This window comes from Chroicocephalus ridibundus, chromosome 8 (assembly GCF_963924245.1).
Source record: "Chroicocephalus ridibundus chromosome 8, bChrRid1.1, whole genome shotgun sequence".
NCBI lineage: Eukaryota > Metazoa > Chordata > Aves > Charadriiformes > Laridae > Chroicocephalus > Chroicocephalus ridibundus.
This window is the reverse complement of record NC_086291.1, coordinates 53,781,528-54,334,095: the sequence shown is the minus strand read 5'-3', so window position 1 is coordinate 54,334,095 and position 552,568 is coordinate 53,781,528. Positions and strand designations below refer to the sequence as shown.

Below are 552,568 nucleotides of genomic sequence, written 5' to 3'. Positions count from 1 at the left end.
TGACAAGTGCACGGGCGAGGTTCTGTAGTTTCTGACTGGGGGGAAGCCAGGGATACTTTGGACAAAATCTGTGAAATACAGCTCTAAGAATTGTGGCCTACAATTATTCCATCAAAACCAATACGAGTGATTTCTGTGCCCAGCTTTCTACTGCTTTCATAGAGGAAGCTGATTTGTGCATGCAACAGAGGAACCATTTTAAGCACAACCAGAGAAACTGGTTCTCTGCTGGCAGGAGGCTTTGTGGCTTCACTTGGACTTTAAAAACCACAGACTTTCCACACATGGTTCCTAACCTGAAAGGAAAAACACGCTAGAAATTCAAGTCAAAACTCACCAAGTCTCTCTATAGCTTTCTCCTTCGGTCCTTGGTCTCTTCAGCAAATAAGACACCAGACAGTATAGGCTGCAAAACTGCCCTCCAGAGTCAAGCAAGGTGTTAGATATCTTTTGTTCCTGGTTCTGCTTTTGTTTTGCTTAATGTTGCAGATTACAAACAGCTTCCAAAAAGTACAACTGTTCTAAAGAAGATGCCACGTTTCCCTGGGCCTAAAGTGATGCCCTAGAGATGAGGCAATCATCCAGTGGAGCCAGAGCGGCTTTAAGGAATCTATCACTGAACCTAAAATTCTCCTCATCATTAAGACTTTACCAGCAAACTAAGATTAGCCGAGCAGGATCCAGTCATCAATCACAAAGCCATAAGTAACTGCGTATCACCTTTATTTTGTAAGAATTTACAATCTTAATCCCAGTTTTCAGTCTTAAAAAATTCTTTCAAGCTATAAAAATGTTATGGTTGAGGTTACAGTTCCTTGAGGCTGGCAGACTGAAGCGATGCGTTTCACACAATGTAAGTGTAGAAAGTAATTGTGTTCTCTTAGGCAACTAGAAAATTCAAGAAATTCCAGATGCTCCACCTAAAATACAGAAATGTGGCAAAAAAGCTGCAGAATTTGAATCAGGGAGTTTCCTGATCCAAATGTGGGGTCTAGGACCTCGACTGGTTGGGTTACGTATTTTGTGGAGAGAAGCAACAATGGACACTTACGTACAAAGTTGAAAAATAGACATCTAAAATGAGCACTGGGAACATGGCATTGAGAAGAAGTCCAAAAAGAGCTTTCCTAAGCAGTCTGGCTGAAGAAAAGAACACTTGGAAGTTTGATTAAACTTCATTATTTTTGACCCATTCCACTCAGGGAAGGAGGATTTTTTTCTTTTTTTTTTTTTGTTTTTGGTAAGAAACCCAAATTGCCTCAAAGAGATACCTGACTTTGTTATCTATTTCCTTTTTTATAACCAAAAAAATCCACTGTAACTTTCAGTTTAGTTACCTGCCCAGTTAAGGGGTGACAATATTTTTTTGTTTGGTTGGTTTTTTAATGGCTTCTCAGCCTTCTTTCATTAAACCTGGTACAGAAAACGATAAATTACACCTCTGCCTGCAAAGGAACTCCTCTCACATGAAAGCCGCCTGGCAGGACACAGCTGGTGTGTTTGCTGTCTCCCTCTTTCAAAGAGACTTCAGAAAAGGAGAGTATATTTAGTTCCTTCCAATTGCTCTAATCCGGCGTGATCTGAGCCCTCATGGTAAAACCTGAATAACAAGTGCATCTTAAGCTCTTTGATGGGGCTGCACCATCTCTTCCCCAAGGCTTTTACTTTGGGATCCTTGCACGAAAAAGACAGCAAAATTTCAAGGTTATTCTGTTATTCTCTTGGGGTGATCAAACAGTGGAGAAGACTTGGCATCTTAGAAATTCCTCCATATTGTTGCTGGCCTCCCAAGTATTTTGCTCGTAGCGACTTTCTTACCATAACATTGTTATTGGGGTCTACAGGGAAAGCTTCTGGCTGTCCCACAGGAATTATGTAAAATTTGTTTATCCAATGGAAGTTTGTCCTTGTACACCATGACTTCCTACGGAATGCCTTTTTACAGAGTTGACTCATCAGCACTCAGGAGGGCAGGCCATAACTCAGACATGGAGCTGCTAGATAGCTTTAAGTACCTGCAGACTTAAGAGCTGGGGAATAAAAAAAATCAGCATTTGGAAGCAGAGAAACTCTAGACTGTCCAGCTCTTTATCTGCTGTTCCTTTTCTTCTATTCCCTTCTTCTCCCAAGAGAGCCATCCTGGCCCATGAGGAGACCGCCCTTGACTCCTTATCAGTGTAACAGTCCTGAAAATCCCTGGATACCAGAAACGCATTTCACAAACTAGTGATTTGAGAATTAATATATTGCGTTTCTCCTGCATGCCTGAACACAGCAGCACCGTATATATTGTCAACACAAGCCCTCCAACTCTTTAAAGTAAAGAAATAGAAGTATTAAATATTTTCCACGTTTTACATATTTTATGTTATCAGCCTTGCTCAACTATCCTTAGAGACTATCGCTCTTACTTATAGATGCTCACAATTTATCATTTTTCTCTGGAGATCTGACTTCCAGAAGAGAAGTATTTCCCTATTCAATTCACCAGCCTGTGGATAAGCAGCTGTTAGTGTTCATCTGCCTTTTCTAGGCATTAACATCAAAAATGCCCCTTGATCTTAAAAAGCGACACACAGCAGGGTTTCTTTAACACCTTTGGGGGTAATGGTTTAAATCCAGTAGGGAAATGTTCTCATCTATAGGTTTATGATACACATTTAAACAGTGTTTCAATTGCCTGAACTATGAAATAAGATGACAGCCAAACATACATCAGTAGGGAACAGATAGCGTAAAATCCCCTCTTTCATTTGACGGTGTTGGGGCTTACGTATTTTTGCACAAAATGTACAGTCTCTGTTGAGTTCAAAAGTATTACGGGATTTATCTGTCTGTGTGTTAGTATATTCACCTTCTTTTTTAGGAAAAAGTCAGGCTCGAATGCATTCCAGGAGCCGGGTTGACAGCCCACAGCACAGTGGATGGTGCCTGGCCAAAAGACCACCCCTCCACTGAAGCGAAGGACCCAGATCTCTTCTGCCTCTCCTTGGCCCAAAGGGACTCCGTGATGCTCTTTCCAGAAAAGTCAGAGTTAATTTAGCGATTACTCCAACCGCTCTCTTTTCATTATACATATATTATTCATCAAAACTGGGTATGAGCCATAGCTCAGGTCCTTATGCTGTTCCTTATGCTCTTAATTGTATGTCCATAGGGCTTAAAATCCAAGGATCTTTAAACTTTCCAGACAACTGGTTTAGTTTCACAGAGTTAGATATTCATATCCATACCCACACTCAACGGATGATGAGACAAAGTATTGGGGAGATAAGACAGGAATACTTTTTCCCCCTTAAAAGTGATAAAAATACAGTTTTTTTCACATAGTTCAGTTTTAAAAAAAACTCTTATGGACTATTTAAGTAAGACCTGGCAAAAGTTAAAAAATCAAGGCAAACACTTATAAAGCAACATTTTTTGTTAAAATAAAGAGGGACAGGAAGCAATCTAATCACTATTACTGAAAAAGAAAACTTCAGCAGAGTTCAGATCATTGTCACTAGAAAATATACTGAAAAAAATAATTTTAGTTCAATGGCTTTTGTTAAAATAATTCTAAATAAATTAATCAGTCCCATATCTCATCTTTTGCTTAAAACACAAGGTCATCTTTCCCCACTTACGCAATAGCAGCATTGTCAATGTGTATTCTGATTATTAGAGTGCGAAGGATTTAACCTATCTGGAATTTGAAGGATAATCTATCAAACCCAAAATTTAGTAGATGCAGGGAGAGGCGAGTTACTCATTCTTGCTTGTTTGCTTTATATTGGAAGGTTTCTTGTCTTCTTTATAGGTCAACATTTATTCTAATTAAAAATGTATGCATATTTTTAATAGAGACAAATTGAAAACAACTGCAGAGTTTTAATGGCTTGCATTCTTTAACATTTTCTCCCTTTTTACCCTGTACAGCTTCTTTAAAAGGTCAGAAGGAGGAAAACTCGTACTAGGTGCTGTGTTCAGAGAAACAATATACCTCACAGAAAAAATAATATTAGGGTTAATTAATAATATAAATGATGCAATGATGCAATATCTAAAACAAGAGTTACATATTCCATAGTTTGAACACAATCCACGTAGTTTGAATGGTAAGGGAACATTTTCCACAGTTTAAATATCCAGAGAACACAGCACAGACCTGGAAGTTAAGGACTTTGAAACTTCCGTTCCAGGTCTTAGACAGACATCCTCCGATTCACATAATCTAAGAGTGCTTCACTCTCCTCATCTGTAGAGAGAACCACGGCACCTCTGAACCTGAAACTGTTGTATAAATGAGAAGTGTCAAAACCAGAACATGAACCCCTTCACATCAGCATATCATAAGTAAATGTTAGAAAACCAAGAATTACTCAATATATTGAGTCAAACCGTCAAACCAATTCTCTGCCACAGAACAGATACTGCGTCTTCCCAAAGTTGGAAGTCGAACCCATCCTTAAGGAAACACACCTCCTCTCTTGCAAAAAAAGCCCTGCAGGAACATGAGTTGGTTTGTCACCGAGGAGACGTGGATAAGGATGTGAAACAGGCATTTGCCAAAAGCAACTTGGGCTAAGTCAGTAATTTGATGGAAAAGTTATGAGGGACCAGCAGTCAGACTGAGGTGTCGTCGTGCCTTATTTCTCTCTGCTGCTTCTTTTAAATAGAACAAGATTTAGCCGACATCATCTGCACAGGTATTCTGCCACAACAGCAGTGATCACTGCTGAGAGCAGAGGTCTCGGGGGCAGGCCATGAACACGTGATGTGTCCCACGCAAGAGGCAGGAATGTGGGAGCAGTGCCCTGGAAGAGAGGGCAGAAGCAGCAGGTAGTGGAGAATTCTTGAGCGGTTTTTAGCAGCCTGTTAGACTGAACCAGCTGCATGGCTTACAGCACGGCCCTGAGCTTATAAAAGTCTTGATGTTATACTTGATCAGTATGTGTGATTTCTCTATGACTTGTTACTTATAAATTATTTTTTCATCCCGGGATGTATTTGTTCTTCCAGGCTCTCATGTTCATTTTCCGTTTTAACTGTGTAGCTCCCAAGGGAAGGACGCTAAGCATTCTTGTGGAAGAGCTCTTAAAATGCATATAAATAGTGGTCATATATCACTGAAGATTTTACATATGTGAGATTAAACATAGCCATAAAACTATATGACTGCTATTTATTGATCCATAAATGAATACCTGGTTTTGAATTTTTAATACTTCTCTTTGAAACAATGGTATAGATTTCTGAAAGCTATGCTTTCTCACTGCATGACAACTCTGTGTTAGAATATTAAATACTTTTACATCTATATATAGGACTTTCATTTCACTTCATTCCAGTTCTCATATACCCACACACATTACAGGCCATAAACTTTGTAATAAACAGTAATTCACTTGTCATTCGTGGGGTTAGTTCCGATTCAACTGATGTAACAGAATGTAGATTCCACATACCAAAATAAGTAATGGAAACGAAATTAATTTAAGCTTACATAGAGCCGAGTCTAGTTTTTTGTCTGTAGATCTAATTTGCCACAATTGTAATAGTTTCTTAAATTTATTACATTAAGAGCTAATGATCTTTAATAAAACTGAAGTCTGGTTTTACAAGATATTGCACTAATTACCTGGTTCAATGTGTAAATTACCTGATTCTTGTGTAAAACACGCAAGACCACTGCTGAGCTTCCCGACCCCCACTCATTCACAGAAGTATGCCAATGTTAGGTTTTGTATGTAGGAGGGAAAAAACGCAGAGATGGACACAGACCCTTCATCTAAGAGTTTTATCTGAAAAAAACTATTTGTCTAAAATTTACAGCACGGCACAGTGTCCGTGAAGAGGCTTGGGATAAAACAAAGAACCAATATTGTCTATCTCTGAAAAGACAACAAATGATGCATTTACCCTATTTTAGCTCATCAAAATATGAAAAACTGCTTAGAAACTTTTAGGCTTAAACTTCCAGTGAGTAAAAAACGTAAATTTGAAGTAACTCCAGAGACTCCTAAATTGGCATTTTGGTGAGACAAAGAAGCAATAATGTTAAGAGTATTGACAAAAAGAGGGATCTACCATTTTATATTAGGATTTAGGGAATTATACATTCCCCTTGCAACTACTGCATCAAATTGTTATCCTTACATGATGAAACAAACTATATTCTATATTCTACCATGGATCCGTTGAGCTCTTTCTCTACTCCAATATAATTGAGGAATTTAACAGTTAGTCACACTAATCCTGAAGATTTATCTACAATGAAACAGTTCTTTCTCAACCACTATACAGTCTTTTACTAATTACATACCTGTTGTTAGAGAATTGCCTGCCTTTCTCCTGAACAGAAGTCATGCGTGTCTTATACTGCAGGTCGTTGTATTTCTCTGGTCATGAAAAATGAATGTGTGCGTGGGAGTATATTTGCTTTCACTGTATTTAACAGCTCACTAATAGGTGATTCAAGTTTTTTTTAGCATCATCCACTTAACAAACAAGAAGGAAAACTTCCTTCAAGAATGGTCAGTAATCCTTCTCTAGCTGTGCGAGCTTCCCAGGGAAAAAAGCCAAGTGTTCAAACAATACTATGGTTGGGGTCTTGAGAGACTAACGAATTGACGATAGGTTGTCATGAAGGCCAAGAGCTAAAGTACTGGGAAGACTATCGCTCTTACACTGACACATGAGGGAACTGGTTTCCTGGTGAGCGTTCTCTGCAAGCTGTGTCCTATTCTGTTCTTACACAGCCCGACTCTGGTGAGTGCTCCATGTAAGATGCTCATAAAACGTTGGAGGGAGAAGTTGAAACACAGAACCTGATTTTTCACCGGCTTATAGTTTTAGAAATTGTCTTTTTATATAACAATTTATTTCAGTAAGAGTACATTCTTCAATTAAGTACATATTATTTCCAATATGGGAATGAATTCAAAAGTAAGTAAATAAAAAGGAAAAAAAAAAGTGGTTGCCTGAGGCAGTTAAACTGAAGTGTTTCATGCATGTGATCAGGGGTCAGAGTCCAGCAGAGCTTAAGCACCTCAGGGGCCACTTTCAGGAAGCACAATGCTACAGAAAAACATGAAGTCCTCGCCTGGCGCTTACACCATGTGTGGGCAAGAGGAGTGGGAAGGGTAAAACGGGAAGGAAACAAAAAAGCTTGCATTTCTAAACAGGCTGGAAACCTTTACACTGATGCTATCTTTAGTTCCGCCTGCCAGAGAGGCGAGTAAGACAGATGGCAGAACTGCGGCCGGCTTCTGAAACTGAAACAAACCACTGCACAAAGCCTGGACAGGCACCAGGAGATGCCCTCCCGTGAGAGCCTTGAAACAAACTGGGGTCTAGTTTCGGACTCCAGCTTTCTCCAGCAAGGTATTTCTGGTCATCTCTTTGATGCGTGACTGGACTTCTCGAACATTTGCAACTCAGCTAAAATTACTACTCACTGGAGGATCCCTATACACTTGTAAAAGTTGAGTATTTACTTTCTGATGTAGTACAAGCACAATTAACATTGGTCAATAATATCCTACTGTAATAGCGAGCGTATGTAAAATATTCTCTGCATAGAGTTAACCCAACACATGCTTGTAACCAAGAGACAGAGTGCAATTTTCTGGAATCTAATGAAGGATGAGAAAGAGGGTGGGTAATGCTCCGTAGAGGGGTATAATCACATTTAATTTATTTTTTTAATACAGAAGGGCTAGAAAATGTTTCCATTTGGACACAGCCTATGTATGGAAATACAAGCAAAGTAAAGAGGTAATAATGCAGCAAACAGGCAGGATGTGGAGACAAAAGAGGAGTAGTGAGGAGGGGTACATAAGTTGCAGAAAACTTAACTCTTTGCAAAGACAAACGTACAAGCCGTTAGTAGCCATCAGGTGAAGGTCTGGTGGCCAAACACTATAGCTCTCCATAGTTTTGTATAGCCAAGAAAGCAAAAAAAACTACTGGAAAAGGAAGGATAGCCAAGTTGTTTTGTAACTATTTCAAACATACAGAACACTGTCCTGGTCCAAAAACTATTCAGCAGTCAGTGGCCTGAGACCTGTGTGAGAAATACTCTGGTACTTGGTGACTCCATAGAGAAGAACAGAGGTGGCAGCAAGGGAGAAAGCTCTAAATATGGAATCTGCAGGGAGTCAAAAAATCATACAAGAATGTTACACTTGAAAGGATGAAAGTGAAAGGGCAGAACGGAAAACCAAACCTTGGACACAAAGCGTTGGTGGGACGGGCTGCTGAGCAGGTGTAGCAGAACCAGTAATGGTGAGAGCACAAATCTGCAGTCAATGGGGGAGATTTTACGCTGATTTCTTGAAACAGACCAGGAATTAGTTTACATTTCTAAAGATAGTGGTAGTGTTCTGCTTTCAGCAAAAACTCAGAAATAGACATTTGCTATAAATAGTACCGTACACTTCTGTGAGCCCTTCATCTGCGGTTCTCAACAGTTACCATTTTTCCCAAAGAAAGGAGCTCAGTAATATTGACTCACGCATGCAGAAAAAAAACAGGGCTTGAAATTTTACAGAACAGACACAGACATTCTCACTACAGGCAAACCAGAAGTGCCCTTATAAGACATGGCACAATTTGATCCTTATTACATTAAAATCGAGGTCCAACCTTTTTTCCATATGGGATGTGGATGCCTTAGGTATAAGAAACAAAATAAATATGGTAGTAAATAAAGGCCTAGTAAAGATGAATTAACAAGGAAGAAAAAGTGAGGAGAAAGAGTAAGATGATGACATAATGCTTTCAGCAGAAGATTTCACTTTGCTGAGTCTAGTCTAAACTGACAGCCCTAGCTGGAAGCTAAAACTCAAGTGTTCAGAGGAGTGGAGAAGGAGAGCTCACTTTTATTTTTTGCTGAGTTGAAAAGTGTCACTTTTCATTTTGCTTTTATAGTTGCTGGAGACCATTACTGCTCACCCCATATTGGCTTTCCCTGCCCTGGAGAAAGTAAATGACATCTGAGAATGCAGTAACTGTGTGGTTTATCGGCCCATTACATGGTACACCCACAAAACTACTGCAGGCTTATCTGTAACATTTTAGCTTTACGTCAGTTGGATGAATCCGTGTACCAGGGATAGCTACTTTTGTTTATATAAATCTCCACAGTTTTACAATAGGGAAGCAGGAACACAATGTCTGCTACGACAAGCCTAGAGGAAAGCATGGTCATCACAGGAGACCTTGTGGGAACTCGCTGCCCTTGAAGAGAGGAGGGGTGATAGGGAGAAGTATCAGGGTACGCAGTGGAATGAGTACATGGTGTAGACACTGGGCAAATCTTATTTCTGGAATGAGGCATATACATCCTTTGTAGCTGAATTCAGAACGTCTCCATAAGCTGTGAGGGGGTGAAGGTGAAGCAGTAAGGAAGGATTCTTTCTGGCACGACCCTGAAAGCAGAGAAAGGGGCACTACAAAGGCCAACTGCTTCTTTTGGATTACAGAATTTAGATTAACCCACCGTGAGGCTTTCAATGGAGGAGACACCCTTGGGTATGATAGCACCTCTGAGCACTCATGTGGAAGGGAGAAGGAGGAAGAGGAGGCAGCACTCAGCTATGCTGCTGGAACGGTCAGAAGCAAAGTGAAATTAATTCTGTTATGGTGCAAAAGAGAGTAAGAGAAAATGAGAATAAGCATTGCCTGTAGGTTCAGTGACGGGATGATGCCAGCGTTGTAAAGTCAGAGATTGTAGGATCAATGCATAAACACAACCTGCTGCTCTGCAGTTATCTGTAATTAAGGTAGCCAGCAATTGTCCACTAAAATACTGCGCTATTATGACTAAGGAAGAGGACTAAGACAAAGTTAGCATTCTGGATCTCAATTCTGCAAAGTCTCATGTAGGTTCTTACCCTTCCATACTATGAACAGCCCTCTTGCTGTATCAGGGCATAAAATTAAGGCCATTAGTAACCCTCTGCAGGATCAGGATCAAGGATTGTATTTTAAATCCCATGTTAATCCAGGAAGGTGGCTTCATGAGAAAGACGTTAGAACGAAGTAGGCTGCAAAGCATATTCCATAAATTCTATGATCCTAGAACCCACACAAGCTGCACTATTCATTAACATTTCTGGTCTTCCCCAAAGTCATCAGAGATTAACATGATTGCTGCAGCAAAGGGCTGCAAGTACTATTGAGAAGTAAAACGTTCACATATATATAAATCCAGACTAAATTTGATTGCCTTTGTAGAGCATCTCCATATTTATATTGATATATCTGATATCATAAAGTGGTAAAAAGAAGACACGAATTTATCTGGATTATTTCCAGTGTTGAATATATCGACAGCGTAAAACAGCAAGGTAAAAGCAGGAGAGAAAGGAGAAAGAACCTACATCATAAATAGCTGTGAAAATCCAGCGTTTCCTCCAATCCAGGGTAAGATATTAGACACTTTATTATCAATGCATTAACAGACACAGAGAAAAGCAGAGGGTTTGGGGTGGGGCTTTTTTTCCATATGAAAGGTAAAAATAAGAGTCCTTCCTTGGTGTGATCACTGCCTCAGGCAAGTTGTATCAACCCCCTGCCACCAGATATCTCATGTTACTTCCGCGTGGATGCAGAGCAGGTCATCTCATACATTAGCTTTTTATTCAGACAGCTAATGGCTTCAAACATACCATGAGTACTAAAAATAAAACCCAGCAAATTTAAATGGAATGTTTTAGAGTTTACAAACTCATAGGAGCTAGCAGTCAAAATCAAAAGTGAACTTTCAGGCTCTGGATAAAATGAAACGTGGATTAAAATACACTTCTGCTCATTTCTTTGGTATTTACTGTAGATTAAATGATTATATTTGCCTCTTTTTCAGATTTTTCCCCCCCTCCCCAACTGCCCTACTCATTTCCTTGTTCCTGCATGAAAAGAGACAATTCCATTCCTTAGTTTGTGTGCAAAATCATATGAAAGAGATTTGGGGTAATGTAAGGTAACTTTGCCTCCAAAACCAGCTCCCTATTTGTTTCCCAATGCTGACTTAAGAGAGCAGGCAATGATCTGAAAATATGAAACCAGAGAATGTATACACTTCGCAATTTCAAACTTCTTATTCCCGTATATGCCCACTCACTTGCGGTGTTCGCTGTCTCTGTTTAGTCATCCCAAAAACCAGCAGCACAACTGTCTCAGCTGCCTTGGTATTACTTGCTTATTTCTACCACCTGGAGGTGTGACAGGGGTTTGTTCAGCCAGAATGTGCTTCAGAGTTGGGGGTAGGAGGGCCAGCAGCAGCTCTCCTTCCATAAGCAAAACACTTTCCTGATCCCTCAGCTCTTATTTGCACCTGATGTGCCAGTTCTGTCTGCCAGTGGGAATAGAAACAAAGTCTGTGAGTGCAGTTTTTCCATTTATCCATCAATTAAAGCAAACACGACCTCCCTCTCCCTCTGCCCCCCTGCAGTCATCACTCCCCCCTGTACCGAACGGGCGCAACAGCTCTACTGGGGTCTGCTATTTCAAAGACTTCATTACTTTTACAAAATATGTTGCAGCACATTTACCAATGCACTGTGAAGTATTATAAATAATTAAAACTAAACCATTCGTGTCAGAAATAAATGAACAAAGCCCATTTTGCAATGCAGCATCCCTGATTTATATTTATTGCATTCATTTAGAGCATTTGTTAATTCACGAAACCCAGCAGTCCACACAGACTGGGTCTCCAAAACATTAGCGGCTGCTAGTGAGGTTGTGTCTTCTCTTTAGGTTCATAAAGGAATAGATCACTTTGGGTCAATAAAAACCACACAGAATACACAGAATTAACAAGCAACTGCTTCTGGATCTCACATTCGGTGTTTTCCAAGTGTATGCTATTCTGAACGTCTCTTTTTAAGAAGCTTATCTGCATTTTGCATTTGCATAGAGGTACAAGATATGCAGAATCACACTCCAATTAGAAATGATTTTAAATGCAGCTATAGCTAATATCTACACCTTGAGAGACTGACACTATCTTGGCTGCTCCCTGACTTCTAGTGTCCTTGTTTGTAAGCATCATAAATAACACTCCTTCTTTTTAAAGTTTCAGTTTCACGAGGTGAGAATCTCTTTTGGGTCTCTAGGTTATGGTCCTGGCAATCAGACGTTCTTCCCTTAGTGCTGCTGTTGTTGTCCTTCTCTGTATCACCGATATAGTTCATAAGAAAGCTGTGATCGAATACAGGAGAGGATAGATAAGCGTATCGCCTCAGAACTACAGCCAGTAATATACAGCCATACTGTCAAAACCCTTACTCTTTTGCTTCAGCTCATTTTAAAAGATATTCTGGGTAGATGCATATGCAAATGTGTAGCCAAATCCCTGCATTAAATACTGAAACAATTCCTCAAAATTAAAACAATCATAATGAGCTTAAAAATTGCATTTAAAACTATTTTAGAACAAATATACGGGCACCTGTGGCAAAAGAAAATCCTGGGATAACTTTGGACCCCTCCAATTCCGTTCATTTCATCACAAACCCAGGTTTCTCTTTACAGCTCGGTCCCTGGCAGCAATGACTCCTGTAACAGAAGGATATCGTCGGGCTTTCTTTACTGGAAGAATGCCCAAGAAAGTTGGAAAACACAAACTTATGTGACAACCGTGAGAAAGCAGAATGCTCACCTCTCTTAAGTCGCTTTTCTTACAATTCTGCCAAAAAATTTCCGAACTCTATGAATGTACTTTTTATACTATGATTAAATGAATTCATACTATTCCAATATTAATTATCCTACAAAATTTTGCAACTGCTGCAGAGCTATCTTTGGTATAATTTCATAGGTTTATTGATTGTGTGTCAATACTTTAATTGCAAACAGTTTCACAGATGGAATATTTTAAATCTTTCCTAAGGTTTCTACAAGCTTCTCTGGGCTAATTTTTCTTGCCATTTAAAGAGGAAATATATTCTCAGAAGTTAAAATGGGTACGAACTGGTAAGAAAAGAAAGGCTTTGCTTCTATTCTGTTCTATTCTATTCTATACCATTCTACACTGTTCTGTTCCATTCCTATGCTTTTCACAACACGGAAAGTGGAGAGGTTTGTAGACCCACCCACTGCACTTTTCTGGCAGTTTCCCTATCCGTGAGAGTGTAGTATACCCTTGCCTGTATTCCAAGTGCCCCACAGAAATTAGTGCATTTAATCTTGCTACCTTATCACGGCAAAAACACCTATAAAAACGAACAGGATGCAAAGTTAGGTACCATACCCTTTAATTCTGAAAACAACTTGCTATCATGCGTGATCTTTACCAGCACGAATAGCTCCTTGATACCTGGGCAAACTACCAATTACAAGGGCACTGCTCCCCAGAGTGGATATTTGCGCATGTAGCCCTACAATCTGCAAAGTGTGCTCAATCTTGCATAAAAAGGACTTTGAGAAAAAAAATATTCCTTGCTGACACAAGTACAGCGAGCGGGGCTTTTCTGCTCTGCAATGGGGTGCTCTACGCAAGGAGATCTGAAGCAATGACTTAAGATGTAAGGAGACCGGAGGAAGCAGATCATCGCTCTGATTTATAGTGAGAGACAAACTTCTGCAGAGCCTCCGTTGTGAAGGTCTTCATGGAAGAGCAGTTGAGCTCACTTGAATCCTTGGGCAAGAAATGCCTGTGTCCACACCTCCACAGACAGGACTTGATACACCTCGCTCAGACACCAGACATAGATTTCCTTGTGTTCAGCAGGACAGGAGCAGGCATTTACTGAACGTGGAGTCTGGCTTCCCCCAGAAGGTCTGGACTTATGCACATAATTATTATTCTACTCCAATCATCTTTATGCATGAACTGGATTTATTTTCTTTTTCTAAGCTATTATTTAATACAATAGGCAGTGCAGAAACTAAGAAGCTAATACAATCGCTTCTGCTGCGTAGTGCATGTTTATCTGGCTGAAAATGTAAAAATGTCAGAATGCATGAAGTATATCAGAAGTGTCACTAGGCCTGTTTGGTATGCAAAAGAGCACAGGAGAAGTTATTATATTTTTAAAAAGTATTTACTCCAAATTACATTTCTCCTACTATACCTTCAGGACTCAACAGCTAGTTTTTAAAAAATGTTCTGACTGATTTTTAGATACTTATAAGTAATGCAAACCAAATGATTAACAAGACTCAGATTCAGACTGAGATGTAAATATGCACAACAGCTTTAACCTAAGCAAGCCTGTCATACCTGAGTTTTTAAACAAATTTGAACAGTTAAGGTGCCTTCCAGAGGAACTGCTCTGATACCGACTTTGAGTTGACTAATGCTGCAGAGACTGAAATCTTCTCAAAGGACCCACATTTCAACAAATGCTACTCAGTTTTAACCCAAAATGCCCCTTATATTTGGCATTGCTAACTTTCTATTTTATACATAATTTTCATGAGAGGCAAGCAGCTCCAGAAAGATCTACCATGGTCACTGAGTACTGTAAATTTTTTATACGTGTGAACTTTATCAGGAATTGCAGTTCAATTTTGATCCTGGAGATTTATGCTACTGTGACAGTTAAATGATGCAACGACGTTTGAACCAGTAACAAGTCAAACAGAATATGTGACTCTTCGTCTTCAGCGAGAGAATCGGCTCTACCAGCAAACGGGCACTGGGTCAGTCAATGGACATGTGTTATTCCAGGGCTTCCAAGTGCCCTTTAAGCACAGCTGAAAGCCTATGGGCTAATTACGGTCGGGGCTGAAAGGAACAACAGGAACAATTGGGGCTGGAGGACCTGCCGCCTGGCACCAGGCTGGGATGCAGAAGACACCGACTGTTGAGTTACAGCGAGACTTTAGTCTGTTGTATTTATTGAAGAATGCTTCAGCCACTAAAGCAACGGCAGCAGTGTATTAACACAATCACCATAATAATGACGACTCTTCATTATTGAAGAAACACTATTTAAATCACCCCCTTTTGCTATTAAAACATTAACAAAAATCCCCATTAAGTAATCTGCATTTCACAAATGATAGTGACCTAGGTCTTCTGCTGCTACAAGCATAACTCGCTTTAGGGCAATGGGCTCTTAACAACCGTCAGTTTACAGCAAATGAACATTTATCTGATTTTTTATTTTATTGTATTGTATTTCTGTAATGGTGCTTGAAATTAACATTTTTACTCTGTTTTTTTCACTCTTTTTTGATCATTAATGTGGTAAATTATACCAGCAAAATGAGTTCAAGAGTTTCATCTGTGTCCTAAAAACCTATTAACTTTAAGCGTCTGAGTAGAAACTGTGCAGCATGTTGAGGTTGACTGTCTTCTTTCTGAGGTCATACTTGGGCCTATTGACCTCAGCCAAACTGACTCCAACTCAAATATTCACAAGAAGAATCCTATCAAATTAAAAGAATAAAACGTAAGAGGAGAAAAGAGCCTAGACACAGGGTTAGATAATCAAAGCTCAAATAATCTATAACTAGTCAAAGTGTTTCAGTGCCATCCGCAGGACACCTTCCTGTGAGGCCCCTATTGTATTCTTCAGATTTTAAAAAACCTCATAAGTTGAGGTATTCAGCAAGCTGCTGGATATAATTTATCTTGCTTTAATTTATTAGAACGCGTCTCTATATCACCGTTCTTATTTTAACAAAGAGGTTTTTAAACTGGTAAAACTAAATGTATATTTAATTTATTTCACCCAGTAAAGAATCCTTGAAAAAATCAATTTCCATTTACAAAGGCATCCCAGCAGGTTGGAAGTCCCATTACTGCAGCATTGTACCTCTTACATCCAGGTTTATGTGACATATGGTATCATTTCTTCTCCATGATTCTATTACTTTTGGAAAACTACATTAAAACATCATTATAAATGTAACTTAAAACCGACAAAAGCTGTGAAAATCAAAGTTAGTGCTGATCACTGGCAGTTTTGGTTGTACACCTCATGATCAGCACATATATTTTCATATTTCTGCCATCATATGACCAAGCAAACTTCTTCTTATACTTCACCCTCACAACTACTGAGGTATCACTAACATCACTATTTCTAATCTGCTTTTTTTTTTTTTTTACCCTGATTTTCAAAATCTTCACTTTAATACTGTGGTACAGACCACACACAGGTTGGCGGGGCTGGCTGTCATGTACATGGGAAGACTTGCAGAACTCACATTGGGTTCCCCTACTCCTAAGCTATGCAACCACTGAAAGTGTTCCTTGGAACCACGCTTGCCCAGGTCCCAGGACCGATGAACGTCACATTAACACGTTTAGATAGCAGCAGTTATTCTAGTCCACAACTAGAGTAATGAGGACGAGCAGTTCCCCTCCAAGGTGATGTACTCAAAAAGTACAAGGTTCCATCTCATCCTTCCCTACCTAAATTCTCCTTCCCCATGCTTTGTTCAGGGTGTGTGATTTTCTGTTTAGGTTTTTTTCCTTTTAGATTACAAGCGAGGAACCATTACAATCATTCATAGCTGCCATTGTTCTCAAAGCATGTGTTTGAACCTACAGACACCAAACAATTCTATTCTAATAAAGTGTTCTTTGTGTAACCCATTATTTTCACAGGAATTTAATTCAGTTTCAGGTTGGGCCTTAATTTCACTCTTAATTTTATACTAAGTATAAAAAAAAGTGTGTGCCTGTACACTCATATAATGCACGGTGCTGTGAATTACAGGGCTTTAATTCCAGCGGGGTTTCTGATGACACCATAAACTATGGGAGAGGGGATCCAGTGGATCATGTAATCAACAGGACCCAAAGCATAAATTACAGCTCTGTAATTCAGACCTGACCTGCTTTGTATTTCAGACAAAATATTGGTACAATTGCTGTGCAGTTATCAGCATTTCAGTGCTACCGCAGCTGTTCACTCTGCTACCTCAACGACATACCCTAGGCGTACCCAAGTCCATTGACTTTCACTGCTCCTGGCTCCTCTAAGTATTTCTGGAGAGTTCTGATATTCTTGTACACGACATTTTGCAATCAATGAGCACAACTACAGGATGAATGCTGATTTAGGTGTATAACAGCATACGCAGGAATTACGAGGGCTTTTTCTGGAGCTGTAATGTGCACAACATTGCAATGAATAATGCTCCATTCCCCAAGCTAGCATAAGAAAAACAGGGCTGTAAAACTAATCATTTCACAGCCCAAGAATGACACAGCTGAGGTTGCCTTTATATCCTTGATTCATCTGAAGGTGTGTGTTGCCCCTCAGCCACAGGAGCACAGATTTCAAAGGCAACTAAGGGAATCAGATGCTCCGTTGAAAAGTATCACTTACTGTATTTAATTCGACAATCCTTCTGTCTCACTGAAGGATAGATGGTGCTTACTAAAGTCATACCTGAGCAAATGTAATCAAGTTCTTAAATTTGAGTATATCCTTAAATCCCGTTTCCTTTAGTAGGAATGTAATGAATCTCTGATCTGATGAGGTGTGACGTTTACTTTAAAATAATATCTTAAAGCTGAAGAGAAAAACGCCTCATATCGAAGCACTTTCTCTTTCTGATCTGCAAGAGGACTCAGAAGTGAAAAGAGGAGGAAGACAAAAATTTGTGTTCCTTAAGAATGCACATAATGACCAAAAGCAAAAAGAATGAAGATAAGATTTCCAAATGTGGGAGTAAAGTTTTCTCTTAGTTATTCTAAAGAATTAATATGTAGACTACACAATAGAAATTTCTATGTTCAGTATAAACCCTTAATTTTCATGTGCTAAAGCAAAGTGACTGAAATTTGGAAAAGGAAATCACAGGCAAGACAGTGAGAGCAACCATTCCAGCCCATGGATAATAATCTACCCATGAGACAGGAGGCATTCAATTTTTACAACCTGGACCTATGTCAGGTGACTGGGATCAGAAAATAGAGGGCAATTTGCTCCTAACACTCCTTTGTTGCACATTTTTTACAAGGTTTTAACCTCCAGCAACTCTGGGATTTGAAAGGAGGAGGTATCTCCCTTATACTATATCCCTACATCCCACATCAGACTAAGAGTAAATTCCAGCAAGCCATTAACTGTGTGTAAATCAATAAAAAACAAACAAACAAAAATAAATCCCAGAGGCCAAACATATAAGATCAGAATTTCCAAGCACTTCTCTGATTTATGGACTTTCTCTACTAATTCTAAACCCAAGCCTGTTATCAGCCCTCAAGCAGCGCATCAGGAATGCCACACAGCCACTAGTCTTTATCCTTATCTTCATCACCATTTCCCCTCTGCCACTTCAACACAGCACAGAAAAAGCAACAACTATTTACTATTGGATATCACTACAGGCATTTTTGCTCGTTATTTGAATATCATGTACTTGATTGCTGCACACACGTTTCTTGTTACAAATATAGTTGTCTTCTTCGTGTATGAATCTTTAATACACTATTGTTAGTAATGCCCAAAGATGCACAACACGTAGAGCTAAAGGACATAAAATACAAAACATCCAGAAGCGGCAAGGTGCTTGTGTGTTTGTGTGCACGTGTACACACACAAAGAACAAACAGCAAAGAAGGATGCATTTTTATAACTTGTCCTGTTGGAAGACTGACAGTGCTGCAATAGAGGACAAGGCGACGCTGTACCCTGACTACACAGAGCTGCAGAAGGGTTCAGTAATGCAGCAACACGATGGCCAGAAGCAAAAACTCCAGGAGGAACTGTTGCATCAAACTACTACAAGTTGAAATGAACGTGCAGAGGAGGAGTCGCACAACGCTGACTTCTTCCAAATATGGCGTAAGAGTATGGTTTTCCTCTGCAAATCTCTTTGAATAGTTATGAGAGGTTCAGGCTTCTTGTGAGCAGTCATAGAGAGAAAATGAGTATTTTTGTAACATGTTGGTGGTGATAGCATCTGTGGAACAATGCCATGGCATATGCCACAGAAATGTATCACTAAAATAAAGCCTTCTTCTTTCCACACTGAAAATAAAAAAAAAAAAGTGAGACACAAATATTTCATATTTAGAAATGCGTGTGTTCAAAGCAGGCGGTTCTTCACCCGGAGTTGTGTGCAGGCAGCTCCTGCCCTGCCTGCGCTGTTGCAGAGCTGCTGCAGTGCCGGTGCCGCAGTTCAGCCGAGCCCGGAGCCCCAGCACATGCGGCGCGCGCGGAGGGGGTGTCACCTCTCCGAGAGAGCAGGCGAAAGTAATCCCTGCTCTCAGCCCACTGACTGCAGAACACTTACATCAGAAACAGAGTTGGTTCCCTCCATGTAACATCCTTCATCACAATATCCACTAAAATAGCCTTTGGCAGATCTCAAAAAAAAAAAAACAAACCCAAAAAAAAAGGCTGACATTTCTTTTGGCACTTCATAATGCTGGAGAATTTCTCAGGGGGTGATCAAAATAATTAGCACATTATTAAGTACTGAAGCTCATACAGCATAAATCATCTTCACCCTAACATCTGCGTCTCCAGGGTCTTATCTTCTCATAGGAAGAAACCAAATCCAGCGTTCTCAGCCACGCTGTCCCGTGACACACCAGAAGCCAGCACTTTGTGACAATTACTGTTCGCTGGAGTTGCTTTTCTGTGGCTTGAACATTCAGCATGTTTTTAGCACATGGGCTGTTGAGTCCGTATCAAGTTAGGTGTCCTGCTGGCCATAGGCAGGGAGAAGGTTTGCAGGGAAAGTTTCGAGGCGAAGGTGCCGAAGTGTAAAGAGGCTTTTCACTAAAATGCAAGGGGCTGGGGGAGGGCAAGAGCTCAGGACGTGAACTTCCCTCCTGCTGTCATCCCAGGTTGTGTAAATATTAGCTATGTGAACCGGAATAATGGCTCGATTGTCTGAGAGGATGACAAGTGACAGCTAAGAACTGGGTCAGGATCAATCACTATTTGCATACCAATGAGTTTATGTTCTTTCTTTTCTCGTACAAATAGATTGAAAGGTAACATTTCTCACTTTTAGAATAAAAAGCTTCAAATGTCTTTCACACAATGGCATACGTTGTATTTTTAGAAAATTTGTTTAGTCCTCAGGAGCTCTGCTGAAGCTGCTTAATCATGATTTGAAACTCATATAAGTCCCAGCTCCACCAACTCTGCTAATGTATCTTAAGCAGTACCCCTCGCCTTTCCAGTAAACCACTGCGCTTAGCAATGTGTTTCTTTCTGGCTCTGGAGCACTCGCTCCTATTTCAGCCCTAAAGTGCTGCTTCTTAACTCTTATGTTTTTCAATATATTTTGGGACTGGCATTTGTAGCTTGCCTCTCATTCAAGCCATAGGCCCCAAATCCAAACACATGGCACTCCTGCAGGTTCCCTCTTTGGTCATCATTAAAACAGAGCTTGAATTCCACCCTGTTTCTGTGTGGCAGATTTATGACAGAAATTACAAGAATCATTCATCTTTCTCAAGTTTATAGTATACTTCACTGCTGGACCATTACCTCTCCTAGAGAGGCTACTTGCAGTAAGGAAATTGAAGAGAAGCGCAGCTAGATGGAAACTTTTATCATTTGGACACTGTTCTTCTCCTTATTGATCCTTGCCTTAGTTCAGCCTGTGCCCCCTTAGCTACCCTAACACTACTTATTTCTAATGAGGGCAGAAGCATCAGTGAATTATGAATGGTGAATTAGTAAAACTACCACTTTCTATGCTTATTTCTTCAAGTATTTTAATATTTAAAATAATTCCTTCTAAATATTTTAAGAACTTTAAATTAGTAGCTGTAACCTGATCTGAAAGATTAGAAATCTTTCCTCACCAATGAAAAGCAATACCAAGTTATTTGTATATTTATTGTTTGTTTACAGTCCCCAACAAGATATTCCCTGGAAACTGATTCCTATTGCCAAAAGAATTTGAAATCATAATACAACATCCATGCTAAATAAACTTGTATTATACCTTCATCAAGCAACCGCAACACCACTGACTTCTTGTCATGCACAAACATCCACCCAAACCCGTGAAATTTTAAATGTAAATATTCCAGAGTCCATATAAGCAATGCATCTAATTCTCACATCAGAATGCAGATAGGTGAGAATGTGTGCGCAATCATATCCAAAAGGAATTTCAGGTGATGTAGAACCTTAAATGAAGAGCTCTGGCCAAATGCAGGAATCACAGTAACTCAAGCTTCTCTCTCCAGACAAAATGGAAACTCAGAGTCAGAGTCATGCACATATGCTAAGACTGATATCTTTTTTTATTTTATTTTTATTTTTTTAATACAGTAGCACTACAAGTCACATCTGGGTGCAACCCCATTGCTCTAGGTACTGTATGTCCATACATCACAAAATAGCTGCTTAAAACGAAGCCAGAGGAGAGCTAAAGGGATTCTGGCATAAGGGGAAAGGAGAAGAAAAAAAAAAGAAAAAAAAGTGCAGCCACGCTGACTTTCCTCATTATGGATGGCCTCTTCTCCTAGATTTTTAAACAAACTTAAAGCTTTTGGGCTTCTTTCTCCTTCAAATGAAAATGGATGCTCCACTAGACATTCCAGGAACACACACATTCCTTTGATTGCATTGGGAATCATCTCTAGGCCAACAGTCAGCAACACACTGGGTCCTTCAGATGTCACTTCTGCAGCTCATTCTGTTATCAGTGAAAACTGGGAACAAATTCCAACTAGTGCAAAGTATCCATCCAGAGGGACCCGACAACCTCGAGAAGTGGGCCCATGTGAACCTCATGAGCTTCGACAAGACCAAGCACGGGTCCTGCGCCTAGGTCAGGGCCACCCCCAGTATCAGTACAGGCTGGGGGATGAAAGGATGGAGAGGAGCCCTGAGGAGATGGACTTAGGGGTGCTGGTGGATGAAAAGCTGGACATGAGCCGACAATGTTCACCCACAGCCCAGAAAGCCAACCTCATCCTGGGCTGCAGCCCCAGCAGCATGGCCAGCAGGGTGAGGGGGGGGATTCTGGCCCTCTGCTCTGCTCTGGTGAGACCCCACCGGGAGTACTGCATCCAGGTGTGGGGCCCCCAAAATAAGAAGGACATGGACCTGTTGGAGTGGGTCCAGAGGAAGCCCTTTTCTAAACATTTGGAGATCTTCACAAGTATATGTCCATCTAACTCACACTGGTTTCATTGCAACCTGTGCACTTGAGCACCTGAGAATTCAACTAATGCAGAAATGAAATCCATGCAAGTAGTGTAAGGTTCCTGGAGATACCGCTTTGCTAATGCCCTAAAAAGAAAGATGCAGAAAGCTCAGTGGTTTCCAGTTGACAAATATTTACAACGCCTCATGACTAAGTGTCATCTTATTGCATTCTCCCTGCTTCATTCCCTGTGAATTAAAAGATGTGTCATCAATCAGTTGTACTTTGGGTTCCACACACAACTTCATGGCCTGCCCTCCCAAACCCATAGCCCAAGTGTGCCACCTAATGGCCCTGGAGTCAAGAATGCATTTATACTACTAGTTTAGCAAATAGAATCTAAAGAAAGCATAGCTTCATTTGTTGAGGTGGAGTCGGAGTTTTATCGTTGTTTTTCTGAAGGATCTATCCACTAGTAATTCTGAAGCTCCGATGAAATAATTCCTTTAAGGCACTTCAGAATTTTTAGGTAAGCAAGGATTTGAGTTTGAGTATGAGCTTAAGGAATTCTGTGTAGCTTTAATCTCACAGTCAAAACGTCATAGGTTACAAGCTGCCCAAAAACTTTGATATCCTGGTTGCCTCTATTTACTCAAAGTCTCACTGCTAAATGACACCAATTTCAAGTGAAGTTCAGGTGAGTGGCAGCAATAGATCCATCCTGCTAAATGAATGTGTTATTTCTTTTATCTGTTAAAGTACTTACACAGGGCAAGCTCAATTTAGCTGATATCATCTGCTCAACAATGCAGTCCTATAGTCAAGATAGGTGTGTGCCTTAAGAAGCATCCGGAAAAAAAACATGCGCAGAGGAGCTGTGGAATAACATCTGCAATGGTGATACATATGAACTCAAAGAGAATATAATTACGTTATAAAATACATATCACAGTAGCATACACTACTGTGCAGGCTTGGCTTAGTTGTCAAGAAAAGTTCTTAAAAATACTATCCATCTAAAAATACTGTAAAGGAACAAAAAAGAGAAATAATATTGGGAAGCATAGGTACTTTATAGTCATTTACAAAAATAAGCATTGCAAATGTGGTGCAGGGGCTACAGGTTAAGGAAATGAGTTACTTATTTGGTTACGTACTCAGAAACTGAACACTGGGAAGGAGGTTTGGGATTCACATTTACATTTGAATTTGGAATAGCTTACTGTCAATCCCTGTTTTCTACCACTTAGAAAGATACTTACATTTGAAAGGGATTAAGGATTTATTATAAACACAGTATGCCAGCAGTTGAACAAGGGATGGAAAATACTCCTTGACATCCAAATTATTTTCGCATGTACTCAGTGCTTCCTTATCATTATTATTAACTAATAATGTAAAATCTAAATCTAAATCTTGCCAGACACAAAACTGTACAGCAAGACAATGTTTATATTATTTATTTTGAAATAATTTATAGTAATTCCCCTTTTCTTTCCAAACAAGCCTGAATTCTGGGCCTTTCTTTCCAAGATCTATTTTGTCATCCTGTTTACTTTAGGCAGGATGAACCCTATACACCTTTTGATTTTGATACATTCATCCATACCACGAGATTGCTTTCTCTTTATCTAATGTTAACAGTAGTAACAGAACAATTATATCTGGTTTATGGAGCTGTAACATTACAGAATATCTCCATGATACATAACTATGGTGCTTCAGGAGGAACAATTACTGAAGAAGTGTTTGGACTGTATCAGTGACGCAAGTACAGCAATAAGGAGATGCTCGCGCATGCAGCGTGCTCCCAACAGACTACCATGAGCTGAGCCGCAATGGAACTTCATATGTAGTGAAGTACAATGTTAAGTACGAATGTTCAAATCCCATGCGTTCCAATGAATATGTTATACATGCTATGTAAGTCAAGGCGCACACGTTAATTTAAAGTCTAGTGCCACTTTGCATACTTTGGAACTCTTGGTGGGGGGGAATAAGTCACTCTAGATAGAACAACACCCTTCCACCTCTTTTGAAATACCACCGGTGAAAAAGATGCTTGGATTTCTGCTACAATGACCTTGCTCCATTTATTCGTAAGTTCTGGAAAGAGATTACATTATTACAATTTCATAAGAGATTTCGGAAAGCTTGAACATAAAAGAAAAAAAAAGCATCTTATTTACTAGGGTATTTAGAAACCACAATACACAACTAAATTCATGCAATTGTCACCTAATCAGACACTTGTTTACAGCTGCCTCTTCACTTAGCAACTGGTAAACTGTGCCAGCCATGTTGAGATTCCAAAATCCTGTGGAAAGGGCTACTATAGGAACACACATGGGAAACCATCAAACCAGTAATTTTAGGATGCATTTATGTCCTTTAGTCCAGGCATGCTATTCCTAAAGCAACCTCCTACCAAATGCTCAATCAAACATGAAACTCTAACCCTCCCACTGTGAAGGAAGCTGCTCTGGGGATTCCATGGGATTTCATTTCCGTGCCAGAAGCCGCCTGGGAGTTGCCTGTGCTGTACAGAACTGAACTTGGTCATCAAAGCAGAAAGCAGGCATTGTGCAAAGGAGAGATGGTCATACGTGTTGTCTTCCCCTCTAAGCAAAGGGTTGGAGACATTTCTCCATCAAAGTACACTTTTTCAGTTTAACCACACAATCCTCAATTTGCTATCGTGGTAAGAGATGGAAGGATGTGCAATAGAAATATTTCTTTCTCTTTTCCTATAAACTGTTGATTTTTTTGCCATAATGATGAAGCTGGTATAACACTCTGCATGCTGCCAAAGACAGGAGGAGTAGAAGGATGAGGCAAGAATGAGTTGAGTCAGGGCAGATGACAGAACTAAGTAGCTGACACCTGGGGTTTTCCCTCTCTTTTCCTTAATTCTCCATATTCATGCTTGGACAACTCCACGCAGAGCCATATAACCCTGCCTGCCCTGAGCTGCAAGGTTCTTTCCGTTTCAGATCTCATTTCTCCGACAGGCTGGCAAACAGAGAGGATGTTAGCTCACAATTTTTTGTCTCTGGATTGGTAGTAAAACAAGGAAAGGAAAATAAAGATAGAAAATATCCAAGAAGAACTAAGGAAGTCACAGCCAAGGCATTTCTGTAGAAATGAAGTCTAAAAAAGATATGGGTCATGTATAGTTCTTGTCACATCCGAGGCTGTTCCACAATTGGCTACATTAAGACTGGGAATGGCTGCAGCTCATGGAGATATAATAATACTTCCTTTATTGTGAAAAGAAGAACAAGACCATCCCATCCCATCCCATCCCGTCCCGTCCCGTCCCATCCCATCCCATCCCATCCCATCCCATCCCATCCCATCCCATCCCATCCCATCCCATCCTTCATTTGCTGTGTTGTGCAATTTGTATATCTTTTTAACAAACAGAAGATGTGTTTACTCCACCTCATTACAACTGACATTGGCCAAAGGAATTAGTTTTAATGGAAAGTTTTTTCCACTGCAGGTGCCGGTAATTAGCAAAGAAGGAATCTGTGGACGTTTGTAGACACAACCTTTCCCACTCTTTATTTGCAGATAAACTTCCTTAATGTATGGCTCTTATAATGTGTGCATATATCTTAAGACTGCAATTCTGTAGATATGTTTAAATTAAATCAGTGGCAGCTTTCTCTAGTGGCAAAATATAAATGAAACTTGCACAGAAAATAAAAAAAGTGCTTTTACTGAACGCTACTGAAAACTGCATGAGGTTTTTATGGAAATTTTTCACACCACTCCCCCTTTCATTTCCTGTTGTCATATAAATAATTCACCAGCAAAATCCTCATTCTGAACAAGAAATGAAAAAATTAAATAAATGGAAGATCTACAGATATGTATGGGCTCTGCAAAAGTTATAATTTTTTTTTGTTTTGTTAAACTAGGTAGTCACTTGTTAGCAAGACAGCCTGCCACACTGGGATGAGAGGAGGGGATTGCAAAACTTGCAAATAGATAAAACTGCTTGAGAGGCTGGAATTTGATTTCCTTATCAGACTCAGAAAGTTAGCTGATGCAAAGCAGAGCGCAAACACTGAGCGTTCGTATTTTAAGCATGCAGAGAAGAAATAGTAATAGCACAGTGATGGCTCTGAGTTCATGGCAAAATAAGTCACTAAAACAGGTGAATAATTCAAATTTGACATATCTGCCAAGGTAGGGGAATGGGCCAGGTGTCTTCCTGTCAACAGCAAGCAGTTAGTAGATTTTCCTCCATCCCTATCATGCTCCAAAGATCTTGAAGTCAGAGAATCTTGTTATCTGAATAATCCAGTTTTAGCTCAGTGGAACAGAATTTGCAATTATAGAATGTTTCTGTAAACTTTCACATTACTCATGTTAATATTACTCATCCCAACGTGACCTGTAAGCTCAAAAACCATTTCCAAAAGAAGGATCTCGGCACTTCAGAGTGCACTCTGCTTCAACACATGTGCTTGTTGAGCCTGTGGATCCTTCCAAGACTATTCTTCCTATGGGGGGAAGAAAGGGGGAAACCTTCAGCATCTCAGTTTGATAGTGGCATAGTTTCTTCCCCCAAAAAAAGAGAGAAGGAAACCTGCAAAACATTTTTCATTCTCATTCAATGCAGTCATAAAGCTGCCTGGATGCACCTGCCATGGCTGCACCTACACTGCTCTTTCAGTAGCCACTGAGCAAAGAGTAGGTTAAGAATAACAACGAAAGCCCTATTCCCACTGACTTGTAAGAGCATTCTGTCATCAACTCAGGGAAAAGCCTGCTGAGATCTCTGAATAAAATCAAATGTGTACTCATGTTTGAAATGCTCCCAAGAAAGCAACAATTTGCAGCATTAAAAGGTCCTAGTCCTACAGTTAGTTCATCCAGCCCTATACCGCATTCATGGTACAGAGAGAAAAGATCGGTCAGGGGCCTTGGTTGCAGAATGCGAGTGTCTGCTCAGGAAGGGCAGTACCTTGCCCATCGATAGCAGATGGTGCCTGTAGAGCAGGAGAAACACTTGGCAGCGTGTCCTAGGAACAGCCTGGGATCCAGAACGCTCCCAAGACTCAGGAGCTGCAGTGACACTGCAGCCAGCCTGGCCGGCTCTGTTCGAGCTGCTCTACGGGGGGCTGACTTCTTTTGTCTGGGCTAGTACAAATGAAGCACTGAAATCTGGGGATGCCTAGGTGTGGATCCTGAGCAGCAGCTGTGCGTGTTAAGCTGTTAGTGGATGATCAGAAAAGGAAAGAGCCTGGTTCTCAAACAGAGGAGATGTCAGCTGGGCAAGCAGGAAGCTCCTCTTTCAGACATAAAAGCCTGATGCATCCTGAGAGTTTACTCTAGTTAGGGAAAATAAAGGAAAGGGCAACCAGTTCTCTTGCTACTTAGGATGTGATTCCCTCAAAATAAACTACATCGCAAAACAAATAGGAGCATAGTATTTTTATCTGTGTGCCGAAAAAGAACGTATAATAGTGTTTTGTATTGCTGTTTTAATAATGACTACTTCTTCCATGGTATATGTGGGGAAACTGATGTCATCAAAGGATAACTGTCTCAACATTATGAAAGATTTGAGGGGGCACATTCTGTCCTTAGTACTTTCAGACAACCCTATTTAAGTCAATAGCATTGCACAAATGTAACTACGGGTAGAATTTGATCAGCAATTTATAAATGATCATATATACTGCTGGAGTCTGCAGCTGTGTTGTGCTGATATTTAGCTGCTCTATTGTGAGCCTCTGACTCCGATATGAATAAATACAGAATGCACAAGCCAGGTAAATCTCAGGGGGACTGCAAATGGATTTTCTTGTTTGGCTTCCCCCCCACCCCCACCCCCAATCATTCCAATCTTCTTTATTTGCAACAAAGGATTTTTTGGGAGGAGGAATACAGAAGAACCTGATGAAAATAACAGCTAGGTACTTCTGAGTTTCGATTTTCAAGCAGCCTGGTGCAAGGTAATTACACTTACATCACACTAACAAATTCTGTTTGTGCAGAGCAGATGAGAATCAGTTTGTGGCAGAAACAAAATAAGACCATTATAAAGATGATTTTGGGTACTGTGGAGTTTTTATGAAATTTCTGGAGATAGGGTCCCATCTGTCTTCTCCAGGCTGATGGGAACAGAGCACATTGGTGACCTTCTCACTTCGGATCGTTACAGTTCAGTCCCGTACACTGACTGGGATCATTAGCTAATTCTATACATGGAGAGGGAAAATATAGGACATGCCTAACTGGTGAACTGCAGAGGATCCTGTGCTGAGTACCCTTTGTTCTCAAGTCTGCCCGCATAACCAACCAGCTGTGATCCAGAGGCACTGAGACATGCCGGGGGGGCTGTGGGTGCTGGTGTTTCTGCAGTTCCCAGGCCTCCATCTAGCCACCCCTCCCGGGTGACACGAGACAGCGTGGCTGTGCCAGACCACGTCAGAATACACACAGAGCTGAAGCAACAGCTAGCCATGCCTAATGATGTCTGCAGTCTCAGCCTATACTGGGTCAAAGAAGGAAAAGCTGCCTTAAATTTAGCTAAGGTATTTTTCCCGTCACATGAAAAGGTTTTTATAATCCAAGGCAAGTTATCTCAGACTCATACCACTGTATACAGCGTCAGAAAAGAAAGGCTGAGTGAAAGTGGAAATTCAGTATTACCTGGTTTGCATTAGCAAATGTATGATTTATCTTCAGATCAGTGGAAAGAACATGAAGTTTGGTCAGAAATCCCTGACTTTAACAACCAGTATGGAATGAAAAAAGAAAAGGTAGGGGTTTTTTTTTGCTTCAGCCAAGATAGCCTTGCTAGGTCAGAGTTACAGCTTCACTGATGAATCAAGATGCAGAGAATTCAGGACTAAATGCAAATCAAGTTTCATTGAAGGAAAAATATCAGAACTGAGAACTGAAAAGTATAGATCAAATAAAACTAAGTAAGATCCCAGTGAATTCTTCACCAGTGAATTTTAATCTTGGTCCAAGCTGCAGAACTATAATTCTGAGTAGAGAATTTTAAAAATAAAGATGTAGGCAAAATGTGTTTTGCAATTTCCCTTAAATGGATCCAATGATTCTATCTTCCAGGGCAGCATTAAACTCTCATGGTGCTTAACCAAAATCAAGGGATTACTCTCCACTATTATCCTATAACAAACAGAATAGGTTAATAGCTGTCATTGCCATTTCTAAATTGAGTACTGTATCATTATGCATTGTTAGAGCTGACAGGCGCACATCCCTATTACAGCACTTCTATAACCTCACACAATAACAGCGATGATGTTTTGCAAGATGTTTTGATATTTGCAGGCCTTATAAGATTTTAGTAAAGGTGGTGTTTAGGTTAGGTAGGGAAAAGGAGAGTGAAAACAGAAGTGTTTTTCTTCTTCATTCTAATTTAATGTTGTTTCCCGCACAACTCCTGCAACTTTTTTGACATATGAGAAATGCCTGGAGGAGGCCAGTCTGTCAGGAAAACTGCCAGGAAAAAAATTATTTATAGAAAGAACAGAGGTGCAGTTAAAAAAGAAAATAAAAAAATACTCCCCTTTGAGAGGAGATGGAAAAGCAGCTATAGACTACCAGGCCTTTCTTGATCTTTCCTCCTTACTTGAACAAAACCGTCCAAAGAAGTTGAACTCCCAACACCCAGAAGAGAATTGGAAATTGCCATATGGTGTCTCCCAAAGTTTCCTACAATATAATATATGCTTGCTTAGGGACCATTTCCCACCTTTCCCTGTAATATAGTAGTTCCCATATACAACAGACTGGTATTCACTGGAGATCTACGAGACTCAGGTTTGAACTCCACTCCAACTTCATGCACAGACTTTGATTCCTGTGTCAGACGTTACCCCAGAATTACATATCAGTGCCCTTAGTAACGATTATTCTTGTTTGCAATTTCTTGCAAACGTTTTTGAAAGGCTGGAATTCTTCTCTTCTGCCTAATTGTACTGCCAGGCTTTTCCTCCCCTATAAAACAAATACGACATGGATGGCAACATTATTGTATGGGGCATCAAAATGTTATGACCACAATTACAGTTTCTATATTTGGCTAAGGCACTCCTAAAATGAGCCTTGGACAATAAACCCATCCCTCTGCAATCTTATACCACACCATGAAGTTAAAATTTCCTTCTGCATAGTATATGATTTTTGCGTAGCTCCTAGGGCAGTACACAGAAACTGTCCTGACTTTCAGCTCCATTGCACCGTTTGAGTTTATGACAAAGAATATCTTTGCAATACCTGCCTCAGGTGCACAAGTTCCGTGAGGGGCTGTAACTTCTCTCACTGCGCTAATAAAGAAAAACCACGACATATAGCAATGCAAAAGATATTTATAATATATTTGCACTTAAATCTATGGGTTAGCTCTTGGTATTCTCATGTGAGTGCCACTGACTCAATTGGAGCTGCACCTACTGACAACGGTAGAATTTTATCTATAGCCTGTTTGGAAGCACGGGCAGCTTTGTTGCAAGGAAATGCATTCTCATATATTCTTTTTCTCAATCTATCTTTCTGAGTCATTCACACCATATAAATGCTTTTGGTTTCACACGTATCACTTGCAGCATACTAATTAAATGTTTCAAAAGGCTTTATCCATGGTTAAGTGAAGATAAAATTTTAATGATTTAATTAGCAAGCTCCAGGAAAAAAATAATAATTAACAAAGGCAGGCGCTTTTAGTGTCTCTTGCTCTCATGTTACATTCAGACCACAGGAAGATGCAACATTCAGCATCACTTTTTCTAGTATACTTGGCTATGGAGAACGTGGTCCACACCATGCTAGAAGGGAAGTGGGGAACACAACAGTCGAGTGAATTACGCCAGGTCTCAGCTGCATGTCGTCACGGGTGCATCCTCAAAGAAAGGAGGCAGCTTGTGGGGCAGCAGGGGGCAGGGGAGGAATCAGCTAGCATTTGACCCTTAATGCTTGAAAACAACTGGAAAAAACCCAAATGCTATGTTCTGAAGGATGAATGGAAAACTGGTGCGCTTTCAGTATTTCCTCATGACTTTGTGTTCCTCTACCCTCCCAGACCTCTGCATTTAGGGTTTGGTAAAGATAAAATTCTGTTGTTCTGCATTATACATTTGAGAAGAAAAGGCTAATTGTTCTGTGTGAATACCTTCTTATTACGATTTGGAATTTATTCTTCTGCTTTTCTCTCCAGCAAGATTAGCCTATTATGAAAATCACTACCCAGACACTACATATCATTGACACAGCGCACAATATAAAGGCAGTTTGAGCCTGCCTCTGGGATGCAGCCATTCTAATCCCACCACTTGGCTCTCCTCTCCCAAATGTGAAGAAGTTGGTTATAATATTCCATTTCATATGATGCACTATGCTCTAATACACATACTGAATATCAAAAACTAGCACATAAGGAGATGAAAGGGAGCCTGGATTGTTCACTCATTACAAAGCATCATTCATTCAAAGAAGTTAAATGCATCAATAGGCAGCTTTACTCCCTCAGCACAATTCAGAAGGATCAATGGTACATGCTAGCTCCTGCTTTAAGAATTAGAGATGAGGCCAGAGCGGAGGGAGGGCACAGAAAACACGCATTTAGCTGCAATTAGAATTCTAGTCCATTGTAACATAATCATTGTTTTAGTTCACAAAATTTGCAGTTGGCAGCGATCTCACTCTGTCAGCCATCACTGAGTCCGCTCTGGAAAGACCAAGAGCCGTGTTCAGAATCAGCTCTTGGCAAAAGCGGTCGCCATGCAGTCACTCAAAGCAATGTGATATCTATATTCTCATCTCATTATCATTATTCTTCTCAGCCAGGATTCCCCAGTAAGGAGACATAGCTGGCCAAGCTCTATGGAAGGCTGTGTGCACAGGATAATGAAGCTGCGCAAGCTACATGCAAAGGGAGGGCACATAACAAACGTGCCATGCAGAGCGTAAGCAGGCGATAAGGGATGTAGTGAAGAAACTGAGGAACTGATCCCAGGCATGGAAATGCTGCATAGCGTGCAACTCCCTAACACTTTTTGGTAGTATACAGTGCTTATTCTATGTTATGGTTCTTATAAACTCAGAATATGGGCACTGCTCAAGCCTTTAATCTGGAAGTCCCCTGAAGCCAGGATTTACTTTTACATGTGCTAGTCAACCTGTCGTAAATCACTGTGTACAGCTAACATCACTGTACCAATGACTAGCAATAAAAGGGTGATATTACCGGTGGTTGAGGAACCTGGAGAATTAAGTTGCAGGGAGCATCTGTAGAACTGATGTGGATATAAAGAAACACTTGAGGTCAGCTCCACGTCTTCAACTTAAAATTCAGACTTTTGTTTTTCAATGCTCAGTTAAGAAACAAATTATGTGAGCTGTACATATCAAAGTCCCATTTACTGGACATCTTTATGCTGCTCTTTCCTGCACAATACGCTCTTCATACTATTTGACTTCCATCCTGTAAATCTGACGAACCAAAGATGACCTATATTGCAAAATAGTCAAATTTAATTTGGTTACAAAAGCAGGTTTGGAGGACACAAAGAGGAGCAGAGAATCTGAACCATTCACTCATTTAAAAGCATCATGCAGTCACAGCTGGTATTTTACAGCTGATGTATTTTGTTTTGCTTTCTCTGCGTAAAACAAATGAGCAAACAAATCAACAGTTTTGAACTTTGAGCTACACTGAAAGCAGATATGGGGAGTTCAGCCCCTGGTCAAGTTAAAAAAGATCACAAAACCCCACTTAGATCCCTTACAATTAGACTTTAGAGATTTCCAGTACTTAACTGTAGTAATCTGAAAGAATCGCAAAGTATAGCGTACCCAGACCTCAAATGTAAGTACATCAATCTTGTAATGTCCCCACTCTTGCAAACTTCTCCCTGAAAACTAGGGATGGTGAGTCCAAGTGTATGTACTGACATGAGATTTTTCCACACTTCCCATTCCTACAGAAAGCAGTTTCCTGGTGAAACGATGTAGCATTACCTCCCTTCTTTCACCAACACTAACAACACAGGAAAACACGTGCTATAAATACATTATTAACACTTTACTTAAAATTTGATTAGAATTATCGTAGGCTTTTAGTAAGCAAACGTCTTTCCAAAGTCAGCTGTTGTTGCCTGGCTTCTTTGCAAATTTGCCTATGAGGGTCTTCAAAAGTTCTTTCATAAAGATTAATTAAGGAAGAAATAGTCTATGTTTGAAATCTCTCTATTTTCCCTGGAAACGTAAATGTTTGAAAGCACTGTGAGATTAGTTTAAACTCTTTTTCAAATAGAAAACTATTGCTGGTGAGATAAATTGTTTTATAAGGGCACAGCCAAGATACAGAAGCTCCAGCTTAGAATTCCCAGTGTAATTTGTTATCTAGCTGATCACCTAGTAAAAACTAAGCTGGACAGAAGCAAGTCTTCCGAGTTCAGCAATATCTCAACAAAATTTCTACCAGGGATTCTCACACTGGTGTGGCTGTAACAAAAAGTCTATCAGTGTTTAAATTATAAGCCATGCTTAATTTAACTGTAAAAATTTGCTGGAGGCAGAGACTTGTAATATACGTTTTTAGCCTGACAGCAATTTCCAATTTACACATTTTGAAAACAAATGTGGCAATGTTTCAGTTAGTGGAGAACAAATAATGTCTTAGAAGTCTATCTGTTACAGGAGTTGAGAAAAGGCAGATCTGCACATTTTAAAGCTGACAAACTCCCATTGCTATCAATGCTGACATGTGCTTGGTTAATTCATACTTTACCAGAAACTGACATCAAGTCATGAGATGTAGAATGACTACAAATGTTTCATAAGCATTAACAGTGACAAATCATGTTTGATTGCCTTGACTTATTTAACTAGGAAAAATTAGAATATATTACAGAAATCTAGACTTGTCGTTTCTTTCCCTCTTACTTGCTGGACAGCGGTGTTGATCTAAATCATCTCCTTACTCAACAGGATGAGGCACAGAGTCATGGAAGGACAGGTGTATCTGCACCAAAAGGATAGCTTTTCTGTGCAGGAGAAGGGATTGGTTTTTTTTTCCAAGAGTTAAGCTCAGATACCACCACAGGACTGTAGAATCATCATTAACCTTCCTCAATTTCATTCCAAGAGCAAGGTACAAATCTTCTGTTGGCTTTTGCACATAGAAACTCTGCAGAACATCATGTTTGGGTTTTTTGTTTATTTTTTTTTTAAAGAAGAAAAGAATGAACCAAAGTATGACCATTAAAAATAATTTTAGTCCATTACCAATTTTTTAAGATGGGGAGGAAGACAGAATGAATTACTGCTGAAAATTGGAATGACCTACTGGATTTCTAGAACGTGCTTTGTATCGTGATGCAAATCATGATGCAAATGGCACAAGAATTTGAATAAACCAGATTAGAACCAAAACCGTTCCTCCCTCAGTCAGTGAGGAAAGAACGGTCTTAGGTAGGTAGGCTTTCTGTTCTTCTGCCAAGGCAAAGGCAAGAGTGCTGGCATTTTATACAGGAGTCAGGACAAACAACCACTCTCTCCTTTCTAAATTGTCCTGAGTCCAGTCCCACTGACGACAAGCCTCAAAATGTCTCTTTGAATGGAATCATTTTCAGAACAGGATACAGGTTGTAATGCTCAGTGTATTATCTTCAACAAGCCTTATTTGGATTCAGTATCCATGAGTCTGTCCTTAGGAGTCTATGATCATTAATATATTGATCGCACCATACGGGCCTGATAAAGCAAAGTACTGTTCCTTCTTTGCAATAGGATCACTTTATAACACAAGAAATCAAGTATTTACTAGCAAGTTTATCTTCCTTGATCTCACCATTCCGCTGATGTTCCTTTGGGACCTGAGCTTCTTTAGACAACTTTCAACAAAGCCTCTGTGTTAGTCAGCTTATCCTCCTAGAGGGTTTAACAAACTATGTCATGCTTCTTTTAGTGGAATGCATTTAATTGTTCACCATCCGTGGTTCACCATGATTTTACACCACGACAGAGTAAGCCTTAATTTTGTTGAAGGAATAGCAGTAGGACCTTCCCAATAAAGAGCTCAACAATTATAGTTGATGCGATTTTAAGGTGGTATCTTACCCTTAGCAATTTTGCCTGATCTCCCATGTTTTCCCCCAACAACTGTCTCTGACTTAACTCTATATAGTCAAGAAAACTCACCCCAACAACAAACAGTCCTGCATCATGTACACACATACACTAACTGAATCTGATGTGTATGATGTAAACCCCATACCCTTCTTTTTCAAATGGGTTACATCATTTCCTTCAGACCTTGCAAAATTACTTAAGATGAATGAGATATCAAAATTTTTTAAAAGCTGTAAGAAATAGATTAATAGAAAAATTTCTACTTCTGTAAAGGGAAAATTCTCTTTGTACTACAATCTAACTTGTCATGTGCTGAACAGTCACTCATAATAACTGGTAAGTAATTTATTTAGCAAAAGATCAGAACTTGGATACAGGATATCACACTGCATTTCCCTATGATTAACCAACGATACAGTTAAAGAAAAACAAACGACCTTGTTCATAGTCTTTTTCCTGTGGAAATTGTTTTATTGCAGGTTATAGGTTTCATTAGATCACTTTATGAGGAAAAAAAAGAAAGAATTGCAGTAACCACTCCAAGATAAGAAGGTTGGGGTTTGGGGTTTTTTGGGGGGTTTTGTTGATTTGTTTTTTTCCCCCCCATATGAACACACATTTGTTTGGTTACTGTTGCTCTTCTGTTCTATGCGTGTCTTGTAATTTTTGCTGTAAATCTGTCCAATTGCTGGTTTTCAAACTGGAAGTATAATGAGCTATCACAACCCCAGAAGTGACAGTTCTAGATATAAAACATGAGGCCAAAAAGAGCCCAAGGCACCAGAACCTTGGACATATGGCAGAGGTCCACACAGTCCTGGAAGTGCAACTGTGTTTGATGCAAAGCACATATCCGCACGATTCCAGAGATACCATGACCCCGAGAGCACGCCATGTGTACACAGTTCCAGGCACATCGATATTCATTTGTCCACAAAATAGGCTCTAATAAATCCTGATCAGCAGTTGTGCCTGTTCCCTATGTAATTAGCATTTGTGTGCTTTTCACTGCCCAGGACTGTCATCTAGAATCCTATAGATTACTGCTTTCCATTTCCCCTCCAGTATTGTAATTTCTGCCAAACTGCCTGAAAGCCAGAGAACATAGTTGTAGAATGATTAAGAAAAGAAATAAATGAACAAACTCATCACGTCTGATTTTAAGTGCTTTCTATGTTCATTATGTGATACTTGTTTCTCAGGCTTTGTTGAACTGCTTACCTTAGGTATGGCCCTACAATCTCCACTTTGCAATTGAAAGCTTGCTTGCAATTATTTTCATGAAATTAGAAAGAAAGATGGTATGAATTTCCACAACATCTTAATGGATTTCAGTTCTTTATTTGGCAAGCAAACTTTTACTGATTTCTTCATAGGCTTACCAATGAACTTCTTTGTGATCTACAATAATTAGTAAGTACGTATGTTATATACAAATTGAAAACACAACATGTCCAGTCACTCAATATGAAATCCATTGAATCCAACGTGCTGTCTTTTAACCAGCCCCTGGGAAAAAGCAGGGTTTTACTGGATGCTAGGAAACTTAATGCACTTAGGCTCTGATGGACCAAGGAAATAAATTAACTTCTCCTCGGTGGAAAATGCCCTAGCCTCTGATTCCTGATAAATACATTTGTGCGTCTCAGGTTATTTCAAATGAGTAGATATGACTTAAAGAAAGCTGGTCTCTAGGTTATGTTGGATTAACACCACTGCAAACCTTGTATAGATTAAATTGTACCCAGAAACAAACTGGAAGCCAATTAGATCTAATAAGAACAAAGATAATTTGCTCCATGAAGAAGCAAGACAGCAGGATTCCACATCAGCTGAGATTTCACAGTGATCTTTTAGTATTGCTCCAAAACAGAGTACACATCAACAATCGATTCTGGAAATGGCAGAGACATGGATAACTGCAGTGGAGACTGCTATCTTTAAAACTCAGAAAAAAGAAAACAAAGAATGTGATAAAGCAGGACAATATTTCAAATGTTGAATGTTTTAAAATGTTTATTCTGCAAAAGTTTTATTAAAAAAACTTCATAGGAAATTCAGTTTTCCTATGAACAGAACCATTCTGGAGAGTAAATTTGTCCATTAAAGTGCAAGTCCCACTTCCTATAGAAATCTCAATGCAACCTTAATTGTCAATTTACCTTAATTAGTCAATATGTGACTTTATAAAGCATTGTCCAAGATTTTTAAAATTAAGTATTTATACTCCTAAATGACTCTTGCCTGAAAAATACTGGGTGTTCACCAATTTTGAGTCATGTCCTTGCATGTCTAAATATAGAGGTAGGACATTCTTGATCAGTAAAGCATCACAAAATTTTTCTCAGCTGAGAGAGTAAATATTGATACTACTCCAAGTCCAAATTCATCACTCTGCGTAACGCTTTGAGATCTTTGGATGAAAAGCATTACGGATATATTTCCAGGATCTTTTCCAGAACTCTGGGAGTATTTAAAAGCTCTGTAAACTCCTTCCTTCTTTAACAGGACTTATAGCATGTGCTCTCAAAAGAACGTATATGCCATTCACTTTCATATACTGGCAACTGGAATTCTGTCAGCTAGACTTCTTTTGGCTTAACTTTGTCTTTGTTCTATTTTTTGTTTTTTCTGCGTCACACTTCCCTCTTATTGATGGATGCTGTAGCTGTATTAAATGTGTACTTTTAATGAAAATAAGCTCACTTTTAACTTGCTAGCCATATTATCTTGACTTTATTAGTTACTGTACAAAAGCTGTTTCTTATTAATTATATCAAACTTTTTTAAAAGACAGTAAATGCTGAAAAATAAAATATAAGTACATGTATGAGCTTAGAGCCAGAGAAAAAGGGGTGAAATAACAGCTCGGCAACCTTCCAGCAATGTCACAGTAAAAGGTAGGCTCTGGCTTTTGTTGTGTATTTGATCTGTCCAGAGCTTTTTCATTTACCAGAACAGCTGGTTTACAGCTATAGTGCACAATTTTTTGCATAATGGTGCATTCATCTTAACCCTATTAAATAAACAAAACAAAAATGCTCTTGTGACTGCAAAGGATTTAGCTTTTTTTTTTTTTAGAGGCTTTCTGTACATTGAGACTAGCAGGACTGCTTTTTAGTGGAAAAAAAAGCATGTCTGTTTTGAAAGGGTCCAATTAGCAAGTCTCAGGATGCTCAGCTTACAGTGCTGAGTGAAATTGGAGCTGGACTTCTGCAAAAAAACCCTCCAGTACACTGCATACTGGAGAGAAAATGTAGTCAACTGAGAAGCAGGAAATAAGAGGAACAAAAAGAAAAAAAAAGTGGATGATAAAACCCATTCTCTCCACATGTTTTCATTTATAGAGTATCATGAAAACCTACTTAGAGGCTTTTATTTACTCTTAACCCGGACACCGGAGTGTTCCCTCAACATTCAACATTCATAACTAGAAATATTTCTCCTTAATTTTTATGACATTCCAATTTTTTACCTATTGGAAATGATGCACGGGTTGATGAGTACTCTGGGGATCTCAGAACACATAGAATTACTTTGTTTTCAAGCAAAGGAGAGGGAGAGGAGAAAAACATGCAAGACTGGTTAGTATATGAAAACAGTCCAATCGGTGTCAAAGAAGGGAAATGACATCACAATTAAACTCCAGTATTACAAAACAAAGAAAATTCTAGCAAACTCCATAAAGTTATACTAGGTAAATCCAAGCCAAACTCATGCCAAAGTTTTCAGTTGAAGTACAGACACAGATCCTCCCAGGGAGGTGGTGGAGTCACCATCCCTGAATGCGTTTAAGAGTGTTGGGGGATATGGTGTAGGTGAGAACTCTGTAGAGTGGGGCTGATGGTTGGACTCAATGATCCCAAGGGTCTTTTCCAACCTGAATGATTCTATGATCTATGCGATGACCTTTAGAGGTCCCTTCCAACCCAAACTATTCTATTATTCTATTAATCAATATATCTCTTAAACTCCACTTTCATATTAATATTCTTCCTTCTACAAAGGCAAAGTTTATAGCATTTTTTTTTTACCATATCAAACAATGATCTTCAAGGTCCCTTCCAACTCTAACCATTCTATGATTATATGACCAAGGGAAAAAGCAAGCACTGGGGCACAGAAGAGCCTTCCAACATCAAAACCACTCGCAGCTGCACGATGTGGGATGGAAAAAGTACAGACTTCATTCCACTGGAGAGAAGGCCAGACTCCTTACGGGCCAGGTGCTTCCAGTAGCCTCCTACTCCACACTACAGCTGTGTAGCAATAAATCAAAGGCTCATTCATTCCATTCATTGTACTGATCTCTCTACCTAGTGCCAAATTCTCCTCCTTTTCCTGATGAAGGCAGGTGATCATTTAGCAAGAGGTCTCAGACATGCTGTGTTTTGTTCTGCTTTTATCTTTTCTGTCTCATTTTGAGCGGGGCACTGCCTACTGATAGCGGTGTTGGGCAGAGTTGTCCTTTCCCTAATGGAAGGGAAGACAGAGCAGAGGTGTCATCTGATTTCAGATGCATGCATATCTATATAGAGGACAAGTTAAGTGTACAGAGTCATATATACCTAGCTATATCTACAAATATGCACGCATTACATATGCCATATATAGGCTGTCTTTATAGATTAGACATGTATGCATAGACATGTATGTATATCTACAAATACGCATTCATACATGATTTATATAGTAGGGAATGAAAGAGTTCATACAGACTTTTTAAATGGAACTGTTCTCCCATACAACTTTAAAAAACAAAACTTAAAAGGATCTACCAACATGTATTTTCTGTTTTGCAGTAGCAAATCATAAAACAGGCCTACATATTACGGGCAGTACGGTGACACAGTTAAAACACCAATTTCAATTATAAGCCTGTTCACTGTTGTCAACCCCTCTAAGCATTTAAGCAGCATCTAATATATCCTGAGATCTTTAAATAGGGTACGATAAAACACATTGCAGAAAAGCGATCAGAAGATTGTGTATGAACAAAAAGCAGCTAGGCAAGAACAAGCCATAAATACCAAGCAGAGCCGCAGCCGGGGGCTGCCTTGGTGCCTTGGCACAGGGACACAAAATGGAGAAAACCTGTTGGGAGCCTTTGGTAAATTACGTCCCCAAGGGATGTTCCCCAAGACAGCACAAAAGACACAGAGCAACCTATGCACCTTTATGAGACTGTCACATGGAAGGTATTATAAAAGTGAAAAGCAGGATTGTTATTACCACTGGTACTGGCAGCTGTGCAAACATAAGGAACCATCTGCTGTCGTTTTATAAGTGCATGGGTGATCTGGGACAACAATGGGCTAAAAACACAATCTTCCAAAGTGAGTGAAGTTGGCTTAGTTTCTAACATTTCTGTCAACAAATCTGTGGGCTAGGATCATACTCTTGAGACATTCCCAACTTAGTTTCTGCATGTAGGTGTTTTATCAATGGTTTTTATGGCCATGATATTTAAGCCCTCAGGACAATAACTGCAATTCATGGATCTTAGGGGATGATGTGCTCAGACATGACTTTGTGGTAGATGCTGACCACCTCCACAACAACCACTATAAAAAGACAATGCACAGGAAAAAAGAACAAATAGCATATTTTTGCAGCCTAATCCACAGCAGTATCCCATCTAAAATTCATAAACTGTTTTGGGGTTTTTCTGCTTGCATTATATGTCACGGCAACCTATGTTGTACTAAAAGCACACAACGGTCTTACAGCACATAACACAATGTCGCAATTCCTACAACAAATACACAGTTATCTTGACCTGACTATTCACTGCCAACTCACACGTAGGGACTACAGGTTCCCAAGGAAGAAAAGCAGCTCAGCAACATATAGAAAATGGAGGTTGGGGTTCTTTATTACATATAGCAAGAAGCTACTTAAGTACTATTATTTCTTGTCAGTGTTGTTTTCTTGTGGAGGTTACAGCGAACTCTGGCTATTTGTTCTGAAAACAGACTAAAAATTGTGGTACATAATGGAAAATCACATCATACAAATGAAAGACTACTAGAGGCAGGAACTGATTTGTAGATCTCAGAAAACTAAAATTCATGGCTTAATACTGTGACTTGATACTTCCATGAGGCTTCGTATTTCCAAAGAACAGTACAAACATTGCCTAATTGATCCTCATGAATAATTTACTGTTGGAGATGACACTATAACCCTTGCCCTTTCAGTGCATCACCGTATCTTCTGCCTTATTTTTAAACTGTGGATTCTGCAAGGCATCCACGTAAGCATGTTTTAATAATTTCGTAGACTTTCAGTTGTGGAATAGTCCACTACAACTTAGTGGAAGCTGCTTATCACAAAGTACTCGTTGATTCCTCCCCATGATGAAGTGTTCTGCTCACATAAATAAGTCAAATGCTTATCTAGCTACCTTAAATATGCTAGCTTTGCATGTGCACTGTATCCAGATAAGTATGCATATAAAATGCACAAAATCCTTTAATTTTTAAAAAAGCACTTCCCCAATAAAGTGTTGTGAACCTTTCAGTAGTCTCATTAGTGACTTTTCCTGAAAACACATGGAAATCATTGCTACAATTAATCATTTGCTACACAAACTCATTTCTACAAGAAATCAGAGGCAACAATTTAAGTAGAATTCAAATAAAGGATCAGACATTTATAGAGAAACACCCATAATTACATCAGATAGACTAAAACTTAGTATCAGGCATACAAACTCCCATGCTTCAGACCTTAAGCCAACTTTGTGTCTATTAACACAAACACCTTATGTTGGGTGGGTTTTTTTCCTACCCGTCACCAATATGGTTTATACTTGCAAATGTCAGATAGAATAGAGCCTTAAACGAACAGCCACTTTGATCTGTCACGGCAATTCTTAGCTTCTTAAAAACGTAGAAGAGATTTTGCAATATTCACTGTGAAAGCCCAAATCAACTGGAATCAAGTAGTAGCACAGTAATTATTTTCGTTTTAAATGAATGCAAAATAGCATCAATAGTGTTAACAAGTTAATTGAATTTCTAATCCAATTTTTTTATTATTAAACGTGACAATTGTGTGCAACACACTTAATTCACTTTCACTTAATTGGTACCTAAAATGTAATAATCATGTTACCACACAAACCTTTTTATATGACAATCATTAAATGTTCTTTAGCGTACTGTATATTTTTTGAGCTACATGTATATTTTAATAAAGCTGAGTGAAAAATTTATAGGAAGCCTTTTTGCATCTTTTCAAGCATGAAACTGCCTTACTACAGATGAAGGACTACTCTGCAAAAGTGCATAATGCTATGACGGCTCCAGAATTATGCAGAAAACAGTGCACTGTACAAACAGGGAAGAAAAAAAAAAAAAAAGAGGGGCATTCTACCTTATGTTCATATACTTCACAGGTTTTTCCATTAAACTAAAAAAAAGCCTTGATGTCTGTCTTTCTCCCTCCTCCCCTCCTTCATGCACAATAGCACAAACATGATGTGGCACACACAGAGTTTCTCGAAATATAAACTTTTTCCACCTGCAAAGTAAATTATAAATTACAGCCCCTGGAGGCTAACTACTGATATTCCCTTAACGCACAAGGCCAATAACAGTATATAGTTTCATGGCTAAATAGTAAGCCTGTAATTTAATCATAGGGTCCTGCTGCCATTTATAAATTGCTCCAGCTTTTATGATGTCAGCATCGCACCTTCTTTTGAAACGCAGAACAGTATTCAGACATAAAACTTGTATTATTCTAAATGTACAAGGACTGTAAGGCAGTATCCACATAAACATTAACCCAAAGGGAATATATTCTTTCTGGTCCGAGTTGCTGATGCAGTTCACCGGGTTGAGACCTGCTTCCTGAAGGGTGGCAAGGCAGGTAGACTTACCTTATACTTAGAGGCTAAGACCTAACAGAAACCAGACAAAATACATCTTAGATCAAAGGTCACCTTTCTCTTACAGCTCTTGCAAGGTCTTGGGTTTTGTACTGGGAGAAAAGGGTGTCTGAATTCTAGTTAGCCTTGTAGCGTAAGCCAGCACCTTTCCCATGAAGCAGTGTTTTCATGTGACATATTTAATTTTCATATCCGGCATAAAGTTACAGTTGGAAAACCATATGCCCACAAGTTCAAGGAAAGCCTAAAGGAACCCAATGGAAAAGAATTAGGTCAACAAGGAAAAGAAGAAAAGCAGTGAAAAGAGGGGGTAGGAGGGAAGACAAAAAAGAAAATTTATTTCCATTGCTGTGGATTTTTTTTCCATAAGAAGTCCTCAAACAGTCAAAGTTCATCAAGTGCAATGTGCTGTATTATGTGTAAACATCAGCCTCCTTCCAAATACATCATGGTATTGCCAGCTGACACCATAAGACTACTACGGAGGGTGGGGGTTTCAAATTCTTTCAGAAAGAATGTGGTATCTTTATTACAGCTTTATACATTTTGTGCGTTTTTAATAAACATTAGGTTTGCTAGACTACTACCATAATAATAATTTTTCTAATGAGGAACCTCTAGTGAGAGGGTTTATGGGTTCTTGCTACATGAACAACACTACTTAGTCTTTTAACAGTTAGAGGAGACGAAAAAGATGTCATTTGGCACAGTTCGATAGTTCCACTGTTTTCTTTATTTAGGAGTTTGCACTGACATGCTACTGCTCTTCAAGGAATTTTTTTCCAGGTCAATTCCAACATAACACTTCAATAGCAGCAGAATTAGCATTGTCTGTCTCTCACCCTCCTTTCCTCAGTGACCTTGGACGCTGGTGATAGAAGCTGCGAAATCTAAAGAAAGGGGGACTACCCTGAGAACTGTGATGCCCAGAGCTTTAAAGAAAGTTTCCCTGAATATGAACTGATTCTTACTTCAGATTAATAACCAAGGAGAATGTATGATGAATGGATATTATGACTCTTGCAACTGAGAAACTGAAGCATAACTAAAAAAGATAATAAATGAGGTTAACTCCACGTGGCTAGCATTGTGGCAGGAGCAGTGGGAACCACCGCCTCATTCTAGATAAAGTATCTCTGAAGGGAAAAGCATTAGTCAAACTTTACACTCAGCTCCATCCATCTCGGCTGTCTTTGAGGAGGCTGAACATCTGACCCACCATTTGACATACTGAATTGTAATTGGAAATACATATCTCTGCTTAATTTTCTGTGAGGTTATCTATTCAAGAGTCTCATATTAGGTCCTAAATCTGAAGACCGTCAGGATATACATTCTGCATTTAAGTATCCAAGGTATCCCACATAAGTAGAATAAATTTGTACCTAAATTAAGATAAAATCCGATTCTAAATAGCTTAGACCTCACTCTCACTGCCTGCCACATGGGTGCAAAAAGGATTGTAAAATGCTGCTACCGGGATTCCACTGAATCTCTTTCTTTCTGTAGACGTGTTTATTCCACACAGGTGTGAATGACTACAAAACCAAAAGACAACAATTCCAAAGAACTTGTTTAGTTACTATTATCTGCAAATATGTTTCCTGCTGCAATTCTTGTATTCTTCAGAAATTACTCCATTTGTACATATACTCATACATGTATAGCTGATAGAAACATAGGAGAGAAAAGCTTTGTTTATTGAAGTGAATCTCATTTTGAAGCAGAGTCATAAGGCAGCAGTTGTACTTCTAGCATATACCAATGACACAACTTGCCGTATTTCACAGCTTCATCAACATACAGTAAAGGTCTTTCAGCTTTATGTCTAAAGTAACCATAGAATCATAGAATATCTCAAACTGGAAGGGACCCATAAGGATCATCGAGTCTAATTCCCTGCTCCTTGCAGGACTAACTAAAACTAAACCACGTGACTAAGACGGTCGTCCAGATGCTTCTTGAACTCTGACATCACTCCTCCCTTTGCCATATTTTTGGTTTTTGTGTGAACTAATATTTTTATTTTCTTCCAGGCCACTGCAGAAACAAGTCAAACCCCACTGCTTACATTCTAATCTAATGCCAGCTGTTTTCATGTAGACTGGCTGTCAGCCAGCCTCCTGACGGATTCTTCTGTGGTTTATATGAACAGAGGTCACAGACTGAAGTTCTGGGGAACTCAACGTACTTCAATATATGCTTAATAATATAGCTCCAAGATAACTGTGCAAACATTTCTCTTTCCATGTTCCTCCAAGACAATAAAAGGTGAGTTGGCCTCAGTATAAATTCTGAGGTTTTAAATGGAATGGCCTAGGTTTAGGTTTTCCTCAGAATTTCCTCACAATTTCAGAATAGCTCCCTGCGTCTGTTAGTACTAAAATCCTCCGTTACTCACTTTAAGTATATGGAAAAGATCCTTTAAGTCTCTGATGATTACAACACTTTTTAACAATGCTCTTTTTCTTGCTGCTTTTTTTCTGATTTAATCTTTTTGCCCCAAAATGTCTTCCTGAAGGATGCAGAATGAACAATAGAAACATCATTCAATCCAGTTTGCATACAAAGATGATTTGACTTTGTACCACTGACACTTTAACAGGTTGATGTCACTAAAATTAATAAATTCCATCCAACAGTTGGACCCAAGCCACAGAAAAGTGTTATGAAAATGAATGATGTAGCATATGTCATTCATATATCAGGGTAGGAAGAATCATTGTTTTCCACTCTACAGAATGTCCAAGTCTAATCAGATAACATGAGACTTCCTATTCCGGGAAGGACATCAGACTGTCAGGAGATTTTCAGTGCATGAGAAAACTGGACAACGTGGTCAAAACAGACAACTTATGCATGTCTTTACGTTTATAAGAAGTATGTTTGTAAGCATATTCTCTCTCTCCACAAATACTATCAACCTGCTTTTCATAAACCTTAGGAAGCCAAGCATTACCTTAATGATACAAATACAGAATCCACCAGTTTTGTTTCCTTGATTAGCTAAGGTCAGTGGGAACACAAGGATACTAGGTTAAAACTAAGCCTTAAAAATTATGTTAGAATCCATCTTTATGCATAAAAAAAAGCATAAGGAGTAACTCTCTCTTAAAAAATTCTTATAATAACACATGCTTTCAAAAAAATATAACTGAAATGGGCAAGTAAATTATTTTCTATAGCTGGATTTTTTGGACTTTAAATATAAAATCCAAAAAATATAAACCCACTATAATTATAAACCCAGTAAATATTCTCAGGTTTGCTCTACTTTCTGAAGTATGGAGTCATTCCATTCAACCGCATCTGAGCCATTTAAAATATACATACTATATTATTGTGCTGGGCCATTTTTGTGTCAGTAAATTATTTACAAGTAAGACAATTGTAAACACCAAATTATGGCCAGAAGAACAGGTAAGTCAGAGTTGCATACAAACACTACTTTACATACTGAGTTTATGCAACGTGCCTCCTTGTCCCTGTAGTGACACGCCAGAGGGTTAGAGGAAAGATACCTGGTGTTTGCTTACTGTACAAAGAACTCAACAGTATCATATGAAGGAACTGCTTAAGCTTCACTGGTGAAAGAAATGAAATCATTTTACATCAGAACACCAAAACATTCAAGCAGTCAAAATTCTGGGTTTTTTTGTTTGCTTCTGGTTTTTTAAACTGGGAAAAAATGTTCATGCTTGATGATCCTAAATGTCTTCAATCTCTTTGCAATGAAATCACCCAAAGATATAAATAAACTATTCTAAATAAAGTTCAGACTGACTGCAGCATGAGATATGTCTACTAATGTATGTGACTGTCAGCCAAAATAAATTAACCTCCAATAGAAGTCATTTTCATAAAATTAATTATTCCAATGTCAGCTAAAAGAGACAGGTGCACTCTCACTGTTCCTTCACCTAGACTTTTCAATGAACTTCTCAAATAGGCTGCAGTTACAAAACCTTAAGAACAGATCTATATTTGAAGATATTCTTTCATTGCTTTTTTCTGGGCTGTGAGGTTGGTTGCTTGGGGGATTTTTTTTAGTAAACTAAAGGATCTAGAAAGAAAAATAAAAGCTTCCTGAGCAACTTATATGTAGTACAAGTTGCTATAAAAACATAAGAGGAAACTCAATGACGGAATGAACAACATTGAGCCTCATGCACTAGAACATGGAACGGAGATACTGGCAAGCATCACGACTCACCTCAGAGGTTTGGCTCATGCCTCTCTTCTGAAAACTTGCCCAAATTTAGTTACTGGAAATCTTTGAGAAATGAGTTTCTGTATCTCACCAGAGACTTTTATTTTAGCTACCAATGCCTAGATTCAATCCACCTTGAGAATAGGATAATTCAGTTGGAAGGGACCTGCAATGATCATCTAGTCCAACTGATGGATTGCACACACTACAGTCAAACCTAAGTGGACTCCCCAGTGCAGTTGCAACTCCTGGCTGCTATGAACCGTCTGCTTCTAAGTTGAGGCATAAATGCTTATTCAGAGCTTGCATGAGAATTCCTGCGTACCAAGTTACCGTGCTATCCAGACATACACTAAGCAAGTATGACCAATCCTCTGCACTGAATGGAGCATGAAGCCCATGGGGAAAAAAAAAACAAAAACAACAGGCATGTAGCTGAAGTCTGTGTTTTGTGGAGCAAAACATATGGATAACTATTAATTATAGAGAAGCAGATCACAGTTTCATAGTTAAGATGGAGTTGTATTTTGCACTTGTAAAAAGGATTCCAACTGCTTGCTACATCTTAAAAAAGGTGAATTCTAAAATTTGCAAATAGATCTATTTGTTATTTTCTGAGGTAGAACTGATTAAAAACAATTAAAAACTGAGTTCCACATTAAAATGTAATTCAGACTGTACACACCTACTGCTAAATTACAGGTAAAGCTCCAAACTTTTAGAGAGGAATTTCAAATATAATGTCCAGTGTTATAAATCTCAGCATTAATAACAGTACAGAGCAGACCCAAATGAAATACAAACGTGTTAAGAACTGGATATGTATTGTTAAGGCATCAGAACAGTTTCAACTGGGTTGCTGTGGCAGTGACAGAACGCTGCCGGAGACAGCTGAGAAACACACACAAGTACCTGAGCTGGTGCCAATCCAAGCTAAAACAACCGCGTGGAGCAACCATTTCAGGTCCTCAGCTACTTCTGGTTCCAGAGCTTTCATGGCCTTTCCTGCTGTACCGGAGGTCTCTGCTTCTCATTCCATTTCACGGTGTGGCATGCCCTGAAGTAGAAGAAAATATATTCAAAAAAGAAAAAAGAAAAAGAGTATGCTTACAACTCAGGTTTATCTAAAGTAGTGCTACAAACATATTTTCCTTGTAATGATGTACTCAATGCAGAGGTTCTTAACTTCTTTATTTTCTGCTAGAGTGACAATGCTAGGTTTCCTCGCTGCATACCACTCTGAAGTAGGCTGCAAAACTCTAGATACATTTTCCTCTGTTGGCATTCTTAAGTTCCACTGAATGGCATTGCTGACAGGCTGTTCAGTCCTCTAACTCTGCTTCCATGCCTCATAGATCATTTTAAGCCCAAATATACTGATGTAATTTTCTAGGTTTGTAATTCTTGGTTTTGGAATAACTCTTACATTTTTCTGGCATAAATACGTACCCTTGTTTGTGTGTATTTTAAGTATGCGAATATGTATTCTCAAACTTAGTTCCTTCCTGGCTTAGTGTTTTGTATGGGGGAGGTGTGTGTGCAACAAAAATTACTTGATCAACATAATGACAGTTTGCAAGGGATAGCTATAAGCTGGTTGTGGAGGGTTTGGCCTAACAGTAGTTTGTATATAGGAACATACATTAAACATATGGGTAGGGAAAAACTGTAATGCTCTAGGCAAGGCTTTGCTACGGAATAAAGATCCATCTCCTTCTGCACAGAAATACAATAGTTTCCTAACATCACAACATTCCAAGAGAGAATTGAAGCATATAGTATTCAATTTTACAAAACTGTTGAATTGTGCACTTGAGACAGTAAATATGGACAGCACGATAGACAGACTTTTTACTCCAGCAAAACTATTTTGTGTTGATATTCTGTGTCCGTGATGCATCCAAATAGCTGCCCTGGGGCAAGACCCCAGTGTAATCAAGCTGTCAAGTTTAACACAGTTATTCTATGAGAATAACTTAAATAAATTAAAGATCATGGCTACTTGCAAAGTAGGCTATTCACTATTTTACAGGCAGTTCAGGCATTTTTTCTTATCTCTAGAACAGCAGGCTGCCATCATATATTTAGAGGGTTAGTTTCACCACCAGCAGGATAAACAAAACAATGCTCCCCAACCTTTAAATCCCTTTCCTGTCTATGTCTTAACAAATTCAAGGCAGAATGAACTAGTTGTACTGTCAGCATACTAGAGGGGGTATGAATCCTATCAATTTGTTGGACTAAACCACTCTGTTCAGACAGACCTTAGAATACAGCTTCAGGTTTACTTCATGCACCTGCCTGCTTCATTATTTGGAGAATAAAAAAGGCTTTTGGGAAATTAATATCTAACTTAGCAAAGTGTAAGTTGCAGGCCATAGAAATATTATTTCCTTATTTTAAAGCATTTACATGCTCTTAATTCATTTGCATCCCAAAGGTTTAACATTATTAAAGAAACAGTCCCACAACCTCTTAATGTGCTGGATTCTGCTGTTGTTCTGCCTAAGCTGATACAACTTACTTGGAAATAAAATGTTATTTACAAAAGAATATTTTTATTTCTTGGTTGCTATAATTTTGAAGCAACAGATATATAGCTGTATTGTATTTCCCTGAGCACTCAAAGGAGAACAAAGACCTGAACTGTAAATGGTATGTAAGAATTTCCCAACACTAGGTATTTTGGTTGTGTTGTTTTTATAGGTGGGAAAATACAGACAGCAAATAGTAGTAAATTTTGTTTTCTAGAGCAAAATGTGAAGTCAGCTTCCCAAAGCACTTGCCTTTCTCAGAGAAGCAAGGAAATCAGGGTAATAGCCTGCCACGTCCTGTTGGTTCAATGGACAGCAATGGTACAGAGCTTTCAGTCATTTCGATGTTGTTATGGGAACTACAGAATTAGAGATCTGACAATTGCAGGTATCAGTAAAAAAAAAAATGCTGTTTTTCTCCAAATTCATTTTGGTTGGTCACTCTTTTCAACACTCAAAACCAATAGGTACTTGATATAGAAGTCACACCCATTCCTTTCCGTGCGCTGCAAATCATGGCTTATATTTGATCATAAAGACTAATATAAAACCTTATTTCCTCTTCTGTGTGATACTGTCAAAACATTTTAATTCTAGGCTTGAACACAGCTTGCTAAATAATGTACATTTCTTTTTTCTTGTTCTGAGATTAGAATGGTCTATGTCAAAACGACAGTCTATCGATTAAGTCATTACTCAACATCAATGAGATTGCAAGAATCAGATCCCTAGTATGTCTATTTGAGGCATGAATTTGAATGAAGGGGAATAAAAGAAGCAACAGTTCAACAAAACTGCTGAACACATACTTAACTTTAAACTTGTTCTTAATTAATATATGGCACACGGGCCACCAAAAATATAAGCAAGTCCTATTCTGCAGCAATATCCGGTTTACAAGTGAGTGTCCTATATAAATCAAACTACAGTAGGAGGCAGTCATAGTAAAACACAGGCAATATAGAGTTTAATTAAAGCAAGTCTCTAATGATGTCATCAGTAAAGTTTGTGCTTTATAAATAGCAATTTACAGCAATAGCAACCAGGACTGCAGAATTATTAACTTAATCCTATTCATCTGCTCCTCAGTATAAAGCTTTCCTGTTTAAGTTGTGCATTATAGTCCATCATGATTTTAAACAGCATAAACATAACAGGGATAATATACCTGAGTGTCAATACATAACAAGGTTTTAACTGTGATATTTGTATTGAAGGAAGAGTGCACCTGAAGGATATCAAGTTGTTACTTTATGGACAGGCATTACAGGCTTCTGAGTAAACAAGAAATCTAAACTAAAAACTATATTCACAAAACAGTCATAGTTTTGTCATTGCAGTGCTCATCTCAAGTTTTAATTTTCAGAAACCAGTAGAATCCATAACTGCACAGTAGGTGTTTTAACTATTTATACAATGTACAGAAGAAAATCGAGCACCTCAACATAGATTTCTGAATAGCCAACAAGTTGCCAGCCAGTTGAAAATATTAGAGAAAGATGCACGTCTCAAATTTCATTTCTTTCCAGATTTTTGACTTCTGATTGCGGATTCTAGAATATGCTCATCTTGGTTTAGGATTGATAGCCTAGAGTATTTCCCTAGCTTAACTTCTATTCCTTTTAAAAAAAGGGAACAGATGCCCCTGCTTTTCTTAAAGAAGAATGAAGTCTTGTAAAAATTTGTCAGCGCAATGCAACAGGAGTAGATCAACAAAATGAAACAACTGGCACTAAGGACCCAACATCTACACGTGTTTCACAGGGATTTACTTCAGATTGTTTTTGTCTGATCCGATTAGTTGAACACTTGAGCACCTCTTTCTGTTTAGTTTTATCTGAAATAAATCCCCCTCACATGGGCTAAGACTACCCCATAATGCAAGCCAAAACATATTAAATATGGACAGCTGGTAGATTCACTTCAAAAGCCCACTCCTGATTCAAGTGAAAATCCTACTGGACATAGATACCAATGCCACCACAAACTAATGGGTGAAGCATCTACAGAAGAATTAGCCTGAAGGAATCCAAGGCTTTTTAAGGTTCCAAGAGTTTTATGGGCAGCATTCTGCTTTGCTGTTGAAGCTGCACAACTTTATAAGAAGGATCATCTACATCAGAGAGAAAGAGAGGGCAACACGGAGCATGATTCTGCACCCTCGTTACAGAATTTGGCACTGATTTGGAAATGTGAATTCCAACCTCTGCTCCAAGGAATGTTTGTGAATTTCATTCAATGGACATTTAAACATAAGAAGCAGCCTTTGGAAGTCTGAAATTGTCCCTTGTCAGAGATGACAGCAAAAGAAAGATCCTGATCAAGATCAAGCGTGCCTACTTCTGGGCATATGTAAAAGACAACTTTTAAATGCCTTGCAAATCTTACTGCTGAAACCTCATGCGCTTCAAGTGAAACTTTTGAAGAACACACTTCTAAACTGGAGCATCCGAGGTCTGCACAAGTTCCTTTTAGGCATTTCTTCTGGGGACTTGGGACAAAAGCATAGCTATGAAGCATGTAAGCAGGAAAACAAGTTCATGTAGAATTTATTAGCTTGGAAGCCTACAAATATCTGAAGCTACGCTTTTTAGTTACTTCATGTTTGTGCATATTTATATCTCCTCTTTCAGCTCCATGATGTCTTAGAAAGTAACAGAGCAGGAACTGCCTTTTCATGACACCATTTTTACACTGGTGAGACTCCACTGAATTTAGTGAAATTATATTGGTAAATAAAATGGAGAGTAAGGTCCAAAAGGTAAAATCCTAGGCCAGCTGGTTTGAGTGAGTTCTCCAGAACAGTTGAAATCCCTATAAATTGCATGAGAGAACTTAAATTCAATCATACGTTAAAAATAAATAGAGGCCAGTTTACTCTATGTTGGTCACATTGTAAATCTAGAGTAACTGAGTTCACAGGGACTAGTTGTAGAAGGAAGAACTCAAAGCACACAGAATAGCAGAATTCTTATTAATTGCTATTACCCTTAAAACAGCATTGATTCCAAATGTTTAAATACATTGAGACACACCTATGGATGAAAATGCGCTGATGTCCTTTATGTGTGTGAACATGTGTACAAGCTTTGCACTTTGTTAATTTTGTGTCTGATTAATGCAAAACTTGCAAACCCATATTTTGTAATTAAAGTTCTTTGTCATTAGAGGCACACTGCTAAGACACTTCACAAATATGTCCAATTTCATCTGTGAAGAATGACAGACTATAAACAGCACATTAAGCAATTTGAAAATCATTTGGGGAAAAAACTCAAAACTTAATTATGGAGTTCAAATTATTGAAATTGCTCATGCCAGTGTTAAAAAAAAAAAAAAAAAACCACACAAAAAAACCACCACTAAAAACAAAACAAACCCCCCACAAAAATCTTGAAACTCTCCAATAGAAATTATTGACCCATTCTTGCAAAGCTAATCTAAGAAATACAATTTGTCTTGAGGCTTTTCTTAAGAAAGTAATAATTTAAAACTGTGCTGGTCTCCAATAAGTAAGGCTCCAAGACAGTTTTGATCCATTGATGAATTCTTCCTAATATGTTCCCTGAGGAACAGTTTTCCTATATCTATTAGACATTTACAGTCTTTCAGGATGTGCTGCCTGAGATGCTCTATCACACTGTATTAACTTGACAAGGTAATGCGGCGCTATCTTTTATTTTCATAGAAAGAACTGTGTTTGACCTTGGAACTACTAACAACAGTTTATTACCCCTAACCTCACTAGAGGGACATTCTGATATATTACCGCGAGTTAGTACACTAGACATACGATATGCATAAGATGCTTGTAGGAAGTTACAGGGGGGTTATTCAGGACGAGATCCCACATGGAGATTATTGTTTCTACCTAACAATATTGCTAGGTAGAAATATTGTTTCTACCTAATCCCCAGTTCTCCAAAGAAAGGCAAAACAAAACAAAAGCACTCCATAATGATCTAGCCATTTATAACATACAGTTAACAGCAGAAAAAAACAATTCTCATTTGTTGCTTAGTGGCTTCTCCATGCTGTCCCTATCAGCGTGGAATCATGGTACTAACTCCTCTTGCTATCATAAACGATCTTGAACCCTAGATACAATTATTCTTCTTCCAGTATACACACTTACACACTTGTGGTGATAAAACAAACTCCAGGCTCTCCCCCCTTATCCTGCAACAGCCTCTGGAAGGGTACCTGGAGTATTACTGCACTGATTAAAAGATCACAGCTACACTGGGCACAGTTGTAAAGCTTCCTGTGCAACAGATTTTGTGAGTTTATGCATCACAGTAAGCTTCCAGGAATAAGAGTTATTTGTGCATTAATCTTCATCTTAATAACCCCTTTGCTCCAAATAAATTAGCTATACTTAGCCGTGTCATAAGACGATATACTGCAATGTGCTAGAAGGAAAGCTTCCCTTTCATTTTTCTTTTGCAGAATTACTCTCCACCTAAACGTTTATCAGGGAGCCAAGGCAAAGCGTAACTAGTCAGCACAGGAGTACAACTAAAACAAGGGTTCTTTTTTGCCCTTTTGATGTTCTTCTAGGGACATATTTACGCACATTACTTAAAAATATATATTAAAGTAACTAAAAATAGAATAATATAAAATGCTTTGTACTTGAAAAAATTTACATCTGCAATATTTTAAGCAGCAATTTAAGATGTATTGCTCTTTCTTTTTTTCAGAATTTTTGTGATCACCTGTGTCACAGCATATTTTAGGATCCTTTTTAATGAGTTTTTGCTGAAATAATGAACGCTAAGTGACTGTAAGCCCCTGTGACTTGTTAGAGAGATCAAGCAGTAACAGTAAGCAAGGCACAATGTCTCCAACCACGGCACAAAGTTCTGTTCTAGGTGACATTCACTGAAACTCAGGGTGTCTGCTTAAATTAAGTCCTGCAGAGATGTGCATCTGCTGGAAGTTAAGCATGTATATATTACTGCTGTAATACATAGGATTTGTCCCTTGCCTGAAGTTGAGTACGTGTATTAAGTTCTTGCAGTATTAAGGCTTTAGTTTGGATTTATATCATAATGACAAAGGGCAGAATTCTCAATATTCTTTAGAACAGATGTATGTAGTGAAAGTGGAAAGGACACATCTATGAAGGCTTTTCTTGATCTACTGCAACTCCCTGAGACTTCAAACACCCATAGCAGGATTCAGACTCTATCCAGGTATCCAAATGATTAAAGCTACTCATTTTGTAAAAAATTAATTATGATCGAATGAGAGAACTCTCTGAACATATGGTTTTGAGATTTGCCAACATCCAAGGCCAATTTATTTTTTATTAATCTGTGTTTGTAAGATGTCTGAGATATTGTGTAAATCTCCTTTTGAAAGGCTGAAGTCAAGAGTTGAGAAAGAAAATCAAGATGCGGGCATTGTTCAAAGAATGCCACAGAGCAAAGTTTCTCTTGTCAGATAAGAGAAATACGGAGATTCCAAATTACCTTTTTTGAATGCATTTTACAGATTAATTTAAATGGAAATTTGGTTTTTTTAAGATTTAATTGTAAATGTACTTCCTTGCCAGCTTTGCACTTGTCCCCAAAGCAACCATCTTGTTTTTATCTTGACAATTCTCTCAGAATTTTGCATTTTTTAGTGTCTTGTTTTCTTTCTTTGTTGCATATTAGGTGAATTCTTTGGGTGCTACTGTGATCAACAAAGATGGCTGGATTCAGGTGAAACAGAGAACAATCAAGTACTGTGCAATGGCAAGTTCTTTTCCTCTCTTCTCCCTGGAACTAATGGCTGAGCTCCCATTAATAAGGTCAGAATTTTACTCCAGCTGGTGAGGTGACAGTTTCTCTAAGGTTTGATAAAACAATGTTAGTATATATTGCAAACTCTCACTAACTTTTAAAGATAAAAAATGTACACAAACATTTCTTATTATTTTTTTCTTTTTTTTTGAGTTAGAATACTAACACAACTATTATTTTTATTGGGAAACAACACTGAACATCGAGAAATGTCTAATCAGGAATAGCAAAGATTCTACTTACAGATTATTTTCTAAACAAGTAACAATGTCTTCTACAGACGTTGCATTTCTAGGTAAAGTATTCAAACATCAGTTACCAATTGGAATGGTCCAAGTGGATAGATCGGGAAAGCTCATCTGGCGAACACTGACAATAAATTAAACAGGTTAAACTCAATGTAGATTATTTCATTTCAGATGTTAAAATCCCATAAATTCTGAACTCCAGCATATTACAATTCACATTACTCAGGAATGATGGCATCCACAAAGGGGTTTATAATCCTTCAATTTATGTTCTCTAATTTCACAATTTCAGTTGCCTCAGCTGAGCTTTTTCTAAGTGTCACCGTACAAATGCAAATTTACTGTTGACAATCCCTGCTCTTATTTGTAGTCTGAAATAATTTAGCATCATTTTTCAACTGTGGGCTTTATTTTTTACCTTCCCCCCAAAGCATGCTTTTCCTGACAGATTAAAGATCTATCAGAATATCATTCTCCAGGAAGGATCCTGAGTAACATCAGGACAAAAAATACCTCCGACAAAGTTCCCACATACATACACTTCTTCCACACACGTTTCAACCAGATGATGATTTTCTGAAGTTTGTTTCAGTTTATCATTCTAATCTAAAAGGGTGAACATCAGATAACATGCCTTTTTAAAAAAAAAACGTAACCATGCAAGATGTTGTGGCCAAATGACAGTGCTGAAGTCAAAGTACATCAAATCAAACAATGGTAGATTATCTGTCAACCTTGCAATCTCATCGAAAGCACCAGCATGCTGGTTCAATATCTGTTTTCCATAAAAATCATATCAATCAGCACTGATTGTTAATTGTGTTTCTACTGTTTTCATCTTAACCAGCCTTTCAGCGCATGAGAGCTGATCTTCAGTTAATGTCTGGGCATCATGTTTAACCTTAAAATATTTACACAACACTGGGTTTTCTTTCCACTCTTCTGGAACTAAAAATGACAGTTCAAAAATCATTAAAAACAATGCTGCTAGTTCTCAGAACTTCTTAGGCAATTCTTTGAAGAATCCCTCGTATATCCAGGCATTATATTATAGTATCCAAGCATTATAAAATTGAAGGTATTTTGCATTCTTCCTTGTAACTGTTATAAAGTATTAATTTTGACAAACGAAGAAATACATCACTATTTCTTTCCAAACACAGATGAAAAATACACCAGAGTGTCTCCATAAGGGGTAAGGACCTCCTCAAGACCTTCCTTCAATTTGTTTAACACTAGTTATTAATATTTAGGCTTTTATATGTTTTTAAGGTTATAAACTTCCTAATTTAGTTCAGTTCTGAGTAAATGAACCCTAGTTACAACTCAATGTTGAAGTTGTACCCTTATCTGCTTAATTTTTATCCTTGAGAGGAGACTTTAAAAGCTCCTTTATAAGACTGGTATGAATAGCAATGATACACATTCTCAGCAAAACGAAGTAGCCCTTATTCTAATCTTACATAGGGACTGATCTGGAATCCATTATAGTTCTGGGGGAAAAAGTGACATAAATTTCCATGGTTTTTTCACCTTACCAGTATAGACCAGAAGTAACAACACCAAAATCTGTAGAGTTGCATCAGTTCAACTAACATGTTAGATCAGAAGTAAGTTCTATTTCTTTGTAGCAATCCAGACTGGGCTGAGCTTTACTTTATTTCACTGTTAAGGCAACAGGAGCCCTGTCCTGATTACCAAGTGCTTTATATAGCATGTCGTCTTGCCTTGTAGTTTGTACTTACAATTTCCTCTTGTACCTATGAGAGCACTTCCCAAAGGAAGGTCATATTATAGTCATCTTGAAATACTTAAAACCTGATGATGATATGCATACAAAGCCAGGAATGAGATCAGATTTAAATATTAATGTGAAGATTTACAGAGGGGTTTTTACAATATATTCATTAAAAAAGACAAAAAAACTGTAACATTTATTGTACTGCAACCATCGCTTGGTTTAAGTTTCATGAAGTTTTCTGTATCTTGCTAAACTCATTACCAAAAGAAAAATCTCCAATCTTTTGCTGTCCTGAATCCTTGTATTAGTAGAATCATATATATGTATAAACTGACTACAAGAGTTAGATCATATTATAACTCACTAACAGTTATTTTAAAAGTGTATTTACATTCATCCCATATAAGCGTAGCAGGTTTTTTTCCATTACTGTGAATTATTTAGATCAGAAGTGTTGATTCATGAAACCTAGGTTTCATCAAACTTGACCTATGCGAAATGCATGCATCTGATGTAGTTCTCTGAACTATTGATTTTTCTGCATCCATCTGTCTTGCACTCACTCTGTTCTGAGTACTCTCTGAAGAATAATGCTGGCATCTGTTTTAAGTATAAGCATTCCAAATTACTGCATAGATGCGTTACAGAGTAGTTAAGAAAAATCAGTGGTTCCTATGTAAATAACCCCAAAGCTTTGCTACTTTAAGACATAAATTTCTTTTATAAAGATTGTTTTATTTTATTGTACTCCAATATTTCTCCTTTACTTCAGCTACTGCAGTCAAAACTATCATAATATTCTGCTGCTGTTTAAATTTACCACTGGTGTGAATTCCTTTGTTGTGGGTGGTTTTTTCAAGGAATATGCATTTCATATTGTGTTTACTACTGAAAAGTGAGAATTTTAATCAAAATCAAGTAAAAATACCTTAGTACACTTTTAAATACATTTTCACAGCTTTCCTAAAAATGGTGCGAGGGTGTCACCCAAGTGGATAACTTAGAAAATATTTCAGATTAGCCTGTTAAAATAACATTTAATTGCTATGGAAATTAAGATAAAATTTCTGTAATTAGTATGCATTCTTCCCTTCTGAGCACAGAACAGCAATAATAACCTTGAGCTAAAGCTATGAGACTGGTAAAATGTACTGTCCGTGTCCACAGCCTGGATTTCTACAAAATTAATTTCTGTTAGTAGAATCACGATAAGAGACCTGTGGAAAAGAAAGCTCTTCAGTGTTAATCTGGACCCTTGTCCTATCTTGAACAGATTCAAAGATATAATATAATTGCTTTTGATCATCTTCTTAAAAAAAAAAAAAAGCGCTCCTAAGGAAAGGAAGAATTGCAGTGCTGAGAAGAACCAGTCTTGAAAAGCAGTGAAGCACTGATTAGATGCCAGTTGAATTACAGACAGTCAGTCAAGAGAAGGGGAGAGTTGACGTACACAAGGATGCAGCCAAGGAGAACAGTGGTGACAAATAAATTATTTTAGCTGCTAAAGATAAGAACCTGCTGGTGAAGATCCTCTGCACCAAATAACTGGGGAAAAATGTTTTGGGACAGCTTTAATTTTATGCCAAAATAGCAGTACTAGTAAAAACCAGCTGGCATGCTGTCTCACTCACATTAATCCTCTTACTTCATCTCCCTGAACTGACACAGTCTGGTCCATTTTTTATTTTTGCAAAACAGAGTTATGGGATCTGATGTCTCAACTTCAGTCATCAATAAATCTGGAAAATTCTTGGGATTAATAAAGCCAAAATGTCATTAAAAGACAAGCAACCGTCTCATTATGGCAGAAAACTCTCTGACGAGGTCCCCATCGTGGCAGATTCTTTTAGATTTGAATCTTAATTTAAAACACTACTAATCAATAACTTTTCATATCCTATGGAGAAAAAAATAAAAGAATTTTTAACTACAGTGGCCAACGCTGCAATCACTGTAAATACCTTCTCTGTATTCTCTAAAGCTTACTTTCTCATTTCATGACCTGTGTATTTTATATGATGGGCAAACTGTAGACTATGACAGCAGTAATATGGCTGAGATGTTCAGCTATATCTCCTTTAGTAAATATGATTGCTCAAGCCCATGTGGTAATTGTTCTCATCCTCCTTCTTGTTAGTTATCTGTTTATCACATTGCAATAAATGGGATTTTTCTTTTAAGGTTATTCCACTAGAATCATGTTGATCAATTCAGAACAAGGCAGGATTGTAATAATGAACTAATTCATCACATGTATTACTTTGCATTTCTCAAGTAATTACAGTCTCTCAAAAATATGTTATTTTTGGAATATGATCTCCATGTATACATTTAACACTGTTCTTCACAGTAATAATGTAATCCCATCACAAAATGTTCAACAGATGTCTTTGCTTACTTAAGACAAGGTGTTTATACTGCATCTGAAAATAACCCATGCACTTGATAAAAACACAATCTTCTATAACACTGTTCAGGGACTGCAAGAATGTAGTTTAAGTCTTCATAACATTTCTGTGAGTAAGCATACAGGAGACAATAATCAGTTCACTAACCATTGAACTAGCATCCTCTCTGGGCGAAACCACGGTCATATTAGAGTATCTTAGTACAAGAAGATCAGGAAATTAAGAAAACTGTAACCAACAGAAATCACACTGGATCTTGCATGGTATAGAATGACTTCAGTCTTTTGTTTTGGGTTTTTTTAAGTATCAAAGTTACCGCTTTGAAAAATGGAAAACGCCATGAAATCTAATCTCATTTCCACGTGCTTAACATTTTATGTTCTACCTGAAACACGTCCTGCAGAAGCACCACCTTTTAGTGTTGCAGATGGGTTTTAATTCAGTTCTGGAAACAAAAAAAAAGGGGGGGGGGACAGGGGAAGCAGCTAACACCACACTCCCTATAATCTGGTGGTGTTCTCTGACAGTCTTCTACCTAGTGTGATGAAGTCTAAGTTGATGCATTAATGCATTTCAGAAGTGATATTCATTTGCAATTTCATAGATTTCTTTTGTACTTACAGTTTCCGGTTCTGCTTTATTTTTTTTTTTCCTGATTAACTAGAAGGTTGAGAAAGTTACCAAGATGGCACTCATAAGTATAAAGGTTAGGTACAACCGAGTGAGTTAGTCTTTATCCAAAGTCCTCCCTAGTATTTATGGGCAATTTCAGACACTCCTCAAAGTGCTCAGGTCACTTATGCCTGGGGCATCATCTGAATCATGAAAGGGCAATCCCTGCAACCCATGGCTGGATACCCAGACCAGCTGGTGTTTGAAGATACAGACTTCTTAAAATAAGATCTCTCTCTACATTCTAGCCAAACTTGTCTAGAGTAGAATCATTACAGCCCCTGTAGTCTTCCTCTGGGAGGCTCTAAGAATGTTTTCAAACGTTGACATTTCAAAAACGCAGAACCTGTTGTCTTGATCCTTTATGTTACTTCGCTAACTCTCTACTCCATAAAACACAGCAGGGCAACGTGGCTAGGTCATTGTGAATTTCTTCTGATAGCTAAATAGGAAAGGCTGTTGTTACATTGGGATAATACAGAAGATGGGATAATTCAGAAACTACACTAGCCCCTTCTCCTGACTGTACGGACAGCATCCATATCAGCCTAACTGTTTTTGAATATAAACACAGCCGTGCTTCAGCTCTATCAGGATAGCTCTTAGACTCATAAAAGCCATGCACCATACATTTCAATCTATTCACTCTGCCCTCAACTTTTACCACTGTGCCTTAGAAGTGTACCTTGTCTGTTCCCAGACTCCTAAGCACAATCACATTAAGCAGCAAGTGAAGGAATTTAACTCTGAATTTGCTACCATTTCTGAATTTAAAATCAGACCTAAGAGGTATATAAATCTAATTCTAATTTCTTTTATGTAAATTCAAACCACATGGAGAAAACAAAAATCTGTCATTCTGTTTGTTTTGGGGCTTTATAACTGACACCCTATTAAGTTATTTAAGCCCAGTAAAATTTAATGGGAGTTATTCTTGTTCTTGCAACAGTGTTCACTGCAGAAGATAGTTCCAGAAGTGTGGTGAAGTCATTGTTTAATGTCTCCCCTGAGACTTCCAGCTATGTAATATGATATTTTTTTTGCTTCTCTTCCAATGTTTATTATTGATGCAGAAGCATATTTACACCATAAAAGCAAAGCAGCTGGCTAGTGACCCTTGGGAATATACCCTTGTTAAGGAACATTTTAGCCCCCTCTCAATAGTTTACCGCACTCAGGTTGATTTTGTATGCTGAAAAACAATTCCATTTCAATGCAAGCTACCACATACTCATTGTTTTCTAATGCTCTAGCCCTCTTGGGAAAAAAGGAAAGGCAACATAACAATCTTCTGGGACAACCATGTGGTAGTCAAAGCAATCGCTTGCCCTGAGTTTTGCACTTTAAGTTTTTGAGTGAAGGAAAATAGAAGCGTAAGAACAAACCACCAAACAGTGTTTTCAGGGTATCCACGCAATCTTTACCTTCTATAGAAAACTCTTCTACCTATAAATTAAAAACGTTAATTGTTCTATGCTACTTATGATTAACATCTTACCAGAATATTAACTTTTAGGTTACAGGAGTATGTCGTGATTTCCCTATTAAAGTGTTCATCTCTCTCTATTTAATTTTCAAAGATTTTGGTAAGGGTTTTTTCTTTACCAGTTAAATTTTTCAGGTAGAGTAAGTCATCTTCCAAGGAAGTGCACTGGTAGCAAATATCACAGAATACAAAATTAATCGGTGATTTTTTAATTTTTTTTTGGTAGAAGAATCAATGCAAGATAATTACTTGACTTATACAGGACTGAAATAGGTGAGCAAACCACAGCAATTACCTCGGCCTGGTTCAGTGTGGAGGAGAGCCAACTTCCTTTTCAGGGAGAGGCTCTTGCTTATACTTGTGGCTGTGGCAGCCAGGGTCAGCTAACCCAAACTGACCAATCGTGTGTTCCTTCTCAGCTGCCATGCTCAGTATAAAAGCTGAGGGACCAAAGGGTCCACTCTTCTTCAATGGCCCTCTTTCTTCAATGACTGACAGCCAAGGAGGACTCTGTCTGTTATCTGGAATCCAGTTCCCATCCATTGCTGAGTCTAGTCTGGAACTTCCCCAGTGCCTGCTGGTAACATCTTCCTGGGAACTTGATATGGTTTTTTGTATATATTGTATCTATTTCATTATTTCCATTTTATTATTAATATTTCATTAGTTTTGCTTTTTCTAAACTCATAAATCCCTCTAATTCTTTTGTTCCTCTCCTTGGAGTGAGAGGTGGGGGAGAGCATCTGTTGCCTTGTCATTGGCTGGCCCAGCCCAAACCACGGCCTATCTGATTGAAAGAACTTCATGTTTGGTATAATCTACCCCCCAGCTGAGTACTAACCATCGGTGACTACAAGAACCAGAGGCTACATCAAGAGACACACTAGATCAAAACAACCTGCAGTATCTCTCAAAAAATAATATAAAATTACTTGTACATGAGAAAGCTCTCTCTAAAGGAATTTAGCTAAATGCAAAATGCTAGAAATAGTCAATAAGCTATACTCTAGAAGATATAAAGTCTTGTAAAAGGAAACTAAGAATTAAGGTTTTACAACATTGGCAAGATTTTCCTCTGGAAGTAAATCCACTATTCCATTTTCTTGGCTAGAAAGCTATCTTTCACTATATGGCCTGTCTTGAGTAGCAGACTCTACTATTCCTTTCTCTTTTGTCTCACCACTTATGTAAATAAAATGTCCCACCATACTGTACTAATTATACAAAAGTTTGCAGTCTGTAGAATACTTACCACACTTACACCTCACTGCGGAACACAACAGTCATTGGAAAAAACCTCAACCTTGTTTTTTCCACCTTTAAATGAAACTAACTACATTACTGCTTTTCTTTTAAAATTCCTGAAAACTCATCCCCTCCCTTTTTCTGTCTTTATGAGCATCAGATTTGTTGGATTTACTTTTTCAGGTGGGAGAGATGGTCTCCTACTAGTCTTCTTGCTTTGTGTTTAACAGTTTAGTTCCTCACTTTTTGAATGCATGCAGGAGAGTGAAGAAGCAGGTACAGAACAGAGGTAGTAAAATGATGAAATGCTTTTACCAGTCTAGATAACAAGACTTCAGATAATTTTTTTTCTGGTTTGACCACTATTAAGTACAGTTATTACAACCAAGGCAAATCAGGGAAAAAAAACCACCACTACAAATGTTGTCCTCTGGGGCATGTCAAAGGGATATGGTTGTTGTTTAAAAAAAAAAATTAAAACATTTCAGCCAAGATGTGGAGTTGGCAACCATAAAAGATAGTACCATATTTAAATAATTTTTAAAAAGCAAAGCCTGAATGATGAAAACATGTTAGCTTCCTATTCTTATGTTTGCAGGTTGAACGGACTTAAAGTGCTACAAGGAAAAGGTATTAATTCCAAGAGGAAACAAACTTTCACTAAAGTAAAACAAGGTAACAAATATCTGTATTTCTTTTCTGTAGCATCTTGGTTTTAAAACTTAGCAGTTTGATGATGACTCTCTCAGCAGACTTTAGACATTAATAGCATAACCACTGCAAATTGCTTCCCTTAGAACTGATAGGAAGCACTGAGCACTTTCTTAGAGATCAAACTGAATTTGAAATCTTACACTAAAGTTTCCATCAGCAGCCCTATGATCCTTTGTTTACAGTAATTAAAAAAACAAAACCAAACCAACCACCCAACACACAATTAAATACTTTCCATTTCCAGTGAGGCTAAATCAGTCCCACCCAAAATTACTGCTTAAATAAAAAGTTTCTTCATGCTGCAGTAAATTAGCTGCTAGTAATGGCACAATGGGAGTTACAAACAGATTGTTACTTCCTTGAGGTCAGTTCCCAGCACAGCTGAAAACAATCTAGGTTCACTTTGCATTGTTCTCAAAGCGGACATATTAAAGGGAAAATCATAAGCACTGGGTCCTGATATCTGTAGATAATCATTCATGTGGTCTGCACACAAAAAAAGGAAAGTGTGATGTGAGAGATACAACAGAATCGCTATTTACCCTCTGACGACCACAAGGAAGAGAGAGTTGCTGAAGTACAGCTTGTATCTTTGAGTTACCAGGAAAAGGTGACGGAACAGGAGAAGAATTTAAGTTCAGTAATTTCTTGAGCATAGGAACAGCGGGCTTTCACGCACAGGGAAGCAGGAAAGGCAGAAAATGGATGTCATAAACCTTAACCTGTTAGAAAAAGCAGGCACTAGGGTAGGTGAGAATCTGGCAGATGGCATTTACCTGTGAGATGCAAAGTGAGGCTCAAGAGGAAAAAGGGACTGGCAGTTTGTGTGGGTTTGGTGGTTTGGGTTGGAGAAGGTGCGACTCAGGGGCGCGGGGCTGGTAAATGTTGTTCGCCTGGGCTGGGGCGGTGCGGAAACAGTGAAGACACTTTACCTTTTTTATGCTATGAAATAACAGAGGCGTGAGAAAAAGGTGATTTCTTGAATAATATACCTCAGTCAGAAACCCATAATGTCAGCCGTTAATAACATGAAAAAATGACCTTGCGTTTGATGCGATAATTTACTGTGTTTGCCTGCAGGGCTCCATTATAAGAGACAGCTTGTCGAAAAGGAGAGAAAATAAAATAAAAAAAAAAAAAAAGCAGAAGCCGGCTGCCAGCCTTCGACTCAAACATTCGCTCAACTCATCGAACAAAACCACACCGAGCTCAGAAACTTTGCTGTGCTGCCAAACCTGGCGGGGCTGAATCTACCGCAAGGAGCGGGAGGGCGGGTTGAATTCGCACCTCCGGGCCTCGCCGCGTACCTGCCGCCTCCCTCCCTCGCCGGCTGATGGAAAGGGTAGCCGCCGGCAGCGCTTGTGCCGAGGCGGCCGCTCCTGGCCTGCCCCCTGCCCGCCGCCGCCGTCAGCCGCCGTGAGGCGCTTCCCAGGCCTAGGGGGCGCCGCGAGCGCGGGGACGCGGCGGAGCGGGCCGCCGGGCGCGCACGCGCGCGGCCGTTGGCGCGGGCGCGCGGCGGTGCGTGCGCGCACGCGCGCGGCCGTTAGCGCGGGCTCGCGGTCAAAGGCGGGGGGGGGGGGGTGCGGGGGGTGGTTTGAGGACGGGCGCTCCTCCTCCGTCTGCCGGTGGAGAGCCGGTAACGAAACCTGTACTGAACCCCCCGCCCTGCCCGCCCTCTCCTGTCAGTCCCACAGACAAACCCTCCGCCCGGCAGCCCCCTCCTCGGCTCGGCGGAGGGTGTTCCCCCCCTCGGCCCCCCAGACACAGCCCCGCGGAGGTGTAGGTCAGGGGAAGGTGGGGTGAGGCGGGGCGGCGGGGAGTGGGTGTGTGTGAGGGAGAGACGTGGGGGGAGCCGGGCGGCGAGGAGCGCGGCTGCCGGCCGTGAGGGAGGTGAGAGGGACGGCGGACGCGAGGTGGGCGCCCGGGGGGGTGTTAAACCCGCCCTTGTGCTGAAGGAGGCGAGAAAAGTTGAGGCTGGCGTGCGGGGAGCGGAGGGGGGAAACCGACGAGATTTTTATTCGATCAACTTCGCGCGTAGGTGCTTTGTTTTTAACTTGCGTTGATCCTGGGTGCACTTCTTTTATAACTACTCGTATTCTTTCTTTTTAATAAGGAGGGGGGAGGGAATCTCCCACGAAACTTTTCCCTTTACGGAAGGCGGGACTGAAACAATACCCGACGCATTGTTCAAATGTAAAACCTTCACCGCTTGCTTTCTTTTTTTTTTTTTTCCTCCTTTTCTTTTTTTTTCGGTGGGGTTTTATTGCCGCCGCTGCTGCTGTTGTGATAGCTCTTTCCCTCTTGTGTTTACAGCTTCTGTGAGGGAGAGACGCTCAGAGGAAGAACCACGATCCCTGGGCTGCATAAACAAGGAAAGCAGGAGTCCATCCGAGCAAAGCGGGAAGGATTTCACCTTGTTGCTGTTTGTTTCGGGAGATTTTCCCTCCCCCCCGCCCCGGACACTATCCAGCTGAGCGTTTGTTTCCTCGCTGCGTCCGCAGCCGGCCAGAAGAAAAGCGCTTTACATGTTAGAGGTGATTTTTTGTCGTGGTCTCCCTGCGAGAAAGAGATCAGCACCAATCTTCGAGGAGGAGGGAGATACGATCAACTGAGCTTTTCCCTACCTCCGGCTGAACGTGAGAGTTCAAGTGACATCGCCGCTGGCCTGTGGCTGACTGACTGCACAGCAAGCTGGAATCACAGCCAGAGCTGCTCAATTTACCTGCTCGAGGACCCTTCAAACCCTTCTATTGACGGTAGAGATTTGTATCCAAAGGAAAATCGGATTAATATAAACTATGCAGAGCTTTGCGGGGATATCTGGAGACTACCCTGTCTGCATGGCTAATCTTGAAATTGTCTGAAATAAATCCTTAGCGCAAGGAATAGCGAGATACTTTCAATTAGGTTTGTTTTTTTTTTTCCCTGGACGCTTCCCCCTCCCGCCCCCTCCCTCCCACCCCCCCCCCCCCCCCCGAGAATTTAACACTTCCATCGCAAGGTTTTTACAGGAGAATGGGACGCATGCTGGAAAACTCACTACGCTTCATAAAAATCACAGGGGTAACAGTTTCCATCATCGTTGCGGTATGAAAGGTACTCTTTGGATTGTCTGCTGGTGGCTAAGATGGATCAGTCTTTCTCTGTTTCTGTTAGCAATGTGCTGAAGGATCCGGATTTACTGAAATACTGACGCCGATAAACTTACCCCCTCTCTGTTGAAGGCATTGGATGTGACAGTGCAGAGAAACATGTGTTTCACATTTCTGACTGGTTGTTTTGGTGCAATCAATACCTCCACAAGAAACATTGACTTAAGTGGCGATTATCATACCGGGAGGCACACGGAGTGCTCCTTTCGGGTTGCATGCAAAGTGAGCACAAATCAAAGAGTCCGCCGTTTCTGGGAAGTGGGGGCTTCAGGTCCCCCCAAACTCCGGGGCAAAGGCAGCGGGCGATGTTCCCAGCCCACCGAAGAGAGCCCGGCCTCGGGGTGCGGAATGAGCAATGACCAAAGCGCTGTCAGGAGTGGCAGGCAGTCGGATCGGATGGGGATCAGTGAGGCAATAACCGTTGGAAGAAAGGTGGATCGCGAAATTATTGCCCGAAGGAATAGCAGGCGAGGCGGAATGATGATAAAGTTGAACTTCTGTTTCATCTTCTGTCGGGGATGGTGGGCGTTTCTGTTGCTTCAGCTCCACATGTTGCAAGTACTGGCACAAGGTAGGGCTAGAGACATTTTTGTTTATAGAAATGCTGCATCTGCCTTCTAAGAGGAAGGGAATCTCGCTCGGGTGCAGAGAAACCCTTTTACTTTATCCTTATCAGAGGTAAACTGCGGAATTCGCATTGAGCTGATTTCATGTAGGAATGGTCGTTTCTTACACACAATCGTTTCTTTATGGAACAGGGATTTGCAAACTGTACCTACATGTTTTTTTCCCTTTCTCGTCCTATCCTCCCCCTATCCCCACCTCCCACTGGGAATCAAAAACCCTACCGGGACCAAACCTGCTTTTTTATTTACTTAAATACGTCCGTACATTTATGTTCCTTTAGGCAGCGAAAGAGTTAACTGCTGGTTGTGTGTGTGCGCGCTTAAAAACACTGTGCACTGAGATAAGTTATTAGGAGAAGGGGAGTCATAAATCCAGCGACTAGAAGTAAATCAGGCATGTAGGAGGAATTCTTTAAACGTATGAGTACTATTCTATGTGAACCTCGGTTCGAGCATTGTTCGTTTCTTTTGGATTGCCAAGTAACATTTACCAGAGACAAAAACTGCAATTGATTCCTATCTGAGCATTTCCACATCAGAGATCCTTGCAGTCAAATGAGTCACTTGTAAACGAAGGGTCAGAGTCGACCAATAGACTTTAAATATCAAGTGTCAGTCACTTTGCATGTAAATTCCCTTCTCAAAAAATTGCCAAATGTAGTCTAATTCTTAATAATCCTTTGACAGAGTAAACAATAAATGGCAGGCAGAAGCATTACAGTTGGCTGCGCCAAATAACATGCTGAACAAATGCAGCTTTCACTTTTCTTTGCTGGGTTGAGTTTTATTGCTGTGTGCATTGTCTGACTGAAGTGGTATGTGTTGGACAATGCAGAACTGTATCGTGTGGGACGATGAGTTACTTATTAAAAACGGAAGTTAATACTCTATGAAGGGGAATGGTCTTTGTGTTTTAGTTCTTTGTTTTCAAGTATTTCATAAGGAACAACGGTGCATTCAGTTTTAATAACTGGATGGGCTTGTGTGGTGAGGAAGAGGGGTTATAAGCCAAGTCTGCTGTAGTTTGTCTGCTCAGGATTTACTGCTGCATCCTCGGAAAGTTTGGAGCCGCAGGATACAGAAGAGTTTTAATCCAGTGTTTAATAATGGACTCCACCCTCATAAACCTTTTCCAGTGCTTTGTTTATGCTGTCGCTGCTATTCCAAAACTACTTATGCTGAGGCCTGCAAGCCCTAACAGGGTATTGTTATTCTGAAACAAGACATACCTGAAATAATTCTCTCTGCAAATTAAAATTCACATCACTTTTCTCTTTCTTTTGGTAGTTGGTGTTGATAGATTCCAACATGATGCTTCATTTTGGAAGACAAATGCTGATGATTCTTGCTGTTTACATTAAAAATGCAAAAATTTTTCATGTAAGGCAGTTTTAAGTGCCAGTGTTTCAGGAATCAATTTAGATGCCATGTAAAACAGTTTTCTCTGGTTTAATAGTAAACTAGCCATCTTGTTGGATTAAAAAGTGAATTGAAACTTTTATTTAGCACATAGTACAGAAAAAATTCTCCATAGCATGTTTGAGATTACTAAGCGTTCACAGTGGTATCAGTTTTAGTTTATATATTTCTCATGGAGTTATGTGGTGTTTACAAACTCTCCTAATGAAATGTCCTAACACCAAGTTAGTTTTATCCATCGATATTTAAGAGGGGGAGGGGAAGCAAAGAGAATAAGATACGCTGTTTCTGAGAAATATTGGTGCAGATAAAGGTATGGGGTTTAGAAGACATTAAGCAATGAAAGATAAAACAATTATATACAGCGGAAACAAAATACGTTTCTATTTTCCTATAATACAGAAAACACAAACCACAGTTAGTCCTGTAAAAATTCTTTGACACGTAAACCAGCATGGAGGTCTTAATGCAGAATGCTTCTATTAGGTTTTCCCAAAATTTGTATTCATTTAAAACTTACAGTTCTTTTTGCACTTTGAATTCTAATGGATTCTAATACATTAATCATTTTTATGCAAAAATTTACTTTAGAAAGAAATGACAATTTTTATAAAAGTCGTTCATGAAAATGGAAATTCTGCTACAGCCACAGAAAGTTTTTAATAGAATGATGTGGTCGTATGCATGAGAGAATTACATGACTCCAATCTTTTTATGTGATAAAAAAATGAACATTCTAAATATATGGGTCATGGATATTTTGAATGAATCATAATACCTATGCTATAACCGGCTAATGCTTCTATAACAGCTATTTAAGCATTAAAGAAATAAGAATTATTTTGGGCATACTGAAATGCACGCTCTTATTTCATAGGAAACAGATTAGATAAAGTCGTTGAGATTATTTATTTTATGATGTAAGGTGAATGGAAGAAAAGGTTTTCAACGGCAACAGGTTGGTTGAGTATTCTCTAGACTTGAACGATCATCCATGTAAAAGCAGATCTAGAAGCGAACTGTAGATAAAACCACTTGTAAATTCATTTTGTACTTAGCTCTTCAGCTTTTCTGTCTTCTCGTAGTTGTGTTACATAATTAGATATAACGATTTATTTGATTTTTTTTTTCCTTTTCTAAGTGAATTTAATTATTATGAAACATACAGCGGTTTATTGCACTGAATAGTAAAGCGTTCTCTTCAAACCTTAGTCTTGTTAGTGCAGACCTTCTCGTGATGGGAGTGATTTTCTGGGTGGAAGAAACATACAGATGACAGAGGTTGTGGCCTGTCCCATGAACATAGCCTGGAGCGCTACCACCGCTTCTCTCATGACTGCAGATCTGCAGGGACTTGGTTCAGACTATGTTTGTCTCTCACCCGGCTTGCTACATTGGCCCATCTGTGAATGGGAAGCTTGTCAGAAAAATTAACCTGTAAGAGGCTGAAAACTGTTGGACATTTCTGTTTACTCAGTTCTTTATGCCTCTGGCCTCTGCTATGATGCCTCTTTTCATGGCATTTTTGTTAAATTTGAGTATTAGGTGCTAGTTAGCCTCAAGTCATTGTGTGTCTTCAAATAGTGATGAGATGCTAATTGATAATCACTGTAATTATCAAATTAGAATTTGCAAGGTGATGGTAGAAATGAATCATTTCGACACAGTAACTAACTATTGTACTTAGGGGAACATTATCCTGCAGTGACCTCCAGCTCAGTGGTCTAGCATGCCTGGGCATAGTCCTGTTGAAAACAGAGCTCGTTGCAGGATTGGAATTTATTAGTTATGTATGAGATTAACAAACACTGATGCCTACTGAGGTACAAAATGTTTACTAAAATACTAGAATATTTGTATGGAAATAGAAAAATCCTGTTTATTTAAATAGGTTGGAAGTTGCTAGAGGCTACTGTAGGTGCGTCTTAATGGATTTAAGTACCTTCCCAATGTCTGTCTTTTGTTGAAGAGTGAAAGAATACTTAGAAAATATACTTCTTCAGATTGATGGCTGTTGTTCAGAATGATTTTAAAATAGATAAAAGCAGTGCAAAGCTTTAAGCTTCTACAACAGGAGATGGGTATCTTTAAATACTAAGAAAGAGAAGCTTGTCTGATTTTTCTTAGCTTTATATCAATGGAAGTGTAATCTTTTTATGCTACTTGATCAAATCTGTAATTCGGAATTCTACATGTACCGGAATGTGCATTTAAGGTGATATTCATATCTGTTATGCTTTGACAGAAGCCCTGACATGGAAGATAGAAGAAAATATTTCTGGGGCCCAACTTTTTCCATTCAAATATTTGATCTAGTGTAACTTATAAACATGCTAAGTGTAGTAAGTGTTTTCAAGCAATTTTCAAACTGCATTAGATGCAGAGATGATAAGCAACTTGCATAGAGTATTTAGTTGTTGGAAGGACAGAGAGAAGGTTAAATGTGAGGGCAATACTTACTGGAGTGCAAAAAGCATTCTCAATTAAATGTAGAATGATGCATTTCTAATTACAAAAGATTCTGTTACTGTTTATTGGAAACTCATTAATTTGTATTGGATTTACCTCTTGTGTTTTATGTATGTGCTAGTTTTTAAACAGGTGAATTCTTTGTGTATATAATTATAATAATTAAAAAATTATTTGGAGGAGTAGAGACAAGCCTAGTCTGAACAGAAATAGGGTGGAGAGAGTGGGCTTTGTCTGTGGCCATATCACGCGACTTCTAACTCTCTCTACTGTGGTAAATCTGTGTTTGGCTTATATGCTTAGGTTTAGCTGAAAAATGACTTATTCTCAAGACTTCTCAAGGCAAGTTCAAAGAGATATGTATACATGCCCATTAACATTTTAAGTACAGTGTTTCAGATTGTTTCTTGAGAGTGCAGTGTAATAGCACTATTAGAGGTGAAGGAAGACCATATGCAATAGGTGTTTATCAACTTTTGTCTTCATGCATTACCAGAAGATGCTTAGACCAGGAATTACCTAGGTATGGAGAGAAAGGTTGTGGCAGTTCAGGCTCAGAGTTACGCTGTGTGACTTTCACATCACTTAAGAAGAACGGAAGAGAATCTATGTCTGTGGCTTATAATCCTTGAAAGGTTGTTCTGAAAGGTTCTGTCATCTCTGTGCATAGTCATATATTTTGAATGACCAAGACAAATATTGGCTAATATTGTAAAGATTGTCTGACTGATTAAACTAACCATAGAAATTTTAATAAACAACATGAATTATTAGGAGAGTGTTAAGTGAAGGGCTTGGGCTTTTGTATGCCTCAGAGGGTTTTTTTTGTTGTTATTTTATTGTTCTTGCCAGCATATATGTACAAGTCTTGAACACGCTCTTGATTCAAATAAAAGATTTTCATGCATTTAGCAACTCTGTGTACAGCTTTACCTGAACATCCCATTCTGGATGGATTAATTATTTGGTGCACTTGGATATTTTTGCAGTAATGAATCTGTGGGCAATTAGATTCCTCATGGAGCAAAATCTTGTTCATGCTGAGTTCATTGCAGAAATAGACATTTCTTCCTCCTTCTGCATATATACATATATAATATCTATTTAAATAGGTTTTAACAAACAAATTGATGATTTGTTGGTCCTTTCAAAATTGTGTTTTCTTGAAGTTATAACATATGAACTAGAATAACTTTTATAGTATTTGTGCAGAGATTAGAAAATGCCAGAACTAAGGTAGTTTGTGCATCTTTAATCTGAATTCTTTATGCATGTGCATTATGATTAAGTTTAAATGGATACATATTATTTTACTGTTTCCCCTAGTCAGAACCAAGACTGAATACTGCTCACTGAGCAGTTTTTCAGTATTTTGTTTTCTTGTCAGTGCTTGGCTCCATCTTTCATTTACTTCAAATTTTTTAAATTCAGCACAAGAAGACTGTGTGGACTAAAGAAAGAACTGTTAGCAGCTATAGTGGCATTGGATTAAAGTACTTACTTACAGTTATTACAGCTGGAAAGCAGGTGATTGGTGAGACTTGGTTTCTGTTTCTGACTATTGAGTGAGTATTTTCTAATGAATAAAGACTCTTTGCTCCATGTGCCTCAAAGACGACCCTTCACCACCCATATAGCTCATGCAGAACAAAAATATAACTCCATGAAATGTCTGTTTGCAAAGAACTTGGGGTTTCTGGAATTACGTCTGCTTGTGATGTTGTTGGACTTGTTACATACCATTTCAGACAGTTTCATAACTTTCATTCCCTAGGATTCTTCTGATAAGTGGCCTCACATGTAGCCTAGTTAAATTTATTAAATTGGAGATGTGTAGTAGTTGGCATACTTTCTTATGGGAAGTGTATTGTTTTCTCAGTTTATTGGTGCTAAATAGATGCAATGAATTTTTTTTTCCATGTAAGTAAAACTTTCTGATTCCTTTATGGACATCATCTTTGAAACGTCACAGCCCTGGAAACTTCCAGTAGGTTCTATAGGAATTAGTTCATGTAGCACTTGCAGGTCTGAGTTCAAGGGGTTACGTGGCTGAGAAGAACCTTTTATTTTAATGTGCATACTAACTTAATTGCTTTTAAACGTATATGACTGGGTTTGTAAGATTTATTCATTCTACAAATTTGTGGTTTCTAGACATACACAGTATTTGTATACTGTATCTTGAGCATAAGTATTTTTGGTTTACTAAGAGGTTTTTTTTTGTTCTGCCCTTGTCAAGAAAAAGAATAAATATATTGCTAGAATAAATACTAATCATACGTTTTATTTGTGAAATGCCCCGAGGCGTAATACAAATGGCACTCTCACTAATATTAAAAATGTAGATCTAGGCGTTTTAAGGGAAGTGTTTCTAAAGTTAATTTTCAGCTGTTTAGCTCTCTGAACTAGCTCAAAGTGCGGTCACACGAGCATCAGGGACAATGCAAAAGAGGTGACGAGATTGCATGGCTGGGGGACATGACCCTGTCAACCATCACTAAGATCAGGTTAAATTGTTAGGAGAGTTTTCAGGCTCTCTAGGGAATGTACACTGCCTAACTTACAAACATGTAGAGGCCACTGTTCCTGGGTAGAACATAGAAAGGTTAGTGCCTTCAAAGGGGTGGTTTAGAAGACTTAACTTTGGATCTCTTCTCTGAAAGACCCTTTCAGTGAGTTTCTCCCTCCTTTAGATGGAGTCTTCCTAAAGAACGTCTTCCTAACCTAAGCACGTGAAGTAAGTGCTAAAGTTAGGTAAAATGAATATTCCCCTTAATCCTCTTATATCTAAATTCTTGAGACCAATAATGGGAATAATATTTGTTTCCTAAAAAAATAAATTTTGTAACTTAAGTTGAAAATGCCACAGTTATTACTTTTTAACATTTGTATCTAGTATGCAGATTCAGCAGGTAAAAACGGTGGTATGAGTTCCAACAACACTGATAAAAGGAATTCTTTAACACTACTTCATGCAAAATGTGGAAGTGCATTGTACAATCTTATGTCACACCATCCAGATAACTTTTGAAGTGTCATTTTTGATAAACGATAAAGCATTTGCGGTTTTTAAGCAGATAACTTGAATCTTTAATCCTGTTTTTCACATTTCTATGCTCTACTGTGGCAGCCTGAAGAGAAAGTTGATTCTGGTAGATAAATTATTGTCCCTTAGGTCTCTTTAAACCACTTTATGGTCTTTCAAGCCATAAGCCATATATTTTTCTAATAAACTCCTAGGTCTAACAAGTTATCTAAAAAATAATTTGTTGGGTATAGCCCTCTTGGACCAGAAGGTAGAGAATAACGATACATAGCTCCAGTACCTGTTGCCAAAACAGACCCATATTGATTCCAGGCTGAAATTGAAGTTTGTAACTCATTATTACACAAAGAATCAGAAGATCTCGTAGACGCCACTTTTATCCTCAGATTCATATTTGTCTAACTTTGTATATTTATTAGCAGAGAATGTTGTGGCTTTGATGGATGTTTTTGGCATTGAGTTCATAGGAAATCTACTCAGTAGCAATGCCACCTTTTAAAGGAAGACACTAAGAAAATAATGGAACTATAATGCAAATATTTAAATTGTTCAGACATTTAGAAAAAAAATGCATTTTGTTATACTGGTACTGTTTGCTCCCCTAACATTTGTGTTAAATACAGACTCAGTACAACACAGGCATTGCTATCTTCCTTGCACATTGGGGAATGTCACTTGTTTCTTATTTCTTATCTGTCAAGAAGGGCAAAGGACATTCATGACTAAATAATTCTGAAATAACTAAATGGTATGAGGTGATTGGAAAAGAAATGTATGGTGCCATGGAACACATGGCAAGTGGCACACTGCTGTAGTATTGAAGTGGGTCGGAGGAGGTAAGGGGAATTCTGCAGTATTTCTAAATGTGTGTACTGATTAATGAAATTTAAGTCCTCTTGAATCTGTGCATGTAGAGGTACAACTAACTCTTCTTGCAGATTGCTTGGGGCTGTTTTCTTTCCTTTGGTATTAAGAGGTTGAATAAACTCAGATTCTAACCTGTCATGCTAACGTAATGTTTGGAAAATAGCACCCTTCTGATATCTTCCCTGCTGTCCCTGTTGTTCAGGAGAAACTCTTTGTCCATGAACAAATATGTCCTTTAAAGTCTTCATCCACTCTTTTTTTTTTCTTTTTTTTTTTTAATGATGCATAAAAACCTTTTACAGTAGCTCAGCTAATAATGCACTAGAAATACCATTGTCCCATGATGAAGACTGTCCCATTGTTCGCACGTATACCCATCTGTGTGTCTCACTGTTGTCTTCTATTTGCTTTATCTTTTTGTCCCAGATTGATAGAGCTTCTGCCACAATGTGCTTCTGGTCTCCGATTATTGCTCCTACATGCTATTGTAATACAAACAATGCCTACTGCTAGTAAAAGACTGAGGTGATACTTTAAAACCCCTGTTTCTATATGCGAAATGTAGAACTGGTACCTTAGTTATCCTCTAACTGGACAAAGTATAGCTTTTCTAGGACACTGGTGTTATCTGAAGCAGGGCTTTTATTGTGCTGGAAGACCTTGTTCACAACAGATAATCATAAAGATTGTTTAATGGTAGATTATCCCAGGCATTGTGTTTCAAAAATGTTAGATAAGACAAGAGGCAAGAGATCAAGAATAGTAACTCCTGTGTTTTACCTTTTGCTATTTTTATTGCCATGAAGAAGTTAGATTTGTTTTTGAAGAGGGAGTAACTGAAGTTACTTTTAAAATTCCTTTTAATACATGCCCCTTCAAAACGCCAGATTTTAAGGTAAATGCTACCAAGTAATTTTCCATTTCCCTTTATATTTTTTTTTCTTACAAATGTAGCTAGTTACTTCTTTATCACGAGCAACATTGGACATGTCATAAATAGAGAAAAGTATGTGGATTATTGTTAAAATCGTCTCCTGCATTGGCATGTGCAACCATCATTTTAAAAATAATATATTTTAAAAAGAAAATAATATTCTTTCTAGTTATGTTAAACTTTTTTTTTTTTACGTTCTGTGCCATCTTCTTGCTTGGAACTAGCGTGCAAGATTCTTAGCTTTCACGAACTACTGAGAGGTCTGTGGGTTGTTTTTTTTCCTTTTGAAAAGAATACAAATTTTATATAATAACTTACTGAAATTTGTAGACTGAGAGAAGGTGTTTCCTATTCACAGTGCCTAATCATGCTAGTGCTCGTTATCCATATGACAAGGCTAAAATTTCACTTTTAAGCATTTCTGTTAGTGAAAATGGGAGAATAGGTTAATTGATTCTACCTTAATTCAATTAACAAAATAGGCTGGTGATGCTATTGTTTACTGAAGTTATCAGCAGAAAAATTTCAGGTGATTCTGAGGATAAATCTCCCACTTAGCCACAAGTTTGAAGTAGCAAAGAATAACAGCAAGGTTGATTTCATACCTGTGTTGTTTGAAAACTTATCTTGAAGTCATTTATGTAGTACCTAACATCTTCATTTCAAGTTCTTCTATACTAGTGTTGATAGCAGTCTTCCTCAGATTTAATTATTTTAATTATATATGATATATTATTAGCATTTAATGGGTCAAATATTTATGCATATTTTTCTGAATCTTCAGTTGAGAATTCTGAGTTAATGAGAGTCGTGTCAAATTCCAAAGTTTTAAGTGCGGGTAATTCAACATTACATTCACTATGTAAATGTATCATAATTAAAATGATGCCTTGTCAATCCCATTCAGGTTTCTCATGAGTATAATTTTCAGCTTTTGTATACTGGATATAGCTATGTTTTCTGCTATCTAAAACATGAACAGACCTATTTATGGAATGCTGGTGTCAATAAAAATCTGCAATGTTAACTGTTGTGCCTGTTAAAATTGGAAGAGTGCAAATCTTATGAATTCTGTTAGGGAAATCCATGTATGATCTAAAACCTAAATTTTTGACATTTTCAAACTGTTGAGCTCCACTATTAAAATAAAATAATTAATGGAGCCGCCAATGAGAAAATGTAAGATGGCTCTACAGTTGGACCATCCTAATCTCATGGGCAGATGGATACTTTTCATCTCTAACAATGCAGAATGTGAGCTTGATGCCTGCAAAATAGCTTTCACCAACAAATGTGGTATCACTTTCACCTTGACTAAATAGAGAGATAAAACTTTTTTTCAATTTATTTTACACATTTGACATTATGCTGAATACATCTGTTTTAATATTTCCTTTCTATAGGCAATTTCCTCTGTAAGTTGGCAGTCAGTGAAGAGAGACATAAACACCACTAAACCACAGGCAAATGAAACTAAAAACTCATCAGAGCACTAAAAACTGTAGGCAGATAGAGCTTTTAAAATGACCTCAGAAACAGTGGTGGCTTCCCCTAAATGGCCGAGTCCAGAGGAAGGATATTCTTTGGTCTAGGTTCTACTGTCACTAAGTAGGATTGTGTTTTCATTGCCCTTGAAATTGTTAGTTTCATTGTGATGGTTAATAAATCAAGGATTAAATCAAAGATCAGTAAGCAGGAGTTATTTTTCTATACTTAAAAATGACAAAATACAAAAGCTTTCACCCACTGACAAGTATAGTAATAAAGGGAAGTGATTTATCAGTTAGAATTGGTGGCAGGTGAATCAGGAGACAGTGTTTTTAATCTTCTAATTTTAATCTATGGCTCAGTTACATCAGTGCCAGTGTAAACTCTTCAGTTTGGGAAGAACCCCTCTGCTAGAGCGTGTTCTCATCTCAGCTGAAGTTACATCCCCAGAAGTTTTCAGTCATCACGTGCTAGTGCAGCTGGGTAATAACAAAAAGCTTAGCTCCTCTTGATCACTCTGCTGACTTGGCAAACAAAAGAAGAGAGTAACTATCAGTTAGTGCTTGTGCAGTCTGGTCAAAAAGAGTTATTAGTTTAGCAACTGATCAGTGATATTATTTAACATCTGTCCTGATGGTTTAATACGAATGAGGTCAAAGTTTTCATATGGTATATAAAAAAAATAAAGTGCTGAGTATTTTTGGATTTACATGCTTACATGTGGACAAATGTTCTTACACGTAAGAACAATTCTTACAACCATTCTTAGTGTTCCAAGTATCTTTCTATAGAGCTGCTGGACATTTTAAATACTGATGAGCCAGCTTGTGTGCAAATGTTCTCTATAGTGGAGTCAGAGTTAGCTGTCACTTTATTAGAATTAATGGCATAACTACTCATGTTTACTTGAAATTCATTCCAGCATGAAGTTATTAGGCATAGGTGCTGTGGTAAATTATGGCATACTGTATATTTTTTTAATAACCAATTAGTGGGTGTTGGGCACATGCAATGCATCTAGTTGTCACTCACACTTGAGATGAATTTAATTAGCATCCGTATCTGTTTACCAGAAGAGTTCTGTTGGAAATATTAACATCTGACAAAGACAGTGGATATTATCTGACTCAGGAAATAAAATGTTTGCTATTGTTTGTTTTATTACAAGACCAGATATAGTGCTGTTCTGAGGACATGACTGCCTTGACTGAAAGAGCTCCCAAAACCAGTACTAGAGTTGCCAGATATGGGTTTCTCATAATTCAGTCAAATCTTATATTCTGTGCAAAAGGCAAATGTCAATTTCATACATATTTGCAGCTCTCAGTCATTTTTCCAGATATCCAGCAGTCTCAGTTGCCTTGAAATTCTGGAAAAGTGGCCACATGCTGAATAAAGTGTGCGTATGCATCCTTGGTCAGATGCTGCCTTAAGGCAAATAGAACACAAGATGTAACTATTCAGAGATCACGTAGTAAGCTGACAAGTAGAATGTACTGTACATACGAAGAACTGTCCATAGTGATTGATACGTTGGGGATTTTTGAAGGCTTCGGTATCTTCAAGCTCTCTGAAGTCCTGTTACTGTTGCTGGTCAGAAGTTCTTTTCTGATTTTTGTAGACAAAGTATTACATCTGTATAGAAAGAAGTTTTACATTAACATATTATTATTGGGCATATTAGTGCTTTGCATAATTATATTCTCCAAAATTACATTTTAATGCCTCTGCCCTATTTTTAATAATTCTTTTTTAACAGGCTATTTTAACGTATCTGAAAGAATGTTTTGTGTCAGTTGGCATTGAGTTAAATAATTGCACTCTTAGAGTGTTTGGAACTGTGACCCTCAGGGTGCAGTGTAAGAAGGAAAATATTGTTCTAGCAGTAATTTCCACTCTCAGTTCCTTCCACCCTACTCAGTTGCCTTTACCTGCCTCTCTAAATTCTGCTGGCAGAAGCAATGGGGAGATAAAGCAAAGAAAAAAAATGTGGAGCTAAGCTACAGAAATAGTATGGATAGCGCCCAGCCTTAACTAAAGTCATCTAACAACATCTCAGTTCTTAAAATGCTCGTTCTGGAGGCCACCGCCTTCCTTTTGTGAGGTTTATTTGTTCTTATTTCACATACATTTATAATAACGCATTTAAAAATGTTTATGATATTTTAAGTCGAAAGTTTAAACTTTGTACAGTGTTTGAGTTTTAAAAAACTCATTCTGCTATGTGCAGTCAATCCACATTTAATTACATGGACCTTTCAAACTTTTTTCTTCCACAAAATTATCTGGCTATTTGCTCTATATTAGAGAAGAACTGGAATATATTTTAAGAATTTTAGCTTCACATTTAGATCATAGTTGTTGCTGTTATATGCATAATATTCCTTTATAATCTTTTGTAGTTGTCTAAAACTATGTGAAAACAATGATATTGAAGTAATTATCTAAAACGTTGTGACCTTGTGTCTCTTCTTAAGCCAAATACAAAAGGGTGGAATGTTTCTTTTTTGTTTCAGATAGAGACATTAATGTCAGTATCTTGTCTTATGTGTGATGCTGTAATTTACTGGAGGGGGCTATAAAATTAATTAATGTGATTTAAATGCATATATTGCAGAATTTTAGATCTCTAAGCATAATTTCTGTTTATGACTCCATCTAAATGTAGTTTCATTTTGTACCTTGTATATTGACTGAGAGAAACTATGAAATTGCATGATCTTAAATGGAGATCTCAAATCTCATAAACCTGCATTGTGAAATGTAATCATGTTAGAGCCAAAACACTCGTGGTTATTCAATTACTTAGTCGTGCTTTTTCATTTCACTCTGTGTGCAGCAGTTCTGTCAGAAACAAAGAGTTCGGATCTTTCAGACGTACCATCTTTGAAGAAACAGCTAAAGGCAACAGGTTTCAAGCGCTTTGAAACCTTTGCTCTTTGAGTTCTTTGTAAAGTATGGTCTATCATCACTACTGGTTGTTTATTGTGTGCTTTTAAATTTGTGGGGAAAAAAAATAAAGTGCATTATTACATATTCATGTAGCACAAAAAGGTCTCTTTTTTTTCCCCCCCCCCCCCCTTATATAGTACCCTTCTCCTGTATTTTAGAACCTGCAAATGTTATTGGGCTAATTACAATGAATCCTTTTGGTAGGAGGAAACTAGTGGCCGTCTAAACTAATATCGTAAAAAGGAAGGTTAAGATTTGTGTGGCTTGTTGAACATGATAACTAATGTAGTTTTACTAATATAATAACGTGTTGTATAAATGTACGTGATTTTAATTTTAGCCTATATTCAGTAAAGCTTATATGTTAGAAACATTCGCTGATATGGTGATTCTTACTTTAAAATATTTTGAAAGGTTATAAGCTTTCAACATTTGTATTGCTATTATAAAATTATTAATAATTTCTCTTTAGGCATTTAAAAAGCTTCAGTTGTGTTGGGACGGTTTTAAAACTTTTTTGGTAGAGGAATTAATGTGTACAGTAGGATTTACTAATAAGCATTACTGAAGTTATACAGATTAATTCCAATGAAGTTCTTTACTGTCAGTGTGTAGATTGCTCTCCTCTTCTTACTGTCACCCTGATCTAATTTTTTTGTGCATAAGTAAATGTGGGGGATTTTGTGTGTGAAAAAGGATGTGCTTCAGCAGGTTTCAGGAACTGAAAAATTAGGCTACCCACTCACTCAGATTGGCAATGGAAGTAATACATTTTACAGGTAAAAAATTAGTTTAAATGTAGGGATTTTGTGATGCAAATATTTGTCTTTTGGGATACATAGTTTTCATAGCAGTTCATAATAAAGCCAAGGAGTCCCATGTTTTGGTTTTGTGGGTTGGTTTTTTTGTTGTGGGTTTTGGGTTTTTTAATGTTATGTTTTGGCTCTATGTAAGAGGCTTAAGAAAATAAACAGTCAGGTTGTTGAGAAGATCAATACCGTGAAAGGTTTTTAAACCATGAAAGGTTTTTTAAACAGAAATTTGGTTTGAACCCGGAAAAGACAAGACATGAGACTGTATCTTCATGAGTATGCTAAGCAAAAAAAAATTAGTACACTTTGACAAATGTTGCTTAGCAATGTTCACAGAGCAGTTTGATGTCTCACCAAGTTAGTAAAAGACAGCCATAATCTTCAAACTTCCACTTGAGCATGTGTCACCTATTTAATAACATTAGGTATTTTTCCCAAGTCTTAAGTCTTAAATGGAGTTGCTTGTGAAGGTATTTTAGACAGAAACAGCAATACTGAATTGTCAGTTGCATTTTACTGTACTTGGTTATTCCAGCTCTGTAGATCCCCAATCATACGAAGGCAGTATTTATTCTAAACTCTCTCCTTTCCTTTCACCAGATCTAAAGAAAAGATGTGTGTTCTCAGTAACTCAAATATTTAGATTTATCCTGCTTTTAGGTGTTTCACACTGCAAAAAAAAAACATAAGTTAAGCAAAAGGATTTCCTCTAATTGCCATGATTTTAAAAATCACTACTGTAATTCAAGAAACCTTATTTCCTTATGTATCTTTCCCCTTTCTGTAGAAACTCCTTCTTATACAAACCAGCATCCCATATTCCTAGAGCTTTCCCTTACCCTGGCTCCTTTTTTTGCTTTATTTAGTTTTTTGTTGGTTTTTGTTTTGTTTTGTTTTGGGTGTGGTTTTGTTTGTTTGTTTGTGGATTATTTTTTTTTGTAGCTAGTGCAGGGACTTTTGTGAGCAGAAAGGATGTCCTGTGCAGGAGACAACAGAGATACAGCATAAATGGCTTTTTCCACACAGGAAGATGCTGGATCTTTCTTGAGTTCTTATCTATAAATTCCCGATACTGTCCATTGGGGCAGAGAATAGAATACATATCTCAAACTGTGAGTTACAGGGGAAAAATGTTCAATAGGAAAACCAGCTAACAGCTGCTGGCTCTTGCAGAGGGTTTTTCTTAGAGCAACAGTCTCTGGGGACTCCAGAGGGAGAGCGCTCTGCTGCAACCCTTCAAGCCTTTGCAGTTACATCTCTTGCGCCCTTCAGCATCTCAGGTTCCACATAGTCTAACCTGTTTATCAAAACGGACATCGAACCTTTGGGTCTGCATGTAAGCCACAAGTTAGTGTGCATCAAACAAGGATCAGTGTTGTGATGGTTAAGTATGGGACATTCCCTCACTTTTTTGAAAAGGACATGTACTTACCAAATACCGTCTCCTGGATCCCCTCTGACCTGTATTGTTTATAAGACTGGAGATAGGTAGAAGAGTTTTATTTGACTGCTGTGATTAGCATGGCGGAAGAATCCCTCATCATTTGTCGTCTTTAGTGTCTCGATGGCTGTTTGACCATCTTGAATCCTATTTCTCCTCATGCATCATCCACATAATCGTTTATTAAGTTCTGAATAATTAACCTATGCAAACTCTTTCAAGGCAAAATAATCTGAGCAAGTGCTGGTGAAGCACTTGCACAGTATCAATATTGTATTGATATTGCAAATATAATTCATTCATTCACTTTTTGTATCAATTTGACAATATGACATAATTTAAAGGAAGAAAAATAATTTAATTAAGCATATTTCTGTATTAGTGAACAGCTATTTAGGGAAATTAAAGTACTTTCTTAGCTATGAATAGGTCGAAAGAACTGTGGAACAAAAATACTCTTGTAGCTGTACTGCTTGCTTCCTGGAAACTATCCTATTAATTCTATTACAGATTATTAGTAGAGCATCATAAAGTGCGTATGAAGACAAGATTACTCTCAGTCTAAGTGAAGAAAATTGTAAAGGCAGAAGAACCAAGCTTTTGAAGATGGTCTGATCAGAGTTTACTAAAGACTTTATCATATTGACTCGTTCATATGGCAATGTTAATGATATAAAAATCTGCTACTCGCAGCTTTGGATTCTTAAAATGAAGGCCACAGTAATAGGAAAAATCATCCTCATCATCAAAAGGAGGTTTATAACTTTTTTTGGTACTTTTCATTATTAATCTAAAGTTATTTTTAGTCAGTTTTCACATTTTGAAAACTCTGTCAGAGAATTGTAACTATTTGTGAGGATTCTTAAACTATGTTCCTACTAGGCAAAATATATATTTAACTAGCATACAGTTTCCTCTGGCAAGCTATTTTGATATTGATGTTAAATTAGGTTAGCTAAATTATATATTATCACCAAAGGCAATATACCAAAATACATGTGGAATACATTGATGTGTAAGTTAGTCCATCAACTTTGTGAACTGAGTCTCTGGGAGGCAGACAAATATTATTCTGACTTTATTGGTGCTTTGAGAGTTAATGACCCATAATAAAGGTAAGTATAGCTTGCTAATTATCCATTAGTTTTGTTTTTAATAACATTTTAATTTGCATATTGGTCTTCTGCTGAAAACACATGCTTTTAATTGTTCATCTTCAATTAGCATTACTTTTCAGATTTTTAAATAGGTTTTTAAAAAGTGGTTTAAAAAATTTGTCTAAATGAATTGACGGCCCAATCAGAAATGTGCAAAAGTAAGCTCATGTCAAAAAAACTGGGTTTAGCTAGAAACTGAGAGTTATATATTCAGTTCTTGTCCTATGTGCTTTTCAACTTGGAATGTTTTGGTCCATTATGGCCGTGCCCAAATTGACTGACTTTTCCGTCTTATCTTGGACGAAATGGATTATTGTTTAGACCCTAGCATTACAGTTTGAAAGGATAAATTATTGATTGTTGACATTTTGCACAATATCAGATGTTACTCTCTCTAAGATCTTTCCTACAGGATGGAATTTAATTTCTTTGATCTTATAAAAGTAAAGTAGAAAAGCACACTTTAAGTTGATTTGGAAAAAAAAATGCTTTTACAAATAAAATGATTTTTTTCATATTTGCATTCCTTAAAATGCATTTTTTTGTCTTATAAATATGCTAATCTTTTTAAGCTGCTTCTGGTATGACATATGGTATATAATTTTGTTTCAGTTCTTTGACATCAACCTAGTTACTGTTACATAAAAATGTACAATTGGCAGGGAAAATTAGTATGTTCAGTGGCATGATACTTGTAAGACTTTTGAGAAGTATCTGGGGTATTCATCTGTGTTAGAAGTAGACAGCTGCTTGAAGAGGACTTGTAGATTCTGTTAATTATATGTTTGTTCCTTTTCAGATGGCACTTCTTTTGGACCCCTTTGGTCTGATGGAAAAACTGCAGATAAATACTTTGGAATAAAAGAGCAAAGCTCAGTTAAACATATGTTTATTTTTTAAATAGTTTTATATAAAAAAAGGATATTTAACTTAAAAGAAATTAAGATTATTTTCTTAGGGGGATGGAGCAGTGTCAAGAAAGACTTGTTTTGTGGGGTTTTCTTTTTTTCTAAAAGATCAATTGAAAGTGCTCCTTAATCTATCAGTCAAGGCTTAGCCACATGTAAGCACAATGTTGTCTTAGGAAATGAAGCAAAATTAAATTATAAATTCAAATTTTGGAGCTTTTTACTAGTGTAGAGCCAATGAATAAAAAACTTGAACCAAAGGAACAAAAAAACTCCAGGAAAAAGAAGCTGATTTTGCCACCGTGCTGCTGTTTACATGGAAGGAGATTTGTCTTTTTTTTTTTTTTTTTTTTTGAAATTTAGTATATTCTAACTGTCTGTTGATCTACCTCTGTTTTCTATTTTACAGGGCTGTGCAGAGATAACTTATTTCTGAATTGAAAAGCATTTCAGGCATTTATGTATAAGCAAATGATTCAGCATTGTAGACAGGAATCTGAGTCTTGCAGAACTAGGATTTCAAACCTGCCCTTTGTTAACCTTTAGCTCCAGCTAAGCTTACATCTAACACCTTCTACACCTTGTTGATAGTAGCTGCTGTGAATCTCAAGTACCCAGCTCTTCTCAACTAACACTGAATCTGGATTTGTGAATTGAACTGCACAAAGCACATGTGAAACAGTTAGGTATAGCATATATACCCATTTGTTACATCTTGAATGTTAGAATATGTTAAAAATAGTTGCCTCATTGTTAAGTGCTTTCTGTTCAAACTAGAAGCCATTAAGTATTGTTACGTGGATACTTTTGCCTTTTCTTACAAATGTTTTCTCCATCTTAGCAACAAGAGGGATACTTCATAAGCCAGAGAAAGACAACTATAGGTGGTTTGACTTGACCGTTGGTGTTAAAGGGTTCTTTGCTAGAAATGGATACTAAAGAACATTTCCAAGAAGTAATTCATTATTCTTGGTTTTGGAAGGTTGGTTTGATTATGATTTTCATTTAGCTAAATTCCATCGTTGAGCAATGATTCCATACAATTTTATTAAAACTAATGAAATGAATACTCTGTTTATAGGCCAAATTCAGTACAGTACTTCAGCAAAAGCTTAATTTCAACTACATGAGAAGTGATATTATTGATGTCAAGCATGCTTTATCTCACCAAAGTTGCATCATCATTTGTATAAAAAACCCTCCCACTTTTTTGAGTCCTTTCATAATGAAAAGTTTCTGTAAATTATTCTTAGTAAATGGAAAACATCATATTAGTCTTGCTTGGCTTTGTTTGCTCTAGAATTTTGGGGTAGTTGAGTAATTTTGAGTAGTATGTAGAAACTCTTATACTTTTGGGCCATTAGTTTAACGTTAGCTATGCAAAACGTGGCAGAAGCATCACTGAAGTTTTACCTCATGTTTTGGCTCCGTAGTCAGGGAGTCTTTTCTTTTTGTACTAACATCTCTAGTCTTGTTTTATCTTAACACGAAGCGATCTGCACTTAGTAAGATATAAGCCTCAGCTAATCAGAATTTGCAGCTATCTAGAGTAATAGACTGTTAAGCTGTGGCTGTCGTTCACCTGTCAACTTTGGCTCTCTCAGCTTAGGTGAAGATCAAGTGTGCTACCTGTCAGGGCCTTGAGGATATTAGGTCTTAATTTCCCTGACCAGCCTCACCAGTACCTTCCACCCAGACCCTCAGCCCCTGGGCCCAGGAGCTCCATTTCGGCTCAGGGCTGGCTGTTCAGTCCCTGCCTGAGCCCTGTTAAAGGTGTGCCTGCATCCTGCCCTGCCTCTTGGATAGACCTCTGGCCTCTGTGGTAGGTGGCTTGTCTCCTAGGTGGGTTCCTCAGAGGTGCTTTATAACTTGTGTCTAGTGCTACAGACGCTATCTCTGTCCCCATTTTATTTTGCTTCTGGCTGGTCTACCTGGGTATCACTGTCTCATGTCTTGTTGGGGACTGTCAATGGATTATGTGACCAGCACCTCCCTCTGCCTGCTGTGTTCAAGTGTGGTGGGGCTGCACCCTGGGTGGGGAGGGACACCCCTGTGCTGGGGTCACACTTGGCTCCTGGGAACAGCCAGCCCTGGCTGCTGCTTGACACTGCTGCACATTCAGTATCCTGTTCTGGGGTGAACGCTATGGTAAAGAGACTTTCTTAGCACTGGCAGCCAATGTTCTTCTTCTTGTCCTTTTTCCTCAGTGGTAGGAACACCAAACACAGCGCTCTGGCTCGGTTACGGTTCCCTGGCACCAGTTCACCTTTCCATCTCCTCACACCTGCTCTGAGCCCCTGCCCATCAGCCCGTCTCCCTACCTTGCCTTGTTGAAATCATGCTCTTCCAGTCTAACCCTTCCCCACCGTCGCCATAAGGCTATGAGCTTTTTACGATTATCTGCTGCTTCATGACTGAATTAAATATGATTAATTTTGAGTGTGTTTTTAAAAGCTAAATTAACTAAAATACAATGATGCAGATGCTGCAATTCACTGACTCAAAGAGAAGAAAAAAGCAGGAGGGCTGGAAAGGGATTCAAAGGTTCAACAGTATATTCTCCTGGGCTATGGCAGGATCAATCACACCAACACATTCCTGACAGATATTTATTTAATCTGTTTTCCAAGCACTTCAGTAAGGGAGATTCCAGAGATTCCATTGTCAATCTGTTCACTATTTAACTATCCGAGCTGTAAAGACAGAATTTTCTTGAGTTCAGAGTCTAATTGCTTTTGCTGCTACCAGTACTCCAGATTGCTAAAGTAGATGGTATTTCAGACACCTGCTATACGTAATCCTTTTCTGTTTCACGGCTTTGATGAGCCTATGCTTCTTGCATGGAGATTTGAAGAGAACTGAAGTGAGCTCTCTTTTGTTACTGAAGTAAACAAATATCCAAACAGTGTCCTCAGCAGATTACTCTGCCAAGTTTTGGGAGACTGCTTGGCAAGTCATAAGAGTGCTGAGGAAGAGTTAGCAATTAGGACTGTCATTAGAAAAAAAAAAAAGAAAAAAAAAAAACTACTACAAAACCCCAACTTTCTGGAGGCACTTGCACTTTTGCAGCCTTTGGTCAGAGACTGCGGTGATGTTTTATGCTCCTTTCAGACTTGATTCTTTTCAGTCTGTTGTGTTCTCAGTATATCCTCGTCTTTTAGGTCAGATATCATTCTGGGATATCTAACAGGAATCCTTTAGTTCTGAACTCATTTGCTAAGTATCAGGCATGCCCCAGCCCCAGTATACCTCAGGGCTGCTCAGCTGTGGAGGCAGCACCAATAACTTGTTCCTTAAGGTAAAATTAAGATGTAAAATTTCAGCTTTTAGGGCCTGAAATCTAGCTTCATTCTCCTTGCTGTGTGATAGTTGAATTCATAGAATCATAGAATCATAGAATCATAGGGTTGGAAGGGACCTCTGGAGATCATCTAGTCCAACCCCCCTGCCAGAGCAGGGTCACCTAGAGCAGGTTACACAGGAACACGTCCAGGTGGGTTTTGAATGTCTCCAGAGATGGAGACTCCACCACCTCTCTGGGCAGCCTGTTCCAGTGCTCTGCCACCCTCAGGGTAAAGAAGTTCCTCCTCATGTTTAGGTGGAACTTCCTATGTTCCAGTTTGTGCCCATTGCCTCTTGTCCTGTCCCCGGGCACCACTGAAAAGAGCCTCGCCCCATCGTCCTGACACCCACCCTTTAAGTATTTATAAGCGTTGATAAGGTCACCCCTCAGACGTCTTTTTTCCAGAGTTAAGCATAAGTTTCCAGAATTAAGCATTGCCTGAATGCTTCCAGGCCGGCTATAAAGTAAATATATTGAAGTGTAGAGAACGTAGGAGAGTTCAGTGTTTGATGAAATATTATGTGTGTTTCAAGTAAAATTACACTGTTTTGTTCCTTTGGCTTGTAGGTTGGTATTTTTTTTTTTTTGCCAAGGAAATGCTAAAGATATTTAATTTGGAAGATGACTGTTCGGATGTTTTTATCTGCAGGGAGGAGGAGTAATTTGTATTGGAGGAGGAAAAAAGGTATCAGAGTGGGGTTTAAAAAAATGAAATGGAGCGAAAGAGAAGAGCAGAAGTGTAGTCTTTTAGAATGGGATGGGGTTTTGTTTGGTTTTTTTTTGTGAAGTAGAAAGCTATTTGGAGAATAACTGGAGTCCACTTTCAGGAGAAGCCAAAAGGTCTGAGACCCAAGGCAAAGTCTGGGATCCTAAATTCTGGAGAACACTCAAGAGTAGGAGAGTGCAAAGGAACCAACACATGGAAGATAATTGTTTGCTTACATATTCATATCTCATATACTCTTTTCAGAGTGACTTTTTTTTAAACCGTGAGGTTATTTTGTGCTTCAGTTGTCCGCTCTAGAAGAGTTAGTGAGCTGTATATCAGAACAGCTACAGGTTTGGAGCCCTGGAAGAGAACGGTGTTAGTTTCTGCTGCTCACGGGAGGTCTGTGAGGGCTGGGGCTCCGTCAACCACGGCGCTCCGCTGAAAGTGTCGGAAAGTCCTGAAATTGGAAGGAAATGAGCACCCAGCGCTGGAGCCTGACCAGCCGCGGGGGACCCGCGGGGTGCGGAGGTCGGAGGCGGCGGGGCCGGGCCTGCTCGGCGCCCGGAGCCCGCGCCGCCGCTGCCCGCGCCTGGGAGGCGGAGGCGGTGTGGCACCGGCGCCAGCAGAGGGCGCCAGAGCGCAAGGCGGGCGAGGGAGCGGCCGGGGCCGCGCCGTTCGGGTGCCCTTTAAATTGGGCGGTGTCACCCGGGCGCTCGGCGCTGCGGGGGCACTTGGAGGGGTAGGGAGTGGAGGCGGGTTTGGTCCAGCCCAAATGACCACGAGATCCTTTCGTGTACTTGCAGGTGGGCGTTTTGATTAATAACTACACGATTACTTTGAACAGAGCGTATGAGGCTATATATGTTTAAAGTTAGGAAGATGAACGATTTTATGTAGTTGAATGTATGAGTAGGAAGTCAAAATTTGTAAGAGAACCCTTAAGACAATGTTTTAAAATTCTTTGTCCAGTTGTGAACAAGATTTTTCTTCTCCCTTCAATCCAAGAGCAGTATAGACTAATCCAACAAATGCAAGATTATCATAATCCATTTGATTTTTTTGTCATAAAAACACGTTTGGTTTCTGAGAAGAGACGTTTAGCTTGTTGAAGGATTTGATGAGCTAAGAATTATAGACAGCTTTTTGGGATAACCGATAACTTGTTGTCTATCCAGTTATCTCCTTAAGAGAAAATGATCCTTGAAAATGGTCTTTACATTTCAAGGAAGGCAATATTTCATGCAAGATCCTGTACTACATTCAATATACAGCTGAAGTCTCAGTAACTTTAACAGGGTCAGGGTTTTATTGGAACTAGTCTTTCCTATTATCCTTCATAGATCTCTGACTGTCTGGAAGAAGCAATGAAGGATATACAGTGCAGGTTATTTCCCTGCCTCATGGTGTCTAAGTGAGCAAAGCTGCTGTTGTACTTGGCAGTTCAGTTCAATTAGTTTAGAAAAGATTTTGTTATAGATGGACATCAAAGCTGTAATTTTAAGAGAAACAACCACGAGGAACTATGCATTTACCCAAAGTGTATCTGTTTTTCTAAATATCCTGTGTTTCCTAAGTATTCACCATGTATCCGATCTGATTATCTACCTCCTGCCTCGTACTAAAATTTATAATTTTTTTGATGTTAAGTGAGATGCTTGAATAGAAGTTTCAGCCCGCACCCTTTTCTTTCCTCCTATGCCCCTACAAATTATGAGGGTTTTTCCTTTCTGGTAAATAGCATCTGAAGCACTCAACTCTAGGGACTTCTAACAGGTGATAGACCTTAGCATTCCAGCTACTGGAGGATGAAACAATACTTTGTGTGTGGTTGGTTTGGTTTGTTAACAACAGTAATAGATTAGTCACATAGCTTTTGTAGATAAGGCTTGAGTAATTGAGCCTGCTGGCAGGACCTTCCCCTACAAGAAGGCTTGTCCTGTTTTATATATAACAGACAGTTTAGTTTGCCTTTATCTTGGTAGGGGGTATTTTTCTTAAGGTCCTCAGTTTGTATTTTAAGGGATTTTCTCTTTTTATAGTATCCTTCTAATTTTATTAGTATTTAATTAAAATAATGTTTCAGTGTTTAGTAATTCCAGTTCCCTTCTTTTTAACACACAAAGCTTTCACTTTCTTGAATCACTCTTTTACTCTTTTTTTTCATGTATTTCTTGGTATATCTGCCTTTAATCAGCTATTTGAGAACGTACTGCTGTATCTCTTACGACCTTTGAAGGGATGTCGCTTCCTCCCTTTCTGTACAGGAAACTGACATGTTAAGGCCACTCTTCTCATAGCTATATACAAAAATGGTCAAGCGTATTTTCACTGTGTCTGGCATTTAGCGCAACTGAAGTGATTTATTTCTTTTTGGAGTTTGGGCACGTATTTTACATCCAGCTGTAAATGTTATTAAAAGCACCGGTGATGTTAGAGTCGTACCTATGGAGATTTTGCCTCCTTGGTAGACAAATTGCTGCTGCAGTGTGGGTAAGCTGGTTTTGGTCCCTGTTTTGGTTGACAACTCAAAAAATTCTGCTCATAATGTAGAAACCTTTGATAACTATCACACTTTATATGGTTTCTCTTTGGGTCAGATTTTTCAAAGTTTAACTTGACGTTTCAGCAATATCTTGTCTTTCATTGCTGCTTATGAGAATTCCAAAAAGTTATCTTGAGTCTACAGTTTCCCAGACACCATATTCTCATCTTCTGAAGTAGAAAGCGTGAACTGTCTTTCTGGCTGTTTTCAAGAAAGAAATTTATGGCAGCAAGACTTTGATGTTTTTGAAATGTTACTGAATTCTTTCACCTTCCTGAATAAAGAGAGGAGTACTAATAGATATCTGGTATTCATGATGCAAAGATGATTTATGTAAGGTCATTCTGCATTTTTACTTCACAGTCCTGAAACTGGCTGTAACACCTATGGAAGTTCTGGATAAGATTTTTTTTATCTGCCGTGCTTACCCTCTTCTAAATAGCTTGTGTCAGCAGACAATGTTCCATAGAATTCAGCATCTCAGATGCATATCAAGCTCTGCCTTTTTTATCACATCTTCTTTGGGTATTATATTGGTGTGAGACCACTGAATAATTTGTCACAAATCAACACGATATTTTTTTTTTCTTGAAATTTAAGAAAGAGTGCTATACCAATTAAGAGCCTGTAAAATAGTAAGCATTTGAATTTGGAGCTGTGACAGATAGAAAGCATTATTTCATGAAGAATTAAGATTTAGCAATTCAACATCACACGCTTTTTTTTTTTGTCTAAAAAGTGTATATTTCAAATACAATACACTGTTTTCTTTGTTTTGTCATCTAGTGGGGTTTCTTTGTGTTGTGATGGGGTTTGGGAGCTTTCTGTGAGTTTTAAACTCGTAAGCTTCCTCTCTCTTATGTACTGGACATTGAGAGTGGATCTGACAGTATTAATGAAGTGCAAAAGCTAATTTACTATATTTTGTCTGAATTTAGCCTGGTATCCACTCAAGTGAAGAATTAATCTTGGATATATGATGATATATAATAGTCTTGCACTTGGGAGCGGTGCAGTTACATTTCTCTTATTTAATTATCATGTCAACGAGAGGAGAGTTGTCTCCCTCCTCATATGGTGTGGTAAGGTTATATCTTGAATTTTTCATGCATACAAATCTGAGCGTATTACTGCTGTAGGATTGAGAAATCAGAGGACAGAGCACATACAGTGTTGGAGCAGGAAAATTAAATATTTCAGTACTAAAATTTCCACTTGCTGTTTGAAGATGAAGAAAGGCAGATAAAAGTATGTTGCCATAGGATGGATGCAGAGGCCAAGATGAGAAGAAATAGTCTAGAATAGCATAATAGCTTGTAATTACAAGGGGAAGGAAAGATAAGGAAAGAGATTTGGTTTATAATTCTGGGATATTTTTCATACTGCATGTTAGAATTGTGCTAACAGTGCCATCTCAAACTAGGTGGGACAGTATGTTGGGATAAGCACTTGAGAAAACATCCATAGTAGAAAATTATTGACTAAAACCCACTTTTCATACCTAATGGCTGTTTATTTGTCTCCAATTAGTAGTTGCAAGGATGATATTTTTATATGTACAAAGGGTTGCTATTTTTGGAAAAAAAGAATTCAGCAATTTAAGGAATGAGATCAGACTTTCTCCTTAAACTAATGCCTCCCAACACTTTGTTCCAGGGTTCAGATGGAGAATTAGCTAATCTGTATTGAAGCCCTTCAAAAACCAAATAGTGCTATGCAGTCTCTATTTCTTTTATTTATTTGTTTGTTCTGAGGAATCCTGCTTGAAATATCCATTGTTCGTATGGCAAAGAAATAAAATGGAAAAATAGCTTTACTGCTTTTTGCTATGCTCGTCATACTGCTATTCACCCCTGGTCTATAGGCAAACAATTTCAGTGATTTTTTTTGTTGTTGGTGTTGTTGTTAAATTATGATTATCCTTTTAGTTTATTTCAATTTAAGAATTGTCTTGATGAGTGGAAAACTCTTGCACAGCTAAATGATGTGGTGTTTTTCATTCCCATTCAACTAATCACTGAAGAAAGGTGAAGGAGTTTGCAACTTTCAAATTTCAAGACGGTCCTGAAGAAAAATGGGATAACAGTTTAATTGTGTGATTAGGTCACAGAAATAGTTATACATATGTTTATACGATGTTAGTAGTTGTCAACTGTCTCTTGGAGTTAATGGGTATATTGGTGACACAAGGGTTTGACAGTGCTGGAATAGAAGCTGAGCCTTTCCCAGCTGTAAGCGGTCATCTCTTTCTTCAGTCCAGTGGTATAAGGAGGTTAATGTGCATAAAGTATCCAAACTACCTGTATCTGGGAAGATTTCTTTAAATGGTCATCGCAAAAGCTCTTGACTATCTGTGGTTGTGTGTGTAAAAGAAAACAGAAATCCTGGGTACAAGAGGGAAATAGTCGTAGAAGCAATATGGCTGCATCCCTGGCAGGAAGTTGTTTGGGGGAAAAAAACCACACTAATTTCTGTTAGACAGAGACGCTATGTAAGGAAATGGTTGCTTTTGTTTTCTTTCTGTTCTGCCCAAGGGAAAGTTATTTGGTATATATACACCTTTCTTAGAAACATATCTGACTCATCTCAACAGTTACTTCCCCCTATCAGAAACAAACAGGCAGGAGAGTTGCTCAACCATATGGGCAAAGGGGGCACCAATATACTCTCTTTTATTGGAACAAACATCTGCTTCCAAAGAATGTAAACTTGTTGTCATTTAATAAATATCTTAGTTCCCTCTGACTGACACTGTGCATGATGACATAGCTTCTGAACACAGAAATCTAAGAATTTGTAATGTGTCCAATTTAAAAATCCGTAGAAAAAGACATGTCTGGCTCTGTTTCAGTCTATCAAGCAGAAAAGAAAAAAAAACAATAATCTTGCAATAGCCTTTACCAAGATTATCTACAGTTTTCTGAACTGGTATGCAAGCATAATAGCCTATTTATGGAAGTTTTGATTTCTGATACTTAAACAGATTAACTTTAAGTATTATTTCATTCTAAACTTAATTTACCTGAGAATACATGAGATTATCCTAAAGCACTAATATAGAGATTGTTTTAATAAATACAGTTGCAAGCCCTTTTCCTAGTTTCATAACCTTTCCAATCATAAGGTATTATTTGGTCATTCAGGCTAAGTGAGGGAGCCATTAGTACCCTCTTTAATGATAATTGAAACAACAGAAAACACTGCCTGAAGTACAGGCCTATGTGAGGGGTTAGTTTGAGAGCTAAACTGTATGTCTCTGTGGGTTATTTTTTTTTCCTGGAATTTGGAAAACATTGCTTGCTAACGAGTTTGAAAAAGAAAGGCCAAAAAGCAGGCTTAGTTCAGTCTTAAACTTAGTGAAGTGTAAGAGCTGAGAATAGCAAGGCTTCGTACAACTAATGTTTGAGATCTTCAGAAACAAGGGAGTTGATTGGATCCGCCATGTCCAAATATCCTGTGCTACATAAGAAAACAATTTTTCCCATCCCCTCTCTCAAAAAAACCCTAAAATTTAAGCAGAAATATGATCAAAAATATTAAAAATGAAGCCATTTATTTAAAGATATTTAGGAACATCTACATAATTTAGTAGTCTCTACTCTCTCTTGAATTGATCTGAACAATAATTGTAATGTTTGGAGAAAAATAATGACATCAATTGTTTTAAGTTATTTACCCAAGAATAGAGTTTTCTGATAATCACTCTGTAATATGTTATTATTACCACTTTATAAGATTTTTATTGTATTAATTTTTACACACCAAAATTGTTATTAAAATACCATACTTATATCACTCATTCCTTGGGAGCATTCATAGCAGTGCTGGTAGTAATCAAGAAAACTGGAACAACTGCGTTAATGGAGTCTTTTTAATGTAGTTGCTCTATTTCATGAGTCAAATTGCAAAACTTGCAACTCCTAAAAAATAGTATCCAATGGAAAAGTAAAGAAAAACACTGGAGAATCACACCCAAATTAAAGTTTCGGTGTTTTGTATGGCTTCCAAAGGTGTTGCTTGGTAGCCTAGTTGTTAGCTGGAAGAAAAGTAAATCGGTTTTGGTAGTGCATGGGTTTTGCGAAATGTTTATTTTTCAACAGGGGAATTATCAGACAGGGCTGGATTCCAGACAGCTGGGCAGATGGTTCTTTCTTTTCAAATGGGGTTGTGCCGACAAAGAGAGACAGCTATATAAATGTTAACCCCTAAGGGGTAGAGAAAATGCTGTCAATCTTCCCTCTCCAGCCACCCCCCACCCCAACTGTCCATTTGAAAAGAAAAACAAAATAGCGGTTTTGGTATAATACTGAAAAAAATATGTTTTTCAAATGTAAGTTTTCAAACTTTGCCTCTTCAAAAATACCCGTGTTTAGAAATGTAATGCAGTTGATTAGCTGGTGTTTAACACGTGGTTGTGTAGATAATGAAGCATGAAAAAAACAAATCTGCCTCAGGTCAAGTACGTATCAATTGCAGCATCATGAAGATGCAAATATATATTTAAGAGAAGTGGTTAGTAACTTGCTGCAAAAGTGATTTGTGCATGGATTGTAAGTAGATTTATTTTCTGATGTTTGAATTAATTTGTTTCGTACACGTGACCAAGACTGAAAGTTTGAAGTTTGTTGCCTAAATATAACTACTTTTAGGAAATAGACCTAAAAACTCGTGATCTTGGAAGAAGAATTTTAAGAATTGCAGAGGTTACCTCTGAGCGTCAGGATTTAGTTTTCTTTGTAAGGTAGTAATTTAAAAACAAAACTTTAATTCTTTGAAATTCTTTGACCTTTAAAATAAATTTCAGATATTATTCTGTGCCTATTCAAATAATGTTATCATTTTTTCTAGTTTAAAAATAAAGCATTTTTCTTCTTATCTGGATTTTTTGGTGCACTTTTATTTAGATAATAGAGGCTTGACTAACAGGTGTAGAAGAGAAATTTAATTTTTTGTTGAGAAAGAGAAGTTTGAGATACTGCAGACAGAATAAGCAGCTATTGTTTGTCTTTATTTGTGAAATAGAATGAGAGAGGAAAATTATTCAGACAAACGTTAATGCAAAGTTTAGTGGTTCAGAACAGTGTTTTGTATACGGCAGTTGAAAAATAAATAGATAATGCTTGTTCGTGTTTTTTAACATTGCACTCATTTTGATTGGCAATAAGCAAACTGCGGTGCACTCCCAGTGTTCGACTGAGTCTGAGCCCCCCACCTCATGCAAAGAAAAGAAAGGCAGGGTAGGTAGTCTTTAACTCTCCCCACATATGTGTCTACAGTACATATTTATATGGGAAAATGTTAATGAGATCTGTGGACAGGGTAGTAGCAAAAAATTAGAACGATATTGAGAACAGAGCATAACTATCTGGCATATTTCAGAATATTTATTAATCTGCAGTAATAACTCTGAGTTTTATGTGACTGGATCTGTATGTTTTTGAGATCATGGGGTAACTTACTGCATCACAAGACATAACTTCACCTTATACTTGTGGTTTTTCTCTATGTACATGTTAATTTTGTCTCTTTAACCACTCATCTATTAATATGGGTCAATGAGTAACAGCTTGGAAAACACTAGGAATCTGGTTTTTTTCCCCAATGAGACAAAACTTCAGAAGTCAGAATGAAATGTGAGAGTGGTTAGGGTTGGATGGTGTTGCAGTCATGGTTCCTTGGTTTTCATTTCATTTGAGTAGGTATCAGCCTTATTACCAGACAACTTGCATAGTAAGAAGAATTCCATATATTAGCCTATTCAGTTTCCATTCCTTATATGTCTCCTAGAGCGATTGCTTATTAATTCAGATTTTTGAAAGATAGACTTCATGGGATGGATAAGTTATTTTTGTATTCAGGCACTCATGTCATGCCTATTTATTTATTTATTTACCTTTCCAAATGTTTCTAATCTAAACTTAACGCCTGGACTTTTAAAACAAAAAAAAGTATGTTGATGAAGAAGAAAGTTAATGCTTTATTTGGTTTCAATGTTCAATTAATTGAAAGTGGAAATCTTTGATGTGCACTGCTTAAATCAGTTTGGAAAATGTTTTTGAGCCAAATAGCTAAGGAAAACCGTAGCTGTTGTGAAGCTTAAAAAAATAGCTGCAGCTAGCACTTCAAGGTTGTTTCACAGTAAAAAGCTAAATTTGGAATGCTAAAAAAAATTAACATGGTGTGGAAACATCGCAAAATAATCTAACATAAACATTATTTACTGTTAGTATAAGGAGGAGGAGGGTTTATTGTCTAAATAATGATTTGGATGGAAGCTTAAATTACATTATATATGTATGCAATGAAGTTTTCTTGAGGGACAAATTAAAAAAATCTAGTTATTATGGTTTTACTTACAGAAAATATAAACAGTACAGAACATAGAAGGGAATGTTCTAGTTTTAGCATTATGTTTGTGAGTTTAAATGTCATCCTCACTAATACCTAGGTTTAATGTTTCACTTATGTTTTCTGTCATTTCATTGAGCTGTTTTTTTGGTATCTGGATTCTGCTAGCCTCGCGAACAGCATACTATCTAAGAATTAACATTATATGAGTTATAACGTGGTATTAAATGAAGATAGCAAGGGTAGAATGTGAAATCTAGCCAATTACTTAAATATTAAAAACATTCTATATTAAAGTTAAAGTTCTTCTGCAGTGCTTGCTTTACACCTCTTCTTATGCTCTCTTGGCTTTGTAGCAGAGGAGTTCATCTGTAGCCTTTGGGTTGTTCAAATGTCCCTGGTGTGAACTGTAGCCCTCGGATTGTCCAGCCAGCTCTTGGATAATCTGAATTCCTGATTTTTGAAGAAAGTGAATAAGCGCAGACTCCTGAGACTTGGATTCACTTGGAACCTGCCCACATTTCATCTTTGCGTTTACACCCTCCTATAACATTTTACTAATTTATTTTCTTACCAGGGCTTCTCTTACTCTGAGTGGCACCAATCCCCACCAGAACTTTATAACGTTCAGTAAATTCTTTCTAAAATTTCCCTCTGTTGCTAAGCACGAATGGAATGGTGCACCTATGCAGTTCTACCTGCAATGGCTGCATCCTTAACATCCTTTTTGTTATTTCACCTTCATAAATTAGCTTTTTTAATTTATGTCTTTGATTTTTTTTATTATTGTAATTCTTTTTTTTAGTGAGGAGTATTCTGCTCCAAAACAAACTTGAAGGTTTGCTTACATAGCTTCAGAAAGGGTCAAAGTGGGAGAAGTCACGAGCAGCTCAGAGACTATGCAAATGCTCTGTCGTCGGTCCAGTTGTTCCAGTTCTTGCTGCAGTGTCTAATACTCCCATTAGAGTATTAGACACTAAAAAATAGGAGGAGAAAAGGACACCAAGGGAGGGTGAATCACCTTCTCAGGTCCTTTTCTTTAATACAGTAAAAAAATGCCCCAGAAAATATGACACGTATCTTATATTGAGGTAAATATAAGCGATTGTTTTTTTACACTGTTACCACAGCAGTTACTGTACCTCTTTAATTTGCATATTTTTAATTTACTTGAGTAGAATGAATTCTGAGAGTTGCATCAGCTCATTTCCAATTTTATTTGGTTATGTTAGTTATAACTGTGTGCTTATATTTAATGCAAGACACACCATAAATACTAATAGATTTGTTCTGCTAGCAATATTTCAAGTCAAAATGTTTGCATTTTGGATATAATTATATTCTTTTTTGAATATGTAGGAACAACTAAATGAATGAGACTTGTGAGTCCAAATAAAATAGAATTTAATGTAATATCAAACATTATAGAACATCATTCTATTTTCAGATAGCCTTATAGTCTTAAATTACTTCAACAATCAGTGAAGCTTTTCTTATTCTGGACATTGCTGCTTGACTGTTTTTATTATTTAAAAAGCCACCTTGACATTATTTTTGGCCTACCCACTCATTTTTTTTATTGCACAAATTATTTCTGCAAACTGTTTGTCAGCATGTTACGGTAGCATACTCTGAATTTAATTTAACTCATTGTACTAGTAACCAGTAGCCAGCACTCTCTATTCCTCCTTTGTTTTCAATCAGTTTTTCTTCTTATATCCAGTAGACCTCTTGGCTGTGAAAGTGCCTTTTTAAGATCAAATTGTATCAACTCGCTTACACTTGAGCTTTTCTCTGCTGGCCTTGGTCTACAGTAACGTACAAAGTCAGATGGAATGACACCAGGTAGCATTTTTTATATATGTATGTTTTTTCATTTCAGACTTAGACCGTGGTTCTTATGCTTCGATGCTGCAAATATACAGGGATCATTTCATTGCTGTAGGAGTAGAGTTTAGGCCAATTTTCTAGTGAAATAAGTTGGCACAGGGCAGTGTATAGAAATTTGCATTGGCATAGCTTTCTGTACCTGGAAGAATAATTTTGGCACCTTTAGCAATTACTATGTATATTGTATTTGGAAGAAAGAGCAAACATCTTCTTTCTAGGTTATCTTGGTAGGCTCTTTGCTCTCTAGACTTCTACTTGTTTTCAAGTGTTCCCTACTACTTGTAAAGTAAAACATTGTTTTACTTTATTTTGCTGTGTGATTGTTACCAAGAACACCTGTATGTTCTTAAATAGAGAAACTGGAGAATTCATCCTAAGTTTTGTTGTTTGGTTACCTACAAAACTTTGGTTGGAATCAGGAGAGAGGTGTTGGGGTGGGTTTGTTTGTTTTACTTAAGATCAGGAAAAAGGAGATTCGTGTTTTGTCTTCAGTGTTAGTAAAATTGTCCCTTGATTTTGTGAATGCCTGTATCTGGCTTGGTAACTTTTAAGTAAACATCTGTTTCTTAACTTTCTGAGACCCCATTCTCAGGGCTTATCCTTTGCTTTATCCAAAGAAACAGAATGCTCTTCTTGAGTTAACTTTTTTTGTATGCAGTTCCCAATCCAATTAGTGACCAATTAGAAATGAGAACACTCTTTCTTTCAGACTTATAGTTAAAAATAATCGATAGGAGATATGTTAAAATTTCAAATCACATTATTTTGATACATGTGTAGGTCTTCTGTTTTTTATAAAGGTGAAGTATTGTGGCAGCAATTGATGGTTGATTGTATAGAATTTAAATCTATTTTTTTCACATCTGAACACAATATAGAATCACGACTGTTGCTTAGAAAAGCTTTCAGTATATTCTGAATGAGCGAAAATGTAGTTTACTTGATGACTGTACTAGTAAGTCAGTTAGCAGAAAAGCTAAAAAGGCCATACCCTCCAGGAAGAAGGCCTGACCTTCAACCAAACCAGTGTGATGTCTTTCAGCTAACTTGATAACTGGCAATGCACTAATGAAAGATTTCTCCAGTACCTTTATTTTTCTGTAACCAGGTTGTCAAATAGACATTTCTCCTTTATTTGTACAATTTAATATTATTTCTCCCTTTTTTGTGCTGCTTTGTTTAGGGCTCTTGGAGCTTCGAGAGATGATGAACTAACTTCTTTGTTGTAAATAGACCAACTCTTGATAAATGTAGAGGGAGTTCATTTTTTTATTTTATTTTTTTTTATTTTTAAATAAAAAAATGGAACTGAAGAGTAAAAATGCACCACATTCTCACTGTGTACAAATAGCAACCCCTTGGGCAGGGGAAAGGAGAATTCTTGTCCTAGGGTGGTTTTCATTGAATACCTCTGAACATAGGAGTCTTGAAAAATAGTGTCAAGTCAAGAATCAGCTACACTTTAAGAAATGTACTTGTTTTCATTTTATGTTAGCATAAGTTCATGCAAGTTGTAATCTACAATGTGTACATTCAGAATTCTTTGATTTATCAAATTGGCCAACTACGGATTGCTTTCAAAAGGATCCAAAAATTTGAGCATCAGGTATGTTAAACAGCAGATAGGCCAAATTTTTCATCTAAAACCTGTATCTTAAAAAATAAAAATAAAAATTCAAACTTCCAGAGTTTTGTTTCTTGGCAATGTTGACTTTTTCAATTTTGCCATGGGCATGATTTTTCTCTCTCCCCCTCCCCCCCTTTCTTCATTTTCAGTGAGGGATAGGAAAGTATGAAAATCCATAGAGTTTCCTAATTAATGAGCTTTCACTTCAGTGATGGAAAGTGAGGTAAACCTTACTATTGTGTGGAAATGTCATTTTGTGCTAAATTTCTGGAGTTTTGACATTACACAGAGAGAAACGCTTTTGGGGAGAAAATTTTCCTACTTCAGCCTGTCTTTTGAAATGTTAATGGTAGAAGTAAGGCTGTTTCTGAGCAACAGTTGACCTCTTAAAAATACAGCTACTTGGAAAAAAAAATCCAATGAAAACATCTTGTGGAGAAGCTGGGCACATCAGAAAATACCACTGGAGTAAGTGAAAATGTCAGTTCTATTAGTCCTTTGGTTTTACTGGCTCTAGGTCCCTGCGCTTGCTCCTGAAGTTTTATGCTGAATGCTGGAGGCACTGGGTGGGAAGTGAATGTTGCTCTGAGGTGTTCCTTGGATGAACGGCTTGGGGCAGTGTTCTCTGAGGACACAAATTTCTCAATTACCTATGCAACATTCTGATTTGTCCCTAAATAATGAATAGTGCATGTCACCCTTCTTTGGGTGTTTCATCAGACTTCGCTTCAGCTTTAAAAAATGTAAATATTGTTATTAAGTGTGCAAGCAGTCTGGGGAAAAGACAACAAAAGCTGAAATGAGATAAGGCAAATCAGAAGCCTAGGCAAGGTTCAAAATGTGTAATTATAGAGAGTGTCCTCCCTCTTTCTTTGAAAAGCCTTTTATTTGAGTGCAGTATTGCAAAATTTAGGTTTGAGTGAGTAGTTTGTGGCAAAAAGTTGATTTTATTAGTTAGTGTTTAAAATATCACAGGTTTCAAAATGAAAACACTTGTTTTATTCAAGTAACAAAATTAGATGAAACTGCTGCATCTTAGCAAAAGATACAATGATACTTGCAGAAAGATTTCCTCTGAAGAGCACAAATGGACAAGAAAATGAATTCATCCCTGAGAAGGAATCATGAGACTTTGGCAGCAAAGTGTCTTAAAAAAGAGAGATCTTGAAGACACTTCATTTGCAGGCAGTCAATCTGTTCACCTGGGATGAGTGCTTTGTTCTTGCAATCAGAGAGATCCTTAGAAAAAGGAAAGTAGAAGGGAGAAATTCACTGACTGGGAACAATCTTGCTAGGCAAAGTCATTTTCCTTTCTGAAGTGTTTGACTGTACAATCAGGGAAAGAATAGTCCAAGAAATATATTTTTGATCAATAGAAACACAGGAAAGCTGTCTGAAAAGTCTTATACCTGTTTCTCCCACTTTTCATTCCCTTCTATTAGTTCATGAGAAGACAGATACAAATTCTCAATTGCAGAATTTCATTAAACTTGTTTCTGCCAAGTAGAAGCTCAGAACCTCAGTAGAACATGTGAAAATGTCGTTGGTCAGCAAGTTCCAGACGTAATGGAATATCTTGACTTTATAAATTGTGGTATCTCACCTGATTTAGGAGTTGTGATTTTTGCTAGCCTCTAAACATAAAGTAAAATGAATCCGTGTAGCCAAATGGAATAGTGTTATGAAGATGTTTTGGGATTGGCAGGGGCTGTAATACTTGATTGAAGCCCTCTGATCTTCTGTGAATCTGTGATTATTTGAAGGTGGTACCAAATAAATGATAAACATTTTTCTACATTTGAGTAAGTCATTTAGTTTTACGTTGATGTAAATTACATGAAAATATGTCCTGAAGCGGTTTAAAGATGCAAGAAAGGGGACCAATATTTGAGTTTAGTACAATCACAGTAAACAAATTGTTAAAAGTGTTTGTTCTAGAGTGAAGTAGTTAAGGATTCATAGGAGTATGAAGTTGCTGATTACTGCCTGCTGGCATTGTACTTTGTATTCTAAGATAATAATGAAATAGGCTTTCTGCCTTAGCATTCTTTACATTTATGAATATATATAAATGAATAAATTTCATCAACTTCTACAAGGACAGTGAAGGGGCTATGACAGCACTGAGCCAGGAACCTCAGAGGTTTACATAAACATCAGCTGCCAATAAGTGATTAAAAAATGGATCTTAGGGCTAGAGTCGAGGGGGGTGGAGAGAAAAATCATGTTGCAAAGGTATAAGAGCTTACTTTAAGATCTACAGTGAGTGTTTTTTCTGAACGTAGTTACTCGTTTTTCCTCACTCATACTTCTAACTCAATGTTATGAAAAAAATGTGTTAAACATATCATTGAATTATTGTTGCTTATGATATACTAACACTCAAAACACCATCTATCAGTCTTCAAAGGAAGATTCCAGTACTACTTTATAAGAAATTTCTGGTTTATATATTTTATATATGAATATTTTGCATATTTTTAAATAATTTTTTGTTCAATCTTAAGAGATGGAGGATTAAATTCTTTTTGACTCTTGTGCAAAGAGTCATTGCTGCTTAGCAAGTATTTGACCTGATAGTATGCTGAAAACATGAGTAAAAATCATGGGATTGTAGATGTCAATAATACGAATATGCATTTCATCGTGTAAGTGGACCAGGGCAAAGGCCGAAGACATGGGGAGGATCAGATCTGGTTGTATTTGTAGCACAAAGAAAATGGAGGTAATGAGCTGAGCAGATGTAGGCAAACTATAAAAGGTCACAGGATAAACTTAAGTTCAGAATATATTGCCTTTCAGCAAAACATTTCACAGAGTGTTCACTGGAAGAAAATTTCCCTTGTTCAATTTGAAATATAGTAAAGTTATTTGATATTAACTGTATCGTGCTAGTTTGTAACTCCTTACTTGTAAAGTGATTCTGTGGCAGTCCATCAGTTTGCAGCACCTATGTAAGGAATGGTCCCTAGAGGTACATCAGATTACAGTGTGGTTTTAATTACTTAAAAAATTTGGAAGGAGTATGTACTTTTAAGTTTGAAAGAAACCTGATGCCTATATACCTATCATATTTTGATCTTATAATCTTAACCTTTAAATCATCAATATAACCAGTGAAATGTAAGACAACAGTCTTTGACCTTTCCGTATTCTGTTAGTCTTTAGGGCTTAAAAATCAACATACCACAGTATGAAAATTACCTGTATTATATTGGTTTGTCTGAGCAACCAAAAACTGATAGCCAGAAAGCTGTAAGAGCAATTTAGTTCTTTTTAATAATAAAAAAATACTACAAACAACACTTTTATATTACATAGGATAAATTGCTTAGAGTAAATCATTGACCCTTTATTTTCTCAGGTGAATGTTTGTGTATTTGATGCTTGAATTTTAATTATAGTAACACTTAAATATTTTTTTTTTCTTACTGTTATTTTAGTAGTAGCCTAATCTTTTTCTCATTCCTGTAAGGTAAAAAATGCTGTTAGAATCTATAATTTAAATTTCTGCTACATTATAAAAAAAAAAAAAATCATCTTTCTTGAAATACTTTTCTAATGAGGTCTAAGCAACTCTTGTTTGTCTCCCTGGTGAATTTAAGTTTTGTAGAGAATCTTGGAGAATGACACTTTGAATATGGAAAGGCGAGATCTCAATTGGTTTCTTTTCTTATAGGATTTTTTCCAATTTTTATAGTATCAGGTCTTCCCTGTCAAATTTAAAAAAAAAAAAAAAAAAAAAAAAAAACCAAAACCAAACCAGAAAGTCTCCCCAACTCCCCCCGACTTGTGAAAATCTCTTGAGCCTGAAAGATGATGATTTTCGATGAAGTGGTGAGGTGATGTGGCTGCCCTCTTGGTGCCCTTCTGCTGGTTGAAAATATTTACTCATAGTTTGTGTAAAAAATATTTACACATATTTTGTGAAAATATTTACACATATTTTGTGTTGCTGAGCTGGAGGGTGTGAAATGGTCAGTTTTCAACTGTTGGCGGTTAATTCACATTGTATAAATAATTCCTTGTGTTTTGGACAAGTATCTGCATACATCAGTGTGCACTCCTGAAACATTTAGGTCATGTTTTTTGTGCCATTTAACCCTTACTAACAGACAGGGATAACTTTCACCCAGTATTTGCTGTACTGAATAATTCTGGCCTTTTGGGCCCCATGGATGTGTGAAAATAGGTTTTTGCATGTTAAGTATTGACACATTCATCTACTCTGCGATTTTTTTGACTGGGAAATTTTGCTTCCTTTCATATGCAGTTCTTGACAGGACTACCACTCTCCTCTGTTTCGGTATTTGTTTCAGTTCAGTTGCAGAATGTTACAGAAAACATCATAGTTCTTAAAGCTTGGAAAAGTCTTGCCAAAGTTTTGAAACATTTTTCCAAAATTTGCATGTTACATCAGAGATCATTTCAGCCAATGCTTATTCTGTGGAATAAACTTCTAGTTTAATTTTATAATTCTTCCAATAATTTAAATTTCTGTTGTCTCTACCATTTGAAGGAGGTAGATACTACAGCGATGCTAGTGTATAGTAATAGCAGGACATCTTGGGTAATGGTAAGGGAGCAAGAGAAGGGAGACAGTCATCAAGAGAGTTTAATAGAGTCCTTCCCGCTGTTCCTTACCAAAGGAGTTGAGCTGGAAGTCAATGTTGTGGCTTTATTCTCTATTTGTACCGACGAGGCTGGTGCTCGAGTCAGGGAGAGGGAGTGGGCCAGGGTGCAGTGCCCGGACTAATACCTGAGGACGGTCACCCTGAGCTAAACTTCTCTGCATTCATAGTTTCTGCCACACAGCAGTGAGCGTATTGATTTCATATATTATTTTTCAGAATAGGTAACTCTGGTTTTTATTTTCCTGTTTCTAAACTATTTTACTTCTAACACAGAAGCCATTTAATTTTCCAGAGAAAATCTGCGTAGTTCTTGTTATTTTATATTGTCTTCAAGTCATTTAATGGAATCCAAGTAGCCTGTGCCACCATATTGCCACTGATTGTTTTCCTTAGCTAGCTAGACTAAACCTAACGTTGTGTTCTTATGTGCTCCACAGTCATGCTTTATTTTCCTGTGTAGTTATTCCTAATCCTCTTTGGGCCACATTATTTATGAAAAGAAGTAGCTACACCATAATTTAATGTGCTTTAAGACTGGCTTTTGAAAAGTGTGATTTTTAACATTTTTGAGTATTTGTTTGCAGAAGTACCTACAAAAACGTGAGGTGGTCGAGTTTTATCCGAGCTGTCTACCATTGAAGCTACATTTAGTGTGCTGTTTAAACTTTGTGTTTGCCGATCTTTCTAACACTCAGTGCTTCCACCAGGGAGTCCCATTACATCTTTCGGATAATGCTCTTTGTACAATAGCAAACTTTATACTGAAACATAGCCACATTTTTAATAGATCTCAAAGGCAGAATTTAATTATGAAGTTACTATGTGCATCAATAAATGAAAGAAAAATATAAACTTAATAGAAACTAATAGTTAGGAAGGACAGCACAAAACTTAATGGCTACTTTTGTGACTGTTTCCAGTCTTTCCATGTGATCTCATTGATTTCTCTCAAATTAGTATCTCCTGCTATAGAAGCCAGATGTTATCTTCGCGTAATTATGTATGCAGCTTCTAAATTCTTTTTGGAAACCACGCTAACGACAAGATTTAGTTCTTAAGTTTTACTATAAGATGTACTAAATTATATATTCATAGAGATATTAAATTTAGATGAACACTCTCTCTGGGTTCCCTTACCCTTGTTTAGACATACTGACTGCTCTAGGGCCTTGAAGGAACTTAATTCAGCTCTTGAGCAGGTGCTAATTCTCAGAAAACAAATTGGCAAGTAAGCATAAATTTAATTTACTATATTAACTGCAGAGGGTAAAAGTCTTGCTGATGTAAATACAGTGCTATGCACGATCAGGATTCCTTAGCTTGTCTTCCTCTTCCTGGCTTTTTTTTCCCCCCCAGAGAGATATCTATCTATATATATGGAAAAGTGCACACATATTTATGTGTGTCTCTATAAATGTGTGTGTGTCTGTCTCTTGCATTTGCCCAATATTCCTGGACACGGTTACTCCTTGGTAGCCGGAGCTGGACTGCTGCATACTGGACAGGCCCAGGCATGTGAACTGTGCTCATCGGAAAAGTTTACTAAATTTACTTTGGGACACCACTGGACATTTTGTGCAACTTCAGTATTTGCTATGTAGAAAGTCTAATATTTTAGGAAACTATTTTATGCACTCCTGTCTATATTTGAGTCATGCATACTGAGCAAATGCAGAACTTCTGGGAAGCTTTGAAATTATTGCATTTATTTTGTGCAGTGCAGTGGATGCCTGCATCTTTCCATCTGGAAGACTCTGTGGAGCTTAACTGAGCCAGCTGTGCGCCGTAATCTAAGTATATGGCCCACATACTTTACATCTTAAATTGTTAATCGAGGTGAAAGATTATTGAGTCATGGAAGACTTCTGTAGAGATACAATATAATTGTATTAACTTTGAACCAGTACTTCTATAGAAAAGTTGAATCTTGCGCCTTCAACTAGACAGCTCAGTAAGCACGTACGGCATGAACAGTCAAGTCTGGGGAAAGAAACATACTTAAAGAATTTCTGGTTCTGTGGCTTGTTTCTTATATTTCTGCAGTGAACCCTGTTTTATAGCGCTTCTGTGAAGCCCATTTGCGTTAGTATTAACTTTTAATGGTCCTAATCAACCATAATAGAAAACTCTTGTGTGGTACATATTACAGCAGTCTTGGCAACATCATGTTTTCAAAATTCAAAGGGTGAAGCACAGGGTGTTCTGGGTTATTATAACTTTGCCTTTTGTTTTGAATGTTTGTTCACAATTGTTCCATTAAAGGTGTTGTGTTTTTTTTTTTTTTTTTAAAAGGATGGTGTTTGCATTACTGAAATGTAATAACTACAGAAGTCACAATTAGAGCTGCATAAGGTTTTTATAATCAATCCATAGAAATATACAATAAAGCCATGATAAAATATATGAATGCCTTTGTAGAGTCACAGTTTTGTCCTTCTAAATATTAAAATATTAAGTTTCATATTCCTGCTTTCATAGCAAATTCTAATAATATTCTGTAATTATTTTTTATCACTTTAATATTAGCATTTGCTGAAATGTCAATCCTCTCTAGAAAGTAAAGTAGATAAACAGTAGTGTGATAACAGTGATTTTGGTCAAGGACAGGAACTTGGTGAAAGCTTTCCATACATTGTAATCAATTTTATATGGTTTTAATAATTTGGGAGGGGTGAGAAGTGGTCTTAAGCTGTGTATGGCTATGGAAGGAAGTAATGTTAAAAGATGAGATGTCTTTAAGAAATCTTCCCTTCTAGTACCCCTTTGCTGTTCATATGATGCAAACATACGGGTATTTGGTTTGAGAGGATGAGAATGTGGGTTTTTTAGTATAAAGAATAAAGGGCAAAAATATTGTTTTGGTTTTTTTTAAATGATTGATATGGAAAAAAGATAAATACAATTAAAATACTGGAAGTTTGAAAGGTAGAATTTCTGGAATGCTTGTTTTAATGAGTAATTTTACTGTAAGTTGAACTTGGTAACGCTTGCTTAGGATATTACTATCCATTCTGCTTATGCCTGCCGTTACTCATCTTGTTCTTTTAGATGTGTTCCTATAGCTATTTCTGGGAGTACGCTCTGAACTGAATCAGGAAGCTGATTTGATTTAATCATTCCCTCATTTCTCTTTTTTTTTTTTTTTTTCCTCCTTCCCCTTTCCCTACCTGGATTAGTTCCCCAGTCACATTCACAATGCAGCCCTACAAAGAGTTGTGCAGTACAAGTGAAGGGCAGGATGGGGACAAGGATGAGTAGTAGGGTAGGAGGAATGGAAAACCCTTAAGTCAGCATTGCTACTGAGGAAAAGGTATGTGGAACCTTACCCTTATTTTAAATACCACAGGTTCTTTCAGTAATTACCTCTTCTGTAAGCTGATTCACAAGACTGCAGTACATGTAATGTAAAACAGGAATTATCAATGAATAAGATTAACAACAGCTTTTTCACACTGTCATTCTGGTAAAATGTGAAAACCGTAAGCGTAGGGCAGTATTTATCAAAACAGAAAGATATTTTTTTTTTTTATTACAGCAGTGATTAAAAAGCTTACAATAGCTTAAACTAGTTTTTCCTCATGATTTTTATGGAGATTCACAGATTTATTTTTCATTTGAAAAAATGGTTTGAAGGTTATGGAAGCCCTTAGAACTGTCAGTCTCTGATAAGCTAATATACAGAAGAAAAAAATATTTTGTAATAATTAAGTATCAGTTAGCTGTAACTTAAATGAGTAGTGTTTGACATAACACAATGGCCATAATGTTAATGTCTTTAACATGACAGTGTTTTCAGTACCTTACTCTGCCTATGCTTTCTGTACGTTCAACTGCCTAAAAGTCAAATCTAATATTAATTTGAGAGGTGGAATAGCCTAAACTAAACATTTGGTAGAATTGCCATTGTTTATATGAATTTTTGAAGTTTCCTATTTTGGTTTTCCTGAAGTAAGGTTGAATGTTGTGTGGAAAGAAATTACCAGGAAGTTGTTACTGAGCTAAGACAAAGAGGCTGTAAACATCATAAATAAAAATATTATTATATTTCTTCACGTGAAACAAGAATATGCCCTGTTAAGGCAGTTTGAAGTGTATTTTTTAATATGGGGATAGTTCATGATGAAGATTCTGATTGCTAGAAGAATGAAACGGATTGATTTTGTTCTTAAGCCATTTCTTTCCCCTGTCATCTGTTCTTTAATTATAGAAGTTAGAAGGCTCAAAACTTAGCTCTACAACAATCTGTTCAGTGGATTCTGCTGGACGTTCCAAGAAACGTGAAATGAATTTAACCGATACCTTGGAATCCTAATTTTCCCCTTATTATCAGCTGTACTCTTAAGAAAAGTGCACTTTTTTGCCCCACAGAAATGCCCAGAGGAGGCTAAGATTGCACTCTCTGGGAAGCTTTTATTTCAGGAAAACATATTTTGGGTACTAATTATAATCTAGCAGAATTTTGACTTGTAGTATTTGGTTATGTTTGCACAAAGCATAATGTAGACTAGCTTTGTGTTTGTACTCTTAATTTGCTAAATTCTGATGACCCAACTCAAGCGGAGTTATTACAGGTAGTACAGACAGAGAGGGATCAGGATTCTGCAGCTGGAGGTTCCTCCTGTATGTAAATAGTACTCACTGAAGATGCTTTTATAACTAGATAGTCTGTGATTACAGTTTAGGAATGGCAAATTGAATGGTGAAATCCAAAAATGGGACAGAAAAGTGACTGTTCATGGGACATTTGGGGTTTTTTTTATAGACTCAGAAGGACGATTGCCCAGTTCACGTTATTATTTAAATTTGTACTTAAGACCAGCTTTGGAATTACGGTGGAGCTAAAGGCACATAAACCTTCCAAATTAGTCCCTGCTTCCCATTTCCTTGCCCTTCAGCACTGTTCCTACTGTAGCATTGTGGCTGTTTTCCAGCCCTACCTGTTTGAGGGAGCAAACTGCTGTACAAGAGCTTCTGGAGGGGGTCTCGTACCCCAGATTAGAGCCCTGAGCTGAAGGTCTGTTCCTGCCGTGTCACGCATGACACTGTGGGCAAAGCTGAACTGGCATTAGGACTGTGTCTAGTGATGCCTGAGTCCTGGGGAAATCAACTGGACTTTAATGAAAGGCTTTGCTGAACAGACAGACTTAATAATGTATTAAAGTATATGCTTAGAGTGTTACTGAATTTGCATCTTTTAAAATGGCTCTATAAAGAACTCCTTGGAATTTCTTAGCATGCTCTTCACCCACTGTCTTTTGTTGTGATTTTACATAGGGGGGCAAAGTCCCTTGCCTGCGGTGGGGCATTGTATGTGCCATGATAATGTAAGTTACAGAACCAATGAGGAAAATGGATCTCCTCAGGTACAGAAAGCAAGCTCTGTTCATATTTATGTCTTAGTCAGGAATTGAATTTCTTAAATACTTGTTCTCATCTATTTCTTTTGAATCATTAAAACTAATAATTATTTTTACTTAATAAGCTGGTGAACAGTTTTTATAAGTTATGGTAATTTTTATAGAGTATTTGTGTAACTGGTTTTGATCGCTATTTAGTGTAATTCAGAGGTATATATTCAACTATTCTTTGCTTATTTGCCAAAGATGGAGAATTAGTGTCTGATTATGCTTTGCACCTATATGAAATAGGTGAAAAAGAATACTAAATTGAATTGTTGGGTTTTTTAATGATTGAACTTGCATGTACTTCACATAACTGAAAATAGCTACCTAGTATGCAAGTCAGTGGAAAATTCGCTCTGTTATTCCAGTGCAGTTTCAGTGCAAACTTCAGTACATCCCTAATTATGGAGTCACATAATATTTGCCATCAGATCCATTTGTCAACTCCATTTGTGGTTCGAAGTTACAGATGTCAGAAATTTGTACATGTCATCAATTCATTTGTCATAGTTGTTGTATGTTAACATTAAAATCAAGTTAGCTAACGTTGACATCTAAATTGCTATCTTTAGGTTTCAGAGTCAATAACAGATTTCAATTAATTTTGTACTGATCTGAGATGTTGTGTCAGAACGATGCAGATATAAGGAAGTCAACCCTGGTTTATACTTGCTTCACTTGTTGGTTTTCTTCAGAAATAAATCATGATGAAAGTGTAAAACAAAGGTTTCCCAAATGTAATTTTCGTGATCGAAGGTTGATGTTGATGCTGGAAGGCTAAGAAAGAGCTCTTCAAGTTATAGCATGAGGTGGATTCTGACTGGGAAAACAAAAAAGAAAAAAGGGAAAAGTGCGGGGGAAGAAAAGAAACAATTTTACCTATAATGTGTTATTGTAAGCTTACCAAATCGTTACTCTTTTCGTAGTGAGTGTATAGTCATTTAGATTATATAAGCAAGAAAGCTAACAGTTACAATTATATGTTTCTTAATTTTTAAATGTAGATTTAAGATTGTTAGCAGGTTATTACTTGTATTTATGTCTCAGTACAAGATAGTATTTTAATTACACTTTAGGGTATTGCAAAAAAACATTTTGAATCATGATGTTTTGAATGAATGTTATATTGCTCAAACAGAGGACAAGCAAAACAAATTTAGTAACTTGTATCCGTAAGATTCATAATGAGCTTTACTAAAATTTAACACACAATGGAGTTTTATGGTGATGCTTTTCTTTGTTCATTGTAACCAAAGTAACATGTGTGCAACTGGAAGAAAGGTGCTGAAATGGTAAGAGACTGAGAGGTGGGTTTGCAGGCTGAAAAAAAAGCTCATTCTTGTCAGTGTAATTACATGACTGGGATCAATAACTGCAATATCAACAACTGCACACCCGGTAAATGGTCTGAATTTGACCAGTCACACCATGTCTGAGTCCTTTAAGTGTTGAGATAATTATCACTAATTTTTTAAATCAGAGGCAAATGTAAAAGCTGTGCTAGAATTTTGACAGAAGAGGCTTAGCGTGGCTAACCTGCTGATCTCTCTTCCAAGTGTAAAAATGTTGAGCTTTCAGCTTGATTGTTTAAGAATGTACAGACAAATTAATAGATTTATTGTACCGTACCTTTCTCAGGAATAATGAGGTCAGGAGTTTGCAGAACATCATGGTTTCTTTTTTTGTGTTCTGAATATAATTCAACCAAAGTAGTTATTTATGTAAAGCTTTTCAGAATTCCTAAAAAAGTGTGTCTTTGGGAGTGGGGTGGAACAACCAACCAAAAAATCCCCCAGAATGTCTCTGATGTGCAGGGAAACATGATATGTATATGGAAACTTGAAGTTGTTTTAAATATATTAACCTTTATTTACACTTAAAAAATACATATATGCATTTGTGAAGTTACCATAAATTTTCTCTTCTGCTGGAAGCGCAGGTGTTCCTTTCCCTGATCACTGAGCTCTTGGTTGAGTTCATGGAGCACATGTTCATTCTATTACCCAGTGCCAGGCAATTCCTGTAGCAAACAAAAGTGGGCGCCCGTTTTAGGTGTCACCAGTATGGCAGAGAGCCCAGCTCATGAGGGTAGCTGCTAACTAGCTCTGCTCCTTCGCCATCCCGTTATGTTCTGGCTGTTGACGTAGCCATGCTGATTTGGAATGGGGGTGGAATCCTTTTGTGTGTATTCCGACTTGTACCAAAGCTGATCTCATTACTGCTCCTCATTTATATACTACCTGCGTATTAGTTTTTTTTTTCTTTTAGTGGCAAAAAAAACCCCAAACCAAACCACCTAATACTTGATGTGTGGTCTACAAAATATCTGCTAGCACGAGAGGAGAGAAGGTCAGTCATCTCGTTCCAATTCTTTTTTTTCTGCTTCTTAATACATTTACTTTCCTACCACACAAGAGGTTTCTGTTTTTGATCCTGGGATATTGCATAGTCAAAAACTGGATGGGGAATTGTCTGGGAGAGTTGTCAATAAGATGTGGTACTTGTTTTAAAAATAAATAAATAATGTAATGAATGATGTAGTAAGTCTCTTAATTGGGAATTAGAATCTATGTATCTGTCAAGGCCCGTCCCTGCTAGCAGCACAAATGAGTAGAGCAGACAGCTGAGGGAGGAAAAAACAATTTGAAAACTACAGTTACGATAAGTCAACATGCAACTTTGTTAAGCAGAAATTTTGTTGTTAGTTTTAGTCACACATTCCCTCACACATGGCTACGTGCCACTACAACTTCCACAAACAACTGCAAAGAGAGGAAGACAATCCATGGATAATCACAATTTCTGTTTTCAAATGTGTCTTATTGGTATAGAATTCTGCTGAATACGTACAGCCAGTTCCAAGAGAGAGACACTTAACACTCCCTGGGCTCTTGGTGTACCATGGCGGATCAATGTCAATCAGACATGCCTTTTTATGAATTTTTATGAAGCAAGACAGCTTGGTCCTACTGCCACAACGTTGCTCCCACTCTTTTATAGTAAATCTATTGCCCTCTGTGGAAGCAAACTAATTTTTTCACTTCTTTTGTAGTCTGTTTTGCCTCCAGAGTGGGATGTCCCTTCAGGAGAAAAAAAAAAAAATTTAGTTTTTTAGGTTGAATGTTATAGAAAAGTTTACAATAGTTGGTTTAAAAAAACCCAAAAAAGTACACTAGCGCTGTATGTCCAGGAGTTTATGAGGTCGCTTGTGGTTTTTCCAAATTGCAGACTTGAAGAAATATTCTGCTCAGTAACCTGGAAAGAAAAAACATATTTCCGTATGGATAATGAGAGGTATTCCTATGTAAAAAAAAAAAAAAAGTATGTCTTTTACATACTCAGTAGCAACTGAGTAGGGCTTGGGCACTTTTGTGGGGGAAGAAAGGGAAGGAGAACACAGAATTAAGAGGTGCTGGTCAGATAAGATAGCCGAGCCCAATAAATTGAGTGAATTACAAAGAACTCTTAACATTTGAATAGAATTATCAATGGAAGACAGTTACCAGACATTAACTTTTAGCAATTGTCAGCCAGCAGAGGGAATTCACATGAATTCACTGTGATTCAACTTGAAAAAGAAAATTCTGTTAAATACTTGCCCTTCCAGTAGAGTGAAAGAAATGAAATGCAGGACCGTGTGGGCGGGAAGGCAATACTGCTAATACCCATCTGCATTTCAGTTCTCTATTCTGTAAGAACATGAAAATCCTGCATTCCAGACAGATCACGTGTGTTGGTTTGAAAAATGTCCTGAAATGGATAAATTTTTGGTCAGAATTCAGATTCTTTTCTGAATCCGAAGAGCCAGAAAGGAAGCAACTGCTAAAGACAAAAACATTGACTTGTGGAGTCCTGAGTTTTCGTGACAAAAAATCATATGTGGGGATAGATCCCGGGTCTTGTGGTGCACACTCCCTGTTTCTATGGTGTACGCGTTGTGTGAGGCACAGAGCTGACACATCCACCCTTCCACTGTCCTGCAATGAGACAGTGGGAAAAGAGGTGCTGTTCCAGGTACACGTTCTGTTCTCTTGGTTATAGAAGCCTGGAATTCCATCTGTGCACAAGGGGCAAAAGAAATAGAAAAAAAGACTTTTTTTTCTAATTGTTAAGGTACCCAGACATTTTACAATGTTAGGATGCTGATAGCCCATGATATGGAAAAAAAAATGAGATATCCATCAACTGGTGAAGGAAATAAAGGGTGAAAAAAGTAAAAATTGCATTGCATGCCTTAATGTGTCTTCATACTTGTGTTAGAAAAAAGTTAGCTTATATCTAATTAGAAGTTAACATCGCAATAATTTTGTAAGGCAAGCATGTGCACGCAATGAGCTGATGTCGCAGGAAGGAAATGACAAGTGCAGAAGAGCATAAATCAACCTCTAGCTGAGATCTCTTGTTTTTCAACAGTGCGTGAAGGCTCTATAAAAATTTTAACCCTAAAGTAGTTCTTAGTTTTCAGATTTTCCAAGAGGATGTTCGTAGCTTTGGAAGTCATGAATTGGCTCAAAAGTAATTCAAGATCTTTGAATTTGTAAAAGGTAGGACTTGGTGATACTACATGCAGTTGATCTGCTTGAAGCAGAGGATTTGTACTCGACTGAAGTCAAATGAGCAGCAGCTCTGCACTGATTTAGTGAACAAAGGAGACCTTGCGTGTTAGTAGCAGCAAAAAGTATCAGTAATGTAAAAAATATGTATGTCTTCAATAAATGTCAAGTTTTAAATTATACTTTCAGTGAATATTTTAGTATTTGTTTTATCAATTACTTTTGTGCTAAGTCTATAATTTTTGAACTCTGAGGGGTGTACCTTGAATTGACTCTTTGAACTTAACGAATTTTAAACAAACAGAGCTGAAGGGGACTAGCTAGAGTAGTATTTACTTTTCTGTTTGATGAATTGCCAGGACTGGGGTGCTAAAGGGCATCACAAAGCAGGTGGTTTCAATACCTTTGTGTTCTTTCTGTGTTTTTATTTGCAACTCATTAGTTCCTGTTAAAGCAGTAATAATTTTTTGGATGCAGCTGAAGTTCTTGGTTCTTAGTCAACCTCTCCTGTGGTTTTTCTGCCTATTTTAGTGTATTTTAGTTTTATTACAAGTCTTGACAGCCTAGTATTTATCTTGTGTTTGCTTAGGCTTCAAATTCCGTTGAAAATGATAGGTCTATTTGATTTGAGAGTATATCTTACCTTTCACACAACTTACTGTGTGGGATGAGAATGTGGAAGGTTGGAGTACCTTTACAATTCATGTTGCTGCAATATCTTTTCTTCTTCATTTCATATGAAAAAGTTCATGCCATTTGTGTGGCTTAAAAGCAATTGCAATGAAAAAGGTGAGTCTCTGCAAGAGCTTGCCAAGATTCATTTTTCCAAGTACTCTTGTTTTTACTGATATACCATTGTTTTATAATCCTTATTGGAGAGAGCAGACCAAGGCCATATGATATAAGTACTGGCTTTTTTTTGTGCTTTTCCACTGTTTTATATTCACTAACAAACTGTGCTAATATACTGGTAAGATCCTAAAGCCCAGAAATCCTTTTATCCCCTCTTTCCTCTTTCTTTGCATTTTTTTTTTTTTGTTTTTTGACCTATGCTAAATTAGTAAATACATTGCTCTCTGTCATCAGGTAGAATCTGCTTTTTCAAAAATGAGGAAGAACGTTCTGGCTGATTTTTTTTTTTTTTTTTTTTTTTGCAATGCGGCTTCATCACATTTTTACCTGAAACTCGCAGAAGATTCTCCAAGCAAATTGTGTTTGGCACAGATTTAGCATTGTGGCTGCCAAGATTAGTCATGAAGGAGATGGAGCGCTACACTTCTGCCATTATTACACAGTGAACTGTACTTTAATGTTAGTAGCAGTCTACTGCTAATGTTTCTAAGGACATGGGTTGAGTTTCAGACAAAAATGTTGTTATCCTGTTTAAGCAAGCTGAAAAAACAATCTGCCTGTGAAAATACCTTGGGAAAACTCTTCATTTGAGAATCTTGATTGCTGTATGTTATAGCAAAGATTGGTTGGTTGATTTTGATTTTTTTGTTTGTTTTTTGCCTACCATAAACCCTTTAAAGATTTTTTTTCAAAATATTCTTTATTTTTCTTTGAGAGAGAAATAAAACTAGATTGGACCCCAAGGAGTTACACATTACATATAACAAAAAATACTTAATATAAATAGTAAAGCCAGTTTAAACGCTTTCCTCATGGTTACTGGGCCATAAAAAACTATAATCAGAACAAGCATACTGTAAAAGCAGACTCTTGTTCAAAAGAATTCTTTCAGTTCAGAAGGAAGCCATCAGTAATTGTAATACTTAGCAATTATAGGGAAATCCCTTTTTGTTTGAAATGGTTTATAAGCTCGAGCTAATCCTTCAATGGTCTGTGGAAATAAACTGAGGCAAAAAAAAAAAGGTCAATTCAACCAAAACTAGAGATTAACGACAGTCAGAACCAACAATTAACTCAGAATTCTTAGTCTTATGTCTCTGGTAAGACTCAGAATCTCTGGTCTTGTATACCATTCTTCCGTGTTTTTAAAATTAATATTCGGTACACGTTACTAACAGGATTAATAGAGAAAGGTATGAGAACTTGTGATTTTGGTAGACTACCTGCTGGCAAGTCTTGCTCTTAGGCAGGAGGCTATGAACGAACGAGTGTACTTTGTGTTGCACAAGTGTATTTTATTTGAGTTTTTGGTTGAGCGGGAGGTTTGCTTGCCAGACTGGGGAGGCATTGCTAGTGATGATTAAAATGTCATATAATATATTTTATAAGTCACTTCAGAGGGTACCATTATGACTAAGATAAACTAAAAAATAGGGGCGTTTCAGAGAGTTAATGTATAACACTATTGCATTCTCTCAAGTCAGTAGATTCCACACAATATTCTCAAGCATATATATAAATAACTTAGACTTATACTGTATGTCATTGTACTCTGATGTGGGCATCTCACTGCAGTGCTGACCAACCTGGCTTCCCCCAAACTATTAAACTGAAATATTGCTCGGCTGAACATACCTCATTAGAAACAGAAACCACATTATTTAGATAAAAATTTACGACAGGAGATGACTGAATTTACTCTACTACAAAATTGTCAGAAAGTTAATGATAGCTGAGATATCATGAGATAAATTAAGATGATAGTCTATTGAGTACAGATTAACAGGCATACCATATAAATATCTAGAAAATCTGTTTTCTATATAGTTATGAATTAGTCTCAAAAATGCTCCATACACTTCTAGTATTCATTAAGAGAGATCTTAAAATGGTTCTGCCTTGTCATTTTTAGTATTGAGGGGTGTTATAACTTGGTCATGGAAGTTAACCTTGTGTATTTGTTTATCTTTGTATTTACCTTTCCACTGAATTTCATTATGGTTGCATGCTTCTCTTCTTAAAGCATTGAATTAGAGCCTAAATGGGAATAAATAGCAAGAACTTGAAACAGTTCACTTCTCTTTAAAATAAAGGAAGCTTGAAATCATGATGGGAGGCCTCTTATTGGATCCAATATTGTCGGAATGCTCTGGAGCTGTGAAGGGAGAAAAGACTGCCTGAAATTTCAGAATTGGTGTATAAACCTGCCGGTGTAAATACTGCCTACAGCCTGGCAGCTTTCACGCAGGCTGTGTTGGACAGGTGAGATCATGAATACAGTGAAAAATAATGTTTTTGAAGCCTGTTGCACTCCATCTGACAGCCGGCTCAATATTGTTTCTAAAATGCTAAAACTTGTGAGTGAGACTACACAGCGGCCAGAAAACTCTATCTATTTCCCAGGCCAACCTTTCTGGTTGCTGTGCTCCCCTCCGACTGCGGAATCTGACCGGTTATATTTAACATGCTACGACATGAAAAAAAAATAAATTTAAAACCTCATGGTTACAGTTGTCCTTGTGGAAGCAGACTGATGCATTTTTCATAGTTTTTAATAATCTCATGAAAAACTGAAATTACCTCTTAAGCTCTGCGCTGTCATATGGATCAGGTACTCCCCTTTTCCAAGCAAATGAAGCAGGTCTTGGCCTCCTCTGGCAGTTCAGTGCTTGGGTCCTTTAGATCTGCAAAGTACTGAGTAGAAAAACATCATCCCCAGGAAACTGACAGTGCTGATGCATGATCTTTGATCCTTTTTCTCTCTAACCACTACAAGATGTTCTGCTAAAACATATGCTTCTCTTTTTGCAGAGCCAGGTGTTCTGCATTCCATTGCTACTTGATTTTTCTGCTCATCTTCCACAGATAATGCTGCCCACTTCCTAAAATAAAAATAATAAATACTGCAAAACTTTTTGTTGTTGTTTTTGCATTTTCTCTTTCTGTTTCATGGTAAGGGATTGTGGGGTTTTTTGTTGTTTTTTTTTTCTTTTCTTTTTTTTTTCAAAACCTCTTTCGTGTTGTCCTCTTTTCATATCGTCTTCCTTTCTGCAAAACAGGAGACTTCAGGAAATTGGTATTTGAGGAAAAACATGGCAATGGAGAAAAAGCCAGGTAAAAGGAAGTCCTGCACGTGGTCTGGCTGTGCTATAACTCATTGTCACTTCATTTTCATGAAGAATGCTTGTTTGAATCTTTATTCTTAAAAGAATAAAAATAAAATAAAAAATGTGGACTTGTGTGCAGTATCTGCCTGCCTTCTGGGCAGCGCGCAATGTCCATTTCTGCTCTGATGGAGTTTTGTTTTCTTTTGTAGAAAGAAACTCCCATCTCGGGTCTTGGTTTGTTTCTGCCGCAAATGCTGCTGGCAGTTTACAGTCTGTGGCTCTTTACTAATTCCAGGCGATGTCCTTTAACACTTCAAATCGAAAGGATGGAGATATCTGACCTATAACTTCTTTTTCCATTTTAGTTTGGTTTATGTGATGCTTCTAATTTCCCTCTTGTTTATGAAAATTGGTTTTGCAACTGGCTGCTTGTAAGTAGCAATGGATTCTGGAGTATAAGGTGACAGAGGGAGGTAATAAGGCTAATTTACTCGTTTGTAATGTTTTTTTCTTCTTCTTGAAAGAATGTTCTCTTACTAGTACTTTAAGAGATGTCATACTGACATCTAGCATTTTAGATTTCCAGTAGGACAAGAAATATCTGGATAGATGAAAAGAATGGATGGAAAAGATGGAAAGATGGAAAAGAAAAGATGGAAAAGATGGCTTCCCCCCTCTCCCTCCCCAAGGAGAGGAAAACTCCAATGACACCAAGAGATTACATATATAATACTAATAATGCAAACCCCTGTTTCTTTGTGGGTTTTTTTGTCAGTTTAAATTATATTTATCGTATTTCTGTGCATTCTCAGCACAGACCACAACATGTGGAAAAAAAAAAAAGGTGGTTCAACTGGCAAGAGATTTCAGCTCCTGTTTTGCAAGTAAATGAAGGGGAAGTTCAATTGAAAACCTTCCATTTATTAAGTCAGGAATGTGGTATTAGTTTTTTCATTTGTATTAGGTTTAGATGAGAGAAATTATTATTATTGGCAAAATTTTTTTTATCCTTTGTAGAATTTGCATTTATTAGAAAAAGCCACAACCACAATGTTTTTTAATGTTAATACAGAAAGAAAGGCAGTTGTAAGTAGAGAGGTGGGCTTCCTCAATTTTATTTAGTAATCTTGTTACAGTTAATGGAACTACTTTTATTTTACATCAACTACTTGTGTTTCGAGGTTGTTCCATTTGTTATTGGTCAGACCAGATAGTCTACTTTTATGTTTGAAGTAGTAATTACATTTTTGTGCCTCAAGGCTGTGGAAGGATTTTGGCATCACTGAACCTGAGATGGTTTATATCTGTGTACTTTGACTTTCATGTTAAGAAATTAATCAAGTATTTTTGGATTTGTTTTTAAGATAAAATTTCTCACTTATTTAGTGAAAACACTAGTGGAAGTATGCTATGTATACTGTACAAGTTTTACATCTTGTTTTATGGAGCAGTGTGATTTCATTTAGAAATGAATTTGTTTTACTTTGTGTTTGTGCAGGATTAGCTATATTGTGTTCTCTTGTCCTTTCACAGTTACTTTCATAGAAGGTCTAAAAGATAAATCTTGTCACAGATATTTGTGTGTATGATTATTGTGATTACTCCTTTGAAATGTGGTGATCCAAAAAAAAAAAAGTATTCTTTGCAAGTGCTTTGGAGCGTGTGAAATTAGTAGGAACTCTTAGTCAAATTGATCATAGAATAACTTTAATTTATAGAATAAGGCACTGACTGTGACATCTAAGCTATAACGGAATTACGGTGATCACTCAGACAGAGAATGTGTAGTACTGGTTAATGTCAGCTATAGTGCACTTCGTATTCAGTTTGGTGTCATAACGTTCTTAAAATGTCGCAGTACCAGTGCTGTATCATGTCCCTTCTTACCCAAACAGAGTATTTTAGAATTTTGTTTAAGACCACGGCTTACCAGCAAGTTTGTATTATTTGGTGACTTTTTAATGTGGACAAACGAATATGATAAGTCGTCTTCTTTCTGTTGTGGCTGAGGATTGCATATGGTTCCAGCTTTTCAGTGCATGTTCACATACTAGCTTTTCATTTTTATCTTTGAATTTTTGAGTCCTATTTATGACACTGATATTCAAAGAGTGTCTTGATGTTTGAAGATGTGACTTCTATATATAATCAAATAAAAATTGGCTTCCAAAATTTCTATCAGTGAAGAAGCAGAGTAGAAATGACTTATTTATATTTAATCATAATAATCTAAAAGATAACCTGAATAATATTGCTTTAAACTACTGTAGTGATATGTGTTGAGTGTGCTGAATACAAAGAGGGATATGAGGGGCATTCAGAATATAAGATACTTTTAAGCAAGACTTTTTGAATGTAGAGCGTACTGATCTGGAATGGGTGGGTTTCACTTCTCAATGACATCTGTGGGCAGCATCATTGTTAATTACTAAGTACTTAATGGAGTCCTTTGGTCATCTCTTTTGTAAGGCCCTCAAATCACGTCTTTCTTGCCATAGAAGTATTCTGTGCAATCAGCTCCTTAGGGGAAAAAAAATGTCCCTGCAGAAAACAATAAAAAGTAAATATACTGGTACTGCCATTAGTTCTGTTCTTTGGGCTTGGATACAGAAATAGATCTCCGTGTGCTAAAGGAAACTTTTTAGCATATTAATAAGCTTATGTTGCTTGTTCTCAAAACATAAGGCCTCTCATTTTGAACACATTGAGTTATTTACAATGGTCACCACATCTAATCCCTCTCTGTCACTTTGTAGAAGTTTCTGAATGTGTACCATGTATTCTATGACTCCACTGGAAATGTGTGCAAGTGGTGAAAAAAATAGTGTTTTCTAATGAAGAAAGTTATCTCCTGCTGAGTAACAGGGGCAAAGTTGAAAATTTTGAAATCAAATAGTATTTATTGCTATTAGTGTACTTAATCCCTCAATAAATTCCACATATTAAAAGAAAAAAATCTCTCTAAGGGATCACTGTGTTTCTGTTTAAGGTGCAGTTACATCTGTTTAAGATGAAAGTCACAGAGGTTTGTTGTTTCTGAAATATGCTTACAAATAACTGACCCATAAATTACCGTAATCAATACAAAATTTCTTGGAATGCTGTTCAGAGAACATTATGTATGTAATCATGACAGTCAAGACTTATCCAGTTGTTCTGCAGAGCAATATTATTAAAGCAGAAGGTGTAGGAAGTTAGGGCATATTTCAATCTGCTCCCCCCGTGTGAAGCTGCCTGCAGATTATTATCTTTTTTTTCCTGTCACAGAATCCTTTGTGGTTTTCAACCTAGAGCCAGGAATGCCATGGTAAATAAGAATTCGTTAGCCTTCGCACAGGTTATGGCATAATATAAGTTGATAGCAATAGCCCCAAATTCAATTCAAATATATAATTTCATAAACGAAAATAATAGGCTGCATATTGCTCAGTTTATTATTAATAGCATTCTACTTTTTCAACAACAGCAGCCTTAATCTAATAATAATACATAGCAATCTAATATATAACAATCTAATATTAATAATAAAATCTTACAGAATTGAAGTGTTCAAAAATATATATTCAGATACTGTAACCATGCCTGTGTGGGCAGTTCATTATGTCTATAACAAGTTCAGGAATTTAGATATGATTTCTTTTGATCTTTAGTATCCCACTTTGGATGGAGAAACTCCACAGTAATCAGCTAGGTAGAAAAACAGAGGAGAGTGCAGAGCTATACGCTTTTGAAACAGATTGATTGTGAAGCAGCGCAACTTTTGAATCCTGTTTTAGGATTAATTGAAAAAGCAGTAGAGTTGTATGGGAGTGTAGAAGTCAAAATCGACCTAATAATTCTCAATGCAGCAATAAAAACAAACACAGGTAAGTAGATGAGAACAAGAGCAGTTCCTGAGATTGGTTGACTTGTGTTGCACATTATTATGGTAGAAGAGAATGGAAATAGGAAAGGCAAAGACAAATGTACATTTTTTACTCTTGCTAATATAGCGAAACAGCTTCAACCTAGTTTTTGGAGAGTATTTTTGCGGTTATAAGGTTAGAAAGATTTATTTTGAACTGAAAGCTTTAGAATCTGTAGAAAATACTTCATCTTTCAAAGTACAATTTTGGGGTCATGTCATGCATTTGGAGTGTGAAAATTCTTGCTAGCAGGTGTAATTCTTACACAAGTAGCCCCACTTTAATTCTGCTTTGGCTTTATCGCTGCCATTCATATTTGGAATTGATGTACATTTCTGCCATGTCAAAAATAGATGAGAATAGTTTTGCAGTTTTTCTGGGAATAGCTGATCTGTGTTTCTGAAAATAATGCTGATTGTTGTTAATCAACTTGTCAGAACTGAATAGTTTTCTTCTTTATCAAACTGAAGAAAATTGGGACACTAAATAACAGTCTGTGCAGAACTAGGACACTCTGTTTGGAGACACAGCTCCAGACACTGTAGAGGATTTTTTTGACAGATAAGCTGTGTGCTTAAAGAGATAAATGTTAATCTAATACATTGGAAAACAGGCAGATTACAGTGTACTGCGATGCATTCAAATAACAAGACTAAGTTCTATGCACCCGCTAAGTCTGTTTCATAAAACTCCGCAAACTTACTGTGAAGACCACTGCAGCAGCTGGTAAACTGTATCTCATAGACTCTTGATATGGGATCCAAACATCAGTAGAATAAGCAACAGCTTGACTAGCATTTTTACTACAGAAAACTAAATTATTTTTTGTATTGATTGTAGGGCATTCAAAGATGATCAACATAGTGCTTTTGTTATCTGTCTTCTCAGTCAGGCTTCTCTGTCACTTTGTTTTTCCAGTTTCCAGAATATATATTGTCTATCCCTACTATGTCCAGAATACTGATGCTTGATATAGTTGTATAAGCTGATCATTTGTATCCTGTACAGCATGTGATTTCTTCAGTAAAAGGTTCACATTAGCACAGACGCTGAGTACAATACCCATAGCAAACTCAAACTTGTAAAATGGTAGTTTAATACTGTATTGCCTCAGGCGTATATGATAGGACATGTTAAAGAATGATGGCGATTCAAAAAAGAATTATAGAAGCTTCAAGGTGCAAGAGCTGTTCTTGTCAGAATAAGACATGTTCTTTTACGGTTAAAGCCAAGGTAAGGAACAGTGAAAATGAACTCACTCAATCAAGTTATCTGGTTCTCTGGAATTATTCTTAAATGTTATTAACTGAATATAGGTTTGGAGATGACTTTTCTTTAAGAGTTTTGTGGTTTCTTATACATAATAAAATGTGTTTTAACTTCTATATATATATACACCCCTGACTACAAAAGAAGATTTCATGTGGAACTAGCTGGTGGAGGGGAAAAAAAAGTGGCAATCTCCAAAAGCAAGGATACACCATGCTAAAATAATTACTATCATTTAAACTGTGGAAGCAAACCCAGCTATTTTTTTTGTTCACTATTAGCTGTGTGACAACTGATACGTGAAGAGAACACGTGCAGGTTCTCGTGCAGTCATTTGTCCTTATGTTCTGGCTCCAGAATTTGTGTGGAATGTGTTAATATAATATGCAAGTACCGAGTTAGTGTACCACTGTACCTGAGCTAACAAGGCTGCTGAGTCTGCATTGCCTTTGTCTGCCTGTGGAGTTCCCAACTGGAACTGGTTTCTGTTTGGCTCAGAACACTGGTGGAATACCCGTACATACCGAGGTAGCCTCTGTAGTCATTTTAACATTCCATCTTGTTTACCAGACAAGAGGCAAAATAAAGATCCATGGTAAAATCCACTGTCTATTAGAATACTAGGTGTATCTCAGCAAGACCGGTCCCACCTGTAAGAATAACAAGATAAACAAAAATAATTGATAAGGTAACTAGTTCTGTCCTGTTCTAAACTGGATCTATTGATCTGGAAAAAATAGAAGTCTGCTGGAAGTAATAACCGCTGAACTTTGATCTGGATGTTTTAGTTTAATACAAGAACATACCACGATCTTGTGAAGATTCCTGCTATAACTGCATGAGAACCAATTAGAGAAGAGTCATTCGAGCCCCCAAAAGCATTATCAATCCAGGCAGGAGTTTTTAGGCTTTTCCAAAGACTGTTGGACAAAAAGAAGCTGTGGAAGCAGTTGTCTGCTTGCGTTCCTCACAAAGAATTTTCTGTTTTTTGTTTGAACGCACTTACGCCTTTATGGCTTGACACAAGCATTAGCAGGGGAGCAGCCAGGTTGTAAATGCTCTTTCAGAGCTGCACAGCTTTTGCGAAGGTGATACCAAACTGCTACAGGGAGAGTAGAAAGATTGCTTGGTATGTTTGGCTGTTAGATTGAAAGGGTGATTTCAGATGCTAATGGTGTCTTTTTATATCTCTTGGCCCAGCACCAGAAAGGGTGTGGTGAAACTGCTCGGTAGGTGCTGAACCTTTCTTTACCATGTGCTGCTGTCATAGCTGGAACCTCCTGTATAAACCAGCTGAGAAGAGGCGCCTTACCTGTGCCGCTGTTGCAGCAGCAGGGGCACTGGGAGCCTGGGCGCTTCTCCCCATAAACCGGTGCCTTCACAGGTTTTGTCATCCCAGGGTACCTGGCACTGAACTTGCAGTAACTTCGCATCGAGTGAGCCTGCTTCCGTGTCTACCTTATAAGACAAACCTAGCAGCTTTCCCGTGAATATTATTAAATGGTAAAAAACCCTCCATTGAAAACTGAAAAGAAAGATAGAGATGTTCTGCCTTTTGGTTTCTGCGTGAAGGTGTGGTAAGAGTCTGTATGTCTTTTGGTTTCCAACAGAGTATTCTACAGCGCTGGCTCTCTCTTTTATCTTATTTATTTATCTATTTTTATTTTTTGTAAAGAGTAGTCGTTTTAAGGAATGGGAACTTGGTTGCTCTAGCATCGTAGAGGGGTACTGTCTCTCATCTTTTCTGGGATGATTTATGAACACGTGGAAACACAAAATACGGCAGATCTTTTTTGTATAAAATACAGGTCTGTTGTGACATATAAAAGGAGCAGCACTTCTTAAATTTTGACTGTGCAGCATCTTAGAAGCAAACATTGCGGAGATAAATTATAATGTTCATATAAGTATATACCTGTCTAAATTTAACACTGAAATAAAGATACAGTTGCCTGAGTAAGTGACTGGATTTTAAAGATGCTGCACACTGAGAATTCACCTTGACTGAAGTGCTGAACTGAAATCACAGCCATCACCACTTTTGCATTTCCTCATCTTATGTACATACTTCACTTCAAGATGATCACTCTCAGATAATCAAAATACTTACAGAAGTATTTGGAGGAGTCGAGGTATATTTCTTGAGCTTGGGCACAAGTGTTTGAAAATCCTGGCTGGGTTCGTGTCAGCAGTGAAATAACCAAAGTACAGGTTACAAATTCGAGTTGGTTTCTAATTCTAAAATTTCTAATTTTAATTAATTTAATGAATACCACTACAACACTGAAGTACTACTGTTCTGTAGTTTCTTCTTAACTGTGCTATGTGATTTTTACCAGTACTAATTTAATTTCAAAAGTTTTGTTACATGCAAGATTCTTGGTAATTTTAAAAGTAATGTAATATATTAGAATTTACAAAGACTTTGGAAAGTTAAGTGCTTCTCCAAGTAGCTTGTGATTCTGTTGGTAGCGTAAAAATGATGTTCAGATCTCCTCTTGAAGGTTTCTCATTAGCATTTATGAAATAAACCAGAGGTAAACATTATTGTGTCACTTTTCTACAAAATATTTGGTGAGCATTTCTAATTTGTAGATTCATAGTTTCCCATTTCTACCTGTAAATGCTTAGTTGCAGAGAATATTGAATAGAACCTTTACAGCTGAGAGATTTTCTCGTATCACAGATAAAGATCTCTACATAGCCAGCACCAGCATTTCATCTTAGTACATAAATCAGGGAAACAGTCAATATACTGAATAAATTTAAAAGATGTGAGAAACTTCATATGCCATTCCAATTTGATCTTTACCGGATGATGTATATTATAAAATAAAACATACGGATATTACTTCATGCAACTACCTTGGAAAAATGGTTTTGACTTACAAATATTAGTTTCTGTCACAAATTATATTTATTTTTCCTGCAGGTAGAACTCAGGGTGCCAGGAATGTTCTGGTAAAAGTTAAAATTACTCCTATGATGACAGCAAGTGACAGACTTCATAATATTGCCTTTTTTAAAGATTTGAAGTTTCAATTTTAACAATGCCTAGAATAGGCTTTTGAGGAGTGACAAAGCTCCAGTCCTTTGCTTGATGTAATTTTCAGGAGAACGTTTGACTCCAACGTGTGGTTTCAAAGATGCAGCTAGGTTTTTCTCTAGTGTAGTGGAAGAGCCCAGCATGGTACAAATGCTGCCGTGGCTACCTTTGCTTTATTTCTGCAGCATTACACTTCCCTGTGAGAGGAGTAAAGTGATTTAAGGAGGAGGGAAAAAAAAAAGTTTTAGCTTCTTAAGACAATGTATATATTTTTGGAGCAAATATGTCAGCGTTTTATGTTTTCACAAGGCATTGTACATTAATTATATTGTATAAAGAACAGAAATATTTAATATAGACATTTATTCTTGAGTGAAAATACTTGTTATACTTTATTGCCAAAAAGATTCATGGTAACTGACCTTGTCTGAATGCTGACAAATAATATCTAAGAAATGATTATTTGGACCTGTGCATCCATCCTAGACTGGAAAAGCTTATCTTAGAATACATTATTTTAAACTTATTTTCAATTTTGAATGAGAATTAATATACTGAGTATATTTTCATTTCATTGTCAGCATGCTAGATAAAAATAAAATATTACTTGTTAGCCTGAATACTGTCATATAGCCGTTGAGATTTAGTATTCTAATGGCTGCTGACCCTCCTTGATGAGAAACGGAGACTGAGAAATGTTCTCAGACTATTTTTCAGTAAGTGGCTGCAGATTTATTTAAATTGTTTGAAAGTCATCTCTAATTACAGGTAATCATAAAGCAAATGATGATAAGAAAAAGGTAGTGTTTGGTTGAATTATCAATCATTCTTTTCTAGTGCATTCTAATTAGATTACCAACTGTTCTTTCAGAAGAAGTACTTTCTAATAGGAATAAATATCTATAAAATTACACGCTTGTTTACCTGTGTTTGTATCTTTACTTCTCTTGTTTTTATATACTTAAACCACTGCATTATTATTTAAAGGCAATGTAACGTAGGCTACTGGAAAATTAAAAAATATGTGATATGTTAATTGTACCTTTTCATGTCAAAAGAATTTGGAAGTCTCTCTCACATTTTGTGGCTGGTTCTTTACCCAAAGTAGGCAGGAAGCTTGGAATAGGTAACTGTGCTCTGCCACGATGAGGAAAATGACTAGTATTTTGGTAGTTTCGACATTTTTTGAAGCGTTCACTCTTTCAGTTATTAAAGCAAATAAAAAGTGTTCTCCCCAAAGAATTAACACTTCCTCTTGCCAAAAAAGCCAAACAACCAAACCCAAACCAAAAAAGCCCAAACGAACAAAAAAGAGCCACCAAACTTGTTCAAATGTCTGCGCTGGTGTTTTGCTGCTATAAGAGACCATGGGTGGTGATTGATTGTACTGTATGGCCCACAGAACTTCATGGTAAATATTTTATTGAATAAAGCTTTGTATTACAAAGGTTCTATTCTGGTTGCAATTATCAAGCTGAAATCAATATCACTTTCCCAGACTGGAGCCTTATATGTAAGGGTATTCTTAAATACAATAGCATAATCAATAAACAACCGGACATTTTCTATTTTCAGTAATTAACTCTGTTATTTTTTCAAGGGACCTTCTGCTTTCTATGCTATTAATAAGTGTTCTACTTCTTCCCATCGTACTTACTAAATGGAGCCAAAAAGCCTGGACAAAATTACGTTCTGGTTTTGAATACATTTAGTCATCCAGTCTTCCTCTTTTATTTCCTTCGGTGGCAAATAAATCTATCAATGCTGAAATGAAAGTATTAGTTTTTCTTTTAAAAAAGATAAATATCAAATGAATTTTTGGACAGGAACTGGAGAACCTCCTCTTCCACTTTGAGAGAAAGCCCTGTTTATTAATGATCCCACTGAAGATCAAGTTTATTAACCTTTGTGGCTGCTGAAAGCACACACAAAATGTTTGCGTTTGCGTTTCACACATATTAGGTAATATACACTCCGAAGCATTAATTTAGCTGCTGTTCTGGGAGTGACTGTTCAAAAGGTTAAGGCATAGCTGCTTTATGATATTGAAGTCAACACTATATACTCTTTAATTTCACTGCGTCAGCAGATCTGACTTTTTCAGGAATTTTGCAAGTGTTGCAGCTGGTGCTTCTAGCACAGTCTGAAGCCTTTTTCAAGGTAGTTGCTGTTGGGTAGTTGAGGAAAGCAATCACATACCGTCTGAACCTTCTCTTCAGGTGGTACAACAAATCCAGTTTCCTCAGCCTCTTCCCGCACAGTGTTTTCTCTGATTTCCCACTGTCCTGGTGGTCCCTCTATTGGACTTGTGCAACTTGGTCCATGACTTTTGTGTATGAGGGAATGAGAAGGTGGATATGGTGCTCCAGATGTGGCTCCCAAGTGCTGACTAGAGAGCAATGACCATGTCCCTTGGCCTTCTGGCCAAGCTCTAACCAGTAGTCTTCATTTGCACTTGGTACTTCTCCAGTAAAGGGCTCCAGCTGTATGGAAGGATGAGACATTTCTCACTTTCCACTAGCATAACCAAGACTAAACAGGTTTAAACTGTCTATGTCGTAATAGCCTCATATTCTTGATGAATAGGCTCAGCAGGATGTCTTCTCTGCCTTGATAAAGGGTGCATCTGTTATCATTCTTGCTGTGATTGTTTAAGAACAAAATTAAAAACTTGACTTCGTTTTAGCTTCTAAGAAAAGGATGCACCAATGACGGAGATATTATTTTGTTTTTGTTTAAAAACTATATTTTTAAATATTTTGATATAAGACAACCAAAAGTAATTTCTTACTTTGACCTTTATATCAGTAAATGTTGCCATTGCTCTGATTATTTTGTTTTAATCAAGATTTATTTTAAAGTGAACAAATGTGAAATTATTGTTTTGAAAAATGGAAAATATCTATGGTAAACTTATATTCACCAAAAATAATATTTCTTCTATAATAAATTACAGATAATCCATACATTGTCTTTGAACCTGGAAGAAAATTGTTAGTTCTGAGAATAAACTCCCTTTACTTTCCAGGAATGACAAAATAAATAGCAAAACCAGAAAATAAAATTTCTTTAGAAAGTAGTGCCTCAACAACTTTTAAAGACAAAACCAAACTCTCGGGTTTTTTGATCAGTTAGTGAAACTAATTGAATGAAAACTCAGATTAAGCATATATGCCCACAAGTGCTCGTGTGATTTGTAATAACCTACAGGAAAAATGTGAATTTCAGCAATTGCAATAACTGTCTTTGTGACAAAACCCCATCCTTTATGTAAAGACCAAGCCACCAGCCTGGCAGAACTTTCCTGGCGGATACAGCCGCCCGTGCAGTTTCTGTAATCAACGCCTTACACGGGGTAACAATCATTTTACAGATTCTGTGTAAGGAAATGATGCTGCTCTGCTGAGTATGTTAAGTAGCAGTGCTTTTCTCTTCCAAATGCACTTCTCTAATTTGAAAAGGATGTTCTGTTACTTGGCAGGGTGGTTGAAATTATACAGTTCATAAAGAAAAGATATATTTTGAGACATTGTGAATGTTGCTACCGAAATTGTTCCTCAGATCTGAACTCAGAATATGAAAAGTAACTATAGTACTTCATAAAGAATATATTTTTTTGGTCTGATTGACTGCTAACTTGATTTAGTAAAATGTTTTAGTATGTTTTGTTACTAATATATATATTTTTCTGACAGTAAAAATGGTTACAAATTTACCTTAATCATTTACTTAATTTTCTCATTGGTCTTTTCTAGTATATTTGTTCAGTTCCATTTAACCACAAACCAAATATATGGTACTTTTGAGAGCTGGTAAAAAGAATTATTGATGCATTGTATACCGATAAAAGATATTCTTCCATAATGAGTGGACAGAGGAAAAGAAAGAAATCGTATTACCCAAACAGTACTCCCAATTTAAGATCTCTGATGCAATTTCTTTTAAAATGGTCAAGTATCCTACACTGGATGCCAGTGAAGTGTATTAACAAATGTTTTAACACATACCAGTCACCATGCTTAAAGTACTCAAGTACTTAATTATAAACCTCAACAGTATTGTCAAACTAGCCAGACTTTGATAAAATAGCGTTCTGTAAATGATTGGCTTTATGGATTAAGGTAGTTTGGTTGATGGCTTCTACATACACGTTAAAGTGAATTTTTGCTTATAATTGTGGAAATAAGTTAAATATAACTATTCTCAAAGTCTTTCCAAAACCACTGTCTATATGAAATTATTTAAATCATATTGTTCAATAATATGTAATTATGGCTTTTTTTAAATGGGCAGAGCAGAATCAAGAGCATGATTTTCAGTATTAGTGGAAATCACCAGTTGTGTTTTGAAGGAACTTTTGTACCACCCTTTACTTGAAAGGATCATGTTGTAAAACGTGCTTTTCTCAGAGCTAAGAGGGTGGTTTTCTTGTTGGTTTTCTTTGGTTGTTTTTTGGTTTACGTGCTTGACTTTGACAGTAGACATGTGGGGTGTAGTTAAGTGACCTAAGCACTTCTGTCATCATTTCTGGGATTTCTGTAGGTAATGGTGATCTACTCCCGTTTTATTTTCATTCACATAATAATACATCCCTAAATTCAGTTTAGTAACCTCATCTCTCTCACTTCTTGTGTGTGTGTGTAATCTCACTAAAATTATTCATATTTTATCCCGATTTGGGGATCCTGCTGTCTATATCTGACTGCCAGTCCCTCAAATCCCTGGTAACATTCTCTGCCTGTGCTGATTGTTCCCATCTGTGGTGTGGCACTAGACTTTTATACCTTGGATAAAGCATTGTCCCTCAGTCTTCATGGAAACCGGGTGACGCATCTATTCAGGAACCTGCTTAAGTTTTATCGTGGCCTTTGCAAAAACATGTTTTTCGTATTCCTGTTCATATGGAGAACCATATGAACATATCCTGGCTCCAAGGTATTCAAGCTACTTCCCAAGAGCTAGGTTCTCAACTGCTAGCCCACCTGGCATATGAAATTATAAATAAAAGTGCTGTGGATGTTTTTTTGGAAGAACTGTCTATGCCTATTAATAACACTGAGGCACTGGGTGTGTGAGGCCACGAGGGTGTGAAAGTCCAGGTGATGTGCTGTGGGTCTGTGTCCGTGTGACACCTGTTTGATGGTGGCCTCTGTGTTGTCATGGGGAGATGGCTCCAGAGTAAGGCCATTCAGACTGTGGGCAATGAAATCCGAAAGGAATTGTAAAAACTGGGAGCTTCCAACGTTTCCTTTGCTTTTCAGAAAACGCTGATATAGTCAGCGAATATGCTTCCTCTTCAGGACTGTACTTGAATTGTTTTAATGCTGAGTTAGTTGAATAAATCTTAATACAATGTACCTGTATCCCTTAATGAAGTTTTAAACATCCTTATGAGTCGTTCCGTTACTTGTACAACCGTTTTCTAAGGATGTGCTTAACTGAATTTATGTCAGATGGGATTTAAAACTTTCATAATATATGCAGAATAAGTGTAATAGGTTTTGCTTTGGAATATGATAACCAAGGGACATTTTAATTCCTCAAGATAATCCAGCGTATATAATATTTCTGTCTCAAACTGGTGATAGAATCTTCAGTTCCTCTCTCTTCCACCAACCAAGAAAAAGATGAGAAGTGCAGAAAATGAGTATTTTACAGTGGATACTCCATTTACATATATTTCCTGCATATAGGAGCATAAAGTTTTGAAATGTGTAGGCAGGTAGGACACTTGCAGAAATAAATACTGTAAATGCTTTTTAACGGCTTAACATAAATATGATGTACCTGACTTAATACTGTAGTGTCCACATTTCTTTTGCATGAATGTTAAATTTGTGGGTACCCTGGAGACGAGACAGAATTTTATTGGTGTTTTTTGGGATACAGAAATAAATTAATATTTGTAATCTACATTGCTAGGAAGAGGGATAACAGAAAGAATTCCTGAGGTTTTTAAAGCATTTTTAGCCTTGAAGGTTGTTATTAAAATCAGAGATTTTACTTAAAACTAAGAATTTTTCTTTTCAGACTTAAGAAATTCTTATAGGATTTGGCTATGACAAGTGGAGTTCACAGCAAATACTGACATTTTTATAGAGAAGGCAGATGGAAAGAGGATTTTAAACAGATCTATTCTTATCTTTGGTATTATATATTAATAACTTCTGCCCCATCCTTTTGGGTAGTGGGATGGAGTTAACTTTCTTCAGAGTAGCCCATATGGTGCCGTGTTCTGAATTTGTGACTAAAGCGGTGTTGAGAACCCACCAATGTTTTGGCTGTTGCCGCGTGGTGCTTGCCCAGTGTCAAGCCTTTCTCTTACTCTGCAGACTGGGGATGCAGCTGGGACACCTGGCCCAAAGTGGCCAAAGGGACACTCCATCCCATAAATCGTCATGCTCAGCAACGAGAAAACCAACCCCAAACCTAAAAAAAGCCAATGTTGGGGGGTTCAGCCTTCCAAGGTAATTGTTGCTTAGAGACTGGGGGGCATCAGTCTGCTTGTGGGAGGTGGTGAGTGGTTGTCTTTGCATCACTTGTTTATTCCCCTTCCCCATTTCCCTCACTTATTAAACTGTCTTTATCCTCACCTATGAGTTTTCTCACTTTTGCTTAATTCTCTCCCTCATCCTGTTGTGGGGGGAGTGAGCAAGTGGCTGTGTGGGTGCTTAGCTGCTGGCTGGGGTCATCCCACCACAGCGACTCACTCCATAACCTACAGAGAGAACAGAAAAATAAACCAGTACTCTTTGATTTTTATAAACAGAATAAGCAAGCATCAGAGAGATCACATGTGATATATTTAGTCCACTATCTAGTTCGCTGGAGTTGCCCCAGTGGAGAAGCTCAGGTCTTGCAGCTGGCAGGATCTGGTTTTGTTTGAAACAGAAATGTGTGCCTTAGTGTGTTTTTTATCGGTTATGAGATCTTGCTCTTTCCCTAGGAAGTGGGATGTAAATATCATAAATCCAGTTTACAAGGAGAGTGAAAAATCTGACCCTAGATGTGATGGACACTAGACATTATTGGCTTTAATGGTATTGAAATAAATTGTGCGTAAGGCGTTTTTTCTGACAAAACCTTTGCGTTAAAGAAACTTGCATTATTTCTGTGATAAATAAACTGGCTTTCTCTATTTTGTATTCTACTGTTGATCAGTGCTTTGTATTGTTTCCCTTTTGTTAATAAGTAGGTAAACATCTCCAAATCAAAAGCTTGGTGCTGAGTTCATTGATCTTTGGGAAGCCTTTGATTCCTGACAAAGGAATCTTTCTAGCTACAAGATGTTTGGAGCAAAAATTCAAGTGAATTTGAAGTGTGTGTGCCTCATCATGCAGCTCAGACAAGGCAGTATACTGTTAAGAATTAAATTTAATTTTTTAACCAAAATGGTTGTTGAAGAAATAAGAATGTCTTTTCTTTCCATTTCTAACCAATTAGAAAAAACACAATTAATACACAATATTGAAAGTATGAGAAATTCTGGGTCTAAGTATTTTGCGCACTAAGGTGCATTCGGGTTACTTGCTGTTTCTTGTTCTGTCTCACTGACATTCAGACTATTGGCCTTGCATGCCGAATTAATTAGGCTGTACATAAGAATGCATAGTTAAACTCAAGTGGCTCCCACTTCTTTTGATCATAACTTAATGTAAAATAGGAATATAAGTGTGGTTATGCCTGTATTTTATACATTGGTATAAGGCTATTTTTACTACAATTGGTCTTGTGTAAGGTTTAGCAGTGATTTATGAGAATATTTGTTATGATATTAAAAAGAATAAAAAACATCCTCACCTTTTATGAATGTGCATGCATTATAGAAATGTACAATTTATCTATCAGACTCGGGGCATTATTTAGTATGAATTATAAGGAAGAAATGTGGTGACATTGGAGGCAGTTGTGGCTTGCAGAGCTCTGGGCTGTAGTGACAATGAAGTGAAAAAGGAATTGCTTCATCCTTTAGTCCTACTGTTATTCATCTTGCACATGTAGCAGTGGTTGGTATAAAGAGGGAATAAGCCGTTCCAAATAAAATAATAGTGCTGGTAATGGCAGCCAGGAGAGCAGGCGTTTATGGGACCTGTGAGCTGTAGTCCCTGCTCACAAAAAGTGTCACAGGCAGCCTTGGTCTGAGAGCAGCCTGACCTTTGGTCTAAACTGCTATGGCAGTGGTGTGTTCTCCGCAGGTTTTGCTTTTTATAGGTTTTAAAGTTCAGAAATGTTAAGTTTAAATGAGCCAGAGGGATCCAAGTTGGTGCAAATGAATGATTTGACAATTTCATGGGGCTGTTATGACTCCTCAGACTTATGGCCTGCCATTAGAAACTCATCAAAATGTATTTATGAATCTTAATTTCATTGAACTGTCTTGTGTTGTTTTTCTGCTTTTTTCCTCTGAGAAATATTAAGCCTTGATAGTTTCTTTTGTATTAGTAAAATGGCATATATTAATGTTTGAGCAAACTCATTGACACATACACAATGACAGATTAAAATGTGCAATTGAAATTCTAGTTTTTAAACTTGCTATTTTCCTGAAATAAATATCTGACATGTTTACTAGACCAGTGGTTCTTAGCTGTTCTTGTTCCTTTCAGAAATGACACATGAGTTGCTGCTTAGTATGTGCTTTTCTTTTGCCTTTTTCTGGACCCCATGAAGTATTCGCTACACAAAGACTGAAAACAGCTCCATACTCTTTGGGGTTTCAGGAGCTGAGTGATACTTTAAGAATGTTGAGGGGTAAGGGTTTGCAGTTGCTTGTGGATTTGGGTTTTTGTCTTTTTTCCTGTACTATTTCAGTATTTTGTCTGTTGGGGTTTTCTTTTGTTTTGTCTTGTTTTCCCTAGACTCCCCAATGGCTTGCTGTGTCCTCGCACCCAGCAGACTAGAGGAATGCTCGCTAGAGATTGAGCAGAAGATGGATAAGTTTCGAAAAGAGGTTTAGTCGAGCCAGCTGAGATCTGTATGATCTGAGAGCTGAATAACTTATATCCAGTTTGAAATGCACGTTGTTGTGACAAGATGACATTACAGTTGAACTCTTAAAATATTAAGATCGTTTGTTAAAACATAAAAGGAAGTACCTGCAAATTCAAACTACTGTAAAAATATTTACAGTGTTTACAAACAAACTTACCAATGTTGCTTTGACTTTTCAAAAACTCAGTTCATCATACTTTATGTTGTTGGAGCAATTTTAAAATAGAACATCATGGAAAAACTCCCGAGTTCCTTTATTTTGTAGCCTGCCTAAAAACATGGCAGAGAATTCTCCTAGGAACAGTAAATTCCACTCTCATGCTATATTATGCTTCCTTTCTTTGATTTACTTTATGTATTCCGGATTTATTTATTTGTGCTTATCTAAAAAGGACTGTGAGCTGACAACTGACTCAGCAGTAATGGGACAGCAATAATCAGAGTAATTTAGTAAAATACATTTTTTGTTTTTCAATGTAAACAAAACAAGGTAATCTAAGGGGAAAAATGTGAGTCATCAACGTGAAGTTCATTCGCTAGCAACCTGTCATCCCACTTTCTCAAGAATATTTGTCTGTGCTTCTTCAAAGGATTTTTTAGATCTTTTCCTTTCTCTGCTGTACTGGAGGTCAGGGCAACAGCTAATTTTCATTCAGCTGACAGCGGCCCTAGCACCTGCCGCAGGTATGGAGTACTAGAAGCTAAATCAAGCTCAGTTCCCTGGGAGACAGTAATTCAAGTCCTTGTATTATGCTAAGGAGGATGAGTGATGGGATACATTATCAGAAGGAGATTATGAATTTGTATGTTGAAATAAGTTATTGAAAGCTCCTGGTGTCTCCTCCCCGTTCCCCCAGCCCGGGGAGGATGGTGTCCCAGCTGAAGGCTGTGCCATCCTTTCCCTCAAGACTTAGTCCAGTATTTGAATGCAGAGGAACAGACCAAGCTTGGAAGGACAAGGAACCTCTCTCCTATGCGTTTCCTTGCTGTCTTGATTGTCGTTCGCTTGTTTTGGGAATTCTGTAAGTGAGCTGTTGCTGATTTTTTTTTTCTTCTCTTTTTTGGTTTTTCTGTACTCATTTGATCCTGGTAAAGATGGTCTGAAACCCCTAAAAGATCAGCTGTCCTGTATTGGTTATTTAATGAGATAATTTTTGCATCCAGTTGTTTCCTAATCTAGCTACAAAGTGTCTTTTTTTCCCCCTGCAATTTCTCTATGCTGTCATTTGCTCTTGCTCTTTCATGCTCATTCTCTGATGTGCTTTTGTTCTCTTACACTTGCTGTCTGCCTCTTGCAAGTTGAGTTCTCGGTTGAGATGTGATGTAGTGGGGTAAGTGCCATCGATTTTGGGGGAGAAGGAGCTGTGTGACTGTGACTGGTTCATACTGGGCTATGAAAAAGTTGTGTGGATTAATGACTGGATTGGGGAGCAGAGAAGGGGGGCAGATGACACAGGGCTTGAAGCATGCATTTCGTAGAAAGCACTGTGACTTGGAAGGGGGATGGCCTGCAGTGAACTCACAATGAGAAGCCAGCAGCTGGAGAAAGCAGAGGCGCACACCTACATGTATATATTTTGCTATTTTAAACTACCAGTCTCCAGAACCAGAGAAAAGGTAGAATCGCAAGGATTCTACTGGGTGCCATGTTAGTTTCCTCAAGCTTCAGGATAGTCCAAGATGACTTTCTTGCCTGTCGCAAGCTCCAGCTTGCTCTGAAGCTCACAGCATCCCCGCTGTGAAAGACCAAGTGCTCCACACCCTGAGGCAGCTACAGCTAGGGAACAGTATTTGGAAGGTAAAATAAATATCAGTGGTGTCCTTGCTGAACTTGAGAACACTCATTAAGCATCTGCTTTAATTTCTCTTTTCCCTTGCTGGCATACAAACAAGGATGCAAACTGTCTTGGAGAGCTGGTGTTAATGTACAACATTAAAAAATGAACAACAAAGTCAACCCTGCATATGGTACAGGTTCTTTTTGCTCAAAATGTTGGTTAGTCTTGATAAGAACCTTTCAAATGGGGACACCCCACTGGTTTCCCAGTGCTGTAATGCATAGCCAGTGAAAATTCTGTGAAGTACCACTGAAGACAATGAATATTATCTTGTTTTTTCATCTTGGATATAAGGAATATTTTAGAAGAGAAGTACTGAATGCTGGATACATGAAGAAATTTCCTTTCAAAGCTGACTGAACAGTTAGGAGTTACAGAGTTTGTGCTTTGTGGATCATGCTTGAGATTGAGTGCTATTCCAGTAACGAGGTTAATCTTGCCATTAAAATTAACTGTGAAGCGTGATATTTACTTTGGGTCTATTCTGAAATGTAGGAGTGCATCTATGATGAAAGTGATGTGTTATAAATAGTAGTTCTTACAATTAATTCTGAATCATGATACACTTTTTTTTTATTTCCCCAGTAATACTTACAAGCAGGGTTTTTGTTTAGATCTTTTCTTGCTTCTGTCCTCCCCACATTGTGCCAGGCTTGGTTTGTCCTGAATCACTAACACAACAGAACAAAACGCAAAACAACAGTCAAAAACCCCTCACATCATGTCTTTATTTCAAACTTCAAGCAAGCAAAAATGACTTGTGTTCCAGGTCCTAAAAGCAATACTCTGAAATGGTTTCACACACTTTGACCAGCAAAAATACACAGAAAATTATATTTTAAAGCATTTACAGTAAACCCATGGAGATTCAGAGCCCAGCAGTATGGTACATAACCCTTCTGCTCTTGAAATATGTTGTGATATGAGCCAGGCTGTGTCACCTTCCTTCAGGGCTGTGGTCCCCGGACCATTCGTACTTCATAGTATAGCCAGAAAGTAGTCCTGGCCCTCTGGTTAAGCTCCCAGACATAAGTCTGGCTGGATTCTACTGTTACAGTCAAGTCTTCTGTTTTTTCTGAAGACTAGAGTTTACAGAAGCTGTGTAAGCTGTTTACATGGTTGAGATTCATCAAGAATGTTATATTAATGCTCTGTTCATCTCTAAAGCTTGTATGGGCAGTGGAATGAAGGGAGGAACCGCTGTTTTAAAGCTCTTGAGGTAAGCTTAGCAAGTTTCATGTGAACCTATTGTAACGGAGTATTTTTTACAATTTAGTATTAATGTAAAGAACTGCGACCTCATCAAGTACATTTTGGCCTACATACAAAATAGTTGAAAACGCCCAGGTATTCTTAGTAAGCACTTTGCTTTGTCTTCCTTTGAAACCCGTAGTACAGAGTCAGGGATCCCGTAGAGCTCTCTCCTCCCATTTATCAGTTTCAGTGGTGCTATAATAAGTACTCTGCTCATAATTCAGGTACTACTTCAGCGTTCAACAAGTAATTTAGGTGTTTCAATGAAAAACGTGCTGCAGGACCCTTCCCAATACATCCGAACAGGAAAAGGGCGGCGGGGGGAGGAAGCTGGAAGTGCTCGTATGACTGGTGCTAATATGACTGTGGTGCTTGCTGCGCTGATCCTGAAGGTGTAAGGTCACCTTTCATCATGACAGAGCTTTAGAGTAAATCATAGGCATGGATGTTGTGTGAACTCACTTTGGGGAAAAGAATTATGTAAAAACAATGAAAACTTGCAAATGGTTTCAGTTAAGGAATAAACATACAATAAAACATGCAATGCAGGGAAAGCTATTAAGCTTCTTAAGCGTAATCTCAATGTCATTTGTTTGTTGGCCGCGTACGAAGGGCAAGGACTCATTCTAGTGTTCTGCATGCTTGGTTGTGCTGCACTGGTTCTCTTCTTCCATTTGGAAAGGATGGGTTTGGTAGAAAAAGATTTTGGCAGGTGTCCATACTCAGTTCGACTTCATGGCACATGCAGATCTGATTCAGAACTGCTGTGTGTGACCAGGCCATTAACGCAGTTCAATTGCCGTTGGCTTTTTAAGTTTTAAAAGTTTGAGATACAGAGAAAATCATGACAAAAGTGTTACATAAATGCTCACGCAGAAATCCTGCCTGGAAATGTAGGTAAACAACACACGTGAGCCTCCAAAGGATAAATGGTAGTGCAATATCTATGAGATAGGGAAGAATAAGATCAGCTCAGATTCTAATAGTGAATATGCGATTAGAATTAGTTTGTTAGATTACCATTATACTACAAAAAGGCAATTTTAATTGATTATTATGTAGCACTGTATATTTTTTTGGTAATTGTTTATATTAAATGCATAGTGAGGTTAATCATCTGCTCAGTTGATTTCTTAATATCCTGAGGGATTTTTGCTGTTGTTCTTTAAATATTTGCTTAAGCAGTAGTGCTAGAAATAAGAAACAAAAAGCATTTTATCTTGAACAGAAACGGTGCAGTGATTTGAATTTTTTATGTTTCTTGTCCTTTCTCAGCAGTTGTTACTTACGTTAGCACATTTCTTTATTTTAGGGAAATTACTGACAAATATGGCTAAATTCCACAATTAGCAGTTAACTCCAGGGTAGTGGAGTTAAACAAAAAAAAAACCAACCCAACCCCCCTAAAAGTTAATAGTCAAGATTTTTTTTTTCCAAATCCATTGACCTTTTTGAAGGTTTTTATACTCTGTTCTGCTGCCTGATTACTTAGGGATTCACTGAGCAGTTTCCTTGAAGGCTATTCTTTCTGCTAGCCATTGGCATGAAAATGCATCTGTCTGAGCAAGACCTCTTTGATCTTCAGAGAGCTTTGTAAAGATAGATTAAAAAGAAAGCTATCAGGCATTTTTTCCCAATGAAAATACTGCCTATGATTCCAAGTCAGATAGTGTTTTGGGGGGTTATGTTTGTTTGTTTTTAGGGAATTGAGATTTGCAGCTGTGATCGTAGCTTTTTTTTTAAAAAAAAAAAACCAAACCAAACAACACAAACCTGAAAATACAGAAATGTGTATGGTGCCCTTTGGAAAGAAAACAGAAAAAAACAAACCAGCCCTCTATGGAACATTTTATGTTAGTTAAAATCCAGAGGGATGATGAATCTAGTACCCTCTGGGCAAAATTATGTTTAAAAAGACTTACAAGGGACTTGATTCCAATAAACTAATTAAAACAGAATATGTCTCTAAGTAATCTGAGTTTAACTTTATATCGAGGTGCTGATGTTCGTATAAATCAAAATTTGCTCTTGGAAGTTAAAAACAGAGTCTGCTATGCTTACAGACTGTATTATAATCCCAAAAAATTAAATGACACAGTAATTTGCAGCTGTGTAGCTCCAGCGCCTTTAATTTGAAAATGTGCGTTTACATTTTTGATTCCCTTGAGACTACATATTTGTATTGAAATTTGAAATAACCCGTGTTCCTGTTTTACACCCCTGAAATCAGTCACTCCTACTCAGTAGCTGTGAATATCTGCTTGAGGGGCGGGAGGGGAAGGATTTTTAAGGTAACCTAACCATTTGTGTGGTGTTCGGCAGGGGTAGGCAGCAGAAATGCATCGTGAATGATTGACGGAATAGTTATAATTTTCAAATAGGTATTTTTCTTGCAAAAAATCTTGACATTTTATTGCAGCCTGTGTACTTCGGACATGTTTACCTATTGTTGCAATGTAGCCACTACCAGTCAGATACCAGTCATGAATTTCATTTGAGTGTTGGTACCTTCAGTTGTGCTGTTCTGAGACACTTGGTCTGTGGAACCTAGAGTGTCTTTTTTTTTTTCGTTTTTCAGATTCTGTAGATGCCTTTTTTCATCACACTTTCTTCGTTATTGCTTTTTACTTTAATTACCGATGAGATCACTATATCTGTTGCCGCTTTGGCTCGGAAACATAAATGAATCCAACTTCTTGAGTGTAAAGACAGGCACAAGAACTGTGTTTAAGGTTTACCAAAAGGGACAGGTTAAGACAGGATACAAAATCCGTGTGGGTGCTTATAGACCATACCATTTCATCCAGTTCTTTTCTGAGTGCTAATAAATCAATTCAGTTTCCTCATCTTCCAACAGAACGCCTTAGGCAACTAGCTATAGGCTGGTTTGGTTGGTCTCATATTCCAAAGGTTATTTTTGGGTCGCTTTCCTGGAACGTGTGTGCCATATAGCAGGAACGGTCTCAGCAGAGCTACACAAGGAGATAAATATTACTCAAAGATATTAGGTTTTGTCTTCCTGCTATGGAGTTTAAAAATATTCTCCATTTGTTTTTCTGACAAAACCAATGTAATTTAATCAGTGAAATTCATCAACTCACTAATCACTCCCTCTAAGTCATTAATTACTCAAACAAAACACTGGTTTCGGAACTAACTTCAGGGTTACTAACTGTTACTAACATTTTCCATTTTGAGGAACAGCTCCTGAGATTTTGAAAAAGAAATAATTTTTTATAAACTATAGCTGTATTTTGCTTTCATTTCTCTGATTTTGTTATAATGCAATTGCAAGTTAGGGAAATCTGCAGATTATTACTCACTAAAAGGAGTTTTTATTACTTCTGATGTATTACAGATTTTATTGTCATTAGTATTACTAATTAGTTAACACAACTATTTTGATTTTTGTGTATAAGTGCTTATTAATTATTTTATCATGAGAAAAATGAGTGGGGTCCAAGTGCCCTATTAATTCATTTCAGCCTGAAAAATTTTCTTATAATTAGTTTGGCAAGAGGAATGAGTGAAATTAGCTACTAATGAGAAGGTAAGTATAGTAATCTTTTCATGATATAAAACCGTGATTGTCAGTGGGTAGTAATAGGAAACGAGAGAATATTTCATGGGACCTAACTTCATTGTGTGAAATCATTAACATCATCTGATATCGTAAATTGGGTTATTTCACACCTGTATTTCTATCAATGACTGCTAACCCTCCAGCCACAGATACTGATAAGTTTTTGCTAATTAGAGAGTCATTAATGAAGTAAAGAATATGAGCAATCAATTATGGCTTGTTTTGGTAATCCAAACAAAAACTTAATTGCATAAATTTGTCTTGTACTTTCAAGTTTTGACAGTATATTTGTGAAACATGGCAAGAATGTCAACACTTTGTGAGTAGCAGGTGTGACCTATACAAGTTTTTCTCATGTTCAGTTGCAAATTGCTCGACTTGGGATATGCAATGATAGATTAATGGCTTGTTAAAATCCACTTCTTTATGTAAACAACAGCTTCACATTTTCTGATCTAGTTTGTTCTATTTGCATCATTTATATGGTTTTTGTGAGAGATAACTTGCTTATGATGATGATTTACAAGTTAAAACAATAGTATTTAAACAAAGTTAAGCATTTCCTCACAGACACCCCCTCCCCCAAATTCAAAAGTATTGTTCTTATACGTAAGAACTGCACATCTTGTGTTTTCTTGCTCCTTTTCTGTCTAGGTCTCTATGGTAAAATAAGGTTTCATGCAGATTGCCTTTTATTTGCATTTCTTTAAATTTCCTCATGTTAAAAAATAATAATAATAATAAAAGTTACCATTCCAAGAAATGGAACTGTGATCAATTCTTTTTAGCTCTATTAGCTGTGCAGTGGTAACTCAGCTGAAATGTACCTTTCTGTACAAATAAAGCTCCATTATTTCTCCTAGGTAGTGCTGAGGTGACGTTTCTTCATGGTGTACTTCACTCCCACTAAAGTCTCTGTTGACTAGTGAAGTGTACAACTGCTAATAGGTAATGCAAAGTAGGAGAAAGATTGTCTTTGGGTAGGGCCACGTTCAGAACACAGTGGAGCTTTTTGTGTGTAGGAGCAGCTCTGAAGTAGCTTTGAAGATGCTGCTCGTTGTAGGGTGCTGGCAAGGCAGCTTATGGTATCAGCCGCAGGAGCTGGTTGAAGGAAGAAGTCGAATAGGGATTTGTAGCTTGAATAGGGTGCTCCGTTCAGTATTTCTCTCCATGTACGATTTGTGTGCTGTCTAGAAATCGGCTTCAGCCCACTGTATGCCAAGATAATAATGCCAGCCTCCTCAAATGAAAATAGCCTTTCTGATGAATAAACATGACGTGAGAGAAGGTTGCTGTAAATATATTGCTTGATATTAAGTTGGTTGAATTTGTAATTGTACTTTTTCAATTTATCTTGGAGATAAAAATGAATAACTTTTGTATCACATTACCAAGTGTGACTGTGATGTGAGTATATTCGGGAATGGTGAGAATAATTGCAACTTTTTCCCATACTCAGAAATTTGTGGATATTTAGGTATATAGTCTCAAATGCATCTTAATAATTTTCTAATAAGTTCTTTCTCCCCTAATTTGGGTGCTTGAAAGGCTTGCAGTAAGGGTGTGTGTAGGTAGGTAGATAGATAGATAGATATAGAGATAGACAGACAGACAGATAGATAGATAGATATTTTGAGGTCATGATACACTGGTATTACTACTACCATCTGGAAGATATTTATACAGCTGACAACACTCTATTGTAGTGGAATTTTTAACCTTACTTTTGTTATTAACCGATTAAGACTCAAGGGAGGAAGATGTTCTTGTCATTGCACAGTCTTTTTTCAGAGCAGGATTTCATACTAAATAGCTCAGGTAAGAGCTTGTTCTGAGGTGAATGCCCAGAGCTGTCATAGGATGCTGGTAGTGTCCTTGAGAACGTGTCTTAGGCATCAGTCCCTCACTTCAGAAGATCTCTTTCCAAATAGTACTGTACATATTGTGTCTGGTAGGCATCACCACTGGAGCCCCTGACAAGGAGTTGGTTGATTTGAGGGTTATTTTGGTCAAAGAACTAGTAAATCTGCTTTCTGTTCAAAAAATTGTTGCACCTTTACATTGTTCGGAGTTTGAAAAAATGGATTCTGAAAATTAATGTCTAAATATCTAATAGTTTTTCACTAAGCATTTCATAGTTTGAGGATTTTGATTGTTAAACAACAACTTTTTGTTGAAATAAAAGGTAGGGACAATTCTAGAAAAGCAACTTCTTTTTTAATGAAGCCATATCAGTTATTTACCTGCTAAGTGTAAACTGATGAAGAGTTGAGGGGTATTAAGCCCCTTAATATTAGACACTGAACTATGTCTTAGCCAGAGATGCACAAGAGAAGATTTTGCAAAAGTAAAAAGTCACAGAAAATGTTTTGTTACATGAATATGCTTAGCAGGAAGCTTGAAAAACATTCTTCCATTAAAGCCAATTATAACCATTGGGTATGAAACAACAAAAAAGGTTAATATACTTGAAAACCCAATTGCTAGATGGTTTTCTGTAAATGCTGTTATTTTTTAATTTGTATTGAAGGAAGAATGCCGTATTAACGATATATATTTCCTTCTTGTTTGTATTCTTTCTTCTAATATTTGGGTTTAGGCTCCAATTAGCTGTGAAATCTGCCTTCAGTGAAATTACCACCAGCATAGCGTGGGCTCCTCAGTAGCTGCTTCATTCTGTTGCCACTGGGCTGCCTTAGCTGGGCTTAGTAACTGAGATACTGAATGTCTCTTAAAGGGACTAGGATAATTTAGGTTAATATTCCTCATCATCAAATGTCAATTAGAGGAAAGAGTAATGATTCTGTTTACTTCCCCCATTCCTCCTTATCTTTTAGAGGACAGCTGTCTCTCCTGCTGAGGTGTTTGTAGGTGTTCGCTACTGTCTTGTGTTATTACATCCCAATGTGAAAATAAGCGTTGTATTACTGTTTTTATAGTCTGATTGCCTGCTTAATTGGGTCTAAAGAAATAGTTCTAGGTTGTCCTGTTTTCTTTGCCATCTGGGAAGGACCTCTTGTAGATCCTGTTTTTAAGTCCTAATTCGTTTGCTCCTAAACACCAACAAAGTTCACGAGCACTTATCCCTACAGAAAATAAATGTTTCTGTGCCATTAAGGGTCCCGATTGTATTTATCAAGCTTCGTATCTCAATTACAGTCTGACATCCCTTTCTCCCGCAAAGTAAAATACTCAGAAGAGCTGCTGCTTTTAAAAACCTAGCCTAGAAAAACCCATAGGGATGGGAAGGTCTCCAGAAGCAGCTAGAGCCAAACTTTTGTCTGCCAGCCATTCAAGAAATATCATGCTGTTGTCCTCTGCAGATTGAGCCAAAAGAAACCCTGTTCAAAGCAAGGCAGTGCAGTATATCTTCCAATAATCCCCTCTGGAAGCTACAGAGCCGATTGATGAATAAATACCACAAGGTGAATATCAAAGACGTCCTTTATGTTCAGTTTACCAGACACAAATGGAAGGTAAGATAAGGATATGCCTATGCTACAAATAGGATCTGACCAGCATCACAGCCTGTGAAGGCTTTTTGGGTCCAGTTTTAAAGTAGCTAACTTAAACCAGCACTAGATTAGCCATCAATGGCTATAGCAGCCCAATATTCTGCATAAGATAGCCACCAGAGTATTTCATCAAGTTCTTCCACAGATTTTCCAAATCCCAGCCACTTTGTGCTCCTGTGGGTTTGCTGTTGTTGGTACCCGGGCTTGCAGGTTAAAAGGTGTGCGAATATACCCTGTATTGCCAACGTCCTTTGGCATTTCAATCACAGCTTGTAAATCACCTCTTACATTCCAAAACTGAGAGACGGAGCATGGAGAAGCCCCTTCAGTGCTGCTGGAAGCCCAGTCTCCTGCCCAGCCGTGTGCTGCTTCGGCACTGAGAGCTGTGCTGTGCCATGCCCACGCTCAGGCCGCCGGCCTGAGACCATGCTCCTTGCTTTGTCCCATAACCTTTCTCAAATTTCAACATCCCATCAGTCTTTCAATATGATTAAGTTGCTGATTTACCAAGCAGTGTTTCAGGATTATACCTGCTGAGTGTAAGGGAATAAAGTTATTGACTCTAGAAAATACTCTTTTCTTTTTCATTTCTGTCTCCCCTGAATACCTTACGTATCTCCAACCTCTCCATTTATTAAAAGTTAAACTATCTTTTGTGTATGAACCTCATCTCTCCACCTGTGAATGAGTACTAAAGCATTTTTCTTTGTTCTTGTATCACAGAAAATATTTTTTTTTCTTAAATTCCTGCTTCGCTTCTCAATCCTGTGGAGAGAACTATATTAGGAAAGCAACTCTGAAAAGAATAGCAGTTGCCCTCTGAAAAGCTTTTTTGTGGTTAATACCTACGGAGGAGATGAAATACTTCTAAGATTTTTTTTTTCCAAGTATAAACTGGCGTAAAAGTAAAACATATTTCTACCTTTTAGTTAGGTGCTATATCTTAATACTGACAATTTGTCTAGTACTTAATATCCTCTGACCGTTATGTACCTTAGGCTGTTATTTAGAACTCTTTCTTCCGGGGAAAAAAATTTAACACTGTATTATATTATTATTCCTTTTCTTTTTTTAACAAGCTAAAATGGGAGAAAAATGGTGGTAACTATATAGAAGTAGAAAAATTTTGTTTTATCCCTGATTTATATTGCATTTGATGATTAACGGAAATAAGAAGTGGAATAATAACTTTATATGTAAGATTGCCAAATTATGAAGTAGCTATTTTATGTTTTTTTCCAAAATAATAGGAGAGAAGGTTAAATTGAAACTTTATCAAGATCAACTAAAATCAGTGGCCATAATTATATGGACCAGAAGTTTCATTTTGTAATATAAATCAGCATGAAAACTGTTTTTCATGTTTTCGGATCTTAAGCAACACTTAACGCACGTAAGTGGCAAGCACGTCTCTCGTGCTTGCTGCAGGAGACTGCCCTGTCTGCAGCCCTGAGCGCATTATCCACTTTGTTTAGACTTGAAGTTTACATTCCAAAGCTATGAAATCGAAGGAAAACCTTTCCACTGAATTTAGCAACCGGGTTGTATATTCTGCTATATTTTTCATAAATGCCTCTGAGTGACTTTTTTGCTCTACGTACTTGCAGTGCTTTCCTAGGATGCCTGCCTTTGCTTAAGGGAGAGGTTAGTGAGGCATCCTCTGTTCCGTATCCTCAGTACTTCGTTTGTTAATCTTCTCTCCCTCTACCCTGCTCCCATGAAGACATAGAATAAGATTTAAACAATAATTTAGTCTTTGAGATTACAACATACAATGAATACCTGTTCCTAGCTCACGTTTCCTCTAATAGTGTTTATTATGAATCTAATAAACTTGCAGTATCTGAAAAATCTGCAAAATTTTGTATTGCAAACACATTCGGTATTGAAGGTGCCTACTTTGCTATTAAAACCATATCATTCAATAAATATATGGCAATAGGTAACACAGATAAAACATTCTCTATTAGCTAAGCAGAGATAGACTTCTGTGGTTTTTAAACAGTAATATTACACCCATAGACTTATGAAGTGTAGCTCTAATTTTCTTCACATGTGGTGAGAACATTTATTAATATCAAAGGATGTATAGTTCTAATTTTTTGTTTTCATTGTTTCTTTTGTTCTTTGAAATAATGAAAAAAAGGACATGAATGGAAAAACATTTTATTGAGTTATTTACGGTATGTAAGTTATGGACTAAGTGTCCCATTCAAACAATCTTTTAATATTATAAAGTGTTTCTGTAGTCAATTATTTAGTAATACTCAGGCCATTAAACAATACAGAGCTACTTATTCTAAACCATATCTTAGGGAAAATTCCCAAATACATCAGTTTCTTTCAGTTGAGTCACATCAGTTACGCTATTTTTCATTATCGTATTAGGGAAGCAAAGCAAGACTCTAAGTGAGGCCATTAGGAATTAAAAAAAAAAAAAAAAGCAGCAGATTTTACTTTGCTGCAATTTGGTATATATAACCAAAACTGACGTTTAAACACCAAAGAAAACATCCGAGTATTTTCAAACCTTACTTGAAGAGAGTTTGTTTTAGTACTTGTTTTTAGAAGTGTTTAACTTTCTCTTAATTTCTTTCCTCCTAGTGAAACAGTGAGTGTATTACCATCTCTACAGTAGCAGTAATGATAAAAGTAATGTAGCTTGGTAATCATTGCTATTCTAGAGTTTCTGGAGCAGCAGGAGAGATTATTTTACAAGTGGCTGTACAATGCCAGTTATGATATAGCAGGAACTTGCAATTTCTGTCCCCTTCAAAGAGATGACATTTAATTATGGTAATAACTTTACTGATAGCTGATACACAGTATGGTGTGCATTAAAATTATACCGCCTGTGAGAAATTACATCAAAATGTTGTTTGAAAACACAAGGAAAGAAAATACCTCCCCACGGGAGAAAATTGTTAGAAATTTCTTTTGACTAAAGGGGTAATATGGCAGTTTTATTTCTTGTATCTTTTCGCAAAGGTGGCAAAAGATAATTTGACAAACGCTGTCACATGTGGTAACCTCATCTAATTCCTTCACTGCGCATCTTAATCCCTGGTGCTCTCTCCTGGGAGGGACGGGCTGGGAGCGCGGGGAGGTTCCCGTGTGCCGCCTCTGCGGCAGTTTCCCGCTGACAGATGCAGTGACCTTCTCAGCCAGACAGCCCCATCCGGCGTGACAGGCCAGCCAGCTGCCTTCCATCGATCAGCATTGATTTAAAGAAAGTGATCCTCCAAAGCTTGGTGCTGCTAAACCCCCTCGGCTAAACAGGCATTTCATTTGGACACTCGAACCTTTAGGGTGTTTTTTCTCTCATTTCAATCTGATTTGTAAAACATAATCTGAAAATGTGTCTTCTGGTGGTAAAACGCTATTGTCTTTCCAAAAGATAGCCTTAAATATCTGAGGCAACTCAAATTCCAGAAAGGTAAGAACAGAACTGGAGTTCACTGCGGTTGAGATAGCAAACAACTGGTCACTGGTCCTGAAGAGCGACAGGATCTTTTCAACAATTTTCCAAATAAAAAATAAATATTTTACCCAGTTCTCCAACGGGCACTATTTTCATGTAAATATCGAGCAACCTGGCGTAGTGGGAGGTGTCCCTGCCCGTGGCAGGGGGGTGGAACTGGATGAGCTTTAAGGTCCCTTCCAATCCAAACCATTCTATGATTCTATATTTGTAGATACTTCTGTCTACGATATAAAAATATCTTGTGATATTACAATAGCTGTAACTAATAGGCACAAATTGGCTGTATATTCCTGTGTATTTTTCTTATTTATTTTTCAAACAAGAAGTAAATAAATGGGTTTTTAGTTGTAATGTTCTTTACGTTTACAATGTATTTGACATTAAAACTTGATAATTTATTTCACCTTTTACATTTGTAATTTAAATATGTTACTTAACATTTCATTAAAAAGGTATTGCTTTTAATAAAGTATAAATCCTACACTAGAAATTCTGCAGCCTATATAGTACAGAGACAGTCATGGAGAAACCTTGTAATGCTGAATATATAAATTCTCTCTGGTCTGAAATATGCCTAAGCGATAAATAAGAATCGCTTCAATGAGAACTAAAAATCTGCCATCTCCAGGGGCTGCTGCTCCTGTAGGGTGATGCTGTACCAGAGAATTTGCCACAGACTCTGGTACCTGGCTGAAGCAGCCGAGCAGCCAGCGCAGGTCAGGAACTGAACGGGCAGGGGCTGAACTGGGTTTTCGTTCCCAAGGATCATTTCCTCAAGTTCACCAGGCGGGCAGTCCGAAGGAAGACGGCATTTTTTGCTCTTTGTACCTCTTTTGAGGATGAAGCGGTTTAACATCCAGGGGTGTCAATCCAGCACTTTGCAGGAATTCTAGAGGGAAGATTTTCAGAATCGCACAGGGAAGACCCAACTCTCCTTCCTATCTTTTGAAAATCTGTGAGAACTGGGGAGGGATTTGAGGTATGTGACACTGTTGGGAGTGTGATAGAACTGTCGAAAGGGAGGATGTTTGTCTCAAACAATTTAAAGCAGAATAACTTAATACTATGTGTCATTTGTCTTAATAGTGTTTTATGTGTGGTCTCAATGGAAAGAAGGCAGCACATAAAATATTACATGAGTAAGTATTTATGTGATGAATTATATATTTTAAAGGAGCCATTAGTCAACTATGTAGAGGGAACAGTTCAGGTTGGATGAGGAATGAGTGGCTCCAGGATGAATTCAAATAGAAATGAGATAAGCATTGGTGGCCCCGTAGGTTCAAGAAGAATCTAGAGTCGTAGCGTCCACTGATAAACCTTCCAGTTGGTACGGTCCTGTGCAGATCAAGCCTGACTTGGAAGGGAGGGAGTTTGGCGGTATCACTGTTGAGTATCCCGGATGCCTGGCTTCAGGCAAATCCATCGCGGAGTTATGCTGAGCACTTGACTACCCGGGTTGAATGACTGGAGCACATGTTGAGAATTTTAAATGAAAGTAATTAAGCAAGCATTAATTTTACATTATTAGGCTGTGGATGAATCGGGATGAAGGTGACAATTACAAAGCACCCTCTAATCTGAAGGTGATGAGTCTGAGTATAGCAGTTCTTGCAGACAACCCTGAGAGAGTTGTGTCCTGAGCCTCAGATAAACCCTGAAGTGTGAGACACACCAAATATTAATTCACTAGGATACCACCCTCTTCCAAAGACCTCCCCACCCCATGTGTTACTTTATGGGTATCAATTTCTAGGGTTTAATTTTTCAGTCTCATCCAAAAAGTGACAACACAGTCCTTTTATTGTTACTTCGTGTGTTCCTTGGGGAAAAGCGTTATCTGGGAGATCTCTGGAAACACTGTTTATCCTAACCAATATGAAAACAGAGTGGATAGTCCTAAAGGACAACATTTTGAGAGCTGTCTCAAGGCTTCTCAGAAGCTTAGGCAAAATATGCGTGTGCAGAAAGAAAAGTTCTTTGCAAGAGTAAGGTGGGTAATAGGAGGTAGGTGATCTCCGTGGAGTTTTAGAGTGGGTGTGAGGAGTCAGGTGGGATATTAAGATGCTCTCGAAAGAAGAAACATGGGAAATGAAGAGTCAGGTTATGGAAACAGTGTGAACAGAATATTGTGCCGCATTTATTAGTGTTCAGGAAAGTACATACCTCTACTGCTGCCTCTTGCACAGGCAAGTGGTCAGGGTATCACATACTGAAAATATTGTACTTTTCCCCGAGCACTCATTTGCTAGATGTCAGTTACCTATTTTGCCTAGACCGAAAGTCCTCTCTAATCATAATCTGTTGTACTATATTATAGTTTTGCCCCTTGCCCCCCCCAAAAGATGCAAAAGTCTTGGTGCTATAAATGTATTTTCACAAGAAAATGTGTAGACATCTGAAACTTTTAAAAGGAGATAACTGAAATCTGCAAACTGTCTTTTCAATAGGGATGATATCAAATAGAATGGTGTTAGAACAACTGCAGAGTAGAACTTGCAAGTAAAATACAAAAAACCCTGCAGAACAATGAGCTAGTATTAGTTTTGGAGATGGCATGGATGGCTAGACAAAAAGCATTTATGTAACTACAGTGAGAAAGGTTTTAAGAAGAAAGGAGATTACATAAAGCATGAAAGGCACAGAATCAATGATGATACAAAAGTAGACCAGACACCAGACTCCTCTGAAAGTCTGTTAATTGTTTAGAATTTTTTTCCTTTTTTTTTCCCCTTTTTTTTTTGGGAGGGGGGAGGCAGGGAGTGTCCGGCGGGGAATGAAGAAGCAAGACCTGAGGAAAATGTAGCTCTGGGTAAGGAGAAAAGAGAGCAAGTTAAGGTGTCCACTTTCTGAAGAAGGTTATATATGCCTCCTTGTGGAAATTACTGACACTACTCATTTGTCTAAATAGAGTTAATGAGCATGTAGGAAGGCATTCTTATTGTCCTCAGTGGCTGATAATTGCCTGTACTCAAGGTTCTCTGGTTCTGTAAAGCTTGGAACTAATACCCCCATGCTGTGACACTTTGTTTTCATTGTGCTGTATCATCAGATTAACCATTAATTTGACTGTTGAAAAAAGAGTAGAAAAATGCAGAAGAGCATTCTTAGTCACAGTGATTGGATAATTTAAACTAATATGAAATTCACGTAGGTTATGCAATGGTAGTCTTAAGTTAAATAATCAAAGTATTCCAATTTGCCTGAGAGGAAGAGGGTATAGATTTCCCCAGACTGGTTTACGATGTTTGTGTTATGAAGTTTTTTGCGTACAGATGATATAGAATGGGAAGTTCAGGGAAGGATGCATCTCTCCCTGAAATAGGCCCTACAGTCACCAAACGTGAAGGTAAGAGTTTTAATCTTCTCTGAAGTGAGACGCTTACTTGTAATGTGCAAGGATAAAGCCATCAAAGTATCTTGAAGATCTTACAGAATCAAAGTTCGGAAACCATAGCTCTGGGAAGATGGTATTTTTCAATTACTGTTGAGTCAACTAACATTTGCCATGAAAATCAAATGTTTTCATACTGATTAGAATTACTTCCTGGAGAAGTTTGTATTAGGTATTAAAAGTATCATCAAATTTTGATCAATATAATAATATTGATCACAACAAGCTTTGCTTGTTTGAAAATTAATATTGCAGTTTGCTCTTACTTTTGCTGAAATCTGCAATGACCTCAAAGAAACTACAGTAATTTGTATCACTGGATCACGCGATTCTAAGCGATAACCTGAAATCCCACAACAGTTTGTGGGATTCTCCAAACTAGTGTGATCCCAGACAGTTCAAGAGCAATTCTATTTAATCGCCCGACTCTGGCTGAATTTCAAAGAGAAATTCACTCTGTGTGTGTGTTGCTTGATGTAACAGGTGGGTCTTGTCATCCTGCTGATCTGATTATTTGTGGAAAGCTACTGCATAATTGTTTGAAGTAGAAAATTAACAGTTACGAGAGCCCGTTCCTGTCAGCCTTCCCACTCTTCAATTTTAGTTCCCAGGATTTTCAATTTTCTACCCCACTTTTTCTGCCAGATACAATATTGCTACATATCTTAAAAATTAGTGGCTTTTACTTCTCAGACTGAACGCACTGTGAAGTACTTTAAAACTAGTAAGAGTGAAAATTATTAGCTAAAAGCTGATGCTTCTTGAGATCTCATCCTTTTAAAACGGCTTTTAGTAAATTCAAATGTGTACTATTCAAAATGCAGTGCATTTTGGTTTTGAAAAGGCACTTACTGGGGTTTACGGTTTATTTTTAGAGATAAATAAGTATTGATAATGTTTAATGACGATTACGCTGACTCACTAAATGTGCCTTCACTTTGATAATGGGTGGTAGGTATTTTTGGAAACCTGGGGCACGTCTGACTTTCTTCAAAAACACTGAGAGCAGCATGTATTGCGATCCCTGTTTTGGGATCCCTAACTCACCCTGGTTTAAAACACATTCTTTGTCTGCACAAGAAAAGGTCTCATCACAGGTGGTTTTTTGGGTTTTTTTAGTCTTATTATTCTTCAGTTGCTGATTATCTGGTCCAGCTGAGTTTTATGAAATTTTTGAGTAATGAGTAGTATGAAGTCTCCTAAAAACTAATAAGTTCTTGACAGTGTGTTGTATTTAAGACTCTCAGGTTTGTTATAGAATATATACTGACTAGAAATTTAAAGTTTGAGGCATGGATATTTTTTGTTTTCTTTTGTTTGTTCTTTTTAATGTAAACTTTTATGTATGAAATACAGAGTGCGTGAAGACATATTGTTTAAAAACCCCCACATATAGCCTGTACTATATTTTCCCGTAATTCCAATGTTGCTGGCCGTGTTGAATGCTTTGTTTTAGGTATTGATGACATTGTTTAACCTACCGTGTTGGATTTCTGGTAATTAAAATTACATAGCATTGTTGGGAAGCTTATTGCAATCATGTCCTCACTTGCAAATGATGAATGCATATAAACTAAAAATATTTAAATGATACGTAATTGCTAGGTTCTTGACTCAACAATTTAGTTAGCTCTAGGGAGAGGGAATGAAAAAGGAAAAATGTTCATTAGGGCTTAGGGATTCAGCCTGCTGTATTAGAAGGAATTGGATTATTCGGTTTACAGTGTTCTTAACAGATTCAATTTCAACCAGAGATAATTGAAGTGTCGTCAAAGCTGTGTGCATCACTAAAACATACAGAAAGACATACTCCCATGGGTTCAGTAAAACAATATAGAACAATGTGGAGTAGCTTTTCAGAGATTTAACTGCCATTACGTTGAGCCTGCTTTTAAAGTATATTACAGCAAACTTAGATGAATGCCTTCCTGTGTAGTTTGCAGAGAATGAATATGTTTAGGTTGTTTTCTTTCATTGTTGAAGGAATCTGTTTAACAAATTATTGAATCTAATGCCAAAACTTGTGACTTTGTAGTAAAATTCAGTCCATGTTTCTGATCATTATATTTCTAAAATTATTCTAATTTCTTTCTTAATATTCCCTATAAAGGCAGCTTTGTATTTTAAAACTATATTTTAACACGATGAATGATGCCATATATAAAATGTAGTTTAGTTACCGTTTATTGCTAGATCAAAATACATGATTATTGAAAAAGATGTGTTACCGAACCCTCCAGTCCACCACCTTCGCACAGGGGATTGCCTCTGATTTCAACCAGCTCCCTGCCCCAGTCTCTGCTGTGAATACACCACTGCCCTGGCTTGTGCGCTCTGCGGGTTGTTCTTGTCAGCTGGCCAGATTGTAATGCGGCGTCATGACCCATAAACTCCTTTCATGCTGTAGTTCAAAACAGACTTAATCATATTTACTCTTGTTTGTACGCTGGAGGAGGTCTGAAGAGGACTATGTAGGCTAACGTGTAGCAAAAAAACAGGAAAGGAAATTCCATGAGGTCAAGGTGGAATTAGGGTACAACAAAAAGTTGGCATTTCATGACCATTTGTAAGGGTCTTACTGATGCCAAGGTACTGACGACCAAGGCCTAGATGATGTGAGCACAGAAAAACTCGCCTGTTCATGCAGGAATCACAAGAATTCTGGGAGAGATGCAGGCAGAATAAGGTGTGATAGAAGTGAAAGAGAAGTACTAAAATGTTTAAATAAGCTTTGGAAAAGTCATCTACTCATTTGGGTGCTTGCTTAGCCCATGAAGTTTCTTTCTAGCTGGTTGACTGTATGTATTGCAAATGTTGGGGTTAATTGTGGATTCTTCCCCCGTATTTTATTGGGTTTTATTGGATTTCACATTCTATTGGGTTTGTTTAAAACAAATGTAATACAAGTAGTTCTTGTGAAAGTAACTTCAGGTTTTTCTAGTCTTTTGACCTCACGCCAGAACATAATACTTCTTGTGAATTCTAAGCTTTTTTTTTTAAACGTTTTTTTAAATCTAACAGATTCCCACTGTATTTATTTATAATGGACATCAACAGCATTTTAGTAAAACATTGATTTTTTTTTTATTCTTTAGCTCTGAGCGTGAAGTCATTAATTTTTATAGAAACTTGTAAAATATTTTACATTTTGTAGTGATGCCTAAGTTTATTAACAAAACGTTTTATCTTCCATAGAATTGAAGTACTTAATGTGTTTTTTGCCTAAAAGATGTAAGGAAAAGCTTTTCTGATATCGACAGAGAAAATCATCCACTAAGGCCACTTATTAACAAAACCAGATTATTTTCATAACGAAACAGATTATTGCTTTTAGAAGGCTCCTTAAACACCGTTCATCTCCATGGAGAAGGCCAGGGAGGAGACGCCGTTGGAAGTGTTGAACACAACACTGGCACAAGAGAAATGCAGGGTGTAATATCGCAGTACATATTACATCTGTAAGGAGAGAAGTCATAAGTGTTGGTTTATTTTGGTTTTTTTAATTATTGAGGTAGGCAAGGTTATTATTGCAGAAGCTATGCTAATTTAAATGATCATAGTTAATATGGTATGAGCCTGACAAGGTAAAGGCAATAAGAAATGGATTCACAAGATAAAACTTGGGGCTTTCTGCTGTTTTCAATTCAGTGATTTCAAAGCACTTTACCAGGATTAATATTCTAAGCCTCCACACAATTCCCGGGAGGAAGTTAAGCATTATTCACGTTTTAGAGATGGGTAAATGAAATCCAGAGAGGTTATAACCCGTACAAAGTCACACAGAGGCACTGGGCCTCTGGAGAACGCGGGAACAGACACAGAAATTTTTGCATCTTGTTACCTGCTGTTACCGTGTGAGTAAAAGATCACCTGGCAGATACAAAAGCACCTCTGAGACTCAATAGTTTAAGTCACTTTTAACCCATGTAATGGATTTGTAAGTAAGAAGCAGCAGTTATTTCATGCAGGTCTTTAATTCCTAGTGAGTTATGTCATGTCTGACCTTCAGTAAAGTTGTTTTCTGTGTGGCAGCGTGCTCACATTATTGAATCATATCTACAAAGATAAAACTGCAAATACTGGAGTATCCTGGTTCATTGGCGCTCAGGTGAAATGTCATTTCTTCTGGCGCTTTGCTCTGTAAGGAGCAGCAAGCTAGGAGATCAAAAAGCCTCTTTCGAACTCGTCCTATTACACTTGGTATGTCTCAAAATTTTGCTTCACTATGGGGACAAAAAGACTAAAACAATGAAGAAACTGGGACAATTTCTGTCTCTTTATTGTAAGATGCAAAATAAATAAGATCGTCGGTACCCCCATCTGCTAATTAGTGAGGCTGGAGTAATCAAACTGCAGACTTTGGCAAGAGGGGTTTGCGTGGCTGTTGTTGTTTGTATGCTTGACAGAAATTACCTATTTTCCTGAACGCGCTGGTTTGCTGTGTGCTGACTGTGTAGTTTTCTGGCTGTAATGCAACAAATCTATTTGTTTATATATGCCTTTCCCAAACACAGGCACTTTGAGATTATGCATTGATATCATACTCTGGTATTCATATAGGTGCACTGTAATTATATTCTTTCAGGTACGTGTTTGAAAAATTAAAATTCAGTTATGCATGAAAATGTGCAATATTATTAATGAATACGCTTTTGTTATAATTAGTGATGCTCTTCAGACATATTGATTCATCTGCTGGGGAGATCAAATTGCATAGCATTATAGTTTTTCCTAGTCTGTAGGAAAATCAAATAAATGGGATAGAAGCCTGAGGTATTTTGGACAAGGTAGGATCGTGCTTAGAGAAATGAAAAAACAGAGATGACCTTTGAAAGTACTCATACGGAGGAATTAATGCTTTCTTAATATCTCCTCATTTGTGTTCTGGTTACAGGCTCGTTATTCATCAGAAATGTTTTGATGCTGTGTGGTATTGCTTTCAAAGCTGAAATATACAGAAGTAGCTGAAATTAAATAATAATAATAATAATAACCACCCACTTTGCTCTGGCAAAGTGAACCTTTTACAAATGACATAATGCTTCCTTGGTTACCTTTGTGTTTCAGGATGTATAGTATGTTATTTTTGTAGCTGGAAAGAATAAATATACCTGCATTAGAAAGCTTTCCTTGAATCTCCGTAAGGATTCTTTTTGTACAATATCTTTTTATTGATAATTCTGTCGTTAGTTACAATGAAGTGATCACTGGAGGTTCAGCTTAGCAAAGTACATATGAGTTGGCCAACTGATTTAAAGAATTATTTATTGTGCTTTTCAAACTATTGCATAATTGGCTAAAAAAGAGAAGGTATGATATTGAAATCAGCTCTTACAGAGGGGCAAGGAGTGCAGCTGATGCTTATGGAACGAGGGGGCCACCTTGAAGAGCAGCACCTTGAAGATAGGGGTCTCGCTAATGTGCCTGAGCGTGGTGTCAGGCAGAGGTAGGAAGGTGGTGGCTGCCCTGGGGAGATGATGATCTGATTTCAGTGGACAAAATTACAAATTTTTCAGATGGCAGAACATTCTCTTGCTCAATGTCATTCACATAAAAGGCATTCTAATGAGAAGAAAAACATGTTAAGTGAAGTATGCAAAGTCTTGAGCCGTGATTACTGACTCTTGCAGTTTTCTGGCTGATGATATCCAGGTTTACAAACCCGTGTATGTGATCAATAGCCACGGCCAGCCATTGAACTCCAATGTGTCAGAAGCAGCAAGTAACATCAGAGGGTACAGTAACAGTGGATCGTAGCCATTTCTTGCTTTTGGGGATCGCCGTTTCTGAACTGACATTGAGACATGATGCCCGAGCTCTGGTGCTATGTCCGAGTTCAGCTGGAGCTTCTCACAAGTGCTTTTCCGGGGAGGAATCAGGGCTTCCAGCTCACACTCGGCTGCTGCGTGTGACCATGTGCCTGTTCCTTTTGTGTACAAACTGGTGCAATCACATACCCTGCAGGTGGTAGCACTACTGCGTTAAGCACCCCAATTAAGGAACTAAGGGGACAAAAGGTGAAATTTTCAGCTGTCATCTAAAAATTTGTTGTGACTGGTTCTTGTGTTTGTCTTGAGCCAGTATTTTATTGAGTGCTTACATTCATTGTGAGTATAGCTTTATACATATATTTTATTGCATACTTTCATAATGACACATAGGTCTGTTCATCTAATTCTTGCTTTTCGATTAGTGATTATTGCTAAGTTTTGAGAGGTAGGATTAAAAAATATTTGCCTTCATTTACAAGGTCAGTGATTCGTGTTTAAAGCTGGCTCTTACACTAGTGCTTCAGCCGTACTTTTTCTGGTACTAACTTATGGCTAGTCACTACTGACTTGGGTATTGCAATCAGCCTGATTTTTAGGTTGTCTGAATCGGAAGATAAACATTGTATGTCACAAAATATGAAGTTTTTTCAATGAGCTGACCCATCCAGCGGCGGGGGCAGGGGGCGAGTGATCTCCACGCGTTATAACTGAGCAGCAGTATTGCTTCAGCAGCCTTGCTTCAGAACTTGTAATACCCTTTTTAAAATATGGGCTCTGATAGAATAGGATTTGTTTCAGTCATGATGTGGTAAATTTATCCTTGGGGATATCAGGCAGGAGGAGTTCCGTCAACAAGTGTCTGCCTTTCTGTCAAGATCTGATTAGTTGTGAAATTACAAGTAGCATTTTAGACATGGTTACAGTAAAGGTTACAGGCACACGTTGGATCTGAAATTTCGTTTTAGAGCAAAAGGTCCCCAAGGGCTGGTTTAATTTATTTAATTACATTGTACAAGACTTGGGTAATAGTTTTAGATCAAAGTATAAAAAACCAACTTCCAGGCGAATTTGTAATATAATTCGAAGTGGGTAAATTGCTAAACACTCCGACAGTTTTGCTTCATAGGACAGAATGATACAAGGATATGGATTGCGATGATATAGTACAAGTGCAAGCCTTATATTAAAATCATAAATAATAAACTAGGAAAAGTAACTTGCTTAATTATAATGGCAGCAAATCTTCCTTGAAAAGATTGTGCTACAAAACTGAATTAAATTGGCCTAGGAAGCCCCCAGGCCTTTTTAAGCATTTCTTACCCGCCTCGGTAGCTTGAACGGGGAAGATGGGCTTTAGGTCTAGTATTTTCATAAAATAATTTTATTTCAAAGGGTTCTCTATCTGTAGCACAGAAGGAATTATTTCATCAGTTCTAGGTCTTTCCATATGAGGTGTGTCATGGTGATGGGTGAAACTTTCTTAGACTTCCATATTTCCCTCGTTGCATACCTTGAGTGATACTTCTTTTCAGTGTTCCCGCTTTCAGCTGAAAGTTCTGTATCCATTTTCCCAGACATGATGTTTTGGACGTTTTTTCTAGCTATTTTGCAACCACATGCCCAGTTGTACTGGGCATCTACAAGCTGTTCGCTTTTAGCTCTGTGGTTAGCAACATGATGAAAATGACTCAAAACCAGCATCACCAAAGCAATGCATTAATTACTCATTTTTCTAAAGGTACAAAGTGCATACGCTAAGAACCAGAAAGCATAGAAAAATTTACAGGTCCAGATCTTTCTTACACCATAATCTTTCTTTGCCAGTTCTTCTGATTTACCCTTAAGCAAACTATTTTCAACTCTCTTGCTAGAAGCAGTAAACCGCTTGGTTGGGGCATGCCGTTCTCTGCATGTTTCCTTTCTAATCAGTCAACATTGAGTGTCACGCACAGCGTCATGTCTGATTACTAATACGGTTTCAAGGCCAAGGCTTCACTAATGGTTGTCATTTCTAAAACTTGACAAAGGAGATGGATTATGCGGGTGGAGGCTGGCGATAAATCTCAACTGTTGTATCTGGTGTTTGCGAGTCTGACTGTTAACTGAGTTACTGTTTTACAGTTCTTACATTAAATCTTGTGATCCACAAGTGTATGCTACATCCATCAGAAGTTTTTCCAATTCATCATGCATGGTCTTACAGCTTCTTTTTATAATTTTTAAAAAATAGACCAGCAATTTCATTGAAGCCTTGCTTTAAATAAAAGCACTATACACTTTGCCGTCAGTGTTCCTAAGATCAATATCCCTCTGAAATATAGTGCATTTTCCTCTGTTTCATATTTAAAGGACAGTTCTGTTTGTTTCTGTATTGATGTGCTACTTTTTCATGGATTTCCATCCTGCTTTTTTAATCTACTTGGCAATACAGCAGTGTTAGTTTTTGCTCAGCTGAGGTAAAAGTTATGACTCATCTAAGAGCTGTCTTCCTAATGATATCTCCCACTTCAAATTATTCCACCTCAATAAACTATAAGTACATTGGATTTTAATATTGAGATTTTGTTCTTGGAACAAAAAGAAGCAGCATACACAAAAATTACATCAGCTACTGATAGCTTTTTCTAAAATAAACTTTATGACCGGTTTCATGAAAAAGGTTAAAAATGAAAGAAAGTAGTTGCAAATTGAGGAATATTGCCAAACTTGGTTTTCTCCATGGTAACTCTCAATGCAATACTAAAATTTTTCATATGGATATATTAATTTTACAGCAGAAATAATAGTAACTATAGAGCTACAGTAGAACTTCTTTATGCTAAAACAGACATGGCTTTTCTCTTGGAGGACAGAGTGAAAAACTGAAGTGGTGCCATCTGCTCCCTGGCTTCTGAGCTTGTCAGACAGTCTTTGAATTATCTTTTCGTTCCTGTGGCCATTTAACACTAAAACCATTCCCGATTAACACAAAAAGTTGTTTTGTTGATTCTCTGTGTTCACTGGATCAAATAGTATTCACTAAGCTTCTTGCACAAGCCAAACAGCCGCCTTTTGTTTAAATTTTGCGATATCATGGCAGATGATAAAATCTACTACAATTTCCAGATTTATAAAACTCTGGAAACATCACACTAAGCCTAGAACAGGAGAGTCTTTTTGTTGTTCACAGGCACAAGAGTTTGAATCTGCAGATGGCTCACCAATTTTCAGATTTCTTTATTTAAATAACTCTCTTAAAATATTTGCTTAGTCTTGCAATATGCTGTGTAACATCAACGATTTAGTCAATGGTCATGATTATCATTTGTGCTAAAGTCCCTTTTCATTATAAAAGAAGCATTAACTGGTGGTTAAATGGTCTGTTCTGTAATATATATATGCCATTTCCAAATGGATGTGAAAAACTACATGTGGTTTTTTGCTAGTTTATTTTTGTTTTGTCCTTATGAAGTTTTTCCTGAAACTTTTTTTTTTTTAAGGTGGTGGGTGGGGTGGGATCCCCTCACTGTGTTTTTTTTACATTTACCACACAAGGCTTTATGTTCTTTTTTTCTTTCTGTCATTTGAAATTCAATGTTTTGAAGGACCTTTTCTTACTACTCTTCTCTATCCTGCTGCTTAATCTTTCTGTCCCTTTTAATAAGCTGCTTTATTCTAGGCAGTTCCCCCTCTGAAGCTAAATAATACCATATTAGATTTTCTCATTATTTTGATAATAGTTAAACTTCTGAAATCTTGGGTTAAAGTAGATGATTTTATAGAAGCAACAATATCCAAATTGTGAAAAGAATTCCATGCTGCTATATTAAACTGTTAAATCGTCAATATCACTTGTGAAGTATTACAGACTATGTTTAAATGTTACTAGCAGAAAGCTGATTATTTTAAGGATAAAAGTTTTCATAGTAGCTAGTTTGAAAGAGATGTTGAAGTGGATGGTCCAGTTAATAAAATTTAGTTAAATAATTGGATTTGTTTAAGAATAACCTAGAGACAGGAAAATAATTTGATTCTCATTTGTTTGAGGTAGAGGCTTCAATTTTAATTTTCCTTAAGTTCCTGAAAATCGGTAGCCGGACCCAAATTACTGCTTCCATTAAATATAATCTCAGCAATTATCTTTTGTGGTTGACGCAGTGGCTCACCAGACAGTTGGCCCAAGAGCAAGTAGGAACCTCCTGCTGCATCTCGTGATTTCTGTGGGCTGCCAAAGTGTCAAGGGGAGGGACTGAGGGTTGAGACAGGGCAAACTGTGGGTTCGATGAAGAAGGAAGGCAGAGGGATGTGGAGGGGACCTGGTGCTGTGTGCAGGACTGGACTAATGGTACTGAGGGAGTCAAGAATGACGGGGAAGACTTCGGGGTTATTGGTATTTGAAAATGGGGGGATTTTGTAGACACAATCATGTCCATAGATAGTTGGATTTTATTAATTCCCTGACTGACAGAACAATGTGCTTGCTTTGCAATACTTTTCGGTGTCGTACTTGAGATACTGGAGGATGTGTTTGGCGCTGTGTTGTTGTGCTCTTTTTAATTTATATCAGGATTTTTTGCTTGCTCTAATGAACGAACTCCAGCTGTTGGATTCCATATGGGAACTGAAGCCAGCATAGCTCTTCCTGACAACTCGTGCCTGTGCTGTGGAAGCTGAGAATGAATCAGCATGAGAGATCTGGGAATGACAGTCTAACATAAACCAGATGACTGTCATCCATTATTTGGGTGGCAAGGAGAGATAAGAGGGAGGAAAGTTTGCTTTTCGAGCGGGGTTAAAGAAATGAACTTTTTATATCAGTGCAGTTTGTGGTTCTAATTTGGAAACAATTTACAGTCACTTGGGAAATTCTGTCTTCAAGGGTGGATTTGAAGGTGTGTACTAGGGGAAAGGAACGGTCATAGTAGCTTCCAGTGGCTATGGTAGCTGCAGGAGAAGGGGAAAATAAATTTAAAAAGGGGTGAAGAAACCAAACAAAAAACCCCCACCAGCCTGCACTTAGTTATCACCGTAATTAAAGTAGTTACTAATGGATGTCTGTACATATCATCTGACAGTCTGTAAAGTTTGAAGAAATAAGTAGCAAATAAAAAAATAACTTAGTTTTGTAAATACATATTTTCTATTTCATGCGTGCTTATTTTTCTCGATTTTAAAGACCTGCCAGTTTTCACCATGTTTAAAACCAGAGACACCATGAAGAATGTAGTTGAACCAGTGACTCTATTTGGATTTAGGAATTTCCATGCAAAGTTCTGGGTCTCAGGTTAAAGCAAAGAGAAATTGTCTCATATATTTTGTATTGTAGAATCATAGAATTGCCCAGGTTAAAGGGACCTTTCAGATCATCTAGTCCGACCATCAACCTAAGTTTGACAAAAACTGTAGGAGAATTAAAGACTGTACATATCACAATCAAAATTCTTGTGAAAATTTACCATGAGACTCCTCGCTATTTTGGAGTATTTTCAGTATTCAAGCCAATGTTCCTTTAAGAATTCAAGTTTGATTTCTTGATCTTTTTTCATCTCAGAGATGAGTGACTCCTCTGGGACACGGTCTGCTTCTGATCCTTCTCGTTCTGTTTTCCATCTCTCCACTGATTTTGAGCTAACCTGATTTCACCCAGCGTATTTCCCAGTCACCCCCTTTCCATGCCTTTCTTGTGTTAAATGTACGCGGTGCCTCTGCTGATCTTCTCTTTCTTTGCGGTTTAAATTGACGGAGCTGGTTTCCCTGCAGCTTCCCCACCTCTTCTCCAAAGCATGGGGATCTTTTGAAGCATCTTTTGTTCTAGTACTGATTTCTTTCAGGCAGTGGCAGTACTACATGCTGTGGACCCTGTTGATCCATGCTGATATATTTCTTTACGAATTCATGTGTAATTTCAACCCTTGATAGTAAATGGGTTCATAATGTTTCCATGGAGATATATGTATAGGTATACATGTATGTAACTTCTAATCATTGTATCAGTGAGAGAAGGATGAACTGATACACTGTTATTACATTTTCCCTTAAATAGCCTGTTTAGACCAACAAAGGTTCCCAAGAAAGAAATCATTAATTTTAATGACATTTATAATTTAGTAACTGGAATGTCTAATTTTCCGAGAGGAAAAAAAAGTCTATTTTCAGTGTTGGGTAATGAATAGAGAGCAAGTGTTAAGAAGAATGAAAGCATTAAATGTGTATCTTGTTACATAAACCTATATCATTATCATGGTCTAGCTACTGCAATTCATTTTGCCTACGTATGTTTACTTTTTATAGGGCATATTTCACTGTGGAAAACTTTTTCTTAATTGCTGGAGTTTTGAGCTGAAATATTTTATGCTGATCAGTGCTTGAGGGTAAATTTTTTTTGAAAGCTTGAACAAGAATTAATAGTTCAAGTCTTTTTGCATGGAGACATATATAGCAAACCCATTATTGCCATTAAAAATGAAAAACTGCATCTATTTAGATGAATTATGACAGTTTAAAATAATGTGTATACAAAGATTTATTTTGAACTCATGAAGTTTATTTTCATTAATGATCCAACACTGTTTATTAGAACTGTGCAATATAAATACTTTATAATTCTTATCCCTGATGACACCTTCAGAATAAAAGAGGTCTTTTTATTCGCATAGTTGCTATGGGTATTTTTATTTAGGCCTGTGAGATGTCTGGTACCTTCCGCGTCTCTTAGTTCGCTTTCAGAAGTGTTCAGTAAGCAGTGAAATGCAAAGTGGACATCTGTTCTCAGGTGGTTGATGCTCAGTAGATGAAGCAGGCGCAGTTATTTGATACATCCTGTAGCTATACTGATGGTCGTTGGTGTCTGAAGGCACAGTCGGATTACAAAAAGCATATTTGAGTTAAATAGATCCAAACGAAAATGCGGAATCACTGATGCAGTATTTTTTCCCTGAACAATGAGGAGAAAATGTAGATTTGAACGGTTTCTTAATTTAGATTTTCAAATTCTACCAATGTGGGGACTTTAGCAACAACATTCACAGTCAGGCCACCCTGAAATGAGTTGTGTTCCCCTGAGGGAGGAAGGGGAGGAGAAAGGTGATCCATTGAGGTTTGTTTCCTACGGGATACAGATGCAGATGTAACCATAACTGGTCATATTTCCAAAAATTTTTTGTCAATAGATGAATACCACAAATGGAGTCCTCCAAGTGGGTTTTGTAAAGGAAGGAGCTAGTCTGTGGCCTTCTGCAATGGCTACCAGGAAAACAATTGATCTAGAATCTACTCATGGGAAATGTAATCATAAATTAAAAGAAATTGCTAAGTGTGCCTCTCTTAGTTTAGATTTAAAGATCAGTTGTGCCAATATCTTGACCCACTGAGAATGAGAAACACGCCATATTTCAAAGCTGTTGCTCTTCTCTCTCTTTCTGCTTACTGGGTATATTTTATATTTGTTTACTGTAAGAGGATGGGGAACATATGGTTTTCAGTTTTCAGCAGAGTTTATAATTCCAAAGAATACACAAACAGCTCAACTTCCGTGACTTCCAGAATTTTGGGGTTTTGTGCTTCAGTAGCATTTTATTGTTTCACTTCTCTTTACAAAAAAGTATTTCTCTTATAAATGTGTTTGATAATATCAAAAGGTGAGTTTCAGTTTTAAATCTCTTAGGAGAATTTAGAGCTCTCAAATTCTCTTATACAATTTAAAATAAATTTTTACCCTAGAAGTCCACGGATTCCATCCATTTTGGCTTCCAAATAGTATATAGCTGCCAGAATTGAATTAATTAATATTTCCTTTGAACCTTGGTGTGCACTAGAAACACTCATTAGAAGTAAAAGGCTGGAAGTTGTGCGGTAGCTGCCATGAATTTTGTAGTTTCTTTATCTAGTATATTGATACCCAATTTTAAGGCTCAAAAACCCCTCTGTTACTGATGCGGATATTCTTGTGACATGTGAACAGCTGTCATCAGACAACGATTTGCAGTAAACTGTTGTAGTAAACCAAGGAATTCACCAAGATTTTTAAAAAGTCCGTATGGAGACTGGCTTTCCAAAAGGAAACCCCAGGTCAGAGTTGCACAGGACTTTCTGAGTTTTGTGAACTTGATACAAACCCATTTTCACTCAATAGTGTTTATTGCAACTTGCTAAGGTTATGTCAACACAGAAAACAGAATCCTTCACTATTATGCCCTGCTTTAAAGAAAACCAGCATTTTTCCCAGCAATGACTCTTTCAAGACTTTCAACTTGCAATGAAAAATAGGATTAATTACCTTGGAACAAAGACATGTACCATTAGTCATGCAATGTGTGCCATTCTGCTTTTTACTGGTTGCTTCTGACTTTGACTCAGATTCTTTTCCTCTGTTTAATTTGTATTTGTTTGTTTTTTCCATTTTTTAAATACTAGACATTCTGACGGGAATTCAGGAAAGCTGAATTTTCTTATTTTTTCAGAAGAATTCCAGGGTGCTCAGTGGAAACCACACGCTGCTAAAATCAAATAAACATTGTGTTTTGTACATTTAAGAAATACTGTGTGCACAATATAAACAGGACATTTATTATAATCTATCTTTGCTATTTTTTCTCCGCCAACTATGCAAGCAAAGCAACAAGGTAAAGGTCCCTCATCCATAGATTTAATCTTTCTTCAGTTCAAAGCTTTGTAAGTAAAAGCAACCATCTGTACAGGACAGCTGTTGAAATCCCTCTCTTACAAGCATTGTATTGGTGCCAAAGTGGAGCTTCTTGCCCTAATATCATTGCGCCCTCATTAAAAATAAGCAGCCCAAACCCCTTCTGTGTTATCTTGGAAATCCATTAAATGATACGGTAATTCCTGTTACAACAATAGTCTTCTGCAGCGGTTCTTTATGTCGGGCCTCAGTGCATAGGGTTCATTGCATTTGCAGCCAGTGTATGTTTAATAGGGATTTGAGTGGGTTTTTTTGATGTTTAAATAATTTTGTGAATATTGTTTTTATCAGGTCAACTAACCATGCATTCATTCATTCTATGGGCAAATCGTAGAACTATACAATTCAAGCAATTGTTTTTTAATCTCTGTAATACATTTATTTGTTCTCTCTATATAAATTTCAGTCAGGAAAAGAAAGAATTAAAATAGAAAAAAAATACACATGTAAGAGCATGTATTTTCATGAAAGAATAGGCTTTCACTAAGTATGCGAAAAAACCTTATTCAGGTATTATCAAAGAGAACAAAAATAGAACATGAACAATATGTAACAGCAAAGAATTGTTTTTAATATATTTGGCTGGTATTCATTTCAAAGGTGTAAGAATAAGGTTCAGATATATTTAAGAATCTTTAATGGAATTTTCTTTCAGTTACTTAATAATGCAGAGTATTTTTAAGTACCTGGGGCAGGGGAGAAGCTAGGACTATACATTTGATTTTCTCTTTTACAGTGCTTTTCTTATGTCCTTTTCTGTAGTATTCTTACCTTCTCCAGTATCTGTCTTTGAAATCAATTTTGGATGTCAGGAAAAAAGTTAAAGATGTTGGCATAGTTGTCACAGATCAGACTAGGATGTCTCATTAAACTGAGCAAAGAGAGAGTGCGAATCACCTTTAATTTTCAGATTGGTTGGTCTTTAATGTTAAACTGAATGTGATTGATGCCTTGCAGAGTAACATGTGAAAATATTTACTGAAACTTCTCCTAAGTATTTGAAGGTAAATTTCTGGGTCTTATTGGTATGAATGATTTTGGTTTCTTGTGTTCTCCTTTCTTGGCTGATGGCCTCTAAAAGTGAACTTTTAGAACAAATGTAGAACAAGTCAGGCATGCCCCCGTTGTGTTGATAATATCAACTTGACAAATGTATTCTGAATTTTGCCTCCAGCCATTAAAATGGAAAGCGAAGTCAGAAGTGTTTTATGGGAGTTTTTTTTTATTGCTTGTACCAGCAAGTATTGTACTGATTTTGTCAAAGGAAAACGTAATTTTTATAAAGCACTTGCCCTATTGACTCCCAACTAGAACAATATATTTTAATCTATCATCATGCTATTTTTACTGCTTCATTGTTTTATTTACCATAATTGTACTTTTTTGGTTTACTTCTAAGCTGATATAAACTAAAGGCTGAAAGTCTGAACTAAATAAATATTATGTTAATGCTAATTTTGGCTGACTGTTTATTAATAGGACTTGTTTTCTATTCATAGTGAAGAGAAACAACAGAGGTTATTGTTGAACTAACTTTGTATACACAATTTTCATTATTTGGTTGCGTAGACAGAGGAGCAGGTCAGCTCTGGTCATGCTTTTTGTCATGTATACCATTTTTATTAATTTTATTTACTTATTTTAATAATAAATTGTTTTTGAGATACATTGTAATACGAAGAAGAATGATAGACATCATCAGCTTTTGTCATATAGAATGGGTTTGCAAGAAGCACGTGTAGAGAAATCTCTCACGTAATTTAATGTATGTTACTTTCATTTAGAAATCATCATTTTTGTTGTGAGGCTGCTGGATTGGCCTTTGTCCAATAAATGTTTCCTGTAGCCATGGAACATGTCGATTTAATATGTTTTCACATTAAAACGGTGTCGAAATAAGTACCTGTTGAGTATTGCTAAACAAAGAGAAAAACAACTAATTTGCTTCTTAATGAGCCAGTAATAATGTGCCAGCATTTCAGTCTATTTACTTTTAAGAGTTTCTGGAGCATGTATTCCAGAAGATCTACTCTGTAAACAAGCCTTTTAAAATCTATGCTAGGAAAAGACATTTTCATAAACTACATCAATGAAAGCTCTGATTGTGAAAAATGTATGAATAGGAGTTATTTGATAACCCCTTAAAATAACAACTGTGGGGAATTTGCAATATATCACAGAAAGTTACGTGACATTTGGCCAAACTGTTCTCTTATTTTTTGCCATTTAGATGCTAATTCCTTTTAGAATAAGAACAGGTACGTTACAGGCATTTTTTCCTTCTTTTTCTCTTGGTCACACCCTGAGGGACGTGCCCAGGAGGCTGCCCGCTAACTTTGCTGGCTGGGATCACTTTAATTTCTGCCCTGCAGAGTGTGTGTGTCCTGCCTTGCAATTAGAACTTGCAAACGGAGCTTTGTTTGCAACGTGTATCAGACTGTCACTAAAGGATTACAACTCTGTTCTGGTTCGGTGACCTCCTCCAGAATAGCTAATCTATAAAAATCTGCGTTTTGTGTGTTAAGCAAATAGCTACAGGCTTTCCTTTCTCTTGTAAATCCCCTTTTGATATTTAGGAAACCATTTTCCAGGTATTTCTAGAGGACTCTATTTCTGTAATTTGCTTGTACATTTTTTTTCTGTTAGAATTGGAACGTTTTCGTATGCGCTTCAGATAAATGATTTTATTGTAAAGTTTTAGGTTGGAAAAAACAGGAAGTATACATAGATATTTTTTAGTCATGTATCTAACTATGAGAGGAATTGTAGAGTCAGAAGAGGGAGAGCCATAAGTATTATTTGTGAATCTTGAACCTCAAATAGCCCAGGCTCTTTTCCAGCTGGGTCGGCATTACGTGTCTGGTGAAAGGTGAAGCTGACTTTGTTGATCTGGTCTCACCCATTGCTTTCCTAAAACAAGTTAGCGCTGGTGTTAGACAAAGAGCTGCTCTTTGTTTAAAAATAACTTGAAGTTGCCAGTCCTTTCAGAGAATGTAATTATTTCCTCTGGGGAAAAAAGAATAACATGCCTTATCTACTCAAGGAAAGCATTTAGGATGCCCTTTCCTGCTTTCTTTGTCCTGCAATAATTTGCTTTTTATAGGAAGAACATTTCTGCTATCAACATTTTTCTCTGGTGGAGCCTGGTGAAAATAACCTCAGTCTGTATTGTCCTGTCGTGCTCGTCTGCTAAATACGTGTAATATGTCAACTATATTTGTCCCTTTCTCCCACGGAGTTTAATAAAGGAAATTATTTTGATTATTAGCTTTTAGATTTAACAAACAATGCTGGTTTGGGTTATACATCCATCTGGTCTGGTTTCTAAATTGTCAGCTTGATGATGTATGTGAATGTATACAGCAGAAACAGATGACTGGAGGGACTTGTGAAATCCTGCAGAGAATTAAGTCGGCAGATTGTTTCCCTCAGTGAGCAATTTTATACCACTTGTAAACCTGCCCAGGGCTTCCCTCTTACAGGATACAGGAATTGTTGTGGATCGAGGTTCAGGCTTGTTCCATATTCCTTTTGAATACACATCTTCAGTACTGCCAGGTCGTCAAGGTCCAAAAAAGAGTAGAGGTTTGCTCTTCATTTCTCCAATGCTGCTACGCAGGATTTAGCAAGACTGTGTATTTCTTTGATTAGGCTCCATCAGAAAAGATTGGGTGCTTCTGAGTTGGATTACATGAGAGTAGGCTTATGATGTAGTATTATAAGCATAACATGGAGGAGTGAGGTGGTTGTTTTCTTCTTTGACAGCTTGCATAGTATTGACCAGCGAGATGGGCCTAAGCCTTGTGTTGTGTTTCTGGTGGTAAGTGGGGCGTGTTAGAGCTCTTGCCCAGTCACTCACGGGCTCTTCCTGTCCTCTGGCTCGTGGCTTCAACTTGGACACAAAGGTTACATGTGCAGAAATCTCACATTTCACTTGGATAATATTTTCTCATCTCTTTTAGGTGATTGAGGCCTTGCACAAAACTCCACCAAACTTACAAACCCAAACTTCACCTAAAGCAGTGGGTCACTTTCTTTTTTATACCCATACTCCTTTTAACAATTTAGGAAAATGATTTTTGTGAAGGGAAGTCTTTTGTCTGATCGTATGAGACAAAATACTCAAACTCTGAAGGCAATCTCCTGACTTTTCTTGCATTAATTGGCAGTCTCATTAAAAGTATTACACTGTCCTCCAAGACATGCCTTTGCTAGTAAACTAAGTGGTTTAAGTTTTATTGCTTTAAAAATTTTGTTTAAATAGAATTTCATCTTTTTCCAACCAGCTTTGAGGGAAAGTTTATTATTGATACTTTTCCTTTGACTTAGACTCAGCAGTTTTTTTCAGCCGTTCCGTTTTGTTAATTATTTCATAAACTTGCTAATGTGACTAGTAGATGGTAGTCATTACTTGGTGCTCCTCATGAGTATTGTCCAAAGTACTAGAGCTAATGAAGTAGCGCCTACTTGTGCTAAATTTAACGTTGTGGTGATACAACACAGAGTTGTCTTTTTATTTTCTAGTCGGATAAATTGCACTAAAATATAATGGTTACATTAATTACTTCCAACGGGTAACACTTCTTCAAGTTTACATTTCTTAACCTTTTGTAATTTTAAAAAGCTCCTCCTGATGACAATTTTTTTTTATGTAAAAGGACTTTATTGTCTGTTCTGGGATTTGGACATAATATATTGGGTAATTATTACTTCTGTCCTGAGAAACCTATCCATACCAGAAGGAAAACAATTTTCCTTCTATTTCAGTACATAATTATACATTCTGTACATATACACACTTCTGATAATGGGTTTTAACCAATATTTTATTGATTTGCTGTTGTTACATACAGAGTAATAGTTTTCAGTTCTTTGGAATTTCCTAATTTTAACGTACTTAATGTCTTCTTTTACAAATGGCACAAATAAATAATGAATATTAATAACACTGTGAGCTGTATATCCCTTCAAGATGTTCAGGTGCATTAGTGTGAACTCTTAGAATGATTTTTAACTGAGTGGTTTCTGTTATTACAGTTCATAGTGCAGTGAATGCAATCTTCGAAGTTGATTTACAATCACAATTTTACTTGTACATCTTTTAAAATATTAAGCACGTTAACCGTAGCATATTTGCAAATAGTGATTATCAACTGTGCTTTATTTATATTTGATCACCTAGTAGCATGTTTAGATAGAGTTACTATGCGCCAAACACAGGAATATGGTACTTCAGTAAAAATATACTTAAAGTCTGGGAGGTGCTCCTACATCCTATAGGATACACGGAGTTATTATAATAGTTCTGTACGCAGAGCAATCTGCTTATGATAGCTTCAGGCCTTGGTGTTATAAGTGAAAAAAAAAACCCATCAAACTGCAAAAAACCCCAAAGAAGAAACCCAACCCCCCCAAAAAATCCAAACATGAAGAAAACCTCTCAAAGCTTAATAAAGTTATGCCATTATTTACAAAACACTATTTAAGTTCCTCTCTACCTAACTGGGGTTTAACCCTGTCTGACTTACAAATAAATCTTTTATTTTTCCTTTACATATCCTTTTGATGTATGTCATCCATCAACGTTAGCGAGAACAGTAAATGCATTGATCTATTCCTACTCTTGGCAAGTTAAATAACACTTTATATAAGAAGTATTGATTTATAAAATCCAGTACATGTAATTAACATTAGAACTGTCAAAAGTTGAAAACAGTATTAACTCGCTGCTTATTTATAACCCAAAGAAAATTAAATAAAATATCCAGATTAATAAACTAACGCCTTTTTTTGCCTTTGGATATGTCAAGCTGAGTTATGTTTTCAAGAACAGTGATATGTTTCTTCCAACTTCTGACAAGAAGAAATTATGTGTTTGGTCCGTATTGTTGAAAATAATTCTGTAGTCTCTAGATCTGTGTATTATCCCTGAGGTGGTGACAGAATTCCACTTGGATAGTTCTGAAAAGGCTTAGTGTAAAAGACGCAGAAATAAGCGACGATATTAGAGAAACTTAAGGTAACCAATTTATGCCAGGTTTTCAAAGAGCCTTTAACCTGGCCGTTAATTAGTCCAGCTCCTGTGCATGGCGGTGTGTGAAGGTGTGTCTCCCTGTGCGCTGGATTAGCCACTTCTCCACACAAATTCTGCAATGAGATACTTGGGGAGCTCTGCGAGGGTCGCTTCATGCTTCTCTTCTGACTCAGGCGCTCACCAGGTGCCTGCTCCAGAGTTTGCTTAAGACAATGGGAATATTTCAGTTGAGTTCTGTGACCTTCTGACTGTTCTTTGGCTGTGTTTTTTGTCCCAGTTCAGCATCAGATAAGGATATGAACAATCCTGTCTCTGTTGCGTACAGTGTACGAAGCTGTGCTTGCCACCCTTGAATTCAGAACCACCACTGAGGTCCTTTGAATTGACTTTGTTGAGGCAGGCCTTATCCAATTTATAAACCTATTTACATTTTTCAAGTTTAAAGGGCAAAAAAAGAAAATTACATGTTACATGTAAACAAAATAACAATGGCAGTAAGGAGTGGGCGTTGTTTTTTAACAAAGGTTTCTGCATGAATCATTTTCCCGTCAGTCCCCTTCATCAAAGGAGATGTGTGTTTATATCTTTTGTGGATATTCATAGCTGCTTTGCTATTTAGAAATAATTCTCTCCTTGAAATAATAAGTAGGTGGCCTTACATGGCTTTCAAGTCTGGCGGTGCCTTTTCTGTGCCATTATTTCCTCCTGCTGCACTCGTGTTTCTCTTCTGGTACTTCCAGACACTCAGCAGCTGTTTACCTTTTAGATTTAATTTATCTTCTACAAAATAACTGAGAATGCCTCTTATACCAAGGACGAACTTGTGGATAGCACTTTTGTGGTTTTTTTCTGTTCTGTTAAATGTTCAGTAGGGTTTCATCCTGCCTTTATCCTCGTGTCGGTTGGAATATCCGGTGGCTGTAGGTATCGATGGATAGACCAGACCGGCCCGAGAGTGCCTGGAGATTATAGATTATGTCGTAGCAGCTTCCTTGGTGTTAAGAGAATGAAGGAAATCCTGCTATATTGGGATTCTCTTCCTGTAAGGCAGTTTTGACTTCCACCTGCCGTGTGCCGAGATTTGAACAGTAACAACTTGTTTCCTCGAGAGCTCAGCAAGTCTCTGTAAACATGATGAGATACGAAGAGAATATAAAAAGCATGGAAGTTATGCTTGCTAATAAATTCACCCCAGAGAGGCTGCAGGTTTCTTTGGAGGTTTTGTCTTGGTTTTGATAGCTAACAGGTTCTCTATTCTTTGCCCACTTTGTACGCTATCATGCCTTTTACTCTCAGTGCCTTTACAACTTTCTTTAAGATATCGTCATGAATATTTCCAAAAATAATTCTGCAGCCTTTTTCGAGGACAAGCTACAGTAAACATAACTTAAGAACACCATCTGTAGCCTCGTGATTTTCACTCTTACTGCAGATATTCCATGAATTCATGAAGCTATGGATCATGATTGCCTTCTGATATACAACAAATCAATATTTATTTTGCTCCGACTCAACTGAAGTATTACAGGAGGTCAGAAAGTGGAGCCAAAACATGAGGTGTAGAAATTAAATGGGAAAAGGAAACCTTAGTGGGACTTTAGGTTAATACATCAGGAGCTGCTTGAGGCCCAGTTAAAATGATATCAGCTCTTTTTTTGTTTTGTTTTGTTTTTCTCTGTGGCTGGTCTGCTAAAGAAATTGATTTTAAGAAAAGAATGATATAAATGCACGTGCAAAAAAATTTCTCAGCATATTTGGGGATAACCAAGAGGGTTTTACGTTGAATTTTAAATGGATTGATGTTACCAAGCGCTGTCTTTTTTTCTGTCAGAATCCAGGTCCTGTAAAAATTCTCTTTTGCACTTCTGTGGGCCCTCCTCCTTTCAGTTCTGTTTTGAGAGTTTCTAATAAAACTCAGGAAATCTTTTCTCAAAGGGGAATTCTTCAAGACGTGATCCTGGAGTGACTGAAAGGATTGTCTTTAAATAGATGACAGAGTGTTAGGGAGTAGATTTTATGAATGCAAAGAATAAGTTATGTTTAAGGAATTTTAAACAACCAGTGATAGTAAGATTTTCTTTTTTATCATAAAAAAACTGCTCTAGCTTTTTTTCTGGTGTCTTATCTCAGACTAATGTGCAAATATATTTTTGTGGTCCATCTAAAGCTGTTTGTAGGGAAAAATAGAAGGCGGCAAAGAGATATAACAGGAAATGTCTGTGCCTTAAAACAAGGTGGAAATATAAAAACAGGTTTTCCTGTAGTGAGTCATTTTGTGGTGTGTGCCTTAGAATTGTAGAGTTTTCTAAGGGAATGAATTTTGGTGTTTGTGCTTTCAAACAATAGTATGTATTAGTCAAGCTTTGGGAAAAACGTTTTATCTGTTTGCGTCAAGAAATGGGGAGCTTAGAAGCAAAATGGAACCTGCAGTGCCATTTTGGTAGTTCTGAAACGGACATCTGATGCTTCAATTGAAAAAGAAAAAAAAAAAAGGAATTTTTAATTAAATCTACTTAACTACCAATGTGAAACACTCATTCTCGCCACTTGGGACTCCTCTTCTATTGAATTGTTGAAAGCTAATCATAACTATACATTACAGAATGTTTAGTTTGCCTCTTGGGATAGCGTGCAACAGCTATGCAATCTTAAGTTCAACATTTCTTCCATCCAAATCAAATGTATGATTGACAATTACCCAATAACTAACTTGCCAATTAGTTATTTGACCTATTCAAGGCGAAAAAAGTTACCCATTGAAATCTTGTCTCCCAGTGACTGTGCATTTAAAAGAAATAAATGTCACTTATTCTAGAAATATGTAGGTTTCCTCACAGAAATTGCTGACGCCTAAAACAATTGAATTCCATCCTCAATTAAACCTTTAAAAGCACTATCCATCAACCTCAGCTGATACTGTATTTGCATTTAGAGATTACAGTAGAGGTATCCAACAAGCAGGTTATCTTTCTTATCTCTAGGAGGATAAAAATGGGTAGTGTGGGCTCATTTACTTGACTTATGAAATTGAGGAAGAAAGACTGATTTAAATACAGTTGCTTCAGTATTATTCCAATATAAAATCAGATATTGTCTTTGATAAAAGTTCAGGAAATCACTTTACGGGAATGCTTTATACCATTGTGTGAAAATTCTTAACTATGGTAGTATATTTGAAAAATAACCTGAAATTTTAATGAAATATTCACGGTGATGCATCAATCCTTTCAAATCCAGGCTTAGAATGAAGTAAAATGCAATTTAAATTTAATTGTTGTACTTGGTGATTTATGTCACACTTCCAACCAAGAAAATTTGAATCTCAAATATCCAATATTTTGGGTAGAATAGCCTTCCTGCAAATCAATATGGTTAAAGTGACCGAATGCTCTCATGTATGTTTGACATTGTTGACAGTTTTTGAATAGATCATGTACTAACTTTCACAGCATCTCACCAATGCATTTTAGAAGGTTTGAATTTAAAACAAGATTGATTCAAATATATCTGAGTTCAATCTGACTTCCTGGTGCATTTCCCAAGATTTACTATGTAATAATTCCTCTGCTATTCTTATGCTACAGAAGCTATTGAAGTTCATTTCCGCAAGAGAATACAACTTGCATCCAGACCTAGCACATGTATGTATGTGTATCAGGAACTAAGATAATAAGATTAAAAGGTCCTTTTGAAAACGAAAAAGAGAAAAATCTTTCACATATCCAAGTTGGGAATAAGAAGAAAATGGTCCCAATTCCCCCAAAGGCTGCAGTTCCCGGCGGTCAGTCGGTCCAGAGCAGCTCGTACCCGACTCTGAATGTCACAGCTGAACTTTAATCTGTTCTTGATGGGATTCAGCTGTCCACACTTGTACCTACTTTCGTTGCATTACTGAAAAGATTCTTCCTGTCTTTACTTTGGGTTCCCTGACTCTAGTTTCCTTTTTAATTTAACCAGGCTTCTGTATTATGCATTCAATCCCCTAGGTAGACCTTTTAAAATAACTCTTTTTATGGCAGTTATCATTAACCTACCTGAAGATGGCTCACATCCCTTTTCCTTGCAAACAGGGAGAGCAAAAGCATTTCTATATTGTTGCTTTTCTCCTGAGCTGATCTTTCAGCCTCTGTATGTAATTTATTTATCTTGTCTCATTTTCCTGGAAAATTCCTCAGAGATATTCTGTTCTTTATTTTTCTCTGTCAGTTGATTTAGACATCCATATGAAGAAGGGGCGATACGAAGAAAGGGTGATGTGCATCATGCTTTGACTAGGGACTAATAAGATAAAACAACATAGGTGTGGTTTTTAATAAACCAATTGTATTTTTTTTGGATTTATTGAAAAACATATCTCAGTCAAAAATTTATTTTTGAAATCGTATCTGTTGGGTGAGCTGAGCGATGGAAAGACAGTTGCTCAAATGATATTTAATAGTGATGGAGCTATATTTACTCTGATTTGCTCATTTCTGAACAGGTTACTTTTAATATTCAATATTGGCTCACCTGAAAATGACTTAAAAGTAGAGATACATAGTGAAGACAAATAGCAATGGCATTGGGGATCTCTTAGCCTGTTCTCTGCACTCACTGCTTTATTCTTCCTCTGAGTGTGTTCAGGAATACAGTAAGTGATTTTCTCAAGATGTGAGAACGTGATTTTACCTGTAACTGTTGATATCTGACGTTTATGGTAAAAAAAATACTGAGGTTTTAAGGGGGTAGTTGCAGTGCTTTTCACTGCTGAAGGTGATGTGGTACTTCTCTGGCGTATGGTAACTTTCCTTTTCTCAGTAGGACAGAGGTGTTCTGGATCAAATTGCATCTTTAATTAAAATACATGAATTCCTGAGGGATAGGACTGCGGGACTGCTTTCAAGATCTTGTAGCACCTTGTAGTAATTGAAAGGTCTATTTAATCTGACTTTGGTTTATGTATTGTACAAATGTAAGCTGTTAGAGGGCTAAGAATCATTAGCCAAATTTCGTTAATGGCTTTAACAGAAGGTATGTTTGAGGTCCCTGAGGTGGTTCTTTCCTCAGTTTCTGAAGTCGTGTTCATTCACGCTGTCCTTACAAGAATAGGTTCCCATGGTTAACCAATGAGTAGCAGCTCTTGGAGTTTTTGTTTTCATTCCCTTCAGTACAGTCAGAACTGCCTTCTCCTTTTACAGATTGTATTTGTAAGTTCGTGCCTGAACATGGCTTTCAGGGAGAAGAGGGTACGCGCCAGCTCTCAGCTTTGCTGCGATGCATCTCGTCTCCTAGGGCTGGGCAGAAGCCTGGAGTAGATAACAATTGCATACAGCACCATTTTTATATTTAAATGGCAGCATTAATCCAAAGAAAAGTATATGGGCATTGTTGAATTAGGTCCTGAAACTATATTTTGAGATAAGATCCATCTAAGCTTTGCATGTACCAAAGAAAGAAAATAGACAGGCTAACCTGGCAGTATAATGGAACTCTTGCAGTTTAGTGATGCACAAAAGCAAGGCAGACGTGTTTGGGAGCAAATTTCCAGATAATTTTGGGATATTCGATCCTATTTTTCTTGAGATTTACGTAAAAATAAATCTGCACCATTCTTTTACGGATACTAGTCAGGATGATAGTGAGTTTGGTAAGCAGACTTAATGAAAATTTGTAGAAGCTTTATACATGTGTAGATATGTATCCTTTCACTCATCCTTGCACTCCTCAGGCAATTTTTTTTATTATTATTTTTATTTTTAAATCAGCATAGCTGAATAGCCAGAGAGACTGGAAGTGTTAACACGTTTAGCGTTTAGAAGAAAGCAACAGTGTATAGCATAAATGCTTGCTTTTTTTTTTTTTTGGTAGGCAGAAAACTATTTGAGCTGAGAATATTAATTCCACTATTTTATTATTCCTGTTTCTTTTTAGTAGCTTTTTGCTCCATCCTTCAAGAGAATAAAAACTTGAAATGCATTCATGGCTTCTAAACCCTTGATTGGCCAAGGTTAGCCTTATGGCGAGCCCTTCCTATACTTAATTAATAAAGTGCAAGTATCTCGTACCTATTAAATGACCCCCTTGTGTCTTCCATCCCTCAATTCCAGTTCTTTTTGAGACGGCTTTCATTTTTCCTGCCAATTTTCCTGTTTCCCTGGGATGCTCTAGAACAACCAAACTTGTCCTTGTAGGGCCGGTATAAAATTCTGCTTCCCATTACGGTTTCAGGATGTTGAAGCTCAGGGTGACCCCCCCTTTCGATGGCGTGGCTGAGGTGGGAGCAGCCTGTGCAGCAGAAATGCCAAAGTCATCAAAGCTTTACTGCTGCCTCTCGTCATGGAATCTTTGCTCAGTATTTTATTTTCATTTCTGCTTTCAGGGAATATTTAGTGAGCTCTGATTACATAATTGAATTTGATAAACTGATGGTATGTGATTGATGAGAAAGTCAGGAATAAAAGATTAGAAGATAAAATTACTTCAAGGGTTTAAGTAAATCTTCCAGAGAGCTGGGGTAATTTATAAAGCATGCTATATTCTTTATAAAAATATTCCCGTGGGTCTATTAAATTTTAGCTTCTACCAGAATTGGATTGAGTTTTGAGAATCGTTTTCATGTAATACCAGCTTGATTGTGATACTTTAAATGGGAGATAGCTCTGAGTGGGTTGTGGCATCGCTGGGTTTGGAATATTGGAGTAGGAAATGTAGGGCTGAATGACAGCCTTGTGGGCAGCAGTCTTTGTCTTTCAAATAAATCATTTGTTCTTGGAAAGACGTTAGGCAGAAGCAGTAAGTGGATAATTCAGAGTGAAATAATGAAGGAGGTTATGCTGCTTGAGTCTTTAAATCACTGAAAAACAGGATCAACAAATTACTCGGGTAGAGGTTTATAGTGCAGATACCGCTTTCATTGTAATCTCCCTGAATGGCTCAACTTTCTTCAGGAAGGAACAGTTTAACAGGCTCTATATGAGCCTCTATATGCCAGCAGGCAGATGTCATTGTTTTCAGGGGACGTGTCCCTGATCGTTTCCATTTACCAATTGGGCTCTGTTACAGCCCCTTCCCCTAAATACCAGCACAACTCCCTGCCGCTGCCTTTTCATCTCCCGAGGAAGCCTGACACCTTTCATCTTCCAAGGGTAGAACGTCTGTCTCATAACTCCTGTGGAGACTCCTGAAAATATATGTGAGGCCTCTGAAAGGATTTAACATTTCCTCACCTGTTTAGAAATATCTTTGTAAAAAATTGCTTTTTGCCCTGGGTAAAATAACTGTATTTCACACTAACATTGTCTAACTCTGACTTATGTAGTTTTAAAATATTGGTTTATTTTACTAGTTAGGAGAAAATGGGAATTGAGAAGACTTCTTCACAATATTCACAGTTATTAAAACAACAAAAAGGAAGCTTTGCAACTCTAACCATTCTAGGATTCTATGAATATAATCTCAGTCATGTAATAGAGTGGAGAAGTGTAAAAAAACATCTTTGGTTTGCCTGGGACTCCCTGGTAGTTTGGAACTGTCCCTATTTTCTCATACGTTGAATCGTCATAGCTTCCTGTATATCCAATTTCAAGAAATATTACTGATCTGCACTGGCCACTAATCAATTTATTTGAAAAACAAATCATTTAAAATGCTACGAAGCAGAAAAGGGCCTTACCTGAAAGTATGTTTTTTAATTCAGTCTGTTAGGTCAGATTTTGTGTAACAAGTATTGCTTTAAGATGATGTGCTTTTTGTCTGCAGAAATAGAGCTTTCGGAAGTTAAATTCTAAAAACTAGGGAGACGATTTGTCAATACAAATCATCCGATGTGTATGCAGCTGATGGTCAACTTTAGAGCCAACTGTAGCAAATAGTTTGGCGACCGGTGACCTGTGACCAGAGTCAGCCCAAGCGCAGCTGCTCCCCTGGGACCTGCGCGTAGGCTGATAATGAGCCTGTGTTGCCATGCGGCTGCTGAGTAATAAAAGTTCCCTGATAAGAGGCAAAGCGAAAGATAAGGGCTTAAAGGGGTTGCCATCCCCAGACTGAGCTGCGTACCAGTGCCGTCCCAGCCTGCGGTGGGCACCTGGAAAGGGCACCTTGAGAGCCACCGACACCCCTTGCCTTGAGCTCCTGCTTCCCTAACGCCTGGGGGTGCTCCCTCGTGGCTGTCAGCTATTACAGATCCCAGTGTGTCACCTGTGGACTCAAACATTTCAGCCAGCCTTGAATAGTACGTGAGGTCACTTCTCCATAAGCTCTAAAAGATAGTTTGAACTCTTGAAATAGTACGTATAAAAATACCCGAGCTTAATCTAAAATAAGTTTTAAAAGAACAATTAGCAATTTAATTGAACGGTTAGTTGCACTGGGACAACTTTTGTGTATCTTTATTTATTTATTAATTTTATATATAAAATGCACACACACACTGTACTCCTAAAAGGCAGAGTGCAGCAGCATCTACCTCATAAATATTATTCCCTATTTCGCTTTAAATCTCTGACTTTGAATGTAACTTGTGTATTTTATATATCTACATAAATATGTTAATTTTGATTATAGAAGGTATTTGTAAAGTTCTCAAATTAAGTCTGTAGTTCCTCAATAGTTACAAGTAGAAATTTGATGCGTAAAGTGTGAAAACCTTCATCTCCCGGAGGTGACAAGGGGTGGGTCTCCAACTGCTGCAGACCTGTAATAAATCTGCATTTGAGTGGAGCTTCGGTGATTTACTAGTTGAGAATTTTGCTGCTTGGAGTATTTTGAGCATTTGTGATCCACGGGAGAACAAGAGCTTGAGACTACGTGTGACCCTTGAACAGTATTGAAGTACCCTAATTCAAAATCTGTTAGTGGTTTCAGGTAATGTAATTTAACACATTTTAGCTGGCAATAACGTTGAAAAACACATTAATCTTGCGATTTTGTGAGGTGTTTTTTTCTAAACTCTTTTTTCTATCAAAATTCTTCATTTACCCTGAGACTTCTCCTGCTGTGATAATCATTTCTATCCAAGATTACTCTTCTGGTTTCTATTCAAGAAATAAAAAAAAAAAGCTTTGAGTGGATTTAATCCTCACAGAGGAGAGGGAAAAAAATAAAAAGCCAATGGAGCCGTTCATGGCCTGCCACAGTAGACAATGCTGAAATTCTCATACGTACAGGCGATAAACATGGACAAAAGCTTGTCTGCGTGGGCACTTGTCTTCTAAAGAACTACCAAGGACGAAGGGTGTCAAGGTCTTGTGAATTCTGCCTCTGAAGATGAACCTTAGTTATGAATATAACAGTGTAAGCCTTAACTGCGGAATCATGTTGTCTCTTGTTTTACAATGGTTGTTTTGAGAAGAAATGAGCTAAATATCGGTAGCTTATACTGCACTCACTTAAATAGCTTACAGAACTGTTTTCTCTCTGTTTTTCAGATGATGTTGCACCATACTTCAAGACTGAACCAGGCTTGCCCCAGACACACTTGGAAGGAAACCGGCTCGTCCTTACTTGCCTTGCCGAAGGCAGCTGGCCCTTGGAATTTAAGTGGTTACGGAATGACAGTGAAATAACCGCCTACTCCAGTGAATATAAGTAAATAAAAGCTATATAATAGCCTTCTCTAAGTGTAATTGCAAAAAACTGATCAAAACAAGACACCACCACTCCCAAATCCCCAATACCTCAAACCAGCTTTGTAGATACCGATACCTTGACAATGTTTTTCATCATGAAAAACACTGGGTTTTGTAAACATATAAGATCTCTCTGAGACAATCTCCTTTGCTAAAAAAGATACGTCACACTTCAAAACAAGGGTCCTAACATACAATTTTAAGTACCAACAACGCTTTTTGCTGGAGGTGTAGGCTTACATGTATTTGTAATAAATAGCAGGCATATTCCTTAATTAAATCTTACATACCGTGTGCTGCTCATCCTTGAGCAAAGCTAAGCTCAATGGGACTATGCTTTTCAATAAGAGCTAGAAGAACATGGTCTATCTTAAATTGCATATGAAACTTTTGGTTCCATTTCTGAGAATGCAAAAATTAACCTTATAGTTTAACGAACTGGTCTATGATTACACATTTTGCTCCCAGGACCTCACTGACTCCCTCCCCCTTCCTCAGGACATCCCGTCAAGCAAGAGAAAAACCAGACTCTGGCTAATCAGAGCTGCGTTTCTGCCAATAGGCAGCAGGTGGCTGGGCAAATACCAGTGTAAAACAGCCAAGTTTTGGTTGCTTTTCTTTAACGGGAGCATTAACTGGGTCTCCCCCTGTGCAATTCACAATTTTAATAACCTTATAGAAATTCAGTATTTATGCAACTTATTTGTTGCTTTCAGATGTTGTTGAAATTACCTAGGGAATTCAGAAGTTGTAAGGGGTGGGTATGTGACAGACAGAGCCCTTGTCTAACACTTCTATCTTTGGCAAACCACGCTAAATACTGCACTTTTGAAATTACATTGCTTAAGGTAGGGAAAAGTTGTGCTCCATCGCTACAGACAGAAATTACAATATAGATTAGTATGAAAATGCAGATAATGATATCAAGTTCTGTATTGTTACACAAGAGAATCCATAATTATTTTCTCAAAGATTTTCAAAATTGTCACCTAACGTTATTTCTACTTTTGATATTATTTACGTTTACCAGAGCAGCAGGGAAAAAAGTTCCTTAAATAATGGTTTAAAATTTTTTGGGTCATTTAGCACATAAAGTATTTGGCAACTATGTTTCCAACCAAACGTATAGTTCTATGTGAACTTTCCTAGAAATTCAAGACTTGATTTACATGAGACCACTTAGTCCTGAGTAATTGCATCTATTAATGGTTGCTGTTTTCAAGCCTTGAGATACACTGATACCTCAAAATGAGCCATACAGACATATAGAAGAGATTTGTGAATACTTTCTAGAAAATAAAAAATCTTTAATAGCACTATTAGTCACAGAGGGTTTGAGCGTCACTTTGTCTAAATGCCGCTTGTTTTGATCAACAACAGCAGAGTTTGTTGCAGTTTCCTGGCAGAAGGAGCTGACAACAGCTCTTAACCGCGTACAGTGCTGAGAAAGAAAGACAAAGAAAAGAAATGCTGTGGGAGGACAAAATACTTGAACAAAAAGCGAAGGTTAGAACTCAAGCTTTGTAGATGTGCTACTCGCTGAGAGACTTACATTTCAGGATACTAGGAGAAACCTGAATAAGAACGTGTGGCATTTTGAAGCTAAGATTAAAATGCCATGGTATTTCTTAAATAAGTGCACAGACATGCAAAATTGTAATTGTACCGTGTGTTGTGGGATAAGTTAGAATCGGTGTATTGGAACACCTTTCCCAAGCTGTGTGTAGATGTTTCCCTATACAGGACCTTATTTCTTATCATTGGATTTAGTTTAATCAATGTAGGGTCATGATACAAATGTATTTATTAATTTTACATTTTTTATATTGTTCTTGTTTCTATTTTTAACTAAAACATCTGCTGCAGAGGTGATTAAGAAGACGGGAAACTACTGGTTAATAACAATAAAATAACATTGATAGAAAATATTAATTTAGAAGTTGCAGTCCTAGTACTGCTACTATTCCACAGTCAGAGATAAGCCAAACGGGATTTCGATTCTATAGAAATGCAAAGCTTTAAGCTTCCAAAAAGGATTATATGGCATAGGTACATTAGGATGAATGAAAGCAAGGAAAATATATGCTTAGACAGAAAAATTCCAGTTGCAAAATTTAAACTTTGACCCCATAATAGTTTGCTCTGCAGTTCTCTTGGGTAAATATTCTGTTTAAATGCATGAATCTTTCCTGTGTAAGTGACTTCTGCTGCAATTTGAATCATCAATCAAAGGTTTTTGGCAATTACTATTACTTGGTGTGTCTCAGTTAAAGCAATGTCTATATTGTAACAGGCTGAAAATATTCAAAGCTTATTATAACACACCGAGTGAGTAAAGAACTAATTGGAGTCTTTGAATTTTGACATTGGTGACCCTGAATGAACAGCTTTTCTTTGTATAACGATGCTGATTATGTGCACAGCCTGGCTTTTATAGTGACTGTGCATACACTAGTTTGTATTAAGAATTTATGAAACAGCCTTATAAATTCTTTGTGATCTGAGATACAGGTAATGAAAACAAATCAATATTGCTGACTGCAGTAGCAATTTCGGTTATGTCTATAACTTAAGAGTCTTTAAAGTTCAGGCAGTCGCGTTTTTTCCTTTTTTTTTTCTTCTTTCTTTTCTTTTGAATTAAGGTCTGGACCAGGTGTGGCTTCCATATTTGCTTTTGTGGCCTGAAGATATTAATTTATTTGAATTTAAGAAACTAAGGTTATGTCTAAGCAGCAGAACACATTTTAATTTTATTCTGTATAAAATAAAGTTGTATCGGTTGATGTGTTAAGTCCCCTGTTAACAAGTTTGAATAGATAATAAGTGATATGACTCTCTAACAAAATATGTCTGGTTTTAATTCTGTCTTCACAATTATGACTATTAAGAACCTGTAGCCTATAGGTTCCCTTTTCATTCTTAAAGCATTTAAAATTAAAATGAGAGTGTAAATTTGAAATTAGGAATGAAATATTGGGAAGCTTTAAGAAAGCATTTACCAGCATTTCCCCTTAGGTGTTTAATACCACTGCATCCTTACGCTCAAACTCATTGCAGTCCTGGTCATGGAGCTTCTTGTGCCCTGCAAGACTCCCCATGAAGGTTTCTTTTATGTCACTTTACATCTTTCTGTAGAAACTTTCTAAACAGCCAGTTTCTGGCTGGCTGTACCCAGAGAAACTGTCTGGTCTGACTTTCTAAAGTACGTGCACAGATCCCCAGAAACCTCAAATAGCCTCCTGGCACCTCTACAAGGGGAAGATCTTCTGCCTTGAAAGTTAGAGTGTAGACAAAATTAAAGCAAAACTATGTCTTGTCTCTGTAAAAAAAAATGTATTAAGGTTTGATATAAATTCATTCCATGGAAGAAAAATCTTAATTTGAATTTAGAAATTACTATTTGTATCCTTTCTTGCCCATCCAAAAATAAATAGAATGGTGAAAGCATAGGACAAAAAGCAGTATTTTGACTGGTATGTCAATAGAAAAGTATATTTAAAAAAATAATCAGGCATACCAGGTGCATAAAGACTGTTTAAAATTGCAAAGACAGAATTAGAAATTCCATTAATATCTATTTATCTCTTGCCCAGCTTTATAATTTTCAAGTTAGTCTCAAATAAGGTAGATGTATGTTCTATCCCTCTTTTTTATTTTTGTTATTTAATTCTTCTAATTTTGCTTTCCTTAACTGCACATTGTTACCCTGTAGGTCCCCTGAGAATCCAGCTGCTCAGTAGGTTTGGGCTCTCTTGGAATTTCCAAGGTAGATGGGATTTTCACTGTAAGCTTTTAAAAGGTTTTCATTTCTTCAGGCAACATATTAAGAATCTTTCCTGCTGAAACATTAATAAGTCAGAAAAGAAAACCAAAGTAGGACACTTCTGATCTAATTGATTTGTTTTGTCCTAGTGGCAGAAAAACTAACTCTGCATTGCTCTCCTAGCACAGATGAATACCAAAGAAAGAAGCCTTTAATTTTGGCTCTACTTAATAGAGAAGCAGAGGAAAAAATGTTAGTCAAGTACAATACTAAATCTTTATGGGAGGACGAAAAGCTTGCTAAGCTATAAACTATTTGGTGAAATGAACTGTAAAAATGAATTGTCGATATTTATTTGTCAGAATCTTTAAATTTTTTTTTTTTTTTTTTTTTGGTAATGATGTTTTGCAACAATCATCTGCCTGGCAGAGAAGGAAATTATTCTGTAAGGAACTAGAGAACCCTTATGTCCTATTGATTTCTATCTCATGCTTTGTATTTTCACCTATTTTCTCCCTCTATTTCCTATGGCACCCTCACCAGGCAAGAGGCAACCGGGCTAATTCAGAGTTATATACTCACTGGCCAGCAAGTATTTGCGTGCTGATCGTTGGGTTTACCGTAACTCCCAAACAGAGCACAGTTTTGAGTCTTCCTTATCTTCCCAGTACAAATTGTCATAATCCCTGGAGAAAATTTGCCCGTTGCTCCAAAGGAGGTCAGGAAGAGTCAGCTTCGGCCCCACGCAGTCAGGCAGCACCATCGCCTGCAACCGGTGTACGGAGGAGCCGGTCTCTCCTGGGAGACACAGCAGATTGCGAAAATTTGTCCCTGGTGTTGGGCTCTGTTCTAATTCACTGTTTTAAGTTGTCTGACCTATTTGCTATAGTGTATTTGATTGTAATTATAATGCAGTGATTAGAGTCTTCATTTATCACTTAAACTAGATTTCTTCTACCTCCTTTGTTTTCATGCTGTCTGATCCTGCTCAGATATTAAGCTCTGCATGTGGGTGTGTATAGTATGTGTGAGTATGAGAAGAGATGCTTTCTTCAGTGGAATTAAATTTTGGAGATTAAAATTCAGCAGTATTATTTTTCCTTATCTTTTCATAAAGACTTTCATTAATCCTACCATAATATCTCTGGAAGGTGACCGGGGGAATATGCGCTTTGATTAATGTTTGTTTAATGCAGGATTATCTATAGTATTCGTGTGTTTTATTCCCATTAAAACTGTGCCTATCAGCTCATTTTCATGTTGATTAATCAGATATAGTTGAATGAGGAAGGTGAGCATTAGTGGACTAAGTGACTTTTTAAGTATAGTGAAGGACAGAACAAGTACAACGTCCAGTGCCCTGTGTCTGTTCCAGTATTATTCTGAGTTACCGCGGTCACACGGTGTAGGAAACATCAGTTTGTCATTGGAGAGCTTTGATGTTTCTTGCGAGTCTTCCTAATGCCTCCAGTTAGATTGTAGTCGTCTCGAGCCACCTCTGGTCAAAATACCAGGTGTCTTTCCCTTGTGAATGAGGGCAGATATAACTAAGGAAAACATTTAAGTCTGTATTTAAAGAGATTTTGTGGAGAACTAATTAGTAATTACCAAATGTAGATATCAAGACTGAAAAATATTTTATGCATTTCAAGTATTTTTTTTCTTCTCTATAGTGCAGACAATATTGTAGTCAAAGACCAGAGATTATATGAGAATGCTGTTTGTAAGAAAAAATACAATACAATAATACAAAAATACAATAAGCATTTTGAGACGATGTGTAAAATATTGGAGGAGAAATAAGAAATGCCATATAAAGGAGCATTGATCTGCCTTTAGGAAGAAGTGGCCTATAATTCTGCATTTTGCTTTATAGGTACATCATCCCAGCTCTGCAGAGGTCTGATGCTGGCTTTTATCAATGTGTCGTGCGGAACAGGATGGGAGCATTGCTGCAAAGAAGATCTGAAATTCAAGTAGCATGTATGTATGAAGGGAAGTTATTCTGTGATTCGTTAGCTAATCGATTCTTTTTGTGGGTAAAAGAGCAACATACCAATAATATTTGCTAGTCTGAAAAGTTATCAGATGTTATTTTAATACGTTTTAAAATTATTGCATCACAAGACGTTTTCCCACTTCCTCTAGTCTTCTGGGAAACAGTTCAAAGCTGTCCAACGTTCAGTCCTTAGAGCAAGCTTTGAGCCGTTCGGAGCCAGCAAACTGGGATCATCTGGAGATAGCTGTAGCATGAGAAAACTATTATACCTTTTCCTGAATACGCAGGGATTAAAAAAGGCCATATAGCGCAAAATAAACAATCAATCAAACCAAAGCGCAAAAGCCCAGAGGACAGCAGAGGATATCTGAAAGCAAACCCTACGGTGGAGATAGCTCAGATCTCAGGTCATAATTCTTGCGATACAAAAGAAGCAGTTGTTTCCCAGTAAAAACCTTGCTAACGGAACTTTAAAAGTCTGTCTTCAACACCTTTCAGAAACAAATCCTCCAATGTTTGGACGTCCTTAGTTTGTACTATGTAGATTTTTCAGAGTTGTCCCATAATTTGGTGTGTAACTTCCATTTGGAAATGTTAAATTGATTTTCTCAGCAGTTAGTGCTAGCTAAAGTGACCTAAGAAATGACCGCATACTCTAATTTTCTTCATTTTCAGTTAACATATAGAAAATATAATCCAAATAACTTGTTTGGAAATAATAATAAAATTAGGCCTTATTCTTTTGTCAAAATAAAAACATAAAATTAAAAAAAAAAGACAGATTTGTGTACTGCATGTAAGCAATCCGATACATAGATCAAATTTCTCTTCCTCAGGGTCAATAACTGGAAATTCAGTAGTCGTAAATGTCACTTGATAAGTGGAATTTAGATAAATTGAATTATTTATTACAAACCCAATTCCAAGTAACTGAATCAAGTTAATCACTATGTAATGAGGGAAATTACATGGGATTTCCTGTGGTTTTTTTTTTTAGAAAAAAGACAGTTGCAAATAATACTGTGTAAGTTTTAGTACCATGTTCACCACTTCACTGTATTACAGTAAATTATGTTACTACATCTGTGCTGTCAGTCGTATCAGCAATTTGAAGTTTGATCTCTCAGTGGTACTGTTTCACAGATGCTGGGAGCTAATGTAAAAATCCACCGCTGCTAAAATGGGGTTTTTCTTTCCTGCCTTCTACCAGCCCTTATGTCCCTGCTGTTTTCTCCTCCTAGCGATGCTGTGCTCATGCTGACGCATGTCAGACCCTTGCAAGTGCCCTTCTGGCTATTATCCTTCTATTTTAGTGAATTTTATCAGGTCACAGAGGATCTAGTGAAACTGGTGCGAGTGAGAGTAACTGAGTGGGGTGGGGGACCTCCAGCCAAGCGAGCAGGGGAAGGTGGAGCAGGGGAAGGGGAGGGGAAGATGAGCCAGCGGCGTGCCCAGGTGGCCAAGAAGGCCGGGAGCATCCTGGCCTGTATCAGGAACAGTGTGGCCAGCAGGACTAGGGACGTGATCGTCCCCTTGAACTCAGCACTGGTGAGGCCCCACCTCAAGTGCTGTGTCCAGTTTTGGGCCGCTCACCACAAGAAGGACACTGAGGTGCTGGAGCGTGTCCAGAGAAGGGCAACGGAGCTGGTGAGGGGTCTGGAGCACAAGTCCTGTGAGGAGCGGCTGAGGGAGCTGGGGGTGTTCAGCTGGAGAAAAGGGGGCTGAGGGGAGACCTTCTCGCCCTCTACAGCTCCCTGAAAGGAGGGGGCAGCCAGGGGGGGTCGGTCTCTGCTCCCAAGGAACAGGCCATGGGACAAGAGGAAATGGCCTCAAGTAGCACCAGGGGAAGGTTTAGGATGGATATTAGGAACAAATTTTTACACTCAAAGGGTTATTAAGCATTGGAACAGGCTGCCCAGGGAAGTGGAGGAGTCACCATCCCTGGAGGTTTTTAAAAGACGGGTAGACATAGTGCTTAGAGGTACGGTTTAGTGATGGTGTTTGTCAGAGTTAGGTTGATGGTTGGACTAGGAGATCTGAAAGGTCCCTTCCAACCTGGGCAATTCTATGAGTCTATGATTCTCCTGCAGCAGTGAGCCGTTAGATGAGCCTAGATGCCTCCGGAGTTCCATCTACAGGTGTGGTCTCAGGGGACAAAGGCTTTGGTAGCAGTACTGGGGAAACATACCCATTTTCTCCTCCATCCCACTAATCGTTCCCCGGCTTGTACTGCAATGTAGCACTCTGTCCCTTTAGGCACCACAGAAAAACTTGTTTGTGCAGCTGTAGACTGGGAAACTTCTCCAACACTTAAAAAAAAAGCAACAATTATTTTGTAGGGTTTGTTAAAGTAGTTCTTTCCCCCCGTCTGATCCCCCGTGCAGCTGTACAGGCTGCTGTACTGGCGCAGCGGAGGCAGCAATTCCTGAGAAGTACTTCTGGGAGCCATGGAGAGAAGGATGCGCAGGAACACTTTACCTTGATGCTGCTGCTGCTAAAGAATTTTGACTCCTGAAAAGACAGCTTTATTCCCCTCTGAACGAGGGAAACATTTGCAGTGAAGTGCTTTGTTTCTCCAGGCTTTTTTGTGTGTGTGTTTGGTTTTTCTTGAGAGAGAAAGCAGTGTAATTATTTAATTTTTTTCGGTTAAATTGTTTTTCCCCCCATTTAATTTGTAGTTCTGCATTGCTGAATAAGTCCAAAAGCTATCTCAAGACTCCTCTGTCTGAATTAAGCAGTTTGTTTATTTGTTTGTTAGTTTATTTATTTATTTTCACTGATAAAGATATCGAGACAAAGCGAAGCAGTTCTTACATAGACTTGGGAAACTTTTGGTACTGAACCTATAGTGACCTATGTGGCTTCTCTAGTGAAACTTCTCGGTCAGACTTGCACTTTATTCCCACAGAAAAAAGTGTTCTACAACTTTGAAATACTTTCTTTCTCCTCTCCCCAGGGTGGCTACCGATGCCCTGTGATTGTTTTCTGTATTTTTGATCTAAATTAATTGATTTAAGCTGTGTGGACATAAAGAAGTACCTGATATTTTACCATAGTTTATTTTTGATTATTCTTGAAAACGTATTGGAAAGCAGCATTCCAAGGGGTTACTAAAGTCGCCTTATCCAGTCATCAGGAGTTAGGGGGAACTGAATGTAGACGTTTAACTCAGAAGGGTTCACAGGAAATGAACTATTTTTGCCACTGGATAGCGGCTGCTTCCCAGGACGCTTAAACTCAAGATCTCTAGTGAAAAACTGAAAGGCACAATTAGAGTGGGCTTTGAGAAAGATCTGAGGTATTTTCCATGTCCAAGATCTCTGAAGTAGCAGGGAACTGCTTAAATAATGTAAAAAATGTTCTCAACACATGCTAACGTATTACTTAACTTAATGGGAACAGATATTTGTGAGAAAACTGCTGAGTAAATCTTAATTACAGAATGGGCTTAAAAACTCTCGGATTGTGAAGACTAAAATAATCATATGACAGTGAAGTTAATTAGATCCACCTACGCGGTTTGAAACTTCTTTCAAGTAGATGATCTGATTACAGATGTAAGAAATACGGAGCAACAGAGGAAGTACAATGCTGATTATGTCTGAATAAATAACTTGAAAATCACAAAGATGATTAAAGCTTCTTTAAAATACCATGTGTTTTTAATTTCTGCTCTTGTTCTGTCTCTTCTCATCTCCTGCCATCCCCAGACCTGACAGTAGTCTTCTGTGTTTCAGTGTGCTTTGCATCCCTCTCTGCAGCACAGAACTTGTGAAGAACCCTGTGCCCTGTGGTCTTTAAAAATAAAAAATGGGGGAATTCAGTGTCAGAAGCCAGAATAGTTCTCTGTGTGTGTCGGTTTCTTGGTTTAAAGCAAATTAACATGCATGCAAGTTCTTTGGAGGGTGAATAAGTAGGAATGGTAGGAATGTTTATTTTATTGGTAGGAAAGTGATACAAAATGCAAAAGAAAAATGAGAAGAAAATGTTAAACGTTTACTGAAATTTTTAGAAGGACTCCATAGATATGTAAACTTGTCTATGAAATAAAACCTTCAGCGACGGAGGTTCTGCAACTGGAGGTTTCTTTCTTCCATTAAAATTTTTGTTAGAAGCTGATGCTTTTGTAAATGTCAGAGATCTAGATGCGCTACTGAAATCGTAGTATAGTGCCAGGAGGACTAACAGCTACCAGCACGACTCCAGCCTTGTTATTTTGAGAGCCATTTGGTTTACTTGCGTAGATCTGACTGGACATTGGTTTGACTGCAAGTGATACAGCTGCTTGTCTATTTGTGTAGCTATGGACAAAGGATATAAAAAAATTGGTGACCAAAAAATTGATAAAATTATATACAGCATTTGCATTCCTTTGCATTGCACAGGAATTTCTTTTATATTGTGCGAGGATTTATTTAAAAAAAACAACAAACAAACACAAAACCAAACACTAAACCTCAATTAAAATGTCATTTTCAGCTAAAACCAGACTCAGTTATTGCAAAGGAACGCTGAGGCCACGCAGTACTGCTGACCGATGCACTTCTTGTGTGCACCAGCAGCACTTGGCTTTGCCTTATGCCTTACTGCTCATAGAAATCTGTATTAATCAACACTGTCTCATGATCCATAGTGTCATATTGACTAATTATAGCAACGCCAATGACTATCGTAAAACACAGTTGTTTTTTGGGGGAGAGAGACAAGAACTTCCAGGACTCTTAGTATCATTTTTTCTTTGCAGACATGGGAAATTTCATGGACACAAACCAGAGAAAAACAGTGACTCAAGGACAAGCTGCAGTTCTGAACTTCCTCCACATACTCAGCTACCCAAGACCACAAGTGACATGGTTTAGAGACGGGCACAAGATTATACCAAGCAGCAGAATGTAAGTCAATTCAAAGCTCAAAATACCCCCACCCTAAAATATGATTAATTACATTTGATAACGCAACTTACATTTTAAGTACACTAATTAAGGTTTAAAGAGAATAAAGTAGCCTTGTTCATACTAAGTTTGTGATAAATGACTATTTTAAGACCATCTCTGAACTTCCTAAGCAGTTTGACAAAATAATTCATGTGATTTTAATGGTCCTGGTGCAGCATAAGGGAGTAGATACACAGAATGTCTGCACTTCCTTCACGCTATTCATTTTCGTGATACGTTTTGGAAAAGTAAATGCTCATCTCTCAATTACGTTTACTTGAGTGGACTAACTAAATGAATACTGAGATTTTTCTTTTTTAATATATGAGTCTGATTTTTTTTTACGTGGATTTATGCTTAATATTATTTTCCCCACGATAAAATTCTAGATATTGCTTATTTTTTCCTTATCTTTTTAGCCTGCAATGACAGTTTTATTTCTTTTTGACTAATTAGCTGCTCACCCACTAATGGCACAGTACTTGCACTTTGATTAGTTATTATCTCAAGGTGTGCTCATTTATCCTTTCCTGAAACAGCTATGAAGCCATCCTGTGTTTTTACCTGCACAGATTTATTTAGAGACTGAAGGGGTTAGCTGTAATATTAAGAAATGTAGATAAAATCTTTTTCTACTTGCCTAATTTATGAGGAAACTATTGAAATGCCAAGAATGTTGGTGGTTATTTTTATCTGCATATTATATTTTCATGTGTTCAAAGGGATAGATGTGCTTGCAACTGATGGTAATGGGATATTGCTAAGTTCCAGAAGGATGGGGAGTCTTAAGAGGGAAAGAAAGGGAAAACTCTTCTTGGATTTTAATTTTATTCATCTGTACTGTACGTTTTACTGCTGCTTATGTGCATTTTTTAAACCTGAAAGCTAGTATTACAGGCTTTTTGAAACTGTTAAAATTAGTATTGCAGGGATGTGAAGCAAATATGTAATAATTTATGAATAATTTAATAGTAATTTGATGGGAAACAAGCTGGAAGATGAAACAATGGGTTTCTGGGCAATCTCTTGAAGAGGGCTAAGTGACAAATCCTGAGTTATTAGCCATTAAGAATCTACTTTCTCCACTCCTGCCACATTACAAATTTTCTTTTGTCAGTGCTGAGAATACACAAATCAAAAATTTGCAGATGGTAAAAAAGCCTTGTTATCCAGGTATCAGACACTTTCTTGGGAACGGCTACTGGGGAACAGAACAGAGTGACCTAGGCAAGCATGCAATGGCTGAAAATGACATTTATGTGAGTTCTCTTACAGTTTGGGAAAGCTGCAAATGTATCTTTAATATAAAATCCTAATATTCATATGTTATGCTTTATCTTGTTGGGAATGCTGGGGTAAAATCACTTGTAATTCATAGCTCTTACAAATGGGAACATTGTAAAACTCTGTTCTATGGTAGGGGTCAAATATACCTAAAGTTTTCCACATATGTTTTATTTCTCTGGTCACAAATTTTGTCTGAAAGGAATTTGAGGATATTTGTCTGGCCTGCGTAGGAATTTCTGAACACTTAGGCAGTAGAAGTACACATGCTGAAAGCCTGCACCTCCTTGGAAGTTTGATATATATCGAGTAGTGAGGCTGATAAGTTCAGGAAGTGACAGGTTTATGGTACGCACACCAATCATCAGTGCAGAAGGTCTGCTGCTCCCTCCAAGTATTGGAAAAACCATATAGCATCCACTCACATAATGCTGCCCGTGAAATTCAGGAAGCAAATATGGCAGCCCTAAAAATCCAGGAAACCTGAGACAAGGAGAGGGTGCCTATAAAACTGTGAGAAGTGTAAAAATATCTTACGGGAACTCCGTTTCTTATCTGTGGAGCAATTTGTGCATTTAACACCATGTTTTCAGTACACAAAGAGGTGTCTCAATTTAACTGATCAGTTTAGCACCTGATCCAGTTAGACTGATGCATCGATCTGACCGGATAACCTGCTAAACTGGTCAGTTAAATTGATACAACCACCTTGTATGGATGCTCTTTAAACTGATTAAAAGTACCTTATATTGCTAAATCAATATAAAGCTTTTTTAATCCTCTTAAACAAGCTTACAATGATTTGGCCAAATCAATCAGCTAGCCTGTCAGCTCTAATAATGATTTCAAAGTGTGACATCGCTGCAGTGTATGCAGACTGGGGAAATCAGCGGTGCTACAAATGAGGCCAGCAGTGGTGGTTATGGTACCAATAACTTCTCATCAGTGCCTCTTGAATACAGACAAAGTTGGCATTGCCCCATATTTTATCTGCAGCAATCTTTAAGAGAACAATTCATTTAAATAGTTGGTCAAGTTAACTCTTACTCGTGCAAAAGCCTTAATGTTTGGGTCGGAAGGGACCTTCAAAGGCCATCCAGTCCAACCCCCTGCCGTGAGCAGGGACATCTTCAACTAGATCAGGTTGCTCAGAGCCCCGTCCAACCTGACCTGGAACATTTCCAGGGATGGGGCAGCCACAGCTTCCCTGGGCAACCTGGGCCAGGGGCTCACCACCCTCAGCATAAAAAATTTCTTCCTGAGATCTAATCTCAGTCTTCCCTCTTCCAGTTTGAAGCCATTACCCCTCGTACTCTGGCTCCCCTTCCTGATCCAGAGTCCCTCCCCAGCTTTCCTGGAGCCCCTTTAGGGACTGGAAGGGACTGGAAGGTCTCCCTGGAGCCTTCTCTTCTCCAGGCTGAACCCCCCCAGCTCTCTCAGCCTGTCCTCACAGCAGAGGGGCTCCAGCCCTCCCAGCATCTCGGTGGCCTCCTCTGGCCCCGCTCCAGCAGGTCCATGTCTTTCTGATGTTGGGGGCCCCAGAGCTGGAGGCAGCGCTGCAGGGGGCTCTCACCAGGGTGGATATTCCTGAATCCCGATGACCAGGTGTAACAAACCTGTAACTTCCGCTTTCCCTTACTGATCATTGCACTGAATAAGGTCAGTTTTTTAGGCTGGGAAGAAAAAAAAAAAAGATTCAGTGGGTAGTTTAGGTTTCACCTTTTTTTAAGTCAGAATGGTAATCCTGCTCTGTGAGTGCGCATGGCTGTGATATTTTCTAAGAGAAAGTTTCCTTTGAGACATAGGTAATTTTTTTCAAACTGCATATTCTGTTTAATTTAACTTGTAGTGCAACTCATGGTGGAATTTTTGCAGCAAATAACTATGTATTAATTCCCATTTTAGTGGTGTTGGTGCCATAATATTTTGTTAAAGCCCCCAGATAAAAACAAGAATAGCATGACAAGTTCTTCCTAAATGAATGGGCATGTAATGTCAACAAATCCCTGTATAATGTATGAATGTGGAGCAAATGGCCTGCATATACTCATGGGGTTGTTGCCATAGTTTATGACTTAAGGCAACTAACAAATCTGCAGCAGAGCTAGTGTGACATGATGGTGTGTATTTAAAAATTTAAGTCTCAAAATTCCCCCCCTGCTTAGTACAGTGTGCATTTATATTCATTTTGGCTTTTGTGCATTATCTGTCACCGAAGCCTCAGCTTGATATTTTCAAGGGCTGTTTCTAGAGCATGGGGAGGAAGCTGTGCACATGCTAGAAAAGTATGAAGTGGAGAATCAGAAAAGACCAACAGAGAGAAGATCAACAGCAAGAGAAAATAAGTAAGGAGAGGAACTAGGGTTTGGGATCTTTTTTATTATCATCTTACATGAAAATTTCCCAAGAAGTTTTAGAAAAGGCTTCACGTCACACCGAGACAGATTAATGTTTTCCAAATAGACCAGTAGACTAATGTGGAATTGCAATTGCACTGTTATCCAGGGTCTTGACTGATGGGACGATTTTGCCTGTTTCTCTTCACATCTTACAGAAAACAATAGCCTCTCTAAAGGGAACTGCATCAAAAGAAATTGCTACTCTGAGATGTCAGGTCTTTGGCTCGCCTTGCCTGGGTGTACTTCATCAGGCTTAAAAGCAGAGCGCATTTAACTTTCTTTACACGAGGCATGTACAGTACCTTGAAGAGGCACAAAGGATGGTAGCACTGTCAAGGTCTACAATTGCCTTTCAGTTGTGGTATTGAGAAATTAAATTCTTAGTACTCTTGGAGGATTTTTTTACCTTTTTCAAAGTGAAGGACTTTTTCACTGAAAAGGTTCACTCTAGCCATCAATTCATTTATTGTTGGTTTCTTCTTTAAGAAGAAAACTTCTACTATGGAGACATTATTACTGTCTTCATTAACTTTCTTACAGTGAAACTATTTTTTTCCGCTAGTAAGCTGCAGTTAGATGAATATTAACTCAGGTCTTATGTTAGTGGAATTATGTCTGCCACAAAATAGGAAAGTTAATCTTTGGCGTATAAAGGCATTTCTGGGTGTCCCTTTCAGCTGGGTGGACATTTTGTCGCTTAGTTCACTGTTAATGAACCAAAACACTTTACAAATGCACTTCATCCCACCAGACAGGGAAGATGAATTGCCTTGCATTTAGGTATACATGAGTTTAATATCTATTTTTTGCAGTAAGAGTGATTCATTTTGCATTTGAATGTGTGTGGTCATTACTAACTCTTGTAGAGACTAAACGTGCTGACAGATCCTGGAATCAAAGTCCGTTAGGCACAAACTACTGTCAAATACGACCTGCTGGGGTTTTGAACACTCACAATACCTTGCAAATAAGCAAAGCTGGTGCAGATTTACAAGTCATTTGTTAAGTAAAATTTTAAATATATTAATGACAGTCTCAAAAAAAAAAAAAGTAGCTGTGGCTAAATAGGCTTTAAAAGATGAGAAAAATTAAAGTATCTAAGAATAATATGTCAGATTTGGGGCTGACGTTAACATTAGATTAGGTTTTGCCTTGATGATAGCAGCTCACTTAACGTGCCATGTATACATTTATCACTTTAAAACAAACACCGCTTCATTTTCTACCAGCCGTTCTAGTGACAGCAATGCATTTCTCTGCAAATACTAGCCCGTCGTACAACTTACGTTAGTTGCACATAATTACTTTTCACATACACAGGCTAATACTTTAATTAAAACGGTGATGATTAGCATTACTGAACAATAAATTCAGAGACTGTCAACTCTGCAGCGTATTAGCTGAGCGATACTTTAAAAAAAAAAAGTTTGCAGATCTCTTAAGTCTGCTAACTTTATAAAGTGGAGTGACACCTCTCAGCAGGAAGAGACGTGACAAAAAATCTATAAGCTCTTTTTATCTGTCTGTAGCTTTTACAGGCTCCATCTTAATTTTAAAGTCAGTACCTGAAAAAGAAGAATATTTTGTAGAATTAAATTATTTCCTTAAACTGAAAGTCATTAATATCCTGTTATTCATTTATTTAACCAAACTTCTCCATTGAGTAATTTCAATTTGAAGGAGCAGGCGGCACTAGGAATCATCTTACGTGAAATTTTACTGTTATCCCCAAGGCCCCTGTGCGTATGAAAGACTGTAGGGAAATCTCCCATCATCTCTTCAAGTGCTCAGTTTGAGCAGTCCTGGATGCTGTCAGCGGCCTGTTTTGAATGTTATTGTCTACTGTGTTCAGCAGAGGGAAACGTTAACACCTCAGGGTAAGCAAATCCCAGGATTATTTTCGAAAGCTGTTTGTCATGTCTAGCTTCAGCCTCACTGTTTTTCTCTCTGCTCATAATTTGTTTGCCACAGGTTTTAAACATACGTTTCAAAGATGAATTTATTCAGACATCTTAACTTTTCGGGTGCAATCTCGTGTGTTGGTTTAGATGAAGGGGGAGGGAGGCGGAGTCGTATTTGGGGACCACGTAGGAGCAACACAGCCCGTCACAGGGTGGAAGAGGGACAGCAGAAAAAACCTGCTGCCAAAGAACACGCCTTTTATCGAGGCTCATTTGGAAGAGGATTCCTCCCAAAAGAGGTGCTCCGACCGATGAGACGCGAGGCACATTTTGGGATTTGACCAATATGTTTCATTACAAATTTGGACCACAAACCACAGAGGGTTTTTTAATATATATATATATATTTTTTATAAGCCAGGGGAAGAAGTTGCTGCCATTATGCTAGCACTGTAAAATCCATATGTTTTGATAGAAAAAGAGTGGACGCATGGAACTACTGTTGTGTTTTAATGGGCCTCAGCTGCTCACAGTATCTTTCAGCACAATCTTCAACAGCTGTAAATTTCAATAAAATTTTAAAGATCACCATCTAACAGGAAAATCTGACTGTTGGATATTGTTTTTCCTAAGATGATCACATTTAAAGAACAAAATCATTTTATGTGCCACTACCTTTATTAATCATAGATTTGGAATTTGTAAAACAAAGGGAATGGAAGTGTCACTGGAAGGAAACCTTTTCGTGCTAAGTATGATTTAGTTATCACAGCTTGCAGTAGAAATTGATTTATGAGCTTGTTGCTTTCTGGGGACAAATGTACTTTAAGAGAGAAAATATGGACTACAAAAAGTGTTATTAGCATTACTCTTTGAAAGTGAACTTACACCATTTTTTAAAAATCATCTCCAATTTAGAGGTGGGTAAATACGAGGACTCCTTGTCGTCGTACTTTTGGGCGCACTTCTTGCATCTGCTGCATTTCCTCGTCAGAACTAATTATGATATTAGGGACAAATCATTAACAAAATCCTTAAACAACTAACGTGCTTTTCTGAAAACACTTTTTTCTGTGCATCTTTGAAATACTCTGTCTACAAATGGAAATATTTCAATATGCAGCCAAGATAAGACTATTTAAAAGCATAGCGGTCATTCTTAAGAGCAAATATGCAAAAGAAAACTATTGCTTTATGCTCAACAAGTGACAGTTGTTCACAAATCCCTGGGGAAAAAATACCTCCTATGACACCTCACATATCTCTGTTTTTATGGAAATAGATACAAAATCCTTGTGACTTATCAAATATAGCAGAAGATAATGTCTTACGTTTACCAATTAACTTTTATTAATCAAAACTGAATGAAGTAAAATGTATCTGTCAGTACTTCTGGCTGTATACTACAAAGGATTATTAATTTTCTTTCTATGCAGAAATGGACAAATGCTGTCTTTCCTCATGATTCTAGTGGATTTTTAGATGATGTGCAAAGGTGTTAAGACATATAAGTTTGTAATTTTATAATACAGATTTATGCAGAGTAATTTAAAAAGCCTACCATTTTGTCAGATTCAGTTTCCTATTGAAAACTGTTGTGTGATTCAGGAAGAAAAAAAACCCACAGAACTTTGCGCTCTGGGGATGTATTGTGGCTTTTGTGGTTGATTTGCATCAAGTCTACTTTGTTAACAGTATTCAACTTGAATTTAAAGAATTTGGTACATGGAAGCAAATGCGAAGCAGACCTTACATTAATTAATGTTGCAGAGAAAGGAGGAAGCTGGCAGCCTGCCTATGGCTTATCTCTGATCCGTAGTTGTGAGTGGAATCTTTAGCTGGTTTGTATTTGGCCTTCATCTAACAGATTCCAAATGAATTTAAATGAATTGTAAATGCCCTGTCTGGGGTTCCGTGGGTCTATCTGATCTGTATGGGAGGGGTGGTTTTTGGAACTGCTGAAACTCTGTGAAGGCATCTTGTAATTAGAAGTGAGAAAAAGCAGGCAAACTCTGCCAATGTTCATATGAAATCTATTTGTCTGCTGCGTGTTAACACTACCTTTTATTTCTTAATATATGCCTCTGGCTATTTTTATATAATACACAAATCTGTTGTTTTACATGTCAGGACCGATTCCAGACATAGACAAACAAGGCGTCTGTTTACTGGGGTGACCACAGCCACCACTTGCTCGGCTTTATTCTCCTTGCTTTTCCCTCCTAACTCCTGTCACTAAAGCAGGGAAAGCGTAAAAGAGATCAACCTACTTTTCATCATAGCAGTGGCCAGTGGAAAGGATAAGAAAGGGAAATGCTGGAGGAAATCCATGCCTCTCCTTCCCTTCCACCTGGCTGGTACATGCTGTCAGCACAGAAATGAAGAAAACCATAGTTGGGTTAGGACAGGTGCACGTGTGAAGTCTGCGGATACCGGTGGGAGGTGGATTGTGTTGTTCAACCCTGATGGAGGAAAGGAAAGGCACAGAGAGGAAGTTAGAAGATGGCATGGCCTGGAGAAATGGTCACAAACCCCAGGAGGAGGAGAGGGTGGATGAGGAGGAATTGGGAAGACTGTGATGTGGGAGTGGTGGTTTTCCGCCTCCACTCACACGGCAGTGCCAGTGTCCTGAGAGCGTGGCCTGTGCTCGTGCCACTGTCTTATTGTGAAGCCCCATCGCAACAAAAGCCAGCCTCCCCAAAAGAGGGAGGCTGGAGGCCCCAGAATCTGACTGACTCTCTCAATCCAAACTCCCACCACAACCCCCCATATTGCCACTGATCCCCCCCAGACATACGTCCCCTCTGAACCTACCCTCCAGTCACTGGAAAACTGAACATTGCCACATTTTGTCTTTGTTTGTAGTGGCTTATTTGTAGGATTGGAACCTAATGTGTAATTGACAAATAAATTCATAGCTCAAAAGGCAGAAGTATCATCCAGCAATTTCTAGCTTGTATGTTCCTGGCTACTTGAATTCTCAAAATACAGGTGTAAAGGAGACCTTATTTAGGAAAAGCACTTGAAAGCTTTGAAGCTAAGATCTGTGCAACAACATTTTATGTATTTTTCTCCAAAACCTCAAAGGCTGTTCACTTTTTAAAATAGAGTTTTGCTAGCTTTTGCTCAATGATTTTTCAAGAAACTGCATTTGCAGTTGTCATTCAGCAACTGATACCATTTGCGAGAATTTTAACAGCTCCGTTGCTGTCTGCCAGCTGCCATGTGTTCTTTTCCTACTCCCAGCATAATACCTCTTCACTGGAAGAAGAGTGCAATACTTTCATAATAATCACCAGTTCAAATCACTGATTATTTTAAAACATCAAATTTCATTTTTGGCAATCCATCATCTGTTTCCATGGGAACTGAAATCGGCCTGAGCAGCGACAAGAAGCAGAGTTTATTGGGATACTTATAAATTTCAATGGCTGTTGTTAGACAGCTGCATTTTCTGTTTACCCAACAGATACTGCAGCGACAACCTCCTAATACACTTCTAAAATTCTATGTACATTTAATTTTAATTTATTTATATTTTTATTCACATTTTTCACAAGTTAGCAGAAATGTTATGATCAAGGAGAGCGAAAATGTCAATAATCTCCAATATATGCAGCCAATATGGGATGTTTCCATGAAGTGTCCTTACTACTTTTTTAACTGGGACTGTGATAAGGAAGAATGGAAAAATGCCCTGCCTTGAGGGGGCAAATGGTTTGTGGAGGCTCCCGCTTTTAAGGGTGTCAGGTATCGTATTGTCCCTTGGTAATCTTATCCCAGAGTTTCTGCTTGCCAAAATCTTATTTCCTCACCAACTGTGTCTGTCCCAAATCTGAAGTGTGTGGAGGTTAGTGGAAGTGCCTCAAAAATTCTCAGTTCTTCCTTCTGCGTGACCCGAGCCTAGGTCATGTAATCCACTGTTGCGATATTTATCACAAACCCACTTTCTAAACTAAATATCTGCCCTCACATCTTGTGTCGGCTTGTTTATCAGTATTTTATTCACGTTTAGCACAACTGTGAAGAAATCAAGCTGTATTTTCAAAGAGATGGACTTGTCTGCATAGATACGTGTAGCAAAAACCCTCCTGCAAAGAGGGGGGTGATAAATACCTGGTAAGTGGCAGCTAAGGGTGCAGAGAATATTGTGCAACCACTTGGCTGGGTCCTAGATCTGGCATTGAATGGACCCAACTATGGTTTCAACAGCATTATCTGAAGAATAAATGAATTTATTTTCAAGAAACCTTTTAGGAGACGCAGTGAAAATACCTTGAAGAAATCTTGTAAATAGGCCTTTGTTGTATGTTGATGATTTTAAAATTCCAGTACAAGAAATAAGCTAATATGTCACTGATAATTTAATAAAAACAGGGAGTTATCAAGATCTTCTTGTTTCAGTGAAATAAAGAGAAGTGGCGGTTTAATATTTTAATGCCTGATAGCTTCTAATCCATAGCTGTCAGTGTTAATTTCACTACATAAAAAACTTTATGGTACTGAAGGTTCACTAATCAAGATTCATAAAGGTACAATTTCAGCTGTCATCCTCTTGTCTCTTTGGGAAGCCACTTTTATTCGGGAAACAATTCCAGAATGGAAAAAAATACCAAGCATGAAGTTGAAAAACTAGTGGGTAAAATATACCTTGCTTTCTCTTATGAAACCTATAGAGGAAATACTGGATGAATAAAGGTTCTGAATGTAATTTCAGATGTTTTTAATTATTTAAGCAAAACTATTTCATTGGTAGGAAAATCTCTGATTGAGGAACACCTTTTAGAATTCTCTTTTTCTCGCTGGGAGATAGTAATGAATTATGGGGTCTCTGAGACTGCTGTCATCTGCTCTGAAGCCTGCTGCACCCAACGGGGTATTCACTTAATCTGTTCTAATATATTCTGTGACTGGTAGGTGTGAATTTTAATCATTTCTATAGTAAAATGTGCATGATCATCAAATGCGGTACTTACTTTTTTGTTCTTTTGATGGGTTTGTATTAGCACACACAGATTGTTTTACACCAGAAGCAAAGGGGACACATTGTATTTGCTGCACTTTGTTTCCTATATAACTTGTGTAATATAAAGAGCATATACGTGATGTAAAATGCTCAGACAGTAGGACAACAGATCTAAGTTACCCAGCCAGATGACAGATGATCTGCTAATAGTTTAAATTTAATTCCCTAATACTTCATTTATGCCTCTGAAATAACATAATCATAAAACCTTCCTTTGTATAACATCAAAGTACTTGCCAAAGGTTTGCATTTTCTACTCGCATGCAGACCTTCAAAAAAAAAAGCCCATTGGGTCTTTACTCACATGCAAATGTTGGATATCTTCTTTTATTAAACTGCAAAAGGGATTTACCAGAATTATGAAAAGGACTCTGAGCTTGTGCTTTATAAATGCTAATATAAAATCTAGTATTTTAATAAGGTTTTTAAATTTACATTTTTAAGTGTAGTGCATTGGGTGAGCTTTGAAGGTGCACCCTCTTCCTTTGACATTTACTTTCTCTTCCAACAGTTACTCCTTTAATATAGTCACACTTAAGAAGCTCTTTGTACTTTAATCTTTTAACTATTATAGATTATTTTACCCTGTGTTATGCTAGCCAGAAAGCGGAGGGGAAGGTATTCCGGGTAGAGGCATGGAGAGGCTGGAGCATGTTTGGGTGGGGAAACAACAGTCTTTAGAGCAGGAAAGGTTTGCCTCCCCAGCCTGTGTTGTGATAGCAACGAGCAACCCGTGATAGCAACGAGGGGCCCCTTGGCAGCGTCCGGGGTGAGCGAAGGGCCCAGGTCTTCCGTGTCAGTCTCACTTCAGTGGCATCAGTGGCATTTTAACTTAAGTAATTGTAGTGAGAAGAATCAGTGGCAATATAACTGAAGGGAGTAAAAATGGAAACCTTTCTAGAATAGCTCAAAATAGAACAAACCAGAAGAGAAGATTTAGTTGCCTACTCATTTATATCAGAATTGTTCTAGGTCATTTTGGCACATGAATGGCTTATGCTGCTCTTTCCAAAAGCCCAAGTTAATGCTTGTTTTTCCTTTCAGCCTTCTTCATTCACTTGTCATGAGTAGATAAATACTGCTCTGTGCTTTGCAATTTTGCCATATCACAATTTAATCATTCAACAGCAGCCAATTATAGAAACATCAGGATTGTCCAGAACTAACTCTGCCAAACTCTGAATCGACCATTTATATGTAATGTTTATTTTTATCTCATTCAAAATTCGATTCAATCTCATTATTTTGCATCTTATTCTATGAGAATGCAGTTTTCTTAATACCAGCTTATTAGAGTTTTTGAAAGTTCTAATGTAGAACCATTGTACGTCATCCATTGTAGTGGATGAAGTTTTCCTTCATCTGCTCTTTTGTTGATACAACTTAGCAAAATTAGTAAGGGTATTGTATAAGTTCATTTCATTTTTTAATTATCGTGAAAACTCAGATTCTCAGGGAAAATTTTGCGGTATTCTTGGCAGGCTTGGGCACTGAATGAGCCCTTGAGTCATTTTGCTTACTGTACTGCAGGCGTGATCCCTGCATAGTGTTTTCATGGAAGAGTGCTAAACCGTTTACTTCTCTTCAAGCATGGGATGAACTTACTGCATTTATTTGCATAAATATTTGTAGGATCTGATCTCCGTTTGAAGATTTAAAAAACATATTTTAGTTAAGCATTGTTTAATTGAATCAACAGTTTTTGCAAAATAACCTCATTCCTACATGCAACATTTGAAAAAGTTGCTAAGTAGTAAAGAAAAGCAACACAGCTGGATTTTAAAGGCGTTTACAACACAATCACTTGACTGTACTCTTACTGGTACATTATAAATTTAGAAGGTCTTTTACCTTTTTACAAATCTCTCAACTTCCCTTCAAGGTTACAAGATAAAAATAATTGTGTTACAAATATCAACTGCTTAAAACTGAAATTAGATTTATACTTTCGTAAAATTCAGGCCACTGCTTCTACATCAAGAAGTCTTATTTCTGTAATGACTTCTGTGTAGAGTGGTCAAAGATTTGTGAGACTGGAACCACGTACCTGTGTTTTCCAGGTAACGTTTTGAACTAAATGTTGTAATGAACAAACTATTTTCCTATTCAGAATACCGAGCAGGAGTGAACTGCATCACTGGAAATCTCTACTCTGATTTCCTTTATTTATAATGTAGACACCTGCCCATTAGTGTTGTAAATAGTGAAGATAGTATTAGATGCCCTAAATAAGGACAAAAAATATCATAATGCCATTACAGATATCTATTTGCATATACTCATATAGAATGGTCAAATATAATTGGTCAAATCTGTACGGGATACAGATAATCCAGAGAATGACAAGGAAAATGTCCTAATATTTTTAGAATACGGAAAGACAATTGTGCCACTTCTTGTACTTTGTGCATCTTAGTTATCTTCCTGGCAACTGGAACAGAATTTGCAGGCATTTGCGACCGCATTAGCAAAGCTTTATGGAACACGGTGTTCGAATCATGAAAGACATAAAGAAAATATCTGGAGCTTGGGTTTTGGTTTTGTTTGGGTTTTTCTTTACCATTAGTTGTATCAGTGATATGTTCAGTCAATTTACATAAATGTTTGTTTGTGTGTTTGCACTCAAGCTTTGGAATATTGCAGCTCCTGGAAGATTTTCAAATCAAATGCTCTAGGGGCAGGTAACCACCTCTTTTTCCTTTGGTTCATTCTGTGTTACTGTTAACACTTATCTTTATGAAAGCTAAAATAATGGTAAAGGTAATGAAATCTCACGCTTCAGGGCATATGCTAATACCTACAAATCTATTTCACGTTTTGTGAGATTAATTAGTTAATATGCATACAGCATTTAGAACACGAGTAATTTTAAAGTTATGCCAAGAATTGCTACAGACTGATCGTCTGTGGAACTCAAGAGTTAATTTCCTCTGTATACACTCCAGAAATTAAGAGCTGATTTTTTTAATCATCTATATTTTTTACTGACAAATCATTTGTCCCGAAAGAGTAACCTATGCTTCACTTACTATATTTAAAAACCAAATAGTCCTGGTTACTTTGCTCATCATGGCACAACTTGAAGTTCCGTGCTGGCAGTGTCCACCTGAGATGATGGCCTTCTGGTGGTCTCTAGGAAGCACCTTAAATGCTTTATATTCATATTTCACCTGCACACTACACACTAGGAACCTTCACGCAGTAGTCTAGACCTCGGACTCGGGCCCTTCAGTGGGTTTTCTTGCAAGGGAGCGCTTGTATCCATCAAGAGATCCAAAGTGGTTTAAGATGAACGCTGTGAAATTTCCAGAGCCTGGAAAAAGGGATTGGTGTTTGAAAGATGAGAATTGAAGCTGGAATATATATGCAGAATAAAAAAAGTGGGTGTTTACAGGGAAAGGTTGGAGTGGTTATGGTAGATCGGTGGTAGGAAGTCAAAGCCAACCAGTTTTCACTTGGTGCTCGTTCAGTGGAAAAAGGCTGTTCTCAATGCACTAGTAAATAAAGACAGAACAAGAAAAAATGCATTGAAAAACTCATTAACCTTTACTGAAATTAGAGGAAGGGTGGGATGTTTTAACTGATCACTTTAGTTTTTCCTCCTCAGAAGGTGCATATAACTTAGCTTTGTAAATCAATCTGTGTGGATTTGCACTGGAAAAAACACATTCATAGGAAATTTGCCCACCGTTTTATTTTTGATTGGTAAATAGTTCAAAATTAAATTTCTAATTGCGAATTGGCATCAAGTTTAAGTATGTTGAAACAAGCATTTCTCTACAAAGCTTGTTTTCACTGAGACTGAAATGGCTGATACTTGCCTTGCACGTTGTGCTGGTTTGTTTTATTATTTTTCCTGGAACTGTGTTTGCTGTCATTCGCAAACAAGAGAGATCAGTCTGTTATTTACTGAGGCTGAGTGAAAACACAGCATATTATCCAGTTAGAAGACACAGTACACAGAGTAAGCAGATCAGGAAAATGTATTTCAATGCCAGCTTCATTAAGTCGATAATCATCTCAATATATTCCCTTACAACTTCACCAATTAGTAGCCATAGTTTTCTTTTCGTGATTATCTTTAATCAATGGTAGAAAAAAATCCACAAAAAAAATTCTATGGCAATTGGAAGCTTCCAGAAAAATGTTCTCACATGTGGAGCGTTGAAGCAGTAAGAGGCACAGGACCAAAATTTGCTCGTTAGTTCTGGATTCTAAAGGGTGGGATTCAGGACAGGTGGTATAACAGCAGCTCACCTCCAAGGAATCACACCTGAATTTCTGTCAAAAACCGTATGTTTATTTGGAATATAATGTTGTCTCCTCAACAGTAGGACATGGCCACGTGCAGAGACTTTGGTGGCCCAATTGGACTGGTGTCAGAGTTTAGTATTCCGCGACTGTGCTTATCTCCCCTGGCAAGACCATGAAGAATTGCTTCTGTTCTTGAAAAGCAGTTAGTGTGTTATTGACTTTGCTCACACGCTAACTTTTATGCTGGGGTTTCATTTTTGGCTTCTGCCATTTTAGTCTAAGTTTCTGAAGGCATTTTTTATTAAGCTTCTTCAGAATTTTCAAAAATAGATTTAAAAAAACCCAATAAATCTATGATTTAGAGAATTTGTGATTAAATAATACCATAGCGAGATCTCCATGGAAGAAATACCCCCTTGTGAAGTCCCCCTGAAGTGGAGTACAGTGACAGAGACCTGCAGCTGGCTCTCACCTCTACCGATCTCCTCCATGCCTCCTACAGATGCTCATGGACCAGCCGTTCCCTTGTCGTACCCAGCCCGCGGGCGCGGGGCTGCAGCGGCTCTGGCAGGTCTGTGGCTGTACTGGGTAGACCACTTGATCGAATGGTGTCCTCCTCTGCAGGAAGAAACTTGTCTTGGGCTTAAGGAATTTAAATAGATGAAGTGTCCAGAAAGGAAGGGAACAGGCAGTGCCAACATTGCAGTGCTATTGTTCTAACCTGGGTGTCAGTTATCACGATAAATTGATGGGATGTTACGTTAAATATTTTTATTTCCCCACCACCCCCCTTTTTGTTCCTTTCAGGAACTGTTTTCCATAGTGCTCATGAATCTTGGTTAGAGATCCCTTGGTGTTCAGAGAAGCATTCCTGCCAGGAGTCTTCTAATGGGAAACCCGGACTGTGATACACATGCCCACGCTCGGTGTTTAAGGCAAGCAGCCTCTTACCACACAGACTGTAGAAAGTTTTGAAGGAAGGTAATGCTGCCCTGAGGATGAGCTCCCCTCCTCAATAGCAGGCTGAATTTTGGCCTTGGATGCCTTTATCATGTCTGAAGAAAAGAGAAAAGAAATGCTGAACACTATTATCATGTCAGTAGATTGAATATTGGATATCTTTGAAAACTTAATGAAACAACACCCAAATCTGTGAAAAGGTCCTTTTTTTCAAAGAACAATTTTGTTTTATAAGTTGTTTTCAAAAATTATTGATGAAAATATTTTTGGCTAACGTATTTCAGTCTAACGTATTTGCAGTTTTATTCTGAACCCAGACAGTCATCTCTGATGGCATTGCTTTAGTAGAGAATACTGTGTCCGCGGATCAGTGACAGTGGAGACGAGACAGGCTAATAAGTATTCTTGGAAGCATTACTGGCTGCTATGGCGTCCAAAATATGGTGTGCGAAAGCCAGTTCTGCATCTCGTGGGCAAGACTCCTGGGTTCGTAGTTGCAACGTTAAACACCTCTTGTTTTGAGGAATGATAACTTGCAAGGACATTAATTTCAGAAGAAAAATTCAATGATACAAATCTTGCTATTCACTTTATTCCTGTCTAGAGATGAGGAAGAACCTCCTATTTCCTTTTATTTATCATAGAGGATCTCATAATTGAAGACAAAAAAAAGTCAAAGGTGTCTAGAGCTGTACATACCACACGCATTAGGCTGATTTGAATAGAGTAGATGAATTATTGATACTACAGTCTTGAACATCTTTTATTCATTCTATATAGCTATTCAAGGTATATTATTTTTTTAGATGACTTTTATCAATTTTAAATAAATGTTTATATGAGATAAAGTGTTAACAGTATGTTTTGTAACGTGTCATAAAATTCGCTGAGCATCATCTGGATTGATTCACACCCAGTATGAAATATACTGATAGAGCGTTTCCTTCCAATTTCTTGTTTTTCTGATCATGTCTTTTAATTCTCTCTTCCTAATATATTAGACACGTTTTCTCACTGTGGTGAGCCGAAAGGCTCATGGACTACAAGAAGCTTCAGCATTTTCCTGTCCTCCCTGCTGCTTTGTGTATTCTGTCACTGGCATATTCACTTAATTATATGACAGGCAATAACTGCTCTCTGAGGGAGTAAAAACAACTGTTGAATTCATTTTTAAATTATATCATATTGCTCTGTTTGAAACCGATTTTAAATAAATGTTGAGGATAGAACTATTGATGTGGTTTTTAAACTTTAAATTTCAGTTAGTTCAGATCATTTTGAATAGTCCTTCAGCAAGAATAAATCAGTTTTTATAACTTATAACTTTCAATTACAGTCTTCGGAGAGAATAACAGCGTGTTTCAAGGAGCTGTAAAGTACAACAACAAGGAAACGTTACTGTTTCATTTGTGCAGGCTTTAAGCTCCTGTGGAACCTAACAAGAGTTTTTCATAAGGAAGCACATCCTAGAGGGATCCTTGCGTGTGTCAGTCTAGGTGTGCCTTTGATCTAGTGTTTGAGCCTTCACTTTGGGAACTTCCTCATAAACCTTATGGGGGGATGACGCTGACCTACTTTGCCGCATTTTAACTGTTCAGTAAAAACGGACTGAGAATCACAAGCTGTTAAGAGTCTTCACTGGTGTGCCACTGAATTGCCTGAAAAGATGTTTCCTCTGTACGAATTGCGAACTGGTGGCTCCGATGAAGGAGAAATTTCAGGCTTAAGTAACAGCTGACTCTATTGCAAGGTACTGGACAATGCAAATGCTTTAAAATGTAGCAAGACCAAATTTAAACTAAATCAGGTATGGATCTATTGTTAGATGCAAGCTAGAAACACTTATTTAGAACAGGCAGAAGTGTCCTATATTTAGAACAAATACTATGGAATTAGATAGATGGATAGGTAGAACACACACAATAGTGTGGCTTAAATAGAGGGTTTACCTGGTAATTTATTGTAAGTGTGTTAAAGGACCCAGCTGATTGGTTCTTATCTGTGAATGTTAGTTTTTAACAAATTTTAACGATCCAAAGGCTTATATGACTGCCAGTATAATTCCAGTCCTTCAAAAACACCCAGAAACAACGACTGGAGTGGCAATCTCATTAGAGTCCCTCAGCCCTGGGCAGAGTAGCTGAATGGCTCAGTTGGCACCGCAGCAGCAAAAAATGGTAAATTCACCCTATTTTAGTTCTTTAGAGTGTCGTTTACTGATTTGCTTCTGCCTGAGCTTTGTTTCTAGGTATGCAGATTTAGTTAATAAGATAGACTTTAGAAATAATGTGGAAGTACTGGAGTCCTTTTTCTCTCCTCTTTTTGTGATCCTTTGGCCTGACGTTGGCACTGACTCAAACAGCACGTACCGGGAACTGAGCGCGTCTTCCTGTCATTGTATTTTTTTTCTGCTGGACCAGGGCTATTCGAGGTAAATTACGTCCCCTTAAGTCTCCCTTGGTCCAACTCTAAGATGACGGGTGCTAGGAGAGAAAAGAGTAACCACATTCATCACAGCTGCTTATTATGTAGGTTTTCCTCTGACCCATGGGACAACTTGATTGTTGAAACTATGGTACCTGGATTCATTGCTTCCACCATTGCTCTACTGGTGAAGCAGAAATGAGGAAGCAACTGTTTGAAAATGTTGTCTGAAATGTTTAGTATTAATACTCCTCTGAAACACCTATTTCTTCTTTGCATTCTCTGGCCTCCTCTGTAGCATTAAACACTTCAGTAACTATTTTTTTTTCCTGTTGTGATAATGCCATATTCTACTATCGAAGGATTTTTTTTTTTCTAGAAAGCCCTTACATCTTTTCTTTTTCTCACAGACACAAAGGCAGATCAATGGAACTTATGAAAAGTTACTAAATTGGCATATGCAACGTTAATTCCACGGTAACTGTGTTAGAGGTTGACCTGATATTTTTTGATTTTAAATTAAGAAAAAAATTAGCATAGATAGCAATAAGATGTGTAAAGGATAATATTTTCTCCAGTGAAATCCCATTCAAATTGTCAGGCATACAAATTTACTTAAGAAGAAGGTGAGAAAATATTGTCCTTTAAATCAACTTCAATGAAATGATACAGATTAGAAAAGCAAAGCCGTGAACAGTAGAAATATGACGAATTTCCTAATACCAAATGCAATTTTTTTTCCTTCCTTCGCTCCTTTTGCCTTTCTTTCCCTTTTTTCTCTGACTTGCAGTGCATGCGTTGTAGGGTTTCATTATTTAGTGCATAAATAAGTATTTTACCGTTTGCAGGTGATTTTCAGAAATTTGCTAGCTTAGATTCATATCATGGAATTCAAATATCGGTACCCTGCTACTCCGGCAGCCGGGTTGCTATTCTAAGGCTTCTAGTGCTTTGCGCTTTTACATGGCCCTTGATGAAGGGGGGCCCTTTTGTTTCACAGATCGTGCTCCCCTTTTCTGAATAACGAGTTGGGAATTTTAGGATGTGTTTCAGATAGTTCAGTAGAATGGTACCTGAAGTAGGGTGATGTATATCCCATCTCCACACAGGCCTCAGGAATTTCCCACATCATCAGTGTTTTCTGCTTTGCAGCCCTACTAGGTAAAAAAGGACCAGTTCTCCACCTCTGTGTGTCTATTGTAATAGTCTTTGAAATATAGATTATGAGAGGGCAAGTTTTGTACGTGAGTTTGAATTATGTAACATGAAAAACTAAAGAAAAAAATATGTAAAATGATATAGGGAAATCCAATCATTTCACTTTGTCCAAATTTTCAAATGATGGACTTCCATTGAACACTAACTTCTAACACACTGTCTCTTATTGCTCAGTATAATCCAAAATAATTGCACATATAATTAGCCTTCAATTAACATGAGTTACATTTCTCCAACTGCTACTAACTTTGAATCTCCATTTACAGATTGTCCTAACTTGATAATAATATCCGTCTTTTATGGTGTCTAATTGGCTTTTAGAACAGATAAATTAGGTTTTCCATTAGAACATCAGAAATGCCCTATTGGCTGAGACTAATGGTCCATCAAGCCCAGTATTCTGTCTTGCCACCAGCAAAATGAGGAGCTCTTTAGGGAGAGGATGCAGCTGTTTCCCCTTGTTCTCCTCCAGCATCCAGAATTTTTTGGATTAGGGATGCTGGAGGGTTCATTCCTGCCCAGTTCTTTCAGTATCTGGTTACAGACTTGCTGTCCATGTGTTTGTCTAATCCTCTTTTTAAACTGATGATATTGTCCGCCTCCATAATTTACCAGTTTTTTGTTTTTATTAAATATTCTTAAAATTATGTTACAGCTTTATGTAATCATAAGTGTGATTTCTTTGGCACAGATTACATAAGGAACATTACCAAAAAACTAGAGGATTGGATGTACCTTGCGCACTTACAAAGCAGGGGGGTAGCGTATTCACAGCATTATGATTTTTTTCTTTAAAAATTGAGACTTAGTAAAAAAAAAATGGAGGAGAATTTAATGTAAACAGTGAACTATTTCAATATGACAACACAGATCTATGAAAACACCTTTCCTATTGAATATCTGTAGAAATTGTCTAGGAAAGAGACCGAACATAATACCACTGTGGTAACATTCACAGATTATGCTAATTTTGATGGTGTGCTAAAGAGCTGAAGCAAACATCTGGAGATGTTAGACAAGGTAAATACAGGATGGCATTTGGTTGAAAAATGGAGGCTCTTTCAAAAAAGGAAAAAGAAATCCTTGGCCAGTGATTTAATGATCAAGAGGTAGCACTTTCTCTGGTAGAGGAAGAGCGTTTGCGTCCAGGAGTTCTGCAAGGAAAAAAAAAAGTAAAAACTTTTTGTATGATCTTTCAGGGTATTCATCTGACTCTCTAAACTTGATTCACAAAGAGGGCCGTATATGTTTCTCTTATTGCTTTCATCATTTCTTCTAGGCTGTTTCACAAAGGGCTAAGTTCGAAAAGGTTTCCCGGGTGCGGTGCTGACAGCCTCTCCTTATAGATACGGCTCTGCGTCAGTAATGTGGGAATGCTTATACCTGTATCTGGAAATAAACTGTCCTTTAATCACTAAAACCCAACCTTCTTTTCCGAGTTAGGCTTCACCTGTCCCTATGCAGATATTACTGATATAACTTATACATCACAGCTTTTGCTGATACAGGAATGCCTTTAAACCTCTAGCTGAATTTACTGTGTTGGCAAAAATTCTAAGCCTTTACTAATACAAGTGGAAGAAATTTCTTGAACTCTCTAACTGTGCTGTACACCAGCTGAAGCGTTTTCGCAATCTGCCCTATCATCACTGCGTTGAGCTGATTAAGGATTAATGTGTTATAAAGACATTCCACTTGGGAGGGGGATTAGCTATGCCTCAATCCATAGCAATAACTCATGAATCATCAAAAAAGGCACTGAAGAGCCATGTTTAGCATGGAATATTTTCTTGGGTTAAAACACCGTTCATCAGCTTCTTCCTCTACTAGAGAGATTCAAACTCTAGCAGTCTCCTGGGTTATTTGGCTGTCAGCTACAGGACTGGTGAGTATTGAAACCGCCCTCCTCAGTCATGGAAGAGTAGTTTACAACAGAAAACTAAACAAAATGCCACTTTTCTTATCAGCAATTTATTGAATACTTCCACGCCTGATGATTATCTTCTGTGGTAAACAGCAGAGACATCTAAGATATTATTAGGTAAACATTTCTCGGCAATGTTATATTTACTGTTTTCCTCAGGAGGAAGCCTTTTGGGCCATGAGACTCCACTGAATTACAGTTTCTTTAAAAACAGGGCTTGTAATTGCAATTAAGTATCTGAAATTACAGCAGTCAAAATCCAATTTCATAAAACATTAAATTGAGTCTGCTTTAGAATGTACTTACGCAACGCTAAGAAAGAGAGTGGAATGAACTATAAATTTTCCCTTTTAACTTGCCAGCAAGAAAGCTACAATACAGTACATTTGCAAGATCTTGCACAAAAAAATTCCACAGCATGTGCTTGTATGAAATCTAACTCCAGCGAGTGTCATCACTTCTTGTTCCTGCGAGGAGCAGGCTCACGCTAGCAGCGAAGATCTGGAAGGTTATGATTTCCAAGTGCCCGTACGAAAAAGGGTTTGGATCCATAAGACATTTAGCAAAACGTATATTGATCAACATCTGGAGACAAATAGGGTCCTGCAGGAGGATGTTAGCTGCAAAATAAAAGCAAAGAGGATAATAAATGCAGATTATAAGTAAACAATAAGATTAGAGAAGACATTTCAGCTGTGAGCTCTTCTTAGGGCTATGAGAAAATATATTCTGGTTTTTTTTTCCGCAGCCTAAAGATGGTCTCATAGCCCAAGTGTCATCTCTTATCAGGCTCTCTCTGCTAGTGCAAATTAACCCTTCATTCAGTGTTTTTACGTGTTATATCAACGATGAAAATTATATGAAATTGTTAGTTTTTAATCTTAGCAACACTTGGTAGTTTTCTGAACAGTCTTAAGTAGTTAATGACTTCAGAGATAAATGGATTGGTTTACACCACTCGCTTACAAGTGTAGTCAAGATCAGCAAGATGTACAACAGAACGTAATTACAGTCAGTGGCAAATGGGCATGTTCTGTAGCTTCTGTTAAGCCCCAAATGCAAGATTTTTTGGACAAATTTGTTTAAATAACCTGAACAAGTTTATTTCTGCCCCTCTCGAAGTCTCAAATATCTTGGGAGTCCTCTCAATGGATCTGGGTAACATTATTTTTTAATAAGAAATAAGGATGAACTGTATGATAAAACTCAAAGAAATCACAGATTGAAAAAATGGATGTAAGATTTCCAGTGAATTTTGGTGGTATCAGTGTTTTTCATATTTATATACTTTTTACTTTTAACTTCCTGATAAAACAAACCCATCAATGTCCTTGGAGATTTTCTGGATGTGTGAGTAGAACAGAAGAACTGTTTGTTAAAAGCTTTATAACCTCTTTCCTGGCGAAGGATCATTAAAGAGGTTTCCTCTTCTGACTGACATTCCTGGGAATGTGTTTTTTAAGCTTTACAAGAGTGGCATGGCTGTGATAAGGAACAAGAACGGGTCATTTACTGTGGTTACAAAGAGACACTGATGCTCCCTCTGTTGTAGGACATTGATTTTTTCATTCTGGCTTGCATCATAAATAGACATTGAGAAAAAGTACCACTCAATGATTGTTTGCATGGCAAAAGAGAGTTGAGATGCTTTTCATTTAAAAGGGAATCTTGTTGCTGCATTGATTTTATCTGACTGCTGTTTGTTTCTGTGTACAGGTCTAATGTATAATCAGAACCACTAAGCAGGGAACACAGTTAGTAAATCGCATTATATGTTGTTTTACAGTAGCAGAACATATAACATCTGTTTTTAGAACTGTAACGTAGAATTTGGCTTCAATTTATCCAAATAGCCATTGAAAACGTTAACAGTTAAACAGATGGTGACCAGGAAGTGAAAATTCTGAGGTACATTCTTTTCTTTTTTTCCCCATTAAAGACTGGGTGCAAAAGATTTCTACGTCTTCTCTTCATGTCAAAAATGTCTGTTAAATTAGGGAGACGTTTCATCTAAATACTTTAATCATCGTAAGTGTTTGCATTATAGACAGAGTCATGCTCAAATTGTCACATGGAATTACACTGCTGAGAAAAAACAACTTCCCATAAAATGTCTTAGCAATTTGCTATCTCATCCAATTTTTCATGGTTTTTTTACATCTCTTGGGAAGAATTTTCACTTATTAAATAACACGTTCTTTCTGGTGCACCAAAAATGGTGGGTCTGCCTTCATTGAGAGCAAAATTATTCCTACTCAGGAATCCGGAGAGTATCTAGCCAGTACAAATGTGATAAGTGTGCTAAATTAATTGTCATTCAGTTTCTTCTAATACAGAAAAGTCCTTGAAGCAGAGTGTCACAGGAATAAAGGAATAAAGAGCTGAAAGTAAGCAACCACTTAAGAGAGATGAGAGATGCATTTCTCACCCGGATAAAACAGATGAAAACCTGTTTGCAAGGCTTCATTGACATTTAAGGAGAAAAGCCCAGAGTTAGAATGAAAGATCATGTGCTAGAAAGACTTAAAGAAATGGAAAATATTGAAAAGTGCAATAAGAAATACTAGGATTGATTTCTAATGCTGATCATTTTTACTTGAATAGTCTCCACCTTTTTTCCCAACCTTTTTATATTAATTCTTATTACTTCCTTATCAATTCTTTCATGTCTCAGTTTTCCTTTATTTGCTTTTCCTTTACCTTCCACGTATTTTCTCTATATCGTTCCATCTATAATTTCTTCTGTTCATCTTCCCCTCCCATTTTTTGAGCACGATCCATAAATGTGCCTTCCTTTCAGACGGTCTTCTGGTGGATCAGATCGTATTTGCAGTAATCAGCCCAGAAGGAATGCAAAGGCCCCAGCTCTGCAGGGATTCCCTGGCATCGTTTTGTTTTCCCGCAGACCTCTGTACAGATTTTTTGCTTTCCTGAGCTGCTTTTTTTTCCCAGCTAAGGCAAAAGAAGACCAGATCGTTATAAGACTCCTCATTGTCGTGGTACCTGAGTAGTGATGTTCCAGCTTTTCTGTCAGTCATCCCATTTCCCCCAAAAGTGCTTTTATCCATGGAGCTGAATTCTTCAAAGTTTGCGCTGAGTTGGTCCATAGCGGCAAAGCAGCCGTGGGGTTTGTGTAGCGTTTAGCAACTTGGTCTCCAGAATGTAAGCTTTCATGTTTATAAAAAAAAAATAAATAAAAAGCCGCCAAACCAAAAGCAGTCTCTCTTTCCTGAAACTTCTCTTCACTAGTCATGTCATTCAATTTATGGCTGATCTTGTTAACTCACTGACAAGCCAGACGCAAAAGCCTCTCAAAACTGTGCTGTTGAGGAATTGCTTGAGAGCTCGTACAGGCGGAGACACGGGGCAGACCTCCAGAAACCATCCCTCAAGAGCTGTTCGCTTGATCTCATTTCACATTGCAGACAGATTAACAGCGTGCCATAATCAAGGGCTGCTGGTCTTCCAGTGGCTTCTTCACGTCCTTCGGGACACGCCATTCTGTGACCCCACTTGACATCCCTCTGTTACCGGTTCCTGAACAGTCCCAGTGGCCGGTGTTCCGCTCTTCCCTCTGCCTGGATCCCAGAGCCAGCAGCACTTCTGCTACAGTCTTCTCTGACTGCTGGGAAATCCCTTGAAAACCTCTCAGTTTAGTATCTTACCAGCAAGTCTGAGTCCAAAACTGCGAACACACTTCCCTTCTAGAGGCAGAACAAAATCGGAACTGTATGAGGAAGACCGTGCCTGTTAGGAATCTAACATAGAAACTGAAGGTTGTGAAATTTATTAACTATTGTGTTTGTTCTTTCCTCACTCCTGTTACAAACTAAGGCATGTTAGCTTAAATCCTTTCTGTTAGATGTAATTATAAGCCTCTGATGAGCACCCTGAAGTTAGATAAGTTCATACGTTTTGCTTGGTAAGGAGAGGAGATTAAAAGAACAGACACAGTCAGCTGTCGTGGCTCAGGTGACTAGTGGAGACTCTCTAAGCTGCAGTAATGAACGCGGGTGTATCAATAAAGATGAAAAAGCTATTGGTAGCTGTATCGGCATTACTGGAAGACTATTCCAAGCTAACAAGTTGTTTCTGGTTTTCTAATAGGTATGTTTATGAATGCTGTTTGATATGTTTGGAAAACAGAATCCCTCCTTAATGCAGTCAAATATATTGTATTCTGAAACAGGCCAACACGTAGGTGCCTTTACCAGCTGTTACAGGATGCACGTGAGCCATCAGTGAAATGAAGGCAACCATTTTCTGTAATTTTAGAGGTCAGTGTGGCACAATCTACTTGATTTAGATTTTATCAGGTCCTCAGAGTACTTACTATTTGGAGAATTTCTTCCCTCATATTCGTTTTCTGATGGTTAATGTGATGAAATGAAAAGAAGCCCCTTTGAGGCTTACAGTTGTCATGATGACAGGTTTGCTCTTCCCTTTGCATATTCTGATATGTTCAGTCGCGATTCTGTTGTGCTCAAATGCAGTCTTTTAATTTACTTTGTAAGTGAGATTCCCCTTCCTCTGCATCTTCACAAAGGGCTTTATGTAGATAAATTTCGCATCTTGCAGTCAACCTGTCATCTCCTACAATCAGAAGGTAGAAATCAGAAGAATATCACTTGAACAATGCATCTTTAGCTGATCTAAATAAAAGATTGTGGAGATAAAATACAAAATTTTTACTAAGAAGTTTTTCTAATATTTGTTAAATAGTCTTAGAAGGAGGAGTAGGCTTGGAGAGTTGTGGGCAGGTTGAGGATAGAGCCCAGAGGTGGATTCTAAGGAGAATGAAGGTGTGCGTGAATTGTGTGCGGTGGTGCTGACCTGTATCAAATAATTCTCAAATTATAGTAACATCCAATAGGAGAATAACTGCTTATGGCGTGGGGCTGGTGTAACCTGGAATAGATTTCATGGTGTGTTGAGGACTATTCATGAGTGAGGTACTTTTAAACACGAGAATAGAAAGCTGGTTCACAATACAGCTGGTATTAAACAGGACTCCTAAAACACAAGACTGAACTGTATCAGTTATTCATTTATGCCTTTAGTCCTTATCTTATTCATGCTTAGTATCACCAGCTTATGGTGGCAAATAGTTCGACTTGACAGAAATTAACAATTTCCATGTTGTGGCCAGAAATATATAAATTTCCGCTTCTTTTGCAGTGCTTCAATACAGAAATTCTTCATAAGAGTCTACTGATAAGCTTACAGTAGAACTTGAATGCTCTTGTTCATGTGAAAAGACATAGAAACTTTCTGACTCTAACATTGGTTAATTTAAGCATAAACAGATGTAGTACTTAAAGATTTTTTTTTGTGTTGGTTTTCCTTTAATGGCACTCATAACCCTTGGGAAAGGATGGTAATTTTTTCATCAAAAATTCATCGTCATTCAGAATAAGGAAAAAAAATTAAAAATCAGTTTTTCACTGTATGCTTTCTTTAGAGTGGTAGTTGATGAGACTGTGTTTATCAGCAGCATCCTTTGCGTGTTATTGCATCTTGTAAGAACATTGTGGCTTTTGCTCCAGGTAGTTCTGTTCCGGTACAGTTTTAAGGTTAATGCTTTCTAGTTTGAAGCAATCGTAGAGCACTTACAAACATTTATCTGGTGGCTGTTCGTTGTAGGCCACTCCTACAAGCTATTGAATGCTTTCAACTCTGTCTAGAAGTTGAGGGAGCTTAGGGGTTCCCCGTGTAGGACTCTTTATTAATCAGGTTAATAGAAGAAAAATAGCTTTCATAGAGTTGCTCCAGGTTACTAAAGGGTAACAGAGCAGGTCGTTAGTAATGATGTCAGATAATGGAAAAATATGTTCTGTGCATGAAACTATGTATCAACAAAAAGGTCAGTATATTATAGTAGTTAGTATATTACAGTAGTTACGTCTGGGCACCAGTAATATAATCAGCAGGAGTTAAATTGACTGAAGTAATGGATTAGTGTTCAGTCAACTGAAGCGTCATAGGAAATCTCACCTTTGCTCTTTCTCATCCTCCAAAATTCAGGATCTGCATACAGAAGGGACAGTTGGCTAGAATAATTACTCTCTCTTAAAATAGGGGTGTTCTTATTTGTTGCTTTTATGAAATATTTGTTATGCTGAAGTTTACATCCGACCTTTCTTTGGAGCAATTTTCGCAGGTAAACATGACTTCTCAGAGGAAGACAGATGCTTCAGTGTCCTGCCCAGATTCCCCTTAAAGAGAAGATAGCAAACACTGACTACTTCAAAAAATATACCAGGGTCACTTAGGGCTTAGGCTTATGTTCACTTTCAATAGGTTGACGTGGTTTAAGAAGTTACTATGCCTTTTGGTATCAGTGTCCCTGCTCAGCTAAAGGCTGCCATCCTAGCGCAGAGCTGGCCGTAGGAACACTCCCCAAGTGCCTAAGGGCAAAGTCTGCTGTCCTGGTTTAAACCACAGGGAAAGATCTGAGCTAATAAGTTTGAATTGACATTGTACAAGCAGAGAGCTGACCTGTGGTTTAATAACCTCTGCCTGGGAGGCAGGGGAGGAGAAGTGGCGTGTTCAGCCAAGCTCCGGAGAGGCCATCACGCTCCCAACTACTTACCAACCACACAAAATGAATCCAGGAGCCTCTCTGGCATGTGATATTTTGCACCCTCTTATTGCTGCCTGTAGCTGTTCAGCTACATTTTAACTTCAGGTTACTTGCGTTATGTTCCAGCATTCTCTTATATACTCAATTCCCATCTTGATATCATATCAACAACAGCAACAAAAAATAGCAGTAAATTCTTAGTTTTAGTAGAAAGTAACTCTGAACAGATTACTTAGCTCACAAGGATGCTCAAGCCAGAGGCCTTTTTAAACAAGTGAAAGGATAGAATACAAACATTCTCTGAGCTAACAAAACAATTCAATTGATGCTTTGAGATAGACTTCACGAGTTTACCTGCCTGTTAAAAGAACGTTTAGATGGAAATAGGGTCTGGATTAATTCTGCTACTTGTTGTAAAGACTCAACAAGTGTATCTAGCATATATTTACAGGAAAAACTGAATTATAGAACAAAATTTAGAAATTATGACAGTCTAATGTCATTCTCTGCTACTAGCGGAATCCCTTCTATACTTTGTTAGGCTCGGACCTGCCGCATTGATTGAGGGAGCCAAGGTGAACCTACCTGACACCTAGAAGAATATCATCTAAGCAGCCATCAGTTCTTCAGTACTTTGTGTCTCTTGCCATTTATTTCCAGCTTCTCTGGTTTTATGAGTGTTGACAGTGACTCGAGTTACGAGTCGGTTGCCTGAAGGTAGTGTCTGGTGCCATTTTAGACAATCTGTACTGTTCCACTTGCCTCCGGTTGCAGCTCCAGGAGGACCTAGGTCTCCATTATGTTTTGTGTTGTGTGTACTCTACCAAGTGGAGTGTTGTATCCCCACTCACCTCGCATGGTACTAGATGTCTGGTTTTAGGCAAGTGCTTCAAATCTTGGGAGGAAATCAATTTAAAACAGGTTAAGAAATCTAAATCCAAGTGTCTGGATGTATACATAGAAGTATAAGCTCCTATTACGGCTGGTGAAGATGTATTCTGTTACCAAGCTGGCTTGAACAAGTGAGCAACTAAGGAGCTAATTAAAGAAGAGTATGAGAACAAACAGTGAGGGTACTAACTTCCTTAATCAGGCATTTAATTTACCTCTTCACATGTGCATGTCCTGTGTTACAACCATGTTATACTCTTGCACATCTCACAAGGAACAGGGTGAGGTAGAACTAAGGACTTAAATTAAATCTAAGTGGATACAATTTACACTATGTTACATATAACTTCTGATTTGTGCACAAAGATACTAAATTTGCTTACGGAAAAAGAATGTGTATGACCTGGTATAGGGCTCATACTGAATTGAATGCTTTAAAAGACTCTGTGGCCTCTCAGTGTACAAAGAAAGCCTGAACTGGGATAATAACATTAAAAAGATGAGGAGTTATTATCACACCAACCATCTGTTTCTAATTCAAACCAATAGAATGTATTATGTGACTAGACTGAGCCTTCATCCAAATTCTTGCATTTATTGAGAGGCGTTGTGAGATTTCAGAATTTTGTCTGTTTTAGACAAGAGCCTGATAACCTTATGAGTTGGGAGTGTAGGAGAACATCGACAAAGGTAGAATGGACATGTTTGCTGGTTTTTTTTCAGAATCAGGACCTATGATATTGATTTCTTGACACAATGCAGTAACATCTAACTAAACAATAATTTTCCTCATATATGTCATTTTAGGCAAAGGCTATAGGTGTAAAAGGCTGGAAGACAATTTTTTTGGGGTGATGGGTAGCACATTGGTACTGATTACTCCTGATACCTTTAAACTGTTTCAGTCTATATGACGTTGTCGTTGGAGAGAAAAGAGCTTAGTCATAAGGGTGCCTGGGAGCTACTCCACAGAAGCACGGAACAGTCATCGTAGAGGCATAGTTAGCGTGAAAGTATCAACAGTGTCATTATTCGTTTGCATCTGAAATAAACTGTATTTGCTAATTTCAGTGGTAGTACCAGAGTTTCATCAAGGATGCTGAGAAATGTTAGAAGCTTTTACTTTATTTACTGGTATAACTGCAATATACAGAAAGGATTCCTACACCATTCCTTTCTCCCGCAGTTGTTCTTCCATGCGTCTCCACGTGTGCGTATTAATTTGTAGTGCAGAGAAGCTCTAGTCGCCTTATCATTTTCAGCTCTTATTCTCTGAATGCAAGAGAAGAACAAATACAATGTTTACAAGTAAGTTGGTTAATTAGTTTAAATATATGCATTTCAAATTGACCTTATGAGACAATGTGCGGGTAGCAATTGAAATAAAATCGCTACATTGTTTTCCTTCCAGCTTCTACAGACATTTAACAGTTTTATGTTCCTACTTTTCTTTACCATGGAAACCTCTCGGCATCAATGACATTGTGATCCTGTCAAGGGATTTATTATTGTGGAAACAAGAAAACAAACAAAACATAAGACACAATGAAAAAAATGGGTAAGGAGAATATTTTGTAGGCCATAGCTTTATCATTCTGCACCTTAGTCGGATAGTCTCATGTAAAGCCCTGGTACAGAAGGTCAAAAAGGAGGACACCACTCAGTATCAGAAATGGGGAGAACAAAGAGGTTGCAATCTAAGAGAAATAGTGAGATTTTTGCAACAAATTTGATAAATAGAATACCTCTTGCAGCACAGACGGTGATTTCATGCCCTTTACAATTAAGAATCACCTTGTCGGACCAGCTTTCCTATAAAAAATTATGCAGGGAGGTTTGAGAGATGTCAGACGTTTTGTGAGAAGGAAATGGTGAATTCAAGTGAAAACCCTCTAGATGAACAGTGAGAGCTGTGAAGAGGGTTACATACCCCTCAACCGAACAAAAAACTTCTGCACTCTGTTGTTCATCTGCCTGTGTTGACGCTGTTTCAGTGTGCGCTCTGAGAGCTTCAGAGTGACGTAAAAAATGGAGCATCTTTGGGAGAGCGATTGCAGCACCGTAATTGAGCTCAGTCCTTTTTGCTAGGATACATGGCCCCCATCTTCCTGTAGAACGAAGTGAAGAATTCCTGAAGCCGCGTGATACATGGATGCCACGGCGGCAGGTAATGCCGACAGCCAAGCTGCGATGCCCCAGGTGCGACAGGTTGTGTATTCCCAGCATCGCCTCCAGGTCCCTGGTGTCTGGAAGCCGTTACACTGAGAGGGTTATCGAGCATTGGAACAGGCTGCCCGGGGAAGTGGTTGAGGCACCATCCCTTAAAGTATTTAAAAGAGGGGTAGGCATAGTGCGTAGACATATGGTTTAGTGATTGTGTTTGTCAGTGTGAGGTTGATGGTTGGACTCGATGATCTGAAAGGTCCCTTCCAAGGTGGGCAATTCTATAACTCTATGATTCCATGACATGCATGGGCCGTGAATGGAGAACAAGAAACTGAAATTCAAAGCAGTGATTCTGAGAAATCTTGATTTTTACTGGAGCTGACAGGGTTTTTGTTCCCCCCACCCCTCCATCCCCAGTTCTAAACAAAAGTGGAAATTATAAAAACTACAATATCTTCTTATTTCTTTCTCGTCTTTTAAATTTTACAGTTAAATTATGTGTTAAGAATGCTTTAAAGAAATATATTAACATAAGGTTAAGGTCACCATAATGTAATGTAGATACATAGAAGAAGCTGTGTTAAATTCCAAATACCTTTAATCTGTAATGTAATTAGTTTGATTAAGACTGGTTATCTCTGTTAATTAGCATATCTATTAGAAGCATTCACTGAAGTGCTTTTCATGATCACAACCAGTTCTTTATGAATTTAGAAATTCTTCGTTGTGCCCGTTGCCAGGTTAACTGGAAAAAGATCAAATCTCCTGAAAGACGTGAGGCACCGTCACTGTGGTGTAAGCAGCGCTCCCAGAAGAACTGGCAAATGATGAAAAGATGAAGGAATGGGATTTGTTTAGTTTTAGAAGATTAGGAAGGAACATGATAACATTTTCTAGCACATATTAGATTATTAAGTGGATGACGATCAGATTTTCTGTTTAGCTGGTGGGGAAAGGAGATAGAACAAGAAAAATCATCATAATTTATTGTAAGGAAAATTTAGGTTAGGTAGATTTTTTTCTATCTGAAAAAAAAAAAAGGATGCTAATACTTCTCTGCGAGATCTTTTGACATATCCTTTACAGGTAATTCTTGTAAGTGTGATAAGACAAATTTCTCTTTGGAATAATTTAGGTCTTGCTGTCATGCTCTGAGCGGGAGGATGTGCCTAGGTGGTCTCTTATGGTTGCTCTAGAAATAGCTGGTTCTGTGATTCATGGTTTTGCGGTGAGGGGGAACAGGTTATTATTCATAGGCAGTTCTTCTGTCAAAAGGTTGGGACAGGAAATTTAGGAAGGTGCGTGCTTCCCAAAACCGGTGAGTTTCTGAACTTTAGTTATTTCTAATGAATAAAAGGCCCAACAAGCCAACTAAAAGTACGAGAATAAGTAGATAATTTTTATGTAGGAATTTTCACATACTGCGAGCATAATTAAACAAGTGTGTATTGGAAGAATTGTGTATTTTGGGTTTTTTTGTTTTATTAAAAATGGCCGAGCTCGGAACGCTTAGCAAAAAGCAATGCAGGAAGGTACTTTGTAGATTTTTGCTTGAGGTATTTAGCATGTATAGAAAGTTTTTAATTTTCTTCTACAGTATTATTGAAAGAGTTTATGAGGTGCTTTACAAGTTTCTCATGGTTGAAAGGCTCAAATTGACTCTGCTAACTTACCTCCCGTGAGACTGATTCTATACTGCATAGTGTAGTAAATTTTTACAATCAATTTACTTAATTAATTTAGTAGATCAATTTATTTTTTTCTGTGATGTATTCCTTCAAGGGCTTTAAATTTCTTTTTTTTTTTTCTTTTCTGACTGTATTTTTTTTCTAAAGCTTTCATGACTTTCACTTTGATATTTATTTACTGAATGTACAGACTTATCACTTTAATATATTATTCCTTTGTGGTTCTAATGGATTAAATTAAAAATACATGTTAAAAAGTGTTGCAAGTTTCATGCCTATTAGTATTGCCCATCAGGGGCTCAGGGAATTTTATGGCTCTACATGAGTCATGGGTCCATGTTCAAAAATCTGGACGACTTTGGGGAGCAAGTCACTTGATGTGTACATTTTCTTAAATATTTTCTCCTCCCAGTTCGTTTCCATTCCGAAAATATGTACTGCTACGCTTTAAGGTTGCATCATCCCTGTTTTCTCTCTGTAGGCTTTTAGTTATCGAGCTGTACAGGAGCCATAGGAGGAGGCTGCCTCTTCTTTTGACTTCTCTTTCTGAATGAAAGCGATGCAATATTTCATTGGAGACATAAAAATAAATATTTTTTTTTCTGAACAGTTATCAGTTCCATAAGGATTGAGATTAGTGAAGTAATCCACTAACTCCCTTGCAATTTCTTTACATTAACACATTTAAAATCACATCTATTTTAACTTATTTGTTCTATCATATCATTTTGTGTCATTCTTTGTTTCTGTCCTTTCCGCCTCAAGCCAGCTCTCTTTCTTCCTTTCTATCCCTTCATTCCCTCCCTCCCTGTTCCTACACACTTCCTTTTTGTATCTGTTATAAATTTAATTTTCTTATGATACCAAGGACTCAAAAGAGGTTTTGTTTGCTTGTTTGGAAATAATACATGTGTTTAATTCTTGCATATTACCTCGCCCCTTTTGCATCTTTTTTTTGTTTGTTTGTTTGTTTGCCAATTGCGGTTAGCAGCATTTATCTATATTTTTTAATTGCTGTGTTTAACAATTACTTTCTTGAAGGTACTGAGAAGATATGTTTTAATTAGCAGACCAGATTAACTGAGTGCATGGCTGGACATATTTTTCTCCATTTCAAAGCAGGTGGTTTTCCTGACTTCTTCAAACCCTGCCTGCCCAAAAGCAGCAGGGCATCGTCCAAGAAAAACTCGTTAGTTGGCTAAGCCTGCCTTGTTCTGAACTTGTGTGTGATAGATGATGGCTTCCCTATAACATTAGCTTAAAAAATTAAAGGCTCAAGAAGCATCTCAATCAACTTCCATATTTCAATTGATACGCCTGAGCAAGCTGCCAAAGTGCATTATTTAGGTGAAACCTTTTTATCTGGCTCCATGAGAATGAGCGCCATTGACTGAGTAAGACGGATTTCCCCGTTGCCTATGTCTTCAGAAGTTCGGCGATTTACAATTTGCGTGTTGAGAGTCTGAACTATTTGAAAAATCAGTTGTTTTAGGGAATTCAGTCATAGATTTTTAGTGCAGGAAATGGCAGGTGAGGTCGGGCATTCTTCCGTCTAAAGTGATACTGTCAAAAACCTTCCTCTCCCGGGACAGGAACAAGATGAGCCTCCAGCACCTCAATGGAAAATGAGGCTTTATAAATAAAACTTCATTGCTACGAAAAACAGAAAGCAGTTTGCATAAAATAAACCCTCCTCTATAACAATCTTTCTGCACGTTATCGTGTTTACAGAAGAAGTTCCTGGGGAAGTTTAGGCAAGCATGTGGCTGAAAAACATTTATTTCTGAAAGCCATCTGTCATAAGAAATATAAAGAAAACTCAGAACAAAAATCTGATTCAACTGAATTTAACTACTTTTTTCAGGTAACTCTAAGTATTTCTCGGAACTGGATGGTGCTGGCGGCTCATGTGGTATTCATAACTGAGGGGGGTGGATACTACATGTCTTGCTTCCTCGGGCAAACTTTGTTCTACTTTTCTGTCAGAATAATTTTAAACCCACGTCAGGTAATTTAGCACAGATTAATCTTTCCCTTCTATTTAGGAATCTAGCAGACTGTTGTAAGTAGTGAGGAAGAAAAGCTTTTAGAAATGAGGCTAGAAATGCTAGCTTATTATAGAGTGAATCATTTTAATCAGGTGCTGGAAGGATTCCACCAGCCCTCTCTCCACAGCCTCTGAGATAAGCTCGTGGAACTTCTTTTGCGGGGAGGACGACATATGGGAATAAAACAATTCTTTTCCACGCCGTTCCTCCCCTCGCTTGCTTCTCACCAAAAAAGTTTGGTTATGCAGAGATCACTAGCCGTTATATCGGCATGACCTGGTATCCAGGCAACCCAAAACCTTGTCAGCGGTAACAATACACAATGAATAACTCCGGGATGATGAAAGCGGGAGAGTCTCGTTTGACAAGATAGCACCTGTTTCGCTCTGAACAGCCAGTGTTGAAATAATGATGGCATTAGTCAGGGGAATACAAGAGGTTCAAAAGGGTTTTTGTGACTTTGAAAGCGAATTGCAGCACAGGGAGCCATCACCAGCTTCCTCTTCAGAGATGGGTTGTTATGTCTCCTGTTTATTTGGTAGCCAGTTTTTATGATTTTATTGCTCTTAATCTCTTTCTGCTCTCGGCTACGGCTAGTTGCGGACGTGCAGAGGCTTACGTCTCTGAAGTAAACTGAGCCTGTTCTATATCGAATGTATCTAACAATGTGCATTATTAATAAGCTATGTGCAAACTGCGATGTGTAATGAGAAAGTGATTACATTGCTGGCCACAATTTTTCGGTTAGGGACTTTTCCCCAGATGTGCCACACAGCACTTGGGTCATCTCGCTTAGCTGGGACACTGACTTTTCTCCTGCTGAGTATGACCGCTTACCTGGCAGGTCAGGAAATCCATAATCTCCTGGACTGAAGAAAAAAGAAGTAAGAGGGGTATCTCACGATACAAAAGTGGAACATGTACAGAGGGGACTGAAATGATTCAAAAGACTGAGATCTGGAGGAGCAGTGGGAAACATGAAAGCAACGTACAGCAAAGGAACGGGAAGATGGGAAATTATAGAAGCAACTCAGTGGGGAAGCAAAATATGTAAAAGTGAAATATTCAGATGGTGGAATAAAGCAGGAGTGGTACACTACAGTGGGAAATCGTATGAAAATGAATTAGTCAGGCAGCAGTAGTATTACCTTAATGGAATTTAATTCGGGAGACTGGACAGCCATGAAAGAGGTTTGGTGGCTCACTGGCCTGGGAACCAGGGGCTCGGAGGGCATCTCACTTCTTGTCATTCACTGAAGCCTCATCAGGGCTCTGAGTGACCAAATTCATATACATATGATGACAGATTGGTAAACTGTAAGAAACAAGTTTATGATGTGGGATATCTCTAACAGATAATGCTGAAGAAGTTTGGGTTTTTTTAACTCTTACTAGCAGCTATGGACACATAGGAAAAAAAAAACCAAAACAAACAGTAGTGAAAAACACTATATTCCATCCAGATATAATCTATCTAATGGCTTTTTTAAATTAAAAAAAAAATAGGCAAAATGACAAAAATTAGTAATAGGTAGTGTATTGAATTGCAAAATAAATGTGGGATGGAAACACGCATTGAACAGAAGAGTAAATAAGGAATAATAAGCTGCCATCTCTTTCCACTTCACCTCCGTTTAATGTCTCTCTTACTCAAAGAAGTTAATTAAGGAGAAACTGTTTTATCTAGGCAACTTGAAACTGGAACCTTAAGTAAATTGACTTGTGTTTGCAATGCAAAAGATGAATGTTAAACTGGATTTTACAATCAAAAGAACATTGAGAATAAATAATAATAATTAAAGAAACACTCCAAGATTTACTTCCCCTCTTGTTGTCTGTCATCTCAATTTGGTTTCACCCACTTCACCACCCTTCTGTCTCCTGACACTGGCTGCTCTTGGCCTCCAGAATCCCTCTGGGAGCTCATGGCTGATTTCAACGAAAAGTTGACAAGAGGGAGAGATGTCTTGAATTCTAACAAGTTTTGATGATAATGTGAAGCTGGATGGAAGCAGGAGACCGATAATGCATCTAGTGTGAGAAAAGCTACAGCCCTTTTTAGACATTGGAGAATCCATGTGGGAGCCCAGCCTGGAGGTACCATCTGAGAAGGGACAAGGCTTTATTAGTTCCCTGCCTATGGAGCTGATTATTCCCTGTTAACCTGCTACCTAGGCTTTGACTATTCTACTGTAAAGTATTTTCTTTTTTTCTCTGTTCTCTGTACATCCTAAACACAAGTTGTCTTTCATGAAACAGTGAAGAAAACATAGGTTTTGGACAACCAGAAATCAGAATGGTCAAAAATTCGACATTGGCAGCCCAGAAGGCTCAGGAAGGTGAACAGAAGCAGCTGAAATCCACTGAAACCACTACATCAGGAACTGAAAGGAGTTTGGAACAAAATGATCCAGTGACTGCACATATGCATGAATGTCAGTGATTCTATCAGTTTTTGAAAGTTAGAGGTAAACATAAGAACAGGCAAAAAATGTACAAAACAGATGCTTTTTTCAAAAATGTGCTGTCATTTTTTCACCCATTAGTACAGCTCCTTATGACCAAATGACAGATCTTCTGTCATGTTCTGCCACTAGAAAAAGCAACAACCCAAAGTATCATGTGTAATGCTTCAGCTTTGTCAAAGGGAGTACAGTAATACCACTCACCTGTGTCGTCAGGGACTCTCCCAGCTCGGGGCACAAAAAGGACGGTGCAGAATGCGGGAGGTGTGTTTGGTGTTTATGTCTCTGGGGACATGTCTGGACTTCGCGTAGCATTTCCCGTTTCCAATTTTAGTGCTAGATCAGAAGGTTGTGACAGTCATTGGGTCTGGAGGAATGAAGGTGAGGTTGCATGACAGTGGGGTCCTCTTCAAATTAGCAAAAATATGTTTTCTTGCAAGAATTTTTTCATATTGTCTTGTCAGTGACTGAAGGAAGCTTTAAAAATCCATTTGCCACACAGATATTATGGTAATTAGTGGTAAAATACTTCTCCAAACTTTAAAGGAATTGAAATTTCAGTATAGAAAGATAATGTAACATTTAATATACTAGAACTTTTAGGAGGAATAAAGGGATGGATATGAAATTTTTGCTTTGGAACCGCATGATGTAGTAAATCTCGGTATTATACTCATTGATACTGAAGATTTCTTAAACTGAGCAAATGGTAAAGATTGACTTTTCTCCTAGAGGGACTGGATTATGTTTGTCTGCTATTTGGAGCCGAAAAAAGCTGAACAATTTCAGGGATAAGCAAAGAGAGGGGATTTTGTCGATGAGTTTGCAAGCACTTCTGTCTTTAGTGGACTCAGTGGAGCCACAGGAGCACAATTCTTTGCAGTGTTGTGAGCTTCGAGAGTAGCTTAGTATCCAGCCAGCTTTGTGAATCTGCTTTAACTTTTTTCAGATAGAGGAGACAATGGAGAAGCCTTGTGGTAAAAAGGGAATTAATTTAATCTATTTGAAAAATCGAAGTCTCGCTAAAGAAACTGAATATTATTAATAGAACAGTCTTTAGAATGATCATTGAATTTATGGGATGTAACAAAGAGAAATGCCAAAGAACCACAAAAAGAAAAGGAAATTTGTGTTTTTTTTAAGAGGAATCCAGTGTTTCCTCTGAGTTGGAACTGAGTCAGTCTCCCGACAGTATTGATCAAATAGCAGATGACTGAATTTTGCTCACTCAAATGAATGCAGTGTGTTATGCATTTTGGTAATATTAAAGGTTGTCTCACACATTAATGTGGGGATCTTTATTAAAATTACTAAATTATTTTCAATTAGAGAAAGGTCAGCTGCTGAGTTTCAGGATTTTTCTGCCCGTTTGTTTGCTTGTTGGAGATGGGATTGTTAGAACAGTTTTTAATTTTCAGCTTTTATGCTTAGGAATGGATTCTCAAAATTTATGATATAATTCCATTTATAGTAGTCGAAAACTTGAATATCTCTCTAAGATCTGGAGAAGTGCCTTTTTGTCTTTTTTTGGTGACATTTTCTGGCATAAGAGTGTTTTTTCCACTATTTACTTATAAAATCATAACGATCAAATGTGAAATCCAAAGGAGAAATTGTTGAAGTAAATCTTCTTTACTCCTTTTCTGTAGACCAAAGAACAAACACATTAGTTGACAATTAGTAGACTATAACTCTCAAACAATCAACATACATAATTTAATGACATTACTTCAAGAGGGCTTGTGGGTGTTTGGCACCTCCTAGGCTTCTGGTGACTGTATAAAAGTTACTCGCGTTGATATGTGTTCAGAGATCGGCATCACTGACAAATTGCCCCATTTTTCAGTGACGCGGGTAACGTTCTGTACGTGAAGATTGGCTTCGTGCACTGTACGAACAAGCTAACCAGAACTTTCCATGTATGGAAAGTACTGTCAGGGTGTAGTGAGATCGGCTTTCCCTCCTTATTATTTCATATACATTGGTAATACAAAATATGCAAACTAATTTTTCATCCCTCTCAGTTTGAATGCTTTGTGAATTCACACTTCAGTAATCTGATCCGTCTCAGACATAGAGTCCAAATATCATTACCTGCAAACTGCATGTCCTCCCGTTCCTTCGACGTTGCATTTTAAAGATTTGAGATTAGAGAGTTAGCTGGTGCTGCGGGGATGGAGAAAAATGGTTTTTTGAAATTCAAACAGCTTTTCCCAGTGCAGCTGATGAAAGCTTTTTTGGAATCGGTTCTTTCTGCAAACTGCCTTCCTGTTTGCCTCACCTAATTCACAGCGAGAAAGGACTAGAAACGTCTGACCCAGGAGTTTGTTAACTATGCTTTCTGCTAGTTCTCTTTTGCACAAAAATACCTCGGAAAAAGGTTATCGGGTCTTTAAATCTGATCATTGAATTTAGAAACTTGTCTGCTCTTTAGGTGTTGCTTCCTATTGGCTACATTGTAAACCGCTGGAGAGAAAAGATTTGTCTATCTTTTGGGTCTTCTGACCCAGTTTAAAGTCTGATTTTTTTAAGTTCAAGAATTTTGTACAGAACAGCTAGAAGCAGCCTGGGCAGTACAGAAAGAGTGGTGTTTCACAAAGATTTTACTTTTGTTGTTAAATGGTCAAAAGTCACATGCAGACCACAAAGAAAAGCACCTTCTCCTTGGCTTGTGCTCTTACAGCCAAGATTTTGGGGGTGGGAAGAGGAACTGTCATTAGAATTGTGAATTTTGAGGAAGATCTTCTGAATATGGTTCTGGGTTCTCAGGAGATAGAACCCGAAGCTTAAACTTTATGCTAAAGCTTCACTTGAAAGACTAATATGTAATTTCACATATGATGTATGTTACGTTGTTGGGGTTTTTGTTGTTGTTGTTTTTGTATAATGCACAGAAGCGTTACAAATGCGATCACCCTGTTTTTCTATTCGCCTGTTCTCGTAACTGTCAGTCCCAGTTGGTACGGTGTGCTAGATTCCTTCCACGCACATCAGTGATCTGTACTGCAAGGAAAAAGCCACTTCAGTTTAGCGAGCGTGCTTATTAAACTCAAGGGTTTGTGCTAATATTTTGGTGCAGTTTGCAGTCCGCGCAGGGGAGAGGAGTGGTGGATGGTGCCCACTTGCTCCTGCATTCTCCTTTTGTGAAATTCTGTTGCGCATAAAGAAAAAACAGGAAAGTATTTGTTTAATATGCTTTTCTCTGCTGATAAAATATGCCTGAATATGTAAACGGGAACTCTTGAGGGTGTACTATCTTATCTACAAATATTTATTTCAACCTTAAAAATCCTTTTCTTCTTATCCTTAAAGCCTTTTCCAAAGTACATTGTAGTCTTCAGCAGTATGTTCTGATGAGCTGTCAGTTAAAAGCTGGTTTCTGTCTTTTACCTTTCCACCCAGTTCTAAATAAATTATACTGCTTTTAGTGATAGTATGAATTTATGCAGAAGCGATCACTGAAGAGTAAGACTAAATAAATCTTTTTTTTTTTTAGCTTTCCTGAAAATGTTCGTCTGACCCTTGTAGTTTAGTCAACTATTGATTGTCTTCTCTTTTGTTATCTGTATGCATTATTCACACAGTGCATAAATCTCTGCCTATACGTTAATATTATTCATAATTAAACTCTAGAGAGTTGATGAAACTAAGGATGTCTAAATAGACATGTTTTTCCCCAGTTAATATTTTCATCCTGATTGACAGTGATAAGATTACTGTGAGGATGCTGATTACAGGCAAAAACAAAGAAAAAGACACTTTGGAAGGTAGATACCACAACGTCGGCAGGCAAGTCAATTTAAGTTACTCTTTCTTAAGATTTGAAACTACTAAAGTAAGCATCCTCCAGAGACTGGCTGGGCTTTTTTAGAAATCTTCTTGAGTGCTAAGCTGTGCTGAAAAGACACACGAAATATAAACTGATCTTAAAAATGGCTGGAATATAAACTGGATCCATTCTGCTGTTTATGAGACAATGGGACTGGTTAGGGAACAAGACACTGGATGACAAATGATATCCACGACTGGAAAACATTTTTTTTTCTATTTTATTTGAACCTAGGAACAGGAACTGTATTCAGGAGCAGTAAAGCCATTATGACACATTATTTTCCAAATGGTACATTTTTTTAATCTGTCTTTGTAAATATTGCAGAAGAAAAAGAGAAATTTGGACCCATAGTAATGATTAATAATGCAGTAAGGCCATTTACTTTTAAATAGCAAGTTAGGTATCTAGTTAGATGTACCAAAGATTGGTATTTTGGCTATTTATTGGTATTTATATTTAAGAAAAATATTTTGGGACATATAATGTTTTTAAATACAATCGTATGTCCCAACATATTTTGATGTATCAATACTACATATACATAAACATATGTTTCAGTTATGTCTAGCAACATGGTTCAGTCTGCTCATCCAGTGACGGAAAATTAGACTTCCATCTAAAGACCTCCCTCGCTTCTTCCACCTTTCTTCCATTTTCTTCTCAAGGCCCAAAGTCCAGATGGAAGCAACGGAAATGTCTGAGCGCCAGGTTGAGCAGGATGGTTCAGATTTGGTGGTATACAGTTGCCCGAATCTATTTGGGAAAGACTGGGGCTGTTTTCCTCTGTCTGAGGTCTCTCCTACCTGCAGGTTCTGCCTAGGAGGCAATGAGGCAAAAATGCTGTATCTTGTGTCTTCATAGTTTAGCATTTCTTCCAGATCTTGAGCCCTCTGCCAGAGCTACCTATTTAAAATCTGAGCCTTTAACAGGCACAGTGACATATGTGTGTGCGTCTCATATCCTTACCACAACGTGAATTATATTTGTCTGGGATTAAAGACATTAAATGCTAATTTTGCTTTATGTCCCACACATACATTCTTTATTGCAAATTGCTTCATACCATGATCTCCAGAACACAATTCCGCATGACACTGGCAGCAGAAAACTGATCTTTCCATCGCAACAGCGCCATGCATTTGGAGCAAGCGCAGCCTTTACCTTCAAATGCTCAGTCATTATTAAAGGGACCTGGGGGCATGGTATAAAAATGGAAATTTGATTAATTAAGGTGTGAGAGGTGAGGCAGTTCTTTCTGATCACTTATGTCCTGTCCTGCACTGGATTCCCGTGCTGTCTTAAAAAATAATTGTATCTGCAATATAAAGAGGGGACGTGAAAGCCAGGCGGAATTGGGAATGTGTAGTTTGACTTCCCTCAGGACGTCGGTTTCAGAAGAAGGATGACTCTGCTGTGTCAGAGTGGGACCAAGATGACGGTACATTACTGTCTGAATCCCTCTTTAGCAGATACTTGTAATTTTATTAACCATTTTTTCCCAGTTGTAAATACCGTCATTGTCACAGCAGCTGGAAGTGTGAAGAGTAGCAGAGGAAACATAATATCTTCTGGAGTCTGAACAGAAAAGCTGTTACTTTGAAACTCAGGAGAATACAGGCTTGTATTGTATAACAGGATTACTCTATATTAACTGGAGTGTAGAACCACTCAGAAGCAGTACTCCACAGAACAAAGGGAACATCATAAAAATAAACTGCTTTAAAATTCTTGCAAGAGAAAAGCTTTAAGGTAAAGAATGATAGTAATATGAGAAATCATGTATTGGTCAACTGCATCGTTTTCCCTATTTCTTCATTGAGACTCGCCATCAATGTGTTTTGACAGCAGGTTTAAATAGAAAAATTACATTGCTGGATAATAAGATCTTGGTTCAAGGTACTAGGCACAATATACTTATACCAAGATATAGTCTTGTCTCACAAAACTTAGTGTCAAAAAAATAAATAATCAGTGTTGGGTATAGTAATGGTGTACATGTAATTTAAATTCCATTCTTTTGTGTTGTTATCTTACACATATAATTTGTTCCTAGACAAACCTTTGCTTCACCGCAAGTAGCTTTCAGCTTCTTGGAAATTTACAACAAAAGTGTTTTCTCCTTGCATGAATGAGTAAGGATTTCACATGCCGGAATCCAGCTGCCTTGAAAATAGATTTCCTAGTGCTGGTACGTCTTGTAGCATTGATGCAGTTATCTGTGAGGCAGGGAATATACTGCCATGCATGCAGATTCCATTCTTCATCTGTTTTGTTATGCAATACAGACCTAGAGCACACTGAGATTCTCCTCCTGATGCTTAACTACCGTAGTAATGACTGCGGTGGTGACTGTCATAGTCATTCTTCTGGCAAAATTACACAAATGATAAGAAATCCCAGTGATATGAAGCTGTTCTTCTAATAGTGACTGTAATGAGGAGAGATAAAAGGGACTAAACACAGTCCTCAGAGTTTTGTTCACTAATTTATCCAAAATAACATAGGAAACGCCTATAAGCAGCATATAGTAAAACGTAAGTGAAAAGTAACGTACATTTGCAAAAATAATTTGAATACATACATAGTAATGGGGCTTTAAAGTTAGCTATTAATACAGGATAAGGGAGGACAGCAACCGGTGCCTTTAAAATATGAGTTCTCTGCTTGGGACTGGGATGTGAAGGATTACAAGGGGTGGCAAAGTGGTGGCTCAGTGGTTGTGCTGACGTTGATTTTGGCATTCTGTGCAGGCAGTGATAGTGCGCAGGGTTCAGTTATCAGAAAGTTTATTGCTAGTGAGGATGAAAAAAGAAGCAGAGGAAGAGCTCAGCTTAATTTTCAGCTTAATTTTGAATTTTGCTATTCATGATCATAAAAAAACCCCAACCTTTTCCATTTCAAACAGAGAAGTTGGCATCAGAGTGTAGTTGACAGATAACATGTTTGGTTTGCAGAGTTGACAGATCCGTTTGCTATATCTTGTACCACCCTTTTTTTAGATCAGAATGGCATTTTGTATAAAAGTAATGAGTTTATAATTATATAACATAAACAGAATAAGGTTGAAGGGTCCATTGGGTTTCATTACTTCAAAGTGCTGCAACGCTTGCACATTATAGACAAAATTTTACCACTAAAAACAATTCACGTGAGGCATTAGCAGGCAAGAACACAAAGTAGATAAATGCTCTCAGACTAAGGTATCTGTTTGTTTTGTAGGCTTAACTTCCTTGACAATGAGAAGAATTTAGCCTCCCTTTTGAAGAGGTGCTTTTAGTACATGACACTTTAATAGAATACCTCGGTGTAATATTAAATTAACAAAGACAATGCTAAATTATTAATGTTCTTTCCCCCCTCCCTTTCTCGTCTGTCCTTCTGCCCGAAGCTACCCTGTATATTGACTTTTATGAAATAAACATCCAATCTGTTTTGCAATGCGGGTTGACATCCATTGCTGAAGTAGATTTTGAATGGAAAAGGTACCGATGTTAAGACTGCCGGGCTGTCCGTCTTAGGCTGGAGCAGAGAATTGCATTAGGGCTGCAGTTGTTTCAAATGAGCCTGTAATAAATCCCTGCTCTCGTGTGGGCGCGTGCTGTAGGCAAATCTGGCTGCGTGTTACGGTCTCCGGGATTACAAATGATCCTGCGGGGCAAAAAGTGGGGATAACATCAACTGCTCTTGTCGGTATCAAAAGTCGTGTGTAGCTGGTGATTTTGGTTGTTTCAATGCAGTATACTGAAAATTTTTAATTCAAGCTAGGCTCTAGAAGCTGTAGCTGTTACTTATGTTCTGGAAGAATATTATACAGTACTGGCAATTTTGAAAAAGTCTCAGCAGTATCTTTCAGATGCGTAATCTATGGTCACTTGCTAGTAGTGTTTTTTGATTATTGTAAAATAGTTACATGCAAGAGATAAGCCACGTGTCAGAATTCGCTAAGTATTTGATGTCTGTGAACTCAGTAAGACCTTTTAGTCTACGCCAGAAGGTGAACAGTCTAACACTTGTGAGAGGTAATGTGTAAAAATAAAATAAAAGCACAAAGTCTTTTTCCGTATGAAACTTCCTTACTTTAGTAGGTTTCAAAGCGAGTGGCTTTGCAGTGTTACTCAAGCTATTTTCCATAGCTCAAGCTGCACCATGCTATCAAATAGGGTGGTGACTTTTCATCACACATCATCAAAATACCACATTGTAGTGACATAACTCATCAGCGAGAGCTGTTTCGTCAGGTTTAGCACAAAAAGAGCTTTTTAAGTAGATAGAGCTGATGCCAACAGCCATCTCACATTCTCCTGCTATGTAGAGAAAAAATTGTTTTCCCTTAAACATCTGGATTTTTTTTTCCTTTTTAGGTGGGTTTTTTTTTGACCTAATTAATTGTGGATTCTTGTTACTACTTGGAATTGGAAATTGCGTAGTGGCCATTAGGGCTTCTGAAACTCTTCCTCAAGATGTCTCAGACTTCCACTCTTATTGGATTCAAACATCACCTTTTTATTTATAAGAATGTAGATCTCTAGATGCTGTTTTAGTTTCTGAAATGGAAATTTAATTAAATGGCCATATAACTTATTCAAGATTATGATGTGAAACAATAAGAGGTGGTTTTAACAGGAAGCAGGGAACATGAGATCATTGTGCTTTGGGATCCCCAGGATCTAGGCCTTGCCAGAAGACATCGGTAACTGCACTCTTGTATTTATGTATTCTGGGTCTGTAGAGTGTGGGTATGTGTATAAGAAAAAAAAATCAATGATTTTTTGAATTAAAATTAAAAATGAGAAGGATATAATCTTTGAGTCTAAGACGTGCTTGAAATATCTGGAGTTTATGCAGCTTATTTGTTCATTCATTGCAGTGCACAGAAATGTACCTTTGATGAGCAGATACTTTGAAACCACAAGGTCTGAATCCTTTGAATATTCCTTCCTAGGTCAGGCAAGGGGTTTGGTTTTAATAGAGCTGCAGTACGGATGCAGCACACAGCCCCTGGTTTCTCATATAGGATACAATCATCTCGTATCGGTTTTGTTTAATATCCTAATTGTGCAAAGTATTAAATCTTCTTGACTTCCTTTAAAGTCAGGAATTGTAGCATCTGTCAACATATCTGACAACATTTTCAGAATTCTTGTCACATTCTGCTTTAAAGAAATGATAGTTTATAATCAGCTTTGGATAAAATGTTTACTGAGTCTACTTTGCCGTTATCTTCTTATAGTGTCTACAACAACTCCTGTTCCCTTCTTGCACCTTGTCTTAGGAGACTTAATTTACATAGAAAATAGCAACTGCCTGCTGCCTGGTGCGTGTGCTGCGTACGTGTAGATGTTGTATGAATGGATGAGGTAAGTAGGATAGTGACTGCAGGAGTAATTCTCATTCTGAAACATCCCGGGAAGCCAAAGGATGATCTAGGAACCCTGGCAGCAATTTAGGTAAGTTCACGTGCTGTGCCTCAGGCAAACACTGATTAATGAAATGGCACAATACCCAAGAAGCTTCAAAATCTGCTGAGGGAGGCCATTTATGACAGATACATTGCGCATTTGGACATTAATTGTCTGCAGCAACAACGCACCGGAAAGTTCCTTATACTTATGTATTTCTAAGGCATAAACACACATGCAAGAAAAGCCAAACCGTGTTCTTTTCTTTCCATGTGGAGCAGGAGGGGACACAGGTGAAGTGATGCCCCTCAGCCCTAGTTTCCCAGCCCTGCCCCCTTCTATCATCGTCTGTTTATCTCTACTCCCCGGAGCCTGCCTGCCTGGCCATCATCTCTTGGAGTCCAGCAGGAACGTCTGCTCTTCAGACACGTTCAGGGGACAGACAGGCTTTTTGGGCTTCCTGGCAAGATTGTTGAGGCACAGTTACTTTCAAAACAACAGTAACGGGGAAAAAATAAATGTTAGAAGAAGACAGAAAGCTCGATTTATTGCAATTCATTGCTTGGGTCCCTTAAAAGCAAAAGCTAAAAGGCCTAGCAACTGAGGGAACTGTGATACAGGATTTTTTCTGACAAACTCTGCATCTGTAAGAAGTAGTTCCTAAATCTGTAGCAGTCTGAGCTTTTCCAGAGGCAGGGGAGCTGATTCAGCAACGGGCTTAATCCTGCGTTTAAACTGAGGAGAGAATTTACTTCCAGTTCTTGGTGAAATGATGAGAATCTGTACACTCCATACTTTTTGAAGTATCTAATTAAAAAGTGGAAAAGGCAGATAGCTTGATTTTGTTACAGTAATAACATTCTGGCTCATCTGTAAGACCAGTTATGTGTTTGCCTTTCATCTGCATGCTCTGATCGATATCTGTAAGCCAAAGCAGTTACTCCAGTCTCTGCAGAAATCCCCTCTCACGCCTGATATTTCTGCTGCCCGTCGTGAAATTGAATTCCTCTCAGCACCTCTAATAACTGTATCACAGTGGCTGCATGTGGATACGGGTGGTCTTTTGCCTCTTTCCTTAGAGACTTAGGACTTTTCTTTTGCAGGCCAACTTCCACAGAATTTCCAACTTGTAGTATGTGCATTTTAAAGTCTATTTAAATCCTCATTAATTCATTCTCCATTTTTCATATATAGCTACAACTTCCGTTTTTGCTATCGGAAAGCAAGTTCTATATGGCATGCTCTGTGTTTGCAATACTAATTTAAAAAAAAAAAAGTGCTGGGCAGAGATTTTGGGAATATCTAGGTGTTTTTCTAGGCTGACAGAGAAACACAGAGGTGCTTGTTTGTAGCTGCAGACCTGTTGAATGCCGTGTAGAAAGTGTCGTTGTTCTGTACTCCCGTAACCCACATTTGCAGAAATCATTTCAACTATTAAAAACCCCTCAGAACTTCTTCTGAAAAAGTGTAAAGCTCAAAGCAGAGAAAGCAAAAAAAGAAAGTGTAATGAAAACATTAGGACTTGTCCCGGGAAAATTGATATTTATAAAGAGAATACAAAATGGTCTGCTACTGGGTGTGTCACACTTTAGATCTATTTATGCAGTTGTTTGAATCTTACGAATTTTGCTTCTTTATTGAGTGGCCAAATGAAGCTGGGCCACTATCAGTTAGGAGAACCAAAATTTAGCTTTAATCAGAGAAGATACAATTGATATTTTCCCTACTTGACAAGAAATGTATTGCAGTTTTCCATTTTTATTTCTGTTTTTCTCGAGGGATTAGATTAATTCATGCAATCATATAGAGACTGCATACATATACATATTGCTGTCAGCTTGTGTGCATAATAGAAGGCGGCACAAAAGCCTAAAACATTAATCATATATTTGCTCACTCTGATTTTGAAAATAATTATGACTTTGTTAAATGCTAGATACAGGTCCATAATTCAGGAACAAAACAATTATTCTTCCATATTAGGAAAAAAAAAAAAGATACTTTCTCTCTTCAATAGTTGTTCCGGAAGAACTTTTTATATCCCACTTTGGTGAGCTTTCCCTGTAATACTTCATAGCAAATCAGTTAACTCCTTTCCCATGGAAAATTCCCAGCGATGGCCCCCTTGTGCATTGCTGATACAGTTGTTTCAGAAGGTGCGCAGGAATACTTTGACCTTGGGGTTTCTAACAGAAATCAGTGTCTGTAATGAGGAGTAATAGTTCTTTTGAGACAAAGTTTGCAAAGGTGTAATTTTTTCTAGTTGGGGCTTCACTCTCATCAAGTAGAATAACTTCGGCAGTATTACAGAGTTGGATTTGGATGGAGCCACTAATTTACCTTCAGATTTCTAGTACTTCCACCATACTTTCGAATTTATTAAATCTAATATGTATTGCAAAATGCTACTGAGAACTGCAGTATCATATCTAAATTTAAACTTTTCTAATGCAACCTGTTTTTCTTCTGCCTCTTCTACGTGTGTGACTTAAAAATAATATCTTCCCATTTGCCCTCATTAACATTGCGTTTTCTTAATTCCAAGTTAAACCAGCCTGTGGTTTTTATAGTCATAATGCTTTGTTTGTATATTGGTGCTAAAAATAAATTTAAAAGGGGAACAACAGAACAGTGGCATTGACTGTATTAAGCTAAGTAATTTTAAAGAATAAATGCAGAAGAAAACTACTTAGTCAAGCCCTTCCAGAAAATGAACTATTTAAATTTATTTCCCACAGTAAGAATCTTTGAGTACTATCTTTTCAGCAGCTCAATTGCAAACACCAGGAATTGGAATGAATTGAATTGGAATGCTTCCACTTATGAAAACTAAGAACGGTCTTATCACATGAGATGCTTTCTATGGAATGCAAATGTTTACCATACATCATTTGAATTTTTCTCATCTGTGAAATATTTCATGGAAAATAAAAAAAACCCACTCATCCAAATCCTTCTTTTTGAAAACGTCTAGAAGGACCAGACGAGCAGTCTGGATTACGGCCGTACACCATTGCTATTCAGTGGAAGTCAAACTGCAAAGACTGCAGTAAACAAAAAGTTATCATACGACCAATGCTAGTATCAGCAGTATCTAAACCGTAGGAAGTTTTACAAGCTTTACAACTGCTAGTTATCTAGTGTATACATTCATATTATTGCCCTTCGTGGCGTGGGTTTAGAATTGCTTAATTGATTCATCGTCTCCATAAAGCAAGCAGCTAATGAAGATTTGCTTATCTCACGGAGCCAGTGCTTTTGAAGAAGAAGGATCCCAGTTTGGTCTGTCCTGATGCTTTGAAGTTCTGAGTGGCAATGGAATGCTGCAGAGTGACAAACGGGATATTTTAGGTGACTATAGATTTTTTTCATTAGACTTGGAGGCATAAAAGAGGCTGGAACGAAGCAACAAGTTGGAGCTGTTAGTTTCAAAATTGGGGGAAGGAGACAAATCAAATGCAAGGCTTGGTGAAAAAAACAGCTTTTCTATATTCTTAATCAAATGGATTTCATATCAGTATACTGCATAATCTAAGAATTAGTTCTCCCTTTCTGCATCTACTTCCTGGAAAACCCTGATAACAGAGATATTTTTAGAGCACTACATTCTCGAATTAGCAGATTTTTTAGAGTTCTAAAATAATATTTATGCAATTCAGTCAGGTATAAGAAAACTTTTTACAGAAAGAAACAGTGAAGATATGTAATTGAAAGTTCAATATTCTACTATTACATATTGTAAGAAGGATAATGATGCCATTATTTTGTCAAAGGTATGATTAGAAAAATCCCTTTTCCATTCTGTTTTCTTTTAATTTACAAATATATTTACAAGGAAAGTATATATGAGCTCATAAATGCACAAACATGTAGTACAACTCTTGTACTTCTTAAGGTAATGCTTAGATCTGTTAAACTTTTATGAATGGTACAACAGTGCACCAGGTAATACATATTTTATGTGAACAGTACACACATTACCAAGTAACGCGCAAAATAGTCCACAATTATCTGCAAGCCTTTAAATATCAAGTGGTAGAAGGCCATGTATTGGGCTAACCTCAAAAGCTACAAATAGTACCATTAGAAAATGTTAAATCGTTCATTGTGTTGCAAAAAACCTACCCACCAAAGCCAGTGCCACTGTTGTGACCCCCGATAGCGGAGCTGACGGGGAAATGGGGAGACTTTGCAAATAAGATTGCTCTTCAGTGCCACGTTCAACATCCTTTTTTTGACACAGAAGCATTCCCATTCTTGGCCCTAGAGCACTCGAAACTTTATTGTGTGTTATTTGAAGAAATTCCACAAACAACTAGGCTCCTGTAAACGGCCTCTTTATATGTGTTTCGTTACTTTAATTAGTGATGCAATTCTACTGAATGATTGTCTGCGTGTGGAATTTGCATTAATATTTAGCATGTAACTTACCTAGGTGTGCGGGGGGGCTGTGCTGCTCCTGTGCTGCTGCCCTTTGCTGCTGTTCTTTCCTGCGAATAGCAACAGCAGAGGTTTATCAATGTTTTAATAGTTTTCATAACTGTAAAGGAGAACATCAACAGGCTTTTTTAGTTCGAGAGAAAGAAATTGACAGTCAAGAGACCTCAGGCAATGGTATGGAGCACGTTCTTTGTCATGTTCTCCTGCTGTACCGTAACTGGAGAAAACATTCACAGATTCTCTTCAGATTTCTCCCTCCTTCCCCACATTTTCTAAAGCAGGGAAACAGAGACTCTGGCTTCCAGACGTGGGACTTGGTGTGTCATCATCTTCTGGCATCACCCGGGGCATGCCGAAAACTCTCCCTGGTTTTAATGTTCCTATCCCGTCTGTCCTGATCTGGATGTTAGGAATCATGGGATGAAGAAATCTCTTCTTTCTAGCAGCTACTCTAGCAAGCATCTAATTTACTTTCTCAGGAGCTCCCAGAGTCAGAGGTTTGCCTTGGGACTCCTCTTGAATGGCTGGAGTCATCCAGAGGGAGAACTGTGGGCAGGTGCAGCAAAGAGCACGCAGCAAACGCTCACAGCACCCATAGCTGGATGGCTCGCAGAGACACAAAAGCCATGGAAGCATTATCAAACATGATTTAACTTCAGTTTAAAGAAGTAAGAGGCTTAATTTAGTTCATATTAATTTTCTTTTTAACTCTATATCCTTCCAAGGCCACAAACCATATCCTGAGGATCAGAAGTGCTCTCCAGCTAGCTAGAATGATAGAGCATTCAGTGTTGCTGAGATAATAAATCGGAAATAAGTAACAATAAAAACCATGAGAACACCATGGTGCTTTTGAAAACAAGCAATATTTCATCTGTATTACATATATAACCATCCCTTTTACTTGATGTCATACCTTAAATATATCTTAATCGTTGGCCAGGTGAAGTTTTTCTAGGTTATGTAGAGAACCTAGTGAACAATTTTGGAACTGGTAGCACTTGTCCTGGGGAATAAATGCAGAATGAGAGCTTGGGACGCAAACCACCAGGAAATGTCATGCCTATTTTTAGGAAGGGGAAAATCAAATCTGGAAATTAAATGTCAGTCAGCTTACCACTCATTGCTGGAAAAATACTGTAATAAGAAACCAAAGAAACTAATTCTAATCTCCTAAACAGAAAAGAAAGGTCATTTAACAACCAACGTATATATGCCAGAAATGGATCGTGTTGAACCCTTCTGCGGTTTGGCAGCAGGCGCCGTAGGTACGAGCGGAGCAGCAGATGTCACGCGTCTTAATTTCGGCAGGGCTTTTGATACTGCCTCGTAAGTTGTGGGGAAGCCTGATCTGCAAGCAGTTACTAGGACAGGGGTGGAAAACTGGAAAATTGTACTTTGGGAAGAGAGATCAGCAGTTCGCTGCTAACGTGAAATAAGTTGTAAGTGCAAGATTCCCATCCTGAGACGATGAGCCGACCAGCAGCCTTGGAAGGTGCTCCTCCTCCTTTAAGTTTGCAGTGATGAAAAGGTTAATATTTGGACAAAGTCAAATTTTGAGCAAAACCGTTAGCAATCTTACAACAGCCCAAGCTGCGGACAAAAATTTTAAATAAGCTGTTTTTAAAATACCTGTCTTTTCTAGTATAAAAAGCAGATACATTCCATTGTAGCGCTCTCCATTCAGGTAAAGATGCACCGTGCAGAATGTAATAAATCCATTGCCAATATATACTGTACTAAAGCCTCAATGCGTAAGAGAAAAATCGAATAATTTTTCACCTTTATCTTTATGCCACACTGAAAACTATACGTCTGGCCCCTGTTATACTACGTTGCATACTAAAATCTGTCTTCTTTATATGGTTGCTGGCTGCATGGTTTATAGAAAAGTAGTTTAGTAGAAACGACTATGTTTTATGCTATGCTGACACTTGGTGAATCATGCTTCCTGCTATTTCTTATTGCAGAAATGTATCTTTTGCTTGTTACTGCTGAAGGATGTTTGCGTGTATCTGAAGTTTTTTAGACTTCTTAGAGACCTACTACAACCAGTGTAATTGGAGGTAGTGATTTATCGGTAATTCTTACAGATGATGATGCAGAACACAGCCGCAATTGACCGCTCAAAGGTTACGTTTTGCTTTCTTGAGGTCACGATGGTGGATTATTGTTTCAAAAAGTACTGAAAATTGATGTGCGGTGGCTGTAAACATACACAGTTTCCAAAGCTTTAAGATTTAAATTTGCAGAAGACTCACAGGATGTTGTCCATCTATTTCAACGGCAGATCCTTAGGAAAAAAATTATGTGTAATTTCTTCTTAATACATGAAAAATACCTGTATTTTAAGGACATTAAGGGCTCTGAGTAAGCATATAATCATTAAATATTCACAGTGTACAATGTTTAATGGGCACAACATTGAATACGCCCAAGAATAATGCCATAATTATAGCTCCTGTAATAATTATGTTTTATTGTGGCTTCCTTACTCTTTTTATCCCACAGTTGGTATAAGCTTTTAAGCAGATGCCTTGGTTTTGCCCTTTGCAGCTTCCAGGCAGATCACTGCTGTGTTGATTCTGCAGTCACTGTCAGCTATTCAGCAATCTCATTTTTCTTTTACTGTTTTGGCAGAGTTGAAATGCAAAGTTTTTAACCTTCCGCTTTCCTGCTACTTGTTTGGCTGTTGGAAGCAAAGCTTAAAGCTTAAATTAGGAGAGCAGGCATATCCTCAACTGTAACATGTTTTTCTTCTCCCTGGAGCTCTTGAAGCAACTGACTATTTAAAGAATGAAACGCAGTCGGTGTGAGGACACAAATAAAAAGACTAGAGTAAAATATAATTTGAGTGGTGTCTTTTTTAAATAACAGTAGCTTAGATTCCGTAACTCAAACCTCCAAACAGAAAATTGTCTTGTAGTACAGAATATATTATGTATTTCTTATTATAGATAGAGGTTATATAGAGATATATTCTACAGATATAGATATCTTTCTCTGTATCTATTCTACAGACATAGAATAGAGATGTATATTCAATATATATTGCCTATATGTCCTGGAATCAGACGTTCATGTGGACCTGTATCCAGACCGTGTAAGCATGGATTTCAGTTCTGGATCTTTCTGCTCTGAGATGATGGGAGGACTGGAATTGGTCATGGAAAGATAATTATCCACAGGACTCAACGCAGTGCTGTGCAAAGTAGTACAGCCACCAAGAATTAATGGGATCTGGCATGGCGTGGACATCTTTACAAAGGTTCCTCCTAAAAGACTGAAGCTTATGTGGTATTGTTTGTTCTGTTTGCCCACACCTGCCATCTGGTTTGTTCCTGCAAAATCTTTTTGATTCTGTGGTACGAAATCACGCCCACGGTGCAGAGGGTACAAATAGAAGTTTCCACAACAGTTGTGGGAATTGGGTGCTGGGTTAGAGGAGAAAGGCCCAAAGAGGAACCCTGCTGGTGGAAATCCTGCTGCCAGCTGGGCTCACCTGGGCTCAGCTGCTTGTCCTTATCTCCACACGAGCTGCAGGTGTGACCCCTCGCTCAGCCCCACGCCCAGAGGAGGGGAGGAACCTCAGAGCTCAGAGGGTTTGGGCTGGCTGCTGGAAAAGCTTGGAGAGAGGATTGGAGGCAGAGTGGAAAGTCTTCCAGGGTGTTTTGTGGCTGGTGGTGGTGAAGGAGGTAGTGGGGCTGTAGCATCAGATGTTACCGGAGGTAAGGGCTCTGCTTGGTTATTATTTTTTGCTGGTGGGGGTGGGAAGATTTAGGGGCGTGAGTTGCAATTTGTGAGAGAAAAGGCCTTGTTAGTTCCGCTACTCCAAAATGGCGTGTTTGTCTGCCGAGTGTCAGGTGCCGCTTTGCGATGCAGGCTGGGTTCGTGCTCTCAGTGCAGTGTGACGGAGCAGCTGGGCTTTCAGGGCTGACTGCTTGGCCCCTGCGCCACCCTGCCCTGTCAGGTAATTTCGGTTCAACAACAAACACACATAATTTTGCATTTGCTGGTACTGCAAGTAAATGTTTGCGAAAAATAAGGCAGATGTGGAAATGTTAGGCACATAGAATTACAATTGTGTTTCAGCAAATATTTTATGTCTCTTTTTTTTTTTTTTTTTTTTCTTAAAGTATACCCTTGGTTGAAAGCAGTCCCAAGGACCTGTTTTAAACCTACATTAAGTGGATGAAATATGGTTTAAAGCAATAAAGCATTGAAATTCAGAGCTCTGGGGTTTGCTCATTCATCTTCACAGGTCATCTTAACATTATCCTTTACATATTGCTGCCGGCTCCCGTAAATGGGTTCATTGGCGGTTTGTCTCGGGGTTGGGACATGTACCGTAGGCTGAGCATTGTGGGCTGTGTGTTTACAGAGTCACCACAGTGTCACGGGCTGGAAGCGTGTCTAGCAGAAGATGCTGATGGGGTGGGAGAGCAGGGTTTCAGGTGGCTCAGCAGCTCTAGTAAACTTCCAGCTGCTTTACATGGGAAAAAGAGAATTGGGTTTCTTAGGAAAATGCTTTACCTCAATGCTATTCCTGCCATGGAGATTACAAACAAATATTATTTTGATACATCCTTGAGGCATCGGAGATTCCTCTTCTGAGTGGCAATGGGAACGTAGAAAAAAATTCCATTACTGAAGGGTTTGATTTTGGTGGAGTGTTTTTTCCCTTCTGTTTCCAGTGCTATTAGTGAGGAATCTCTTTAAACTGACAGTCCCTCTGCTGCTTTTGGAGTGAAACCATTGAGATGGTGCTAGTGGTGTTGGTGCTCCCCTGCTTTTGTAAGATAGCTCTCATTCTCCTCTCAATTATTCCTTTTCAGTTGCCACTCCAGTGACGGGTAAAGAAAGAGGGAGGAAAGGGTGCGACTTATGTTCGTGACCTTTTAGGTGAAGTCATCTAAACTGAGAGCACTGAAATTATCTGTAGAGCAATATCATTAGGTCTTAAAACTTGATTCTGTGATTATAACAATCCCTACCTTCGTGGAGGCACTACTAGCTCATTTAGGCACTGGGGAACAGAATTTAAAGCATCTACTTCAAAAACTCAGGCTGTTGAATGAGCTGAAGGAGGAACTTCAGTGCTTCAGTTGACAGAGGGATCAATGGAGAAGCAGCTCTGACAATCTCCTGAGACACGTGGATGTGTGTTTTAGTGCAGATGTGTGCCCTCTCTCCTGCTCGTTCTCATACACAAATACTCAATTAGAAATGAGCCATGCCATGACTTTCTCTTTCCCAGTGGTCTCTGACTTTGCAGGGAGTGTATTGAGCTGGAGTGTAGATTTATATATAGCGAGTAAGTGTGGGCCTGCGTTCCTGTGTAATTGTTTTAGCTCTAAGAAAAGTTACAGTCCCTGGGTATGGATGTGTTCAGCTTCTGTTCTGGGTTAAATATTAAGCACTTGCACAATGTGCTTTTGCTGCCTCAAAACAAGGCTACTAAGTGAACTTATTTCTCTCCTTTGTATCAAGATTCTTGTCGACAAATGAGGATTCATCTTATTAAGTAGTACAAACCTGCAAGAAACTGCCTTTCTGTTCCATTATTATTAATAAGTTAACGAGACTTGTTGCAGATGGTAACTTTTCTTATTGTATTACTTGATTCAGGTAGGGCCGCAGGATAACCAAATACATGTTTTAGCTATTATTTTTTGGCTAAAGAATATTGGCAAGAAAACAAGCCTACCTAACCATCCTGCATAACATTCCTGTTCCGTATCTCCTGTTCGTTAGCTCTGTTTCCAAGGTCTCATTCTGCAGTTTGTACATTGCTATCGTTGGCCTCACTGCTCTGGCTCTCTCACGACCCTCTTTTGTCATTCTCTTGTACCATAGTTTCATCTTGGGAGATAAGAGTTTAATTTTAACGTTTCCTGTAGCCAAGCAGCCTGCAAGGTTTATTTGAGCGTTGTTTCTATTTTCCATCTTCTGAGTTCAGTAGACAGGATTAAGGACTTGGAAGTTAAAAATGTAGACGTCCATTTAATTAAAGGGATTGGCTGTCGGCGTTTTATTTTTCTTTCTCATTAGCATTCCGTTCGTTCTGTTTTCTCTCCCTATCTCCCTGTTCCCTACACAGTCAGCTCGTAATAAAAGTTGGTTCTTGAATGTAAAGAAGTGTGTTTAATGCACCTGGGAAAAACATGTACAGGAAGGAATTGAATTTGTTTCTATCTAACCTAGGTAAGCTATAATGGAATGTTTCATTGTTTATCTTTACAGTAATAATCAAAGCATCCTTTCAATGCTCATAAGGATTATTTAAGAAGAAAATTAAGTAAATGTATTTATTTGCTTGTTTTCAACAGAAAAACAATCTCCTATTTTAAGTTTATACCCCTGCAGCCAAGTGATAAGGGCATTTTAATGTTTTCCTGCATCTATCTTTCCATTTTAATGTGTTGCAGGATTAGGGGATAGCTGATGCTGCCGTTACCTAAATGTGAGCAAGTAGAGATCCTCATTACAGGGCGAAGTGGATAAAAAGAGTCAGTAACTGAAGGTGATGGAACTGTTGTGTCTACTGTCCATTAACTCGGTAATAGCACTTCTTCTCCAGATGAGGGGAATCGCAGGGAGCAGCATTTTGCTGCGTTGCAGGAGCAAATCCCTAAAACCTCTGCAGCAGAAGTGCCTGCAAGTGAGGAGATAAATATGTGGAGACAGATTGCAGCAAGGACTTTGGGGGCATCAGAGGTTTTCTGTTGTGGTCTAACTATTATGTAACGTCGGCAAGATGTTGAGCATGCTGTTCGCAACCCTGGGAATATAAGCTAGGCTGGTAATACGCATGAGCGTTTTCCAGGATTTGTGAGTTCTTTTGCCATGTAACTCATAGCTGAGTGTTTCTTCAGCACTGAAAATAAAAATGCTCTGCAAAGCATATTGTAGCCATAAAATCAAAGAAACCAAACTGCATCTACTGACACTTCAGGGTTTCATTTGCCTGCCCAATAGGCACAGTGTTTATGGGCCATCCAGCAAATGTAAACAAGGCAGTCTCTCAGATGCATGCTCTCTATTGCTCTTCATTAGAGGGAACGCGTCGTGCTTATAGCTTCAGTATGGGAGGGAAGGGAGTTGAAGTTCTTTGCCTTCTATGTTGCCTCTGGGAGTATTTCTGAAGTAGAAGTTGTTGTCATCCTACCGGAGGACTGCCAAGATTTACTACGCAAGCTTTGGCCTTCTGACTTCCTTAAGCTTTACAACCGGGAGTCCTGAATATACGTCGCTGCTTCACCGCCAGGAAACTTGTGTCATTAGACTCAGAAGTCAAATAAGTAGTAAGTCATACAAACGTACCCATGCGTTGATTTCAACTAATTTAAAAGTAAATGGAGTCAACAGGTTACCTAGCTACCTGGTTTTGGCAACACCACCCAAGTTGAAAGCAAAAAACCCCCTGTGGTCTGTTGCTCCCTTTAATCATGCGTTACATTTTAGTTGGCCACTGAAGTGTTCTTTATGAGTTTTGGAGTCAAAGGCTGCAGCCGGGTTTCAAATGCAACATACAAATGGATCCCAACAGGGACCTATGCTTCTGAATGTCTAAAGGCTGTCTTCCAGGATGCTTTCTTTTAAAAGACGCTAATGTTCACGCTGAGGTTTCATAGATTTTAATATACGCCGTATAATTTTGCCTGCAAAAGGGATGATCAAATGGTTAGGTTTAGATATTACCATCTCAGACTCTTACATTAATCCTCCCGTAACTTTGCGTTCCACCTTTTGGAATTCTGTAGCTTTGCTACACAACACCTTTGTGTTTCCCTCATCTATTGGAAAGAGGTGTTTCTCCTTTTCTTTCTGAAAAATTTTCAGCTTGTATTATTTTTGACTGGTAACGTGTACCTAACTGAACAGATAAAATGCTATTGATACAGCAATATTTTCCAGTTGTTTACTGTGCTCTGTTTCAAAGTATTGACAGGAAACCCTGTTTGAGTAGAAACCGTAACACAAAGCACTGCTGTGGCGTTATACAGCTTTCCTCTTATTACGAAGTTTCCAGTGTTTGGCTTTGGATGTATGTTCAACGTATGGCTGAACGTACCCAACCTGGCTTTGCTTTTATGTCACTGCATGGCCTTTTTATGATAAAATAGGGAATCACTGCTTCCTTTTCAATTTCTGCTGAAGTTCTGCTTATTTGTTTGGCTTTTTTCAAATTGATGTTTTATGTTTTACTGTCACTACCTTGAAGTGCTTTGAAATGTGTGCCTTAGTGGCATTAAAAAAAGTCTGTGATTGACTGGCTTCAAATTTCTTCCGCTGTATTGTTTTCAATAATAACCAGGAATTCACTGAGTCTGTGGTAGGTGTGTTTGTTACTGAATGCACCCGTACTCGGTACGAGGGGATTCTGCTAAAAGCGGTGGTGCAGCACTGTGGGTTGGCAGAAGGCTGGTCTTTGGAAAGCAGTGCTCACCTGCCCGGTGTGTACAGTGCGGGGGATGTTAAAGCAGTTGAAAATCAAAAAGCAAGAAGTTGCTTTGCCTGAAGTTGGAACAAAATGCCTGATAGTCACACTGAAACACAAGGGGGGAAAGTAAAGAGTATTAAGATTTAGCGCTTACATAATCCTCTCCATCTTTTGAGTGCTAGAGGTATTAACTATTTAAGCCTCTAGATAAATATTTCAGCATAAAAAGAAATACAGACACGTATTATCCTTTTTCTCTCTTGGCAAAACATACAACCCAAAAGGCTAAATAACTCGCCCAAGGCTACATAACGCTAGCAGAGCCTGGGTATATTTGGCTCCTGAGCCTCTGCCTACCAATAGTATATGTTTTAATGGTGTGTGAGTAGAAATAGCTACATAAAATCCCTATTTTGACTTAGACAGCAAACCTGTATAAAACATTGTACAATGAATTTGCAGCAGTAACACAAACGCTAGGCTCAGCAAACTGCAGCCCTGTACATAGGCACTGTTAGCTGTTGTATTGATCCAGGCCACTAAATCTTTAATTATCTTTCATAGTAAAACTTGTCTAAATAAATTACTCTATTGCTACCCAGTACGGGCTGCTCTTTGGCAGCAGCAGAGGTTGATGCTTGGGTCATTTGCTAGCTTTTACCATATCCATGCTCTTTGTTTAAAGATTTGGTACCATTAACAGGAGAAGTAATGCATCGAAAAATTAATGGACTACCAGACTGTTAGTTCTGGAGCATGGCATTCCCTACTACTCCTCAAAACAAATGTGTAATAAGTTATGGCTGTACAAAATTTCCTGTCCCTTGAAAGTCTCCCATTTATTTCAGCGTACTTGTATTTTTGGGTCACCTAAAGGAGTAGAGCAGCTAGTTCGGTCCTGTTCTTCTCACTTGCAGGGCTGGAGTAGTAAGTTTGGGTGTAGTGTTTGTAAGATGGATATATATTTTTCTGGCACTAGAAGAGAAACAAAGTCTTTGGCTCGTGTGGTAATAAACAGTGGCTGCAGGTGCCATCCTCTTGAGGTCTTCTGCAATGTGGCTGTTTCGTCTTCACAGATACGCAGCTGCCATTAGGTTTTGTGATGGTAGCCAGGTGATTTCAGTCAATGCTCTGTGCTCCTGGCATGTCGGTTTTAAATACACTCATGTGCATGTATTTAGCTGGCGACGAAAGGCTTGTTTCAGCTAAGAAAGCTGACCAAACGTATTGCAAAGGGATTTGCGTTGACCCATTGGAGATTTGAAACTTTATTTCCAGTGTGGATACTGCAGTTGCTGTGATACCTGGTCTCGGGTCAAAAAAAAAAAAATAATCTGTGTGTTTACACAGCAACAGCAGGGCCAGATCTCACTCTCAGCTACACCTGTGCGAAAATGGAGATGGTTCCCAATGAGACGTGTGTGGAATCAGGAACAAAACGGCAGAGCTGGTGCCGAGGCAGACTCGGGAACGCGAATAAACAGAGGCTGGGAGCATCTAACTAGGCAGAGCTGTGGCGCGTCTAAATGTATCTCTTAAATATGCTGGTAAGAGGCTGAAGTTTTCTTTGTCGCTGTTGTATAATCAATTACCTCTTCAGTGCGTTGCCCTGTGACAGGGCCGTGCCGCTGCTAATTTGTTTTATAGTTAGTGCAGTTCACAGTCATGCCTTACATTCGGTTTTATTCTGTAGTATAGATCTCGGTGAAATAATGGGATGAAGATACAATATTCAGGAGGAAGCTCTCTAATACTTGACTACAAACCACTATTACCACATACCATTATGCTGACATGTTTTATCAGAAGGGAAGATATAATTTAATAACAGAAGTTTTCCTTTCACAGTGTAGGAAGGAGGGGGGAGGGAAAATCAGTGTTTAAAAAAAAACCACCACCACCACATCACCTTGAATAATCACTTCAGGAGAAATATCATAAAGTGGAGCAATATTCATGTCTGTCTGTGTCTGAAAATTGAACTATAAAATCCCAAATGATTACAAATAGTCTTTCTGCTTGCCGTCGCCGAAGTCAGCCACCTGTGTACATCAACAACCTGTAATACTTTTTAACTGCAATGTTTTGTGTAGATAACCCATTTACATTAAAAATTTTCCATGATTCTTCTTTCCAGTGGTTGCTAGCTCTGTCCATAGCAACAGGTAGTGATGTTGCACGTGGCGTTCAATGGCTTGATTATGCGATAAACTGGAGAGAGACAAGAAAACAGATCCTCTGTCTACAAATCCCGTGAATGCAGCGAGAGTTTTGTAAGAAGAGGAGGCTGGCAAAAATTGACTTATTTTATTCCAAGTCTTTGGTTTCCGTTGTTGACTGAGACATGTATTTTTATCTTGAAAGTCTGGATTATTCTAGTTTGAGAACTGCTGTTGCTGGAGTAGCACACCCAGGCAAGCCTTCATCACTGGGCTTCAGTGAGGTGACACCCAAATGCTGTGATTTCAGCTTACGTAGCTTCTTATATCAGCTCTACTAAGTTTTGTTGCTTAAAAAGTAAAAATAATAAACACCACCACCATGACAACAAAAAACCCCCAACAAACAACCCTCTTCCCCACCCCCTCACCCCCCCCCCCCCAAATACCCCAAAGGGATGGAATTGTGTGATAATAATTAAATTGCATTGAATAAGCTGCTGAAAACCCAGGGAGGGTGGGGACAACATTTTAACATAGTGCACTTATGAATATTATTCCTTAGTTTGTTACCGGAATTGCTTGTTCTGGATTGGTAGCTTTGTGTCTCACTGCGAACATCGCTTCCGTGGTCGGTTACGTAGCCGTTATCTTGGGGTTTGTTTTGTGGCTTTTTTTTTTTTTTTTTAATCCTAGACCAGTAATTGCTTGATACGAGCACGGTTTTAAATATATATTTGGGATAATTCATCTGAGTATCCTTTCTGAGAGCCGCTATCTCCAAAGACTAAAAACGAGCTTTTCTGAAGGTGAACTGCTAAGATTTTTATAACAAGACTCAATATTTGATGATTCTGCTTAAGTCTGAGATACTTTTTTTTTTTTGTAACAGTCCTGTACATATCTGAAGACACCTGTGACAATTTTTTTCAGTTTTTGAGCATTCTCCTGCTTGTCACATTTTCTAGATTAGCCCTTGGGCTGGGGGGGGAGGGGAGAGGCTGGTTCTGATGTGGTTTTGGGGTTTTCTTTTTATTTTTCTTAAGTAACCCACATATTTAAATCTGATAGCCGAAACCGAGTGGAGGGCCACACTGAGTGAGAAACAGCATCATTTTTTAAATTTTCCGGTGATAGCCCCTTGTGAGGTTTGTCCTTTTTGCAGTCAGTTATTCCTTCTCAAATACGGTGTTTTGAATTTTTCCATTGAACTGCAAACCTCGGTCTTGTGGAGAGGCTCCAACAGAACTTCTGCATTTGGAATTCTAATTCTGTTTTCCAGAGTCTCTGGGACTTTATCTGCAGATTCAGTTAGTGAAATCTATATTCAGTCAACAAATACCAATGAAAATATTAAATAATGCCAGGCGAAAGACAGACCCTGTGGGTTTTTAGCTGATGTAGCTTTCCGGTCAGGTAGTGGATCACTGGTGACTTGTCAAGTACGGTTTTCCATCGGCTTCTGTTCCAGCCTTATATTCGCTTTACGCAGAAGAGTTTGTGTAACGTGATGGTGAGCAAACATGGGGAATGACGCCTATAGCCTCGCTAAACCAAGACCTTGCAAGCTCTAAAGCTAGTGCTGGAGAATAGGGAAGCCAAGCTTAAAACATGGGAATTCTGCAGCTTGTCTCATTTCTTCCTGGAAATACATCTGCTAAATCTGTCTTCCTTCATTTCGTGATGGCATTCAACCTCTGCCTGCCAATTAGGGCTGTCTTGGTTGTTCTTGTGTGACCTTGGGACGCTGTCGTGATTAGAAATCCCAGTCGCTTCCCAGGAGCATGTGTTGTGCCATGGCATAGCTAGACAAGCGATCCTATAAACTAGCATCCCTTATAAAATCGATGCATTAATTTGTGTAGTTATACTTAATATTCAGCGGCTGTGTAAGTGTAAAATTTTTATTAATAGATGGTCGATTTGCAATAACAATATACCTGGAACCTGAATAATATTTTGTGAAACTGGCATCCAGTCGCACAGCTCTTAGTACTTTGTTGCCATGGCCGTGTTGCTCTGTAGAACACGGGCTGATATTTTGCTCTGTGATTGAGTCCTGGAAAACGGGGACTGGTTTTGGGAGACGTGTATTTAAATAATTCCCCACCAGAATTGGAAGACGCATGGGTGGTGAAATGCTCGCTCTGTTAAGCCAGGCGTGCGCTACTCCGAGTCAGGATTTCACTCGAACAGCTGTGTTTTTAACCGCAATGTATCTGTATGTTTTTCTAAAAGGGGAAATCCGTGGGGGAAGTCTTTCAGTAATTATGTTGTTATTACTCCATAATCTCTCCCTTTTCTGGGAACATCGCTGTTACTGCGAGGTGTCTGGCTCGTGGAGAAAGATCGGAGCTTGCTGTGTAACGTGGACAAAAGTTTTTAAAAAGGGGAACAGAGTTTTTCTGGTAAAAAATATCTCGTAAAGAGGGATTGATACTCATTTTAGCTAGAGATAATATTAGAAAAGAGGCTTTATGAAGGTCTTTGTACTAAAATATTGCACGCGGGTTCAGGAGCAGATGGCAGCCTTCTAAGAGAAAGCCTAATCAGGTTACTCTGATTTTCATTTTATGATGTTTTTATAAACTGGTATTATCTATTTATTGTGTAATCTGGTAGACTAATAACCTAACAAATATCTGACTTTTGGGAATTATCTACTTGTAGAAGACTAGATATTGGTATTTTCACATAAAAGCTGTTATTAATGGAAATCCACCTATTTAAGGTACTGAAGAGTTAATTTGCAGCATTTTAATAGATGATGCAATTTTCAGCGCGGGAAAAATTTATTTACCTCCAAAACCTTTGTCTTAAATGCCTTAATAATGGTATCCTCTTTGGAAAATTCTTTTTACTTGCAAAGGCCTGACTCGTGTTCCACTGCTGTTAACAGAATAATTTCTGTCAGCTTTAGCTTAAATTTAGAGATTATTTTCACCAAAAGTTTTTACATTTAAAAGTAAAAGCCCTACTCGTCTTTCCTTTCATATCAATCCGCGCCAGGCTCTGGCTGCTTTTGTGGTAAAGGTATTGCTGAGATTCTTGTAGGACACCATAATACTGGCTCCACCGTCCCAACTCCCCACCACGCGGACGTGCGCGTTGCTGTTTGTATATCGGCTGCGGTTCCCCACAGGCTTCCACCGAGCTCCAGAAAAATTTAAAACATTCTTCTATTAAAACATCAGATTTAAAATGCTCCTTTCCCTGTGCTTAAGGAATCCCGAAGGATCGCTCTGGTTAGTTTACTTGCCGGTTGCTCCTGTCTTGAAAATGTTAGATTGTGTTAAGTTTGATATTTATATTTCTGACGAATTCTGTGCCGGGTATGAATTACTGACAGGTCCGCTCCATCTGCTGCAGTCATCTTCCTCAAATATGCTGCTAAACTGAGCAGCCGGGAATCAGATTTTCCTTGGAACATTAGAGTGGTGCTGTCATAATTTAAAAGTTATATCAGACAACGAAAACAAAAAATAAACCCGGGAAAAACATGTTAAGCCAATTTTAGGGTGCTCCGTGCAGCTGTTGCGCAAAAAGTGGCTGCAACCCTGGCAAGGGCCAGGGCATGAATCTTCAGATGGCTTAGAAACATTGGAATTAATGAGTCCTTAAAACATGACTAATTGATTTTCCTGATGCACAAGGCTCATCCTTGATCTAAATAAAGCTCCCAGAGCCTGCAGCCTGTGAAGGCTCATGTCTCGCTCTATACCTGTCTTTGGTTAATGGAGTTGAAACATTCCATTTCTCACAGAACTATTAAGATATCAATAACTCATTTTGGGGGTTTTAATTCAAGATTAATTTGACTATGTAATTGATGACCCCAAAGAGTGGTCTTCAGTAGTTACTTTGTCTTCCAATTCTTTTTTTTCTGTACAAATGAATGTCAAACTTTTTGTGCTGTTTTGAAGATGTGATTTATAATGTTTAGCCCTTTCGCACTGATCTCTTTCTGTTCCATTATACTTATGTTCATTTAATCCTTAAAACTTATTGCATTTTGCTCACAAATGTTACATTTTTCTCACATTCCAATGAAGATTTGTGTATTTCAATTTAAAAAAAAAAATCTTCATTTTGAACAATTATCTTAATAAATACATCTTAATTTCCTCTGCTCTCGATTAGTATGCAAGGAGTATAACAGTTCAATTGTCAGGATTTCCAGTCAGGTTGGTACAGAGAGCAGCAGCGAGCACCTCGCCAGCCTTCGAGGATCGCCTTTAGAACTTAGGGTGCAGTTGCAGCTGGCATCAAAGCAGTCTGAAATACATTTCAGTATTTTCAAAGAATGTTTCTAATGCTTTCTTTAGAACGAAAGTGGAAATGACTGTAAATGTCACTGTCTTTTAATATTCAATTATTAGGGCTTCATTGGAACTTTATCTTTATTTGCTTTATCAAATGTCATATTAATTGCATTTTATATCCCCGCTCTGTAAATCTATCACAGTTTCTTTGATTAATTTTCTAAGTCAATTAGGCTAGTACAGGTTCATTGAATAAAGAAAAAACTCATACTGTGATTTTTTTTTAACAGTTTTTATAATAAAAACTGTCAATAAAGATAACGTGAACAGGATCTTTAGCTGGTGTGCGATCAGAACTCAAAATATTGCTGTATATATTTTTCCGGAGATTTTTATTTATTGGTACCTCCTGGTAGCTTTATAGACGTTCTTTGTATCCACATTAGAAAACTGAAGTGATATGACTAAAACACAGCATTTGAACACTGCTGTGTTCTCGCTGTCGATTTCTATGCCCCCTCCCCACGTATAAAAGCTTTGTATGCTACAGTAGGGATGTGTGATTTTTCCCCTATTGCTTCAAGTGCTTTTTCAAAAGCAAAATAGTTGTGAATTATGAATGTTAACCACACCATGGCAAAACAAGAGGCAGAAATGCAGAAATGTTCATTATTGGTTGATTAGTGTATGGGTACTTTGACTTAGCACTGATTCTTTTGGGGGCCTATTGATGTATGAACTCGTTTCATCCAGTATTATAACTTAATGTGTCGTTTCAACCTCATGCTCAAGGATGTGACTAATAGCACAGCTGAACTCGGTGGGGCTTCTCATCAAGTAGCACAAGGGAAGGTAGGGCTCTCTTGCTCCAAGTCTTGCACTCGAATTTCCAAGTCTGTGCCTGGCCCAGTCTGCATTAGTGCCAGCTCTTTGCTCCACAGCCTTTCCCTGGAACTTTACCTCTTCTTTTATTCTTATCTGGTATTTGAGCTTCCCGTCTCCTGTTCAGTTAAGCCCTTAAATTTTTACGTTGTTTCTAGATTAAACCTTTATCTTGTATAGTCAAGAAAAGACCATCTAATACCTGTAAAATGTAAAGTAACCGACTCTATTGCAGTGCAAATGGGTAACGCTGCCTACAGGGGAGTTTATGGGGACGTTTGTTGTGTAGCAGCCCTAAGCAAGAATAGACTTGTGTTAGACAATGACGTTTATGGACCCCTTCAGGCCCACACCAGTGCTAACAAACAGGGTTGTGCTTTCCTACCTGCTTTAGAAAAAACGAAAACATTTCCCTCCCTACCTACGCAGGGATCAGCTGTGTACATCAGTTAGGCTCTAGCTTGCCAATGTTCTTGTCTGTGATGCTGTGATAGTGGTGATGCCATAAATATGGAAGGTTTGCCTTCTGAGGGTCTGCTTCCTTTGATTTTTACTTTTTTTTTTTTTCCCCACCAAACTAGGTGGTGTTATTCCCTGAGTGTCAGTCCTTAATAGCATAGCTTTCACTTGTTGAGAAGGTTTTCAATAAAACTGACTTTGCGACATACTGATGTTTTCCAAGACTGCTGTCAACCCATAATGGTGCAGTTCACAGGCTATTGGTCTCTGTTGTCATTTGCCATGTCTTGTAACTTCTTATTGCCATTTAAATTGTTCTTGTTGCTTATGTTGTAGCTTTCTGCATATCACCATAAACATCTTACATGATCTAAACAGAGCAAAGGCCTAGAGACATCAAAGATCTTAAGTACTACTTGTGAATGTGTTTGGCTTTGTTTCTGCAACATCTTGGTTTAGATGACTAACGAACATCGGATCAGTCTGTCAAGTCTGAAGCGTTGTATGATTTTTGCATAGTGGAGATCATTCTTCTGGTTTCAGTGGGATCTTTCTTTTTCCTAAACAGAGCCATCACACTGGAGAATCAGCTGGTCATCCTTGCAACATCGCTGACCGACGCAGGAGGCTACTATGTCCAGGCAGTCAATGAAAAGAACGGGGAGAACAAGACAAGTCCATTTATTCATCTCAGCGTAGCAAGTGAGTACCCGAATTCCAGAGAACACGCTGTCGTACTGGGTTTGCAGGCAGTATCCACAAAAGTCTGCCCTAATAAAAAGAGGCGTGCTAACAAAGGATCGGACCTTTAAAGGAGGTCAACTTTTCCTGGTTGTTTTGGAGCACGTTGAGCTCCTTGTGCAATAAGAGGGACCTAAGAGAGTACGTGCCCTCCACAAATCACCCTCAGAGCCTTTTGTCTGATGGTTTATTTTGTGCGAGGCAGGTACATGATGATATCCCTCGCTGTTTGTTGTGAAGTCGTGATCATAATTTCTTTTTAATGCAGGGGTTTATAATGTATTGTTTTCCATTGTGAGCAAGTAAACAAGTCACTCTTCTGAGCGCAATTTTATTAATGAGCCTATTCCCAGGCTATGGCATTATTTTTACCTGGAGTTATCACAGAGTCCCAGGGAACATGCATTTCATTGTTATTACTTATTATTTTACATTACGCAAATTGTATTAACAGCTACCATTACAGGGGCATTCCATGAGTAGATTTTACAGCAAAGGGGAGGCAAAAGCAGTGGAACGCTGGGGTCAGAAAGATGACTGCACAGTAAATATACTAACGTACACGTCCAGCAAAAATATGCATGTGTAAACTACTGCAAAACACTTAGTAAGTGGGTTTGTATGAAAAAATAATATTCTAAACGCTTAGGATGGTTTGACTCCTTTTCTGAGGGCGCTTGGTAAAGGTGTGTTTAGTGTAGCAGCGAGAGAGGGAGCGCGTTCGTCTGCTGTGTGGATGCGGAGGGTTCTATTTCCGATTGTAGAGCCGAGGAAGAGATGACCGGGGAAAGTGGTGATGACACTACCGGCTTCGCTGACAGGCTGCTCTTATGGTTTGGGCTTCTAGAAGGTGCCAGACTCGTCTCTAGATCAGTTGCCTTGATGAGATGCCCCAAATCTCTTGATCTTGGATACCACTAGATTTGAGACAACCCCTATGGCTCGTTTCCTTCCAATAGCAGAACTTGGGAGTCCGGGTCTCTGGGAGGGAAACCTGGCAAACTGCTTTTGAAACATGCTTGTGTTTGTTTGTCAGCAAATCGTCAAAAAGATCATGTTCCTGTGAAACGTTTAATGTCTAAGAAAAGATGATTTTTCTGCTAAAATTCCTAATCGGATTTCAAGGAAAGGTGTTCTTGCACAAACGATGGAAGCCCCCGTTGGCGGGACCGGGGCGGCAGAGGGCAGAGGCTGTGTGGTAACAGACAGCAGCAGAGACAAACCTGTGCCTTCTTCCCGGATATGTTTTTAAATTAAATGAACTTCTCGGGGGGTTTGTTTTATGTGTATCTTTCTGAAGTGGAAATAACATTCCAAATCCACTTGTGAATTCTGGCTGTACTGTGGCATGTAGATTGTAAACATTATTATTTCCGACAGTATAAAGAGGTTTGCTAGCACTTTAGTAATTTCATTTTTAAAGCAAATTTGTATTGTTTGTATTATGTGACCAATATTGTACTTCCCACTTTAATTTCATATCTTAATTAATGCTAGAAATAGTCTGTGATCATGCATGCATAACAAGTGCTATGCAAAGCAGAAGGTAAAAAAGAAAACACTTCAAAATGCGTACTGACATGATACCATGAATGCAAAGTCTAGCTGGAACGTGAAAAATAGGAAAGATTAAACTGGATAAAAGAAAATGAAGGATGAGGCAAATCCAAAAACGGATTTGCTTGTTGAAATGAATATTAGCCAATGAGGTTTTTAAATTGTCGTCTCGGTATCCGGGGCTATTAATGCTGTGTGTGTGTCGAAGGCAGGCGCTGGCCATAAGGCATCGCGGTGTCTGTAAAGGAACCGAGGTTAACGTGCTCCGTCTGAACTTTGATCTGAGGAAGAAACGTATGTGTGATGCGTTAGATAGAAATGAATCAACCTTTTTGGTCCCGTAACAGAAAATAATCAGGCAAAAATATAGCCCTGAAGCAACATGCAGAGAATGGTCGCAGAAAACTGATGTATTTTGGAAGAGCAGTAGAGAATTCCAGCAAGTGGTTGGAAACAGACTGTTAAAGGTACGTCCAGGTATGGAAGGTATCACATTGAATCATCACCGTCTGAATCTTATCAGATGTTAAGAGGGATGATGCTTGTCACTTTCCAGTAGGACATATATAAAATTTAAAAACAGTTTAATCAAAATCAAATAAACCACAAGTAAAGTGGAACATCCAATCTCTGTGTGAGTAGATTATATATTAATTATTGAGTACAACCTTGCTACATGACTCAGCATACATATTGCCGCTTTTATTGAGGGCAAAAGGGAAAAAAAAATAATGGATAATTCCCAGGGCAGTCAGCCGCTGAGAACAGTGTTAGATATGCATAGCTTGTTATTCCTTGAAGGATATCGGTGTCAGAATTGCTCCAGCTTGTAGGGAAAGCACATTTGCAGACTGAGTCTAAGAGCTGAGAAAGCTGTAAGCTGTCCTGTTCTGGTCTGAAGTACAAGACTTGACAGTAGGAGAAAGATACAGCCCTGAACTAAGCAGGAGAGGAATTATAGGGCATTATATTGCAGGTTAAAGTGAATGCCTGGAATTGTGGCTGAAAGTAAATGGAGTTTGAGCGATGTCTGGAAAACATACTAAATTGTCCTTCAATTAATACCTGCATCTAATACGTGTTGAATAAGAAAATTAGGGGATGGAGAATGTGTTTCAAAAATACAGTCTAAAAGCCCCAATCACGATGAATTCTCTCGTAGGGCTCTGAGTATTAAAGGTAAAGACAGTTTGTTTCTTTTCGGTCTAACCTATAGCTCCTTGAGTCCCAAGCGGCATGAAGCCTTACCTCCCCCCATCGCCCCCTGATTACAAACATAATGCATGGAAGTTGGAAAACGGCTTCAGAAGAAAGCCTTCCGGCTTCTCCGCGTTGCTTGGGTTTGCTTTTCTCTACGTTCTGAGGTTGGTCAGGTTGAAAATGTAGGCGTGAGAATGCTTGGGTTTAATGAAAATTAACAGATCTTTAGGATGTCTTGGTGTGTTCGAGTAGGTACCTGTTACGCGTTACTGTGTGACAGTTTGTTCTGTAAACACGCCTGGCAGTAAGGATGAATTAGCCAAGGGATATGGTCACCCCCTGGGAAGATCCACGTACTCGAGCAGTGTTTTGCCTTAACAGCTGAGTCCCTGCTTGGTTAAAAACCACGTGTCTTATTTTGGTGACCCAGACTTTCAGATTAGTTAAGCTCACAGCGTGAGGTCCAGTCCAGCCACGCATGAAAACAATGGTCGTGTCTTTCAAGTGGACGTATTTGCCCTGATTTCAAGGGGATTGGATCATCCCAGAGGCGACAGGCTCCGGTGAAATAAAAATGATGTCCAGCAGTCAGCGTACTGGGAATAACGTCACATCTGAAATTAGTATGAGATGCCATAAATTAGTCCTAAATATAACATTTCTTAAAATCAGTTGAACTGTATGCTAAGCTAATAAAAATCTTGCCTTTTTATTTTTTAACCAGGTGTCCCATCTTTCATGTTAATAACACAAAGTTTTGGCTAGGAAAATCAGAATTTCTGAAAGTCAAGAGTTTGGCAACAGAAAGAGTAACAAAACTCGGTTTGCGTTTTGACTCAAACACATCGTTTACTCCCTGTTGGAAATTCACTGTGACTGTTTTGGAGGATTTCAGTATTAACCCCTTTGCTGGAACTTCCCAACGTAACCAGAGAGGTGTGAGTCGATCTATCACTGAGCTGTCACAAGCTTCTTAGACACAAAGAGTACTTTTCAATAAAAACTACTGGGAAATCCTTCTTGTTCTCTCCTGTTTCCATCTATTCAACAACAGATTTGGTGATAATATCTTAAACCAATCCTTAATTCTTCAGGCTTTCTTTTGTGTCTGTTCTGCCACAGACAGACATACACTGCAGCCCAGACGGTCAGATCTCTTCCTAAAGACTCTGGCTTGTCAGGGGGATAAAGTGACGTTCTTTTGATCTTCCCAGTGTTGGCAGGACACTTAAAGATCGAAGTGTTCATTAAAGTAAGGCCATCGTAAAACTCTTTATTTCCTTGAAGGCCATACTCTGTGTATCAGCTCAATTTCTCTGATACTCTGCAGCAAACCTCTTATGGTTGTATATGGGGGGGAAAAAAACCCAAAACCCCAACAAAACAACAAATAAACAGAAAATACTCATAGACGGTGCTCTGCTGTGGGCTGTGTCACTTAGGCTTGAGGTGGTTTTGGGGGGAAAAGGAGAGCAGAGGCGTTAAGAGCTGCTTAATCGTAAGAATGTCTTATAAGTCGATAATTTAAGAGGTGGGTTTTTTAGAGGGGAAATGAATTCATGGGGAGCTTTTTATTACTGTGAAGAGGTGGCTGAGATATGCCACAACGTACACACTGCGTGTCCTTGTTGCTTTATTACATGACGACATGGCAAGACTCTGTTGCCACCTCAGAAGAAGTTTGGAAAAACCCTGCTGAGATTTTTCTGTTATCACCTTGAGTGCAACGCCGTAGATGTGAGCACCGTTTACTGGGCCAACCACCGTAGATGTTGGCCCGGTCTTAGAAACTCTTAACAGTACGCGCCGCTATTTCTGAGGTTAGCTGGAGTGTTTTCTGAAAAATTTGAGTGTCCCCCGGTAAATGATTTAAATGGCAAGTTTGCCAAAGGTGGGTATGGGTAAGCTGTTCTGACAGCTCAGATACTCCTGCTTCAATTGGTTTTGCAGCGCTAATCATCTGGAACTGCAATTCAGGGCCTTGCTTCTGGACCTTCTTGTTAAGCTGTGAAATATTGAGATGCATGTCGCTTCGATAGATTTATTAGTAAATTAGATAGTCTCAAGATCTATTCATAACACTGGGAGATACAGAGTGTTCTGCAGACTGACGTCTTTTTCTGATGCAGCCTTTGTGAAAACAGAAAACAAGATTGATGAAAATTTTAAAAACCTTGCCAGCTAGCATTTCTGAAGAGTCAAAGATAATAAAGCCAATTATCATTTAATGAAGATAAATTTTTCCCTTGAGCACTGGCAATGCTTAAAAAAAAAAAAGGCAAAAAAAAAAAAAAAAGTTGGGGACTGAAAATTAAACTCCTGGCTTCGTTGCATTGCAATTAATTTAAAATACGAGAGTGTCACGTTGCTTTGCCCAGCTTCCACTTGCAACAAGAAGAATTTTATTCTGTTAGGGCAGACATAGACAGGGGGCTAAATAGGCCCTGTTTGTCTCTGGTTGGTGCCTATTTTGTTCTTCAATTTAATGTATCAAAACATAAATTTTACAGACGGGAAGAGTCCCATTTCAGACTTGAAGGGTACTGATTTTGCACTGAAAGTTTTTGTTCACTTTTCTGTTATAAAGAAAGATTCTCATGATAGCACAAGATGCTTAGGTCACTTTCAGTGTCTGTAAAAATGAAGTATTCTTTACGTTGTTAGGAAAGAAAGTGGGGCAAAAAAGTGCCATATTACCTGTCGGTGCATTTGGTAGAATACTGCTTTTGACATCCTTCTGTCAGGTTTGTTAAGAAGACAAGTTTTCGGGAGACTCTGAGCAGACACTTTCCTCTCTGGAAGAGAGCATTTCACTAACATAATTTTCCGTATTAGCCGTCAAGGATTGCTCAAGTCAGCAGACGTAGAGGATCCTTCATGGATATGCTTGAAGCATACTGCTGCATGAATCTTTCATAGCTAGTTCCAGCTTTCAGGTGTAGGCAGGAGGGGGGGAAAAAAAAAAGGAATGGGCTGGCACCCCCAGGGAATAGATATTTCTGTCCTGAGGTCAAATGCAGAAAGTTGTCAAGCTGTTTTTAGTTCATGCCGAGGGAATGTACTTTGCTTCGCCTCTCTGGGTCAGTGGTGTTGAGGTGAAATAAGTGCTTCAATTATGTTTGCCTTTTTGGGTTTTGGTGGGTTTTTTTCCCATTTTGGTGGCGGAAGGAGAGGGAATATGGGATGAAATGAAATTACATTTCTGTGCTGTGATGGTACTGTACATGCCCGAGGTTCTGATCAGATACTGAGGAAGTCCAACATAGCACAGCTCAGCCCTCTCTCCACTGATTTTGAGTTACTCTTTTGAAGTAACAACACTTCTTCCCTTTCCTGTTTTCTACACAGGCTTTGCTTTCTCCTTGGCAAGCGGAGTTTCTAGGAAGGAGACCTTAGTGGCAGTGTCACGGGTGCTTTCATGAGTAAACGTGTGCTGTTTGCTGTGATGGCCACTTCAGGTTGTTTTGTTGTCCAAAATGTTAATTTGAAGGAGGCTGTAGAAGTGTTTGGGATTTTAAACTGAACCTTAAGGATAAATTCTCTTGTAAATGCCACCTTTAATACCCTGGAAAAAGACTGTCTTGATGCGTCGTCTTCAGTTGTAGCTCTAATCTGCTCTAATACTAAAGGGCATAAATGTTTAAATGGAGATGTCTGTTTCTTATTATTTTGAGAATAGATTGAGTGCAACTTGCCCATGCTTTTGAGACATATATATGTATAAATTTAAAGCCAAATACATTTTAGTAACAATTATAGCTATAACAAAAAGGACTAAATTGACTTGGTGGTAAGTACTTGGTTTTGATAGATTGGAACAGATTTTAGTTTAATCTTTATCCAGAGCTAGGAGTTTCAGTGAAGGCTGATATTCTCAATGGTTTGCCCTATTATCTGCTGCCAAAGGGGTGCTGTATTGCAGTGCAGAATCTTTTCATATGCATTACAGAGAAATAACAGCTGATGTTCAGGATTTATCAGCGTTCTTGGACTCACGATTTCATTGTTTTTTGTTTGGTAGTGAGTGTGTGTGTTTTTTAAAGCTTCAGCCAGATTTTTTTCACAATTCTCTACCTTTCTTCTTAAAGGCAAACTTTCCTCACTTTTAACTGTAGTGATACAGAGGGGAACCTGTGGTTAAAATGATAGATTGCTAAACGGCAAGAATAATAAAGATGAGCCGAAAATCCTCTGTGGCAGCTTGAGCTTTTATTTGCCCTTACCCAAATATTCTATCAGTGCTCTTTCTGATAAAAGAAAAGTTGGTCTGCAATTTCTGCTTTGTCTGGGCTAACTTTGATAGCGCTTATTGGCACCCTCTGGCCCAGGCAACTGGTGTCTCCTCTGCTAGTAGCTTTTTGGAATGGAAAGATAATAAAATAAACTTTCCGTAAGGATTTTTTTTTTTCAATCTTACTATTGAAGAGCACCTAAACAGCCAAAACTGGCATAAAACATATTTAAATATCTGGCACATAATTTTCATCATGTTGCATCAACAAATGTAATAAAGCTTTAAATACATGGTTTATGGAAAGAGTAGTTCCTTCCTCCTCTCCCAAATGCACCGGTGCAACCCTGTTGTTATGGGGACTCATCGCTAACTGGTGAAGCTGGGGAAACGCACCCAAATGGAGTATATGTTCCTTCAGCATATGTACATACATTATGCATACTGCTCTGAAAAAAAAAAAAACGGCAAATGCAGAAGTTTCTAAAATCTAACTCATTATTTTAACATAGCTTCTTGTTCCACTTGTCTGTTCATAAGGTTTGGGGGTTTATGTCTGTAAGAGGTCTGGAATACACACACGCGCGCTCTCAAAATGCTGGTTTGTCTCCTAAACCCTTTATTTATATCTGACACATGCAATTAATCTCTCCCTATCTCTAATCACTTTTGCTGTTACATTCATCGGAGTGATTTGTATCCTATCTCTGTCACGGCTCTGTAATTGATATGTGGAGATAAGAGATTCTTAGAGGACACAAACAAGGAAAAGAGAAAATTGAATTTACCTTGCAATCATTTTATAAAATGTGACATACATCAATTATACATGCCATTCAGGAAAATGCCATCTTGAACAAACTGTGATGATTTGTTGGAAGACCAACATAAGAAAAATGCCAGAAAACTTTTCTGGACAGAAAAGTATTGCTTGTTCAACGGAAAGACTTTCCAATCTCACTGATTCACCTATGATTTTTTTTAAGTAATACTGTAGAATTTACAAAGACAATATCATTTTTGATCAGTGTTTTTCCTCAGTCTGTCTTATTCCACGCTAAATGTTAGTACAAGACGAAAGGAAGCTGCTGAAGTAAACATTGTTTTGATCAGACATAAAAAGATGATGTTGGTTACTCAAGATTGAATCATCTTTCGTTGGCAAAAATGGCAGTATAGTCCAATTCCAACTTAACTGCATTTTGCCATCAAAATACTTCTCTTTAGTTTCTGTTTTCAATTTCACTGCAGAGAAGTGAAATAATTTTCTAACTCTTTTTTTAAATACTTTGTGCTCATGATTAGTTCTAATTGTAGGCGTGAGAGTAATAGCTCTTGTCCGTAATTATAAGTTTAAGTAGTACTTTGGGATCTTTGAAAAGCTTTTTAATGTGTACTGATAATAGTACAAAAATTAATATCTGGTATATAGATATGTTAAATAATATGATAATGGTAATAGAAATCATCAAACTCAGAAGGTTTAAGTCAAGCAACAGCCAACGTTGGCCGCTTCCTGGGACTGTAGGACTGGCAGAAACAGTCTTTTCCCCAGAACTCTTTATTTCTTTGTCATCGCCCAAGATAGACTGTTCTTTCTAAAATCTTGCCGAGGAGACGGAAGTATAGCCATTTGTAGGCATTTGTAAAGGGCTTTGCATTTCGGTTTGTGCAAGGATCGTAATTCTGAAGCTTAAAAAGGAAGAGCTACTGGAGACTCGCATATCGATTCACCCCTTCTGAACGTTGCCTTTTGATCTCTCGTGAGTCCCGTTCTGCTGTGCCCTGCTCCTGGGGGCTTTTAACTTGCTGCCTTGAAATCTTTTGCTTTGTTTCCCATCTTCACAAAGTTGGACGTATTTAAAGTACGATTTTCATTTATGTAAAATTGCTAAACCTTACTGAAGGTGCTTCTTACCGAGAAAGTAAGAATCTGTAACTTACTGAAAGGAGCTTTAGCCTAAACGTGCTATTTTAAGAAAAAAAACAATAAAAATGTATCATATTTAGAGAAAAACATATAATATAGGGCTGTGACAGCTTTGTGCTGCTGTGTAAGGAGACAGGTTGTACCGGCTGGTCTGTGAACAAGAAGGTGAAAAGACCCAAAGCTCTTGCTTGGGACAATATTGAGGAGCATACGATTTGGTATGAATTGGATAAACTTGCAACATGTCACTTTTTTTTATTTGTAGGAGGACGACTCACTCTTCAATGTAGAAAATAAGTAATTTAGGAACTATTTGATGGTGTTCTTTAAACTGGCATTATGTTAGGCAAGCTTGAAATGTCTTACAGACAATATAGGTAAGGAATAATAAATGCACTTAGATCAGATGTTTATTAGAATAACTTTTGCACTTACGCAGTTACTGCAAAAGCCTAAATAAGTCTAAAGATTTTATTACAGATGCTAAAGGTCTGCATGGCAGAACCCCCCCGCCAGCACATTTACAAAGACTATTTTCATCTCAAACGTATGGTTGCTTGAGGGCTATGATTTTTAAAACTCTTCATATTAAAGATGTTTTTAATTTCTTCTCAAGATACATCACAGAACAGGGAAACTGAATAAGGATAGAAACCCCTCATGTGTCTGTGTCATCGTCCTGCCAGATAGACGTGTTGTGTCTAAGTAATTCCGAAAGTGCACTCAATATCCTGCGTATGAGCAGAAGTCAAAAAAGCAGTGGAGAGTCAGGATGTGCAAGATTCAAGGTCATCTGTAAAACTTTAAATATTCTTCTTTGTAGATAAAAGTTACAATAAGGCATTTAATTTGATTTGTTGCTGTTTTGTTCAGTAGAAAAGAAATTTTAACAAAAAAGTCTAGTATTGGAAACCTTTTTAGATTTTAGTAAGGACTTGCTATGAATTTTAAAGTAATGTAGGATAGTTGGACTTTGCTACTCCATTCGTAATAGGAAGAGAAACTCAGACTTGACTGTAACCCGGGTCGCTTCACCTGATGGATGTAAAAGCTGCATCGATTTCTTGTCCACTTGGTTGTACCCTGGGAGCTGTAAATCGCCAATCCGGGTGCTCGTTATCCTTTGCTTTCCTACTACTTAGTTTCACGCATTGTCATTTGCATCTGGGGAGTGGTTAGCCATCGGAGTAATCCAAGTTCTGGGGTTTTCTTCCTACAGACTGTGCTGTAAAGTGATAGAAACACCAATTTCTTTTCATGTGCAGACTATTGTCTATGCTTTTAAGTCCCTTTAAAAATAATCCATAATCCGAAACTATGCTGCTTTTTTTTTTTTATGGTGGATAAATCATTTTAGCTATGGAACGTGGGGGGAAAAAGTTACAACTCCTATAATCTGGGAGAACACCATTGTTAAATAGTGTGTCTTTAAAAGACTGTAAGTTTTCGGTGACAAACCTGAAGGAATACGGCAGCTGGGAAGGTGCGGACAATACCCTGGTCTCTAAGGCCCTACTCTCTAAATTCTGTCCAGCTATATTTGCTGTTAAATATGTTTACAAGCTGAGAACAAGTAGCTTACTACCGCTGTGTGTAGGGAAAATACTGCAGTGGGCAGTCGATTATGCGAAGAAGGAAAGACAAGAAGAGTTGAGCACGGAGGGTTTTTTCCTCCCCCCCTTACACGCTAAGGAGGGATAAAAAGAAAACGTTGCTTATTTGCTGCGTGTTGGCTATATTGCGATCCACTCTGCAAAGCCGTGTGCTCATAAACCAGGCTTGGTAAGGACGGTGAAGGCTTAAAAAGCCAGAAATGTTGTGTCTTCTGTAAATACTGGGAAAGAAACTGCACACCCAGTGCCGCCTTCCCCGCTCCTTGCGGGTTTATCAGATGGCTGTGAGTGATACTGTCAGAGCTATTAAAGAAAGTAATTGGTAGTGAGTGATTAAAATTGCAGATGGCCTTTTCAAGGTGATTATGACTATTAAATCAAGTCTGTAAAAGCTAGCTAAAAAGGCCCATGAAACTGAAAAGTGAATATGCTGAGGATAATTGCACAAAACGAGGATCTCGCAGGCGTGCTATGTTCACCCAACCCCCCCGACCAATCAACCAGCCAACCAACCACAAAAACCCCGAGAAGCAAAATAATTCAAGTGGACCTATTGTATCAAAGGAGCTGGAACTAAATACCTGCCTCTTTCGGCTGGAAATCCCGCTGTGCAGGGAACTTTACTGCATCGCGCTCCTCTCACACGGAATGTTATCCCCGGTCCGGGGCTGTCAGCCCTGAGCAGCGATGGGTCTGCAAAGTCCCCTGCGCCATGCGACGCTCTGTCACTAGCACTGATCCTTTCCTCTTCTTTTCCAATTACAAGTGATTATGACAAATGTTCCTTTCCATGTCACCCCGGAACAAGGCCGAGAATTACTGGGGAGTGACTTAATTTCATTTGGTGAACTTTATCTCACAAAGGAAAGGCTATGTGGGAATTTTTTCTTTTTTTTTTTTTAGCTGAAAAATCTAAGGTTCATTTTGTTCCGTAATTTAAAAAGGAAACTTGACATGCAAACAAAGTTAAAGGTAGAGAAAACTGAAACATGAATGTCTTTGTTTTGAGCCCTGTTTGTTTACATGTATATTTTAATTCAAGTGCGAAGAGCTTTCAGGTACATCTAAATAGCTGGTGAACTTAGAGCCTGAGGGATTGTTTTCTTGTGCATATTGTGATTACAGACCCATCACTTTTGGACCAATTCTGTGCTTACAAATAGAAGAGTTTTGTACGGTTGCTTATACTTCAACGTATTACTGTTGTATTGATCTCAAACCTCATGCTGACCTACGTAATCTGCTCTTAAACTGTAAAACACCGTGGGATTTACTGTGAAGATTTATATAAATGTGTTTTGCAATTGTTGTTGATTACCTTTTGGGTGAGAGGAATCATTTGTTTAATCATTTCAGGAGCTTCTTCCCCTTCAGACAATATTTCTGCTTACCTGAGTTTTGTGGTCGTCGTTACGTTACTGGTTTTGCTGCATATTGATTATTCATCTAGATTAATGTTATTTCACTTATGGATATTTCCTTGGTAAAATTGATAGAGAATTCTGCTTATTTCACTACAATAACACTTATTTCTAACCATATTGTCTTAGGAACTGGTCTTTGGCCTCCTTGACAAAAACGTCTGTACCATGCAAGTGTTTTAAAAAGCTATTCTAACAATAGTACTCAAATTAGGTTCATTGCTAGTCAATGCAGCAGGCGTGTTTTTAAGGGATAGGTGGTGTAAACGGATGCTCAGCACTGCGGAAAGGCAAGTTCCACCTTGTAATGCAAATAGACAATACCAAAGAACGTGTGAGGAATTAAAAAACAAAAAAAAAAGAGGAGGATTTTTTCTCTTGAAAGAAGCAATGAATTAGAATATGACTATGTTATGTTTTTTCCGCCCTCAAGACAACATGTGAGTTTTAACTCTTCAAGAAGTGTCTGGTATGAAACATAAGCACAGCAAATGTGGCAGACTGCTATTGAAGGCATCTTGATGGAATTTGGATTATTCACTGCCACTTTTCTTTCTGGAAAGGATATTGGGGGGGTGGGGTTTGGGTGGTTTTTGTTTGGTTTTTTTTTGGTTTGTTTTTTTTTTTTAAATGACTGACATGGTGTGCTGCAACTCTGAGGGCCTGGGACCCTTTGAATCCTGGTGCTATTGGCCATGTCATCAGCAAGCACAATGGCTGGCGTTAGGTGTGAGGAGGAGTGAAGACCGTCTTTGGTTCAGCTCTGCCTGACAGACCTGCTGGGGTCTTCCAGCAGTGTGAGACACCCTAGCGATGTGCTCACGGAGGAGAGGGACGAAATGCCACTGTTTACCTGGAGTTTATGGCCAGCAGATGCAGGTAGATAGTGTTATTCTTGGCTCATTCTTTCGCTGCGCGTACCGGAGGAGAAGTTCTTAATTTTGTCAGAATATTTCTGAGTCCTGAAACGTAAAATATACAAGTTATGGATTTACTGTGAGTATTGACCAAGCTGTCTTCCTACAAGCCTTTGCAAGCACTGTTTCTTTGAGGTGACTTCTTTTCAGAACTCTATTTTGCTACTTTTAAAGCAGTAAAGATATTTTCTGGAAAAGGAGACTGTGTTTAAAGTAGAGGTTTATAAAGTCAGCTGACAGGACTTTAATGCAATATTTAAAAAGTTGGGGTTTAACAGGTTGGTTATCCTGTTTCAGTTGTGTGAATCACGTACTTCATTTCAGTTTCACTTCATAATGTCACAAACAACCGCGATGACTTCTTAGTCTTTACACGTGCTTCATAACATAGTACACAGTGGAATGGCAACTACAAAACTCATTTGTGTGTTAATGCTGAAGGTACTTCGTTTGTCATAAATGTTTATCCTTACCTGGGTGGTATTTTTTAAATATTCATCAGAAGTGAATGTGATTTTACCCACGTAATATTGGTGCTGTAGAAGTTGGTCAGTCACGTCTTTGAATAAGAATTTTCAAAAGTAAATTTAACCTTCATGGTGCAGCTGGAACAGGTTGTGGCTGCCCCATCCCTGGAGGGGTTCAAGGCCAGGTTGGATGGGGCTTGGAGCAACCTGGGCTGGTGGGAGGTGTCCCTGCCCAGGGCAGGGGGTGGCACTGGGTGGGCTTTAAGGTCCCTTCCTACCCAAAGCATTCTGTGATTTATGGAACATGTTGTGAATGAGTGCAAACAGCAAACCGGCTGTGCTGACAACCCCTCCGACTCCAGAAGAAACAGTCTCTGGAAAAACACTGGTCTGTAATCAAATGGCTCTGCAATTTAGCTCATTTTAGCAGCCTGTTATGTTTTTCAGACATAGCTATTAAAAAAAAAAAAGGGGGGGATGTGTTACAGTTATTATAGACAGTGTGTGTGTTGTAAATAGGATGTTTTGTGAAATCTGGCAGCTTTTGAAATAGATGACAGAATCCCCCTTTTCTAGGGGTACAGAGGTGTGTTTGGAGTGGTCTCCACATCCTTAGCTGTAGTGGGCTTGTGGTTTGAATGGGGCAGCGGTGAGCCGAATTGAACAGCTGGCTCAAAAAGGGAGAGAGGAGGGCATCGAAGTTGTCTTGCGTTCACTCTGCCTTCTGCAAATTCAGCAATCTGAAGGGAGGGGGCTCGCCTCTCGAGCCAGCGTTGTGCCTTCGGATGAGCCCTTAAGAACGGTGTAAGATATCTCTGCTTTTCATCCTTGGTCACCATGGGAACTCTAAAATCCGTGTTTTGGAAAGGAATCCTGGGTTCCAATCCGTGGAAATGTGCAGAGCTCACCGAAACTGCCCGATAGGTGACACGAAATCCCGCTGAAAAGCGCAGCTGGGGATGGAGGGCAGGCGTGCGCCGCAGCACAGGGACACGGCGGCTTTGCTGGCGCCGCTTCCCTCGGGTTGTGGATCGCGGTTCCGTGAGCTTTGCAGAAGATGGGGATGGTTTTTTGTTTGTTTGTTTTCAAGTATGTATCGCGTGCAATCCATTCACAAATTACAAAGTAAGCTTAGGAAAGAACAAGAATCCTCTGTAAGTCACAGCAGGTTACTAGTGTAAGTCATTATCGTTTTGCTCTGAACTTTACCAAACAGAATTTTGAAAACAGCACGACCAAGTCATTTATGCAGTTAAGGATTTATGGGAATGTGATTCTCACTCGCAAGGGGAGTGTGTGTGTGAGAAGTCTTCTTTACAATATGCTACCATGATCCTGAAGTAATTCAGAGATTGATTTGTAAAACATTCTGAATCAATTAAGGCTTTAATCAGCAAGCGGCAAACTTCAGATGGCTCGTGGACTAATTTTACCATCTCCCATCAACACGAACCTAAGCTGGAAAAAGAAAACAATTAAGGGGATGTAATTATCTGTCCTGATTACTGAATTAGAAGAGTTTGTGTTTATTCCATCGCCACCTAAAAGGAGAAATCTGCTTTGAAAAATAATTTGAGACAGCTACTAAATTGCCGAGGGTTTGCAGGGTTCAATGTAGCCGTTTGCTAGGACAGTTTTGGAAATAGCTTGTAGTCGACAACGATCACACAAGTCCTGGGTATCGAGCTTTGGAGCCTGACAGCTCCGTACCGTGCTACACGAGGTCCAGTGCTGGGTCTTTTTCCTCCCTGTGCTTAAAATGAGTTTGGATTTTTCAAGGCAGAGTCTCATCCGCAGTTACGCGTCCAGGTGTCTGTCTGGTGCTTATAACTTGCGATCACAAAAAATCTTGTTATTTCTAGAAGCCAGGAATTAACGTGTAAGTTCCCATATGGTGACAACCGTTCTAGAAAGCAGGGAGGGAAAAGCATCTTTGCACGATCACATTAGCGGTCTAATCGTCCTGTGGTGGTGGCTTCCTGCTACCAGGTGGAATTACCTGAAGTTATTGGTATTTTCCTTGACTTAAAATGAGAATGGCCTATAGAAATATACTGAACTTATTGCCTAATTCTTTCTCAAACCAGACTTCTAGGTCTGGTAGGATTTTCGTTTTCAGCTTAGCAGAGAGATAAATGCAGATTTGTGACAGGTTCTTACTTACCCTTTATATCGTCCCAGATCTGATCGGAATCCACAAATTGCATAAAACCTCTCGTAAAGCCCCAGCTTACAACGCTAGTGTAATTTCTGTTTGAATATTTAGCAGAATGTTAATCTCGACGTATTTAGCTGCCACTCTGAAGGATTGTTGCTGCATTCTGTGCAAAGTTCAGAGTAAACGCCCAGAACTTGGTGAGTTATAGGCCAATTACAGTAATTGGAAGGAAAAGTAAACAAGAAACCTTAGTAGTATCCAGCAGGAGTGATACCTCTATTTTTTTATTAATAAGCAGCCAACAAGCCTGTCAGCAATCACTGATGTTGAAAAATGTGCCATATAACGTACTCCTGTAAATGGTGTCATTTGTACATAGTGTGTGTGTCTCTTGATAGTACGGGGTTTATTAGATGCTGTTGGATGAAATTTTCAGTCAAATGAGATCAAAACTATCTCCTTAAGAAAACTAAACTTTATTTAAGCAGCAAGAGATAAGGCTTCCTCATCCACATTTACTTTACAGAAGGCTGATTTTATAGTGTTGGTGATACTCAATTAATGGCTTAGTATATTTTGAAACTTAAGTTATGCTATTATGAAATAAACTAAAAGTACAGTCACTGTACAAATGTAAATTACATCCTATCTGCTAGAACACACTAGTACAAAGGCCCAACCAGTCTCTCATTTACACGGTATCACGTAAATTAGAGTTTAATAGTATTGTAATTTATGCAGATTTAATAAATATATTTGACTTTCGGAGCAATAAAATGGGTTATGGCATTATCATAAAGGTAATTATTACTGGCGTTGTCTGCTGCATTTCATTTTTAAATTAAGAAAATCCGTAATGGTAGGTAAGTCTGGGAGAAATATATGATGCTCCCTGCGGACCCTTAGTGTTAATATTTAAGAGACGCGGTGCTGTGTGCTCTCTGGAGTTGCTGGGTTATGTTGCTTCTGGCCAGATCCTCCATCACCACCACCTTCCTCTCCAGAGACTAGAGTTGCCGTACTTAGGTTATTTGCCTTGGTTACCTAGGCTGGCTAGATAACTAAGTAAATCTTTGCAAGGAAAAGTCTTTGGAGACATTCAGGTTGCCAAAGCCAGCCCAGCGCAGGGCAGGAAGGGGAGAAGACGGCTGCCTTCTTCTGGAGAGTGTGATATTCTGAAGAGTCAGATGTTTCTGTCGGTAGAAGAAATGACCGCTCGCTTTACTGCAGCTATGTAAGCTTACGGAGTGCCGCAGAAGAGAGAACCGTCAGTGTCGGGTTTCCTTGCACGGCTTCACAAAATCTAACAGAGCGCTTGTTTAAAGCTGGGAACTCGTTGCATTTGTGGAATGCTGTGTAGAGTGCTGAAAATGGGAAGAGAAGACCAGGGACATATCTCTAGGCTTACATAAACACATCCCACAAAGAACAGTTTTGTGAGTAGGAGACTGGAGAGAACAACAAATCACAGAGTAAAATAGGAGTTCCAAAACAAAGGTACGCTCTTATCTGCAAGAACGTACAAGATAGTTTAAATTAAATTCCTTTAAACTCATCTGAGGCTTTAAGTGCTCTTGACGAGCTGTGTATCTGCTTATTGTGCACCCTGAGGTCTAACTGGGCAGAGATTTCTTGACGTATTTGAAGGACTGAACAAGACGCCCTGTTTGGCATCTACAATAGAGATGTGCTTCCTTCCCGGCCCACTTGAGCAGCATGGGTGTCAGCGTGCTTTTGTCAACGGTATCGTGAACAATTATGAAGGTATCACGGAGTCGCTGTGAGAAGAGAGTCAGCAGTTCCGTGCCTGTAGTAACGTTCTTGTTTTAGTGTCATCCAAAGTCCCTGTTCGGTGTCGCAACGTTCAGGTACATACGTTGCTGTGGAATTGTTCTGTGAAGAAGGCAGTTCACGTTATTCTAGCAGTCTTCCACGCATGTTCTTAACAAAGGAAATAGAGTGTCTGAGTAATCTTATTTAAAAAAAAAAAAAATTCAGTTTCTCTAGGGATGTATCTGTTGCGTGTTTTTTTGGGTTATCAACCTGGAATTCTTATTGATCTCGACTATCTTTACAGTATTCCAAAAAATTTCTCTTTTCATAGCTATCGCTTCTCAGAGGATTCTGAAATTATTCATGGAAAAGTTCTATTGGAGCAGACTGGCCGCGGTAATGTTTCACGCAGACTGAAGCGTGGAGGGAGAAGACATCTGTGGGAGACCAGGAAACGTCTAGAGCACATGTATGTTGAGGAAGAGAGTAACTTGCAATAGGCAGAGAACTGGTGGGAGGTAGGGGCTTCTCTTCTGCCAGAGCTGGCTGCCTCTCCTGTGGTGATAGATAGACAGCGTTTTGGACAAACGTCACATCAAGAGATGAAAGAACAAGTTTCTTAGGGAAAGAGGCGTGGGAAGGCTGCTTTGCTGATGACTTGGGTAAAAAGGACAGTCTGCAGTCAGTCTGCTCCCCGAGTAATCAAAGGGCAAAAAAATGTTAAATCTGACTTGCCTCGGAGACAATGAGCAGATTATTGAGAACGGGGAGTTTGTGCGGAGTTACTACCTCACCCAGTGAAATAGTACTGGCGGTACAGGTTTTATGCTTATCATGACTCTCACAAAGTTTCTTTATTTACTAGCTGGGTCCTGCTGTATGTCAGCAGACGTCTTGTCTACAGGAAATCCAGATGGTCTCCCTTCTCTTCCCTCTTTTTCTCCTACTAGATGCAAAAGGTCAGAAGAAAAGCAGCGATGGGAATTCTTGCTGCCAGCACAAAACACTCTTGACTCTGCATCAGTACCACAGACTTTAATTTCCTTTACACTGAACTAAGGTTAGGCTCACTTAAAGGTCATCCTCTGTGCAATAGGGTTTGTTTTGTTTTGCCATTTGTTTTATTTATTGAAAACAGCATCTTTCCTGAGAAGCGAAGTTGTTTTCCCTGCTACTGCCTCCCTTCTTCTTAAGTTGCTTTTGAAAGGTGTTTCATTACTTGCTAAGCTCCAAAGTGATTTTTCTGATAGTGACAATATCAACTTGCAAAATCTTTGAGCTGGGAGCGTTTTTATATTAGAACTGCAATAGCGCGTGTTGCATAAAGGGACGGTGACATTTGGAATTGACCCTGCCCTTATTAACTCCAGTTTTGACAGAACCCTGAAATTATCCCGTTATCTTTCTGTCAGCTCCATCAGATTCTGGAGATAAAACCCACCATGCATTGGACGTGACCAATGCTCTCACGTACAGTTTTCTTTGGAAAAGCAAATGTTTGGGTTTATTTTACTACTCTCCTTTTATTTTATTATTTTATCATTATTTTATTTTATTCTACACCTTTTGGCATCCTTTTTCAAAGTTGATGAGACAGTGAGAAGCCATGGTGTCTTTTACATCACCTGTGGTACCTGGATGCTCAGTAACTTGTTAGAAAAACCTCACTCTCCGTCTGTGCAGGGGAAGAGGCAGTTCCAAAGCGACACTTCCAGAGCTGGGTATTTCTATGAAGGTCAGAGATCTGGAACTGTCTTTAGGAATAGGCATAGGAAACTTTCTCTGAGTCTCCTTCTTCCTTCCTGCTTCCCAACCTCCAAAACATGTGAATTTTTTTTGTTGTTTGCTTGTTTGGATCAGACCAGCTGGTTTCCAAGGTAAAATGTATATGTTTGTGATTATGAATAAAAAATGGGGGGGGAAGGAATTAAAACACGGGCTTTTTAATGCTGCAAAATCACATGGGAAAAAGCTGGGAGCACAAGAACGTGCCAGCCTTAGGATTAAGGATGAGTTGGTTTATTGGGTGATGGAGTTCTCCTCTGGGCAGGCGTGGGAGGATTTTGTTAGATATTGGTCTTATTATGTAATTGCTAAATCTGTTCGTAGCTCCAGATGGCTGGATTTAAAAATAAAATTAATGAATTATCTTTACACACTTCTAAAGTCCCCTGTTAATAGCCAGGTATATCCAAAGCACTACATAGAGAATAATTGATGGGCTGCTATGAAGTAAGGGGAAATAAATTAATTGTAAGAGTTCTCCTTGCTCGATAAAACACTGCAGAAGCTTTGAGTCCACAAGAATTGTCGAATATTTTGGATGTTTTTGTTTAAAAAAAAAAAAAAAGCTTCTTTGAGGCCAAATGATATTGTTGGTGTTCTGCTTTCTGATATAAAAGTGAAGTACCCTGAAAACTGTATTTGGCAGGGAAAATGTACGTGGCCTTGTATTAAAATGATGTCTGGTACGTGAAAGAGCCTTGTCATGAGGATGAGTTTGGCTTAGAGATTGTATTGTTAAAAGTTAGAACCCATCCATGTTTGACGTCTTTTTCATGTTGTAATAGATGTCGGCTGCTGGAGAGAAGGCTCTCCTCACACCACCCATTCCGAAAATATCTAAATAGAATATAACAATGTCTCTGTGTGCTCCGAAGGCAACAAAGGCGGACTTCTCTCTCCCACTTCATTCCAAGGATGGCACTTCCTCCCTTCGTCCTGAGGGCCAATATTCCTTAATTAAAAAAAACCCCAAAACAGAGCCCTATTCAACTCTTTCGTCTCAAACCAAATGCCCGTAAATGAGAGATCTGTCTGCGTAAGATGCAAGCACAAAACGTTGAATAGAGCTTAATGGTCACAGCAGAAGTTTTAAAAGGAGCGGTCCTTTGTTCCTGCGTCAGAGTAGAGAGCTATGACTCCCGTGATTTCCAAACCCTTAGTTACGTCTCTCTTAACGTGGCTTTTCCTCTTACTGTGCAATTATTCCGCTTGTTTTTCTCTGCCATTGCTAGAGTAAGGCTCTAAAAGTGGAGACAAAGGTGGGGAGAAGCATGAAGGTTATGTGTGGAGAACGTGCTTTGTTCCAGAGTCTCGGGAAGCTATCTGGGTATATCTCTAAATTGGAAAAGGACCTTGCGTCCTCTGTTTGACCGCTCTGTGCCATTCTGCCTCTCTTCACACAAATGACCGGGCTTAGTCGTCGTGTTCGGTCGATAGGTTTTGCACCGTCTCTTTGTTAGTGGTTAATGTAGCGTGTTTCCTCCTCTTCCTCCCCCTCCCCGTGTTTAAAACAAACATTGCCATGCTTGAAGTGTTTCTCTTGCTTTTAGAAAGTTATAGCCTGAGATGGGGCAGAGCGGAGATCTGATTAAAGTGATTAAAACTATATACAGAATGGATAATTAACCTTTGCCCTGGCTGTCATGGGGAGCTGATGCATGGAGCTGATACTGTATCTCTCCATGGCAGCAGGCGTATGCTACATGACTTATTTTTTTATTTTTTTTCTAGAGAACTTAAAATCGCTTGAGATAAAGAGCCAGGAGAGAGAGAACAGGGCTGTATTAATCCTCTCAATGGCTTTATAATTTCCCCACTATTCTGCTGCTGATAATCAAGAAAAATAATGCTGGCTTAATCCTGGACGCCAAGGTCAATCATCCCTGAGCCTTTTGATAGTAAGGATGTCATTATGAAAAGATTTCTAATGAACGTAATTTTCCTTGCATACTCCAGGGCTGGCAATATGTAAGAGACTTCTTGTTCCTGGAGGAAGAATATTTCTTGGTTGGAGTAGTAATTGGTCCATTTTGGTCATTTTCTAACAGCTGTTTAGGGCAGCAGGATGGCCGCAGCAGACAACAGCTATTTTGGAAAATGCTGGGGGAGAGAAAGTGCCACCAGTCGGCCAAGGCTTGGGCAACAGCAAGGGAGAGGCTGTGCCTGGGCAGCGGCGGGTGAACGGGAGGGCAAAGGGACGGCAACAAGTAACAGTGAAAACATATCCCGATTCTCGTTAGGTCTTGATGTGCTGGATAAACGCGCAAACTGCAGAGGGGCTACCGGCCCCTGGAATATGTTTTCTGGTATGACTTCAATCTGCCACAATTTTAGTTCTTAAAAAAAAAAAAAAAAAAAAAACAAAAAAACCAACCCCCCAAAAACCCAACCCAAACTTCAAAAATATCTTTTTGTTGTTTCCGAACTAGGCTGAAAAAGCTTTTAAGCTGTTTTTTGAAAGCTGACATTCCGAACACCTTTAAAACGCCGACTCTGTAAATAATGCTGCTTACCATCACATTTAACTTAATTCTGCAATGCTTTCAAGGTTAGAAATGGTGAAAGATATGTCTGTCACTGAGACTGGAGTCTAAAAGTGCTAAAAAGCCAGAGCTGACACTCGTACAAAAGTTGATGTTAACAGTGGGCTCATCTCGGGAGAAAACGTATCAGCTGTATTTGTGTTTGGAGAAAAAAGCGTTAGGGGGTTTTCAGTTTTGTCCCTGTGGCCAACATTTCGGTTATTCCTATGAGATTATTCTGTGTTCTTGCTTCTCACATTTATGCTTGATAACATCTAAAAGTTAAGAAATGTGCCCAGGATATTAACACTTCTGCAAAGCAAACCCTTTCTTCTAGAAGCATCTGCCAGGACTTGCTAACTTTTGACTCTGGTGCAACCCACAGCACCCGAACCATGAAGCCTCCGATTTAAAGTCAACGGGAGTTTAAAAAACAAAAAGAAAACCCCGGGGCATCCTCCATTTCACACGGATCCTCAGCGTGCCAGTCTCCATCATCGCTAACTTCTTACAGCAGATTAGCTAAATGCAACATGAAAAGCCAAACGCGCGCTAGAGCAGAACAGGGTAAAATCCATGTTAAGATTTTCAATTAGTCCACTAAAAGCCAAGAATTCAAAGGAAAAGGCTTTTTATTGCACAGTTCTGTTGTGTTTAGTGCTATTGGGTGAGGGTTGTTCTGCCCGGTGGGGTACCTGGGCCGACCCGTTCGCTCAGTAACTGCTCATCAGGTCTTTAAAGCACAAGCTTTCAATGTACAGGTGACAAACCTCTTCTTTCTGGAAGTATTAGGTTTTATAATATTGCATAATTTGACTCTTCCTTATGAGGACAAAAAAAAATAAAATCATTATTCGAGATACTATTTGGGATTTAACCATTGGGTTTTAGAGAAAGTGCTGTCAAGGAACTTAGATTTTTCTGAGATAACGTACGTTGTTTTATCTCTATGGTGGAAGTTCTCGGGTTGTTTCATAGGAGTCATTTCATCCAGGGGCAAGATGAATTGTACGTTCTACAACGTCACCCTTTTTTTTTTTTTTTTTTTTTTTTTGTCTGAAGATGGTGTTTTGCAGCATCACAGCCAAAAAAAACCACCAAAAACCAAAAAACCCAAAACCTAATGGTTTTTTGAGTGATGATTTTGATTTGGCCAAAACAAACGGTAGTTATTCTGCACAATACACTTTGAATGCAATGTTTTGTGAGTAGATAGTCTTTGAAATGAACCCAATTATATAAATAGCTGAAACATTTACAGTGCCTGAGAGTGGCTGCGACATAGCCCTTTTGTTTTTTAAATAACGCGCTTCTCATTGTCCATAACATTCTATATGGGAACCTAGGTACTGAAAACTATTCTTTTTTCCACGTATGCATGTTTTTTAAATTTGCTTTAGAAAATGAAATGGATGTTAGCAATACTTATGATCTCACGTGTGGTATAGAGTTGAAGCCCCAAACAGCAAGCCGTCCTTATTTGATTTACTAGTTTTGTTGTAGCAGCACCTTCAACCATAAAAAATGTGCAAGCTCTGAACTCCAGATCATTTCCATTGAAACGTAGGAGTTACACTGAACAGAAATGACAGGTGCTTAGTGTCATGTCACAATCTTGATAAGTGACAAAAAAGGGGTCTAATTATTATTGTTTGATGGGGGGAAAAGATTTCTTTTATCCAAATTTCTCTGTTTAGCTATTCTCACTTTCTTCCCCTTTGAGAAGCAAATACCACTGGAAATTAGGCTACTCGTTTAGAGACCTACCTCCTGGAGGAGTTTTGCTTTAGGCCATAAATGCCAGTTGCTCGTTAATTCCCCAGAAGTTCCTCGGAAGTGCCAGGGGCCAAAGCCATCATTGCTAATCTAATTGATTTGTTTTGTTATTAAACAAAACAAAAACGTGTTACTGTTTTCCCACGGAGTTCTCATCACTTCTGAGCAGCGTGATGACGAGCTGTCTGAACGTGGCACCGGGCAGGCAGGGATTCCTCAAGGATTAATAGAGACTCCGGCAACCAGTGAGGTTTCCTCTTCTCCTTTTCAGCCTGGAATCTGGGTTATAATGAAGAAATAATGTTCCTGGAAGGGAACACCGTTGTAAGGTAATGGTGTCTGGCTAGAGAACTTTTGAGGAAGAGAGAGACTTCTGAAATACAAAAAATTTTAGTTCTGGCCATATTAAAGCAGGTATTAAACTGCACGAGTAATAGAGCACTCTGCGTTTGGTTTGATAATTTCTGGTGCGAAGTGAAAGGTAATTAACTCTGTCATTGTTATCTTGCCAGTATTAGGATGGTTAAAAAGAGCCATGTTTATACTTTATTTCACTCAGGGGGAGGATGGGTGAACAGGAAAAATAAAGCTTTCTCTGCAGGGTTTCATAAGGGGGTGTATTCTTACAACCAGTCGGGCTTCTAAGTGTTGGCAGCTGCTCTCTTTAATTGCCAGTAGCGAATACAGGTCACCTGCCAACAACCCGGCGATCTCAGAAGAATTAATAATCATGGAGTCCCAGGATGGATGAGGCTGGAAGGCTCCTCTGGAGTCCAAGCCCCTGCTAGAGCAGGTCACCTAGAGCAGGTCGCTCAGGACCCTGACCAGTTGGGTTTTGAGCATCTCCAGGGATGGAGAGCCCTCAACCTCTCTGGCCAACCTTTTCCAGTGTTTGACAAACTTTTCAGTACAAAAAAAAAAAATAATTAAAAATTAAAAATTTCCTATGCTTAAACAGAATTTGTTATATTTCAGTTTGTGCCTGTTGCCTCTATCGCTGGGTACTGCTGAGAAGATAATACCCATTTACAGTTGTTTTCTCTGCAGCTCATTATGGAGACAGTGGGTGAAGCTCACGTTCAAAGCAGACCGAAGCCAACGCTGCGCTTGTTTTCTTATTGTCATCACGTGCTAAATTCTGCTCTCCTGTAGCCCGGATGTTATTGGCAGCATTCAGCACTAAAAGCAAAAAAAGAAACATAATGAGCTGTGCCCTGCAGAGTACTTATGTTGGATAATTGCACTAATAGACACCGTGGATTTTACAAAGGCTTTTGCGGATGAAAATATAGGGCACATTAGTGAATAAATCAATGGCAATACATTAATAGACTATGGCTCTGTTCTCCACTCGCTCAGTGAAACTACTTGATAATGACATTTTGTTCAGTGTATCATTTCAAAACAATAGCGGTCTCATCACAATTGTAATGACTTTGATAAAACGTTGCATAAATGGAAGGCTTGAAGTTTGACTGTTGACGGATTTGGGGGATTTCAGTATTTGTGGAGGAGATTCCATTAATACTGAATATCCCAACAGCAGCATAAAATTTGGACGTTTGCCATGTGAGATCTTCAGCAGTACAAAGTAGGTGTTCTAACGCCTCGGAAGCTGCAACAATAATATCGTAGGGGTTGTAATATCCTTGTTACACTTGGAACTTTGTGTATCTGCTGCGAAGTAATTTGAGTTCGATTTACCTGTCAGTGTGTGCGTAAGTAAAACTGGGGTAGATCTGAAAGATGAAGCAATTAAAGTACTAATATTTTCTTTGAATTTAAATAGCACTTATCATTCAAAGATTCCCAAAGCAATTTACTGTTATTAATAATAAGGCCTGATTCATATCTAATGCTTTTCATCAGTATGCCTCAAAAGTCTTTACCGAGGTGCATGTCATTAATTCCAATATCAAAATGAGGAAACCGATGCACAGAAAGATAAAGGTGATTAGCCTGAGATCACTTAGTTAGAATCAGGGCCAGAAACAAGGTTAGAAATCACATTTTGTAATTCCCAGTCCCATGCTCTTCTCACTTAACAAAATTGACTCCTATATACAACACAAGGATAATTATTTTATAGAATTTTTAAGAGCTGTGTCAAATAATTTCTATTAAAATACCTCAGTATCTGTCATCTTTAGGGGACAGGGGTATAATAAAGTAAGGCAAAAGCACTTAACAAAGCAAAATTGATCCGCATTGGTCTGTTGAAGGATGATTATCAACAGTGGTTGTGATTTGATCTGGGCGATATACTTGAAGACCAGTTGTACTCATTCTGGAAGATCAGTGAAATCTGCACGTACAATATATTGTCTTGAATTTTTTGTGTTCCCATCTTGAAAAGCATCTGGTGTTTTGGAAGAAATAGTCCCTTTCTCCCTGATCCAGTAATCCCTGGCATATGACACAGTGCACCGGGCGTTCTTATAGAATCTATTAATCAGAGGGTTAAATTGTTTAAAAATAAATACATAAATAAAGTGAAAAATGAATGGTGTTCACAGATTTCAATGTAGACAAAATATTTTTATTATGGATATTCAAGTGAACTGTGAAGACCATGTCCAGCGTGCTGTCCACAAGATCACCGAACAACTTATCTTGACGCTAGAGAGCAAGAAGAGAAGTCAGATCTTGCTTTATTTCCCCTTACCAGAAAGCAATAGCGTGCATACAGATCTTAGTTCCTTAGTTTTCAAGCTGGGGACGGCTATTTTTGGTGACTTGGAATCATACTCTTTCCTTAGTATTTTGCTGGTAATGAGAATGTGTAGTAGAATATCTATATTTTCAGGAAGTATTTGAATCAGCTTATTTTTTGCAGTGTATTTTCCTCATTTTTTTTTTTCTATTGCTGGACTGCATTGACTGGTACCAACCAATTATGGGAGAAATAGATATTTCTAAGTTCATCATAGTGCTATTTACTTGCAAGATGCAGCTAGCACACGATGATGCTCTTTGGCAGAGTCTAAACACTACATTGGAAATCATAGGGAAGAGAACATAAACCAGAAAAATAGCGTGCTGGAAATTACCTAATGAGCAAAGAAAAGCATCAGTGACCAGAGTTTTTATGGATGCAATTCCCATCAATGTTAATGGGAATTGCTGATATAAAACCCATCTCTGACCTCCACCCTCCCGCTTTCCCTACACGCATCAGCCTAGGTTGAAATTGCAAAATAAGGATAAATTATTAAGGAAGAACAATTTCTATGTGCTACTGAAGTATTGGCGTTTTGATTCGCAAGCAATTTTTTAATTGTTTTTAAGAAATGTGGAGAAGGTAATGATTACTGTTCAAGCTCCAAATTAGCCAAATAAATGGCATATTTTAATATGTCGTGATAACGATATTGCAATGTATCAGATGATAGCAGTGTTAATATTAAACTTTTGGGGCAAGAAGTCACTCTGTGTCTTTTCTGTGTTGACCCCAGCTGGTCTGATCTGACTGTGGAAGCTGAGATTGCCCCGTGGAAGTTTCAGCCCAAATCTCAGAGAAGTCTCATATTCCAGCATAATTCCTTTTCTCCTCTGGTTCTCCTCTAGGATCCACAGATCCACACAGAATGACAATTCTCTGGTGTAGCCCTTTGCTGGGGAAAGGGGAAAGACATGCCGCTCGCCCTTCTTCCCCGCTCCAATGTTGGTACCAGTGGGGCCAAGTGGTCTGGTAGAGCACACACCGTAAGGGCTACGGGTGCCTTGGTCGTGTTGGCTCCCCATCAGTGTTGAGAATCCCTCACATTTAGGATGATGATAATCTCATGGTACTAGTTGTCATTAGTTCAAACTTTGAAGTTTCTCATAAAGGTGAGAAAGTTACCTCAGATAGCTAGATGATGCTCTAGAGAAAAATATGCAAATAGCCCCTTGTGGTGAGCATGCTCTATGAGACGATGCCTCTGAACAGGCTCTTCATATACGTGCTATACACCAGGCAAATATGAGAATGGAAAGAATAAAAGGTGAGAAAATATCACTGAAAACTGCCTGAAAGGTTTGGTTGACGTAAGGAGGACAGCAAGGAACTGATTCTCCTATTTCTTGTACCAGTTCAACTTGTTTATCCTTGTTTGAGTTACTTTTTAATTTGATAGGGAACATTTTTGAACTCTGTTGTTTTGAACTACCTCTTCAAATGTGCCCTTTGAGGCTGTGTGTATCTCTCCTCTAGTACCGGGGGTGAAAATCAGCATCAGGATGTGACTCTCTTAGATGACCCTGGGTGAGTATAGGTCACCATTTCTTTTTTCCTTTTATTTTTTTTTTTTTAATTGAGTCACTACCATCCAGCAGATATGCTGAAGCAGCCTGGACTACCTGAAATGTCTATGAAATTTCCACCCCATTCCTTGCAAAGCTAATTACATTGAAGTAAATGTATACAAATGAAACAAAAGATTAGAGAAAAGGGGTAACTGGAGGAGTGCTTTTGTTTTCCTGCTTCCGAGGTATTTTTGTTCCGCAAATGCGCATAAGGAAGAAGGCCCATAGTCTCTAAGCTGTTTATCTGGAGTGAAGTCATCTTTGCTAGAAAACCTGACAACTGGTGTTTGTTCCCAGGCGCTCCCCTGGTCCCTCGCACACCCGTCACCGATGCAAAGAGTCTGCTCCTAATTGACATCGTAACTTGTATCCTGGACAGATTTAATTTGGCAGGTTTTTGGTTAGCATTTTGAAACCACAGCAGCTTGTTTGAGTATATATTGCACTTCTCCCCACAAAGCATAACAAACGCGTGGCTATTAAGGCCGGGGTAGTTTCTAAGCAGGAAGATGTAGTGTGTGTGTTTGGGCAGCGGGGAGGAACAGGATGCGTGGGGATTCTCAAATCAGAGAAGCAGCAAACGCTCGCAGGTTGCAGTGACAGACTCTGCAGATGACAAGAACACCAGTTCCAATGAAACCTTGCCACCATCATTTGTGGAAACCCTGATTACAAATTTCTACACGAAGCCCTTGCTGTGAACATTCATAGATTAAACTAGACAGCTCCTTTTCCAGTTTTACATCATCTTTGCTGTGTTTGCTCCTGGGGCCATCTACAGCACATTTTCTGAGATTTAGAGAAAGAGTGAGAAATTGCAGTGCATGTAGTGCAATAGGAACATTCTTCAAGATACTGATTTTTATGAAAAAGGGGAGAGGATGGATTGAACGCCGGTCTAGTTATAATTGTAACCACAATATTTTTCAAACTAAAGGCTATTGATTGTGTCCTTGAACCAGCAGTGATTGTTTTTATGAAGCTTTATGTTAACCATTAAAACTATTTTAATATTTCTTGGTCCAATTAGATTCTTCTATAGATGGCAATTAAGCAAAAGGGTTGCAGTCAGTTATATTGATGTTAGATCAAACCTGCAGCGGTGCTAATCTAAAAATTATGTGCCTTATTTATTGTGTGGCTTGTGTGTCACTTGTAATCCAGAATTGCCCTAATTATACTACGAGATTATGCGTAGGGAACATTTTACCTTCTGTTCTGTACAGTACAGGTACTTTTGTAATTATATTTTTAGTGATCTGTTTCATAACAAATCACACAATAGTTAAGGGGTGAAATGAAAAAGGATTCTGCATCTCATTGAACTTCCATGTAGACTTTTAACTAACTGTGTAATATGTACTGATTAACATTAATGCTAGAGCAAGTAATCTTGTGGAAAATACAATTAAAATTATATCATGAGCTGCAATTTTCTTTTCAATCTTGGACTTTACTTCCTGGATCCCAAAATATCATCCAGGGTATGGGTTCAGTACTCATTCCGTAAAATATCTGAACCTCCTGGTGTTCCTGAGCTAGAGTTCTGTTGGCTTTGCTACAGGTCAGTTAGACACCAGTAAGTTTTATTTTGCCTTTGCCGTTAGTATTAAAAGGTTTTATTTAAATGAAGACTTTCTGAAAGTTGTTCTTTTTATGCTATCATCCAAATCTTTTGAAATAACTTCACAATGTTTTAAAGAGTTGAACTAGGCCTTTTTTTATATTTGTGACTGATGTTATCAAGTAAAGTATGTACCAAACTAGTCTGTGAACAGAAAAAACGGAATTATTTTTTTTGTTAAAGTAAAAAAAAAAAGTAGGATAATGTTTAGGGTATTTGTAGAATGTTAATCTAGGAAAGAATTGTTAGGCATTTACGGCTGTTGGACAAAGTTAACGGGTTGAAAGGGCGACCCGAGTTGGTCATGAGAGTGAGAAGCAGCTTCTCTTCCCTCCCAGGGTACATCAGTTTGAAGTTGTGGCTTCAGCTTGGTACTGAGAATGGAAACGTGTAAGATCCTCTCTTCTGAGCACCTCAGGGAGAGAATGTCATACACACGTGAGTACACTGGGAACAGGGGCGTCAGGTGACAGACACCGGGCTGTGACAACGGTGAGAGAAGGGCGTTGTTTCGGACTTCATGAAAGGGTAAAAAAAAAAAAAAGTATGGTTCAATTGTTCATCTCATCATCAATATGGTTCATCTTAAATGATGACAACTAAACAGTAAAGAACCATTTTTGAGCAAGGACATGTTTTTCTATGTTGACAGTGACCTTTTTAAATTAACTTTCACCTAAAGAGTGTAGAGGCTTAAAAAAAGCCTTGGCTGTTGCATTTGTTCCTCAAAACACGTGTCTCTTCAGCATAACGAGGGCTTGGCTATCTCACTGTCTGTATTTGGCCATTGTATTGAGTTGTGAACCTTTTCACGCTTGATAATCAAAATGCTGATTTTTCTTATATTCTGAGATGTAATTATACTTTTTCTTGTTCCTTTATATTTATTTGTTAACGACAAGTAGAAGCTAAGCATGTTCTTTTAGTTATGGATGTCCCTCAGATGTACATCCCAAATTGCACCTCCGTGAGCTGGGAGGTAAAATTTCTTTGAAAGCAAAATAAGAGAGCAAATTTGGTAAAAAAAAAAAGGAACGTAAGACATTCAGAAGCTGAAAAGCTGTCCAAGAATGTTGTTTGTTTATCCTAAAAGTAGCAGTGGAAGAACTATTTTGCGTTGTAGGAAATGCCCGGCACGCTGCCTGCCTGGCTCTTTGGCTGCAGCATCAGCAGGTTTCTGTGGAGCAAGCGGCACTTTGTGTCTGCGTTCAGCAAACAATGTGCAGAACTCTGCAGGATTAGGTTTTTTTTTTTTACATTTTCAAAGGCAAAACAAAAATAGACTGTCATACCCTACTGTTACGTCACTCCCCAACAATAGCGTTTCATAGCCATCTCTTGTAAAACGATTGTTTTTCAAGCAGAGTTACAGAGACCCAAATTGTTCTCTGCCTACAAAGGCGTTGTCTGTTTTCTGGTGAAGTGACTTTGCTGGCAATATCTCTGCCCGTTATAATGCCAGGCAGCAGCATTAAAGTACAAGGCTATGGGAATGGAAACTTTAGATGCCTTAATTTTTTCATAGCGTTAATTTCTATGTTGTATAATGGAAGTATTTCATTAAGTTTCTCTGTCACCCTGGTCATGTTTCACCTTTGACGCTTCGTTAGCGATTCGTTTTTGCACCCATCTCAAAACTGAGGTCTTGTGTTTCAGCCCTTTCCAAGGACTTGCTTTCTGTACCTTTCTTCTCCAAAGCTTTTATGTTCCTCTTGGTTTTCTTAACACTCAAATGCCAAAATAATAAAGGGGAATTTTGTAAATTTCTTGGTATTTTGAGTACACATTTTATCCAAGATACTTATTTTTATTAGTTTTATGTAAAAGTTGGTAGTGCAGAGGCTCGTTTTACCTGAACTTTTGCTTTTTGCTGTCGGTCCTTGACATGAGATCAAATAACCAAAGGAGCAGTAATCTCTTCGTTGCTTTATGCATATCTTCCTTAAAATCTTGACCCCTTCTGCTTCTTTGACACCATCCTTGCTTGATTTCTTATCAGTTTAATCACTCTTCCAGAGAGCTCCCACCTTACCCCAAGAAAGCTGAAATAGGCATATCTTTTTTTGCCCTTCCTCCTAATCTTTGATATTTATCAACTATTTGTCAACCGCTTTTGAAAACTCAGATTTATCTTGCCATAGCAGTTCTTGCAGATCCTGCCACACCTCTTCCTCTCATTCTTTTCTGATTCCCCAGAGAATGTAAACACGCTGCTTGTCCCAAAGGATGTCATTGCCTAGAAATTACTTTGTCATCTTTCTAGATCCCTCGTATTTGTTGTATCTATTATTTACAAATTTCTCTTACTATTAATAGACCTGTGATGATACAGCCTTTCAAATAAATCTAAAACTCTTTTGAAAGCTCTCAACAACTCATATTTCAATTACTGCAATGCCTTTTTTTTTTTATGTCTAAAGACTTCCGAAAGCTGATCTTGCCTATTGCTTCGAAGTTTACACTCACGTTTTGTGTCCCACAGTTTATCTCCCCCTTCCCCACTTTTGAGGTTGTTTATGACCTTTCCCATCCTGGAGGCAGCAAGGGGAGATCAGCTCCTGGCTCCAGTTGGCCGTTTGCCAGCCCGTTACCCTCTTGTTCTGTTTTCAGAGTCCCACCTGTGTTAATTCCTATGCCGCTCCTGACTTATACTCAAGAAAAAACCTGAATCCTGTGAATCTGCCTCATTAGTACTACAGAAACACCTTCTGGAAGTGTTTCTGTGCTGGGATGCCTACAAGAAACTTTGAGCATGATCCAGCAAGTTAATATGCTGTCAAATAGAGTTGGGTCATTTCCTTCTGCTTTCTTGTTTGGCTATATCGTCTTTGGGAGTCTTATACTTGCTCTGCGAGATCTTTGAGACAGTGACAATCTGTTTCATTTTGTTTAATGAACTGTTACTCCGTGAAGTCCTGGTCCGTGTCCTTGACAAACTCCATTCCAGTTTGAGTCTATTCTGTGCCTTGAGCTGGAATTTCCAATATTTGGGGAGCACAACTAAGAAAGTGGCTCATCTAGATAAAACTTGCTTTCACTCAAATACATAAATCATTTAAGTGCTCGTTCTCTGCAAATCCCACCAGTACAACACAATACTAATTATTTTAGGTTTGTGATTTACATGAAGCTTCATTTGTCTTTGCATTCTCATGTTCCTAAATCCTTTCTTTCCATTTTTAATCTGGTGTCCAGGAACGGCTAGGTGTGCTACTTAATGCTTTGAATTTTGTTCATTTATACATGCATCTGCTTCTTGGTATTGAGTGTAGCTTCTAGTACAAACCCAATTTTTTCAGAGATTTCTTGCATTTACTTTCTAAAATATTTTCTGGTGTTTTATCTGATGGAACATTATGTAAAAAATATGACTTGAATAGATTGTATGCAGAAGTAAAGAGAAAATATGAGGCTATGACAGACTGCAAACAGAACTTTGCCAATTTAACTGAATTTTTACAGTTTTATAACTCAAGAAATGCTTTGAATCTCAAAACGGAAACATTTTGAATAGCTCCATAACAGCATCTAATTGCTCAAGCTATTTATAAAAAAGAGAAATTGTAAAACATAGAAGTTCAAAAACTAGCGATTGCACATGCCCAACAATCTTTTTCAACAATAATTTCATAGTGATTTTTAGCTTGAGGACTTTGTGCTGTGCATTTGTAGCAGCCAAATTGACACGATGGAGTGTAATAGCTCCAAAGCAGCTATTACAGTCTGTTGGGTAATTAAAAGCTAAATGGAACGTTGAGAAATGATCCGTACAATCGGATTGGCTAATTTCTTCACTTTTGTAGATTTAAGTCACTCAAGATGATGTTATCATTTTTTTAAAGTGGGTTTATATTGTTTAAACCACCATGAAACTCAATTCAGCCTCAATATGATGTTAAGGAAGGCGTCAGGCTTTCTTGGTTTTGTAAATTTTATATATATTATCTTCACCTCATGAAATGCTTTCACACTTTTGTTGTCCACTGAGCTCATAGTAGAGAGGATATTTTATGTGGAAATTCCTAAAAATATGACACAGCTTGTTTGCCATTACTGTCACTAGAGGGGCAGAGCAAAGATAACAGACTTTCCTTTGGAGTGATGTACCTGTCGACAGAGCATTCCCCACGCTGCTCCGGAGTGTGCCCTGCGCTTGGGCTGGGCTGAGAGTTGGACAGGTAGACGTGGCACCCTCACTGCCGCTTGCTTTTCTTGTGCTTAGTCTGTCTCCAGATGACCATAGTGCTAAATGGTGAGGTTATTGTAGCGTTTATTTCCATCGATATTTGAAGCATTTCTTTTGATGACAGGTTTCTTAGTCTGAAGTTATATGAGACCTTATAGCAGCATTCTAGCACCTAAAGGGACTACAGGAAAGATGCGGAGGGACTCTTTACCAGGGAGTGGAGCGATAGGACAAGGCAGGTTTTCGACTGAAAGAGGGGAGATTTAAATGAGATCTTGGGAAGAAATTCTTTGCTGTGAGGGCGGTGAGCCCAGGTTGCCCGGAGAAGCTGTGGCTGCCCCATCCCTGGAGGGGTTCAAGGCCAGGTTGGACGGGGCTTGGAGCAACCTGGGCTGGTGGGAGGTGTCCCTGCCCAGGGCAGGGGAGTGGAACTAGATGATCTTTAAGGTCCTTTCCAACCCAAACCATTCTGTGATTCTATGAAAGTATGCAATGGTTTGATCTGACCTTCTGTATATAACAGGTCAGTATATTTTGCTGAGATATCCTATGCTAAGCACAACACCAAAGTACTTCAGTCTTTCAGCAATTAACTGGGAATGCGTCACAGGAACAGAACATGAGACAAGAGACGCCGGAGTACATTTGAGGACCCTCCAATGGTGGGAAAGTAATTAGATTTGTGCTACAGATTCTATTCTTGCAGAGACTTTGGCTGACTTTTACCTTTTATTTAAGTAGATTTAGATATATTTTTCAACTTTCTCAGTTCTCAATTAAGGTATTGAAACAGGGAGACAACAGGTTTCATTTATAAAACTCAATTTTAAAAGAAGATAGTGGTCCATTAGAAGTTACTTCTCCAGTTGCTCTTTTTGACCAAGAAAGAGCAAATGTACAATAATAGGAGTCATGTTGGAAAGAGTTCCCCTTTAGAAGGGCTGTCTCAGGGGATGAATGAAAGATAATCATGGCACCAGAGGTGAAAAGGATCTTAATGCGATCACGGTTACAGTTACTATCTTACCAGTATTAAAGCTTGTTGTCAAATTAGTGAACATCAAAAGAAAAGAAAGGAGTGGGCGGGGGGGTTGTGTGATGTCACTGAGCAGGTTAAAACACATTTCTGCATTGTTCAGCCAGTTGGTATTTTCTTAGCCACAAAATTATGCTATAATATGAACTCTGAAATGTATTTTTATAAATTTATATGGATTTTATATATATAGTCAACATAATTATAACAGTGATTCTCAAAACGTTTTTGGCCATAGGAGAAGAGATAACTGCTGCAGGCAGGTCTAGTCCCTTTGGACTTTATTTTGACTTCAATTTTATTTCCTGTAAGCCATGAACCTTTAGTTGGAAGTTGGATTTATACCTTAAGATAAAACCTGTGGTCTCATGTCCTGGCTTTAATGATGCTGCTGTCGCCTTCCAAAGGTGACCCTTTCTGCGGCAGGTAGTCTTATGGGTCTTCACCAACTTTCCCCCTTGGGAACTCTTCCGGCGAAGCGGGCGATTGTGACTTTTAGCCTGAAAACTCCAACCAAGCATTAATGCTCATGAGCTTCCCCTCAAACCATGTTCTCAACAAATCTCACCTCTGTCAGGCATTACTCATCCAGCAAACAATTCCTTCACTTCTAGACAACCACGCTTCTTTAAGAGATGGAGTTATCATGACTGGATTTATATACAGATAGAGAATATACACCAAATCCTAAGATAAAATGTATTATTTTGTCTCCTGAATTTAAATGGATCAGTACCAAAACATGCTGGCTGAGGATCTGACCCGTTATGCCCATATTTAGTAGTGCCGTTTTAAACCTGTGTGCAGACAAAGAGCAGATCTTGGCTTCTGTACAAGGGTGTGTGTCTGCACATGAGAATGAATATAGTCTTGTGAGCGCGGGTTTGAAAATCTATCTTTTAATTGTGAATTGGAAATGCAGTTCCAAGGTTTCCTTTTCTATCCCAGGCACTAAAATAATGATTGCATTAAAGACTTTTGTTAGTGCGTGGGCAGCCAGAGGTGGTAGACACGTTGGTGGTCGGGTCTGCATTCGGTATCTTTGGAGGTTTATAATCCCAAATATTCAAAGAAGTGTCCTAAGGAGAAGGATTTTCCTGAGACGAGGATGGATTGGTTTTGAGACTTAAAAGTCCAGCGGACCTCCAACACGAGAATGTCTTTTTGTTGTAACTTATTTTCTGAATGAAGCACACAAAAGTACCAGCAAATACTCTACAGGTATTAAATTGTGAAATCTTCATTCTATCTCAACCAAATCTTAACTTCTGTAGAAATAAATAGTTGAGGGTTTGGGGTTTTTTTTTGAGATCTTGCTTAGAGTGGCTTTCTTTTAATTATTTTTGAAATAACATTAGGTTATACGCTTAACTTAAATCTCCTTCCAATGAGTATCTGCTCCTACAGCTTTACTTCTCCTAACTAAGCAGTTCTTGCCGGCTGTTGTCAGTTCATTTTGTGGGTCTGTCCATCTTGACTCTACCTGATGGAGGGCCGCGTCATTTCTTTTTTATTGATTCTAGGGTCCCCTGAGACACGCTCACCCTTGTAGTTCAGCAACAAGTGCTCTGCAGCTCCATCAGAGTTTCCACAGAACGAGCTGTTTCTGTTTTATTAGTCTTTATTAAGCTACATATTTTTGCTGATCCGTAGGTTGGACACTTCAAATAGGCATCATGGTGATGCTGCCAGAACTGTACTTGACGGGTATTTTTCAACCTGTCTAGACTTAGCTTGGTTTTAGTATCATTTCAGACAGCTATTGCAGCCATAATTATTCTGCAACACAGGCTACCGGTTAGACAACCCATATTTCAGGATGTAACCATGGTAGGTGTGCATTCAAACTTGTTAAAACTCTCTTTGACTCTAACTACATTTAAAAATGGTTTCAGCCCCAGTTGCAAGCCCCAGAGGGAACCGGGCTTTGCTGTCTCTCTCCTCCAGGACAGCATGCACTACCTGCTTCCCGAGTTCTTGCTAGCCTACAGAATAAATGGTGAATTAATCTTCTGTGACTGAGAGAAACTTACGGTACATGAAATTTAGAATGCTGTCCAGACCCTTTCAAAGAGGCTTCCATCTCTTTCAGACCTCGGGCTCTAGAAAATTGAACCAAAAGAATATATGTTGTACCTCTGACAGAGCTCCTGTTATTAACTATTTCTCATCCTTTAATTTCTCGGAGTCAAAAACCTAGTGCTGATGCAGTCCAGTATTCTGTGAGGAGCGCTGCACCCGAGCTGCTGAGAGAGTCACCTTCAGCAGCCTGGCCATGACCTTGCACGAACGCTTGCCTGGAACTTCTGCTTCAGCGAGGACTAAATCCCTCCATCTGCATTATTATCCCTCCCTAACCCGAGTCCTTGACAAAGCCTTGTGTTCAGACGGGGAAGGACAATCTCACCACTAAGTAACCTGCTTGTCTAATTCTTCAGTCTTACTAATTGCTAAAGTTGTAATTTTAAATCCGACTGCTGGTATCAGAAGGCCAACTGCATGGGGTTAGGTGGGTCGGGACCTGCAAATTCCAGCATCTTAATTTGACCTTTGGCAGTTGACTCAGTGCAGTTTTTTTTTCCCCTGTCTTTTCTCCTTAATTGCAGTTGCAGCTGGGTGTCTAAGTGCTATTACAAGAACTGAATTAGAAAAATGGAAGAAGTTATTCCATGGTGCCTTGGCTCTAGAAGTAGCTATTTAACCCTGTGATTTTGTGAGAGCCATGCATGAAATCCATGCCTCTGATGTCTCGTCTGTCATATGTACTTATAATGCTGAGAAAGAGCACTCTCAAAACGATGATAAAAGGAAAGCTTCAGAATTGTGATAATTTTGACACATCATTACTATGATTGACATGATAAATAAGTCAGGTCATAAGGAATAATGCAGTTCTAAATCCCCAACCACATAAGCTTGCTGAGAGGGGAAAAAAGGGTCTATTAAATTTTCTGTATAGAGATTGCAGTCAGCGGTGCATAAACAATACATTCTATAGCAACCTGTTCATTGCTCAAGTTGTTATTGGCAGGCACTGTGGCATTTCTACAGTCATTAAAAGAAGCTATCACTATTAATCTCCAGTCTCAAGGCAGACAGGTTTAACCTGAAGCTGATCATCAAATAATGGTAACACATATTTGTGCTTTGTTGAATGTGCCCTTTCATCTGTGGATGCCTTTCCTGTAATGTTATGAGAAGGGTTGAGGATTCTAGCCTTCATTATAAAAGTTAGTAAGTTAATAACATGTCTTTTTAGAAGACTTTCCCCCCCGAAATGAGGGGTATTAATGCAGGGGAGGAGTTTTTATGAGACTTGGCAGCTCATTCTATCCATCCCCAGCATTCAGGGTATCGCTTACCTCTGATTTTCTCAGTCCTTGGTCAAGTTAAAAACCAATGCTCTAAAGCTGTCCAAATATACGCAGCTGTATACGTGTGTGTGTGTTCAGAGAGACAGCTCGGAGTGAACTCCGTCAGCGAGCAGAGGAATAACTCAATGGCCCAGGAGAACGTCTGGAGAGGGCTGGAGAGCATCTAGATCGAATTCATGTTAATATTCCTCCACTACAAGGGATAGTTTTTTGATGAATTGCTGAATCGGGTCTTCAAAGGTATGTCAGAGCGTAATGTACTAACTAGTAATGTAATCCTTTTCTTTTGAGTGGCCTAGGGAAATTAATCTCACCCTACAGATGCATCTGTAGGTACAAGATCCCTGGGAAAGGGCAGCTGTATGGATGAATTCATCACTTGGTTCCTTAGAAAGCAGTCCTTGAAAGAACCAAAACATTTTGATTGCCCTTCTCTTTTGCTTCCCCTTCCTCAAGGAAAATTGTGTTTTCCTCTGGGAAATACAGGAACCTGTCACCGCAGACAAATGGGAAATTGTGATTTATAAAGGTTACAGAGAGAAAATTCAATTTATTTTTCGTTCTTTCTAAAGAGAGAGTCATATTCCTTCTCGAATATCCCTTAACATCCTCTCAGAAATGGGATGACATCTGTCGTTTAAGCTCCCTAAGTACTCTTGTCCCAGTTCCAACTTTTGGTTGTGGTAATCAAGTGATTAGGGAGAAACAAACTCATCCTAAGTTATGTCTTCAGAAGCCATTTTTATGTGCAAATAAAAAAATTGAGTTCCTCCCCAGGAGACTTCCTTAACATAAATTATCTTTGAAGCATCTCGTGTCAGCGGTGCACGTGGTCCAGCAGCGCTGTGCCCGCAGCCCCGTCCCCCTCGGCGTGCTCCGCCGGCTGGGGACACGATAGGCTCAAAAGCTAAGCAAAGCTACAGCAGCTCACCCAGCGTCCCGTTTAACCCTTTTGGTTTGTGTCACTGATCATACTGACGGACGTAGGCTGGAAAATAAATTTAAAATTAACTATTTTGACTCCCATCATTTTCTTGTTTAGTTTTCAGAAGAATGCTCTTTGAGGCAAGAGATATTGCTTGCCATTGGCTAGCAAGGGTCAGTCTTTGGCTTTTTCAGGGGTCAGGTAGCTGGTCCTGATGCTAATCCTGGTTTGTTTGGATGCTGCTGTATTTCCTTTCATCATCTGTACTTAATTTTTTGGAGCTTCTAATCCATTGCTATGTCTGAGCAATAAGTTAATGAGGTCTGAGATTTTAAGAAATACATTCACCTGCCTTGCTACCATGTGAAAGTCACAAATCCTGAGCCTGCTGTTATGTACTGGCTGTCAGGGAGCAGCAAGGGCAAGCTGCTCCGCAAGAGCCCGGAGCTGAGAGCGACAGCGAGGTCCTCCCTGACAAGGGACACAGACCTGCACTGTCTGAAGAAGAGTTATGCCCAATCCTCCGGTCGCCACCAGATGAATCCATAGTGACAAGGCAGGTCCAAGGTAAAGCCAGGAGGTCAAGTCAACAAGGTACAAGGTTGGGAGCAAGTCATACCTCCCACATAGCTCAGGCAAGGAGCAGGCTCCTGAGTTGAAATGTCCTCTGTCAATGGGTGGAGGCCCTGCATTGAGGTATCTCACAGCTCTTTCTCATGCAGCTCTCACAAGTTGGCAGTTTCCCCATCAGCCTGGCCCAAGGTTACACAGCTGCACCCCATCAGAGGTGACCTTGGCCACAGGCAGCAACACCCAGGAGGGAGGAAAAGGCTGCAGAACCCGCTGGTGGACTCTGGGCGCCAGTGCTGGCTCTCTGGCAGCACTGGCCCACGTTCCAACTGGGGATGATGCTCCTCCAACTGCTCTGTGGAAGTAAATGGCAGCCAGGAGTTGATTTTGAGCGTTTGATGCTGAGTGCATCTTTGTTCAGAGGAAGAGTGGGGAGGCAAAGAGCTGCTGGTGGTTTGCACCTTGGAAGGACAGGGTTCAGAGGCTTGAGAAGAGCAGTCCCGCCTGCCCTGGCCTCCTTTGCTGGCTCACTCTGAGGGCAGGCAGGGAGGCCAAGTGCTCGCTAACAGCAGAATTACACAGCAACTGAATGTTCTGCAGTGTTTCAGGCTGTTTCCCATTTTGGCATTTTTATTTTTAAGTATGTTGAACATATACATTTGATCTCTTTGGAAAAGTATAAAAGACAGATATGGCAGAAAGTTACTGTAGAGATTGAGGAGAGGGAAAGCAGATTTTTAACACTAGAATGTAACCTGCTGTTTGAATGGCCTTAACATAAGCTATGATCTAGGGTTTAGACACTCATTTGTAATGCTTGTAATAGCTAAAGCTCAGTTAAATTGGCGTGATGACATGCGCCAGAGTCTGCAGGCAGCTTGAAACTATAACTCTGAGAAATGCAAATTGCCTGGTTTATTCTCACGCTGGCATTGCCTATGATAAAACCTGGGAGAATAGACTGTCTTTTTTCCCCCCTCTTCTGTCTGCTATTGACCAGAGATGCTACGAGTAACCGTCCGGCGTTGTCTGAAAATTTGCAGTAGAATTTAATTTAGGTTGCCGTATCACATTAACAAATCTTTCAACTGAGAAACTGCCTTGCGAAGGGAGCGTGAGAAGAGGAGACAGCTTCAGAGCCTGCAGGATCCCCATGGATATTTTACAGCATCTTCTTCTTCCGGTTGGAGATTGGAAAGAAAAGAAAAAGTTTTGCATCCTGTATTTGAGTGTAGCCTAAGACGTCAAAAGGTCGTAATAAACAGGTCAGACTTTTGCCTGCTGTAGCCTCATCTCGGTAATGTTTGTCCTTGGCTCATTTTCACCACACGAAAAATGGAAATAATGGTCCCTCCGTCTTCTGTAGGGGTCTCTGGTGTGCTGGTAGAAGCAGTTTTTATTTTTCAAGAGCACTTTCTACTTCTTACGCTTCCTGGTGGTAGTAAATTGTACTGTTTAATGTTAGGAGTAAAGGTTTTGTGCAGATTTAAACCAGCTTTTTTAAATGTTCCACTTTCCCTCTTTGCTGGGTTTTACATTTTATGCGTTTGTACGCATAGAGGGGCATGAGAAACAACAGAAAAATTTCTGGCCTCTAAAAACATTTGCTTTAAAGCATTTTTAGTGACTCCAGTTATCCTATGTGGGATAATTGCATCTTGCGAACAAATCTATGTTTATTTTTTCACGTTGTCTTTTACATTGGTTATTGCTACTAATTATGGTGATCGATACCTGTAAAATACACAATTTTATGTCCATCCTGCTTGCATTAAAAGAAGGTTCAACCATTGACCCCTTTCAAAGACAGCTTTGAGTATTTGAAAACGGTTTGCAGAAGATTCTTAATGCCCGTCAGAAATCTGGTCATTTTTAGCCTGCCCATGGTCAAAGTTGAAGCTTGTGAATTTCTCCCTTTATGTTATTAAACAAAACCCAAACAAACAAAAAAACCAAACCACAAAAATTTCCAAACACACCAAAAAAACCCTCCAGAAAATCAACAACAAAGCCCCATCCTCAATTTGTGCGTCATTGCTTGCTGGGTTGAGGCTAAGCGGTAAGCAATGAAAGCACGAACCCAAGGCAACTTCCATGTTGCGTGAAATAAATTACTTTATTAAACGTATAAAATCCTCTCTATATCTATGTGTATACCACATGAGAGCACGAGGCAGCCCCAGAACACTGCAGGTTATGTAGCCTGGAAATGCTACTGGTACCAGTAGCTGCTCTGCCGCTTTACACTGGGAATTATGGCCTTGCCTGTATTCCCTTCCAGGTATCGAGTTCTGGCGTGCAGTAAATGCTTGAGTGTGAAGAGCTTTATTTGTAAGTTATGTTGGGCTCTGTTACAAAGCTGCATTAAAGCATTTTGCTGAAAAAACAAGTAATCCTTTTCTTTTTCAAAAGTGCTAAGTGAAAATGCATTGATTTTTATTTTCTTTCAGCAACTTCAATAGCTCAAGATTATTACTTGTTTTAAGAGTGATAGAGAAATGTCAAAAATGCTTCAGTTGTACTTTCATTTTTATATATCACCAGGTTTTGGTTTTTTGGGCGGGTTTTTTTGTTGTTGTTTGGGGTTATGGGCTTTGGCGGCAGTAGGAGGGAGAGATTATGGTTTATTTCAAAAAACTGCTTGTATTTCTGAGCTTTCTCAGAGATTGTGCGGTTGAGTAAGTAACGCATTTTATTGTCTTAAATTTGGTCTGTGCTGTAGAACTCCTTGGCTCCTGAATAGCCAAATGTTCTGGCACACCTTAATCTCTTCTTTATAATTACTCGTGAAAGAGCAGAGGGGAGAGATCAATGATGTGACACTGCGTAGGGTGTTTTCAGTAGCCTCTCTACAGAGAGGCCAGCGCTGGCTTTTGGTATTACGTATGATTTATTAATTTAGTGTTTTCTTTCACTGAAGATAGGTACGGAGGCACTGAGTTTGCAGAACTAGTACCACAGTCAAAAAAGCTGGATACAAGTCCCAAAGCAGCACAAGGCAAACCTGGCTCGGCAGTGGAGGCTGGTGGCAATCGCCTGCAGGACTCCGGGTCCAGCTGCTGGCTACAGCCAGCTCTTCCCATCCTGGCCTCCAGTTTTGATTTAGCTGCTTGGTATAATTTTAATCCTTATCTAAATGCATCTGATGTGTGTGTATAAGAGATCTGTCCTTCTTCACTCGGTGTAAGTAGTTTCAGGAGATCGTACATCTATGAGAGAAACCAAGTGACAGCGTTGCGTTGCCAAGTGGACCCCGCAACATGTTCTTGCTGGTTTGGGTGCTCCGACGTTTGATAGTTCTGCACTAACACAGCCCGTTACCATCCTGATAGCAGATCTGAATAAAATGGGTTGATAAAATCTAAACAGCGTTGCTGTGTTCTGCCTAATCACACGCTGCCAATTAATTTCGAACTGATAACCCAAGGACATTTTGGAAAGTGACAGCATGTTTCTAAACCTAGGGGTGAATTTGCTTCTTTTTAAAACAAAATGAAATAGATGTCACTTGTATCTCAAGTATACATATTCATGTACAATGGTGCGTTTCCTAATGTACCATTTTTCTCATTTTATCTTTCATTTATTCCCTCTAATTTTCCTTATTAACTGTAATTCTGTTGTGACATCCTAGTGTCATATTATGATGATAGAAATTTCAAATAAGAAGCAGCAGCACGAAACGCAAGGTTTCGTATGAGCTGGGAGACAAGAGCACCCTGTGGAAATAAGCTTCTGGTTTTCACTATCAAGGCAACGAGCCCTTGTCACGCGCGGGAGAGGCTGTTTCCCACCCGCGCAGCGGGGAGCAGGGAGCCAGCCCTCTTCTGAGAGGGGAAGGAGCCAGTGCAAGACCAAAAAGACATCGTACTCTTAAACTCCTCTCTTATCTGGGAGCCGCAGATAGGAAATCATAAGTACATTAATGCAAACAGCATTTGTACTGGCCAAGTAAGGTACGACTAACAATTTGTTTTTAACAATGCCAACATTGCCCGCACTGCAGAAATACTAACAAAGAGCCTCGAGTAATAACTTCCCCTTAGATTTCTTTTTACAGCACTTGCAGCATTCTCTGAGCGTGCATTTAGGTACTGTGTATAAATAGGCAGATACGAAAACCTATTCCATCTTCCAGAGAAGAGAGACGTTGGTTTATTCTCACTTCAGAAAATTAAACGCTTATCCATCTGCGGAATTATTTTTGAATGAATAAGTTTGTAGACTGTCTTTAGCTGGGTTATTGTTTGCTCTTTTGGAACATTCTTTGCTTTCACAGTTGTTTTGTTCTTGCTACAGAGGAAATACAGCAATGTGTATTTTTCTCCCTGCTGAGGTCTGAGGCAACCTTATATTATGAAATAACCAAAGATTGATAATCACAAAGGCTGCAAAGGGAAAGCCTCGCTTTATTTAGAAGAACATCTGTGCTATAAAGAGGAAGAAAAATTCTTTCTTTTGATAGAGAAATATTTCTTCGGATCCTGAGCTCTGCTCTGTGCATCGTTTTGCCCCACTTTTTTATTTTACAGTACTCTAAATATATAAATGAAATTTCATTTGCTTCTGAATCTCTGTGACCTGAACAACTCTGCTTTTATTAAGGGTTGTATCCCTTTATAGAAGGAAGCGGAAAAAGTAGCATGTTATGGTCAGGGGGATGGAGAACTTTAGACCAGATGGAGCGGACCTGAGGCCCCTGATAACCTATTTCTCAAAACATTGTTTTGACAAGTCATTCCATATGTTTGCTTGAGTTAGCTGTTGGAAGAAGGCTGTGGGGTATCTTCTTGTTTTTTTCAGATCTGCTCTCTTTATGTAAAGACTTGGAAACAGCAGACCTTTGGGAGCAAGGTAGCAATCTGGATCCCCAAACATGTTTCTCATATATATAAATAGAACGCAGGAAGGGTTGACCTTGAGCTTAAAATGCTGCTCAGCGAGTGCATCTTGGTTTGAGTAGTTCAGCTGCAAAGAACAAACCTGCCTATTTAGTTCAATATTATAAATATCCGTAGAAGTGCTCTCCTTTAAGCCTCCATAAATTGTTCCGTGCCCATAGCATCTAGGATCTGAGGACGGGTTTTTAAATTTGGTTAATTTTTTTTTTTCCTTTTTTTTCTTTTGAAGTTCAAATGACGTTTATATGTAGCAAATTGTAATCCCTGTTCTTAGACTGGATCTGCTGGAGAAAGAAAGCTTTGATCGACACCTTGCTTACCCAGTAACTGCGAAAATGTACTTGCATGGCTTTAACAGAGCGTCTCTTGAGTACGCTTTTTAGATAATGATGGCTGAGTTGGTGGCCTTACACGTTTGCTGGCACCAAACGCCAGTGACACAGAAGCCCTTCCTTTCATTCTGAAGGATAAGTCAACTGTGGAACACTTTCAGATCCGTGGAACGCTTTCAGATTTGTCTTTTGCTTATTCTCAGTGAGGAGAGACTTAAATTCTTTTTTTTAATCTTTTGGGAAGTTCAAAGATTTTTAAACAAGCAGCCAGGTACAGTAGGTATCCAGGCATAAAGAATGCTCTAAAATCCAATAATATTTATTATTTTTCATGTATTTGACAGGTATCCAACAGCATTCTCCCAAATCAAAGTTGATGCTAGAAAACCTCAATTTTTTTTAAACTTAGAGCCCAACTGAAATTTAGTATTAATTTTAGCTTCTAGCAGGACCATTTGTCAGATGATCAGTATATATGTGCAAGCGTCTGCTTCCAGTGGACTGCACCACAACAGCAGCTTCATTTAAAAAGATGCTACAAAGAAATAGATTTTAGAAAGTCACATGTGATCAATTGTACGTATTTGTTTTATGCTCTACAGAGCATATTTAATCTTAAAGCTTCCCTGTGAAAATAGTGCTTCAATTATTGTTGTCATAAAATAAATTATAATTTCCCCCAAAGTCACTGGAGATGCTTTTCTTTATTAAGTCTGGTGAAGGATAGATGAGAATGTCTCTTTTTCTTTCTTTTTTCTTTTTTTTTTTGCTTCCACCCTTTCATTTCTAAGTAGATGAGTGTTAAGAGCGTTTAAACTTGTTACAAGTAGGAGAAGCAGCAAATAGATTGTTAGTTGTGTCATTTTATTTGTGCCAAAGTAAGGAGTTAAGACACGGATTTATTAAAAAAACCCAATGAAGCCACGTATGAAGATATAGTTGAAAATAGACGGCAGCATTTTATTGTCTCCCATTTCTCTTTCTTTCCTGCTGCTTGACAATAAGCCAGAGTCTGCTGGTGAGAACTGCAGTGTCTGAAACAGCCGCAGTTCTCTGATTTGTGTGGCACGGCCGCGTCCCCAGCTCAGCTTTCCTCCTTCATTTCTTCTCTCGGCTCTTGTCTCACCACTGAATTTTGCATTTCTGGACGTTATGATTAACTGACAGGTCTGGTTTATTTAACATCCAATTGCTGGTGTGTGGTTTATTAACTTAATTTACCTTTATTAAGAAAGCAAGCAGTAAATATCCAGATACGTGAAGCGCCAAGGCTGTAAGACGTTAAAAGTTCCCTTTTGTCCTCCAGAGAAGGCGACTCTTGCCGTCTGCTGCAGGAATCCATGAAACCCCAACCTGTTTCCCTCTCCTGAGTACGCCCCTGTTTATATTTAAAAGGACGCTTCTCTTACCATGCACTAAAATACATCGCAAAAAAATATATAGCCTCTTCAAAATCATTTCCACTGGTGAGTTATTTCAAAATCTTTTTTAAAGGTAGGCGTGTTTTGGGTTATATCGCTAAAACCCCAAAGGTTCGGATGCTGGCGGCGGAGGCGCCGCTCGCCACTGCTCTACCTGCCGCCTCTCGCATCGCTGTGGAGCTGACGCTGGGGCTAATGGATCCACTGCCCGACCGCGGATATTTTTTTTTCCCCCTCTTTTAACTGCTGTTGAATAAGATTACACACTCTATCCACTTATATAGCCGATATTAAAGCTATCTGGTGAATTGAAAAGCCACCTGAGTGTTCTTTAGCTAGGATAGCTCGAGGCTATATATTTTTTTTCATGTTAAAAGCTCTAATGATGTGCTGGATGATAAGGTTCTAGGCAGAAAGAAACCCCTCACTGTGCATGGGGGAAGGTCGGGTCAGTGACAGAGACTGAACTTCCAAATTGCTCTTTTTGCACGAGGAGCTGTGAGAAGGGAATTGCAGAGTGTTGGAGCAGAAATTTGGTCTGCTTTTGAATTTAGCTGCTGAATCATCACAGGGGCCTTGTGTAACTAAGCAGTGGCTTAATTTCCTTAAAACTACATGGGACAACAGTAGAAATTTATTTCTGGAGAAATATAAAGTGGGTTTGTCGACCTCGGGTCGTAGAAGAGCGGAGGAACAAGGCTGTTTTGTGGAGGGCTCACCCCCAAACAGCAATTGCTGGGTCACCTGCACTTAATGGCTGTAGAAAAAGGGCAAAACTGGGGAAAAAAGCCAGATCTGCCATCCCTGCCCCAGTTTATGGACCAGAACTGGTGAGAGACAAGCTGGAGGGACTGGGTCGCCATGGACCACCCCGGCCACGGTGCCTCTCCTTGGGCGCTGCAGTACGTGTTATTTACAGAAATACATTTTCTGTTTGTAAATCAACCGTATTTAGGCCTCTGTCTCTCATTATGCCCAGGAGCAGACCCTAAAAACTCTCTACAAGGTTTTAGGAGCTTCTCAACCTGTATTTTAGGCTCTGTTTTATCTACTAAAATATATAAAGCTCCTCTTTGCTGTAGTATCTACACAGAAAAGGGTATAAATCATCCTGTGGATAGAGTTGAGCTCTCCTTTAATCTTTCACTAGGGCTAGAACTAGCAGCTCTTGCAGTCTGTGTGGAAGTCCTTACAAAGGGGGAAAAAAGCTGTTACGAACGCAGCTGTTATTTGTTTAAACGTTTGGAAACATTTATAGTGTGATGCTAGCTTTTTTTTTCTACCCTTGCTCCTATTCTTTTGTTTGTATATACTTCAGTGAATCCTTTCAAACTTGTCAGACAAGAAAAGTTTGGCTTGTTTAGCTAAGTAAAATTAAGACTGTGAAGGAGTACGCTAGTTTTCTGTAAATGCTTTAGGATGTAAACATCGCAGAGGGAGAAAACAGCTCTTTAAGCAAAGGGACAGCTTTGGCAGAGGAACAAATGGGGTACATTGGCCATGAATACATTTAAGCTGGAAATTAGGAGTGTTTTTAAGGGGTTGAGCAACAAAGCACTAGGAGACTTTCCAACAAGAAAAGTGGAGATAAAAAAACTCATTATTTTTACCCCAGGCCCCAGTACATTCAGAAAGGTACGTATGTATGTACAAATGTATGCATTCAGGATTGCAGGACGGGATGTCGGAGAGAGGGAACTGGCCCAGGATGTGTTTCTGCTCCTCTGCTTCAAACACAGTTAGTAGGAAGCTCCATACACGTAAATATCTCCTTGCCAACATTTTGCATAATTAATGTATTTTTCCCATTTTCTCCTTTAAAGCTCCGCTTCTGTAATATATATTTACTTAAACCAGGAACGTGACCATTTTCACTCTCTTCAAACCGACCAGCGAGTGCCCGAAGTTAAGTGCATTTTGAACTGCTTGCAGAATTGCAAGCTGGTCTGAGTAAATCACACATTTTGTAGGCTAGTTTCTTTGGGTAATTTTATTTTTCAAAGTGAAATGCATCAGGAGTGGTGTTGTAACGTATACGGCATCCCCCACGGGCCCGGGAGGGGTGGGTGGAAATGGAAGGAGGGCAGGTTCTCAGGCACTGCTTTAGGACAGGGGCGATTCAGCCAAGATTCATTTATGAAAGGCTTCCTCAACGGTTCTCGATGAAATCTTTTGTAATTGCTTCTCTTTACTGTATCTCCCCCCTTGTACACTGGGTATTTTATTTGTGATCTACTTGCTGTATTTTATTCTGTTGTTTTGTTTTGTTTTTTATCCACTTATTTTTGTTTGGCTTTTTTTTGTTGACTTGACTTGCGGTGGGAGTGAGTCATGTGTTTGATCTGATGCAGGCAAAGCTCAGTCACGTTGACAGAGTGTATTGAGTCCCGAAGTGTAAATGACCTAGATCATTCACTTGTTTTGCTTGTATTGTGTTTTGTAAACCTTTTTCATGTCTGGTGTTTTATTCATATGTCACGATGTCTGATGTCGAGATGAAGACAAGGACTGTATATATAAGAATCCACTTGCTGTGATTGATTCAAACAACTAGGCCATTTTCACTGTGAATTTGATCCGCAAAGCTAAGATTTTGTTTTGTTACTTATTTACTTTTTTGAGTGTAAAGTCTAGTTTCTCAAAGGTTCAAGATCAGAAATTATGTTAATATGTACACGTTCAAGGAATCTTCAGATATCCTCAGGTAGTGAAAAGTCGTTATTCTTCATACACCATCTCTGTACCATTAGATTGCTAATTATTTTATAAATACATATTTTTGACTCAAACTCCATCTGGAGTTTTAATGTTATTCATCAAACTAAACAAATGTGACCAAGAATCCTCCCAGGCAAGTCTCTGTTATTTTTCTTTACATCTAGAGATCTGTACAGTGCACAGGAGTGCACAGCAACACCACGTATTTCCCTTTTCTTGAAAACAAATAAAGTCCTTGCCACAATAAAACTGAAAAAATGAAATTGTAACTATTATCTTGACGCTTTTTTGTTGTATAGCCTGTTAATCATCATTCTGATATGTAGGGAACAAATAGACAGGCAATGTTTTAGGGTAGAGTTTTATGACTGAGAAATAACGCTGCTTTTTTTTCTTTTTCCCATTATTTGCATAATGCTGCTCTCTCGTGCCCGCAGGTGGTTGTCAGCGTTTGCTCGCCCGTTGATCAGGTTCCAATTCCTGTTGTGCATCTTGTACTGCACAGGGGAAGGGAAATTAATCTATTATTGATCAGGATCCAATTCCTGTTGTGCATCTTGTAATGGCAAGGGGCATTAATCCATTACGGGTTCATAATCCAAACCATCTCCAGGTTGTACCTGAAAAAAGTGAAATGTATTCCATTCGTTTGTACTTGGAAGGTTGTGGGTTGTTTTGTTGGGTTTTTTTTCCCCTCAAGCAATCTTGAGGTGCGGTGTCATTGTCATTTCTCCTCTTTTCTCATATTCCGTGTTACATAGGCAGAGATTGCACATTCTTGATGCCATTATGTTGAACTATTTATCTGTAATATTTTTGCTATTTATATTGGACTCTTGTCTCCTATTCTGCTTTTTTTCTAATATAGGTATCCATAATTCGGTACTATGAAGCTTTGCACGTGTCCTGCATAGTAATTGCGAAAGCATTTCTGCATACTGTGCAAGTCTGAAAGTCTGTAGGAAGTTTATGGTGAAGGTTTTCTAATCTTTTTCTCCCAGGAAAACTTATAAATGGTTTCGAAGTTTTGTTCAAATATTCGGTTTCTCCATTAGCTTGAGGGTAGCGTGCTGGTGATCCTTTCTGTGAAGTGTTTTTCTCCCATAGACAAATTTCATAATGTGAAGAAGTAATTCTGTTTTTGGATACTGATTCCTGTGGGATTCCTCCTTGACTGCAAACAGGACAGGGAGAAGTAATTGCAGCAGGAACTAACGCTAAGGGTAGGGAAGACTCGCAGTCAACAGCGCATGCCAGGCTCTACCCCATATTAAGGAAACCAGGGTGATCTGGGTGACTCTTTAGGCAATCCTCCCTCCTCCTGCTCGTGGTCGCCTGGTTGTGGTAAGTGTCTCTGAAGACATTTAAGGGTTGGGACCTATAAGCAAGCCTCAAAAATAAGGCTTGTCATTTTTCTCAAGCCTGAACTCAAGCTATTACTTCTTTTGAAGAGATAAATGCTTTCTCTCACATTTTATTAAGGCTGGTTTGCACTGTATCTCTCCAAGATGAATTTGAGCATCCATTGAAGTAAAACTCTTAATATTCTGCACCACAAACACAGATATAGATAAACTTTGCATGCCATAATGTAAAATCTGGGAAAGAACGTAACGTTTATACGTTTCTGAAGGGGAAAGCACCTTTTGTATCTTCAGTCATATGGCCTGAGTGAGATTTCATCTCTGTTGGGAAAATCAAGCACCCAAGTGGCTTTGATACAGTCTGTGATCTTTATAAGCTGTAAATTATAATATTTAAAATTCCCTGTACCTTACATAGCAATATATGTAGAGAGATAAAAAACACTGTCTTTTCAGAGATGATAGGGCAGTCTACATACTTATTCTATTTAAAAAACAGGTTAAAAATTCTACAGCTCATCAGTATTAAACAATTAGTGTTATAGACCACTTGGGACAGGTTTCATTCTTGGTCAGAGGGCAGGAGGGAAGGGGGAAGAGCAGTGTGACCCAAGACCAGCCTTGTGCAGTCATATGTACGGCCACTGGTGATAAAAACAAATAGACTGTGCAAGAGGTGTTCACTCTTTCTCTCTTCCCTCGATATATCTCTGTGCAGAATTGCCAGATCCTTGAATGCCACAGTCTGGAGAGTTTATGTTTAGAGGACAGAAAAACCCAAGATCTTTTCCTTTCCATGTTCTTTCTTTTTTCTAAATTCTTGGCTCTTTTTTTATTTCCTCTTTTTTTTTAAAAAAAAAAAAAAAAGTCTAAAATGGAAAAATAATACTTGTGCCGATTTACCTTAATATTTTGGGTGGTAAATGGAAGCAGTTCACCAAGTACTTCATGAGCAGCTGGGGTTGGGAACCACCAAAACAGCTGCAAGATACGCTCCCTCCACTTGTGCACCAGAGCCTTTGGTGTTATTATGCTCATCAAGTAGACACTGATAATAATGAAGACAGTGTCTGATGAGAAGGTTTAGAAGCACTGGGAAGACTGGAAATATTGTGGGTGCTGTGGCTAAAATAGACACAATGTGAAATAAAGCAGAGCGCGCTCTTTTTTGGAGAAGACTCTCTGTTTAGGTTAGGACTCTTGCTTGTGGCAGTCCTTCTGTCCAGTCGTCCATTTAAGACTAGCATCAGATTAAAAGCACGTCCCTTAAGTGTTCTTCAGTGCCGTTCAGCCTTGTCTCTGCAGCTCCTGGTGTCCCTTGGCTACAGGTCTGGGGTCCGTGTTTTCACCTAATGTTGCTTCACTTTCTCAGCTGAAAGGAGGGGTTCTTTTCTTCCAGAAAAGATAGAATACGGGTGGGAACAGTGGTTCCCTCTTAGCAAATTCATCTCGCTGTAACTGTTGTATGCATTTGTATTGCCCTCCCATGTCAGTGTCTTTCATAAATATTTCGTACTAATGGATGTGCATCGGGGAAAGCGAAGCTCAGTCATTGAAACAAAGGATACATGGGAAATTGAGCAGTCCTTAAACAATGTGAAACATCTATAGGGACCATGGGGTGGCAGGGAGGGGAAATGTCCAGTGACGAATGCGGAGAAGCTGCCTGAGGGACGGAGGCAGGGAAGGAAGAGGTGGTGAAAAGCCAGAAGGCAACAGCGGATGCCTAGAAAACTGGGACAAGGAAAAGTCTGATGAAGTAAAAATGGAACAGTGAAAAGGAGAAAAAAAAAATAAAAATCAATTGTTTTCTACAAAGGATTTTCAAAGATAATATCTGTTTACTAACAATGACATTCTCCATTGCAGTTTAGCGTAGCACCAGTCAAGTAAAATCACGTCAGCGTACTGCGCTAGGAGGTAGGAGAGGGATGGAGTGGCTTTATTGACAGGTGGGATTAGAAACTTGGAAAGTCTGGGTAGTTTTTCATTATGCGATTGCTTGAATAGCTCTCTACCTTCCACAGCCAGACTGAAGTCTGATTTGTTGCATCACATCATCAGAACAAAATCACAGGGTTACTCCTTACCTAAATTAGGAGCCTGGCTACTCTGACACTCCAGCCTGGGGGTTTCTTACCAAAGGGTGAAGTTCTGAAGGGATGGGGTGGACACGCAGGTCCCACGTTACAGCCCTATTGAGATCTTTTGCTCAAAAAGAAAACTAAATTCCTCCTTTGATATTTTGAGGAGCCACAAAGCAAAGCTGCAAACTACACCCTGCAAAAGGAACCAAGGGAATGTCTTTGTTGAGTTTTATTTGGCGGGATCAGGGCCAGAGCGAATTATGGCAAGTGGTTTCTTTGTGCTGCAAAGGGAAACTTAAGCTGTCTTTGAATATGAAATAGATAATACTTTGAAATGTTGTTGTTTACTACACATGCTTGTTATATCTGCAGCTGACCTTTGCAGGGATTTGACTTAGAATTCGAGCCCTGACCGCTTTGCTGAGCCCTCTGTATCACATCTGTATTAGTTCCCCCACTCAAAATCTTTATCAGCAGCCTGCTTTTAATAGCTTTGTTTCAGGGACGGTATGAAATAAAAATAAGCACTTTCTGTGTTTATGTTCTTGTTACGGTTAGTAATAAAGTCAAAAAATTCTTACGTTTTCCTGGTCGCCGGCAGATCAAGGTGCACTTTTCCTTCCCCCGCTTATCTGCTCCGCGCACAAAGAGCCATTCGCGTAGGGTGAACTCCTGGAGGTTACAGCAAAGCTGCCTTCTGTTCTTCGGCTGGTTTTAGTGGGCTTGAGCCATTCTTCAGGGGAGCTGATAAGCTGAAGAAGTGGTTTTCTTGTTTTCCAGATGGAGAAAAGAAATGATTATTGCCAAATTAGTAACTTGTGTGTTGATCTCTTAGCATTTACTGTTGCAAACCTTCATCTTGCGCAGAAGCAGTGGTGAGCGGTAACGCTGAGGCTATTTCTGCTCATCAGCAACAAGCTACTAATCTGATGGCCACTTCTTTTCTATTTTTTTAACTATTAGCTGGAAAATTCCTGCCATGAATACCTATGAGACTACCATGGAAATCTTCTTAGAAAGTACATTTCCTACCTGGTAGCATCATATTTCCAGGAATGTTGTTGAGCAGAAGTAAAATCCACTAAAAGCTTGGGTTTTGAGGTCCCACGCGAGTTGCATATGTTTGCTGTGTCAGGTCAACAGAGCATATTTATGGGAAGAAGTAAAGATGTGCTTACCACTTCCTTAAGTACTATTCTTGGATGCTTGAATTTATTCAGATGTGCACATGGTATTGTTAAATATTAAAATTATGCTGCATGCTTTTGGCTCCCACAGTACGCTATTTGCTATCAATTACAAAAATGTCAAACGGTAAAAATTTTATCATTCCCTATTCAGAAATCTGTGAACATTGTGAACTTTCTGAGCCCTGTTACCAAAAACTTTGTCTATCCAATAAGTGAAATCGAACGTCAAATGGCTTTGGGCGTGCTGGGTACGAGACAAGCAAAGAATCTTCGGTTCATTTTCTGTTCTTTAGGGAATTGTCTTAAAAGAGAACGTCAGGGTTCAGACCTTGCACTTGCCAGTTTCCCTTTCTGCTTAATAAGCGGGGGTTAGTCTCCTCTGCAGAAAACATTTGATGGACTGGCTTGCTTTTGCATCGGTTTAGTTTTATTTTCATTACTTTTCCCTATAATTCCTTTATTGGATTCTGTGTCTTTAGAAAATTTTATTACTCTGTTATTCAAGCTAAAAAATAGCTAATTTTTCTTTCCCAAATGAGTTGCTTGAAGCAAAGTACCTATGAATACATGGGTATTTTAATTCGCTTACTAAATGTATACAGAGAAAATTTACAAGCGGCCTTTTTGCCATTTTTTTAGTGTCTGCTGACTGTTGCATAAGCTAAATTATTTACAGTATGATGCCTCACAAAAGAGTAGCAGATTTGGGTTATTTACTTTCCTGATAAGAAAAAGGGATTGAAGTTGCTGTGATATGCTGCTTTGTTAATTTTATATTTGTTCCCCAGTGTGTAAAATCTTTTTAAAGAACTAACACGAGTATTGGCAGACTCTTTTGAAATGGTGTGGAAGTGGGAAGATTAAACAAAACATGAAAAGGTCTTAAAAATATAAGTCAGCAGAGTGTTTGAGAAAAATAAAAGTGCTCAACAATAGAAAACCTTTAGGATGCTTAATTTATTTGCTCTCTGTTTGAGAGTGGCCCCTGCGCTCCATCTGGGAGCAGTTCCTGTGAGTTCCGTGTTGTGAATGATCCGGGCCGAGTATGTTGGAACAGTGTGTTTGTACAGTATAATGAAAGCCATCGAAATTGGGCTTGCCGAAGATCTCCCCTTAATGAGGAGATTAAAATCCACGGTGAGGTTGAAGAGTGAAACTTGCAGCTGTGTCGCTTGGTGAGATCCTTCACCTGGAACGCGTCCGTCCTCGCTGTTTGTAGATGTACAGAGTCTTCACAAGGTTTTCTTCTGCCCCCGCAGGTGCCACAGACCCGTCCGACACCGTGGCTCCCGTCATCGTCATCCCCCCCCAGAACACCAGCGTCGTAGCGGGGAGCGGCGAGATCACGCTGGAGTGTGTGGCCAACGCAAGGTAAAAGCAGCGGGGTTATAAGGAATTAATTTTAATGCACTGTCCTCTACTGAGAAGGACATAGGAAGTTATTTTCATTATTTTTATTATTTTAATGATTGAAGCAGAATGCGGCGTGTAGCTTGCTCTTCAGAGTAACCTCACGAATAATCTTGTTTGTCCAACATTACTGGATTAAACCTATTGATTTTTCTGGCCAAATACCGATAGAGGCAGAGTTACTCTCCCACCTGTTACTCCCACAGCAAGGAAGGGTATAGCGGTGTTCAACCAGCGGACATTATAAGGAGAAAGTTGTGCTAAGGGTTAATAATATTTCAGCTGTCCTGCCTACTGACATGAAAGGTGATATTGTTGAACAGCCTGTGCTTCCTAGTGAATAAATTAGGGAGGATCTCCTACGAAGTAATTTATTACAGATGCTCTCATTTTACAGTGATTATCGCTCAACTGTTCGTAAGGCACCATCATCCAGAGTTCACAGCATCCCTCCTGCGCTTGCATCTAGTTGGCCTTGAATAGCATTGAATTCCAGTGGAAGTGAATAGTTGAGGTCCTTGGATGAGAAGACGACCAACTGATTCACCTTCCTCTCTGAGGGCAGAGATGTTCTTGATATGGTTAATATTGTTTTTGTAATTGAGTTATAATGAAAGCACTTCCCGTGCAGCTGATTCCCATAGCACTATTTACTCCTTTTGCTTAGAGAAATCAAATTATTAGCACTTAAGTTCTATTGCTGTATGAATTAGCTGTACTTGCGTAATGCCACGTGAGTAGTCTGCAGTCTTGCTGCGTAGAAGTTATGTACGCATTTACTGCTTAACAGCAAATGTCGGGATAGAGCAAAACTTAAAGTTTTATAACCTGGATCTAACTGCCAACAAGGCTGTTCTCTAATATATATGTTTTATTGTTGTATTTTTGTTGTGGTTGTGTTTTTAAACCTCGGCAGACCTCTGGAGCGGCTAAGCATGACCTGGAAGAGAAATGGAGTAAAAATAACCAGTGGCATCAGCAGTTTTGGGAGACGGCTCACGATCACCAACCCAACCTCCGCTGATGTGGGGATGTATTTCTGCGAAGCGAAACTGAGAGACAGCACGGAGGAGCCGGCAAGAGCGAAAGCCTTCCTTTCTATAATGGGTAATTCTCAAGGCAATGTGTTTTTTAGTAAAACAGGCTCTGGACTGAGGTATAATAGGAAATAAAATTGATATTTTAATATTTCATTGACCTTACATTTGAACCTTTCTTCGGAGAACAGAACAAAGGAGATGAAGGAGGGTTATCTTCCAAATTAATTCAGCTGTTCTTTCCCATGAATATAAATTCATCAAATAGATTTTTTTATGTTTTTTTTTTAAAACACTGATGTGATTCTGAATCCCCTGTGAAACTATACATTTAATCAGAAGTTGGGGAAATATAGTAGTAAAATCCTTATTGGGCAGCTTCCACATCTTGGCTTTTAGACGCATTAAATCCTGATTAACTCCCAGCTTGCTTACATCTAGTTTTAATATGTCAAGTGCCTGTATTTCCGAAAGAAGCCTTTTAGGAGCACTTCTGCACGTTGTCTGTTGCGGGTGCCAGTCAGGGGGCCAAGGACGTTCCTGAGTGCGCAGGCAGGCAGATATCATTACTGAGGTAACAAAAGGGAGAAGAAAACGCCGTTAAAACCGGCGGCATGTGCTAGACCTTCGACTCCAAGGGAAACTTTGGATTTATTCTTCCTAAAGGGGCATCGGTGCCCGTTCACTCCCTGGTTCCACCATCGTCTCTGCGCGGGGTTCCGCTGCAGCAAGGAGGTTGCCGTTTGGAGATGGTAGTGCCTGTGCGTGCCGTATCCTGATGTAATAACACAAAACTGTCTCGAGTTTTTTAGGACTTTCAGAATATCAGGGAAGTTTTAGAACAGAGACATTTAGGTGCTGTGAGGCAGAGCTGATTGTGCCAAGTCTGGCTTTTATGTAATAGTCCCATAATAACTGTGCGAGTGTCCTGGAGAGGTTATTGCTCTGGCAATGGTACAAGCCTCGGCGTCGATCGGAATTCATGCACACGCATTTCGGTAGTGCATTGCAGAGGGGATTCGGCACACCATTCTCTACACTCTTCTAGCCTTCTGAAAATACGATTTTAAAGACTCTGCTGTATGGTCTGTATTCTACTAAAGCAATTTATAGCGGTTCATGCTAAATGGGGAAACAGCCCTTCTCTCTGCAAAGCTGTGCTCCAGGTTCATTTGTAGCACTGTGTCTCTATTATATTTATTACCTACTGGATGAAGTTTGGTTCCAGTCTCTTTCTTTGTGCTCTGTTTCTCAGAATTATTACCTCGCGGCTTCCCTTGCCTTTAAGGAGCAGAGACGGATTTAACTTATTTATGGGTTTGGTTTAAACTCTTCCTTATTCATAAGATTTTATTGTAACTAGTTTAACTTTGCTGCTATGCTGTCAGATCCAGCCTAATGCGACACTTAAAGCAGCCTCTCCGTTAACGTAGAAGGTTCTTAAATACAGTTACAATAAAACTGAGAAACAATCATTGGGGAATCATATTAAACCAGCAGTGCTGCCTTTCTTTAGTAGCTTATCTGCTCTCTTATTTTAAAATGTTTTATTTATTTCTTATCCAGTTTTAGGGGGCTGTCAGGGAATGAAGTTATGAAAAGGCCTGTAGATAAGAACAAGCAGATGAAAGAAAGCAGAAACAAATTGGTTACCAATTACTTTTATTTCCTTCTGATGGAACAAGACACTTCAGTTGCAGGTGTTTACTCAATGTGTCAGCAAAGCCTGATAGATTTCTTTATTTATGAGTTTCATGAGCTGCAGGATGGATCTCTAATTCTAAACAGGAAGCCAAATCAAAGGATTAGTAGTTAATGCATAACTTCTATTCAGCCTTAGCACTCTTGGATAGATCTGGCCATTTTTTAATTAGTCAAGGGACTGGTTCTAGGAGGAAAGTGCAGACAAGATTCAAACCGAAGGATTTTTGCGGTGTTTCCCTCGTAGTCTGTTGGAGTAGCATTTGCAGAGGATCAAGTATGCTTGTCCATTTGCATGCATAAAATTATTTGTAGCGCGTACGTGTTGATGGTGGCCTGGTAATGAGCTGCACTTCTTGGGAGAATAACACAGTGTGGACTTAATAAGCCGTCTTGACTAACAAGGAAAGGAAATTGGGGTAATAGAAGAGGTTCGTTTTCAAAATGATTGGGATAAATCAAATGCAGACCCTCAATAGTATGGTAATGAGAGCTTTTGTGGATTAATGGAGAAAAATATTTTGCTATTAACAGATAAAATAGGGGTAGTGATAAAAAGGTGCATCAAAGATGAAACAAATACTGAAGTAATCAAAGCTTTTTTACAAATACGTCAGTCCTTGCTTTTCCTAGCTAATGGAAGTCACACAACTTGAGCGTGGGCTCAGATGGTGACAAGAGCTTTATTAGAAGGCAGCGAAACTAAGTACGAAGGCACGTACTCAGTTCAAATTATGATTTGTGACCTACAATATTGTCTCTGGATTTTTTTCCGAATATTTCTGAGAGTACATCTCAGTTTATAAATTAAAATCACAATAATATTTCAAAAAATCTGAATCCCTAATGTAATAAAGTAGCATTGCATAAGCAAGAAGAAAACCCTCTAGTCTTGTGCTGCAGTGCAGTTGTCTCCTGACTGTGGCACAGAGCTTCCTGACATCTTCATATCGTTCCAGCAAAGATAAACTGAGGTGGTTCCAAACCTTGGTTTTATTAGCTGCAGTTGTTATAAATTTTTAAAGGGTAGCATGTTCCTCAGTTGGCAGAGTAACAGTTTGGGAAAGATTTGTTGCAGATTAGATAAGAGCACATTTGTTTTATCACTAACAGTTTGAAGATTAAGTAATTTAAGGAGTCTTCTCATGAGCAAACCAATTTGAAAACTGAGCTAATCTTAAATTCTTTTGCTCCCGTTCCGCAAGTTCTGGTAGCGACAAATTGCGATGGTCATTTTTTTTAAGTGATTGTTCTATGGGAAATTATGAATTTTAGAAGCTTAAGAGAATGAGGAATGAAACCCTTCCACTACATGAAATCCGTACTGCTCTTTAAATCAGATGCAGTCAAAGTAAAACCTTGAACAAACTGAGGAGAAAAGCAATTAGAAGAAAGGCCTGGTGTGATGAGGTATTGCGCAGAACTGAGTGTTGAAGCCCTGGTGGCCTGTCCAAAGGAAGAGGATGGAATAAATCAGAATCACAATTGACAGCTTCCCTTCTTTTTGGAGCGGTTCTGTGCCCGGAAGAACTGCATTAATAGACATTTTATTCTCACCTTGGTGTTTCCTAGGGAGAATTTTTACATCCCAGCTAGATAGATTTCTTTCTGAAAACAGGACAATGGTTCTCATCAGGTATGGACACAGCTTTATGGGGTTCAGGAACACGCCAGAAAGATGATAACCTTAGTATGGAGGCCCACCTGGCTAGGCCGTGAGCTGGACTGTCGGTCTACTCCTCCTTCACTGTCCTTCTCCAGGAGCAAGTGTGGAGATGCAGAAGGGCCTTCTTTGTGCATTGCCATTGTTCGTGAATTTGCATTGACTGTATATATATAACTGCCAGAACAGAGGTTATTTTCCTCTGCTGCTCGCCATCTCCCTACCTTGTGCTCAGATCTCTGGAAACAATAGCTCTTGTGGCTCTAGCTTAGACATTTTGAAATACTGCAAATGATGTCTTGAAAGCAGAGGAAAGTAATTTTCCATGGTGATTGTGTTCATGTATTGGGCTTAAGAAAAGACCATGACGATTGTGTTCATGTACTGTGCATGAGAAAAGAATAAGAGTTTTCAGGAAAACTAGAATACAAAGTCTTTGAACTTGCCTGAACTTCACATCGGGCTCAAAGTAGAGAAGTGTTGACCACTTTTGATTTGGCAAGGTTCTTGAGATGAATGTAGCCATGTTGCCTCGGCCCCAGATGCACACGGGGCCTATACCACAGCGCAGTGACGGGATTTCTGGGAAGTCCAGTTCTGTATCTGGCATTCAGGAGAAGTTCCCCCTTCTTTCGGTTCTGCAAACAGGAGACGTGTGCTCCCTGCGCCGCTATGAGCTTTTAGAACACACAGACTGCAGCTCACAGTAGGGCTAGGAGTAAGAAACTAAGAGAACCTTTTCATCTCTCTCTGTTTTAACCTGATATTCATACAAAGAACAATCCTGCTTCAAGGAACATGTTATACCTGCTTATATGGTGTGGCTTCTCTCGACCCGTACAGCCTGATCTACTGTCTGGGGTTCCGGACTTTGTACTTACAAGGGGCTATCAAGTTTGGAGTTTCCCTTTCTTTTCAGGATATTCACCAAATAAATTAGTTTACGGTAATGCTAGAGAAAGGCTTCCGTGTTTAAGGCTCGATTTTCCTCTTAAATATGCAGGCCTGAATTTCTGAGTGATGCAGGAATTTCAGCTTTGGAGAAGCCCCTGGGGCTTTCTCTGTTCTTTCTGACTTTCATGTATGTATCTAGGATTAGGTCACACATCTCCAATGCAGCTTGAAGGGTATGTAATGGATGCTGACTGCTATCTTTTGAATGTTAAAATCAGTGACCATGTAACTCTGCATGGGGGAAGTTAGAACAGTATCAAATTTTGCAGGCTCCCGAGGGCTTTGAAGAGAGGCTATCTTTTCAATGATGTCTGTAGTGCAAAAACCCCGAAACCCTCAACAACTATTAAAAGCACGCATTTATATTCAAATATTCTTTCCCCTTTGCTTGTTCTTGACCTTTTAGTTAAGATCAGTCAAACACCAATACAATATCTGAACAAGCCAGTATCTCTTTCTTTCAGTCTAATATGGATGCGACCTCCCTCGTTGCCTAGCACACTGCACTGCCAGCAGCGTGAACTCCGTGTAGTGGGCCCTTTCTTATTCTAACCATTGTGATTCTTTAATTTCCCCAAAATTTAAATGTTTGACCTGATACCAACTGGTACTGTCATTCCTAGAAAATGCTATGTCTGGGGGCTGGTGCCTGGCATGTTACATAGTTTGGAAGACATTGTAATTTTGCCACACATATTAAATTTCAACACACGATTGTTGCCTACAACAATAAATGTTCAAATTCATACTGTGTGGTTCAAACCAAGCTTCATAAATATGCAGTAGAGTCATATGTACGGACAGCCAGAATGCCCCCTCAGAATGCCATCTGACCCCTATAAATATTGCTGCATTTTTATGGCCTCTCTGGGGTAGTTCTTCACCGGGTGGTGTGTAGCACCCAAATTCAGATACCCTGAATTTTTCACTTGCAATTTGTGCTGGGGCTGCAGACCCTCAGGCACACACCCGACGTGCAGATGATACACCTGACTCATCTGGAAAGCGGGGAGCCTAGTTTCCAGAAGTCTAGCACCTGTAACTAGAGCCGTTTCTTCCGCAGCCTGGGTTGTGTTGAAGCCATAGACACTCACTGCAAAGGACCTTTTGAGCATCCGTGTTGCTGGCGTAAGACGGGTGCACGTGGAAAAGCAGCACAGCTTGGATGGAAATCGCTGTTTTATTTCCCTCAAAGCCCTAGGAGTATACCTACACCAATAGTGCTGGGATTCTCTCATATCTTAAATCAACAAGACTTAATTTTCCGTGTATATTAGACTTGGGAAGCCACAGCAGTGTTGTCCACGTGGTATTCTAGATCTCCCAAAATTCCCTTATGAATTAGCCTTTTCCTCCCACCCAGGCTTGTCTCTATGTCCAGGCAGCAGAAGCAGGTAGTTTACAATCAGTAAATTGTAGACACGCTTCTGAAAGGTTTTCTATACCTGTGCTTATCAGACAAGAATAAGATCCGACCCCTCTATGGGCAGTTCTTGCCTCAGCCTCTCGACCCCTCTATATCAATTGTGGCATTTGGCAGGACTTCCAGCTCCTGGAACAGCTGTGAGAGTTGAGTTCAGCAGGCTGTAGTGTAAGGGAAAAGGTGGGTCTGGGCTTGATGAAGACTGGAAATCGTATCTGTTGGCACACCTACACCCTGAAAGTCCTCTGGGAGTTGCCTCTGGCCTTTAGATTGCATCTTTCTGCTGCTCCTGCTCTTTTTCTGTCTTGTCGGCTTCCATTTCTCCCTGCTTCTTTCAAAAAAAGCTGATGCGAATCTTCATTTTATACCATCACATCCCGCTTGCTAAGTGACAGTTGTCACTGGCTTCAGGTTCCTTGTCAGGTAATTCATTGCCTGATACCTGCTCACCTAAGCATCTCTTAATGTAATAAGTTTCTTTGAGGCTGGCATAACAGCCTGTACGGGGTTTAAAGGAAGGAGCACCATTTGTAAGATGGGATTTTGGGAGGGGCACCAGGAAAGCAGACTGTATAAATACGCCACGTATAAGTGCAGCAACCACATGCAACACCAGCACGTGAGCAGTGGTCGTGGAATCACTAGCGTCTTTGAGGGCACGTTAAGTGCTTTGCAGCTGGACTGCAGGCCCAAGTTGAAGATAAATCTGCAAATTTGTCACTGGTGTGTGAGTATGTTGCTGACCTAGGAGAAAGTTTGCGAGCCGGTAGCTGAAGGTTGCCAAGTTTAGAAATTGGCCCGTTAAGGTCAGAGTGCCTTATAAAGGGGAGGGAGGGGGGAAGATGGGCAGTCAGGAACTCCCTAAAAGTAGGAAAATACACTTGAACCTCACTGACCATAGAGACGTCGGCAGAAGAAGCCCAAAGTTAAAGTGAATGTCTGGATGTGGGGGGATGTGTCTGGATGCTGCCTTGACCCTGGGCCGCTTTGGCCACCTTTCCCCTTTGCCTCGCCTCACGATCAAATTAAATTGCCATAGAATAAAAGATTCAAATTTTATTTTGAGAGATGGGTGGATGGACGGACGCTGGCCTGTGTCCCCCCAGACCGATACAGAGATAAGTTAGGACATTAGGCTAAAAGTTTGGAATTTAAAAAGATAACATTCCGAAAAGTGGAGCGCGAGGAAAATGTCAGCCGAGGCTTGGAGTGTGGCGTGAGAAGGAAGAGTGTGCGCGGAGTTAAAACGCGGACTTAGATGAATTGCAGAGGACTCAGCAACTTAGTTGATCAAACGTGTCAAACACTGTGCCATCAGTGAATTTCAATTAAACGTTCAGCTTTTCAATTTGTTGTTTAGATTAACGCATGAGATCATATGCAATAAATCACAACTTATTATGCATGTTTATTAATAGCTTTATATTTAGGCAGTGAGGATCAATAATGTTAACACATGTGTATTATTAGAATATAATAAATCAGGTAGCTTGTTTTATTGGTTTTGCTGGGTGAATGAGTATTCCAGGCTATTTTGCAACCTCACCTCCCCCTCTGCACAGGATTTTGAAGACTAATATTGATTGACTTTATTTGGAATGAATACAGAATTGTAATATCCATTGGTGCTCAAATGAGACCCTAGCTCTGTACGCTCAAGCAAGTATTTTATTATAGTTAGTGGGAAGGAGTGCTGGGAAAAGGGGGGGTTTGCATCCTAACCCGGCGCTTACTGATGGGCACCCGCTGGCGTGCCGTGTCGGCCCTGCGACATGATAGCGACGCTTGCTAGACGACAGGCGGTAGCAGGAGAAATATGATTTTGGAGGATAAAATTATGTGATTTTGGTTTTATTCATGAAAATATTAACGCGCTATCAATAATACAAACTGCACGTCTGGTGTTCAGACGGGTTTGGGGGAGAGAATTGAGAGAAGGTCAGCTCCGATGACCTTGGATCTTACTGTAGCTTACTACATTGTTTTCAAACACGCTTGATTTCCTTAAAATGAAAACACAAGTAACTTGTTCTCACAAGCTACTTACATTGTCTTTTCTGTATTTTCGAAAACTTAGCAGAGTTTGTCTATGCTACAATAGAACTCTAGTTATAATCAAATAAAATGCTTCTAAAAACAGTACTCGGATGATAATTGCATTGAACAGACTATGACAGTTTTTAGTTACCGTGATAATTACTGCAACCTTTAATGCCTGTGGGACTTTGACATGATGCTCTTCAATTTTATGCTGCATAGAAGAAAGAGTTACATGACGGCATACTCTACAATTTCTGGAATCTTGTCTTTGTTTAATTAAACATCTAATATCTTTTCTTTAGTCCTAATGATAAAGTGTGGATTTTTATGATTATTACTGTAACTTCAATTAAAGCATTAAATCTGTTTGCTTTCCAGAAATAAAACAGTGGACAAGAATTTTTTTTAATTATGCCGCACTTATCCTCTGGTGTGGGCGCTCTGATGTGCTGTGGCACTTTATCCGACATGCTTCGTGCCTTCGCGAGGTGGAATTTAGTTTAGATACTGAAACAAACTATCCTATAAAATGCTACGTTGTAAATATAAACCTTTATAAACCTCTTGGGAGGGCCCTTCTGAACGAAGAATTAAAATGTTCCATGATTCAGACCTATAAAATGAAAAGTAGCCCCGGCTCTGAGTATTAATTTGCAGTGCAAACCCCTAAATCTTGCATCATATTGACTTGACTCTGGAATTCATGCTCAGCATAGCAAAAAATTTTTGGCTTTTCAATGATGCTTTTACTACCAAGAAAAAGCACCTCCATATAGAGGCAAACTTGGACAAGCTAGTCTGTAACTCACTGTATTAAATACAACACGCGTGGAGACTTTATATGATGAATATCTTCACATCAAGACCTATTTTCCGTTTTGCCCTGGCTTTGTTTGTTTATTTTTCTTTCTTTTCCCCGTTCTAAAGAACCGCCATATTTTACGGCTGAGCCCGAGAGCGTGATTTTGGCTGAAGTGGAGAAAGACGTGGACATCCTGTGCCAGGCGATGGGTGAGTGGCAGACGCGTTCCCACTTGGATGAATGATATCTGCACATTCTCTGCTGGAGAAAGCATCTTACAGCAACTTCGACTGTTTTGAGGCCTCTATATTATTGCTAATTATTACAGATCCCAAGTACAAGGGAGAGAAGGTGGCCTTTGCCCTTGGGAAATTGGGTGGTCCTTGTACCCAGGGTTTGGGTTTAGACATGAGTAACGCCGGCAGGTTCGGGTTTGGCTGTGGGGCAGGGCAACTCCTGCTCCTCTCCCCCGTGTAGCCTGCCTTTGCTTCGTCGTTGTCGCTGTGTAACAGACGTTAGTGTCGCGAGCCAGAAAATTAGCTGAAGTGCAAGTATGGTTATGGAACCCATCATTTGCAACGCAAACAGTCAATATTTTCAACAATTCGAATGTTCTTTTTTCTAAAAATTACGGAACTTTTATACTGAATAGAAACGTCAGTAACTCTGATATTTAAGCGTAGTTAAGAATTCTGCAGGAGGACTATAATTGGCAGGTATTTTAATAATATAAAAGGCTTCAAATGTCTAGAATTCCACCTAAACCAAAATGGTTTTTAAGATTTAGTTCCAGAGAAAGAGAAGCAGCACCTGTTTAAGCACTCTAGTAAGACAGGACTTGCCACAAGAGCGGGTTTGTCCGTGTCACTGAATCGCTACAAGACTTTGACAAGCGACTGAACTTTTTTGTCGTCTCGTTTTCCCTGATGCTAAGTTTAACAGGCAATACACGTAAAAGTACACAACCTTGGTTAAAAAAACACCCAAACCCAACTAACAGCTTGTTTGGGTCGGTTCCTTCTCCAGATCAGAGCCGATAAATATGTTCTTTATCGCGTGATTATATTATTTCCACTATAGTTTAAGCATTCTTTTCTGCTCTGTGTAGGAAAGAGTCAATACTGCCTTTCTAGAAGGAAGCTTTGCAAATATGGTAGTGCGCATGTGTTTCAGAACTAGGCAACTACTTGATGAACCTCTGGACTAGCTCACTGTCACTGAAAAAGCCTATCTGCTGTCTCCAATGTTTTCAATGCATTACAAAAAAAAAAAAAAAAACCAAAACAAAAAAAAACCCCACCAACCCCAAACCTAGAGGAATCAGGGAGAAGATGTTGGCGTGTATCTCTTGCTTCTACCCTAACCTCTCCTTTGAGCAGTTCAGCTCCCAAGGGGGCTAATAGGGCACTCTTAGCCATTTTCAGTAGATGAGGTCTAATTGGAGCTATGGGAACCCTTACTAGACAAAATTATTTATGTCTACTGAACTCTTCCAGTACTGGTCTGACTTGCTGATGCATGTGGCGCAGGAGCACGGTCACCTTTCTTCACGTGGATTGTTTTTGAGTATCTGTAACGCAGACTCATACGGGGCAGGTGCTAGTATTAAACACAGAGTTTTGATCCAGTATTACACAAGTCTGGCAAATGTTTCTGTCTCCCTGCTCCGAGCGAGGACCTGGAATAAAGCGCATGGGGAACTGCGAAGCTGCCCGGTACCTTTGCTACAAGTGGGAAGACAGATTGTATTTCCCCCAGCCCCATAAAGTTCTCTGCACAAAGCCATTTTGCCAAGTCTTGGTGCGCTTTGAATGTGTGAGAGACAGATTAATTTCACAGTATAAGCAGAGATTAACTGTAAATAAAATTGGAACTTGCACAGCCCGGCTTTATACTTCCCTGTAATGGAGTTTCAGTGTATCAGACTGCGCAGCAACCGCGCTCTGCTGTAGAGCTTTCCGTAGTTGCCGATGCTGCCTGCATTATCAATGGCTTTCCTTTAAATGCTTTTTCTTGTTTGCTTATAGAAAGTTTAGAGCTGCAGGCAGCGGTGGTGGTGTCTGGGGAGTGCAGTTAATTGGACTTTAGTTCTACCTGTTTAGACAAGTAGGTGGAAAGATGCTTTTGGGATTCCCCAGTAGCCCACTGGGATCTAGAGAAGGCTGTAAAAAAAAAAAAAAAAAAAAAAAACAAACAAAAAAAAAACTAAAACCAAAAAAGACACAGTGTGTTTTTAGAGTCTTTTATCCAGGTTCTTAAGTAAGTTAAATTTGGCAGAGAGTCAAGCATCTGTTGCACAGACGGGGGAACTGAGCCTCGGATTGCATAAATTATTTGCCCAAGGTCACAGAGAAAGTGGCAAAGCCAGAACCAGAGTCTCAGTTTCCTGAGTTTCCTCGGTTTTCCTTCTCCTCCATAAGACTAGATTAATTTGTCTGTGAAAAATGAATAGCGCCGCATACATGCTGAGAAATAAGCTTTTTTTTAAATTTATTATTACTAGTCTTTTAGGCCGCTCTGTAATCTCTCAAACAGTAAGGTGGGGCTGATACTGCTGGGAAAGGTATAATCCAAAAGGTCTTTAAAAGTGGTTTCCTCCGTTCATAATTTTTTCATCAGAAGAGTTTAGAGAGGCAAAGGAGCAAAATTCCTTTTGGGGGTGTGGGGAGAGGAAAGGCTGTGGGGTAGGAGAGGGGGAGACGAAAGGAAGCTGGTTTTAACCATTTTTATAGGCAAAGAGGCAGCAAAATGATAAAAGAAAATGTGTACAACTTGGAAGACAAATCTCTCTGGGAAGATCACTAAAGCCCAAATGAATGCTGCTGACAGGCATCAGAGTGCTTAGATAAGATCCTATTATTCAGACTCATAACTTTGAGTAGAGGAAGATATCCGTAACCGAAATGCAGAAAAATAGAGATGGTAATACCCAGTTTGTCAGCTGAGTTGGTGAGAGGAAGGTGTATCTCTCCGTGATTATAGGATTAGAAGGTTTGCTAATACTGTTAGTAGAATGGGATTTATGGAATGACACCAGTGCTAAAGGTTTGAGTGTGCTGAATGCAGGATTTCATTATTTCCTAGGTGCCTATCAAGTCTAATGTGTGGGAAAATGGAGTTGCTATTATTTAAACTTGAAATCATTTCCAGGCTTCTCAGCATCAGGAGAACTATTCCATTTTGCATCATCTGTTTCTTCATTACTCAGTGATAATTTGTATTTGCCCAGGAGGATTTTCAAGAGATGAATAACACTCTCACCGAGAATTCTGAACATTGAAATTTACGCTAATTCTGTATATGGGCTGTTGTATGAAATTTAAATTACGCCTATTGCAAGCTGCTACACTACGTCTATTCTCTATCAGACAATGCACTCTACATAGTGGATTTCTCCCTGAGATGATTACCTTCTAGATTACGAGTACATTGTATTTTATCAGCAGAACAAAAGCATCACAGGTGATTGTAGTAAATGATACATGTTTATAAAAGTAACAGCGGCAATTGAATGTTGTTTTTCAAGTGTTCCATGCATTGTTTATATATTCTTGCCGGGAGTTAATATAGCTTTTGTCTGTATAAAGAGAATAAGTACACTGAGGCAAGATATGAATGGAAGTATAATACAATAGTATTTAACTTTGGGACTTTTAAAATCATAATAATGATAATATAGATCTTCCTGTAGCGCTTTAACTCTGAGAACCTTAAGTCATTCCCGACGTTGCGGTGAAATTCATTATCTGCAGATGCTCAATTCATTAGTGACCTCCCTTAGTGCTTCTGTGATTCCCCGCTTTCCTCCAGTTGGGCAAATTCCACTCACCCAGGATTTTAAGTCCATAGTTCCTCACCTTATTACAAGGGAATGTGAAAATTTTAAGCGATACGTGTTCAAATTAGCTACCGATTATGAAAACGCTGTCTTTGGGGCTGAGGTAACTTCAATCAGCTTGACACCCTCGTGATCCTGTGATTATCTAATCGCATCACAAAATACCTGCTTCACTTCAGACCCCTGCACAGGGCCCTCAGCGTTTGGTCAGTTAGGGACTGCTGGGGTGTAAGGATAAAACATTGTCCGATGCGAGGGGTGGGACGGGAACGGCTGCGTACGGCTGTTCTAGGCCCCTGACATCGCCCAGAGAAAAGAGAATCCTACGCTGTTTGTATGTACTGAATTTACAGCCCCTTCATCCCAGCTGGCTGGGATACGACTGCAGCAGCGATACGTGTGAAATAACCGTGTCAGGGTTTGTAGAACACGCGCATGAAAGAAAACAGGAATAAACGGGACTGCAAGTTATATCTAGGGGAGGATTTTTGTTTCTCCTAATGTCTGCATTTTTCAAATAACAGGTGAAGCTTGAGAATGAATAAAAATAATAATAATTTAAAGCTATCCCATTGTTGGCAACGTGTTGTTTGTACATCAGCTCAAACTAAGCTGCCAAATTAGGACTCAAATACAGCCATGTAAGCACTTCATTTTTTTAATGTGTAATTTGCCATTTCCTTTTTATTTTGACATCTTAGCTGCAGTAGCAGAGAAGAATCTCATTTGGGATGGAACGGTCTTATAGACGTGCTGCATTGCCACACTGCTGCTGGTTAAGTAGCATGATTCCGGCTTTCAACATGAAATTGCTGTAAATCTTATTTTGTAGTAGCATGAAATATGATTGGGTGAAGAAAGTAATTTCATAACATGTTTTCTCAGCATTCCCCCTTTCACTGTTTGCTGGTTTTATTCCCACATGCTCTGCAGTGTATTATTACCATTGATAATGTAAGATGCAGCCTCCATTTATCAAAAGCAGCTTGTAAAAATATAAATAATTGGCGTAGAAGGATGGGAAACCAGGGATATGACCATAACAGTGCTGGGTATTTTCAATACTTCAGACGTGTTTTGCAAAGACTAATAGTGAAATTATTTTTTTTTCTTTATAGGTGTTCCCATTCCCACCCTGGTCTGGTACAAGGACTCTGTTCCCCTCAGCAAGCTGGAAAACCCTCGCTACAAAGTACTGCTGAGCGGTGGGCTGCAGATCCGTGGGCTGCGTCCCGAGGACGCTGGAATCTTCCAGTGTTTTGCAAGTAATAAAGCCGGGGAGATACAGACGTACACCTACCTGGATGTGACGAGTGAGTAAGGAGCCGGGGTACGGGATCGATGGGTCGTCCCGTCATTTCTGTAGGTGACCCTCCATCCATCGGATTTCTCCACTGCCCTGTGCTTGTTCAGTTCGACTCACAGAACCCCGATTTTCATGGAGTGTAGCTGCCCCGGCTGTAGGGTACCCCAGAAATGCCCTCTGTGGCCCAAACACAACCTGCTGAAGCCGGTAGGAAAGCTTTCCATGACGTTAGGGACTGGAGATGAACTCTCCTATTTCACGCTACAAAAGGGAGAGCTTAGTGAAAAGAAAAAAAAAAAAAAGAAAGGCTAATTGCGAAATAATTTTGTCTTTCCTTTACACTTAAATAACTTAGTTCTACTCTAATCTAATTCTGTTCTGAATTTGAGCTACTGCTTCATGATTGTGCATTTTATGTGCCTTTTGTCTACAACTATATTTAGTAGGGGAAAGAATGAAAGTTCGAGTTAAATGTATTTTTTGGGGCCAAAAAGTCTGATTAAATGGTTTTGTTAATGAAGTACACTCTTTTGTATGGAAGAATTACAAATCCTAGTAGTCTCTTTTAAAAGCAATTATTAACAGGCATTTCTGTAATAGTATAACTCGTCTTCAGGAAGCAGATTTTTAGCTCGAGAGCAGTTTACACATGCTGACCAGAATTCCTACTGGCCTCAGAAAATAGATCAGCCCCACTTCAAGATATATCTAGAAAAATGCAGAAAAAAACATAGTAAAATGCAACTCGGGGAAAATAAGAGAGAAAGAAACTTGGGAAATGTCTTGGATGAGACTCAGGTTCTAAATTCTTTTGGCTGACATTTAAGTTTCAAAGTTAATGCCTTTCTCAAGTTGCTTTTCATCGAAAAGAACTCTGTTATGAAGATGAAAGAAAATAATTTTGTTTATCTAGATTTCTCGACTTCCCCCCAAACACTCATTTTGAGCTTTATCTTCCTTTTTTTGTAAGCTGTCTTACCTGTACATGTACAAGCACTGATAGATTTTTATTTTCCATGTAGGTAATAAACTGGATTAGACAATTCCTAGGAGACGAATAATGAAAGGTTACAGTCACTGCTGAAAGGTTTTCATGTATTATTGTCGTGTCCTTCTCCATGATCAGCTCTATAAAAGTGGATGTAAAGTAGTCCATGATGGTAGGTGAAGGAGAGCTGATAGCTGATGCATTGAGTTTTTTAAATTTTTTGATTCTAGACATTAAACCAGCATTTATCCAGCCTCCAGAGGACACCACCGTCACGGAGGGGATGACCGCGGTGCTAACCTGTGCAGTGTCAGGGGCTCCAAAACCCGCCATCTCATGGAAGAAAGGTACCCGGTTACTAAGTTGCTGTGGAAAAGCATTTCCACCTTTTCTTGTCTGTTCCTATTACTGAGATTCTGCCGATCCATTTGGTGCGTATTTCTTCATTTCTCGGGTTCCGCGAGCAGGGGGTTTGTTGTGGGGCTGCTGTGAGCCGGTGGCCTGGACAGGCTGTGGTAGTCTTTTGGAAGAAGCAGAATTGCTGTGCTTAATCCGAGCAGCCTACGCGACACTGATCACGCTGCTTTTCTCTTCTGTGTTTCAGGAAACCGGATCTTAGCCAGTGGCTCGGTTCAGATTCCTCGATTCATTCTTCTCGAATCTGGAGGGCTCCAGATAACACCCGTTTTCCTTCAGGATGCCGGCAATTATACTTGCTGTGCAGTCAACTCTGAAGGAGCTCTGAACGCTTTTGTGATGCTGACAGTGTGGAGTAAGGATAATGCTTTGTTTAAATTCTAACTTTAATCAAGTATTAATCAGTTTTTGTTGTATGCTCAGGAAGTTTTCATAATTGTGCTTTGCTAGTTAATAGAGATACTTGTATGATTTAATAGGAATAATGCATCTATTTTAGGAAACCTCTCACAAATACCCTTTTTGTTTGGGTAATTATGCATGTAAACTTTGGTATTTTGTGAAAGGAAGTGTATTTAAATAGAGCTTAAATAGAGCTAATTTTTTCTCAGGTTTTGCCTCGGCAAATCTCGCATTGCGGGTGAGACCTTTTAACTTTTGTAGATTTGGGTTTTTGCAGTTGGTTCCTGCCTCCGGGAGCCCGCGGGCAGCACAGACCAGCCCAGGCCGTTGCCAAGCTGTGGCCACACTTACAATGGATCTGATTTTCCTCGTACCTTTGTATTTCTTTGTGGCCCCGGGCACTGTTGGAAGCCAAGCTAAAGTACAGCAGACTTCAGCTGGTCTCTCATGCTACAGATCGGCACGGCACAGGGCAACCCATGAAACGATTTTGTCCTTCGCCGTTTGCCCTTGATCTCTATATTTTTATTTCTTCTGCTGGGGGAAAAGAGTTTGATCCAACAGTTTCACCTGTGTTACTCCTAAGTGAGTTAAATTTAAGCGTAACGTGGTTTTTTGCTATTAAAGGTAGGAAATAATGATCCCTGAGCTGGGACTGAAAATAATTAAAACCGGGGAAGATGATGATGTTGGGGCCCTCTCTTCTTTCCTCTACTTGAAGCACTGATTATGCTGCTGACGTGTGGTGCATATTTGACATTTGTTAATCCCAAAACTGCGCGAGTTAAATCAGCAGCTTTTTTCCTTTTGAACTTGGGAATACCTGAAAACAATACCGGTAGTAAACGTAAAGTACTTGTGTCACGTTGCCATCGTATTTCTATCTTACCGACAATATAGATTTGGTAAACATGGCAGGGTGTTGGAAACTGAATGATACCCAGGTGTATGGATCAAGTAAAGGAGATCCTTCCTATTAATTCTCAAAGGCGTGGTTCTTATACGGGTTAAAGATAGTTCCTGTTCATCGTACTGCATTCAAGGGGGGAAAGAAAAGTGAATATAACCTAATATTTGTGTATCAGCAGCACCATTATCAAGCTAGAAGGCATACATACGTACACCAGGAATAATGCTAAAAATTCCATGCTATTAGAGTTAGCTTTTGATTTTGCTGATGATTCCTCTTGTGCATGTATGAGATATCTCCGTAGATGCTGATTATCTCTGTAGGGATTTGGGACTGATTAACATTATCCACATATCTTCTATACTCATCCTTGTTGTCTACCTGCTTCAGCTGATGCTATCTGCTGCTGCTACTCTGTGTTAAGCATAATAGAGATCTTTCACACCAGATCTGGTTGCTGTAGTTACAGCAGTTATTGTGTCCTGGGTCTCCAGGAGGTGCTTGAATAAAGACGTTTTGAAACATTTCAGTAAACAGCATATCTTTCTTATACAGAAAATGCAGACTACCAGAAGCTCCTCCTCCTGTAACCTCTTTCCTAGACTTGACGAGATTGTAGGGCACCATTTAAGTTCTCCACTTTCTGGATGTTTTTCTAGTGTATTCTTCCTGTGCACTGATTTTCTATGTTTTTGTTTTCGTTTCCTCTGCTCCAAAGAGCGTGAATTGTTTCCTGACTCGATGTATGTTTGGATTCATTCATAATGCATTACAAACATACTTGCTGCCTTACGACTTCAGGGAGTTGCCATAGATGCTTCCCACAAGCCAAGTGAGAGTTAGAACAGCTTTAACACTCCTCCTACCCAGACCACTGCCGACTCGACTCGTGCCCTCTGCTGCTTTTGCTTCTCTGCACCCCGCAGTGTGTCACCTCGTCTTGACACAATGACATTAGAGGGAGGGGAACCTTCACAGCAAAGACTTGAAGAGGAGTGGCCTGCATGCTTTGAATGACAAATGTTCAGTTGCCTGCTCTCTCTGAGTGAATACCCAAGTCAAAGTGCTGTAATTTCACCTGAACTATGGCTTGTGTTCCTTTCAGATCGCACCTTCATTGTCCACCCTCCTGAGGACAGCACTGTGATCAAAGGAACCACAGCCACTCTGCGATGTGAAGCAACTCATGACCCTAGAATTTCAATCAGGTTGGTGGTGTCAGTTCTCGTTTGTGTGGTTAATCCGAGCTTAATTTTATAAGCTTTATGAATAGCATTAGGTGAAAAGTTTCAGGACCCCAGATTTTAACACCAGACCCCTGATTACTGCCTTATAAGGTTGTACACTGTATCATTAATCATATAAATCCCATCTTCCATTTCAGCCTTATGTATTATTTACAATGAGCTATGTTCCACTTCATGACTTCAATATAGCCTTCCATGATTTTACTGTCAAGGTTAATACACTATCAATAAAACCAACTTGTCAGAAGCCGATAGTTAATGAGAGTAAAAGCCAAAGAGAAGGAATAGGATTTCAGAAGTGTTTATGTTGGGGTGCTTGAAAGCAACACAAGAGATGCCCATGTTCTTGGAAACAACCCAATAGCTAGGGGCTATATTCTGCTTTAACTGTGTAAAGGAAAACAGAATTTGTCTGAACTATTAAAATTTGTACTAGAGCATTTAGAGGAAGCTCACCATTTTAAAATAAATTTACCACGAAAATTCATGTAGCCTGAAAGCAACGCAAATGAAAGAAAACACAAGGAGTAGCTTGGAGGCTGCTAGAAGGGTGAACTGCAGGAAGAACTTTGGAAAGAGAAATACAGGTGTAGAAGTTTCATGTAGAGATACCTAACTGTAAGACCGTGGGCTATACAGTCTCTGACATGTTGGTACGTGTGTGTTTTAATGGAAGAGCTCTAGTAATCCTTGTCGCAGCACTTTAAGGTGTTGGTGATTATGGCAGCCTGAGCTTATTACAGGTTAGCAGAGACGGGCCAACACCTCAGCTGCTCACTTCAGAGTATGATGTTCTGGTTTAAAATGCTGATGAAACTGCACTTCAGAATGTGGACATGAGTACATCGCTTTTTCCGTGTAAATTATATAGTATTGTTTATAAAATGTATAGTAACTTGGACGCAATTACATGTCTCATTCTGATCGCTGATCTGAAACCAAAGTTTGTAAAAGGCACTGTTCCTGAAAGTAACCGCAGGGGGCCGGGGTTTGTAATGTGTGATTACAGAAGCAGGTATTTTACAGCACAGTTCAAATAAATCTCTTGTGAAGTTCTCCTGAGTAATATTAACTGAATCATTGTCATACTCAGGTATGTTTGGAAGAAGGACAGCGTTGTGATAAATCCATCCAGCAGTTCCAGGATCACCGTAGAGAAAGACGGGACCCTCCTCATCAGCCAGACATGGTCAGGTGACATTGGCGACTACACCTGCGAGGTCATTTCCTTTGGAGGAAACGACTCCAGAATGGCTCGACTAGAAGTGATGTGAGTGTTCCATCTTAAACATATACAATGCTTGGTTTCAGATGCCCTTGGGCATTTTCCATGCATCTCATTCCAGGAGATCTGGGGAGCCTGTAAGTTTAATTTTTGGTGTGTTTTTTTTGGTAGGGGAAATTAGGCTTGGTTCATTCTTAATTAAATCGCCTTGAAATGCCCTCCCTTTTGCACGCTGCCACACTGCTTGGACTTCCAAGTAACTGGAGCCTTGGAAGTTACTTCCAAGTAACTGCATCTCTCTGAATCTCCACGTGTACGTGTCCGTCTAGTTGGATGGTTGAGCTCAAGGGATAACGATTAAGAGGTTATAGTCCACCTGAAGCCAGAAGCAAGTAGACTGCCGCAGGGGAGTCTAGGTAGACATGTCCTGCTCAGCATTGCTATCGGCGGTCTGGAGCAGGTGTTGGAGTGCACGCTCATGAGGTTCATAGGTGACGCAAAATGGGTAAGGGACAGTTGAGATACATTCAAGGGCAGGGCAACCATTCGGAGGGACTTAGGCTGAGAAATCGGCCAATGGGAACCTTATGAAATTCAACACGGAAAAATGCACCATTTGCATCTGGGGAGGAATAACCTTTTGCAGTAATAGAGTCTGGGCACTTCTGGCTGGTAGCAGCTCTGCTGGAAAGAACCTGGGGATCTTGGTAGACAGCAGCTGGACGTGAGCCAACTGCATGCCCCGGCAACAAACAAGGCTAACAGCATCCTGGGCTGTATTAACAGCAGCATAGTGAATTGTTGGACTTGATTTTACCCCCTTATATTTGACACTTCAGTTGTCTGCATCTGGAATACCGTCTCCAGTTTTCAAGACCAGGCTGGGTAAACTGGGCTCATCTCATGGCTGACCCTGCTTTGAGCAGGAGTTTGGACCAGAGACCTCCTCAGATCCCTTCCAACCTCAATCCTTCTGTTATCCCATGCTGTAGGGCTGTTCCATAAAGCCCAGGTGCTGAGCTGTGATGCCAAGGTTATAGGAAAATGTTTTCCTTCTTTTAGTATGTTTTCTCTGTAAATATATGTCAGAATGGCTGGTCCCTGGACAGGTATTGCTTACTCTTGCATTCTCTTTATACGTCATTTTTCAGGGGAAAACTTTTTTTACGTATGCCTTTCTTTATTCCTAAGGATCTTTAAACATTTTCTTGTTTTTATTTTTAAAGTGCAGTTCAGTTCTGAAAAAGGATTATAAAAATGTCATTATGGGGTTCCATATTTTCTATTTCTGTCATTCCACTGGGGTGAAGTGCTCTTCCGTTTTATTTTTATCACTAAAAGCAACAACTGTGGGTTTGGTACATGTGTAGAGCAGACCAAGTGAATAAGAAGGTAATGTTTTATGTAGACTTTTTAATTATTATTTGAGTAGTGCTGCATGCTTTAATTTAACTAAAATTGCATCTGTTTCTGCTGGTCGTGCCTGATGTCTCTGAGAAGATGGCAGCTTCTGCTGTTGGCAGTGTAATGGGTTCACCTCCGAGGTTTGCTATGCAGAGGGCTCTTTCATACAGCATTATTCTGACAGTGCCAAGGCTAGATCAGATGCCCATTTTCAGAGAGCGGTCATACATTCTTTCTCTAATTAAGCACTCCTCAGCTCTCCTCCCGGAGTGCATTTTACTGCTGGTTTGAATCCAAGAGCAGAAGACAATTCAAAATATATTGCTGCTATATAACCATACTTGCTTTTCTCCGAGGCGGTTTTTGAATGGAGGGCAGAAAATTATGGAGTAAAGACTAGGAAGAATGTTAAAACCTGGACTTTGAAGCAAAGCTATAAATATGTGCTAAACACTTCAGCAGTCTGACCGTTTCTTAATCCTTAATAGCAAAAAATGCCCTACACAGCCCAGTACAGCACAGGAGATGTATTTACTTGCAGCTCTCCGTTGACCACTGAGGAAGAGTTTTATACTCCATAAAACTGGTGCTGGGAGGTAGCTGGGAGAGGCACATCTCGTGTGCGTTGCTGGGGCTGCCTTTCTTGCACCCCGGCCTGTTCCAGTTGTGTTGGCTGGCTCTCCATGCACTGGGACAGGCTCTTGATCCTGTATCTCCGCTTTCCCCGATGTTCTGTTGCTGATGGTCTATAACCTGTTTTTCCTGGAGGAATTAAAGAAATATAGACCCACTGTTTTAGAGGACTGAAGTAACTGATAAGTCACTCAATCATACTGTGAATTGTGACATTTTATTTCAAAGTAGTGCTGCAGGTAGTGCAATAACGCCAAAAAACATTGCATTCCTTTGCAGCTTCCATCATTATCATTTGGCTCAGCAGCACAAATCTGTGAGAAATAGAGATACATGATACAACAGAAGTGAAATGAAGAAGAAAATGTGTGGAAAGGAAATGTCTGAAGTAAAGCTTAAATTAAATTCTAGCTCGTATAGCAATGACAGATCTATAACGTTCCCTATTCTCCCAGATAATTCTCTTGTGCAGAACATTAACAAACAGGGCATGTACATTCCCATCGATGAGCACTTACACTTCAGTGCCTTGAGTAGCACTAATGTCAGACAAATGTTCAAAGGAGGCCTCTCAACCAATTATAGACTGGAGCAGTCTACCAATGGATAATACCGTAGCCTCCCCAGCTTTATCTGACGACTCCAATTGTCTCACCACCTCTTTTCCCCCAGGAACCAGCATGTCCCTCCTCTACCTCTAGGCATGTCAAGAGAAATTTCCAAAGGCACAAATAAGTTTGTTACTGATTTCTATTCAAACTGATTCAATTCAAAACCATTAACCTTCAGGGTGACCTTCAGTTATTTAATTTCTGAGTGGTTTGATTTTCTAATCTGTGAAAAGAAGGAAAGAAAACTTTTTCTTCCTTTGTCTTCCCTTTTGGAAGACAGGCTTGGGGCAAAAGGTACTGTTTCTTGCTAAAAGAACCTATGCTGATAGCACAGCCTCATATACGTTGGTGGTGCAAGCAGGACGGATCATTTTTTCTCAGCGTGTCTATGAAGAAATAAAATATTTGAAAAGGAAAGCCAGAAAACTAATGAAGAACTTGCTAAAGTGCAGCCAAAGGTTACCTTGCTCATCAATTTTGCACTGATGGTACTTGGGCACAGAAACTAATTGCTAGTCAAGATACTCTATTCATTCATTTGTCTTCCCTCTAAATGTGTTTATTCTTCATGTACATCACTTGATTTGATTTGCACGAGGTAAAACATTTGCAAGTGATGTTTCTCTTCTTCAAGAAATAGATTTTAATTTTTTTACTTTTTTTTTTTTCCTAGCAGAGCTGCTCGACAGCAAATACAGAAAAATTTGCAGGTCTTTTGATGAGGAGCTTGTGCTTCTCTTGCATTCCTCTAAGTCATAGGATTTGATCCTGAAAATAATTGTATGTTATGAAACGTTCCAGCTTCAGTTAACTTACTCTTATAGTCCTGTAAATACCATACAGAAGAAAATACATACAGAGGAAAAAACACTTGTTCCTAAAGCTGCATAAGCTGAGTTATCACGGTGTCTCACTTACCCGATGGGAAACTGATTCTGGCTCAAAGTATCCTGAGGGTTCTCTGTATATAAAATATGCAGAATTACTACTATCTATGCCTGACGATACCTGCTGCTCAATATCAGCCCGTCTGCAGTCCATACTAAAAGATCTCTTTGTTGTATGAATGTGACTGAAACATACAGTAATGCTGCATTGCTGGAAAATCAAAGCCCTGTACAACTCTCTGTTATGTCATAACATATAGTAAAATCTTTTAGGCTCTTTCTCCATGCAAAAATATGTGGAGGACAATGTAATACAAAAATAGACAATTTATTCCTGGCAGCAAGTTCATCTTCTTTCAGTTTCTTTCACCAGAGAGAGAACTATTATTCTATCTTCTTCAAATGCAAGAAAGGGGAGCTAACCACTTACAATAAAACCCAGCAGGTTGCCCAGAATGCACAGTATTGCCTTTGTCAATCATTTATACATGAATTTTGATACCCTTTTTACTAGAGTATTTCTAATTGCTGCGTTTTCCAATTTCTTCCCAATACATCCCATTAAAAAATAGCTTGATTGCTAAAAATAGAATCAATGAGACCAATGCAGAGTAACAAATCAAAATGATGTCTCATTGCAACCGTACCCTCATATGGATCCCATATCCCTCTGTTCCGATAGACCATCCCTTTTCCTTTCTGCGGGGAGTGAAAACAGGAAGGCTGTCAAACTTGAAAATATGTTATTCCTTCCTCACTAAAAAGAAAGCTTCTATTTACTTTTCCAAGCCATATTGAGACGTCATCCAAGAAGTAAGGTTCACTGCTTGATCTAAATGCACTTGATACTCAAAAGAGAAGTACCACTCGGAAAGACAGTTGTGTCTGTTCATCAATGAAGATAGATCAGAAATGCAGGTGGTTTTAGCAAAAAGAAAGCATAAAATTCAAAAACCTTTCCCAAGTCCTCTGTAGATTTGAGCTTGTGGTGACCACCAGAATGAAATGAGAAATAAATCTGTGCGCTCTGGGCCCTGGCAAGCCTTTAGTTTCAAAAATCCACCTCATTCTAGGCCTGCAAGAGGCAAAAAGCCTCAGAACTAATGGATGCCTTGTAAGAATCCTTCCTGTGTTTAGAAATTGGAGAGCGTTCTTTTGCAAGAGAAACTGGAAAGTCCTGAGCAACAGATGACACGTTTCTGAACTGAAAACATTATAAACTTTTCTGAGCAAAGCCATCAGGGCTGAGTGCGTTTTTAGGCCTCCTGCCTCAATTTCTTACCACGTTATCGGGTCTAGCAGATGAACCACCTGCTCCTGAGCGAAACTTATATGGTGGACCTGATTTAGGAAATAATTTATGAAATAGGAGCAGGGCTTTTTATAAACTGACAAGAAAACTTGTTTAATCTCCCTTGCCTTTTTAGTAATCCCCTCTTCAGTCACAGTCTCTCTAATTACCTGCTGTTGGACCATTTTTCTGAGAAATCTCTCCAAACCTTGTCTGGTTTATTTCCCTCAGCAAATAGTCTGCTTTTAGCTAATTTTATAAAACACTCTATGTGTTTGCTGAGTGAATTTTTCAGCTGCCCTCTGGCAGTGATGAGCTGACTCAAAACATTAGGGTTTCTGTTCTGAACATGTATCATCTGCAACTAGCTAATATTTCTCTCCTAGGTTGTCACAATGACTTCATGTTCTTTTCTTGCAAATCCGCTATTTTAATTGCTTTGTCAGAGTTCCCTCGGGTCACCTTGGTGGCTATGCCATTAACCCTGGGCTTATCTATCAATTACAGATTTAAAAGTGTCTGTATATGTATTTTGCTGTCTTACAAAGTAAGTTATGGAAAACTTGCCTCCACACAACTCTTCAGCATTAGAGGAGTGAGGTCTTAAGATATCCTATACTGAAAAACCTTCAGCTATTTCCTGTTTGGGACTTTAGTGAACAAAAGAAAGATAATAATGCTGGAATTAAACTTCCGGTGTCCAATGAAGGGCTGTTCTGTGCCATGTGTGTTATTGTCCCAAACCTCATCCACTTTCTTGGTGTATCAGAAGTTCAGCAGTTCTAGTCTGAGGTCCTTCTCATCCCGAAGAAGGGATCAAATTACCATTCCCTGCAATGATTTCTTGTATGTTAGCAGCAAGGAAAAGTAATTCTTTTAAAGGAAAAAAAGAAGCAATGATCTCTTTTGGGAACGTGAATATTCATGATGGTGGTGCAGGACTCATTTGTCATCCCTTCCACACAGTATGCAGTACCAAATGAGAAGGAGACAAAGTGTAAGTGCTTGCTAAAGTAGGAATTACTATTTATTAATCTCTGCTTTTATATGCTACAAAGAGAGAAGTACACTTCTGTGCTGAAATGTCTTTGTAGTTTTAAATATTTATTTCTGTCCAGGTGTGTTTCTTAGGCACTTGTTATGTTTGCCTTGAGGGATTTAAATCTGTAACTACCATCTGTTGCTGTTTGGTGTGGACACATATGGCTAAAGAATATGATATTAGTGGAGGTAGGTGTACTGTATGGCCGCTGCAGCTCACGCTACTCAATCTCTGCCTGAACAGAAAGTGCCCGTTTCCTTCACGCTGAGGACTGATTACCATTTTGTGACAATCTAGGAGAATAATCAACTAAACCCAAATCCTCGGCAAAAAAACCCCACACGTTTAAACTCAGTTTGTGCTTTAAAAAAAAAAACAAGACGAAGGGAATGTTCCCGCTCCTCCAAGAGACTTGTACGCTAAGGAAGAGACCGAGCTGTAAAGTCTTCCTTGGTCCTGTAGCCTCAGTCCTCAAATGAGCTGTTAATTCAGCCCTTCTATGTGTATGGGGAAACAAGATTAATTAGTAAATGCACACCCTGAAGATATCCTTAATATGTTCCGAGATTTTTTATTTAGTTCCCAGAAAAGGAGCTATGTGGGGATGTTTGCTGTGAGCTCCCCCTCAGCCATCCCTGTGTGAGCATCGTCTGCTGGGAGAAGCTGGAGCCGCAGCCCGGCTCCGAGCTCTTCCCCACAGGGCCTGGAGACAACGAAACGGCGACTGGGACTTCCACGAGCCGTGTCACAACAAGAGGTTTCACTCTCTTTCCTTCAGTAATTTCCTTTGCCAGCTTAATCGTAAAAACACTTTTCCAACCAGCTTGCTTAGGACATAATGATAAATTATAGTGGAGGTTTAATGTTTATTATAATGTAATGTTTCATTCAAAATTAAGTAGCATGCTCCTGTAGTCCCTGGGTAAATGGCCGTATCTCAAACCCCAGCTCCACACGTTCCAAACCACAGGCTTATTCTGCCGTTTCCTCCTGCAGGCCGGCTGCCCTCCTACTCTGTTTCCAGGTCCCCGTCTTCCCTAAACTTGTTTATCCAAAATTTTGCAGTGCTCTGTTCAAAATCTGCCCGGTACGTGCTCTTTCCCGTGCCTGGTGTTCCTTCTAGCCCAAAGTGGCCATGCCCAAGCTGTCTGTGCATCCAAAGGCGGAGCTGGTTGCTGCGTGCCCAGACCTCGGTGAGAATGCCGTCAGCCTACGCTCCTCGTAATCGAGGCACCTCGAGCAAGCGATTTAATGAAGTTAAGATCTGAATCACACCCTGAGGTGTCACTCCATGTCTCCTACAGAAAGAGCGTGGGGTGACCCTGCTGCTAATTTGGTTAGGAGTTAAAAGTCAAAGGAGCCAAGCTGAGACTTTGAGTCTCAGGTTTAGCCGTGGGAAGCACCAACCCTTCTAGCCTGGAGAGAGGGCTAGGCGAGTGTCTTCCACTTGTGTTCTCTCCTTATCTGTGTGGGGTTTTGCCACTCCTTGGCTCCTCCAGCAACCTTTTCTTTTTTCCTCGCTAACTCCACAGCGTGTAGCCATCATAAACACGTAAACAAAAGCGTACACAGTTTTAACAAAAATAATAAATCTATTGTCTGGCTCTCCATACGTTCCTCAGTCTTCCAGTAGAAACCCAAATCCAGGACATATTTATTGTTCTGGCTTAAAGCCAGAGTCTGTATTTACTTTTGTGAGTGGCTAAGGAGCTGCGGTTTTTAAATAACTATAAGCCTTCAGTAGCATGATACATTACAACCAGAAATTACTACGCTTTTAAATTAAGCATGTGAAGTACTCTTGTGGCTTTCTGCCCTGGCCAGAGCAGATTAGCGGTGGTGTGTGCTGAGGAAGGGTTACCCTCGGCTTTCCCGGGGAGGAGCAGCGGGTTGAATGGGTGAGACTGGTCCTCCTTGCTTTTCCTCCACTCCGAGACCCTTGTCCTCCCCAGGAACCAGGATGACGAGGGGCAGAAATCACGCAGATATAATGGCTGAAGGGCTCTTATCACTCAATGCAGATCAGCATTTAAGGGATGTAGCAGAATTTAGTTTTCTCACTGCACCATGCAGTCTCCGACTTTCAGCCAATGAGTACAAATGAAATGTTTTTCCACAAATTGCCTTTATGTGTAGAAATTACACGTTTTAATTGAGCTGCTATTTTATTTTTGTTTTTTAATGTTTCATTTTGTATTTCCATGGGGTTTCTGCAGGCGTTTTCACTACATTTTCTGGTTGGGTGCTTCCAAAAAAATCCTTATTATAGGAAGGAAAGATTCTACCCATGGCAGGATAAGCCTGAATCCGCGAGTAAATCAAGCTGTTCTGTAGCCTAAGAATACATATGGTAATTTTGATTAGTAGCTCTATATGGATAGTGTCAATGTCTTCTGCTTCCTTGAGTATGAAAAATTTTACGTGAAATCATATCTCCCATGTGTTTTACTGTTGATACGTATTACCGCTGTCACATTGCTAGGACATCATTGTAAGAATGGGGAAAAAAGTGAGAGGGGAAATTTATTGACCAAGTTGTCTCAATCAAAAACAGTATGAAAATTGGCTTTTTCCCCACATTTAACAACATTTCCATTAGCTGTTCTAAGCATCAGCCTTGGGACTTTCGGCATAAATTATTTCTCTTTTTTCCCAAATAAGATAAAATTGTGGCGAATTCAGAGATGTCTTTCATTTATTTAATTGTACAATAGCTGCTGGTAGTTTTATATGTATCACCGTACGAGTCTGATGCCGTGTGCCTTTAACTGCCTGTAAGACTGTAGCTGAATGAAATGTAGATTGATTTTTCTGTGCTGTTTTTTCTCCTTTTCTCTTTTCCTTAATAGCGAGCTGCCTCATTCCCCTCAGAACCTTCTGGCCACTCTGAATTCCTCGTACAGCCGCAGCGTGATGCTCTCCTGGGTGCGTCCCTTTGATGGAAACAGCCCTGTTCTCTACTACATGGTCGAGCTCTCTGAGAACAGTGAGTAAAGTCAAACCTGTTTCAACCTCATGTTCTTCTTAATTATTCAGCCTTCTTTCAGCCCCACCTTTCACCAGAGCTGCTAAGAAAATGTTACCGTTGCTTGCTAAATAAGAGATGATGCGCACGAAGGGGAAGCCCTGGGTTTTACGTTCAACTATTCACCCGCTGAAAGAGTTAATCAACAAAAAGAGGCCTAAAATGGTGGAATTATTATACAGGAAAGTTCCACCTCCAGCATTGCCGAGCTGGACTTAGGCACAACAGCTCCTTCATCAGCGCTTCTATTCGACATCTATAAAATAGCAGTAGTCATATTTCATTTCTTCCCACTGTTGTCTTTTATGGGTTTGTAGGTATCCTGATGCATTTAGAGCCCCTATTTTACCTGAAAAATGCAGGCAGTACGATAATATATGGAACCCATCGTCTGTCAGAGGAACAAACTTGGATGTCAATAGGAGCTACTACCTTATACGTATATGGGTTCACGTATTTTCTCCTCTTTCCCCACATTGTCATTTTACACCCTTCTTTTAGGTAGGTGGTTGAGGATGCTTAACTGTAAGCTATCCAGATATCTGGCTTCATGGGTTACAAACCTGGTCGTTGTGAATTGCCACTTCTCACCGTTTTGTCATGCGGTGTGTCTGGCCCTTTGCGGCTCGGTTTGCAAGGTTATTCAGGGACGCCGCTAATGCCTCTTTAGGAGTTGATGGAAAGATGAGGTTATATGGAAATCGGTCACCTTGGCAATACTTTCTAATCTCCGTCACCCTCGGAGCTGGAAATTCAAGCCTAACAATTGATTCTTGATGAAAAAATTAAGAGCGTCACTTTTTCTGACATGTGGAAATTAGCCACTGCATAACTGAATGTGAAACAGTCCTGATTTCTGATTGTCTGGAGAGTAGCATTTTGTTTTGCCACACAGAGAGCTTGAGATGGAACTTGAGCTTCAGATCACATACGACCCTTTTGCTTTGCAGGCTGGAGTGCATAACTTTTCAGATGCGGAGGTCCCAGAACTGATGATCTTGACATCTGTTAAGCAACGTGCGGTTTTCTAATCCTAGCAGAAATCCCAAGTCATGCCCAGGACTGCTGTCCTTAAAACCGTTCTTTTCGAGCAAAGGCTCATGATCTTTTTGTAACAAATGACTCAGAAAATTCAGCGTTCTGCACCCACACCCCCTCTCTACCATTTTATCACCACCTTCTTTTTTATGGTTGCCCTTCTCTCCTTCCCCTCCCATCGACTACAGGCCAGTAACAGCCTTTGTGCTTTTCCTTACCCGTTCTTTCACTCGAGGACGTTACCCTTGTGTCTCGTGTTTCCCAGCGGGTTTGACAACGACAAGGTAATAAACTCCCAGTCCGGGAACGCGATGCGCTGGAGCTGTATTTGCACGGAGGCAGCGCAGAGCTGGCAGAAGGGCTGCACCTGGGTCCTTGGGCTGGGCTCTGCTGATTGAGAAGAGCCACTAAAAGAGGAGGCAGCTCACTCGGCGCCAGGAGAAGTTTGAAAGGTCTTCAAGTGCCTTTCCAGCAAGGACGCTTTGCAGTTGTTCTGGTATAGGAACGGGGTAAATACGCCGTCGTTTTGAAAACGCTATAATTCGTTCACTGAAATTTGTAGGAGGCTCAGCAAAAATCAACAATAGCTCGCCAGAAATCGTGCAGACGGTCCCTCGGAGCTCCACAGGATCCTGTGAACCCTCGTTCACTCCGTGATAGATCCAAAAATTTTGGCTGATGGCATTGCAATCTACCACTGAGAGAGTCTCATTACCACAAATCATAGGTGTACGTACTTCAGCAAGCTTGCAGCTGCGAAAACCAAAGGCAGACCGGGACTGTTGTGAACGGAGCATCTTAATTCCCAGAAATATTCTAGATCTTGCTGTCCTTTCAGTTTTCATCTGTGTCTTTATTTGCTTTGCTTTTATGTACCATCTCAAATGGTTGCTCGTAGAAGTAGGACAGAGATAAACCCGAGCCCTTAAATATTTCACTGTTGCTTTTCTCTCTCATTTCACATATTGTTGCTCAGCTTTACGGATGCCAACAGAATAGTGGAGCAATGTCAACAGTGACTTTGGTTTGGAAAGCTGACTTTGACGTCTGCATATTGTCACTGTCTTGTTTTGGTTTCTTCTTTTCTTGAAGTGTTAGTTTTTTAGAGTTATTTTGATCTCAGCAGTGTGCGGTTAATATTTAGTTTCTACAGACCTCCTACTCCTTTGGAAAACACCATTTTTCCTTTGTTCCCCCCCCTCATCCCATGGGATGTTTGTGAACAAAGCTGACGTTTGATCTTGTTTGGGTATAGTTTTGTCTGATACGACTGTGCAGAATCTCTCTTCGCTTTTCAAAGAAAACTTCCATTCAGGTTTTCTGTCTCTCCCGTTTGTGCCATAGAAAGAGCCAAGGAGCGGCGTGTGCCTCCCGTCAGCTCATCTTCTCGTGCCCGGAGCTCTTTCGCTGTCAGCAGAAGCACGATATGCTCAACACCCTAATCCCCGTTTGCTTTCATAGACGTAAAAGTTAGGGAGGGACACCAGAATTATGAGTTATTTTCCAGTTAGCAAACTGCCCAGGAGACTTTGTTCTTAGTTCTGTGGAGTTTTCATACATGGGTTTTGCTTTGCAGCTACAGGTGCCCAAACGTAGCCTAGTTTTGTTCATTTCTTTCGCTGTTTTGCTTTGAATAATTTCCTAATAGCTTTGGGATCCATTGTACATTTTGAAGCACGTACCATACATGAATGCATAATAACGGTATCTGTTTCAGAGAAATAGCTGATGAGGGTTCAAAATAATGAGTGTAAATTTCAGGGGACTAATTACTAGCTGCATTAGAGAGAGGCGTGTCACTCCACCTGGCATGGATTAGAACTCCTTTTCATTAATATCAATTCAGTAAAGAGATATAAAAATCCTATTTTAATTAGAGGAAAAAACAGTGGCAGATCGTACACATAAATTGCTGGAAATATGAACGACTCTAGTCACCAAGTCACCTAATTTTTAAAATGAATGTATTTGGCACAATGCAATAATTCTCAAATTACAAGTGTTCACAGTAGACCGTGTCTGTGGGTGACTTGAGACATATGGCCTTAAACATTTGGGGGCAAATTTATAATCTAATTTGAAAAACACAGTTCCAGGGAAACACAGTCATTAAGTATTCCTGCCCACACAGAGCCAGGAATGCAAACCTTCATTTGAAATAGGATTTTCAAATAAATAGTCTCACGCATTGCTGTCATCTGCACTAATATAATTTTGGGTGTTTCATGACCTGTTTAGCCCCTGTTGCGATATACCTAGGAATTCCAATGAAGTATCTTCACGGAGTTAGAAGGGGATATGCTTATTTTATTCCAAGAAGGTTCAGTTTTCAGGGATTAATCAAAAATTATTCTGAATAGTCTTTCATCTGAAGAAATGAGTTAATACTTAAAGAATTCTGCTGAGTACAATTAGGATAAAAGCCCATTTTTATAGTATTCTGGGATAGCTGTGCTGTGTGATGTAATGATATAACTCAGATTCATCCTGTTGTGCCAACGAGGAGATAATAAAGGCTCCTGTGAAAAGCATCTATACGTGCTTAACTCAAAGCCTGCGAATTGTCATACTGAGTTTGGTAGGAATAGTCAAATGATAAAAATTGAACACATTGATAAATCTGTGCAAAAATCAAAGTAAAACTGTGTTGTTCGTTACAGCTGTGACTCAGAACGAGATACGATAGCGTTAAAAGGTATTTGATGGACCTTGTTGAAGTCCTACCAAACAAAGGATGAACCATTTAATTTTTATTTGAACTTTCTGCAATGTCATATTGTCACGAAGATTTGAAAGATTAATTCAGTAAACTCCTGCAGTACGGCAAATTCCAATATACCGTCTATGCAAAAACCCCTGGAGAAGGAAGGAGATGGAAATGTACTCCAAACCTGCAAAAATCAGTTTTCTACTTTAGATCTAATCTGTAATATCAAGTTAGAAATGATTTTTGAGGAATTTGCAATTAATGCATGAATTGTGAGGTAGGGAGGGAAATAGAGAAGAAATGCCTCTTGGTGAGTAAGCAGCGTTATTGACCGCACCACAAGCGCATCCAAAAATTTTTGACAGAACAAAAGTCATTTCTAAAACCCCCCAAATCACATTGTAAACTAGAGAGTAGCCTGTGAGCTGCTTCGTTTCCAATAAATTCACTTGGAGAGGCAATCAGAGTTAATTCAAAATACCCAATATCCTTGAGACGACGGACAGCTAAACATGGAAGTTTTTCAGACAGCGGCAATTACAGCGGCAGAGCGAGCAAGCAAAGCCCAGAGTACATTCTGGGCAGCTTAAGTTAAATGAAGGATTAGCACAGTCTGCTCAATCTAACAGAAGCTTATTTAATAGTTTGACCTGGCAAGTCTTTTGTCACCATGGAGCTTCTTCAGGCTTCCTGGGACAGGCGAGTGACAGCCAGCCCGTCCCTAGAGGAGAAGGGAGTCGGTGTAGAAAATTTTACGGCACGTTTCCGATGTCAGAATTGTTATTCTCTATGGTAAAACAATTTTCTGTACAATTCTGGGGTTTGTTGTGTATTTAAGGAGGGAGAACGGCCTTTCGAAATGTTTAGTTTATTGATTGCCAAAAAAAAGACTTGACATTTAAATTTTAAAGATACTCTGCACGCTCACTGTATCCACTGCTTCGTGAGCGAGCAAACCCTCCCCAAACCACTTTCCTTTACGAATCGGAGTGCCCAGGAGATGAATAGGCTTCGTTTATATTAGTTTTCAGTTTAATCTCTCTTCCTGCCAGATCTTTTATCTTCCACCAGGAGAGGAAAAAGAATAAATAAAGTATTCTACAGATGCAGCATATAAACAGAGCAAAGCCCCAAGGTGCTGAAGAGATTAATAGGCCCTGTTGTTGAATCAAACTGCTCACTACATTGAGCTGCTTGGGTTAAGCACTCTCAGGTGGTGTTTACACTAGCAGTAAACAAATGAAAAGCTTTAGGAAATGGACCACTACCCAAGTAGCTCATGCAAGGGTATGTCACTCTCTCGTTGGTGTCTTCTCTTCCATTTTCCTCTGGAAGCTGCTTCAGGCAATGGACTAAGTCAGCCATACCTTAACGTCGGCTTACCTTGATTTGTTGTTGTGCTCTCTGGCTGTAACAAGGTGAACAGTTGTTTGTGAAGTCTCAAGAGAAGCTTGATAAAATTCAGAAGGAACTAGGTTGCAAAAAACTCCTAACCGATGCTTTTCTAGGTAGCATAGGTGTGCTTCCTCTAAGGTCTTCCTAAAAGAAGCATTCCCAGCGTTCAGCTAAGACGAATTGCCACCAAGATCTTGCAGCCAAAGTGACTGATGGTAAATCATCAACAACTGGCATGGATGGAACTCGACTGCTGTGCAAATGTCCCTCTCCAGCACTCCCAGTATTCTGCTGTGTCAGTTTTCCTATTAAAAAAGACTTTGTTCTCGGAAAGTCGTTACTGGAATAAATATATTTTGAGTAATTCAAAGATGCAGTGTTTATAGCCCAACTGGCATCACGCCCCAGAGGACTTAAACTTGCTAAGGAATCTGCCAGAAAAGCACTAAATTAGTGGTTTACATCTTGGTGTGAAGCTTAGCAGCCTTCCACATTTGGGACATCTCATCTTCATTTTCAGGCAGACGTCTAGGTGACCTGCCAGGAGCTTCAGTGCACTTCTGATGAGCAACATGCACAGATACGTTGCCAAAATCTACAGCTAGCTCCTCAGTAATTTCCAGAAGTGTTAGTAATTTTGAGCAGGGAGCATGAAAACAGCTGGTATTATTTAAAAACCGAACAAATCTTTAAATTGGCTGATTCCATTGGTGTACTGTTGCAACACAGACCAAATGTCACCTCTCCCTGACTATTCCAGTCATGACTTCGGGGAGAATATGTGACACCAGGCTACGGAGAAAAGAAGTCAGGATATTTAATTTTTCAACATGTTTCATTGCTGACCTCTTTGAAAACTTGAAAATGTAATTTGGGCATCAGAGGAGCTCGGTATGTCAAGTATGTGAACCAACAAGGAGGGTTTTGTAGTGCTGCCAGGGCTGTTTATACCAGAGAATCTTCCTAGGAAGTTATTAGACCAAATGCCATATATTGTCTCTAGAAAAAACTAAAAAAATGCAGATGTAGAATCCAGAGCAGAAGCTTTCTCAGGTCTTACAGCAAAGGGCGGATTTGGCAGAGGGAGTCACGCTTCTACACCTGCTTGCAAGCTGGGTAGGAAGATATTCCGAACTGCCTCGGAATTTCATTACGGTCCTTCCACCGGAGCCACTCAGGGGTGTGGCGGTGTAATGGCCTGCCAAACAGATGGGTTGTGAAATACACAGCCCATCTGTCTTTATCATGCTTGTTTCCTCTTTTATTAAAATGTTAATGAATATAGTTTTTATTTATTATGCCATGACATGTGCAGCATCACTTTCCAGTAGACAAATGTGCAATCTGCATAACCGTGTGGGCTGACAGGAAGGTTTCTTCTGCTGAAAAGAAACTTCTCCCCAAAGTTCCTCTGAGGAAAACAAGCACAAAGAGCTCTGAGCAGTCAGAGGCGTTTTCTCGCTTCTGCGGGGCTTTTAACAAGCGCTTCCATCTCTTTTCACATGTAAATTATTCCAACAGATTCTCCCTGGAAGGTTCACCTATCAAATCTTGACCCAAAGATGACCGGTGTCACTGTGAGCGGACTAACTCCAGCCCGCACCTACCAGTTCAGGGTGTGTGCCGTTAACCAGGTGGGAAAAGGCCAGTACAGCTCTGAGACCAGCAGGTACGGTAAAAATAAATACCCGTGTACTAGAGGTACCATCGCCTGGAACTATCGGGAGGAAAAAACCCGCCGATTGTTCGTGAATGAATAAAATAAAGTTATCTTGTGCACAATAATTGGGGAACGGAGCAGTTAGCGTTACCCAGGCCTCTGGAGAGTGCTCTGCAGCTGTCAGTAATTGGTGATGATGGCAATTAGGCGATGCGGGATATCAGCCCGCGATGGAAGAGGTGCCCTCACATTTCCAGAGTATCAGTTGAGGAGAATCTTGGAAGTATTTTTTCGCTGTTGTGCTGAGCCGCAGCAGTTAGCCCAGCAAGGAGCACAGCGTTCGCCCGATCATTGCAATGTCACTTCTGGAATTCACCCAGACGCGACATAGAAGGATGGCTTCATCAAGTTTAGTTTCAAATGCATCCCCCTTCTTCTGTGAACCAAAGCTTGCTGCGAGCTTGAATTGCAGAAGAGCTGAACTCTAAATGGTTTTTTCAAAATGTAGGAGTTTGATATGAAAAATATTGAAAGAGCTGAAAGAAACAATTTGGAAGGAGTCACAGACACTGGACCTGAGCTCTAACTCATTCAGGCTTGTAATCTTTTTAAAGAGTTGTAGCAGCCTGGGTGATTCAGAGAGAATAAGGTTACCTCAGCTGTCTGTCTTGTTGCTTGCTTAACTGATTTCCTATTATGTTGATTTGTTGTAACTATTTCATGCATGTCTTCAGCAGTTTGATCAGCGTTATATTTCTTTCTAGTCAGCAGACTTTGATAAACGAAACCGGTTCACGTGGAGTGGATACATGAAATAGAAATGTTATCTATCATTTATTTCAACACCCACCCCCATCACGTTCTTTTGTACTTAGGTTGATGCTACCTGAGGAGCCCCCCAGTGCCCCACCGAAAAACATAGTGGCCAGCGGGCGCACCAATCAGTCGATCATGGTCCAGTGGCAACCTCCTCCCGAGAGTGAACACAATGGAGTTCTTCATGGGTACATCCTAAGGTAAGTAATTTCCTAACCTGGAAGGTCTGGAGATGGATCCGCGTGTGCATGAGGGAATTCAGAATGGTGTGAGTTAAGAGTATATTAAAAAATATTTCTGATTTCATTAAATATATTAGTAGTTACTTAAAAATTCTGTGGCTGCCCTGGTTTATTACAGATGACAAAACACCTCTGTTCCAGCGGCCACAAGGGTGCGGGCACTTCAATTCCAGCCTGTCTATACTAGGTACCGGCAGCTATACCGGCTGCTCCGAATGGGCTGCCGAAGCGGCCTGGCTCCCTGCGGAGGCTCTCAACACCCAGAGAGCTTTTTGCCATTTTCAAAGTGAAGTGAAGCACCAAGTACTAAAACCGTTCACGCGGGGAGATGGTACAGTGCAGCCTATGCATTGCAGACGTTGATTTGCTTATTACAATCTCAGCTTCCTGCTGGAAAGGTTAATTAAATTTATCAAAGACACAACAGGGCTCCTGCGCTATGGAAGAGCAAAAATAGAATCAATAAACTTCAGTTTTGTGCCAAACAAAACGTAGAGAGGGAATGACAGGTCAGATGCATCATGGCAGACCTTGATTTGGTTTTGAAAATCAGTCAGTTGAGTAAGATTCTTTCAGCCCCGTCTCTGCGTGTTAATGAGAAACCAATTCACGCAGGTAACTGGGAATTCTGAATAGATCCAGCCTTTCTGCTTACACAGGATTTATTGTGTTGGAAAGCGTGTTGCCACACTGAGAGACTTTGCAGAGCATTTCCCTTCTGTAATTTTTTGTGACTCGGTTGTTCACTCCTACCCAATTCAGCCGCAGCTTACGTGCTCCTTTGGCATCCTCCATATCCTGCAGTGCTCGCGGCCAGCTGGGGCCGCACCTTTAGGAAGGGAGGCTTTATCTAAATTAGAGTTTTTGTGGGAAACTCCCAATCACTGCACCACCACTGACACATTTCCAAGTGACGGTTACAGCCTATTGTAGGCAGGCTGCTGACATTTTTAATGCAACATCCTCCAGACCTGCTAAAAGATAACTAAACGCTACAGTTTAAATGCCAAAATCCTGTTCATGGTGTGCTACTACTTTTGCTGGCATGGATGGAAATGCTTTTGTGATATTAAGAGCGTTGGTGAGCTCTCAAAATAGTGCTGGAAAGTTCCTTCTCTCTGCAGGCAGAGCTGAAGTCTGTTAATCTCCCTGTCACCTGCACCGAGCCCATTACGGTGGGGAGAGCCTTGTGCAAGAGCTTACAGTTTTAAGAGCTGGGCTCAGTTTGAAAGCTGTGCCAGTCATCAGGGACAGGTGGGAAAAGGTGCTGTAATTTCCATCCCTGGAGGGGTTCAAGGCCAGGTTGGACGGGGCTTGGAGCAACCTGGGCTGGTGGGAGGTGTCCCTGCCCAGGGCAGGGGGTGCCACTGGCTGGGCTTTAAGGTCCCTTCCAACCCAGACCCTTCTATGATTCTATGATTTTGTCTAGTGCTAGAACCTTGTCGTGAGCCTTGGGTACCCATTTGCACAGGGTACAAGTGGTGTTTGCACAGTTCTCTCCTTCAAGCTGGTCTACTCAACGACAGGATTAATTCCTTAGCTATTCCCGCTGAGTCTTACCCAGTTGCAGCATTAAGTCCTTTGAGAAAGCAATCCCTTAGCAACCTACTTCTGGCAATCCGTTCTGGTTTCTCCATATAGCATTTTCAATAATGTTTAACTTAGGTATTTCCTACAACAGCTATCAGCATAATTGATCCCTGTCCTCGCGCTAACTTTTCTTTCCTTTTTAAGAGAGTGATCATATTCATTACACTCAAGCTGTGAACATTTTTGATGTTGACATGTTTTGTCTTGATTACAGAGCAGAGAAATGATTTATTCAACAGGAATTTAAGTTTATCGTGTAATAGCGCAACTGTCCCAAGTAATGAAGCAGGCTGTTCTTCCAAGTTAAATTGTGTGGTCATAGCAATGTGTCTGCACTGATTTCTGTAGAATTAGGGTATAAAAAAATGAAACCCACCACGCATCCCAGAAACCTAACGCTCGAGACATGCAAGGTACTAAATTGATGACACACCTGATCTTTAAAAGTGAAGGTGCACTGCACAAGTCATATGGAGTATACATCAAAGTCCACGGTGAGAAAAATCATGAAGACATGACATTTGTGAACTGGCCTCCTTCCTCTGCCCTTTTTCTCGCTGGCAGTATTGCATTTAGAGGACTGCCATGCTAACAGCATAAAAGATTAAATCACAGGAGCGCTCTACACCTTGTCTGCTAGGTGTGAGACAAAACATTGCCGCACAAAGGAATGACTTTGCCAGGAAGCGTACAACCTTCACAGGGGACCAAAGAAAGGAAAAGGTAGATTTTGCATAAAGTAGAAAAGATCAAGACATTCCATAAACTCAGCTGAGGGCTGATGTTTCTTTATTTCCGTTTGTGTTTCACAAATGGAATCGCACCAGTGTGGCATTACGAGTATTGAGTATGCCAAAATATGGTCAGGCAAGCAGCTCCTCAGCAGAAAATAGAGGGGTTGGCAGTGATTATGAACTGATCTCTTTATAAGAAAACTTTAGAACAAAACCTGTGGCTGAGATACACAAAGTTGTCTAGTTGGAGAAATGGCACCGATTTAACTTAGATGAATTTAAAATCAGACTGTGAGGTGTCAATGAAATCGCTCTGTGTCGGTAAGCTTTTGGTGATGACCGTGAAGCAAAAGATGAATAAGAGTGCGTAAAAGCTACGTGGCGAATAAAAATACAAATGTCTCCATAGTTGCCTTTTTCATGGAATAGCGATGCCTTGTGCCCCTTACGTGGTCTCTGTTTTTCTGGTATTTTGTGAACCAGCATGCTGCAAGCATCCATTGCGCCGTTTTCCGAAAGGAAGGAAAACAAACAGTATTATTCACATTCACAGATTTGCGAGGTTTGTTTGTTTTCTGTAATTTAGTTCTTCTCCATAGCTTTTTGGCCTAAAGAGACACATCAAAGGGGCTCTGTTTTCTGCAATACAGTGTTTACGTGGGAAAATATGTTCTGCGTTTCAGCTTCCCATGTCTCAGCAGAAAGTTTGTCGGGCTGTTTACCACTTATCCATGTTTCTACAGCCCTTCTGGTGGAATTCCGAAGCTTAACCAATCCTTAAGTCTCAAATACATTCCGTCCTTATTTTAATCGTGCTGTGAAGTCAATCCTGGTGGAAGCCAGAGGTGGCAATGCCTGAGATTCCAGAAGGTCAAAGCCTTCTGAGCTCTTCCTTTCAGATTTCAGAGGAGAAGGAAGAAGACATTTCTCAAGCTGATTTACAGCAGCACCCTGATAAAAATCACATCTGGGCGATTTTTTCTATTAAATCACAGCTTTTACTAGACAAGCCACATTTAAAAAGCAGTAATTTTTTCTGCAACCATAAAAATGGATAAAATACCCGTTTTGTTTAGCCCTGAGCGTGCAGTCTCAGTGAGATCAGATTATAAATACTATAGCAGTCAAACACGATACGGTCTTATCAGGAGTTAGTCTGTTTCTGATTATTTTTCATTACTCTCTGTATAATTCTGCTGTAAATTTTGCATATCGCCTCTTCACAAAGGAAACTATTTTGCTAGTCAGGATATTTGCTATAATTGATACCATCTAATTAACCAGCACATTTTTCTTCCCATATGGTAGGTATCGCCTGGCCGGCCTCCCCGGAGAATACCAGTATAAGAACATCACCAGTGCGGAAATTAACTACTGCTTAGTGAAAGACCTGATCATTTGGACCCAGTATGAAATCCAGGTGGCATCTTACAATGGAGCTGGGCTGGGAGCGTTCAGCAGGCCTGTGACAGAGTACACGTTACAGGGAGGTGAGCAAATCGGACCAGTGTGTCCTTTAGAGTTAGAATTTATAGCCCAGCTTCCTCAGGAGGAGGTAGTCCCACCCAGCAACTTGTAAAATGAATGGTCAGTTCAGTCAAATTTGATAGACAGCTTGGGGAAGGAAACACCTACAAATTTGAAACGTCTAAGTAGAGACAAGAGGAGACTCTCCTACTACCTCTGTTGTGGAAAAAGCGGTGAGCGAATTCAAAAATTATCAATTTTTGTTGACCCTCGTGATGACACGTTACCGCACTCGCAGGTCGGAGTCAGCCGCAGAATAAGAAATAAATAGAAATAACTGGAAATGCTGAAGAGAGCTGGGGTCCAGTGGAATGAATTTATAGGACGTGTGACAGGCAGGGGCTGAGGTTACTCTGCCAGGAGAGTGGGAGAGAATATGGCAGGGAACTGGGTTTACCCTGGTCAAGAGATGCAGTATGCCACATATGCAACGTAGGAGACAAAAGCTGAGTAAACCAGCCGCGTTACTCGTGATAACCACAGAATACCTTGTTTTAGAAATATGGAATGAATTGTAAGGGAACTGTAGGGAGAGAGATACAGCCTGTGGAGAAAGAGTGTTTTGTAGCGTTTCAGGAATGGTGCAGACATTTGCGAAGAGGAAGATAAAACGATCTTTAAAGACCTGATTTTTATGTTTCAGCTCCCCCACACCTTTCTGGTAAGTGCTTTAAGAAGAGAATAAATTACATCAACAAAAGGATATGTAATTACTTTTTACGACCAGCGTAAGGCATGTTTACACCTCTAGATTAGTATAAAGATCCATAGGATAATTAAGTACCAGGCCCTTAAAACTTTCATATATTCCCATAATTGCAGGATTGTGCTGGATTCTGGCCACTGGACAGTACACGGTCTCTACTTCGGTTGTCATAAAGCAATTAAACTATTTTAAAAACCTGCAGTTTTACAGTACATCAGTTAATTTACAATCAGTGAAGAATACGTCGTTGTTTGTTAATTGTTACTAGGAGTACATTATAACATGATTGGATTTAGTTTCAGATGTGGGGAGATCTTTAGGAAAAGATTATTCATATGAAACACTAATTAACCAGAACAATTAAAGAAGGAAGCTATCCATATTTTGTCCTAGGGCATGCAAAGTCTCACAGTTTAGACGAGTCTAGACACACTCAACCTCCTTCTAGGAGTATTTATAGCAGACCTTGAAATGTTTTTCTTAAAGTCTTCTCCTTGCAGCAAGGATTAATGTTTTGTATCCCACTAAAGACCAGATCTCTGCTGAGAATTGGTTTGCACACAGAATTTTAATCTCTTTTGTGAGTATACTTGTAATTCATTACTTTGTTTATTTGCACACTTTAGGCTGTCATAGCACCTTACCCTTCCATCTATTGAGACTCGGGTTTGGGCTTCACACACTTTTTCTTAAACCCTGCAATTGACTCTAATTTCCCTTGATATTATGTGCTGTTATTATCATCCTTTATTGATTGGCTGTCTGTTGTCATTTATAAGGATATAAATCCTCTGTTATAAATTAAGCGTAGTCAGTCTTGCGTTCATACTAATCAGCAAGTGTTTAGACCGCAGGACAGCCTGCAACAGCCTCTTTGTCTTTATGTAGTTCCTAAATGCTCATTGGTGGGTAGACATAGAAGAAAACCTGGATATTTCCTTTTTATTTTATAGCAGTAAATAACTACTTCACGGATGGTGCCGTCTCCTAAAGAATGCCTTGCTGGGTTTCTGCGCAAAGGCATACGGTCTGCTCTAAAAAGAGTTTGAAGCCTTTTTACATTTACAGTTGAAAAGGGTGGCTGATTGGTCTCAGTATCATTTGAAACTGGATTGATATCAGGTCTCCACATGTAGTGCACCACTGTCCGAAACTCTGCTCCTTTGTCTCTCTTGTAGTTGGGAAATGACAGGAGAAGCCAGTGGCTGTTTCTTGCTCTGGAACGTCCTTCCTAAACCAAACCACCAGGAGTAAGAAAAAGCCCTGTGTAAAACTGCCTTGTAAATCATATTCTGATTTTAATATGAGCGGAGATAAATGTCAGACACACACTCCCATCCATCCCCCCTCTCCTGCTACCACCGCCGCCGCCTCTATTCTGACATGCATTAAATGATGTGAGCTATGCTGGCAAGAACCTGTCTGTCTGCAGATGAAAAATACCTGGAATACCTCGTATTAATCAAGTGTGTTATGCAGTCAAAGCCTGGCAGGAAATGAACCCCGGGAGCAGATCAACCCATTGGCAGGAGCCGATCAGCGCATTGGCATCTTCGTCATAGGGAATATTGACTGGCCATACAAGCTGTGGATTTATACCAGACCCTAGTCTATTAATCCCCTATTAGTCCTCTGGCATCGCTTTAGCCACCGATAACTAATCAGCTACTCGAAGCTCTTCAAAAATCACCAACTTCTAGAATGTGGCCAAACTCGCGAGGTGCTGAAAGATGCAAACTCGTAGAGAAACTGGCACATAATGTCAGTCAGATAAAATGTCAGAAAGACTTACTGGCGAAGCACTGAACATCCTAGCACTGGGGTCAGACAGTTTGACTGTCTCTAAATCTTGAAAGTCTTTTCGGAGTGATATTCAGCCTAATCCTTTGATGCTCTGTGTATATAGGTCTGTCTTCATCGGAGTTTCTCCAGCTGTTCCTTACTTTGATGTTACTTTTCACGGGGATTTGCACCAGCCTTCTGCATAGGGCGATTTTTACTTACTTAAACAGTGTCCTGCAGGACTTTTCATTGCCATATGAAAAACTGAAGTTTCCCAATACCTTTTCGTATAAGAGTAGCTTTGTGGGATGTATAAATGTCTTTCTGGATGGTGATGACGATGTCCCTCCTCTGCAATATTATACATGTTTACCTTTTCCTGCAGGTTGAATTAAGAAAGCAGAAGCTTCCATCCTTTACTTTGAGTCTGTCCCTTTTATCTCACTCGCATGAATACTTCTGAACTTCTCTCTCTGTGAAAAACTCCCACCACTCCTTAGATTTAGGCAAGGCAAGATTTATAAGAGATATAACTTTTATTAGGCTCCTTGTATTGACATTAACCAGCTTTTGTGTCTACTTTAGGTGCTATGTCTTTCTTTTAATGCACACCCCAAAGGCCAGTCTTATGTGCTAAAGTTCATCGTTCTCAACATGTAGTTTGATATTGGTTTATTTTCCCTTCTGTGCTGTGTGTGGACACCTTGAAAGACCAGGAAAGTCTGAGCAAAAGGCCCATCCTGAATAAGTCATGAGACTAGTGAGTTTTGATGGTGTGGAGAGAAGGATAAAAGCAAGATGAGTCTGTTCAGCTGAGTTCAAAGTGGTTTCTTCATAGGCAGTAGGAGGTGAATCAGGGAAATTTATAAGGACTGAGACAAAAGAGCTGGAGAAAACTCTGTTAACTCAAAACTTCCTACTTCATGTAGGAAATAATCTTGAAAAAGGAATCTCTGAGTAAGGAGTGTCCTTTACAAGCATTCAGTTTTATCTCAGTGAAAAGAGATTTCCCTTAGTTTCCCCTCCGGCTTTCTTGGCAAAAGCATCTTGAAGATCCTTGTTCGCTACTTTTGGGGAACATACGAACAGCCTTGAAGCATCCATGGCCAAGTTGGGCCCAACTGGTCCTGCTGCTCCTGTGCAGAAGCAGTTTGGAGTTGTAGTGGCTGGATTTTATATCTCTCAGTTTTGTCACTGTTAGGTGTCATTTGCCATCTACTGCTTTTTTTTTAAAAAAAAAAAAAAAAAAAAGATTTCACAAAGGTTGTGAAATTAGCAGTTGTGTTGATGAGATCCCTCTCCCCCAGCTCTTCCGTAAAGGGTAAAATCTCATCCTTGTGAGAGTCATGCAAGAAAGGAAGAAGGCATTTCCCAGCTGCAAGAAGCAAGAACTCGTCAGTTAGTGCCAAAGCTCACACTACTGAATTTCAACTATCGGCGTGTGTAGAATTGCAGAGACTTTTTCTGTGCACCTGCTGCAGTCGGTAGCGCAGCAAAGGATGTCAGCCGGGAGCGTGGGGGAGAGAGAAGGCTTCCCAGGAGGAGCCGCCTGCCTCCGCGGCAGACTCTCCCCACCGCTCCCACCGGGGATGTGCAGCGCAGCACCTCGAGCCAGTGCATTAATGGAACCACCAAACCTTCACAGGGAGAAAAACCTGCAGTTCCCCGAGCCTGCCTTATTGAGACATGGAAGCTGCCACCTCAAAGGTCAGGAGCTCCGGAGGAGCAGGAGACTTTTCTGTACGCCTCCGTTGAAGATCTTTATTTAAGACCAGTAGTCTGGCTGTCAGAATCTCTGCGGGGTTTACATGCTATTTGCACATAGCTAGAGACAGCGTAATTACATGTACACATGCTTAACCTTAATGCCTTCTCTTCTCTCAATTATCTCATCAGCCAAAGCCTTTTAATGGCTTTTATCTAGAGTGCTTCCATGACCTTTTCTACTTAGAATGCTGCGCATTACCTTGCAGTCCCGGGGGCTGAGCTCTTAACAGATTTCCAACCCTGTGAACTTTGTCAGGAAGAAAGGAACAGTTGGTTTTGTCTGACCAATTTGATCTGCAATTCCGAGAGGACTCCCAGATGGGTCTCCGGTGGGAGGTGGTACAGGAATTCTCGCGAACATGATGAAGCACGGGTTTAAAAACCGAGCATGTAAATGCTTGGGGATTACTTTTGAAACATCTTTTTGATGTTTGTAGCTTCTGTACCACTCGACAACAAGACACTTGTAGGAAGAAGATAGATATCTACCACTAAATTAGGAAATCCTTTACGTTGACAGTCGCAGTTTCAACAAGTTACTGACCATGATCTTGGAAAAGTATTTGAGTTTTGAAGTGACCAGAAGGTCAATTCTGATTTAGCTTCTGTCAAACTTCTTTTCTTTTTTTAAATGCAAAACTGTTCAGATACCCAAGGAAGTCTTTAATATCAGGACATAAAAGGAGAACTTTATACTGGCACTTTGAAGTTAATTTGAGATTATAATGCCAGTATTTTACTGATTAAAAATATAAAAATGCACTATATTATGTCTTCTGCAGTATAATTAAGCTTATGCATATCAGATGGACCACATTCTTTCCGTCTTTTAAATGCATTCATTGAGATGCAGATGTTGATTTTTCAATAAAGATGTCCAAAGAGGAATTGTAGTATAAATCATGATTTCCAACATTCTGAAGGTTTTACGTTTTCTGTTCATAATTTTTACCATTTTTCTTCTTGTAGCAGGTACTTTTTGTGTCATGATGGTTTATTCTTGTTTCAGGAAATTACCTCCTTATGAAAGAAAAATATTTCCCTTTTTAAACAAAATCTACAACTGTAGTAAACCTATCCTAAAGTGCTTGCCTGGGCTTTTTTGAGGACTGTAAGGGCTGCAAATGAAAACTTGGAGCTTGCTGATGCAGGTTTTTTCCCCTCTCAAACAATCTGCAATATTTTGAATAGTATCTAAAAGACTCATCAGACCCTTAGAATAAACTCCTTGTGATATTGGAATCACTAGAAATTTGCTATTCATTGTACAGCATCCACGGGGTCCTCCACTGAGGAAAACAATGCCCACAGAACTGAAGCAGCAACCTACGTGCTAATCTGTGTTTCAGGAAAATGATAAAAGGAAATGATAAATGTCTTGCTGGGACTGGTGGTACCATTAAATCTCAGGTCACCTGTATGCGTTTCTTATGCTGTGGGAAAAACAGACTCTTCCTACCACTGCCAAAGTTCTGTATTTCTTCAAGTGTGGCTGTCGGTGGGCAGAGTAGGGGTTACGTATAGATTTTCTGTACAATAATTGTGTTACAAAGTCAACCCAGCACATATAGATGGAGTTGTAATGTAGCAGTTCAACAGAAGGAAGACGGATGAGTGGAGAGGATGATGCTCAGCTGATTTAGCCTTCATGACAGAAGGAGATTAATCTATCGATGATATCCAGGTGACTTCCTGATAACAAACTAACTTGAAGGCTTCTACGACAATTTTCTTCCTCAATGACAAATCTCTGGCAGAATTTCTGAATATGCAAATGTGCAGGAAAGTAAGAATTTTGGTTTTTAAAAAAATCTTATTCACGTCAACCGTTAATTATACAAAGTATTGCACACAAAAACAAACTGAAATACATTTTGGGGCTGTCATCATAAACAGCTTCATCAAAGGATGTGAATAAGAAAAAATAGATTTAGTAGGGGAATGTAGCCAAAACAGCTCATTATGACTGTAAAGTGACTTTAATATATACGATTGTATATCAGGGTGATTTGGTGAATCTCTTAACTACAAAAGCTTTATGATGTCTACAGATCATTAAGATAACATTATAGCCTTCCAAAGGCACACAAGGAATTATGACACATGGCAGGAAGTAGGACCTAGATTCCAATGAAAATTTAGAGTAGTATCAGATAAATTCTGGTTTTAGAACTCAATAATTATGCATAGTTCATAAATTGTGACATCAGCTTTTAAATTAGGTCAAGAAAGTTCTGAGTAATACTCAGTTTCTGAGGTTAAAAAAAAAAAACGCGCAGAGCTAAATTTTCAAGCCGTGGTAGACACCGGGGAGTTTGAGTGTGACACAGCATGGAAGTGGCTGTTCTTGTCATTTCAAACCTGACATCTTTGAGCATTTCTCCATTTTTCTGTGTTGATGTTTCTAGGTTGTGGTTGTCTTTGATAAGCGTACACTGTCCTAGCTCTGCTGGCCGCAGTCTCACTACGGTTGCACACCAGTTAAGAATAATGCCCCTTTATATCTCTTTCAAACAAACATAGCTTTTGGTGGAAAAGGGGCACTTTTACATTTTTGAACTTAATGTCTTGATTTCTTCTCCATACAGAGACTCATCTTCCAAAAGTACTTTGAAGCTTTAAAAGTTTGTGACCTGTTTTTGAAAAGTATGGAGCAAGCCACCATTTCTCAGCGGGAATTGTGGATACTTTTTAGAAGCACAGGTCATTGGGCTTTGGTAGAAATTTTCTCTTGGCTGCAGAAGGAACAAAGCTTTCCAGGCTTCAAAACCACTTGTACATAGTTCCTCTTTTGTAGAATACAAATGCACGTGGCTATTAATAGTAATATTTTTGAAGGTTTATTAAACTTATTTTCTGGGATTCAAAGGGTGTTAGTCTGGGGTTTTTTTATACTCAAATATCAGCTGTTTTCTTACACTTACTATAAGCTTGGTAATTTCAGAAAGAATAGACCTGTCTCTTAGTATTCTTTCCTCTGAGAACTGTAGAAATGACATCCTAAAGCAGTAAGTTGAAGAAATTGCCTGGAAGATATTTAAAGATACATCATGTTAAATGGCAAAATATTTAGATGTAATTTTTTGTTGTTTGAAGGCAGTATGCCTTTATGTTCCACGCTTTCTTTTGTATTGAGAAAACATCTGTCTAATTAAATACTTGGCATAAAATGTTTATGCAACTTTTAGTAGATTAGAAGATGTATTGGCTCAGAATATATATAATCAATTCAATATACATGAATGAATATCATATCAAGATAAAACGAGAACATCTCCAGTTCCCAAGAAAAATCTTTATTGCCTGTGATATGACTGGTCCTAATTTTTTAAGCAGCAGTAAATAATAAACAGATGCTGTCGCCGGATTATAATTCACAATTAGAGTTTTAACTGTGCAAACCCCATGTTTGCTTGTCTGATCTGGGGAATTGTACGGTATTAAAAGACGCAAGAAATTTCTTTCTGAAACTGTTCAGTCTCTGTGCAGTCATGGATAATTGAAAGAGATGTGTTCACCTATCATTACCTAGCTTCTGTCTCAGGCCTTTATGAGAAACTCATCTGTGGAATAATAAGCTGCAGCAATCATTTCATCCCCTGGAAAGAATCTCCGATGCAGAATGAGAAATTAACCCAATTACCCTTCTTTCCAAATCATTGCTGGGTACCCTTTCACAAGAAGTGCATCCTTTTCTCAAGGTTGTTATAACTTTGTGACTGGCCAGAGGCAGTGAATTGCTTTTTTCTTTTGTTCCCCCATCCCTCCTCTGCTCTGTTTTACTTCCCTGCCAACCGGGAGCAGTGCCGACAGCTCCACCCCAGAACGTGCAGGTCGAAGCCGTGAACTCCACAACCATCCAGTTCCTCTGGAACCCTCCACCCCAACAGTTCATCAATGGTATTAACCAAGGATACAAGGTAAGGAGAAACATGATTTCTGTATCTTCAAATAACGTTTGCCTTAACGGTCCTGGTATATAACAATTAGGAGTTGAATCTAATAACCTCTGAATCTCCAAAGTGACTGTATATTTTCAGGGGTATCTTACACGAGTGAAATGGAGAGAAGTGGGCAGTTGTTGCTGCTAACATTTGCTAATTTATGCCAGTTCTGCAGCAAAGGGAATTTGTCTATGGCTAGATTTCCTTTGTCATTTACCTGGAGAGTCTCCAAAGCCAAAAAGCAGTTCAATGTCAAACGGTTTGGGAAGTCAGCACAGGAGATATGTCGTGGTGCCACTGAAAATCAACCTTGAGATTTCTATTTACTCTAATGCAAAATTCCCGTTCATTTCATTAGGAACCAAGACATCACGCTAAATATTTGTCTCAACTTCCCCACGGTGATGATTTGGGAGATATAAGAATGTAAAATTTATTAATCATGCTTGATGACACGGAGTTAGCGTGATAAGTCCCTGTTGATGGGGCAACTGGCAATATCTATTACAGTACGCAGAGTAGAGAGTGCTTAACAGAGCACTTGTTGGTACTCTGGCCAGTGGAGTGTATGCTAAGAAGGTAGCTGGAGTGGTTTATTTCTGTCTCTCAGGAAAGGCTGCTTAATAGAAACTCCTTCAACAGTTCAGCAGTAAGGGCATAATAAACGGAGGGTTTAAAAACATTCCTGGAATGCACAAAGAGAAATCTCGTAGGAATCACAGGGCAGGAAACGGGAAGACGGGTACCTTTTACGAGCAGGGAGGAGGAGGGTTGATTTAGGTGTTGGGTGAGCTGAGAGGGATGTGTTGTTCAGAAGATAAGCTGTGAGTTGAGGGATTGTAGGTGGATTTTAGAAGTTTTGGAAGACTTGAGACTTTGTAATTCTCTGTAAGAATTTCTCAAAGTGATGGAGAAACAGACAGGTATGCATGGGAGCTTTAGTATTTTTCCCACCTATACGTTTCTCATAAAAAAACTCCAGTGGTTTCAGAATCCCGCTGCTGAAGTATTATATACGTGTAGATGGGTTTGTCTTTTTTTTTTTTTTTTTTTTTTTTTTTTTTTCCCCCAGAGATAGAATCAGCCCTCAAGACTAGGTGACTGGCAGGGCTGCAAGAATATATCCTGACACCTCAATACAACAGTAGTACTTGGCTTCTCTTCAGACTCCGGAGAATAAAAGCACTTTTTGGGCTCAGTGGACTGCAATGCACTATAATTTGCTGGTGCAAGTCCAAGCACGGTGAGCTCAGTCAGATTTGCAGAAGTCATATTTCAGATTTTTATTCTTTATTTTATTCAAACAGAGTTTCAGCCTCAAGATCCCTAGTCTCATCGCATAGCTACTTCTAGTTTATGTTTCAGTTTCTTCAGCAAAGGTATAAAATAACTGAAATTGTAATTTGTATCTGTCAGCGGTCAGTGAAAACTTTTGAAATGATCAAAATTTCTCTTGGATTTCTTTGATTGCAGTAGATTGCAGCAGCTTTACCGTTTCTGTTTCTCACGGGGACTGTGAATTGCTGTACAAAGTGTGTGTGAAAACATTTCTGTCAGTTCCTCCTTTTGCATAGTTTTTTGTATGATGTATAAATTACTAGCAGTCGAAGCTAGGCCTTCGCTTTTCTGAAGGATTAAACGCATTTTTTCCTTTAACTGACGGAATTGTTCACTTTTATTTTTCACACGTTTCCTGAAGACTGTGCAATGAAATTTATTCAAAAAAGAGTTCAGTCCGCCAAAGTTATAAGTGCCAATTGTAATCCACAAAGGTGATTTAGAAAAGAAAATAAAACTTACTATTCCATCAACCATTTTCCATTTTTATCTTTTCTTTGAAATTTATTTGCATTTCAAGAAGTTGTAAAGTGCACCTTTTTCAAATATGAAATATTCCTAACAAAATTACTCCTTATAGTCCCCTAACTGTGCTTTCTGATTATCAGAAACTATAGACATTGGCTAAATGTCTCAAATATGGCTCATTTATTTCTGGCATCTATTCATGTTTATGAGCCTGAAATCAATACAAGTAGCACGATTTACACAGATACCGAGTAAGGCCTAGAATTTTAACATGCTTGTACAAGCCACAAGATAAGGATTTTTTGACACAATAAAAATTTCATAAGCGCTTTAAAGCTTTAGACCCTTAAGCTGTTAGGGCGCTTTCAAAAATTGTTTTAAAGTTTCAAAGTCATTTGCCAAAAATGAATTTTTTAAGTCCTCATTTAGGTACCTACACGTAAGGTATACTCCACTCTAAAACATATTGATCACCGAGAAGATCCACTGAGATGAGTGAAACCTGGAAGAACTGAGCACATCTGACAAGCACGCTACTTTAAATGCGTGAAAATGTCTTCAGCAGTCTCACTTTTGGGACCCAGATGTTGAAAATTGTAGTAATCATCTTTACAACCATTTTCTATTCTTTCCGTTGTCCCAGAACCACTTGAATCATTCCCAGTTTGGATATCCCCAAACCACCGAACATCGTAATACTCTTCGCCTGTTAGGCAGGGCTGGTCAATGGGTGCCGGGGGGCTGCGGGAGGGGAAGGAGATTTCCCCTCTCTCTCTCCCCCTCTATCCCGCTAACTTCCCCAGCACATGGAATCTTTAAAGGAACCCCAAAATAAGATACAGCGTTTGTCTCAGAGTAGCACTTGAAAGTACTTTTCTTCCTTCGGCTTCCTCTCAGCAGCACAAACCGTCCAGGCTGGTCCGAGCAGCCCAGAGAGAGACGAAAGACTCACGTCGTACAAATAATCATTCGTGATAATTTTGGCATTGTGGAGTAGCAGACACTGAGCGCTGCAATACCTCCACGGTATCAGTGTATCCCCCATCGCTAGTGAGTGTTATACACATCCCTCCAGTTATCATAGTAACAGCGTTACATCCATCTGTTCAGCGTCAGAGCCGACAGTAGTTTAACAGCATTGCTTGTTTTTTTACAATCAGATTAAGATGGTTTTGGCAGCCAAGCATACTTCGATTCCAAAGAGACACAACTTCTAACGAGATCTCACCCGTGTTGAAATTTTCTAGCTTCTAGCCTGGCCAGTGGATGCTCCAGAGACTGTGACTGTGGTCACCATTGCTCCAGACTTTCATGGGGTTCACAGCGGCTGCATCACCAACCTGAAGAAATACACCACGTACTACACCTCGGTTCTCTGCTTCACCACACCTGGCGATGGACCACGAAGCACGCCCCAGCTCCTGCGCACCCTCGAAGACAGTGAGTAGTCAGCACTGGTAGAGAATCTCAGGGCTCGGATTTCGTTTGGTTGGACAGAAAAGCCAGCAGTTTCAAATCTAGGCACTTAAAATTGGATCTTGGGTTCGCCATCAGTTTGTCATATCTTGTCAAGTTACTTTGCATCAGACGATGACCTCAGCCAGTTGTCCGTGTGTGTTCTTTTAGCCTGCGGCAAATGAAAGGCGTTCGATTTTTTTTTTCGTTACGGACTAAACCTGGATGAATTTTTTTACATTGGTCAGAAGCGGAAAGGTTCATAGTCTGGTTCAGCTAGCACACAACGCGTTCTTTATGTCTGTGAGCCCATATGATCTTAAATCCGTGTTCAGGCATCCAAATAAATATGAATTGATCTTCTTAGGAGCTGAGCGCTGGAACTTCCCGTGGAGGTCAATGATTAATTTATGATTGTTTCCTTCTGTTATTCAATATATTGAAAATGTCTATATCTATATTATATTGCAAGTGTTTGTATAAAAGAAGCAGAATCATAACAGTGCAGTAACTTTTATTCTGCAAAACTGGAGTCAGATTCACAGGATGAAATAAGAGGAGCTGGATAGTTTAGCATAGAAATTATTTCCTCCATCAGAAAATGTTTTGGCCTCTGTGGCCTGGTGGAAGTGTTTGCTCAAGACATATTTGGGACTTGCAAGTCTAGCGTTGTCTCTGATGCAGATAATTAAATTGCGGTGACCCTCATAGCCAACTGTGTGTCCATGGTGATCTTGGCTCTGGCCAGCGCTTCGGTATCTTCCTGTCACGGAGCATCATAAACACCAACGCGCATTTTCAGATCCAAATCAAGATAAAAAAAAAATATCTACTACATCCATTAAGGTGTTGTTTTTAGAAATACTATGTTGCCTTAATAGGGGTCTTTTAGGTTAGTCGGTGTTCCCATAAAGAAAAATCTGATTATCATTAACGTTGACAGAAGTGAGGCTCCAAGTGCTAACCCAGTTTTTCCTGAGATACTCTTGAAAGAATGTGAAGAAAATTAAGTACTTTCCCATGGATTTTCCTTTCGTGGTCAGTCTCCTCCATCTGCTCGACCTCTGTCCCAAGAGCAGGCTGTAGACTTAAACTAGAAGATCACAAAGACTTAACTACCAGAAATCTATGTGAACTATTAATATAAACTCTTAACGTGTTTGACTGGGGTTGGAGCAAAAGGCATGGAGGAGAGAGAAACCTGAGTTAGGTTCCTGTGTGTAGTATTAACTTTTTTGCCTGTTTTCCTAAGGAAATGAGGCTTTTGACAAAGGTGGTTTGTAAATGTGTCTGACTGTCTGTCTTAGGTCCATCTGTCTTAGGTCCACCTGTCTTTCTCCCTCCAATGACGTTTGAACCCTGCGGCTAATTTCAGTGAGTACGGAAGAGTAAGAGACCAAAGATATGAGACTCCTAAGATTTCATGAAAATTAATCGGCTGGGAAGAGGAAAGAGACTATTAAAATTTCTGCTGAAGGAAAGGCTGCAGAAATGAGCCTTAAGAGACTTTGCGCCAAGGGGGAGAAGGGGCACAGTCAAGGCAGTGGGAGCGTCTCAGGGAAATGCTGGGATCACGTGCCATTTTAAACACAAGAATATTCCATCACGAAACATAAAACGAGAAAGCCAGGCTTATCTTTTGTAAAACATCTAAAACATTTCTTGGTGTACGCAGCTGTATGCTGCTTGGAGATGAGCAGGAGGCTTTTTGTTTTTTATTTTGGTCCTTCAGAATCGCTTTCCTTGGTTTTCATGGTGACTGAGAAGTTAAGTGCAGGATGGTATAAATGCATCTTTGTGGAGAACTCGTTGAATCAAAGTTGCTTCAGGATTTATGTGGTGGGAAAAAAGATTTGAAAGGGCTGTCACTCGTGTTCTCAGGTGATAATTTTCTGTCTATATAGCAAAGTTAGGCAATCCTTTAGAAAAAAATAGTGCAAACAGATCTGTGTGCTGATGAACTATGGGTCAAATAAAACCCGACATCCAGTCAGAAGCAACGTGTCTTGGCGTGGAGTAACCTGCACCTGTTTTTCATTATGACATTAAAACCAGGCTGCAACTGCAGGCGCTAATTGGAGTAAAGCTTTGCGAGTCTGCGGTTTGCACGTCTGCAGATACGCGGTCCCGCACAGTGCACAATTGCTGTGCTCTTGTTGGGCACTCCTGAGATCGCTACCAGATCAGCAATTCTTTCTGTAATGCTTTGGCTACTAGATAGCGCAGAGTGCATTTGGAAATATTCCTCGCTAGGATTGCAGAATTGCAAATGTGGTTGTAGCCGACCTACTGGCAGGCTTTTTTTTTTTTTTTTTTTTTTTTTGGTCATAGCTGGAGGGGAATGAGAAACCGGACTAAAGTGAAGAGGAAACAAAATATGAAATTGCAGACGAGAAATTGCCAACTGATGTCAGTGGAGCTGGAGGACACTCGGGCAGGGATCCAATGACAGAAGCACAGTGAATATAAAGTGAACAAAAACTCCTTTTTCCAGTACATCGATTGAAGAGAGAACAGCAGTTGGATCAAAAATCAGTCAGGATGTCTTCCTTGAAGATCAAAATTGAGGGAGGATGGCATATTCTTGACAGTCATTCCATTTTATGCTCTTTCATTGCACACTAGGGAGCTGAAATTTTTAAGAGCTCTTGAGCTACATCATAAAAATCCTTTAAAAGTTTCACACACTTGTATTCATTTTACAGAAGACTGTTGCCATTATGCTGGACGTTTTTAGAGTTGTTTGGAGGGAATCTGTCCAAGCAGTGGCTCAGGGACTCTGCCCTTGCTTTGACCTTGCGTAGCCACAAGGCTCTTCCCAGGTGAGGGGGTGCCGGTGGTGCTGCTGCAGCCCTCGGGCCAGACGAGCTGCACGCAGCAGCACAGGTAGATGCCACACGCCGTCGTTGAGGGTAAACAGCAAACGCAATCGCTTCCAGGATTGCCAGCTTGATTGTTCTAATTAGGTTAGATCAAGAAGAGAGGCAGAGAACAAGTTGCCTGCAAGTCTCCTGCTGCCACTCTCTAGTTCCCCGCACAGCCGGGATGATGACTGGATAAAATAATTTATGTGATGATAGCCAGAGCGCTTCTTAACACCTTGCAGTCTCCCCTGCAGCTCTCGCTGATGTTTCCAGCAGGCTTCCCTTGGCCCGGCTCAGTGTTTTATTTCTTCAGCCCTAACCTTGCCACATGAACGGGATCAGAAGTACGTGGGGTTCTCCTGCTAACAGATTTCCTTTTCTGATTGCCAGAGCCAGGAGCGGTGGGACACCTGAGTTTCACTGAGATTCTGGACACGTCTCTCAAGGTCAGCTGGCAAGAACCTGTAGAGAAAAATGGCATCATTACAGGCAAGTATCGGCTGCTATCTCCTTTTTTTTTTTATTTATTTATTTAAGTATGTGTATCATTGCAGTGAAAAAATGTTGGCGTAATAGAGCATTTAGGGAGAACTGGCTACTGGCTTCCTGGTCCCTCTTTTGGGTAATTGAAATGTCAGCTGGGGCACGTTATAGAAAATACGGGTCCAATTACTGGTTGCTCATGATTGTGGTCACTGAAAAGGCAGTCTGTATTAGAAATCAGCTCCCCGTGGAGATTCTGGTCTTGTTAAACCTTCCGAGACCTCTACCTGTGCTAGTAAATTTCTGAAACTTTGTGAGACAGTGTTTGGCCTTTGCCCCAAAGGTGGGGGGTTCCTACGTGGAGTTTCCAGCTGCAAAATCCGGGTTGGCGTTGCTAAGATCCGCAATCAAGCCCGAGCCTGAAATCAGCGGTATCCTTCATCTGTGATCAAGTGGTCTGGCTGTGGGCTGCGTGACAGAATTTGCATGTCATTACTTAATTTTGTATGAACCGTCACAAGGGTTCAGAACTCTCTTGTTCCTCTTTGATGAGCTTGCCATTTGACAAGCTATTTATCTATTTGCTGTATGCCAGTGTAGATACAACACCAGCAACTTCATTATTTTTCATAAAGGAAGCTATAAATAGTTGAGAAAAACTCTAGTTCTTATCAACAGAGGCAATATTGTTTTCAGAGGGGAAACTATTACAGCTGCACAGGATGGACATTCCATTTAACAAAGGCTCTCAAGGTTTTAAAGTGCAAGGCAGCTCCCAAATTTTAAATTACTGGAGATAAAAATCATAGTCGGGAGGGGAGAAGATCATTTCACACGGATCAAAATGTTTTCTTTTGGGAGCATTGACATTGAAATGTTGAATTTTTATTTAAAAAAAAAAAGTATTATAATTTGTAAAAAAAAATATTACATTTTAGGAGTTTAAAAAAAATAATCAGAGTTTCTGACTCCTGAACATTGAAATGTTGTATCAGTCTAGTTTCCTGGGGCATTTTAACTTTGACAGGTCTAATTATGTTGGTAGGACTTGCACTTGTCAGTGTTTTCTCTGTGTATCTGTAACACGCACCATTTGTACAAGCGTCTTCAGTGCTGTTTATAGTGTCTGTGGAGTCCTTACGCAGCCCATCTTCTGCCTTTACGCCATAGTGACCTTCCTGAAATATGCATTGATTTAAGTGGTTCCAGAACAGAAACTAATGTCTTCTGAAAGCAGAGCAGTATTGATTCAATGAAGATGGCCAAAGCCTTCAAGCCCGAGGGCTTAAATCTAGGTACCTAAATCCAAGTCGAGCTATCTGATGATGTAATACTCATCCTTGTTAAGCGCAAATTAGCAGCACTGCACTTAGTGTTGCAGAATCGCTTTGCTAGAAACGAGCTGCTGCCTCCCAGAATGGGTGGAAACCCCGTGGAGCACGACGATGGACCGTGTTATACTTGGGGCAAGTTGTTTCAGAAAGAATTAACTCCAGAAGCCCCATTGTTCATGAAGAAACACCAGTGTAAAAGTGCCTGGCAAAGTTTATAAGGAAAAAGAAACATCTTTAATGATGCAAATTACATTTGGGCCGGAAGAAAAGAATAGAAAAATTGTTCATGCCCTGAGTATCTCAAAGGTTTATAGAAGGCTGCATGGGGATCTGAGTGCTTAGGGAGGCAATTATTCTTCATTTCTGCTCGTTGATATCTTTACTGGACCTTCTTGTTCCCTGCGCCGGGGCTGGGGGGAGGCGAGGCGAGGGTGGTGCCCGGCAGCCAGCCCGCTCCGGGAAATTGCCCATTACTCTTGCTGTAAATTTCAGTATCTTCCTCCTTCTCTCAGTAAACATTGATTTATGAGGACCTGGATGTAGACGGACAGTTTGTGATTGGGTGTACTGCTCTCCTGTAGAGAATTTACTCCAGATCAACAGAAAATTATTTCTGAAACTCCTCTGGTCATTAGTTTCCGTTAGGCAGCGTTTTGCGGCGCGGCTGCCGTGCCGGAGCGTGCGGGAGGGCTCTGTGGCACCTCTCCTGCTCTCCCTCACGCTGGAGCCAGAGGAAACTCCCCCAGCCCCGGCCGGCTGGACTCCCCCGCGCACATTTCTGACAGCCATCGCGTCGGTAAAACAGAGAGCGCATTTTTACCAACCGCGTGTCCTAAAGTTCTGCCCATCTGTCAGTCATCGTGGCTTAAGTGCTACTTGGGGGTACGGAGGATGTTGTTCCTTTCCTTCAGCATTTTTTTTTTTTTATCTGTTTTTGTTATGCATGATTACATTTGGCTTTGTGTCTGCTCGGTATGTACGTATGCATTTTCTGTTTGCGTTTTTTTTTTTATGTGACTAGAATTTAACTGTACTTTGGGGAGTGAAATACCCATCAGTAAATGCTGCCTCTTTGCCTTTTCTTCAATTTGCATGGGAACTCAGGATATTTTTCCTGGTGAACGTTTTTTTCAGTAAATGAGTGCATAGAGACTATGTGCCTAATGGGTGGGAAAGCTGGGTCTCATCCCTCTAGTCGCAAGGGAGAAAACATAACATTCTCAAAAAATAATCACTGACATTTGATGTATATCCAAAGCTTATCCAGACGGGAGAGAAGATATCTCAGTCACTCAAGATTGCCTAGTGCATGGTGGATGGGATGAAACTTTCGATGGTTTGTAAGCAGCAAATGGATAGGGAGAGCATTAGAAGTCCTCTGATTATTTTCTGGTTATTTATTGCTTTGAGCAACCCATTTTGTTTTGTTCTGAGGTGACGCTCCTCGATTCCCTCTGCCAGCCCATGCGTAGGGTTCAGAGCAGGCGTCGCAGGCTTGTCCCCAGCTCCCGGGCAGACAGATGAGCCGTGGCACGGCCCTTGCCCAGGCTCTGCTCCATCCATGGCTGCAGACGGACGTGCTGCCGGCTGGGGACATGGCTGCCAGGTTTGTGTCCTCTGGGAAGCGGGGAGAGGTGCAATTGTCCCTTCCTTGGGCTCGTTCTCATTCTTCCACATCGCCCTGTCTGGAGCAAACGTGGCATCCACGGCTTTTGGAAGATAGGGGTGTTGGAGATGGTCGTTCTATTTCCAACTGCTTCGTGTCTCTTCACTGAATAGAGTGGGCAGTCACCCCCCATCTTTCTGTTTGCCCTCTATTAGTAAAGTCCTTAAACTTTGTCAAATCTTCGTACAGATAGTAATCCTGCCCGTGCTACGTAAACTCTGATCACTGGTAAATAATCCTCAAGCCTTTTCAGAGAACCTCAAAACATCACAGTGTCTCTGAGATATGGGTAAATTACTGACTTAATTAGTTCCCATACAGACAGTTAGTTAAACCTGGCTCCAGATGAGCATTCCGGAGTTTTTCCCCTGCCCCTAGGTAGTGCGTAGTCAGACAGGCGGTTACGGTGTAGCTGGAATGGTTGAAGTATCACCTCTCTTTATCGCTGCCCCCTCACCTGAAACATCATTACACGAGTACTCCGAGCCCGTTTTCATGCCAAAAAAGGTTAACAGGATTCTCTGTCAGTGATGGCAGCCCTCACTGGAGGAAGGATAATGCCCCCCTCCTCTCGCAGAAATATTTGTCTCACCATGCTTTCAGTTCATGAGACGATGTTTCCCTGTTGATCAACACCATAAGGTATTTTGCTATGTCAATTTGTATATGTTAATCGGCTTATCGTGTTTGGGTTTGGTTTTTTTTTTTTAAAAAAAGGAAAAAAAGCCCTCATGCCCCCCAGCTGGTCTGAATTCCTCATCTTAGATGATGGGAACAGGAACCCAGTAGGGAGTTTCTCTAGCCAGCTTGCCTGGCGCATGGTTCACTCGGTGGGGTTCCTTTCTGTTAGTCCTTTTCACTCACTTCCATTTCACAGGCATTCAAGAGCTACGTGTACTTTTTTTCCTTCCCCCCCTTGAGTCAAATCACAAAGAAAGCTGCAATCAAGCAAACTTTTCAGACACGCTCTCTGGAGACTGCCACAGTAAGGTTCAAATGGGTTCAAACGAGAATAAAGTGGGACTGGGCAGGAGGAGGACAAGCAGATTTGGAGGTAAAATTGAGCAAATCAGACAGTAGAAAGTTTCAAAAGTTCTTGGAAGGCAAATGGTTATAAAAGTGCTAAAAAGGAAAGCCTGGTTACAAGAGAAGAAACATGGAGGTCAGGGCGAGTGCAGTTTTGGACAATACATTGGCTCCACTATGGTTTTGAATGAAAGGATAATGATTCACCCTGCTAAAGGATTTGTGCAAGGAACAAGCAGTGGGGAGTAGAGGTTTTTCGGTTCCTAGAAGATTCCCACAATGTTCCTGCCTGATTGTTATTGTCGGATTTGTAAGTATTTCTAGATATAAAGCAGTCAAAGTTACTTCAGCCTGGAAGGGGAGTAGCCCCGCTAGGCACGTATAGATTTTTTTTAATTAGATATTCTAGCTGGTGAGATATGTTATATTTTCCAGTGTTTCTTCCTGTTCGCTTCGTGGAGTTCACAAAATGAAAGTCCACCCTTCTGCAAGATTATCCCCAGGTTTCCTAGCCATTTCATAGCAAGCGCTGCGTAGTCATAGAAAAAGAGACAGACTGTTGAGACTCCTTCTCCTCCCCCATCTCTAATCTGATGGGCAGATGATACCCCATGGGGAACCTGCAGCAATTGCTTCTTGGAAATAACAATATTAGAAAAACACTCGAGTACTTTTAGCCAGTGTTTACTTCAACTTTTTTTTTCCTGCTTATAAAAGGTGTCTATAATGGAGCAGAGTAGGAAAGAAGTCATACCACCGTTTGACCACGAGCAAATCTTGCAGAAGCAGGAATTTACCAGTCTCTGGGTTATCGTATAACTGTGCTGTAGAAGAAAAACTAGACCCTCATCACTGCTACGGCCCCCTGACTTCTGCGTGATTGTTTTTCAGGGTACCAGATCTCCTGGGAGGTGTATGGCAGGAACGAATCGCGTCTTGCCCGCACGCTACCCAACACGACGCTGGAGTACAAGATCACGGGGCTGTCGTCACTCACCACCTACACAATCGAGGTGGCAGCTGTGACCGCCAAAGGGAGCGGATGGGTCACGTCCTCCACCATCTCTTCTGGTGTGCCCCCAGGTTGGTAAAACTCCATGAAACAGATTAAAATGGGCTGATTCTTCATGTTTCTATGTTCCGAAGGTCACAAATCACTTTGGTTCAGTAACAGTAAAAATGGTTGTATTTATAAAGCATTGGCATTCTTCACCACAGCATTAAAATTTTATGTATAGAAGAGTTTAAAACATTAACGTGAACATGCTTGCAATTTGAAATTATCGGAAAGTTGAGGTTGTTTAATACAAACACAAAAAAGTTGTAGGGATGGCAGAAGGAACGGACAAAGGAATAAAATGGATACAATAGAGAATCTCTTGACATTTACAAAGTAACATAAGAATGAAGCCTGAATCCATTCAAAAAGTGTTGCTTTGGGGGAAAAATAGAGTGTGGATGCTGTTAAAAGGGAAGGGGTTTTCCATTTATAAGTAGTATAACTTGTGTCGCCTATGAGAGGACATTTGTCCGATGAAACTAAAATCTTACTTACAAGATTTGGGAGTTGTGGCCTGAGAAAGATTTGGGGGGAGGTACTGCATTGCCTGAGTTACCATCTGGGCACCTGTACACTTAGCCTTTTTGCATTTTGTTTTTAAAATTGTGCACTCTTCCTCCTCTGGTATAGAAAGCAAACTTAAAAAGCCGATTCTTCCCTCAAACAAGCAGTTTCAGTTAATTTATAGGTTATACAAGTAGAATTTTGCAAAGTGGAGCAGTTAGCGTACATCACTGATGGTAATCCAGTTGTTCCCTTTTCCGGTATTTTTGAACTTTTCTGTATGTCTCGAAGTATGCTTGCCTTTCTTTTCCCTAATCATAGGTAATTGTGACAAGCTGTAGACTAAATCAATGCCAAGCTCGCTGTTGTTAGCCAGATAACAGCATTATCCTGCTTGGGCAGGGTTAGTTTATCGATCATAGTTCCCACAAATGTGAAGTAAGGCTCAAGAAATAGCATGTATTCATGCATACGTGAAATATATGCCAAAAAGATGCCCGTTTTTTGCCTGTTGCATTTGCACATAGTACAACATTACGAATGATTACCGATGATAGTACTAATTTCCATTACTTGTGAAAGCGGGTACTGTTGGGAATTTATTCTAAACAATCTATATTTAACTTCTTTGCTGGGCTCGCTTTTGTTGATAATTCAGATAATATTAAAAATGTAAATGTCCCTCTAAGCTTAGCTGATGTGAGGCAAAGATCTGATTGCGGCTGCAGATTTTTCCCCGTAGAAGGTCACCGACGTCATTCAGGCATCAGACATGCCCTCCAAACCCCATCTATTATAACAAAATCTTCCCCATAGACTACCCCAAAATTTGAATCCGTTCCTGTTGTTATTACTTCTTAAAGTACATACAACTTTAACGTAAGTAAAAATTATTGTCATTTAATTCTGGAGAAACAGAAGTACAGTGGAATAAGGTGACTTGGCAAGTGACTGGCAGATCTGGAGCCGGGAAGCGCCTTCCCCCTGAGCCACCATGCTTTGTCGGTTATTCTAAAATAGTAGCTGTAATGCTGGAGATGGGCTCTTTCTTTTCTCGTTTGATCTGTAAAAATGTGGTGCCCGCTCAGAGCAGCTGCAGGAGTAATGCTGTATGTAATACTCTGCCAAAAAGAAAAAAAAAAAACCAACCACACAGTTATTTGATCCATTATAACCGTTACCAAAGTATTTTATATGCTGAAATACTGAACGTCGACCTGTGTTACTGGGACATAGACACAGAGCACTTCCACCTCTCATTTACGTTTCTGTTTCTTCAGAACTTCCTGGTGCTCCATCCAACCTGGTGATCTCCAACATCAGCCCTCGCTCCGCCACGCTGCAGTTCCGGCCGGGGTACGACGGCAAAACGTCCATCTCCAAGTGGATAGTCGAAGGCCAGGTATGTTCCCGACAAAAAGCTCTAAATGAGGTTTCTGAGGGGTTAAAAAGGGTCTAAATAGTGAATTGCTGTTTGTTTGCAGTTTTTGTTTGGCTTTGGATGAAAGCTCTCCAGTAAATGGCCTGGTGGTAGCTGTTCAGGGGGGTCCTGGAAAGGTTGGAATGCAAGGGAGCCGGAGGGGCTTAGCCGAGAAGTGTCCGTGCGGTGGCCAGGGAGAAAAGGGTCGTATGAATGCTGTAACTTCTGTTCACAGAAAGAAAAATATGATATATAATATATATGTGTGAGAACACTTAATCTTTAAATAATTCACATGGATTTTTTGTAAGGCAGCTGTGGTTATGTACAGAAGAACACCAGATGCATCATAAGCAACACATACAGCAGAGCATAAGTCCATCCATGTATTTAAAAGGGGGTTTGAAACTGTGTTTAGGTTCTGTTAGTTGTATTTTCAAACCAGATGCAAACCTCGAATTGTTATCTCACAGAGTCAGAAGTATCGGAAGAATTGGACTGAACAGTAAAGACACCCTTCTTCGTGAAACTGAGTGTATTTTTCTCTCTTGTAATGGAATATACTGAGGGTTTCTACCCAGGCCTCGAGATATAAAACCGAAGAATTCTCTTCTTCTTCAGCTTTAAACAATATCCCTCTTTCTGCTGTCATTATGCCTTGGAGGAGTTATATATTCCTCATTTGTTCTCCTGACAGATGAGCTTTGCTTCTTCCTTTCCACCCACAGATCTTTATAAATAATATAATCTGTTTTTAAGACCAAATGTTGGACTTCTTAAATCACCGCACCACTTAGACATGTTGATACAATCACTTCACCGAGTAATGAGATTGTTGTGAACAAGTTGGTACGTTTTGTACGGTTTACATACACATTATTGCATATTACAGAAGGAAACACCGAAATCCTGTAATATGGTGGCTTGGCACATTCCGAGAAGCATTTTTGTGCTGCAGCGCCACATTGATATTGCTAGGAGTTTGTCAGTTCTTTCATCCCAGGAGCTGCAGAACGCCACTGAAGTGAAATAAATTTGAATGCTTGAAAACCGCAGTGATAATTACCAGGAAGTTCATCTGCATCCTTGAGGAGCCCCAGGTACAATTAGTGATTGAGGGGTCCATGGTGTGCAGGGAGGCGGGGGAGGACCTCTCTTTTTCACAAATCCTCATCAACATCTTACATGTCAGGGGTTAGTGGTTCTGATAGATCCCGGATCCCGGAATATTTGCTCCGTATGGCGAAGGAGCACAGCCAAAGTCTTTGCGGAGTCTGTACGGTTCTTTTCAGCCTACAAGTTTCTTCTGCACCATACCTCGCTGGTTAGCTTTGGCGCAACAAGAAATGTTGTTCCAAGCGGATTTCATTTAAAAAATAAAAAAATCAAAAAATCTGGCTCAGGTGGTTAACAAAAATCTCTTCAGGTATGCAGAGGAATTGGTGACTCCTTAAGGATAGAGCAAATCCTGTTTCCAGGTTGACAGCTGCGTATAATCCTTTGTTCACAGCCCCTTTCTGCCAGCACTCCACTCGAACTCTCGTTCTCTCTTAACGTGCAATTTCACAGCACCTTTAGCCAATCTAAATCGGAGCTCTCACTGTCCTGCTCCCGTTCCCTCTCCTTGCGCCCTTTGCACATACCGAGGCTTTTTACTCCTGCCTTCCACATGCACTGATCATGGCATGATCAGACCCGGAGCTGCTACGAGACCTGATCCAGCCAAGAAGGGAACGAGTTTCAGAGAGCTCGGCCGCCCGCAGAGGCTGCGTGTGGTCGGAAGAGCTCCATCCCAGGGGAGGGGAGGGGAGGGGACCGTGGCTGCGGGAGCAGAGATGAGGGCAGGGATGTCTCCCTCCTGACTTGGATTTGGCTGCCGTGGACCTGCCCTCTGGACCGCAGGGGTTTTTCTGCCTACCTTTGAAAGACACACGAACTTTCACAAACCAGCTGCCGGTGACACCCCAGTGTTCACTTAGGCCTTTCATGTCATTTTTGTTCCCAGCAGTGATAGGTCTGCGCTGGAACGCAGGCTGCTGTTGCAACATCGGTATTTTAGCGTAGACAACCATAATTGTTCCTTAAAACTATGTTAGATCGAAGGGCGGTGGTTACACCCACCTGCAACAGTATTTTCTAAACAGAAATATAGCGAGGCTTTTTTCCTTCTGGATCTTTCATTCACTGGCCCGTGTGCAGCTTTTAATAGCACTGTTAATTGCTTCATGCCTTAGCATTAAATTAAAAGCCACTTAAGGCATGGTTTTGCATACTGTGATTTTAAAACAGGTGGTATTGCGGAGTGATAGGATCACATTTAACTATAAACCACTAATCTGTATATTCTTAGTGTACTTTGCAATTAATCAGTTGAATTAGAGAATAAAGATTCTGTCCAAGCAGGTGCAGGGACTACATCTCCACCCATTCCTAGATTTTTTGACCATTGGCCTTTCTGAAGGTTTGCACCAAGGTGCAGAGAAGCTGAAAACAGATAATAGTTTGGGAAAAAAAATATGTTGTGGTGTACTAAGACCTTGTACAGCTTGATCTGTCCTGGAAGAAGGAGAACTAGGTCCGTGTCCCTACACAGGGCTGTGCTGCTGCTGTCGGTGGCTTCAGGACAAAGCGTTTTACTGTCGTGCACTTCATCTATGTCCCACTCGATTTGTACGGCTGGGGGATGGCTTTGCGTTGGACATGCCTGACATACTGTGTCTTCTCTTCCGTCTCTACTGGGAGTACACCCTTCAGTCTGAATTTCTGATCCTTACAGACAAACTACTTTATATTCGCACACACAAACAAGCTGCCACCAACATATTTTTTCTTCTTTGTGCCTTTTTGTGGGCACAAAGCTTCCTTGATAAGGGCAGGTCTAGAAAATGTGCCAAGTATTGCGTTTTGGCTAAGTGCCATTTCTGAAGCCTGATGCTTCATGAACAATTTGGATGAAAAACACAGCTGGGAATTCCGGTTGACGTGAAATTTTGTACATCTGGCCTTGGCTTCTGCTTTTTGTGCTGGGGTGTAAATTCACAGGAACTAATTCTCAATTATGTCAATGAACATGAGAAGGAGAATCAGGTCTTTAAGACTTTAATGTTGGTAGATACTGAAATATCAAGCGTTAAAAATCCCATTTCTCTGTTTCTAGTGAAGCTACATTGTGTTCTTCTGAAGGGATTTCTTAAAAATCACGAGGCTGTTTTATTTCTGTCTTTCCATCTACACTCAGAGGACTGGAGGAAACTAGATCTCTAAACAGGGAACTACAAAAAAGTACCAATGCTAGTTAAAAAATATTTCCTCCGATGTTGTTTTTCCATTACATACAGTATAATCTAAAGAGAAGAGGGTCGAATGTAATATAAAGGTTCCGCTGACGCTTGTTCAGAAGGACCAGCAGTAACTGTCCTGTGGGGTTGACACTCATAGGTAACATGTTCACCCCCAACGAATTTCAGTAAATCCTTCCAATCACCCTGTACTCTCAGGTGCAGTTAGAGTACATATTGCAGACATTTTTTCTGGCAATTCGCAACCAGGAACGGCACTGAATCCCTGCTGGTGGTCCCGTGGTTTTGCGTTCGCACTCTCTATCTGCTGTGGTCCAGTTTCAGCTTTCTCATGCTGGATTTTCCCAGGTTTTTGTTGGGAAAAGTACATAAATGACATTCACCATGACTTGGTGGGTGCTTGGTCTACAGCACCAAGCTTTCCAGAGGGTGGCTAGAGAAGCTGGGCTAAGCTCTGCTGAGTTTGGTGTGTGTTTCTGGTGATCAGCGTCACTGTGCAGACGGCAGAAGACCTGTGGAATGGCTGGAGGCCACTTATGAAGAGGTGTTGCAAGTCATGGAGCCAGGAGTATATGGGCTACTACAGAGAGGTTTTGCTTATAGCCTTTCTGCTCTTTTTAGAGAGGTTTTACATGAATATCCTAGTGAGAAGCAGCAGAGTTTCAAAGTAGTGAAACCTTTAAGGTATTATCACTGTGTTCACTTGTAAAGCTCTGAGTTGGGAAAGATGTCGTAACTTTAACCATGAATTTATCTGGTTTTGTGGGTTAAGTCAGTGACCCAGATAGGATTCATCCATTGTACGAGGTGATTCTCTTGGTGTCATTTTTACTTCGGAGCTGGTAAATAAAGTGTCTGAAACTCTGACAATTTTATGCTTTTGCCAATCTTTAAATCAAAAATGGCTGAATCGATTTAAGGATTTTGTAAGAAAAAAGATTGCACCCAGGCTGACATCCTGTGAACCAAATTTCTCCCAAAGCGATTTCAAATGTGTGAGTTATGGACCTCTATAATGAAAACTCTGACATATCTTGAACTATAGTAGAACACAGGGTGCCTCTCTAATGTGCAGAAACATTGTGTTTTCCTTTCCTGCAGTTAGTACTTCCTAACTGTTCAAAATTTTGCAAGCATTGCTGTCTTATACAAAATATCACAGCAAATGACTTTTTTCATTCCAAATTTTAATTATTTTTGGTTTCTTTTAAGTCAAAATTCTGCAACTTTGCACAGAATAGTGCATTCCCTCAGAAAATGTTAAGTCATTTTATAAAATATGTAATGCTTTCCGTTTTAGAAATGGAGAAACTAATGCATAGAGAAGTAAAGGGTTCTGACATCACTTCCAATATTGGTTTATACTGTCTCATTTCTGTAATAATAAATGAATATGCCCTTTTATTGAATGTAATGCCTTGGGAACAGCTGAGAGATGGGAATGAATATGTGCTGACTTGTGATGGCTGATCGTTATCGAGAATTATGTGGAGTGTCTCGGTGGACATAGGTGTTTTTATTGTGGCAGCCTGGGGCCTCCTGGGGCTTATGGCCCTATTGTACGGAGAACTGGAGAACTGTTAAGATGCAGAAGGCATTTCTTAAGGAGTTTTTATGCCGACGGTAACAGAAAAGCAGTTGGTGTTCTCATCTGCCTCCTAAAACAATGCACACAAAAATATGTGTGCATCTGTCAACAAACATCCTCCTTGTCTGAAGTTTGCGTACTGTGTTATCCAAAAAACAGCTACAAGAAAGAAGCCTCCAAATTTATTTTATGCAGAGCGGCTCATGGTGGACTCTCTTGCCCCTCAAAGGACTCTTTTATCCTTACCACTGCCCGTGGTTCTTTTTGCCCCGTGGGAATCCCTTTGTACTCTGATGCTTGAAACTCATACGTTTCCTCTGATCTGACATCAGAGTGTTTCAGCAAAGATAATTTCCTTTTCCTTCAAGAGCCTGAAACTTGGAATCTACTATAGATCTTGTGGAAGTTAAAAATATCGAAGTCCATCACTGACGGTTCTCTTCCAAGACTCATTTGTGAGATTATTGCTAAATAAGTGACACTCGTTTTGAGTAGCAGCGACCTCGAATTGCTTGGCCACACGAGTTCAGAGGTCACGCAGAAGACCCCAGGCTGTTCACCAAGCTATCCCGTAGCCAGTCACCCTTCAGTCCTCTTGCTTTGGAAAAACTCCCCACAACAGAAGCACACTTAAATGATACTACTGATTTCAGTAGAAGATGTAACCCTTTGAGTTAGTTTCTCCTGGCACCAGATCCTGGGAACATTACAAGGTGTTATTCTAACTAAAGCAAGTTCCTGATCTCTTTTTCTTAAAATGTTTTGCTGAAGCACGGAACTATGCCTGTGGCTGCTATTTTTTCTGCTGCCTCTCTATCACTGCCTTTCAGCAGAAAATTAGTCCAAAAGTGGTTAATTGGGACTCTCTGTGCTGCCGTTTGCCCAGGGTCCCCACCTTCCAATACAGGTAGTGGCCACCTGTTTACCAGCTGGTTCCTGAGCTTGGGTACAACCAACGTGCCCAGCTTGGTTGGCAACTGCCATTCCTCGTAGGCTGAACCCATCATTCCTAGCAGGGAAGAGGACTCAAAACCAGAAAGCCATCTCCTGGGATAGCTTTCGAGGGGCTTGCCATAGCCCCGGGCATATAGAACCTTTTGCTGCTTCTCAATCAGTAAAAGATCCTTAATATTTCCACCTTTGTAGCCAGCTGGTAAACGTCTATCTGCAAAGCAGGCGGGGGGTTTTGGACACCTCTCAAGCTTGAGTCAATGTCAATTGTTCACAGCTCTGTGGGCCTCTGGGTCTGGACCATGTGGTCCTTAATGTGTATTAATGACCTGCCTGCTGCTGCGTAACGATTGAAACCTGTGGTCTCTTTTTTCCTTTTTTTTTTCTTTTTTTTTGCTATGCAAGAAATATTTTAAAAAGCTCTTACTGTTCTTCCAATACAAAAAGACGACTAACTCACCACTGGAGATTATTTGCAGCCTCCAAAGCACTATGAATTGTTGCTACACAATTACTGCAGCACTGCGAGGTGATGCTGTTAAGAGCAAGGAGTTTTGCAAAAATAAGCATTTACCATAGGCTTTCTACTGTATTAATCAAAAACGCTTTTCATAAAAACTGTTCTATGTTTCCTTGACTGAAATCAACCCTGTCTTCCTTTCTTTGTTTATGTAGGGTTTGGGTTTTTTCTTTAGTCTTTATCATCTCTTTGTTCTCTGGGTTGAGTTTAGGGCCGTGCTCTTGTAGCAAGCAGGCCTGTCTCGACTCGTTTCCTTGAGGCTTCTGCATCCATGGACTTTACTAAAATTTCTGGAGCGCAGTTGGGACTGGGAATTTGGAAAGGCCCATAATCTTCACTGACATCTGTTTTGTGTGTTGTTTGGTGTCTGGCACTGCCCTTGATAACCAACAAGACCGAAAGGCCTGTCAAGACTTGTGCAAGCCCATCCCTCCATGAAAGCAGTCCTCTGCTAGGAAGATCCCGGCGCTGCCTTCTCACGGTGCAATGCAGAACTTATTTCTTTGGCCTAATTTTCCTCGTGTCATTTCTTCATGCACAAACATAAATATGCAGCACATCAACTCCTGGGTGAGCAAAGAACTAAAACATCTATAAATAAATCAGGCCGCTTCTCCTGAAGGGGAAAAAAAAAAAGGAGTGAACGAAACTTAATTTTCTATTTGAAGTACTCGGGATATGCGAGATACGTTGGGCTACATTGCCTATCGAGTGCTTTGACGGTGTCTATGGCTGTAACTAGTACACAGAACTCGTGAGGGATCTGTTTAAAAAAGATTAAAGGAAATAGCTCTTTACACAGTGGATCGGGAGCTTCTGGAATTTGTTGCCACGGCAGTCTGTACGAGTAGGTAGTGTCAGTAGGTTGAAAAAGGATTAAGCTTCTTCGTGGATATTAAGTCTGTAAATAGACACTGAAGGGAACAGCTGACTGTCTACCCTCACGTAGCCCTCAGCCGCGACTGTGGGTGCCAGGGTTGGGTGAGGGAATTGGAGTGCAGGTGCTGCCCTTCGTGGTAGGGTCGAAACACCCGAGTAGCAGTGCACAGTGCTAGGGAATTATATCGGGGAGTCTTGGCCAATATCATCTGGGGCTCGGCACTAGTGAATCTCCAAAGCGAAGCCCAGCCATCTACCACCTCTCTTCTGTCTCTTTTTCCACACTCCTGTGGCTCTTACACAGCCCTGCCTCCTGATGCTGCCCTCTTCCAGAGTCCCAGGCCAGACTCTGGCCTTTCCATCATGATCATCTCTTGTTGACTTCCTTTTAAGTCCTGATTCATCTTCATTTTAATCTCCAGAAAGCTGTATGGCAAGTGACGCTCTCAATTCTCATCACCATTTTGTCTCTTCTAACACTGCCGTAGCCAAGAGACTATGTGATTAATTAATACAAAGGATTGCACGTGGAAAAGCCTGGTCTAAGTGCAGACCAGCAGATGAGGTTAAAACACGTTTGTTCATTGACTTTGTTCTTGTTTCTCTGTCTTCATTTCTGTGGCTTTTTGCCTCCGTTGAGACTTACTTGGTATGCATCCGTTCCTGCGAGTTATCATCAAGGCTATTTTTCATTTTGTTATATTACTACTTGATACTTTTGTATTGTGGCAGCGAGATTGGACAGGGTATTAGCGCTCTCATGGCATTTTTCTGGAACAGATCTTATCAGAGGATCCCAGCAAAGTCCCAATAGGTACAAGGAAAGTTGGCTAACTTGGGCTGTGTTGTCGCTTTGCAAATAACTAGTGCCTTGTCACATAAAAGTGAATATTCACTTGATAATATGTATTTAAAAGCATTAGTCCTTCCACTGCGGTGACGACACACATCGCAAAAGAGGTTATATGTATAATTCTTCATACGTATATATGAAGAACTCTCTATGTATAGTCTGCTTTGTGCTCCTTCTTACCTTTCCCATGTGCAGGTTGGTGTACTGGGTGAAGAAGAAGAGTGGGTGAGTCTTCGTGAGGTGGAGAATGAACCTGATGCTCAGATGCTGGAGGTACCGAACCTTACTCCTTACACTCACTACAGGTAAGAACAGCAGGTAATTAGCTACAGCATGGAAAAAAAATCAGTAAAGAGCAGCGTGGAACAGGTTTCCTAATCAGAAACAGCTGCCTGTGTTTTATAATCCGAACAAAAGGGAAAAGGTTCTCTGTTTTCACAGTTTATACTTAAAATTACATGTCTGGTATTGTTAATTCTAATTTACGTACAGTACAGTTTGTAACATTTAAATGGAAATCCAAGTGCACAGTGAAATGCTTTTATGAGCAACTGCTGTCCGGCGACTTCCCTCCTCTAAAGGGTGCACCAGCGTAACACCAGTCAGCGACAAATCAATTGTAGTTAAGCTGGTGCAGACTTGTAATTACATATTTACATCAGTTTAAACATCGTTTTATTGATTTAGCTCAATTTGGTAGCACCACCAGTTAGACGAAACCTTTGTTTATAAGAATTTACCAAGTTAAGCTTAATAGATATATGCAATGCTTAAACTGATTGAAGTGAGCCTACGCTATGGGTGCACCCCAGTTAAACGCCATTGATTTTTAAATCAATTCAGTTCAAGTGATGCGTTGCTTTGGTATAGACAAGATTTAAGAATTTGAGGTACTCGATCCTAATGAAAACTACTTTCATGAAATAGCTTGCCAATGTAAAGGCTGGCTGCAAGGAGATACAGTGGCAAGTGTTAAATCAATTGCTAAAAACTTGTCCCTTTTGCCTTGGCTTGAAGGGCCTTTTAGCCAACCCAGGCACTGTTGTGAGCTAGTAGTAGGTGTAACCAAGTAAAGCTCATAGAATTTACAACTAATTCAGTACCGGTACACTAATTTTTTTCCTTTAGAAGCCTAGGAACATACTGAATTTCTGACAAACTCTCCACTGGAGCGGTTTCCACCTCATCCTCAAGAGCTAAACGTTTTACTAAAAGCTCTCTGAAAAATTCTGAACTCAAGCAGAGCTTTCTGGTGCAGAGGTTTAGGAAAATTATCTTTGGGTGAGAAGATTTTTCTCTCCTAAAGGTGAATCCTTAAAGCTGAACGAGGCAGAGGCGTGAAGAGTGAGGCGTGGGTTGTACCAGAGTTCGGTGCTCAGCGTCCGTGCAAAATAAGACAGACCTGCACCCCGGCAGGGGCAGCTGTGCTGGTTGGATCTGGAACCGTTCACGCTTCCAGTTCTCCTCTGATCTTTTTTCGTCATAATTTGTAGACTAAAGCAGCCCCTGGAATTTTGCCTAGCAGTTTTTGTTTGGTTGGGTTTTTTTTTTTCATTCATGCGTACACAGATATGAGCTTTTTGGGGGTTTTGTGTCGGTGTAGAGCAATTTTAGATAATTTTTGAAAACCTAGAAAGTTGTTGCTAAATGGATTTGCGGTCCTCTGGTCAGCTTTAGTCGTTGCCCACTGAGGAAATACATCATGAGAGCTAATTATCTGACCGCATCATTAGCGGCCAGCTTCTTTTCTGTATTTTGTGCCAAAGTTTGAGAGTGAAATCAAGGACAGTATTTGTTTAATGTGTTTCCTTCAATGCATTTTCTAGGGAGATCAGAGCAGATAAATAAACACTGCTGTGTTGACTGGCTCACCCTTTTTCCAAGCTCGGTCATCAGGTCCAAAAATTAAGTGTTTAGTATGAACAGGTCATATATTTATGTTCAAGTGCTGGATGCCTCTAATTGCTTGTGACGGGCGAGAGTATCCGAAATGTACAGCACGTCTTAATTATTTTGTGCTTCCTGAAAAAAGATTTCTCTAAATCTCTTGTGACCCAATAGGGATTTCTATTGTGGAAGAGATGGTTTTGAGCAGACAGGGTATTTTTTAAAGACGCATATCCATATTAAATAACTTAATCTTTCTTGTGCAGGAAGGCTGAAAATGCAGCACAGGGGAAAATCAGCTTCTTTCAACCAGTAATTGAGGGGAAATGTTATCACTAGCCTATTTTTTATATTGACAGGGAATGAGAATATCCGAAGTTTGATATTTTAATACCTTTCTGGATGTATTGTACAAGCATCGCAAGAGAAAATCACTTACTGTTAGCATAAGCTCATCAGACTTGGTATAATTAACATAAATTTCTCACACAAATACCTAAGTTTCTAATAGACTCTAAGCTAATCTCATTTTCATTTTTTTTAATACCTGAGAGGATCTGAAAGCGGTTACCATAAAGCAGCGAATACAAAGGGGACCTGCATGCAACGACCTTTGCGGAACGTTTAGAAGGACCTAATTTGTATTTTTCCATCTTTTCCCTGTTCTGAAAAGAGAGGTACCATTCGCTGAGCTGTTCCAACACGTGCCCCATCTTTCCTCCCCTCCAGGTTCCGGATGCGGCAGGTGAACGTGGTGGGCGCCAGCCCGCTCAGCCAGCCCTCCCGTGTCATCCAGACGCTGCAGGCCCCCCCGGACGTCGCCCCCGGCAGCGTCACCGTGCGCACGGCCAGCGAGACCAGCCTGTGGCTGCGATGGGTGGTGAGCCGCCAGCGGGGATGGGAGGATTTGGGATGCGGCTGCTTCCCCGGGGGGTCAGGCCAGCGCTCAGGAACGCCTTTTCCTTGCATTCGGCATGAGGAAAAACAGCAAAATTATTTCCCTTTTCAGAATAGTCGGAAATCTGAGACTTACCTTAAGTGCCTTATTAATCACTTAAATTGCCTACTGACACCACTTCTGCCACTTCATCAGGGGAATATATGCCTGTGTGTAAAACCTTGGCTTTTCAGACCCTCTAGTTCCACAGCCTGGGTCAACGTGTGGGACGGGAATATAATACTTGAGCCAATGTGCAGTTTCCTAGGGCTCAGTTGTTTGCTTTGTACAAAACCATCCCCAGAAGGTTCACACCGGCCATTGGCAACCATCCCGCGGGTCCCGAACAGCTGTGCTTCAAAGGCAGCACAAAGTTTGCACATTGCACTCCTGTAGGAAGATTATATTTGTGTGAAAGGGTGTGGAGTTACGTGATAAAAAGTGGAAAGAAATGATTAATTGCGAAGATGCGGTGATTGATGACATTGTTGTGCCCCTTTGACTGTCTCCGTTACCTGCGGAGTTGCCACGTTGGGATTTATTTGGCAATTAACCGGCTCCAGAATGGTTTTTCTTCTCCCCCGTTAGGCAGAATTTTCCACTGGGGTTACTGTGGTGTGAAGTTGATGAAGCACAGGTTTCCTTTTGCCCAAATGTTAGCTTTTCCATGCATAAACTCATTATGGCTGGAAGTCAAAATCAAGCTAGAAACAGGAGAGTTTTTCTCCCATCAAAAAGGAATGATTCCAGTTTCTCAATGGGACGCTGCGCTTAATTCTGAACCATGAAAGACCAAGCCATCGCACTTGCAGGTGCCGCATCACTATCCCTAGAAAAAACATGGCAGTTCATTTGATAAGACCCCCAAAACTCGCTCGTGGCTTTACCGTGTGAATAACATGCCCACGTTGTTAAACCTTTGCTACTATATCCAGACCTATATATCCTCCATCAAAATTAACTCAGGGCTGCTTTAAGAGACTTTAAAACATCTTTAAGGTTGTGTTCCCTCGCTGTGCTGCCTGGAAGCCTGTTGTTCATGAGTCCAACTGCGCGGGGTTCAAGAGGAGCACCAGCCCCAGCTAAAAATGACCCAATATACCTTTTTCATGCTTAATAACGTCAGTATTGGAAAGTGTTTAATCTCTTTGTTCGAGACCTGCAGGTGAACCTGTGTCCCCCTGGGAGCTGGGAATTCCTTCCTTCCTACAGAACAAGGGTCACATTTCTAGCCCTGCTTGCCTGCGGGATACCGTCTTCTAAGCTGTGAAATGCTAATGCGTATCAAACTTTCCCAGTGCTTCAGAAACGAACCGTGATGCCATCCGTGGCATCATGGAGTTAGTTTTAGGGGGAAAAAACTCTAAACTTCCTGAAGTAGGCTAATTATTTCATATTTTAATCTCTGAAATTGCTTGGGGAGTTAGAATACTGGAATAAATCTCTGCTGATAAATGAGTAGGCAGAGAGTCAGTAAAGAAAGTAAAAAATGTACGATAAATGAATTTGTCACATGCTTCAGCAATTTATCATTCATTTCCATAATTAATCACAAAGCTCTGAAATATATTGTATTCATATCATCTCCGTTGATACACCCACAGCTAATGGCATAGTTCTGGGAGCATATCAGTTTGGTTCAAAATTAAGGTAAAAGTTAAAAGAAAATTTCAAGCAACACAGAAATGTGGAGATCGTGAAACATGCATAAAACAGAAAATCAGCCTCTTGGTCTTTTTTGCCTTCGTACGGCCTTATATGAATTCGGACAACCTTGATATATAGTTTGGAAAGCCCTGGCTATGTCTTCTGTAGAGGAATATTGTGCTTTGCTTTGTGTCGTTTGCCAGCCCCTCCCCGACACGCAGTATAATGGCAATCCAGAGTCGGTGGGGTACAGGATCAAGTTCTGGCGTGTAGACGTGCAGTCTCCCACCCTGGTGAAGGTTATTAATGACCGACTGGAAAGAGAGTACACCATTGAAGATCTGGAGGAGTGGACGGAGTACGAGCTGCAGATCCAGGCTTTCAATGCCATCGGGGCAGGACCGTGGAGCGAAGTAGTGCGAGGTCGCACACGGGAGTCGGGTAAGTCAAAGCACCGTGTCCGCTGGGACGGACACATCCAAGAACTTCAGCATTTTCTGCCTTTTTGTTCAGGGTTTTGTTTGGTGTTTGGGTTTTTGGTTTTTTGCTTGTTTGATCCATTAAATCTAAAATGAATGAAAAAAACACAATCTCTAGAGGCACCGAAGGCGAAAAGACATATAGATGTTTGAGGGAGTCGGTTATTTGTTGTATTCCTACCCTCTTTTGATGTATAAACCTGCAGGTTGGTCATTTAAAGCAAACAAAACAACCTCTCCCCATCCCTGTCCCTGTTTGGCTGCAGTACGGCAGCACAAGGAGAAGCTGCATGCAACCTTCTGGGGCTGAGCAGGTCTCTTGGGCATCCTCCCCACCCCAGTTCCCCATCGCCCCTCATTCGCCCCCTTTCCCTGGCTGCTTCCGGGCTCGGGCGGATTTTCTCACAGTTGTGTTTATCTGAAATTTAATTTCAAGCACCAAATAGTTCTAAAAAGCCACAAGTCATTTTCGAGAGCTGATTACCCATATAGAAATAAAATAATTACCTGAGCTTTTGACGACCCGTTTTCAAAACTGCCTTCTCAAATTGCGTGCAGGAGGCTATGTAGACATGACCTGCACATAGACCCGGAGCACGGGTACTGAATTGTCCATACCAGCACAGAGACTCCGCGCGTCAGAAGCAAGCTCTCAATCTCGGGCACGAGGAAATTATCGTTAGTTTAGGAACAACAGTGAAGACGGATCTTGAAAAGCTGCTCTCTAGCTGTTCACTTCCACAAAACCTATTTCCAAAGCTACCCTACGTGCACCTGATAAATTAAAATTGATATTGCAAGTGAATAACAGAATGGATGACATATATGGTTTAAAAGCTTAATAACGAAAGTTCTTCGCGAGCTGTATTTATGTAAGGTTCAACACTGGTATTTTTTTCTTGTTCTTTTTTCCTGTTTTGCGTCGTAAATTTTTTTGTTGGAGTTCAGTCCTGTGCGTACCCTGCGCTTACAGACACACATTTGCATGTCTGTGCGCTCTGTACCGCGCAGCGTTGCGTGGTGGGAAGCGCGGCCGGATTTGGTCTGCTGCTTCAGATAACTCGCCTTTGAACTAGCCCAGGAGAAGGCTAAACAAAGTCATCGCCCTCCATTAAAGTGTTGCTTTTTGGGAAGTAGTAATTGGAAAGCCGTTGCCAGAGGTACTTTAAACAAGGCGTGCTTGTGCTGGAGTTAGAGATAGCATGACCCAGACAGAATAGTTTTGAAGGGCTCTGTGTCATAATAAAAAGATACCGCATTCTCCACTTTCTCCTTTCCGTTGCTCTTCAAACGCTTCTTTTGAAACGTAGTAAATACTAAGATTAAGTGATTTCATAAAACCTTAGGATTATAGTGCTCTTGCTCAGCATCTAAAGATCAGAGGTTACGTGTGTGTTTGGCATTTTCTCTTGGAGTATTAAAAGAAGGTTGACTTGAAACTGATTGTAGGAGGCACACAGAAACCGGGATCAAAATAACACAAAGCTGTGATCTAGGCCATAAGGACTCATTTGTTTTTTTTCATGTGTTTTCTTTGATACTAACATCTGATTTCTTGAATAGAGCGAGTCAGGGCTCAGACTTGTGGCTGTATCTTCTTAGATTTAGAATACACAAGAAGCGCTGGCGTAGCGTCAGGCTGCGTGAGAGAGCTTCAGGCACTCTGCAATTAACCCGTATGCACAGACAAATGGGGTTAAAATGCAAATAAAAGATACCTAAAGACAGAGAGAGAAAGGTCAAAGCATGTTTAGGTCTGTCTTCTGAACTGTGAGGAGAATTCTATTTATTGCTTATGTTTTCAAAGTATTTAAAAGCAGGTGTCCTAAATATTTCTTTTTCCGTTTTGTGGATACAGAGTTTTCCCTGGTGCTGCAGATTGGAAACACCCCTCACAGCTGGCCACAGGTGGCTTGGCCAGGATCGTGTGGCGGTTCATTGGCAGAACTCAGGGTTCCGTGTTTTACACCATCCAAGGAGCCGAAGGAATTAGAGCCCGGGCACTAAATCAGCTCATGGTACCTACTGAGAGTGCGGCCACGGGAGTCCAAAATAAAGCTGGACTTGAGCACTTCTGTTCATTCTAGGATCATACCACTAACAGCTGAGCGCACGTCTTGAAACCAATGAAACCATGAGAGAATAAATAATGCTGTAGCTTTTGGTAGCCCAGGCTTGAAAAACAGTTGGGCAAACCTAAAATGAAAATCTGGGATAAGGTCGCAAGCAGCTGAGGGAGGGAGGTGAATTAGGATTTTTAAACAGGACAAGTTTTATCAATCCAAGATGTTTTTATATTGTTAGAAATCATATAACTCATTAAGTTTTACAGCGTAAAATAACTGCAGAGTTATGAGCTCAGTTTCCACTCAATAAATTGGCAACAATAGTAGGTACAACACAGAGAAAGCAAGAAAATGCGAAGACCTCTAATGTGTTAGAACAACCTTGACAGGGCGGCTTCCTTGTAGATACAGACTCTCTTATTTTCAAACAGTTCATCTCAAATGCACCTAACCCAGTGCCTTAATATTTTCGGGGCTCCTAATATTCAGCTACGTGGATGCGTACACTTGTCTTACAAAACCAGCCCCGGTAGAAGCACGGTCACGTATCTATGGCAAGGATCAATCTCTTGATGTTTCAGAGGCTGACCTTCATGAAGCAGTTACTGCGGCGTGATAAAGCATCGCTTGATAATTCAGATGCGGTCCAATGTCACTGCAGCGATTCGTCAGTTTATACAGGCTGAGAATTTGGCCTGCGGTATCTAATTTTATAGGCAAAATGGTTGTGTACTGCAGCTATGCTACTTTTGCCACGAACCTTGCTCTAAATTTGCACTCCTTAATTGACGTCAGATGTACCGTATACCAGCTTAATTTGTACTTTCAAAAAACACTAATGGATGTTCAGCTAAAATGAGCTGCAAAAGTGGAGAGAACCGCCGCATCCCACTATCCAGCTTTCTTAGAAAGCCGGAATACAAGCTAGCTTATTAAAAGCTGCTTTTGGCCCAGTTAGAGACATAAAACAACATCATTTGCTGTATATCAAATACAGCTATGTCAGATGTAGAAAGAGGATGCACGATCTTCGATGCCAACAGAGATAACCTTAAAAACTTGAGTTCTCATTGAAGTTCCAGTGCAAAGTGCCAGTAACTCGCTAATTTCCTTCGTTTGATCTTTTAAAGTACACGGTGCGGCTGGCAGTTTGCTGGATTAGCTCATCGTTTAGTTGCAGTGTTTCCGGTTCGTTTCGTTAAAGCCCTGAGAATCTTTTGGACGCTGTTGCTTGGCTTCTGTACTGTTCTTGGGGGTTACTAATGAGAACTCGGCTTTGGAGCTTAGAACAAAGTCTTCAGTGCAACAGTTGAGGAAACCAGCGTTAGAGAAGGGAGCTTGCAGGGGAAAGAGGGATCTCTCTTAAGCCACTAATTAGTCTTAGCAAACTATAATTTCTTTGAATCAGGATATCCTGAGAGAGGAGAGGGGTCGGAGAAATGAAGGTTATGTTTCAATTTGTTCTTAAAGGGTCGAGCAAAGTCTCTTACTTGATAAAAGACTGGCAACGATAAGATCCACAATATCGGTTGCAGGTGCTGTGTTCATACGTCCGTATTAGAATAAAAAACTCAAAACCAGTATGAGAACGGGAGAATTGAAGCGCGCTCAATGAACGCGAGTATTTTTGCCATTTAGGCATTGGGCTCGGATTCCTTTCCAGGGAGAGGGGACATTTAGCTGCTCTGGCTGTCGCTGGGAATTAAGAGGAGTCTAAATAATCTATAAAATCTAATAAATCTTCAGATAGCCCATTCTCTCCTTTGTTAGCTTTCGAGTCCCCCCCCCGCCAGCAGCGGGATCCCACACACACCTCAAAGCAGTTGGTGCACGCGGGGCCAGCCCGGGCACAGCCTCCAGCCTTTGTCGGTTCGGGAACTCTCGTGGCTGCCGATCAAAGAGGAAAAGAAATATTTGTAAAATAATAAAGAAACTTTTTTTTTTTTTTTTTTTGCTCTCTTGAAAGGCTTCAAACCAGATAAAATAAAAATAAATGTGGCTGGAAAAGGCTGCTTTCCTCTACGCATTCTGGTTTCCTGCGACCCACCTCCACCCTTTCTCTCTCCAGAAGTGATTCATGTGGGAGTAGGTCTTTGTGAAGATCTACCGATAAAGTTATGGCAGCTATCCAAAGACATTCATGGCTCCTGGCAATCTATTTTCCTTTAACATAATTATATCCTTGTGGGGGATAAATCTAGGAGAAGATTTTTTTTAAAAAAAAGGCACTTCAGCGTTGGAGGGGAAAAAAAATTGGATTTTTGTCTGCTGCCGTGTTGTGAGATGGTGCTCTGTTTCTCGTGTCCCAAATAATTGGTAACAGGGAAATTGTTTCAGAAATGACTCTCTCTGCGGTTAACCTTGAGTGCACAAGGGTGGGGGGCGATGCGTTTTTGGTTGGGCTTTTTTTTTTTCCAATTTATATTAATTCTGGTGTCATACTCATTATCTCGTTCGTGTTGCTAGGAGCTTCAGGAGCTCGCCTTCGAAACAGCAGATCTGTTCTTTCATTCGGACAGCCAGGAAAGCGTTACTTTTTGGCAGAGATTTGTGCTCCTTTTTGTGATGCATTCAGGACCTAATCAAGCCTCACTGTCCATAAGCGCTTGTGTAACACAACTCGGTGAAATGTTCTCTCGAGGCCTGACAGGTGTATCATGCCTTAGGAAAGATTGTACCCTTCAGACGCTGGAAATGCCACAGGGAAAAAAAGAAAATAAAACACCAACAGAAAATGCAAAAGGGCAGCGTAAAATGTGAACTCTTAAAAACAGCCTCAAATTCTGCTTGTGTAACACGGCATGCTATTAAGCTTGTCCACAAAAGCTCGCAGTTGTGTGGTTGTTCTGCGGCGGTTAGTGTTTTAATGGCATGAGAAAATGCAAGTTTGCTCTTCTCTCGAGTCAGAGAAAATTACAGTGTTCCTGTGCCATCAGTTCTAATGATGTTTCTAGTTTCATAAGAGCCAATTTTGCGACATAAATGAAATAGGCATATCTTTCATTTACACTGTATCAGTCCCTGAAAATACACCTTGCGTTAATGTATCTGTCTATAATTGATGTATTACAAATGCTGAGCACTGTCACATAATCAAAAGTCTTAGAGGTTAAAGAACTTCTCACTGAACTGGGAGTGCAATCCAGTGCTTGAAATTATTGCTAACTCTAGACAAGATGCTATAATTTCCTTTCAGATAATATAGAAAGCCAGGGCGGCGCAAAACTTCTTGTTAGAACAGATCGTACCCTAAGATAAACTCCCGTTCATCAAGATTTCTAGCTTTTGGCATAGGGAAATAAAATGCATAGGAAAGAAATACTAGGAGATAGACTTCTGCAGAAGCCCAGCAATTTAAACTTGATTCTAATGACTACAAATATAGAGAACTTGAAATTTATTCATACCTGTCTATATATACTATCTGTAGGCACTGATTAGTATTAAATGTTTAGCTCTTTGCACCCATTGTGATTTCTGAGATGAGATGGCGAGAAGTTGTGAAACAGGCTGAAATATAAAGATGATGTAGAATGAATCAAGAGAAGACGGGATTGTCTAGAGCCTATTCCAGTTCTCTTGGATTTGAATGCTTTTCTAGGGGAATTTGGAACTATCCCAAGCAGATTGGGAGATGGAGCAAAATGATCTGGTATGACTTACCTGTTTCTGCTTTTTGGTAACGCCGTGTGATTCCAGTTCCCTCGGCTCCTCCTGAGAACGTCTCTGCTGAAGCTGTGAGTTCAACCCAGATCCTCCTGACGTGGACCGCGGTCCCTGAGCCCGAGCAGAACGGTCTCATCCTGGGTTACAAGGTATGCAACTGGAGTTTTGTGCTTACTTGATCTTTAATGCATCACCTCCATATGTTTTTTGCATTTGTTGTTTATTATTCATCTGCTGGATGTTTATACTGTTCCTAAGTCAGACAGGGAAGATATAGGAAGTGTGCTGGTTTTGAAAAGGGTGATTGATGAATATAATCTCATTTTATGTTTTGTGAAAAGGAGGAATCTAAAATGCCTCTTTTCAGTCCTCGTGTAACAATCTTTTTCTTTCTGTCTTTCATTTATTCTGCAGATACTTTTCAAAGCAAAAGATTTTGACTCGGAACCCAAGAGCCAAATAGTACGAGGTAACCACACTCAGTCTTTCCTGCTCTCTGGCTTGCGGAAATACGTGCTCTATGAGATCCAGGTGTTGGCATTCACTCGTATCGGAGATGGGGTCCCCAGCTCTCCTCCGGTCATTGAAAGAACCAAGGATGATGGTAAGTTTACAGATTTCCAAAATAAGTATCTTATTTGATCCAACCTTTTAACACCGCTTTCTCTTAGTGATAGAACTGTAGACAAAAACCCAAACTAAGGCTATTTGTTAGGGTTTTTTGCAACTTTGAACGCAAAGGACTGGTTCCCTCCCTAGTATAACTCAGCACTATTCCATCAGTCAGGGGCTGAGGATTTGGCAAGACCACAGAAAACCAGAGTTCGCCATTTCTTCTTTCTCTGCTGCTGTTGAAGAGGAAAACATCTTCAAGAACAGTGTTCCGAAGCTCGATGTAGACAATTTCTATTGAAGACAATTTCGAGTCCAATTATAAATTCCTATTGCAGTTCAATCATGCTCTTTAAAAAAAAATAAAATAAGAGTACTGCAATTGAAAGCAATAAGCAAATCTGGGTCTGATTGGTCTGAAGGAAAGATCGGAAATTGCAATTTCAGTTATCCGTTTTAATTATTTTTTTCTGAAAAGAATAAGGCATTGACCCTGGAAGATGGTCATACCAGCTTGCTTTTGCAACTGCCTCCAGCGCTTCCCATGAGCTCAGGGGCTCCCGAGGGCAGTTTGCTGTGTTGAAAGAACCCAAGGGAGCTCCTGGCCCTGGTGCTGCCGGCGCAGGTCGCTGTGGTGGGAGCATTCCTGACGAGGGGGTTTTACGGAAATTTAGTTCAGCTCTTAACATGTTTTTGGCTTCACAGATGCTAAAGTTATTTTTCAGTTTCTGACAGGCTGAGAGAGCTGGGGGGGTTCAGCCTGGAGAAGAGAAGGCTCCGGGGAGACCTTCCAGCCCCTGCCAGTCCCTAAAGGGGCTCCAGGAAAGCTGGGGAGGGACTCTGGAGCAGGGAGGGGAGCCATGGGATGAGGGGAAAGGGTTTTAAACTGAAAGAGGCGAGATTGAGATGAGATCTCAGGAAGAAATTCTTTGCTGTGAGGGCGGTGAGCCCCTGGCCCAGGTTGCCCAGAGAAGCTGTGGCTGCCCCATCCCTGGAGGGGTTCAAGGCCAGGTTGGACGGGGCTTGGAGCAACCTGGGCTGGTGGGAGGTGTCCCTGCCCAGGGCAGGGGGTGCCACTGGGTGGGCTTTAAGGTGCCTTCCAACCCAAACCATACTATGATTCTGTGATTCCTTGCCTTCTCAGTATTAAGTTAAGGTTAACATCAGTGTGAGAGGCTTCTGTTTATTGTTCCCGATGAAGATGAACAACAACAACAACAAAGTCTCTCTTTTTTTCATCAAAATCTTTTCAACAGTAATGGAGTAAACATTGGTTTCTAGAAGCAACTTCATTAACGTTGGGCTGAGAACACACTCAGACTTCTGGCTTAACAAGTCATTTGCTATGGAGTGCAGGAAGGAGTAAGAGCATACGGGGACGGGAACGGGGACAGCAGTTCCCTGACATTTTTTTTAACCGTTTTCCCAGCACACTGCCTGTGTGGGGACTTGGCTTTTCTTTGAAAGGAAACAAAGAGCAATTCCTGTTAGCAGAACTCTGCGGGGAGAGGAAAAGCACTCACTGAAATGTACATATCAGACTATAATGAGAAATATTTAAAACTGTTTGTTTTAGATAACCCCATTATAGCAGTTCCCTCCTTAAGTGCGTGTTGGCAAATGATACAAATTGTTCTTCCATCTCCATACCCCTGACATAAATATGTTGTGTCTCCTCTGGGCTCGACTTAATTAAAAGTATCATCAGGGGTAATGCAGGTGGAATTTGTGCTGAAGGGGAAATTTTGCAGATGCTAATGTATGAATTAGCATCTCCTCACCTTGTGAACCTGGGATGGTCAGTGCAGCCACCAGCCATCTGTATTAATGTGCATCTCACCTGCCTCCGGTTCTCCTGCTCAGACCTGAGTGTTTAAAATGCACATGTGAAATCGGAAGGCAGTTCAAAGCTGGCGCGGATGACGCGGAGAGAGGAGTTATTATTCAATTCTAACAGGTGTGAAGCAGATTAAGCTGACACATAACTCTCTGTAAAGGCAGCTGGGTGACTCGTTTCACAGCCCGTAAGCCGTTATGGAGCGGTGGTGCGGCAGGGACTCCTGCTGCGCTGCGGAGAGGTAACGCTGGCAGAGGTCAGAGCATCCCGCTCAACCCATTTCACAGGTGTGATAAAACACCGTAGGGTGCATTGGTTCTGTGTCGTGTTTTGGTGTCCATGGTGAAGACATTTGGTTCTGGACAGGATTCCTCATAATAAATTTGTATTACACGTGTACGTAGGCCCTCCCAACCATCTACTGATTACCGGTGAGATACAGCTTGGGCTGCCCTGTGTAAGGTGAGCAAAGAACTTGTAATTCCTCTGACATGCAATGCTTGCTAGCATGATCTCTGGTTTTCTTTCCAGCCCCCGGGCCGCCCGTGAGGCTGGTGTTCCCCGAGGTGAGGCTGACGTCCGTACGGATTGTTTGGCAGCCGCCGGAGGAGCCCAATGGAATTATTCTGGGTAAGAAGGAGCAGCAAACCCAGGGCTGGGAGAAGAGGGCTGGAGACCAGAGCGAGCTCTGGCTGTTGGGTTGTCCTTCCCCTTGCACGTCGGATTAGAAGCCACACGTAAGGAAATTCATAGCTAAAAAAAGAAAATATATTGGTGTCAGGTGAGAGACATGGTACCCTGCGGTGAGGCGGCTGGCTCCATGGCGTGTGTTTTCCTGAGCCAGAATTACATGCCATTCGTGGCACTCCGTTTGGATTGTCATCTCTCTTCCCATCTGCATTTGGGATGGTGACCCGCCTGGCTGCTGGGCAGCGTGCCTGTAGAGCCGCAGCAGGGGAGAGCTGGATTTTCCCCTCCTTGCCCACACTCGCCTTTGCTAGCCATGCCCAACATTTCCGTTTCACGTGTGCTTCCATTTTATTGCTTCCTTTGGATAATACTTTCTGACAGGTCGCAAAGAGTTAACTCACATTTGGCTTTTAGTCAAGGGAAATAGAGGCAGCAAGGCACGACAGGAATTTGTGAAAAACCTTACCTTCCTGCTCTCGTAGCTGTTGGGTTGCCTTTGCAATACGTACACCAGCTGCTACTTGCACTTAAAACGTGAAGACTTTCACAGCGAAAGAATCCGTTCTCGCCTCTGAAATTAAAGTAGCTAATAGTTACCCGGCAATTTTGTGTTCTCTGCTGATGTTAAACACATTTTATAGTAGTTCGAGCTGGCGAGTAAAGATTTGTCTCTCAGTTCTGAAAACAGAAGCAAAAGCTTTGGGTTTTTGTTTAGTTCTCAGTCTGCCAGGCTTTTCTGCTTCTAATTTCACTGCCATCGTTCAGGCTTGAGTGTGGTCTTTTAGCAGTATTTCCTAAAGGCTTCGCTGTTGGGTGCCTACTTCAAATGCTGCTGCGTTGGTGGCATCCCTTTAAATAAAGGACCGACCTTGCGTTGGGTTTAAATCTTGTATCAAGAACTCAAAATGTTGGCTCAGATGTGTAGTTTCCCAAAGTGATCCTGATGCCTGAAGATGTAGGGAAACGCCAAATGGGATCCAAAGGCAGCCGCTGCAGGGATTTTCTGAGCCCGAGAGTCTGTGTGGAGCTTGGCAGCGGTTCGCTGCCAGACAGATCCACGCAGGGTTTCTCTGCAGCTCAAGGAAGCGTCTCTTCCAGGTTGTCTTGTGGGTTTGATTTGTTGCTTTCTTTAAGGAACTGTGTGTCCTGGAACTTGCTCTCGGTAGAGACTGGGATTTGAATCACAGGATGTGGTTAAGGAGAAAAAAAAAAATCATTCGGTAGAAATGATGAGAAAGTACAAAAGAGATTTTGCTCTCCCGACTGTGTTCCGATGTCTCACGTTGCTGCACTTTGTCAGCCTTATTTGCTGAAGTTGCAAGCTCGGTGGAGTAGGAACTCTCTTTTATTTCATCTTTGCACGGTGCTTTGGCATCCCCTTCTTGGTTCGTTCCTCCTCGTTGCCTCTGTGTTGATGATAAAATCGTACAAATGCAGGGTTGGAAGGAAGGGGGGAGGGTGACCCGTAAAGAATGCCTGGCATGTTTAGCATGTAGAGTGGTGTCTCCGATGTCTTGCGTAGTCCATTCCCAGTAACACATCCCAGGATACGTGATACTGCCCTGACTTGGCGCTTACCAACACTGGTGTAACTACGTAGGTCTACGACCCACTATTAATTCCTACCCTTTTTCTGCGGTACGCTTCCAGGTCGCTCAGTCCCTCTTTTATAAGCGCATTGGGCTTTTTCTTTGTAAGTGTGACAATTCGCAGGTGCCTTTATTGAATTTCGTCTTACTGATTCCAGACCATCTCTCCTCATTATCAAGATCACTTTAAATTACACTCTCGTCCTCTAAAGGGCTCGCAGCCACTCACGATTTGGTTTTATTTTTTAAATTTGCAAGTAGACTGGCAATTCCCGCAGCCAAGATCATTAATGAAAATATTGAACAGAACCACGTTCACGACTTATTCTCATGAGACCTTACTTAGTATGTTCTCCCAGTTTGTTAGCAAACTACTGATAACATTTTGAGTATGTTTTCTAAGTATTCGAGTCAAAATGTGCAGTATTTTTCTTAGATTCTGTTTCTCTTGTTTGCTTTGGACAGGGCTGTGTGCAACCATATTAAAGCCTTTCTTAAAGTCAATGTGGATCATATCTACTCTTCCCACCTGGCCAATTACACTGTCAAAATGGAAAATAGATTATTTGATATTTATTATTTGCTCCAGACAAATTCATATTGGCTGTTCCTTGGCACTTTATTATCCTCATGGATGCTTATATATTGACTTCCCCCCCCCCCCCCCCCAGGATCTTTCTGGGTATTGAACTTTAGCTTGATTTGTCCATATTTCCTGTTTTTTCTTTCCCCATTTTAAAAGATGGGGTACTCTGTTTGCCCTTCTGTAATATGCTGGGATGTCACCTGTCCTCCACAACGTCTTGAAGGTAGTCACGAATTATTTGGAGATGGCTCCAGCTAGTTGTATAAGCGCCACAGGGCAAATTCCATCAGGCCTTTCTGACACAATTACATCTAGCTTAACTAAATATTCGTTAACCTGCTCTCTATTCTTGCCTACATCCCCTACTTACATTGTTGTCGGTTTTAATTTCTGTTAAGTATCTAGTCAGCATCAAGGTTTTTTCTGTGAGAAAACGAAGCAATGGAGGTATCAGCCTTCCGCTCTTTTCTGTCTCACCCGACTTGTGCTCCTCTCTTCTTGCCGGTAGTTGACCCATCCTCTTTCTGTCTCTCGGATTTCTAATGTATTTAGAAAATCTTTCCCATTACCTTTGATGCCCTTGAAGTTACAACCCTCTTTGCACTTCAGCCGTTCTGATTTTGTCCTACACGTTTGTGCTGTCTATTTATACACTCCCTGAGACACGGTCCCATTTCAACTTTTTGTCCAATTCAGTTTTGATTTTCAGGTCATTAGTGAGCTCTGAATGCAAACGTATTGGCCTCTTAACATCTTTTGTCTGCATTGGGATAGTTGTACCTTTTTTTTGGTCTCTTTTAAAACTGTCAGCTAGCCTGAATTCTCTTTTCCCTTAGAATTCTTTCCCAGGGGACCTTACCTTCCAATTCCCCCAGTCCATCTCTTTGAAGTTCATTGTCTTTATTCAACAGTTCTCACTCCTTTATTGTTTTTTTTATAGTAGAAACATTGAGGTTCGTGGAGGAAGTAGTTAGCTGCCAATGTCAGAGAGAAAAAGTAAAAATTACTCATGCCGGGTACTTCTGTGATCCTTCCTAAGAAGTGAGGACTCCTTCAAAAATAGATAAAAACCAATGTGTAGCATTCCAAGCAGAGGTTGCAAGGTTGTTGTACACCTCTGTCCCTGTACACCTCTGTCCCTGTACACCTCTTAAACCTCATTACTGTAACGAACTTTCAAAACACCGTTGTAACCCCCACAGTCAAGTGCCCTGATGTAGAGCTGTTGGAAAAAATAAGTTAACATAATTTTGCGCGGTGCCCTTCTATTCACTAGTGGGGCTGGAAAGAAAAAATACTTGCTTTGCAAGAGCAACTTATGTTCAGAGCCTTTGAACTAATGTTCCGGCTCTGCTGGCTTTGTCCTCTGAGTATACAAGCACCTTTGCAGCTAACATTTTTGTAATCTATATCAAAACATGTTCTAGCATTTCAGAGAGAGATTAGCAGGATGAAATACTGGCAGGCACCAAGAGGGAAAACCACTGGTTTGTTTAAATATTTTACTGTGGAAGACTGCTAGATATTTCCGTTTCTCCTTTTGGGAATGTTACGGGAACCATCTGAGGCTTCACTCTGTCTTCTCTTCTGCACTCCATTTAGCTACCACCCAACGTAGTACCTTCAAATACCGTTAAAGAAAAATGATGCGTTAATGCGCACGTGTGTGCTTCTGGCTAGGAGCTTCCCCTGGAAACAAGAGCTCAACCCGCATCCTTGCAGGCCCTGGTTAGTGTTCCTCATGGTATCCTTGTATTTAGCGTTTACCTGAAGCTTATTGCAAAAGACTGTAAGAACTCCACTGAGAATTAGAACCAAAATTGAATGTAATCCATGTTTGCAAATTCCGATTTTGATCCTAGGCTCCATTTGCACACCCGCTGGCCCTTAAACAGATAAGCAGTAAAACCAACAAACTGGATTGCTGCTCCAGTAGGCAGACCGTAACCTCCCGATACCGTTTGGCTTTCCCTAAGTTCTGTGACAAATTAATAAGTGTTTGTATCTCTGCTGCACCGCGGCCTGCGTGAACGGGTGCTGTCAGTTCTGAAGGGCTTTGTGTGGTGATGAGCTTGAAAGCTTTTTTATATTCATGGTGCGTTGTCATCTTCCTGCCTGTTTGCTTTGGGGAATCCACTGGTTGTGTGGCGATGACCTAACATTTAACGGGCGGTTCAGACTGTTGCCGTTTATTGAGTTCAGAAAGCGTAGCTCATGAAACGGCTCGCAGTTGTGCAAGAAATACTTAAAAAGACGCTAATGCAAAAATTAGCATAGTTTCAATGAATAAATAAACTCCTGGCGAGTTGATCTTTCAGGGATTTTTTTTGATGCTGTTTCGGCACGGTGAAGCGCTGAAGTCCCAGTAGCAGAAGAGATTCGGGATCTAATGCTATACGCAAAAAAAAAAATAATTAAGAAAACAATATGAATTCTTCTTATTGACTATCCGGATGCTTCATATTGTGGAAGATATTCCTTTCCCAAAAAAGTTTGCTCTGAACACCTTTTAAAGATTTTTACTTTCATTCATAACCTTTCTTTTTTTTTTAATCTATCTGCAACATCTTACTGTTGTAATCTAGAAAGGGAAGGACGCTTCCTTACTCCTCCACTGCATCAATTGCAGTTATTGCTTCTTATAGCCCTCAAGCATGCATTAATTTCTATTTGAACACTTTCCATTTACCTCTATTGATTCGCCTCGTTTGATTTCACTTAACATTTCCTGTCTTCTCCCATCCCTTCTTGCCGAAATTCATCAACCTAATAATTTTATCTTTCTGATCTTGTGTTAGCCCTAATTATTATCCAAGCTGTGGTTTAAATAGTGCATTGTCTGTGTCACTCAGAAGAAAAGAAGAACGATGCTTTTTATGCCAGTACATATCCTGGCTGTCCCAAACTGCCCAGTAGGAGAAGGTGATGTAGGGAATCAAAATGAAGATGCTGGGTATCTCCCAGGTGGGCCGTAGGCAGCAGTAAGAGCGAGCTGAGCCCAGGTGCAGAGGTGGGATGTGCCCCTTTGAATCAGACCGAGGGAAGTGTTGAGTGTCTGAGGAAATCTGTAAAGGTGACGGCTCTGGTTGTGTGTAAACTCTGCCGGAGATATCCAGGAAAATAGATGTTTCAGCCAACACGGCAGTTGCAGGAGAGGACAGTGAAGGCTGATACTGTTTTTCACGGGGATGCATTGAAAGGCAGTTTGTGGAGCCTGTCAGAGAGACAGGCTGTGACAAGTGATTTCTTCTTTCTCGTGGCTAAATTAGTTTTTACACTAGCCAAGGAACCACTCTTGTGTAAGTTATTATAATGGCCTAGATATGTACGGGTTCCTTTGCCTAATCTGAGCGTGTTTGTAATTGGCTTTCCAGCATGAGTACTACCATTTAGCGGTAAATAGTTATCTTTCTATTCCCTCCTTACATTTTAACTACTACTGTATATTTTACAAAGGTTTAGAAAAGAGAGGAAATTGCTCGACAAGGATGTGTCCCAGATATCATGCTTATCTTTTAATAACCAGATAAATCAACTTTTCTATTCTTTTAATATTCTCTGTTTCCCTCCAGGTCTTATTCTTTACGTCTCATGTCCCTTTATCAAACTTCTTTAACCATCTTAGTTGCTTCTTCCTTCATCTTTCCTGCTGCTGTAAAAATTTCCCCAGTGCTTTTCTTTGACTGTTTTTCCCCCTTACTGAGATCCTGTGCCGGGGTTTTCACTCACGCGTTCTTCACATCGGTATAAACAAAAGAGGATCGCAGCGTATCCATTCCTTCTCCCCATCGCTAGCTGGCTTTCTGTAGACTTTTAAAAAGATCAAAATACTACAAGACTAAAGATACAGAAATACTTTGGTGAAATATATTGGACCGGTAATGGGGGAGCTGGTGCCGTGGATAAAAGGAGGTAGTTTGCAGGTGGGAAAATGAAAAACCTTCAAAGCGTAAGGCTTCGCTGGGGTCTAAGCATGCTCAGGGCTCTGAAAAATCAGGCCACGTTTTATCTAGCAGTCTAATGCCATCCACCCGGCTGTGAAAACGCTGCCGTAGGAACACTCCCGACCCACCGGGCATGTTCCGTGTGGGGGGGTCCCCGGCAGCACGAGGTGAGCCTGGGCGCTGGCAGCCTTTTGCCGCGGATGCCCATTTCCAAAGGTGGCTGCTCGGAGCGCCTGAAGGCACCGCGGGGAATCGGCTCTGCCCAAACCTGTCTGTAACCGCAGCCTGCGGGAGCTCCGGCCAAAGCCACATCTGCTCGGAAAAGCCACGTTGCTCATGGAGGTGTCTGCGGACTTGAATTTGTTCCCCGTGAGGCAGCCATGGCTGTTGCCCCACATCCCCTCGCAGCTGCCGAAGGAAAGAAGGACAAGGAAAGGCCGGTGCGTCGTCAACGGCGCTGTGAGAGTCAGCGCACCAAAATTAATACCATCTGTATCCCAATTAAATTCCACTGTTTGGGACAGCGTGCGCCACGCGCAAGTGTGGCATTCGGTCAAGGGAGTGCAGGAGCTCTGTGCCTTGTCTGTGAGTGGGCATGTGGCAATTGTTGCGTATTCAGAGGGAAATAAATGTCATTGATTTTGTCTAATAGCCACAGGTAAGGAGAAAACCTCCGTTTTCACGCACTGACCTTCACGAATGAAGCGCGCCAGGTTTGGCTCCCCTTGTCCTTGTTACAGCCAAAATGGGCTGGGAGTTCAAACTCTAGCTGGGATACTAATTCCAAGCGAAAGAGATGGTCTCAGGTGCTGCAGACCCCTGTGTCATTCGGAAGATGAGCAGAGGGTTGGCAGAATCGTGTCACGACTCCTTTGTTTTCAGCTGGTTTGATTTGGATTTGTTGGCTGCCCTCTGCCCTGTGTAACTCCATGAAGCGTTTAACCAGACAACTGTACGGAGCCTGGGCGATAAAGCCCCACCAGTTCTGGTATTAATTGATTTTGGAAGTCAGCAGCTGGACTGAAAGTTACCGTCGAGCTCCAGAAGTGAGAGCCTGATTCAATCGCTGGGTTTGCAGAATGGATTGGAACATTTGGCAGATCCTCTTTGGGGGACAGTTGTTGCTAGTGGTGCGTGAGAGCTCTGGAAACCCTCCTTTGCACAGCTGGGTCATTAATAATGCAGGCTAAACTGCGAACTCCTAATTGCCAGGCAGGTTGGAATGGGGGTTATCACTTACAGGCATCAACAAAATTGATTATTAAGTGCCGCATGGTTGAAGCAGGACCTCACAGCTTGCAGGCTTCTTCCTCGGGCTGTGGGCAAGGGCAGCAACGTTGAATGACAGAAGGAGGATGCTTTTACCGGCAGTTCTGGCACTCGCTGTACAGTTACAAGGGAGAGGGAGAGCTGAGAAAAAGGCAAGTGCAAAAAGCAGGAGCAAGCTTTGACTTGGGCGGTGTGAAGGCTCTGCATGGTTTGGGCAACCCCAGCTGCTCTGCAGCTGAAGAACATTTAGTCTGAGCCAACGCTGAAGTCGTGAGAGGGCAGAAGAGCGTGTGAGCGCATGGGGGTGGAAAGCTGAAACAGGCAGCGCTGTCTTGAGCTGCCTCACCCAGGAGAGACTAATTGCCCAGGTTCTGTTCTTTTGCCTTTCCAAAAAGGTGCCGGTATGCTCAGGAAAGATTAAACTGGTTTTGTGTCTTGTTGGTGTAAAGGGTGGAAGGTGAAATCAGTGTCACGGCAGATAACGTTCAGCAGACCCTTGTCTTTTCCACTGTGTGTGATTGCCCTCGTAAGGTACGGCGTCTGGCTGGGGGAGGGCTGCTTATAGCAGAGTTTTATGGCACTAAAAGAAATAAATTACTTCGTTCTGGTCTCAGATAAACAAGTAATTTGATAAATTAATAGTTTTGGTGCTTTTTTTTTTTTCCCCCAGCTAGAAAAAACTCCTAACCTTTTTTCTCCTCTCTCTTGTTGACGCTGCGATTTCAGGGTACCAGATTGCCTACCGTCTGGCCAGCAGCAGCCCGAACAAGTTCACGACGGTGGAGGTTGGCTCAACAGTCAGGCAGTTTACCGCTACAGATCTCGCCCCTGAGTCAGCGTACATCTTTCGGACATCTGCCAAGACCAGGCAGGGCTGGGGGGAGCCTCTGGAAGCCACTGTGATCACAACAGAAAAAAGAGGTAACGCTTGCAGCCACGGGTTGAGGTACTTTTCTGTTGCGTGCCTTGGAGCCTGTGCAGCGCTTAGGGGAATTTTAATAACAGGCTAGAGCCTGTACACCTCCTCCTTCTCACCCCATAAACCTGCCCCAAACCGTTGCAACCTCATGATTTGAGAAAGCTGGTGAGCAAGACAGACTTTTATGAGACACAGTTCTTCCAACCTGCCGGGCTGCTGGAGATTGATTTTTCCATCAGCTGCTATATTGGCCATACGCAGCTCCTTCTGCAGCCAGAGCTTTTTTTTTTTTTTTCAGCTCTCGTTTTCTGGAAAGTTTGCAATCTTAAGAAAGTCAGTGATGGATGAATTATATTGATCAGGGAACGCAAAATGAGAGGCGGTGGTGTTGCAGGATTTTTCCACGGCTCCTCCATTGTGCCTGAGTCCTGACCTAACGCGTTAGTAATTACTCTGGCCTTTCACTGCTGCACACGCGGGAGGAGTGTTTGCATCTGGATTGCCCAGGACGTTTCTGCTTCTTGCATCAGCCATAAAATGGTTATTCGCATTCAGAATCCCCAATCAAATTCTATTCTGTAGGGAACCTACTTGAAGGAAGCAGGAGTTACATGTGTATAAATGAAACCAGATGCTTAGATACCAGACGTGCCTAAATGTGAAGGACATATAAAGTATTACAGAATCTGCTCTGTATCATTGCTTGTTTCTAATACTTTTGCCCAAGTAACTGCTTGATTCTCCAGTCTTAGAACAGATCTTTAGAGCTGCCAGTTAGAAAAATTATTATTTTCTACTTGTGCATGAAGATTTTTTTAATTTTTTTTTTAAATTCAGAGCTAAAAGGGACTATAATGGTAGAGAAAAGGAGTGTGGAATTTCCTCCGGTCGTGTACTGTATGCCGTGTTCCGCTGCAAAGCACGTATCGGTGCTCTTGAGCTGGCAAAGTCAAAACTAGCCGGGGTAACTTTACCAGCAAAACTCCCCCTGTGGATTTTGTGCCACGTGCCGCTGTGACCCCTTGTGCTGTCTGGATATTGGTCTTTAAGAAAACTTCTCCCTCAAAAACTAAAACCATGCAACTTCTGCAATTTATAAAAATCACAGTTCAGAGAGCAGCAGGCTCCAGGTGACTAGCACAGACCTCCATAGATGCCATCCAAGTTTATTAGCCCTTTTGTGTGTGTTTGTGCGCCTGGTCTTGGCTCTCGCTCAAATCTTGCACTGTAATAATACAACCAATTATATTTACTTTCAGTTCTTAAAATGTGTCTACTAAGCAATCTCTTATTTTTAGTCCTTTCTACACCTTACAAGTTGTTTAGTGGAAGGGCGAGGATCTCCCATGCTATTTGCCCACAGTGTCTTCCTTATTATTTTCCTCTAACACTTCCTAGAAGGGAGGACATTGGCCTGATGTTCAGCCACCAGCAGCGAGGACCTGGGGGGTGCATTTCAGCTGCTTCTGGCCTGTCTGGTTAGCCTTAAAATTCCCACTGGCATAGCTCTCCAGGTCGTGCGCAGCCTTCCCAGGGCATTTACAGTGCAGTCCTCAGAGAAAGAACCTCTAGGGCTGTATTAGGAAACTTAAAGTGCCTCTGTTAAAGATACTGTCCATCAAAGAGATTTATCAGCTCAAGGTTTCTTCCACCCTTGTCTGATTGCTGTCAAAGTGGCAGTTTAAAGTCCAACATGTGGAAGCTTCAAAAAAACCCACCATGCCCAATAAAGTGAATACTCGAAGCTCGGCGCCTCTCCTTTTCAATAAAATATGCTCAGATGTCCCAGACAGCACACAGGCTGTTGCTGGAGACACAATAGCTCAAGGCAGAACTCCCAGCTCCGCTGCGGGAACAGTGATCCCTTGTTGCTATCAATGCTTTAGGGTTATCTTGAATAGACAAGTTATACTGTAAAATGAACCCTTTCTCTTTTTGATGGATGGCTCGGCTGTGTCTCTATGCGTGCTCTGGAACCGAGTCCCAAGGCGCTGAGAGTTAACTGAAGTGATCCCTCATGTAAAGTGTGGAGAGAAGAACGTGCAATCTCACATCAGCAAGATTGATATGAGGGGCCAATAAAGAAATTCATCCGGTGCAGCCGTTCTGCTACCAAGTAAATAAACAAACCGACCTGAAACTTGTATACATGACGATAAATGTTCTAGAGTGAAAAGATGTTTAATTTCCATTAATAAAAATGCATCTAATATCATTGTAGTCTTTGATGCTAAGGTAGGCAGGCAGGCAGGCACAAAAATTCCCTTGAAAATTAGCAAAATCAGTCACTCTTGTCCTCAGAAATTCCTTGGATAACCCCAATATAAATCTTTACATTTTAGTGATTTATAGATCCCGAGTCGTATTGTAGCTGGATTCTCCAGAGGTTTTTCTGTTCTGCTTTGAATCTACATTGTGCTGTGACACCCTTCAGAACAGTCAACGCCAGCGATCAGGGCAGCACCGAGTCAGAAGATGTAAATGTAGCGAGAAATTAAACGAAATCCTTTGAGTCATACGGCCTGGCCTTACATTCCTGCACAAACAGCTCACCTTAGCATTTGCTTGTGGCTAAACTCCCATAAATAAACTCTTTATACTAATGGGTTCGTACAAACAGTCAGGAAGTATATCTTGCAATACAGGAGATTTTAAGATCTCCCATCAGCGGCAGAAGGAAACCCAATCAAGGGAGGCTTGACTGCAAGATCTGACCTGCCCAAAACTGCGAGCTGGTGAAAGCTTATCAGCGGAGAGTATTAAATCCCTGCACGACACTCGCTTCCTCTGCTAGAATAACCCTGAATACCTGTCTCAGCCTGTCAGTGTAAGGCACTGACCTTTCGCGTTGTGCTCCGGCTCCCGGGCTGCTGGCACCCAGGGCTTCCTCCAGCTAATGGCTTACAAATCTTTGGGCACCGATGTCAGGAAGAGCATGCTGCGGAGAAATGCCAAAACATACAGGAAATGGTTTTAGGGGATGGCAGGGAAACGAAGCGCTCGCCATACGGAGCGGTGAGGAATCGGGCCGGTGGAGGTGTGTTTATGGAAACAAGCGCTGATGAAGTTGAATTGAATTGCTTCTCAAAAGCAAGTCACTGCGGTGTCTCCAATCAATTTCTGCTTTATTACATGCCACACATTTTAATCAGAATCAATAATCTTCATGATAAACAATTAAACAATTATTCCTCACTCTATAGAGTTTCTCTATTGAAATCGATGGAGTGCGGAGACGCAGTGACGGGAAAGGAGATCTATATTGAAACAGTTGGGAACTGGCATGCTTACACCTGCATTACCATTCCCTGCCTCGTCTAAAAGGTGCACGGTTAATTACTCTGGAGAGATCTCCCTCAGTGTTGGCGCTGGCTGGTTTGACTTTGCGGGTTCAAGGTTAGCGGGTAGGAAGGGAAGAAGCAGGGAGGTCCGGAAGGGACCTGCAGCAGGTCCTCGAGCCCCAGGTCTAGAGGGTTTGGAAGGCGAGCTGGGGTTTGGAAGCAGCAGCAGGAGCTGCTGATGGTTCCTGGTTCCTTGCCAGAGAGAACTGGTGCAGGAATTCAGTACCGGCTCTAGGTCACGCTCTTGGACTCTGCTACACACCAGCATGTTCCAGCTCATCCCTTCCTCCTCTTCATGCCCCGACTGGGGAGCAGCTGGTGGGAGAGGATGCTGCGTAGCACCGAGAGAATGTAACCCCGTGGTACCGAGCAGTAAGCACGGGTTAACAAGCGAACTAGTTTACAGGCAAATTCCGTCAAAAGAGCCGCAGCAGTTGCAAGCACAGCTGAGTTTCATTGAAGACTTCCTTGGTTTTCTTGGCTTCTGGTCCTCATGATTCTTCCTTAACCACCCAGGCTAAGAGCCCCCCGAGTTTGAGGTCTGTTGCTAGAAAAGTGTATATTCAGTGGTCACTTTTTATGCAGGGAGATAAAATTCAGTCTTACTGCTCTTCTTCGCAGTAGAAGGTTAAGGAATGGGATGGCTTGTATACTTCATGGGGCACACCCAAAAGTTCAGTCTCCTGTGGCATTACCGCTGTGAAAATCCGATCAGGCCATCACATTCGATGTTAGCTTGAAATTCCTCTCAGAGCAGTACCAAATTATGGTTTAATTGCAGAACGACCAGCACCTCCCAGGCAGCTGATGACCCCCCAGAGTGACGTGTCATCACGGAGTCTGCTGTTGAAGTGGGTCCCTGGAAGCGACGGATCTTCACCAATCCGGTATTTTACCGTCCAAGTGCGAGAACTGCCAAATGGAGACTGGCAAACCTACTCCTCTTCCATCAGCCACGAGGCAACATCCTGCATTATCGAAAGGTACCGTAGCATAGAAATTCCCACCATTTCCACTTCCAGCAGCTGGGAAACCAAAGCAAGCCTCACTCAGCTTCGCAGGGTTTTGGGGGGAGAGAGGTTAAGTGAGGTCCCTGCTCCCATTTTAGAGGCGGTGTTATGAACAGCAGTTGGGAGATTTGCTGAAGGTCATGCAATAAATCTAATTAAAGTTGGATGGCAATGCATCTTTTTGAAGCCCTCCCTGAAAGCTCAGCACGGTAGATAACACTACTCCGGCTAAACCATGTGTGGCAACACGATGTTCGGTAAAATGCAACTGGTTAAAAATCCTTTCAGAAGTGACTGATGTTAAAATCCACTCTCAATGCTGCATTGCAGTTATCTCTATATAAGCTTTTCTAGATGAAATGGGAACCATTTTTATCTGTATTTTCCATACTGAAGTTTATAGATAGCATCAGAATGTTTAAACTTTGTTATTCAGGCTTCATTATATCCTCAGCAATGCTGTTGTAATTAAAGTCCTTGTAACATCTGTGAAAGCAACTGAATGTCTATGAGAAGGCACTTGTTTTGCTGTCCGTTTCCTCTATTGACCAGCTAGTACAAAATCAGATTATTTCTAAAAGGCCGGGAGCTTTTGGAGAATCAAGTATTCAAAGCATTCAGGTACAGATTTTTCAGGTCTGTGATATATGGCAGCCAGAAGATACAGACACATCGCTATCCTTTTGCCTAACTGCGCAAAGAAAACTTGACAATTATAGAGACAAATATAGATGTGATTGATTGACCTTGGGGGTGCTATACCACCCTAATTATACCCAACGTCTTTCCATTCCAAACCTGTAAAATCAAGGAAACCTGCTGTGTCATTTAGACTTGACATGGGCATCACTGAAAACAAAAGATCGAGAAAGATGATTCAAATTATTCAAGTTCACAGAATCGTGGAGCGTGTTGTGTTGGAAGGGACCTTTAAAGGCCATCTAGTCCAATCCCCCTGCGGTAAGCAGGGGCATCTTCAACTAGATCAGAAAGTTGCTGTAGGTAAGTAAATGGTGTCCTAATAGGGTGGAACTACTGAGGATATTTCTTCTCCCCCTTGCTAAAAGCATTTTCCTGTGAAAGTCCGGAAAAGGAGTACACGCGTGATGCGAAAGTGCTGCCCATCAGAATGCATTATCCCTTGATGTTTAATCATTCCTTACAAGTAACTTTACTTGGGATTGTAGTCAGTGTTACATCTGCCAGCTGATGGCTAGACACTACCAATTAATTAGCTAAATCCCCCGTAACTTACGGCTCTGCATTTCTAACCTCTGCTTGCAGCCTCCCCCACACCTTCCCCTGCCAAGCCAAGGCAGAAGAATCTCTGTGAAGGTTATGTCAGCTGGAAATCACTCTCTGCATATCTTAAGCACTGCATAGATAAAAGAGCTGCAGGGAACCTGTTGTTACTGTCTTTATTAAATAACCCAGGTAATAGCATTAATTTGAAATTCAGTAGGAATAAAAGGCACTGATCAAAAGCCGTGGTCTCCAGGATTAGTGGGAAGGCTGGCGCTGTGAGTGCCAGTGCCTGCTGGGCACTGGGCCACGCTGGGCACGTTCCCTTCCTCCTCTCTTCCTCTCGTCCCCACCTCGCCCTGAGCTGCCCCACAGACCTGCTTTCAGGATCTCTGGGGCAAAGCGCCTTGAAAGCCAGATGTTTTCAGCCGTGCAAAACTCCCGTAACAGCACGGCTGGTCCCTTCCAACAAGCCCCAGTCGTGGGCTGCTCCATGAACTGCAACTCCGCGGCTGCTTTCTAGAGCCCGATTCAGCTAGGAATTCCACGTATGTTTTCAGGATCTCAGGCCAACGGCATCTGAGGAGATGCTGATGGCAGGAAGGGTGTGAACACCCCCGTGTCCCGGGGAAGGCTGTGAAGAACAGGCGAAGTGGAGGAGAGACAAGCTGCTCCGTGGCTTTGGTTGCCAAGGGGCAGGTTCTCTGTAGAGGCAAGTTGTGATGGTGTGGGGAGATGATTTCATCCCTCAGCCTTATTTTTTACATTCCACAGCTTGAACCCATTCACCTCCTACAAACTGCGGGTGAAAGCAACCAACGACATCGGAGACAGTGACTTCAGCGCGGAGACCGAAGCGGTGACAACCCTGCAGGATGGTAAGCAAGGAGGAGATGCTCCTCGGGGGCATCGCCGGGAGAGGGCCCTCCCCGGCGCTCCTGGGTTCGCTGGGCCCACTGGGATGTGTTCTCCACTGGGAATGTGGAGGGAAAATTCAACAGCGAACGCAGTTTTGTTCGTAGGAGATTGATGCAGGTAGTAATGAGATGTGGCTGAATTAATAACAGGCAGCCTTAAGTGTCCTGCTGTGCCCTCTGATAATGAATCATACTTTCAGGAGCCTCAAAATGGAATTAAACTCCGTTTGATTGGCTTCCCAACTCTGCACTAACCATTATCTTTGCAGAAATTGAATAATTTACAAGAGATCATTAAAAATAAATGCAGAACCATGCATACATTTGAAGAAGTTTCTTCAATTGTTTTCACTCGCAATCCACATCGGTCTGCAATGTGGCAAAATGGCTGAGCTATAAGTAAGAAAGAATATGAAGCTCCTGGAAACATGAGCATTTAATCCTGCAGATCAGGGCTAATAAACTGTGAATGACATTGACAAGGCTTTTATTTTTAGCCTTAGAGATCAGCGTCTAATTCCTTGATTGTATAAAGTCAATGCCTGAATGCAGAAGTAGCTCTGATGTCTTGAATGGAGAAAGGAGCCCTGCAAGGTGTGAAAAGGCATCGGCATTTACCCTTAGCCTGGGAAATGGGGTAATACTGGGATACAAAAACATATATAAGGTGCTAGGAATTTAACATATGTATATAAAAGCCGGAAATAGTATTTAATACAGTGCAAGGGGTGACTAGTTAAATATGACGTCGAGATGTAAAAATAGGACACAATTTTGCCAAGGAATGTTTAAAGAATGTGATCTTGAAACCAGAAAAACACAGGACAGAGCTCAGGAGTATCCTAAGTTAGACAAGAACCCCTGTAACAGTCGAACAACGTGCCTAGAAGCCTTTTAAAGACAACCTGACTCTCCACCTTCCTGCTGTATCGGTGCAGGCTGTAACCGGTACTAATGAGGCAGCACTGACTCACTGTTTCGGAATTTAAAATTTTATTTTCAATTCTCGTTGAATTTAGCTACAGTGAATCCAGAGCTGTGCTTGGCCTCCTCACAATGCGGCGGGGAAGCGCCGTGAAAGCTTCTCGCCCCCTTAACAAACTGAACATTTATTCTGCTGAGCAAACCTGGTGCTGCCACTAGAGCATCGCCCTGCGGAGGGCTGTCAGCTCCTGATAAGCCTTCCCTTCTCCGTCCTTGAGCTGCTATAGTGTGTGTATATGGCACAGGAATGGGTTAACCCGTGGAAAATCCAGCTATCCTACCTAAAATAATCTATAATTATGTGACACAGACTCCTAAAAACAAGGTGGGCTTGCCCCAGCTGTGGCAAAAGCGTCGTGGAAAATTTGGGAGCAGTTTGCTCACGCTTTCAAGCACACGCACAGCTGGTTTATCTTCCTTTCAAACGCGTATCCAGTTGTTTGTGAGCGGCTGGCACGCTGCGGCTTCCTCCAGGTTTCTGCCCTCAGCTTTTCTCTTATTCTCGCTCCAGCGGCCAAGGCCACAGGTAGAGCAAGGGATGCAGGAGCAGTGGCTGGCTTCTGCCTGGGATGCAGCATCCCTGTCCACCACGTTGCTTTTGAGACCCACCACGTAGCAGCTGGAATAGGTGGTTTTCTTCAGCAGCCAAGAGAGAGAATCTGATGCATAAGCTGCTCATTTTTCACCCTGCTGCTCTAACTGCTTTGGTTACCTTTATTTCTTGTTTAGTTCCAGGTGAACCACCCAGTTCGGTGTTAGTAACTCCCTACACGACTTCATCTGTCCTTGTGCAGTGGCAGGTAGGTGAAATGAAAAATTTTGATGTTTCCGGAACAATTTTTTGGTTGCTTTGACTTGTTGACCTTAATGGTACATTGCAAGGGACGTTTTCCTGAGCTGGAAGTATTGTAGTAAAGTTGAAGGACTGCAGTTACTTCCTTGTTTTCCTGATGGAGGCGTGTGTTTTAGTGATGGATGGAAATTTCTGGCAGTTGCTTTTACTTTGTGCCCCGTGAGGTAACGGAGTTTCTGTAGCGACGCCCGAGATCATTACTTGTACAGAATCTCCTGCCGGTATCAACAGACGTGCATCTTTACATCGAAAACATTCAGCAGAGTGCGGCACTGGTAAAGATCAGGTAATCAAAAGCTCGCCTTCGTCCGCACCGCGTACAGCCTCCTTCAGCCGCCGAAATAATCAGAAGCCTATGCTGTGCCTGAGATCCTGTTCCTACCTTTGAGGAACTCCCCATGCCCTTTTGGCCCTTTGAGGGCTAAAACTTGAGATTTCTTCAGAGGAAAGAAAGGACGTTTGAGCTCTCCGCAATATCTCCGAGTCGGATGTGAAAGCATTCGTGCCAAGTCTGCGTTTTATATAGGCGTTTCGTCTGCCTGCCTTTATCTTTCAATACTGGCCTCCTGGGAGATGCTGGAACATTTCGTGGCCCGGCGCCTGAGGCTTCTTTTTGCGGAGTGAGCATTAATAGAGGAGAACCCAGTGGGGTACTGCACGGTATCCATAACCGATCCCGGAAAGCCTCTGCCCACCCTGCTCCCGAGACAACGTCCCACACACATAATAAGGATAACTTTGGACAGATTGCATTACAGTGAAAAATGTACATGCGCGTTTACAGTACAGATGGGGCTCCTTGCCTCTTTGGAAGAAAAGAATATATATGTATGAGGGTCTGTTTCTTGCTATACGGCAGCACTTTAGGAATATTCCTGGCTGTGCTGCTGGGTTGCTGGCCCACGTTCACGCAGCGTACTACTAAGCAACATCATTGCTTACAGCATGTTGAGCAAATAGAAGAGATGTCGAACAGTTTTACCAAAGGAATTATAGAGAGATGTAAATCTACCGCCCCACCTACAAATAAAGCCCACGGCGGAGGAAAAAAAAGGTCTAGAAAGAGAGGACAAAGAGGATGCGAGGCATGATGTAGTGCAGAAATGAACCTTCCCCCAATTGACTGATTATTGGTGTGTAGTTAATGTGAAATAGGTGGTTGTTTAGGTAATTGGATGCTTTTTATTTCATGAAAATGAAATGGGGTTGTTGTGCCAGAGCCATCTCAAGGGAGTTGTGGGCGATTATATGTCATTACTACATGTGTATTAATAGGTCCTGGTAATTCAGCCGTACTATATTTTTCAAATAAACAAAAATCTTCAAGTCCCACAATAGCCTCCAATTAAGAGGAAGTTTCACAGCAGTGTCGAAGAAATAATGTAAACCGAAAACAGCAGTCAAGCTAAATGGGAGAGTAGTTTTCCAAGCAAAGCTAAATTTTTAACTTTGAGCCGTGTTAATAATTCACAAAACAAACTCCGCTTGCGCTGTCTGTGCTTTCAGCTGCTTGGTCCAATCAGTCCATTATTTTTAAATTTAAAGTAGGAAGAAAATGAGTAATTTCCATTGAGGTCTGTTGTATCAATAATGCAAGGTTACTTGAAATGTTCTGGAGGATGTTCCAGTTAACATCAGGATCATGCCCGGTTCTGCTTCTACCGTAGGGATAACAATTATTCAAACTTACATTTTAGTCTTTTTTTTATTTTATTTTTAAACAGCACAAAAATGTTTCCCTTCCTTCAGTACACCATTGCGGGCTGCCACTCATAATCATTTTACCTATTTCAGCAGATCCCTCAGGCCTTCCTACAAAATCCTAAATAATCCATTACATCAAAAGCAGAGTTTTGTCCACGAAAGACAGATAGGAAGGGGAAGACCTGACCTTTTAGCAGAGTACCCTTTTCAGGAAAGAATCATCATTTCCATGGCAAGGAGAAAGACAGTTTTCAAGCCATTTATTTTCTGAGCTTTCCTGCCCTAAATTTAAAGGAAGGAAAAATGGAGAATCACACGAAAGCGTAAGAAAACAATGCTTGCTATCAACAAATCAGTGTTGTACCGCAGTGAGGAAATCAGCTTTATCTGTTAGGCAGCTATGAGGCAGAGCAGGGACTGCGACAGTCTTTGTCCACTTCAGTAGTGTTTTCCTTTTAAGATTCTGTAGGATATCGCACCTCAACTTTTTGTTTTTAATTAAAAAGAAAATAAAAATTAATTGTTAGAATAGGCAAATGCATTGACTCTTTCCAAGACTGTCTTCCTTCTAGGTAATAATTAACTGAAATACAAATCCATGTGATGTTCATGGTATTTTTGTCATCATACGGGGTTTATTTCCATGCTGGATAGGCTTGGTTTTCTTGTGGCCTTTCTTCTCCTTGGCGGTGACGCGCCCCAGGTGTATCCTGGTGGGACGGTGCCTTCCCTTTACCCTGTCTCTGGTCCACGAGCGATCGCGTCATCGGGCAGCCCTGCAGAAGGCCGTCGCTTTGTTTGGTCTCTTTGCTCAGTCCCTTGAAGAAGGAGCTCAGTCTGAACCTCCGAAAGGCTGTTGTACAAGAGGTTGATTTATTTGCCTCGTAAAAGGGAGTCTGAGAGGGAATCTGGTTGCCCTTTTTAAAATACATCACGGGAGTAAACACCCTACAGGGAGAAGAACAATTTAACCCAAAAGGCAATGTTAGCACAGGAACAAATGGTTATAAACTAGCTATGAATTATTTAGATTAGAAATTACATGAAGGTTTCTAACCACCCGAGTAGAGAGGTTTGGAACAGCTTTCCAATAGGTATACCGGGAAGCAGAAAAATCAGCTTGTTTTCTGGTGGAGCTTGCTCTGTTTGGGAAAAGGACTTCAAGCAGTTGTTTTCTGCAGTTGTGAGGGCCTGCTCTGGATGATTCTCAAGGTCCATCACGATCTTTTGTTCCGAGATGGTTCTGTAATGAAAATGCTAAATAATAGTGAAAGGTGATCGGAGCTTCTCCAAAGGATGGAGCACAATAACCAGCACGAAACATGATGATGAATGAGGTTCTCCAACCATGCAGAGCAAGTAGAGCAAGGTCTCGGGACCGTTTTGGTCATTTTCAGCAGACTCTGGGCAGCACAACTGCAAAAGAAGCAGGCTTCTTGCAAGAGCAGTTTGCGCTCCTTTCCCTGGCAGCTGTGTGGCTTGCTTATACTCTGGTTCACGTAATTTTCTTTTTTGGTTTCCATCAACTGAAATCTTTCTACATAATTCCTTCCGCCCTCACCCAAAGCAAAGTCCTTCACACGAGACAGGACAGCCCTCTCTCTCCTCTTGCCCTCATAACGAAGTAATGGAAAATTCTTGTCACTTCTGGAAGCAGAATATTAGGTTATTACTAAATATCTTCCTCCTTTCCTGTAAAAATATTCTTACTTTCTCCATTAAAATTACATGTGGTATTACCTTCTATTGTGACAGTGTTTCACACCGGCGGTTAATTTTTCCACAACAGACAGAAGGTTTTCCTTAGTAAAGTTCTCAAGACTGCTAGGGATCTTTCTGGATTAAAGGCGAGATCATCATTAAAACCCTTTTCATTTATACTTTCAGCCCCTTAAATTTCAGTACAAGAATCTTTAGAAGATAAATGGCTCACGACACCTTTTCTTCTCTGCAGTTCTTAGCCTGTATTAGACTCGTGAAAGCCTTTTATTTTCTCCCCCAAACATGAAGAATCCCTTTGCTTATCTTTATTTAAGCAAGCCATTCAGAGGGAAATCTCCTTTTCGGTGTCCCGGCTGTGTACCCGTGTCTGAAGGAAGAGGCGAGGGGCTGCTGAAGAATCATTTCTGAGCCACCGTGTCTTTGAGCATCTTCCTCCTCTCTGCGCCAGCCCGATGGCCGCGCGCACCACGCTGCTCCGCGCTGTTACCGAGGAACCTGGGGTTTTGCCCGTGGGACTGGACCTGTGCAACACACCGGAGTCCATCATACCGCGACTCCTCTCTAAATGCCTCTCTGAGGCTGTTAGACCTGTTTTCGTCTTCCTAATTAAAGGCAAAATACACCAACGCTTTGTTATTTTCTCATCAGTCCTGCAGTAAAATAACGCCAAATGAAGAATGCTCTATGAACGGTCCCCAAGGAAAACAGGCACTAAAGGAATTCTGTCTTTGACAAAATAATTTATTTATTTTCTTCTCAAGAAGAAGTAAAATACTGGTCTGCTATTGCAGTGTTGGTGGCCTGCAACGTGCAGTTTCAGGGACGTGTTTGTTTATATTCTTTATCACACAGGAGTTTCTGTGGACCGAGAAGGAAAGGAGCTTCGCTCTTGGTGTAGTGCATCAGGTGTCAGGTTTTAAGTAAAGAGCCTTTTGCAACTGCCACAGCCAAGTGAAATCGTCAAAGTTGCCTTTAACTTGTGTTTTTCAAATGGCACGACCTTTGACTGTGCGTATTTTTTGACGGCTCTATTCCCCGGAGAGCGCGGTGTCCCTTTGCCCAGTACCGGCGTCAGCCGCTTGCCCATTGCGACGGATGCTTGTTGCGATGCGCGTCTTAACACGCCTGTTCTTAACGGGAATGTTTTTCAGCCACCCAAAGCTGAGAGTCTAAATGGCTTGCTGCTGGGATACCGGATCTACTATCGGGAGCTGGATTACGACGCTGGAGCTGGAACAGAATCCAAAACCATCCAGAACCCCTCAGCTTTAAGGGCAGAGCTCACACGTAAGCCTGTGTTTTGGACGCTATGATATCCCGGAGTGGTAATCCCTCATTAGACCAGACACTGTATGCCCTTTTGCCCTATGGAAATAACACACAATTATGGCTAGAGTGCTGGGGATAATTTCGCTTTTACACAATCAGGGTGAAGATGCTGAAAAATGCTAATAAGTCTGATCAGCATCGTTTGTAATGCTGCACTCCAATCTATGCCAGCGTGCTTGAATTGATGTTCTGTCCCCCACGTACCCTCTGATTTCCCGCTTTCTGCTCCCTCCATTTCACGATTACCCTGGGATACTTTCTTCGGCCATCAAGACAAATAAGAGAGGGACTTCATTTTCCTCAGCTGGGAACCCTTTTCTTTCTCGCGATGTTCTAGTAGTTTTTATAATTAACATTTTGTTTTTCTTTTTGCAGTATAAGAAAACAGCTGAGGAGAAATTTTAAGCAGAATTTTTTTTTTTTTACAATTGCAAAGGGCTTGTCCCTATTTTGGAAGGAAATAGCAAAAATGAGCAAGAATTCGAAGGTGCATGTTTGCCATGTTAGCCACTGTGGTTTTTGGCTCGCCTGGAAAGAAGGTGGAGAGGGAGAGGAATAATAGAAAAATGAAAAGGATTTTTAGACAAAGGCTAGAAAGGAAATCAGAGGGAAGAATAGGCAGAATAAGATGATGGGAGGCAGAGATGTGAGCACTCGGTAGCCCGAGAGATACGGTCCAGCAATGAGTCGTGCTCACAGAGAGATGAGCTTTTGTCCCGTTTGATGTCAGTGGAATATTCAGAATAAGATAATACGCGCTCTAAGAGCAGCAGAATAGGATTGAGTTGAGGCTATTTTAGTATCTTACATCATCTTCCATGTTTTCCTGAACCCATAAAAGTGGTTTCTACAAAAGCAAGCGTGATTTTTTGTGGGGGTGCGGAAAAAGCGGATGCTTTAAACATAATGTGAGCACCTAATCTGACCTCCCGTATATCCTCAGGGCTGAACGAGACTTCTCAGACTGTACAGAGTTTTACCAGGACAGAGTAGAGATGTAAAGCTTCTGTAGGTGTTGGTATGCATAAGGCTTTTTTTCCGGACAAAAGCTGAATGAGTGACGATGTATATTATCATAAAATAATGCCTTTGGATACCCTCTCGTCTCACAAGCCGGGGAGCCTGTGAAACCTCCCGATTGCCTCTCTCCCCTCTTCTTAGCTGGCCCTACAGCTATGTTCCTAAGAGCTGTGTAGTAGGAAGAAAACACGCTGTACCTCTCCAGGGGGTCAAGAGAGAGAGAAAGGGGTGGAGACAAGTGTATTTTAAGATAAATTTCCCTCTTTCTCCTCGTAATATGACAATACTTACCTTAGCGCACCTCTGTTCCTCACTGACCTGTGGTTTTGCACAGCTTAGCATATTATTACAATTCGCTCACGGCAGGAATGTTGAATTCTATACCTGAAACTGTGGGAAATCTAACACACATTTAAAGAAGCGGGTCCTGTCCTATTGTTAAGTGTTCGCTCTTTGTGGCCCGTGTTCCAGGTCTTTACTCTGCAGCTCTTTGGGTTTCGAATTCTGCATGTTGAGAAATAAGGATGTAATGCAGTGTTGAGAGTTTCCCCCCTAGAAATTGTTTCGTTTTTACTCATTTGTTCTATTTAATCTATGAGTCAGAACATTTCTGTGTTGTACGTTTGTGAGAGTCTCTGTTTGAGGAGGAAATGAAACAGTCCCGTGTGAGCGAGATGCTTTTCAAGTGTTACGAGAGAGTGATGTGATTTTATTGCCCTTCAAGGTATAGTCCTAAAGCTCAAACTGTGTCTGTGTGTGCTGCATCATTTGCCTCTGTCTCTGCTGTACATCATTTGCAATAACTATTTCCTTGCACTGTAACAAGCTTTCTGCTTTGCTTACCCTGAATAGCCCAAAGCAGCTTCAAGACAGTGAACAGCAGCTCTGCATTAACGACGTATGAATTAACACGTAAGTGCACATTGCCTTTAGATGAGACTCTTTGTAATGGTTCAAAGTACACTATAGGCAAACTCCTATGGTTCTCCTCAGTGGATCTAGCAGAAATCAACACAGATTAATGATTCTGCTTTCCCGAGCTTCTTTTTCTTTAAGCCTTTGCTCTCCCTACATCAGGAGACATTGACGACGCAAGTAGGTAGCTGTTGTAAAAATGTGGCTGCTGGGAAGGTAAAACATTATTGACTGTAACAAGCCAGTATTGCTGATGCTAAATGAATTTTGATTCGCTTGCTACATATTTTGCAGTCCATCTGAGTTTAGCTGTATCACATCATTAGTCCTATGATTCAAGCATTGCGATGCTCAGGCATTCCATGGAGTAGGAGGCCAGTTTAGAGAGGGCCCAATGAATTTATGTGCATCTCCAGAGGTGTTTTCAATTGGAAATGAATGAAATAGCATTCGACAGAGTTAAAAGGCAAGTTGCTTTGTGGTGATGATGGTTCACTAGATAGGTTTTGCCCAAGGCTTTTGAGTCACAGATTGTGATGGGCTAAAAAAACAAAACCACGGAGCCCTATCCCCACTGAAACTCGCATGCATGAACTCTCATGTGTTCCATTTTCTTCCACATCCAGTTAACACTAAAATCTCCCTTGTGGCTTTTCATGGCAGCAATTAAGGTTTCCCCTCTACAAGCTGCCCGGTACTATATCCTATGTATCTTCCTATTTTTTGTTTGTTTGTTTACGAACTCGGCGTCGTTACTGCTGATTTGCTTGCTGCGTGTTTCGCAGTCCGCCTGAGTTTAGTGATATCGCATCAAAAAGTTAGTAATATACCAGATATCATTTACAGTATGTCTGACCGGGGAACGATGCTGCGCTCGGGGTCAGATATAGGAGCACAACATTTGTAAACACTTCCGTGAAAGTGAAATTAGACAAACCTGCGGGATCAGGCTTATTGAACCTTACCAAACCGATGGCATACTGTCAGCCACGGAGCTAAAGATACAATCTGATTCATAGATAGCAGAGAAAAGTATTGGCAAAGGGAGAAATTTGGACCCCTGGCCATGCGTGTCTTAATCAATTCAGTGCTCATTTAAAGACAGCAGTTTACATTATTGATCGCTCTCGTACTCTAATTTCACCATTAAATATTTTTTAGATGATAAATATTTCTGTTAGGATTGATTCTTTCGTCCTGAAAATGCAAAATCTGAAATGAAACTGCTCAGGCGCTGCCTCCCCTAATGATGTTGACATGATTTTACTCCACCCTCGTTTGCATCTACTAATTACCCTCACACAATTGGGTTTTCTGGATGTTTTCATACCGCTCTCACTGTCCTAGCTCATCTGTCAGAGTGGTTTCTATATGTCAGCAAAGAAACTGGTTGCCTGGTGGCCAAACGGAGTCCAGGCTTCAAAGTCTCCTTTCTCTTTGTGATCGAAGTTCAGGCTGCGGTGGCTTTGAAGGAGAAGGACACCCATGCGGTACTTTGGATGAGACTCCAGATTCCCCGCTGCACATAATCTTCTGCACTCTGCATCAGCAGCGATGTTCTTGAGCGGTGCAGACGCTAAATGAACCCCCAGATGAAAGTCCCTAGGATTAGGCAAAGCCTTGAAGCCATGCTCGTTCCTATCAGTAGAGATCAGGAGTCCATATGTTGAACAGTCAGAGCAAAGTCCTGCCTTCTTCTGTCATTAAGAATGACCTAGAGATGTTCCTCTAGCTAGTTACCCACCAGGAATGAGTCCTGATTCCTCTTCCTGAAGCAACATTGTGAGGAAACACTAGAAAATCCTGCCATTTCATTGCAAAGATCTTCCATAATTACGCAAATCCTGCCATGATGTGGGAATTCGGGAAGGATGGAAGTAGACATTGCACTATTGTACTGTTCTAATGCTGTGTTTCACAAGAGAGAAGTCGGGTGATAAAGAGGTGATGAAGTCTCAAAGATGTCTGTAATATAGCATAAATAATACTATATAATATAATATTTTACTTTTTCAGAGTTGAAGAAATACAAGAGATATGAAGTGCTGATGACGGCATATAATGTAATTGGTGAGAGCCCTACCAGCACACCAGTGGAAGTCTTTGTGGGCGAAGCAGGTAGGTAAAAGGAAAATTAGATTTTTTGGTTTGGTTTTTTTTTTGAGTACTGGCATGTGTTAGTGTTCTCCTGATAATATTTAATATTTGTCCAGGAGAGGGATGATTTGAAAAATTCCCTACTCATGATCACTAACAGGTTTTTGGAGCGTCCTCTCCGGGAATAGGTTGGCGCTGGCAGTTTCTCGCCATTTGAAAGCCGGTTGGTCTAAATGAATAAGGGGAGAAAGGGCATTTGAAAGAAAGAAGAGAAAACATTTTTGGAGTTGCAGGAGGATGACTGTTCATACCAAATTAGCTTGAGGGAAAAATTGACTGAAGTTAAAGAAGTGAAAAGTGGAGGACAGGAAAGCCACAAGGGAAAAGCGACAAAACTACAAAACAAGGGAGACTTGGAAAGCTGGTTCTTTTATTTTATAGCTCTCTGTGTAGAGATACTGCCCGTGCACCACACCGTGCTGTATTTTTATGCTCTTGAAGTCAAGAAGACGTTGTGTCCAGTTTAACGCTAGCTTCAGAGGCGCGGGCGGTGGTTACTCTTAGGAACACGCAGACTCTGCAGCTGCATCCAGGCTCTACAGAAGCTGAGGGTCAGCGCCACTACCCGTGCCTTTACTCATTATCCATCTAGTGGGTGAATCCAGGCTGTATTTATGAAATCTAACTTGCTAATCATTTTAAAATCCCTTCGTTGGATGGCCGGAGGTGGAAATCAGGATGAGAGTTAACGAGACACTTCTTTGAGCGCGTCGTGAAACGGGCGATTTCGCAGAGCCCAGATAACCCGCAGCCGAGTCTGTTCTTCCCAGTAACTCCGGCTGAGAAGCGCAGGGCTGGAATAGCTGATGTCTTCCTCACAGCCACGGCAGCGGTGCCGTATTTATGGTGACCCCAGCTGGAGGGAGGCTAGCGCCGAAGTGGTTGTTAGTTATGGTATCAATTTCTGCAGCAGCATCTTTTGAAGCTCAGAACAAGAATAGGCGACACGCTCCCTCCTGTTGTTCCGTCTGCCGCCGTGAACGAATCTGATTATGCTTCTGTTCTTCTGTCTCAAGGCTAGGATATAGAAGCTATCAAACCCAGCACTAATTCATTTTATTATTATTCATTAAGTATTCTATTGCTCAAAAGTAAGCAAAGCACATTCCTTTAAACTCTACTGCACATTTTTTTAAACTCTACTTAACCTTTTCATTTCAAATATGGTGTAACAGTCACTATCTTTCTCTGAAAACATCATAAATTAATCAGAGCAGCATGGTTCTGGAGAGACAGCTGGCAATATTTACATTTTTTTCTAGTTTGCTGCTCCTCCGACTTCTGCAACTGCAGCAAAGAAAGCCCCAAGTGGAGCCAACTGTATCTGGCTTCAAAATACATTTTTGTTTCAGAGCTAAATATCTCACTGCTGCAAATGGAGCCAGCTTGTTCGTTTATACACACGTACGCAGCACAGAAAACCGGCTGGGGAAAAGAAGGAAATGCTGTTATATCGTGTCTTTTAATCCCACGGTCCAGGTCTTCCTCATCGTAACCGGGACAGGGAACAGCGCAATGGAAGGAGCTAAACTTGGGAGGAAACTGAGATACCCAGGAGACCTTTTTTTTGTTTTCACAGGCGGGGCGGGTATATCTGAAGCTGTAGCATGACTCAGATGGTTTTTTAGAGATACCCGATTTACCTCTGGTTAGGGATGATCCAGGTTCACGCGCTAGAAATGACGAATGTAGGATCTTCCTGCCGATTTTCACTCTTGTTGTGTGAAGTTATTACGCTTTGTTATATCACTGCCTCTTCCACCTCCAGAACTGGCTGTGATTTATCCCGTGAGTAAACTGATTGGAGCTGGTATTGCAATTTAAGTTTTAAATTGATTTGTGACACCTTTGAGTTAAAGCGTGCTGCGGAAATACAAGGTTTTGTTGTTATTGTTTGCTTGATGTTCTTACCCGCGGTACAGGCAGTTAAGCAGCAAGCTGGAAAAAATGGGTCTGCTTAGCTTCGGCAATGGGGCATCCATGTTAAAAACAGGGAAAACCTTCCCCATAAACAACGAGTGCTGACAGCGCAGGCACAGCACCGAACGCAACCTGACTGAAGAGGACCAGTCCCTGGTCCGAAGGCCCCGGATAAGTTACATCTCAGGACTGTTAAACGGTGCCTTGTTCTGCCGTAAGGGTCACAGTAATTCTGGGAGGTGCAAGAACGCTCCTCTCTCGGTTGTAAAAAGGAATATACAGTAGGTGCCTTCGGGGAAATGCGCTGGTTTTGAGCCAGCTCAGCCGAAATACCCCATTCTGTGCAGTTCTGGTGGGCGTTTCATACAGCGTGGGGCAGCTGGAAATAATACTGATGGTTGATTGTGCTGTTCGGCTTCTCTGTCTGGTGCAGCCAGACAAGCGATGCAGAAGGAGGAGTATCTGTAGTTCCTTCCTTCCCTCTTGTTAGATTGGAAGACTTTCCTATCATCGTATCTGGATTTTTACAACAAAAGCTCCTGTAGGCAATGGAGTCCCCTGACAAACTTGAAAGAAAATGCCATTAAACCCAACCTTCTGGCAGTTTTGCCAATCAAATGAGTAAAAAGCACCCGAACGGGGAGTTTCTCTCGAGCCCTGGGGTGCCGTTGAGCTGTACCCCAGCTGACAGCCCCCTCGGGCAGCCCAGGCGCTCGGGTCTCACCGGCCTCTCACTGATGGGCAGGGGGCAATTTTGGGAGACAACAACCTGCTGGTAGGCAACGGGTCAGAAGTGAGTAACAGACCTCTGTATCCTGACTTGCCAGGTGAATAAGGGAGCTGGATGCAAGTGTTTTGTGGTTTTGGGGTTGGTTTGGGGGTTTTTTTTGTGGATTTTAGGTGTTGGGGGGGTTTTGCTACAGGTAGAGGAAAACCTTTTTCTTGTTGCAGTAGCCCATAAGATCAAAGCCCGGGCCAGGGCTCCATTTTGAGTTCTGCCTGGATATTTGCAAAAAACTCGCTGGTGTGGAGAGGAATTCTTCCCCGCATCAGGAGAGCGGGCTGCGCGTCCTTGGGCTCGGTGCAGCCGGGAAGGATGCGCTGCCTGTTCAGTCCGTGTCCTTCCCCCACCTGCCTCAGGCGTCGGGATCCCTCTCCTCCGCGGACCAGAAGTTCCTCGTAACGTCGCCTTTTTAGAGCCGGCTGCAGCTCTGCCCTGCTCATTAGAGAACCATGTGTATCTCCCGACAAATGACAGAAAAATTGAAAGCCGCCGCTTGCAGAAATTAGGAAGGGAGTTGCAGCCCCGTCGGCAAGCCCCCTTCTCGCCTTGTTAATTCATTTAACAGTTCAGCTGTCAGGGATGCCGGCTTTGATTGGGAAGGCAGCGAGTGTTGCTGGGTACCGATATTCATCCCAGCCCTAAATGCAGCTGCTACCAGAGGTGCTGTTCTGCTCGACTGAAATTAAGACTCTGTTAGAGCAGCCACTACATCAAGAGCATTATTCTACCAGGTTGCTGTCACAATCTGATTGTGCGGTGGGCTCCGGAGTTCAGGAGACTCCACTACCTGCATTTTAATTAAACAGAAATCACAGGTTTGGGGCAGGCGTGCTTCACCTAATTTGGGAAGGTGAATAAAATGGAAGGCGGCAATACAAATCCTGTGCTAACGAGCCTGCAGCCTCCGGTGCTTCTCCCATATACTGCAAAGCTGTTCTGGATGAAAAATAATGGAATTCATAATTTCTTCCAGCAGCTGCTGCTGGAGGAGAGCGCGTGTGTGCAGAGAGGAGGCAGCAGAAGGGGTGAAGTGCACCGAGAGACACTCGCCTGTAAACAGGTTGTAAATCCATTTGTGTGAAGTGGGGAGTGATGTGTGTCATTATAACTGATAGTGACATTGGTGACCTTCAGAATCCACAAGAACTGATGAGGCTGGTTTGTTGTTGTTGTTGTTTTTAATAATGAGAGCTGGTTCTGCAATGGGAAAGGCAAAGAGTAAAAAGAGCTGGGAGACAGAGATCCCTTCTTAGAAGTCCTCCGTTGAAATGCTGCCTCGGTTGTTCCATCATCTTTCACAAAAGGTTTCCTGGTCGTCTCACTTTCTTCAAGTGAAACTGCAGCTTGGAAAGGAACAGGAGCGGGACAGAGGGACGACTGCTTCTTCCCTCTCTTTTCTTACCATCTTCAAAAACCTGAATCTACCTCTCGGTGCAGAGCTAGCAGACACCAAAGCAAATTTCTCACTGTTATCTGCAATTGTTTTCATCTGCCCTCCTGCCTGCGGCTCCGCAGGTCCTCCTGGAGTTCACAAGCTTTATTTTGTCCACCCGTAGCTGACACGTGGAGGGAAGCTCTGCTCTGCCAGTACATCAGGGGAGGCACTCAGAGCTGCCTGGCCATCTCCGGCATTTTCCAGACAAGTAATAAAAACCATATGGAAAGCTCCAAGACCAAAACCAGCGATTTAGGTTTGGGAAAGAGAAGACAAAATAGAGAGAAGCAGCCATGCTAAGGAGAAAGAATCCTTTTATGGAAGCAAAGACTTGACTCCAGGCACCCCTTTTTAAATTGCTTCTAGCGAAGAGCTCTTGTCCCTTCTTACCTGGTTATGTGTTCTGGCAACGTCCCTTTGTCTCCCCTGCTAACGCCAGGGAAGGTTGTCAGAACAAGCGCTGCTTTGTCCTTGCCCTGGTTTCAGCTGGGTGAGAATTAATTTTCTTTCTAGTGGCTGCTGCGTTTCCGATTTGGTATGAAAGGAATGTCAATAACGCATATAGTTTTAGTTGTTGCTAGGTGATGTTTATAGTCTTCAAGGGCCAGCTTCCCATAGAAGCTGAGAAGGAGCATAGACAGAACAACGGAATGGCCACGGGAATATTCCATACCGTAGACGTTCGTGCTGGGTATATAAATGGGGGTTGGCCAGGGGGGGCAAGAATCCATGATCACCGCTCGGGTCGGGCTGGGCAACGGATTCACTGGGCGGTGAGCGTGATTTGTGTCTTTATTCCTTTACCAACCCTAGTTGCTGGCTTAGGTTAAACCACGACAGTCCCTGAGTGTTTTCATCTCTTTCTGCAGGCCTCGCTCTTTTCATACGTTCGTACAAAATACCCTGCGTGGTGTCACCTCCCCGTCGTAGGTCACTTTCTGGAGAAGGGAGTCCCTCAGCACTACCTTGCTGCCCCCCCCCACCTTTCTCATTTTAGCACAGAAGCTTTATCTCCTTCCCTGCCCCAAATGTAGCCGAGAAGACGCTGTGCAGAGAAGTCCCCTGTGCCTCCTCGTTAACAGCCTACAAGAGGAATGACAACATTTCGACGCATTAGAGCTGGCAGCTTCAGTCAGTCTGCTGTGGCCCCCTTGGCTGTTTTCTCCTATCTGTTTGGGACACGTGGCCGCGTCTCTCGGTGGCTGGCTGTGCGTATGCAGATAGGGATGCGTTGCTGCTGGCACAGCTCTGGGAGAACTGGGTGGGCATTTCCACCCCAGACGCCACTGGAGAGGGGAAGAGAAGGATTATCGTGGCCATTTCGCATTGCAGTAGTCTAAAACCTGTCAGCCTAGGGACAATATCTATCTTCCCTTGATAAACAAAAGGGCTTGGAGGGAAGCTATTGGAAAGTAGTATAATAAATAAATTATTGGTTTTGCTTGCTCACACTTTGAACAAAGGGGCTGACCTTCCTTGGCGCTTTAGAAGCTCCAAGCCTTTGAAACACTAAGGTATTTGCCTTTTAATTGTTGACACTTCTGAACATCAGCAAAAGGCTACTTTTGGGGGATGGCAGGGTGTTTGAAACGTGGATTTTCCTGTTCCCCTCCCCTTTAAATTTAAAGAATCTGTAGAGCTGTTCCGATATCATGCTCATTTGTGAATGAGCTTTACGCAGCCGTCCCGGGAACGCCCCGCTCCAGGCGTGACACTGAGTTCTCATCCCGTCCCCAGTGTCTTTCTCCTTAGGAAGAAGAAGGTCCCCTCTGAGCTCAGAGTTAAAGATCCAAGCCACGTTCTCCAGCAATGCGCTAAAAGAGCAGAGCAAAATCAGAGCAGAGCAAGAAAGGGAAGCTATAGGAAGACGGAGAGGGGAGTGATGAGACGTTTCCTGTTTGGACTGGGAAAGAAACCTTTTTTTCAGTTTCTCTTGCATTACTGGAAACCTTTACACCTGTATCCCAACAGCATTCCATTTCTGAGAGCAGGATCAGCCACCGCGTACATCCCATCAGCATTTTGTGGTGTATTTTAAGCTCCTCCAGACTCGCTCTGTACACGGTTTCCACTTGGGGCTTGTCTGCAGCAAGTCCAATTTGGATTTGTTGTTCCCCTCAATGCAGCTCCACTGGTGGTAATAGCAGTATAGATGGCACTCGGCTGCATTATCTAATCCTGCAGGGCCGTGACAGGATAGTAAAAAATAACAAACTAAAGTGTGCCTACATTAGAGCATTAGTCATTGCTTGTGTGTTCCTGGTGCTGCTGCACTGCTGGGCAATTACGGATATGAATTTCTAGACAAACCTTGACTCCCTTTCCTACTCAAACTGGCCATTTTTTTTTTTTTTTAAAGGGTAGTTTCACGTTCTTAATCCGTTTACAGGTGAGCACAAAGGTTTCATAATTAAACTCCCAAATTCGGTAGCTTAGCTCAGTAGCTGCTCTTATAACGGAAAGGCAGAAAGTAACTGTGCCAGTGTGAGTCTGGAAGAAGTGTCCTTAATGTCAACGTGTCAAAAAGACATCCCTGCAGCTCTCTGGAGACTGAAATCTAATGTCAAGGCAGGAGGAAGCAAAGTCTAAGTGAGAGTCGTACTGCTGTCAAAGCAAGTTATTCTACCATATAGGAGAAGGAATTTTAAGAGAATGCACTGGAAAGCAGCGTCCAGATTGAGACATAGATTTGATGGGCTTATTTGACATCTTTAATTCTCCATTGACAGTCCAGAAGCTCCCTAAAATGATTTGCAATGTTTTTATGCTGCAAGTAAAAGCTGAATGCGCGCCTCATTAACAGCTCATTAAGTTGTTAATATTGGTCATAAGCAGCCTTTGGTACAGCACAATGCTTTATACTGCGCGGCGGCTCCTGCTTCGCTCTGGTTTAATTGCCTCTTTTTATCACGTCTCAATGTAGGAAAGATGTTTCTGTCCAAGCAAAAATATCATCGGTTTTTGATCAGCTGAGCTTGCTTCTCCCCGCCGCTGCGCTTGCTGGTGTGGGTGGTGTTGGGCTGCGATTGCCACGCGACGTTTTGCTCGGATGATGAACTCCCATCTCGCGAACCCAACAATTTGATGTCGATTTTTCAGCGCTGACTGGAGCCCCAGACAGGCTCTCCCTACTCAGATTCACCGCCGGGACTCCTGTCTTTGTGCTGTGGTTGGTGCAAGCAGCAGTGGGAGCGGTGGGACAAACGAGCTGTTCTGCTGCAGCGTTATATGGCCTGCGAAGAGCCGAGGGCAGGGACATCCCCGCGCAGTACGCAGAGGGCGGGGGGATGAGAAGCCTCATCGTGTATGCAGAGCCTTACTGAACTAACAGCAGAGCTACTCCATTAAAAGCAAAGGAATTAACCTTCCTTTCAAAAACATGAGCAATCAGTAGTAAAGTAAAACGGGCCATAAATTGCATTGGTAAAGAAGTGGGGAAAGCCCCTGGCTGATAACTCAGATTCAAGCAGACGCAGGCTGGAGCTTGAGTGTTTTTGACTAAAGGGTAACATTTGCAGCCAGATTTCTCTTTCCTCTAATTGCGCAGTCCTGCTCTGCTTGTTTTCAGTCATCCTGGGATATGTCAGCAAAATGTTGTAAGCATTTTCATATGGGTCTCAACTCCCGTGGCTTTGCCTCCTCTGTACGGCTTTGCTGTGAAGCCAGCTGTAGAGAAACACAGTTGGTTTTCTTTTCCGACATCTGTTTGCTGTATCCGTCGTCAATCATGGAACTGGAGGCATTTCAGGTTGCCTGGTGTAGACTGAAAACAAAAAAGTTGCCATTTTTTTTCTTAGGAAAGTATGAATTAGCAGTATTCCAAAACGTCTTGGCCACAGCAATCTGGAGCCTGAGATGATACGGGCGAATAGGACCGCAGTGATGAACTCAGGGATGCTATGACTGCAAAATAAATAAGGAAAGAGAAAACTCTCACTCAAAGTCAAGAAAATGCAAATTTAATCTCTCTCCCCTCAGGAGCACAAGATCACGGCCCTCCACGGGATCCCTGGGGTTCTCAGACCATCGCAATCTGTAAATCCTAAATTAGTCCCTCATGGGGCTCAGCTCCCCAGACTTGCGCTAAAACCACAGCAAAAGGTTGTCGCAGTGGCAGATGTCACCTGCTCCGTTGGACTTCATTCAATACAGCTTTTAACATTTGGTATAGGGCAAACCCCGTGGAGATTCCCCCTAATTAGTTGGTGCGCTCTCTTGACTTCGGTGGAGCGCAAGGGGTTGTTGGTGCTTATTAGGCTTCAGTAGGTGCTGCCATTACTGTTAGTGAAAATTAAGTGGGTGCTTTCGTCAGCTGCCATGAACTTGTGATATTATGATATTGGAGTGTGGGATGAACAAATTATAATGAGTGGAACACGACTATAAGAGGAGGAGGAGGAGTCTCGAGAACCAGAGAGCCTGGGGAAATAGTCCGAAGTAGGTAATTTTGCCTCTGTCTAATGGTGTAGCCTTTTCTAAGACAGTTGAGAGCGGTACTTTCCCACTCGGTGCTTCTCCCGGTGCACGTGAGGGAGGATCAGGCCAGAGTATCAAACACCGAGCAGTTCTTCGCCATCCCTTGCACCCTTGAACAACCTTCAGTTCCTCCTGGGGGGCGAATCCTGCGCTCCTGAGAGCTGGCGCTGCTCTCAGTTACACAACGTTCACGCGGGGCCGGCTCCACCAGCTGCAGCCGAGCTAACCCTAATTTGCATTGATGGAAGGGAGAGGGGATTTCAGCTTGTAGGTTTACGCCCGTACGTTTGTTTGCGCATACCTAATGCTCGTCAGGCTCTTGCTGCTCCTGCCCATGGGTCCATCTCTGCTGACTGACGGGCCGCCTGCCTGCGTGTGACCATATCCCTGTTGACACAGAAGAAATAGAGGAAAAAGCTCATTTTACTGTTTTCCCCCCGTCCTGTTTTAACCGCCTGCGTGCCCTTTCCAGAGGCAGCCTGACGGTTCTGTATGGACTTTACCTCTGGGCCGGGCGTTCTCAGTCCCTTGATGGATAATCTCAGTATGCAATGTGGTAGCCTGGTTTAGGGTTGCATTAGCTAAGTAGAACTGTGGACTTCAGCAAAAGAAAAGTGTGTAGTTTTTGTTTGCAGGCTCTAACTCTTTCGCACTACTGCTCCCTGAGATTCGCCGCGCTTGTAGGTATTGTAATGCGATCACAGGAACTTCTTCTGCATCACTCGGATCGTGTCTCTCCCGTGAAAATCCTGGATCGCACGTGGCTCGTTAGGAAATCTGAACCCCGTATTGAAAGATTAGTAATCACAGCAACAGTGTTTTCACCACTGCTGGAAGAGATGGTGAGGGACAGGATGAGAATTACTTCTGCTTGAGTCACTCGCCAGTTTATGAAAGTTCCTCATGAATAAGTCATATCCGTGGAGGTTTCCTCAGAACATGATTGCTGCCTCAGTTCAAAAAAATGGCATGGGCAGATAACCTCCTAGAGTCTGGGTCCGTGGAAAGGATACTCCCTTTCTAGTCCTTGTTTTATTTCAACGTTTTTCCGATATGTGCAGTGAATGTCATTCCCTCCCTCTTTCCTCCACCCCCGCCTCCCTCTCCTACCTCTGCAGATGCTGAAGACGTGCACAGCCAATGCTGGGAAGCTTCCCAGTGCTAAGCAAAGAAGCTGGGGATGTTACATTGGGGTATCATTTGCAGCTGCTGTTATTTATGCTTTTTCATGACTTTAATGCCCTTAAAAATTTGATGTGGCAAAACACAGCTACTGTACTGAGGGTGGTATACAGGGAGGGGGCCAAGTGTCTGCCTACCCAGATAATATCACACAGAGTAAAGCAATTGCAGGTGTGCTAGATTCCCAAAGTCCCCATCCTGACAGCTATTCGCTTTCTCCTCTCCACCCCTCCTTCTCCACTGAGGTAGGTTTGTCTGTTTATCTTTCTATTTTCGCATCCGTTAGATTGTGCTCCCTCTCCAGCAGTGTTCACGAGGGTGAGAGAGATGTTGTTCAAGTTCTTCTTGTATTGACTTCCATTGGTCTCCCTTACCCAAGGAGCGTTTCCATTTCTCTTACGCTGATCTACGCAACCATGTAAATCAAGACATGCATCAACATCTCTGGAAAAGGGTTCTCTCCTGCTGAGACCCAGCTTTTCCAGCTGCTTTAACTGCCTCCCCCACCCAGTAGGAGGTTGGGCTTCTCCAAGATGGGGGAGACCACGTTGCTCCTTTCCTGAGACTCATTTCGAGCCGCAGGGTGACGCAAGCCTGACAAAGTTAATAACTGGCAGAGCACTAGGTTTTGGTGCCGAATTGTCATGCGTGAATAAGAGGGCAGGAGGACTCAGGGCCAAGGTTAGCGAATGGAGTTGTGTTGGAGGGGTTAAGACCCACATCCTTTTGGTGTATTATTGCATCGGAAATACACCCGAGTAACCCCTGAAAGAGCATCCCTTGGAAAAAGCGCACACATAGGAAACGCAGCCTAGCTAAAAACAGCCAGAAATTGGTGGGAAGCGTCTTTTACATTCTAAATATAGCTCGTGCCACTTTGTCACAGCGGAAGGCAGCTTCGCAGTAGCTGTTTTTGAAGCACAATTAACTAATTGTTATTGAACTAATCAGCATCGCTCACGCAGCATTCCTGATGGCACAGAGGTACTGCTGCACCGGGGAAGCGTTCCTCGCTCCCACCTCTCTCTCCCAGGCATCGTAAGAAAATGGCCAATAAACACTGAAGGTTTTTCGCTCGTGCTGCTTTGCCGTCGTGGAAGGAGTGACTACAAACAGCTGCAGATACGCCTTTATGCTCTTTCTTGGGAGGTACCTGTCCTTGCGTTCCTTCTCTAAGCCCACACTGCAAGAAACCCCCTGGCGTTTCGCTTTGCCCGTTCTGCAGATGAGTCCGGCTGTTTTATCTCGTGACCTTCTGTTTGTTGTGTTGTGTTTGGCTTCTGTAATCCACTTAACTGTTGCGTATCTACGCCATAACTTGAGGGCAGTGGCTGCAACGGGACAAGAAACAATCTGTTCTCCGTCGCACTGCAGGGACAGAACCTCAATACGGCAAAGACGGTTTAGGCTAGGCATTCAAAAAAAAAAAAAGAAAAAAAAAAAGCAACCTGAGAGTTATTTTAAGAGTTATTAAAATAGGGATATGCTGGCAGAGTTTGTGTGGGGATGGCAGGGGAATCTGGAAAGAGGTCAGTGACGGAGATTACACAAACATCTGACCGGCCGAGCTGATCCTGGGGTGTGGGTCTGAGCATGTCTGAGCCCTCTCCAAATCCTTTCCAGCTCTTTTTTTCCATGACCGTGTGTGCCAGGAACCAGCACGTGAACTCTGGAGGCTCGTGCTTTAATTGTCAGCACATGCGACACTGGGCATTGCTGTGTCTTCTCTCTTGTTACTCTGGAGGTAGATAAGATTACAGCTGATACGTGAACACGCCGCCACCATCCCTCCATTATAACATGGAGACACACAGATTAGAGGCTTTTTAGGCCTGGAGCTGTCTCTTTGTTCTGTGTTTATGCAACACATTGTGCAATGAGATTCTGGCCTCTAGGTGCTAACACCAAAATGCAAATATATTGATTACTAGGGAATAAAAGCAGGCATGTTCACAAAAGCATGCTTTGATGAACCGGGGGAAAAAGCTTGCGAGATAGGAAAGGATCAGAGGTCTTTAGAAAACAGAAATTTGCTCGGGATTGTTTGGAACTATGGGATCAAGCTGATGCACAGAAAATCTTCGGTCTCTTTCACTGCATTTTTCTCCTCGTTTTCTGCCTGCGTGTTTATTTAAATGGCACCAGTATCAGGGAATCTTGTCCCAGACTTGTCTGTGAATCTTCTGACGTAATACTGGCACTATAGAAACAATTAGGAAATCAGCAGAGGAGAAATCCTTTGCTACCCAGAAATTGGAGCAGATATAACGGCAGCAAGGAATGCTTCGTAAAAGCGGTTATTAAGTTTACCCAATGAATCACAAGGATTTGTAGCCTACCTGTGCTCCAGAGCATCGTGGCAACTGTCTCTAAGAAAAGGAATCGTAGTCTCGTATTGATGAAAAGCTCTCGGTGCCACGCAGCCCAGACGGCAAATATCCCGAGCAAGCAGCGAGAAAAGCTCAGGTGAACCTCAGCGATGCCCGGCGCTTCGCTGCGGGCAGGCCACGGGGGATTTTAAGCACCTTCTTTTTAAAGGTTATAAGGGTTTGCAAGCTCAAATTGACTGCAGTGTGATCCGAGGCTGTCCAGTACGACTGGAAAATGAGGGCAGTTAATATGTTTAAATGTGGATTTAGATGCGTAACTTTCTTCGCGGGCTCGTTTTGAGACTCTCTTGCGTTTCCAGATAGATTTGTCGTCTTTGCGTGATCCTGCCAACATCAGCCCAGTCCATAGATGGTGATGGTTTTTTTGCTAATTACTATACAACCTGCTCAGCCTTTCTCCTTACTTTTTGCCTGAGAGAGGATTTCAAGGAGACCGTCTCAAAGGTGAATTGAAATCAGATAAGAAAATAAATGTTTACAAATATCTGCATGAGATTCCAAGGCGGGATACGTGCGCAGAATTAGACATCTTGAATACATACTTTTTTTTTTTCAGGGAAAGCGAAATGCTTTCCACCTGCCAAGAGCTGAGTTTGGACCCTCGGGGGTGCGTGTCCCTCCTGCTATAGTTGATAATGTCACTAACACCTCCAGCAGTGTGAGGTATGCAGCTTTAACCTTGCTTTTTATGTATTCCCGATTTCAACAGCCAGGAAAAAATTCAGAGCTCAGTAATCTTGAACTGCGTTCCTAGAAGGTAAAAAGGCCTTTGAATTCACCTTTAAAATGCGCTTGCTTTTATTGGCTCAGGCTGTCCGTCAGTGAACGGTTTGGGGTTTCAAACAGGTGGAGTCTTTAGGGATGTGTTTCCTCCTTTTTGAAGTATTTCGTTTCACCCTTAACGTAACGCGCTGTCTGCACGGAGCCGCATCAAGTGTCAGCAGCACTTTCCTGCTGTCCCTTGCTGTCAACAAGAAATCTGTGCTCAGGAGAGGAGGGACACATCAGCCTTTGAAAGTTGAACTGAGGGACAGACTCACAGGGCACAAAACCAAACAATTTGCATCTCGTCGAGGCTCTGGGGTAGCAAAGAGAAATGTCTTTTTCCACATTGTCTCTTTTTTTTTTTTTTTTTCCTTCCTCCCATCAAATTTTCCACCGCCGTGCCAGCAAAAGTGCAGCTCCAGCAGCGAGCGTGTCAGTGGAGAATGATCACTGGCAGTTTTTAACCATTGTGTTTCTTAGATGTGCTCCAAAAAGGATTTGAGAGAAAAAAAACAAAAACAATGGTGTTTTTCTGGCAGCAGGCTGCCCGCGCCGGCTCTTCTAATGGTCGTATCTCGGAAGCGGCAATTGTTCCAGGCTGGCACAGGGGATCCAAAGAAAAATTCTACTGTAGATGCCGCTTCAGACCTGGGTATTGAGAGCACTTTGAAGCTGTCGGTTCAGGACAGACAGCAGTGTCACTCCCTAGGAAGAAAATACACTGCTAAAGTGATCCATTTTCTTCTGTGATTGTACATATTCCTGTTTCTCTGAGCGCATCGTCATCTGCAGATCTCCGAGATGTGTTTTCGGGTTCGTACAGCGTGATCGGTTTGGCCTCGCGCTCTGACGTGTGCTGTGAAAGTCTCAAAATCTTGAGCTTTTTTTTTTGGTCCTCAACAGAACAGCCCCGCGTCGCGCTGAGCCCAGCCGGCGGCCGCTGCCGGCGCCGCTCCAGCCAAGCGGGGGTGACGGGGCAGCAATTCGGCGAGTGAACGAGCTGGATTTTACTGATGGTCATTGTCACCTCACGCATTCGCTACCTTTAGCCAAAAAAAGAAACAAAAAAATATAAAACCCAAATAGTTTTAACTGAGCACTGGGGTAAAGGCTATTTTCAATTTTTGCCTTTCACGTTTTAATTGTACAGCAATAATTTTGCAATAGAGTTGCCGATGGCAAACATGCAAAAGACATTAACTTTATTTATGTTTGGGATTATTAATGTGGCTGTTAAAATACCTCCAGTTAGTTTTGATTGAATTGTTTTTTTGTGCGATTCTGTCGTTTAATGGAGCGGTAAATAAGAATTTCTGATAATGAGCCCAAGCATCTGTCACAACAACCTGGCGCTGGTTATTAACATTTCCATTAACGGCAGGGTGGGCAGTGATAATATGGAAACCACACAGTTAGAACAAAATAAATAGTTGGTGTCAGGCTGAGTGGGTGTTAATTACTATTTTATTTTATAACTCTGGGGGGAGGGGAGTATCGGTAGAAAAGTGTGACTTATGAAGGTCATTCTCTCTAAAGAAAGAAGTCTCCAGAGGAACAGAGAACCGGGGCTATCTAACTCGGGGAGTGAATGTTTTATCGCTTCTATTTATGGCCCATAAAGGGGCAGAGAGAAAAGAGGCGGCTTTCTCGGGTGGCCTGGGCGAAGGCTGCGGCGGCGTGAACATGGAGAAAGGAGAAGCCTACCCTTTGCCCTGCCTTTCTCTCCCTTCTTCTGGAGTTTGAACAGGACACGCTTCGGCACCTTTTCTGTAAACAGAACATGTGCGGGTTTGTTACGACCCGCCGGAGGCAGAGACAGCAGGGCTGGAGAACAGAGCGGCCTTGCTCTAGCCGCTGGGGAAGAAAATCCACGTGCACCGAGTTGGATCCGGACAAAGGGAAGGATGGTGTGACCCAGGTGCGCTCAAAGATTGGTTTTCTAGCACAGCAGAATGCAAAGAAGGAAAGCCATCAGGAGCCAAAGAGGTCCAGCACGTGTATGTGAAGGTATAATCAAGTGGCAAACTAAAAGTCATTTTGTCATACATAAAATATTAGTTGAATTGATGAGCGTCTGACGGGTTTTGGAGGTAATTTCAGGCAGGATTTTGGCCCTGAGTCTCGGAGCCTTGCGAACAGGCTGCTGGGAGGGGGGGCAGGGGCTGCGATGCTCCCAGCTCCTCTCCAGAGCGGTCGGTCGGGGCACGGTGTCGCCACCAAAGGCAAGCCCCAAACGGTACCGTTAGAGAACGAAGACAGACTCCTCCTTTCTTTTCCAAAAGTCCCGGCAGGATTGAGTGGATTTGGTGCCTAACCCAGCCTGCGTGGGACAGAACGTAACCCCGTCGGCGGCTGGGCTGCTCCCCGGTCGCTGTGTGCCGCCGACCCCTGTGGGGCTTGCTCTGGTGGTAGCCGGATTGTGGCGTAAACGGAGTCTGTCCTGGCTCCTGCCGCAAATGGAAAATCGCAACCTGGTTATGAACCAGTTCTGCTTGTCAGTGTTAATTCTTCTGTCCTCCTTTCTCTGTAGCACCAGCGCTGGCCCCGCAGAACATCCAAGTAAACTCCCTCTCTGCGAGCCAGCTGGAGCTCACCTGGGACCCCCCGCCTGCCGACAGCCAAAACGGGAACATCCAAGGCTACAAGGCAATCCTCCTGTTTCTACTGGTTTCATTTATCTCGCTTGGCATTGCTATTACTTGTGAGATAGCTCGACAAACTACAGTTGCCCTCACCGCGTAAGGCAAATTAAAACCGCGTTCAGACTGCAGTATGGGAACGGCACTAAGTCCCAAACCCAAAGGAAAGAGACTGAGATTTGTGGGGGGTGGAGGGAGGGAGGGAGGGAAGGAAAAGCCTGTTGCTATTTGTGAAAAAGGAGAGCATGGGGAAACAGGGTATGCAGATAAGGAGGCAGCTCCACTTAGGCAGGCAACATATCTGCTCCAAAAAGCAACAGGCACTCAAGAGCTAGGGGCAAGAACTGCATTGAAGAAAATTAACTGAGCTTTCTATCTCTCAAATGTTACAAGCCATTAGGAAAAACAGAACTTTCTCCAAGCGAGAAGCCTGAGCCAGGTCAGATTTCGGAAGAATTATTTCATTTCCTTAACTTAAACAAAATTAAATCATGGTATTAATTGCATTTGGTTCACAGGAGATGAGCACGTTGCAGAGGCATGTTGTTTAGCTTCTCCAGCATGAGAATGGACCCTCAGAGAGTGGAAATGGGCAAGTCTATAAACACTGGAGCTTGGCTTGGGTTCAGTGTCTGGCTCTGCCTCTCTCCACGAATTTAGGTCCATAAGCGAAGAAAAGCCAAGCCAATGTGAATAATCTGGCATCCCTTCCTGGCAGGAACAAGCATCCTTATATATCAATTCATGTTCTTTTCCTTTTGTACGTATATAGATGGCTCTAACAGCTTGGCTTGTAGAGCCAAGGTGGAGTCTTGCCTTGGCTCGTTCTCTCAACTTTCTGGCTTGCTTTGGCCTGTTGTAATGCTCTTGCTGCCAGGCCTGTCCAATAAGTAGGGCTGGCACCACTTTCCTCTTGGAAACGAACTTCTCCAAAGCCTAATTTTATGGCACCAGGATAAAAATTATGTAAGGGAAGAATGGGGAAAAGTACCTCAAGGAACTTTAGGGGAAGTCTTTATTACCCTCTTCAGGAGGGCATTTGCTTGGCTGTGCTGGTGCTGTGAACACAAATGGTGCAACTGTTGTGTGCACACAGAGGTGAATTATGGACCATCGTATCAGGATGCCAGTGCTGACAGGCAGCTAGCATCTCAGGGAGAATTTAAAAACTGACCTCTCATCGCTGAACTCTGGCAGCTCATATCTGCTGTCATTAGGCCATATTCTTCAGCCTGTGGTCTATTTTTGAGTGACGTACTCAGCTACGCCGTCGCTGGACTCGGGGGAATTTGCCAAGGGAAGAGAAAAGATTGGGCACGTGGTGAAAAGCATTAGTATCCCATTGAATGGAGGAGTGTAGAGCAAGACTGCGCCATCTTCTTGATCTCTTATAGCTGCAATGCCCAGATATTTTCTAGGTGTAGGATATACTGAAACATCTCACTCTCTCAACAGATTTATTACTGGGAGAGCGACGTCCAAAACGACACGGAGAAAGTGAAGGTCCTTTTCCTCCCGGAGACAACCGTCCGGCTCAAAAACCTGACCAGCCACACGCGGTACATGGTCTGCATCTCCGCTTTCAACGCGGCCGGGGACGGCCCCAGGAGCAGCCCCTCGCAGGGCAGGACGCACCAGGCGGGTACGGGACCGCTCTCTTGTCCCAAAGCACAAACTTGGTGATGACCAGCATGTAACTGGGCAGTGGGCTGAGAGAAATGGGTGGATGCAGCAGGGAACTGGTGTGTAGATTTAGCCTTTGGATGGGTCATTACATTGTAATGGGCTTGGGAGGGGAAAAAAGGGATCAAATAAGTGGACCATGTGGGAAAAGGAGCGATGCAGGGGAAACGAGAACATACTGGCAGAAGGACCGGTCCCTTCACAAGCTGGTCTGGAAGGTCTGTGGGTCTGGTTCTGGCCTCTGCTATCACATCTGAAAATCTGAAGAAACTCGTTTCCGGTGCCTTCCGATTCCCCAAACAGTCCCGTGGGAGAATTTTTATGCGTTTTATAATCCCTCCTTTTTTTCTGAAGCCACTGGTCAGACTGAGGTGTTTCTGTGCTGGACGTGACCGTGGTGGGGAGCGCTCCAGCGCAGGGCGAAGGCAATGCCCTTGGTGGCGGCTGTGACGAGGAGGTGTGCCCTCGGGCTGTATGCTCACGTAACGCCCTCCTGAGGGTCGTTTCCCTCCTGTGTCCTATCTCCTTGCTTGCTTTTGAGGTTCAGCTTTGCACCTGAGCGGCGGCTCTTTTTAGGCCAGGCTGCGTTTCTGATCGATCGCAGGACATTTGGGTACAATTGACAAATCCCATTCTCAGCTTGTTTCCTTTAGATTCAGGCTGGGCAAATAAACCCATGTTTTATAAGATGTATGTATATCAGATAGACTGCTCCTCCTGCAATTCAATCCATTTGTGATCCTTTCAGCACCCAGTGCTCCCAGCTTCTTGGCGTTCTCTGAAATCACTTGCACTACGCTCAATGTGTCTTGGGGAGAGCCGACAGCAGCAAATGGAGTCCTGCAGGGTTATCGAGTAGTCTATGAGCCTTTGGCTCCCGTCCAGGGTAAGAACGACCTCCGATCATACATATTCATGGGGAAATGACAGAAAAATACTGTAGTATCTTTTATCTCTGCCCAATTTCCCACTCGCTCTCTGCCGTTTTCCAAGAGAAGCCAGGTGGCAGAGGGTAAGTAAAACAATTCCGCTTTTGCCAAAACTGCTCAGCAAACTATAATATCGTGGAATATAGCTTTTGTCTGTCCTCTCTCATTTTCTTGCACAAACTATATTCAGTGTGATTTGAAAAGTCATTTTACTGCCATCGTTACCTGGTGTGGGCGAAGAGGAGACTCCGCCTGAGAGTGCCTGATCGTCTCCCCGCGTTGCGCTTTGGAATTGCTGAGTAGGCTCCATCCCAGAATAGTCGTCAGACGCATTTGTGTTGCTTATCACATCATGTGTCACTTCTGTTATCGCAAAGATTGCCCGGGCATCAAATGTGCTAGTCGTCACTGGTACCGCTGCCGCTTTTGACAGGGGAGAATAACTGCGATGGAGATTTAGTTGGGTCTGTTTACACGGAGTTTTCAAGCAGCGTTTTTAACCCAGCACCAGATTTAAGCTGGACCACAACAATGTGATGGCCGCAAACGTTTCATTAATTTGCCAGAACAGCAACAGAGAAGGATTTGGCAGTTTCTCTGAAAACAAATGTAAATTAATTCCGAAGGTGAATTAGAAAAGATTACAAAGTTTGTGGATGGTCTTATTAATATTTTTATATCCCTGGTAGATCGCCAATAGTTCAATAGGATGTCCGACTTTGGCAGTGTGACAGCAGGGAGAGTAATTTCAGCCATTGCCAATCCATTTTAAACTCCTTTCCAAAGAAATAAGGATATCAATCACTTGTATTTGCTTCTTCTGTAAGGAATAAAGATCTATATTGCCTGAATATCCATGTCTTGTGCACTGAGAAAGTTATATTCAGGAATGAAAACATGAGTATAAAAGCACTTTCAGCCTTTACGGTGGGCAGGTCTGAGCACAAAGGGCTAATGCAGAAAGCATTTCAGGTTCTGACCAAGAAACGTGCGCAGGAGGTTTGGGCTGTTCGGGCATTTCCTGCCTTTTATTCATTCCTACACAAGGTTTAAGAATACATTTTTTTTTTTTTTTTTCCCCTGAAAATATGGAAGTGTCAGATCGTGTTTGCTCTGCGTGCATTTGACTTAACGTCCTCAGAACCTTTGTTTTCTTTTCTCCTCTTCCCCACCTCTGCCTGTGCTATCTCTAACTCCAGTTTGTCTCTCCTTCCCCTGTAGAAGATTTCTGATGGGAGCAGGGAGGTTATGGAGGGCTTTTCCTCGGATTTCTACATTTTTGCCTAAATTTATTTCCCAGTTTCTACCCGTTTGCTCTCGTGCCAACATTTTTCTTTCAGCAAACTTATTTATTCTCCTGCCATGGTAAGCAATGCCTCCTTCCATGCCATCATTTTCCTCCAGAAGAAAAGCCACGCTCCTTGACTTAGAGAGCGAGGTAGAGCCAAACTCTTTTGAAGATGGAGCACGTAGGGGTGCGGAACGGAGGCAGCTGCCAGACCCCACGGTCCCGGAGGGTCCTTCCAGCCCCAGGTCTCGCCTTCCTCCGTGTCAACACTACAGTGGAACAATATGGATGGGCCAGACCCCCCCTGGAGCTTTTTTCCTGCACCTTTTGACTTTTCACCCGTTCTTGGTGTTCGACTGCGCATCCCCGCCGCTGTGACACCTCCTGCCTTCCCACGCACAAGCCGCCGCGTAAAACCTGCGCATTTTGCAAAACTTTCTTAGCAGCGATCTGTTCTTTAGCACAGCCTTCTCCCTGTTTGACCTTTTCTCGTTTAGGCTTTACAGTGCTATGTTTTACACAATAATAGACAACAAAATTGCCCTGGAGCCTTTTTTAACAGTTTCTTTTTTTTTTTTTTGAGCAGAGCTTCAAATGACAAATGCTTCCTGATTTGTCTCGGAGAAATGAAATAGTACACCTAGGGAAGGAGGGAGCACTTTTACTGCTTCCTCGTTAACCAAGGAAAGATTCCCCGAGTTATTAATTGTATCTGGGAGAAAACTTTGAACAGAAGTTGCTTGGACATTATTCTTTATTTAACTGATAAAAACCAAAAGAAACATCTTGATTTGCATAAAATAAGCATCTGGATTGAAAACATCTTCCTTCTGCATTTTTTCTGGAAAGACAAACTAGCAATCTGCCTTCTCTAGTGGGAAAAACATTTTCCCACTTCCTATCTTCTTGATTTGAAATGTGTTATGTACATCTACAGAACCAGAAAAACGCCCAAAGGACTCTGTAAATTTGAACTTTCTGTTCTGTAAAATGTTTTATAAATCAAATTCTTTCCGTTGACTTACTTTTCGAAAATTTCCATGAAAACTAGATATTTTTTGTTTTCAATGCACTCATTGCCGCTCTGCCCTTTATGCAGCATTGAGAACCTAAACGTAAAGCTATCTACGAACCTTGATGAAGGAAACAGCGCTGATTTTAATTCATCCATGCGAGGAAAATTCTTAGAGAGTGAGAAGAACGAAACACAAGTCACAACCAGCCTTGGCCAAGCTAATAGCGCTGTGATTGCTTTGTGGCATTTATAGCCACAAGTTACCTGGGAGATATACATCCTTCATTCCGCATTCCCGTGGTAATGGTGGAAATGACAGGATGAGATGAAAGGAAAGACCCTGTCCCTTGTTTCCTCCTCCAGGCAGCGTTGCGGGTTACTCGGCAAAGCAGCAGTGGAGAAGGGCTTGCTTAGGAAGCAATCTGCAACACGCGCTCCTCTTCGTCTACCTCCTCCTTTCTTCCCAGAATAATTAGTGAAGTTGCGTGTAGTCTCTTGGTAATTTCCCAGTTGTATTGTAAGGTTTTTTCTTGTCAGTACCCACTTATCAAGCTTAAACTCTAATTATACTTATCAGTGCTGAAAATTGGCTATTATCACTACTTAAACTCCTGCTAATTGTAAGAAATACTTTCTTAGCAAACTGTTAGATAATTTTACTTGCCATCTAGATGTAATAAGCTCCACTTGATTTCTTTTTTTGCATCGCCACCTTTTCTTATTTTTTTTATCCGCGTGGCTGTTCCAGGGGTGAGTAAGGTGGTGACTGTGGATATTAAAGGGAACTGGCAACGCTGGCTGAAAGTCCGAGATCTCACCAAGGGCATGACCTATTTATTCAGAGTGCAAGCCCGAACCATCGCCTATGGACCTGAACTGCAAGCCAACGTCACAGCTGGGCCAGCAGAAGGTAAGCGGAGCCATAAAACCATGTCTCAAGCCAGATCAGTTACAGAAATGCAGTCCAACAGCAGGGAGTAGCGCACTCAGGGCTTAACTTGAATTTCCAAGCCAAGGAGAAGTTGAGTCACAGGAGCTCAGGACATGATTCAGTGGGTTTTGCAACTGCCCATGAAAAATGTTTTCTTTTTCCCCTGAAATGTAGAAGTCTGATGTGAATAAACAAAACAGTGTGAATAAATCATAACGCAAACGGGCTAGCCAGGGATTTCAAAGCTGCAGCCTGACAGCGCGGTGCATAATTCTGACTGCGCTGCTCCGTGGTGGAGTCAGAACCGAATAACTCTGCCGAAACCAGCAGAGGTTCCTGGATGTAAGACCAGAAAGAATTTACAATTACTCTCTCCTGACACTTTGACTTATGTACTGGGAAAAGTCTGCGAATGTCCTGTTATGTCAAGAGGAGCAACTGGCTGAACGTCAGCATTCCCTGCTCGGCTCCATGTCTGCACCAAAGGAGCTGGTTTTCTTATTTGATCAGTGATTCTGATAAACAGATAATCTAACAAGGTAAATGCCTTCTGATGATACCAGCCTGTCTGGTAAATCACAGAACATCAGTGCGATGGTCACAGTTCTGAATTTTGCTTCGTTATTTCCAGCTCAGGGAAATATTTGCTCCCTCCATCAGAGCCGCTTTCTGGGTGCCAGCAAGCTGTCGTTTTGTCACGGTACCTTCCATAGCCGTTATCTGGGACAACAGCACTGTGGATCCACCGTCTAACTCTCGCGCCCCACCACAGACAGTTTAAAGCAGGAATCTTCTCTAATGTGGCCACGGCTTCCTCCCGTAGCGAACGGGCAGGCGTCTGTCCCCACCAACCTCTCCCTCAAACGCGGAGGCTGGTTTCGCCTCTGAAGTCGGAAATAGCAGTGGCAATGTGCAAATGCTGCAGATATGCTAATGGCTAAAAGGGGCATGTTTTTCTCTTTCCTTCTTAATACAGGCACCCGTAAACCCCAGCTATTGATACGTCACTGCTGGTACTAGTGAGAAATTTAGGTCACTAGCCCATTGAGCTCGTTTATGTTGTATGTATGTTGACCAGTGCCTATGGATAATTAGTTTTCCCTATATCAGTAGAAGAAATGAAGAATACTGCAGTCTGTCTCTGATACCACCACCGTTTGCCATTCTCTTTTCATCCTTCAGGTTCTCCCGGCTCCCCTCAGGAAATTCTGGTGACAAAATCTGCTTCTGGGCTGACGCTGCAATGGACCGAGGGAGATTCAGGAGAAAAACCCACAACTGGGTATATCATAGAGGCGCGGCCCTCAGGTAAGCCATGGGCAACGCAGAGAGCTTGGTGTCGTGCGTTCCTTTCCACTGAAACCCATCCCTCAGAGGAGAGGTTGTTTGTCGTCCCGGTAAGGCAGTGGGTGTTTGTGAGAGAACGCTATCGCCAGCCAGTATTAAGCCGTCGCTGGTTTATTCTGCGGTTTAGGAGATTTTGTCCTGTTTAGGAGTAGTCACAGAAAATCACCCTGAGTGCTCTGGCTTTCACTGTGCTACATCACTGGCAAATCATCTAGCTGATGCGCTAATATAGTTAATAATTAAAACTCACTTAAACGCTTACAGTATCTTTCATGTGCACGGACCAATAAGTGCGTGCAAACTGTATTTTGAGGACCGCAGATAGAAATTTGTCCTCTTCTGTAGCGGATTACAGCAGCTAGTTACGGTTTTACTGTTAATAACAGGGCCAGGACTCCAGCACCACGTACACGTCGCTTTCCCCGTTTGCTCTGCAGGGAGGGCAGTGCGGGGGGAAAGGAATCCCCTCACCACCACGGTTTTCCTTGCTGCTTTCTTGGAGCTCTTTTGCTTCTGGGATTTGCATCTTACTGAAGCTGCTCCATGCTTTTTCCAGAACATTTCCCCAATGGGACACAGTCATTTGGAACGTAGGCGTATGCTCCAGCCTGTTCCCAGCTTCTCTCAGCTTGGTACCCCTCGCAAATTCAAGAAGCGCATACTTTCCGGTAACCGAGTCATTAACAAAAAAGAGTGAATGCTGCCAGACCCCTGAGTAGTCTCACTTGATGATTTCCCTGCTCTCAGTGATGACGACAGTGAATGTTGATAACTATTTGCCGAGTACAGTTTTGCAGCTGGTGATGCATCTACCAGATACTTGTTTCACGTAGGCCGTGTTTGAATGTCACGATGTCAAAAGCTTTGCTGAAGTCAGGATGGATGATGTCTGCTCTTTCTCTTCTATTGACAAGGTCTGCTACCCTGTCGCAGAAGGAAATTAGACATGATTTATACTTGACATATCCATGTTGGCTGCTTGTTCTTTCCTTTTTTACTTCTAGGTGCTTGCACGTTGCTTGATTATGTATTGATTAAATGAATGCTTATCTGTTTGATCATATGAAGGATCCTAACTCTTTCTTGTATGTGTCTTGAATGTAAGGTTGCGTTTAAAACCAATGATGTTAATTACGTTTAACTAGACCAGTAAGAAAGTTATTGCCCGTGTTTCTGTGGTCATCACTGAAGATGCAGATTTCCATACTTGCATCTGTCAGAATTTGCTCCGTCGTGAGGCTCTGCCGTGACCCTAAAGTTTCTTCCTAATTTCTGTCATTTAACCTGACAAGTGTTTTCAAAACAAAGTGAAGGAAAATGTGTACCTTCTCAAAGCATTGCAGTTTCTCAGAGTGATCAAGGGTTTTTTTTAATTAAAGGCATGCTGCCACTGCGCTCCTGTTCCCCTTACATCAACTTAGTGATTTCTGACCGTATTTCTTCAGAGGTAAAAAACATCCTGTCTTATTTGAACAGCATTGTTTAAATAGCAAGTTAAACCAAAGCTGTTCATCGAAGTTCACTTACCAGCTTACGCTTCCCCAACCAGGTTTTTTTTGAGTCAGAGTGTTTCCACGGGAAACCTGCAGCCCACGTACAGATTGTCTGCTGGAAGTTCGACTCCTGTGAGCGGTGACGTTGCAAACTCACCCGGTGTTCCTGGGCTTGTCTCACCGATGGGTGTGAACGAACGTTTTACAGTTCATGGCCAAGGATGTAGGATTTGTGGCCCGCTCTTTTTGAGTAGGAAGAAAATAGTCCCTCCAAGGCAGGTCTGAGCTGCATTAACCCTGGGTCACTCCTGCTGGCCCCACTCCACTGATCCTGGAAACACACAGACGAGGTCTTATTCTCCTGCTCTTGCAACCTGACTGTTGAGGCATTTAATTCCTCTTCAGATTATTTTAATCCTATTCATGCTGCTGTAGCAAATGAACTGGGCATTTGTATGCTGGATTCTCATCCTTCGTTCTGGTTGCAGCTGTAGGAAGCGTGAAATGTGATCCAGGAGAGGGGACAGAGTAATTGGAACATTTGCTTATTTCACCCAAGCACTGGCTTCCTTTCTGTGCCGCTTTTCTTCCTCGTCTCTGCACGGAGGAGTTTGAAATCTGAATTACGAGCTTAACAAAAGCAGGGAACTAATTCCTCCTGTCAGGACTGGTCATTCAGAGCAGCTTCTGTTTTAATATAATTCTAAGATTTTGCTTCTGCAGGTTGATTTATATGGGTAGTAGAGCATGGATTGGAGCAACCTTTGTTTTTAAGGAGTTGTTGTCCAAGAGAAGAGCAGTTGACTTGTGCCCTTCACATAAAATCAAGGAAGAAAAAGATATTCATCCTCCTGAGATCAAAAAAGGGGCATTGAGCAGACAGATGAAAAGCTTTAGCTTGTTGCCAATATTTAAATGCAATACCACTACCTTAGCGTTTCACATCTCAAGTGTCATCTATTATAGGCCTCATTACCCCAAACGTTAAATGCTGTATCATCTCATTTTCCCTGCAGTAGCTCCCTGCCAAGACTCTTCCATCAGAGGAGGAGGGTGGCTTTCTGTCAGAAATGGCAAACCCTACCCCCCTTTTGTCACTTCCCTTTGAATTTTTCGGTGCCCTGCTGCGTCTCCCAGGGCTCCCGCTGCCCTGCTGGGTTTAGCAATGGTGGCAGCAGGCAGCTGAGATTGTTCATTTGATCTCTCCGTTTCTTTCCTGGATTTATGGAAGGTGACCGGGCTGACTACCTCCTCTGCATTCTGAATGTACTCAGACACGGGGATGGAGCAGGCGAACCGATATTTTTTCCAGAGTGATCTGTGCTAGAGGAAGACATTACAGAAACAGAAGAGTTTTTCTTTTCCTTCAACTTCTCTGACCCCGGAGAAATGGATTCCAGCTTAGCTCCTTGTGCATTACAAGAAATGCAATTAAGCAGCCTCTGTCACCGCCACCGTAAGCACTCCCTCGACATCAACTAGGCTGGCTAAGGAATGGGTATCAGATCCTGTACTCGGTTTTTGCATACAGAGGAAAAGTCAGAAACGGCACAACGATGATAAGGTTCCCAGTGCTGCCAGAGAGAGTGGAGAAGCTGGTTCCACCCCTCTCTTCCCAGTCCCACATCACATCCAAGGCTTCTCTCTCTGGCCCGTGCTTTAATGGTGGGCATGCAGCCTGTAAAGTACTAAGCGGTCTCACGCAGCCTTTCCTTCCCAGTATTCCCCTACCTACAAAGCGGGAGGTTTTGCGTAACACCCTAGGGATGCGCACTGCCAGGAGTGCACATTGACATGTTGCTGCCGAGCGTGTCACTTTCACGCGTGTCTTTGCCTCCCGCGGTCACCTCCAGCTGCCATGTAGGTGTTCGGTCAATCTGCTGCATGGCTCCTGTTGCCTCAGTCCTCTGACCCAAGGCAAGCTGATATCGATTTCCTCTTCTGCCTTCTCTCCCCATGATGTGTGTTGGGTTTTGTTTGTTTACTTTTCCCGAGCAGGGGATGACTTAAGCCCAGTGGGAGAGAATTGCATCTTAACATGCTTCCAATAGTAATATTTCAGGCACTCTGGCTGGCATGAACAGGCCGGTTAAACCTCAGATCGGCCACAAATCACGAGCTTAGGACACAGACAAGTCAGGAAAGTGTTTTCTTTTGCTCCCCAAGATGATCAGTTCCATGAAGGCAGCAGACGTTTTGGGGAAGAACCTGTCTGCTTCAAGTAGGGATTGTCCTTCCCAGAAATGCTGGTTTTCGCTTCCCTCACCCCGAGGGCAGATCTCACTTTAGTTTCCTTTCTGGTGTCTTGAGCGATGTTTTTATGTTTTCTTCCTTTTCTATTTATTTTTAAACAAATGAGGGAGCGCAGTGTCAAACATGGACACAAACCAGCAAAAGTCAGTAAATTCGAAGTGAAGGGTGCAGCTGCATCGCCGGCATCTGCCATGGGGCCTTTGGTTCGCCTCTGCTCGCGAGCGACATGCCGAGGCTGACAGGTTGTCAGCCTTCACTTCCCATTCTTGTCCTTCCGCTGGTTTGCATGATAATCCAGCCCTTTGCCTCTGACAAACACGTCCACGTTTTAATTTTGTCCTCTGTAGGAGGAACACTACCCGCCTGCAGCCGGCCCTTAACTCTCAGCAGCTTCTCCCCTCATAAACCTCCTAATGTGTAATTAGGAGGACATTTTACGGCCCGGCTCTCCTCTTGCTCCAAGAGGGGAAGGCCGGTGTTTAAGACCCGAATAGCTGACAGCTTTCCATCTCCCCAGCCGCGGCACGGCGGTTGTTTGTTAGTGGCCTGAGTTAGCGGAGCTGGCAGCCTTCGTTACTGACTGACAGTTTTATTCCGCGTGGAGACCCCGATTAATTGCCGGCGGAGCCAAGCTGGCCTGTGGGTGCTGCGTGTGGCCGCAACCTGCAGAGCTGCTCCCCGGTGGCCGGGAGGGCGGCCGGGGCAGGATGGAGGTGATTTCACCTTCCCCCATCATTCAGATCTTCTCCTGTTCACATTCTTCATCTCGGTGGGATGGAGAAGTCAAGGCTGGGCGATAAAGAGCAGGAAATAAGGCTGGGGCAGGGTGTGGTCAAGCATCGATAGAAACAAGAAACAAAGAAAAACTAATTTTTTTTGAGGAAGCCTCCCTTTTCCATCAGACATTTAGGCCTTTTTTAAGAAGCCGAGTGCCCAGTGAAAGGCAATACGAAATGAAGAAAGGGACAGATGTTATTGAAGGGAAAGCACTTGCGAGCAGAGCGAGTGCATCCCCGCTGCCAGCTGTGCTGCATCTCCCGGGACATTGGCCAGGAATGGGCTGGGGCTGGCTGAGTCCGGAGTCACCTCTTTGCGGGAGTCCGGAGCTGCAAACTTTGCTTTTCTCAGTGGTTTGTACGAGTTAATACCCAGTTGATATCCCAACCACAGCATGTGCATCTTTCCTCCCTAAAGTAAGTGGAAAATACTGTGTACAGTGTACTAATGATTTGCTACTGAACTTAAAGGCCAATCTTTGCTATCACAGGTGACCTTCTAATGAATTCTCTTTCAGCTGAACTTCTAACATTTAGAGCAAACCTAGTTTTGAGGGATGGGGAAGAGATGCAGTGAATGAATTCACAAGTGTGTGTTCAATATTTAATCTCAAAGTTCACCACTGAAATAAAACGCTTTTTTAGTTTGGATATATCCAGTTGCGATCTCTGTCTACAAAGAGGGGCCTGAATTTTCCAGATGGAGAGAAGATAAATTAATTGAGGCTTTGGAAGTAAAAACGTTGTTGGCCGTGGCTTGGGAAGCCACAGACCACACTGCACGCAGTGTTTTCTTGGAGTCAGCAGTGGGGCAGACATAAGGGTGTCCCCCCTTCCAGGCTGCCACCCTGCAGGCTTCTGACCCCCGTTGTTGCATCAGCACCTCTCTGGGATCCCAAGGATCACCTGCCGGGTCCCATCTTGGCGAAGCCCTGTTTCCTACCCCAGGGGGAAAAAAAAAAAAAAAAAAAAATTTGGGCAAAGATTCTGCCCATGAATGAAAGGGGGATGGGCCAGAGAAGATATGGCCACCAGCCGGAGCATCTCCGAGTCCCTCCAAAGAAGCATCCACTGCCCCACAAAGAAGCATTTGCTGCCCCACACCATCACCACCACAGAGAGGTGGAAATGCAATGTTACTTCTCAAGGGCAGTTTTCCCAACGTATTGCAAGCTTTACGGGGCCGTTAAATTTACACTTCCTTTGTCTGTTGGGTATTCTGCACTGTGCACCCTGACAGGTTTGAGAAAATGAGTGAGAAAGCGCGTGTGTGAACAGTTGTGTTCGTTGCAATGAGTGTTGAACGTTCATTTTTACTGTTGCCTTTTCTTCCCCCATTTACGTGGCTTTCAATGCTAACAAATTGCTTTTCAGACAATTCACAATGGGCTCAAATTCTCTTATTGCTGTTTACAAATGTGTTTATGAAAGCTCAGGCAATTCTAGCAATTATGGCAATATTTTATAGTCCGAGATGCATCTTCCTAGCATTGGTGGTTGCAACAATCTAACTGTGAAAACGCATCCCTCACTCCACCCCCTTCAAAGAAACTAAATCCCAAACTCCCTTTTTATTACATTGTAAGTTTACGTGATAGAAATAATCTAGCCTTCCATTGCCCCGTAAAAGGGAAGTCAATATTTTATCTCTTGTTTTATAGCCATTGTAATATCCAACTAATACATAACAATGGTACATTATGATAACTTCATTATACTCTGATCATGCTGGTGAATAATGTATTGGTCTGAATTTTAAGCATGACAGAAAAATTACCTATTTTTATTGTTCTTCGGTATTTCTCCAATGTAGCTGAAACAATAACATTTCAGCCTGCTTTTTGCATCCACTGGGACTGCCAATCCTCATGATCGGAAAAGATGTGGTTTGGGGGTTGTTAGTCATTGTGTGTGTCGCTCGACGTGCAGCACGGTACAAATTACCGAGCCAATATTTACCGATGCCAAAGTTAAAACCTTCACGTGGAAATGCACCTGCAGTGTTAATCAATCCATCGTCGCCGCTATTCCCTGGTGCACGGAAGCGGGCTAAGGGCCAACTTTTGCTCCGTTACACCAGCACAATTCTGGAATCGCTGCGGCAACCTCAATTAGTTTACACTCAGGTAAACGCAAAGCAAACGAGAACAGATTCCTGCCTTCCATTGCCGCAGCGGAACAAGTCGCTAAGGGTAGAGCTGCTGGCTCCTGCTTTATTGTCACCTTGATAACGCCTCAAGCTACACAAGTCACGCTGGTGCTGGAGTCTGACAGTGCAGAGGGCTTTCTCTCGAAGCAGGCAGCTCCTGCGCCGGAGTGGTGTCTATGCAGAGGTCGTCATCGGATTCCCGTTGCTGTGGGACACGCAGGGAAAAAGAGACGTTGCTCGAAGAGCTTTGATAACTAAAAATAGAAGCCCGATGGGATCCGTGTGAGGTCAGATCTGTAAGGGCTGCGCTGGCGCAGGCTAGCCGGGAGCTTGGCCCCGTCCGTAGACAGTAACTCCATTTTGTCAGCCAAAGCGCTGGGCGCCAATTGTTGCCGAAATGCAGTGCGTTTAGATTAATGTTTGATTCCTGCACTCAAAATTATTGACCGGCATTTTCAATTATAGTTGGTTTTGTTCTTACTGGTCACAGCATCCATCTTGTTGAAAGTTCTTTCTGTTGTAGTCAAGCTGAATATAAGATCGCGGGTATGGATCAGGGACCAGAACGGCGCCTGGTTGGAATCAATGGCAGTCCGGCTGTTGAGAACCGAGATTACCCCCTGCTGCAGCTCCCTCATCAGAACGGCATTGTGTTTCTAGCAACTTCGAGAGCTTTATAATACAAACACAAACTCATTCCTGTTTAAAAATGCATGGCACGGACGTGCGGTGCCTGCTGTCTTGCTGTGCCGCGCTGCGGGCCAGCACGTACGAAGGACATATCGCTAGTGATACGGTGGAGCAATCAGCACTCCAGTGACACCAGTCCAGCAGGCACCAGTTCATGCAAGGCCACGGTACTTCCCGCCAAGACCTGAATTTTACATTACTTTGCAAAGCTTAGCCTACGCGCTTGGATAGTGAAATCAGCTTAGCAATGCGAAAACCAGGCAAAATATGTGCAATTAGGACTCGTTAATGTAGCAGGTTGCTCTGGGTTTACTTGCTGTGTCAAATGACAGGCATGCTGACGTGGTGACCTTACCTGGGCAGGAGGGACCCAGATGGCTGGCGGCTGCTCCAGCCAGCTCGGGTCACCGTGGGTGCTGCTGCGGGTTTTAGAGGAGACCTCTTCCATCTGGGCTATTTTAAGACCCCCATCACGAATAAATGCCTTTACAGATGGGGTCTCGCAGGGCTTTCTGACATTTGTGCCTATCACCGAGCAGCCTTGAGGTAAGCATGTCCGCTGCCTGTGCTTGAAACACCCAATTAACGCCAATTTTTTTCATCGAGCAGAAGGAAGTGCCAAGTCACACAGTTCATGCCTTTTCTCTCCTGGTTCCTTTCCTAGATGAAGGACTGTGGGATATGTTTGTGAAGGACATCCCTCGCAGCGCTACCTCCTACACGGTCGGCCTGGACAAACTCAAACAGGGTGTGAGCTACGAGTTTCGGGTGGTGGCTGTCAATGAGTTTGGCTATGGAGAACCAAGTGTTCCCTCTGTGGCAGTATCAGGTAATTGTGGATTTTTTTAAAATATCTTTTCCAAGGGAATTTCTTGGGGTTGGGAGGAAGGAAGAGGAAAAAAAAAAACCCAACCAGGTTCTCTAATTGCAACAAACCATCAAGGGCAGCTTGTTTTCGCTTGTTTTAGGATAAAACCAGAGTACTAAAGCAGTGAATCAGGGCTTGTTATTACAGTCTACTTTACTCTCTAGAGGAAAAGTGTGTGTGTGCAATTTTAAAGTTTGACAAAGAACCTTCTCAGGAATTTCATCAGTATTTATATGCAAGACCTCTTGCCCTAAGACTAATTTACACAGTCTACAATTCATTTTCTTTTTCTCCTCTCCTAGGCCGTTGTTTTGTTTACTCCGCTTCCTTCTTTTTATTCCCAGGGTTCTCTGATAAACATTTTCTGTGCTATTTTGTATTTAGCTCTCAAAAAATAGAGCAGTGTAGTTTCACAAAATTATTCCTGATATCCTCTGTGCTGGCAGTTCCAGTACAGCCTGACGCCTCCGGTCCCCCTTCATCAGAACAGCTCGTTGGTGATGCTCTCGGGCTCTTCCCACCCTCCCCGCTTATTCCCAGTAAACAGGGCTATGGCCTAAACATGCTCCCAAAATCCCTTTGAGCAGCCTGGCACTCTGGTTTTCTGAAGGAATTACAATACCTTAAAAAGCAAATTCCACGCAGCTTGCCATGCCTGGGCAGCTGGAGTTCAGCAGGCTGTTGTGAAGCGGAGGAGCTTGTCCTCCTGGAAGCTTTGCTGGGATCTCCTCTTCCCCTTGCAGAGGCAGCTGTACTCCAGGTTGCTTTGGAGCAATAGGTTTCATCCTTGCTGTGTCAGCAAAGACCGACAAGAGGAATAGAAGAACCTGATAAAGCGGCTTTGTGATTCAAAATTCTGAAGAGTCCTGAGAACCTGGCAGTGCTCCAGTATCTGGAGTGGCTTTTATCTCTTTGCTCCTCCAGTGAAAAGCATAAACACCGTTCAACAGTTACCCAGCAGGCAGGAGCAGTAAATGCTGCTATCGCCATCACGGCTGTGTTTGTCCTTACACAATTAACCACTTAGCCCGTGAGAGCTGTCTATGGATTTCAGTGAGTGCTACCCTTGCTTTTCTCCTTCAGGACAAGGGCACAGACAACCCACTTCAAACACCAAGTCAGTGTTTTTGCTCTCTGTGGTTTCACAGAGGCTGTAGCACAATGCAAAGGGTCAGTAATTGCTTCAGTCTTTCCTTTCCTGGAAGACATTATTCCTCTGAAGCTGGGCATGCAGCTCCTTGTGATGCTTTTTATAAATAAAACGTTTGTTTGTAAGTTCTCCACTTGAACAGAACTATTTAATTCACCTCCTTTTGATGCCTCAGTGTTCATCTCAAATTGCTGCATGAAAGCAAGAGGTTTCCGTTGAGACTGACAGTCATAAAAGTATAAAGCATTTCAGGCTGGCCACTTCAGCTAGCAGAGGGAGGTATAAATTGCACTGAATCTGCTCAGCCCAGCATGGCTTGTGCAGTTTGCCTTTAGGACTTTATTGGCCTGGACTGGCCTCCTAGCAAAGAAAGATCGCGGCTGCTTTTCGCTGCTGCAGAATACCCAGTGGTCTGGAACAAATCTGAGCTCCTATCGCCTGGCTTACAGCAGGCCTGTGTTTAGATCCAGGGCTCAGGACAGGTGGGGAAAGAAAGTGCCTGGGTTCAGTGATGGCGAGGGGTTTGGTTGAAGTTGGTCTCCTGGCATCATCCGTTCCTACCAGGTGTTCTTCTACCCTATGGACTACAGGGAAATTATATACCGCTGCTGGCTCGTGCTCCAGCGGCAGCATTTTTTCACAAAACCGAGGGATGCTGACAAAGAGAATATCACCGCAAGAAAATAACAATACTTACTACTTAAAACCAAGATGGGCAAGATAACTCTAGAAAGGGGAAGTTAGTATCATTTTGCACCTCCAGTTGAGGTCAAATGGGGTAAAATGACTTGAGGTCACAGAAAATCCAGGGAACTGAATTGATAACCCAGGTGCTGCACATGAGGGTTGGCTAAGCTGCTGGGGGAATGGTATAGGGTAGCAGTGAATGTTGGAAGTTAGAGTTAATGGAGGTACTGAAAGACGCTGCACCCGGTGTACTCTGTTCCCTGGCACTAGCTGCGTTTTTCAAAGAGCCACCGAGCAGCAGTTTGGTGGGGCAAGCCTCTTAAAAAGTGGAATAGTCATGGGTTGTGACAGATGTATTAGTAGTTCCTTTGACCCGGGGAGCATTAAGCATACCGCAGTAGTCAAGAAATGTAAGCGTGCGGAGCTGTGGGAAGAAACATCGCTCTTTTCATTTGGTAATAACACCTTCTTAGCTAAGGGGCTCTGGAGCGCTGCTCTGGGTGTGTGAAAGATGCTTGTGGAGATGCTGGAGCCGTGATACGCTCCTGTTCTGTTTGCCAGTGAGAAGTGTCAGCAAGCCCCTCGGAAGTCTGACTGCAGAGTAGACAGTGTTATCTCCCCTGAACACCTCTCTCCTGAAGGCCGTTATAGATGCATTCCTCACTCTGGGGAAGAAGGAGAAATTTTGAAGGGGCATTAAGAGGAGTTGTTATTTGTTTTTTGCTCTTTCAGCACAAACAGAAGCCCCTTTCTACGAGGAGTGGTGGTTTCTGCTGGTGATGGCTCTCTCAAGCCTGATCCTCATCCTCCTGGTGGTGTTTGCATTGGTCCTGCATGGCCAGAGCAAGAAGTACAAGAACTGCAGCACAGGTAAGACGTCGTCTCTGTGCTGTCCATACACTCTCAAGAGCTGTGGGAATTAGAAATGTCTTCCATTTGAACCCCTGATTTCCTCAGCGTGGACTCTTTTTATAGGTATTTTGTTTGGCAAGAAGACTCTGATCTTTTTGCCGTCTGGTTTGGTAGAAATGCCTGTAGCCATACTGGGCAAAAAGTGCCTGATCTTACCAGGGTTTGGATGCTAACCAGCCATGGGCTTGGATAGAACGGCATCTGGAAGTCCCAGGGACTGTAGCACAAGCCAAGGAGTCTGGGTCAAATGCTTGGCAGAAGACCACAAAAAAGGAACGAGCTGAGGCTTCATTTAGCTTTGTCATCGTTCCCTGATAGATGGGGAGAAGGTGAAAGATTCTGCTTTTCCATGGCTGTACCCAATGCAAATATTCCAGGTCTGTATGCCTGAGGACTATGACAACTCCTTTACATTAAATAGAGTGCTCTGCATCGCGCATGCATTCCATAAGCTGGGCTGGGGGCCAAGCAGCTAGGAGGTGTCTTGGTTATCTGGACCTGTTAGCCTTTAAGACGTAATGAACATCAAGCTTTGAATTTTCCTTTAGTTACGATTTCTACCTGTCGTCTTTCTGAAAGGAAAGAGGAGCTACCAGCTTTATAACTAGGAATGTTAAAATAGTCCCCTTTCAAAACGCCCAGTTCTTGAGCTCTGAATATTGTTTTTACTTTTTCTTCTCCTGATATAATAGAGTCCTGGAGGGCTTGTTCACATGTGTATTTCTCTGATATCCCCCTCCACCTCCGGCAAGAAATTGCTCTGATGCCAGGAGGTGCCAAAAAAGGCACGTTAATGAGTAGGATCAGGTGGATGGGTCTTTGCGCTACCCGTTCTTAGGGATTAATGTAATGAAGGAGTCTTCCAGGCAGTATTTAGTAATTCAGTCCCAAAGTGAAGATCTTTTCTTTCTTTATAATTCACTTCTAACAAGTGTTAGAAAATCAGATTTCAATCCCGTGAGATATGAGATGTATGAATACCGTGGCGTTTTACCAAGTTAATACTGTTACGTATTTGTATGCATAGCTCATAGGAAACCTCTCATCTTCTTAGTTTTGCTCGGTGTTTGGGGGAGACCCATGAAAAGACAGGTCTGACCTGGACTGTCGGATATCGGTGTTCACACCGAGTCTTAATGTAGCACTGAAATTGAAGCCGAGGATAAAGTGGCAATGTGCAACCGGTCCTTCTCCCCGGGACACGAGCTGAGCTCACACCTTTGGGATTACAAAGAATGAGCACGGGAGAGAATAAGCTCTTGCTATATTTGATCACAATAAATAATATACTTTGCTGTATTTTCCTCCTTCTTCAAGTCCCCTGTCCTTCTCCCTGCCTTACATTGTCCAGTGACTTCTCACATCTATATTTTACCCTCATTACAGCTCTGACATCTTTTTCCCATTTGCTATCCACTTACCCTACCTATCTGTGCTTTCTTTCCTGCCTTTTTTTTTTTTTCCTTCTTTTTGTGCCTTTCCTAGTTTTGCTTTCTCTTGCCTTTCTTCAGTCAGCATGAATGGGATTCACAGCACCTGATTTAGGACATCTTCAGTGGCCACCTGAATTAGTCACCTGGTTTCTACTTATAGTCAAAAGACAAGAATAATCACTTTTGGAGCACAGTTCATCTGCACTATTTTAGATATTCACCTCCGAATGAAATGCATCCATCCATGACTCCTTCTTTTCCCCTCTTTTGGATCCTTCTGCCCGTTCACGCTCCTGATAAGCTCCTCTCCTCCACTCTGACTGTTCTCATTGGCCAGTAAGAATAGTAAAGAGATTTTCTAATAATTAGTGATGACATAAAACACAAAGAAGGAAAAGTTAGCTCTTACAGTTGTGTTTGGAGGAAAAGTGCCTTTGTTTCAGCTGAATCTCTGATTGCCCGACTCCAGGTAAAACCATCTCCAATGTGGAAGAGTCGGTCACCCTGGATAACGGAGGCTTCGCTGCTCTGGAGCTCAACAGCAGACACCTGAACATCAAGAGCACCTTCTCAAAGAAGAATGGAACCAGGTAAGAAGCTGGGAACACCACACTCTTGGAAATGGCTTTTAATCTGGCTTCAAGCAACTGTTAAATAGGCAAAGGAGAGAGACTGTTATCTGGAGGACCTAGGGAGGGCTTTAATGCCCAAGTCACTGCCCCAGGCTCAAAAAGCTTGATGAAAACTCAAAATCTTCTGCAGAGACTTTTTCACCTCACCCCACTGGCCAGATCCAGAAAAGAGGAGGTCCACATATAGTTTTTGAAGTCACCTTTGCTTCCCACTTCATTCCTGTGTATGGTTGTGCTGTGAACTTGGGCTGCGAAGGTTTCTGCTTGGTTTCTCTCACTTTCAGGTATCACCAAAGCTCCTGCCTACTGGCATCCCTGTTTGGTATCTAGTTCGCCGCAGCTTTGTGAAATCATAGGCTACATAAGATTCTTCACGCTGTTCATTCTGGCTTCTAAGTATGACTTAATTGTGTCATTTCAGAGAAATGACGACGTCCCATACACTCACCCTTTACGTTTCCTAGGTCTCCTCCTCGCCCAAGCCCAGGGGGGCTGCACTACTCTGACGAGGATATCTGCAACAAGTACAACGGAGCCGTGCTGACCGAGGGCTTGGGCCTGAACGAGAAGCCCTTGGAAGTGTCGGAGTCGGAGGTAAGGGTTTCCCTTTGCCTTGCCAAACGTAGCCCAGTTGCTGCAGGTGCTCATTTCCCTGAGGAACCCTGGCAAGTTCCGAAGTTCCAATCCCATACCTGCATTATACTGTGGCGTCATTGTCTGTCTGTCTTGGGGACTTTAAAAAGTCCGGTTCATCAGGCTGGTCGCATCGCATCTTAAAATTAAAATGTCAAAGGAAAAAATGCCAAGCAGGACCCAGCCAGGGCAGATTCCAGACCTGGCCTTGGCAGATATTCATGGTTTTCCAGTGTTACGCAGAAAGACAAGTGCAATCGGTCAGGCAGTGGGTGCTGACACCTCTGGAAGGGGCTGCTCTTCCACTTCTGCCCAGGGGTTGCAAACTTGGAGCGCTTTCGGGAAAACATATATGTGCTGCAAAATAACCATCTGGCTGCAGCTACCCCCTGGATGAGGGGGGACACACTTTGGACTGTTGCACTGACTGAAGTATGGGGTGCGGTTTGAAGTTTTCACAGTGCCTTTTTGAGACAGCTACAGCAAATGCCAGGATTCAGAAGAGTGGTCTTGCGCGGTGAGAACTGCTGCCGGTTGCAGAGGATGTAAGTGGGGCATGAGGAACCTGCGGGGAGCACAAGGCCGTGGCTGTGAGAGCCCAGCATTCAGGTTTCTGAACATCCCAGCCCGCAGCCTTAGTCTAAGTCAAGAGGAGCCTTCTCCTCAGGTCGCCTCTAGACTCTGTTCTCCAAGGAAGGTGGGTGTATGCCGGCATCATCCATCTTGTGTCTTATGTCCCGTTTAAGAAGAAAGTGCCTGTGGTCTGTAAAAGGCCCACAGTGGCCAGGGGTGAATAGACAGGCTTCCAGGCATATCCAGAAAGGTAAATCTATTTCTAAACCCGCGTGTTGTCAGCTGAGATCCTGATGAACGCGAACCGACAGCGCAAGAAGCGAGCAGTGGGCCAAACCTCTCCAAACCTGACCCTTCTAGGGAGAATAAATCAAGAGCAGCAAGTAGTGAAAGAAGATGACAGTTTTCATCTGGAGCTTTTCTGCACCTGCAGCTACAGCTGCTTTTCCTGGCTACCTAGCTCTCACCTCCTGCTAATTACCGCGGACAGCCCGCTGCTCTGTGCTGCCCCGTGGCCGACCCGTCGTGCAGGCAGCTTTCCTCGGCGGAGCTCAAGCTGCTGTCTCTGCCATGCAGGAGCGTTCCCTTCCAGATTAAACTCATAGCGCTTTGGTCATGTCACTGTAACAACCCAGCATTAAACCTGTCATTAAAACAGTTTGCTGAGCATGATCATGAATTTAGCACTGGCACCTTTTGACATTAATTTCAATGCCCCGTGTGGTATTTCCCGGTAATGCGCAGAAGTCGACTTGCAGGGTGTCATTACCGCCGTCTCTGTGCACTGTTTGTACAACAGAGAAGAAAGTGATTTTTTTTGTTTCTTTTTCTCAGGCTATTATTAATATTATTTATTTACTACGTACTGCAGTTGAGCCTAAAGGTCTCAATTGAGATTCCGGTGTTTTTGTCATCTGCGTGTGCATGTGCGTATGTGAACAAAATGTGCCTCCTGTTTTTCCTTGGGGCTTAGATATGCAGCCCTTCTGTATAATGTCTTTGATGCTTGTTTTTTCTTGTGGTGGGGAGTGCTTTTAGGCATGAAATGTTAATACGCTCCCAGTAGAGGTAGCAGTAGGAGATGCTGCCTTTTGATCAGCCTGAAAATGCTGTTTATGTTGACTGGTGCAGACAGGAGGTGAGGGTGGGCTGGGCAGAGGTGGGGAGAGATGTTTGACCACTCTCTTTTCAAGTATTCCTGTACCTATTAGCTCTTCCTGTTTATCATTTCTGTTCTTTTTGCTTCTATTCTCAAAGGAGATCTTAACAGACCAGCTCTGTTTTCTGAGAATTTCGGAATTTCCATCTCTCCTAGCAGGCAGAATGTTTCCCATTATACGAAGAGTTAAAGATATCTTTTTATATAAGAGCTCTACACGGGTTTGGTCCTCTGCAGCAAAGGGGGACCTGAGGCTGTTTTTCCTCTAATACGTCTTTGCGTGGATCTCAAATTCCACTTCATACGACGCGTGTAAGAGCAGGCAGGGCCAAAACCTGCGCTTTTTGCTTTCAACCCACAATGTCAGCTTGCTGCCGCTCAGTCTTACCCCTGTTGCCTGAGGTGTCAAGACTTTATATGGAAAAGAAGGAAGCTCACTGGCTTCGAGTCTCCTGGGGTTCACTGAACGTGAAGAAGTCTGCGAGAAACCCTCGGTTTGACTGGCTGCACTTACAGCTGCCTGGGAGCCTTCCTCCCAGCTCCCTCCTGATGAGGAGAGCAAGAGAGAAACAAAGAGAGAATGGAGCAGACCAAGCAGTACTCTCAATATTCATAAATCAAGCGGTTAACTTACTCCATGTCATGAGAGCCAAGCACCAGTACTGTTAATGAGGTTAAAGTAGTTTAATTGGCAGGTATGGAGCAAGAGAGTGCTAAGAGTGTAATTTCTAAATGATTAATAATAATAGGCTTTTAGATAATGAGTCAAGTGGACGAGGCTCTGGACGGATAATCTGAAGAAATTTGGTGTTCACCACGTACAGAAATTTGATGATGTATCTGCCATGTCACCCAGCCACGGAGGAGCGGTTTTACAGGAGGGGAAGGGAGGGCGGCGGGCGTGGGTGTTTGTTCTCACCTGTCCTTGTGCTCTCCCAAAAACTGTTTTCAGGAGATAGCAGTCCCACAGATTGCCCACATCATCGGTCAGTGCTGAATGCCGGCCACGCTCTGGTCTTCCCGGCTGCTCTCTGCAGTCTGACTTTGGCTTTCTCAGCTCTGTGGGAAGATATTATAAATTTCCACTTAACGCTTCGTAGGGAATATGATTTAATTCGTTTCCGATAAAGTTCTCCAGTGATTTTGACAAGTTGGGCACCGCGTGGAAACCAGCTGCAGGTAACACATTAAATTAGCAAGGGTTCCCATGTCCGGAGAAGTCTCTTCGCTTGCTAGGTCACCATGTCTCTCTTACAGCATATTCATTTACTGTCAACCAAAAGAAACTGCTGCCATCTACATTTTTAGAAATAATCTCGTAAGGTTGTTCCTTATGCCGTCACTTTAAAAAAATATATATATAATTGGAACTATTTTTAAATTCCGCATTGACTAAGCTAGCCAACTCTGGTCACCGACTTGCCTCTGAACAGCACGTGTGCATTTCGTGCTATCAATGGAATACTTAAATAGCCTCCCATTTTCTGTATGTGTTGTTTCGTAGGCATCCATGCACCTTTGGTTGACAGTCTGTAATGTCACCGCACACCCAATCACGCTCCAGCCTATGGAGGTTTCCAAGGTAACAAAGCCACAGTTGCAGGGAAGGGAGAAAACCGAAAACAAAGCAAAAAGCCCTGCAGCATTTCTATTTACTCAATAGTTTAAAAACCACTAAAAAGTAATCCTCCGGTATAAGCTGTCTGTATTGTCATGCAAAACAGGTTTATCTTGCTACTCCTTGATTTTCATCAGGGCGGAGAGGGATGTGAGATGGCAGTTTAGAGAATTCCTTGCTGGTAAGGGTGGTTATTAGCACCTTGTTCCGAGCAGACCTTAGAAACATGGACAGAATAGTCAGTTCCTGCCTCTTCTGAAAGAAACACACAGAAAACATGTTGTATCGACGCTGACAAGTAGGTTACCCTTTCCAGCATCAGTGCTAATGACGGTGAAGGGCTGAAGTTACAGCAGCTATATATGTTTCACCAAAGTCACTTCTGAAAGGCACTGGCCTTATTTACACCAAATTAGTGTTTCCTTTCAGTTGGTATAATGGACTAATTAGTGGACAGATTATCAGCAGGTGATATTGTTTGAAATTCCTTCTTTCTGTTCAGGGCAAGTCCAAGTGACACTGCATTTCAAACGGCAGCAGCCCATCTAAAAGAGTTCCCAGTATTTCTCCTCTTTAGTCTGTTGACTTCTGGCAATGTCAAAAGAACTTGGCTTAGGGACAGAAATTATATTAGTTTTTTGGGTGAGTATTTTTCTGCTAGCGGTGGACAGAAATCAAGTGGCTGCATCAGTATTATTATACCTATCAAGTCACGTGCCGGTCTTTTGGATACAGCTTTTCCCGGCTTTTCTTCTTAGAGCTTCCAGCCTTTTGGTCGTCTTTATGCTTCTATATGTCCGTGGGGACGCTGAGAAGACCAGGAAGGAGCCACTAGAAGTTTGTGGGGGTTTCTCTCTTTACGTTCATGATACCTCAACTCAGATGTGATCCATCTTTTCAGCAGGGGCTTGTTTCTTTGCGGGGTGGCCAAGCATGTCCGAGTCAGAAAAGAGAGATGGTGGATTGGGGAAGGAGTCAGAAGGTACAGTAAGGGCAGTGGTTGTGTTGTGCCTTTGATGGAGGGAGCACATCCATGATAGCCAGAGAGGTTCACACCTTCAGGTGAGTGATCCGTAGCCACCTGCCTCTGCTCAGGATGCAGAGACTTTTCTTCTGGATGCCCACATCATCGTCTAGCTTCCCGGGCACGTTTTACCTTAACGTTAGATGATGGAGCAGGATGTTTGGAGATGCAGGCTGGTGCAAAGCGCAGCACCCCGGTCCTTGATAAGAACAGAGGAAATATGGGTTTGGGGATCTTTCAGTCTGCAGGTGGAGTTGGTTGCGTCTACAGCTGAGGACCAGCTCTCGCTGCCGTGTCCTGCCACACCGCCACATCTGCAGCCATCAGAGGCACTCTTGTCGGAGCCCCGTGCAAAAATAGACAGGGCAAAGCTGGCAGGATGTTCCCTGCAGCGGTGCCAAGGCTCCGGAGCTGCTCTCTGCCCCCACGGGCTGTGAAGCGGTCCAAATCTGGGGATATTCCAGGCATGCCACAAAAACCACCTGTTCGGGAAGGTCTTTGGCGGGAGTCGGCTGTTGGCTTCCCCAGGCTGGCAGCTGGCGCAAAGGAGCGGTTTTTCTAGGAGATAGACTTGCTGAGTTCCTTCTGGAATAATTATTTAATGCTGGTAGGGTTTTGTTGTAATAGTAATTACTTGTCAAGGCATCTGGAGCTTTGCGTTCTTAAAATAATCAAACCACATAATTCCAAAGAGCCAAAGCGTGGGTAATAGTGGAAGGGAAATTTTGCAAAGCTGTAAAGGGCTGAGCTTTGCTCGGACTTTTGGAAGACTCTGGGAAAAATTTCTCAGCTCTGTCCATCACCCTCTGTGCTGGAAAATGGGCACGAAATAGCATCGGAGCAGCTATCTAAGCAAAGAAGTGGGATGATGGATGCGGTGCCCTTTTCAAACGATGGTTTGCAAGGCATTTGAGGGTTGTTCTTCAGAGACCATTAAAAGGGAGCTTTAGAGGAGGAGAGACTAGTTGTGTGGCAGACAGGATCAAGAAGGATGTGTGTTTGCTGCGCGGTGTCATAGATCAGAACGATACCAACCTTTTGAAACTAATTGCAGCAACTAACAGTTACGAGCTGCACTTACCCGTCTCTCTCTTGTATGTCTTAGGCAGCTACTACTTTGATATTTAATTGCCTTTAGAATCAGCTATGCAGATTATCGGGGGGGGGGGGGGGGGGGGGGAAGGAATGAAAGCTTTTGCACGCTCAGACCAGAGATTTTGAGAGAAGGCGTGAGATATGGAAATGACTGGGTAAATGTTTGTGTGCTGGATGGGATGTGGCTGTTATTGGTGGGAACATTAGCGGGAACAGAAGGAAAATGTGCGCTTGGATACCGTGGCCAAGGCTTTGCCGTGGTGTCTGTTCTCGGAGGGGATGTACGAGCCCTCTGCGATTCCCCCAGCTGTATCACAGCAGCCGTGCTTCAGAGGAGGGGCAGATGCACGAAGCTTAGCTGGTCTCACTAGAGCTCCCGCTCCATATTGATATGAGCTTTGAAGCCATCCAGCCACCGTGCATAAATGTTTCAAGGGGTAAGATCCGCTCTGAACACAGGGCTGTGCCTGAGCCATCCCAGGAAAGCAGCCCCTCCTGCCTGGCAGTTCTTCTGTTCCAGATTTTTGCATTCTCTTTCTTCCGTCGCCGCTGGTCGTGTGCCTTGTCATACCACCAATAATCAGCTGGAACGTACAGAGAGAGTTGTGATTGTGCTTAACTCCCTTTCAGTGATATAACTAATTTTCAATACTTAATGGGGCTTGCAAGCCAAACTCGGAGTACTACGCAGGTGGCCTGGTCTGACCACCACAACCAGCAGCAGGTCTGGCTAACTTCAGCGCCTTTGCAGGGAGGAGGTTCTTTCTGTCCTTGCATCAGAAGGAGATATTCTCCATAACAACTCTAGCTGCAGTCTTGTCGATTATGTGACCGAAAGCTGTTGGTTTCCCTGTGACATCTCTACACTTCCCCGCATCTCGTGTCAGAATAGGAACTCCTAGCTCCTGCCGCAGCGTTCTGCAGCAAATTAAAGGGATTTCTCCGCATCTTTTGTCGCCGGCGTTTGTCGGGGGACTCTCCCTCTAGCAGCAAAGCCTGGCGAAACCAGAGCACAATGCTTCTCTACATCCAGCTTTTTTTATTACGTCCAATGCTTTTCTACAGTCCAGCATGTATTACGCTTGCACTACAAACCATCCTACACTAAAATTACAGCTTTTGTCAGCTGGTGATATTAAACTTGTCTCTAATTTCTTTTTGAGTGGAACAGGCTAAATCACAGATGCTAATGGCTGATTTTTTTAATTATTTTTTTCCCCCCACCCCGATGCTCCAGGCCACTGACTCGGATTACGAAGACGAGCTGCCAAAGCACTCCTTTGTGAACCATTACATGAGCGACCCCACGTACTACAACTCATGGAAGCGGCAGCAGAAAGGGGTGAAGCACCCGGCGTCCTACAGATACGAGGAGTGCGCCGCCAGCGAGACAGAACCCTATTTCCAGACTGTCATCACGACACAGAGCTCAGGAGGGGTTTACACCCCAACGGGACAGCCCGCGCCCGGCTCCCGGACTCCAGTGACAGGGTTCTCCTCCTTCGTCTGAGACGGGGCCGGAGGCTGGAGCCGAACGGCCGGCGGCCCTCGGAGGGACCCGTCGCAGTGACTGTGTGCGTGCGTGACCGGTGCGGTGACCTGTGGGTAACTTCTCTATCAGGGTAGAAACGGATGGGAACACGAACGAGGCTGGGGTTTTTGTTGGTTTTGGTTTTTTCTTTTTCTTTCTGAAGACAATCAACTCTAAAAACATGGAGCTGAACTAGCTGAACCTTTGTTTTAAAAAAAAAAAAAAAAAAAGGAATTCTGAAAAAGTGATGATTTTAACCATTTGTGAATAGTAGGGGTTTTTTAACCGCTTTTTGTAACACTGCTTCAGGAAGCAGCTCCCATGCCCTCCCCTTCCCTCTTTCTTTCTCTCCCCTCCTCCTGTCCCCCATTCCTGAACAAGGAGGTGAATTCCCTAGATGCAATGAGTGACTTTGTGATGTGATTTGAAGAGAAAACCCTCCCAGGCTCCTTTTTCTTTCTTTCTTTCTCTCTACTCTTTTTTCCTTTTTTTTTTTTTTTCTTTTTACTTTTTCCCTGTCATCAAGGTCAAGTAGAAAAATACAGAAAAGGGACAAATTTTTATGTGAAAAAGCAGACGCCCGCTCTCTCCTCTCCTCATTGCTGCTCCGCACATTAGGAGCACCGGCTGATGGACTTCGGCTCAGCTGTGTCACTGCGTCTGCTCTGGGCTCACTCCCGCTGTAGTTATGCTGAATTACTGACCTGCTTTTCTTCCCTGTTCAAATGGGACTTGCTGCATTCTTTAAATATTCCAACTCCAGGGCCTTTAGACGAGGAGATGGCCCACAAAGAGCACTGTAGGCAGCGGTGGGTGAAGCAAGTGGGACGAATTCAGATGCAAGGTCAGTTTATTTTTGGTGTGGCTCTCATCCTCCCTCCTGGACTGCGTGTGCCATTTGAATCGGTCATTTTTTAAAAGTCAAAGGACACAACCCAGCAAGCCAGAGGCATCTTTCAATTAAGATTGCAGTGACAAGCTAGAGAGTCTACTAATTGATGAGGTTTTTGGTTGTCATAATTATCCTGCCCTGTCAGTAGAAGTTGAGCATCCTTTCTCACCCAGCCTCTGCAGTGCTGCTTACTGATCTGTAAAAAAATGCACATAAAAAAATGCTGGGTTGGTTTGATTTTATTTTTTAAGTACAAAGACACGTCACACAGACTGGGTGAGTTTTGGTGTCCACAGGTGCCTTTTATTGATTCTTCAGCTTCATATCTGGGAGAAGCAACAAAGTGTCTCCAAACAAAGCTAACCAGGTTTTTCAAGCATTAGGGTCATGAATTACCGCGTGCGCATTTACAGGCTGCTTTTGTGCACTTGAAGTTACAGCCTTTGGAAAGAAGAGAGGGGATTTTTAGTTTCTTTTCCATCCTTTTGTATAGCTCCCTTTTTGTATTCTTCTTTTCCATCCTTTTTCCTGACTCTGTCATGTTTAGCAGCAACTTGTTGACTCGCAAGGAAGTCGTCAGGGGTTTAAAGACTCCAAGTCCAGCCCTTGGACCTAGCAACAGTCCTGGATCACCAGACTTTTTACCGCAAGAGTTTGAAAGGTGAATTTGGAAGTAGGCAAGTCCTTGCCACTCCAGCATCTGCATTCCCTCCCGGGTGGGCGTAGGTCAGCCTGAAAAATCGGTATCCCGCTGCCTGCCGATGTCCTGTCAGGGCACGCGTGGGCACTGTTGCTGTTGCAAATTGTCCCTGTCCTCTCTGGGGGGAGGCGGGACAGCTGTGGCACCGGGTGGTGGTGGCTTCAAGGCAGGTGGTTGAAACCAGCCTGGGGTTGATCACAGTGGCTGCCTGTTCCTGCCCATGGGGGCTGGTTAGGAGTAGCCTGGTGGCACCTCACCTGAACGGGTGAGGTCCAAGGGCAAGCTCAGCCCTGCTGCCACCTTTCTTCTTGGACAGGGCGAACGGTCTCAGAACTGCTTTTACTCTTTGGCACCGCCTCTGAGCGCTGCTGCTCTTGGTGCATACACATTCTGGATAGCTTTGGCGCTGGATTGCTGTTCCTCTCCAAAGGCTCCAGAAACAAAAGAAGTTCAAAACCAAAAACTCCAGTGGGTGTGTTTAAGGGCTTTTGAGCTCATTAGATGGCGAGAGATATGCAAAGACAGGGGCTTGAGCCAAAACCCTGTGAGCCATCCCCCTCTCTGCACCTGGAGAGGATGTGTGTGGGATGGAGAAGGGGCTCCAAAGAGGGTGACGTGAAGCTTACTGCGAAGAGAAATGCAAAGCAAACAAAAAACCCACTGCCTTCTCTGCACTTTGACTGTTCTCTTAAGCCATATGGACTTTGCTTTAATTACTGAACGGACAAAAATTTGTTTTCAATCTGCGTTTTTTGTTTCTTAGACAAAATTACCTACATGACTTTCTGGTTTGTTTTCTTTCTCCTTTGTTATTTCCTGCATCAGATTACATATTTTTAAACACCTTGTTTTATATCCATGTGACCTAGCAATGCAATTGCTGTTGGAGTTTTAATGGCGCTCATCCAACAGGTATGAGAGGTAGTGCTACAGGAGGAGCCTTTCAAGGACCTCTAAGGACTTAGGGATATGGATTAGTAGAAAGTAGATCGAACACCGAAGAGTTTGCTCCAAAGGAAAGCATAGTGCGAGTAGCTCGGTGTCTCCTGAATATTGCCAGACCTGAACTGGTGTAAGGCGCAGTTACTCCCTGACCTAAAACCACATTGAGCAAAAAGGCAAGGAAACCATGGGGAATAAAGGAAATGGACTTTGTGGCCACTGCTCCGCTGAAGGACAACACGGGGAGCAGCGTCATCTATACAAAGCGAGAAGAGACTGTTCTTTTTTTTCTCAGAACCATCTGCAACTAAAAAGCCTGAGCTTGCCGGGGACCTGCTGAGTTGGCTGTATGGCCCTTTTCTTCTGATTGCTGCCGAAATAACAGGTTAGGTGTGATTCCTTTAGGACCTGTTGATCCGAACAAAGGCATTTCTGTTCCATTCTAGTCCACGCTATCGTCACTCTCGGTTGTGTGTTGTTTAGGAGATGGCTTTTCTTACGTGTGGGTTTATGTGACTTCGGCAGTTGCAGAGTGGGGAAGAGCACTGCCCCACTTACCCCCAGGATGAGCGTAGGATGCGTGTTCTGCGGCCCTGGATCCTGTATAGCTACATGCATGATGCCTCTGCCTTCTTGATAACACGCTGCGCTCGGAAAATATGATTAATGGGTAGGTTTTATTTACCTCAGATATCAGGTAAATTGTTCTATCTGGAAGGAAACACTCCATCAGTTAGCAAGAAAGCTCTATTTCATAGCTGTAATCTTTGGGAATCACAGCCTTGAAATACGACTTTTAAACATTAGTTGTCATGTTACAGTAACTTCACCCATCAAATCCGCTTCTGTTTCCACCTTCCTGTTTAGAACAGTCTTGAAAAATGAAGGCTTATATTTAAAACGCCTTCTTAAGGTATTTTATTTGTATCTATTTATTTACTTTCTCCCGTTTCTCAGGTCTCTTGGTGGCTGTTATTAAAAAATAAAAACAGCGTCATGAAATGACCAAGGGAGACGTTTCAGGGAACGGTTTAATAGGGGCTCGTTTTTCATGCAATAGCCATGGAAACACCCAATTTCCTGCAGGGAAAAAGTGACCAAGTCTTCACCCCCCTCCCAGGGCCGAGGTGACACCTGCCACCACCCTCCGCGATGCTCCTGGCATTCCCAACCGCCCCGAACCCCAGGCCGTCCCTATCATAAACCACGTGGAAAAGTGCAGGTGAGTGAAGGAGCTGTGCTGCTCCACCCACTCTACACGGAGCATTTTTATCCCCCAAAAGGCCGTGTCACACGCGGTGTGTCTCCCACCCTTGGGTGGGATGTTTTCCTTTCCCGTGTTTTAACGCTCCGATGCTGGTGCAGGACCAGCGCTGCTGGGGTGCGGGCGGCAGCGGTGAGAAGGGACAGGAGAGGGCACTCTTTTACTCTCGTCAATGGCAGACTCCTTTTTTTGCCACATCCCCCCCACCTCCCCGGGAGCCCCCTGTGTGAAACCCCTTGGCGGGGAGGGCAGGGAGAAGCAAGAGCACAGAGCGAAGGATTTCATCAGCATTTACTAAAGGAATCACACTGCGGCCAGCAATCCCACTTTTGGAAGCAGTTGGCATTACTGGAGAGAAGAAAAGATACTATACAGAAAAAGAAACTAATCCATTACCCAAAAGGATGGGTTTTTTTCCCTTTTCATTTTGAGTGTTAAAGCCGGTGATGCTTTGCAGATGGGCCAAGATCTCATTCTTCCTGCTTATACCCAGGTCTCTGCCAGAAGCTGCTGTAGCAATTGTTTAGAATAAATATCCGAGTCTGTCTTGACATGGGGATACATTTATTATCCCTGTCATTGCTTTCCCTCAAGAAATCTATTGGGTCATCCAAAGATTATCCAATCTGCTCTCCCGAAAGGGAGGAGAGATGGCTGTTTATACATACAGAGCGCTGGTGTCTTCTCCCACTTGCTGTTTTCAGTTAAGCAGGGCAACTTGTTTCAGAAGAGCCCTTTTCTAAAAGGGATTTATCAGGAAAAGTTAAAACAAAACGAAACACACAAACAAACAAACAAAAAAGAACCACAGCAAAGATAACCTCTGGCAGGGCCATTAGAAATCTTGAAGCCCTGGAAACCCGTGGTACGTAAGACTGAATATGATCCCAAGACCTCCTATCTTTAGTGATCTCCTTTATCAGAAGCAGCCAGAAGGGCGCATAGGATGAGGGGGGTTATATTTGGAGAGGAAAAGCCACCACAGAACAGTTGCTGGATGGGCAGGTTGTACTGCAAACAGCTTCCTTCAGGCTGGAGTTCCTGCTCGTCCAGTCGCATTTCTTAGGTTGTTTTTATAGGGTTTTGCCAGCATGTGTGGAGTCCATACGTCATCACGGCGTTCCTAGAGGTCACGGGGGGAGAGGTACGTTGCTGTGGTGTTTACACAAAGCCACGCGCATGGCGATGTGGTTGTACAACATCCATTGAAACCCCCTTACGGAAAACCACCCTTGGATTAGGAGCACGTTCACCCCAAGACTGAACATGTTGGGCTGGGCATGGGCCTTAAATGGCTCCATCTCACAAGTCCCCCGTCAGTTCTTTGTATTTCTCTATTCCTTTTCTTCTCCCCCACATCTCCACCCCCAGCCCTCCCAGACAAATAAAGCTGGCTTGCACTTTGTGAAGGTGTAAAGTTTGCCGCTCCCAGTAGTAGAGAGCCACAACCGATAAGCACACACCTGACACATGGGGCAGGCGAGCTATGTTTGAACAAGGAGTGAAATTCCATTAGGACCTGAGATTCAGGCTCTGACTTGGAATTTTATCTTCTCAAAGCCGCCACCTGCCCATTTTAAACAAACAGCCCTAGAGCCACAAGACTTGGCAGAAAATTCATTATTTTGATGCTGTTTGATCACTGCGCACTTTCGTGGGGCTTGACTCACTGGATACAGAGACTGGAATGGGGTTACAGAGCTTTATAGTGAAGCGTTTTCCTGCATACGTCCGATTCTCGAGCTCCGGGCGTGAAACCTTTCTGTTAACGTGGTGGTGTTCTGCAGGTGGGGCACCTGGGCAGCGCCACTAGAGCTCCCCCCTTGATGTCGTTAAGCTCCCGGGCAGTGCTGGGATCTGTCACGGTGCAGCGGGAGCTCTCGGGCAGCAGAAAGGTGCAAGAACACGGTATTATGGCGAGTTTGTAGCCGGTCACTTTGCCACTCTCGGGATGGAGTCCGTCCTCTGGTTTGGTATCTGCCGCCAGTTTCGGGGTAGGACCACCTTACACAGCTGTGTTTGAGTTACCCTTCGGTGTACCACGGTTATCGGATCCTTGCTTTTACTTCCGTGTCTCCTTGGGGATTTGCCCCGGATTTTTGTTCCACGCCTCTTGTTAGCCTCACTTTCACCACTCCACTATTTTATATGAGAAAGTTACTTCTTCTTTTGCAAACTTGCTTCTAATTAAAAGAACCCTTTTTGAAACGTGTGTGTCCTTGGTACGTTTCTTTGGCGAGATGGAGGGCGGGGGGGAAATATTTTCCAGCCTCTTCCGTTATTTTTGGCTTGAAAGAAGTTTCTGGGTGCCTTGCCAGCAGGCTCACGAGTTAACAGCTCAGGATGCTGCAAATGGGCTGAAATCCCTCGCTGTTAGTTCTGGACTGTAAAATCTTATAATCCCCCGCTGCTTTTCAGCTAAAATGACATTCTCAAATAGTTTCCACCCAAAATTTGATCAGCCTTAAATATTTTGTTAGTTTGCGGTGATAAACTTTCTCCAGATTCTTAATATTGGAGAATCCAAACCCATTTTGAACCGGGAACCCATGGGGCCACCGTTTCGTACGGCTTTGTCCCCTCGCAAATAACATTTGTCCTCCTCTGCAGCATCGCAGCAGCCGTTAATCGGTTCCCACAAACGCGCTGATGTTGGGGAGGCTGGACCAGATCCCAGCGGGTGGGAACCCGGGCAGCTCTGGCATTCCAGAGCGGTTGTCGGTGCTTTCCACCAGCTGAGCATCTGGCCTAGAGAAGTAAACTAACCACGGTCGGGTCGGCTACAGCTCTGGTGGGAGAAATGAGGGCGAGAAATCAATGTTTTCCAAGCAGTGGGGGGGGGGGGGGAAGTCAAACTGCTAACTTGTGTTTTCCTGCTCCTGAAAGGGATATTATAAATAATGCAGTGTTGTATAAATACAGGCAGCCCTCCGAGGCTGGTAGCTCGTAATAACCCAGAGGTATCAATGTACCCATTTTGAAGATGAAAATCCTCACGCCGTAGCGTTTCCTGAATGAGACGTTATTCCGCAAAACTGCCGCACAAGAAGCGCTCTTCTGAGGTCGCCCGGCTCCGAGGTGTATCATCCTCCCGCTTCCAGCCCTTACCCTTCTCAGGACGTGTTTCCTCCACGCGTGTTTTTGCGGTTAGGAGTGGAGCGCGGACATAAACGCGGGAGTGGATGGGAAATCTGCCACGGCATTTGTAACCTAAACAATAGCAGCGAAAACAGCTTGGCCTCCCGCCCTGCCCCGAGCAGCACAAGCAATGGCTTGGCTGAGTCGACTAATCTGGGCTTTCATTACTGACCCTTTTCCTGCTATTTGTCTCATTTGTTTCCTCTTCTTCCCCCTGCGTTTTTGCTCCAGGGTTATTTATTTTTCTCCCTGCTCCTTTTTCTGTCCTTTTTTTTTCTTTTTTTTAAGCCTGCCCATTGGGTTTTGGTTGTGGGGTTTTTTTGCTCTCCTCCTCTTGCCTGGCCAATTATTTTCATTTCAAACCTGCATTTCCCACAAAATCAAAAGGAACTGTATCTGAACACGCATTTTTTGTTGGGTTTTTGTTCATTTTTACTGTGCCCCAGGAACAGGAGCCCTTTAGCTTTGCTGTCTTGTTCCCTCAGAAATGCAGGGCACGTCCTTCTAAGGGAAGGCAACGTGGCCGCGGGCTTCCCAGGCCGGTAGAGACCTTCATTAGGTAGTCAATTGGCACGTTCACCACCGTTCGTTAATGAGTTAGGATAATCCCAGGTCGGATGAGGCTGACGTGTGAAGTCATCCCGCAAAGTTTTACCAAGCAAATTTCTCAGCAGCGCTGAAACCGGGGGGAACTCAACGGCACAATCCGCGAATCTGCGCTTAGATATGGAGAAACGAGCAAACCGCGGCTTCCCGGTGCGTGACAGTGATGGTAATGTGTCAGCGGAGGAAGCGGCCCGCACCCACAACGTCATTCAAAGGTACTTCCCCGCATTGTGCAACTTCTAGTGGGGGTTGGTTGACCGTTCTTGCTGATGGGATTGGGATAGGCACGCTAGCAACGCAACAGCGCACGCAGCGGCCAAGCCACGGGCTGGTGGTTCTTCACCCTCAGCCTTGGTTATTTGAGTTCATACCATCTATTGCTTGCCCTTTGCGCACCAAAGGGACGGTGCGGATAAGGCTGAAAGGCAGGTCTGGAAAAAACCCCTGTGTTATCTAGCCTGGGGCCTCACGTCGAGACTGATAAAATGCCGCACAAACACAGGTGACCTCACCACAGCCCTGCCAAACTGGGAGGGATTAATCTCCCTCCTTTGGCAGGAGGAAATTGAGGCACAGGCTTTGCCTGTGAGACCGAGCCGTGGTTTGTGTGACTGGTACCGAGTGTGCCCGAGTGGCCTCGATTGTAAATGTCCTCAGCACAGGGCAAAGAAAACACATCTTTCTTACAAAACAGCAGGATGAGTTATTTTTGGGTCTCTATAAATTGTCTGTTTTCCAGCACTATCATTCATACCCTACCAGGGGAACACGACTGACCTAATTAAAGTCTAATTCCAACAGTACAAGACAAAACTTGAAAATACAAAACTTTTTTTTTTTCTTTTTAATTTGGGTTCTTTTTCTATATGTACGAGCCCATCTGATTGGTGTAAACACCCCAGAGGTGGGGGGCAGGGGAGGAGCAGTTAGGAGTCATCCAAGAAGCTGAACTATGGAAAATTCGGGGCGAAGCAGGACAGATTTCCAGATCGTTTTATGAGACTGTGACTTAATCTGCTAGGAGGCCGTATCCACTGGGATAAAACTTCACGTAACCGGCTGGAAATTAGGAAACATTTTACCCCCCACCATGGAGAGGACTGGCAGAGGAAGGAGTCAGCGTTTCAATCCTCCATCCATCCAAAACCACCCGGGGTGATCGATGAAGACAATTTCATTGATCCACAGCCGACCCCGCACCACGGAAGAAATTAAAGAGGTGAGAAAAAGACGCCTGTTTTTCACGGAGCCCATTTTATGAAGCACACAAGGGTTAATCCAGCCAGCCAAACGCCTGGCTTTAGTTGCTATAGAAAACCCTGCCGGTGAGGTTGAGCGAGAAGCCTCCAGCCGTACCTGCCCGGTTTCTCGGCAGGGACTGTGCCCGGACACGTTCGGGATGGCTCGCGTCCAGCGCCAGCCGATAGGGAGCTGACGATGCTGAACGAATCACGAGCCAAACAGCAGCTTCACCAAACAGCTTCACCCTGCCCTTAGTCCCTGCGCGGGACATGTCCTCGAAAAAACAACCGCAGCCCAGGCACCGGCGCTGCCGGACACAGAAGCGATGGGCCAAACTCTGCCCTCGGGCAGCGAAGCCGCTCCGAGTGCCGGGGCCCAGCAGAGATCCTGGCTCTAAAACGCTTTACACCCACTGGGCTGTTTTGAACATGTGTCCCGGTGAGATAGGGTGGGTTTGGAGGTAAGGCCATCACGGTAGAAAGGGCTGTGTGTCCCCTGTTTAGAGCTGATGTCTTCAGGGCTGTGTCATGACCTTGGGTTTTTTTTTCCTGGCTTGACTTCTGGTTTGGAAGCGGCTCGGCAGAAATCGAGGTACATTGCAAACGCGGCGATGCCATTTCACTTTCTGGAAAGCGCGGGCAGCTTCATCAAGCGAGCCCCAGTTACCAGCTGGGAGGGCTGAAAAGAGAGAGAAGTTCTTCCCTGGTAGGATGTGAGACAGGCAGAGGAGAGGCTGCCCTTGGCGGAGCCGGTGTCCGAGCGCGCGCAGCGCTGCCCCCTCCCCGCTTTCTGTAATTGGTTTTATCCTGTAACGCCGGCTGGGGCTTATAATTTTCTATCCTCGCTCAGAAATTATAGAGCAGTGAAAGGGAGATGGGTTTCAGCTGTCGATGCTTCAAGGAGCGTTCAGCAGCGACACCGGATGAAAGGAGCGAGGTGGTGGTTTCGCTCCGCAGAGGTCGCAGAAATACCCGGGCACGAAGCGCTGCCGTGGTTTCGGGCTGGGCGAGAAGGAAAGCAGAAACCGGTGCCAGCCCTCGGTCATTCCCCCGCTGCTGGAGCTCTTCGAGGAAGTCGTACATCTGGTGCTTTCCCATTTAGGCCTTTCAAGAGGCTCGTTGGAGAGCAAGGCTTGTGAGGAAGAGCCAGAAATAAACAACTCATGACCCCATTTGTGGGATGAGAGGAATGTAAGAAGAGAATCGTTAAAGATGGGCCAATCGGTGAATAAAAGCCTGTTTTTTAACAAGGCTGATAATTTGCTATGTCTATTAGAAGACTGTTGTGCGTTACAACATGCCTTTTTCCATAGCGTATGGAGGAAAGGAAAACCTTTGGCTCTTCAATACAGCAGCTAAAGACAAAGCCTGAGATGCAGCAGAGCACGTGTCCTGGGGGTGGTCTTCTACCCAGCGGCGTGTGGCCATGCAGGACCGCTCTGCCCTTGGCCTCTTTCAGTCCCACCAACCACACAGTGGTAAAAATCACCTCTCCTCTGGGGAGGACTCTGCAGTTTAATAGTTTTTGTACCTCTGCCTCTCTGGGAGTTTTCACAAACAGAAGGGGTTTTCTTCTGTCAGCCCAGCTCCTCTGAAGTTCTGCATAAGGTTTAATATCACCTCCTATGACCCATCAATTCAGTCGTCGTTTCCCTGGTTGCTCTAAGATGTATTGACCCATTTTTACGGCTGTGACATTACCAGTGACTACGGCCAGATATCACAGCTCAATTCACCTTCTGTTTGTGTTAACCATGGTGACCATCAGCTTTTGAGTCCCCACGTATCTACTTTGCTTGGCCACCTGTCCCCTCTCGGTGGAGATGAGTGCAGGGTGCTGGCCGCAGCGGATGATGGTAACGCAAACATAGGGAAAGTATCCGAAGCATGAAAGCCAAGCACTACTGCGATAAGTAGTGGTAGATAGCGCGCGAGTTGAGTTAATATTGAACCGGGATTGTTGCCAGGGGGGTGTGGCAGGAACAAACAAGCCAGGAGCCACCGCAGTGCGATGGACCACGTGGTGGCCACTGGAAAAGCATGGGAGGCATGCAGGGCCATGGCTTTGGTGGTGTCCAGGACCACTACAGGAGACCCTGCCATGGGGGAAGCAGGGCTCACACTGAGTCACTTCTCTACTCTCCCCAGGGTAGAAAAATAGATAGTCTTTTTATAGGACTGTGCGTATCGCCAGGGCTCCCGCGGTCCTCAGGTTTTCTTATTAATGGGGAAAGCAACAGCCCTGTGTCGGTGTCAGCAAGAAGGGGATGTCAGAGGGGCTGAGGCCACGTCTGCTAATGACTCGGAGGAGGAGGCTCCTTTTGGAGCACTCTGGGTCCTGCACAGGTGCAGACGATCAACCCCTAGAAACACAGGGCCATAAAACCATATGCCCCAAACCTGGGCAACTTCCTTCCTTTTAATTAGACCAGGTGCTGAGATGCGGTGGCAGCCTCACCTTGCAGCACTTCTGCGCGATTTGCTTGCCCACGATGCTAAAACACTTTAAATGTTGCCAGAAAACATGACCTGGAAAGCCTTCCCCTCTGCTTTATCCTTCCTGGGTGCCATTTCAGTGATATCCACATTAAAAAAAACGGCCTCAGTGAGTATACACTGCCGTCGCGTTTGGTCCAAAGGGCTGCGTAAGTATAAAAGCATCGCTTTAATAGCTTCATTTTGTATAAAATTATGCGATGTTGGGTGTTCAGGCTTGTCCCACCTGCAGCTCTGACCCGTGGCAGCAATTTCGGTTGGGAGGTGGCATTGTTATCAACTACCGTTTTCTCAAATCTGTGGAGGCTTGAAGACAACGGCGCTCCGAGAGACGTCCAAAAACAAGACAAACCAAAAATCAGGTAAATAAAGAGTTTGCAGAAGTTCACGTGTACCCCGTGGATGTGGTTCCTGGCAGGGATGCGGCAGAACCCTGAGCGTGATTCGTTCGTCCCCATGGTGTCACCATGACGTTAGCAGAGCGCGTCGCCGCCGGGAAGAGGAGTGCTCCAGGCATGAAACGCGCCAGGGGGACGGTGTCACTGTCCCCGCCTTGGCTGCATGATGGAGCACCACGGTTTCGATCGGGCTCTGCATCCCATCTTCTCCTTAGAAGAGAGACCTCTCTGGATCAGCAGATTGCTCCCGCTCAGACCTATTTTGGACAAACGAGTGATTTCCTTGCGTGTGACGTTGCTGCATAGTTTATTTACTTTTTTTGGGGGGGTAGCTAACATCCTTCTTCTCCTCTGAAGTCTGGCTTTGCCTCAGTTTCTCTCTGAGAGGAAAGAAAATACTGATCCACAAACCTGCTTCCCGCTGAGAAATCGCAGCGGCTGTTAGCAGAAGGTATTGGAAAATTAAAGGGTTTATGCGAGGGAAGAAATGCAGCTAATCCCGGCCCGGGAGCTGCTGCCCTGGCACCTGGTCTCGCCTCCCACCTCTCATTGCAGTTCTCGGTGTCCTTCTGGTACGGGACCCTGTGAGGGGGAGAACCGGCCTTTGGATGCAATGATAAAGGATAACTCTTAGGATGTGGTTGCTTCAAGGTGCCTTATAAGGGTGAGACGCCGTCAAATGGAGAATAAGGTTCCTGCTGCAGCCCTCTGCCACAGCGCGCTGCCGGGGTCCAGCTCTTCAGCCCAGCCTGGGGAAGCAGGGATCAGGCATGTTCCTCCATAAACAGCTAATTGATTACTGTCAGCCCCTGATTACACGAATCATCGAGCACATCAGGGCTGTGCAAAGCTGGGCTTATCTTGAGCCGTCATCCTACCAAAAATGGCAGCGCTGCTGCTTGGCTCTTCTGCATGGATGCGGAGGTGACCCTTGGACCTGCCGGTGGCTCGACACCCACTGAACGTGTTTTATGAGGCAAAATAAATGTTTGAGCAGAGGCAAAAAAATGCTGCCGGCCTCTGGGCATGGCCACACATGATCTGCCTGCACCGACTGGCAGATAATTGCAGAAGCACTTGGGGTTCTTCAAGGCTGAGTGTGCCCAAGGCAGAAGAGCGATGCCTGGTGCCGGGGAGCGTGATGTGCACGTGGGCTCCTCAGCTGGGGCTCATCTCCCCTCGGCCATGCGGGGCTGCTGGTGGGCTCAGGGGATATGGGGAAGGGGACCGCGCTGAAGAGGAGACTCGTGGTCCTTCCCGGTGTGATGGGGGTGAAGCAGGCCATGTCCTGACCCATGCCCACAGCCACCCGCCGGCACGGGGAGTTTGCATGCCTGTAGCCAAACTGGCCAGAGGCTCCACTGCGCAGTCTGCCTGTAGGTGTAACGCATTTTCCCCGGTTCTCCGGTAGAAAACAACCGGTTCCTTGTGTGTCTTTGGGGGGGACACTGAGCTGCCTAAAGCCAAACGACAAAAGGCCCCTTGTGCAACGCCATGCCTGAGAGCGAACAGAAAGCCAGGGGCAGAAGGGAAATGGGAACCCGTCCTGAAACGCCTCGGCTGGGGAGCGTTGGTGATGGCTGACCTCCTCGCGAGCGCGGTGCTCACCGTGCCAGGGGATCACTCGGTCCTCAGCACCTCCTGCCCGTGCCCCCGTGGCTTCCTGGGGCTCGAGCCACGGCCGGGAAACCTCAGCAAAGCCACCGATCCGCGCAGTGGGACGCCAGGCGGGGCTTCCATCGGCTCAGGTGCGAGCACAGGTTGTGCCACCACAGGACCATATCCTTCTCCCCACCGAGCGCGAGGAGCAGAGGGCACTGCCTGAGGATAACCGACCCCTTTCAGCCCTGGGCAAGTGTTTCCCAGCAGGTCTGTCTCCTCCAGCCCCTTCCCTCCTGGACCCTAAATAGGAGGTGCGGTAGGACGAGATGAATAGGGGTGGGAGGGGGGGGCACAGGGAAGGTACATCTGCACAGCGAGAACCCCCCGGGAGCTGGGAGGGGGGGGGGGGACAGTAGCAGCTCCTTGACCCTCCCGGTTATACCCCTCACTAAAAGCAACGAAGCCGGCAAAAGCAAGACTGGACGGGGTGAGGGGGAGCGGGTCTGGTCCAGCTGCCGTGGGAGCAGCCGGGGGCTCTCCTCAGCCCCACGGGAACCCGGCGGCTTTCGTGCGGGAGGGAGGGGTTAGGGACTCTGCTGCCCTTTCCTATCGCTATTTGCTTTTTGTCCTGTCAAAACTGTCCTTTCAGCAGTTTCAAATCTCAAGAGGTGTGGGGCTGGGCACGCTACTGCCATCCCAATCCTGGGAGAGAAACCTGCCCAAGGGTTAAAGTTTGAGCAACCGAGTAAACAAGGCGACTCCTCCTTCTGCATCATGTGAGCCAGGCAGAAGGTCAAGGGGAAAAAAAAAAATCATAAAGCAAGGCTGCTGCTTCGCAGGAGACCCAGTGCTCTCTGGGCAGGCTCGGAGGCACGATGCACCTCCTGCCAAACTTTTCTTTTGTCACTTGGCTGCTCCTCGTCGCTTTCCTTGGCCTCCTGGTCCTGTGAGTAGAGGCTGGTCCCCCAGGGAGACCAGGGAGGAGGAGAAGCCTGTGCCTGCAGCTGGGGAGGGGCTGGGACCATCACCCTTGGCAGGAAGCGCCCAAGGACTTGGGTTGGCGTTAAAAACTCATCCTCCATCTCCCTGTGCCACCTTCGAGGCAGAGGCGAGGGCTGATAAAGGGGGGGCTCCCCTGTGCCCTCCCCATGCTGGAAGGGAAGGAGGAGGCTGGGCTGGGAGAGAAATAGAAATGAACTTCTTAATATTTTTTTTTTTTTTTTTTTTTTGCTTTTCTCAGCAGATCCAAAAGGAGAAGTAAATTCCCTGGTTTTAACCGCAGCAGGCTCTGTTTGGCTGCAAAGGGACAGGGCTGTCCCTGGCTGGGCTGGGCGAGCGGGGAGCGGGGCGGTGGGTGATGGCCGCGGGCTGTTTGCCCGCGTGCTTGTGCCAGCAGAAGCCCCCATTTAAATAGTTATGTTGGGAAAATTGCCCTTTTGCTTATGTCGCTCAGGGGAGCTGTAGAGAGCTATACAGGCAAAAACTTAATTTTGCTGTTGTAATTTATGTCCCCGCTCGGCTGCCGTGCTGCTGTGGCTCTACCACCTGAGCACCGCAGTAGGTCTTTGCAAAGACAAACACAAGGGCAGGTCCCCGCTTGAGGACTTAATGCCTCTGAGACCTCTCTTCAGTCACCTGCGTCACAGATCTCTCATCTGTGGAACTAAATGAGATGAGAATGTCCATGAATAAAGACCTGAGGTGCCCGGGTACACCCAGGCCAGGCTACAGCTCCTTTCAGCCCTTGTCTTGGATCAAAATATATCCTGAATTATCTTGTATCCCAAGTGATCCTGCATTTGTTGCAGGAGGAGAGTATCCTCAGGAGGTCTGCTGCTGGTGGTCCATAATTTCAGCTTTTTCTGGGAGAAGGGAACCAGCTGTTTAAGCTGTTCGCCGTGCTCAGGATGAAGAACCTTCTCTTTTCATTGTGTAAAAGCATCTAACGTGCTCTTTGCTCGACAGCTATGGGATATGGCCCTTCCGGGCCTTCAAGAAGCTGGGCATTCCCGGGCCGCGGCCTCTGCCGTTTTTTGGGACTTTCCTGGAGTACCGGCAAGTGAGTACCGGCAGCTGCTGCTCCGTAGCTGCCTTCCATTCTTACTTGTATCTGGGGCTGCTTTTCCCATCCTTTGGGCATCTCTTTCCTCTGCCCTTGACTCAACCAGATGGAAATGGTTCTTTCAGGTAGGAAAGCTCTTTGGACCCACAGAGAACACAAAAATTACTCTTAGGGTCTGTTTGACCTGAATGAGGTGGTCTGCGTTTTTTCAACTACTTTGTAATTTAAGGTATTAGTTTCTCCCTGGATTTCTACCTGCTCCCCAGCAGCTGAAGTTCTGTTGGAAGTACGGAAAAAAAAAATAAAATATATTGGACAGATGCCTAGGAGTGCTGATCTCTGAGAGCTGCGTGTTTCTTTGTGTCATCCCCACGAAGAGGCTGAATTAGCCCCAGCGATGCCCCATCCAGCCACTTGCTGTTGGGCCAGCCTGAGACTAAGCCAGGCGGATAGATTTCTGAATAAAAAATCAAAATATTATCTGGTTAGCAAACCTTAACTAATAAGTAGGTAGTAGCTGATCCTCTGTAACTCACTGCAAGTGCAGAACAAAATGTGCTAGCTTCAATGAAAGAGGTGTTTTAGCTTGTGTTTGCTGGGCTTACAGCACGCGTGTGGTCTCTTACTAATGGTTTAGTTGATGCATGGTGAGCGTTATGTGTCCCGTAAGTTTCATCCTTAGATGTAACGTCGGTTAAAACCCTAATGGAAACAAAGCAAAACACAAAAAAGCCGTCCTCAGTCCGGTTCGGTAACCGCAGTGGAAGATCTCATGAGGACAAGGCGGCAGCAGCTCTAACGCGTTGGGCGGAAGATGAAAGGACACCCTGGGATCGAGTTCCGCCTGATAACTCTGCTCAGGCTAAAACTGCGTACCCTGTCGTGCCCCGGCTTCATTACATTTTTACCTCGGGTTAGGCTAGTGGAAGTTGAAAGTGCTTCTTTTTTTTTTTTTTTTTTTTTGTCCTCTCTGCTCTCTTTTTTCCCCCCAGTGCAAATGTCCCCTAAGTGTCTACGTGACTCTTAAGAGCTACCATGCACCACCCCCCCCCAACCCCTGCCACTTTCAATGGGTCTGTGGGATGCCCCTCACTGCCAGCTGTGACCTGCTTTGATCCCTCCTCGCTGACAAACTCTTCATTTCGCCTTTCTTCTTTTGCAGGGAATCCTGCAGTTTGATCAGAAGTGCTTTGAAAAATATGGTAAAATCTGGGGGTGAGTTTCTTGCTGCAGAACAAAAACTGCCTGTTTGGGGTGCTCTGCCGCCCCAGAATAGAATGGAAAAAGGTACGTTGCCACCACGTCTCAGCACTGTAATTCCAGCAGTGACAGCTTGGGAAAATCCAGGTTCACCACTGGGAAAGTCTCCAGCCAGCTCTCGAAGGCTTCTTTCCTGCTTGGATTTCATAGAATTGTAGAATGTGTCGGGTTGGAAGGGACTTTTAAAGGCCATCTAGTCCAACCCCCCCTGCAGTCAGCAGGGACATCTTCAACTAGATCAGGTTGCTGAGAGCCTCATCCAGCCTGGCCTTGAGTGTCTCCAGGGATGGGGCCTCCACCCCCTCTCTGGGCAACCTGGGCCAGTGTCTCACCACCCTCAGTGTAAAGAACTTCCTAATGTCTGATCTAAACCCGCCCTGCTCTAGTCTAAAACCATTGCTCCTCATCCTCTCGCTCCATGCCCCTTCAGTACGGTGCAGGGCTGGGACGATGGTGGCCAGTTTGGGGGTCATTTGTTTGCATAAGCTTTGAAAATAGCCTTTTTTTTTTTTTTTTTCTTTTCCCCTTTGGGAGCATTAAAAACTAAACAGCGGTGTTAGTGACCTCAGGGCCGAGGAAACTTGTTCCGCAGGGAGCCCGGGGAGCTCCCCTCGTCCTCCGACACCCGCCAAATCAGCGCGGCCATCCCTTTGTCTCCCAGCTCCAGAGGCATTAGCGAGGGAAGGCGCCGATCGCGCCCCAGCCACGCAGCCTGCCCGGAAAACCCCCACTGCGTGGTGTCAAACCGAGCCTCCTGCCTTTGGAGCCGCTCTTCGCCCGTCTGGAGCGGAAAGCAAGCGGCAGGCTGCCGCGGGGTCTGTCGTCTCGGCCCCTGCTTCTCCCTAAGCCGGGGCACCAGCTGCCTTTCCGCCTGCCGCCCCGCTCCCCCCGCCGCGCCGGGTGTGCGCTGGGGCCTCTCGTCGTGCTTCTCTTGAGAACCTCTCAAACCCAAGCAGAAGCGTTGTGCCAAATAAATCCTCGGAGGCTTCATGAAAACTAGTGCATTTTTATTTATTATTTTTTTTTCTTCCCCCGAATGACTAAATGTTCTCAAGCCTCTTGACGATGGCAAGACAGGTGAGTTTTCCCCCTCTCATTGCCTCGTAGGCCAGGCAGGGACATCTCCTTACCCCACAGGTAGGCTTTTCAGCGTGGATTTAGTGACTCCAGCTACCTGCTACAGAAACAGCTCAGACAGCCCAAGTGCAGGGGCTCAGCGTCGTGGCAAAAGCTGCCTTTTATCTAAACCCACGCTGCTTTGGCAACTCTTTAGTACCACAGACGATTGCTAGAGATGCTCGCGCTGTCTGTGTTTGGCACTTTCTTTCCCTTTCTCCTGTTTTACTACGTAATAAAGCAGTTTCAGCCTCATCCCTTCGGCTGTTTTGTCAGAGGGGACTCAGCTGGCCCCAACCCTCTGGGCTCGAGCCGGCGATGTGCAGGGCTCCGACCGCAGACAACGCCGGCTGCTTTTGCTCCAGCTGACCGCGAGCGATGGACTGACTGTGGGTTTCTCTTGGCTTAGGATTTTTGACGGCAGGCAGCCCGTGCTGGTCGTCCTGGACACCGTCCTCATCAAAAACATCCTGGTGAAGGAGTGCTATAACATTTTCACCAATCGCCGGGTAGGTACCTAGTCCCGTGCTCTGCTCTCCAGTGCAGGGCGCGTGCGGCAAGAAAGAAGGAGTTTCTTCTTGGCTTCTGTTCTCCTTCTCTGAGCCCTTCAGCAAGTAGTTGCTCTCTGTTTATTGCCCCGGTTTATTGATGGTACCAACAACCTTGATGGTACCTCTGTTAGGGAGGTGTAGAGGCCACTCTGGCTGGGACGCTGGGACATCAGCCTGGATGTAACCTAGGGCTGATGCCAATTATGACTCTTACGCTTTTGTTTCCATTTCTGTTGTTTGCTGGTAGAGCTGACTTCAGGGGCCAAGTCGGCACTCCATGGTGGGTATTTTTTTGCATTTCTGTTGGGTGGAAAGGGGTTGGAAACCTTCACCCGTCTGCTTGTCTAACCCTGTCCCTTTTGCTGTAACGTTCTCCCTGTGCAGAACTTTGGTCTGAACGGGATCCTGGATTCCGCCGTCAATGTGGCTGAGGATGAGAAGTGGAAAAGAATTCGCACTATCCTGTCTCCAACCTTCACCAGCGGGAAGCTGAAGGAGGTAAAGCAGAGGCCACCGGTACTTTGCATCAATAGCCAGGGGATGATTGGGCTGTTTCAGAGTACAAACCTTCCCCTCAAACAGGGAAGTCGCCCCGTTTGTCAAGACCACGTCCATTAGCACTGTTTGTTGGGAGCAGTTCAGCAACATGGCGCCTGTCTACCGTCATGGGGAGGGGGTCAGGAGAAGGGTATGGGGGATGAAATGGCACGCAAGGTGCTACAAGCTGAGGCTGTTGGCCCCATGACCTGTGTTTCCTTCTTGCTAAGCCTAACACTCAGACCAAGGGTGCCCGTTTTCCGTGTGCTCAGGAGCTATGTTCCTTTCCTGCTAGAGTGGGTGCTTAGCTGGAATGGGAGCTGCGTGTGGATTATGGGAGGAGAAGCTCGCTCAGTCCTAGTCGAATGAACTCTGTGGGCTGGTTATTAAGATGAGAGAAAGCAATGCCTGAGGCCTGGAAATGATACCTTCCCCTTGCCTGCCCTCCCTCTGCGAGCCAAAGGCTTGGCAAGGCACAGGCGGCAGTGCGGAATTGCCCAGCCGCGTTTGGTGGAGGTGAAAGTGCCAACAGTGTCCTCTGCTTTGGTTTGCGTTTCAGATGTTCCCTGTCATTATTCACTATGGTGAAAAACTGGTGAAAAACATTGAGAAGAAAGTGGCTAATGGTGATGTTGTGAACACAAAGGAGTGAGTAGCTATGTGGGGCTGACAGGAAAGAGTTTGTATTCAGCGTGGGGAAAGGGGCACACAGAGAGAGGGTTTGGAGACCCTTTTCCACACAGATCCCTTGTCAGCTATGGCCATGGGCATGGTATGTTCCTCAGCGGTGGCCTTGCTCTGCTCTGCTCTGCTCAGTCTGGGTAGCTGTGCTCTGTTTCCCACTTCATTTTACTGGAGATACACTTTGAGGAGCGGGTAGGGCCTGTTCCAGAAGGCCCGCAAGATGTGGTGTTCTTGGATGTAATTTTTACAGACGGAAAACAAAATACAATCTTTGTTAACCCAGGCTGCAGTTCAGTGCTTTCCAACTGCAGCCTAAGTTTTTGGTGCTGAGAAAAATTGAGGGATGAATGCAACTGGGGAAGCTTGGGAGAATATAACGATGGTTACTGCCACATCAAGATAGGACCTACTATGTTAGGACTCTGCTCTGAGTCCTTGATTACAAGAGATTCCCTCTCTCAAGGATTGTTCCTAGATGGGCTTTTATTCACTACGCTGGTTGGGTTCATCTCATTCACTCCCTCTTCTTCTCTACCTAGCATTTTTGGAGCCTACAGCATGGATGTGGTGACCAGCACTTCTTTCAGTGTGAATATTGACTCCATGAGCAACCCCAGTGACCCCTTTGTCACCAACATTAAGAAATTCCTCAAATTCAGTTTCCTAAACCCCGTGTTCGTGTTCTTAGGTATGACACACCTCGTCTCATCCAGCCCTGAATCCATGTCAGAGGTGGTAACCACCTGGATTTCCTGGTAGCTCCCTTAGTAGCTTTGAGTCCTGTTTGACAAAGATGCTCAACACTTTGCAGGATTAGATTTACCCTCCCAGATCTGCAGAAATATTTCCTCAGGAAAACCACAGGCAAGATTTGTACAGCCTGTGCGGGTCTTTGCAGGATCCTCCTACAGGCAGAGACCCTGTTTGCAGAGAGGCGTTGGAGACCTTCTCTGCCAGAGAGCTGCGCTTAGCGTGGCATTGCGGCCATACAGTGACACACGGAGGAGATTCTCAAGTGCTATTGCATGCCAGCCGTGGTTAGGTAAAAAGAGAGCTGAAGGCAAGAAAAAGCAATTTTTGGAGTCAGGGCCCAGATTTACCCCTCTCCTTTCTATGCTTTGTGCCAGTTTTGAGTTTCTTGGGCCCCTTTGAGCTAAAATATGTTGTTCTTTTCTCTCCTTTTAGTGTTGTTCCCCTTTGTTATCCCAGTGCTGGAAAAGATGAATGTTACTCTGTTACCCTCAGAAGTCATAGACTTCTTCAGTGCAGTCTTCATAAAAATGAAGAAGGAACGGGAAAAGGGTGGCAGCAAGGTGAGTCCAGCGCACATAGCCTCTTCTCTTCCCTGTGCCGTCCTTCTGAGTGCAGGAGGGACCTGGTCACGTCTTCAGAAGCTGTGGCGTATCGCCTGCTCTCCATAACAGCTTCCAGCTCATCAAACGCGGGGAGAGCCAGAACGTGCCCTGCCTAGGCTTCCACGTGGAGAAAGTACCTGTGTTCATAGAGGGTCTCCAGACTGAACCTCAACATGCACTGCAGCCACAAGCCTGCTGGTGGGGCTGCAAATGGAGCAGGCGTTTCAGCAAGGAGCTGGTGCGGGACAAGGTTTGTCTCCTCCTTACCCAGATCTTTTCTGAATGCCTCTGTTTCTCCCCAGAACCGGGTTGATTTCCTGCAACTCATGGTTGACTCGCAGAGCTCACACGACAGCTCCAAGTCTGCTGAGACCGACTCGTACAAATGTACGTCTTAAAATCTGTCCTCCTCTCGGTAGGAAGCATGGTAGTTCCTCATGCGGTTAAAGGAAGGAAGGAGGAGAGGATTTTAGACATTAATCCTACAGGAGATTCAAGGTCTCGGTAGTGAGGCTGTAATGATGCTTATCACACGTCAGCCATATTTTATTATACCCCATTTCCTGGGATAAATCTGTTTGTGCGACAAAGAGCAAACAGGGCGAATACCTCCTTACTCCCATTTCTTATTTTATCTTCTCTGAAGGCCAGCAATGTTGTCTGTATTCCATAAAGCCCACAAAGCACATACGCTGCACGTACCTTGGTCGTCTGTGAGCTTGTCTCTGTTCCTCATCCTAGGAGAACTGTGAGATTTAGAAAATAATGTCTCAGCCAAGGCACAGCCCCAGTCCACCAACCCCAGTCAAGGACGGATGCTTGTAAGCTTTTGAGGTGCAGGGAGAGGGTATTTGTACGACACCCTGCACTGCATCCCGCGTCCTGGCAGTGCTTGGACACTACTGCGGTACCAGCGTTAAATCCTGTATTGTCCTTGTTACCGCTGACACATTATGCTCAGGGCCACTAATCCCTCAGCAGCGCAAGGCTCACCTCATGGCTTAGAGGAGCTGCTGGGCATCTCTTCATCGCTAACTTCTCCTGGCATGTGCCCTTATATTTTTTGGCCCAGGAGAATGGTCCCAGAAGATAGCAGATAATCAGGCTCAGGCTGCACGTACCTTGGCTGTGCTCTTAAAGAAAGCAACATGGTACTGCTGATCTTGACAGCAGTTTTCTGGCTGTACAACAGTGCCAGATCCACCCCTTTGTGGTAGCAGAAGGCTAGCTGATGGTTTCCTTTCCAACTGACGAGCAGTTATGAATAGTGTTACCTAGATTGAAGAGAGGGATCCTGAAAAACCAAGGGTTAATCACTGTAGTTTTCAGCTTCTTTCATGTGCTTCTATGCCTCTATTCAGCATTAAGCGATGAGGAAATTCTGGCCCAGGCTCTTATCTTTGTCTTTGCTGGCTATGAGACCACCAGCTCCACTCTCAACTACATAGCGTATAACCTGGCCACCCACCCCGACGTGCAGCAGCGACTCCAGGACGAGATTGATGCAAACCTGCCCGACAAGGTAAGGGAGGGTGGGGAGATGCTGGGGTTGTTCCCACCTGTGCCTTGTAGACCTCGAGCCAAAAGCCAGGTTGGAAACAAAACGGAGTGGAGGAAGTGCTGGCACTGGGACTTCCCCCTCTCCGGTCTCTGATGCCTGAAGGGGAAGCGTTGTGGGGGTGTTGGGAAAGGGGTTGGAGTCTCGTGTTTGTTGCCATCCTGATTCCTCTCCCCAGGCTACTCCCACGTACAACGCCATCACGCAGATGGAGTACCTTGATATGGTGGTGAACGAATGCCTCCGGCTCTTCCCCATTGGGGGCCGGATTGAGAGGGTCTGCAAGAAGACGGTGGAGATCAATGGTGTGACTATTCCAAAGGGCATGGTGGTCATGATCCCAGTCTACGTGATGCATCGTGACCCAGAGTACTGGCCAGAGCCAGAGGAGTTCAGGCCTGAGAGGTGAGGGCCGGGCGGGGGTCGATAGCTGCGCGCTCAACCTCAGCCCAGGGAGTGGAAATAGCAGCAAAAGTGGGGAATGCATGATTATAACATTTAAATTAGGCATTTATCATTGTCTGACATCTAGTCCCAGCATTACCGTGAGGGGAGTTTTATGATCTACATCCATAAACTGTGCATGGAATTTAATTAACTGTATTGAAGGGAGCGACAGTGAGAGCAGCTCCCAGCAGCTGTAGCACTGAGGGGTTTATGGCCAGATATTAAAACAAGAGCCATTGGGTGACTGGCACGATGCCGTGCAAATCAGCAGTGGAAGGGCAAAGACGGGTAGGAAATAAAACTTAATTTTTCAACCCAAGTTATGAAACAATCCTTGCTTAGGAGCCTCTGTCAGACCCCGCGAAATGAGGCAACAGTCCAAGGCAGACCTGGGAGACCCTGGGCCCGCTAGTCTTCAGGTGACCACGAAGACGTTGAGGCTTGGTCCAGAGAGAGCAGGACCAGACCTGTGCCCTTGCACCAGGAGTTGAAATACCCCTGGAAGCTAACCCTGGTGTGGGGATGCGGCGACCTTTGGGACAAAACGTGGCAGCGGCATCAGGCAGAAGTTAGGGAGGGAGATGGGTGCTGCTGAAATCACCTGTGGACCCCTATGGTCCCCTTGTGTTGACTGCAGAAGGAACCACCCAAATGGGAGTACTCCGGCAATGGGCGGGTTACACCAGTTGCTCCAGTAGCTGCGTCCTAACGCCGGTTGGCAAACTGGGCGTGGGTGGCTGGATGGGAGCTCTTTCGGGATGACTTGCCTTGCTGGGAGTTCATCAGAGAGATGTGCTGGTGTCTCAGAAGCGAGATACTTCACTGCTGACTTAGCATGGCTGGGGTTTGTACCTGGACCTCATGCACCGGGAATGAAAAGCTTTCTGACATGAAAACCAACTGATCACTGAGAAGTATTACTGAAAATGCTCGGTGGCAAGTTTCTCTGTGAAGCCGATTGTTCTTCCCTGTTTTTCATGATGAGGAGAGGAATGGCTGGCGTGTCTCAAAAGCAACCCTCCCTTTAGTCACGCAGGGGGAGAACGCCTTTGTGTTCGCGCAGTCCTTTGATCTAAAGGGAAGACGTGAAGCTGTAGACCGGTGTGTTTTAGGGTTTGAAATCTGGGTTCAGTTTTTGAGCTGAGAGGGAGTTCTGAGGAAAGAGTAGTTATGAAATCCATTAGCATATTTCAGGTGTTCCCTGCTCACCTGATGCACCTGGAGATGCACAGCCAACTCCGAGCAGCAGGATAAAAGCAGAAGCATAAGGCATCTATTGAGACAGGAATAAGGGACTTAGCTGGGTTCTTCTAATACGCACAAAAACACAAAAAGCTTTTGCCTTCCCAGACCCCTTATCACTTCAGATCTGAAAGCTTGACGCATCCTGGAACAGTAGCTCTTTCTAACTTTATTTCCTTTTTGTGATCAGGTTCTCTAAAGAGAGCAAGGAGTCTATTGACCCCTACACCTTCCTGCCGTTCGGGGCTGGCCCCAGGAACTGCATAGGAATGAGGTTTGCTCTCCTCACCCTGAAAGTGGCCGTGGTCGTCCTCCTGCAAAACTTCTCGTTCAGAACCTGCAAAGACACTCCGGTGAGGATACGGGATGATGTGGTGCGTTGTCCGCCCGTTAGTCCCGCTGAGGTGGTCCTGCGCCCTCTCTTTTGCCTGCATCTCTGGGCAAACAGGGAATGTCTCACGTGCATATTAAATACCTCTCTTCCCCAAGGAGTTCAGAGACCACTGAACCTTCCCTGCAGACTCGGGTTTTACTACTTCACACAGAGACCGGGGAGGAAGATTTCACTGTGGATTAGAGAGGCATATGGGAATAACTGCATTTCAGTCTTCTCAGCTAATTTAAATGGTTCACCACACGTTACTGATACATTTTTTTTTTAAGCCTCTACAGAAGCAAATTTAATATTGGTGGAATATGCCAGGCTGAGATCCCTGAAGTCCTCTGCCTCTCTTTGGGTGCACCTAAGTTGTGGGGTGCTGGCTCCCACACGGTGCCCTGTCCTTCTGCCTTGACCCGGCGTAGGAAAACCCTTCTCCAGAGAGCAGCAAGGGAACATCCCCCCCGCCCGCTCCGAGGCTGCGCTTTGCAACCCAAACGTGGCTATTCTCTGTGAGAGACACCAAAATTCATCCCTTATGGGCCACCAGGCAGTCTCGAAAGGGCAACAATTTTTGAGCAAGCGCAAGCTGAGCTAAATTTGAATTGGCGACCCCCTCCCCCTTTGAGGCTCTGCAGGATCCCACCAGGTTTGGGGTTTGCCCCAGATCCCCATGAACGCCGCATGCAGAACTGATGGGACAGGCCCTGCAGGACGGGGCTGTTTGACATAAAGTAAATGCAATGGCCGTTGGGAATGATACGTCAAGCAAGCCCTCCCGAAAGCTCGGCGACTCCCCGCCACTCAGAGGCAGGTAGCGCTATGTTTGGTGTTAGTTTCGACCCAGCTTTCTGCATCCAGTGCTGCGAAGGGCTGTGCCGCGAATACCTTTCGTTCACGAGGCGAGCTTGGGAAAGCAGAGCGGAGGGGGCAGCAAGTGTGTTCAAAGGACATTTGTTGTAAGAAACAGAAAAATCCTTATTAAATTATGACTTGGCACGGGCGCTCAGCTGGAATCTCTGCAGATTCAGATTGCAACTCAACTAGTAACCTGGAGGTGAAAGACTGTAATAGTCCATTAACAATGCAGTGACCTATCCACCCTCCCCCAACTCTAATGACATTTTTCTAGTCCTCTGCAATCCATAAAATTGATTCTTTTTATAACTGCCTTTAATTAAAAGGAGACAAGTTAAATATGTATTGTATTACTGGTGCCCATAGGTTTATGGGGCTCTTTCAGCCCTTTTTCCTACAGAAGATGTCATGTACATCAGATCAGAGCGGGAGGGAAAAATTCATGCCGGAACATCCCTTTGGAATATGTATGTGGAAGCTGCAGCCTCCTCTCGCTCCTCCACTGATGACACACTGGGCTTCGAGCCACATTGCTTAAATTGCCTGAAACAAAGCTTAGTGGGATATGGGGCTTTTAATGCAGCTTGTCGGGCTGGGGGTGCATTACCCTTGTCCTGATGGGGAGAAGGAGAACAGGGATACGAGCAGCGTCGAATTGGCGGAGGAGACTTGGTAAAACACTCTTCCCTCCCCTGCAACTTGACTCCCTCCAACCCCAGTTTTAAATGTTCTTTTTATTGAGATTTCCAGCCCACCCCAAGGGAGCCTGTCGCTCTTCTGTGTGAGGATGCTTTTTCTTTGGTACTCGGCCTGAGCAGCAATCTAACTTTCGTTATTTCCCGGAGAGCTTATTGCTCCTCCACCTCCCGTTGCGATCCAGCCCCCCTTAGCGCTGACACACTTCAGCGTTAAACCAAATGGCACCGCGGGCCCCTCCTCAGCCGCGGCTCCCCTGATGGATTTTGGCTGCTTTTCCCTCCACGTGCAGCCTGTTGGTCAGTGCACCGAGCTCTTCCCACCGTGCTATGCGAAAGTCAGAATTCACTAACGTGTTTATTCGAGCTGAGGGTGATTAAACCCCAGCTCATATCTGTTTTGCATGAGCAATAGCGATAGTCCTGCTATAAGTACATCTGCAAGTCAGGAAACGCACCAAAAACAAGGGGGGGCTGAGATGTATGTGGGCCGTAGGGGTCCTGTCAGTGTCGTAACTGTCCTTTTTCCCAGCTTATGTGGCTATTTTAATATTTTTTTCCTCCTGCTCAAGGTCCCACTGGTTCTGGACACGAAAGGTTTCATGCAACCCAAGGAGCCCATCGTCCTGAAGATGGTCCCCAGAGGCCATGCTGATCTGAAGAAGTGAAGGAAGCGGGAACGGATCAGGGACTCTTGTTTGATGGCGCCTCCTCTGACTCTCCAGAGGAGACCCAGACTGACGTGTGCGCTTCAGAAATGTCCGTGGTGCAAACCCCCAATTTCACAACAGGGCGTTAGGGGTTTGGCCCAGGGTAATTACATGAGCATTATCCTAATGAAAATTAGCCCCAGATCCCGCTGTTCCCGATCACAATAGGCATTTTGCGAGACCATTTGCACTTTTTTTCTCTCCCTCTGAAGAAGCACTTTTCTCAGCAATTTGATTCCAGACTCTGTCAGTCTCTTCTGGCAGTGTAATTTAAATCAAGATAGGGAGAGAAAATTGCTCATACTTAAGTAATGCTACCCTTGCTCCTGTTCCTACTGCCTGCTGGGTGACTCCGTATGTCTTCTGGTTTTATTCTCCTGGGAGTGCAGAGTTGTCCAGGGCTATTTCCTCAGCTGGTTGCTACGACCCTAACAAGTGTTAGAGTGGTCACATCCTTGCAGGAATGAATGCCTGTGGCAAAGTTTCTGATGCTGATTTATTGAGATTTTCTTATGATTTTAGATGGCTTTTGCGTGATGCGGATTGCAGATGAGTTGAGTGGAGCAGCCCAGAGACAAGCAGTTGCCCCGACTGGCTGGAGATGTGCAGAGTGGGAGAGAAGTGCCCCGCACGTGTTTCCTGATTGTTTGATTATTTTACTGCGGGCGTGCAGACATCCCCCGTAGATGGATTGTCAACAGAGGCACCATCTATGCTGCTGTCATGACACCTTTTGGTCTCTGATTTCTATTAGGCCACTTGTAAGACCGAATTAACTGAATTAATAATGATGCAGAGTGCAGCACTGAGAGCCTTCAGGTGTCCTGGAGAACCCTAGTCTGGAAGAAAGGTGTTGCCTTTGGCTAATGTGAGCTGGAAGGTCTTGCTAGACTGCCATTTTTGTAGATTCTGGAAGACCTGTATGCTCACATTTCATATTATTCCTCCAGGAAGTGCTACTGGAGGGTTAACTGCAATAAAAAGCTCCCTTACCTCTTCTGTAACCAGCTGATGCCAGTCTCTGATTCTGTTCTTTCCTCTATACACAAGTGGATACGCAAGTGAAGGTAGATTTAGATTGGATCTCAGGAAGAAATTCTTTGCTGTGAGGGTGGTGAGGCACTGGAACACGTTGCCCAGAGAAGCTGTGGCTGCCCCGTCCCTGGAGGGGTTCAAGGCCAGGTTGGACGGGGCTTGGAGCAACCTGGGCTGGTGGGAGGTGTCCCTGCCCAGGGCAGGGGGGTTGGAACTAGGTGATCTTTGAGGTCCCTTCCAACCCAAACCATTCTATGATTCTATGAGTCTAACTGTAGGTCTCATAAGTCATTGGCCAGACAACGATGTGGACTCATCACCTTTCCCAGATGGGCTGGGCTCCTTTGGTGGGATCCTCAAAGGAGATCCTCCCTCTGCCTCAAAAATCAGTGCCACAGAGCAGAGACAGAAGTTCTCTTTTGCAATTCATTCTTCCACTGGCCTTGTAGCATCACAAATTACTGAGGGTTTGGTCTCGCCAGTCTCAGCCAAGCATTTGTCGTTCTCTGAAAGTAGAGGGGTTCGATTCCAGCATCTGCTCCATGCTGCAAACCACCTGACCTCGTCCTGGGTTCAAAGTGCTCTCCGTGCTCCCTCCTGAGCTCCTCATGCACCTACGTCAGTGCACCCTTCCACTGGAGGACGTCTTCTGCTTCCAAGCTGTCAAAGTTCAGCGCTGGGTGAAATACGTGCATGTGCGTCTACAGCTAACCCAGCCACCACCACCTACAGTGCTGCTTGCGTTCCTGCAGGATGAAAACTCATTATGCCTCGGATGAATCCAAGTCACTACCTCATGTGTATCGTCAGTAGGAAGAGCTGCTTCTGGCGATGTGGAGTTTGAGGTACCCCAGTCCAAAAATAAATGGCTGAGCAGAAGCATTGCTGGTGCGAAGTCGTTACCATTGCGAAATTGGGCTTAGGAACTTCAGTCACTACACAGCAGTTTTCATCTTTCTTTTATATTCTTACACATAGATAGATAGATAGTATATTATTTTTATATTTTCTCCCTATATCTTTTAGGAATTGTATAGAAAACCCCCAAAGAGATATAATAACCTTTCTGCAATTTAATTTAATCAGGTTAAATTCCCCAGAGAAAAACACCCTTGACTGGAAGTGTAGGGGAAGAGCAGGGCTGCTTCTCTGGGGAGTCACCCATGAGCTGGGTGAGAGGGTTAGAAGATTCCCAACAGCTCTGTCAGCCACGGCTTCCCCTTCTGCCTTCGTCACCTTCAGCAGCGCAGCTCCCTTCCGCCACCAGTGTACAAAAGTGACAACTCGTCTTTGTTTTCAGCTGTTACCGTCCCCTTTTTAAAAGCCGTGGCACTGTGTTTGACTGTGATGGCGCATCTCAGGGGAGAACGGCAAAATACAGAAGCAGTCAGAGCCCTGGAGAGAAAACAGCCAAAAAGTGCCTGCACCGTCACAGCGGTTCATAAAAAGGGGCACGGAAAATCCTCAGGTCCCTGCCTTGAGAGGTGACCGAGAAGATGAGGGTGACGAAGTCACACACAGTGTCACAGGTCAGGGATGAATTAATAACCTCGCTGGGGCGAAGGCCGTAGCTTGCCCGGTGGCAGCGAGGGAAGGGTTTTGCCTCCCCGCTCCATGCCTGTGTTGGAATTAATCACTCCCATACAAATGTCAACACTACGGAAAACATCCTTCAGGATAATCTCTCTCACAAAGCTGCTTAACATTTTGGTAATATACAGTTCACTTGCAGGTGTCAAAGGATTTCAGCCTCTCTCATCTCTGTTCAAAGGCATCTTCATCTGCCGGCACCCCGCGCCGATGCAGCGGGCGCGCAGGGGGCTGCGACCGGCAACGCCGACGTGCCCGCGGAGAGGCCCACCGGCAAACGCACGGCACGGCTCCATCTCCCGGCACCTGCACGGGATCCTGGCAAGGGACGACACGATGTCGAGGCGTGCCAGATCTCCTCTTCGTTCTGCTGAATTCATCCGTGCACCAGAGCAGAGAGTGCGCACCTTCGCCAGCTCCCGCTTGTCCCGGGGGGAGGTTTGCCGTCAGATTTTGGCTTCGTGGAGTGGCTGGGGGGGACCTTGCAGTGGGGAGTTGCTCGGATGCTGTGAGTTTTCCAGCAGGCCCAGTACATGGGACGCTGCTTCTTGGCTTCATTCCAGGCTGAGCGGCTATTTGGAGGGTGTTCTGTGTCAACCCTTTCTGGGCCGATTTCCAGTGGTAACGAGCAGCCACCGCTCCCCCGTAGCCAGAGGGAAATAAAGCTGTGCTCTTCAACAGCCGCGTGCCTCAGTTTACCCACACGTCAAATTATTTTTAAAGTTCTTTACAGTTTAGGCAATCGTGAACCTTATATATAACCATAAGGTAGACTGCGGGCCTACCTTATGTCATGCTTTGATTCAGATCACAGCAAGGTCACAGAGGGAGTCAATGGGTTTCCTTAGGGTGCCACCAAAGCAGAAGTGCTTCAGGAGCTCATCTAACGTTGGAACAGGCTACCCAGAGATGTGGTGGAATCGCCATCCCTGGAGGTATTTAAAAACCAGGTAGATGCGCTGAGGGACGTGGTTTAGTGGTTTTGGCAGTGTTAGGTTAATGCTTGGACTCAATGATCTTAAAGGTCTCTTCCAACCTAGATGATTCTGTGATTCTATAACACGCTCCAGCTGCTGACAGCTGGAAGCAAGTCCTCTACTCCCCCTAAAAAACATATAGGATGAATATAGCGCGCCCAGCACCGACTCCTCCGCTTCCCCTCCTATAGCGCAGCACTGATCCCTGGCATAAACACAGCTTCAGCTCAGCAACAGCTCCTTCTGCACGGATAGTCCACCATCAAGTTGTGTCATTCAAATCTGGCCCCGTTCGCTCGGGCTTCTATTATTTAGGCTTGTTTCAAGCAAGAGCATCCACTTGCACTTAACACGGTGCTCACTCGTTGAAGTCGTATCGCTGCTGGGCTTAACACGGGAGAGCTTTGTTGGCTCTTGGTCCTCTCCCATGGCTGCGGGAGGTCCCCAGGCCGGTCGTGGGTAGAGTGGTCGTTCCTGCCACAATTTGCAAGACGCTTGGAGCTTTCCTGACCCAGACCTGGTTTGCATAGAGGTTGTCTGTATTATTGCTGCTGGCGCTGTACCAGGCCCGCTGGTGAAGAGAGATAGGCCTCCAGAAACTCTTATTGAATGCTCGATTCAGTTAAAATCGATGGAATAATCAGCCCGCAGAGTCTGCCCAAAGGTCAGGAAGCAGCGATTTTTTCCTGCAGCGGCTTTGGTCCGGAGCTATTGTTTTAGGGTGAGGATTGCGAGCAAAAGCTCTCCAGCAGGTAGCTTATAAAAGTGTTATGACTGCTGGTATTAAGCTGACAGGCTAACGTAACGAGCGCATAACAAGCTCTCCTAAAATAGAGATGTAAATTCTTCGCAGCGCTCTTATTCCTTGGACAACTCAAAAACGCTCTGGGGATGGACACGGTGCAGGATGGGCTGGCGTCCTGCAAGCCAACATGCAGAAGAGCCTCAAAGAGGAGCCCACCGTCGTGGAGAAGGTAGAGGATGCCAGGAGAAGGAGTGCCGGGCCATGGGATGGGATTAGGTCGGATGACCCCCACTTTCTCACCCCATTCCATCCCACAGCCCCACATTTTGTCCCTCCCAGCCTCTCCCCACCCGTCTGTCGCCCAGAGACATCTCTGTGGCTCTTTAGTCCTGCCTGTGCCAGCAGCAGCCGCCTGCAGTGTCAAAGGACACAGCAACGGGGGGACCCGTCGTTACCCCTCCCATCGCTCAGGCACGCGTGCGCTGTCAGCTGGACACGCTACATACCCTGCGCTGAATTTCCAGAAACACTTTGATCTTTCCTTTTTAAGCCCAGCAACTCGATCCCCCACAGAGCTAAGGTAAACGGCTGGGAGGCCGCTTCGGTGGATTCAAGGTTTCGAGTCAAACAGCAGTCATTTAACCACTCTTTTAAATTTCATATCATTTGAATGTCATATGTCAAGCTGATGCTGCTTCCACTGAAGGCAAATAGATGTTTATTCCCCTCGCAGCTGGCCAGCAGTCTGACATTCATTACCGAAGCCTTGCAGCTGCCAGGGATTGAAGCTACCTGTAGGAGTACGTCTATCAAAGCCTTCCACCTCTTAAGGGTTATTCCCTGTAATATCAGCTCATACGTTTTGGTTCAGGCTCATTTTACAGCCGCCGTGGGTTTGCAGTTGTTTTTCCCTATGTCTGGGCAAGGTCAGGCATTGTTTTTTGCCCGTTCCCTCCAAAATTACGTTGTTGCCTCATTTTTCATGGCTTGTGCTGGGTTCAGACTCGCCGTCGCACATAAACCCCCGAGGTTTATGAAGTGAACGTTCCTCTGCGTGGTCTTACGGCCGTGGGCAGCGGCCAACACACAGGACAACCGCGCTGGTGGCCCAGCTGCCACATCTTGATGCAGCTCCATCCCTCCGTGGGGCACTGCAAATGCTGTTTCTGGGGAGTAAGTTTATGGATGTCGTGCAGCTTATTGGGCATTAAAATGTTCAATCAGCTGCAGAGGATTTTACAGCAAAAAATGAAAAAAAAAAAAAAAAAAAGAAAAAGACAAGCGAGACGATCAGCTTAGTTTGCATTTAGACATTGCCCTGAATGTCACAGAGCAATTTACACCTGTACAAAGAGTCTGCGGAGTTATATTGAATCAGACCTGGAGCATTTACAGCCGCTTTGCACGAGCATAAATGATAACATAAGGTGCAAAGGAAACAGCCAGCCGGACAATTACAGAGCGTCTTCACACGCCTTATTAATCCTCATTACAGCCCTCTGTGCTGAGACTCGGGCATCTTCCCTTCCCCGACAAGGGCCGGGGAGGCTGTGGAGCCAATTTAGCCACCTGCCAAAACTGCGGCATCTGACTGCTGGTATCAACGTGTCCTTGCTCCCGGAGAGCTGGATGCTCCTTGCCGGTGTCTGAGACGCATCTTGCTAAATTACAGCGCTGGAGATCACAGCTGCCTCCTGTCCTACCAGGCTTCTGAGCAACGTGCGATGTTACGCTCAACTATACGTATGTCTTTTTGTCCGGGGGTTTTTTTTTTTTTCCCCCCCTAAGTTTACCTGCGTCGGGATCTCAGGAAGGTGGGGTGAAGTTCACCTGAAAGGCTACGAGCCCAGTTCCTCGCCGGCGCTGATGCGCCCATGGAGCAGGTGTGGATGCTGTGTGTGTGTGTGTGGTGTGTGCATGCCTCAGGAAACAGGAGAACGGTCTAAAAAAAGAATTATTCAGCCATTCTCGGAGCAAGAGGCTAGAAGTATCGCCGGCACGTGTCTGAGCCGTGCCTGTGCTCTCAGGTTAATGACCGAATATACAGCTGCCAGCATCGCTCTGTATCTACAGTAACGTTTCACGAGCGGTAGGATTGTTTGCCATAGCTCTCACATTTATGTCTGATACTGAAACTCCTCAAAAGAGAACACCTACCCAGCGTTTCTCAGCACTCCCAGAGGTCTCACCCTGTTTCCCATTCGGAGCTTCCTGCTTAAAAGCTGGTAGACCTGAACTTCCCCCACTGAAGATGACAAGACCTGGCGAGTGTTGAGCTGCGCGGACAGGAGACAGCCTGAATAGTTAGACCGGTCGTACGCAGTTGGGAGCTTGGCTGTCTAATGTTCTTTCTGGGATTCTTATTAATTTTATCTTATTATTTCATAATAGATATAACCCATGTGCTAGTGCTGGCAGGCTGTAATTGGGCCTTGCCAGGGAATTACTCATATTTTTCATTCTTGAAGGAATGAAGAGCGTATTCGGTTATGCTAACGACCTCATTTGTGTGGATTCCATTCACTTGATATGTCTCGCTCGTGAAGTATTACAGCTAGAGCGCAGATTTCTCACTCAAAGTAAACGTCGGGGTGTCTCGAAGCAGATGCTCTCCTCTCCAGAAGATGCCTCCGCCGTGTTCGCCTCTCCTTCGGCAGCTGCACACTCGCCCAAAGGTGGTTTTTTTTTTTGCAGAACACGTTTTGCTGGTGGTGATGCACATCTTACCCTCTCGGTGTCCCAGGGTGCTGCGGAGACATGGAGCTCTCTGAAATGGAGGGGAAAAACATTTGTTATCTATTGCTGCTTTATAAATCCTTTCCGCCTATTTAGTAACCCTTGTTTGGGCCTTGGGCCTTTTGGGGTGGCTTGTAAAACACCGCCAGAGGTGGAGTGTCTACCCAAGTTCTCATCCGAGGAGTTTTTTAACTCTCCGCAGGGTATAAATGATAGTTTCAGCCACGGAGAACCTTCCTCCTCGTGCTTACAATTACTCTCCTTTGTGTGTGTATCAAAGCAGGAGCAACACATCCTCGTCAATAAAAGCCCTTTCTAATTCTTTTTTATCCTCCCCAGGGGAGTCCTTAGAGCCCTGTGGAACCCGGAGCGGCCCTTTAATTCCTCCCGCTTTGGTCCTCGCCGCTGCTTGGGGCCTGTTGTTGTAGCAGCCGCGGCGGCTGTGAGAAATGCTGCTCCTTAATCGAGCAGAGCGGTGGCTGCTGAATGACACAAAGCATTACCTGCCCACGGGGACCCGGCGTGCCGGCTGTTTCTGCAGCGTTATCAAAAATGTTTCCACGCATTTGTTTGTAAAATGTCTTTATCCAGCCAGGAGAAATGTCCCTTGAAGTCAACTAACCAAATAAATAAATAACGGTCAAAGACAATGCAGCCGGGGGAAAAAAAAAAAAAAAACAACTTTCTAGAGGGAAATAAGTGATGGATTGGAAGAGATTTGAGGCTGTTGTCTTGTACAACTTGGCGCACGACGTGACAGAAGAGAGTACTCACCGCGCCGCTTCCTGGGCTTCCATTTCAGATGAAGTCCTAAAAATGCTGATTTAAAAGGGTTGGAAAAAAAAAAAAAAAAACCAAAAAACAAACAAACAACCAAATTAAAGTAGCCTGGTGTACACCGTGAAGATTTTCTAGACCTTCTGAATTTTTTTCATGGTCCACCTGCTGGTAGCCGGGTCAAAATAAAGCTCTTCGACCAGGGTGCAGGAAGGATGCTGGAGCTGCTAGGAGTCTTTCAGTGCGTTCATGCACAAATGTGAGCAAAAAGAGGAATGATTTCACTTTTCACATATAATAACAGCAAACGACAGGAATCCTGACCTGGAATTTGTCTTTGTTTTCCAAGCGCATCCCTGAGTGCTCTGCGGAGACCGGAGGAAAATGTTGATTAATACCCCCATTAATGAAAATAAACACGGGCTAAAATCCCAAACACCGTGATTGCCTCTCAAAGCCATCCAGGGATAGCAACAGTGGCAATAAAGCAGAAATCCACTTTGGCTGCCAGGGGAGAATGTTTCCGTGCCCTTCTCCGTGCCCAAGCCTGGGGCGGGGGGAGAACACGCCGCCCACGGCAGAGCAGCCCGTGACCTTGCAGCGCTGGGATGTTTGAAAAGCCGTCTCGGAGATGCAGCAGACCCTTGCCGGCCCCTGCAAAGGGTCTCATATTATCCACTGACCTGCGTGGGATCGGGATACTGTTCACGTGCGTGTTCGTTGGCTTTTTCCATCTGCGTATTTATCTCATCGATTTGACCAAAGGAATTACAGGATTGAAAGAAAATTAATAGTTCCTTGCCCGGCCAGCTTCTTGTTTTGATTCATTCCATTCTTGTCACTTTGAGTGAACTAAATAATTAATCATGTTACTGAAAATAATTAGGGCTAATATCACACAGATTACACTAGCCAGTTCTAACAATAATGTTGGTAAGAACATGTAAATAACCTGATATTTAATTATAATCTGGCTTGTTTAGTGATGTACAGGTTTGGGCCTTTCTCTCACTCCAAATTTTGGCCAGCTACATTGATTAAATGAGAACTTTTCATAGCCAGTGTTCAAATCATCAAATACTTGCCTAAAGCAATGCCATTGATCAAGTGTATCATTTGTAATACAAATGTTTTTATTAGGAGGCTTTGTTCAAGATAAATGAAGGATCAAATTAACTGGAGATTGGATTGAGTAGAAAACGCTGCAGCTGGATAATTTCAAGCACTGAGGCTGAACATTTCTTTCCAAATGACGAGAAGTCATCAACTAAGTCTTAATATGAAACATACGCAGGCAGAGGCGTCTCCGTATTGATTCCTCTCATTGCTGCGGCACGCTTTGTACAAAACACATTCGGGTTTTCTAGGGTGGGCTACAAACCCATCACCTTGCTGCAACTAAAGCAGTCTGAGCGTTCCCTCGGGCCCAAACGAGCTGTGCCACCAAAATACCAACACGCACCAAAACCCTCTTCCCGCTCCCTCGTTTTTCGTCCACGTTCTGCGGCCGCTGTCGCCTCCCAGTAAAACTTCTTGTGCAGCTCCTCTCTTAACCCAAATGCCTCCTTTGCATCCAGAATGGGATAATAATTTTCCTCTTTTTAGGAAGGAAAGCCACTGGAAGAATGTCAGCACAAGTATTTAACTGTTTAACTCTTCCAGCATTCGCAGTAGCACAGCAGGATCTGGACGTGATGGAGAGTTTCTCCATGACCAGCCAGTGGAAAATGACCGTGTGAGCAAAATGCTGTTACTTTATATATATACGCATTTTAATACAGCCTGAATTAGGAAAGCTATTTGGGATTACATTTTTTTTTTTGGCTGTCGTGTAGAGCTGCAGATATTAAGTAGTTGCTTTCTGAAATAATTCTCCCTTCTCTGCATCGCTCTCCCGGAGCAACGTGTAAACTGTTTGCTGACACAGGAATTACAGATCTTGGAGGAGCTGCTATAAAACCTCCCAAGATTTACATCTCCTCCGTGGGCTGACTTCACAGGGAGAGGTTTTACAGGCGTTCGGGATCCTTTTGAATGTATCTCCAGAGGCATCTGCAAGAATCGGAGGAAATCCCTTGAAGCCCATCAGATAAAATACACAGAGTTAGGAAGGGAGCACGGAGGTCAGCTAGTCCCCATGGACAAACTATTTTCGGCTTATTCAGGGACACAAGGCCAAGTTTCCAACTCGTGCTGAGCGCTGGCTTCGTGAAGACCTCCAGATGCTTGTGGCCTTGCCCCAGCTCCAGCTTGGTCTGGCTTACGGCATGAAAACAAACGTAAATCTCCTGAAACTGCTGGGTTTCTTCTTAATTTGGGGGTAGAGAGGAAAGTTCAGCTCTTACACCTGGATCTAAGCACTCCTGATGCCCATCCCAGCGCTCCATTGATGTTCCAGGCTGGTGTTCCAGCGGCGCGATACGCAGCGCAGCTTTTCGGGAGGATTGTTGCTTTATTCCTTATTGCAGCGAAAGAAGTAATGAGCCCAGGTGGAATTACAGGTGGTAATGAAAAACAGAGGCTCGTTTTTCTCAGATGCCATTTGTGGCCACTTCAACTATATTTACATGTGTGTCTGTATACGCATGTACATGTATGCAAATACCATACGTACGTAACGTATGTCTACATGACAGATATACAAAGGGTTACGCATATATATATTTGTCAGGTTACATCCATATTTTGGAGCTGCAGGCTCCGGGTTGTGAGGGCTCGTATGTTGCTTTTATGCCGTGGCCAATAACAGCTTATTGCCCTCATCGTAAGGTTTAAAACCCGTGACCATTACATTTGCTGAAGGAGGCTTAAACTTCGCTTTGGAAAACTGCAGTGGTATTGGTGCGAGGTGCATTTTCTCCAGAAGAGCTACAGCTATTGTAATAAAAACAAGCAAACAATCGAGTTTATGACTTATATTTAAAGAGATGGGGAGTGAGAGCAAATTAACCCCTTTACGCTGTAGCCGAGGCGGCAGCACAAGGACGTGGCTGCCACCTGCCCAGGAAAATGAGGAACGAAAGCAACGGCATGTATTGATAATGGGTAACTCGGTACGAGTCAAGCCGTTTGATTTCTGTAGGGAACCCAGTGATTGAAAGCAGCACTAATGCTGATTAATCCCCCTCCCTCTCTTCTGTCTCCTGATTTCTAGCCGCTCGGCGCTCTTTCTTCCTTTCAGCTGATTCCCACTGCACGTGGGTGTCAAGATGCCTCACACTACACGCAGGGAATCCGCGTAAAATCCCGCAGATTACGCTGCTGCCTTTCTCAGCCCATGTTACAGCTTGTACCACGGTGTTGATCTCTGCTGATTCTGAAACAACTTACAGAGTTAATTTAGTCTCTGTTTTAGTAATTCTCCACGAGAAAATTTAGATTTCTCATCACGCTTTTTGGAGCTGTTTTTTTCCGGGTGGGATTTTGCGGCGTTGCAGCCCTGCTCGGTTCCCAGGGCCGTTGTCAGAGGATGGGGTCTGGTGGGACGGACACTCTCTCCAGCCGCTTTGCTCAGTCTGCTCCCAGGTAGAAGGACAGATAAACTCCAAGGGGAGGTAAGTTCATGCGCCTCGTAACTGTCCTCATTTCAGGAGCGCTGACCCAGCTTGATTTCATCAGGAATATTTGTTTTGGTTTGGTTTGGTTTGGTTTAGCAGGCAATCTGATGTCAGGGGGAGAAAAGCACGAGCTAGTTTTAGAAATGACTCATGTTCGGCCACCCAAACAACACAAGGGCTCTGCGTCTCTCTTCTGTGTTGGGAAATCTCAGTTAAGTTCGACGTCCCGCCTCTGTCTCCGGCACCTCCTGGAAAAGTGGAAGTGAGTCACGGGTTGCTTCACCCACCAAGACCTTTACTGACTGCTGCTGTTGCAAAAAGAGATTTCCCCCTCTGGGGCAGCAGCTGGGCTGCTGTGTGGGGCTGAAACTGCCCGTGAGGGCAGAGGATGTCTGGGAGAGCGGCTGATACAACGCAGTTGCAGGCAGGAATGCAGCTGAGGATGGGGCTTGGCAGGGAAAGCTGCAAAGGGGAACGTGAGCAGAAGTTGCAGGAACAAAATCCCGATTTTTTTTTTTTTTTTTTTTCCTAGCGTCGTTTTCAAAAGGAGGGTGACGTTTCTGGGGGAAGTGCCAGGATTTCTAGCACGTGGTTTTCCTTTCTGCGTGTCGGACAGGCCTGCCCAACAGGCATGGTGGTGAGGTTTAATGGATTGGTTTTGAGGAAAAGCGTTCCCAGTTGGCAAGGAGGCCAGGCTGTGTACGTTGGATAAGAGCAGGCACTACTCGTCTGATCATCTGTGTTCACATGCAGGTGGAGGAGGAGGAGGAGGAGGAGGAGGAGGAGGAGGAGGAGGAGGAGGAGAGCTAACAGAGGTTCTCCTTAGGAAAGAACAATAAAAAGTTATATGGTTTGGGGCAAAATAGTTCCAACTTCTGCCTGAGGTAGACATGAAGTCTATATGGACAAAGAAACACAGTGAACGGTCACCATGGTCAACTGGTGACAAAGAGCTGGCCGGGAAGGGGGAGAGCCTTTAGTTGTCCAAGAGACTGTAAACTCTCACACAGAGGAGCACTGAGGATCAGCCAGGTTGCATTGCAGGCCAACAGACCTCAGATTTGGTCCTTGCTGCCATGAGAAGCATGATCTCAGCACTGTTGATTTTACACCTGCCTTCAGCTGGAGCAGGGAGTAACGAGGATTTCGTTACTCCGCATCCACTCCATCTGCTTTCCTGAAAATGTGCGCAAAGATTAAAGATGACAAGTTTTCTTCCAAGAGACTGATATTTTGGGAGGGGTTAAGAAATATAAGTACCCTCCTTTCCCCGGAGAGTGGGGCAGGCTGGCTGTGCCCCTCGGCTCCGCTCTGCTCCAGGCTGGCTGGTACCACGGAGCAGAACAGAAAATGGCTTGGGGGATTTATTTCTCTGCTTTTCCTACAGACCCCTTCAATTCAAACTCCAAAAGAAAACAAGTTCATCAAACGTCATCCCCAGAATATCCGTCTGCATCCAGGCGTCGTGAGCGTGAGAAATGGCTTGCTGGGCAATATTACAGCCGGTTTTCTCCTATTCCGCTCCATCTCCTGTCAGCATTCACACCCCCGTTGACAAACTGAATTTCACCTTGATTTCATCTTTCCAGATAACACAGATTAACTGGGAGCTGTGTCATTTTTTTTGTTTGCTTTGAAAGCACGCAGAAGGAGCAATCCTACAGGCGAGATACGGATGTTGCCTGAGAAAATCCTGCCCTCCTAGTAAATGATTCAGACCAACGTACTGCTGGAAACAGAGACACCAGCGGTACCAGCGACTTCCACAGGACTTTGAGGACAGTAAATGTAAATGCTTGTGTTGTTATGCTGTTTTAATACTGTTTTCGTGTCTCCCAACCAGCATCTCCTCCAGGGTTACCGTCTCCATCTTCTCGCGCTCGGCCTGGCACGGTTGGTGAGATGCTTCTCGAAGCGACCCTAGGAAATCCCTGAGCATCTCACGTGGCCTTGTGTGCAAGGCGAGGACAGTCAGGCCACCGCTCAGGCGGGCAGGGGCAGAGCTGGTGGCTTCGTATCCTGGAAGAAAAGCCAGGCTATATTACGCTGTACTCAGTATGTATTGCTGTATACACATACCACCGGTGAGAAGAGATCGTTCCCTCTCACTCTATCCAGAGAAAGAGGGTAGGGAATGGAGGCTGTGATGAGATAAATGGTTATTATGAGGTATAGGCGTTTTTAATTAGCTCCTGCAGACTGCACCACACTGCTAATGAGCTCTTGCCAAGTTTCCTGTGATTCCTCTTTACTTTTTGTAACTCTGTAATAGTAACAATATAATAATTTTCTATAATAACCACGATAAAACCCAGATAATCCTTCTGTAACTCCTGCATAAGCTTCGTGTAATTAAATCAGTTGGTGGAACATTCTTGGTCTAAGGGGTGGAGGAATGCAGCCCAGCTCTGCCACCCGATGAAGAGGAGGGTGCGGAGAGCGTATTCCCCATATCCCTCTACCCCCAAAGCAGTGTAAGTCCAGGGCAAGACTGGAATAGGGTTAAAAAGGCAAACAGTTGTGTTTGGAGCTCGCATTAGCCCATCCTTGCCAAAGCAGAGGCCAGAATATTACCAAAGCAGTGAATTTGGTCCTGAAGCAAGAGCCTGCTTTGTGCCAGGAGGGTTGGTGGGGAGGCAGCTGCTGGGCTCCCGACGCGGAGAGTCGTTCCCAGGTGGGTGGGGAGGTGCGAGAAGGGATGAGGGGAAGGACATCACAGGAGTCCCGCTTTCATCTGTCCTTTAAAAGAAGGGGGAGTGTTTCTCAACAGTGCTGAGAAATGCAATTTAGATAAATAGCTGGCGGCTCTTATGAAGGGTTTACCCAGCCTGTTATCTTTCACTGGTCTGCTCTGATTGATGTACCCCAGGTGGTGTCATATGTGCTTATTCTTTTCTTTCCTTTCCTTTTAGTTAGGAGACGTGTTTTTCTATAATTACTCCTTTTATAAAAATCTCTCATGCAAAAGTATATACACATTGCACAGGAACAGTCTCTCTGCACTTCAGTTGGGTGAACAATTGCAGACCTGCTGCCCTCCCTCCACGACCCTGGTGGTGATGAAACCTTTTGTGATGCTGCCTTTAGACGACAGCCCAGCTTCTTACTTTCCTGACTCGTGGATGAGCCCGTAGAGTTTATTGTCAACTGCAAGAACCTTACCCCTGGGCAGAGAAAGGCAGCAGCCACCCACAGCAGTGCCTCAGACTGGCTCCTGCGAGGGTTTCTGAGCGTAGCTGGGGCAGGGAAAAGCCATTCTGAGATCAACAGAGATGAGTGACTCTCCAAAATCCCCATCACATGTTTCCTGGCTAGCGATTGCTGCTGCAACATGGCCCAGGTAATGCTGCAAACCTTGGCTCAGGACAGTGCAGTGGAGGGAGGTGAACTTGTAAAACAAACCTGCTGGCGCTCACTGACAGCCCCACGTGCTCACGAGCACCAAGACGTGGTGGTCCAAGGTTAGTTGTGGTGATGCAGAGGACAACGGGTGCTGGCTGCTGGCTCCTCCTTGCGTTCTCCTGCGGCCAGCGACCTTCTGCTGGGTTTTGGATGAACATTTTGTACCCGTTAGCAGCTGACGGGGATTGGGATGTTTGGTCTCTCCGTCTTCTCCTACACTCCCACATGAGTAATTAAGCAACACTTCAACTCCTTTGCTTTGTGTCTTTGTCCCTCTTCACCTGTAATGGCTTCATTCATCAGTCTGCCCTTTGTTTTGGCTGTGGTTTGGTGTGTACTGTGGGTTTTTCTGTCGTCTGGGTGCCCTGCATGTGCTGTGCTGTGCTGTGATCTCCATGACCTGCGAGTACAGGGACCATCAACACAAGGCAGTCCTTCACCACTTCTTCTTCCAGCTCTTCTTCTCTGCTGGGTGCTTCTACACCCAGACTTTTCTTGCTCCACTGTGATCTCCTCACCTCTGAGCATCTTTCTTGGGTCTTTGCTTTAACAAGTGACCACAAGAAGAGCTTCAGGGATTTGGGGGAGGACGTTCACGTTCACCCTTTTGAGGGAAAGACTAAGGAAAGGATGGACATCTAGAAGACAGTGAAATGGATGCGATGCCCTGAGAACAAAGGTCCATCTCATTAAGAGACAGGAAAATCCTAACCTCAACAGTAAACTCTGACAGCGTTTGGACATGTTCTGGTTGGCAGAGCATCCAGATTTTACTGTTTGCAAATTGGGCTCTTAACTGAACCAGGTGCTGAACAAGTGCTTTCCACAGGTCACTGAGTCCAACTTTATTCTAAATAGCACCAGCCTCAGGCCAAATTCACCCCTGAAATAAATGGCCTCATCTCTCACTTACAAAGCCACATGCCCTGGCGTGGTGCATCTTCTGCGGTAGCCTGCGGCACGAGGAAACGCGCAGCAGGTTGATTTCTTCTTCAGCTCTCCTGCGGGCAATGCAGCCCCGCACTGGGCCCCGGACGGGTTACTACCTTTCTGCTCCAGTTATTGCCGCAGTTTATGAAAGCCTGCAGTGAAAACGTCGTACTCGTGTTAAGGGGAGGTGAAAGGACAGAGGAAGCCCAGCGTGAAAGTACTCAGCGTTGGACGGTCTCCTTCCCTTTGTTTGACCATCTTGAGTTTTCCTACGTCTCTCCCATCCTGTGCCGTAGGAGCCGCTGCCAAACTGCCGCTCTGTTACAGTCTTTACTGCCTGCTATCTATTAGATGGACCCAATTTTGATGTGACATGCCCTGATTCCACTCCGCTGACTGCTGAGGCCGGTCTCTTCCCTAGCTAAATGCAAGCGCCAAGAGAAGCCCGCGTTTGGATGATCACAGAATTTGATCATCAAAAGTCCATCCCAGTTACCTGAAAGCTGAAAGCTGACGTGTTGCTTTAAATTTTTTTTTTTTCCTCTTGCTGCTAAGAGGAAAAAAAGAAAAAAATGACTTCAAAATTAACTCGTTACTTAATCCTTACCCTGACAAAGGGGTTGCCGGGGTTGCTCATTTTCTCGGTGCCCACTCTGAAGTACTAGTGCCACATCCAGGCTGTCAGATCCAAACACACCGGGGAAAAAAGGGTAGAAGAGATAACAAAGATTTAGTGTTTAAGGCCTGAAACGGGCTATTATAATCTTCTGCTTCCTACCCGTGCACCGAGCCTGGAGACACTCAAGCCTCAACTAGACAGGCCCTCAATTGTCAGGCAGAGATTTCCTCCTGCTGAGGGTGGAAGAGGATCTCCTGCGGCCCCAGCGTGGATAGAGTTTCAGAGCCCTGTGCAGAGCATGAACCTGCCCAGGCACTCACGGGCCTTAACGACCCTCACCTGGGCTCTCCACCCCCACCCATGGCCCCAGAGCCCATTTAAGCTCAGCCTGGAATCAGTTGTCTTCCCTCTGAGCCCAGCTGGAGGAGCATGGGTCTCCACCTCAGGTGCAGCCATGAGCCATGACCACGGGCCACCATCACCCATCTGAAGAAGGTGGCTTTTCCACCTAATGCCAGCCTGGTAAGGCCTTGCTCTGCTTAAGGGTAGAAACTGGTGGTTGTGTGGCTCGTGCTTCGTACGCCTGAGCTTGCTGCAAGGGTTGCAGAGGCGGGGAGCAGGGTGCTCTTGGTGTGGTGTCCAGGGAAGGATGGGGACAACCCTGCCCCAGCCATCTGTGTCCCCTTCCCAGCCACAGCCCTGTGCCTGAGCGTTGTACCTGCCGCTCTGTGGCGTAGATGAGCTTTCCTCAGGCTGCTGCGCAGGCTTTGCACAGAGCTGAGACTACATCAGAAACCAGCTTTCTTTAGGACCTGGTGGTTTTGGATGTGAACAAGTGTGGGACCCGGGTGCCCCTGGGCAGGGGCATGGGCAGCAGTGTAATTCCCATCTTACACACAGAGGTTCGTCCTTTCCTATTTACTTCTGAACATTTTTTCACTACAATGTTCTTATGCTGCTTTAGGGCTGGAAACGCCAGGAATATAAATCAGAGCTTGTCGTTCACAGGCATCACATCCCTATACATTTGTGTATGCTTTCTGCTAAAATATCACACGTTTAGCTGTGAATCTTGGCTGTGATCAGAAGCTTATTGCAATCATTTCTTCCTTTTCTTATTTACACACCTGAAATACTGTGTTTAATGATGAATGGGTTTCTGACTGAAGGGCTCAGGCTGTCTGGGGAGTCGCAGCCTGCATGGCCGCTGTGCTCTGACTTAGCAATTTAGTTGCCTCTGTTCCCCTGGGTTTACCTCTTTTCCCGCCGGTGAAGGTAGCGAGGGAGCACAGAAAGCCTCTCCTCCACTTCTTTTTCATGGCTAATATGAGAGCAGAGTCTAGTATCCCCCTTAGACTAAAAATCTGGGGAGAAAAAAAATGACATAAAAGGAATCTGTAATTCTAGAAGGATCTGAGGCTTTCTCTGGGGAGGTCGAGAGCGGGGAGTCCTCCCTTGCTGTCTTCCCCGTCAGCGCTGGTCAGCTGTGAAATGCTTCTAGAGAAATGAAGGCACAGAAAAGGGGCAGGTCTCGTTATCCCAGGCTGTCTGGTAGGAATCAGAAGGAAGGTATGTAACCAAATGATATTTTTCAGCTGCGAGCCTCCAGCTGCATGACATTTCCAATTATCCAAGCACATACATATGGATGCGCAGACCCCCGTGGCGCCGGCGTGCTCTGCGCTTCCGCAGCGGCCAAGGATGGAGCCCAGCACGGCTCTGCCGCCGTCCCCCTCCCCAGATGGGCACAAACAGCTCCCAAAGCCCGGTTTACTGGAGAGCGGAACTTAGTCCTCTGAGATCTCCGTACGCTATCCGGCCGCATGACGTTCAGCAGCTTTTTGAAGTGTGGTCCAAAGCCTCTGTGAGAGCAAAGATACAAATCCCACGGAGCTTTTCCCCCGCTGGTGCTTTAGCGCAGGACAGCGGGCAATTAACTGAATCCCAGGCAGACAAGTTTGGGCATCCTGTAGGAGCGGGCATGGGTTTCCCGCAGGGAGTGAGCGAGGATGCTGTTGTTACTTCGAAAGGGTTATTACTGGTTGGGAATTTATCCCTCTGCTGGGGTAAAAGCTGTTACACCCACGCGGCTGCAGTGAGTCAGACCCCAGATAGCCAGCACAGGCTGCAGGAGCACGGCTGGGGGGGCAGCAACCCATTGTACTGATCAACCCTTGCTGGCAAGGGGAAGGTTGGGGGGGGAGATTTAAAGAATGCTGTCTTCCCAAATTTTCAGGAGCAGCTGCAGCACCTGGGCTTTATAAACTTTACAGTAAGGCCTGCTGATCAGATATAAAAAATAGATTAGATTTTTTTTTTTCTATAAGCTTCATTTATACTCATCAGAGTGCTACAAGTAATAATACCAGGAAATAGATTTGCAGGCAGAAGTATGATTTTTAAGTTAACGATGTTCATTTAATTTCAGCTCTTGTCTCCTAGATGTGCCTCCTCCTAATGCTCTAAATAGCTCCTCTGCCTCTTTGATGTTTACACCCTTCAAATGCATAAAGACAGTTCTCTACAATTCCTCATTTTGCCAAGCAATACATACTTAGTGCTTTTCATCTCTCTCCATAAATCAATCCCTTTCCTCCAACAGGAGCTAGAATAGGATTATTTTTTTTTTTTCCTTATTAGATTTGTACCGAGAATTTCTTTTCAGAAACAGATAAATGATACAAGGTTTTTTTCATGACAAAGCATCCTATCATACATTATTAGCAAACACTTCCACAGTAGAGCAGGAATAAAAATAGAAAGTGGGCTATAAAAAAGAATGTATAGCAGGCTGGCATCTAATCTCGCAGCATGGTACTAAAAGTGGAGCGGTTCCTTCACATTTCTTTGCAGATCTTCAAGGAAAGATCCGGGAGGCCTAAGAAACGCTTAGCATCTCTTACTTAAGGATTTCGTTGAATTCCGCGCGATCTTTGAGATCGAGTTAATGAATTTTCTCCTTATTCAAAAAGCCCACCTGCTGCTTGCGATGTGTTTGAAGCTGCAGATCCTTTCTAGCCGGCGTAGCTGCCTTGCTGTCCCCGCGTCCCAGCACAGCGCTGCCTGCGCCCACCCTCTTCCACAAAACGTTAACCGAGAAACCACCTGAGCTATAAATTCTTTCGGATCTCGCTTATCGCAAAACCAGGGTATCTTTTTTTTTTTATTACTGATTTTTCAGTAGAAGCCATCAAATGTGAACTAGTTGAGGTTCTCACCTGGCAGGCCGGGTTAACAAGTACATAATGGGCTTTTAAGATTGCTTCTTGTGACGGATCCTTCCCTGGGCTCGCACCCTCTGACTCAGGTGTCTGGCTCCGCTCCGGACGCTGCGGTGAGATAAGGCTTGCCCGGGGAAAATAGTCACCCTCGGATTTCCCGTATTTCTGAAAGCAATTTTGGTTGAAGTCCAGCAAACCCTGCAAAAATGGATTTTAAAATGAAATTACAAATGAAAGATGAATACTCAAACGGACAACAATTTCAGCAGCTATTTGTCAGGAACAGCTTAGGACTTTGGACATTAGTCTGCCCGGGCAATTACTGCCCTGGGACAGAGGCACATGCGGGTTGCGCTCAGACGCGTGTTCGGCCCGATGTTCTTTCCTGCATCGCTCTTCTCGCTATGAATATGAGGAGCGAGGAAAGGAGAGGCTGGTCGATGGGGGGTTTTTTTCCCCCCTCAATTGCGGCTGCAGGGCTGAATTGGAGAATGGGAACATTCCCCTGGGGCCAAACAGCCCAGGAGGGCTGGCTGCTGGCTCTCAAAGTCTACCTGGGAACCAATATAGAGAGGGGCAGAAGCAACGAGGTCTAAACCCCAAGCGTTTTGGAGATGATTAAGTAAATGTGCTAAATAATAAGCTGTGCAGCTGCGGCATGTATTCAGGGAGGGAGCCTGGAAGTAGCTTCTATCATCTCACAAAGGAGCAGGTGCTCTAAAGGAAACCAATATCTGAAACTTTTAGCAAAATGCCAAAGATCTTCTGCAGAGCTGCTGCCAGCAAGCAGAGGGAAGGCAGAAAACCCAACACAAAGCTGGTGTGGCTTTATAATAAACAAACCAAACTGGTGCCAGAAGCTGTCGGGCGCTGGGCTTTGTGACCGTGCATTTTAATTTCTTATTGTTCCTGCTGTCCTTAGCGCTGGGTTAGCACAGCGGTGGGGCCGACCGCTTCCCTGTGATGGCTTCTTGTTGGACGCCATTGGTACCGTTGCAGATTTCCATCTTTTGAAGCACTGTGTGAACTCCAGTGCTTCCACCTCGGGGCTTGCTGGGTCCCTCTGAAGATGTACGCTCTGCCTTTTTGAAGTTTGCCTTTGCTCGCTTAAAACAGCTTTTGCAAACGTTTGACGTGGGGTGGTGATTACTAACTTCCAGGGCTGGATCTTTGTCACCCATTGTCGCTTCAGAGCAAGACGGTTGTAAGAGAAATGGTAGCAAAAGACCTCTTACACTGGACACTAAAGAGGACAGTGGACTTCTGTCAGGGATGACTTCTTGATGACACTCTCCATGTAAACCAAACTGCTGGCAAAAGCTGAGACCTGAAGCTGTGAAAGCCATTCATGAGTATCTGTAGAGTGTTGACCCATCTGACGCCCTGAGGTCTATGGCGGGTCCTGGGACAGGACCTGAGGACAGTGTTGGCAGCCAGCCTCTGCCTGGGTGTGTCAAGAGCCATCTCCTCAGGGTTAGCAACATTGCTCAGGGACGCGTGTCTAAGGGCGGGATTTCCAGTAGCCCAGCTCCAAGGACTGAAAGTACTTGGCTACTTTACCTGGAGGTGAGACTTTGAAGTGCTAGGGCTTTCAGTTCTCAGTGTGGTTGGCAGTATAAATCCCTGCTTTCCATCTTAGAAAAAATTGGTTTATACCAACTTAAAAATAAAAGAATACTATCTTAAATATCAATAACTAATTGTGGTCCCCCTCAGCCAACCAAAACTTGACAGGTAGACTTTATAAGCTCAAAGGTCAATGCGTCAAAAATTTATAATGCTCTTTTGATCCATTTTAATTGTCTTTCCCGATATGTGCTTGAGTCTCTGCCCTTCTGTGGGGAGGCTGAGAACTACTTGGGTTTTGCCATTCTTCCAGAAAACGGAGCTCTGTATCTGCTCGTGCTGGTGTTGCACAGAAGGCTTCGCACAGCAAAAAAAAATAACAGCTCGGAAGTGGTGGTGAGAAGGTTTCTTAAATTCAGGCTGTGGGTTAATGAAAAGCCCAAACTGACAAATTCTATTAAAATCACACGAAAACCCTCCAAGACCGCAGTGGGTTTGGTATTTAGACGGTGGTGGTAAAGAGCGGCTGCATACCTTGGTGGTGCAGAGCAGGTAAATGCACCGTGGTCCAGGCACTGAGCTCCTCACCCCAGATGCTCCCCGGGTGGAATCAGACCTGGCTTTGGAGAATCTCTCCAAAGGCAGAACAGATACCTTCTGCCCTTTGTGTGTATACGCATACATATGTGTGTGTGTATATATATCTCTACACATGCTTGCTAAGTCTGTAATAGCACAAGCTGTCTGTGTTTGCCACGCGTTCTGTTTCTTAGGGCAACATTTAGACTGCAAATTCCCTGAAGAAAAGACAATCTTGCTGAGTTTCCAACACGCCTAACCCTCCCGGGCTTTCATTTCCTGACTGGCTTTTAATGTAATGTAAAGAACAGAAATAATATCTTCCATTAAAACTTTATTAGGTGGCTCTTCCACTTAAGAGGGCTGTTTCACTTACTCCCAGACAAACGAATCCCAGTCATTGCAAGCTAAACATGAAGATTCAGGAAGGGGGAAGCGGAAAGCCCCCCGCAGTCTTGAAAAGATGAGGAAAACCAAGAGTGGTGGGTTCGGTGACCTGTCTGAGAAGATGCACTTAGCTCAGTACAGAGTCCTGGGCCGGAGTTGTACGTGACAGGACGTGAGAGTACAAACAGCCAGTATGGGCAACACTTCATTTCTTGGCAAGGGGAATTCGCAGATGCATGTCCCTCACTCTTACATCCTGCTGATTTCTACTGGAGTCTGTTATAATTACTGGGAGCACCAGGCATCTGCTCGCTTCTGCGGATGTTGCTACGGCTACTGGTGGGCTGATTGATGTGCGGTTCCCACCGGAGAGCAGCCTGAGTGGCAGCAGCTGACCTTCTTAGGAGCATCCGTATTGCTCCGCACCTTCCTGCTGGCTTTTGCCGTGACCTTTGGATACGGATCGATCCCAGATTAGTGTTTGTTAACAATAAATACCCTAAAATTAGGACACAAGTAGACAACTTCTGAAAAGGTTAGACAAGCTTGGGGCAAGTTAGTGCAAGACCCTGCTCACCAAGCTGGCAGTTGGGCTGGGGGATCTGTTGTCCAAAAGTATTTTCCAGTCCTATTACCTATTATCAAACATTGGGACAGGCTGCCCGGGGAAGCGGTGGAATCACCATCCCTGGAGGTGTTTAAAACATGGGTAGATGCTGAGGGACGTGGGTTAGTGGTTGGTTTGGGCAGTGTTGGGTTGATGGTTGGACTTGATAATCTGAAAGGTCCCTTCCAACCTGGACGATTCTATTCTATGATTCCAGAGCAAAACCAGCTGGCCAGCCCCAGGATGGAGAAACTGTGGTGGCACCTGTGCCTTCTCAGCTGGGCTGCACAAAGCCCTGATATAACCCAGGGGATGGACTAGAACTTATTTTCCTGGGCGCTCTTTGGTGTGTTGATGGAACTAGTGTTTTGCCAAGTGAAGATGGGTAAACGCATCCAGCTGGACTGGACTGGCTTCGGTTCGTAAATGGCAGGCAAGGTTTTTCATTTTCCCTTGAACAGTTACGCTGCCCTCCCCGTTTGCAATTGCAAACTTCTGGCTGCACAAATACATCAAAGTAGACTTATATGTTATGTATATGATATGGAAGCTGCAGGCAACGTAACAAAAAATTTGTATCGAGACATTGTGCCCAGCCATGTAGGAAAGCCCACAGAGACCATCACCGATCATCAACTATGAACTGGTCAAATAGAAACTGTGGTCCATATCATCAGAGGTATTTTGTGCATCTTTGGAATGTCTTCAAGGGTTCAGTAACAAAAAAAAAAAAGCTCTGAGGGGAAAATTAACTGTGTCACGGGTGATATAAAGCTGCATCGGTACCTATAAAGTGCCCTAGCAATACAAGAGAATTGGAGTAATGAACAGAAATGCTCAGTTAGAGCTTTTTCCATATTTTATGCTAATCATTAGGGTAGAGCTGAAATTAGCTTTAATTGATATTAAGCATTGAAAAAACGAATCCTCTGGAGAATGAGTCTCTTTAACCTTTAATGATGCAGTAAATAAAATACCCTGTCAACATTTGTGCAATAGTAAGGGTTTTGAAAATTCCATATCTATATGGCGAGCGATTCAATATGCCTAATTCTCTCCATTACGGCAGATAAAGGTGATGTCAGTGCATAAATTCAGCTACAGGTTTTCCAGTTTCCAAGCTATCTGTCATACCCCGGTAATTCCCCATGCTGGCTTGTTAATTCTAGCAGGGAGATGGCGAGAGGAAGGAAGGACTGAGAACTAAACAAATTCCGCATGCCAGCTTTTTGGTTTGTGCGCCCTCTGACTTGTCGGCATCTGATGCCAGAGCGTCCATAGAGAAACTGCGCCTCGGTAGAGGGTAAAGTTAAAGGAGCAATGCTGCCTATTCCTCCTTTCAGGTGAAATATGCCTGAAAACGTTTCATTTTTCACTTTAAAGGCAAGGTGCAATTGCAAAAGACTTCAGTACTTTAGGGACACTTAGTTTGGTAATAGTCAGGCCATTCTTCTATCTGTCAGGGCTCAGCCTGGTATTGAAACCCCTAATAACCGCCTTGGTGGAGCACATGAAATATTCCTCCGCTGTAAGCAGGAAACCCGTCTTTCATAAAATCCATTTGATCATTGCAATCAACTGGAAGCATTACATCATTTAGGCAAGTTACTGTAACGCTGATGGTTAGTCTGCTGTAGTTACCTGGGAAACAGAAAACAAATCTCCCCACTTAAAACCATTTTCGTCCTTTGTCAGGACTGATACAATAACAGTTCTCATATCGCGGGTTATAAGTCTCCTTTGGAAGGTTCCCACCAAGCCTTTCTGTATTAAGGGGAATATGTTTCTGCATACTTACAGAAGCCTTCCTGAGTGATGGGCCAATGCTGGTGTTTCACCAGGGGATGAGTCCGTTACGCTTGCACAGTGATGAAGGCCAGCACTTTGATAGTAGCGTCTCTGATGAGACACCGTTGAAAAATCTTTGAGAATAGCAGATTTTTTAAAAAATGTAGATGCGGTATTGATTTTCTTTATTCTTTTACTTTTCATTCTTAAGGTTTGGGGGGATTTAGCGGAAGAAGTGAAAGAGAATTGGCCCCAAAATGAATTTCTACCTTGCGCTGTCTTCAGAAGCTGGGCCTTTGTCAAAGGAAAGAGCTATCTTGGGACGATAAGGCATCCCAGGCCTGCCAAAGATGTGTTGAAACAGTTAAAGTAATCAGCAAGGTCTAGATAAAGTAAATACGTTTTATCAGTGAAAACATTTGAAAGTAAAGTTAAACAGTGACGTCTGGCTCAAAGAGGAAACAGCCAAAGCAGTGAAACCAAACCTGGTGCGCGTTCAACGACCAGGACCAGCAGACTCCTGGCCAAGTCGCACCCATTTCTGAGGGACGGCCGGCAAAGCAATGGAAAGCACTAGGAATGACGGAGGCAGCCCTTATAAGCAGAGTAATTTTATGGAGTTAAGACACAGAGGATCTAATTTTCTTCTAGAAGACTCATTACTGTGATTTTGTTACACATTATTTATGGGCTGTTATGATAGTCCTGGCAGGTCATAATTGGCTGAAGCCAGAGAATTAGTCACATTTTTCACGTTTGGAAGAATGATCTGTACAGTTACACTAATGATTTCATTCCCGGAGATGCCACGCGCTGGGCAGGGACTGCCGGTCCTGGGGTACGGCTGGATTAACCCCGTCTGGTTCTGAGCACCATGCAAAGGTCCTTGATTTTACTCACGAAATACCTTTATGTCAAAGCAGCTGTTTGGCCTGTAAGTGACTTGCAGCTTTCATGACGGTTTCCCCTTTCTTTCCCCTTCCTTGGACTGGGAGTTAGTTTTGCCTAGCACTGTTTTTCTATGGGGAAAATTCTTTTTTTTTTTTTTTCTTTTTTTAACTGTGCTGTCCATGCAAGGGCATTGCACTCTTCCCATCAGAGCTGGATGCTGCAGCGTTGCAACAGTAAGACAGGTCCAACTCTTCCACTGAAGGTTTTTTAAGCCCTGGTAAGAGAGGAGCAACAGTTTAAACTGAGGAAGGGCCTTAGTGGCGGCACTTCCAACTGTGCCTTTCCGTGTACATAGCAAAACCCAAACAATTTTTCACAGATGATGAATCAGAAGGGAACACTAGAATTGTTTTATCTGCCTTTTGGGACAGCGCAAGCTGCTAACTCTTGAATTAGAGCCTGGTGAATGTTGCTGTATCTTCCTGAAAAATGGACAGCTTTGATTTGGGGATTTCCAGCGATCGGGAGTCCACTGCGCAGCTGGCTGACCACTCCCAAACCCCTTAATTGCCATTGTTGTTAAAGAATGGATGAGAATTCTTGAATAATTTTGTACTGTGTTGAATTGTAGCATTTGGATCATGATGCAGTTTTGGCTGAAGCGGAAAGCGCGTGGCCGTGGGAGAAAATTATAGACTGTGATTTGGAAAATATTACCTTGGAGTGAAGGATGCTGGGAGAAAGTTAAGGGGTGACTCGATCTGGTTGGCAGCTCTTCTGAAAACCTTTCCCGTTTTGCTAGCATCTTGCTTGGTTTGTAGGTGTCAGGACCAGCACAATATGCTGGGGTCAACAGACGTGTGAAATTCGGATCCGGGAGAACTTCCCACCTCCTTTTTGATATTCCCTGTTTTATATGGTCAGGGATGGCAGAAGTCCTTTGGTCAAAGCATTATGCGGAAGGCAGGACCAGTCAATCGCGGCACCAGCCCATAGGGCCCGAGCCATAGACTGCTCTGGAGCAGTTCAAGAGCAAAGCAGCTCGCAGCAATGCGTGCGCCCCATCCCTGGCTCTGGGAGGTGAGGTTCGGCTACAAGCCGCGTCCAGACAACTTCTCCAGGAGCGGTGGCCCTCCTGCCACGCTGTCACCGCCTCCTGCGAGCTGCTTCTGCTGCTCTCTGCAACCCATCCTCTCTCGCGCCAGCGCGGAAGAGGGTTGGCCAGCACTGAACTGGAGGCAACCTCTTAATCAAACCAAGAGGTGGGAGTTACAGTGTTTGTAAAATACTGTACAAATGGGAGGGTTTGATCGCATTAAATGAAGGATCAGATTCATTAAATTAAGTGGAAAGCAATGTACATGGATAATTTCAAGGGTTGAGGCTGAATACGGTTTTTAAATAGGAAGTGATAAGCCGCTATACACAACACAGAGCAGCTCTCAAACATTTTTAATGACAGTATTTGTACACACTTTAGTTTAATTAACACATGGCACAAGAGAGGTTTCGTATCTAGGATATAGTCTCACACCAGTCAGCTCAATTATAACACAGGAAATTTCAGGCATCAATACACCGAGAAGAACGTCACCAGTCCCTGCCCAGCAAGGTCTGGCAATTTGAATTTCCATCACACCTCGTTTCTCTTGGAATACGACAGTAATTCCTTCTCTCCAGATGGAGAAGTCCCCTTAGAAGTGAGTGGATGATCAGCTTCTCATTTGGATTTACTTCTCGTTTTCTGCAATCAAAATTAAGGGGACTGTATATTGTCGCTGCCCAGTGATCCACATTACATTTCTGACAGCTATGTTTATTAGTAAATATGTAGTAATTGCTTCCAGAATTGCCTAGAGCTGTTCTTCTGTGTCTGTACACATAGGAGAGATTTCCCGCGATGTGCCACCCCTTTTGTTAGCACGGCACTCATTGGACACCGGGGAATTGCAGACACGGCTGGGTTTTACGCCTCTGCACGTGCGGTGCTGGTCCGGGGAACCAACTTCAGAACAATCGGCTTCTCAGGTGTTAACAATCCCTGCGAACTCAGCTTGAGAGGGATCTGCAACAACAAGAGGAAAAAACACACTTGGCGATAGGCAAATTAAACAAGCGGAGATTAAAGGAAAGAAACTTAGCCACGGTTTGGACATAATTTGACGCGTGGTGCCCAGAAGTGCACCTCCCGTGAAAGCGCAAAGCGTTTGGTGTTGGCACCCCCGGTGAGAAACCAGGCGCCCGGCTCTTCATGTGCGAGTTTCAAAACGTGATGTGCTCCTCACCTGAGTTTCTTTGCAGGTCTGGAAGGTGAAATGTTGCAACAGGGCGGTGATGGCAACTTTGAGAGTCAGGAGAGCAAAGCGCATCCCAATGCAGTTCCTGGGACCAGCCCCGAAGGGCAGGTACGTGTACGGGTCTATGGCCTCTTTGTTTTCCTTACTGAACCTGGAGAATGACACGGTTGGGGAAAAGAAATTAAGGCAGGAAAATCAAAAAGCTGCATACCTGTATTACCCATCCAGAGATCTCTTGCCCGTGCCCTACAGACTTGTCTGGGTTTTGGCTAAGGTATCTCAGCGTACCCCAGCAATCGAGTGATGTGTCAGAGCCCTCAGTCCAGACAGAATTTTGACTTTAATTCCGTCCATCCAGACTAGAAGTTGGGAGCAATGTGAAAATCTACACGCTCTCCCAAACTGACTGCTATTTCCTGTCTGTTGTATTTAGTGAGAGAGAAACCAGGAGATGTCTTTGTTAGGAGCGGCCTCCGGCTCCAGCCTTGCTGGGAATAAGAGGCAGATACCAATTAATAATATTAAAAACACAAAATCCAAAACAAACAACCACAAACAACTAGGGCAAAGTTATTGCTTCCTTGAAAACAAAGCGGGAAGGCAACTCTAGAAGGATCAACTCTGATATATTTTGTAGCAAAGCCTGTGTGAAGGAAACAGGTTCAGCAATGAAGATCGTAGAGAAAGACGGCCCGCAGTTACAAAAACTCACCAACTACTCTGCCAGCAAACCCAAAAACGATGTACAAGGTGTTGCGAGGTATCAATGTTATTCTCACAATAGGATTACATTGTTTGAAACCCCACTTTAAGCGCAAAGCTCATTTTCTTCTTAAAATGACATTCCCATGAGCCTGCAATTTCTCACTGGTATTGTTTGTAAAAAGATAGGAAGAACACCATTAGGAAGCTCATCAGAGATTAATACTTAATTACTATGTGAGGAAAAAGCAGCACGATATTTCTTCCCTTTCATTAAGTTGTTGTTTGGTTTTTTTAATACCTTTCTGGTCTGAACTCTTCTGGGTTTGGCCAGTACTCGGGGTTGTGGTGCAAAGTATAGGGTGGGATTATAACTACGGTTCCTTTGGGAATGGTCACTCCATTTATTTCCACGTCTCTTTTGCAGGTTCTCTCAAGCCGTCCTCCAAGGGGGTAGAGCCGAAGGGTTTCACTCACTGTCATGTCAAGATATTCCAGCTGCATCATCGCGTTGTATGTGAGAGGAGCCTGTAGGACAACAGGAGAAAGGTGACCAGGTATGTTGGCATGAGGATTGATCGGGGCGTCCCAAAAAGACTGCTGAGACCAGAGCGTCCCCAACCCCTGCTGCCCCAAGCATGGCTGAGACTCACTGAAGAACGAAATGCAAGGTAGAAAATGTGTAATTGGCTTCATTTTCTATCCCTGAGTGATGGAAAGACCTGGAAATCCCCGTCCGCTTGTGCATGGATGCAGAGTATGGCAAATGGGTTTGTGCAGTGGGGTGGCCTGTGAGGTTTCGGCTGCCAAAACCAAATCGCCACAGGATTGAATTGTCTCAGTGTGTGTCTCTTAGAGCTCCTGGAAGATCCCAGCAGGAGGCTGTTTAGGAGCTAAAGATTTCTCATTGTCTTGGCTGAACAAGGAGGACAGCAGAGTCAGAGGGTCTTTGCCACCACCCGATGTCCCCTTACCTTGTTGGGTAAAATGCTGTCGATTTCCTCCAGCAGTTTTTGCTGCACGTCGGGATGCGTGGCCAGCTCGTACGCCACGTAGCAAAGCGTGCTGCTGGTGGTCTCGTACCCAGCGAATATAAAGATGAACGCTTGCGCCAGGATCTCTGTGTCGGTCAGGGCTGTGGGGAGATGAGCAAAACCCATGTTGGCTGATGGTCTCAGCGAGGAACAGGAGGCAATGGCTGGGGTTGGGGCAGGTTTGTTGCGGATATTTGCTGATGACACATTTAAAGCTACTCTGTGATCTGTCTGGAAAAAGTCAGTTGATAGAGGAGCCAGGTGATTTCCTGGGTATGATTGATTGACATGGCAGTCCTACTCCCTGGCAAAGGACCCAGGAGAATCCCCTTAGGACCGGTGCTGGCAACAGGAGACGGAGATTTCTGCCTGGAGCTGGTCAGTGACCCACTGAGCCTTTCTCTGGGAAACGGCTCCTCATATTCTCCTCGCTCCCACAGCCCCTATTCCCGTGATGAGTATTTCGATGTCGTTACCTTTATCGTAGTGATTTTCTTCATTGCCTGAGTTCTGGGATTCGATCATCAGCTGCAGGAAATCTACTCTGCCCTGAGAAGAAAAGCAGGAGGGTTTCTTTGGTGACAGGTCCCTCAGGGAGGGCTCAGATAAGCAGTTTTCATAGCCTAAGCACAATTTTTAAACTGAAAGCATCCCCAAAATGCACATGGCTTCCTTGTTGTAAAACACAACACTTGCATTTTATTTCGGATACCTACCTGTTCCTTTTCATGAAGGCGTTGGGTGGGACAGCAGTGTCTTGAATGAATTTTGGGAAAGCGGGAGAATTTTGCCAGGAAGCAGCTTCAATTTTTGAAAAGTGAGAGGGGAAGGCACAACCCTGAAAGGTGGCATTGCTGCTCCTGCACTGCTTACTCTGCTCCCTTATCCTCTGCCTAATCTTCTTCAGGGAGTCTCTTACTTTGTTGACTTATTAGTTCTGCAAACCCAAGTTTAATGCAATTCTACCGAGCCTTCATCTGCATGTAGCTTCAGATGACAGAGGTACAAAGTCCACTTGCTTCTCTGCCAGAACTGGTCAGATGAGGCTTTTCTGACAGAATTAAGTTTATGCTGAAGTAGAATTGGAGTTTTGTTGAGTTATTGTACTTTGGCTTCACCTTTGCTATCATCACCCTAATTATATTTCGCTTCAGTGTATCTTCTGCCACAATTGCTAGCAAATTCACACTCGCTTACCTTGTGAGTCTCCTTTTCACGATCCTGCCTAATTTTGGAGATGGATCTCAGGAAGAAATCTACAGCATCACTGGGGAAGACGCTTACGTTCATCTTGGCCAAAATGGGAGTTAAAAATGGGAATACAACTGAAAAACAAATTGAGACTAAAATGTCATGCTGTAAAGAAACTCCACCTCATGTAAGATAGCTATGGACGTTACTGAGGAAGTATTGATGCTACCGAGAAATTATTTCCTCTCTTGATTTCTTTACCTGGGCAAAGCCTGGGGTTTGCCTTTTTCCCTCTTTCTCGAGATAGTTTGTCTTGAGGCAACGCTCTCCCAAGTTCCTGTCAACTGGCCACAACGGAGCTGGGTGTAATAACTGCTCGAAGAGATGGCCAAAGTTTACGCCACCGTTTTCTAAGGACAGGTTACTTCTGTGCACTGCACAGCACTACAACAGGGATGTGGCTCAGAAAAGAAATACTGCAAATTCTGAATTCTTTTTCTCAGGATGAGCTCTTCACTGCCGTGCTATGCTCGTGCAAACATTTTCGAGTCGCTTTCAGAGCATTTCCTGCATTACAGAGACTCAGTTTTGAGCTGGCGTACAGATTCATAAAATCTACAGCATCAGAACCTCCTCTATGCACAGATCACAACTTTACCCCCCCCCTTTTTTTTTTTTTAAGCAAGGTATCTGATCTTGATTTAAGGTCGCAAGTGATTTAAGGTCCATCACCATCACTGCTAAGCTACTGCATTGCTAGGAAATTGCATCTAATTACCATCCCCACTCAGCACTCTCTTCTGAAAAATGCATTTTGGATAGCACCACTCTCCTCAAGCCTCACAGCTGAACTTGCTTTTCAAACCTAGAATGATTTTTCCACCACTTATTTGGATATTGGCTGGGATGTTCCTATGTTTCTTACATGGTGGATGCCAAAGGCAGAGGGAGTTTTTACCCATCTCTCTTCCAGAGTTTGAAGAAAAAGCCAAGAGCCATTAGGACTCCCACCCTAGCTAGGGAATTTATCTAAGCAATAGTTGTTTAGTTAATGTATAGGATGCACCAGTCTGAGACGCTTGCTAAAGTCACACTTCAGTAGTACTCTGACACCGGAATGAAGTTTTCAACACAAAAAAAAAGGAATCATTTACATGTTATGATGAAGATTGGGTTAAAAAAGTCAAACTTGACCAGCTTCCGCATCTCTCTGACAAAGGGGTCTTTGGGGTTGTTCATGGAATCGATGTTCACACCGAACGATGTGCTGGTGACGACATCCATGCTGTAGCTTCCAAAGATGCTGAGAAAAGGTGGAGAAGATAGACTATGGTTAAATATTTGGACCAAGTGAATGTATTTTTTTTTTCCTAATACCTCCGTGACATTCAAATATAAATTCTCAGAAGGCCTCCCGCCCTGGTTTTGAAAAGGAAATTGGACATATGGTAACTGAAAAGCACTTATAGTGAAAGGGATAGATTTTTAGAGAGCTTTGGTTTCAAGCCTGCATGGGTTTTGAAATTGGACAGCTTTTCTGAGGATTTCAAAACAGCATGTAGCTACATGAGCAGGTTAGGGCAAGGACAGCGTGAGGCTCTCGAGCATTTTAGCTTCTTGGGGAGGGGTGGTAACGCGCTCTGCTTCAAACATGCCATGGAAATGGTCTTGTTCAACGCAGCACAGGTACCTATAATGGTACAAACGGCCCAAACCCTCTCCTTATGGGGTTTTTGGTAGAGGAGAGCTTTGCTGGTGCGTGACTGCTGGTGCGCAGCTGCCCTTTCTGCATCTGTGCTTTGAAATTGGGGGTGAAATACAGAGGTTTTGTTCCAGAGCCCATATGGGGGGGCACAGATGAGGACGACACACCCGGGGCCACACTACAGCCTCCCTCCCTCCCTGCTCCCTCCTGCAATGGGGCAAGCGATGGACGAGCATCCCACAGCGCAGCTTGTGGGGCTGGGAGGCCGGCAAACCCAGCGTCCTGTGGTATAAGAAGGTAGCGCACAAAAGGTCTTGAGTACATACGGGGAAAATTTTGTTTTCCTGGTGGATTTGGGTTTAGCTTGGATCTGTGATGGAGCATTCCCCCCGCAAGAGTTCCCTTTAGAAGGCTTCTCTGTGGGTCTCTGCCTCTAGGAAGTTTCACTAACATCCCAGCTTAAATTTTCCCTTCCAAATTTCCAGCCAGGCTTTCAGCTAACCCCGTTCCTCATTTCAGAGGTCTGGTTTACCCAGCGAGCAATCGGTGTTGTGAGAAACGAGTGAACCGCAGCACTTGCTAACAAGGTTTGCTGCTTATCCTGCTGCTCCTAGCAGCTACTTACTCCTTTATAGGTAGACAGTTGTCCTTTTCCACTCGCTTCTGAACATTTTTCACCAAAATTTCCCCGTAGTGTTTTATTATAGGGAACATCTGTAACACAAACCAGAGATGGTCACTTAGTATAGTACATTTTACTCCTTTAAGACAGGCTTATGAAGACTACAGGGAGTTTAATGAACATTTACAAATAAAACCTTTCTGCTAAGTTTTTATTTTAAGCTTTTTATTTTAAATTAGGCATAAATTAAACAAGCCGTCTTAGTTGCCAGGCTCTGACTAAAAAATCGGACCCCTGTGACAATCTCAGCCTGGAATCACTGTCTACTGACTTTCTGATTTAGTTTGTACCCGCTCCTCTGTGTTTTTTACCTCCTTTAGCTTCCCACTGGTGAAGGTCGGAGAGAGCACGGTACGAATCCTTTTCCACTGTTCGTCTTCAGCTAATGAGATAGCATTTTTCAACACCCCTGCTAGATCAAAACGCTGGAGGGGGGAAAAGGCAAGGTGTTAACCCCGGAAAAGATACTGGTTTCCTTGCAAGGACGGGAATGTAGGATGCAAGCCCCTGCCCGGGCTGTTTCAGAGGCATTAACTACTGGTAGCAGGCCTTACAAACAGCCTCTCTCGAGATGCACATACATAAATAATCCCCTTTCCTGCAGTAAACCAGCTGTGAGATGACATTTCCACATCCAGAACGAGTAACCCAACAAGCCCAACACCCGTATGGGTGTTACCCCACACCTATCCGTGCATCCCAGCTGGTGGCACATATGCTGGCTGGACCCTTACGGGTCCCTGTATGTTCACACAGACTCAAATTCATGCCTGCGTCTAGGTGGGAGAGCAGAATTTCTCCGATGTGCGGGCAAACAGCTTCGTCTGCAGTCCCCAGGCTGTAAGGCAGGGGAACAGTGACATACAGTGGCCATTTACAGTAATCCCTATAGTGGCCCTATGGGGAGCCCTGCTACATCCTTGTCGCCTCCCGTACTTCGATTTTTGGCCTCTGTGGTATACATCGCGACGCTTCTGCTCTTACCCTCCGGTTGGTAAAGGTGGAGTAACACTCTTTAACCAGCACGGTTTTAATGATCTGGGGGTCCATGACAGCCACCACAGGTTGCCTGCCATCGTAAATCCTGGTGGGGGGAGAAGAAGAGATAAACAACCCCAGACAGTGGAAGTGTGCGGCTTGGCTGATGCCTGTCAAACGAAATGCCTTAAATAAATGCTCCTCCATCACCAGCTTTGCTGTTCTGCAGATGCCTACGTATAGAAACAGATAAATTGGAGATAGAAAAGGACTCCCAGGCCTTCTCCCACCTGTTTTTCTAAGTGATAAAGGGGGCTACACGCCTTCCAAATTCACTGGGAAATGAGCAGGGCTCAGTCCCTCAAAGGAGCAGATACTAAATGAAGCAAGTGTCTTCACTTTCTCCCCCGACTCTCTGTGTTTTTCCAGGCACTTAAACACATTACAGTATTAGAAGGAAACTTGTTTGACCCCTTTCAGGCTGTTGAATTGGGTGTCTGGAGACTTGGGCTGACAGCACTGAAATATCCTTGGAGATGAAACTCCATCCTTGGTTTTGTCTTTTTAATCTGGCAGTTCTGAATGCCTTCCTGGAACAGATGTCGATTAAGCAGATTTACGCACTCTCTTTGCTTACGTGAAGATATCTTTTTCTAGACTCCGTTTTTTAAAGTTTCTACAGGGATCAATGGATGCATTGTAGAGGATGTGCAAGCTTGTAGACCAAGATATTTTGGCAGTGATCAAAGCTATAGGAGATACCCGGAGCAGAGCAATAGCAGCTGCAGCAGCTCCCACGGCAGCAGGTAAGGAGCAGCAGCACGAGGAAGTCGGTGGACTTTGATTCTGCTGCTTCTCTCAGTATTGGGAGTTCACTCACATTCTGTTGATAAAACAGAGGAACTGGACCTCCCAGTTCCAGATACTCCCTTAAGCAAGTAGCAGTTTCGCTGCTGTTTTCATTAGGAGCAGGTGAGGGCCTTTTGTTATCAGCTTTAAAACAGCTTTCGTAATACAGGTCAAAGCAATTTCCATACAGCATGACATTGGCACAGCCCTGCAATCATCAGGCTTTAACGGAAACCACCACAAGTACCCTATTGTTGCTGTACTTGTCACACCGCCGGGACCGTCAGGGGCGCAGGTAGAGAAAAGGGAGCTTTCCTAATGAATTTTTTCTCCCCTTTGTATGGATTCTAGTTTTATCTTAAGAAGAGAGCAGTGGTTCATACTCACCCCCAGACTTTCCCGTATTTCTGGAAACAGCTATTGTCAAATTCCAAGAAACCCTGTGGAGAGCAATTCAAAAATTATCGTGGAGAGGATGCAGCGGAGGGGATGATGCTGGAGACGCTGGGTTGGGAGGAAGATCTGTAAACTGATGCTCAGAGCTGCCTTCAGAGTTCTCCTCCTCTCCAAAAGCATCACGAAGGACAACATAAAAGTACGTCGTGCTTGCGAATGAGCTGTTGGCCAGGGCGCTGGCGAAGGGCAGCTGTAAATCAGCCACCCACGAGTGCTCGTTTGGCGATGCTGTAAAGGCAGGGCCCCATGGTCTGTTACCGAGCCCTTATCCCGCACGGGCCTTTGCACAACCTGTGCATTGGAGCGGAGCTTGGCATTCGGAGATAACTTATCATCGCCATGTACCTGTTTAGCTACAGCTGTATGAGCAAGGGCGGGTATTTCTGGAGCCAGGAAAGCTGTAGTCACTTACTTTGCGATATTCCAGGCACGTCCCGAAGAAAGGCAGAGGTCTTGGCCCAGGAATACCCAGCTTCTTGAAAAAACCAAATGGCCAGATCCCATATCTGTGGGACAGAAAAGACAAGTGCTACGCCACCATGGGACTGGGGCTGCAAGATCTCCGAAACCCAGAGACTGCAGCAACGTCCCTTTGGCCCTACGTAGTAGAGGAGGTTGGTCCAGGAGCTGGAAAAAAGTGGCCCAAAAGACAATTGCCCTGTAAAAAATATTTAATAAACATGGCAAGCCACACAGAGCTTCAGAGAGATCACTTTGATGTCAAAGCGGCTGTCTTCTAAAGGCACAGGTGCTCCAGTGGACACAGGACCTTAAAGCCTTTAGCAAAAGCCAAGAGGAGGAGCTCGTTGCCAACTAAAGGAGAGGCAGAAAAGGGAGCTGGAAGAAGGAACACCAAGCTTACGTGTTTTTATTGAAGAGAAATGAAAGCGTTGCCAGAAGTGATGTCCCAAACAGGGCTTTTGTCAAGCTGTACTTTAATTTCATTTATTGTTCTCCCTCCCCTTAGCCCGGCATTAGCTCAGTGGTGCATCAGAAAGTCTTGTCTTGATGGTTTTCTCTTCAGATTTTATTGACAGCTTTGCAGATTTCTTTCCTCTGAAGCACCCTTTTTGGCAGCTGTAAAGTTATTACTTCTACCTTGGGGCCTTCTGTTTCTCAACAAGGGCCTGGGCTGCGGCCCTTTGAAGCTTGTCTTTGGCTGTGTTGAAAGAGCTCCTCAAAATATTTGTTTTTAGTTAGTAGCTGCAGCTTCCCAACTGAGCGGCTCGTTGCAGAAGGGATGTAAAACTGCAAAGGTCTGGCAGAGGGATGTTAGCAGAGATCCTCTTTGGGCCGCGTGGCGGCAGCCGCACAGCCAGCATCCCGGGGATGCTGCCCCGAAAAGCCAGAGTCGAGGCTGAGACTTTGGGGGGGAGTGGGGGGAGGTGGTCCCTTGCAACTAGTAATATTTTTCTAAACCTGGAGGGCCCCAAATGAGATCAGTCCCCCCAGCGCGTGTTCTGCCACAGCACAAAAGCAGCCCCTATCTTATGGTCCAAAAAGAGCAGGCAAAACCCAAGGCCTGGGGTGTTTGCAGGTGCAGAAAGGTTTCACAGAGCTCAGTTTGTCAATGTTCAGCCTTTCCTGGAAAAGGTTAGTTCAGTACTAAGTATAAAATGTTTGCGGATTCTCATTTGTAATGTTTATGGGCAGCCGGGGCTGCGGGAGTACGAAGAAATGTCAGGCCGGGCTGATTACAAAGCCCAGAAACACTATAGGAACGTAGGCTTGGCTTAATCCATCTGAAACACGGCCAAGGAAACGCAGCCTAATGCTCTTACGACTAAAATGTGACATGGTTTTCTGCAGGTGAAGAAGGACCATTCAGTTTAAAGCTAGAGAATAATGATTACTTCTTACCATGGATGTGAACCAGAAATGCCTGAGACTCCTTCATGTGTGAACTGGAACAGGGTTGCCCCAGATGGACAAGAAGCATCTGAACAACCTCCCTGAGCTAATGGGTGGCGAAATTTCTACTTTAGCTCAGAAATCAGTGCACAAAGATCTGGGCTTTTGTCCCTTTTGCCACAGCAAAATTGCAAGTGGCTGCAGAAGGTGGGAGTCTGATAATCAGCAATCTCCAATGGCCACAGAGTTATTGAAATATGAGGGTTTGGGTCAATGAGGATGGGGGTTACAGCGGGTTTTTTGTTGGTTTGTTGGGTTGGTTTTTTTTTTTGAAGGGTCTGCCCCAAGCAGGCTTTTGAGTGATCCAAATCACAGGAAAGGGCCTGAAAAACAGGGCTAAAAGTTTCGGAGGTTACTGAACTGCCATGGTTGGAGCGTTGCCAGGGCAGAGAAGTGGGTTGTGCTCGTGTGCACCACATTAATCATTAAGGTTTATGGCTAGCAACACGCTGTCTCTGCCTAAGGGCTCGTCAACACTACAAAGTCTGGCAGTCCAGCCTTGCTGGCAGGGGCTGCCAGCAGAGACACTGTATGTCCCAGCAGAAGGGGGTTTTCAGCCAGCCCTCGTACGCTGCAGCACCGAACGGCATCAGCAAAACGGGAGAAAGCATTTTTCTCACTGGCATGGCTCCTCTGAAGCAGTGGGGTACGCTTCTGCCTGATGGAGTTTGTCTGAAAAGCCGGGAGCAGAGAGCTGACCTTGCTCCGGGCTTCATTTCTTCCCGCAGCGAGGGTGGGCTGTGGGGACGGGCACGGGATGTTGTCCCTGCAGGCGTCTGGCAAAGCCGACTTCTGCCAAGTGTCCCTCCTGGTCCAGGTGCCCACACGCGGAGCATCGTACCTGGGCACTACGGAAGGAGTCAGGAGGAGTGAGAACTGATCCTACAAATCTCTTTTTCTGGTGTCTTTCTGCTGCTCTCCACCTTTGCAGGTCATGCAGTCGTATCACCTACTGCCTGCTCCCCTCCATAGGGCAACCTCAGCCAGGGAGGCACAGCCTTCCTTAGACGCTATTTCTGTGGAAAATGACCTAACGGATCACAGTCCTCGCTGAAGCCAGCACCCTGCTGGTAACAAGTGTCTGGCACCGCTCTTACTCGATTATTGCTTTGATGCTCAGCAGCAAGATCTTAACAGAGCACAGGAACACTCCAAACCCTGGGGCAAGATCACGCGTCCGCATGGTCTTTAGATTCCTCTGCTCCTTCCCAGAGCCTTGTTAGAGGCTGGAAATCTGGAAATCACATCTACCTGTTTGTTCTTCATCAGACTAGTCACGTGAAAAGAAACAACAGCAAGAGGAGGAAAATGGCATGAGCAAACAACCAATAAAGAATATTTTACTCACACTATCACGAGGGCTACGAAAATGAGCAAAAGGGCCCATGTCTCCACAGAGAAGGAGGGAAGAAGGTTCATTTTGGTTCTTCTCTGGTTGGCTTTGAGTTCTGTCTTGATGTGTTTGTCCCAGGTCAGTGGGAAATAGGAGCGTTTCGCAGCGTGTGATCTTGTGTGTCCAATCATATGATTTAGGGGCCGTCCTTCTGTGGCGGAGGAGGAGGAGTGGAAGGCAAAGGTAGCAAAGAATGCTAAATTGAAAAACATGATCCGTGGGATAGATAAGCGCCTGGCAGAACTGTCTGAGGTTCAAATTATTTAATACGTATGTTGCCAGGCATTTCAGCTAGTGTCCCTGTTGTACTAGAAAGTAATAACTGACTTCTTATTGAGTAATGCTCCTGGGCTCCTACACCAAAATAAATAAAAGCAAGTTACAATGAAAAGGTAAATCCCAAAGCAGAGTTGGTTTACAAAGGGAAAGAGAAGTGAGAAGTTTATTCCTATCTTGTATGACAAGATCTTTTCTGGCAGCTGAATGAACTTTGGCAGAACTTTACAGATTTTGTTTTAAATATCTATCTTTCTGTGTTGTGAAGAGCAAGCGCTGCCTGCTTCTGCCTGCGGTGGGTCAGAAGTAGCTTCTAAGAAAAGCAGGAGTTTGCCCCCTATAAAGGCTTTAGAAGTCCACCTGGTTTGCTGGCTTGTAGTCAGGCCGTTTGTAATACGTAATCGGTAATACAGTTTTGTGACTGTGAGCAGCTAAAGCATCACCATTTCCAAAACACCAGCTCATGGCTCATGAATAAAAACAGCAGCCACCCTTCTGCAGCAGCTGGCAAAGAGACACAAGCAAAGGGAGGACGCAAAGTTTGTAACGGTTCTCCTGCAGGGATGGTGCAGAAGGGGAATAATGGGTGTGCTAAGAGAAGATTACGGTGGTGGAGAAAGCTGGGCTATTTGGATGGTGTTTGTTAGTGGCCATAATGCTAGGGCAGGAGGCTATGTGTTTGCATAGACGTCTACTGCAGCATCTTTAGGGCTTCATTCACAATCCCAAATGAGCAATTCCTTTCCTCTTGGCAGAGCCTGCCGTCTTCAAAAGGGAATTTACTGACTGCAGTGGGTACAAATAACTGGGTGGTACAAATATTTAGCATGTCGAATGCCTCGTGTCTCCGAGGATGTTGCTGGGATGGATGCTGGGTTGATTGATAAGTGGACGCAGTCCACATGGCGATAGGAGACACGTTCTGAGAGTCATCATCTGACTTAGCAGCATTTGTATCTCGTTTCACCTTTGCCTGGCCTTTGCTCTGACCTTCAGAGACAACTCGGTTCCAGATTATTTTGTAATAAACACAGTCTACTTTAGTTTGACATGAACAGGCAAGTTCATGACATAGTTGTATAAGCCTACGTCGGGTCCTACCTTGCTTGACTCAGAGATGTTGAAAGAGCATGTGATTAAATAGATGCTTTCCCATTCAAGAGCTTGTCATAGCAGTGATTGTTTCTTCCAGGGTTCCCCTTTGCACATTTTGACATAGCCTTGAAATCTGAATTTACCGGGCACCAAACGTTCCTGACTCACCGTGTTGGGAAACAGGTTCTATACGGTTTATTGATGAAATAAGACTGCTGTAGGGATCTCCGTCCTCAGTAACAATAAGCCTCAATCCTTGTCCTGTTTGGGTCACTTTTAAGGGTAAAAATAGCCTCTTGAACTCGTTAAAAAGAACAGATAGGTGTAAAGTTTTGTTGCTGGTTTTGCCTTGGGGTCTTATGGTCCATGGCAAATGGACTGTGCCTATTGATCCCAACAAACAGAAACCCGTCGTCCCCTTGAGAAAGCTGAGACATAAACCAAAAAAAAAACCATCTCCCGTGATTAATCCATGCCAGAGGAAAGTCAATGACCCAGGAACAAGTGATCGATTTTTCACCTCACACGCAAATCCAACTCAGAGCTGGGTTTATGTCCTAGCTTACCCTGTGTTAAACCTGTAAACCCCAACTTCGGGTTGTGGTGCCCCCTAAACCACTAGCTGTCATGTTTGAGAGGTGGCATTATCTTCATCCAAGGCTGAACTGCACCTCAGAAAAAAGTTGGGAAGGAGGAGAACCACACGGCCAAGCCCCCGCCCACCCTCAGCCTTCCCAGCTGAGGTCTCTGCCTGTCTGGGTGCAGCTGCACTGAGCCGCCTTGATTGTGCCTTCATCCTGCCCAAGTCCTTTAGATGCGTCTTACTCCTTACCACCATGGGCTTTTAGGCCTGTCCTCTGCTTCCCCTGGACATTTTGAAATGCACTGCATCCCATGATGGGTTTTTGGCGAGTGTGCCACCCCAGGCGTCTAGAGCAGAGGCAGGAGAAGGTGCAAGCCCAGGTGGAGGTGCAATTATACTTGTGGGAACACCCTGCTAGTGACACAGCGAGTCCCATTCATGGGTGACAGTGTCACGCACGATGTGTGGTACATGGTGGATACGCAATGGTCACCCTTGTCATTTAGGCTGCTGCACCGTATGGTACCTCATGTGTTGTCACTGTGCTTCCAGGACGGCCACAGGCTGAGAGGTTTAAAAAGCCAAAGTTTGCAGCAAATTCAGAAGAGAACTGAGCTGCTTTTCCATTTCTAATGCCCCTAAGTAGCTCAGATTAATGGATTAACGGCTTTCAGGAAAGCAAAATAACACCGCGTTGTTATTTGCAGTGTAATGAAAGGAGTGCTCCTAATCCAGGTTGTGAACAAGGTGGGATGGAAGGAGGGATTTCTTGTATAATAATGACCAGGGGCTGGGCAGTAAAATGGAAAAACACGTATTTCTTCCACAAGCTGTGAAACCAAATGATGTAGGGTAAGAAAAACACTGTGGAACAGCAATTGTGACTGGGCCACAGGTGTGGAGAAGAAAGAGCAGTTCAGAAGAGAAAGAGCTATTGGCAAAAAAAAAAAAAAAAAGCCACAGTGGGTAACATTTTGTGTTTGTGGTGAAAAGGACTGTGAGGGTGTAAGGAGAGCCAGGCTGGATAAGCCTGAATCTTTAGGTCTAACTCACTTTAGAGTACGATCATGAAAGAGGTTCTCCTGAGATACTTTGGGGAATTTGTTTTAGGTTCACAGGGCCGGACCGGTTGCAGTAGAGACTCTGCAGTGCTGCTTGGGGTATAAATATTGCTGGGGAGTTGTATCATTGTGGAGTACTTTAAACTCTCCAGATATGAATCGTAAAAAATGCTACTAATCATGTGGAGCTCAGATAATCTCCATATGGGAGGCGGCAGTTTTCTGCACTGGAGAAACACCAAACTGGCAAGCAGTGGAACTGGTTTAGCTTCAGCGTTGATAAGTAATTTAAGATATTCTAGAAGAACAGTTAAGAGTAAAATTACCGCGGGCTGAATGAAATGCATTTGTTTAGTTTAACGTTAAGTAGAGGTATAAACAAAAATAAGCTTCTAAGTAGGGCGCCCTTTTTCAAGAGGACAAATTAATGAAACACACCAGTGGAAGATCCCAGGGCCTTCAATGTCGACTGTGTCTAATCTCCTTTTTCAGTCAACGGTGCGAGTATTATCAGCCAGCTGTACGCCGAGAGTCTTGTAGGAACAGACTTTACACCCAACTGGCTGAACAGCTACATTAAAAAGGATGCTTGGAATAAGCCAACCAGGTAGGAGGTGGAGAAAAAAACCAAACCACCCCATGATTTTGTAGTTCAAGGTATACTCTTATATGTTCTGGCTATAAGATCTTCTGGGATGGGAGCTCGTTTCTATGCCCGATTCGGAGCAGCCCAGTGCTTGAACATACTGGCTCGCTGGGGTCCAATTAGGGTGGTCCGGCATCTCGGTGGCACTTCTCACCCCCTTGGAGACGTGCCCCAAAAACCTTTGTTTGTTTAGCCTAGCTAAATGATAGCTGGGCTGAAACGGTGGTTGCTATGAGAAAAATGCCAGGTAGAAGAGCTATTTAATCAAATTACGGTGTTGGCACAGAGACAAATGGGTATAACCCAGCCACAAATAAATGCCAGGCTGGAAATGAGCACGGCCCTGGCCTGGAAAGCACAGGAGTCCTCCCATCATTGGGGTTAAAAGAAAGAAATAAAAGCTCAGATAATGTGAAATGGGGCTAGATAAGACAGCTGATGGTGGGAGGAGGGAGCAATACATTAAATTTACCAACGCTCTTCTGCCAGAGCAGTGTGAATTCACTTTCTACGTAGGCAAAAGATGTGGGGAGGCAACTATTTATTTTCTCTGATACGCAGTGGTTTAGTTACCCAAAGGAAAATACTTCATAATGAAGGCTACGTTTTGTTGTCAGTGGTTAAAATATTGATACAGTACTGCTGGATAAAAAATCAATGTATTTGGAGGGGTCTCTAATGATACTTTATGTAGTTCTGTGTACAGATGACGGATACCCTCCTGCACGTAGATTTCCTTGGGATTTAAAAAGCACACAAAAAACCTCAACAAAAAAGTAATTAATTCCCCTGGATGTTTTGTTCCATATACTGAGCTTTGGAACTACACAGAAACTAGGACATTTTTCTGATGTTTTTTCAGTTAAAGTAATATTCCTGATACATACCAATCTTCCTTCATAATCTTTACAATACATCATTATATTCCTTTTCGTTCTAAGAAATGACAGCTACAAAAGCTGTTATGGTAAAACTGGATAGCTAATTAACTTGGAGCACTGCATTCTTTTGCTCAATCCAGTGCAAATGTCTGTTTGAGGTTCTCTCACTTTAACCTTATGAAATGAGTTAGAAAAAATGAAGTATCCCGCTAGCTCTGCATACGACTTTTTACCTGCGATGCCATGAAAAGACGGGGTTACGTCCCACAAGGGAGCAGCAGCGACAATCCTGAACAAGTATAAACGAGAAGAGATGTATTTCCAGTAGGAGGTGTAAGCTCATCTTCTTTCCTGGGTATTTTAGGGAGGATACCTTGATGGGGAAGCCGCATGCGAGTGCTGCTTGGTTACGCCATAACTTTAGCAAAGTCCTTCCATACGTGTCTGAGCACGTCATTGCCCAAGCAGACTTCTGCTTTGGTGTGTCACAGCCCGGTGAAGTCAGTGCACTTGACTCATTCAGAGCGATGGATCTTTTAAAGGGTGACAAATCAAATTGTTCATCCGGAGAACAAGGATTTTGTTATGCAAAGCACTGCATGAGATTGTGCCCAACGCAGGAATAGCGTAATGTCTTCAGTCATTGTCCCTGCCACTGCTGCAGCTTTCCGCAAGGTGACCTGCTCTGATGGCATCTCAGCAGGTTCAGCTCCACCGTGACTGTAGTTACGCTAGTTAGTAATGCTCATGAGACTCAAGTATTTGCAATAAAAGAGACCAGAATCCTTTCTCAGTGTGCTTTTAGACCACAGATCACTCGCCTTTCCATCCGCTGGCTAGGGGGGGGTTTGCTTTCTTCGTTGCTCTTTGGTGGACCCAGATAGATGAAGCCACCTCTCATGATGAAGATGTGCATGTGCAAAAGCAGCTGATGTCAGGGCTGTTGCGCGTGGAGATTCGTGGAAAGGGCTGTACATGATAACGAAGACGGTTGAGTTTTTTTAATGCAATTCACCTAAATAGGAGCGTTTTCAAATTGCTGCTCCCTCGTCCCCACTCCCTCTGGTCAGCTGCTGATCTGCTCCCAGCGACCTGTAACGCTAGAAAAGGATCATCTCGAGGTTATTTTCATATCACATGTCAGTGCATCCTGATATATCCTTCTCCTCTTCTGTTTTCTAAACGGCATTTCCTCAGGGTCTAAAGTTTCAGCTTTAAGCCAGACCTTTTTTTTGTTAAAAGTAAATGGGATTATTTTGAGAACCAGCCCTTAAAATTATCTTACGTGAGCAAAATGCATGGGCATTTAGGTCATCTCAGCTCTGCAGGCTGTTGTTTGAATCACTCTGTGATAAGTCCTTTTTAGTATGCATTTGCGTTAAGATAGTTATGCTGTAAAAAAAAAAAAAAAAGGAGAAAAAACATTGTGTCATCTCTATTGCAGGTTAGAAATGAGTCTGAGAGGTCAAATGAGTTTTACATACCCAGTGGCATGGACCCGGGTCAAAGAGTCCCTGGAATTGGTCTGTCTGAACTCAGGAGCTCGCATGAATATGTCCTTTGGGATGTCACAATTTCTGATCTCAGCTCTGCATGTGAAAACATCTCTCTCTGCCCGATTTGCCCCTGCAGTTTACCTTGTTGAATATTTAACCAGTTACTAGTTTATGTGACAGTATTTCAAATCGCTGAGCCTGGAAACCCGTGTTGGAGGTGTGGGAGAGGCTGGGTCCCGCCAGAAAGAAATTCCACCAGTCCCAAGAAAGTCGGCATCTCGTTTCTAGAAACCAGGGGACTTTTATTTGCGTTTCCTGTGTTTTTATGCAATTCTGGGCCCCTTTAGCTTTTGATGTATCCGCGCCAGCTCCCACTCCCTGGCAGGAGACACCTCGGCTGTACGCAGAACTGCTTGGCTTGGCCGATGAGGGCATCTCCCGCCCCAAAGCCCCAAATCTTTCGGGCGCTTTGAGGAACAGAGAACTTATCTCCGCAGCAAGGACGCTTGCGCTGCCCCCAGCTTTGTCGGCTGTTTCTGCTGCTCTTTTCATTTAGAGAGAAGTGTGTTTTGGAGAACAGCTCGGCGTGCTCTCATCGGAGAACTCCGGCTGTAGTTCCACGCTGGCTGGTACCGATGCCTTGGGGGTGAATCCAGGTGCAAATCTGACAAGACACATATAAATGGCAAGGACAGAAATAGTAGTTTTAAAACACAATTATTCCTTTAGGTTGATGCTCCTGCCCAGCAGCAGGGCAGGTTCTCAAGGAAAAAGCAGAGGTAGGGAAAGCTGTTTCAAAACTTTTCTCTGGAATTTTGTGACCTCATCCTGTAATCCTTACCCACCGGGGAAATCCTTACATCTGTGATCTGAGTTACCGGTGCAGAGTGTCGGAGTGAAAAGTGGGAATCAGACCCTAATTAAGAGATATTGATCGTTACAAACAGTTCAGCCCGAGGCCCTCGTCCACCTTCAGGCCGATTTTTGCATTTCAAGAATTGCAGAAATAAGGTGAAGTTCAGCAGCTCTTGGAGCTGGTGCTGGAGCTCCTGCTATTTCATCCCTTCACCAGGATGGTTCCTGGTGGCCACCATGCTGTTAATTCTCCATGTTAACTGAGGGAAGGGCCCCTTGGAGCCCCCACCACACGCTTTCCTCTCTCACGCCAGCACCAGCAGCAATTCCTGCTCTTCCCAATAACCTTCAGCTTCCCAGAGCCTATATGTGTGACAAAGACAGACCTTTAAAATGTTGGACAGAGACCCAAATTGAAGGGCACTGTGATAAATTCTGGCAGCGGTTTGACATGATGGGAAATTCATTCCTCCCACATAAATTATTTTCTGCACTTTTCAGGCTTTAGCCTTTTACTGTGCATTTTCAGCAATAAACAGTGAAATATGACATTATTTACTTGTGAAGCACTAATAATGCGTACACGCCATAAAACCTGATGATGCTCTGGAGAGCTCGCAGTCACCAGCATAAACACAGGGAAGATGGAACGTGCCGGAGCCCCTGCGCGGGGATGGCCGCGGCTGCTTCCTTGCTTTATGCCTCCCTGAAGCATCGCTTATTGCAGGCAGCCCAATTTATTCCCTGCTGACTTCGCTCCCCGCACACACGGGATGCCCTCTGCTTTCGGGTTCATCTCCCCTGATTTTATAAACATCCCTGAGCTACTTGATTGCTACCTGACCCGGCTGGTTTGGTGACACGTCCCCGGAGGAGCCGAGCTCCGCAGGGGCTGCGAGACGGGGTAGAACCTGAGCCTTGCCAAGTGCTCTGGGGCACAGATAACTCGGCACGGCTGGCTGCAGGGGTGAAATGTCGGAAGTGATTTTCAGCATGGATAATGCGCGTGGATAATGCCTTAATGAAGCCCAGACACTTTAACTTTCCTGCGTGATTTTGCGGTGTGGTTTGGTTTGTGGTTTTTTTTTTTTTTTCTTGAGGCCTTTCGTGTTGATGGGGCTTGACTTCATGCTGTTGAACTTTGGGTTAGCTTATCCCGGCTTTGCGTGCTGACATAGCCATGCCCACACCGTGTCCTTGTACCCACACCGTGTCCTTGGCACTCCCGTCCGTGGCTCTGCGGGCTGGGAGCTGGCTGGGTCTGCAGAGCTGCCTCCTCCTGGAGAAGAAGCGGTCAGTGGGATGCCTTCGTGACATCCCAGTGGTACCGTTTCTTTAGTTACGCCAAGCCAGGGAAGTTAAATGAAATTAAAGGTGAAGCCTGGACTGCCCCTGGGTCCTGGCGAGGTTCTGAACCCAGAGAAATTCCTCCAAAACCCCATTAAGGGCTTGGGTTAACTGCGCGGGGTAGCTAGGTCGTTCTTTGTCATCCCTTTGGGCTTTGGCGGCGTGAGGAGCACGGTTTGGTTATCGAACCCTCGGAATGCCTGAGAGGCGAGAGCCGGCAGCGCGGTTAGCCTGTCCGCGAGCGGGGAGGAGGAACCTGGCCTCCTCCAAAGCAAATACGAAGAGTGTTTGGCCATATCTGTTATCATTATCGGAGCTGTCAGCCGAGATTCAATATGGAGCTTTAGATGGATGTATCGAGGCCGGTTTCCACGCTGACTTACCACAGCAGCGAAGGAGCCAGCTCCCGTCTCATTTGTGCTCATTTAATCCCATTGATTTCGCCGGAGCTAAGGGTGAGGAGGAAGGCGGCGGCGGGCTCTGCAGGCCACAGCTCCGGGTGCTGGCTCGGCCTGACCCCCTCGTCCTCCTGCACCACCCCCGGGAGACAACGGGTGGGATTCGGGGTCTCGTACAAACCCCAGGACAAAGGCGCAGGGATGAGCTCTTCCAGAATAAAAAGATTTTGCCCTAAATCAGGTCGCTGGGAAGCTGGACCGTAACCCTCTCGTTTTCTGAGTTCTGTTATTCTCCCTCTGCAGTACGTTCTTGCAGCTTAACCGTTTCGCTCCACCTTAAGGTTGTACCGAGAAAAGGGAGACCGTTCGCTATTTTAGAAGTGAAGCCAATATTTCTCTGTTTTCCAGCCCGTTCCACAGAGCTGTGCTTAAAGAAGCAGGGCCACGTCAATTCTCCTGCGTATTATAAAAATATTGTGTCGGGTGGGGTGCTGTGGGGTGCTGATTTACCCCAAGTATCTAAACATTTCTGTAGAACATGAGAACATGCAGGAGAGGCAGTCAGTCTGTTCTAGGACTACAGCTAGAGTTTTCTGTCCAGATTAATTAAAGGGCGGCAGAGGCTGCGAATGTGATTACCTCTTCTTATCTTGTTCCAAAGTCCGTGCAATATCTACAGTGTTTCAAAGTTATATGTGTTCTTTAAAAAATCAATAGCAGTGGAGTTCTCATTATCATCAACCTACAAATAAAGTTGTATAAGAAGCAGAGCAGGGAAAACATTGGTGTGGACACAGGGTTCGCCTTTACGTTTGCAAGTGGATTTTCCTCGTAAGAAGAACTGTTGAAAATCTCAAAAATTACCAACGCAAAACAAAACAAAACAACCCATAACCCACCGTTGCCACCTCCTATAGGCGACGCTTTAAAAGGCGGTTGTCTGGGCACTCAGGATCAGGTACTTGAAGTGAAACAGGTGTTGGGTTTTTGGCTTGGCCGCCAAATTCCAGCCTGTGAATTCTTCTGGATCTTTTTCTCCATGGACAGGGACAGTTTAATAGTAGGTCCCCACAGAGGACCCGGTAGGACTTTGAGAGAGAGATGAGTCCGTTCTTTGGCCCCGAGAGCTGAACACAGATACCTCAACTCTTCCTTTCTCCCCAGGCACGTGGGTCTCAAGTAGTTGCTGCTGTTCAAATCGTTCTCATTAATTGAGAGTGTAGCATTGGAGATGAGGGGAGACTTTACACCTGTGAAGGATGCTTTCTCCCATCCAACTCACAGGGAACTCGCCATCGCTCCACTTGTGCCCTCCGTTGCCACCACCGCCAGCCGGACCTTCGGATGGAGGAAGGCAGCTTTATTTTACCCAAGGGCTGTGCCGATTTGGGGCATCTGTTGGCGGCTCAGAGCCAGGCTGGTGGGCTGGGCTGGCCCCCTCCAGCCGCAGAGGGGTGCAGGCATTGCCTCTGCCATCACATCTCTTCCCAAAGCCACTGCCACAGCCCTGCCGGCTCCGGGGCTGTCACGCTCTGCCATCTGCAAGCAGCAGGGTCAGCAAAGTTGCTAGTGCCCTTTTAGCCTGCTGTGATAAACACACAGCAACAAAGGTTTTTATAACGCAGCTCAGAGCAGGATCTGCCCTTCGTTATCCAAACGAGGTCGAATGTGTGCCGGCACATAGCTATGAGTCACGGCAGGTTTCGATTGGGATTTCTGATTCCTGAACAAGGACTGATGGCGCTCCCCGGTAGCTCCCATTAATCTTCTTCCCCGCGAGTTCTGCATGGCTGCAGTTGAAGAGGTTTTGTGTTTGCTCTCACTCATTTGCACAGAAGGTGACGGTGCGACGGGGCTGACAGGCAGGACACAGACGGGAAGGATGTGGTCTGGGTTTCAGGCCGGGGATTTCACGGCGATCCTTTGTAATGCTTCAGCAGTGCCTTGGAGAAATGCAGCCGCAGGGAGAGGTCTCGGGCCGTGCTCGTGAGACGTGGTGGCTCGGGACAACTTCTCCAGGGCTGAAGGAAGCTGCTTCTCAACGGTGAGGCTAAGGCGCCCCGTCCTCAGAGAATTTCTTAGCACGACAGCGGTGCAAATAACTGCCGGCCGCACCAATACCGGTGTCCGGGAGCAGCAAAGCCACCTGTGCTTTCCAGCCTGGGAGGCGTGCTGCTCAAAGTTGTGTGGTTTAGGTCTCTCCTTAGTATTTCAGGAAGCTTTCAGAGCAATTAAACCTTTAGTGATCACCCCTCAGCTCTTTGCGCCGTGGCTTCGCTTCTGCCTTTGTTGCAGACGAGCTGCGTGCCTGTGTATAAACTGCCTTGAACACACCTGGGACACGACAAAAATGCATCTCCCCCGCTCTCCTCCCCGGACCACGCTCCGCCAAGGAGAGGAGAAACCAGCAGCTCTGGGTTCACAGTCCCGGGAAGCCGAGGGAATTAGTTTTCTATTGAACCTTTCATTCTCCAGATATCAAAACACTTTGTGAAGTCGGGGCCTGTAGGGAAGCAGAGCTGCTATTTATGTGATCAATAAAAAGTTTTACACGGAGCCTTGGATGCTCACAAAAGATGGGAAAGAATGTAGCTGAAACAGCTCTTCACATGAAAACAAGATGTTTATTGGTATTGAAACACCCTGCTAGGCTGAAATCAGATGCCAAGCGAGGTGAGCTCAAGCCAGGATGGTTCTCGTTGGGGAGGGGAGAGGAGCAGGCTGATTTTTGCACAGGGCTAGCTAAAATTTCCCTGTCATTATGTGTAATAATAGAGGGATAAATGCACAGCATGGTGAGGCGGTTGAGGCCAGAGCCAAGGGGCACAGAAGCAATAACATTTTATATATTTTCCTACCATATGAATTCTTCGCACTTTGAAAAACTTCTCCTTGATTTTCTTCTTTTTTTTTTTCTTCCTTTTTTTTTTTTTTTTGAGGCAACCGCCAGTAAAAGAAACTAATGGGTTAGAAACCACGTAAGCAATCTCCCACTGAGCTTTATTCCCCACAGGCTCGTTGCATCAAAGGGAAAGCAGCAAAATAGGGCGACCAAATGCTACGTAACAATGAAAACGAGTTGGCTGCTGCCTGCTCTGCCCCACGCTCGGGGCAGGTCACGTTGCCCCCAAGGGCTCTTGGACTCGTGGGGACGGTGGCAGCCCCCTGGGCCGGGGAGAAAAGGGCACTTCAGGGCTGTAGACAAGGCAGCACAGCTCCTGCCTGTGCTCTGCGTTCCTCCTTCCCCACTCCTTCAAACGCAAATACATCTCTCCGGCTGCCCCACTTCTTCCTGGGCCACCTCCATCCTTGGAGAAGAGGTTTCTTGCTTGCTGCAGTTCTTCTCTCGCTGCGTCTGAATCCCGTTTTCTGGCTGGGAGGTGCAGCGAGACAATTTATCCTATGTATCTCCTGCCCGCCCCTTCATCAGGAGGGGGAATTTCATCCCACTCGTGATGTCTTCCTTTCCTCACTCCACCTTACTGACCTCAGCAACGTCCAATTAGCAAATCTGGGCCTCCTGTGCGCAGAAGATATTACTTCCACCTCATTTCAAGTTTACCACTCTGCTGGTTTTTGTTGTGCTCTTTCCAGCACTTGGTTAATTTTGCTCCATAATAATGGGATCAGTGTCTTGTAATGAGCGCAAACAGCAGTGCCACGTCCTGGGAAATGAGACACGGTGGGAAAACAGTGACTGTCCCCAACGCTTCCTAGGGGACATCAGCCCTGAGGTTTCAGAGCAGTCTGGAGGGGGCAAACGCTGATTATTGCACACAAATATAGCCCATGGAAAGTGCAGCACCAAACTTTATGCTCTCGGTACGAAGCCTTGCAGTCAGCGCAGAGCAATAGCAGCAACACGGTACGCAACTTTATCAGAGGCTCTGAAAGTTGGAATAAGGACTTTATGCCGGATAAACTCAAGGCTTTTTTGCAAAGGCTCATCCTTACCCTGAATCCTGCCCTCAGCCAGTGCGTTTGCTCAGCAGGGTGGGCAATGCAGCTCGGGATGTCATGCACCCAGGCACCACATCTTACCTGTGCTTCTCTCCGGAGACCTCCTCTCCCACCCTGTGCAAGCCACACACGTGGAGCCGCTCTTAATTTTCTGCGTTACCTGCCCACAAGCAGTGGTGCTGGTAAGGAGCTCGGAAAAGATAGGGGGAAAGAGCACTAGGATATAATACATCTTATTTACAGCTTGGAGAATCTGCATTTTAGAGCGAGACGCCATGGTTAAAAACCGGGAGAGAAAAAGGGGCACCTTGCAAAAGTGAGGGTTGCCTGGGCAACATCAGCATCCGCATCCCCGCATCTCCCCAGCCCAGCAAAGATCCTCACCGTGGTGCTTCCCTGCACGCTCCCACTTACCCCTCGCTCCCTCTCACTCGCGTCCGCGCCTGCTCCTGCAAGGTGAGCGTACAGGGGTTGGCACGAGAAGTCTACATATGCCGCTGGCAAGAAATGAATCTTCCTTCGGTCTTGCGGCTTGTCTCGCCTGCTGCGCTCTGCAGAGCCCCAGCCCTGTGCCTGCGCTCACGGTGGGCTTCACCCCACGCACTCCCCTTCAAGACGGAGCCGCGTGCCGTTGTGCCCTCCCTGTTTGGAGCTGAACCATAGATCCTGTGCATCTGGCTGCATCTTATCTCAAAGTCACATTTATGTAGTAGTTAGACTTGGGGACAGATGCTTTTTTTCCCCCCTCCCCTGCTTTTTTTTTTTCTTTTTTTTTTTTTAACACTGTAAAAGAAAAACACACTCATCTTCCAGAGTGGGGAGTTCTCTTGACAGCGGAACAGTGTGATGGATGTGCCAGGGCATCATTTCATCAGAATATCAAGCCATGAGGTTGGCTACTGCCATTCATTCTTGTCATTTGAATCCTCTCGATGTGTAAGATGACATTAAAATCCTGTAAGAGAAAAGTGCTGCATATCTCCTTGTCAGAGAGGACCGCGCCGGTTCATCCATCCAGCCCCAGGGCAGCGCAGGTGGAGGCAAGCTCTTCGTCGGACCGTTCGTTGAAGGTGAAACAAAAAAGTCTGCGAGTACCTCATCCAGATCCAGCTCCACTTTCCAAAGGAAGAGAAGGACGATTGCCACAGCATTTGTTGTTTGCGGTTTTCTCCACCCCGGTAATTAAAAAAGTTGGGGTTTTCCTTTCATCTTGCCAATGGCAAAAGGGATTTGTCTTTCTTGTGCCTTTTACACTTCTCTGTTTTGGTTTGGGTTTGTTTTTGTTTTTTTTTTTTTTTTAACATCTTGAGCAGTGGGCTGGTGGCCAGATTTCTGAAGGTGTTTAAGCATCGACAGATGCAGCTGGGTACCTGGAGGGATTTTTCAAAAGCATCTTGCTGTAATTGTTTATGATACTCTGCACTTCCCATCACGATCGCTTTGGTAGCATCCCTATTCCTGCCAGCATGGCGTCTCCTATTGCAGAGCCGAGTTGGATTTTGCTTCTTTTCTTACTTTTAGTCCCCAGAACTCCAGGAAACTGTAGGAAGGGAGAACAAAACGGGCAAAACTTGGTGCGAATGGTTACACTTGGGTAGATTTCTGTGTCCTTATAGTGATGGGACGCTGAGAAGGTGCACATTTACAGCAGCAGAATAACAGTACGAGCAGAACCTTTTCATAGATGGGATCTTGCACTGAGAAATGTGCAGAGAAATCAACTGCCTGCCCGCTTTGAGATGCAAAATATTCTTGTGTTGCAACGTCATGGCCAAATTCACCGGTGGATTTTTCAGCACTCGTGCGTTTTCTTTGAAGCAGCAGTTCATTTGCAGAGAGCTTCCTTGTCACTTTTGCCCGCTGTAAATTCTGGGGATCACGTCTGTGATGTTAGTAAGGATCAGGTTAAAATCGGAGTGAGGTTTGCAGGCGGATCCGCCGAAAGTGGCGATGTGGGACAAGCTGCGGGAGCCATGGCAGCCCAGGGCTGTTGTTAAAGAGCGAAAGGGGCTGCAATTTCCATCCTGCAGTGCCATCTATAGCGCAGCGCTGCGCACAGCAAACACCACCGCAAAAACCAAACCAGAAGCCAAAAAAAACCCAAACCCCCAGCTGAGGCAGCAGGCTGTGAGAAACCTTAGTGCAATGAATTAAATTGTCAATTTAGGGCCCAGGGCCCGTGTGGATGGGGTGGAGGAGCTTGGGGTAGGGTCCCACCTGCCCTCCTGGTTGGCTGTCCCTAATTTTTAGGGGTTTGCAACACAATTTCGTCCTCTCCAAATCAATACAGAGATGGCCAGCTTTCTCCGGGGGACAGCTCAAGATATACTAAATCAGAGGCGTGAAACTAAAACCCATTTTGACTCTGATGAGCAAAGGGAATTTCTCTTTATTTTTGATTTTTGAACCAGATGTTGCTTTCATGCTCTGAAACCTCTGGAACAGTTGAATGGATTTTCTTCAAACTCCTCACACGCACAAAAATTCACCTTTGGGCTGCGAACAAGCTTAAGAAATTGCACTGTGATGGAGATTTTTTTTTCCCCCCCTCTTCCTTTTTTTTGATTTGGAAAGTTAAAAGGATCCAAAAATAGAAGCTGAGAATTAGATTAAACGTCTCTCTGTTAACTCTTAGCACTGCTCCAAGTCTGCAATTATCATTTCTTAAGGTGGCTGGCTCCCATCCTTCTTACGCTTCCAGCTGCCACATTTTTTATTAAAATAACTGCTAAAATAACTCTGAGGGCCGACACACCTTACAGCAGCTTCCCAGTGTCTGAAGGGCGCCTACAAGAAAGCTGGAGAAGGACTTTTACAAGGGGAGGTAGTGATAGGATGAGGGGTAATGGCTTCAAACTGAAAAAGGGGAGATTTAGGTTAGATATGAGGAAGAAATTTGTCCTTAGGAGGTAGATAAGACCCTGGCCCAGGTTGCCCAGAGAAGCTGTGGCTGCCCCATCCCTGGAGGGGTTCAAGGCCAGGTTGGACGGGGCTTGGAGCAGCCTGGGCTGGTGGGAGGTGTCCCTGCCCAGGGCAGGGGGTGGCACTGGATGATCTTTAAGGTCCCTTCCAACCCAAACCATTCTGTGATTCTACAGTTCTGTGATCTCCGTTCAGAAGACGCAGCTTTGCTGAGGAAACTAAGAGGAAGCCCCCGTTTGGCCCAATTTCACGTGCTTCCAGAATTGCCCCGTGAAACTGGGGACGGAGAGGGAGGGTGCAGGACCTGGGGAGCCCTGAACTGGGAGCAACCCCCTGTGTTCCTCATGGTCCGCCAGCAGCCGTTGGCAGGAGGGGCAGAGGAACAGTGCGTCAGCATCGAGTGCCATT

General features: G+C 41.5%; 3 protein-coding genes across 11 annotated transcripts; 2 read left to right on the top strand and 1 right to left on the bottom strand.

The window, feature by feature from the left end:
* Window positions 1-65,742: 65,742 nt before the first annotated feature.
* Window positions 65,743-477,291, top strand: SDK1 (sidekick cell adhesion molecule 1). Of its 8 annotated transcripts, none has more exons than XM_063343255.1 (46): window positions 65,743-65,871; window positions 66,406-67,815; window positions 184,539-184,698; window positions 190,379-190,485; window positions 195,246-195,393; window positions 263,111-263,244; window positions 317,908-318,019; window positions 318,975-319,165; window positions 327,804-327,887; window positions 332,635-332,829; window positions 334,041-334,157; window positions 334,415-334,582; window positions 336,645-336,747; window positions 337,880-338,056; window positions 346,729-346,865; window positions 353,566-353,713; window positions 354,580-354,720; window positions 358,395-358,576; window positions 366,673-366,788; window positions 369,866-370,058; window positions 373,328-373,426; window positions 378,338-378,529; window positions 380,291-380,412; window positions 388,716-388,825; window positions 391,137-391,287; window positions 393,195-393,432; window positions 399,236-399,351; window positions 399,617-399,806; window positions 402,183-402,281; window positions 410,456-410,650; window positions 414,771-414,972; window positions 417,016-417,119; window positions 418,872-418,942; window positions 423,573-423,708; window positions 425,623-425,682; window positions 427,702-427,803; window positions 443,325-443,440; window positions 444,889-445,075; window positions 445,865-446,002; window positions 449,097-449,258; window positions 450,462-450,587; window positions 458,652-458,816; window positions 461,425-461,562; window positions 463,507-463,627; window positions 464,134-464,263; window positions 471,009-477,291. In XM_063343255.1, exons 2-46 carry the CDS (start codon window positions 67,344-67,346, stop codon window positions 471,279-471,281), a joined length of 6,828 nt encoding a protein of 2,275 aa, XP_063199325.1. In that variant the 5' UTR covers window positions 65,743-65,871; window positions 66,406-67,343; the 3' UTR covers window positions 471,282-477,291. The 8 variants fall into 8 exon arrangements, with proteins under 8 accessions (XP_063199325.1, XP_063199322.1, XP_063199323.1 ...); XM_063343252.1 differs by lacking the exon at window positions 65,743-65,871 and adding an exon at window positions 65,886-65,982; XM_063343253.1 differs by lacking the exon at window positions 65,743-65,871 and adding an exon at window positions 65,945-66,005.
* Window positions 477,292-485,386: 8,095 nt separating this feature from the next.
* On the top strand, window positions 485,387-499,908 carry LOC134519887 (cytochrome P450 3A24-like). 2 transcript variants are annotated; one of them, XR_010072321.1, is made up of 14 exons: window positions 485,387-485,527; window positions 486,547-486,640; window positions 487,806-487,858; window positions 489,429-489,528; window positions 489,955-490,068; window positions 490,667-490,755; window positions 491,331-491,479; window positions 491,977-492,104; window positions 492,449-492,533; window positions 493,508-493,668; window positions 493,883-494,109; window positions 495,584-495,746; window positions 497,898-498,138; window positions 498,558-499,908. XR_010072321.1 is itself a non-coding variant. In XM_063344653.1 (13 exons), exons 1-13 carry the CDS (start codon window positions 485,457-485,459, stop codon window positions 497,991-497,993), a joined length of 1,530 nt encoding a protein of 509 aa, XP_063200723.1. In that variant the 5' UTR covers window positions 485,387-485,456; the 3' UTR covers window positions 497,994-498,519. The 2 variants fall into 2 exon arrangements, 1 of the variants encoding a protein (XP_063200723.1); XM_063344653.1 differs by lacking the exon at window positions 498,558-499,908 and having other exon boundaries at window positions 497,898-498,519.
* A 24,975-nt stretch (window positions 499,909-524,883) lies between these two features.
* LOC134520011 (cytochrome P450 3A9-like) lies at window positions 524,884-536,765 on the bottom strand. The gene is made up of 13 exons (XM_063344889.1): window positions 536,596-536,765; window positions 533,749-533,842; window positions 533,268-533,320; window positions 532,038-532,137; window positions 531,365-531,478; window positions 530,997-531,085; window positions 529,821-529,969; window positions 528,673-528,800; window positions 527,952-528,024; window positions 527,416-527,576; window positions 526,743-526,969; window positions 525,728-525,890; window positions 524,884-525,507 (listed from the first exon to the last, which is right to left on the bottom strand). The coding sequence occupies exons 1-13, from the start codon at window positions 536,664-536,666 to the stop codon at window positions 525,409-525,411; spliced, it is 1,521 nt and encodes a 506-aa protein (XP_063200959.1). The 5' UTR covers window positions 536,667-536,765; the 3' UTR covers window positions 524,884-525,408.
* Between the last annotated feature and the right edge of the window lie 15,803 nt (window positions 536,766-552,568).

Excerpts from the sequence above, each read along its gene's own strand:
- SDK1 (XM_063343255.1), top strand. The coding sequence starts at position 67,344 with ATGTGTTTCACATTTCTGACTGGTTGTTTTGGTGCAATCAATACCTCC. Across the intron at positions 336,748-337,879 it reads GACCCTAGAATTTCAATCAG|GTATGTTTGGAAGAAGGACA; the intron begins GTTGGTGGTGTC and ends TGTCATACTCAG. Across the intron at positions 378,530-380,290 it reads CTCTTCTGGTGTGCCCCCAG|AACTTCCTGGTGCTCCATCC; the intron begins GTTGGTAAAACT and ends CTGTTTCTTCAG.
- LOC134519887 (XM_063344653.1), top strand. The coding sequence starts at position 485,457 with ATGCACCTCCTGCCAAACTTTTCTTTTGTCACTTGGCTGCTCCTCGTC. Across the intron at positions 485,528-486,546 it reads TTCCTTGGCCTCCTGGTCCT|CTATGGGATATGGCCCTTCC; the intron begins GTGAGTAGAGGC and ends TTTGCTCGACAG. Across the intron at positions 490,069-490,666 it reads CCAGCGGGAAGCTGAAGGAG|ATGTTCCCTGTCATTATTCA; the intron begins GTAAAGCAGAGG and ends TTTGCGTTTCAG.
- LOC134520011 (XM_063344889.1), bottom strand. The coding sequence starts at position 536,666 with ATGAACCTTCTTCCCTCCTTCTCTGTGGAGACATGGGCCCTTTTGCTC. Across the intron at positions 532,138-533,267 it reads AAATACGGGAAAGTCTGGGG|GATTTACGATGGCAGGCAAC; the intron begins GTGAGTATGAAC and ends TCCCCCCACCAG. Across the intron at positions 531,086-531,364 it reads CCAGTGGGAAGCTAAAGGAG|ATGTTCCCTATAATAAAACA; the intron begins GTAAAAAACACA and ends TTTGTGTTACAG.